The 561,602-nt window shown below is 39.9% G+C and overlaps 3 protein-coding genes, 3 long non-coding RNA genes and 1 pseudogene across 39 annotated transcripts; 4 read left to right on the top strand and 3 right to left on the bottom strand.

Moving 5' to 3' along the window:
- Window positions 1-89,675: 89,675 nt before the first annotated feature.
- LOC100355106 (protein phosphatase 1B pseudogene) lies at window positions 89,676-91,473 on the top strand (annotated as a pseudogene).
- Window positions 91,474-117,741: 26,268 nt separating this feature from the next.
- On the bottom strand, window positions 117,742-216,620 carry LOC103345455 (uncharacterized). 2 transcript variants are annotated; one of them, XR_011386266.1, is made up of 4 exons: window positions 215,483-215,583; window positions 211,869-211,927; window positions 128,640-128,750; window positions 117,742-117,879 (listed from the first exon to the last, which is right to left on the bottom strand). It is a non-coding gene; the product is annotated as an uncharacterized lncRNA (long non-coding RNA). The 2 variants fall into 2 exon arrangements; XR_011386267.1 differs by lacking the exons at window positions 117,742-117,879; window positions 128,640-128,750; window positions 215,483-215,583 and adding exons at window positions 187,841-188,541; window positions 216,278-216,620.
- HPF1 (histone PARylation factor 1) lies at window positions 215,580-242,074 on the top strand. The gene is made up of 8 exons (XM_008249759.4): window positions 215,580-215,778; window positions 219,372-219,531; window positions 222,697-222,886; window positions 224,945-225,043; window positions 230,198-230,348; window positions 231,695-231,782; window positions 239,285-239,457; window positions 241,847-242,074. Exons 1-8 carry the CDS (start codon window positions 215,728-215,730, stop codon window positions 241,976-241,978), a joined length of 1,044 nt encoding a protein of 347 aa, XP_008247981.1. The 5' UTR covers window positions 215,580-215,727; the 3' UTR covers window positions 241,979-242,074.
- LOC138848462 (uncharacterized) lies at window positions 216,601-217,026 on the top strand. The gene is made up of 2 exons (XR_011386268.1): window positions 216,601-216,736; window positions 216,936-217,026. It is a non-coding gene; the product is annotated as an uncharacterized lncRNA (long non-coding RNA).
- Window positions 242,075-242,147: 73 nt separating the features above from the next.
- On the bottom strand, window positions 242,148-246,476 carry LOC138848464 (uncharacterized). 2 transcript variants are annotated; one of them, XR_011386270.1, is made up of 4 exons: window positions 246,380-246,476; window positions 245,705-245,786; window positions 245,200-245,257; window positions 242,148-242,370 (listed from the first exon to the last, which is right to left on the bottom strand). It is a non-coding gene; the product is annotated as an uncharacterized lncRNA (long non-coding RNA). The 2 variants fall into 2 exon arrangements; XR_011386271.1 differs by lacking the exon at window positions 245,705-245,786.
- A 2,195-nt stretch (window positions 246,477-248,671) lies between these two features.
- Window positions 248,672-339,884, bottom strand: CLCN3 (chloride voltage-gated channel 3). 12 transcript variants are annotated; one of them, XM_008273874.4, is made up of 14 exons: window positions 339,271-339,884; window positions 325,554-325,729; window positions 284,202-284,359; window positions 280,654-280,753; window positions 279,160-279,347; window positions 276,716-276,838; window positions 275,443-275,649; window positions 270,554-270,634; window positions 269,288-269,833; window positions 266,575-266,761; window positions 265,272-265,670; window positions 259,508-259,724; window positions 253,375-253,450; window positions 248,672-251,669 (listed from the first exon to the last, which is right to left on the bottom strand). In XM_008273874.4, the coding sequence occupies exons 2-14, from the start codon at window positions 325,711-325,713 to the stop codon at window positions 251,511-251,513; spliced, it is 2,601 nt and encodes an 866-aa protein (XP_008272096.1). In that variant the 5' UTR covers window positions 325,714-325,729; window positions 339,271-339,884; the 3' UTR covers window positions 248,672-251,510. The 12 variants fall into 12 exon arrangements, with proteins under 12 accessions (XP_008272096.1, XP_008272107.1, XP_069923866.1 ...); XM_008273885.4 differs by having other exon boundaries at window positions 339,572-339,825; XM_070067765.1 differs by having other exon boundaries at window positions 279,160-280,019; window positions 339,271-339,805.
- A 9,321-nt stretch (window positions 339,885-349,205) lies between these two features.
- NEK1 (NIMA related kinase 1) lies at window positions 349,206-559,026 on the top strand. Of its 21 annotated transcripts, none has more exons than XR_011386260.1 (36): window positions 349,206-349,836; window positions 358,559-358,707; window positions 361,237-361,333; window positions 365,684-365,781; window positions 368,941-369,024; window positions 373,912-373,979; window positions 374,110-374,196; window positions 375,878-375,932; window positions 377,457-377,657; window positions 381,593-381,653; window positions 387,220-387,371; window positions 401,976-402,035; window positions 402,501-402,560; window positions 402,647-402,694; window positions 402,846-402,920; window positions 410,010-410,173; window positions 410,255-410,386; window positions 430,217-430,319; window positions 458,075-458,158; window positions 458,584-458,667; window positions 458,859-458,936; window positions 459,479-459,574; window positions 470,123-470,254; window positions 472,753-472,818; window positions 472,902-473,130; window positions 481,524-481,676; window positions 501,767-501,943; window positions 509,347-509,467; window positions 515,065-515,153; window positions 516,093-516,340; window positions 525,776-525,927; window positions 526,311-526,434; window positions 529,440-529,648; window positions 531,281-531,411; window positions 531,563-531,695; window positions 557,630-559,026. XR_011386260.1 is itself a non-coding variant. In XM_008249720.4 (36 exons), exons 3-36 carry the CDS (start codon window positions 358,591-358,593, stop codon window positions 557,641-557,643), a joined length of 3,858 nt encoding a protein of 1,285 aa, XP_008247942.2. In that variant the 5' UTR covers window positions 349,219-349,836; window positions 351,110-351,200; window positions 358,559-358,590; the 3' UTR covers window positions 557,644-559,026. The 21 variants fall into 21 exon arrangements, 14 of the variants coding, with proteins under 14 accessions (XP_069924388.1, XP_008247936.2, XP_008247956.2 ...); XR_011386263.1 differs by lacking the exon at window positions 526,311-526,434 and adding an exon at window positions 471,455-471,553 and having other exon boundaries at window positions 557,630-558,894; XM_008249720.4 differs by lacking the exon at window positions 526,311-526,434 and adding an exon at window positions 351,110-351,200 and having other exon boundaries at window positions 349,219-349,836.
- Window positions 559,027-561,602: the final 2,576 nt, after the last annotated feature.

Genomic DNA, 561,602 nt, shown 5'->3' with positions numbered 1-561,602 from the left:
AACTCAATGGTAGAAATCCTATTGAGCCCTCCTTGTAAATTATTTCTTTTGTGGCTGTGCTTCTCTGAGCACTTCTTGATCTCTTTATTACCATCTGATAAAGGCATGGTTAGATTTAAATATGCATAGAAAGTGGGCCCAATTTTTAAATATTTTTATGAGATTATATAAATAAAATCTTAATTGTTCTTGCTAAATAGTCAGGAATTTAATCTTATCAGTTATGAAAGTGCTTATTTTGTAATCTGTTCTTAAACTAACTGGGTCAAAACAAATCCTACTGTGGCACAGAATTACATTATCTTCTTACCCACTAGGCAATGAGTTTATGGAAATGAACAAGATAGATTTACTATATAATTTTCCTGATCTAAAAAACTTGGGTCTATTTCTACTTCATACTTTTTCATACTGTGTTGTAAATGTAAGGTATATAGCTGGAAGAAATTTAAGGGTAAGAAAATATCCAGTGATTTTAGATTATTCTCAGAATTCCCCCTTGCATGTGTGTTGTTTTTCTGCAGACCAGCTCATTATGGATTCCTGAGGTTCAACAGGATCTCCTGTGTGTTAATTGGTAACTAGGTAATTGTGCATCTCATCAGGATGCCTTCACGTGAAAAGCAGTGCACTAACCTTGATAAGTAGAGAAGTCTGCCAGGACAGTAAGCATTTATTTTTATAAAAGTATCTGTCATCCTGATACATATGATGCCCTGACTCATCACAAAATGGCATTTTTCTTTTTTTAGTAGAGCAAAACAATCATTCTTTTAAAAAGTTGAAGTGATGATCTTCAGGTGCAAAGCCAAAAAATACTAAGGAGTTTGAATAATAATACTGAAGCATTTAGCTGTTATTCAAACTATCAGAGTAAGAGAATCTCTGCATTAGAAAACTAAGTGTGGATTCCCTTTTGTAGTTGACATGAGGCTGAATTCATCATCCTTTAAACAATTCTCCCCATGTAGTCTATGAATGAGCAGCTGAATACAATGATTTATTTTTTGAAATTTTATTACATTTTTCATTACAATGTTATTATGAATTATGAGGAGGTTTAGCTACACAGAAGATACAACAGAAAACCAGTCGTTCTTTAGTAATTCAACTTTACTGAGTGTTTGCAATAGTCAAGGAAATAATGGGCTGCAAGAAGAGCACAAAAATGAGTAAGAACAGGGATGGGGGTACAGGTGTGCAGCAAAGTGGCCACTGGAAACATTCATGGCCCACATTGGAATGCCCAAAGCCTAGCCATTCTGCTTCCAATCCAGCTTCCTACTAATTGTACATCCTGGGAGACAACAGATGATGACTCAAGTATGGGGATCCCTGACACCCATGTGGTAGACCCAGATGTATTTCCTGGTTCCTGGTTTTGGCCTGGTCCAGCTTGGCTGTTACAGGCATTTGGGGAGTGAATGCATGGATGGAAGACCTCTATTCATCTGTCTCTCTTTCTCTGTGCCTTTCAAATAAAATGAAAACAAATAAATACAAAAATTTTTAAATAACAAAAATAGTCCTTGTCCTGAAAGACTTCACCTGTCTGAAGAGAATAGAAGCTTTGGGAGGGTTGCTGGTGGGAGAGAAGTTATTGGGGGGGGGGGGTCATTGTAATCCATAAGTTGTACTTTGGAAATTTATATTCATTAAATAAAAGTTAAAAAAAAAAGATTTGTAGCAAATGACTAGACAGCAAAAAGCAACAATACCTTCATTGGTAAAGAGACAAAATCCTAGGGAAATATAAGGGAAGAATAGCATCCTTTGGGCAGGAAAGAAACAGGAGAACTTGGTCAAGAAAAAAGTAACTTGAGATAATCGGTGATAAAGATAAAGGTAAGGAAGAAACTCACTGTGGGATAAGGGGTTGAGGAAACACAGAGCAAAAGCGTCTCCTGAGCCAGAATGCAGGATGTGAGAAAGGAGGCTGCAAGGTTGTTTGGAACCTCCTCATTGACCTTGAGAGCCCAAGTGCAGAGCTCTGGCCTTATCCTTGGGCAGCAGTAGCTTCACTAGGAGAGAGTGAGTACAATAAACCTCTGTTTAGAAACATGAATGGAGAGACAGTGGAGGCAGACAGCTGCTCAGGAGACTATTGATGAGGGTCTGATCTAGGTTAGTGGCAGTGAAGGCAGAGGAAAAGGAAAGGATACGAGAGATATATCTAAGACGGCACCATCAAGACTTGGCAACACACGGATTCTGAATCAAGAGAGAAGGAGGAGCTGAAAATAAATCTGAGATTTTGAGCCTGGGTAACTAAAAGAATGATGCTGCCATTAGCAGAAGCAGAGAACACTAAGTTATTAATGTCATTGTTAAAAATCCACTTTAACTGGTTAAGATTGACAGAAAGTATATAGAAAGACGTCATTTGACAGAAATGTTTTTTGTCTCCCTCAGTGTATTGGGATTAAATATCTTCTTCTCCTTGGACTCCCTCAAGTGGCAGGACTGTAAGAGCTTGCTGAGTTAGGAAAACATGCAATGGCATTTGATATACTGAAAATAAAATACAAAAAGCCTGAGTTTCCTAGCACTTAAAAATGGAATCAATAATTAGTCTTCTGTTGGAAACAGGCTCATCATCTTTGAGCTCTTGACGTAGTAATTACTTGAAAATCTCGCTGTTCAGAAGTTCCTACACCAGTGAAAAAAGGAATTAAAAAGACATGTTGAACAAACAAGTGGAGATGGCTTAGAGAGGATGTTTTTGGCTGTCAGTAGGAGAAAACTCAAAATGACTTAAACAATATTGAAATCTTAAAAAAAAATCCCAAGGAATAAAGAATAAGAACTCTGGAGGTGGAGAGGTTCCTAGATTGGAGAGATCATCGCATAATTAAGTATAGTTTTAATATTCCTAATGCAACATCCAAAATGCCAGCAAATTTGAAATTTTTTGAGCAGTAGTATGATACTACAAGTGGAAAATTTCACATCTGACCTCATGTATAGTTCAGTCAAAATGCAGATGTCCTGAAAATATTATATAAAATTACCTTCAGGCCATGTATGTAAGGGGCAATAGGAAACATAAATGAAGTTGTGTTCTGACTTGGGTCCTTCTCCAAGACAATTCACTATGTATGTGCAAATATACAAAATCAAAGAAAACTGAAACCCCAAACTACTTCCGGGCCGTGCATTTTGGATAAGGGATTCCCAACTTGTACCAAGGCTTTCTTCAGCTTCCAACAGCCCTACTTCCCCATTTGTCCTTCAGCTAGGTTCCCTCATGACCTCCAGATGGCAAAAGCAGCTACAAGCATCATCTGTTCATGCTTGCTATTTGACAAAAAAATTGAAAAGGCTATTTCTTCTTGTTTGTCTTGTTTTGTTTCAAGGAGGGAAACGTTTCTCGTAAGTATAGTCAGCAGACTTCTCCCATATCTCATCGTGCAGGACTGAGTGAAATGCCCACCCCTAAATCAGGCTCTGACTTAGACCAGTCACAACAGACATCCTACAGTTTGTGACACCTCCCCTGACATCCTGAAATCAACAGCTATTAAGAGGAGTGAACAAGAGCAGGGTTATGTTAGCAAGGAAGACAAAAGTAGAGACAAATGGTAGTTGAGAAGTTACAATCCCAGTGGTGGAGGGGCAGTCAAGAGAGAAAATAAGCAACTTGAGAGTGAACTTGGGTGGAGGGCTTTTAAAAACATTTTATATCAATGAATTCAGAAAATTGAGAACAATCTGCCCTTACTTTCTGTCAGTCACAGGGAACTTTTGTAGCCATAGAAACTAGGACTGATTGGCATGGAGTTCTTGGCCTCTGCAGCCACCGTCATCGCTAGGAAGGGAATTCGAAGTCCCCGAAGGGCTAACGCTTGTTCTTGGGAGAATGTGAGAGCAAACCTTCTCATGCTGCCAAACTGGCACAGGATAGCACAGCCACTCTGCAAACGAACAGCGCACAATGAACAAGGCGAGGGGAAAAGCTTAAAGTTCTAAATACCCTCTTGAGGGAAAAGAGAAGTTAGTTCCTGGGAACAGTGAACAAATCCTTTCAGAAAAGTGGAATCATTGATTTCAATCATGAATGACTAATGATCATGATGGTGTGGTTTAGCACAGAAAGGCAGCTTCTGCAGCCAAGAGAACTACCAACCTTGTCTCCTGTGATGTTCCATTTACACTTGCTTGATAAAAGCATCCCAATAAATTAGACCATCTTAGGTTTGTTTAAATGCATCCATTTCACTTACATGAAGCATTTACCCATGAATCCAATTTTCATTTGCATTTGTTGTGTCTATGGGACTTTTCTTACTCAATTAGAGATGAATGATACATGTGTAGGGTTTGGGCAATATAAATATTACATATACAGCTGAGCTCTCAGTATCTTCATGTCAATACAATGGTCTTTTTGGCATGCCAATTTGCTTGATTTGTGCATTTGCCATCAATAGGCAATACAAAGGCCTTGAAAAATTCATCCTGAGCTAGCCAAATCCAACTGACTGCCCACCCATCCTTGCCCAAGCAAGTTAACAGATCACCCTGTTTGGGATTCTCAACTCCTTGAATCGTACATAAGCACTACCACAGTCGAGCAGTCAAGGATATTCTAGTCTATTTGTTAATTATACCATCCCCCATTCTCCTCTGATCATGCAAATCAGCATGAAGAATATGTGTCAAAACACCAAGACCAAAATATGCTACCACAGCAAATCATAATGATGATGATCAGGAGCTGGCATTTAGACTAGCGGGACACAGGTGTCTTATGTTGGGCTGCTTGGGTTCAATTCCCAGCTCCAGCTCTTGATTCCAACTTCCTGTCAGTGGAGATCCTGAGAGGCAGTGTTGAAAAAACTAATTCAGTTCCTGCCACCTATATGGCATTCCTGGACTGTATTCCTGGCACTTGGCCCTTGCCCCAGCTATTATGGTTCTGTCCATCTGTCTGACTCTGTCTCTCTGCAACACAAATAAATAAATAAATAATTTAAAAAGATTAGATTGTTTGGTGTAACAGTCATGGCACTGGTAAGTTGCCTATATTTCAGGCATTGTGGCACACCAGGTTAAGCCACCACTTGGGGTGTCCACATGCAATATCAGAACATCAGTTCAGGTCCCAAGTCCTCTGCTTCTGCTCCAGCTTCCTGGAAAGCAGCAGGTGATGGCCCAACTCACACAGAAATCTGGATAGAGTTCTGAGCTCCTGGATTCAGCCCGGCCTTACCCTGGCTGTTGTAAGCATTTGGGGAGTGAATCAACACATAGAAGACCTGGGTGGGGGGAGGTTTAAAATATGTAAGAATAAATACATATTTCTTGAAGATGCCTGGATTCCATATTAAAGTACTTGAGTTCAAGTTCCAGTTCCACTCCTGATTCCAGCTTCCGGCTAAGGTGGACTTTGGGAGGCAGCAGGGATGGTTAAGTAGTTGGGTTCCTGCCCTCCATGGGGGAAACTCAAACTGAGTTCCAGGCTCCTGGCTTCAGCCTGGCCCAGCCCCAGCTATTGCTGCATTGCCCAGGCACTTGGAGAGTGAATCAGTGAATGTGACTTTTTTTCTTTCTTTCCTCTTTCTCACTGTGCCTCTCAAATAAGGAAAGAAAAACAGTTTTAAAAGGATTATGACATTAATGATAATTAAGTTTATCATTCATTCTACAAACACTGTTAATTGACTACTAGTATATATGCTAGATACTATTGTAGACTTTGGAAACATAACAGTGAACACAGCGAAGTACCTGCCATTATGGAGTTTATGATCTAGTTAGCACAGACAGTGAACAAGAAGCCCATTCAAATAAGATAACGTTAAAAAGTAGTTATTGCTATGAAGAAAATAAATTGATATATGATGCAGTGTATAAAGTTGTAACAACAAGATAACCTCTTATAGGTGTGTATCTCTTCCTTACATACATATTTATAAATATTAGTAAAACTCTTGCCATAGATATGTATGAATCCACATAGAAACTTCCTCCAGATGGGCACACCAAAATTTTATTTTACAAAAATACCAAGTTGCTTCAGAATAAATGTATCAAACCTAACAAGTCTTTAACCTACCCAACAGATATTTACTGAGTGTCTGTAACCAACAGGTAGGCACCATCACAAATACTGGAGACACATCATCTAAAACAATAAAATTCCTTCTCTCATGTCACTAAAATTCTAGGAGGGCAATGCAGAAAATAAGCAAAAAGACAAATGTATAATACAGCAGATGGTGATAAGTGCTAAGGTAAAAAATGATTCAGAGTTAGGAGGAAAGGAAGAATGTCTTTATTTCCTATGGGGTCATTATATGAAGGCCCCAATGATGAGAAAAAATGTGAATCTCTGGAGCAGAGAGTGCTCAGTTACTGAGGAGAAGCAATGGGAGCTAAAGCAGAAGAGAGGCAGATGGGGTAGTGATTTGTCAGCAGTGTTATGAACGGTGACTCTAATTTTTTTTTAAGTTTTAGGGATTTTATTCAGTAAGAGAAACAGAAATGCATAGAAGAGTGACTTTATTTATCAGAGAAAGAGATGTCTAGAAGAGAAGTTAGGACCATACCAAGCAGAGAATAGGCCAGGGGCAGACCACATGGAACAAGCATGTAGGTAGGAAAGCAGAGAGCCAGCGACCCAAAGTCACACGTCCTGAAGGCAACAGGGGCAGCAAAGAGTGAGGGGACCCACCGTGCTCCAGGCCTTTTATCCATTTCCAAAAGGGAGTGGTTACAGTCTGATTGGCAGGTGGGCATACAGGTGGGGTCAGGTAGGGGCATGAGATCACACAGGGGTGTGGTGAAGGCATGGGCTTCCAGGTCACAAATCTAATCAATTTTATCCTGTCTGCCTACTTACATCACGCCCCTCTCAGAGACTCCAGTCCCTTAATCCTAAGGGATGTAAGAAGGGCATAGAATCATATCTTCTATAGCTGCTTCCTGCTTAAGAGGGGTGTAGCACAGGCCCTGCCTGTCCTGGGTCTGGAAGTCTCTGCCTATCTCATCTAACAAATTCACTTTATGAACTAGGACACTTCAGTCACCACCAATGGCTACGCCCCTGCATTGGGTGACTAATTTGAGGCAGGAAGCCTTTGGAAGGTTTTGGTCATGGGCATGGCATGACCTAGAGAGCTGTAAAATAGGTAGGTAACTTAATTACTAACCTAAAGTCTAAGGTTTAAAATGAAAATGTGTGGGGTAACAAGCCTGAAGTCTTGCCTTCACTAAACTGGGCCTGGTAGAGTATGGCACCTCTTTCTTGGAACCCCATCCCTCACACCACCTCACCTTTAGCCCAGGTAACTCATTCTGTCAAACTGCATACTGGTTTTGTCATTAGAGAATAGTTGTCATTACTTTCGGCAGCTCAGTGACTAAACTCCTTTCCTGTGTTTAAGGAATACCCTATCCTTCTGAAACAGAGGCTGGCTCTCACTTGAGAAGCTGAAAATTCTGAAATTCTACCAGCTTTCCTTGTGGCTAAGACATGGCCCCACAAATAAGACATACCCTCCACAGACGCTGAATAGGAAGACAGCAACCTATGGAACCAGGCCCCTGCAACACCCACCCTCCTGAGGGCACAGAGTGGCAGCTCTTCTATTCCTCCCTGGCCAACAATACCAGTGGTTTTGTTGCCCATGCTACCACATGTGATTATAGTGGTAAAAGAAGCTGGCCGGCGCGGCAGCTCATTAGGCTAATCCTCCACCTGTGGCGCCAGCACTCTGGGTTCTAGTCCCAGTTGGGGCGCCGGTTCTGTCCTGGTTGCTCTTCTTCCAGTCCAGCTCTCTGCTGTGGCCCGGGAAGGCAGTGAAGGATGATCCAAGTGCTTGGGCCCTGCACCCTCATGGGAGACCAGGGAGAAGAACCTCACTCCTGGCTTCAGATCGGCGCAGTGCACTGGCCGTAGCAGCCATTTGTGGGATGAACCAATGGAAGGAAAACCTTTCTCTCTTTCTCTCTCTCTCTCACTGTCTAACTCTGCGTGTCCAAAAAAAAAAAAAAAAAAAAGTAACATCTGTACCCACAAACTGAGGAAGTACATTGTTTTCTATTGCTGTACAAGAAACCACCGAACAACAATTATTTTATTATACACACAGAATCTGTGGGTCAGGAATTCGCACATAGTGAAGATGTCTTATATTTGTTCCATGATATCTGGCACCTTAGATTCGATTCTAAAATACATGGAGGTGACTCTAACGCTTGGAGGTTAGAATCATGTGGATGCTTGACACTCATATCTTGGGGCTGGACTGGGAGAATTCAAGCAACTGGATGCTCACTAAACATCCCTTTCTCCTGTAGTCATAAGACCTTTCCTTATGGTCTCTCTGCAAAACCATAGGAAGCTGGACCTTATGCATAGTAGCTTAGGGCTCCAAGAGCAAGGACCTAGCCCGGGAAGTCGCATGGCATCACTTCTGCCATATTCTAATTTTTTTTTTGACAGGCAGAGTGGACAGTGAGAGGGAGAGACAGAGAGAAAGGTCTTCCTTTGCCGTTGGTTCACCCTCCAATGGCCGCCGTGGCCGGCGCGCTGCAGCCGGTGCACCACGCTGATCCAAAGGCAGGAACCAGGTACTTATCCTGGTCTCCCATGGGGTGCAGGGCCCAAGCACTTGGGCCATCCTCCACTGCACTTCCTGGCCACGGCAGAGAGCTGGCCTGGAAGAGGGGCAACCGGGACAGAATCCGGCGCCCCGACCAGGACTAGAACCCGGTGTGCCGGCGCCGCAAGGCGGAGGATTAGCCTAGTGAGCCGCGGCACCGGCCCATATTCTAATTTTCAAAGCAGTCACAAACCCACCTGATTCAATAGGAGGGAACACAGGCAATAGACACAAGGCAAATAATTTGCAGCCATGTTTTAAAATCACTTCAGCTGTCTTTATGGAATCCTGTGCCATGATTTTATCCCTGGCTATGCAGTCTCTAAACCTGGCTATTCTGCTCTCTTCAGAAATTCGGTGGACTACACAATATCCTTTAATAAACTCCTTTTCTAGCTAAATTATCCAGAATTCATTCCTAGTGCTGTCTCTGGCAACTCTGACTGGGACAAACGTCAACCTCACTGAAGAATGATCACCCCAGACAATTCACTAAAACTGATAAATACAAATGGCCTTAAAGCAATGTAATATAGCTCCTCATTTCTGGAATGCAAGCCTTTGCATCAGGGCCAACTGCACATTTCCTACCTCTTACTGAATCCATTCCTCACATTCAATCCCTATTGCTGTTTCCCATGTTCAGCCCTTCATCTTCTCTTACTTCCTTGTTTATAATCTTGTCCCTGTTCAATCTATTTTCCAACTTGTTCACAGAAAGAACTACCAGTTCAGGTAAGCTCCTATGCTGCCTTCCACTCAAAACCCTCCTTATCTGGCCCTACAAAGGCCACCTACTTACTCATCTCCTTCCCTAACCTCATCCTTATCGCAGCACCACAGGCTTAGATCTCTTTCCTCAACGTTATGCTTTGGCTTTCCTTGTCTCTGGTATTCTGCTTCAAAAACAACAAGCTGCTCAAATACTCTCCTCTTCTGTCTTGCTCAAGGGACTCTTTCTACTTAAAATGCTTCCCTTCCTTCTTTTCTTTCCAACCTCCATCTACATATTCCTGGCTAACTCCTGCTCATTCTAGATCACCTCTCAGAATTCTTCCCTTCTTAGTCTGAGTTGGTTTCTCTCCTTTGATTATCTCTGAGGCTGTAGTTAGCGTACTGTATCTGCCTTTCAGAACTGTGAATCCATGAAGACAAGAGGAAGATCTTGAACATTAATGAGTCCTCGCTGTCAAGGTTAATACCAGCTAACAGTAAATGGATTTTGGTTAAATAAGTAAATAAAATAGACGGTGGGTTTTGTGTCTGATTGCATTTGTGCTCACGGATGCAGCCGGACTCTTGTGATTAAGCAGACACAGAACACAGTGAAGCCACCATCAGTCCATTGTGTCAGCCTTTTTGTTATGGAGGCTAGTACTTAATAAATGATGGCAGAAAGAGTTTAGCAAATAATGGCAGCTTTTTCACACGGTGACTTCTCTGTTGAGCCCCAAGGGGCATGTGGAGCAGTCTGCTGACTTCATGCTGGCTTCTAGCAAAGACCTGCAGGCTCCAAATCGAGAGCATTTTTGTTACCGCTGAAATCACTTGATAGTTGTTGTGATCATAGAACTATCTTGGGTCTAAGGACTTTTCTCCCTTTACTCTGTTCTAGCATTTTGAACCCCCTCAATTGCTGCCATGGATAAAAAATTTTGAGAAGTCCCTGCCAGATCGAAAACCTCCATCCACCTTCAGGATGTCAGTCTATATACAAGAGCTATCAGACTGCTGGGTCTAAGGGCACAGACACAGACAACCAATTGAAATAGCAGAAGAAAGAAATAGAAATTAAGAGTACCTACTGCTGCACATTTTTGACTACTCTTAAAACTTGCAAGTTGAGAGTTACCCATACAAACAATAATATTTTATGGGGAAGCTTGGGTTTTTAAATCTCACTATTCTACCAATTTATGATTTATGAATAGTTTTCCATAGATGGTCCATGATTTATCTAGAAACAGCATATTTTCAAGAATAGCTGTCCTAAGGATTGGTAAGCAAATAGAACTCTGAAACGTCATGTACCCTATAACCAGCAGATTAAACACATACAACATCATCAACCACAGTCAGAGCGACTCATATAAAATGCTGAGAAACATGGTTTCTTTGTTTCTTTGCTTGTTTTCCAATGGAGGATGGGCATCAAATGTTGTGGGGTTGGCGGGAGTGCAGTATGTACAGATTCATCAGGTTGAAATATCTCAGAGGCTAAAATACATTTCCAATGGCTTCCCATGTAACTATTTTAAGCCATAGCATTTCTCATAGATTGGATGTGTGCCTAATCATACAATCAGATTGCTTCAGCTACCAGATGCATATGGGCAAAAATAATAATTCCACACCAAGTTATTATTAGCTTTTATGCCCAAATCATGACCATTTAGTTTTATTCTTTTCCTTAAATATATTTTTATTTTTATTTCAAATTGACACAGAGTAATTATACATACTTATGGGGTACAGCATGACACCTTCAATGTATATACAATGTGTAATGACCAGATCAGGGTGACCTATTTTTTTTTAGAAGTGATGTTGTCATAATCATTTTTTATAGCCAACTTGAATGTTTTCCGCCTAGCTTGTGCCCCTATTAATAGTTCCCAGTAAGAAATCCTCTTATTAATGAAGTCCTTCCTTATGTGTCATCATTTTAATCATAAACCTTTAAGGAAGTCCTGCTACATATGTTATGTAACATGTTTTCCTTATAAAGCACTGGCATTGGACATTGCTATTATTATTAGGTCTAAGGCTCTGAAGTAAAAGCCAATCACCCAGAATAAGAAATACTGAAACAATGAGAATTACCTACTACACAAAGGAATAGAATCAGAATGGTCAAGTCCATAGTGATAACATGCGGATGCTCTTTACCTGACAGGAAGCATAGAGTACAGGAATCACTACACAAATGTGTATGTGTGTGTGTGTATGTGTTACTGAATAACAACTTGGGGAGTTTTATTTCAATAAAATTGACATAAGCTTTAAGATCTAATATAGGAGCCAGTGCTGTGGTATAGAGGGTTAAACCATTGCCTGCAGTCCTGGCATCCCATAAGGGCACCAGTTCGAATCCTGGCTGTTCCAGTTCTAATCCAGCTCTCTGCTAATGTGCCTTGGGAAGCAGTAGAAGATGGCTTCAGTGCTTGCACCTCTGCATCCATGCAGGAGACCTGGAAGAAGCTCTTGGCTCCTAGTTTCAGACAGGTACAGCTCTAGCTGTTGGGGCCATTTGGGGAGTGAACCAGCAGATGGAAGATCTCTCTTTCTCTCTCTGATTCTGCCTCTGCCTCTCCCTCTCTGTAACTCTGCCCTTCAAATAAAATAAATAAATATTTAAAAAAAAGATCTAATGTAACAATTCTAAGCCACTTAAAATTCTATTAGTGTTGTAATAAAAGTAGATTACATTGAAGTATAGCTATAACAGGCTGGCGCCGCAGCTCAGTAGGCTAATCCTCCACCTTGCAGCACCGGCACACCGGGTTCTAGTCCTGGTTGGGGCACCGGATTCTGTCCTGGTTGCCCCTCTTCCAGGCCAGCTCTCTGCTGTGGCCTGGGAGTGCAGTGGAGGATGGCCCAAGTCCTTGGGCCCTGCACCCCATGGGAGACCAGGATAAGTTCCTGGCTCCTGCCTTTGGATAGGCGCGGTGCGCTGGCCGCAGCGCACCAGCCGCAGCGGCCATTGGAGGGTGAACCAACGGCAAAGGAAGACCTTTCTCTCTCTCTCTCTCTCTCTCTCACTGTCCACTCTGCCTGTCAAAAAAAAAAAAAAAGTATAGCTATAACAACAAAAAGTGTTTCATTATTCAGAAGCTATGAGTTGGGTGTAACTTATACAAACAATATTTGGTGTTTTCTAAGACAAGAAGTTCAGGTTTAACATGAATTTAACTAGGCTAATTAACCCTCTGTTAAGAAACAGCCCTTCATGGAAAGTAAACAAACTTTTAAGTGAGTGTGTGTAATGCCAGTAAAAACTGACTTGCTTCCCTGTCTTTGAGGCCCACCACTTACCAGGCTGAGGAATATACTTGTTGAGCCACAGGGGAAGAGAAGAAGGTGAAGTATGAAGGACTTGGCTTTGTTAGTTTTCCACCATTCCTTTCATTTTTGCACCTCATTCCTGATCCCTCAGATTCTCCAATTTCTCATCTTATATCCTACTTCTACTGGGTCTTATGTTTGTCCAGCCATTCTAAATCTCTAGGTTTGAGCCTGATAACTTATTAAACAAGATCAAAGAAATGCCTTTGTTATGTTTCAGATATGGTTTGAGTGTGCTTACCAAAGGCTCATATGCTGGAGGCTTGGTCCCCAGTATGTCAGTGTTATGAGACAGCAGAACAACTAGGAGCTATGGCCAAATGGGAGTAAGTAGGTCTCTGGGGGATGTTCCCAGAAGAGATCAACATAGTTTTCTCAGAAACCCAGTTAGTTCCCATGAAAGCTAGCCTGGTCCCCGAATCTCTCTGGCTTCCTTTCTTGCTGTGTGTTCTCTCGCTGCCACCCATGCTCCCTCCTTGATGCCATCCTCTATAATGTAATGTTTTCAGAAGGCCCTCACTAGAGCCAAGAAGATACCATTATCATGCTCTGGATCCCCAGAACTGTAAGTTAAATAATCCTCTTTTTGTTGTAAAGTAGCCAGCATTAGGTATTTTGTCCTAGTGACACAAAATGGATGCAGACAACCTCTGATGGAATTTCAGGAAAATAGCAATAAGTAATTTAGACCAAAAATGGGTGCTTGGAAAAAATGTGACAAAAGAATTTTAAACCCTTAGCCTTCTCCATTCTACCTACACTTAGGTTCTCAGGGTCAGAGGCCAAGAATGTTGGGAACATCTCATTATTCCTATTTTTGCCTATCACAAGCTTTGGCCAGACCAACCCCTAAATAATGCCCTTAAAATAGATGAGCCAGAGACATTGGCTCACTCTGATCTATCATTCTTCTGTCAATAAAACATTTTAAGTAACTATAAATAACTTAGAACATAGTTACTGGAAAATGGCAAAGCAAAGAGCTCATTCTACAGTGACATAAAAGTAACATTTAAATCAGATTGGACTGAAGTACTGACAACATTTAATAAAATGTTTCTAAGCAACAGGGTAGAAGAATCAAAAGTTTCAATAGAGCTGACGTTAATAGAATGAAGAATCCAAAAATAGCCTCTTGTTCTTATAAGCAATTTGCTCTGGAAGGTAAAGCAAACTCTTTCCCAAAACCCAATTTATTGAATAATAAAGTCTTTCCAAACATCCCATGTATGGTCTCAGCATGGAATGCCCACCTTAATAGCCAAGGCTTAGGATGTACAAAACACTTGGAGACTAAGAATTGGGAACAACCAGAATTTGAATGTCCTCGCCACAGGAAAGCTGCTCCTTCAACCCTTGGGTATCAACATAACATGCAAATAAAAAGAAATGCTTAATATCCCCTTTTATGGATACATTCAGCCCATCTAAGTAGAAATTTTGATATCCCATTGCTTGTTATGCCCTAGCTTTGTCAGCAGGAAAGATTTTCTGAAGAGAAATGAGTGTCTGTAATAGACCCGAATAAGTACTTAATAGATTCTGCTCTGGAAGAGAGTATGTGATCTTTTCATGTCACATTAGTGCCACAAAATCAAAGGCCTTTTCATACTTGAGATCAATTCTCCCACCATTGTTTTTGAAATGATAGCTTACAAATCAGTGAAATGTCACATTAGCTTATCCAAGAAATGAGTGCAGTATGTGTGAATGTCCCTTTTAAATAACAGTGTGAAGAAAAGGCTTGTGACATACAAATGTGTATTCTTGGCTCTCTATTACCAAAAAAAAATTATATAATGAAGTAAAAAAATTAAAAAAGGAAGCCATTGTTTTGGGCACTAGTCTGATTGACAAACAGGTACTAGATATTTTGATTTCTTCATCCCTTCTGCCAGCTGGCACTAGCTATACAGAATCAAGGTAGAGAGTGTGTAGATCATTTGATGGGGGAAAACAGAGTTTGTGTGGAATAGACATACATTAGTATATACGTCTATGCAGAAAGCATACTTTAGAGTTGCTTATTTAACATTTCTTAAAACACACACACATACACTCATAGTACCTTATATCCACTTAAGCAAACCAGAGATAACCTATGAGGTTAAGGGTACATAACTGCTCTGACCCCAGTGATCAAACACCAAAATAAGCCCCATTTTTCTCCCATATTAGGTCTTTATATATGCCATATACAAATTCTAGAACTATCATTTTGCTCTTTTAAACTGTCTTTCGTTTGAAAAGTAATCAAATGGGCCAGCACCATCGGTAGTGCTGGCATCCCATATGGGTGCTGGTTCGTGTCCCGGCTGCTCCTCTTCCGATCCAGCTCCCTGCTAATGCATCTGGGAAAGAAGCAGATGATGGCCCTGCATCCACGTGCAAGACTCAGAAGAATCTCCCTGGCCATTGCGTCCATTTGGGGAGTGAACCAGTGGATGGAAGATATCTCTCTCTCTCTCTCTCTCCTCTTTGTAACACTGACATTCAAATAAATAAATATTAATCTAAAATAAAAAAAGAAAAATGATCAAATTAACCCACTCCAGTCATCTTCATAAGTCTTCTTGGTAGGCTTTTTTTTTTTTTTTAACATTTATCTTTATTCAATTGAGAGGTAGAAGAACTGAGAAGACAGAGACAAAGAGCTCCTCCCCACTGGTTTACTCCCCAAATGCTCATCACAGCTGTGACTGGGCCAGGCCAAAGCCACAAGTCCAGAATCTGGGTCTCCCAAGTGGGTTCCAGGAAGCCAGCTACTCGAGTCATCACCTGCTAACTCTCAGGGTGTGTATTAGCAGAATTTGGAGTCAGGAGTGAAGCTAGACTTGAACCCATTATGGGATGAGGGCATCCCACGTGGTGGCTAAACCACTAGGCCAAATAACTGCCCCATTGGTAGGCATTTCTAAGGCAAGGATTTGATGTTAGAGTTTTTGTTGTTTCTGTTATTCCCATCACTTTCTAATGTATCTCAGTGAAGGTGTAAAGCCTATCACAAAGGAAAATGTTTTCAATTGTTACAGAAAAAGATTAGTGCAAAGTTCATTTAAAGTGTATGAAACCTAAAATCAAGCTGCCAATTGCCCCTATCATTTTTCTTAGGTAGCTGTGACCATGCATTCCCCATTGTTTTTTTTAACCATTATGTATCTTAGGTTCTAACATAGTGCTCAAAGGAATCAGATAGGTGAGATGCAAATTGAATGCAAGGCTAATGTTCTTTTACTCAGCCTGCAGCCCTAATACTTTTCATTTTGGTAATGTAGTGTTGTTTTCATTCAGACATAGTGCCTACATTAATACTGCCTGACCCAACTGACATCAGCACAGATACTTAAATGGCACCCGCCATGCAGCGAAACACTAGGTCAACAGCAGCTCATGGCAGCACAAAACAGTGCTGCTGTGATGAGAAACAGCTCCTTCTAATTACACACTGTGTTTCAGCCTTGAGAATCAAACTGCAGAAGAATGTTCTGCATTGTCCTAGATTAGCCTTAAACAATTTTGTAGGTGAGTCAAGAGATTTGGCCTAAGCTGGGGGCATCCCCTGCAGATAAAACCAAACTGGAAGGGCCATGAATGACCTCCATCACTTCACCAAGAATCCAGGCTCTTACATTATTGTTTAGGAGGTTCAAAAATGATATGAACCCATAAAATAGTATCTCCAGGCACAAGAGCTGTAGGGAACAGTGATGTACGCCAAATTAAAAAACTAGAGACTTATTCTAGTCTTGGCTCATTCACTGCCTACCTTCATGCATTCAGTGGAAGCCACACTTAGTTCCCTCCCAGACGTGCTGTAGCTCACAGCTGCCATTTATATCAAATTTAAGCTCATAGTGTTGTCTTCAGCCTCAACCACTGTTCTGCTCCAGCTGTCTGAGGGTGATCTAATGCAGTGGTGAAACTGAAATACTTGCACTTGAGTCCTTGGGCTGCCAATGATCAGCTATGTGACCTTGGGCAAGTTATTCAATCTCTCTGGGACTCAATTTCTTAATCTGTAATGGAAAGATAACACCTATCTGATAGGCCTTGGTGAAGACTGAGTTGAAATTGTGATATCTATAGTACCTGACAGACAGCAGGTATTATGTGTTTGTTAAAGAAATAGTAGTTCCTTCACTTAATCTTCAGCTTTAAACCTATCTGTTCCGCAGAGCTTTCCCAAATAAATAGATGTGGTTTAAGAATCAGCAGACAGTTGCTGAGCTGGATTAGCAGTTCCACTATGCTGGTGTATGCATGGTGTCTGGAAGCAACAAGCCGAGCTACTCCTAGATGCTTGATCTACTTCATAGTCACCCCCATGTCTTTATTGTTCTTCTTGTTCCCTGTGTATGTGGCAGCCTAAATGGTGGTGTTCTCTATGGGGAACCATTTGTCACCCACCCTACTGCTCCTGGAAAACTTCTATTCCTCTTTCAACATGAAGCCCAAATATCACCTCCTCTGTGAAACCTTCCTGATTTCCTGGGTTAGGAAGACACTCTCTTTGCATGGTAGTGTTTTAAATGGCCACAAAATTATTTGATATTCCTCACACTGAAAATCAAGGTCAGGGCCAGTATTGTGGATTAAGCTGCCACTTGTGATACCAGCATCCCATACTGGAGTGTTGATTCCAGTCCCAGTGGCTCTCCATTGAACCAGCTCCCTGCTAATGAGCCTGAAAAAGCAGCAGAAGATGGTCCACATACTTGGGCACCTGCTACCCATGTGGGAGACCCAGTAGGAGTTCTGGCTCCTGGCTTTGGCCTGGCCCACACCAGGCCATTGTGGCCATTTGGGGAGTGAACCAGCAGATGAAAGATCTCTCTCCTTCTGTCACTATGCCTTTCAAATAAATAAATCTGAAAGAAGAAAAAAGAGTTAGGGTTTACATCCCTTCGCCTTGAATTTGAGTGGGCTTAAGGCTGACACATCCAAGACTATGGCAGAAGTGATTGCTAGAGTCTATTTTTTTTTTAAGATTTATTTATTTGAAACACAGAGTTACAGAAGCCGAGAGAGAGAGAGAGAGAGGTGTCTTTCATCTGCTTCCAGGTCTCCCACGTGGGTGCAGTGGCCCAAGGACTTACATCATCTTCTACTGTTTTCCTAGACCATAGCAGAGAGCTGGATTGGAAGTGGAGCAGCTGGGACTCGAACTGGCACCCATATGGGATGCTGGCACTGCAGGCAGCTGCTTTACCCAGTGCTGGCCCGACACCAGAGTCTTACAAGGCTAAATCACAAGAGGGGCTGTAGCTTTTACCTTATTTGCTGGCACGTGCTCACGTGGAGCCTGAGCCTGCCATGCTGGGGGAAGCTTGGCCCTTTGGAAAGGCCATGTGTACACACTTTGGTTGGCAGCCCTAATCATCATTTTTTTCCAGTTGGGGTCCCAGATGTCATGGAACAGAGACAAACCATGTCTTCTCTGTGTCTTCTGTGCCCTCCTCTCCAAATTCCTAATCCACCAAATTTGCAAGAATCATAACATAGTTGCTTTAGGCCTGTAAGTCCTGGGCTAATTTATTATAGTAAAAGTAACTGGAGGAGCCGGTGCTGTGCTGTAGCGAGTAAAGCCACCTCTTGTGGTGCTGGCATCCTATATGGACACCGGTTCAAGTCCTGGCTGCTCCATTTCTGAGCCAGCTCTCTGCTATGGCCTGGGAAAGCAGCGTAAGATGGCCCAAGTTCTTGGGCCCCTACACCCACGTGGGAGACCCAGAAGAAGCTCCTGGCTCCTGGCTTCATATAGGCCCAGCTCGGCCACTGCAGCATCTGGGGAGTGAACCAGCAGATGGAAGACCTCCATCTCTCTCTCTCTCTCTGCCCCTCTAGCAAATAAATAAATCTTTTTTAAAAAAAAAAGTAACTGGAAAAAATTTTCTATGATTCAAAAAGACTTTGTGGGCCGGTGCCGCAGCTCAATAGGCTAATCCTGCACCTTGCGGTGCCGGCACACCGGGTTCTAGTCCCGGTCGGGTGCTGGATTCTGTCCCGGTTGCCCCTCTTCCAGGCCAGCTCTCTGCTGTAGCCAGGGAGTGCAGTGTAGGATGGCTCAAGTCCTTGGGCCCTGCACCCGTATGGGAGACCAGGAGAAGCACTTGGCTCCTGCCTTCGGATCAGTGTGGTGCGCTGGCCACGGCGGCCATTGGAGGGTGAACCAACAGTAAAGGAAGGCCTTTCTCTCTGTCTCTCTCTCTCTCACTGTCCACTCTGCCTGTCAAAAATAAAAAAATTGAGGGCGGAGCCAAGATGGCGGAATAGTGAGGGCGCGCTCCGATAGTCCGGGAAAATTTAGTTTAATAAAAGGGGAGTTACGGTAGCCTCAGAAAAAAGAACCAGGAAAATATTGCAGAGGAAACTCTTCTGGATCGAGTGGCCGTGAATCGGAGGACCTACTGGGAGAACAAGGTCGCCCACCGCGTGGAAGCCAAGCCGTGGGACCGAGCCGCGGAAGCCGCAGGGTCTGCGCGCCAGTGCTCGAAGGGGAGTGCGTGCCACACAGACAACAGCGGGGAGGCTTGGGACGTCCAGGGCTCCGAGTCCACACATCGGCGCTGGAAGGGGAGCGGACCTGCGTGGAGAGCTTGGGAGCCCACAGTTTGGGACACCAGCGGCAGACTCAACACACCAGCGCTGGAACGCGAGGTGAGCCAAACCTCAATAGCCCGAGACACCAGCAGGCAAGTGGAGAGAGGAGACTAGAGGGAACGACCCCTGGCGGGGTGGGGGGGAGTTCACCAGGCTAGCTGGAAGAGAGAGAGAGAAAAAAAAAAAAAAGGTGACTGGTACCGACACGGGTTTCTCTCTCTCCGCTCACCTCTCAAGGGCGAGCAAGACAAAGAGCAAGCGCCATCTTGGACATACGTCATAAGCAGAGCGACCTCAGGTCTGCACCGGCCCTGAGCCTAGCAGAAAAACCTGACTCTGGGCGGGGCGAATTAACAGGAGATTAGGACCTAGTAAATTTGTGGTGCTACTGAACTGAGACTGTGAAAAAAGAGACGGTGGGGGAGAAAACTCATGGAATTCACGTAAGCACTTTCCAGAGACGCTACAATTCCGTAACTTTGGCAACCCAGTGGGAGACTGAAGGAGAATTTGAGCCCACTCTGAGGGCAGAACAGATTCCCTGTGTGGTCCTTGGGAAAGAGCTTCCAATCTCTGGCTCCTGTGGGTATATCATTTGCCTGCTAACTACCTCCAACTTCGTTCAGCTGTGCAGAATAACTTCCCTTTTGAATCAAAAAAAAAGAAAGAGAGAGAGAGAGAGAGGTTTACCACGCCTAACCTGGGAGTGTCACCTTTGGCACACCAAACAGAGCTCTCAGGCCACACCCATCTCAAGCCCTAAGGCTCCATCAAAAACAGATAGTCCACGTAATCTAGAGTCATAGTATAACAAGAAAAAGCACCATAGTGAAGAAACCAAATATCTCCAATATGACAAATAACAAACGCAAAAACCAAGGTAATAAAAACAAGGAAGTCACCATGAAGCCCTCAAATGAAAAAGACACCCCAATTCAAGATTATGAGGATGATGATATAGAAGAAATGCAAGAAGCAGATCTCAAAAAATTGATAAGAACATTAAGAAGTTCTCAAAAACAAATTCTTGAACTACAGAAATCCCTAATGGACAAGATAGAAAATCTCTCTCACGAAAATGAAATATTAAGGAGGAATCAAAATGAAACGAAACAACTAGTACAACAGGAAACTGGGATAGTGACTGAAGTGAAGAATTCAATAGATCAAATGAAAAATACAATAAAGAGCCTTACAAACAGAATGGGTGAAGCAGAAGAGAGAATATCGGACTTAGAAGACAGAGAACAGGAAAGGATACAGTCAGACCAAAGAAAAGAAGAGGAAATTAGAAATCTAAAACATATTGTCGGGAATCTGCAGGATACTATTAAAAACGCCAACATTCGGGTTCTAGGAGTTCCTGAAGGCATGGAGAGGGAGAAAGGATTAGAAGGCCTTTTTAGTGAGATATTAGCAGAAAATTTCCCAGGTTTGGAGAAGGACAGAGAAATCCTAGTACAGGAAGCTCACAGAACCCCTAATAAACATGACCAAAAGAGATCCTCACCACGACACGTTGTAATTAAACTCACCACAGTGAAACATAAAGAAAAGATCCTAAAATGTGCAAGAGAGAAACGTCAGATTACTCTCAGAGGATCTCCAATCAGACTCACAGCTGACTTCTCATCAGAAACTCGACAAGCTAGGAGGGAATGGCGAGATATAGCCCAGGTACTAAGAGAGAAAAACTGCCAGCCCAGAATATTATATCCTGCAAAGCTATCATTTGTGAATGAAGGTGAAATAAAGACTTTTCATAGCAAACAGAAATTGAAAGAATTTGTCGCCACTCGTCCAACCCTGCAACAGATGATTAAAGATGTGTTACACACAGAAACACAGAAACACGGTCATCAATATGAAAGAAGGTAAAGGAAGGAAACCTCACAGCAAAAGATCACAGGGAATTCAAAGCATATATTAGAACTTATCTTTGGCAAATGGCAGGGCAAAGTTACCACTTATCATTAGTCACATTGAAAGTGAATGGCCTGAACTGTCCAGTTAAAAGACACCGATTGGCTGATTGGGTTAAGGAACAAAACCCATCTATTTGCTGCTTCCAAGAAACACATCTTTCCAACAAAGATCCATACAGACTGAAAGTGAAAGGCTGCAAAAAGATATACCATGCCAACAGAAATGAAAAAAGAGTGGCTATAGCCATCTTAATATCGGACAACATAAACTTTACCACAAAAACCGTTAAGAGAGACAAAGAGGGACACTACATAATGAAAAGGGTTCAATTCAACAGGAAGATATAACAATTATCAATGTATATGCACCTAACTACAGGGCACCAGTTTATCTAAAAGATTTGTTAATGGACTTAAAGGGAGACTTAGACCCCAATACAATAGTACTGGGGGACTTCAATACTCCACTCTCAGAAATAGACAGATCAATAGGACAGAAGATCAACAAGGATACAGTAGATTTAAATGACACTATAGCCCAAATGGATCTAACAGATATCTACAGAACTTTCAATCCTACAGCTAAAGATTTTACATTCTTCTCAGCAGTACATGGAACCTTCTCTAGGATTGACCACATACTAGGCCATAAAAAGTCTCAGCAAATTCAAAAGAATTAGAATCATACCATGCAGCTTCTCAGACCATAAAGGAATGAAGTTGGAAATTAGCAACTCAGGAATCCCTAGAGCATATGCAAACACATGGAGTTTGAACAACATGCTCCTGAATGAACAATGGGTCATAGAAGAAATTAAAAGAGAAATCAAAAATATTCTGGAAGTAAATGAGGATAACAGCACAACATACCAAAACTTATGGGATACAGCAAAAGCAGTGTTAAGAGGAAAGTTTATATCAATAGGTGCCTACATCAAGAAATTGGAAAGGCACCAAATAGATGAGCTTTCAATTCACCTCAAGGATCTAGAAAACCTACAGCAAACCAGACCCAAATCTAGCAGGAGAAGAGAAATAATTAAAATCAGAGAAGAAATCAACAGGATTGAATCAAGAAAAACATTCCAAAAAGTCAGCCAAACGAGGAGCTGGTTTTTTGAAAAAATAAACAAAATTGACACCCCATTGGCCCAACTAACTAAAAAAAGAAAAGACCCAAATCAATAAAATCAGAGATGAAAAAGGAAATGTAACAACAGACACCACAGAAATAAAAAGAATCATCAGAAATTACTACAAGGACTTGTATGCCAGCAAACAGGGAAACCTATCAGAAATGGATAGATTCCTGGACACATGCAACCTACCTAAATTGAACCAGGAAGACATCGAAAACCTAAACAGACCCATAACTGAGACAGAAATTGAAACAGTAATAAAGGCCCTCCCAACAAAGAAAAGCCCAGGACCAGATGGATTCACTGCTGAATTCCACCAGACATTTAAAGAAGAACTAACTCCAATTCTTCTCAAACTATTCAGAACAATCGAAGAAGAGGGAATCCTCCCAAATTCTTTCTATGAAGCCAGCATCACCTTAATTCCTAAGCCGGAAAAAGATGCAGCATTGAAAGAGAATTACAGACCAATATCCCTGATGAACATAGATGCAAAAAATCCTCAATAAAATTCTCGCCAATAGAATGCAACAACACATCAGAAAGATCATCCACCCAGACCAAGTGGGATTTATCCCTGGTATGCAGGGATGGTTTAATGTGCGCAAGACAATCAATGTGATACACCACATTAACAGACTGCAGAAGAAAAACCATATGATTATCTCAATAGATGCCGAGAAAGCATTTGATAAAATACAACACCCTTTCATGATGAAAACTCTAAGCAAACTGGGTATGGAAGGAACATTCCTCAATACAATCAAAGCAATCTATGAAAAACCCACAGCCAACATCCTATTGAATGGGGAAAAGTTGGAAGCATTTCCACTGAGATCTGGTACCAGACAGGGATGTCCACTCTCACCACTGCTATTCAATATAGTTCTGGAGGTTTTAGCCAGAGCCATCAGGCAAGAAAAAGAAATTAAAGGGATACAAATTGGGAAGGAAGAACTCAAACTATCCCTCTTTGCAGATGATATGATTCTTTATTTAGGGGACCCAAAGAACTCTACTAAGAGACTATTGGAATTCATAGAAGAGTTTGGCAAAGTAGCAGGGTATAAAATCAATGCACAAAAATCAACAGCCTTTGTATACACAGACAATGCCATGGCTGAGGAAGAACTTCTAAGATCAATCCCATTCACAATAGCTACAAAAACAATCAAATACCTTGGAATAAACTTAACCAAGGACGTTAAAGATCTCTACGATGAAAATTACAAAACCTTAAAGAAAGAAATAGAAGAGGATACCAAGAAATGGAAAAATCTTTCATGCTCATGGATTGGAAGAATCAATATCATCAAAATGTCCATTCTCCCAAAAGCAATTTATAAATTCAATGCAATACCAATCAAGATACTGAAAACCTTCTTCTCAGATCTGGAAAAATTGGTGCTGAAATTTATATGGAGGCACAAGAGACCTCGAATAGCTAAAGCAATCTTGTACAACAAAAACAAAGCCGGAGGCATCACAATACCAGATTTCAGGACATACTACAGGGCAGTTGTAATCAAAACAGCATGGTACTGGTACAGAAACAGATGGATAGACCAATGGAACAGAATTGAAATACCAGAAATCAACCCAAACATCTACAGCCAATTATATTTGATCAAGGATCTAAAACTAATTCCTGGAGCAAGGACAGTCTATTCAATAAATGGTGCTGGGAAAATTGGATTTCCACGTGCAGAACCATGAAGCAAGACCCCTACCTTACACCTTACACAAAAATCCACTCAACATGGATTAAAGACCTAAATCTATGACCTGACACCATCAAGTTATTAGAGAACATTGGAGAAACCCTTCAAGATATTGGCACAGGCAAAGAGTTTCTGGAAAAGACCCGGGAGGCACAGGCAGTCAAAGCCAAAATCAACTATTGGGATTGCATCAAATTGAGAAGTTTCTGTACTGCAAAAGAAACAGTCAGGAGAGTGAAGAGACAACCGACAGAATGGGAAAAAATATTTGCAAACTATGCAACAGATAAAGGGTTAATAACAAGAATCTACAAAGAGATCAAGAAAATCCACAAAAACAGAACCAACAATCCAATTAAGAGATGGGCCAAGGACCTCAATAGACATTTTTCAAAAGAGGAAATCCAAATGGCCAACAGGCACATGAAAAAATGTTCAAGGTCATTAGCAATCAGGGAAATGCAAATCAAAACCACAATGAGGTTTCACCTCATCCCGGTTAGAATGGCTCACATGCAGAAATCTACCAACAACAGATGCTGGCGAGGATGTGGGGAAAAAGGGACACTAACCCACTGTTGGTGGGAATGCAAACTGGTCAAGCCACTATGGAAGTCAGTCTGGAGATTCCTCAGAAACCTGAAGATATCCCTACCGTTCGACCCAGCCATCCCACTCCTTGGAATTTACCCAAAGGAGTTTAAATTGATAAACGAAAAAGCGGTCTGCACCCTAATGTTTATTGCAGCACAATTCACAATAGCCAAGACCTGGAACCAACCTAAATGCCCATCAACGCTAGACTGGATAAAGAAATTATGGGATATGTACTCTTTAGAATACTATACCGCAGTAAGAAACAACGAAATCCAGTCATTTGCAACAAAATGGAGGAATCTGGAACACATCATGCTGAGTGAAATAAGCCAGTCCCAAAGGGACAAATACCATATGTTCTCCCTGATCGGTGACAACTGACTGAACACCAAAAAGGAAACCTCCTGAAGTGAAATGGACACTATGGGAAACGGTGACTTGATCAGCATAGCCCTGACTGTTAATGAACAACTTAATACATTATCCCTCTTAGTAGTTTTTTTGTCTGTTCTACTTAATATGACTGGTTTAATTCTGTAATTAATACACAGTTATTCTTAAGTGTTGAAAATTAACTGAAATGTGATCCCTGTTAAACATAAGAGTGGGAATAAGAGAGGGAAGAGATGTATAATTTGGGACATGCTCAAGCTGACTTGCTCCAAATGGTAGAGTTAGAAACATACCGGGGGATTCCAATTCAATCCCATCAAGGTGGCATGTACCAATGCCATCTCACTAGTCCAAGTGATCAATTTCAGTTCACAATTGATCATAATGAAAGGACTAAGAGTCAAAGGGAGCACATAAACAAGTCTAGTACCTGCTAATACTAACCGATAGAATAAATAAAGGGGAGAGTGATCCAACATGGGAAGTGAGATACTCAGCAGACTCATAGAATGGCAGATGTCCTAAATAGCACTCTGGCCTCAGAATCAGCCCTAAAGGCATTCGGATCTGGCTGAAAAGCCCATGAGAGTATTTCAGGCATGGAAAGCCAAGACACTCTGGCAAAAGATCTCTGTGAGTGAGATCCCAGTGGAAAGAACAGGTCTTCAAAGAAGGAGGTACCTTTCTCTGAAGGGAGGAGAGAACCTCCACTTTGACTATGACCGTGTCTAAACAAGATAAGAATCGGAGAACTCAGAGGGCTTCCATAGCCTTGGAAACTCATGACTAGAGCATAGGGAGATTACTGATGCCATAGACAGGAGTGTCAATTGGTAAAGTCAACAACAGGTGTCACTGTGCACTTGCTCCTCATGTAGGATCTCTGTCCTTAATGTGCTGTACACTGAGGCTTAATGCTATAACGAGTACTCAAACAATATATTTCACTTTGTGTTTCTATGGGGGTGCAAACTGTTGAAATCTTTACTTAATGTATACTAAACTGATCCTCTGTAAAAAAAAAAAAAAATTATCAACTCCCAACTTAACTCTCACTGGGATTAAACATGACAATAGGTCTGATCTGATTTCATCATCATTTAAAAAAAATCATCTATTATTTTTCACTTTATGTTTCTGTGTGGGAGCAAACTGTTGAAATCCTTACTTAATGTATACTAAGCTGATCTTCTGTATATTAAGATAATCGAAAATGAATCTTGATGTGAATGGAAGGGGAGAGGGAGTGGGAAAGGGGAGGGTTGTGGGTGGGAGGGACGGTATGGGGGGGAAGCCATTGTAATCCATAAATCGTACTTTGGAAATTTATATTCATTAAATAAAAGTAAAAAAAAATCGGAATAATAAAAAAAGTAAAAAACAAAAAAAATAAAAAAATTAAAAATTAAAAAAAATAAATAAATAAAAAATAAAATAAAACAAAAGACTCTGTATACAAATATTAAAGCACTCAATCACAGTGGAGAATCATGATTTTATCACACTCTCTGGATAGCAAATTTCCCATGGCAAGAACTCTGGTTTGTTTACCTTTGGATGCGAAGAGCCAAATATGGTTTCTGGCACACGACAGATGCTCAATATGTCTGTAGAATAAATTTCTTTTTGAAGGTACAGACATCAAATAATATTGAATTAAATTATAATAAAATTATAATCTGTAATCAGAAATTTTTGTCTAATGCCTCAAATTCTGTGACTTCACAAGAATTGTCTGGCTGTGCATATACATTTAACATCTGTGAATACACACACCTTTTGTGTGAGAATCAGCTCTCTCCCCACATACACTGCCTGATTTGTTGGGTTCATTATTCAAAGAGATCTCCTAAGTTGGATTAGCTTAGAGGAAATTCCTATTTCTTTTTTTTCTTAAAGATTTATTTATGGAGCCAGCACTGTGGCACAGTGGGTTAAAGCCCTGGCCTAAAGCACTGGCATCCCATATGGGCGCCGGTTCTAGTCCTGGCTGCTCCTCTTCCGATCCAGCTCTCTGCTGTGGCCTGGAAAAGCAGTAGAAGATGATGACCCAAGTCCTTGGGCCGCTGCACCCGTGTGGGAGACCTGGAAAAAGCTCCTGGCTCCTGGCTTCATATCGGCACAGCTCTGTCCATTGCGGCCATCTGGGGAGTGAACCAGCGGATGGAAGACCTCTTTCTCTGTCTCTACCTCTCTGTAAAGTTAGATTTACTCAAAGGGAGAAGGAGAGGCGCAGAGAGAGAGAGAGAGAGGTCTTCCATCCACTGGTTCACTCCCCAATTGGCCTCAACAATTGGAGCTATGCTGATCCAAAGCCAGGAGCCAGGAGCTTCCTCCAGGTCTCCCACGCCGGTGCAGGAGCCCAAGCATGTGGGCCATCTTCTACTGCTTTCTCAAGCCAAAGCAGAGAGCTGGATAGGAAGTGGAGCAGCCGGGTCTCAAACCAGGGCCTATATGGGATGCCACCACTGCAGATGGCGGCTTTACCCGCTACACCACAGTGCCAGCCCCTAAGAAAATTCCTATTTCTCCCCTGCCACATAAACCAGGCCTAAGCATAAAACCCTCTTTGGAGTCATCCCTGTTGAATTAGCATGGAACCTGACAAAGAGCTGCCCTCTGGCTTCTGAACCAATCAGGCAGGCAGACTGCAAGAATCTTAACAGATTCTTTCATGCCCACACCCTTTAACGAGCAGTAGCTTGCACATTGTTCCTTTGATTATCAAACACTCTATTTTTATGCAGGTTGAGTAAGCCAAGAAAGTGCAGAGTTGTTGTTTTCATCCCAGCTTTGGCTGCCTATATATAGATGCAGATCATATGCTCACATAGATACGTAACATATATCTGTATATTCACACCACGTTCTCTCCACCGGGTTAGCAGCCTGATTTGGCTCCACTCTGCAGCTTAGAGCTCCTGTAACACGTCAGGGAATGCTGTTCACTTGCTCCTCTGCGTGTTATGGAGGCAGAATCTGCCAGTCCTGCTAAATGCCAAGCAGAAGCTTCATCCTGGCATCGTTTATTCTGTTGAATTTGAGGTAAATCTTTAATTCAGTGTGCACATGCTAATCAATTATGTCACTTCTCAGATGTCTACTTCTGTAAACAGCATTTCAAGAGGTCACATAAGTCAACAAGTCATGGAAAGGGGCTGCGATGAGACTATACATAACATTTACCTAAAACTTCAAGACTCTGAGATTTGGATTTATGGAAGGATGCTAATTTGTGACCCATAAAAGTGGGAGGTGAGAATTTCTGGGATGGGGTATAGGTGTGTGTATGGCCAATGCAAGGTGTGATGGATGGTGATGGGCCATGTGGGACAGGAGCAAGAACACACTAGCCAAGCAGCCATGGACTTGAGGGCTTCTGGCCTGAGAAATTTGGGAACCTAGTGAACTACATAAAAAGAGGGGCCAGTGCTGTGGCATAACAGGTTAAACTCCTGGTCTGCGGCTCCAGCAACCACTATGGGCATGGGTTAACATCCAGGCCGCTCCACTTCCAATCCAGCTCCCTGCTGATGTGCCTGAGAAAGCAACAAAGGATAGCTCAAGTCCTTGGGCCCCTGCACCCATGTGGGAGACCCAGAGGAAGCTCTTAGGTCCTGGTTTCGGACTGACTCGGCTCCAGCTGGTGTAGCCATTTTGGGGAGTTAACCAGTAGATGGAAGACCTCTCTCTGTCTCTACCTCTCTCTGTAACTCTTTCAAATAAATAAAATAAAATCTTAAAAAAAATAAAAATAAAGAGAGGCCAAACAGTTACTGAGCTCCAATTGATTTTCTGCTTAGGATTTGTCTAGCTATATGCCACCTCAAGGCAGGCAATTTTTTTTTTTAAAGATTTACTTATTTATTTGAATGTCAGAGCTAGAGAGAGGGAAGGAGAAATAGAGACAGAAAAGTCTTCTATCTGCTGGTTCACTCCTCAGATGGCCACAATGGCTGGGGTTGGATCAGGCCTAAGCCAGGAGTCAGGAGTTTCATCTGGGTCTCCTGTGTGGGTGGCAGAGGCTCAACCACTTGAGCTATCTTCCATTGCCTTTTCCAGGCCAGCAGGGAGCTGGATCAGAAGTGGAGCAGCTAGAACTTGAACTGGTACCCATATGGGATGTCAGCATTGCAGGCAGCAGCTTTTACCCTCTATGACAAAGCACTGGTCCCATGGCAGGTGATTTTGACCTCGCTGAGTCTATCTCTGTGATAGTGGCTCTTCCTGCCAAGAGTGGTTCACCTCTAGTCTCTCTCTCTTCACTGTGTCCAGGGTTGCCTAGCACAATCCCATTCTACCTTCAAATTTCATCTCAACTTTTGTTTATTGCTTTTTTTTCCTAACTTCAGAAAAACTGTCCAAGTCTCCATATTGGATCTCAACTTTCCTGTCTCATATCTTCAGATATTACCTCTGAATTGGCTGCTTCCCCCTAGCCTATGAATGTTCTCAAATCTAGAAACACCTGGTTGACTGTTGCCTCCTGCAGAGATCTAATAGTCTATTTTGAGAAATGTCAAGCCCCTGAGCATGATGTTCAAGTCCCTCTAAATATGCTTGAAATAGCTGTTTCCAACCTTATCTCCACTTCCCTCCATTCACGTCATCATTGCTGCATCTATCAGATTCTGAACCCTGTGCCTCTAACCGCCTGAATTTGCCACATGTATATCTTTACTAAACTCTTCCCTTTGCTTCTCTGTCCACTGAAATCCCATTTACTCCTCTAAGTAAATCTTAAATCACATTCCTTCCAGAATACTTACCCAAGATCAACCGTAAAATGAATTTTTTTTCATGGGCACCAATATATTTCAGCACAATAACAACCAACCCCCAAATCTAAGTAATCTGCGATAAAACCTGATTTCTTACTCTTTGTATGTATTAGCTGTGGATCATCTCATTCTAGGGCCCAGGCTAAAGGAGCAGCCCAATCTGGGTCATTCTTGTGGCTAAGGAAGAACAAGTGAGAGGAGAAATTGGCAATGAACCTTACATCTTTTGCTTGGAGATGGCATCTATCTGGTTCTCTCACATTCCATTGGCCAAACCACATTGTATGGCCAATTCAGGTCTGGGAGGGTGGAGATATCTAATTCTCTTCTATGGAAGGGAAAAGTCAATAACTGCAAATATGATCTTATAGTGTTTTGCCTTCACCTTTATTAATGTAAAGTAGTATGCTTTCTTTCTATTCATTTTATTAGAAGAACTGTGTTTTGATCTTCTTTGTATCTCCATCTTATTTTTAATATTGAGATATTAGAATATTTAGAGATTATAAAATACATTTGTCTAATGTAGGATATGTAATTTTGTTTTTAGTTAAATGTCTGTATAGTGGATAAGAACTGCATTTAGTAAATATTTATAGAACACTTACTTTGTATATAAAGCATTGTATGTCACACTGGAGATTCCAAGACAGTTCTATATAGTGAATTTGACTGATTGCTTAGTGAAGTTTTAACCAAGAGGACAGTTATAGTCAGGGTTTTTATACTGAAATACATAAAATAGGTGTTAATTAGTATAATTTGCCTATTAAAGTGCAGTTTAAATTCAGTATCAGTAGGTCTGATGGGCTCAGACTGAATTTTGATGTAAAAGTGGGACTCGGGGTGGGGCCGGGGAGGGCTTGTGGCACAATAGGTTAATTCACTATTTGGGATTCCCACATCCCATATCAGAGTGTTGGTTTGAGTTCTTGCTCCTCTGCTTCCAATCTAGTTTTCTGCTAATAAGGCAAGGCAAGTGCTTGACAGTTCAAGTACTTGGATCCTAACACCTACGTGAGAGACCCAGATAGAGTTCTAGGCTTCTGTCTTTGGCCTGGCTCAGCCCTGGCTGTTGCTGGCATTTGGGGAGTGAACCAGCTGGTGGAAAACCTCTCACTCATTTGCTTGCTCCCTCTACCTTTCAAATAAACAACGCTTTTTAAATAGGGACTCTGAAAACTGCACCTCTTCACCAGCGTTACATGAAGGATAAAAGATGATAGAAGACAAGTGGATAAAAGGAATGAGACAGATGAGAGGGAAGATCCTGGGTAATAAGCAAAGCACCTGACAAGCTATGAGTTTCCACTCTTTTCCTAGAAGATGTGATGGCTGAGACTCCCTTGGCTGTCTAGGGAAATAGAATTCCATGAAGGGAGGTCTTTAATTTTACAGATTTCTTCATAAGCTATGCAACCTAGGACGAAAATCAGTGCTAGTAAGTTGAACAATATAGAGGGAAAGTGTAATGTTAGGCCTTATCTTTGGAATAGGTACTGATGATTAAGATTGACTTTCAACAATATTTTTAGTAGTGAAATACTAAGTCCACTATTGAAGGAAGTCCTATTCTCATCACACAAATACCTTCATTTTTTCATATTTTGTTCCAGTCTCAGTCATGGGCATATCCTTTTTTTTTTTTTTTTCTGACAGGCAGAGTGGACAGTGAGAGAGAGAGAGACAGAGAGAAAGGTCCTCCTTTTCCAGTGGTTCACCCCCCAATGGCCGTTGCAGCCGGCGCACTGTGGCCAGCGCACCGCGCTGATCTGAAGCCAGGAGCCAGGAACCTCTACTGGTCTCCCATGTGGGTGCAGGGCCCAAGCACTTGGGCCATCCTCCACTGCACTCCCTGGCCACAGCAGAGAGCTGGCCTGGAAGAGGAGCAACTGGGACAGAATCCGGCACCCCGACCGGGACTAGAACCCGGTGTGCCGGCACCGCAGGTGGAGGATTAGCCTATTGAGTCGCGGCGCCGGCCGGGCATACCCTTTCAATTGATAGTTGCTGTGGTATGGGTATGGTTTGTCTCTCAAACAGTTCATGGGCTGGAATCATGGCCCCAATATGGTGAGGCTGAGAGGTGGTAAGTGGAGATGAGAGGGTGGGAATGTACTTACAACAATGGTGACAGGGTTGTCAGAGGAAGCATCCCAAGAATGAGGAAGCTGCCAAGCCAGAAAGACACAGTGTCACTTCTACCATGTTGTATTTTTTTTTTTAAGGACTCATAGGGTCTGTGAAAATCTGAGGCAGGAGTGACAGAGCCCATTGTAGAGGACCATGTACTCTGGAAAATATTGTGGGCATTGTTGGAAAATACAATCTGCCACACTACCCTAATGTCAGGATTAAAACAGCAAGATTTGAAAGATATCTTGTTCATTGTGATGTAGAATAAAAATCGGGGAGCTATAATCATGTTGGTGAAAATTTCTATGAGAATAACCTTCCTCCTCTCTCTTATATTTTGCAATAAACTTACTCAGAAACCTCACGGGTCGGTAGGGTTGTGGAGGACAGGGAGAATGGCTCCTGGGTTTCCTGTTGTTGCAGGGGTTAGTACTACAGGATCCAGAAGGTGCCCAAGGTTACAGTCACATCATAGGGTCAACCCACTCAGGGGTCGTGCTCCTCACAGCTCCACCCACAGGCATTTCTACAACACCTTTGCTCACCACGCCTTTAACAGTCAAAGTTCTAAAAGGTCATGTTTCAAGGAAATTTCCCAAATATTTTTCTAGCTTCCAGGATCTCAGCAGGGAAGAAAGGAGGATTAGGAAAACCAATCTGAGAGGGAATCCAATTCAATGAGAGAGGACCTTTGGAGGCATACTGACACCCACTTAAGGCTTCTTTTACTTTCATCCTCACAATGTTAGAGTTAGGATTCATCATATTCTGCATAATGAACAAAGAGGAGCTATATTTTTAGGCTTTGGTTGTGACAGCAAAACCCATTTTCTCCTCTGAATCATGTATTCAGATGGCCACCCCTCTTCACTAGTCCACATCCCAATACACTAGAATTTGCATTCTGATCCCACACTATTCAGCTGAAGCTGTTCCTGGTGTGGTCATCTAAACACTGATTACACCAACACGTAAGAGAGCAAGAAGGGAATTTCATAGGCTGAGCCTAGAACTTCTGGTGCCACTCTTCCCCTGTGCCCTAAATTCTACCCAACTGAGCTACTGTGAAGTGCTCCTAAAACATCTTGTGTGTCTGCAGCCTCTGCACATGTGCCGTTTTCCTGGTGTTCACTTTCCCCGTTGGTCTATCTTTGGACTCTATCTTAAGGATAGTACCAGTGTTACTTCCTTTTTATACCTCTCCTTAATACTTCCTCTCTCATTCCATTAATTGCTCCTTATCTATATTTTCTATATTTTTTTTTTTAACTTTTATTTAATGAATATACGTTTCCAAAGTACGAATAATGGATTACTATGGCTTCCCCCCCATACCGTCCCACCCACATCCCTCCCCTTTCCCACTCCCTCTCCCCTTCCATTCACATCAAGATTCATTTTCGATTATCTTAATATACAGAAGATCAGCTTAGTATACATTAAGTAAGGATTTCAACAGTTTGCTCCCACACAGAAACATAAAGTGAAAAATAATAGATGATTTTTTTTAATGATGATGAAATCAGATCAGACCTATTGTCATGTTTAATCCCAGTGAGAGTCAAGTTGGGAGTTGATAGTTTCTTTTCTTTTCTTTTCTTTTTTTTTTTTTTCTTACAGAGGATCAGTTTAGTATGCGTTAAGTAAAGATTTCAACAGTTTGCACCCCCATAGAAACACAAAGTGAAATATATTATTTGAGTACTCATTATAGCATTAAATCTCAATGCACAGCACATTAAGGACAGAGATCCTACATGAGGAGTAAGTGCACAGTGACTCCTGTTGTTGACTTTACCAATTGACACTCCTGTCTATGGCATCAGTAATCTCCCTATGCTCCAGTCATGAGTTTCCAAGGCTATGGAAGCCCCTTGAGTTCTCCGACTCTTATCTTGTTTAGACAAGGTCATAGTCAAAGTGGAGGTTCTCTCCTCCCTTCAGAGAAAGGTACCTCCTTCTTTGAAGACCTGTTCTTTCCACTGAGATCTCACTCACAGAGATCTTTTGCCAGAGTGTCTTGGCTTTCCATGCCTGAAATACTCTCATGGGCTTTTCAGCCAGATCTGAATGCCTTTAGGGCTGATTCTGAGGCCAGAGTGCTATTTAGGGCATCTGCCATTCTATGAGTCTGCTGAGTATCTCACTTCCCATGTTGGATCACTCTCCCCTTTATTTATTCTATCGGTTAGTGTTAGCAGGTACTAGACTTGCTTATGTGCTCCCTTTGACTCTTAGTCCTTTCATTATGATCAATTGCGAACTGAAATTGATCACTTGGACTAGTGAGATGGCATTGGTACATGCCACCTTGATGGGATTAAATTGGAGTCCCCTGGTATGTTTCTAACTCTACCATTTGGGGCAAGTCAGCTTGAGCATGTCCCAAATTATATATCTCTTCCCTCTCTTATTCCTACTCTTATGTTTAACAGGGATCACATTTCAGTTAAATTTCAACACTTAAGAATAACTGTGTATTAATTACAGAATTGAATCAGTCATATTAAGTAGAACAGACAAAAAAACTACTAAGAGGGATAATGTATTAAGTTGTTCATTAACAGTCAGGGCTATGCTGATCAAGTCACCGTTTCCCATAGTGTCCCTTTCACTTCAACAAGTTTCCATTTTGGTGTTCAGTCAGTTGTCACCGATCAGGGAGAACATATGGTATTTGTCCCTTTGGGACTGGCTTATTTCACTCAGCATGATGTGTTCCAGATTCCTCCATTTTGTTGCAAATGACTGGATTTCGTTGTTTCTTACTGCAGTATAGTATTCTAAAGAGTACATATCCCATAATTTCTTTATCCAGTCTACCATTGATGGGCATTTAGGTTGGTTCCAGGTCTTAGCTATTGTGTATATTTTCTATATTTTATAGTCTCCTCTTATACCATATCTGAAGTACTTTAGATGTTTAGATTTACTTCTTCTTACAGTGCATTGCACACAAAATGATAATTAAAATTTGTTGAATTCATGCCTCTGATCTTCCTTTGAAAGAAAGGAATTGTCACCACTTGTTATCCATCACCCTACATAGGCAGTCTCCCCAAAGCAGACGGATACGAGCTCAGGAGCATACACACAGTGTGCTCTGGTTCTGGAAGAAGGCTGCTCGGGAGCTTAGAGGAAATCCAGATACTTACAGGTGTACTGAGGTTCACATGAGTGATTGTGATGAGTCTAACATAGATCTAGGATGACTCTTTAAGGCTTTTACTGCAAAAACAATGACAGAAATTGAAGACATGAGATGGTGATGAGGAAGTTACAGAGACAGGAGGCATGCCCCACCTTGCTCTGCTTCAAGTACTCTCTGGAATTATGTGACCCAAATTGTACTCTACGTAAGCCCAGTTGGCAGCCATTTCATTTTCTCAGACTACTATTCAATGTTCTTGAGGTACAGTTTTATTTCATCATTACTTAAAGAATCTAACTTCCAAATTTACCTTAATAGAAAACCTCTTGGCAGCAGGGAATAAAAATCTTATTACCTGTGGTTACTAAACTACTCAGGCAAAGTTCCAGCCCAGCATGGTCAAGGTTTCCTGCAGGGACTGACACTGTGGTATAGCAGGTAAGGCCGCTGCCTGCAGGGTCAGCATCCCATATGGATGCCAGTTCAAGTTCTGGCTGCTTCACTTCTGATCCAGCTCTCTGCTATGGCCTGGGAAAGCAGTGGAGGATGGCCCAACTCCCTGGGCCCCCTGCACCTGCGTGGGAGACCCAGAAGATGCTCCTGGTTCCTGGTTTTGGATAGGCACAGCTCTGGCCGTTGTGGCCGTATGGGGAGTGAAGCAGCAGATGAAAGACTTTTCTCTCTCCCTCTCCCTCCCTCCCTCCCTCTGTCTCTCTGCCTCTGCCTCTCTGTAACTGTGCCTCTCAAATAAATAAATATTTTTTAAAAAAAGTTTCATGTATATCAGGATCACCTAAACAGTGAAGAACACAAATTGCTGCGTCCTATCCTTAGATTGAGCAGATCTGAACTGGGATCTGAGTACTCACCTTTCTAACAAATCAGTCCCAGGTGATGCTGATGCTACATGTCTGGGGACCTCACATTTTAAAAATATTACTTATATATTTGATATTATTTTTGTGAAAGAGAGAGAGGGGGGTCTTCCATTTGATAATTTACTCTCCAAATGCCCACAATGGCTAGGCCTGGGCCCACTGAAGCCAGGATCCAGGAATGTAATAAAGGTGTCTCAAATGGGTGGCAGGAAGTCAAGTAACTGAGTCATCATTGCTGCCTCCCAGTGTCTGCATCAGCAGGAAGCTAGAGTCAGGAGCTGGAGGTGGGCACTCAACTCAGTCCCTCCAATAGGACATATGAGCATCTTAATTGCTAGGTCAAATGTCTACTCCCTGTGACCTCACTTTGAGAACTGGTGCTTTTGCTCATTTCTCATGTCCTTCTCCAGGTAGGATTTTGTAGGTCTTCTTGGCTTGATATAATGCTCCATAGCATCCCCATATAATGGGGTGTGATCACAGGCAATGAGTGTCAATAATGTGAGGCATGCTGCATCAGAAAACAACAGAGAGGTGGATATTAGCCACAGTGACTTAAGTTGCCACTTGGGATGCTTGCATCTAATATCAGAGTGCCTAGTTCAAGTCCAAGCTACTCACTTCCAATGTTCTAGTGCACATCCTGGCGAGCAGCAAAATGACGGCATAAGTACTTGGGTCCCCGTCACCCATGTGGGAGACCTAGATGGAGTTCCAGGCTCCTTGCTTAAGTCCGGCCCAACCTGCCTATGTGGGCATTTGGGGAATGAACCAGTGGATAAAAGATCAATCTTTTCTCTCTCTCTTTTTCTCACTGCCTTTCAAATAAAATGAAAATTAATAAAATGTAAAATAACAGAGACAAAGTTTCCAAAAAAAGAGACATACATTTAACTAGTAAGAAAAAAATAGGTATCTCACGAATTCTATAACACCAATTTTTACCTATGTCAAGGGTAAGTATGCCTCCCTTTGATCTCTTTTGCAAAGACTTAAAAAAAATTATCTCACCTAAAAAAGTTCTGTTTGATTTTTCTCAAAAACATATTCTCTTTACCCAATTGTTTGGCCAATCCTCCCTCCCATTGTTCTATGCAAAAACAATGCTGAATGACTTAAGGTCATTATGTTAATAAGAGTAATCACATACATACACACATTTTTCACAACTTGGTGTCAACTGGCACGTCACTTTGTGCTTTGGAATCAAATAAAATTGGCTCAAGTCCCCAGCTCACACACTGTGAGAAATTATTTAACCTTCCATGTACTTTGTGGGCTTATGTTTTTGCCTAGTCATCTGTAGCTACTATTTTCTTTTCTGTTTAATTTTTAAATCATTCTCATTCTTTGCTTTTTGAATTTGACACTTACACAGTTCAATCACCTAAATGAGAACCTGTATTCTCACAAACACTAGTCCTCTAAGACTTTTTTGTATTACGGGCCCTACTGAATATTTGTGGATAACAGAAAGGGATTAGATAATTCTAATTTAATTTAAAAATTTGAGTGTTAGACATCTTTTTAAATGCTAAAAAAAAAAAAAGCTGGGGCTGGCACTGTGGCATGGCAGGTTAAGCCTCCACCTGCAGCACTGGCATCCCACATGAGCACCGGTTCTATTACCAGCTGCTCTATTTCCAATCCAGCTCCCTGCTAATGGCCTAGGAAAGCAGTGGAGGATGGCCCAAGTACTTGGGCCCCGGCACCCATGTGGGAAACCCAGAAGAAGCTCTTGGCTCCTGGCTTCAGATCGGCCCACCTCCAGCAGTGTGGCCACTTGAAAAGTGAACCAGTGGGTGGAAGACCTTTGCCTCTGTCTCTCCCTCTTTCTGTCTGTGATGCTCTCAAATAAATAAATATTAAAAAAAAAAAAAGCTATCAACTTGGAAAAAGATAGGAGATGACATGGAGCCACACAAAAAGCCACTTCTGTGAACTCTATCAACACTTGGAATTGCTTGGCCTCCAAGATTCTTTCATTCATTCAACATGTATTTATTGAGCAACTGCCATGAATCAGTTCCAATGAAAGACACTGCAGGTATAATAACTACTAAGACAGAGTAGAGCTGGAGAGAGAAAATGAGGTTAGTAAACTAGACTATGATATATTTGTGTTCGTAAGAGAGGTTTAACCTAAGCTAAGTGTGACTTCCTCTATATAGGTAGTAACCTTAGCTCCTTCTTGAAAGGTGAGTTGGAATGAGCCAGTTAAAGAGAGAGGAAGAGAAGGATGAGGTTAGAGGATTTAAGTAATGAATATCCTGAAATAACATGCCAAGGGATTTGTATTTCAATGGTAAAATGTAAATCGTAGTGCCTGGTATAAAATGAATTCTTATTAAATCTTATCCTTCATTTTTTATGCTATGGGCAATAGAAGTCAGTGAAGGATTTTAAGTGGTGTGTGTGTATGTGTGTGTGTGTGAGGATGGGGGATGGTGTTGACACAATAAAATTTACAGTGTGGAGCTCCCTTTGGCTACAGGGAGGAAAGAGATTACAGAAGATCACTAACAGCAGTAGTGAGGCAGCGTGGAGCCTGATGGAGTAATCTGGCAAAGTATGATGCTGGCTACAGAAGAATAGCAGTGGGGAAGAGAAAAAAGTGGTAAAGTGTTATATAGATGGGTATGGGGGTGACAAAAAGGGTGGCGCCAGGCAAATAACCAGTGAGGATGCCGTTCTCTCAGACAGGGATCCCTGGGGAGAGGGGAGGGGCTAGGAGGAGAAGGAAATGATGCTTTCTATGTCCAGGTGCAATGCCTGTGGGACATACAGGCAGCTGGACATAGTTTGAAACTAATGAGAAAATCTGCACTAGAAATATGAGTTTTGAAATTTGGCAGCCTGTAGAGTAACTAAATCCAGAGCATGTATGAAGTCACCCTGAGGCAGATGAGGCAAGAAACTTGACAGCCAGCTTTAGTCGGAGGATGAACAGAGGTACAACAGTTGCTCCACAGGAACAAGACTCCAGAGAAACAGGAAAAAAACCAGAGAGAGCAATGCTACAGAAGCCAAGAGGGAAAGTATTTCAAGGAGATAGTGTTGCAAATTTCAGTGGAAATTCAAATCAGATTAAAAATGTAGAGGCCGGCATCATGGCATAGTGGGTTAAGCTGCTGTTTATGACACCAGCATCCCACATGGGCACTGGTTCATGTCCCGGCTGCCCCACTACTGATCCAGCTCTCAGTTAATTGTGTCTGGGAAAGCAAGGGAAAATGGCCCAGGTCCTTGGATCCCTGAACCCACATGAGAGACCTGGATGAAGTTCCAGTCTCCTGGCTTCCTTCTGGTCCAGCCACGGCCACTGTGGCCATTTGGGGAGTGAACAAGTGGATGGAAGATCTCTCTCACTCTCTTTCCCTTTCTCTCTCTCTCTCTGTAACTCTACCATTCAAATAAATTAATTTTTTTTTGACAGGCAGAGTAGACAGTGAGAGAGAAAGACAGAAAGAAAGGTCTTCCTTTTGCCGTTGGTTCACCCTCCAATGGCTTCCGCGGCCGATGCGCTGCGGCCGGTGCACCTTGCTGATCCGAAGGCAGGAGCCAGGTGCTTTTCCTGGTCTCCCATGGGGTGCAGGGCCCAAGCACTTGGGCCATCCTCCACTGCACTCCCGGGCCACAGCAGAGAGCTGGCCTGGAAGGGGGGCAACCGGGACAGAATCCGGAGCCCCAACCAGGACTAGAACCCAGTGTGTCGGCGCCGCAAGGCGGAGGATTAGCCTATTGAGCTGCAGCGCCAGCCTCAAATAAATTAATCTTTAAAAAGGATTTTAAAAATTTCTTTATTAGAGGAGGCAAGATGGCGGAATAGGAAGGGAGCACACTGATAGTCCGGGGAGAGACAGTTCAATAAAAGTGGAGATACTGCAGGTTCAAGGAAGAGTAGGGGAGGAAACAGCAGAAGAAACTCTTCCAGAACGCATGATTCACAGTGGACCTGCGTGGAGAGCGTGGGAGCCCACAGTTCGGGACACCAGCAGCAGACTCAACACACCAGCGCTGGAACGCGAGGTGAGCCAAACCTCAATAGCCCAAGACACCAGCAGGCAAGTGGAGAGAGGAGACTAGAGGGAACGACCCCCGGGGGGGGAAAGTTCACCAGGCTAACTGGAAGAGAGAGAGAGAGAAAAAAAAAAAAGGTGACTGGTACGGACACGGGTTTCTCTCTCCGCTCACCTCTCAAGGGCGAGCAAGACAAAGAGCAGGCGCCATCTTGGACATACGTCATAAGCAGAGCGACCTCAGGTCTGCACCGGCCCTGAGCCTAGCAGAAAAACCTGACTCTGGGCGGGGCGAATTAACAGGAGATTAGGACCTAGCAAATTTGTGGTGCTACTGAACTGAGACTGTGAAAAAAAGAGAACTCACGGAATTCACGTGAGTACCCTCCAGAGACGCTACAATTCTGTAACTTTGGCAACCCAGTGGGAGACTGAAGGAGAATTTGAGCCCACTCTGAGGGCCGAACAGATTCCCTGTGTGGTCCTTGGGAAAGAGCTTCTGATCTCTGGCTCCTGTGGGTATATCATTTGCCTGCTAACTACCTCCAACTTCGTTCAGCTGTGCGGAATTACTTCCCTTTTGAATCAAAAAAAGAAAGAGAGAGAGAGAGATCTAACCTGGGAGTGTCACCTTTGGCACACCAAACAGAGCTCTCAGGCCACACCCATCTCAAGCCTCTAAGGCTCCATCAAAAACAGTCCACTTAATCTAGAGTCATAGTATAACAAGAAAAAGCACCACAGTGAAGAAACCAAATATCTCCAATATGCCAAATAACAAACGCAAAAACCAAGGTAATAAAAACAAGGAAGTCACCATGACGCCCCCAAATGAAAAAGACACCCCAATTCAAGATTATGAAGATGATGAGATAGAAGAAATGCAAGAAGCAGATCTCAAAAAATTGATAAGAACATTAAGAAGTTCTCAAAAACAAATTCTTGAACTACAGAAATCCTTAATGGACAAGATAGAAAATCTCTCTCACGAAAATGAAATATTAAGGAGGAATCAAAATGAAACGAAAAAACTAGTACAACAGGAAACTGGGATAGTGACGAGAAATCATAATGAAGTGAAGAATTCAATAGATCAAATGAAAAACACAATAGAGAGCCTTACAAACAGAATGGGTGAAGTGGAGAGAGAATATCGGACTTAGAAGACAGAGAACAGGAAATGATACAGTCAGACAGAAGAAAAGAAGAGGAAATTAGAAATCTAAAACATATTGTCAGGAATCTTCAGGATACTATTAAAAAACCCGACATTCAGGTTCTAGGAGTTCCTGAAGGCATGGAGAGGGAGAAAGGATTAGAAGGCCTTTTTAGTGAGATATTAGCAGAGAACTTTCCGGGTCTGGAGAAGGACAGAGAAATCCTAGTACAGGAAGCTCACAGAACCCCTAATAAACACGACCAAAAGAGATCCTCACCACGACACGTTGTAATTAAACTCTCCACAGTGAAACATAAAGAAAAGATCCTAAAATGTGCAAGAGAGAAACGTCAAATTACTCTCAGAGGATCTCCAATCAGACTCACAGCTGACTTCTCATCAGAAACTCTACAAGCTAGGAGGGAATGGCAAGATATAGCCCAGGTACTAAGAGAGAACAACTGCCAGCCCAGAATATTATATCCTGCAAAGATATCATTTGTGAATGAAGGTGAAATAAAGACTTTTCATAGCAAACAGAAATTGAAAGAATTTGTCGCCACTCGTCCAGCCCTGAAACAGATGATTAAAGATGTGTTACACACAGAAACACAGAAACACGGTCATCAATATGAAAGAAGGTAAAGGAAGGAAACCTCACAGCAAAAGATCACAGGGAATTCAAAGCATATATTAGAACTTATCTTTGGCAAATGGCAGGGCAAAGTTACCACTTATCATTAGTCACATTGAACGTGAATGGCCTGAACTGTCCAGTTAAAAGACACCGATTGGCTGATTGGGTTAAGGAACAAAACCCATCTATTTGCTGCTTACAAGAAACACATCTTTCCAACAAAGATCCATACAGACTGAAAGTGAAAGGCTGGAAAAAGATATACCATGCCAACAGAAATGAAAAAAGAGTGGCTATAGCCATCTTAATATCGGACAACATAAACTTTACCACAAAAACCGTTAAGAGAGACAAAGAGGGACACTACATAACGAAAAGGGTTCAATTCAACAGGAAGATATAACAATTATCAATGTATATGCACCTAACTACAGGGCACCGGTTTATCTAAAAGATTTGCTAAGGACTTAAAGGGAGACTTAGACCCCAATACAATAGTACTGGGGGACTTCAATACTCCACTCTCAGAAATAGACAGATCAATAGGACAGAAGATCAACAAGGATACAGTAGATTTAAACGACACTATAGCCCAAATGGATCTAACAGATATCTACAGAACTTTCAATCCTACAGCTAAAGATTTTACATTCTTCTCAGCAGTACATGGAACCTTCTCTAGGATTGACCACATACTAGGCCATAAAAAGTCTCAGCAAATTCAAAAGAATTAGAATCATACCATGCAGCTTCTCAGACCATAAAGGAATGAAGTTGGAAATTAGCAACTCAGGAATTCCTAGAGCATATGCAAACACATGGAGTTTGAACAACATGCTCCTGAATGAACAATGGGTCATAGAAGAAATTAAAAGAGAAATCAAAAATATTCTGGAAGTAAATGAGGATAACAGCACAACATACCAAAACTTATGGGATACAGCAAAAGCAGTGTTAAGAGGAAAGTTTATATCAATAGGTGCCTACATCAAGAAATTGGAAAGGCACCAAATAGATGAGCTTTCAATTCACCTCAAGGATCTAGAAAACCTGCAGCAAACCAGACCCAAATCTAGCAGGAGAAGAGAAATAATTAAAATCAGAGAAGAAATCAACAGGATTAAATCCAAAAAAAGTTACAAAAAATCAGCCAAACGAGGAGCTGGTTTTTTGAAAAAATAAACAAAATTGACACCCCATTGGCCCAACTAACTAAAAAAGGAAGAGAAAAGACCCAAATCAATAAAATCAGAGATGAAAAAGGAAATGTAACAACAGACACCACAGAAATAAAAAGAATCATCAGAAATTACTACAAGGACTTGTATGCCAGTAAACAGGGAAACCTATCAGAAATGGATAGATTCCTGGACACATGCAACCTACCTAAATTGAACCAGGAAGACATCAAAACCTAAACAGACCCATAACTGAGACAGAAATTGAAACAGTAATAAAGGCCCTCCCAACAAAGAAAAGCCCAGGACCAGATGGATTCACTGCTGAATTTTACCAGACATTTAAAGAAGAACTGACTCCAATTCTTCTCAAACTATTCAGAACAATCGAAAAAGAGGGAGTCCTTCCAAATTCTTTCTATGAAGCCAGCATCACCTTAATTCCTAAGCCGGAAAAAGATGCAGCATTGAAAGAGAATTACAGACCAATATCCCTGATGAACATAGATGCAAAAATCCTCAATAAAATTCTCGCCAATAGAATGCAACAACACATCAGAAAGATCATCCACCCAGACCAAGTGGGATTTATCCCTGGTATGCAGGGATGGTTTAATGTGCACAAAACAATCAATGTGATACACCACATTAACAGACTGCAGAAGAAAAACCATATGATTATCTCAATAGACGCCGAGAAAGCATTTGATAAAATACAACACCCTTTCATGATGAAAACTCTAAGCAAACTGGGTTTGGAAGGAACATTCCTCAATACAATCAAAACAATCTATGAAATACCCACAGCCAACATCCTATTGAATGGGGAAAAGTTGGAAGCATTTCCACTGAGATCTGGGACCAGACAGGGATGCCCACTCTCACCACTGCTATTCAATATAGTTCTGGAAGGTCTAGCCAGAGCTATTAGGCAAGAAAGAGAAATTAAAGGGATACAAATTGGGAAGGAAGAAGTCAAACTATCCCTCTTTGCAGATGATATGATTCTTTATTTAGGGGACCCAAAGAACTCTACTAAGAGACTATTGGAATTCATAGAAGAGTTTGGCAAAGTAGCAGGGTATAAAATCAATGCACAAAAATCAACAGCCTTTGTATACACAGACAATGCCATGGCTGAGGAAGAACTTCTAAGATCAATCCCATTCACAATAGCTACAAAAACAATCAAATACCTTGGAATAAACTTAACCAAGGACGTTAAAGATCTCTACGATGAAAATTACAAAACCTTAAAGAAAGAAATAGAAGAGGATACCAAGAAATGGAAAAATCTGCCATGCTCATGGATTGGAAGAATCAATATCATCAAAATGTCCATTCTCCCAAAAGCAATTTATACATTCAATGCAATACCAATCAAGATACCGAAGACCTTCTTCTCAGATCTGGAAAAAATGGTACTGAAATTTATATGGAGGCACAAGAGTCCTCGAATAGTTAAAGCAATCTTGTACAACAAAAACAAAGCCGGAGGCATCACAATACCAGATTTCAGGACATACTACAGGGCAGTTGTAATCAAAACAGCATGGTACTGGTACAGAAACAGATGGATAGACCAATGGAACAGAATTGAAACACCAGAAATCAACCCAAACATCTACAGCCAACTCATATTTGATCAAGGATCTAAAACCAATTCCTGGAGCAAGGACAGTCTATTCAATAAATGGTGCTGGGAAAATTGGATTTCCACGTGCAGAACCATGAAGCAAGACCCCTCCTTACACCTTACACAAAAATCCACTCAACATGGATTAAAGACCTAAATCTATGACCTGACACCATCAAGTTACTAGAGAACATTGGAGAAACCCTTCAAGATATTGGCACAGGCAAAGAGTTTCTGGAAAAGACCCAGGAGGCACAGGCAGTCAAAGCCAAAATCAACTATTGGGATTGCATCAAATTGAGAAGTTTCTGCACTGCAAAAGAAACAGTCAGGAGAGTGAAGAGACAACCGACAGAATGGGAAAAAATATTTGCAAACTATGCAACAGATAAAGGGTTAATAACAAGAATCTACAAAGAGATCAAGAAACTCCACAAAAACAGAACCAACAATCCAATTAAGAGATGGGCCAAGGACCTCAATAGACATTTTTCAAAAGAGGAAATCCAAATGGCCAACAGGCACATGAAAAAATGTTCATGGTCACTAGCAATCAGGGAAATGCAAGTCAAAACCACAATGAGGTTTCACCTCACCCCGGTTAGAATGGCTCACATACAGAAATCTACCAACAACAGATGCTGGCGAGGATGTGGGGAAAAAGGGACACTAACCCACTGTTGGTGGGAATGCAAACTGGTCAAGCCACTATGGAAGTCAGTCTGGAGATTCCTCAGAAACCTGAAGATAACCCTACCGTTCGACCCAGCCATCCCACTCCTTGGAATTTACCCAAAGGAATTTAAATTGGCAAACAAAAAAGCGGTCTGCACCCTAATGTTTATTGCAGCTCAATTCACAATAGCCAAGACCTGGAACCAACCTAAATGCCCATCAACAGTAGACTGGATAAAGAAATTATGGGATATGTACTCTTTAGAATACTATACCGCAGTAAGAAACAACGAAATCCAGTCATTTGCAACAAAATGGAGGAATCTGGAACACATCATGCTGAGTGAAATAAGCCAATCCCAAAGTGATAAATACCATATGTTCTGCCTGATTGGTGACAACTGACTGAACACCAAAAAGGAAACCTGTTGAAGTGAAATGGACACTATGAGAAACAGTGACTTGATCAGCATAGCCCTGACTGTTAATGAACAACTTAATACATTATCCCTCTTAGTAGTTTTTTTTGTCTGTTCTACTTAATATGACTGGTTTAATTCTGTAATTAATACACAGTTATTCTTAAGTGTTGAAATTTAACTGAAATGTGATCCCTGTTAAACATAAGAGTGGGAATAAGAGAGGGAGGAGATGTACAATTTGGGACATGCTCAAGCTGACTTGCCCCAATTGGTAGAGTTAGAAACATACCAGGGGATTCCAATTCAATCCCATCAAGGTGGCATGTACCAATGCCATCTCACTATTCCAAGTGATCAATTTCAGTTCACAATTGATCATAATGAAAGGACTAAGAGTCAAAGGGAGCACATAAACAAGTCTAGTACCTGCTAACACTAACCGATAGAATAAATAAAGGGGAGAGTGATCCAACATGGGAAGTGAGATACTCAGCAGACTCATAGAATGGCAGATGTCCTAAACAGCACTCTGGCCTCAGAATCAGCCCTAAAGGCATTCCGATCTGGCTGAAAAGCCCACGAGAGTATTTCAGGCATGGAAAGCCAAGACACTCTGGCAAAAAAAAAAAAAAAAAAAAAAAAAAAAAAAAAAAAAAAAACCCACAACAACAACAAACAAACAAAAAACAAAAAAAACACCTAAATGAAAGATCTCTGTGAGTGAGATCCCAGTGGAAAGAACAGGTCTTCAAAGAAGGAGGTACCTTTCTCTGAAGGGAGGAGAGAACCTCCACTTTGACTATGACCTTGTCTAAACAAGATAAGAGTCGGAGAACTCAAGGGGCTTCCATAGCCTTGGAAACTCATGACTGGTGCATAGGGAGATTACTGATGCCATAAACAGGAGTGTCAATTTGTAAAGTCAACAACAGGAGTCACTGTGCACTTACTCCTCATGTAGGATCTCTGTCCTTAGCGTGCTGTACATTGAGACTTAATGCTATAACGAGTACTCAAACAGTATATTTCACTTTGTGTTTCTATGGGGGTGCAAACTGTTGAAATCTTTACTTAATGTATACTAAACTGATCTTCTGTAAAAAAAAAAAAAAAGAAGAAATTATCAACTCCCAACTTGACTCTCACTGGGATTAAACATGACAATAGGTCTGATCTGATTTCATCATCATTTAAAAAATCATCTATTATTTTTCACTTTATGTTTCTGTGTGGGAGCAAACTGTTGAAATCTTTACTTAATGCATGCTAAACTGATCTTCTGTATATAAAGAGAATTGAAAATGAATCTTGATGTGAATGGAAGGGGAGAGGGAGTGGGAAAGGGGAGGGTTGCGGGTGGGAGGGACGTTATGGGGGGAAAGCCATTGTAATCCATAAGCCGTACTTTGGAAATTTATATTCATTAAATAAAAGTTAAAAAAATTTTTCTTTACTATTCTCTCAGTCTTAGTTGAAACTACTATACACTTTTGTAGGAATATGCCCTCTAAACTGTTATTAGATTTTTTATTTATCCTTGACCTCATTTGCCCCCTTACATAGCTTAAATCCCTTAATCAGACACTTTAACATTGTCCTGGTGTAGCAGGCCAACAGTTTTGAAACAACTCATGTTAAACAACCTAGGTTGGCACTGTCTGCTGTTTATTATCCCTTTTTCTCCCTGTTTCCACTTCTTAATCAACGTCTAAAACCTACCTCATTGTATGTGTTTGAAACATTTTCCATTTTCCTCAAAGCACAAATCCTCTCTCAACTCTCAAACTCAGCAAAAACATCCAGTGGTGTGAGCTTCCTTGGAAAACTCCATCTTCACACTCAGACTGTCTTATCTCCTCCCCTTCTTTCCCACTTTCAGTCTCCCTTTCTCAATCCGACCTCCTGTGACCCTCACTACTGCTCACAAACTACCCCTGAATGTATCTGATTTTCTTTCTACTTTTGCCATGGCATTCTAGTCTGTTATGAACTTGAACCGTTATGTGCCAGACAGACTCTAGGATGCCCTATAACCCTTGCCTAATTAATTCATGCTCTTTACCCTAAAATAGCCCTTCCCTAAAACCTCTATGTCCTCCAACAACCATTATTTTTCTCTTTTTCATTTGTTAGAATAATTCTAGAAAGGTAAATAATCTAGATTAGCTGCATTCACATTCTTATTACTCACTCTGTAGTGCATTAAAAATGACCTCAAATTCTTGGACATTCCTTCCATTGGGAAGTAGTCTATTTCTCATCCCCTTGACTCTGGGTGAGCTTTGTGACTTCCTTTTATGAACAGAATGTGGTTCAAACAATACTGTGTTACTTTAGAGAATGGGACTTAAGAGATCTACAGCTTTAACTCTTATGCACTTAGAAGATATCCTCCTGCAATCCCACTAACATGCTATGAAAAGCCCAAGCCTCAAGCATACACCATGGGAGGAATAAGCAATGCTCTCACATCAACAGCCCCAGCTGAGTTCTCAGCCAACAGCCAGCACTGACTGTCTGTTCTATGAACGAGTCATTTTTAACATTCCTACTCAAGCCTCCAGATGACTTCAGCTACCAGTGCCCTCACCAGCATCATTTGGAGCTGAAGAATCACCACACTGAGCCCAGTCAATTTATAGAAATGTGAGAAAGAATAAATTATGCTATTATTTCTTTTGTTTTCCTCTTCTTTTTTGTTTAAACTTTTATTTAGCAAACATAAATTTCCAAAGTACAGCTTAGGATTACAATGGCTCCCCCCCAATAACTTCCCTCCCACTTGCACCCCTCCCATCTCCCGCTCCCTCTCCCATTCCATTCACATCAAGATTCATTTTCAATTATCTTTATATACAAAAGATCGATTTAGTATATATAAAGTAAAGATTTATCAGTTTGCACCCACACAGAACATAAAGTGTAAAATACTATTTGAGTACTAGTTATACCATTAATTCACATTGGACAACACATTAAGGACAGAGATCCTACATGAGGAGTAAGTACACAGTGACTCCTGTTGTTGACTTTACAAATTGACACTCTTGTTTATGGCATCAGTAATCACCCTAGGCTCTAGTCATGAGTTGCCAAGGCTATGGAAGCCCTTTGAGTTCGCCGACTCTTATCTTATTTAGACAAGGTCATAGTCAAAGTGGAAGTTCTCTCCTCCCTTCAGAGAAAGGTACCTCCTTCTTTGATGGCCCATTCTTTCTACTGGGATCTCACTCACAGAGATCTTTCATTTAGGTGTTTTTTTTTTTTTTTTTTTTTTTTGCCAGAGTGTCTTGGCTTTCCATGCCTGAAATACTCTCATGGGCTCTTCAGCCAGATCCGAATGCCTTAAGAACTGATTCTGAGGCCAGAGTGCTGTTTAGGACATCCGCCATTCTATGAGTCTGCTGTGTATCCCGCTTCCCATGATGGATCGTTCTCTCCCTTTTTGATTCTATCAGTTAGTATTAGCAGACACTAGTCTTGTTTGTGTGATCCCTTTGACTCTTAGACCTCTCAGTGTGATCAATTGTGAACTGAAATTGATCACTTGGACTAGTGAGATGGCATTGGTACATGCCACCTTGATGGGATTGTACTGGAATCCCCTGACACATTTCTAACTCCACCATTTGGGGCAAGTCCAATTGAGCATGTCCCAAATTGTACATCTCCTACCTCTCTTATTCCCACTCTTATGTTTAACAGGGATCACTTTTATGCTATTATTTCAAGACACTGCATCTGGAGGTACGTAATAAGCAGCAATAATTAACTAAAACACTCAATGCTTTTCATCTATCTGTGCTGCTGAATAAAATTTACAAGATGCCATTGGTTTGGACTGAGTTCCTGCACTAGGCTCAACAGACCAAACAAAAATGAAGTCACTCCCATCGAAGTTCCACGTCACCAAGCTGAAACTGGATTCTTTATCACACCTTCCAAGAAATCACATAAGTGAGAGATAACAGCCAAATCCCCAAACAAGCCAGTTATAGCAGAATAAGAAGTCCCCTCTGCTCTGACCTTTACAGAGAAAATAACTTTCATCAATACACTTTTTCTGTTTCTTCTCTTCTCAGCTCTTTACTGTGCATAAAAGCAACCTCCCCTGTTCAGCTCAGCAGAACATTCATTTTATTTTACAAAATGTTGCCAGATTCTAGAATTTTGTTGAAAATGCCAATTAAGATCCTTAAAATACATTTGTTGTAATTTTGTCATCCGACATTACTGAAGAAATTCTTTTTGAAAAGCTAGTTACCTTTGGCTCAAAATTCAGGTTTTTTGTTTTTGTTTTGTTTTGTTTTGAAACAGCTCCAAGGCATATGACACTAGTGACATTCTTTCTCTCTATTGGTGCAACTTTTTCTCCCTTCATTTCCATCGCAAAACCTGGCACTCAATTTCTTCTCCTCATTCCCTAAATATAGATGCCCCTCCAGGCACTGTCCTTGGAAATTACTTTCTATGTTCTTTTACACAGAAGTCGCCAATCTCATTTTTTTTAACTTTTATTTAATAAATATAAATTTCCAAAGTACAGCTTATGGATTACAGTGGCTCCCCCCACAACTTCCCTCCCAACCGCACCCCTCCCATCTCCCGCTCCCTCTCCCATTCCATTCACATCAAGATTCATTTTCAATTATCTTTATATACAGAAGGTCAATTTGCATATATTAAGTAAAGATTTCAACAGTTTGTACCCACACAGAAACACAAAGTGAAAAATACTGTTTCAGTACTAGTTATAGCATTAATTCACATTGGACAACACATTAAGGACAGAGATCCTACATGGGGAGTAAGTGCACAGTGACACCTGTTGTTGACTTAACAATTTGACACTCTTGTTTATGGCATCAGTAATCACCCTAGGCTCTTGTCATGGGTTGCCAAGGCTATGGAAGCCTTTTGAGTTTACCAACTCCAATCTTATTTAGACAAGGTCATAGTCAAAGTGGAAGTTCTCTCCTCCCTTCAGAGAAAGGTACCTCCTTCTTTGATGGCCCATTCTTTCCACTGGGGCCAATCTCATTTAAATAACACCACTATGCAATAACGTTCAAATCCTTTAAAAGGCATAATAACCCAAAGCTCAATGTTTGGAAATGGGCCAAACAGCATTTTAATCTTGGACATGTGGCATTAGGCAAATGGTTTAACCTCTCCAACCCTTCATTTTCTCGCTCATAAATCTGAATAATAGGGTCTTGCTCTTAGAGATATCACATCAGCCTGCCACAGAAAAAGTATTGAGTATATCAGTGCTTTCCAATGTTTTACACCCCTTACATACAAAAAACAGAACAATGGTTATATGCACTCTGGGGTTAAATGGAGGCAGCTGCTCAGGTCAAAGAAAATAGGGCATGAGGGCCTAGCCTCTCTAGCCCCTCACCCAGCCCCCATCCCAGGCCATGATCAATATTTAGACCCATCAGCCCATTATTGGCACACCAGTGGGAAGCACTACAGGAAATGGAAGCAATTATCATCCTCATGGCAGGTCCTGACCTTTCTCTAGGGCTCCAAGCCCACAGTAACAACCTCTGCTGGACACTTCATGCCAAAACCAGATGGTGGCTCTAAAAGTGAGGGAACTGGGCCAGCAGCAGCATTTCCTGAGCCTGGTGGAAATGCAAATTCTCAAGCTCCAACCCAGACCTACCGAATCCTCAGCTCTGGAAAGGGGCCCACCAGAGTGCATTGTAACGAGCCCTCCAAATCATTCTGATGCAGGCCAACGTTCAAGGACCACTGGTCTATGGTGATGGCAACTCTGACCGGCTATTCCTGCTCCTCTCCCTCTGCGACCTAAGCTGATTTATTCCACGGCCCTCCCAGCTACCCTGGCCCAAACCTCCCACTCATTCCTCATTCCTTCAGCCACCTGCCTTCTGCATCTAATCAGTCACCAATCCTGTCTTATTCACAGTGCTTCCTTTCTCGTCTGTGTTCTCAAGACCATTCCTCAAAGGGGAAGCTAGTCTATGTCTCCCGTACCAATTCATTTAAAAGTCAATTTGCCTATAACCAATTCCACTAATTGCCAGTTAGAATAAAGCAAATCTATTTAACAATTAATTGCATGAAGTCAAAACTGCCCATAATTCATGACTTCTATTACTTCTAAGTTTACTGAGTTCTTGCTGCTCTCCAGATATTTGATAAATATCTAATTCTATTTTTCTAGTTGATTTTTTTTAATGTTTTAGTTTTCTTGCACTAAATTGGAGTTTGTTTTGGCTTTGGGTGTAAAATGTCTTTGGGTCAAAATGTCTCTGCCTGCTTACTCTGTCAGGGAGAAAGCTCCTAATTAATAATTTGAAGTTCTGAGCTCTAAGCCACTTACTACCTTATTGCCCCCAGACCGAGCAGGAACATCAAAGTCCATAGCCAGGAAGACTGAAGTGCTGTGAATGTCCTCTCACAAGGGGGTGACTGTCCCACTTTCTACATTTAGCCCTATCTTTTATGAGTAGTTAAAATGGGTTAATTTTCTGGAAACTAAGACAGAAATATCCTTGGACAACTCAACTGAAAATCCTTAAACTCCCCAAAATTAGTACAGTTGGCTCTCCATATCTTTGGTTTCTACAGCTATAGATTCAATCAACAGCAGATTGAAAATGCCCCCCCCCAAATGTTACATTGTACAGTTAGGTCTACATAGCTGCATGTATACCAAATATGTGCAGAATTCTTTCCTTATTATTCCATGAATGAAGGATGGCAACTATTTACATAATATTTCCACTGTATGTGAAGGATTGTGGCCTAGAGATGATTTAAATTATACAGGAAGATTGTGTAAATTATATGCAAATACTATACCATTTTATATAAAGACCCTGAATATGCATATACTTTGATATCTGGAGGGTCTGGGAATCAACACATTCCTGGAAGATAATGAGGAATGACCTTACAGGGCAACCAAATTTTCTAGATCTTTCCTTACTCTGAGACAGTTTCTCTATCTGCCCCTCAAGGCAATCATGGCCCTAAAGAAGGAAGCAAGAAGGAGGAAATAGAGTAGGAGACCACTTGGTTAGAGAAAAAGGTGAGCCCAACCCTTCTGCCCTCAATGAATGCATAAAGAAAGAGGAAGGCACTAGGTTCAAGACTGAGAGCCCATACAACAAATGAAAGATGAAGAGAGAAGCATACAAGACTATTTAATATGTGTGTTACACAACACAGAAGCTTTCAGAAACGAAGATCCATGAATACAGAAAATCTATACATCTTTATGGACAAGCAGGCAGAGGTGTGGCTGGAGGACAAAGGGGTGTGATCTTAGGCTAATGAACTGATGGGAAGTGGGGGCAAGAGTAGCAAGCCTTGTTTGTTCAGATTCTTCTGTGTGATATTCCTTCACCTGGGATGTGAGGTAGAACACCTGTCACATGTGGGTCGTTAAGAGAGAGGGGAAGGCCGGCGCCGTGGCTCAATAGGCTAATCCTCCACCTTGCGGCGCCGGCACACCGGGTTCTAGTCCCGGTCAGGGCGCCGGATTCTGTCCCGGTTGCCCGTCTTCCAGGCCAGCTCTCTGCTATGGCCAGGGAGTGCAGTGGAGGATGGCCCAGGTGCTTGGGCCCTGCACCCCATGGGAGACCAGGAAAAGCACCTGGATCCTGGCTCCTGCCATCGGATCAGCACGGTGCGCCGGCTGCAGCGGCGGCCATTGGAGGGTGAACCAACGGCAAAGGAAGACCTTTCTCTCTGTCTCTCTCTCTCACTGTCCACTCTGCCTGTCAAAAAATAAAAAAATAAAAAAAAAATAAAATAAAAAAAAAAAAGAGAGAGGGGAAAGGAGGAGGTCAGAGAGTGATCTTCCTATGTTTTATATCCTGTATCCTGAAGAAGAGCAAGAGACAGTGACAGTGGCATTTCTGCTTCTGGTTTTTTGTTTGTTTTTTTTTTCCCCCAATTTCCAAGGTGCCATGTTCCGGGTAGTGTTTCCTATACCCCAGCAGGAGACAAGGGTCGGACACATGTGGGATCACTACTCCCTGCCAGCCTTTCATCTGGCAGTGGCAGCAGCTTCCTATCAGAAGGAGGGGAAAGCCAAACCCAGAGAGGGACTCAGCAACAGGATGCCTGCTGCGGGTTCCTTACCAGGAGCAGCTGCAGCTGAGTGGCAGGGGAGGGCAGCCTGGTTAGGCAGAGCGAGCCTGAGCTCCTGGCCTGAGCTGCCCTCTGCTTCTATGCCACAGGAAGGCAAGTCCTTTCACACCGCAGTGTGGAACGCAAAGTCACTGGGCTGAGAGCAGTGGACCTGAACTGGGGCTGTGATGGCCAGGGGAAAAGTGACCCTTCTGCAGAGGTTTCAGAGGATTGAGGGAGATGCTGTTGAGACACAGAGCAGCCAGCAGACCTCACAGATCCTATAAGGTCAAATCAGCATGGGAAATCCATCAGGACCTGTTGGATCCAAGTGGTAACAGAAAGTGCCCCACCTTGCCTCCTGGGCAAGACCAGAGCGGCAGCCCTGCATGGTCACAGCGAGACTCCAGAGTACAGCAAGAGGGTCTAGACAAGAGCCTCCTTCCCTGTGTCACTCCCCAGGTCCCAGATACCTGGAGAAGAACAAAGAGGTCCCTGAGTGAATATTTTCTAAAGATGACCACTTAAGCCTCCGCCTATTCAAAGGCCCGATTGTGTCTCCTTCCCCTGCTCTCAACACCATCCAGCTGGGGAAGGGTGGATGAAGATTTCATTTCTACAGCAAATAAAGAACCACATGTGATTTACACATCAGAGTAGATATGTGCAAATCAGCACCCCCAATACATAATAAGAGAATTAAATGTAATCTGAGTTTGAAAGAAAATATAAAATATAACTTTAAGTTGAAAAACTCGGGAAGTTCTTGGAATTTCCAGCCTTGAACAAACTATTTTCTCCCACAAAGTAATGCCATCTTGCTTGCATTAATTTTGTAATTTATTAATAAATTAAAAAATTAATATTTGCAAAATATGTATAATGTGTAAAAAATAGTGATTCACTGGCAAAAAGATCTCTGTGAGTGAGATCCCAGTGGAAAGAACAGGTCTTCAAAGAGGGAGGTGCCTTTCTCTGAAGGGAGGAGAGAACCTCCACTTTGACTATGACCTTGTCTAAACAAGATAAGAGTCGGAGAACTCAAGGGGCTTCCATAGCCTTGGAAACTCATGACTGGTGCATAGGGAGATTACTGATGCCATAAACAGGAGTGTCAATTTGTAAAGTCAACAACAGGAGTCACTGTGCACTTACTCCTCATGTAGGATCTCTGTCCTTAACGTGCTGTACACTGAGGCTTAATGCTATAACGAGTACTCAAACAGTATATTTCACTTTGTGTTTCTATGGGGGTGCAAACTGTTGAAATCTTTACTTAATGTACACTAAACTGATCTTCTGTTAAAAAAAAAAAAAAAAAAGAAACTATCAATTCCCAACTTGACTCTCACTGGGATTAAACATGACAATAGGTCTGATCTGATTTCATCATCATTTAAAAAAAATCATCTATTATTTTTCACTTTATGTTTCTGTGTGGGAACAAACTGTTGAAATCCTTACTTAAGGTATAATAAGCTGATCTTCTGTATACTAAGATAATCGAAAATGAATCTTGATGTGAATGGAAGGGGAGAGGGAGTGGGAAAGGGGAGGGTGGTGGGTGGGAGGGACGGTATGGGGGGGAAAGCCATTGTAACCCATGAGTCGTACTTTGGAAATTTATATTCATTAAATAAAAGATAAAAAAAAAAAAAAAATAGTGATTCAACAAAAACCCATAGACCCTTTTGTAAACAGAGGTACCCTCAAAACTCTGAGGACCCTCCCAGACCCCTTGCAACTCTAAGGGAACCACTAACCTAGGTTCTACATTCATCATTTCCTTGTTTTCTTGGTAGTTTGTCTCCCTAAATAATATGCTGTTAACTTATGCAAGGTTTTTCTAATTTTTTTGTTTGTTTTTGTTGTGCACTTTATATCAATAGTCTTTGTTATGTGTATTGAGGCTCTTTTAGGCCAGCATTTTGTTTCTCAGATGATCCCAGAGTAACTTATAAGTAACTGTACTTCACCCATTTTCACTGCTAGTTAGTTTTCCAGTGCATGTTTATACCACAGTTTGTTCATCCACGTTTGGACTGTCCTAATTGTCAGCTTTTCCCAGAAGTGCCGCCCTGAACACTCTTGTCCACACCTGAGCTGCACAATCGGTTTCCCTGAAGCTTATATCTAGGCAGAGCCAGCTTACGGGATGAAACGTGTGCAATCATATAGGCCTCTACATTTAGAACACTGTGTATGGTTTAAGTTCTACATCAATTTCTTGAACTCTTACTTTTTTTAATAAGGGGTTTTGTTTTTTCGCTTTTCACTGTCCCCCACAAATAAAGTAGCTGGTCCTACACCTGGAATGGACTCCCAGCTCACAGCATCAACTTGAGTAGGTTGCTTACTGCTTGTTAGCAAAATGGTGTCGCCTTATCTAAAAGCACCGTCTCAGGCCCCAGGCTCCATCTTAGGCTCTGGCCCCAGTCGCCATCTTGCACAGTAAGCTTCGGTCCTAAGGCCAGCCTGGCTTGCTAGAAGTCAGGTGACTTTATGGCCAAACCACAAGTGTCAACTCCACCCCAACCTTAACAGGATTCGTTGCCCCCACTTCCCTACCCCCTGCAAAGCTGTAACAGGACCTGTTTCCCTCACCTGCGCTCTCTTGACCTCTCTGTCTCTATCCCTCTCCCTTCTTGCCCTTTCCCGCTCTCTCCCTCCAGCCTGTCAGGGTTTTCTCACCTAACAATAAATCTTTCCTTTAACTCCTGTGTTTGGTGTGTTTTATGGTGGCCTTTCACTGCTGTTAATTTAGCAAAAGGCTTTCCAAAAGTATTAAACCCATTTATGTTTCCCACCAGCAGTGGATGAAAGTTCATGTTAATCTATATCCTTGGCCACATTTATTGTCCAACTTTTAAAATTTTATTAATCTGGTAGATATGAAGTACATTTTATTATTTTCTATTAACTTCAATTTTGAGATCATTGTAGATTCACTTAGAAACAAAATAGAGAGCTCCCTCGAGCCCTTCCCTTGGTCTACCCCAATGGTAATATCTGCAAAGCTATAGCATGATATCACGATCAGGACACCAGCATGAATACAGTCACCCATCCTGTTCAGAGTTCCTGGTTTTATCTGTTCTTGTGTCTGTTTAGTTCTAGGCAATGTAATCACATGTGTACCTTTGAATAACCACCATCACAGAAAAGATAGAGAACACTTCCATTACCACAAGGATCCCGAGTGTCCCCACATCTAACTATACCCACTGCCTCCCCAGACATCCTTTACTACACCAAGCCCCTTCCATCCCCAACTCCTGACAGTCACTCATCTATTGTCCATTTCTATAATTTTTCAATTTTAGGAATGTTTATAAATGGAATAATATAATATACAGCCACTTGAGATTTCTCTTTTCACTCAGTAAATGCCCTTAAATCCATTCAGGTTGTCATTCGTATCACCGGTTCTTCTGTTTTATGACTGAGTAGTGTTCCATGCTATAAATGTACATGGTCTGTTAATCACTCATTTGACTTAGGAGATGAGTTGTTTCCAGGTTTTGGCTATCATAAATAAAGCTGCTGTGAACATTTGCATACTTTTGCGTAGAGTCCTTTTGTGTTTTAAAAATGAATTCCCCTGAAAACTCAAGTTACACACTTTCTCATTTATTTACAGGCTTTCCAGCTGCTGAATAACTGGTGAGTTTTCAGACTATGGGCCCCTGGAGTTCAAGTTTCCAGTGATGATGTCCTTCCCACCAGTGCTGGGGTAGGCAGAATGGCCTGCAGGGATGTCCATGCCCTAATCCTGATGCGAATATGTTACCCTCCACAGCAAACAGGACTCTGCAGATGTAATTTAAGATAGAGACCCTTAAAGATTGGGAGATTGTCAGCTAAACCCAAGCTAACTACATGAGCCCTTAAAAGCTACAGACAGAAGAGATAAGGCAGAAAGGGAGGTGAGAAAGAAAGTGTGAGAAGGACTCAACCTGCTCTTGTTGACTTTGAAGATAATAGCAGTTCCTGGAAGTAGGAAATGTCCTTCAAGTGACTTGGGTCACATGCACAAGTGACACTGCATTCTATCAATAACCCCAGGCAGATTTTTCCCCAGAGTCTTCAGATAAGAGCCTGGGGCCAGCCAACACTTTGATTTCAGTAGAGAGACCACACAAGCCCACCCAGACTTTGACCTAAACAATGGCGAGATAATAAATTTGTGTTGTTGGTAGCAATATAAAGTAGTACAAGTGCCTAACAATGGGAAGAGTACTGATGTCTGGCAGTATGTTCAATCCTATCCCTGTGTTACCAAGGATCACGTAGGAAAGAATTCAGACGTGAGAGAGTAGTGGTAAGCATTCCACCAAAGTTGGAAGAGAACTAATGAAAAGACGACCAGACCACATCTCAGGGAAGAACTGAGAGCCTAGTCTGCATTCAGATCGGGTGTGGGTCTTCTTTCTCCTCCCCCTATACCCCTTCTGGAATATTGCTAGCTAGAGGGCTTTCTGGGTATAGAATCCCTCCCAGAACTGGATTAAGGGCAGATGAGAGTCCTCTACGCTTCCCCTAGGGAGAGGGCTGGGACCCGGCAAACCAGGTTATTGAACAATGGCAAGAGCAAGACATGTAAATGTTGATTTGCTTCCAAGACTTGCTTCTTCCATCACACAGAAATTCCCCTTTTTCTTCAGCCTCTCAGACACACATAGGCTCCTGTCTACCCAGGTACCTTAACATCCCTGTCACAAGTATTAGCTTTTCAACTGTTCTGGGGTTCTGTATCCTGATTGTTGAAAAGGACTGTAAATTCCTGTTTAGCATGGCTCACAGAGGCAGTGGGGAATGTGATAACTTATATAAAGTGCCTCATGGATGATAGTGAGGTAGGGATTTTCAAGGGGGAAAGTTAAGGACCCTCCCAGATCAAAGGGAAGGTTAAGGACTCTCCCAGAACAAAGGAAGGGCAACATAGCCTATCCAGTAACTATGCACACACTCATAACCTTGTAGCCACCTTATAGTGATCCTATAGCCCAAAATACCCAATCAGAAGGTATGCAACCATATAAGGGAGACAAAGAAACTAACATTGTATAAAAGGCAATTCCCGCCTTGTTGGGGGCTCAGATTTTTTGGATATGAACCCCACCCAGCCTTATGCCAGCATAAATAAATCCTGCTTCCTGCTAGAACCTCAGTGTTGCATTTCTCTCTCCCAGTATCCAGCAACAATAGAGTGACCAAAAATAGCCTCCTGGGGCCAGTGCTGTGGTGTAGCAGGTAAAGCTGCTGCCTGCAATACCAGAATCCCATATGGGTTGCTGGTTCAAGACCCGGCTGCCCCATTTTCAATCCAGCTCCCTGGTAATGGCCTAGGAAAGCAGCGGAGGATGGTCCAAGTGCTTGAGCCCCTGCTACCCATGTGAGAGACCTGGGAAAAGCTTCTGACTCCTGGCTTCAGCCTGACCCTGCACTGGCCAGATGACTGTAGTCATCTGAGGAGAAAACTAGTGGATGGAAGACCTCTCTGTCTCTTTGTCACTCTTTCAGATAAATATATTAAAAAAAATTTTTTTTGAAAAGGAAGAAAGCTTCCTCCCTTACCTAGGCCACATATTCCCACATTCATGCCTCTGCCTTGGCACTGATGTTCTAACTTCATCACTTTCACCTGCTGCCCATTATCCATGGCCCACGGGGATTTTGCCCCTTTCAAAACGCTTCTGTGACCCATCAAATAGCCAGTCACATCCCACTCTTATGAATTCTTGCCCCTTGCTTTTTTTTTTTTTTTTTTTTTTTTTTTTTTTTTTTTGGTCAGGCAGAGTTAGACAGTGAGAGAGAGAGAGACAGAGAGAAAGGTCTTCCTTCTGTTGGTTCACCCCCATAAATGACCACCATGGCTGGCGTGCTACGCTGATTCGAAGCCAGGAGCCAGGTGCTTCCTCCTGATCTCCCATGTGGGTGCACGGCCCAAGGACCTGGGCCATTCTCCACTGGACTGGAAGAGGAGCAACCAGGATAGAACTGGTGCCCCAACCGGGACTAGAACCCAGGGTGCAGGCACCGCAGGCGGAAGATTAGCCTAGTGAGCCACGGCACTGGCCCGCCCCTTGCTACTCTTATCTCAGAGCAAGATTGGGGATCAAGTCTCTTATTTCTGTCGAATCTCAGGAAACGCAGAACTTTAAAAGTTTCTATTAGGATTCATTCATTTCACAAATGATATGTGGGAACAAGCATGAGGTGCCCCTACATTTTGCTCTTTCCCCTCCCCACCCCCAACATCCATAAACATTCTTTCAGTTCTCTGAATCCTAGTTGTCTTAAACCATTTTGTGCTGTGATAACAGAATACACGAGATTGGATATTTTACAAAGAAAAGAAATTTACTTGGCTCACTGTTGTGATGGGAAGCCTGCATCTGGTAAGGGTCTTGCTGCTTCATCCTGTGACAGAAGTTAGAATGCCAAGATAGCATGGCTGGAGTCATGACGCAGTAGATTAATCCTCCGCCTGCAGTGCTGGCATCCCATATGGGCACCGGTTCTGGTCCTGGCTGCCCCTCTTCTGATCCAGCTCTCTGCTGTGGTCTGGGAAAGCAGTGGAAGATAGCCCAAGTGCTTGGGCCCCTGCACCCACGTGGGAGACCAGGAAGAGGCACCTGGCTCCTGGCTTTGGATCAGTGCAGCTCTGGCCATTGCAGCCATCTGGGGAGTGAACCAATGGAAGGAAGAGCTTTTTCTCTGTCTCTCCCTTTCACTACCTGTAATTCTACCTCTCAAATAAACAAATAAAATCTCAAAAAAAAAAAAAGTCAAGATAGCACACACACTCACAGCAGAAGACAAAGTGGGTGGGGAAGGGAGCCAAACTCATCCTTTTATAAGAAAATCATCCCCTGCAATAACTGGCCCATTCCCAAGATCACTGTTACTAACACGTTTATGAGGGCAGAGCCCTGATAACCTAATCACCTCTTAAAAGTCCCGCCTCCCAACAAAGTTGCATTAGGGACTCAGTTTCCAACACAAGAACTTTGGGAGAGACATTCAAGCACAGCACTGGTTGTAGCTTCTTGGGACATAAGCCATATATAGAAAATCTCAACTTGCAATGGTTCAACTGACAATGTTTTGACTTTATGATGATATAAAAGTGAGACATATTCAGTAGAAACTATACACGTAATTTTGAATTTTGACCTTTCTCCAGGCTAGCAGTATGTGGTATGATACGTACAATCCTGAGTGGCAGCAGTTTCTAGTTGTCCATGTGATCACAAAGGGACACAACTACACCCTGGCATACTGTGCTGCTAAGCCGTGATGTTCAGAAGCTGAGCTGGATCACATGCATTTCCAGTTAACAATATTTTCAACTTAGGATAGGTTTATTGGGATGTAGCCCTGTCCTAAATTGAGGAGCATCTGCACTAGGATTAGGAAATTAGGTTAGGTCCCTGTCAGAATGAGAAAAAGAGAAGTCAAAATGCTGGCCTCTCCCCAGTAGCTGCCTGTAGAAAGACAAAAGACCAATCCCACTCCTTTGAGTTTCTAGTTTTATCATGAGAATAGAAAGACAAAGTTACCTATCCCACCCTTCCGAATTATGTTTCCTCTCCCAAATTCATACACCCAAGTCCTAACCTAGATTACCTCAAAATGCAACTGTATTTGAAGACAGAGCCTTGAAGGAAGTGAATAATTACAATGAGAAGGTGAGTTTGGGCCCTAATCCAATTGACTGATATCATTCCAAGGGCAGAAAATTTGGACACACACAGAGATACCAGTCTCTCTCTCTCTCTCTCTCTCTCTCTCACACACACACACACACACACACACACAGAGGAAAGACCATGTTGTTGCAGGGAAAATGGCAACTAAGGAAGATGACCTTGGTTCTTGTCTCACACAGAAGAATTTCCACATGGACAGGACAGTGTGCAAGATTTATTTGTCAGAAACCTCCCACCGCAGCAAGCAGGAGGGCGGCTCCAAGAGAGGAAGACCCAAGAAATTTGTCAAAGTGGGTGTCTTTTAAGTGCAATTTGTGTGAACAGAATAACAGCTAACAATCAATCAGAGGGCAGGGACAAAACCCAGGAGAAGGCCAGAATTGTAATCCTGTCTAGCCTGCTCATGATGAAACAAAAAAGCCATCCATCGGAAGGGTGGGGTAGGTAACTTTGTTATCCTATTCTTATGATAAAATTCAGAGGAGTGGATTGGTATTTTATCTTTCTAAGGCAGCTACTGGGGAGAAGCCATCATTTTGACTCTCCTTTTCTCATTCCAACAGGGACCTGACCTAACTGCCTATTAGCTCATCTAACTCCTCACAATGTGGACACAACAGGAATATAGTTATAGTCTGCAAGTTAAGCAGAGACACTTCAGGAGAAACCAAACCCTATCAATACCTTGCTCTTGGGCTTCCAGCTTCCAAAACTGTAAGAAAATTCATTTTTGTTTAAGCTACCTACTCTGTGGCATTTTGTTATGCTAGTACTAGCTGACTGATTCTGGGAAAAATATACTATGGAATAGACACCTGATAATAGGTAAATATCAGTCACAAGGTGTATCTGGTTTTGCTTAAAGTTGATTTTACATTTAGGAATTTCCATTTCTTTTTAATTCACGTTGTATTTTGTCAGAATAGGTCTTTAAGAGCCACCACGAAGAGTTCAGAGTAATGGTCCAAGATGAAACACAAATCTGTATAACCCAAGGGTATTTGAATCTATCTTCCTTCACAGAAATAACCAAGTTCTGGGGCACAAGAGAGAGGACTAAGTTACAAGCGGAGACATCCTGCAATTCTCTAAGCAAACATTTCTATCCAACCCAGATCACTGATCACTTTTAGTAGCTGCCTTTAGTGTCCTGGAGGAGGCTGCGGATACTCTTGTGTATAGGCCCCTATTATTCTACCAGTGAAAGTTACTGAACAGCCACTCTGTGCCTCTTCAGACTGAATGAAAAGCTCCCACTGCTACTTGCCCTCTAACGTGCTTACGTGCTTCATCAGTTTTATCCTGACAGCAGGCATTGCCAACAGGTAAATGTTTACTGTGCATTGTTCAGTTTATATATTTTCTCACCACTGGCAACTAAATAATTAACTGGTAGTGCTCTCTAAAGGTAAGAGAGACAGAGACAGAAGGAGGAGGAGGGAAAGGAAGAGGCTTTACCTTAATCCATGGTACCTATGCCTCCACAGCTGTAGTTTCATGCTTTGTCACAGGCTACAAAAGGGGGATAGCCACATTGCTGTCCTTTCTAACACACTATAGTACAAACAGCCTTGCGAATAACCTAAATAATAGCATCCCCTCTTCTCCAAACTATCCCCTTTATCCCTTCCTACAAGTATAAAAGAATTTATCTGATATATATATATATATATATAATTTATTGGCTTTTACACTTAAATCATTACTACAAATTTATTTACCTCCTTAGAGAGATTAAAAGCTCACAGGCCTGTGATAAATTCCAGCAACAAGCACAGAGTCTGGTACATATTTATTTAGTGAATGAAACGCAGTTCCCAAGAAAAATAGCACCAAAGCCTTAGAGAGGAAAGCCATGTCTTAATAAATCACCTTCAGTCCCATTTATTTATTTCTGTAAGTCCCAATCTGAATTCCTCTGACTGAATATTTGAGCGTTCTAACCCTCCAGTTTTGAGCAGAACCTAATGCAGTGTCTTATCTGTTGAAGAGTAAAATCTGGCTCAAAGCAATACTTGTTCCCACCTCTTTTCCTCCATCTCAACAATCCCTCTGCCTCTGAAGCCCTTATGCTCTTCTTTGTCTTCTCAGATTCTCTGCCTTCATGTGTTACAGACAATTCTACTTCTTTCATAAAGCTTAGTCCAACTACTGAATTTCATTTTTCCTTCTAGAAATTCCTGTTGCATGTATTAGTACACACAATTCCCTTTTTGTTGATTCATTATTGCTGTTCCCCACCTACCACCAGACAATATGTTCTCAGAACTCAGTAACTTGGTTAATTGGTTTAACAGTCCCTACACATGCTACTTGATTCATATCAGGAATTCAATAATTGGCTTGTTAACTGGTTATCTAAACTGAGAGGCAAGTATTTGCCCATCGGCCCACATCTCTGCTACTTCCTTCTCATGTCTCCCCAAAAGGCAGAGACACCTAATCAATTTATCCTATTGCAGAACATTGAATGGGCCACATGTACTGCTGGGAGGATGACTGTTAAAAATCATTCATCTATTCAGCCAATATCCATTGAGAACTGGTCGAGCAAAGACGACACTATTTTAGGACAAGCCAAGCCCAGGAGATGTAGCAGTAGACTTATAATGTCCCTTGTAGACAGAGAAGGTAATAAGTATATCAGCAAATAAATGAGATCATTTTAACTAGTAAAGAAGGCTAAGAATAAAATAGAACAGAGTAATGGGGCTGGGTAAAGAGGTGATCATTTACTTTAAGATATCAAGAAAGGTCACTCTAAGTAAGTGACAATTTAGATGCGATAAATTCTCTTAAGCAGAGAATTTAATGATCATCTAAATTGTTCTGTAACAATCAGATGATGGGCAGGGGAACAGAAGCAAGGCCAAAGAATCTGGAGCAGATTTAGGGGGTAGATAGTGTCAACAGTGGTTAAGTGCAAGAAGAAGACAGCTGCCGGATCATGAAGAACCATGAAGGGCCATGATGACCAGGATGGCCAAGAGGTTGGGATTTTACTTTAAATGCTTTGGGAAGACACTGCTAGATTTTACACAGGATATTAATTGACTACAAGTGGACCCTGAATTGTGGCCGCAGTGTTGGGAATCATTGTTTTAAGGCAGGCATACAAGCAGGGATGTAGTTACCAAACTAGCAAAGTGATCCAGGCAAGAAACAGCAGAATCCTGGACAAAGGCGACAGCAGGAAAGTAGTGAGAAGTGTATAGATTCAGAAGACACTCTGGCGCTAAAACAACAGGATTTGCTAATGGATCAGATATTGTGGGTGGGAATAAAGAAAAGGCAGGAATCTGGGGCTAGCGCTGTGGCATAGCAGGTGAGGCTGCTGCCTCTGGTGCTGGCATCTATGTGGATGCTGGTTCTAGTCATGCCAGGCAGAATTAGTGAGAGAGACAGAGACAGAGAGAGTTACAGACAGTGAGAGAGAAAGGTTTTCCTTCTGTTGGTTCACTCCCCTAATGGCCGCAATGGCTGGTGCTGCGTCGATCCGAAGCCAGGAGCCAGGTGCTTCCTCCCTGTCTCTCACACGGGTGCAGGGACCCAAGCACTTGGACCATCCTCCACTGTACTCCTGGGCCACAGCAGAAAGCTGGACTGGAAGAGGTGCACCCAGGACTAGAACTTGAGGTGCCGGCGCCGCAGGCGGAGGATTAGCCAAGTGAGCCATGGCGCTGGCCCCTGGCTGCTCCACTTCTGATCCAGCTCTCTGCTATGGCCTGGGAAGGCAGTGGAGGATGGCCCAACTCCCTGGGCCCTCTGCACCTGCATGGGAGACCCGGAAGATGCTCCTGGCTTCAGATTGGCACAGGTCTGGCCATTGTGGCCAATTGGGGAGGGAACCAGTGGATGGAGGACCTCTCTCTCTCTCTCTGCCTCTCCTTCTCTCTCTGTGTAACTCTGACAGAAAGGAAAGAAGGAAAGAGAGAGAGAGAGAGAGAGGCAGGAATCCAGAGTGACTCAGATTTTGGGCTTAAGCAACTGGGTGCTATAATTGATATGGAGAAGACATGGGAATGTGCAGGTTTAGGACATGGATTGGATATGGAGACTCCTGTTTTGGACATAACTGTTAGGCATTGTTTAAGCTCATATGGAAGGCTCAGTAAACTCATCATGCTTGTCTTAGGAGCACACAGCTGTGTCTTTCTTCTTGTATGGTTACCTGAACTGACTGAGCTTATTATAACTTATACAAGTTATTCTTGTAACATAGCTGTCCAGAAGGAATGATAGCAGTATTTCAATTTTTAAGATAATGAAAACATCTAAGCTCCACATGGACCTCTAGCCTAAGTCCACATGCACCATTCTAGAGGTACGGGTAATAATGAAGGGTCACTTCATATAGGACCAAAACAATATGGTCCTAGAATCTCAGCTTTTACCCCTTTACAATAGTCATTTACCATATAGTTTATTGTTTCTATTTTTGCACTCCTATCTATCTATCTGTATATGTATTTTATATAGGAAGAAACTGGAAAATCTATGTTGATCATATGAATTTCTCTTGAGGTTTTCTTTAATATTATCTTATTCTCTAAGCTTTTGGCCTTGGGAGTTCCCAGTAATCAAACATTTCTTGGATTAGATCCTCTGAAGTTACCTGAATCCTTTGTACCGCACTGCTAAAAATTTTTTCCATTGCCTAAAATTATTCATTTTGGAGTTAGTGGTGATACCAGGATTAGACCAGGTTCAAGAAGTTTTTTAAAAGCAGGTATGCTACTGATGAAATTTGTATTCCTTTAAAAAATACATTAAAAAAGAAACAAAAAAGGCAGGTGTGTTATTTTTTGTTTTTCTTTCTAAAATAGCTCTCTGGAGACTCTCATAGGAGACTAATACCATCAAATAATGCCAGTTCCTAACGCATCTTATTATATAGCTGATATTGCTTTCATACAAAATTGTACTACAGTAATTCCATTAGCATATATCATGGCTAAAAGCATCAGAAAACAAATAGATACTAAATTGTGCCTACAATAGAATTATTCACAATTCTTTTAAAGGAGCTTTGAGATTTTTTGAAATAACCTAATAATTAATTGATTTAGAAAACAGACAAAAATTTAATTATCAATTTGAGATATACTAATAACTCCATAAAAATATCAACCAGTAATTCACTTACACACTAGATTGAGAATACAAAAGTCAAATCATGCACACACAATAGTTCCTTAGTTATTGAAAGTCATTAAATGTTGATAGGGACTTTCATAAATTTATACATGCATATTTTAAAATATCCATATGCATACATGTATCTATTTCAATATTTTTAATAGCTACTCCAAACAAAAGAAACATACTTGAAATAAATTGAAATTCTCTTTCTTTGTCTTTACGAAGGCTCTAGAAGGCCAAAGGATCATGTTTGTCTCAAAGCCACCAGAGATTTACTAGGCACAAGTATTAAGGGAAAAAATGGGCAAAGGTCCTCCTCTTCTCCTCCTGACAAATGGGTCAAAATTGAAGTCTTCCCCAGAGGAGGTCCAGCAATCTCCCTCAGCAAAAAGATTCCTCTTGTTCTCTTCCTCATATTAGCAGCTTGTGCAGCAACTCTACATTACACTTTAAGAAACTGGGGATATTTACATTTAGAGTCCTGGGCAAAATATAATTGGTGTGAGTCCTTAGAGAAGTGAGAAGGTGTCTTTCTACTTGACCTGGCTTATCTGGTTCCTGTCTGGAGGACAGGAATTTTCTGCTCATCTTCCAACCTGGCACCCAGAGGATCTGAAAAGACTTAAAAGCTTCATAAGTCTAGCCTGCTGATTTAGCACCAATCCAGACTGATTTTCGAAGTAACTTTCTTAATTTAATTGAAATTTTTCTCATTTTTCTGTTATTAATCACTGGTCTAAGTGTTTTATGTTCTTTCTCACTAAATATGGCATTTTCTCCTAAGTATTCAAATTGGAGGAATTCATTCAACAATGTCAGAGTTGAAGGTATAAATCCAAGAAGACAAGGACCCCATCACCCCCTTACCAACTACATTCAAGTTGCTCTAACTTAAGTGCCTCTCTCTGCACCCAGTTTAATTTTTTAGAGACAATATCTGAGATCTTGTGTGACTTTTAAATTTAATTCTTATTCAATAGAAGAAGAAAAAAATAGAATTATGAGCTTCTCTTTGTGGTTTTAATATGTACTAACCTCAGCCGCACAGCATGAAGGGATGGGTGTAAAACAGAAAGCAAAGCAAACTTGTCTCTATTTTTGTGGGTTTCCCCAGCTCACTGGGAGGCAGTTACATGTGCATTGCCCCTCTCTTTTTCCTTTCCACCCTCTCAACTAAAAATAACTTCCCTAAAATCCAATGTTGTCTTGCAGGACTTACACAATGTTGTTTTTAAAGTAATGGATGTGGAAGGATAATTATTCAGTGGCCATCAACTTTGCTTCAAAATCATTCATCTGTAACTGATTATTTGTTGGTGATAATGTACCATTGGATACATAGGGGTTTCTATTTCAATAAGGAAGAAAAATTTACAAAAGTTTTGTCACTGACTTCGATGAAGTAGAAGTCTAAATGGCATCATAACACAAATAAATGCAAGCCACATTCTTCTAAAGCTACTCTCACTGAAAAAACAAAACACACAGAGAAATGATAAAAGGATCCCTTAGCATTTATGCTATAAATATTAATAGTGTCATGTATAAGTATAAGCACCACACCATTACAAAGAGATGTCTCATTTAACCTTTTATTTGTTCCCCTACAACACCCTGAGATAAAGGAAGGAATGCTATTATTATTTTTTTCCACATGGTACCAAACCTGGTACAGAGGCTCAGGGTCACACATTTTGTGAACAAGAGCTAGAATCTAGAACTAGAACTCCCTCACTATATTAATAATGTGCCATCCTTGAAATATAAGGCCAAGGTTTTGTGCTGCTTTTCCAGTAATTGTGATAGACAGTATAAGCCATAAACATTCTGTAGCCTGGTCATCAAATATCATGTGATGTACATTGCTTAAAAGGCTAGTCCCAATCTGTAAATATGAACTAGACTTTTTATTTGATTGGCCTATGTGGAGAATTATACTGTGATCTTGGTTACATTCTAAAATGTAACCTGCTTTAACCAGAATATTTTTTTCCACCTTACTAAAGTAACTTTATAAATACCTATCCACCCTCCTGCTGAATGCAAATTTTTAAAAGGAACAAAAATATAATTTCTGACCAGAACAGAGAATATGGCATTTCACTGGTCACAGTAATTATTATATAGTTATCATATTCTATTGAGACTGGCACTGCTCTTCTCTCCTCCTATCGTCACCCCTGTGTTCCAGTGTATTTTACAATCATTCAGCCCTTTTGAATAACCTTAACAGGACAGTCATTGTTGGAACTGAGATGCTATATTCATCAGACTAGGGCAGAGATTTATCTCCCTGGGTGGTACTTCTACAGTCTTCTACTGCTCTGGGTTTTCATCTGTTTGTTTTCATCAGATACAGCAACAGGTTATCATGTGCATTCTGCTTTAACTTTGAATACTGATCAGGTTTCCTCTACTTTCTATGTAGGATTTATGTAGTTTTGCCATTCTGCTTTCACTGGGGTTGACCATTAGGAAAGAAATTTGTGGATCCAATTGATACCCTTGACACCCAGATTTCCTGGATTCATCTTGAGCACTCCAAAGCTTGTGTATGCATTAGGGTGACGGGCTGCTTAGAGAATGAGAAGGGAAGCTTACTGGACACATCCGCTGAATTGGAGATAGGTTTTATGTGCTGTAAAGTGTTCCCATCTATTTTGACAATGACTCAATTTTTATAGTGGTGAGGATGGGAGGGTTGTGGGAAAAAAGTGTTTCCATGGAGAAAAGGAGTTTAATTTTAGAAAATTTTGTCAAAATGCATTCCATTGAACCGAGCACTCAGCTTCACAGTACAGCTCTCATGATACTGGTAGACATTAGGAGGCCAGTGTTTCTGAGATCTCACAAGCTTCACACCTACTCCTAGAACCGCATAAAGGCTACAGGCTTTTGAAGGAGTAATTCTAGGGACAGAAACTCAATTCTGTTCTCCTATTGGTGCAGTAGTGGGGAAAAGAGAATAGAGAATTTTAGAAAAGAGGAAACTCACACCTGCTAAAACATTTAGTAGCATTATAAGGTAAGTCAAGACCAAAATCACTGGGCCGGTGCCGTGGCTCACGTGGTTAATCCTCCGCCCGCGGCGCCGGCATCCCATATGGGCGCCGGTTCTAGTCCTGGTTGCTCCTTTTCCAGTCCAGCTCTCTGCTGTGGCCCGGGAGGGCAGTGGAGGATGGCCCAGGAAGAAGCACCTGGCTCCTGGCTTCTGATTGGCACAGCACTGGCCATGGCAGCCATTTAGGGAGTGAACCCATGGAAGGAAGACCTTTCTATCTCTCTCTGTCTCTAACTCTAGCTATCAAATAATAATAATAAAAGACCAAAATCATTGCTTTCTTATCCTGAATTGGGAAATAGGACCACAGGGCGATCAAGAGACAACATACTGGGGCAGGCATTGTGACACAGCACATTAAGCTGCCATTTGGAACACCCACATATCAGAAGGAATGAGATGGAGTCCCATGTCCACTTTCTATCCAGCTTCCTGTTAACATGCCTGGGAGGCAACAGATGATGGCCCAATTAATTAGGTTCCTTCCACCTAACTAAGAGACGTAGACAGGGTTTCTGGCTCTGGGTTTTGGCCTGGCCCAGCCTTGGCTCTTGTAGGCATCTAGGGACTGAATGAGTGGATGGAACATCTTGATTCTCTCTCTGAAAATAAATAATAAATAAATGAATATTAAATACAACTTACTTCTTTGTATATTAATTCATAGTTACAGCTAACATGCATTGAGAAGTTACTATATACACAGGCACTTTAGATTAATTACTTCTTTTAATCTGCATAAGAAGGCTATTAGGTTTCAATAGTATACTCATTTTACCAGTGAGGAAAATGAAGTTTAAAGAGGTTAAGTATCCTACATGAAGGATCTCTGTGAGAGAGACACCAGTGGAAAGATATGCCATCAAAGAAAGATACACTTTTCCCTGAAGGAAGGAGAGAGCTTCCACTTTGCTCATGGTCTTGTTTAAATACTGACAGAGACTGTGGACTCAAAAGGCTTCCACAGTCTTGGCAGCTCATGTGAAGAGCCTCAGGTGATCACTGACATCATACATAAGAGTATTGTTAAATTAACAACAGGAGTCACTGTGCACTTCCCATGCAAGACTTCTATCCTCAATGAATTGTCAAACTTGTTTTCTTTTTTCTTTCTTTCTTTTTTTTTTTTTTTTTTTTTTTTTTTTTTTTTTTTTTTTGGACAGGCAGAGTGGATAGTGAGAGAGACAGAGAGAAAGGTCTTCCTTTGCCGTTGGTTCACCCTCCAATGGCCTCCACGGCTGGCGCGCTGCGGCCTGCACACCACGCTGATCCGAAGCCAGGAGCCAGGTGCTTCTTCTGGTCTCCCATGGAGTGCTTGGGCCATCCTCCACTGCACTCCCTGGCCACAGCAGAGAGCTGGCCTGGAAGAGAGACAACCGGGAAAGAATCCGGCGCCCTGACCGGGACTAGAACCCGGTGTGCCGGCGCTGCTAGATGGAGGATTAGCCTACTGAGCCGCAGCACCGGCCAAACTTGTTTACAAAGTTTGTGTGTGTGTGTGTGTGTACATGCGTGCATGTGCAAACTTTGAAATCTTTACTTAGTATAGAGTTGGTCTTCTGTATATAAAGTTAATTGAAAATGAATCTTACTGGAGAATGGGACTGGGAATGGGAGAGGGAGGAGTGGGGGAAGAAGGGCAAGTATGTTGGGTAGAATCACTATATTCCTAAAGTTGTATTTATGAAATTTGTAATTGTTAAATAAAAGGTTTCTCCTGGGAAAAAAAAAATTTTAAAAAGAGGTTAAGTAACATGTGCATGTTTTCTTCCTAGACTGTTACCAATCCTCTGTCTCCTTGATCTTGGAGTCTGTACTGTTTCCCACTGGCTTTTTGCCAAGGAGGAGACGCTTCTGTTCTGTGGGGCTGCCCTAATTCGGCCTAAATACTTAGGCAGCTTCCCAAGTCTTAACCCTTCTCAGAGACTCAGATGAAAGGCAGCTGCGTGTAACAGAAAAGAGACTGAACTAAGAGTCAAAAGCTTCTTTTTCCAGCAGTTGCACTTAATGATCACATGAACCTGATATAATCTTGTGGCCTCTTAGAACCTCAGATGTAAGGGGGAGGGGGATACTTTCTCTTCCAATCTGACACAGTTGTTGAAAAGAGCAAATGAGGGGCCGGCGCTGCGGCTCACTAGGCTAATCCTCCGCCTTGCTGCGCCAGCACACCGGGTTCTAGTCCCGGTCGGGGCACCGGATTCTGTCCCGGTTGCCCCTCTTCCAGGCCAGCTCTCTGCTGTGCCCAGGGAGTGCAGTGGAGGATGGCCCAAGTACTTGGGCCCTGCACCCCATGGGAGACCAGGAGAAGTACCTGGCTCCTACCTTCGGATCAGCGGGGTGCGCCGGCCACAGCGGCCATTGGAGGGTGAACCAACGGCAAAAGGAAGACCTTTCTCTGTCTCTCTCTCACTGTCCACTCTGCCTGTTAAAAAAAAAAGAGAGAGAGCAAATGAGGAATACTGTCTGTGTGAACCAGCTTCGAAAACCATGAAGTGTGTCAAATGTATTAGAGTGAAGATGAGGGCGGATTTGAAGGGTAGCATCTATTTTGGTAATTTCATATACCACCCATGCTAGGTGGGTGGCTTCTAGGTATTTCAAGAGATTCAAAATAAAGGTTGAACCAGGAAGCAGTCTAAAAACACTAATGTACCCATCTCATTCATCTTTTTTCTTTTCCCCAATTTCCCCTTAATGAAGATTGGCTGAAAATATTGATGTTGCATTTTACCAGTGCTTTGGCCTTATGAGAGTCTCTCTATTTCCTTACCTGCCAAATAAACTTGATAGTCTAGATCTGCATTATCAACCCAGAACCAACCACTGATAGCTATTTCAATTCAATTCAATTCAATAAGATTTTAGTTTCTCAGTCTTATCAGTTGCATTTCTGGTGGCCACTGGGGACACTTTCATCGTCTGAGGAAGTTATATGAATAGCATGAATCTAGATCATTTGTAAAGGCCAGTTGAACTCTAACTCCTATTGAATTGTTTAACATCATTTATTGTTTTTTATATGCTTTGTGTTAAGTCCTCTTGCATTTGATACATGAATATACCTGCACACTATGAAAAAGACACTGGTTTAGTCAACAAAGTACATAGTAACCTTGGCACAGTACGTATATTGAATATTGTTCAATTTCTAATTAAAACATTTCCTGAGACAATATATTTACATTAAAATCCTGAAAGAGAGAACTTTCAGTGTACTTAGAAAGAGGAGCCTTATTTATACCAACATTTTCTCACTTTCTTTTGAACCTAGAAAGGGGTTTCTTGTATATATCTTTGTTGTTCACCTAACCTAATTCTGCTTTAGACAAATGGATAAAGTGGATGCCTCTGCCCAGTAACCTTGCCCTCTAAAACCAGTAGCAGTTTCCCGAGTAGCAGCTGCTGCTTCCCTGGGGGTTTCAGCCTTTTCAAACAGTTACATGGAAGAAAAAAATAGAGTACATTAGTCTTCCATTTTTCTAAAATGCTGACACAAACATCACTCAATCATAAGCTGAAAATAAGCACTGAAATCTCCTAGTACTTAAGGACAAAAAAGTCAAAGATTAAAGTTTTCCAGTTGGTTGTATCAGTTTCTTTCTCTCTGACAATACTTGAGACTACCTATTTCCATCTTCTCTCCAATTTTTTTGACCTAAGAGAGGCCTTGGTCTATGTCTTTATTCTCCCTGAGTTATAAGCTTTCACAGCTATAGGTTTAAAGGCACCATGTTGTGAGAAGTTTGGAAACCTGGAGAAAACAGTGAAAGGGAGTATCTGAAGTTCCACTAGAGGCTCACAATGGCTATTACTACTTTGACCGACTTCAAGTCTTCTCCTATAAACACTTGCTTTTATTTTATTTCCCTTTTTCCTTATATAGACATCTTTATTATATATAGGTAAGCAGCTGTATACTTAAAAAAAGTAACACTTCTATGTTTTACATTTACCAACATAAAATTAGTAGTCTAAATAGAGCACCTATTTGTTTTTACTCATTTCTTCTAAAACAATTCCAGTGTTAAAGGAGGAGACAAGAAGCTTTACTCCCTTTAAAATTAGTGTTGAGCCAGTTAAGTATGGTCAAATTTACTGATGCCAAGCTATTAAATAAGCATTTGATGGGGACAGAGGAGGAACTTCCTGCACAAAGGAAAGTCTATGCAAGTTGAGAGTGGTCAACAGAAAGTGCAGCCATCCCCTACCCATTTATAAGAAAACACATGTTTGTTCATAGACTGTATAACTGTTTATTCAGATTCCCAGTGGGGTAGTCCAAATACCAGGGCATTCTATGGCATATATGGATTGCAACTCTCAATTTTAAGAATCCTTCAAATTTTCAGTGGATTTAAGTCCAAAACAATAGTGTCCACTCTCCTACCACTTAGATACTCAAGGACAAGTCAAAGCTCACCATCCTCCTCTTTAGAAAGCAACCATCAATGTGGCTCTGCCCTGAAAACTCCCAAACCCTGTGCATCTCAAGTCCAAATTTCAAATTCCCAGGTAAAATATTGGAACAGTTCAGTTTGGTCAAGCATATGCCTTGCCCAAGCTAAATGGGCCAAGAGACATTGTCAATGGATGCTAGAAGCTCCTCCATGCAAGCTGAACAATGATACCTACAGCCACAATTACTGTCTAGCTTCCTGTAAAGAACTCTTATCCTGAGTAACACATTTTATAATGAGTTTTTTTACTAGACCTTTTTTATTAGACTAACTAAAAATATGATACGAGTATAAGAATAGAAAAGTAGAAAGCCTGGAGCAGGCATTTAGCCTAGTGGTTAACATACCTGCCTCTCACATCCCATATCAGAGTACCTGCTTAGATTCCTGGCACCACCTTCTTTTCTTTTCTTTCTTTTTTTTTATTTAAAGGATTCATCTAATTTATTTGAAAGGCAAAATTACAGAGAGAGTGGGAGAGACAGAGAAAGGTCTTCCATCTGCCGATTCACTCCCCAAATGGCCACAACATCTGGGTCTCAGCCAGGCTTAAACTAAGTGCCAGGAGCTTCTTCTGGTTCTCCCACATGAGTGCAGGGGCCCAAGGACTTGGGCCATCTTCCACTGCTTTCCCAGGCACATCAGCAGGGAACTGGATTGGAAGTGGAGCAGTCGGGACATGAACCAGCCCCAACATGGATGCTGACATCTCAGGCGGTGGCTTTACCAGTGGCTCCACTTTCTTACCCTATCCTCTCACTAAGGCAGACCCTGGGAGGTGGCGGTGATGACTCAAGTAACTGGGTTCTTACCATCAACACAGAAGACATGGATTGTACTCCTAGCTAGAGGTTTCCCACTCCTAACTTTGGTCCTGGCCTCCTACCCCAGCCGTTTCAAGAATTTCGGATGTGAATCAATGGGATCACATCTAACTAGCTCTCTCTCTCCCTCCTCTCTCTCCCTCCTTCTCTCCCTCTCTCTCTCTCCCTCCCTCTCTCTCTCTGTGCCTCTCAAATCAAAAAAAAAGAGTAGAAAGCCTATTTTAGGGCAAATGCTATTTGGGAGATTAATATAAGAACTCCAGAGTCAGAGGAAGAAGTTTCTCATGTGCTTCAAATCCAAACTGCAGCTAGAGTCATATCTGGCTAGTAGAGCAGCTATACTTTTCCCAAAGGCCACTGTAGTGAGAATAGCTCCTGGTCACTGCTCAGTAGGCTGACCATGTGATATCTGGTTACATTCTGTGGTACAAGTGCAGCAATGGGCGGAACTGGCAGCACAAATTTCAAACGCAGTCTCACCAATGAAGTCTTCCCTCTCCAGCCAGCTAAAAGTCCTCTTCTTCCTCATCCTGCAGAAATGGTGGACCTCTGGGGCATGGCATTACTATATTCTATTAATTCATCCACATGATCTCCCATTTATCATTAGGCCAAATGATATGTTTCACCCATATAGTTTCTATGACTCAATCTATGTTACTGTTAGGACCTATGTTCCTGACTTTACAATATAAATGAATTGATTCTAAATTACATAAATATACAATTCCTCAAACAAAAAATAATCAAAGTAATTACCACATGTGACGATCTCCTGATGGTCTGACGTTAAAAAGGGGCAGCTCAAGATGCGATGTGACAGGGAAGAGTACAAAAGGACACCAACAGGACCAAGGCAGATGTGGCTTTCTCAGCAGCATCTGACTATAGCTTTAGTAAGGCAAAATTTGAACTCTGAAACCATTCATCATATAAATTGTGCTAAATGATATGTGAGTAAAATTATTTCATATAATAACTTTGTTCAGTGAGCAAGTGTGTAGCCTAGGTTACAATGCCCACATTCTATATCAGAGTGTCTCGGTCTGACTCCTGACTCAGACTCCTGCTAATGCTGATCCTGAGAGGTAATAGGTGGTAGCTCAAGTAATTGGGTTCCTACTCATGTGGAAGACCTGGACTGAATTTCTGCAGGACTCCTGGCCCTGGCCCTGGCCCTGGCCAGGTGCCTGTTATTACAAGCATCTGAATTCATGGTTGGGAGCTCTCTGTCTGTCTCTCTGCCTCTCAAACAAACGAAAAGTCATTAAAGATTTTTTTTCTTATGTTCAACTTAATGACTTACTAAATAAGTACATGTATTTATATAAGTAGGTTTTTTATTCGCTAAAATGAATTAGCATGTTTATGCACTTAATAAAATAGAACTCAATAAAGTTAAACTCAATGAGAAAAAAATGACTCATGCTCAAACCTATTAGAGATCACTTTAATCTGTGCCAGTCCTGTGGTAAATACGACCTTGTAAGTGATCTTTGTCATTTATGCACACATTATCTCTTCTTACTCTTTATTGTCTCTTGCTCTCTCTGTGTTTTGTATGAAGGAAGTATTCAATAAATATTTGTTTCTGAAAGTTTACTCTTTCCTGGGCAAAATGAAATTGTTGGGCAGAATCACTGCAGAATGCCAAAGTCTGGCTGGGCTCTTCTCTCCTATCCTCTGCCTGTGCCCTGTGCCCCATGGGGGTTACATAACGGGCTGCTCAGCTCAGAGCCACACCGTCTCATGATTCCTCCCTCTCCTTATTCCCACTCTACCCACTGTGAATCCTGCCTCCCTTCTTCCCCTCTTCAGAACATAATTTTTGCAGTCTAAGACTAAGAAAACAGTGTTTCTCTGAATCTCATTAGGGGAAATATTTAAACCAGCAACTCATCTCTATTTATAAAAATTTAACTCGTACACCAAGAAAAGTCTAACAAACCAAAACCTTTTGCTAACCATTTCAATTCAGATTTAACCACACATAAAGGAGACCATTAAAGGTCCAATGAACTAGAGCTTTAACCTGGCCAAATGTACAATATTTAGCAGTGAAGATGAATTTCGATTGCGTGCTCCATTTTATTGAATTTGATTTTCCCGTATGGTGAGTAATGCTGCTTTGAAATTTGACTTTGCTAAGTCATTTTTCCCTACCAGATCTCTAGAAGACTAAGTTCAAATTTTGCGTAAATGCCTCAATTGCTGAGCCAAAAAGCTGGTACAGTGCTAATGCTATTTTCCAGACAAATGACCATGCAGGGCAACCTTTTGTTGTCCCTGTCTGGAACCTGTGTGGCAGAACAAAGAATCTGAGGTATAGGTGGGAGCTTTGCCAGTGGAGACCCTGACACCTGGACAGTGGCCATTCAGCAGCTCCCTGTGTCCTCAGAGGATGTCACAACTACACTTAGAACAGACCGAGGCTCCACCAGCAGCAGGAGCATTCTGTTTCCTGTCCTAACTCACAGCCTTGCAGGACTGCTATAGCCTTCATTTCCTTTTGTGCTGTAGAAGAGAAATTATAGCCTGATGTCAGCACAGTGATTACTAGGCCAAAATGGAATTATGCTATAGACTGGGAGACCAGCACCTTCTGGTTCCCAACAAAGATTTCAACCCTTTTTCTATCTCCCTTCCCATCACCCTGCATTCTCTTCAGTGTCTCTTTCTCTCTCAATAGAATAAAATAGAAAAACAGATCATCTCCATCTCCATCCCCATCTCCCCTCTCTTCCTAATGTAGTTCACATCTACAGGTCTGGAGGCCGCTTGGGCCTCCAGCAACCAAATAAACAGCTAGAGGAACCTGGACGCATCACTCAGAGTCAGGCAGATCTAATTGTATGCAGCTATTTTCCACCAAGGAAAAAAGACAGCAAGTTCAGGAACATTAAGAGACAAAAATTAAAGACATTTTGTTTTGTTCTTTTTCTCTAGGGCTGTGAATAATGTCTTTAGATCATTATGTGTTTAAGTTCTTGGTTTTTAGGTCTAAAATGTCCTGCCTGTCCAATGGAAATATTAAGTCACCAGATCAATGACAGTGCAGTCTGCATTGTTGCTAGGGCGCATTACAGTAAATGATAATGTTAGTTACCTTTCCTTATTTATTCTTAGTGCAATGCAGCCATGCAGGGCGTGCTGTAACTCTCCAACTCCCTATAGCATATCTGCTGTTTGTTTCTCATTGTGCCCAGAATGTGAACCCACAGTCACTGCATCCTGTAGCATAGTTCTTGGGTGTTGTGGAAGGCATGAGGGAAAGGATGAGAGAGGGGAAGAATGGTAAGCACAGTAAGATAGGTAGGGGCAGAGAAAATGTGTATATGCAAACATATTCTGGAAAAAGAGAGACTGGCCCAACCATGCTCTTCCTAATACTTTCTCTACTTGGGGTCCAGGCACACATACAAGTGCCACACACTTTGTACTACGCATCACTGCAAGTGGTTCCTACCAAATATGGAAGCGACCCAAGTGTTCTTCCAGAGAAGCTGAAAGAAAACACTTCTACTGTGGTCCTCTTAGCACGCTTTGTCCCAGCTCAGAAGGGGAATGCTTGAAGGACTTAAACAGCACAAGTTGCATTCAACACCATAGTGGGGAGAGAGGGGACAGCATCTTGCTAAGACACTCCAGGATTATCTTTGCATTTATATTATATGTGGGCTTCAGGATCCAAAGCCATTCTTTTGAATAATACTTTGGTATGTTTTCAGCTTAGGAGCCTGAGTAGTACTGGATGGAGCAGTAAAACAGTGAAGGTAATGGGAAAGCATTACTTTTCCCAAAGGTGAATCTCTATTCCACTTCAGCAACAGGCCCCAAATTGGGCATCACAGCTCTCTTCTTCATCATTACTACAATTTTCCATTCAATCCAGCCAAGTGAAAAACAAGTATGTCTTTGCATTTGCTGTTAAATTTAATCAGAGACCACCTTTACAGCCACTCTGGATCATTATCATCAGCATAATTACTGTTTAGTGAACAATAATCACACATTTATGTAGCACAGATATGCAGGGAATCAACTAGAGGAAGGTAGAAGAGCAAGGAATGCCTGTTAAGATTTTACAGAAGCTGTAATTAATATTGAAAATTAACTAATTCATATAAAGGAACAACTCTGTATAAATGTTATTGACTCAATGGGTTGGGAAAAGTAGAATGAAGATGGAGCAAAAGAGACAAAGAACACCTGAAATTCCACAATTAGAAGTAATCTGTATTTTTCAGGTTTAAGAATTATCTCCAGTTAAAATGTATTATCGGGGCTGGCACTGTGGCGTAGCAGGTAAAGCCACCGCCTGCAGTGCCAGCAACCCATATGGGCACAGGTTCAAGTCCTGGCTGCTCCACTTCTGATCCAGCTCTCTACTATGGCCTGGGAAAGCAGTAGAAGATGGCTCAAGTCCTTGGGCCTCTGTACCAGCATGGGAGACCCAGAAGAAGCTCCTGGCTCCTGGCTTCGGATTGGCTCAGCTCCGGCCATTGCGGCCATCTGGGGAGTGAACCAGTGGATGGAAGATCTCTCTTTCTGCCTCTGCCTCTCCATAGCTCTGCCTTTCAAATAAATAAATAAATCTTTAAAAAATACAATAAAATGTATTATCTTGGATGAAGATGTCCACTGACTCCAGAGCCAGCACTTATGTCTATGCATGTCCATGTATGCTGCAAAATGAGTTGAAACATGTTCATATTCTTTTTTTTCCCTCACTTTTTTTGTACATGACATTTTTCCCTCTTCAACCACAGGACCCCACTGGCCTGAGGGAGAATCTGAAGCACTATGGAAATGTAAAGACAAAGCAAGCTTTTGACTCCCAGAATAGGACTTTGAAACCCACAGAAACGTAACAGTCTTGAAAACCTAAAAGTTTGAGACGGAAACTAATTTCTGAAGCCTCAAATATTTACTTTCCATCTCAGGAGCAAAACTAACAGAACTGATCATAAATTAACTCTAAGCTACTGGCAGGAAGAACTTATGAGATGCCACCAAGAAAATTCCAGCCAGAAAAAAACTTTGTACTTTGTATGTTTTTTTGCAACTTTATGATGAGGGAGTTGTGAAAATTAATTAAATAACATGCCTGAAGCATTTACCACATTTTTTAGCATGTGATAAACACTCTCATGTTTATAATAAATATTGTACTCACCACACTACCTAGTACATATTACCTCTCTTCTTGTCTGCTTCCTTCCACCTAGGCCATAACTGGATTGCGCACAGTTTCCATTTTATTCATCAATTCATTTTGGACTCCCATCACAGAGTTTGGTGCTTAATAAATATTTATTGAGGGAATGCACCTTGCCAGTTCCATGTACAATGAGAGGGGAATGTGGCCCTTGCTCTCTGTTATCTATCTGCCTGACACCATTACCTCTAGCACCAGTCTATGCCTGGTTATGTAAAAGAAATGAAAATCTAAAAATCAATCATTTCAGTCTTAGATTAAACATGAGGGTGTTTTTCCTCTCAAGATGCTAAAATAAAAATCACCTGTCTCCTTAAAAATGTGGGGGACTTTCTATTCTCACTGAGGTCCTTTCGATGTGAATTACATCTGTCCTGGATGATTTAGACATTCCTTTGTCTGAAGACAGAGAGATTGGGGGTGGGGAGCGGTATTTGTTACAATGACTAAGACACTGCTGGGGAGCATGCATCCCATATCAGGGTGCCTGGTTTGAGTCCTGGCTGCTCTGCTTCTAATCCAACTTCCTGATAATACACGCCCTGGGAGGCAGCATGTAAACGGCTCAAGTACTTGACTCCCTACCACCCATGTGAGGAACCTAGATGGAATTCCAGCATTCTGGCTGGGCCTGGCTCAGCTCTGGCCACTGCAGGCATCTGGGGAGTGAACCAGCAGGTGGAAGATTTCTCTTTCTCTCTCTCTCCCCCTCTTTCTCTCCCTCTGTGCCTCTCTGTCTCTGCCTCTGTCTCTCCACACATCCACCTACCTTTCGAATAAAATAATTTTTTTAAAAGACCAGATTATCTCTGAAAGAACCTTCAACTCTATGATCCTATGATTCTATTAAGTAGTTAATATTGTTTAAGTTGCTCTTAGCAACAGACTGATAAAATTACAGTTTCTTCCATACCATGCAAATCTAATACCACATGCCCACTATGCCTGCTCCAACAATGTTACTTACTCAGCAATCCTGAAGAATTATTCAAGGACACCTTCTTTTCTTTTGTTCAACTAAATAAAGGACATTCTTAGAATCTTTTATAAAATATATTTAATATTTGATGTTTATTTTATTTAAATTTATTTTATGTAAATATTTGCTTTTTAATTTACTTGAAAGACACAGAAAAGATCTTTCTCCTGCTGGTTTACTTCCCAAATGTCTGCAACATATAAGGCTAGGCCAGGCAAGTCAAGAGCCAGGGATTCTTTTGGTTTTGTTTTGTTTTTAGAGTGAGAAGAGCAGGATTTATTGAACATACTGCAAGAAACAGCAGGCAGGCAAGTTAAATAGGGGTTGACAACTGCTGCAGGAACCAAAGATGCCATCCAGGTCTCTCAGGTGGGTGACAGGGACCCAAGTAATTGAGCCACACCTAATACATCCAAGAGTGTACATTAGCAGGAAACTGGAATGAAGAGTAGAACAAAGACTCAAACCCAGGCACTACAAATATAGGATGTATGATCCCAAGTGGCATCTTAATTGCCACATCAGATGCCCAGTCCAAGAGCTTTAAACTACTACCTGTCATAGGCTTACTACTTATTAAAATTCTACTGGAGTTTCAGACATGTCATTTACCAGGCCTTAAATTCCTCCTTTCCCTTCTTTCATTGCACCCAAGTTGTATATACAAGGGTGCTTCAAAAAGTTCAGGGAAACGTGTATTATGAGGAAAAAACTGTTTGATATTAAAAAAATTTTTGCACTAAAATAAATCTACTAATTTCATTTTCCATGAACTTTCTGAAGCCCCCTCATGTAAATTAAGTCTGTGTCATTTTTTTCCCCTTTTAGCACAGACCTAGAACACCAAATTCTCAAAGTTAGAGAAGAAAGTTCCTGGGGATCTAGATGATTTGAGAACTCATTTCTGCCTCGTCTCCAAAACTCTCTTCCATAGGAGAGATCAGAATTGATTACTCAAATGAAATTTACTGAGACAATGAATGCCATGTTTTCACAAACTGCCTGGCACATCCAAAAGGAGAAACAGAGTCTGAATGGATGCTTGAAGCCTTGAGTCAAAGGTAGCTCTTTAGGGCTGGCATTGTGGCATAGTCAGTGAAGCTGCCACCTGCGACTTTGACATCCCACAAGGGCACCAGTCTGTGTGCTGTATGCTCCCCTTCTGATCCAGCTCCCCAGCTAATGAGAAAGCAGTGGAGAAAGCAGTGGAGGATGGCCCAAGCCCCTGGGTCCCTGCCACTCACATGGAAGACCTGAATTAAGCTCCTGGCTCCTGGCTCCTGGCTTCAGCCTGGCCCATCCCCAACTGTAGTGGCCATTGGGAAATGAACCAGCAGATGGAAACTGTCTCTTCTTCTCTCTCTGTAACACTGCCTTTCAAATAAATAAATAAATCTTTTTAAAGTAACTCTTTTGCTGCTCACAAGTCACACACTGTTCAACTCTGCCTCTGCTGAGCTTGTCTTCGTTATACTTCATGAATCAAGTAAAAAGGATTTCATGAGAACAATGATCTACTAGGTGCCAAATATGTACCAGGCTCACCAGTTGGGCAGTGCCATGCATATCACATTGCACAACGGCAGCCCTAAAACCATGAGGTATTACGGCCTGGTCCATCACACAATCACATAATTCAATCTTCATAATCAAACAGAGAAATATTATCATTCAATTTACAGATAAGGAAAAAGGCTCATTGAGGTAACTAAAACTACCAGGGCCACACAAATAGTAAAGAATGGAGATGAATTAGAAACTGAGGCCTGATACCAAAGGGCCTGCTATTATCAGGAATAATTCTCCATGCTGTGGGATTTAAAAATAAGCAAGGTGGGGTGTGGCTGGCACTGTGGCATAGTGGGTAAAGCCGCCGCCTGCACTGCAGGCATCCCATATGGGCATCGGTTCAAATACTGGCTGCTCCAGCTCTCTGCTTTGGCCTGGGAAAGCACTGGAAGATGCCCCAAGTCCTTGGGCCCATGTACCCATGCGGGAAGACCTGGAGGGAGCTCCTAGCTTCAGATCAGCTCAGCTCTGGCCATCACAGCCATCTGGGGAGTGAACCAGTAGATGGAAGACCTCTCTCTCCCTCTGCCTCTGCCTCTTTGTATCTCTACCTTTCAAATAAATAAATAAATCTTTAAAAAAAAATAAGCAAGGACTGGTGCCATGGGGCAGTGGGTCAAGCTTCCACTTGTGACATTAGCATCCCACACTGGTGTGCTGGTTCAAGTCTTGGCTACTCAACTTCCAATCCAGCTCTCTACTAATGTTCCTCGGAAAGTAGAAGAATATGATTCAAGAACTTGGGCCCCTGCCACCCATGGGGGAGATGTGGGTGGAGTTCCTGATTCCTGGCTTCAGCATGGCCTAGCTCTGGCTGTTGTGGCCTTTGGGGAGTGAACCAGCTGACAAAGATCTCCACTCCTGCTCCCCTTTCCTCTGGCCACATACTTTTTGTTGCTCTGCCTTTTAAATAAAGAAATCTTAAAAAAAAAAAAAAAAGAGCTAGTGGGCCTGGCATTTGTCTGAAATGCAGTTAGAGAAAATAAGACAGAATCATATAAAATTAAATAGCAATGAAATATTGAAATAATGGCTCAATTCAAAAGAGAAAATGTGTCACATGGAAGACCATGATTAATTGCTAAATAGACCATCAGGCAATAATTGGTATAACCATTTAGAGGAAATGGAAGTCTATAAATATTTACAGGCTTTTACAAACATAGTCAATGTATTGGGGATTTCTAAATAAGTCCCTAAAACTGGAGGCAGCACAAAGGCAGATAATAAAAGAAAAACATGACCTTGATTCTTCTGCAAAAAGGTTTAGTGGAAGAGTAGCCAGCAGGTACTTGTAGAGGAGGAAGATAAAAAAGATCCATGGCAAATATATCAGAACACTGGGAGAGAGATTTGACATGTTTGTTTTCCTTTAGAAAATTTTGATTTTGGATTTAGCTGAAGGCTTTGGGAGTTCAGTATTTTAAACATGTGAATGATATCACTAATGTGAAAATGTAGTATATGCTTTGAGTTTTATTTTGTTTTTAATACAAAATTAGCTAAAGGAGCTATTGATTTTAGAAAAGGAATGTAGAAAGATTTTCTAGTAAGTTAAAGGCTGATAAGAAGGAATTGCACTGTTACTTTTTTTTTTTTTTTTTTTTTTTGACAGGCAGAGTGGACAGTGAGAGAGACAGAGAGAAAGGTCTTCCTTTTTCCGTTGGTCCACCCCTCAATGGCTGCCACGGCTGGCCCACTGCACCGATCCGAAGCCAGGAGCCAGGTGCTTCTCCTGGTCTCCCAGCGGGTGCAGGGCCCACTTGGGCCATCCTCCACTGCCTTCCCAGACCACAGCAGAGAGCTGGACAGGAAGAGGAGCAACCGGGACAGAATCCGGTGCCCCGACCAGGACTGGAACCCAGGGTGCCAGTGCCGCAGGCGGAGGATTAGCCTACTGAGCCACGGCGCTGGCTAGAATTGCAGTGTTACAATCTGAGTAGTAATTTCTAATGTAAATCTAATGTTGATGGATATGACAATTAAAACACTATGTTCTGTGTGCAAATCATGTGGGTAAGGAGATGGAGATGCTGATAAATGCTACAATTTCTCTTTAAAATCTGCATTGCCAATAACAATCATGTGAACTTTTGACCAAGGACAAGTAAGTAGGGTTGGTAAGAAACCTAGAAACAGAATGTCAAATTCAGGCATGGGTTTGATGTCTTCCTCTGACAATGCTTCTCTCAAATAGTTAACTAAGTTATTTGTTAGACAAAGCACATTATAGTAACTGCCAAAGCTATGAGGGCAGAAAAAAGTATGCTCCTACATGGTTGTATATGACTAAATAAAGAAGAAAGGCTAATATTTTATAGGCTTTAGCATGAAAATCACTTTTACATGCATTTTAGCCTGCAACTGCTTATGTGATAAATATTTATTAGACCAATTTTATAGACGAGAAATTGAGCTCAATGAAATTAAGCAATTGGCCTAGTAAGCTGCAGAATGACACTTAAAGTCATGTATTCTAAGTCTGGCTCCAAGAGCTCACAACAAATGCTTGAAGGAGACTTATCCTATCACAAATATACATGTCCCTTCTTCATTTCTACACACTTGTATGGGAAACTTGATTAACCCATCTAAGTCGATATGTCTTCGACATTCAAGACATAGGGAGTTTCAAAAAGTGACTGTATCGGATACAAAGAGCCAAAAGAATTAAAATTAGAAACAGTCATTGGTGGTTAAAAACACTGAATTTTGAGTCAGACCAGCATCTGGCTTGGCCTCCAACTTTTGAAGCAGCGTGATCTTCAGGAGATTTTTGACCTCTCTTGGTCTTCATTTCCTCATTTGTGAAATGCAGGTACGGGACCTAGCTAATGTGATCATTAAATATTCTGTATGCCAAAAACTTAGTTAATACTTAGAATATAACATTTGGAAATAAATGGCAAATCTGCTACCATCATTTCTTCACAAAATATTATATTGAGTATGCATTAGATGACAGGAATATGGAAAAAGAATATGGTACTTGCCCTCATGATATATTTTAGCCCTAGATGCCATCACAATTTTTATCAGAAGTTCACTATTTAAAATTTTTTTCAATCATCCCCAACATATTCTAGCATGCACATATAATTTATAAATTATATGCAGACATTACTAAAATTATATACTTCATAAAACATATACAACAAATAACTGAAAAAGCATAAACAATTAAGATCTTGCTGGATTCTCCTGTTAATCCCTTGAATATACTTTGGAGTTCCTTCTTTTACATCAGGAATCAGGACACTTATCTGCAGAGGGCCAAATAGTAAATATTTAGGGTTCTGCTGACCACACAAAGTCTCTGCTGTAGGTTCATTGCTTTAAAAATGATCTAAACAACCCTTTAAAAATGTAAAGAAACACTTAGCACCAGGATGCAGGATGTAGCTTGCCTGTCTTTCTTTTAGATTGTAGACTTCTTTAGAATAAATTATTCCAGACAATGAACTAATAAATTTCATAGTAAGTTCTGAGTGAAATAAACTCCTTCATGCAGTGGGGAGTGAAGGAGAGGAAGCCACCTTCAGCTAAGATGGTCAGGGGAGACCACATTTCCCCAAGACCTGAAGGGTGGGAAGGAGCCAGCACAGAAGAGCGGAAGAAAACCTCCCAGGCAGCGGGAAGAACATGCAAGCACAAGATCCCGAGGCGGAAAATGACTTGTGTGTTCAAGGGCTCACAGGAAGTCTGTGTGCCTGGAAATAAAGGAGCTAAGGTTTGGGAGTCAGGTGGGAGCAAATCTGGGGAGTTTTGAAGATGATTTCCATAAAGTAAAGCATTTGAAGCAGACCTGTAGTTAGAGGGTATAAAATCAGCTGATTATATGTCTCAGGAAAGTTCACAGACTGAAATGATCACCCGAATGTGGTGGATCGAGGTTTGGCTGCTGGGACAAAACAAAAGTTAGAGAGGTAGACTGTTTTGATGGTGTCCTCTGTTTAAGACAATTATTAAACTTGTAAACTCTTCATTGCTATTCAACCTTGAAATAAAGTCATCACTGAGGCATATGCTATTCTTCCATTAGCCACACCAAGTTTAGACCAAAGCCCTCATATTCCCATGTACTAAAATTAAAATTACCCTGATATGTCTTCCTTGGAAGACCACACAAGAAGTAGGTAACACTGCTTGCCACAAGAAAGGGAAACTGGACTGGGCCGGCGCCACGGCTCACTAGGCTAATCCTCCGCCTGCGGCACCAGCACACCGGGTTCTAGTCCTGGTTGGGGCGCCCGATTCTGTCCCAGTTGCCCCTCTTCCAGTCCAGCTCTCTGCTATGGCCCGGGAGTGCAGTGGAGGATGGCCCAAGTGCTTGGGTCCTGCACCCACATGGGAGACCAGGAGAAGCACCTGGCTCCTGGCTTCGGATCAGCACGATGAGCCGGCCACAGCGGCCATTGGAGGGTGAACCAATGGCAAAAAGGAAGACCTTTCTCTCTGTCTCTCACTGTCCACTCTGTTATAAAAAAAAGAAAAAAAAAGAAAAGGAAACTGGGTATCTACAGCAGAAGTGGGAGGGAAACAACAAACCATGTATCTTATTATGCTCCAGAATCTTGAACCATATGGTTCTAGTACTTACTTGTAAAGCAAATAAATAAAATTAAATTTAAATGTTTTAACTACATTAATTTTGTGCAGCACCACGAAAATGAAGCAATTCTCTAAAGATTCATTTGACTGGAGAAAACAGGAAATTTTGCCACTCCAGTATTGTCAGAACATGATTAAATGACAACTTGGCAAAGTGTGTATATGCATGTAACAATATGATATCCCAAAAATCCTAAGTTAATGAAAAAATTTAAGAGAGAATGGAACTCTTTATATGCAGAGGATCAGTTTGGCATACATTAAGTGAGGATTTCGGCAGTTTGCTCCCACACAGAAACATAAAGTGAAGGGTACTGTTTGAGTACTAGTTATAGCATTAAATCTCAATGTACAGCACACTAAGGACAGAGATCCTACATGGGGAGTAAGTGCACAGTGACTCCTGTTGTTGACTTAACAAATTGACACTCTTGTTTATGGCATCAGTAATCACCCTAGGCTCTTGTCATGAGCTGCCAAGGCTATGGAAGCCCCCTGAGTTCACCGACTCTGATCATATTTAGACAAGGCCATGGTCAAAGTGGAAGTTCTCTCCTCTCTTCAGAGAAAGGTACCTCCTTCTTTGATGACCTGTTCTTTCCACTGGGATCTCACTCGCGGAGATCTTTCATTTAGGGTTTTTTGTTTGTTTGTTTTTTGTTTTTGTTTTTGTTTTTTTGTTTTTTTTTGTTTTTTTTTTTCCCCGCAGAGTGTCTTGGCTTTCCATGCCTGAAATACTCTCATGGGCTTTTCAGCCAGATCCGCATGCCTTAAGGGCTGATTCTGAGGCCAGAGTGCTGTTTAGGACATCTGCCATTCTATGGGTCTGCTGTGTATATCACTTCCCATGTTGGATCATTCTCTCCCTTTTTTATTCTATCAGCTAGTATTTGCAGACACTGGTCTTGTTTATGTGATCCCTTTGGTTCTTAGTCCTATCATTATGATCAATTGTGAACAGAAATTGATCACTGGGACTAGTGAGATGGCATTGGTACATGTCACTTTGATGGGATTGAACTGGAATCCCCTGGTATGTTTCTAACTTTACCGTTTGAGGTAGGTCAGCTTGAGCATGTCCCGAATTGCACATCTCTTCCCTCTCTTATTCCCACTCTTATGTTTAACAGCGATCACTTTTCAGTTAAGTTTCAGCACTTGGGAATGATTGTGTATTGATTGCAGTGTTCAGCCAAAAGTATTAAGTAGAACAAACAAAAAAAAATACTAAGAGAGATAACATATTGAGTTGCTCATCAACAGTCAGGGTGAGGACATGTACCCATTTTTTGTGTGTATTTTGCTAGTATGTATAATTCTATGATAAACTATCATCCTATAGATGGTTTTGACATTTACAGCTTCTTTTGTATTGTTTAATTATTACTGTTAAGCTTGAATATTGTAATTTGATTTCAGTTAATTTGAATTCTGCCAGGCTATTGTCTGTTCATAGCTTCATGTACTTTTCTGTTGTTCTATTTCATGATATGTGTATAAGTCTCTTTTACCCTTTTTGTAATTTTTGCCATCAATTTGTAAAAGAACATATTTGTACTAAATATATTATTTGTTTTAAGTTTACTTTATGATGTTTCTTCAATTTTAGAATCATTCTATTTTTGAATCATGTGCATTGCTTGTTTCTCACACCCCCAAATGACCCTATTTCATTAAAAAATCTTGGGAAAATACTAAAAAAAAAAATAAATAAATAAAAAAGAGAGAATGGAAGCAGCATATTTAGTATTTCAAAAGTCAACTTACAGGACGGCGCCACAGCTCACTTGGCTAATCATCCGCCTGCTGTGCCGGCACCCTGGGTTCTAGTCCTGGTTGCCCCTCTTCCAGTCCAGCTCTCTGCTGTGGCCCAGAAATGCAGTGGAGGGTGGCCCAGGTCCTTGGGCCCTGCACCCGCATGGAAGACCAGGAGGAAGCACCCGGCTCCTGGCTTCAGATTGCTGCTGGGGGTGAACCAACGGAAGGAAGACCTTTCTCTGTCTCTCACTGTCTAACTCTGCCTGTCAAAAAAAAAAAAAAAAGTCAGCTATGGCAATACATCCCCACGTGCCTGCCTTCCTTGTTTCCCACTCTCCACCCTCTGCTGAAACAAAACCACCACCTTTCCCCAGCCTGCTTCCGGTCTTCGTCTGTGACGTCACTTCCGGTCTCTGCACTTAAGAGAGGCGTTTATTTCCTCCAGAGAGGGCCTAGGAGGAACTTTTTTTTTTTTTTTTTTGGAGGACTTTATTACTAGCCAATCAGTAGCCAACTCCCACAATTCCGGGTGGGTCTAGGCCTCCACACCTATAACTGGCCAGCCTGTTGGATCCTTTATGGCAGTTATTTAACTCAAGGCTTAGAGGTCAGAGATAAGGGGGCACGGCCCTGGCAGAATGGAAAGGATCCGCACACTTTCTGGGTTGACCATTTTTGAAGACTAGCCACTTTTTGGATACCTCCCAGCCTTTTGCGTGTTCATTTAAAAAACACCTGTGTAAAGGACTTGGAAATTGGTTCCGTGACGGACACGCACAGAAAGCCAATAACTGAGAGTTTGAGCCACCGTTTGGACCCATAATAAAGGGAATCACTAAGGCTCGGGCTGTGCGGGGCATGGCGCACATTCATTACTAAACATGGGTGCATTTCTGGATAATCCCAAAACTGAAAAGCATAATGCTCATGGATGCTGGATGCTGGAAATGGTTTATATTATGGCCTGAGCAGCATGCAATGATGGTGAGTGGAGATGGAAGATGTGCACACAGCTGTTGTGGGTATTTATAACCGCTTGGAAGACTGGTCATTTTTTGCAGTGTATGATGGTCATGTTGGAATCCGAGTGGTGAACTACTACTGCTCAACACATTTGTTAGAACAGATCACTATCAATGAAGACTTTAGGGCAGCTGGAGAATCAGGATCTGCTCTTGAGCCTTCAGTGGAAAATGTCAAGAATGATATCAGAACTGTCTTTGAGACTTGATGGCTTTGTGACTAACTTTTCAGACCTCAGAAATGGGATGGACAGGAGTGGTTCTGCTGCATGGGAGTTATGGTTTCACCTAAGCATGTCTGTTTTAACTGCGGTGATTCATGTGCCATTCTCTATAGAAACAGACATGTCTGTTTTCCTACCCAGGATCACAAACCCTGCAATCCAAAGGAAAAGGAGCGAATTCAAAATGCAGGAGGCAGCGTCATGATACAAAGTGTTAATGGTTCATTAGCAGTGTCTGGCGCTCTGGGGGACTGTGATTAAAAGTACGTTGAAGGCAAGGGCCCAACAGAACAACTTGTTGCTCCAAAGCTTGAGGTTTATGAAATTTTAAGGGCATAAGAAGATGAATTTATCATCTTGGCTTGTGATGGGATCTAGATTGTTATGAATAATGAGGAGCTCTGTGAATCTATGAAGTCTAGGCTTGAGGTATCTGACCACCTGGAAAACGTGTCCAATTGAGTAGTGGACACTTGTTTACATGAGGGAAGTCTAGTAGCATGAGTATTGTACTAGTTTGCTTTTCAAATGCCCCCAAAGTCTCAGATGAAGCAATGAAGAAAGATTCAGAATTGGATAAACACCTGGAGTGAAGAAATTACGGAGAAATTTGGTGAGGAAGGAAGGCCTGATCTTGCCCATGTCACAGCATCTTGCCTGCAAAAAATATCCCAAATTTGTCTGCTGGGGGAAGTCTCGCTGGCAAGCACAATGTTATTGAACCTGTTTACAGTAGACTGAATCCACACAGAGAAAGCAATGGGGGTGCTGGATATCTAGAAGACCCATGGTAGCCTTAGAAATATTTTAAAATGCTTTTCATTCCAGAAATTGGAGGCAAAAAACTTATAATTACAATTTTATTCAATACAAGGGAAAACCACTCTTGTGGATTCCCAATGTTTTGTGATACATGAGCAGAAAATCATTAGCATTTCCCATCATTTGTTCATATTTATGTTTTCTGATAATTGCCATTTGTAGTATTGCCTATACTACAGTATATTTTGCCAACCTCAGGCAAACTGGTTACATCTGTGATGAACTTCTGGCCCTAAAAACCAATGGAGTTATTTTAACACAAATCAATAAATGTGCCTGAGGTGCATAGGAATACAGTTAGCTATACTCTAAGATATATTTTTTTTTATCAAAACACACAAACACTTAAGCCTGTAAGAGCAAAGAATTATATGACCTGTTCCTTTTTTCCATTCATCAAGTTGGAAGCCTTTTGCAGCTCTGTGGCTTGGAATTGCATTTGAGCAATTTACTATAGAATATGTATTTATTATTAATTATTATTTAATTTTTCCCCAAATTTTACCTGTATTACCATAGTAGGTTCTCCAATAATGTCCAAATTGTAATATTACCTTGCTTCAATATAAAGTGTATTTGGCAATAATACAATCCCTTACAAATTTTATGCATGTTATCTATAACATCCTCAACTCTCACAAGAAATCTTTTGAAACCAAATGGATTAATTTATGGCTATTGATAATTTGCTTTGACATCTCACTGCTGCAATTTTTTTAAATGAGAGTTGCCTTTATATTGTAAATTGCGATTTTTATTTTACATGTGAGTTTCCATAGTTTTTCAGCTTTTAAGATAGAAGTTTTGTGTAATTTGGAATAATTTTATAGAAAAAATAATAAAAGTCAACTTACACACTGGAAAACATCTGGCAGTTCCTCAAATAGTTAGTTACCTCATGACCCAGGAATTCTACTCCTATATATATATATATATATATATTCTCAGAAGAAGTGAAATCACATACCCATATAAAACATATACACAAATGTTTAGAGATTTATAATAAACAAATGAAAGCAACCCAATTGGCCATCAGCTGAAGCATGGATGAAATAAATATGGCATATTAGTGCAATGGAATACTATTATGCATCAATATAACAAAATGAAGTAGACACTGATAAATGCTACAATGTGGATGAACCTTGAAAACTTTATGCTATGTGAAAAAAGCCACTGACAAAAGACCGTATGTTGTATGATTCCACCCATGTGAAGTATACAGAATGGGCATATTCACAGAATTAGAGTAGATTAGTGGTGGCCTGGAGCTGATGTGGTGAGGAGAGATGGAGCTTGACCACTGGTAGTTATTGGGTTTCTTTTAGTAGGGATGAAAATGTTCTAAAATTAGATTGTGGTGGTGGTTATGCATAACTCTGTGAAAATAAGAAAATATTAATGGGTAAATTGCATGATATGTGAATTATATCTCAATAGAGCTAATTTTTTAATGTAAACTTACAAAGAGGCTACTCAAGCACAACACTATAATTTAAGGTATAGGTAAACTGCCATTTAATATAAAAGACTAACAATGGCAATCAATATATGAAAAACATGGATTCATAAAAATGGAAATCAACAGAACATTTTTTGCTACCCAAAAATCTAGTTGGGATTTCGTATTCTGAAGAAAGCATGACCTCCACAGAGTTAGTTTTTCTGGAACCCATCAAGTTGCCTGCAGCAAGCTCCTTTCCTCATTGCCCTTGATTATGCAAGGTAGCAGGCTAAGGAGGTGAAACATTACAAACGATCAAAAGTCCTGAAATCAATGAGAATGCCCTTTAGGAAGCACTTTGATACGCACAGATATTCAACTTGCAATTCCCTTTTCCCTTAGAGGACACAGGTCATGAAACTGCAGAAAATCTGCAAATAATCTACTTGAGGATAATAGGGAGTTGGCACACTGCATATGTATGGCTGGTTCCTAAAATGCATTTCAAATAGATTATTACACTGACAGAATGAGCAATAATTTCTTTTGTTTATTTTATTTTACATACTTTTGTTTTGCCAATTTTAAAAGACCCTAAAGTTAGTACTGCAGGGGTTTATATGACAATTGATAATAGTATATACTGTCCATAGTAAATCTTATTCTTGCAATACAAAATAATACCAATAAGTTACATGTGGCCATATGCAAATTCCCAACATGAAAATTCAATGGCTAGACAGGAATATATTTACTCTTCTCTTTAAAGCTAAATTTGTAAAGACACAGCTCAGTCCTTAATTTTATAATTTTTTAAGAACATATACATTCAGTAATGATGTGTTCAAAGTGTTTTTCAAACTTTTCTGGGGCAGAATTGCAAGCTAAAACAAATGTGTTTATTCAGCTCCCGTTACCAGGTAGAAAGGTACATAATGGAGAGGGAGTTGTTACAATTGTTGGATTGAAATCACATATTTGCCAACATTGTCACTCATTATAACGAATAGTAGCTCTCATAGAATAATATGTATAATTTGTATCTTTACTGTGGCTGCTTTTATCCAGCTGCTGATGTGATATCTCCACACGGCTGTCTCCTAGGCATTTCAGCCTTCATGTGTCCAAAGCACAGCTGCTAATCTTTGCCCCCAGATCAGCTCCTCCTGATGTCTTCTCTATCTCAGTTAAGGATGACTTAATTTTTCCAGTTTTTTAGGCTGAAATCTTTGATAGCAATCTGTTTTCTAAAGATTGATTTTATTTATTTGAAATACAGAGTTACAGAGAGGTGGGGGGAGAGACAAAGAAAAAAAGTCTTCCATCTGCTCATTCATTCTCCAAATGGCCATGATTCCTGGGGCTGGGCCAGGCTGCAGCCAAGAGCCAGGGACCTCCTCTGGGTCTCCCACTGGGTAGCAGGAGCCCTTGGGCCATCCTCTGCTGCTTTCCCAGGCTCATCAGCACAGAGCTGGATTGGAAGTGGAGGAGCTGGGATTTGAACTGGTGCCCACATGGGATGCTGTTGTCACTATGCCACAATGCTGGCTCTTTGATAGCAATCTTAACTCTACATTTTGCTCACGTCCCACATGCAGTCAGTAACAAATCCTTTCAGCTCCATTTTCAAAAAGAATATAAATTTTCAAAATGAATACAAATTCAAAATGAATATAGAATTTAAACACAGACTTTTCACTACTTCCCTGCCTGCAATAGATTCCAAGCAGACCTTTTACTCCGATAGATCCACCATTAACTCCTACAGTACCTTTGTGCAAATTGGAAAAAATTGCTCTTCTCCAAGGATATCTGTAAGAAAACACGTTATGATAAATGCAAAAAATTGGGGATGCTTATAACGTGCCATGCCCTCCCTTAGGTTATGTCTTCTTTCTCCAGGGAAAAAACTGAGTAATTGTATGAAACTGCTTTTCTTCCTAACATATGGTATTTTTACTTATCTGTCTTATTTATTATCTGTTTCTCCCAATAGCATTCATTCCTTGTGAGGGCAGGGATTTTGGTGTCTTTTTCTCTATTGTATCCCCAGCACCTAAACTGCATCTGACATATAATAGGTACTTAGTCCTTGTCTGATGAATGAAAATGACCAAAGAACGAAAGGGTCACATCACCAAAGCCCCTGAGAATGAGCGGCCAGCAGCTAAGTATTCTTCTGAAATCAATTGATTAGATGCAAATCTCCAAGCACATTATTTATGTGGAAAGACTATTTGAAAATAGAATCCCTTTGGGTTGTTGGTTTCCTGTTGAAACAAACATTTCCATAAAGAAAATCTTTAGTGATATATAAGCCCAACCATAAAAAGCAAGGCATAACTGAAAGAGAAGTGGATTGGGAACTCTACGTCAGGGCCTACCAGATCCTGAAAGAATGTGCTGTGTTGAGTGGTCCATCATTTCACTTTTCATTACTTTAACTCAAATACCTAAGAGGTGCTTCTTGGGAAGGAATAAATTTATTCTGGCTTATAATCTGGAGGTTCCAGTTCAGGAACAGGGGGCCACATTAGCCTAGTGTCTGGTGGAGCTGACAATGGCAAAACAGGTACAGAAGGAACAATCACAGGGTGAGCCAGGACACACAGAGAAAAGTTAGGCCAAGCTCAGCTTAAATAACCAAGCTAATAGAAGAAATATCTTCTACTGGTAAACCTCTAATGACCTAAAGACCTCTCACTGGCCCCAGCTCCCAGATATCATAATTAAATCAAGTCTCCACCGTTAATCCATCAACTGTGAACCTAAGACTTGGAGGTTCAAATGTCTGCACAAGCTTGGGTAGCTTACTTGGGTAAACTACTTGGGTAACTACTTGGGTAGTTACTCAATCCATAACTAGTGAAAATCCAGTTGTTCTGTATGGAGAGAACAGAGGGGAAAAAAAAAGAAGAAGAAGATAGGGCTTTTTTTTTTTTTTTAATTTTTTGACAGGCAGAGTGGACAGTGAAAGAGAGAGACAGAGAGAAAGGTCTTCCTTTTGCCATTGGTTCACCCTCCAATGGCCACCGTGGCTGGCGCGCTGCGGCCGGCGCACCGCGCTGATCCGATGGCAGGAGCCAGGTACTTATCCTGATCTCCCATGGGGTGCAGGGCCCAAGCACTTGGGCCATCCTCCACTGCACTCCCTGGCCACAACAGAGAGCTGGCCTGGAAGAGGGACAACCGGGAAAGAATCCGGCGCCCCGACAGAGACTAGAACCTGGTGTGCCGGCGCTGCTAGGTAGAGGATTAGCCTAGTGAGCCGCGGCGCCGGCCCAAGATAGGGCTTTTGTCACCTCCTCTCTGGCTTTGAGAACAATCAGTATATCTAACTATGACCCTTAGCAAAACTTCACTGAAGTGGTGTTTGGCTCAGCACTTAAGATGCTGCTTAAGGCATCTGCATCTAGATTTGAGCCCTGGCTCCACTCCCAATTCCAAACACCCTCAGAGGCAGCAAGAGATGACTCAAGTACTTGAGTCCCTGCCACCCACACGAGAGATTTGAACTGAGTTCCTGCCTCCTGGCTTCAGCGTAGCCTCTTTCTGGCTGTTGCAGGTTTATGAGGAGTCAGTGCAAAATTTTCAACTGAATGCTACTTGATTGAGCTTGTGTTTTGAGAAGATCACTCTGGCAACAGAGCACAAGGCATACTGGGAGACATTTAGAAAGAGGTCTACTTAAAGTATACAAATGCAAGGCTACTTAAATTATCCAGAAAAGAATATGAAAGGCCATATCCAAGACAATGGAAGTGGGGATTATGCCAAACCATCTTCAATGTTGTCAAAACTCCAAAATACTAGATGTAGTAAACATCAGGTTTTTTTTTAATAAAATTAGACTTAAATAGTGTTAAAAGACATTGGTTTCTGAGAAAATAAGTGGCTAATTCACACAGTTAATCAACATCCAAGCTGGCCTTATATTAAAATTACACCTAGTACATTTGGTAAGTGTTTAACGTGTCCTTAAATTTCAATCAAGGATGTTAAATAGTCTATAACAATTAATTATGAATTTCAAAGCAAGAAATTATATTATTTTAAGAGATGGAAATGCTTAATTACCTGATTTGATCATTACACATTACATACTTGTGTTTAATTACAATATAGTGCCACACAAGTACAAATATTAGTTGGTTAATATAAAATAAAAATATATAAAAAGAAATTCAATACAGTACTATACCCAGATATTATTTCATAAGTAAAAAGTAAGCCTATCCTACCTTTTGAGAGATATGAAGCAAAGAAAAATAGTGTTAAAATTAAACAATCAAACTGGGGCCCGTGTTATGGCACTGCAAGTTAAACTGCTGCTTGTGACACCAATGTTCGAGTCCCAGCAGCCCAGCTTCTGATCAAGCTTCCTGCTAATACACTTGAAAAGGCAGCCGAAGATAGTCCAAGTAGTTGAGCCCCAGCCACTTATGTGGGAGACCAGGACGGAGTTCCCTGCTCCTGGCTTCAGCCTGGTCAAAGGCTGTGGTTGTAGCAGCCTCTTGGGGAATAAAACAACTGATGGAAGATCTGTCTCGCTCGCTCTCTCTCTCTCTCTGTCTTTCAAATAAATAACCAAATAAATAAGTCTTTTTAAAATTGTAAGTTATCTGAGAAATGATAAAAGTAAAATGAGTAAAATTTTGCCACTAAAAGGTATATATTCATGCAGAAATATTTCTAGCAGATATCATTCCTACTGATTTTTTAATAAAACATGAATCCCCATGTATAGTATTTCTCCGGTTTTAAGAAGTTTTGTAGATCAATTATTTATAAAGAACTGTTTTCTATAGCCAGTCCTCTCCTCTTTGCTTGTGTTTCTCCCAGAACTGCACCTCCAAACATTTTCTTTTTATCTTTTATGGTAAAAGAGAGTAGTAACTCATGTGACTAATATCCCAGTGTCCCAAGATATTCAATCTCAAATAAACAAACAAAAACTATGCAACACTGCTTGACATAAAATATTTTTCAAGATAACCATTAATCTCCTCTGGCACATCCTGATATATTTCGGGTTATAAATTTTACTTTACTCATCTCTTAGATTTTCTTCATGAGTCTTTTTTTTTTTTTTTAAAAAAAAGACAAATGTGGTTTACATAAACAAACTAGGGCTCCACAACCACAATTTCATGCACTATCTGTCTCTCCAGGAAAAGCATAGTGGCTAAGATTGATCTAGTTCCTTTCATTGTTAGATTTCTTTCTTTTATATTTCCCAACTGTTACCATTCTGTAGCACAACCAAGTAAGAGCAAAATAAATACAAGTTCCACAGGCATTTACCTGGGAAGGGCTTTGTCCTCAGAAAGACAAAGAATATTATAGATCCAGCTCCCCTAGGGCCCGATTAGACCTGAGTTTACAAGACATACACACACACACACACACACTCACTCAGGCCTTATTTCCATAAACTAAAGCAATAAGAACAAAGGTCAAAATATCCCCCCCTCCCCACTCCAGGAAAAATTATGGTATGCTATTTAAAAGGGAAAAAAGGGCAGTGAGGTGTTTATTGGTCCTTTGAGCATTTCAAGAAAACCAGCATTTCTAACATGCTAGCGAACAGATCTGCCACCCGGCTCAAGACACAGTCACAGAACAGGAGTTGGGCTGGAAAACATTTCAGAAGTACAGATAAGGAAGGGTATACTATTTAAAATCCTAAACCAAGCCAAAACTTATAGCCATCCTTTCCTGGGAATTTACTATGTACCGGGCACTGTAGTGGGGGAATTATATGTCTATATCCTTACTGTAATCTACTGAGATAGGTATAATCAGCTTATGGAAAACCAAAGTCAGGTTAGGGGATTAAGTGATTTGCCCAAGACAGCACAATCAATAAATAGCCTAGCCTGGATTCAAACCCATGTCTGCATCAGGCATTTGTCTCACAAATATTCAATAAGAACTTGCTATGAGCCAGGCACTGTTTTGGGAATTGGCAAAATAGCAGGAGGGTGAAAAAACAATAGACAAGAAATGTGTGTATGTTTGTATGTTTGTGTATGTGTGTATACTGTGTGTCACACATTTTGGTCAACTACACACCACATATATGACAGTGATCTTATATAATGGGGCTGAACAATTCCCATTGCCAAGTATTTTTATTATAGCTTTCTTATGTTCATATGTGTTTAGATACCTACATACTTACTGTGTTACAGTTGCCTACAACATTCAGTACAGTAACATGCTGTGCTGGCTTGTAGCCCAAGAGAAATACCTTATACCAAATAGACTAGGTCTGTTAGTAAGCTGTATTATTGAGTTTTGTGTAGATATGCTCTATGATGATGTTCACACAACGATGAAATTGTTTAATCAATCAACTCTCAGAAGGTATCCTCATTGTTTTGTTTTAATTTTTTGTTTATATGAAAGGAAGAAAGATAGGTATGGAAAAGACAGGGAAAGAGAGAGAAAATTCCTCAAATATCCACAATGCCCAAGGCAGGTGCCAGGATACAGAACTTAATCCAGGTCTCATGTAGTCAGGAATCCAACTTTGAGCCATAACCACTGCTTCTCAGGATCCACACTAGCAGGAGGCTGGAATCAGGAGTCAGAGCTGGGCATAGCAGCCAGGCGCTCAGATGTAGGATGCGGGCATCCTAACTCACATATTTCTTAATTGCTAGGCCAAACTCCTGCCCAGTATCCTTGTTGTAATGCATGAAATGATTGTACATGTGTGTGTATGTGTGTATGTGTGTGTACATAGACAGCGATGTAGATGTAAAGTCAGTGCAGATTATTGCAAAGAAAAGAAAGCAGACTGAGAGATGTGAAGAAAATAGGGTGCCATTTTACGTGGGGTGCCCAGGAGACCTCTCCAGGAGGATGACTCCTGAGCAGTGAATGAACAAAGTTAAGGAGAAGCCATGCAGGTATCCAGGACAGAGCGTTCCATGGAGAGGAAAAGGTGAGCGCAAGGTCATTATGCAGCAGTGAGTGGGCAAGTTAGGGCAACAGCAGGAACACCAGCTGCATCTGTGAGTGGGGGAGTAGGATGGGAGGGAAAGCAGGAGGCAGGGCCCACAGAAAGAACTGCGGCCCCTAACATAAGGAGAAGATACAAGTAGAGGTTTTCTGAGCAAGGGAATTGAAGATCTGTTTTCTTTCCAATGCCACTGTCCTCTCTGCTCTACCTCCAACCCCAGAGCAGGCAGTTTCCTTCTCATTCGCCCAGCACCTGCTTCTTTGAAACCTGTTCTAGGACCCTGACTTCCCTGACCTGTTTCTCTCATCACAATCTTGTAGCTATGTGGGCACTGATGGCTTATTATTGTTAAACCCTTCCTTCCACTCTCTGGAGACTTGGGGACCCTATACCTAGTCTGCCAAGGGCAGCTTTCTGAGTCCCGCCTGGAAGATACCAACGCAGGAAGACAAGCAGAGACTTTCCAAGGCACAGCCCTCCCACGTCTGCTTCTCTGCACTTAACATCTCCACAGGTTTTATACTTTGCTGTTTTCATCATAGTGCAAGGTTAATTCAGATTCAGTCACAGCCACAAACTCCTGAAAAGGAACAAATAGGAACCCCTATTAAGCTCCAGATAATCCCAGGAGTTGAGGAAACAGAAGCCAACAGGACAGAGTTCCCCGAGCTGTAGTCTACACTCTATGATTAGGTATGGGAAAGGGACCTTCTCAGTGCAATAAAGTGATTGAAATAAAATATTTGCTATGTTTTCATTTGCAACATTTTGTTTATTTAAAAATATTAAGTAACACTAAAAGGCAACATGTTTTACATTGATGGGGAGTAAATCGGCTTTAAAAGGCCAAAACACGTATCTGAACACATCTAAACTGCAGCAGTAGTCTAAAGGGAGAATTTCAGATGATAAAACAGGGAAGAAGGTATCATGAAAATGGCTAGGAGGGATTGTTTGAGAGCAAATGGAGTCTCAACTGGGCCTAGGCCACACACACATAGAAGCTGTCCAGTTGAGCAGCCCTACCTCTGTGTTACACCTCTGTCCTTACTGGTGCTGTTTCCAGGCACTTTTCTGACCAGGATCATAGTCCCATGAAGTTCTAGTGAGTCTCTTTTCTTTATTAGAAACTAATTTTAAGAGCAGAACAATCTGGACACATTGGCCCTTTGTATTTATAACACAATGCAGATCACCCAGCAGAGGCACCAAAATTAGTGATTGGTTCATTTCCTCATGCCTTGTCAACTGCCTACAGGCATATGAGTGTAATATATATGTATATGTGTAAATATGTACACACATGCACATATCTGTAGATATCATATATCCAGTAACTGTTTGCTCTATTCATCAGAGCTAAAATTCTTTTTATCTTCCAACATTGCTCATGGCCTTTATCCCCACAGATTTTGTGCCTTGATATTTGTATTTTAAGCTGGAGCAAGATTCACTCAGAGTCACAGTCACATCTTCTAAGACAGAGGACAACATTCAGATCACTGTTTCTCAACCACACGTTCTCTAGAGCACCAAAGTGTCTCCTGGATATTGACTCCAAATGTTTCTTCTCGGCTTCCTTCCAGAAGCAGAATGTTGTCAAGGACTGACTTCTCAATCCCTAAACTCCTGGAAATTCTAGACTTTAGAGGGACAGTCACACAGAACTGCCTCCCTATGCTAATCTTCCCAACATCTCCCCCTCTCCAGCTCCATGTGTCCAGGAGCACAGGTGTTTCCTCAGCCCACTTCTGAGAAAACTAAGCCCAAGAACAGGGCAGACCAAATGGTCCAAGACAAGACTAAGGCCTGAGAAACAGATTCCATCTGTGTTATTTTTCACCCTTCAGCTGTTGGATATGGAAGCAAATGCACATTCCATTCTCCTCCTAAGCAGGTGAAGACATTGCTTAAGCCTGTGGCCAGCTGTGTGACTGCAGGCTGAGTCTCTCCACGTCCCCTATGTTTCTGTTCCTCCCTCGTCTTCTTTGACAATAAATTCCTAGCTGTCATTGTTCTCGATGATTCACAGCTTCCACAAGTGTTTATTGAGAAGCCTACTGTGTATTCTGTGCGTGCTGCTATGTGACCCTAAAAGACACTTAACAAAGATGTGGTTCCACATTTGGAATTGCTTACATTGTAGGTGAAAAACAAAAACAAGCACGAAGCATACATGGACTCTGCAACAGTGACAGGAAACTCAAACGTGTGGGTTGGAAGGCTTTGTGGAAGACAGAAGCCTAAGCTGAACTCAGAAGGCTCGCGCATCATCGGTGTGTGAGGGTGACTCAGGAGGATATTCCCAGCAAAGCACGAGTCAAGCATGAGCGAGATGCGTGGGAAGGTCAGTGAGTAGACTTGCCGCTCCATCAGATTTCCAGCATCCCTGTTCTGTAGTGTGTGTGTCCTCAATCTGAAATAGCTAAATGTTACTCTTTTGAAAAAGATTTATTTAGTTATTTGAGAGGCAGTCACAAAGAGAGGGAGAGACTGAGAGAAAGGTCCTCCATCTGCTGGTTCACTCCCCAGATGGCCACAACAGCTGGAGCCAGGCCGATCTGAAGCCACCAGCCAGAAGCCCGCTCAGCCAGGAGCCCCGTGTGAGTGCAGGGACCCAAGCACTTGAGCCATCCTCCATTGCCCTCCCAGGCCACAAGCAGAGAGCTGGGTCAGAGAGGAGCAGTAGGGACATGAACCAGCACCCACATGGGATGCCGGCACTGCAGGCAGATGCTTAACCTACTACACTACAGTGCAAGCCCCTAAATATTACTTAAAAAAAAATGTCTCCCAAGAATAGACAAATTGGAGAAGAGAAGGCAGAATGATTCACCTCTTCTCAAGGAGGAGCCGAAATAATTTAACATGGAGAGAGGCCCCAAGTACTATCATTTTAAGAAAAACACAGAAACTCCTCAAAGCACACAATGAATGGCACTAGAAGTACATTTGAACTGAGTTATACCCCCACTGGGATGGCCCTGCCCTGTATTTCTCATTGTATTTGTGGATGTCACTCTGCCCACAAAGCCACCTGAATAAATTCCCAAGATGTTCATATCTCCTCCTCTTCCTCTCCTTCTCCCACCTTCTCTAGGAAAAAAAATGCTTGACTACTCTCTACGCCCACTCTTGCTTCCTGCTTTTGTATGCCACCTGTTCCTATAGTGTTTCAATGAATACGCATAAACCCTGACTCATAAGACTAAAATGAGCACTGTTCCAAGGACCTGAATGTGCCTCGGAGAGTCACAGCCAAGATATGTAGGCTGAGCCGAAAGCAAGAACTTGGATTCTTTTGTGATTGTGTTTAACACCTACATCTTCTCACCCTATAACGTTTTGTGTGCTTCGCTGGGCTCCATGACTCACCAGTCCTTGCCTATCATTCAGATAGACGGGGTTGGTTTGTTTTTAAGGGGTTTGGGGGGTGGAGATTAAGGGTCTAGAAATGCCAGACAATAAGGAACTACATTTTCTGAAGGAAAGAGCAGCTTCCTCTACTATATTTTACTCTGAGATTCAGCTGTTGGCAGCACCACATTGATTTTAGCTGCCTTGTTTTGCTGGTAAATGATGGCTGGATGAGCTGCGGCTTATACCTCCCTCACTGTAATCAGTTCTAGGCTGAGAGAGGAGGAATTATGCTTGACAGGTAATTAACAAAAATGACAAGTAGCAGAATTGGGGCTCTCTGATGGTGAACTACAGTTTGTAAAAGATAATCTAAATTTAATTTACCAGACATCAAATGACAAAGCTATGAGTACCATGGCCCCTGCATGAGGTTTACATTAAATTAATCTTTCTTACCTTTTACTGTCCTTTAAATTTTAATTTGAACATAAGAGGGGAGGATTAAAATTCTGCACAGTTTGAATTTGGAATGTAACAGTTTCTGGGTCAGTGCTGAACATAAGATGTGGAAACACTGATTGAAATGCAGACTTCTTGGGCTGGAATTGAGACCAGACTACCAATGTCAAAATAGAGCAGCCATTCATGATGCTGCAGAATGAAGGAAAGGAGAAACACATATTAAGATGCCAATATAAGAAATGAAATAATTTCAGGATCTTATCTTCATCTCAAATAAGAGCAAATGAAACAAATAATTGACCCCATCTGCAAGCCCCTAGGGGGAGTTGTTTTACGTCTCAATAACATTAGGATGAAGAAAGAGCATCTCTTTCTCCTGTGTTTGGCAAGAGTTACTTTCCCCAAGTTTGCTCTCTGTGTACACACAGGGGCCCCATGCCGCAGATCTTCTGGAAAGCCACCATATCAAATATTCAGACTGGGTCAAGGCTAGGGGTAGGAAGGATTTTTCCAGTGAGAACAATCACCCATAAACCAGTCTTCACATTCTCTCACACACAACCTAGATTTCCCTTTGGTTTTAACCTGTTTTCTGGCCGGCGCCGTGGCTCACTAGGCTAATCCTCCACCTGCAGCACCAGCACCCCGGGTTCTAGTCCTGGTCGGGGCATCGGATTCTGACCCGGTTGCCCCTCTTCCAGGCCAGCTCTCTGCTATGGCCCGGGAGTGCAGTGGAGGATGGCTCAAGTGCTTGGGCCCTGCACCCCATGGGAGACCAGGAGAAGCTCCTGGCTCCTGGCTTGGGATCAGCGTGGTGCACTGGCCGCAGCGGCCATTCGGGGGTGAACCAACGGAAAAGGAAGACCTTTACTCTCTCTCTCTCTCACTGTCCACTCTGCCTGTCAAAAAATAAAAAATAAAAAAATATATATAACCTGTTTTCTTCCCATTCATAGAAATAGCCTTTTCCCCCATGGAATGGCCAGGAGGCACTCATGGTTTGAGATTTTGGGAGCTAGGAATAGAGATCTGCTCTGAAATTCTTTCCTTTGCTTGGGTCTGCAAATACAGGAAGAGAATTACCATCATTATTCCTAAGAACTTTGAGTACTATTTCCTAGAAAATACAAAGGGGAAAAAAACTAACATCTCAGATTTTCCTCTCTGTCCATTCCAGGAATTTTATGATAGATGCAATAAATCATTATTGTACAGGCAGTGGCGTTGTGGTGCAGTTTGTTAAACTGCCACTTATAATGCCAGCAGCCCATCTGGGAGTGCTGGATTGAGTGCCAGCTGTTCCACTTCTGATCCAGCTTTCTGCTAATGTGCCTTGGAAGTCAGAAGCAGTGCCCAAATGCTTGGGTTCCTGCCACCAGTTTGAGAGATCAGGATGGAGTTCCTGGCTCTTGGATTCAGCCTGGCCCAGTCTCGACTGTTGTGATTATTTGGAGAGTGAACCAGCAGATGGAAGATTCTCTCCCTCTCCCCTCTCCCTCTCCACTCTCCCCTCTCCCCTCTGCCCCCTTCCCTCTGCCTCTCCCCTCTCCCTCTCCCCTCTGCCCTCTCCCCTTTCCCTCTCCCCTCTCCACTCTCCCCTCCCTTCTGCCCTCCCCCCCCCCGCCCTCTCCTCTCTCCCATCTCCCCCTCCCCTCTCTCCTCTCTTCTCTCTCTCCCTCCCTCCCTCCCCCCCCTTCCCAGAAGGTAGCTGGTAAAGCAGTTGGTCCCTCTCATCCATGTGAAAGACCTGAATTGAGTTCCCACTTCCCTGCTTCACCACTGGATCAACCCCAGTTGTTATGGGCATTTGGGGAGTGAACTAACAGATGTGAGCTAGTGAGCACTCGCTCTATATCTTTCTTTTTCTGCTTATGAAATTAACTAGACAAAAAATTAAAAATTAGCAGAAGACTATGTTTAGAGGTGTGGACAAAGTTAAGAGAACCAGCAAGGCAGATTTGAGGCATCTAGAGACTAGCAGGAGCAGGCAGCCACCACTACCCCAAAGCTGAGAGAAGACGCGTTGAGTGACGGGAGGAGCTGCGATCATGAAGGCACACAGCATTGCCAAAGATAGGAAGCTGAAGCAAAGCAGCAAGAATCTGAGGGGCATGGGATGCCTGACTTCCCTCTCCTCCCATTCTTCAATCTTCTGCTAAAATTTCCTATATGCTGAATCTGTTTAGAAGGCAGAATCAGAGATGCCAATGGAATGCAGTCTGGGAATCAGCTTCCAGGGTGTGGAGCAGAGTAAAGGAAGGGAGAGAATGGATGGGGTGGGGAGATAGGACAGATAACCAGGAGAGGGCCATCTTCAGTGTGTGTGTCCAAGAGTCTCAGAAGTTACAATATTGCCTCATACCACCGAATAGAAGGTGGGATTTCAAGAAGTTAGTCAAAGTTAATAAACATCAAGCAACACCACATGCCTCCTGCTGCACAGAGGAGGACACGGGATCACTTCTGAGATGTCCCCACCAAACACTGTATCTTAAATCTCAGCAGAAAAACCCAAACTGAGAGACAATGTGTTTTCTTCAAAATGGTCAAGATCATAAGAGAGAATGACCAAGGAACTGTTCCAAATTAAGAATCTAAGGAGGGGCCGGCGCTGTGGCGCAGCGGGTTAATGCCCTGGCCTGAAGCGCCGGTATCCCATATGGGTGCCAGTTCTAGTCCCAGCTGCTCCACTTCCAATCCAGCTCTCTGCTGTGGCCCGGGAGGGCAGTGGAGGATGGCCCAAGTGCTTGGGCCCCTGCATCTGCATGGGAGACCTGGAAGAAGCTCCTGGCTTTGGATCAGCGCAGCTCTATCTGTTGCGGCCATCTGGGGAGTGAACCAGTGGATGGAAGACCTCTCTCTCTCTGCCTCTCCTCTCTCTGTGTAACTCTTTCGAATAAATGAATAATTAAAAAAAAAAAAAAAAGAGTCTAAGGAGACATGAAAACTAATGGAGCAGGCCATCTTAGACTGGGTCCTGGATCAGGAAATCTTATTTTCTTTTAGTATAAAAGGACATTAGTCAGACAATAGACAAAATTTGCCTAGGGTTTGAAAAATAGAAAAATATGGTAGCCTTGTTAATTTTCCAAATTTTGGTAATTGTACTGTGATTACATAAGAGAATATTCTTTTTTTCATTCAAACATAATATACTTGGAAGTATTTCATGGTAAAGGGAAATAATGTCCCCAGCTTACTAAAATGATTTTTTTAGGCCGGTGCCGCAGCTTACTAGGCTAATCCTCCATCTTGCGGCGCCGGCACACCGGTTTCTAGTCCCGGTCGGGGCGTCGCATTCTGTCCCGGTTGCCCCTCTTCCAGGCCAGCTCTCTGCTGTGGCCAGGGAGTGCAGTGGAGGATGGCTCAAGTGCTTGGGCCCTGCACCCCATGGGAGACCAGGAGAAGTACCTGGCTCCTGCCATCGGATCAGCGCGGTGCGCTGGCTGCAGCGCGCTGGCCGCGGTGGCCATTGGAGGGTGAACCAATGGCAAAAGGAAGACCTTTCTCTCTGTCTCTCTCTCTCACTGTCCACTCTGCCTGTCAAATAAATAAATAAATAAATAAATAAAAGAATGAAGACAATTTTAAAAAATGATTTTTTTAAAAAGTACATGAGGTTGGGGGAAGAATAATAAAGTAAGCAAAGAGGGGGAAATGTCAACAATTTGGTAGAAATAGGTAAAGGAAATCTAGGAGTTCTTGTTCTGTTCTTTCAAGTTTTCTATGAGCATGAAGAGGGAGAGAGCGGACTTATCCATGGAATGAGGATGCTGGAGACAGGCACTGCTCATTTACATTGAGAGAATGGCTAGTTCCCCTTGGTGTCTCCAGAGCTCATTAAATGAATGCTACACAGACTGTTCTGGGTGCTCAGTGACTACTCTCATTCTAGAACTCCTATTGGGAACTCTATTCCTTTTATTAAGATTTGTTTTTATTTTTATTAGTCTGGTCACAATATTTCAATATTGGAAGCAGCTTCTAATTCTTTTTGGAAGTATAAATTATCACTGTAAAATAAGACGAAACCAGGCAAAGCAGAAACCTACACCATATCTTTGTTGGAGAGCTTGGCATGAAATCACCAAGCTTTCTGCCACTGATGCAGGGAAGTGAGTGATGAGAATAATACTTCTGCTAGCCTTGAAGCTGGATTGTTTTCCCCCACCACGCTGCTTCTATAATGTTTTCTGGGGGAGGAGGGGATGAGAGCAGTTTGCTTATTTCCCTACCGCCTCATTCCATCCCCAGAGCAGTTGTTTGAAACAACCATGATTACATATATGGTGCCACATACATCACCCTAGAATTCTTAGTGAAAACCAATAGCTTCAATGGTTTTAAGTGTAAGAAAGTCACAAGTAAACCTACTATAATTTCAAGAAAAGTTAGAATATGATTCCAGTTTTAGCAGAATTCTGATACCAACTGTAGGGTTTGATTTGCTTTGGTGTTCGACTGTTTCCATTTGAGGAGTTTGGGGATGTAGGGATGTCTGTGCTTTCCAGCATGCTACCTATTTTAGTCTAACTCATGTTACTACAGGACTCTAAGAAAAGTGAAGAAATTCCATAATGTCACTATGTAAGACAGAAAAAGGAAAACCCTGGTACTGAGTATCAGAATGACTGGGTTTCAGATTTACTCTGCCAGGCAGTATCATTAGCTTGAGTATCAATTTTTAAGACAACAAAATTTCAATGTGTAAGTAATTCAACAAACGAGTATTAGATACCTACTGTGTGCCAGGTACCATGGAGAAATAAAGTCAAATAAGGTTTGATTTTCCCCTTGTGTTGCTTTCATGATTTCCTTTTGCCAGTGGGATTGATGGTTATAGAAATACAATATAATACCCTAGCAGGTGTAAGTTCCTATCAATGTTGTTATTTATTCCAAGAACTATACTTAAAGAAAAAAACACATCAGGAAACTCACAGGGCAGGTGACAAGGGTAAAACAGGAGTGTTGTTATGTGGGCACATTCAGAGCCTAAAGAGCTAAAATCTGAACCAACAATAGTCAGACCACAGAGAGATCATTCATATGTGATTTATTTTGCTAACAAGTGTCATTTTGCTAAGCTAAAGTTGAGTGTCAAAAGCACATTTTTGAATAATATATCTGGTTTGGTATTGCAAAGAGAGCAGCAGCAGAACAGAGATTCATAATGTGTGAATGTGTGTGTCTTTTTTTATTTTCTTTTACATTTATTTATTTATTTGAAAGGCAGAGCTACAGAGAAGCAGAGGCAGAGAGAGAAAGGCCTTCTATCCGCTGGTTCACTCCCCAGATGACTACAACAGCTGGAGCTGTGCTGATCACAAGCCAGGAACCAGGAGCTTCTTCCAGGTCTTCCACACGGGTGCAGGGGCCCAAGGACTTGGACCATCTTCTACCACTTTCCCAGGCCATAGCAGAGAGCTGGATCAGAAGTGGAGCAGCCGGGACTCGAACCAGCGCTGATATGAGATGCCGGCACTGCAGGCAGCAGCTCTACCCGCTACGCCACAGTGTCATCCCCCTCCTCTTCTGATTGAAATTCCTGCTAATGTGCACCCTGGGAGGCAACAGATGGTGGATCAAGTACTTGGGTCCCTGCCACCCACGTGAGACTGGAGATGGCATTCCTGGCTCCTGGCTTCAGCTTGGCCCAGCCTTAGCTGTTGCAGGCATCTGGGGAGTTAACCAGAAGATGGAAGATTTCTGTCTCCTCTCATCCATCCTGGTATTCTGCCTTTCACTATCTAACAAAGCAAATCAGTTTAAATTGGGATCTTGATATCTGTTGAATCATACTTGCAAATGTACAACAAAAGTACATCAGAGACTGTGACCATGTAGTAAACAGAAATAAAAACTGGGTAATATTTCAGATAATTTGAATGATGTGAAACAGAGGATAGGAGTTCCTCCACTACTCAAGAGATTCTGTGAATTTTATTAAATCAACTGAATAATTCAAGTCTCCTAAAGGTTAGAGTTCCTTTTAACTTCAATATGTGTGTGTGCATTTATCCTCTTGAAAATGTGTGTGTGTGTGTGTGTGTGTGTGTGTGTGTGTGAAATTACTTCACTTTTCACCAAAAGCCTTGAGATAGACCAGAAGAATGAAATGCAATGTTGGGAGGGTAGAAAATCAAGAAAAAAAAAACAGGGAAACAAATAAAACTGACTTAGTATAAATGATCTATTCTTGTAACATTTAAAATAATTGTTAAAGAAGGATTTTATCTTAGAGAGATCTTTTAAAACTTTTTAAAATTTTAAGCAGGTTGGCCTGGGCAACGCTGTGTGAATCTTCTTTCTGGGCTCCACCATTCTTTGCTTCCCGGCTCTGCTCCTGGTCGCAGCCTCCCCTGGTCAGCCTTTCCGCTCCCTCTTACAGAGACCTCAGGACTGGGACTCCTCAGAAGCTGGAAAATGGTAGACTTATAGACAGTGAGAGAGACAGACAGAGAGAAAGGTCTTCCTTCTGTTGGTTCACTCCCCAAATGGCCACCACGGATGGCGCTGCGCTGATCTGAAGCCAGGATCCAGGTGCTTCCTCCTGGTCTCCCATGCGGGTGCAGGGGCCCATCCTCCACTACCCTCCTGGGCCACATCAGAGAGCCGGAATGGAAGAGAGCAACCAGGACTAGAACCCGGCACCCATATGGGATGCCGGCACCACAGGCAGAGGATTAACCAAGTGAGCCACGGCGTCGTTCCTGGTTGCCTATACTTCTAATTAGTTTGAAAGAACTTCATTCAAGATGCTATAAAAATACTATATATAAAATGATGGGACAATCATATTAGGAAAAGATTATTCATGGATTTGAAAATATTTTTTAAACTTTTGTTTAGTAAATATAATTTTCCGGGGTGCAGTTTATGGATTGCAATGGCTTCCCCACCCATGACTTCCCTCCCACCCGCACCCCTCCCATCTCCCGCTCCCTCGCCCATTCCATTCACATCAAGATTCATTTTCAGTTATCTTTAAATGCGGAAGATTGATTTAGTATATATTAAGATTTCATCAGTTTGCACCCACACAGAACATAAAGTGTAAGATACTGTTTGAGTACTAGTTATAGCATTAATTAATTCATTAATTAAGGAGAGGGATCCCACATGAGGAGTAAGTGCACAGTGACTCCTGTTGTTGACTTAACAATTTGACACTCTTCTTTATGGCGTCAGAAATCTCCTTAGGCTCTAGGCATGAGATTCCGAAGCTATGGAAGCCTCTTGAGTTCGCTGACTTCAATCTTGTTTAGACAGGGTCATTGTCAAGGTGGAGGTTCTCTCCTCCCTTCAGAGAAAGGTACCTCCTTCTTTGATGGTCCATTCTTTCTACTGGGATCTTACTCGCAGAGATCTTTCATTTAGGTTTTTTTTTTTTTTTCCCCAGTGTGTCTTGGCTTTCCATGCCTAAAATACTCTCATGGGCTCTTCAGTCAGATCCGAGTGCCTTGAGGGCTGATTCTGAGGCCAGAGTGCTGTTTGGGACATCTGCCATTCTGTGAGTCTGCTGTGTACCCACTTCCCATGTTGGATCATTCTCTCCCTTTTTTATTCTATCAGTTAGTATTCGCAGACACTAGTCTTGTTTGTGTGATCCCTTTGACTCTTAGACCTATCAATGTGATCAATTGTGAACTGGAATTGATCATTTGGACTGGTGAGATGGCAATGGTGCATGCCACCTTGATGGGATTGTATTGGAATCCCCTGGCACATTTCTGACTCCGCCATTTGGGGCAAGTCATCTTGAGCATGTCCTAAATTGTACATCTCCTCCCTCTCTTATTCCCACTCTGATATTTAACAGGGATCACTTTTGAGTTGAATTTCAATACATAAGAATAATTGTGTGTTAATTACAGAGTTCAACCAATAGTATTAAGTAGGACAAAAAAATACTAAAAGGGATAAAGTATTAACTTGTACATTAACAGTCAGGTCAAGTGCTAAATATTGAGGGCATTTTGTTCCCAATTGCTCATTCTGTGTTATTTATATAGCAAAATAAAACAAACTAAAGCATAGAAAATACATCCACAATTTTTTGATGAAAGACAAGAATTCAGAGTTTCAGAACATAAGGAAAATTTTAAAAAGCCACTTAATATATATGAGTGCTTCAAAAAGACTGCAAAAAGTGAAATTAAAATCAACTTTATTTTGGATAACCAAAATATATGCTGTATGAATAACACAAAATGAGTAACTGGGAATAAAACACTTTCAATATTTATTTAGGAAGAGAGAGAAAAAAAGAGAGGGAAATTGAGTGAGAGAGATACCTTTTATCTATGGTTTCCCTCACCAAATGTCTGCAACAGCCAGGACTAGGCAAAGGCAAAGGCAGGAACTCCATCTGGGTTTTCCACATGTGTTCCAGTGATTCAGTATTTGGATCATCATCCACTGCCTTCTTTAGTACACTAGCAGGAAGTTGAATTGGAAGTTGAGCAGCCAGGACTCAAACCAACACTAGGATATGAGATATGGGCCTCACAAGTGGTGGCATCACATGACTTGCCACAGCACCAGCCCCTAATAAAGAAATCAATTTCTTAGAGGCTAAACCTTGAGCAGCCTAAAGCAGAGGGCCCACCTGAAAAAGGTCATTTTCCTGCATCATAATAAGACAGTTGATATCACATGCTGAGAGAAAGCAAAAAAGGGAGCTCATAACCTCAAGCTCTTTAAAATTAGCAGTTAATCTATTCCAAAGAAAAGAAACTGTTGCCTTGGGGATGCAGTTTCTAACAAATGCTTTTTGGGAGTATGTTAATGTCCTACCATACTTTTTTTTTTTTATTTTGTAGATGTGTTGTTTAGCCTACAAGTAGATTTTCATTTTAGTAACTACTTTACATGTATAGAATTAAAACTGAATTTTTTTTTTTGTTAGTTTATCATTCTTTTCACTGGCAATCCAAATATATATATATATATATATATATATATATATCGTTATTTTTGTAAGATTTACTTTATTTAAAACTGGATCAGAAATGGAGCAGACAAGACTTGAATAGATACCCATATGGGATGCCAGCACTGTGGACTGGGGATTTAACATACTGCACCACAGTGCCAGCCCCTATTTTATTCTTTTTTAAAAAAGAATTATTTATTTGAAAGGCAGAGTAAGAGAGAGGTGAGATAGAGAGAGACAGAGAGTGAGATCTGCCATCTGCTGGTTCACTCCCTAAATGGTCACAATTGCCAGGGTTAGGCCAGGCCAAAGCCAGGAATCTGGGACTCCATTCATGTCTCCCACATAGATTCGTGGGCCCAAGCACTTGTGCTATTTCCTGCTGCTTTCCCAGGCACATTAACAGGGATCAGCAATGTCAAAGTTTTCTTTCTTTACATGTGTGATATTCTGAATTTTACCTTGAGGATTGTAAATCAAGTGTCTCAAAAATTGTGAATATTGTTTTATTTCTCAGAAGAATGAGTTCTCTTTTACAAGAATCCAATTAAATGGCTGGATTCAAATTCTAGTTCTTTGTGGTATTTAGTAACTGAGAATTTCTCTCAACTCCAAGTGACTGTTTTTTATTGAACCCTCTGAGAGCTCCAACACATGTATAGTTAATCATTAACCCAAAATTTTGGTGGACTTTATGCCCAAATCTGGGTATTCAGTGAGTTCCCTTGAGGATTTCTCTTCCTCTTCCTCCATTTTGTGGTTGTCTTAACAGCCCTGAACTTGCTACTATAGCATCCTGACTCATTGACACTGAAGTTTTACTTTGTTCTGTGTGTGAACAGGAGTGTTCTCTGGTGAAAAGTCCAGAATGGATTTGTGTCTCTTAGAGCTTCCCTTAATCCAGTTTCTGACTTTATTTTTATTATTGTCTTTTTCAAACCTCAAATAATTGTGCCACAAATTTTCTTTAAATGTCATAATTCTTTATACTTTCATAGGCTCAATTTATTAAATCCTGTGCAATTACCATTATCCTTTTGATTTGTTAATATGAAATCTATGTCCTATACTTTCATTTGCTTTTATTCATAGAATAATTTTTCACTTATCTGGACTATTGCTTCAGATCATCTTCCATCTTATTTTTTTACTCTGTAAATCAGGTTTTTCTTGCATAGGAATAATTTGTACAAAATAAAAATAAGTTTAGCTGTTGTATTTACCTCACTTCCTTTTTGTATGACCTGTGGTCTCCTTGGTTGGTTTATTGTTGTGATTACTTAAATGTTTTGTGATTCTCAGCAGTTACCGTTGACTGTGGTCTGTTTTCAAATAGTATCATACCTCTTCATGTATAATATGTTACTTTTATTGTATCATAGTTTTAGTTATTTCTTTTGGGGTTCTATATCATGCTTAAAATACATTTGACCTCTGCATATTATAAGCTCCTCATACATTTTTATTGTATTGTTTGAGATGTTCAATGATTTATTAAATAGTTTAAAAATAAAAAAAAAACTTTTAAAAATTTTAAACCAGAAGTAAATTCTAGATTATTTCAACAAAACCTGGACATTGAACCAACAGAAAAAGAAGATAAAAGTAAGTAAAATTAAACTTCTTATCTTTACAGTGATAGGGAAGATCTGGATATAGTTTACATTTCTACTTTGCTTAAGAAATACATTATGAAATTATTATTTAAATATAATCTTACCCCTTAGAAGAATAGATTTAGGATATATAATTTCTAAATAGCAAGAGAGGGAAAAAGAGGATAAAGAAAGCATAATATGGTATGCAAATTATATGACATTTTGGAATGGGTAAAACTACAGAGATGCCTAAAATATCAGTGGTTACCAGGGCTTGGGGGAAGTGCAGAGAAGAGAGGGCCAAACAAGTGGAATACTGGGGCTTTAGAAAGCAGTGAGGGGCTGGCACTGTGGTGTAGCAGGTAAGCCGCTGCCTTCAGTGCTGGCATCCCATGTGGGCATGGGTATGAATCTCAGCTGCTCCATTTCTGATCCAGCTCTCTGCTAATGGCCTGAAAAAGTGGCAGAAGATGGCCCAAGTCTTTGGGCCCCTGGACCCACGTGGGAGACCCAGAAGAAGCTCCTGGCTCCTGGCTTCAGATCAGCGCAGCTCCAGCCATTGTAGTCATCTGGAGAGTGAACCAGCGGGTGAAAGACCTCTCTCTCTCTCTCTCTCTCTCTCTCTCTCTCTCTCTCCCTGCCTCTGCCTCTCTGTAACTGCCTTTCAAATAAATAAATAAATTTTTTAAAAAAAGCAGTGAAACTATTCTGAAAGATACCATATACCATAATAACAAAACATAACATTATATGTTTATGAAAACCCACAGGAGTATAAAGCACAGAGGGAACTCATATGTAAACTGCAGACTTTAGGTAACAATAAATGTATCAATACTTATCCAATGATTATAACAAATATGCTGTACCTAATAGAGTATATTAAAACTGAGAAAACTAGGGTGTGGGAAGTGGAGCAGAGGAGATCTATGGGTAATTTTTGTGCATTTTCCTCTGTAAACCTACAACTGTTTTAAAAAGTAAAGTCTGTCAAAGACAGAAATCATGAGAGAAATCAAGAAGGAGGAAGAAGAGGAGGAGGAGAAAGAGAATGAGAAAAAGGAAAACACATATGAATCAGTTAAAGGCCTATATTCTTTTTTTTTAACTTTTATTTAATAAATATAAATTTCCAAAGTACAGCTTAGGATTACAATGGCTTTTTCCCCCCATAACTTCCCTCCCACCCGCAACCCTCCCATCTCCCGCTCCCTCTCCCATTCCATTCACATCAAGATTCATTTTCAATTATCTTTATATACAGGAGATCAATTTAGTGTATATTAAGTAAAGATTTCAGCAGTTTTTACCCACACAGAAACACAAAGTGTAAAGTACTGTTTGAATACTAGTTATAGCATTAATTCACATTGTACAACACATTAAGGACAGAGATCCTACATGGGGAGTAAGTGCATAGTGACTCCTGTTGTTGACTTAACAAATTGACACTCTTATTTATCACTTCAGTAATCACCCTAGGCTCTTGTCATGAGTTGCCAAGACTATGGAAGCCTTTTGAGTTTGCCAACTCCGATCTTATTTATACAAGGTCATAGTCAAAGTGGAAATTCTCTCCTCCCTTCAGAGAAAGGTACCTCCTTCTTTGACGACCCATTCTTTCCACTGGGATCTCACTTGGCGGAGATCTTTCATTTAGTTTTTTGTTTTTTTGTTTTGTTTTGTTTTTTTTTTTGTTTTGTTTTGTTTTTTGTTGTTGTTTTTTGCCAGAATGTCTTGGCTTTCCATGTAAAGGCCTATATTCAAACGTAGAACAAATCCAGCTACATGAGGTAGATATATTAATATAAGGGAAGTGAAAAGCTTACCATGTGCAAAGAGAAAGAAAGCAGAAGTGACTGTTAAAAAAAAAAAAAAAGAAAAAGAAATTGACAGGCAGAGTGGACAGTGAGAGAGAGAGACAGAGAAAGGTCTTCCTTTTGCCGTTGGTTCACTCTCCAATGGCCGCCGCGGCCGGCGCACTGCGGCCGGCGCACCGCGCTGATCCGATGGCAGGAACCAGGTACTTATCCTGGTCTCCCATGGGGTGCAGGGCCCAAGTACTTGGGCCATCCTCCACTGCACTCCCTGGCCACAACAGAGAGCTGGCCTGGAAGAGGGGCAACCGGGACAGAATCTGGTGCCCCAACCGGGACTAGAACCTGGTGTGCCTGCGCCGCTAGGCAGAGGATTAGCCTAGTGAGCCGCGGCGCCGGCCGTGACTGTTAATTTCAAAACACACTTACGGGGGGCTGGCGCTGTGGCACAGTAGGTTAATCCTCCACCTGCGGCGCCAGCATCCCATATGTATACCAGTTCTAGTCTGGGCTGCTCCACTTCTGATCCAGCTCTCTGCTGTGGCCTGGGAAAGCAGCAGAAGATGGCCCAGGTGCTTGCACCCCTGCACCCGCGTGGGAGGCCTGGAAGAAGCGCCTGCTCCTGGCTTTGGGTTGGCCATTGTGGTCATTTGCGGAGTGAACCAGCAGAAGGAAGACCTTTCTCTCTTGTCTCTCTCTCACTGTCTGTAACTCTGCCTCCTACCTCTCAAATAAATAAATAAAATCTTAAAAAAAAAAAAAAACTTCAAGAAAAGTTAGTCCTTTTTTTTAAGAATTATTTATTTTACTTGAAAGTCAGAGTTAGAGAGAGGCAGAGGCAGAGGCAGAGAGAGAGAGAGAGAGAGAGAGAGAGAGAGGTCTTCTATCCACAGGTTCACTCCCCAATTAGCCACAACGGAACTGTGCCTATCTAAAGCCAGGAGCCAGGAGCTTCTTCCGGGTCTCCCACATGGCTGCAGGAGACGAAGAACTTGGGCCATCTTCTACTGCTTTCCCAGGCCGTGGCAGAGAGCTGGATCAGAAGTGGAGCAGCTTGGACTTCAACTGGCATCCATATGGGATGCCGGCACTGCAGGCGGCTGCTTTACTCTCCATGCCACAGTGCTGGCCTAAAATTAGTTGTTTTTAAAGGGACAGTTGCTGATGTGTTACTTATATCTACCCATAGCAAGATAATCATAAGCTCTTTTGTATTATGTGATATTGTACAGAATTGAAAAACTGGTAGAATATGACACATCCACCATCACATTTAGAGATTTTAAGATTTCTCTTTCAGAATTTACTCTTTCAGAACATAAACATATAATATCAGCATAGAAGAAATTATCAACACAATTATCATTCTTCACCTGAAAGCTATTTAGAAACTTTATCAGCAAGTAAACTTGGTTTCAATTACTTATGTAACATTTACAAAAACTGATTATGTATTAAGCTGGAAAGACATTAGAGGAGAAAATATTATAAGCTTATAATGGAGTGGCATGGAAATAAACATACAAATAGAAGTATAACCATAAAGTACTAGGAAATATAGGTATTAAAATATACTATAAATCTACAGAAAATTAAATTGGTTTGGTATCAAGAATGACAAGATAGATCAATAGGATATACCAGAGAGTTAAGATATTGATCAAAAATGGGAATAAAAAGCAGTATTTCAAATGAGTTGGGCTGAAACATTAAATCATGTTTTACAATTTATTATAATCATCTGGAGTGGGACGGAATTGCGTTCTTTCTTCATCTTTACTTCAGAATAAATTCCAAGCAGAACATCTATTTAAACATCAGAAAATTAAATGATGGAAGTAGTAGGAAAAATATAGGAGTTTTGCTCTCTGCACTCTCTGCGCTCTCTGCTCTCTCTGGTCTCCTCTTCTCTCTCTTGCCTCCTCTGTTCTCTCCTTGCTAGCTCTTCTCCTCTCTCTTTCCTTCTCTCTGTTACACTCTCCTTCTCTTTTTCCTTCCTCATCTCTTCCCTCTGGCCTGCTGAGTTTTCCCCAATAACTCCTTTCCCTGAAAAAAAAAAAAGAAAGAAAAGAAAAATATAAGAGTTTTTAAAAAAATTAAGGAAGGCCTTCCTAAGTAAAACATAAAATAGAGAAGAGATAAAAATAGATTGATAAAATTAATTTCTATAAGGAAAAAATCCAAATCTAAGCATTTTTTTCATAATATGCATTTTCCATTAAGTTTTTGATGAGCCCTCATAGTTTATCATGGATAGGTTTCAATTTTTTTGGTACCAAAATGAATTTATACTGTAATTCCATTTTTCTATGAGCTTTCTGAAATCTTCTCATATCTTCCAGCAGATTAATCTGGGTTTGTTCATATAGCAACAGAATTCTTTTCTTTTTTTTCTTTTTTTCTTTTTTTTTTTTTTTTTTGACAGGCAGAGTGGACAGTGAGAGAGAGAGACAGAGAGAAAGGTCTTCCTTTGCCATTGGTTCACCCTCCAATGGCCGCCGCAGCCGGCGCGCTGCGGCCAGCGCACCGCGCTGATCCGATGGCAGGAGCCAGGAGCCAGGTGCTTTTCCTGGTCTCCCATGGGGTGCAGGGCCCAAGCACCTGGGCCATCCTCCACTGCACTCCCTGGCCACAGCAGAGGGCTGGCCTGGAAGGGGGGCAACCGGGACAGAATCCGGCGCCCCGACCGGGACTAGAACCCAGTGTGCCGGCGCCGCTAGGCAGAGGATTAGCCTAGTGAGCCGCGGCGCCGGCCTGTATAACAACAGAATTCTAAGAGGAGCAAACAGACAAGCTCCAACACATAAGTACTTTTCAAAAAAAATGCTTATTTATTAATTTTAATTGACTTGGAAGACAGAGTCACAGACAGAAAAGGAGACAAAGGGAGATCTTTAATCTGCTGGTTTATTTCCCAAATGTCCACAAGAGCTGGAGCTGGGCCCGACCAAATCCAGGCCTCCCATATCAGTGGCAGGGGCCCGAACACTTGAGCCACCTTCTGCTGCCTCCCAAAAAGCATCAGCAGGAAACAGGATCAGAAGCATTAACAGCTGGGATGTGAATCAGCACCCCAACATGGGATGCAGGCATTCCATAAAGTAGCTTAACCCACGGTGACACAATGTCCATTCCAACAAAAACTTTTAAAGTGTCCATATATACAAAGTTTGCTACTATTTCATTAGCCAAAGTAAATCATATTTACAAGCCTACAGTCAGTGGTGGTATGCACTACCAAAGGACCTTCATATAAGGAGTAAGCAAATTGGGACCTTTACTGTGATCAGTCCAACACAATGAATTATTCAATAAATGATGCAAGGAAAACTGAACCATTTTGAGGCAAAGTAGGTTGAACTCCAACACTGATCCAAATCAATTCCATACATATTAAAACTTGAATATAAAGATTATCATATCTCAATAATAAAGTTGACAAACAACAATGTAGAAAAATATTTGCAACAGATATGGCAATGGGTTAAGGGTATAACAATAATAAACTTTTTTAAATTCCATTTTCCCATGAGCTTTTTGAACTACCCTTGCATATAAAGAGAGATTAGAAACAAACAAGATAAAGATAAAGCAGTGAAGAATATAAATGGAAACATTAGAGAATACAAGTGGACTCTAAACACAGAAAAACATGCTCAGCATCAGTGATGACCAAAGAAATGCAAGGGAAAACAAAACTGAGGCACCAATTTTGGACAAATGGTTTGATACAATGATATGTTAATGTTAAGTGCTAAAGAGTTGATTGGAATATAAATTGGAAAAACACTTCAGATGGGTAAATGAACAAAAATGTTCATGTGAAGGGGCTGGCATTGAGGCTCAGGGGGTTAAGATTCCACTTGTGGAGCTGACATCCCACACAGGCGTGCTGGTTCAAGTCCTGGCTGCTCCACTCCTGATACAGTTCCCTGCTAAGCATCTGGGAAGGCAGCAGAAGAGGATCCAAGGACTTGGGGCCCTATAATCCATGTGGAAGATCAGAATTCCTGACTCCTGGCTTCAGCCTAGCCAAGACCTCGTTGTTAGCCGCCATTGGGGAGCAAATGGAAGATGAGTAGTACCAGTTAAGAGTTACCTATGTGAACTAAACAAAAAGGAATAATCTTAGGTAATTCCTTAAAATCATTTAGCACATCCACTAATGCCAAAGCTGATGTCAGCATTGGAAAAATAAGTCTTCTATCTCTTCAGGAAAACAGAATGTGCCAAGGAAGGTGGTTTTCATCAAAGACCAAGAACCCCATATTCTAATGGCTTAGGCATAAGTCCAAATTGAGAAGATGATTAATTTTTAAATGTGGAAATAATTGACATGAAAAAATAAAGACCCCATTAAGTTCAAGGGCATTTATTAAATATGAAAAAGGGTCAAATTCAAGGACATTTATTAAATATGGAAAACATTGAGAGATAAGTAAGGAGTGCTGGTTGGCCACTGGGCTGAACTGATAGTGACCCCAAATGGCCACTGTATTTTGAAGTTGCATATAATTATCAACTACCCAGTGAGGACAGTGCTCATTTTGAAGATTCATCATAGATTTGGGGAAAACTATCTCACCTTTTAAGGTTTTTAAGAGGAAATTTTTACTGCAAAACACAAATTTTGAACTCCAAACCCTAGTTTCCTCTTCTGAAAAATGGGCAAAATGTGATTCACATGATGGATGCTGTAAGGATTAAATGAGACAATATAGACACATACGGGCTGGAATGTCATAATGATCACATGACTTCTCGTTCTTGTGAGGATGTCTAGGCTCTCTTCTGGCTGTTCATACCTTCCTCATCACTCACAACCCACGTCCTACATGAACTCACTTTTGCTTCTCATTTAATGTCTGTTACACGAGCTACGTACATGCTTGAAGGATGGGGAGAAAGGCTTCGGTTCATTTAACAATTAGGTCAGAGACTCCTGTTCTTTTAGGCATGCCCTTTGCTCGTTAACTAGATTAGAAGTACCCTGTGCTCTGAGGCATTGTCTTCAACTCCTGTTTCTCCCACAACACCCAGCATACAGTAACATTTACTAAGTAATTATGAGATTATATTGTTTGATTGGTAGAGAAATTTTATGTAAGACCTACAATGTTTGAGTAATTCTTTTTTTAAATTTTTAAATTTATTTGAAAGACAGACATAGATCTCTCATAGGCTAGTTCATTCTCAAAATCTTCCTGCAACAGACGGGCCTGGGCCAGGCCAAAGTCAGGTGGCTGGATCTAAGGGGTGGTGGCTACTCATAGTTTTTGGTGCCAGGAGCCAGCCCTCAGGATTTGTCCCTTACTATACAGGGAATGGACAGCCCCTCTCAACCTGGGTGTTACAGGTGTCAGGGCAACTCCTCAGAGGCACAGGCATCCACAGCCCTGCCTCGACCCTGGCCTGTACCCTCTCACTAGGGGTCAAGGTCAACAAATAGTTACAGCAGGGAGAGCCAGGGAGGGACCTGTCCAGTCCTGCGGAGGAAGAAGCCTCCCACAATAGTCCCAGTTCCAGTCAACAGTCAGCAAACCGTCTGTCCATTGAAGGTGAAAACAAATGGCAGGTAGGCAGGAAGAATAAGGCTGGTGCTGCCCCTAGCCTCCATCCAACACTGGAGGAACAGGGCTGAAATGCCCCACTAGAGTGGGGCGAAGTGAGGGAAAGGAAGTCCCCACCTATGTAGCACCCCCACAGCCCAGGGACTAGGGAAAAGGCAGCTATTCAGTGCTGTAGCTCCTGGCTGGGCTGGGCCCCAGGGAAGCTTGGAAGAAAGCAGGCCAGGGCAGGAACCAGGCAGGAGGATTTTCTGAGCAGTGTTTGCCCTGCAATGCTTCTGGCAGGATGGCTGAGGAGGCTGGCCTGTTAACTCTGCCCTTAGCCCTTGCCAGCCACCAACCACCTCTCAGCACACTGCAGGACTGCCCTGTTCACAGAGGAAGGTTCTGGGCCACTGGAGTTTATTCGGTGCTGTGGCCCCAGTCTGAGCTCCACATGGGAAGCCTTCACTGTGAGCTTGGGGGTTTCGTGCTGGGGCAGGGGTGCTTGGTCTGCCACCCCCAGGCTCACACGAGAAGATCACAGGGAAATGCATGGGGATAGGGTGGGGTGGGGAAAGAATCCAGCTTCACGGTGCCCTTGGTTATCACAGTCCTACACACCCTCCTCAGCATGGCGCACTTCTGTCCGCTCCTGGTATGACTGCCTCCTCCAGAACTCATCAAGTCCCCATCCTCATCACAGAACACAGAGCCACACACGTGAATAAGGAGAGGGGCACGGTTTGATCTCTAGGCTGCACTAAAGCTTCCTTAATGCCCACCTGCCGAGGCGAGGTGACGGCCACAAGCCCAGAGCGCTGGAGCTGCTGGCGCTGTGTCAGGGTCACTCTGCTCTCAGTGCAGTGGGAGCCACCATGCACTGCACTATTCACTGGCAGGTGCTACAGGCTGGGGCTGCAGGCCAATTTTTTTGTTTTTGTTTTTTAAATAATTGAAGTATCTATTTTTTGAACATACATTATAAACTTTGACTAAAAAATGATTGATTAGGACAATGAAAGAAAGGAATTTTTAAAAATCTATTTCCAGAAATTATATGTTGTATACTAATTTGGTTTACTAATAGGAAATGTTTCAACTAACCTAGTGAAAAAGGCAAAAAGACCAGTCTAATCATGGTATCAATATTTTGGTAATTATTACATAATAGCTATACCTCATTGAAAAACAAGTATTTCACCCTAAAGGTATGAATTTTTTGTTTATTTTTAAAGATTTATTTATTTATTTTGTAAATCAGAGTTACACAGATAAAGATGGAGAGATGAGAGACAGAGAGACAGAGACAGAGAGATTTTCCATCCATTGGTTCATTCCCTAGATGGTCACAATAGCCAGGGGTGGCCCAGGGCAAAGCCAGGAGCTAGGAGCTTCATCCGGGTCCCCCACATGGGTGGTAGGGGCCCAAACAGTTAAGCCATCTTCCACTGTTTTTTTCCAGGCCATTAGCAGAGTTCGATCAGAAGTGGAGCACACAGGACACGAACCAGCGCCCATATGGAAAGCAGGCACTGCAGGCAGTGGCTTTACCCACTGCACCATAGCACTGGTCCCTTAAATTTACTTTTCATTACCTAGACACTTTATGATAAAATTTCTAGTTTTACATTTCCTATTTGCCATGAATAGTAGAGGATAACACCAGAGACCACTCTAGAACATGTAATGCTATAGCCCTTTGTTAACATGATTCTAAGGGAAAACACTCAGCCATCCCAACTAAGTAACAGAGCGAGGCTTTGTTGAGTGAGGGGAAGAGTACACTGAAGGGCAAGTTCTGGGACATTCAACAGCAGCAGATCCTGTAGGAAGGGTGAGCCACTGAGATGAGGATGGGGTGGAAGAGCAAATTGGGAACTAGTGCAGCTGTCACTTGTTAATGCAGTCCAACAGCCTTTACTAGGATCCACTTCTACTTCAAGGCCCTCCATCTTCCAAGTGCCTGGTGTTTTCCAGAGTTGTTGTTATTCAGGGTTTGCAGCAAGAGACACAAACACCAACCATCCTCATCTGGTCAGACCCTACTGAAAGGGCAACACCTGGCACAGATGGTTCAAAAAATCTCCAAAGGTCACCCTTCACTTCATTTTAATGCTAAGATCTCTGCTCCAGGGGAAGTTTTAGCCTTATATGCATTATCATAACATGCAATGAATTGAAAAGGCATGATTCTGATCAGCATTTGTGTGGACTTGTACCCACTCCTACGTGTGATGACAAGAACTCGCCATGTGGCAAATTCATGCTTCCCCTTGCTTGGGTAGTCAGCTTTGGAAATGATTCCTCATGCTTTCCTTATTTGCTGCAAATAAATGACTTTGTGACAACTAGTTCCCCTGGAGATTTTGATTTTTTTTCTCCTTAAGAAGTGAGCCTGTTCTGGTTTAGTGACACAATGATTCAGTTGTCATTGTTTCAACATTTTTGCTAAAAACAAAAAGGGTGGAGTGTGTAAGGCAGGTGAGCAGTCCGGAATCAGATTAGATCTGTTGAGATGGGTGGAGTGTTCTGTAGAATGGCAAAGACCCAGACAATGGAGTTGTACTTGGCATTCAGGAAGGAATGCTTGAAAACACAGTTATAGACACAACCAGAATGCGGTTAAAATAACCTGGACTTGCCATGAAAAGAACTAGACCCAAGATCTAGCTCTGGTCTTGATAATCCCTCTGAAGGTTAGTGTTTTCCTCTTTAAAATGAAGGAAATAATGTCTGCAGCAGTGAATTAAGAGGACTAAATGAATCTTTATGGAAATTCTTTCATAAACTCCGAAATGTCTATTTACACTATTGTTTTTATTTTGTATGGTAATCTCTACATTCCTACCTGTTCCTCCTGCTCTCTTCGCTGGGGTTTGCATATCAGTTCAAATAGAGGTACCTCATTTTTTTTTAATGGTAACACAGTATTGCTCTCTCTGTTAATACCAAAATTTTCTAAGGTGTGTTTTTTGTTGAGAAAACAAGGCTTCCTGGGGGTGGACATTTGGCACCAGGCTTAAGATGCCACTTGGGACACCCACATCCTACATCAGAGTTCCTAAGTTTGAGGTTGCTTCTAATTCTAGCTTCCTGCTAATACCCTTATTAGCCCTTAGGTCAAACGATGGAGCTTTTTCTAGGAGAAGCTGAATGATTAAAATTGGACCAACATAAGTACAGAGAAACAATTACCCACATTGATCTGGACATCATAATCCCAGTTACATATCTAAAATTCTCATTAGCTTTAAAGATTACTTATTTGAAAGTCAGAGCTACAGAAAGGGCGGGGGGAGAGAATGAATCGATCTTCCACCCACTGGTTCACTCCCCAAATGGCTACAATGGCCAGGGCTGAGCAGTCCAAAGCCAGGAGCCAGGAGCTTCTTCTGTGTCTCCCACATGAGTAGCAGGGGTCCAAGCACTTGGGCCATCTTCTGCTGCTTCCCAGGCCATTAACAGGGAGCTGGATTAGAAGTGCAGCAACTGGAACACAAACTAGAGCCCACACAGGAAGTAGGCATTGCAGGTGGCGGCTTTACCCACTACTCCACGAAGCTGGACCCTCATTAGCTTTTTAAGTAGGCAAATCAACTTGATAGCTTGTATTGTGCATGCACTCATATAAAATTGTAAAGACTTTCTTTTCCTAACAATAACTAGTCCTTACTTTATAATTGTGTTGCTGATATTTGAAACCAAAGTGCCACATTCTTGTTCTTGTTAAATTGTATCCTGCTGATTGTACCCCTTGGGTCCAGCCAGCTGAGAACAGCCATCAAAAGTATCAGCCTCCTCTCAGAACTACAGAACCCATGAGAAGTGGCTCCTGCCCTGGAGAAGCTGTGACATCACATAAGGAGTAAACTACATTTGCTAAACATCCAATCCTGCCTGGATAGCCATCTTGGAGATTTATAATGTGTGTTAACCACAGTGAAAGCTCTCATAGTCTACAGTAAAACAAAACAAAACAAAACAACAACAAAAAAACTAGTTTTTTTTCTTTTTCTTTAAATTTCATTTTATTTATTTGAGAGAGAGAGAAAGAGAAAGAGAAATCTTTTCATCTGCTGGTTCACTCCTCAAATAATTTACAACAGCTAGGGGTAGGCCAGATTGAAGGCAGGAGCCTGGAGCTCAATTCAAGCCTCCCATGTGGGTGGCAGGGGCCCATGTACTTGAGTCTTTGTCTACTGCCTAACAGGGTATGCATTAGCAGGAAGCTAGAATTAGAAGCAGATCGAGGACTCAAACTTAGGACTTCTGATGTAGGATGTGGGTGTCCCAAGTGGCATCTTAAGCCTGGTGCAAATGTCCACCCCCAGGAAGCCTTGTTTTCTCAACAACAAACACACCTTAGAAAATTTTGGTATTAACAGAGAGAGCAATACTGTGTTACCATTAAAAAGAATGAGGTACATCTATTTGAACTGATATGCAAACATTTTCAAGAAATATTAAGGATAAAAAGCAAGTCCAAAACAAGTCTAACTACATTTCTTTCCTGACTTTTGTTTATTTATCTGGAAGGCAAAGACAGAGAGAAAGAGAGGGACTCCAAAAGATTAACCAGAGGTTAATCTGCTGGTTAATTCACCAAATGCCCACAATGACTGACGGGGCAGGATGAAGCTGGGAACGTGAAAGTCAATCCAGGCCTCCCATGTGGGTGGCAGGAATACAAACACATGAGTCATCACTGCTGCCTCCCACTGTCTGCGTTAGCAGGAAGTTAGAGGCAGGAGCTGGAGCCAGGTTTTGAACTCAGGTACTCTGATGTGGACCAGGGTTATCTTAACCAGCACCTTAGCCACTGGACTAAACAAGCGTGCCCAACTACATTTTAAAATAAGTAAGCTATGTATGAGTATACATGTACAAAGACACCAAAATACCTATATGGCAAGGCCTGAATGATAAATACCTTACAGCTTTCAGTGGCTACACCCAGAGGTAGATACAAGTCCCACTGGAATGGTAATGGAAGCAGACCTTTGTATTTTACTCGATAGGTTGCAGATTGAATTCTTTACACTGACAATGTAAACAAAAATCTAAATTAGTAAACAAAATGCTTAAATTATTATAGGATTGTAGGATGTAAGGAACCATTATTTGTCAGTGGTTATGTATGAAGACACTTTTTAGTGACTACACAAATGGAATAACAGAAACCAAGCTGGGAATGTAAACTGGCACAGCCATTGTGGAAGACAGTTTGGAGATACCTCAGAAATCTGAATATAGACCTACCATATGACCCAGCCATCCCATTCCTGGAAATTTACCCAAGGGAAATGAAGTCAGCATATGAAAGAGCTATCTGTTACCCCTATGTTTATTGCAGCTCAATTCACAATAGCTAAGATATGGAACCAACCTAAATGTCCATCAACTGAAGACTGGATAAAGAAATTATGGGCTATGTACACCATGGAATATTACATAGCAGTAAAAAAAATGAAATCCTGCCATTTGCAACAAAATGGTTGCAACTGAAAAACATCATACTTAGTGAAATACACCAGTCCCAAAAAGACAAATAACATATGTTCTCCCTGAGCTCTGGTAACTAATAGAGTATCTAAAAGGTAATCTATAGAAGTGAAATTGACACTCTGAGATACAGTGATTTTGTTTTTGTTTTAAGATTTATTTATTTATTTGAATATCAGAGTTACATAGAGAGAGAAAGAGAGAGAGAGAGGTATTGCGTCCGCTGGCTCACTCCCTAGTTGGCTGCAACTGGCCAGAGCTGCGCTGATCTGAAGCCAGGAGCCAGGAGCTTCCTCCAGGTCTCCCACGCAGGTTTGGCCCCCTTCCACTGCTTTCCCAGGCCATAGCAGAGAGCTGGATCGAAAGTGGAGCAGCCAGGTCTTGAACCGGCACCCATATGGGATGCTGGCACTTCAGGCCAGGGCTTTAACCGGCTGCGCCACAGTGCCAGCCCTGAGATACAGTGACTTTGAACAGCCCTTGTCTCAACTGCTGAGAAACAGCTTTTTTTTTTTTCCCATACTATTTGTTAAACACTTTACTTAGTATAGAGTTAATCTTATGTATATAAAGTTAATTGAAAATAGATCTGAGTAAAAAATAAGAATGGGAATAGGAGAGGGAGGAGGAAGAAGGGTGGAAGCACGGGTAGAAGGGTAGGTACGGTGGGAAGAATCACTATGTTCCTAAAGATGTATTTATGAAATGCATGAAGTTTGTATACTTTATGTAAAAGTTTTCTGGGTTAAAAAATACAAGCAAATACAAATATGTACTATCGACAAAATAAAGCAAAAATTATACTTCCTCTTCAGATTCTTAAACACTTTGTAAGACAAATTAAACAGATTTTGAAATATGGTAGAAAATACTTTGCAGTTTATCCAGATAAAAATCTGGCACTTGTGTAGTACAATTCTCACAACCTGCCCTGAGAGTGCTGACTTCATGATGTGAAGGTAACCAAAGACAATGCTCAAAAAATTATTCAAGAGTAAAATAAGGCGGCCCTGGGGAACAGCGCAAATAATAGTTACGAGCTCAAACTCAGGATCCTATGCTTTCTGATTAAACCTCAGTTTCCATATCTGTAAATATAAGGTAAGACTTAATCAGAAAATAGAGGTTAAACTATTTTGGTTCAAAATACTGATTTTTCCCTATAAATAATTTCTTGTACTGCTTTTAGGAGCAGGCTAGAAGTCTCAGAAAAATACAATATTTCTCAGAAATAAAGCTAGAAGATGAAAATGGAATTCAAGAAAACCCATTTCAGTTTCCTTTGAGTTTTAATACTAACAACTCAGTGTTTCCTACTGAGCCACAAATGTAGGAGCTCCTGCCCAGGGACTCAGAGCTGTGCTCCGGGTTCCCTGGTTCTATTCCCTGAACCCTGACAGGCAGTGAGCTGTTTTGGTCTCGGAAATACTTCCAGTTGAAGTGAAATGAGATTTCAGACCCTTAGCAACTACACAAAGGTGCATGTATGGGAGCACTGTGTCTTAAAACATTCTTAATAGACATATAGTATCACTCCCAGACTTCTAGGGTCATAATAAGTCACTAAGCTAGAAAAATGAGTAAGAATCCAAAGGAGAAGGGATTGGGACTTAGGAACAACCCTGAAGCACCAGGACAATGAAAACAGTGTCTACAGGAAAGTAAGCCAAAAATCATGAGAAAAAAATATGATGCCAGGAAATTATATAAGCGTAGATATTATAAATGCTAAATTATAAAAAAGCAATGGAATACCTCAATTAGCATCCACTAAAAGGATTACTGGCTCTAGGTTGACAGTCTTGACCTTTCTGTGATTTGTATCAGCTCCTTGGATCCTGTTGTAAACTCCTTTAACATGTAACCCTGTGGGAATAAAGAGAATCAAGTCAAGGTATGCAGTGAATCGCAAATAATTTCTCTTCCCAGGGACAATGGAGCTGCGTTGCCAGGGAGACAAAGTGGCATCAGGACGAGCCCCTCAAAGTACTCAGCCTTCTCAAATGCCTCCTGTGATGAGGTGGCTGTGCCGACAGCCAGTGTGGTAATCTGGGGGTACATTACTCAGGTTGAGGATTTTTCATGGGACAAACTGCCTAGTCACCCTCACATCTCTTAAGCAACCATCATCTGTAGGCTGCGCTGCTGAGAAGGAAATAACTTGTTGTCTGCTGGTTTCTGTTGAAAGGAATTTTCCCCAAGTCTCCCTCCACCATGTCCTCCCTCTATTCCTGGGGACCTGAGGGAAGAATAACTATCTGAGTCGTGGCCCCACTCCTTTTGGTCCCATGAAGGAAACCTGCTCGTCAAGAATTTGTCTTCTCTTGGACTCTTCTTGGCCTGAGAAGCTGGCCAGAACTCAAGGTAGAAGACACCAGCCTGGTTCAAACTGTTAGGGTCTGAGTCATAAATCAGGCTAACCCTGGGTTTTGGTTGGGACAACAATTTACCTTCCCATGAAGTCACATCCTCCTACCTGGCCTCTGTTTTGTCATGGACAAGATTTAAAAAAAAAAAAATTACTCATTTTAAAAATTGTATTAAATTGTGGAGAGGCCAGGTGGAGAGGAGGGGTGTTGCTAATTGGAATCCCCCTCAGATGCCTTAACAAGAATGCTCAAATATGAATTTGGTTTTGTACAAAAACCACCCAATTCAAAAGGATTTAACTTAATGTACTGGTGTGGGCTCCAAGAGGTCCATGAATCCATGGAAATCTTGGCATATAAATACATTTTTCTGTCCTTGACAAAGGTTGAGGAACTCCCATCTAATTATTGACCCCCCCAAAAAAATCTTTGTTTTTTAAAGATTTATTTTTATTTATTTGAAAGTCAGAGTTACATAGAGAGAGAAGAGGCAGAGAGAGAGGTCTTCCATCCGATGGTTCACTCCCCAGATGGCCACAATGGACAGAGCTGCGCTGATCTGAAGCCAGGAGCCAGGAGCTTCTTCTGGGTCTCCTACATGGGTGCAGGCACCCAAGGACTTGGGCCATCTTCTGCTATCCCAGGCCATAGGAGAGAGCTGGATCGGAAGTGGAGCAGCCGGGACTCGAACGGGCAACTATATGGGATGCCGGCACTTCAGGCCAGGGCATTAACCCACTGCGCCACAGTGCTGGCCCTCCAGAAAATTCTTAAATGAATCATGCTACCAGGTATTTTTTTTAGCAAGCTACAAAATTAGTGATTATTAGATTACTTCAAAGTTTGAACTTTAAATGAAATAGAAGTGTGACTCCGTTTGTACTGCTTCTGGGTATCACGCTTAGCTAAATGCCACATCCAAGTAAACTGCTTTCTTACTGTACTCAGCCTGTAGCAGTTTGTTTGGTTTGGTTTTCTTTTTATAAAAAAATTATTTATTTATTTATTTGAAAGGCAGAGTTACAGAGAGGCAGAGGCAGAGGCAGAGGCAGAGAGAGAGAGAGAGAGAGAGAGAGAGAGAGAGAGAGAGAGAGGTCTTCCATCTGCTGGTTCACTCCCCAAATGGCCACAACAGCCAGAGCTGAGCTGATCTGAAGCCAGGAGCTTCTTCCAGGTCTCTCACAGGGGTACAGGGGCTCAAGCACATGGGCCATCTTCTACTGCTTTTCCAGGCCATAGCAGAGAGCTGGATCAGAAGTGGAGCAGCTGGGACTCGAACCAATGCCTATATGGGATGCTGGTACTGCAGGTGGCGGCCTCACCCACTATACCACAGTGCCAGCCCCTGGTTTTGTTTTTAATGATGACTCCTTGGCCAATTCATTACCATCCTTGGGATAAGTAAAATAAGGAGTCTTTCCTTAAGTTTTGGGAGTTTTGGGGTTTTCTATCTGTCAAAAGGAAAGGCTAAATATTGAACAACTGACTACTCACTAAAAATTTACCCAGTAGATATGGAAAATAAAAGATTCTAAATACTGAAAAATCTTGCATAGAGGTAATCCAGAGCCTTTTGCCTGTGGATGGGTAAAACAATGAATAAAATGTAAATATAAATGTGGATGCATGTGTATAAAATGTGAGAAAAATATTTTGAAATGCCCTGCAAAACACTGAAGTTTTGTATTATGAGCAGGTCTAAATTCCTCAGTTGAAAAATTTATCTCAAACTAGTGATAATTCAAGCAGAATCATCACAGTAAATCTCCACAATACTCAATAAACACAAATAAAAATCAAAACTAGCTAAAATATGAGCCAACATGAAAAGATTACAGACTTCACAAGGAAGCAATCCACCCTAAGGCAGAAATAGCAGATGTGACCAACAAAAAGATTAACATCTTCAAGAACCCAGGATATCAGAACAGTTCAAGAAAGGCTACATAATCAATATGCTTTAAATTATTCAAGGAAAGATAATAATAGCTAACACTTACTGCTTGATTTTTTTTTTTTTTTTTTTTTTTTTTTTTTGGACAGGCAGAGTTAGACAGTGAGTGAGTGAGAGAGAGAGAAGTCTTCCTTTTCCATTGGTTCACCCCCCCAAATGGCTGCTACGGCCAGCGTGCTGCACTGATCCGAAGCCAGGAGCCAGGTGCTTCCTCCTGGTCTCCCATGTGGGTGCAGGGCTCAAGCACTTGGGTCATCCTCCACTGCACCCCCAGGCCATAGCAGAGAGCTGGACTGGAAAAGGAGCAACCGGGACAGAATCCGGCACCCCAACCGGGACTAGAACCTGGGGTGCCGGCGCCGCAGGCAGAGAATTAGCCTAGTGAGCTGCGGTGCCAGCCCTACTTCTTGATTCTTAAACATATAATTGTTGGCATTAATGGAGAGATTACATGGCTCAGATAAATTTATGTTAATTATAATTCAGCATAAAAATGAAGCTTAAATAGTATGAAAATGAGTTTAATAGTCATAAAATATAGACCTCGAAATTATATGTATATATGTTTTAAAAAAAGTATTCAGAATTGGACAAAGACACAAATCCTCAGATTTAAAGCTGGTTAAAAACAAGATAAGTAAAAGTAAATCCAGGGGCTGGTGTTGTGGTGCAGCTGTCTAAGTCACTGTTTGTGACACAGGCAGCCCATATCAAAGTACCTGGTTTAAGTACCAGATACTCTGCATCCTTTCCAGCTTCCTGTTACTATGTGTGGGAAGGCAGTGAAGTATGGACCCATACCCACAAGTGCTTGGACCCGTGCCACTCATGTGGGAGAGCCAGATGGAGTTCCTGGCTCCTGGCTTCAGCCTAGCCCGGACTTGACTGCTGTAGCCATTTAGGGAGTGAAGCAGAGGATAGCAGATTTCCTCTGTCTCTCTTCCTTTCTCTGTCATTCTGCCTGTCCAATAAATAAAGTAATTGTGGGGAGCAACTTGGACTAGACTAAGTTACTGGAATTAAGACTTATTCTATGCATCTGCTCTCCCACAATATGGCGCTGGGAGAGGAGGAAACAGCTTCTACGCAGCAGCCTCCAGTTCGACCAATAACCTGCAGGAGCTGATCCTGCTCCTGATTGGAGGAGAGCAGCATACTCGGCGTGTGGGTAGCAGAGTTGGGATTGGTGGAAGAGGACTATAAAGGAGGAGAGAGACAACATGCACCAGGAACATCCGGATAACATCTGAGCAGCCCCCGAGAGAGCCGGCGGTGTGCCGCTCCCCTGTGGAAGTGGGGAAAGTGGCAGGGGGAACCGCCCTTCCACGGAGGTGGAAGGATCGGTAGCAAACCCGGGAAGGGCCGAGCAGACAAAAGAACAGCGCAGGGTCCTGTGTCATTCCTCCACGAAGAGGGGGAGCGTCAGTAATCTTAAAAGAGAGAGAGAGAGAAAGAGAGAGAGAACCAGCTGACTGGAGCTTTTTGTCTCTGTCTGTCAAATAAAGTTTTTTTCAAAAATACATAATAATAAAAAGGAAAATTTTACCAGGAAGATACAACAATCCTGAAGCTCTGAATAGCTTCGAATTTTGAATTCTTCAAAACAAAAACTGGCAGAATTACAAAGAGAAAGTGACTGATCCAGTCTCATATAGATTTAACATACCTCTCTCAGCAACAGATAAAACAAGCAGTCAATAAAGTAAATGATATGTAAGAATCAAAAAAACATTAAACCGTCAACTCCTGAATAATTGCCTATGAAGAGTAGACAAGTCTTATTTCCCAGGAAAGAACTGAGAGATGGCTGCACTCCACAGGGACCAGCCAAATGAGGTTAGTTTCCCTTTGTGACTAAGGAAAAGTAAGGAGTAGATACCCCTGTTGGAGGTGTGCAAAACACACTAGGAGGAAAAGCCTAGAACCCACCTTGACTTTCTAATAAGAGAAGAGCAACCACATCACCTAAACAAAGAGGTCTCCAGCTAAGTATCCACAGACTGCAGGACACAAATTCTCCAGGCTCTCCATGGAACGTGACACCTACAGGTGAAGACAACGAGCCTGGGCTGACCAGTTATCCATGCACAAGTCTGACTATACAGACTGGGAGGGGGATGTGGACATGGGAGCCAGGCCTGGCCAGTCTTCTCTGTAGGACGGATACTTCTGAGAAAGCAGAGTTCGTCTTCCACGGATCAGGCTGCAGCATCCTTTCCCATTTCTTTTCCCCTAACCAAGCTTAGAGGGAACAATAGAGTCTCACAAGGTAGAGATCTTAGTCCCTAATACACCATGGCCTCCCTCTTGTCTGGGTCATGCCAACCAACCTCTGAGAATACTTCATTTATATACAGCGAGAGACTGCTAAACTTTTAGAACAGTCTCTGAACACAGGTTGAAATTAATAAATCAACTGGGTTAGTTCTGTCAAAGATCTCAAGGATATGGGGACGTACAATAGGTTTTCAGACAGAATCTAATAAGTAACACGAATTTGGAGGCCCTGTTCCTGCATACACAAAGCTGTGATCCCTGAATTTGGGTTACAGGAAGTGAGGGCAGAGAGAGATTAAACGACTGGGTGAGCCAGTGAGCTGCACAGCCAAGATTAGAACAGGCTCCCAGAGCCACTTCCTCTGTGTCACCACCACTGCCTTTTCCTGTTTTTCCACTCCAGCTGATCACTACATGAAATTTGAAAACCAGGCTGAAGAATGTAAAACCTTCAGATGATTAAAGACACTGTTTATGAATAGCCTAGAGAATGCATCCATGCTTTAAATATTTCCCCTTATGCAAAGTAAACAGATGCGAACCCCAGCTATTGGGATTAATATCCTATTTCATCTTGCATTTAGCTGATAGTTCCATCAAAACTAAAGATATTTTGAGAGAGAGAGATGCAATGCTGCTTTTATTTGTTTATTTATTTAAATTTTCTGATTTTAACTTTTCAAAGTCACTCTTGAAATTGCAAGAAATAGATCAATTAACGAACCAAATCAAGAATCCAAATATTTTTTGTCAGATCCCTAAAACATATATTTATTTATAATTTCAATGACATAAAATAGAAATAAGCTATCTTTCATAAAATCTAAGACATAGGGGCTCGGGCTGTGGCACAGAGGGTTAAAGCCCTGGCCTGCAATGCCAGCATCCCATATGGAAGCAGGTTCAAGTCTCCAGTGTTCCACTTCTGATCAAGCTCCCTGCTAATGTGCCTGGGAAAGCAGAGCAGGATGGCCCAAGTCCTTGAGCCCCTCCACCAATGTGGGAGACCTGGAAGAAGCTCCTCGTTCCTGACTTCAGATCAGCTCAGCTTTGGCCGTTGTGGCCATTTGAGGAATGCACCAACGGATGGAAGATCTCTCTCTCTGTCTCTACCTCTCTCTGTAACTCTTTCAAATAAATAAAATAAATCTTTAAAAAATTCATGGATAAACAGAATTTAAAAGATGTTTATTAAAAAAAAAACTAAGATACAATTCTTGTAAAAGGCTATATTTTCATTTTCTGTATGTTCATTCATTTCTGCTATTTTTTTCTTTTTTTACTATGCTCTGTCACAGAGTTTGGCAAATTGTGTCTACAAGGATGAGATAATAAATACTTTCAAGGTTCTGGGCCACATGATGTCTCGCGGTTACCCACCTTTGCCATTGTAGCAGGACAGCAGGCATGAATGGAATGTAAAGGAATTACACAGCCGTCTCTGTGGTACAGATCATCCTCAGTGGCAGCTCAGGATAACTGGCCAGTACATTGTCTAGACCACTTGGTTGACATTTTTGTATGTAATGAAGTGTATTTAATCTCTTTTCTTTACAATTTATTTGTTCTTCGTGCTAATAATATGTAATTTCTTATGATATCTGAACATAAAATATAAAATGCACCATTTATTTTTAAATCAAAGTGTTTACTGCTATAGGAATTTATTATAAATCCTAATTGTTATCATTTCAGCAGAGTATTATCTAAATGGAATAAAATAATAAAAACTGAATTTAAAATTAATGTAATAAAGACTAAGAATACCAGTTAAATGAAAACTGACTCTTAAATTAATGAAAGGGATGGTGGTTTGGCCTAGCAGTTAAGATGCCAGTTAAAATGGCCGCATTCCACATTAGTATGCCTGAGTTCAATTCCCAACTCTGGCTTCCAAGTCTAGCTCCTAACAATGCAGACCCTGAGAGGCAGCAGGTACTGGCTCTGTGCCACCACATGAGAGACCTGGACTGAGTTCATAGCTCCTCACTTCAACCAAGCCCAGTCCTGGTCGTTACAGGCATTGGAAGAGTGGATATGAGTGTTCTCTCTTTTCTTTTACTCTGCCTCTCGAATTTTTAAGACAAACAAAAGAAGTACCAGCGCTGTGGCACAGCAGGTTAAAACCCTGGCCTGAGGCACCGGTTCTAATCCTGGCTGCTCCTCTTCCAATACAACTCTCTGCTACGGCCTGGGAAAGCAGTAGAAGATGGCCCAAGTGCTTGGGCCCCTGCACCCATGTGGGAGACCCGGAAGAAGCTCCTAGCTCCTGGCTTTGGCTCGCACAGATCCAGCCATTGTGGCCATCTGAGGAGTGAACAGGCAGATGGAAAAGCTCTGTCTTTCTCTATTCTCTTTGTAACTCTGTCTTTCAAATAAATAAAATAAATCTTAAAAAAAAAAGAAACAACAACAAAAAAACTAATGAAAAAATCAAGACTACCTAACAAGTGAAATGACTGAGAAAGGTTGCCTAATTTGGTATGTATTATAAAAAGCAAGTTGTATGAAAATCTTTATTAATGCAAAATTATCAGTGATTATGCTCAAATGAAAGCAGGAAAAATAAATTAGGTAATATTTCATCAGTTGTGGATATCTGTATTTTCATTCAAATTTCTAAGCATAGTCCATGAACAAAATATGCATACAAAGTTCCATAATCTTGAAATTTTGCTGACTTTTAGTCATATTACAGGTATAAGTTTACAAGTATTTTAAAATTTTGTTATTAAAAGTATTTATTTGTAAAGAACATAAACTAACATATTTTTCCTTTTTTAACTTTTATTTAATAAATATAAATTTCCAAAGTACAACTTTTGGATTATAGCAGCTTTTTCCCCACATAAGCTCCCTCCCACCCACAACCATCCCATCTCCCAGTCCCTCTCCCATCCCATTCACATCAAGATTCATTTTCAATTATCTTTATGGGCAGAAGACCAACTTAGTATATACTAAATAAAGATTTCAACAGTTTGCACCCACACAGAAACACAGAGTATAAAGTACTGTTTGAGTACTAGTTATACCATTAATTCTCATAGTACAACACATTAAGGTCAGAGATCCTACATGGGGAGTAAGTGCACAGTGACTCCCATTGTTAACAATTGACACTCTTATTTATGGCATCAGTAATCACCCGAGGCTCTTGTCATGAGCTGCCAAGGCTATGGAAGCCTCTTGAGTTCACCAAATGAGCTAGCACATTTTTCAAAATTATGATAAAACACACATGAAATTTATCATCTGAATTATTTTTTAAAAAGATTTATTTATTTATTTGAAAGTCAGAGTTACAGAGAAAGACAGGCAGTGGCAGAGAGAGGTCTTCCATCTATTGGTTCACTCCCCAAATGGCCGCAATGGCCAGGGCTGAGCCAGGTGGGAGCCTGGATCCAGGAGCTTCTTCCAGGACTCCCACATGGGTACAGGGGCCCAAGGACTTCGGCCATCTTGCACTGCTGTCCCAGGCACATTAGCAGAGAGCTGGATCAGAAGTGGAGCAGCCAGGATACAAACCTGTGCCCTTATGGAATTCTGGCACTGCAGGAGATGGCTTTACCTGCTACAACACAGCACCAGGCCCATCTCAATTATTTTTAAGTGTACAGTTCAGTAGTGTTAAGTACACTAACACTGTTAGAAATCAATCTCCAAAACTATTTTCATCTTTTTAAAAAATATTTATTTATTTGAAAGGCAGAGTTACAGAGACAGGGAGAGACGCAGAGAGAGATCTTCCATCTGCTGCTTCACTTCCGAAATGGCCACAACAGCCAGAGTTGAGCCAATCTGAAGCCAAGAGCCAGGAACTTCTTCTGGGTCTCCCACATAGGTTCAAGGGTCCAAGGACTTAGGTCATCTTCCACTGCTTTCCCAGGCGCATTAGCAGTGAGCTAGATAGGAAGTAGAGCAGCCAGGACTTGAACCAGCACCCATATGGATACTGGTGGCACAGGCAGAGGGTCAACTACTACACCACAGTGCTCGCCCCCTATTTTCATCTTGAAAAACTGAGTCTACACTCATTCATTCTTCCTCCATGTACCCTGACAAACACCATTCTACTTTCTAGATGATTTACTCTCAGTACCTCATAGGAGTGGAATCATAATATTGTGCTTGTGTGATTGCCTGATTTCACTTAACAGAATATCATCAGTGTTCACACATGTTGTAGCATGTGTCAGAACTGCCTTCCCATTTGAGACTGAATAATAATCTGTTATGTGTATGTGTCACATTTTGCTTATCCACTCATCCAACTATGGACACAGGGCTTGCTGCCACATTTTGGTTACTGTGAATAACATTACTAGGAATATGAGTATATAAATATCCTATCCAGATCCTCCTTTCAGTTATTTTGAGTATATACCTAGAAGTATATGTTTTTGATTTGCTGAGGAACCACCAATTTGCTTTCCATAGCAGCTATACTATTTTAATTCCTACCAAGAAGGCTCAAGGGTTTCAATTTGCTATTTTCTGCTTTGCTTTTTGGTTTTTAATAGCAGCTCTCCTAATGTAGATGAGGTAGTATTCCTTGTAGTCTTTACTTACCTTTTCCTAATGATTAGTGATATTAAGCATCTTTCCATGTGTCTTGGGGAATTATGTGTATTTTATTTAAATTTGTTAGTTTGATTTATAACTTTAGACAGATAGCATCTGGGTCTCCATTTAAAATCTTGCCTTGAACTCAGATTCCCAATCCATTCAAGAGCATTTTGGTGGGGCCAGCACTGTGGCACAGCAGATAAAGCTGCAGCCTGCAGTGCCAGCATTCCATATGCTGGGCCATGTCCCAGCTGCTCCACTTCTGATCCTGCTCCCTGCTAATGCACCTGGGAGAGCAGTGGAAGGTGGCCCGAGTACTTGGGCCCCTGCGCCCACATGGGAGGCCCAGAAGAAGCTCCTGGCTCCTGGCTTCAGCCTGGCTGTTGTGGAAGATCTCCCCCCCTGCCCCCGTCTCTTCCCCTCCCTTCCCCCTTTTGTCTTTCTATAACTCTACCATGCAAATTAAGAGAGAGAGAGAGAGAGAGAGAGAGAGAGCGAGCATTTTGGTACACAGTTAAGTAGTGCTTGACCCTGTAAAGTAATTAAGATGGTAGTACTAGATGCAATAAATAATTTTATTTTAACTAAAGATAGAATTAATAATATTCTACTTCTTCTAGCACTTTGCCACCACAAGAGTGGTCTCCAGATCAGCAGCTTTAGCATCACATGGAAGCATGGTAGAAATGCAAAATCTGAAGCTTCACCCCAGATGTGCTGATGAGAACATGCATTTCGGGCTAGCACTGTGGTATAGTAGGCTAAGCCTCTGCCTACTGCACCAGCATCCCATATGGGCGCCGGTTCATTTCCCGGCTGCTCCTCTTCCAATCTAGCTCTCTGTTTATGGCCTGGGAAATCAGTGGAAGATGGCCCAAGTGCTTGGGCCCCTTCACCCACATGAGAGACCCAAAAGAAGCTCCTGGCTCCTGGATTTAGATCAGCAAGCTCCAGCCGTCGCAGCCATTTGGGGAGTGAACCAGTGGATGGAAGACCCCCTCCTGCCCCATAACTCTGCCTCTCAAATTAATAAATAAAACTTTAAAAAAAGAACATGCATTTTAAGAAGATCCCCAGCTAATCTGAATGAGCTTTGAAGTTTGAGAAGCACTGACCTGTATATTCATACAGGTAACCAGAAAGGCTAAAAGCAAAAACTTGAATAACAATATTAGTAACATTTATTGCATGCTTAGCATGCACCAAGAACTGGGTCAAATGCTTTTCCTATATTATCTTATTTAATCTTCACAACAAAAGTATAAGGTGTTGATAAAACTGAGGTTATTTGTCCGGTGATGGGCGGTAAGCAGCCAGTTAGAATGCACATATCCCACACCAGAGTGCCAGTTCAAGTCCCAACATCCCTGCTAATACACTTGGGAAAGAAACAGATGATAACTCAAGTTCCTGGAACCCAAACACCCATGTGGGAGACTCAGATAGAGTTTCAAGTTCCTGGCTTCAGTTTGGCCCAGCTCTCTCTGTTGCAGCCATTTTGGCAGTGAACCAGTGCATGAAAGATGGATGGATCTCTGTCTCTCTCACTCCTTCTGTCAAATAAATAAATGGTTTTTTTTTTAAGAAGGGTTATTTTCCCAACTTTCATAGCCAATAAGAGGTTGAGCCACAATTTAAATCCAGGCATTCTGAAAATACCATGGATATCACATGATATTTTGTCTCTTTAATGAATAAATGGTACTGCGTATGACTGTATCTCCTGATAGACTCAACAAAGCACATTGCCATTACCTATTGTCTCCTATAAATCAGGCACTGTAAAATATTCTTTTTTAAAGATATATTTATTTATTTGAAAGGCAGAATTACAGAGAGGCATAAATAGAAAGAGGTGTTCCATCCACTGGTTCACTCACCAGATGGCTGCAACAGCCAGAGCTGGGCTGATCTGAAGCCAGGAGCCAGGAGCTTCCATGGGTCTCCCACCCGGGTACAGGGGCCAAAGCACTTGGGCCATTTTCTACTGCGTTCCCAGGCCATAGCGAAGAGCTGGATTGGAAGTGGAGCAGCCGGGACCTGAACCAGTGCCCATCTGGGATGCCGGCACTGCAGGCAGCAGCTTTACCTGCTGCACCACAGCACTGGCCCCACAATATTTTTTTTAATATCAAAAATAAAAAGTCAAGAAGAGAAACTTTTATTTTCCTTTTGCAGAGATGTTAAATAACTGCAAAGCCCCATAATTAGATGCTGGAGGCCAAATTCTAATCCAGTCTAACTCCAAACTCGGTTCCATCAAGCTGTCTCCCACGCCTCTTTCTCATTCTTGTCAGTCTCCTCAGGGAAACTGTTACCTCCCATCCATGATATCTCTACTTTCAGAATGGTAGGAAATGGCCACAGTGTTTCACAGATGGGATAGCTCTGAGAGGGGCACAACCTGGTGAGTGGTCAGGTACTCGGAGAGGAGTAGTGTGCCTGGATTCACACCTTGGCCTTGAAAGTGGCTACAGGGCCACGGAATCAGCATCTGGAGAGACATACTCTGATGACTTCATCTCCTGACCCCATTTGTATGTTCTCTGTGTTTCTCAATCAGTCTCTGCTTCTATATTTTGAGGGGACAAATGTTTCTAAAATACATTTTTAAACTTTGTACCTCTGATGATAACTCAAATTTGTATATAAGTATATTCTGTACCATTTGGATAAGCAATATTCAATGAAGTTTCTCAGGCTTGGGTGTGTGTTCACAGTCCCATTTGTGTTGCTAAGTTATCTTTGGGTAACAGCATTTGGGGCTAATTGCACTGCTTCTCCAAGAATGGGGTCCATGCACCTGTATTCTCAGGGGTTTTCAAGGGCTCTTCTCTACCTGTAGTCAAGCACAGTAACTCGGGCAGCTGCTGTAGTGTAGGGGGTACAGTGCCACATCCCATATGGGCACCAGTTTGAGTCCTGGTTGCTCTACTTCTGATCCAGCTCCCTGCTAATGGCCTGGGGAAGCAGTAGAAGATGGCCCAAGTCTCAGGCCCCTGCACCCATGTGGGAGACCAGGAAGGGTCTCCTGGCTCCTGGCTTCAGAGCAGCCCAGCTCCAGCTGTTGTGGCCACGTGGAGAGTGAACCAGTGGATGGAAGATATCTCTTGCCTTCTCCCACTCTCTCTCTGCAACTCTGCAGAGATAATTTTAAAAATAGATCTTTTTTTAAAAAAGAACAAGAACAATAACTTGACTACTGCATTAGGAGCATTATAAAGATTACATCAGAATTACAAAACATTTCTATAAGATGCTACAAATATACTGGTACTTTCTTCCCACATCATAGTGTCTTTCAACACTATATGAAAATTTTTAATTGGGGAAAGGCAGAAGTTTAAAATATGACAACTGCCATTCTTCAAAATCTTAAGGAGTTACCCACTCTGGAGGGGGTGGATATTTCTTCTACTCGGAGCCTTCCTTCTAGGTGGAGAGCAGAGGGAGTTGCTGCAGAGAATCACCTGTCGCTCTGCAGATGGTGTGCAGGGAGCAGCTGGACAGGTATGGCCGGGCATCCCCACTCCTGCCCCTTCCCAGCTGCAGCCTGTCTACAGAAAGCGTGAGCTGTGCTCTCTTCTTCCTTGTGGTAACTTTTACGGTGTTAGTCCCAGTCCTGGGCAGTTAGATCTGATCATCACGGGGTTCAATAGTATTTACGAAGCCCTCTTTTCACAGACACACATGCTGCAACCTGTGGTATCAAATGATACTTGAAACTCCAGTTTTCCTTACACTTTCATGCTTGTTTGTTTGTTTTTAATTATTTGAAAGGCAGAGTGACAAGGGGAGGGGAGGAGAAAGAGAGATGGAGAGAATCTTCCATCTATTGGTTCACTCCCCAGATGGCCACAGCAGCCAGGTCTGGGCTGAAGCTAGAAGCCTGGAACTCCAACCCAGGCTCTCACATGGGTGGCAGGGGATCAAGCACTTGAGCCATCTTCCATTGTTGTCCCAGGGATATCAGAGGGAGCTGGGTCAGAAGCAGAACAGCCAGGATTCCAACTGGCACTCGGATATGGGAAACTGGCATAACAAGTAGCAGCTTAACCCAATGCACCACAACATGGACTCCTTACTCTTTCCTGATATTTACCTACTATTTCAAACTTTGTTCTGAAATAGTAATGTATTTTTTCAGAGCCCCTCACATTCAATACTGACCATTTTAATTTTAAATAATATTTATTTTAAAATAATTTTATTAATATTATTTAATAATATTTTGGGGCCAGCGCCATGGCTCACTTGGTTAATCCTCCGCCTGCAGCGCTGGCATCCCACATGGGATCTGGGTTCTAGTCCCAGTTGCTCCTCTTCCAGTCCAGTTCTCTGCTGTGGCCCAGGAAGGCAGTGGAGGATGGTCCAAGTACTTGGGCCCCTGTACCCGCGTGCAAGACCAGGAGGAAGCACCTGGCTCCTGGCTTCAGATTGGCATAGTTCTGGCTGTAGCGGCCATTTTGGGGGTGAATCAATGGAAGGAAGACCTTTCTCTCTGTCTCTCTCTCTCTCACTGTCTAACTCTGTCAAATAAAAAAATTATTTAATGATATTTTAAATAATTTATGCTATTTTAAGTAATATTTTAAATTTTTAAACTAATATATAATATGACAAAATATTTTTAACATATTAGACTAACCAATGATATAAAATTCCAGATATCAAGAATTACTATACCAGTGGCTTAACTGACTGGAGACCTTATGCTTCTCTTTTCACATGGTTCTACTGAGTACGATGCTTGAGAAAGGATACCGGTATGTGGTCACAGAAGGCAGCAGGATGAGTTTCTCTTGGCATTCTCCACCTTAAACCTTGTTACCCCAGATCTGATGGTAACTGTTTTCACACAAGGCATTTGTTTGCTTGCTATGATGATGTAACAGGTACAACATGATCATTTTATGTAAATTACTCATGGTCCAAAAGGGTTAATACAAACTTAAAACTAATTTATTTGGGGCACACCTGTTTAACAATACAGTGATGGGATAAACTTGTTCTATGGTAATTACTATGATTTATAGCATGTCCCAAGTGCATTATAGAATATATAACTTCAACATCACAGGGTAGGAAGCAAGCAATGGTTTATCGAGGCAACATCACAGCCTTTATTTGTAGCTTGCTGATTATTAAGATTGAAAAGCATTATGTAGCTAGTATGTCTTCCAATTAAAGTGACAACAAACAAAGTACCTTTTAGTACATAAAGCATGAGCAGTCTGTTGGTCAGATTATGATAATGATGATGTAAGCACGGAGGGGGTCACATAGATGAAGAGGGAGGTCACCCTGCTGAGAAGTAAAGGGGAAGACACTAAAAACCTCTGATCGATGAGAATGCTCGGCCACAGTTTCATTTTTCGCTTGCCTGTTACAAGAGAGATAAATGAAATCTGAGAAAACTGGATTTCCCTGTGCCTGTGGGAGAGATACAATATTCTACACACATTAAAGGGGTACATTCGCATCACTGCAATTTGTGAGCAGTCAGGGGAAAAAACTTACTTTGGTCCTGCTACGTGGTACAGAAGAGAGAGAAAGACTAAAAGTAAGCAAGGAATACCTAATGGAACAAATTTCCAAAGGATTTCTTCTTTACAGATAATCAATTGAGGTGGGGGAGGGAAGTCATTCTCACTGTGGTGGAATTCCCTGAAGTCATTTATTCCTGAACTACTCAGAAGGCTTTTGGACTGTTGTCCCTACCGATCAAGCCATCAGAGACTCCTAAGACAGACAGGCTAATGCCGGTATTAGCCAGATTGACAGGTAATTAGCACAGAAAACCAGCTTCGGCACTGATGCACAATGCATTCTACATCAAATATAAATGACCTTTAGCATATGCTGTTGTTTGCTTTTGCTAGTTGTAGGATGGGAGTTCCCAGTTCTTATGTTAAGTATTGCTCTGTCAGAGATGGACTCAGAGATAATAATACCTGTTATCTATTGAACACTCTGGCACTTCTTGTTATCTCATTTCATCTTCATCACAGTTGCTCAAGGTAGACTTTTCACACACTTAATCAGCAAGGAAAGTGAGTCTGAAATGTGCAAAGCTGACTCAAGACAGGAATTGTAAAGAGTAGAAGCAGAATTCAAGGCCATGGTTTTTGCACCAAAATATATGTACTTTAAACTCTGTCACCAAAACATTTAGCAGTTATTTATTGCTTTACTGTTTGTCACAGAGTGACGCTGACTTCCTGGCAGGAAATATGGTGCAGGTATGTACTTACCAGCTACATATTGATTCCTGTGCAAATACAGATTTCACTATTAAATTATAAAATAAATTCCATGCAAAATGCCCAGACAGACTGCATGTGGAATGCATAGAACTTGGGGAAAAATGGAAACCAAGGAACTGATTTTCTCAAGCTGTTCTTTTTTAGCAGAATCAGGACATAACTTCACTCCCTCCTCAGTCATCTCCCCTTTCCTCCTCCAGAGCACAGTCCTCTTCCACTCTCTGGCCACAGACGGGATCCAGTTCTGGTAGACCAGCTGCCTTCATAGAGTCAGTTCCCATAGAGTCTCCTCAGTTTCCCCTAGGATTTCCTCAACTCATCTGGGACAGAATTCCATTTGGAAAGGGCTTAGGGGCAGCATTCTTATCTAAAATAGGGAACTGAGTCTGCAGTATGGCAGCATTTTACAGAAGATGGAAGAGGCACCATGGCAAATCTCTAAGACAAAGGACAAGAACCCCTGCGGTCTCCTGCCCTGGAGGCCCTCAGCTCTCACCTCTGCCCCATTGCCTTCACTTGTTGTTGTCTCTCCTCCACTCAGGACCTGACTTGTTTTTCTTGCCCAACTGTTTACATTCCCAGACTTGCTGAGATGTTGAGAGAAAACGAGGTCAGAGTGTTTGTGGCAGGTTCCAGGCCCCGCCCTAATCCCTGGCTTTCTGATTTTGTTGAAAACAGGCAGCTCAGTCTGCAGTGATGAACAAAGCTTACAGAAAGAGTCATCTTTTCCACTTGCTTCTTTTTTAATTCTTTAGGGTTATTGATCTGCATAGTTTTAATACCAGGCAATTGTTGACAGGAGACTAACAACAGAGAATATCTTCTCTGCTCAGTGTATCCAAAGTCACCTCTTACAGCTGCCACCACCCTCTGCCCTCTTCTGCCTGTCTTCAGTTTGGATGTGATGCAGATTGAGCATCCTTCAAATGAAAATCCAAAATCCGAGAAGCTCAAAATATGAAACCTTTTGAGCTTCAACATGATGCCATGGATGGAAACTTCCACACCTGGCCTCATGTCATGGGTCTCAACCAAAAGGCAGATACACTAAAAGTACTGCATAAAATTTCCTTCAGACTATGCATATAAGGTATCTATGAAACAGAAATGAATTTTGAGTTTAGACTTGAGAGCTATTTCCAAGATATCTTATTGTTAGAATAGCAAATATTCAAAACAAGTCCCTAGCATTTTGGATAAGGGATACTCACCCTCCACCACACACATTCCAGGGATGAACATGGGGATCTGTAGACACCCTACAGCCACCACTTAGCAGCCTTGTGACCTTGCCTGAACTTCTGAACTCCTCTCAGCTTCAGTAGCCCTATATGTCAAATGGCTACTGAGTCTTCATTTCATAGAACTGTTGTGAGGGTGATGTGAAAAAAAAATCCATGTAACATGCTTAGCTCAGTCCCTGGTATTTTATTTGTACTTAGTAAATGATTATAACTATCACTACTCCCAAATAGCCTTTTATTATTATTATTATTATTATTATTATTATTATTTGACAGGCAGAGTGGACAGTGAGAGAGAGAGACAGAGAGAAAGGTCTTCCTTTGCCGTTGGTTCACCCTCCAATGGCCGCCGCGGCTGGCGTGCTGCAGCCGGCGCACTGCGCTGATCCGAAGGCAGGAACCAGGTGCTTCTCCTGGTCTCCCATGCGGGTGCAGGGCCCAAGCACTTGGGCCATCCTCCACTGCACTCCCTGGCCACAGCAGAGAGTTGGCCTGGAAGAGGGGCAACCGGGACAGAATCTGGTGCCCAGACCAGGACTAGAACCCGGTGTGCCGGTGCCGCAAAGCGGAGGATTAGCCTATTGAGCCGTGGCGCCAGCCTGCCTTTTTCTAAAGTCTCTGCTTGTTAGAGACCTAAGAAATACAGTATTCAGATTCTAATGAATGTTCAATAATAACTGATGTCTTCTTTAAATTTTTTAATAACAGAGAAAACAGATTTCGTGTATTTCATTGGTACAGTTCTAAGATGATAACAATAACAATACTTTCCTCCATTTCTCCCTTCCTCCCTCAATCCCCCTCCTTCTTTCCTGTTTCTTTTTATTTCAATCCACTCTATAATCATTGACTTAATGCAGCACTGACTATAATATTCAACATGTAAAAAGTAGTTCCACAGGAGTATAAACAAAGGCTAAAAGCAATAATCAAATCATACAATGTCCATTTCATTTCCATATATACATATATATATATAAACACACATATTCTGTATTCTATATTAACTCCCACATGTCAGAGAAAAACATGATACTTCTCTTTTTTGGACTTGCTTATTTCACTAAGCATAATGGTTTCCAGATGCATCCATTTTATTGCAAAAGACAGGATTTCATTCTTTTTTTATGGCTGAGAAGTATTCCATTGTGTCTACACATCACATTGTCTTTGTCTAGTCATCTGTTGAGGAGATAACTGATATCTTCTATGGAAGGATTTGTTGAACATGACATGGCTTTTTGCTGGGACCCCTCAAAGATATCCTCTCCTTGGGGACATGATTCACATAGAGTGAATGCCCTTAATTCTATCAGGGTCTCTCCAGGCTACACACTGGAGCCCTGAAACTCCTTTGTATGACATCAAAGTCCTTTATCCTTCAGTTGGAGATAATGCCTAAATTGTAATAATTCCATTTCTGCTCCCATAGTACTGTTCCAGTACTATGAACAAGGTGGTGCTTTTACATCTGCCTGCAATTCATCTCAGGAGCACCACAGTCAGTGAAGAAAAGGTAGGAGCCCATCAAGTTACTAGAGAACATTGGAGAAACCCTTCAAGATATTGGCACAGGCAAAGAATTTCTGGAAAAGACCCGGGAGGCACAGGCAGTCAAAGCCAAAATCAACTATTGGGATTGCATCAAATTGAGAAGTTTCTGTACTGCAAAAGAAACAGTCAGGAGAGTGAAGAGACAACCGACAGAATGGGAAAAAATATTTGCAAACTATGCAACAGATAAAGGGTTAATAACCAGAATCTACAAAGAGATCAAGAAACTCCACAAAAACAAAACCAACAACCCACTTAAGAGATGGGCCAAGGACCTCAATAGACATTTTTCAAAAGAGGAAATCCAAATGGCCAACAGGCACATGAAAAAATGTTCAAGGTCATTAGCAATCAGGGAAATGCAAATCAAAACCACAATGAGGTTTCACCTCACCCCGGTTAGAATGGCTCACATGCAGAAATCTACCAACAACAGATGCTGGCGAGGATGTGGGGAAAAAGGGACACTAACCCACTGTTGGTGGGAATGCAAACTGGTCAAGCCACTATGGAAGTCAGTCTGGAGATTCCTCAGAAACCTGAAGACAACCCTACCGTTCGACCCAGCCATCCCACTCCTTGGAATTTACCCAAAGGAATTTAAATTGGCAAACAAAAAAGCGGTCTGCAGCCTAATGTTTATTGCAGCTCAATTCACAATAGCTAAGACCTGGAACCAACCTAAATGCCCATCAACGATAGACTGGATAAAGAAATTATGGGATAAGTACTCTTTAGAATACTATACCACAGTAAGAAACAACGAAATCCAGTCATTTGCAACAAAATGGAGGAATCTGGAACACATCATGCTGAGTGAAATAAGCCAGTCCCAAAGGGACAAATACCATATGTTCTCCCTGATCGGTGACGACTGACTGAACACCAAGAGGGAAACCTGTTGGAGTGAGGTGGACACTATGGCAAACGGTGGCTTGATCAGCATAGCCCTGACTGTTAATGAACAACTTAATACATTATCCCTCTTAGTAGTTTTTTTATCTGTTCTACTTAATATGACAGGTTTAGTTCTGTAATTGATGCACAGTTATTCTTAAGTGTTGAAAATTAACTGAAATGTGATCCCTGTTGAACATGGGAGTGGGAATGGGAGAGGGAAGAGATGTATAATTTGGGACATGCTCAAGCTGACTTGCCCCAAATGGTAGAGTTAGAAACATACCAGGGGATTCCAATTCAATCCCATCAAGGTGGCATGTACCAATGCCATCTCACTATTCCAAGTGATCAATTTCAGTTCACAATTGATCATAATGAAAGGACTAAGAGTCAAAGGGAGCACATAAACAAGTCTAGTACCTGCTAACGCTAACCGATGGAGTAAATAAAGGGGAGAGTGATCCAACATGGGAAGTGAGATACTCAGCAGACTCATAGAATGGCAGATGTCCTAAATAGCACTCTGGCCTCAGAATCAGCCCTAAAGGCATTCAGATCTGGCTGAAAAGCCCATGAGAGTATTTCAGGAATGGAAAGCCAAGACACTCTGGCAAAAAGATCTCTGTGAGTGAGATCCCAGTGGAAAGAACAGGTCTTCAAAGAAGGAGGTACCTTTCTCTGAAGGGAGGAGAGAACCTCCACTTTGACTATGACCTTGTCTAAACAAGATAAGAGTCGGAGAACTCAGAGGGCTTCCATAGCCTTGGAAACTCATGACTGGAGCATAGGGAGACTACTGATGCCATAGACAGGAGTGTCAATTGGTAAAGTCAACAACAGGAGTCACTGTGCACTTACTCCTCATGTAGGATCTCAGTCCTTAATGTGCTGTGCATTGAGATTTAATGCTATAACGAGTACTCAAACAATATATTTCACTTTGTGTTTCTATGGGGGTGCAAACTGTTGAAATCCTTACTTAATGCATACTAAACTGATCCTCTGAAAAAAAAAAAAAGAAATTATCAATTCCCAACTTGACTCTTACTGGGATTAAACATGACAATAGGTCTGATCTGATTTCATCATCATTTAAAAAAAATCATCTATTATTTTTCACTTTATGTTTCTGTGTGGGAGCAAACTGTTGAAATCCATACTTAGTGTATACTAAGCTGATCTTCTGTATATTAAGATAATCGAAAATGAATCTTGATGTGAATGGAAGGGGAGAGGGAGTGGGAAAGGGGAGGGTTGTGGGTGGGAAGGATGGTATGGGGGGGAAGCCATTGTAATCCATAAGTCGTACTTTGGAAATTTATATTCATTAAATAAAAGTTTAAAAAAAAAAGAAAAAGAAAAGAAAAGGTAGGAGCCTACAGGGGAGAATCCCTGTACTGTACATTCATTTTCTTAAAGTGTTATTAGTTATTATTATTATTATTTTTATTTGAAAGGCTAGGGGAGAGAGAGGGGAGGGGAGGGAGGGAGAGAGGGTGGGAGAGAGGAAGGAAGAGAGCGGCCAGTCGGTCTTTCATTTGCTGATTCACTCCCCAAATGCCTACAACAGTCAGGTCCAGGCCAGGCCAAATTTAGGAGCCAGGAACTCTATCTGGGTCTCCCACATGACAAGAACCCAAGTACCCGAGCCATTATCCGCTGCCTCAAGGTGTATTAAGGAAACTGGATCAGTAGTGGAGGTGGGACTTGATCTCAGGTATGTAATATGGAATGCAGATGTCCCAAGTGGCAGCTTAACCAGCTACACCACCACACCCACCCCTGCACCACATATACTACTGTTCAGAATACTTATACAACAATGGTAACATTTCTCTTCTCTGTTGAACCTTCTCAGTGTGGTAGAGGAAATGACCCTCTCTTCTCATTGTCATGGTTCACCCCATGAGAACACAAAAAAGAAGAGAGACTGACAATTCCATGCAGGTGGTACAAGAAGGAAATTGTTGTCTCAAAGTTTCAAGAAATTCTCCAATAAACCCTGAATATCTCTGTTGGTGAGCCAGTATTAAGGATGTTAAGATTAGAGAGGGAAGAGATGTATAATTTGGGACATGCTCAAGCTGACTTGCCCCAAATGGTAGAGTTAGAAACATACCAGGGGATTCCAATTCAATCCCATCAAGGTGGCATGTACCAATGCCATCTCACTATTCCAAGTGAACAATTTCAGTTCACAATTGATCATAATGAAAGGACTAAGAGTCAAAGGGAGCACATAAACAAGTCTAGTACCTGCTAACGCTAACCGATGGAGTAAATAAAGGGGAGAGTGATCCAACATGGGAAGTGAGATACTCAGCAGACTCATAGAATGGCAGATGTCCTAAATAGCACTCTGGCCTCAGAATCAGCCCTAAAGGCATTCAGATCTGGCTGAAAAGCCCATGAGAGTATTTCAGGAATGGAAAGCCAAGACACTCTGGCAAAAAGATCTCTGTGAGTGAGATCCCAGTGGAAAGAACAGGTCTTCAAAGAAGGAGGTACCTTTCTCTGAAGGGAGGAGAGAACCTCCACTTTGACTATGACCTTGTCTAAACAAGATAAGAGTCGGAGAACTCAGAGGGCTTCCATAGCCTTGGAAACTCATGACTGGAGCCTAGGGAGACTACTGATGCCATAGACAGGAGTGTCAATTGGTAAAGTCAACAACAGGAGTCACTGTGCACTTACTCCTCATGTAGGATCTCAGTCCTTAATGTGCTGTGCATTGAGATTTAATGCTATAACGAGTACTCAAACAATATATTTCACTTTGTGTTTCTATGGGGGTGCAAACTGTTGAAATCCTTACTTAATGCATACTAAACTGATCCTCTGTAAAAAAAAAAAAAAAAAGAAATTATCAATTCCCAACTTGACTCTTACTGGGATTAAACATGACAATAGGTCTGATCTGATTTCATCATCATTTAAAAAAAATCATCTATTATTTTTCACTTTATGTTTCTGTGTGGGAGCAAACTGTTGAAATCCTTACTTAATGTATACTAAGCTGATCTGTATATTAAGATAATCGAAAATGAATCTTGATGTGAATGGAAGGGGAGAGGGAGTGGGAAAGGGGAGGGTTGTGGGTGGGAGGGACGGTATGAGGGGGAAGCCATTGTAATCCATAAATCGTACTTTGGAAATTTATATTCATTAAACAAAAGTTAAAAAAAAAGATTAAAAACAGAGGAACCCACTGCCAGCATCATATAGAAAGAGGAAATATTAGAAGCATTTCTACTAAGATCTGGAACTAGAAAAGGATACTCAGTTTTATTATTGCTATTCAATATAGTCCTGGAATGGAAAGCCAAGACACTGTGGCAAAAAATGTTCTACATGAAGGATCTCTGTGACTGAGACCCCAGTGGAAAGAAGGGATCATCAAAGAAGGATGCATTTTTCTCTGAAGGGAGAAGAGAACTTCCACTTTGCTTATGGCCCTAAATATTGACAGAATATGTGGACTCAAAAGACTTCCATAGTCTTGGCAGCTCATGTCAAGAGCCTCTGGTGATCACTGATGTCAAAAACAAGAGTTGCTGTGTTCTTACTCTCCTTGTAGGACCTCTGTCCTTAATGAGTTGTACTATGAGAATTAACTGTAACACTTGTTCTCAAACAGTACTTCATACTTTGTGTGTATGTGGAGGTACAAATTGTTGAAATCTTTACTTAGTATAGAGTTGGTCTTCTGTATATAAAGTTAATTATAAATGAATCTTAATGAAGAATGGGATGGGAGAGGGAGTAGGAAGTGGGACAGGAGTGGCTGTGGGAGGGTGGGTATAGGGGGGAAGAACCACTAAAAGCTGTACCTATGAAATTTGTATTCATTAAATAAAAGCCTTCTTAAAAATATATAGTCATGGAAGTTTTACCCAGATCCATTAGGCAATAAAAAGAAATCTAAAAGATACAAATGGGAAAGGAGAAAGTCAAATTATCCCTGTGTGCAGATGACATGATTCTATACACAGAGGAACCTAAAGACACTACCAAGAGACTATAGGAATACATAAGAGAGTTTGGTAAAATCGCAGGTTATAAAATCAACACACAAAAATCAATAGCCATTGTATACATAGACAATGCCAAAGCTGAGAAAGAACTAAAATCAATTTCATTCACAATAGCTGCAAAAAATTGTAAATTCTTAGAATAAATTTAACCAAGGAGGTGAAATAACTCTATGATGAAAATTACAAAACACTAAAGAAAGAAATAGAAAAAGACACAAACAATAGAAAAAAACTTCCATGTCCTTGTATTGGAAGAATTAATATCAAAATATCCACACTGCCAAAAACAATATACAGGTTCAGTGTGAGCTCTATCAAAACATCAATGACATTCTTCTCTTATCTAGGAAAAAGATGCTAAAATTCATATGGAAACACAAGAGACCCCAAATAGCTAAAGCAATATTAAACAACAAAAACAAAGCCAGTGGTATCACAATTCCAGACTTCAAGACATACTACAGGGCAGTTCTATTCAAACAAGGCTGTTACTAGCACAAAATAGACATATAGACCACTGGAACAGAACAGAAACCCCACAAATTAATCCAAGCATCTACAACCAACCTTTGACAAACAATCTGAAATCAATCCCTTGAGAAAGGATAGTCTCTTTAACAAATAATGCTGGGAAAACTTATCTCCACATGCAGAAACAGGAAACAAGACCCTTACATTACACCTTACAAAAAAATCCACTCAAAATGGATCAAGGACCTAAATCTGCAACCTGATACCATCAAATTAGCAGAGAATATTGGAGAAACTGCAAGACATTGGCATTGACAAAGACTTCTTGGGAAAGACCCCAGAAGCACAGGCAGTAATGACAAAAATAGACAAATGGTATTATCTCAAGCTATAAAGCTTCTACACTGCAAAGGAAACACTCAATGAAGTGAAGATGCAACCAACAGAATGGGAGAAAATATTTGCAAACTATACCACTGATAAAGGATTAATATCCGGGATCTACAAAGAGTTCAATAAACTCAACAACAGCAAAACAAACAATCCAGTTTTTTGCAAAGGACATGAACAGGCAATTTTCAAAGGATGAAATATTAATGGCCAACAGATTCATGAAAAAGGTGCTCAGAATCACTAGCCATCAAGGAAATGCAAATAAAAACCACAATGAGGTATTATGTCACCACAGTTAGGATGGCTATCATCCAAAAAACAAAAACAATAACTGTTGGTGAGGCCACAGTAAAAAGGTACACTAATCCACTGCACTGTTCATGAGAACATAAACTAATACAACCATTATGAAAGATAGTATGGAGCTTCCTCAGAGATCTAAAAATAGACCTACCCTATGATCTAACCAACCATCCCACTCCTGGAAAGAGATAGTTTACCCTCATGTTTATTGCAGCTCAATTCACAATAGCTAACATATGCAATTAACTGAGATGTGCATCAGCTGATAACTGGATAAAGAAATTGCAGGATGAAGCCCTTGTTTATACCCCTGTGGAACTGTGGCTGTCCTACTTTTCATTTGTTGAAATTATGATTAGTGGTGAATTAAGCCTGTAAATATAGAGTGGGTTAAAATTATGGTTTTGCAAAGACAGTGGAGGGAGGAAGCAGGACAGTGAGGGAAGTGTGGTTGTCTTCTTGGAATTGTACCTATGGAATACATAAAATCTGTTCTTTTATATTAACAAAAAATGTAAATATATTTATATGACTTATCTAAAAAAAAAAAGGAGCCCAAGGCTGACATTATGGATACAGCTGGCCAGGCCAGGCTCAAAGGGTAGGTAATCCAGTAGGGAGAAAACAATGGCAAGAGGGACCCAGGAGAAAGATGCTGGAATTCAATGAACTCTGGTCATTCAGATTGCCACATAATCCCAGTCCACCCAAGTACAGTTACATGTTTTGCAAGCTCCTCTCTGTGAAGCTTTTGTCAAGACACTCTGGTAGGGTCTGATGAAGCTCTTCCCCAAAATAGATGAACTACAAGATCTCAGGTTCCCCCCAACACCCAAGATGGTTGAAGTCAAGGATTGAGCTGTTTAAAAACATTTAGGGACAACTAAAGAAAATACATATTTTTCACATATCTTTCTTAATGGCTTTTAACATGAGTTTCACCTCCTGGAAAAACTCAATGTCATCTGGACAGAGGCAAAAAGGCTGAAATTTTATTGAAAGAAATTGTTCATCCTTTACACAGTATAGGTGTTCATCCATCCATCCATCCATCCATGTCTCTCTCTCCTTCTTTCTCTCTCCCTCAGCTGGAAAAGAAATGCACCCTGTACCAATAGAGGATCTCTTTCTTTGTCTCTTTCTCTGTTTCTCAGCTGTAAAAGAAATGCATCCTTCACCAATAAAGGAATATCCAGAGTTACATAACGGGAAAAAGTAACAATTCTGGAACATTTGCAGTACAAATTTAATTAGGAGAACCTGGAATAGCACAATCTCTAATTTTAGCTCCCTCCTTTTGTTCCTTTGTTGCTGCCTCCTTGCCTGTCACTTCACCCATTTTTGTCCTTAGCAAAGATTGCAAGGAACAGCTGTTTCAGAATTAGAAATCCTCTATACTACTAATTAGCTCTACCTTGCATCTTTCCATTGGATAAGAATAATTTTGTAATATTGTTTCATTTTCAATAAAAATTCATATAAATTCATCTTAATATTTTAATAGTATCCTCTGAGATGGTTTTTTACTAACAAATCCACATTTGTAGTCACTGAAGAGTATATATTTGTTGGATACTTCTAAAATTTTATTTTTAATTTGTTTGAGAGATACAGAAACAGAGACAAAGATCTCTCATCTGTTGATTCACTCTCCAAATGATTTCAATGAAGCCAGCAGCCAAGAACTCAATCCAGGTCTCCCTCATGAGTGGGAGGAACCCAATTACTTAAGCCACTACTGCTGCCTCCCAGTGTCTGCATTAGCAAGAAACTGGAGTCAGAAACAGAGGCAAGTATTGTGCCCAGATACTCCTATATACATAGGTATCTTTACTGACGTCTTTTTAAGATTTTTTTCATTCTATTTGAAAGGCTGAGAGACAGAGAGAAAGAAGAGCAACACAGGAAGGGGAGAGAGAGTGTGAGAGAGGGAAATGGGGATGGAGGGAGAGAGAGGAGGAAGGGAGAGAGGGAACAAACGAGAGGGAGGAAGAGAGGGAGAGGGAGAGAGAGACATTGAGATTTTATATCCACTGGTTCACTGTTGAAATCAGGCTGAAGCCAAGAGCCCAGAACTCCATCCAGATCTCCCAATTGGATGGCAGATTTGAAGTGTCAGAGCCATCATCTGCTGCTTTCCAAGGTGCGTATTAGCAAGGAGCTGGAACAGAAGCAGAGAAGCCACAACTGGAGCCAAGCATTCCAATATGAGATACAGGCTTTTCAAGCAGCAACTTCATTCCTGCACCCACCAAATGTCCATCCCTTAATCAATGTTTTAACCACTTAACTAAACACACACTTCTGCTGGGTTCTTAAGTTTCTTCAGCAAGGGGAAATTTATTTCAGAAGAATATTGTTACAGTTCTACAATCCTTTATCCACAATTCCAAAACTCAAAAAAAAAAAAAAAGAAACCTCTTCATTTTAAAGATTTATTTACTTATTTGAAAGGCAGAGTTAGAGAGAGAGAGAGAGAGAGAGAGAGAGAGAGAGAGCACAAGAGAGAGATATCTTCCATTTGCTGGTTTACTCCCCAGAAAGCTGCAAAGGTTGGGGCTGAGCCAGACTGAAGCCAGGAGCCAAGAGCTTTTTTTGGGTCTCCCACATGGGTGGCAGGGCCCCAAGCACTTGGGCCATCTTCTGTTAATTTCCTAGGCCATTAGCAGGGAGCTGGATAAAAATAATGGAGCAGCCGTGGCCGGCGCTGTGGCACAGCGGGTTAACGCCCTGGCCTGAAGTGCAGGCATCCCATATGGGTGCTGGTTCTAGTCCCGGCTGTTCCTCTTCCCATCCAGCTCTCTGCTGTGGCCTGGGAAAGCAGTAGAAGATGGCCCAAGTCCTTGGGCTCCTGCACCCATGTGGGAGACCAGGAAGAAGCTCCTGGCTCCTGGCTTGGGATCGGCACAGCTCCAGCCATTGCTGCCAATTGGAGAATGAATCAGCGGATGAAAGACTTTCTCTCCCTCTCTCTCTCTGCCTCTCCTCTCTCTGTGTGTAATTCTGACTTTCAAATAAATAAATAAATCTTTAAAAAAAATGGAGCAGCCAAGACTCGAACCAGTGCCCATATGTGATGCTGGCACCACAGGCAGCAACTTTACTTGCTATACCACAATGCTGTCCCCTCAAAAATCTCTTGATAGTTGTTCAGAACACAATTGGCAGTAAATCTGATCTGATTTGAGCTCATTTGAAGGCAAAACCTAACATGCATTGTCATAATCCCTTTCATAATTTAAATTGCTCTCACTGCATAATGCAAATATAAATACTTTTCTTCAGAAACAATAATATGCCTCATCACTGGGGCTGTCCTTTATTTCATTTCACATAGTATGTGATACATTACCATTCTAAAGTATGAAAAAAGCTGAATTCTAAAATATATCTGACCTCGAGAGTTTAATTAGGAATTGTGACCCAGAAAATATTTACTGAATAAATAAATTAATGACTTAAGTGTATGTTTTACTATGTTAACTTGATCCAACTCTGGCTGTAATCTGTAATTTTTTAAAACGATGACTATGACCCCCTTTGTCATGTCGGTAGCTATTCATCTAAGCAGTGGGGAGCTCTGAGTCTCTGGCACTGCCCACAGTGGCCTCAGTTTCCTCTGTCATTTGTAGTCATGAATGGAACTTGAGCCCTGGGCATCCATAGGCTCATTATACCATATCATCCATTTATCCATTTAGCTTCCATTCATTCACCAAACATTTATTAAGCTTTACAACCAGGCACCATGCTAGCAGAAGAAATACAAAGATGAATGAGAGTTAGTCTCTACCCTCGAAGAACTCCTGTTTATAATATGAACATTTATAAAGCAAAATGTTAGAGACCCATAGTTATCTTTTTGATAATACAGACATCCATTCTTCCTCACACATGTTTACTAAATTCTACTCTGCCAGGCAGTAGGGATACAAAAATACATAGACCTTGTTTGGGTGGGCAGTGTGACTGGGGAGGCTGGTGCTCAAAAATATGTATCCTTTTGCTGCTATTCTGACATAGTGGTGAGAAAATACCCATCTCTGGCTAAGAAAGTCAAACTGCTTTCATAAAGGTAGTGTTTTTGGAGCTACAGTAGATGCTTATTTAGAAAGACAACCAGAGAAAGGGTATTCTAAGGAGAAGGGCAGAATATGCAAATGTGAGACTAGAAAATATGTGGCTAGAAATAGCTTGGCACACAGAGCTAGAGTCAGTTTGGAATGGCTGGAGTCCAGGTTGCACATGGAAACAGAACACTTGAAAAAGTAGAAAGCCAGATCATAAACAACTACATTCCAAGCTAAGGATTGTACATGGTTTCCTCTAGCCAGTGAGGAACACCTGGAAGATTTTAAGGTAACCAGTTGACACAACTAGATTTTTATATGAGGATATTATATGAGGAAGATCCTTCAGATGGGGAATAGTTTGGAGGAGAACAAAAAAGATACTGAATTTCTGTTTCCGACAAGATGCCCTTAGTAAGGAATGTTTGTATCCTGCAGGACTGCCCTGAGTGGAAGCTCTGAGGCCCTGCATGGAACCGGGAAGCAAGCTAAGTGAATCTTCTGTACTCCTCCACCACTGTACCTCCCATGCCTCACTTCCCCATAGATGTCTTCAGGTGGCACTGAGATGCCCAAACCAACCAATGTGCACTGAGGGAGAAATGATGTTGCATTCCATTTAAATAGGAGGGTAATGGCTAGTAAATAATTTCCTCTTCAAATATTTTTTGCAGTGAGGGAAAAGTTGATAACTTATACAACATAAGCATCATTTTCTCTTTCCTTTTCTTGAGTGCCTGTGTTCTGTTTCATATACTGAGAGATAAGGAGCATCCCAAGAGACAAAGTAGTAGCTGTGGATTGACTGTTCATGTGGAGCCCCTGGAGTCAGCATAATGTGGCAGTCATTTTTTGAAAATTCTGGTTGAATTCATAAAATCTAAATAAAGGCAGTAGGGTAACAGTAAAAACAATTGCCTGTTGCTCCTCTTTAAAAATAAATATGGAGCAAATGTGTTTGTTGAGTCTTTTTTGTACATATTTAGTGTTGAACATGATATGTAGGTATACATTGTGAAATGATTAACACTCATGGGTGGAGCTCAGAAGTATTCAGGGAAAGAAAATGTATATTTACACTCTTTAATAAAACAGTAGTTAACAATGACTATTCTCATTCTTCTTGCCAGAAAACTCTCCCTTGCCTGTTATTGGCTACAAAAGGATAGGGTGTGCTTGATAGGGTTTTTCATGTCACTTAGTATGGCTACAGTCATATGCACTCTTAACAAATGAGGTGAGATGGGGCCATGCTGTGGATTAGAGGATAAAATATGGCTGCCAGCAGTGCTGGCATCCCATATGGGTGCTGATTTGAGTCCCGGCTGCTCTTCTTCCAATCCAGCTCTCTGTTATGGCCTGGGAAAGCAGCAGAAGAAAACTCAAGTCTTTGGGCCCCTGTACCTCTGTGGGAAACCCGAAAGAAGCTCCTGGCTCCTGGCTTCAGATCAGCGTGGCTCCAGCCATTGCGGCCATTTGGGGAGTGAACCAGTGGATGGAAGACCTCCCCCCAGCCTCTGTTCTCTACAACTCTGCCTAGCAAATAAAATAAACAATAATAAAAGCAAATGAGGTGAGAATGCTGAAATGTTTGATCTGAGATGCTATCTGGAGTGTTCTCCTTCATCTGTGTACCTGTTAGCTTCACTGAGACTAGAATTAGAGTATTGCCTTCTTTTGTGTCCTCTTATCTCAATGCAGGTGGAGCCTTAAAAATTAGAGTAAGTCCTAAATGAAGTCTCATTTAAAAATGTTAAGTGGCTTAAAGCCACACAGCTAGCTTGAAAAAGACCAGAATCTGGTTTTAATTTGTTTTGTTATTCATTCACACACTTTCTGTTGCCTGATAGTAATCTCAAAAAGAAGCCTGAATAGGAATATATTTCAAGGCTCAAAGCTACAGAAAATTGCTCAAATGAGAAAATATTTATTGACTGCCTCATTGAATGTTAAGCACTATTAAACATAGCTCTTGCCCTCACAGACCTTAAAACACTACAATGTGTCAACAGTACAAATATGATTCTCTGAGTTCTAGTTGTGAATCTCACTGCCCATGGGTAACCTGAAAGGCTCATTCAGCTCATCAAGCCTCACTATGTAGAAAAAAAAAAAAAAAAAGGAAAAAATTCACCCTTATCTCCTTTTCATAATGATTGAATGGTTAGATCAGGCAAATTATAGCCCATGGACTAAATCTGGCCCAATACCTCTTTTTGTAAATAAGACTTTATTGAACCACAGTTTCAGTCATTTACTTCTACATCATCTATAGCTACTTTCCACGGAGTCTAGTAGGTGCCAGAGACCTTAGGTCTATAGAGAATTAAATATCAAAAAATTTGCCAACCCATGGTTTAAATGACTGTAGTTTATGTGCAGGAATTTTCAATATGGCACATATATTTTATAACTTACGTAGCAATAAATGTCAGGCTGGGCAGAAGACCAGTCCTTCTAGAGTTTAGGACATGTAAGACACTAACCTTTGATTCATGACATTTATGGTAAACTCAGAACAATATATTAGGGTCATCACCCTAGACCTAGCAGATTTTGTTTTTTTTTTTACATTTATGCCTGGTGAGTGTTCAGAGCTCTGTCAAAAACCAGGAAAGCATCAAATATAAATGCATAAGTAAAAATTTAAAAGCAAACATGAAAACAGTAGATCATGAATATCTTACAGAATCTGACATAATCCTCCCCAAAAAGGTATATCCTATGAATAATCCTGTGGGGCCCAACAGGGGAGAGAGCTTCAGTCTGAAGCATGCTGCTACATAGCTTGCTTGGAGAAGTCATCCATGTGCATCTGTCTCAGAATAAATGTATTCTTTTAAAATTGAGATACAATAAATTATATAATATTTAAGTGAACACTTCAATGAATTTTTATATATGTATATATGTAAGTGGTCAATGCCTAGACCAAGATATATAACATTTTCAAAACTCTAGGACTCCCCTCAGCCCCCATTCACTTGGTAAATCCGAACAGAGACTGAATATTATTTTTTTAAGATTTTATTTATTTATTTGATAGGCAGAGTTACAGACCATGTGAGAGAGAGATAGAGAGAAAGGTCTTCCTTCCGTCGGTTCACTCCCCAAGTGGCAGGAGCTGTGCTGATCCGAAGCCAGGAGCCAGGTGCTTCCTCCCCGTCTCCCATGTGGGTGCAGAGGCCCAAGCACTTGGGCCATCTTCTACTGCCTTCCCAGGCCACAGCAGAGAGCTGAACTGGAAGAAGAGCAACCAGGACTAGAACTGGAGCCCAGATGGGATGCTGGCGCCACAGGCGGAGGATTGAACCAGTGCGCCACGGCATCGGCCCGAGACTGAATATTCTAATATCTATCAACTAAAATTAGTTGTGCCTGGATTTCAAACATCATATAAATGGAATCAGCATTAGCTACATTTTGTGTCTGGCTTCTTTTGATGTAGACAAGCCTCATGAATTCAAGATCAGTCTCTCTTGGCTGTGAAGGCAGTCAAAAAGACAGAAGTATCAGAAATTGGGACAACAAATCCACACCACCTACCCAGATCTGGTGTTATTGGTTAAATGTGGACTCTCACAGGTGCTCTTTAGCCCATGCAAAAATCAGCTGCATTGCAATTTTAAAATGGTAAATATTGTTCTGGTCCCTAATAGCTACAGGCCCTTCTTCCCTATAATCAAGCAAGTGCCTCAGCATTGCCTGCTTAGCATACAAACCACATGCTCAGCTGTCTGCTCTCTAAGATCCGTGCTGAACTGCTGAAGGTCTGAGCCTCAGCTTACACCCTGCTGCCTGTTCCTCTGCCTCTAGAGAAACATGACTATCTTTACAAAAACAGCCCCTTGCCTGTGACCGAATCTAGCAAAATTACAGCTTCCCTTCATGGTAAAAATCTAATGTGCTTAGCACCTACTACAGAATCACCAAAGCTGAGGACATCAACCAAGCCAGAAACTTCAATCTTCATGCAACATTTTAGTCTCATATACTTTGCTTCTTATTAAGGTCCCAAGACCCACAGCCCATTGACGCCATGACACATGGGGCTGTGAGATGACCTGATGACTGAGGCCTCTTCCCCACTGGGACCCCAAACAATTCAGAAATGAGACAAAAGAGTCAGGTGATGGAAAGCCAAAATGCCACATTGCACAGAGAAAGTCCAGATGGAAGGACATAGATTATATCTGCAGGTAAACAGACTTCCTAATATTTTATTCTATTTTTAATGAGTCATTTATTTATTATTTTAAAGGCAGGCATAAAAAGAGAGTGAGAGTGAGAGAGTGAGAGAGTGTGAGAGAGAGAGAGAGAGAAATCTTCCATCCACTGGTTCACTCCCACATGGCGGCGACAGCTGGAGCTGAGCCTATCTGAAGCCAGGAGCCAGGAAGCTTCTTCCAGGTCTCCCACACAGCTGCCGGGTCCCAAGCACTTGGGCTATCTTCCACTGCTTTCTAGGGCACATTAGCAGGGAGCTGGATTGGAAGTAGAGCAGCTGGGACTCAGACTGGCACACATATGAGATGCCAGCTCTGCAAGTGGAGGCTTAACCCGCTACACCACAATGCTGGCCCCCAGACTTCCTAATATTAAACCCTAAAGTGAAACAACTACTCCTCTAATCTCAGGCAAAACTACATCACTTCAGGTCAAACCTAAGCATGGAGAATTTAAAGGAATGTTTGTTCCCTGTGGGCAGTGCCCTCCCTGGAGGAAGGAACAGAGGAAGGAGCTGGGTTTCCTGTGCCCAATTTCTCCTTCCCAATTCACAATACAGATTTAGTCATTTTTCTTCCCTTAGCGGAGTGATTGAGAAGGTGTAGAGAAATGAAGGGAGGTGTTCTCTCCACATGGGAGTAAACATGAGAAGAGAGAAATAATGATCCCTTCAACAGAGATGTAAACTATCAACAAATCATTAGTTAATACAACATTAATCATATTGATGCTTAAAAATGTTAAATCATGCTTATGACATGGAGCAGATAATAGCCAAAATGGTATTAACTAATTGAAAACCCCTTTACTGATCATTGAGATATGAAATTTATAAGTTTATAATATTTGTAAATGGCCTTAGATATCAGAACAAAATAGCTTACAAATAAAGCATCCTTGTTTCGAACGGGCTATTACTTACTTTCAGGATTCTCTTTAATAAGAAGATTTTTCTTTATAAGAAATCATGACAAAATAAAATGGAGAAGCCTTATCACAAGGAGAATTAAAAGAACCAAATTACTGTTTAAATTTTTTAATAATCAATGATTATCCTCTGGTTAATATTTCCATCACAAATGACTATGGGACAAAAATAAAAGAGCTATATGTAACCAAAATATTCTTTGGAGTAGAGCACTATTACAGCAAGTCTCAATTTTATCACAGTCTAACCTAAACACACTGAGGAGACGTGTAATCACACAGTCCCTCAGATGCTCACATCTGAATTACTGAATACTCACTATTCAATTATTTATGATACATGAATTATCATTGCTTTAGATCAATCTGCAAAGGTAAGTTTTAAGAACAGAAAAGAGGGGTGGGCATTTGGAACAACGATTAAAAAACCATTTGGGAAACTTGCATCCTATATCCAAGTGCCTGAGGTTCAAGTCCTGGCTCCACACCCCAGTCCAGCTTCCCACTAAAACACAAAGAGCAGCAAGTAACAGCTGAAGTAGTTTTGTCTCTGCCACCCATATGGTGGGCCCCATGTGGTGGGCCCAGATGAAGTGCCTGGTTCCTCGCTTCAGACTGGCTCAGCATTGACTGTTGTGGACATCTGGAAAGTGATCTGGCACATGAGAAATTTCTGTCTGACTCTCTCCATCTCTTGGCCTCTCAAATAATTTTTTTTTTTTTTAAAGAACACAGAAGGGGGCCAGTGCTGTGATGTAGTCGGCTAAGCCTCTGCCTGTGGTGCCAGCACCCGTATGGGCACTGGTTATTATACCAGCTGCTCCTTTTCTAATCCAGCTCTCTACTGTGGCCTGGGAAAGCAGTGAAAGATGGCGCAAGTGCATGGGCCCCTGCACCCACGTGAGAAACCCAGAAGAAGCTCCTGGCTTTGGATCAGCTCAGCTCCAGCCGTTGCAGCCATGTGGGGCGTGAACCAGCAGATAGAAGACCTTTCTCTTTGTCTCTCCCTCTCTCTGTCTGTAATTCTCTCTTTCAAATAAATAAATAAAATCTTAAAAAAAAAAAAGAACAGAGAAGGGAGAAACGTACCAAAATATCCAAAGAAGGCACCAAAGCTCCATGGATAAGAGACGGAGAGCCAGTTGTGTGCTTTCGGGAGAGTCACAGTCTCTGCTGGCTCCAGTGTCCTCATCAGTAACTAGATGTCACACAATTAAGTCACCTCCCAAGTCCTTACAGTCCTTCCACTTGACAGAACCAGTGACATTCGGTTGCGTGAATTTTGGTTATGAGTTCTGACTTTACCAATTAGCTAGCTATTGGTAAAGTGCCTTCTTGAAAATTAAGCTACTCTATATCAATATTTCAGTACTAGTAATAAGGTAGAACACAGCCATACTATAAATATAATAGAAATGCCCAAGAGCACTCCAAAAGGTCCACATAAAATGGAATTAAAAGATATATTTGTGGGATGGGCATTTAGCTAAGACACTGTTAAGAGCCTGTACCCCATGTCAGAGTAACTGTGTATGATAACTGACTTCAGCTCCTGACTCTACCTTCCAGCTATTCTGGGAGGAATCAGGTGATAACTTAAGTAATTCAGTTCCTGCCACCATTGTGGGAAACCTGGATTGAGTTCCTAGCTCTCAACTTCAACCAAGCCCAGTTCGGCCATTGTGGGCATTTGGGGAATGAACCGGTGAAGGGAAGTTCTTTCTCCCTCTCTTTCTATTCTCTCTCTTTATGTGTGTGGATGTCTGTGTTTATCTCCCTGTTCCTTAAATTTTAAAATAATTTGGCCTGGCAAAGCAGTGGAAGACGGCCCAAGTGCTTGGGCCCCTGAACCCACGTGAGAGACCCAAAAGAAGCTCCTGGCTTTGGATCAGCCCAGCTCTGGCAGCTGCACCATTTTGGGAGTGAAACAGCGAATGGACAACCTCTTTCTGTCTCTGCATCTACCTCTCTGTAACTCTTTCAATAAATAAATAAATCTTTTTTTAAAAAAAATACATTTGAGAAAAATTTTGAAATCCATATAGGATTTCTTTTTTTTTAGATGTATTTATTTATTTGAAAGTCAGAGTTACACAGAGAGAGGAGAGGCAGAGAAAGAGAGAGAGAGAGGGAGGGAGAGAAGGAGGAAGGAAGGGGTAGGTCTTCCATCTGCTGGTTCACTCCCCAATTGACTGCAATGGCCAGAGCTGCACAGATCCGAAGCCAGGAGCCAGGAGCTTCTTCTGGGTGTGCTACATGGGTGCAGGTCCTTGGGCCATCTTCTACTGCTTTTCCCAGGCCATTGCAGAGAGCTGGATAGGAAGTGGAGCAGCCGGGACTGGAACCAGTGCCCATATGGGATGCCAGCGCTTCAGGCCAGGGCATTAACCAGCTGCACCACAGCACTGGCCCCTACATGATTTCTTTATATACACATTTTCCATGAACATTTTGAAGACTCTCATATAATAGGGTCATGGAGGTACAGAAAATGAAGATATTTTTATGTAAAAATTATATATTTTATATATCATAATTGTCTATATTTATATGAAATGTTTAAAATTTTTCTGTATAATTTACATAAAATAAATAAATAAGATAAAATATTGTTACAAACACACAATTCAGTACTTTCTTTTTTTTATTTTATTTTTTTTGACAGGCAGAGTGGACAGTGAGAGAGAGAGACAGAGAGAAAGGTCTTCCTTTGCTGTTGGTTCACCCTCCAATGGCCGCCGCGGCCGGCGCACCGCGCTGATCCGATGGCAGGAGCCAGGAGCCAGGTGCTTTTCCTAGTCTCCCATGGGGTGCAGGGCCCAAAGACCTGGGCCATCCTCCACTGCACTCCCTGGCCACAGCAGAGAGCTGGCCTGGAAGAGGGGCAACCGGGACAGAATCCGGTGCCCCGACCAGGACTAGAACCCAGTGTGCCGGCGCCGCTAGGCGGAGGATTAGCCTATTGAGCCGCGGCACCGGCCCACAATTCAGTACTTTCCAAACTGAGTTCTTTAGAAGATACTTGAGTTAGCTGGTAATAATTATTTATACTCTGATTTATCTTTTCAGTTAACCATTGATCGCATTAAAATCGATTTTCTGCTCTGTGGATTATCTGAGGAAATTCAGCACTTTATATTTCTACTGCAAAATTAAGCCATAAGTCACCAACAGAAATGCAAAGTTAGTACAGCAGCATGGGAACATGAACTGCTATGAAAAATCACGTACTGATTTCCTGAAAACTGCTGCTGGAAAAACACATTTCATTAGATCTTTTGGGAAAACAGGGAGAGAAATATACTGTAATGAACCACAGGTATTTAAGTGAAAATAGCCTTTATTTGGAGGATACCATTTATTGACTGACATTTGAAGGGTTTAAGAGGACTTTGAAGAAATCCCTCAATACCTTTCTTATTGACCCACTTGTTAACCACAAATATCAAGGGCTTCCTAAGTAGCGAACTTGATGGTTCTTATCACCCAGCTTTACACTCTAAGGTACATTTTTTTAAATTCAGGTTCTGTAAATTTACTCAATACCAATTAATATCAATTAAATAAGACCATTAAGGACTCTGTTTCATGCTAGAAAGTTATTTCTTAATTAATGAATTAAGTAATTAATCATTCTGAGCAGCGATATGTATGAAAGTACATATAAAGAGACATTCAGGGGCTGATGTTGTGGCACAGTGCGTAAAGCTGCCGCCTACATACCAGATGGGCACTGTTTTGTGTCCTGGCTGCTCCACTTCTGATCCAGTTCCCTGCTAATAGCCTGGGAAAAACAGCAGAAAATGGCCCGAATGTTTGGGCACCTTCCACTCACAAGGGAAACGTGAATTAAACTCATGACACATGGCTTTGGCCTGGCCCAGTCCCAGCCATGGAGGCCATCTAGGGAGCAGATGGAAAATCAATCTGTCTGTCTATCTGTCTCTCTCTTTCTCTGTATGTGTGTATCTGTAACTCTGACTTTTAAATAAATGAACCTGTTTTGAAAAGTGATATATTCACATGTCTGAATGTGTGTATGTGTGTGTATATGCAAACATGCATGCGTGTATAAAGGCATATGTCTATACATATACATGGATGTATGAAGAGATATACACACATCTACAAAGAGATACATAAGGATTCTTCAAAAAGTTCATGAATAATAATAAGTCTATTTTGGTGTCAAAGTATTTGGAATTCATGTGTAAATTTTTTAAAATATATATTCTCCACAAACCTTTGAAGACTTCTCCTATATACATGTCTATATCACTATATACTCATTAAAGCATATGTTATTTGCTGAAATGCTACTGTGTTTGCAAGGTACAGATACAATTTCTACAAATATCAGCAGAATTCTCTAAGCAAATCTTAGGAGTTGGTATAAATATCACCATCTTGTAGAATAGAAAACTGATGTGAGAATGGGTAGGGAGTCCAAGGTTCACATCTCAAGCTTGGAAAAAGAAAAGGAACTCTGGAATGTCACCTGCAGGGTTCTGATGGGCCAGAAACAAGGAGCATCTGGAGCTAACCACTTAGCAAGGCTATCTCAGCTCTGGGAAATAACTTAGGTTGAAAGGAAGCTGGATGTGCCTTCCTTTGATATGACAGCTGTGGCCCCCAGCACTGCTCCACCTGAGTTCAAAATGTGTAAATTCCTCCAAGCTGGCTCCTTTACAGTCAGAATTCCCCGAGTTCTACTTGAACAGAAGCCTAACATTGTCACAAGTACTTGGATACAGACCTTCAGAGAATTTAGTTTTCTCAGAGATGAGTTCACTCAGGCTATGTCCCCAGGAGGTATTTATCCAAAAGCTCCTAGGAGTTGTAAAACCAAACCAAAAGTTCATATGAGTTGTATGGCAGGCTTGATGAGGGAATGACTCAAATCTAGTCAAGAATATGTGTATCGCCCCAGAAACTCCAAAGGGAAAATGAGACCAGTTTCCTGAGCTGTAAGTGCTGAAATATTTTTTCCCATTATGTTCATTTTCATGTTGAACACCAGTGGTTAATAAGTGAGCTTACTCAGTGAGCTTACTTTCTGCTGCTAACTCTCTCAATTCTGTAGTTGCCAGCACTTACACTGGGAATTAAATACATTTCAAATTAAATACTTTTCAAAGAAATCAGATCACTCATAAAATTTAAACTAATTTGTTTCAAAGTGTGACCAGATAAATGAGTCTTCTACTATTCTCTAAGGTTCAATACAAGATATAGATAAAAACCATTTCCATCTTGGCCGGTGCTGTGGCTCACTAGGCTAATCCTCCACCTGCGGCGCTAGCACCCTGGGTTCTAGTCCCAGCTGGGGTGCCGGGTACTAGTCCTGGTTGCTCCTCTTCCAGTCCAGCTATCTGCTGTGGCCCAGAAGGGCAGTGGAGAATGGCCCAAGTTCTTGGGTCCCTGCACCCGCATGGGAGACCAGGAGGAAGCACCCAGGTCCTGGCTTTGGATTGGCGCAGCGCCAGCCACAGCGGCCATTTGGGGAGTGAACCAACAGAAGGAAGACCTTTCCCTCTGTCTCTCACTGTCTATAACTCTCTCTGTCTCTCTGTCTCTCTCTCTAACTCTGCCTGTCAAAAAAAAAAATTCCAGAAAATGACCTTTAATATAAAGCAGTCACACTCAAACATGGACATTACTAATAGAAATGTTAAATAAAAGAGGGAAAATGGTAATTCCACAAAATATAACTAGACCCTAGAAAATACGTGGATCTATTTAATCACTTTATTCATTTATGTCTTCCACTTAACTGCCCCAAAATACATTTCTTGGGGGTATGGATTTAAAATTGTATTTAATCTGAATAAAATTTACCATCTTAGTCATTTTTAAGTGTTAGTTCAGCAGTGTTTGCTATATTCATAAGGTTGTGCAACAAATCTCTAGAACATCTTCATCTTGCAAAACTGAGGCCCTATACCCACTGACCAACATCTTCACATTTCCTTCTCCTCCCAACCCCAGGAGACTACCATTCTATTATTTGGTTCTCTGAGTTGGAGTACTTTAGCTAACACCTGTAAGTAAAATCATACATGATTCATATTTGTCTTTTGGAGATTATTTTATTTATCATAGAGGCCTGTAAGTTCATCCATCTTGTTGCAACTGACATAATTTCCTTCTATTTTAAGGTTGGATGGTATTCCATTGTGTGTATAAGCTACATTTTCTTTATCCATTCATCTGTTACTGGCCATGTAGACTGATTCAATCCTTCTGCTATTATGAATAGTGCTGTAATAGACAGGTAGGTGCAGATATGTCATTGACATACTAATTTCCTTTCCTTTGGAAAATCCCACAAAGTGAGATTGCTGGATAATATTGTAGTTCTATTTCTAATTTTTTGAGGAAGCTCCATAATGTTTTTAATATGCTATGAGTCTTTTAACAAAAGTACACTTTTATTTACTTACTCCTCTGAAAAATTTATTTTTATACTGAATTTCTAACAAATTCACTGAGTTATATTTGACATATACTAAATAGAAAATCACGTAGTTAGTATAGTCACCGTCTAAAATGCCAGCATCCCATATGGGTGCCAGTTTGAGATTTGGCTGCTCCACTACCAATCCAGGTCCCTGCTATTGTACCTGGGAAAACAGCAGAAGATGGTCCAAGTGCTTGGGCCCCTGTACCCCTTGTGGGAGATCCAGAAGAAGCTCCTGACTCCTGGCTTCGGCCTGGCCCAGCCCCAGTGGATGCAGCCAATAGGGGAGTTAACCAACCAATGGAAGATAGAGCGCGCTTGCTCTCACGCTTGTGCTCTCTCTCCCTCTCTCTCTTTGTGTAACTCTTTCAAATAAATAAATAAATCTTTAAAAAAATGAAAAAAGCATACAGTTTTGTGTGTAAACCCATAAAATAATGACCACAATAAAGGAGGTGAATGTTTCCAGCATGCACAAAATTCTCGTGTCCTGTCTGCTATCCTATCCTCAGGCTTCCTATCACTGCCAATTGCTTTTCATTTCCTAGAATATTATATAAACTGAAGCAGTGTGTATACATTTTTGTGTAAATTCTTTCAGTCAGCATAATTACTTTGAGATTCATCCATATTGTAGAGTATATCAAATAGTTCATTCCTTCCCACCGCTGGGTAGCATCCCATGGTATGTGTGTATCACTGTTTACTTACTTATTCTGAAATATTTATATTCTACAATTTACTTCATATTCCATTAAAGAGAAGAACAAGAAGAATTAGAATCAAGTCTTCAAGGAAATACAGTAAGAGGGCCAGAAATTAATCTATAGTAGTGGCCCTCAAATTCCTAGACCTCACTGTTACAGATTCTGATTTGTGTTCCTTTTAAAAGTTCCCCAGTGACCCCAATACACAATAGGTTTGGGAACCATTAATCTAGGTATAACTAGGGCAGCTGTCACAGCAGACACTGTCAGTCACAAAAAAAGACTGGTCAGGTGAGGCACAGAGGTTAGACAAAGCCAGGCCAGTCATAGAATTTGGTTCACATGGTAGAGACTGGCTTCTTTCTGACAAAATGACAAGCGTCATGGAAAGCAGAGCAGCAAGACAGCTACTAGAGGTTAGCTCATGGTCAGAAAGTGCTGATACAAAAGGCCAGTACCCTGGATAGCTCCTAGTTGGCAACACGGATTCAAACACATCTGAGGTCTTCCATTCCCAGAAGCCAAGAATTATGTGATGAGTTCCACCTCCAGGAGACCTTGTTTGGCTAATAAAAGTGCTGCACAAACATGCTAGATACCCTTCCTGTAGCATAAGAGAAATATCTTTATTCCCCGCTACAATGACAACCACCAAGTTTTTCATCTCTTTCAAATGGGAAGGATTCGCAGAACGCCAATGGAGTGGCCACACCCCTTGAGGATTAAACAGGATAGTTCAGGTGGCAGGGGACACTGGAAAGTTATCCTCCATGAATTGTTCCCTTCCTAACTGTATGCCACACCCAGCCAGACTGCTCCTCCAGTTATTATTAATACTATTCAAACTATCAATAGTGTTAAAATTGTCTGAAGGATCCATACAAAAAAACTGATTTCTGGACACTGGTAGCTGAGGAGAATCACTGATTATGACCAATGACATCTTCATTTCCATGGCAGACCTCCAGCTACATGAAAGAGACAATGACATTGAAAATACTCTGAAATTTGAAGGTAATTTCCCCCATTCTCTCAAAAGAAAAAGGTCCTGTTTTAGGGTGGCATTGATATGAAAGTCCAAGAAGTGGCAATGGCTTTATAAACAAAATGTTAACTCATAATTCAAAGCCCCAAACACAAATGTACTACAGAGCACAGATATTCACAATGACAGTACAAACATGACCTTTAATGTTGTTGTTCTTCTAACAGGTTTTAACTCAACCTGCAATCAGCAGGCTACGTGAGACAAATTGGATACTGAGTCCTAGAACAGGATTATTAGTACAAATAGCTGGCAAGCCTGGTAGCTTTCATGAAATCTCTGAAGTAATAATTGCTACATGGAATTTAGCTTGAAGACAGTGAATTGATCCCTCTAGGGATACTTAATTTAATTAGGGTAGCAAGTTGCCCAAATAGTTACAACGTAAAAAAAAATCTTAAAAAGATGCCAGAGCCACAAAAATGCACTTAAAGCACCTATAAGAAAAACTGTAAGGAAAAAAACAGCCCTGTCAGAAGCAGTATATCCCCTAAGTCATATTTCTTTATTTTGTTCACCTTCCATTATTACAGTAAACCAAAGTCCCACAGGACTCAACTGACCTTGGGTTTTTCCCCAAATGGAACAAATTTAAATACAGACTGAAAGCCACCATTTTTACCTATATATTATTTTTTTGTTATATTTATTCTGAGTTACCAACACCTGATATGGAATTAGGGAATCACACTGAAAACTTTAAAGCCAGTCTCCCCTGCCTAACATATACACTGGTATGTGTGCCAGATATGACACTGAGAGGCTGAATTGACAGTTGCCAAGGAGAACTATGAATATCTCAGCTGCTCATGCTGCTGAGGGGAGAAGGGGAAGACTAAGGTTTTCTACATAGGATTAATTTGTGAAGATTAGTCTTTTTCATTATAATTGATATTTATATATAGATTAGGTATATATAACATATATGTGTCACTCAACACATATATTGAATGACAGAAAGAGACACAGATAAAGAGACTTCTAATCTACTAGCTCACTCCTTAAATGCCCCCAATGACCAGGGCTAACACAGCCAAAGCTGGGAGCCCAGAACTCAATCTGGGTCTTCCATATGGATGTCAGGAACTGAGCCATCACCTGCTGCCTCCCAGAGTGAGCATTAATAGGAAACTGAAATCAGAAACACAGCCAAGACTTTAACTCAGGCATAATATAGGGCATGGGCATCTTAGCCACTAGGCCAACCACCCAAATCTTGAGTTATAGATTCTTACTCATATTCACTGGTTTACTAGTTTGAATGACATCACATGTTTACTTACTATTTAGACACAGCATTCTAACCAAAATTAATAATAAACAACTTATTTCAAATATTTCCATATGTTTATTACTACAGTACTCAGTTTATTACAGGACATTTATTTAAAACATTTTAAGGTTGTAAATGTACTTCCAAGATGACTATACTGAATTTGATTGCCATATCAAAGTAATTTCCAAGAATATTGCTGCTAATATAAACTTTGGCTGGTTTTATGTAAAGTTCATCATTTTATAGCAGTGTTTCTCAACAAGCGGTCCTTGAACACTTGCATCAGAATTACTCCAGATGCTCATCACATGTAGATTCCTAGCTGCTGCCCCAAACGCATGAAATCAGTGTTTGTGAGAATGGAGCCCAAGATGCCTTATGCTTAGAAGGTTGGCTGGTGACACATGGATATGGTAATGTTTGAGATCTACCGATATACAAGACAGAATCAATTTCTGCCTTTTTCTTTTTTTTAATTTTTTAAATTTTATTTAATGAACATAAAATTTCCAAAGTACAGCTTATGGATTACAATAGCTTCCCCCCCCATAACTTCCCTCCCCCCCACAACACTCCCCTCTCCCACTCCCTCTCCCCTTCCATTCACATCAAGATTAGTTTTCAATTATCTTTATATACAGAAGATCAATTTAGCATATATTAAGTAAAGATTTCAACAGTTTGCACCCACACAGAAACACAAAGTGTAAAATACTATTTGAGTACTAGTTATAGCATTAATTAAACACCTAAGAGTAATTGTGTATTAATTACAGAGTTCAACCAATAGTTTTAAGTAGAACATAAAAAATACTATAAGGGTAGTGTATTAAGTTCTTATTTTTTTCTTTTTCTTTTTTGTTTGTTTGTTATATAGTTATTTTTCTTTTATTTAACAAACGTGAATTTACAAAGTGCAACTTTTGTATTGTTGTGGCTCCCCCCACCACCTCCCTCCCTCCTGTGGCCCTCCCCTCTCCTACTCCCTCTACCATCCCGCCCTTCATCGAGTTTCATTTTCAATTACCTTCATATACTGAAGATCAACTTAGTATATACTAAGCAAGGATTTCAACAGGCTGCACTCACCCAACCGCACAAGGTATAGGGTATTGTTTGACTAGTAGTGTTGTTTTTAGGTTTCATAGTAGAACACATTAAGGACAGAGATCCTACGTGGGGAGCATGTACCCAGTGACTGCCGTTGTTGATTTAACAATTGTCTGCCTTTTTCATTTAATGACTTTATTCATTGAATATTACTAACTAAAAATCTTTTTAAAATTATATTTAGTCATGGTTGTCTTGGTTTTGGATTTATTTATTCAATGGATATTCATTGCATAGACACTATGAACTATGTACTTGACTAACTCTGGAAACACCAATGAACAAGATAGAAATGTTTGAGGGGCCGACACTGTGGCACAGTAGGTTAGTCATCTGCCTTTGGCGCCGGCATCCCATATGGGTGCTGGTTCTAGTCTCGGCTGCTCCTCTTCCAATCCAGCTCTCTACTATGGCCTGGGAAAGCAGTAGAAGACGGCCCAAGTCCTTGGGCCCCTTCACCCACATGGGAGACTGGAAAGAAGCTCCTGGCTTCTGGCTTCAGATCGGCGCAGCTCTGGCTGTTGCGGCCATTTGGGGAGTGAACCAACAGAAGAAAGACCTCTCTCTCTGTCTCTCCCTCTGTAACTCTACCTCTCAAATAAATAAATAAAATCTTAAAAAAAAATTTAAAAAAAGAAATGTTTGAATCAGGGGCCAGTGCTGTGGTGTAGCGGGTAAAGCTACCTACAGTGTTGGCATCCCATATGGGCTCTGCTATGGCCTGGGAAAGCAGTAGAAGATGGCCCAAATCCGTGGGCCCCTGCACCCACATGGGAGACCCAGAAAAAGCTCCTGGCTCCTGGCTTTGGATCGGCATGGCTCCAGGCGTTGTGGCCAAATAGGGAGTGAACCAGCGGATGGAAGACCTACAGCTCTCTCTCTCTCTCTCTCTCTCTCTCTTTCTCTCTTTCTCTGCCACTCCTTCTCTGTATAACCCTGACTTTCAAATAAATAAATCTAAAAAAAAATTTTAAAAATATTTAAAAATGTTTGAAGTATGAAACTAATCCAATCAGAAAAGGCAAACAGCAAATAATGTCATAACTATTGTTCAATTACAATTTTTTGAGAGGCCAGAGAGAGAGAGAGAGAGACACAATGAACTCTCATCTGCTGGTTTACCCCCACCCCCCACCAAAATACACACAATAACTGGGCTGGGTCAGGCCAAAGCCAGGAGCTAAGAACTCAGATCTCTCATATGGGTGGCAGGAGCCTGCCATTACCTGCTGCATCACCGGGTCTGCAGTATCAGGAAGTTGGAATAAGGAAAGGAGACAGACGCAGGTATCATTGAACCAGGCACTCTGATGTACGACACACTCATTTTATTTGGCATCTCAGCACAGGCCAAATATCCACCCTTAGTTTGCAGTTTGACAGGTGCTACAAAGAAAAAATAAAAAGTACCGAGATCAGGGGCTGGTGATGTGCTGCAGTGATTTAAAGCCCTAGCCTGCAGTGCCAGCATCCCATATGGGTGCCAGTTCAATTCCCAGCTGCTCCTCTTCTGATCCAGCTCTCTGCTGTGGCCTGGGATAGCAGTGGAAGATGGCCCAAGTTCTTGGGCCCCTGTACCCACATAGGAGACCCGGAGCAGGCTCCTGGCTCCTGGCTTCGGATTAGCTCAGCTATGGCCGTTGTGGTCATTTGGGGAGTGGTTGAACAGAATGGAAGACACCTCTCTATCTCTGGCTCTACCTCTCTCTCTGCCTTTCAGATAAATAAAATAAATTTTAAAAAATTAAAAATTAAAAGTAAACAAAATTTTTTTTAAAAGGTACTAAGATCAAGGGGCACTAACACAGTTAGAACTCAAGGATGCCATGCCTGGGAAGGCATGTTCAAACAGGGATCTGAAGAAGGTGCAGGATAGAGCCTCTTAGGAGGAAGAGCATTTTCAGTGGATGAAACATGTGCCAAGGCTCTCAGAAAGGAAGAATGAAAGCCAAGAACAAAGCAGTGAGAAGTGCAGCTGCTAGAGCAGGCAAGGACCAGATAATGTGAGACTTTGCTGAGTCCTATTGAAGATTTTGGATTTTATCTAGAGAACGATAAGGATCCATTAGAGAGTTTCAAAAATGGTCCCCCATTTATGATTTTTCAACTTTACAATAGTGTGAAAGCAATATGCACTCATTAGAAACCACACTTCAAATTTTGAATTTTGATCTTTCCCCAGCCAGCGATATGCCGGGCATATAATCCTGAGATGCTGTGCATTGGCTGCAGTTCCCAGCCAGCCATGTGATCATTGGGAGAGACAACAAATGCTCTATAGTGTACTGTGTTGCCAATGGTTTTTGGATTCAGATATTCAATAAATTACATGAGCTACTCAAAACCTTATTATAAAATATGCTTTGTGCTCAATGATTTGCCCAATTGTAGGTTAATGTAAGTATTCTGAGCACATTTAAGGTAGGCTAGGCTAAGCTATATGATGTTCAGTAGGTTAAGTGTAGTAAATGAATTTTCAACTTATATTAGGTCTACTGGGATGTAACCCATTGTAAGTTGAGGAGCATCTGTACATTTGCATTGTCAATCAGTCCTGCAACGCATAAATGAACAAACAAGAACTTCATAATACAGCAAAGGCTCAGGAATAGTTTCTCTAGAAGCAACAGGGCAGAAAAAAACTATGCAGCAGAAATAAAGTGCATAAGTGAAGATGTCCAGTTTATGTCTGATGAAGGAAATGCCATAGAACATTTTAAGGACCTTAAAATATCAACAACCTAAGCTTATCAGTTTAAAAATAACTCAAGGTACATTGCCCTTTAGAGTTTGTGAGAATCATTCATGAGAATGAAAACTAAAAACACCAAAGTAACAAATTGTTCGTTCCACCCCACACCACAGAAGGATTTTATGTGGTTTGTGGCTGCAGCCCTTTGCCTCTCAAAGAGAAGACAGATTTGGTTGGGGCCCCTCTCAGACTGGGAGTACCACCCCTATTAACTTGCAAACTGTAATCACAGTGTTGTTGAGGAGCACAACATTAAGATCCCAGAACCTTTATTCTAGAGTTAAACATAGGTTTAAATCAAAAGATAATATGTTATTTTAAAAGAAGCATCAACCAGTACTCTGCTTAAAAACACAAAGTAAGTTAGACTAACTATAACAAAACTTCAAAGGAAACATGAAACGAAATCATTTTGGAACTTCTAATCTATAATAGGTCAGTCCCTCTTTTTATCCTGAGCTATGATAAACAGCAAAGCCCTTTACTTTTCATCCACAGAGCATTGATAGTGTGGTTTGAAGCTCTGATTTGGATTATATGTGGTAATAGTAATTCTTTGAAAGTACAGTCAACTACCACAGGGATTTTCTACATAGAGAGATGTATAATAACCAGATTTCAACTGCTAGCTCCATTTGTTTGAATACCATTAAATCAAAATATATGAGATCCAGTCTGTTCCAAGACTCACATTTAATATCATAAAAAATTTTGGGGGGCAAATTTGTAACACAAGATTGGAAGAATATGTAAAAAAAAAAACACCTTATAATATGAAATAGAAGGATAGTCACTGCGGAAATAATTAACACACTACTCACAAGTATCTTATCTACTTAAGATCCAGTGAGATGTCTAACAAAATCTATAAATATTTGGTAAAATAAGACAGGCTTTCTCCTACAACCATAGTTAGATAATTTATTATTCTGATTAATTAATGCTTATTATAAAGAAATGATCAGTTCTTCAAGAATAGGCAACAAAAATATTATTTCCAAAACTTCTCCAAACACAATTATTCTTTTTATTTTAAATTTGTATATGGTTCAGTGCTATGAGCTATAAGACCTGCACAGACTCTTACAATCACCGCCATAAATAAGATACAGAAAAAAATGCAAAACTCCAAAGAATTTTTCCATGTTGACCCTTCTTGTAATCAAACCTTTTCCCTGTCCGGCACCCCTGCCAATCACTGGACTACAGTTTTGCCTTTTGCAGAATGTCATAGAAATGGCATGTAATCTTTTGAATGTAAGTTCTTTCGTTTAGCACAACTCCCTTGAGATTTGTCCATGTTGCTGCATATAGCTTGCTGTGTTGATTCCCTAACCAACTTTACAGCCCCTTAGGCTATGTCTGGATGAGAATATCTATATAAAGTGACTAACAGGTAGAAAGTATAGGAGATATGGTGGAGTTATTTCCTGTGGTAAAGGAAGTTGTTCTTTATGTCAATGAGATCTCTATATCAGATAGCTTGTTTGCCATTTGTTTTTAATAAAAAAAATCACCCAGAAAATCCATGGTAGTTATTTTACTTCATTTAATCCCTCAGTTTAAAATTTCCAAAGCTTCCCATTGCCTATCAACTTCAGACCAAACTCCTATTCAACCAAAGTTCCCTCACAGAGGGCAGGCACTGTGGTGCAGTGGGTTAGACCACCATCTGCAGTACAGGAATCCCATATGGCTACTGGTTTGTACCCCAGCTGCTCCACTTCCATCCAGCTCCCTGCAAATGCACCTGGGAAAGCAGTAGAAGATGGCCCACATGCTTGGGCCCCTGTACCCACATGACAGACCCAGAAGTTCCTGGCTCCTGGCTTCAGATCAGCCCAGCTCCAGCCATTGCAGCAACTTGGAGAATAGACCAGTAGATGGAAGTTCTCTCTCTGTATCTCCCTCTCTCTGTAACTCTGCCTTTCAAATAAATAAATACATTTTGAAAAAGAAAAACTTAAGAATTCTCTCAGAGCATGTTTCCAATCCTCTCTCTAGCAACTCCCTACAGATGTCTGTTCTGGCCTTTGGCTTGTCTGTAAATGCACAAGTTGTATTAGACATGTTTGTCTCAGTCTTCCCAAAATCTTACCGCTCTAACCTTGAGACATCCTAACATCTCTGAGGTAGATAGACATTGATACTTGGCCTTGCTTTTCATCCCCATCCAGCTCCCTCCTGAGACAAAGCTGAGCCCAAAGAGTAAGCTCGGAGCTTGCTTGGCTTTTCTCTAGTCTTTGCTGAAATAGACAACAGTGGTGCTGCACTCAATAGTGCTCCACAATCTTAGGAGTAAACGATAGGGTGGAAAAAAAGTTCTATTTCTTTTAGTCGTGTTTTTAATTATTTTCAAATAATGACAGGATGGAAGCCTCACCCATAATGCAGACACATAGCTCTCAGTATCTGCAGGATTCAATGTCCACAGAGCTTCAGTATCTCAGCTCTTAACATATAATAAAAATTGTCAGACCTTGAATTTATAGTCAACTGTCCTTCTAACATATCTGGGGCTCTACTTGAATAACTATTCTGCCTAGGACTCAACTCCTGCCCTTGGGGTGAATGAGCCTCTTGGGAAGATTGATGAACTCCCAAAGGAGCCTCTGGGGAATTGTTGAGCTATATTCACTCCCAACAAAGGAGATCCACCACCACTATGAGTGAGAGTTTCTGTTTCTGGCATCCCCAAGAATGGGCACAGGCACACAACTCAGTCAAATGGCCATTGATGACCAGAGACTCTACTCCAATACCTCCTCAGCTCTAGAGCACTACCCACTCAAAGAACAAGTCTTACTTTTTGATACCACACTGAGTGGCTTAACCTTAGCCAAATTATTTACTCTCCCCGGACTTAGACTATGAATACATTTATAAGCTCAACCAGAAGTGTACATATAGAAGGTGACGAGAGGAAAACTACATGCTAAACTCTTGGTTTCAGTCTCTGGGGAACTGTCAAAAACCTGTCTTCAGTAGTTACAGAAAAAGGTGCTGGGTATTCAGGTCTCTACATCCTTTAAAAATAGATGATAGCATTTAAACCTTCAAAATAGAAGTTTAACTATTTTGGTAAAGGAAGATAGATATACCAACTACCATAACAATACTGTGTGGTATAATAGTTACTATTATCGTTGATTTTGGATATGAAAAACACCTCTAGACTGAATAATCATAATAGATACCATTCATTGAATACTCACTTGATTACTATTAGCATTTGAATGTATGTGTCCCTCCAAAATTCATGTTAGAACTTAATACATAGGATAGAGTTAAGGAGCTTTTGTGAAGCGATGAGGTCAGAAGTGTTCCACCCTCATAAATGGAATTAGTGCCCTGGTCTCTTTAGTCTTTGCCTTGTCTGCTACATGAGATGCCTGAAGCAGGCACCATCAATGGAAGCGGCCTTCACCAGACACCGAATCTACTGGTGCCAGGATCCTGGACTTCCCAGGCTCCAGAACTGTGAGCAGTATATTTCTGTGGTGTTTTGTTATAGCAGTCCAAATGGACTGAGGCAATTATTACTTTCATGTACATTCTAGACACTTTAATTTCTCATGTCCTTTAATCCTGACAATGGACCTACAAGGTGGGTGGGTTCTATGACTATCCTCATTTTACAGATGCATAAACTAAGCACAGAGAAGCTAAGTAATTTGCTGAAATTCACACAGCTATCAAATCTCCTTCTGTTCTGATTCCAGGGTCTATTCTCTTGGCCTTAAGCCACAACAGATCAGTGAGGGGGAGAAGAGAAGTAAGGTGGGCAGATTTATTAAATACAAATATAAGACACTCAGTTAAATTTCAATTTCAGATTAAGAGTAATTTCTTTTTTTTACTTTTATTTAATGAATATAAATTTCCAAAGTACAGAATATTGACTACAATGGCTTCCCCACCGTAACGTCCCTCCCACCCGCAACCCTCCCCTTTCCCACTCCCTCTCCCCTTCCATTCACATCAAGATTCATTTTCAATTCTCTTTATATAGAGAAGATCAGTTTAGCATACATTAAGTAAAGATTTCAACAGTTTGCTCCCACACAGAAACATAAAGTGAAAAATACTGTTTGAGTACTAGTTATAGCATTAAATCTCAATGTACAGCACACTAAGGACAAAGATCCTACATGAGGAGTAAGTGCACAGTGACTTCTGTTGTTGACTTCACAAATTGACACTCTTGTTTATGGCATCAGTAATCACCCTAGGCTCTTGTCATGAGCTGCCAACGCTATGGAAGCCCCCTGAGTTCACTGACTCTGATCATATTTAGACAAGGCCATGGTCAAAGTGGAAGTTCTCTCCTCCCTTCAGAGAAAGGTACCTCCTTCTTTGATGACCCGTTCTTTCCACTGGGATCTCACTCGTGGAGATCTTTCATTTAGGTTTTTTTTTTTTTTCCCCAGAGTGTCTTGGCTTTCCATGCCTGAAATACTCCCATGGGCTTTTCAGCCGGATCCGCATGCCTTAAGGGCTGATTCTGAGGCCAGAGTGCTGTTTAAGACATCTGCCATTCTATGACTCTGCTGTGTATCTCACTTCCCATGTTGGATCCTTCTCTCCCTTTTTTATTCTATCAGCTAGTATTTGCAGACACTATTCTTGTTTATGTGATCCCCTTAGTTCTTAGTCCTATCATTATGATCAACTGTGAACAGAAATTGATCACTGGGACTAGTGAGATGGCACTGGTACATGCCACCTTGATGGGATTGAATTGGAATCCCCTGGTATGTTTCTAACTCTACCGTTTGAGGTAAGTGAGCTTGAGCATGTCCCGAATTGCACATCTCTTCCCTCTCTTATTCCCACTCTTACATTTAACAGCAATCACTTTTCAGTTAAGTTTCAGCACTTAAGAGTACTTGTGTATTGATTACAGTATTCAACCAAAAGTATTAAGTAGAACAAACAAAAAAAATACTAAGAGGTATAACATATCAAGTTGCTCATCAACAGTCAGGGTGAGGGCTGATCAAGTCACCGTTTCTCATAGTGTTCATTTCACTTTAACAGGTTTCCTTTTTGGTGCTCAGTTAGTTGTCACCTATCAAGGAGAACAAGTGGTATTTGTCCCTTTGGGATTGGCTTATTTCACTCAGCATAATGTTTTCCAAATTCCTAACAGGGATCACTTTTCAGTTAAAATTTAAACACCTAAGAATAATTGTGTATTAATTACAGAGTTCAACCAATGGTACTAGAACAAAAAAAATACTAAAATGGATAAAGTATTACATTGTACATCAACCGTCAGGACAAGAGCTGATCAAGTCACTGTTTCTCATAGTGTCCATTTCATTTCATTTCATGTAATTTCTAACACAAGGATCTCCTGTATAATATTTGGAGCAACTTTCTACTGAAAAAATTATTTTTTGTTCATCCACACTTCAAGATTAAGTGAACAGTTTGCATTTAAACTGGCAGCCCTGTAGGGAAGGCGGCCTGAGAATGAAGCCTACTCCTCTTTCCAGGGAATCTTCTAGTTCCTGCTTCTGTATTGAACACAATGCTGCTAAGGTCAAAATCATATTTTTTAATTAATTTTTTTGTATTTAATTTTTTTCTAGATTGATTATTTATTTGAAAGACAGAGTTACAGACAGGCAGAGGCAAAGAGTGAGAGAGAGGTCTTCCATCTGCTGGTTCACTCCCCCAAATAGCCAAAATGGCCAATCTGAAGCCAGGAGCCAAGAGCTTCTTCCTGGTCTTCCAACTGGGTGCAGGGGACCCAAGACCTGGGACAACTTCTACTGCTTTCCCAGGCCATAGCAGAGAGCTGGATTGGAAGTGGAGCAGCTGGGACACAAATCGGCACCCATATGGGATGCCAGCACTGCAGGCAGCGGCTTTACCAGCTACACCACAGTGCTGGCCCCCAAAATCATATCTTGATCTTGTTCCTGGTGCCAGGCTTAGTCAATCATTGAAATTAAAAGGGCAAACAGAGACTGGCACTGTGGTACAGTAGGTTAATCCTCTGCTTGCAATGTCAGCATCCCAAATGGGGACTGGTTGTAGTCCTGGCTGCTCCTCTTCCCATCCAGCTCTCTGCTAAGGCCTGGGAAAGCAGTACAAGATGGTCTAAGTGCTTGGCCTCTGCACCCAAATGGGAGACCCAGAAGAAGCTCCTGGCTCCTGGCTTTTAATTGGCACAGTTCCAGCTGCTGCAGCCATTTGAGGAGTGAACCAGCAGATAGAAGACCTTTCTGTCTCTTTCTCTCACTGTACTTGACTCTACTTTTCAAATAAGTGAATAAAATTTAAAAAAAAAAAAAGGAGCAAACACATTATGGTAATTAAAATTGACAACACAGTAATATTTTTCAGAATAGCTAGTATATAATATTTTGAATGTTCCCAACATAAGAAATGACAAATACTTGAGGTGATGGACATGCCAGTTACCCTCTTCTGATCATTATACCTTGTATACATGTACTGAAATGTCACACTAGGGTAAGCATTGTAGTGCAGTAGGTTAAGCTGCCACTTGGAATGCCTGGATTCCATAGCAGAGTGTCTGGTTCAAGTCCTGGCTATTCCACAATTCCAATCCAGCTTCCTGTTAGGGAGCCTGGGAGGTAGTAGATAATGGTCCAAGTACTTAGACATTCCACGTGGGAGGCTTGGATGGAGTTCAGGCTCCTGACTAGCTGGGCCTATCTGTGACTGTTGTAGGCATTTGAGGAGTGCACCAGTGGATGGAAGACATCTCTCTCTGTCTCTACCTCTGTCTATAACTCTGCCTCTCAAATAAATAAATAAATGAATAATCTTTTTTTTTAAAAAAGATCCAGTAATGGGGCTGGGCATTGAGGCATAGAAGATTAAGCCACCAACCAATTGCAAAACCTGCATCCCATATCAGAGTGATGGTTTGAGTTCTGGCTGCTCTACTTCTGATCCAGCTTTGTGCTGATGTGCCTAGGAAGGCAGAGGAAGATGGCTCAAATACTTGGGCCCTGCCATCCATTTGGGAGACCAGGATGGAGTTCATGGCTCCCAGATTCAGCCCTGGCTATTGTAGCCATTTGGAGAGTGAACTAGTGGATGGAAGATTCATTCTTTTCTCTCTCTTTCTCTTTCTCTCTTTCTCTCTCTCTCTCTCTCTCTCTCTCTCTCTCTCTCTCTCCTCCCCCTCCCTTTCTCATTCCTTCTCTCTCTCTCTGCTTTTTAACCGAATAAACAAATCTATTAAAAATACAGTTAGAAATAGGGTTGAGGGCAGAGAAAATACAGGAAAACAACCAGTAATCATTGACAAGCGAATTCTGAGCTCCAATTTCCCTTGTAACATGTGGGCCACAGCCCCACCTTGAGCCAGGATGATGACATTTAACTTCCTACCCACAGGACATGTTTGAATACTTACTCAGGATCCAGGACCACCATAGTTTAATGCAGGAATTTTTCCAAAGGCTTCTGCTTTAGAATATTTGGCTGGTTTCTCTTTAAACATTAAATGATGTCTGTTCTCTATGATTCAGATAAGTCTGTCTGTATTCCCATAAGCATTGACATCACATGGATGAGTCAGCAGAAAACCATCGTTTTTACCACATTTCCTATTTACTGACAATCATTCTAGATACAGCTACCCGTTATACAACTTCAGAAGCTTCCCTCTCCCCTTTTGGACAAAACATTTTATGGGAAGAAAAGGACCTTGGCAGAATCCTGGAATTCAACCTGAGGAAAACAAATGTACAAGTTTGGCCCATAACAAAGAGATAAGAATTTTGCTCAGAAGCCTAATAATCTGAACCACAGTTAGATATGCCAATTGAGAAGAATTACATTTAGGAAGCCTTCCCCCTAGAGAGAGATGCAAGTTCTGGCACTTCACTTAATAGCTTTGTGACCTTGTGTAAATCTCTGTACCTTTCTATTTTCTGTCCTTAAAATGAAGACAATACTAGGAGCTACCTTATGGGGTTGTAAGGAATTAATGAGCTAGTTCACATAAAGTATTTTTTAAAGTAATTCCTGTTAATTTTATGTTTTTGATAGACACATAATAAGAGGACTATGATGTTTTGATCCATGCATATATAGGATAATGTTCAAGCTTGGCTATATAACACTAAATATTGAATATTATTACTGTTATTACTATGGTCACTTGAGTTCAAATAGTGTTGCCCTGTCAACAGTCCCTCTATGGAAAAGCTTCTGCCACTGGGACAAGCCCCCTCAATTTAATTGCATTCTCAGGGGAAGGGTTGACAGTGTAGCTATTTTATAACTGAATTCATGGCATGCAAATACATCTATAATTTTACTTCAATGTTCTTTAAAAATGAATTTTCAAGTCATAATTTGCACATTTCTTTTAGAAGTCTGGTGATTTGCACAGATGTTTAAATATTAAAATCATATAGACTAGTTGTTAAACAGTAATTTTTCAGGAAAAGCTTATTTCTTCATGTTTATGAATAAGTGTTAAACATATCCAAAAGAAATTTTCATATCCTTGTTATTTAACTGAATACTTTTCTACAGCTAAATGAAATCTAAAATTAGATTTGAAGGCAAAAACAATTCTCTGCCTTTAATAACACTATTTAAGATGCAAATTACATTACAGATAAAAAGAATTGAAAATTTCAGCTTAAAAATAAATGGGATCCCGGAGTCAATATCATAAAAATAGGTGCCCATCTGGCCAACCTTACGATTGCCAAATTTCTTCCTTCAATTGTTTCCTTGTGTTCAACAGGAGTTTAAACAGCTCCCTCTTGTGGCCCACAAAGCATTGGCAATGCAGAGTTTGGTCAACTTTCCTTTGATTTGCAGCACATTTGTTTAATACATTATATACTGTGTGTTTGCTATGTAACAGAAAAAGAGACAGAAACAGAGGACTTGAATGAATGTCATTGCCTGTGGGTTTTGTATGAATTTAACCAGCTTGAAAGTTTTAAAGTGCAACTTTGGCATGGTACTACTTTTTTTTTTTTAAGATGTATTTATTTATCTGAGAGGCAGAGAGAGAGAGAAAGAGAGGTCTTCCATCTGCTGGTTCACTCCCCCGATGGCTGCAATGGCTGGAACTGCATTGATCCAAAGCCAAGAGTCATTGGAAGTGGAATAGCCGGACTGGAACCAGTGCCCATATAGGATGCTGACACTGCAGGTGGCCTGGTACTTCTAATGCTGCTTCTAACTCAGTGACTATGTTTCTCTAAAATAGAAGAATGAGCTTTGACCAGAGCAGCTCATTATGTGATAGGCTGCCCATGCTGGATGAGCTTCTAGGTGCTCAAAAATCTTGATACCTAATCTACATATTTTTAGCTGAAAAGCTTCAAAAGATAGAAAAGTCCTCAATGATAACATTCACCTACATTTTTCTGGCAAACATTGCTATGGTCCCTGAAGCTCTACTTTTACCTGTTCATTGCAGCGGAAATTTTTTTTTTTTTTTTTGAGCAGCCACTGTGTAACAGGTACTGTGCTAGATGCAACAGGAAAAGAGACATGGCTCCATAGTGTTCACAGTCCAGAGGAAAGACAAGCATTAAACAACCACCCAGTATTTGTTAAATGTAGTGAATACTGATGTTCATAAATGTAGTGAATATTGCGGTTTCATTTCCAGTTCATTATAAATGATAATGACAGTAAGATCAAATGTAAACAAGTACATCAAGAAAGGAGTCTGAGGAATCAGAGCAGGAATGTGCCAACTTAAAGAAGGATAGGAAACTATTTCAAGATGGGAAAATTACATATACAAAATTTGAGAATGGGGATGAATACAAGGACACAGTTAGGCACAAGCTAGATCATCCAGGGCTTTGGGCATTATCCTAAACACACTAGGCATTCATGAAATGTTTCAAGTATCTAACGTGACACAATCTGCCTTTTTTTTTAAAGCTCTTCCTCCAGGACCGGTGATCTTAGAACACATTTTTCCCCCAAGATTTATTTATTTATTTGAAAGGCAGAGTTAGAGAGAGAGAGAGAATGAATGAATGAATGAATATGAATCTTCCATCTGCTGGTTCACTCCCCAAATGGTCACAGTTGGCTGGAGCTGGGCTGGTCTGAAGCCAAGAACCAGAAGCTCCTTCTGGTCTCCCATGTGGGTGCAGGGGTTCAAGAACTTGGGCCACCTTCTGCTGCTTTCCCAGGCACTCTAGCAGGGAGCTGGGTGGGACGCAGAGCAGCCGGGACTCAAACGTACCCATACGGAATGCTGGCACCACAGGTGGCAGCTGTACCCACTATGCCACAAAGCCAGCCCCCATAATCTGCCTTTTTACTTACTTCATTTATTTGAAAGGCAGAGAGACAGAGAGACCTTTCATCCATTGGTTCATTCCCTAAATACCCACAATAGCCATGACTGGCCAGGCTGAAGCCAAGAGCCAGGAACTCAATCTGGGTCTCTCATGTGAGTGACAGAGACTTAATTACTTGAGCCATTACCTGTTGCTTCCTGGGTTGAACATTAGCAAGAAGCTGAAATGAAGAGTAGTGGTGGGGCCGGCGCCGCAGCTCACTAGGCTAATCCTCCGCCTGTGGTGCCAGCACACCGGGTTCTAGTCCCGGTCGGGGCGCCAGATTCTTTCCCGGTTGCCCCTCTTCCAGGCCAGCTCTCTGCTGTGGCCCGGGAAGGCAGTGGAGGATGGCCCAAGTGCTTGGGCCCTGCACCCCATGGGAGACCAGGAGAAGCACCTGGCTCCTGCTTTCGGATCAGCGCGGTGCGCCGGCCGCAGCGCGCCAGCCATGGCAGCCATTGGAGGGTGAACCAACAGCAAAAGGAAGACCTTCCTCTCTGTCTCTCTCTCAAAAAAAAAAAAAAAAAAAAAAAAAAGAGTAGTGGTGGAACTTGACCTCAGGTACTACAAGACGCAATGCATGTATAGCAATTGGCGGCTTACCTGCTGTGACAAATGCCTGCCTCAATCTGCTCTTTGTCACAGGTTGCATTGGCTGCATGTGTGGGCAGGATGGGAGAGAAGCAGGAATAGAAGGGACGATACTCATCCAAAGACAATGGCAGCATTCAAGTAACAAGTACTGCTGGCTAGAACCTCAGTGGTATCTGAGGAGATGGCATGAGGGAGTCAAGACTTCAGATGTGTTTAAAGACTACATGAGTAGGACTCAATGATGGGATAAAAGAATGGGTAAGGGAAATGGAGATTTTAAAGAGGACTCACAACACAGCAAAGAAAATGAACAATTTTCTACTATCTTCAAAATATATGGATTACTCTACATATGATGTTGAACTAAAGAGCCAAACAAAATAAAAGTCAACCACAGAAGGCATTCCACAGCCTCACCTCTCTGAAACTGCTGGGTGCCCACCAGGCCTGTCTTGGTCCAGTCTTCCTTCCAAAGTCACATCGAGGAGAACTGACAGGAAAAATCAAAGCTTAGGCTGAGTAGTAAGACAACCAATGAGCAAAGAAATTTACATCTAGCAACTGAGATGATCAAGGAACTGCTAAGACTCTGAGTAGAAATAAATAGACCATCTATTTCCAAGTAGTATTCAATATAACATAATCTGAGTATTCTAGTCAAAAGATTAATGGAAGTAAAAAACAGAATGCCTGTGTTTTTCTGTAAAGATGAAGTGCTTAGCGTGCATATATGTTGAAAGACTTTCTGTGCCACCAGAACCATGAGCAATGTTACCTTGAATTTCCTGCTTATTTTATGCCCATTGTATCACAGATTTTCCAGTTGCTGGTAGATGATCAAAATTGATTTTCTAGCCCCAAAGTAGAAAACACCTCTAGTCAGAAAAATGAACACGAGCCTTTCAAATTTTCTGTGAGAATTAGTTTGAATAAGAATCCTAAGCCTTTCAGTTGAGGAAAACATACTTGAATGCAGAAGATCACCTGAGGACATTATTGGAGAATTTCCTCTAGCAGTATCTGACCAAAGGAGAGAGAAACATAACCATTTTAAACAGGAAACAAAATACAAGGAAGAGAATAAGGAGTATACTTTGATAGCTTAATTCAGTAATTCAAAGGTAGATGAAAGGAAAATATTTAAACAAAATTGTTTTATTTGTTCAAACAAGTCCCACGCAGAATCAGAAATCTTTATTACTTTAATCTCACAAAAAGGAAAAAACATTCTCTTCATTAGGGCAGGAAATAAACATTCTTTTTTCTGATTTAGATTAAGTATTGAGTCAGCCATTTTCAGATCTGATACATTTCTCATTCTTCATACTGGTCTCAAGGAAGAAAAGACAGTTTTCCCACAAGTCAGTGAGACTGCATTTCTGTATAATATTTAATGTAACACATTTTAATCTGATGTGCAATTGCTGGTTTTAAAGCAGAACCTCACAAGAGATTTGAGGTGGTGCAAACCGTACAGTGAGTAAGCTACCTTGCATCCCTTTCAGCATCGAAGGCCTCACTGTCCCAGATGCTGGGAGTGCTGGCAGTTTGCAATTGGATGCCCTCTCAGGGAAGCATTCTCACCTGAAAAGAGCCTACTCCCTCAAAGCCATGCCTTTTCCTCGGGGGTGGCCTGGGTCCTATGACTAGTCAAGGTGCAATATGAAAGTCCAGCCCTCCACCACTGCAACAGGGTAATATTCAGAAGTTTTAAGACTCTCCATGGGGTCAGCTGAGGCATTTGTCACATCTTCAGTATCGCCCAGATTCTTCCCTTGCACAGTCTGCTGTTCTTCCATATCATCTGCAGCTTGTCAATCAATCCAGACTCAGAAACTACAAACATTAAAAGGAATTTATTTGAAGCTTTCAGAATTGCAATTCAAGAGAAATGGATTCAAATCACCTAAATTAGCATTCTGAAGAAAAAAGGGGGAGGTGGGATCTTATACTGAGCAAACAGTGTTGATATATTATAAAGCAAAACAAATTCTTTTGTTGGGAAACCTCTATTGGACAAACTGTGACAGGGACCATATAACTCATAGAAGAGAGAGAAAAGAATGTAAAATTTTGATAAAAAGGTCGTAAAACAAGAATCTGATAACATTTTGATATGCATCTTGAGTCTCTGGGTACAATGTAATTATCTATTCTGGGTGTCTGCAGTCAAGGGCTGAAGGTGACTAAGGCTCACATTCCTAGGTAGACTCCAGAATTCTGACAGAATCCTGCTTCCTAAGGGCTTCCAACTCCATTCTGAAAAGTTCTCTCAGTGTTGCTCACACCAAAATTTTTCATTCTTTTCTCACAAGGTGTGAATCTTGAGTGTGCTCCCTGATCAGCTTCCTGCCTGCTGAACTCCATCCGAGTCTGCTTCCCATGGAACACACTGGGATTATCAAACTGGTGTGCTGCTTTGCTTTCCTAGATACAAGGGTGAAGGAAGGAGGTTCTTGGGTTTGGCTCCTACTCTTTCTTTTCTTTGAGGAACAAAAAGAGATGTGATTATAAGAGGTTCCACTTAGAAAAACACTGAGTCAACCTTGTATGATAACAAACCAAAACAATCTATAGTCTCTATGAAAATAAGGGATTGTACCTCATTGTTTACTTAGTTTTTGTACCTATATTTTCATAGGAAAATATTACTGTAAATTGTGAATAGTTGACACATAACTATGGTATGCATATCTGACTGTTGGCAATGTCATCTCTGAGGAACAGATAAATAAAGTTTATTTACTATACAAAAAGAAAAGAAAAGAAAAGAAAGGATTGAGGCAAATCATGATGCTGCTCTTCTTATTGGAAGTCTTTCTTCTTAACACCAACATTCTAATCATGTTGTGGTCTTTCTTGCAACCAGCACCCAAACTGAAGCTACCTAGAGGCTCCCAGCCATCAGTCATCTTATTAGCAACAAAAGACACTTTTATCACTCCAGAGATTCTTAAGGCCTTGGAATCTTCTGGCAGGAATCAGAAAATAAGAACAAATGTAACAAAAATGGTCCTATCACTCAGAAAATTACAAGGTTTTAAGGAGCCCTGTGCCAGAACCTGGAGATAAAGATTTTTTTAAATGTAGTTATTATATCACAGTATCACAAAGTTGTAATTTTTTTTAAAAAAATGTAGTTCAACACTTGGATACTAAAGAAATGACCAGGGGCCCAGAGCTGTGGCATAGTAGGTAAAGCCGCCAACGCAGTGCTGGCATCCCATATGGGTGCCAATTCATGTCCTGGCTGCTCCACTTCCAATCCAGCTCTCTGCTATGGCCTGGGAAAGCAGATTAAGATGGCCCAAGGCCTTTGGCCCCTGCACCGGTATAGGAGACCAGGAAGAAAATCCTAGCTCCTAGCCTGTGGCCATCTGGGGGAGTGAACCAGTGGATATAAGACCTCTCTCTCTCTCTCTCTCTCTCTCTCTCCGCCTCTGCCTCTGCCTCTGCCTCTCTGTAACTCTGCCTTTCAAATAAATAAAATAAATCTTAAAAAAATATATAATCAGATGCTTATGCACCTTCCAATCACGATGACAATCAAAACTTCCAACAAATTTCTAACATGATAGCAGGAGCTGTTTCACTTTCATTGAATACCACTGGTTTAATAATTTAAGATAAGGAAATATTTACTATAAATGTTTGAAAGATGGAATCTACTTCTAATATTTCAAGATTTATGCTTGGAGTTTATCTTTGATCTAAAGAGAACAAGACTAAGTAGGAGGGGCCCAAGCATTTGGGCCACCTTCCATTTCTTTCCCAGGCCACAAGGGGATTGCTGGATTGGAGGAGGAGCAGCCAAGGGACACCAACTGGCGTCCATGTGGGATGCCGGTGCCGCAGGCAAAGGCATGGCCTACTATGCCACAGTGCCTGAATGATGTCTTAACATGTGTTTATGAAAATGAGGACAAGGCCTCTTGTATAAAATATGTGGTTCCTGCTATCCTAAAAAAGTTTTGTGAACTCTCTTTGTGGGGAACAGTTCTTCCCTCACATCACTCTTTTGGTAGCTAAACACCATAGTGAATATACTCTGCACACAGCCTGTATTTTTTATTTTGAACACTTGGCATACTTATGGTTATACATTTCTGCATAATTATTTAATAATTTTCTCCTCTTCTCTATAGTTTTTTACCTCAGTGAAAGAGTAACTGGGGGGGCTGGCATCGTGGCTTGGTGGGTAAGGCTGCTTCATGTGACGCTGACATTCCACATGTGCTCTGGTTCAAGTCCCGGCTGCTCCATTGCTAATCTAGCTCCTTGCTGATGTGCCTGAGAAGGAGTGGAAGATGGCCTGGGTGCTTGGACCCCTGCGTCCATGTGAGAGATCTGGATGAAGCTCCTGGCTCCTGGCTTCAGCCTAGCCAAGCCCTGGCCTTTGGGGCTATTTGGGAAGTGAACCAGTGGATGGAAGATCTCTCTTCTTCCCTCTCTGCAACTCTTTCAAATAAATAAGTAAATTACTTTTTTAAAAAAGAGTATTCCATTGTGTACAACTAGGTAATTACCACTTAATAACTGGTGCTCAGTATATCTTTATGTAGGCATTCACTAATTATTTATTTAATGAATACACATTTACAAATGAGACTATCAAGATTACAAATCATGGGGCCAGGGTTGTGGCCTAGTGGGCTAAGCCTCTACCTGCAGCACTAGCATCCCATATGGGCTCTGATTCATGTCCCAGCTGCTCCTCTTCCAATCCAGCTCTCTGCTATGGCCTGGGATAGCAGCAGCAGATGGCCCAAGTACTTGGGCCTCTGCACCTGAGTGGGAGACCCTGAAGAGGCTCCTGGCTTCAGATCAGCCCAGCTCCAGGCATTGCAGCCACTGGGGGAGTGAAGCAATGGATGGAAGACCTCTCTCTGTGTCTATAACTCTGCCTCTCAAGTAAATAAATACAATCTTAAAAAAAAAAAAAAAAAAAAAGATGAGGCCAGCGCAGCAGGTTAACACCAGGGCCTGAAGTGCCGGCATCCCACATGGGCACTGTTTCTAGTCCCGGCTGCTCCTATTCCAATCCAGCTTTCTGCTATGGCCTGGGAAAGCAGTAGAAGATGGCCCAAGTCCTTGGGCCCCTGCACCCGCGTAGAAGGCCTGGAAGAAGCTCCTGGCTCCTGGCTCCTGGCTTCGGATCGGCGCAGTTCCAGCCATTGTGGCCATCTGGAGAGTGAACCATCGGACGGAAGACCTCTCTCTCTCTCTCTCTCTCTGCCTCTCCTCTCTCTGTATAACTCTGACTTTCAAATAAAATAAATAGAACTTAAAAAAAGACTAAGTAGGAACACATTCAAATAATGTCCTGTTACAGGCTGTACCATGTCTTCATAAAATTCCTACGTTGAAGCCTCAATCCCCTAGTATCTCAGAATGCAACTATATTTGGAGACAGAGCCTACAAAGAGGTGATTAAGTTAAATGGATTGGTTAGGGTAGGCCATAATTCGGTATAAATGGAGTCCTTACAAGAAGAGATCAGAACACAGACAAAAGATCACATGAGGAGAAAAGAAGAAGATGGACATTCACACGGCAAGGAGAGAGGCCCCTGAAGAAAGCAAACCTGCTGAAAGCTTGATCTTGGACTTCTAGCTTCCTGCATTGTGAAGAAATATAATTCTCTCGTTTAAGCCATCAATGTGTGGGACTCTTTAAGGGCAGACCTAGCAGACTGCAACACACTGCTAGGTGGGGGTTGGGAAGTTCCAAGAGCCCCAGAGGTGCTGCTCAGGACTGGTAAATGTGAGAAGGCAAGGACTGAGAAGAAGTACTAGAGAGAAGTGGGAGGACTGGTTAACTTTCGTGTTTAAGGATTGTGTTGCCTGATCATTTAACTTAGTATAGTGTTTAACTTCTGGAAAAACAAGGCACATCCTCTTAGACAAGTCAGCATTAGCAATAATTTCTATATAAGGCAGTAGAGGAGAGCAATTGTGAGCAGAAAACAAATCTGTAGTTGCACTCTCAAAATGTAGTGTAAAAATACATAAGGAAATTATGCAAGTAAATGTCTAATTTTTGCACAGTTAGCAAAAGTTCATTCCTGACAGAATGGAGGGTAGTGCCTCGCTGTGTAAACTAATAAGAATCCATCTGTAAAGACTTATTTTTATTTTCTGCATTCTGCTCTACCACATGTTCATTTTGATACATTACTCTGTTACTCTAACTCATTAGATTTTCATTGCATTCTGCACATTTTCACTATCATTACTGATTCACAATGGATCTGAGTTTAACTAAAAGCTTCCTTGCAATCAGCTCTTCACGCCTTGATCAGTATTATTAGCATGGTAGCCATATCTATCCTAGTACACAAAAAATCCACACCAGCCACATTCCAATGGAAAGTACAGAAAAGTAAATTGAGTAAATATACTAATCCTTTCTTCCTTTGAAACAGCACAGCAGCAGGAACAATGTGGATACTACGTGAGCTGAAAGGAGAAAATGTTTGCTCCATTGCCCACAGAAGCATTAAATATTTATTAAGCTTTTATTATGTTCTGGATTCTGCTAAACATTGCAGAAATACCAAAGAAGTGAAAGATGGCCCTTGGACTCCAGCAATGATCATCTAGAAAGACAACACAAGCACATATCAAGCAATAGTTTGGAGAGCAATTAATTGCTAAACTCTAAGATGCTGATCATAGGTCTATCCTGACTGAGGGGATCAATCAACCCAGAACCAGTTCATTCATTCAAAAAGAAACACATGCAGCAAATGAGCCCAGGTCTCTATGCTTACCTAGCATTGAGATGGTACTTGTGACAGTAGATGGCATCAGCAATCACAGAGGCACCATCATGGCACCAGCATCCTCCTGGCTTTCCTAGTGATATCTGTGTCAGCATTTACAGCCATGTCCTACTCAGCTCTTCAGTTCTACAACCAAACACCTAAAGGCAAGCTGCTTTTATTTGATCAGTTTTATTTGACCCACAGTTTTGGAGGTTCACAGTCCAGATTGGACCAGCACAATTAATTTGGCTATCTGGTGAGGCTGGAGGATGGGAATGACAGCATGCCCAGAGGAAGGATCTCATGGCAAGTCCAGAAGCAGAGAACAAAAGAGAGGGGGCAGAGCCCAGCCCAGGTTTTATAACCAACCCTCTCATGAAAACAACTTGGTGAAAGCACATCCACCAAGTAATTACCGACCTCCCACTAGGCATATCTACCCATAACCCTTGATTTAAAGTCTCACATGAGTTCAGGAGCCAAATCATGTTCAAACTTTGCAGAGTAACCTATTTTGTTATGTGTAATATTAATTGTAAGATGCAACAGAGGGAGATTTGAGGCAGCATCCACAACAAGGAATAACAAACTCAAAGTATATTAATAAATAAACTGCTATTCTTATGGGTAAGACCATGAAAGTAAGCCTGGATGAGATCAATTATAGATTTAAAACCCTGACATTCATGGAATATCTGTACAATTCAGGAAGGAGCAAAGAAAAACTAGCAAGAAAATAAGGACAATTAAGTGCTCCAAAGTGAGTAGCTCAGCATCAGTAGATTGCTTGAGAGCTCTTTTACTAGAGTAACTGGAGTTTCCCAAGGCCTTGTGAATTTTTGCAGACTGATAGGTCCTATTACATTACAACTCAGTTAAGCAGATTCCTGTCCCTGCCTCATGATATAGGGCTTTGGCCCTCTGGAGAGTACCTGTTAAGTATTTCTGAGAGTCCAAAAGAATGGCCCCTATGTGCCCAAACAGGTCTCTCATGTTCTTGTGTTTCAGTTATCCTCATGGGCACTGAGTGCTTCAGCAACGGTATAAATCTTGGTCACTCTCCCTGTATATCTGTACTGTCTCCTGATATTTCTTAGAGAGGAGCCCAGAAGGTGTTGAAGTCTAAGGTCTTCACTGCCCCAAAAGCATGTCATGTTTCTTGGGGCAATAGGCAGGCTTTTTCTCTTCTGTGGGCCACAGTTTTTCAAATAGGAATAAACACAAGTTCCCCATGTCTCAGTCTCACAAAGCCCTTCCTGCAGCCCTCTCCTTACCCGGCTTAGAAAACAGTTCAGCAATGAATATTTGAGAAACATACAATATTAACAGTCAACACTTCCATTGCATGTATATGTGCCATGCATTGCTCTAAGCAGATTACACATATTAACTCAAAAAAACCCTAAAAGGCAGGTAACTTCACATATCCCTATTTTACTTTACAGATGAAACTTGTATACCAAAGACGAAGCAACTTGTACAAAGTTGCCATGAAATGGTAGTACTGGGACATGATTCCAATGTCTTCTCCCTGTGGAATCTGCACACCAAAACACAACTGCTTGACAAACACTGATGTGTTTGTTGACATTCCTATCTTTTTCTCATGCCAACACCAGCCAAATCCCCAGTGAGAATAAATTTCTTGCAGTACCAGCTCAAACTGGGTCCCTCACTACACAAGCATATTCCCAAGTATATTTTTCTCACTATAACTTAAAAATAGTTATCTCAAACCCAGAAGACATGTACCAGGCCATTAACTTTCACTAATGACTTGATGTGTATGTCATATTTCCTTGCTGTTTTCTTGGCACTGAGAAGTTATAATGGAAGAACAGGAAAGTCTGAAAGAGGTACCACTGTGCTTTGGCAGACCCTATTGTGGGCATTGATGGAAAGCAATGGGAAGTGGAGGGGCAGGAGGAAGGCACGGAGAGGAGAGGAAAGGCAGAGAGATGACTAAATAAACATTTCTGACATTTTCTACATTTTGCCACAGGACCACTTTTTATGATGCTATAGCCAAATCTGATTTCTCTAATTATTACTCCAAATCCATGGGCATTAAAACTAGTCCACCTAATTCCTAGCTTTGCTAGCCTTCAAATGCATCTTTCCTACCCAAGAAAATCCAAATGAACACTTGAGAGTTCATAATGTCATATGTATTAATTTGTGAATGCTAGTCTCAAATGAATCTTAAGTGCAGCTAACATAATTGGCATCATCACAAGGCTTTGCCAGCTAGAGGTATAACTGTAAGTCAACTGGTTGTCAGTGATTCATTCTGTGACAGAAACTGTAGGTAACTTTTCTGACAGCATCTCACACAATAAAAGGGCTTCTGTTTGTGCTGAATACCATGGCAACTGACAATTACATCCCAATAGAAACATTAAAAAAAGTGATCTAACAGATATTTGAAAGAATCAGAACTCTCCTGAGAGCCCAGTAAATTGGTGCACTTGCTCCTGACTTGTGCTGGAGGTGGGGGGCGGGGCAGGAAGCAAAGGCTATACAGTGACTCAAGGTGGCAGTTTTGCAATAGGGATGAGAGGAGCTTATCACTTGGTAAGGGGACAGGAAGAAGTAAATGATGATGATCGCTGAAACTTCCACATCCTTGTAGCAATCAAGACAGTTGGATGGGAAGGAGCTAATGGCTATGTCGCAGTAGCCCTTCCCCTTTCTGCAAGGAGAAGGTCATCCTTTCACAGCCTCTAACTTCTTTCGATGGCTTTTATTTCTCTCCCTGCAATCCCTTCTACCTCTACACTCAGTCAATCTCAAGAAACCATGACATCAGCAGACAGGATTCTTGGGGTGAAATTATAAAACACATTCACTTTCCTGCTTGATTATTTAAATTCACTCTTTTGGTCTGGCTCTTACTCCAGTGTTTGGATAAAAATTAGGATGGATCACATATCTTTTAATTATTTCTCAAATACCAGAAAGTCTTTTGGCAATGTCAACTCATAAAAAATTAGTGCTGGTTCAGTGACGAGTATGTCCAGTCAAGTGCAGTGTGTAAAATGTCATTGAAAGTGAAATCCTCCCTCTCAGATAAAGCCTGTCATGGGACAGTGGAACTTGGAACATTCTTCTCCTTTCTGGCCTCCAATTCCCACATCTGGTGTCTGCTTATTCACAGGCATCTGGCATACCAGGAGCTGAATTCTCCAAACAGATTCATCACTCCTGCTAATCCACTTTAGAAAACCATAATCCCTCTATATGGGTAATGGATTAAGAGTTGTAAAATTGGTTTTTAATTACCTATATTACTGATTCACTCAACCAATTCATAAAATCATTCATTTGACTTTTTGATTTAATTATTATTTTGGGAATGTCTGCTGTATACAGAACACTTTTCTAGACACTGCAATAGGTAGCACCCAAAAGTTTTTCCTCCAGTACAGATGAGAAAATATACACAAGGAACTAGACCACAAGATTGTTCATACTAAGAGTTTTATTGGTCATGATAACAGTAAATGTTACAGAAATCAGCAAAAGAGACATTCCTTTCCAACATGGGTTACTGGAGATGACTTCATGAGCAAGTGTGATTTGATTTGAAAACATAAAGGCTATGCATTAATAATAACAGCTCAATGTTGTACTTTACAGGCATATTATTACTTAATCCAACCTTATACTCTATACAAAAATTAATTCACAGTGGATCAAGGATCTAAACCTAAGTCTGACACCACCAAAATGCCAAAGGAAAACATAAAGGAAACACTGCAAAATATTGATCTAGGCAATGACTTCTTGGATAAGACCCCAGAAGCATAGGCAATAAAAGCAAAAATAAACAAATGGGATTACACCAAGCTGAGAAGCTTCTGCACTGCAAAGGAAACACTCAACAAAGTGAAGAGGCAGTTGACAGAATGGGAGAAAATGTTTGCAAACTATACATCTGATAAAGGATATATTTAGAATATATAAGGAGCTCAGGAAACTCAATGACAATGAAAATAAGCAATCCAGAAATGGGCTAAGGATATGATTAGGCATTTTTCAAAGGATGAATACAAATGGCCAATAGACAGGTGAAAAGATGCTCAAAATCACTAGTCATCAGGGAAATGCAAATAAAACCACAATGAGGTTTTACCTCACCCATATTAGAATGGTTATCATCCAAAAATCAACAAATAACAAATGTGGTATATATGAGGAGAAAGGTACCCTAATACACAGTTGGTGGCAATGTAATCTAGTACAACCAATTTGGATGACAGTGTGGAGATTCCTCAGAAATCTGAAAATAGATCTATCATATGACCCATCCATCCTATTCCTGGGAATTTTACCAAAGAAAATGAAATTGGCATATGAAAGAGTTACCTGTATCACCGTATTTCTAGCAGCTCAATTCACAATAGCTAAGATAAGGAGTCCATGCAGATGTCAATCAACTAATGAATGGATAAAGAAAATGTGGTATATATAAATGATGGAATACTACTAAGCCATAAAAAAGAAAAATCCTGTCTTTCACAACAAAATGGAGGTAACTGGAGACCATTATGCTTAATGAAATAAGCCATCCCCTAAAAGACAAATATGTTTTCCTTGATTTGTGCTACAAAAAAGTAATATATATGAGTGAAATTGACATCTGGATATTTGATTATTATTTGTAGCCTACTGAGGAATAACAGGTTTTCTACTTACTACTTGTTGAATTTTTACTTAGTGCAAGATTGAGCTTGTCATTATAAGGTAACTTGAAAGTATGTCATTGCAAAAATTAAAAGATAAATGAGAAGGGAAGGAGGGAGGGAGGAAACTGCATATATGAAATACATGAAATCTGTTCCCTTTACAAAAATAGATTTTAAAAATGTATGAGGCAGGCACTTTTTCTTAATAAATTCATCCAAGTTTCTAGTTTCTAAAACATTATTTTTTTGAAAGGCAGAGAGACAGAAAGAACTCCCATCCATTGTTTCATCCCTGAATGCCTACAATGGCTGAAGCTGAACCAAGAGCCAGCAAAGCAATTGGGAGGCAAGTACTATTATGATTTGCACTTACAGATAAGAAAATAAAATGTAGCAGTTTTAAGTAATTTCTCCAAACTTACATAGGTAGAAAGTGAAATAGCAGAGGTTCAAACCAACACTGTCTAGTCCAGATTCCTGGAGAGAACCTTCCAGAATGGGAGGTGGAGGTGGAAAAAATCATAAACCAGGGAACAAAGGAAGGAAAGGTAAAGGATGGTTAGAGTTTGGGCTCACAGGACATCCAATTTGACCAGATGGAATAATCTCAGAGATGGAAGATGATTTTAAGAGACAGATGAGATAGTCTAAACTTAATTGTCGCCAAATCTGAGCAGCCATTAACAAGGTTCTTTCAAGAAAGAGCTTGTCTGGCAAGCATATCTGCCATCTGTATTCTCCCATCTTCCCTAGAGCTAAGCACTTGACAAGTTTTTCTTGACCTCAAGCCTGCCTTTATTTCACTTCACTTCTTTATTATGGCAGCAGAATTTGATTTGACAACATTTATATGAGGAGGGTTTCTATCTGCATCATCTTGTGTTCAGGTATATTGGCAGTTCTCTTTTTTCACAACTCAGATAAATTAAAATGACAATCAAAAGTATCCAGTAAGGGGACAGGTGTTTGGCCTTGTGCATAAGACACCTATATCCCACATGGGAGTATGTGAGTTCAATTCGCGGCTCCAGTTTCTGACTCCAGCTTCCTGTCAATGCAGACCCAAGCAAGCATCACTGATGGCTCAAACAGTTGGGTTCCTGATTGCACTCCTGGGCCTTGAGGAACTACTGCTGGCATTTTTGGAGAGTAGCAGATGGGAGATATTTCTGTGTCTAATTAATTAATTTTTTTATAAAGAACGTCTCTAGTAGGGAAGGCTGTTTTATTTTAATCTTTTGGTGTGTTGAGGAGCAAGGGAGAAGACATAAAGAAACTCTGGAAGATATAGAGAGGAGTTGTCAACACTGGAGAATAAAATACTGAGAAGAACTGGAGAACAGATCTGTCAAAACAAGAAAAAGTAATTAATTTGTTCACAGGAAGACCATCACTTCAGATTTTCAATGAGTTCTTAGGAGTTATAATATAAATTGCCATTTTGCCATAAGGATGCTTTTTGGCTTAAAAAATTGCCCACAGCCCATTGCTGCTCAGTTATTTACAGAATGACTTCCTTATAAAATTATGAGACTAATAATTTTTCCTCAAAAATCAACAGTTTGAAGTGCTGTTCCTTCATGCCCCCTGGGTGACCATTTCTCCCCCCAGAGCAACTGTCTATTCTCAAGTGCTTTATCTTTCACTGTCAAATACATCACTGAGATTTTGGTATCTAATAACCTCCGCATGCATTTGACTACTCTCCCTACCACCACACTAGTCAAAGGGAAGCAAACTAAACGACAAGTGCACCACTGACCACTGACAGCTGGAGAGAGAAGGAATTACAACTTCAAAACTCAGTATCTGGGTTGTTACTGGCCCTGATCTTGTTGTAATTTCTGTAGGGGTAGCTATGACTTTTCTGTGAATGAAGTACAAAAAAAAAAAAAAAAGAATAAAAGGAAACTCCAAAAGAATCTGACATAGAACTGAAATTTTCCCATGTGTTTTCACTATTGCTCAGGAATGCCCTCAAATTTCAGATTCTCTTTTCATATATATATATACACACACACACACACACACACACTATATATATATATACACACATATATACACACACACACACATATATATAAAATAAAACATGTAAAATACATGTAAAGTCTCAAAACCCTGCTTTTGGTCCCTAAAAAGAGTAGCAATTATTTCAGGTTTTTGAAACACATGCATGAAATGCACTCTAGGATATCCATAGCAAGGTGCTGATAACCTCTGCAGTAAAAACTTGCATTCAGTCACCTGGAAGTTTCTATATTTTTCTTTGTATCCTTCCTATTGCCATCCTGTAGAGACACATGGTAGGAATTACTGTTATAGATGAAAATAAAGACACACAACATCTGGCCTGTCAGATTCAATTATAATAAAAGTTTTTGTTTGACAGGGAGAAAAACAATGAATAACATACAACTGTAAGTACATTATTTCATGCATTAGATACCTATAATATGCATATCATGAATGTAAGGTATTGCTGTGAATTTTTAAATGTTTAAGATAAAAATAAAATGGATAAGTCAGAGCTTATCATTTCAAGTCTCATTTTTATGCTGTTTGCTACAGAAATATACTCTAAGTTTCAAGAAAATTTGCTAGAATTTTTAAATAAGCATTCTCAATGGACTTGAGCTGTGTGCTCGGCTTTTACTTCACCTTTATGAATAGGTGTGGTCCACTGAAAATTGCAGACATGCAATCATGTGCCAGGAAAGTACCACTGCAGAATTTTCTTTTCCCCAGAAACTGCAACAGAGCCCTCCCATGGCTAATAAAATACGGCAAATTTTCCCTGATCTAAGCAGAAATGTATATAAAGAAGCAGTTTTACTGCAGCTGTAGCCATGACAATGGTCTTTGTGTTTGAGGGATTTGGAAACAAACAGACCATGACAAAGATATGTTTCCTGAGAAAGAGGAGATAATGCCTAGGGATGGAAGGAAGACTAATTTTTTATTTTGCATCTGAAGCTATTTTATCAATTTCATGGCAGTAGTTTACCAAAGGGAAAGACCTGGAATTTAGGAGTGATGGCAGCAATGGAAAAATAGATGTGCCTTTAGAAAAGGAAAACCACCTATTTCCATAACTTTAATTTCCACAACTCTAATTTCTCCCATTTATCTTGAAATAGTTTATCTAGCAGATCTCCACTTATCCAAGATACAACTCAAAACCAGAAAATAAGAACAGAAAAAAAAAAAAGACTGTTGTAAAGTTTATCTATTTAATTGATAGTTTGTGCTTTCTTAGGACCAAAAGAGGTTTATTTTTTCTTTTTTTTTAAGATTTAGTTTATTTATTTGAAAAGCAGAGTTAGAGATAAAGAGAGGGAGAGAGATCGAGAGGTCTTCCATCTTCTGATTCACTTCCCTAAATGGCTGTAATGGCCGAGGCTAGGCCGGGCCAAAGTCAGGAGCTTCACCTGGGTCTCCCATGTGGGTGCAGGGGCCCAAGGACTTGAACCAACCTCCACTGCTTTCCCAGGTACATTATCAGGGAACTGGACTAGAAGACCAGCTGGAATTTGAACTGGCACCCATATGGGATGCAGTGCTGTAGCCAGCGGCTTAAACCGTTAGGCCACAACACCATCCCCAGGTTGTTTCTTTTCTTGCCTCTTAGGAGCATTTGAAGATGTGCTCATAGTACATCTGCAGATGTAATTTTCCACACATCTCTCAATCACAGCTCACTTTTTAATGATGTTTTATCTTCTTTGTAAAGACATTTTATTTACTTGAAAGAGTTAGAGAGAGAGGTAGAGACAGAGAGAGCGCTCTTCCATGTGCTGGTTCACTCCCAAACTGGCAGCAAAAGCCGGAGCTGCGCCTATCTGAAGCCAGGATCCAAGAGCTTCTTCTGGGTCTCCTACACTGGTGCAGAGGCCCAAGGACTTGGTCCATCTCCTACTGCTTTCCCAGGCCATAGCAGAGAGCTGGGTCAGAAGAGGAGAAGCTGGGACTAGAACCGGCGCCCATATGGGATGCTGGCACTTCAGGCCAGGGCTTCAACTGGCTGCACCACTGCACCGGCCCCAATGTTTTATCTCTTTCAGCTCAAAATTTCCATGACTCACCCTGATAATGTCCTGCTTTGATCCTGTCTGTGGACCCCCTTCTAATATTCTTCCCTCATGTATGGCAACTGCCACTCTTGCTTTCACCCTAATGTAATCTTTACAAAAGTGCATGAACTGGTTGATTTTGAAATCTCATCCACTTTCTAGAGAAAGAGCTCTCAATAAGTCTGTTTTCATTAGACTGCCCCTGGTTCTAGGAAGAATAGTATATAGTGGCTAAGTGATTTCAGGGCCTCTAGACTGTGCCTAGGCACTCACCAAGATCAACCCACTGTGCCGCACATATCAGTGATCCCCAATGAATGGCTGGTGAGTATATGCATGAATGAAAATGTGCTGGCTAGTATTAGACACCTACTTTATTCTTGATTTTCAAGTAATACACTTATTCATTCATATTCATTATGACATATACTATATGTGCTTCTGTAGTTTAAAAAAAAGCTTCTTATTTCTTACATTTCGGAAAAACTTACCCTGCTAGTATGCCCTGGCTAATAGGGCCTTTTGGGGAGTGAACCAGCAGATGGAAGATCTCTCATTCTCTCCTTCCAGCTCTATAATTCTACCTTTCAAATAAATATTTAAAAAAGAGAGAGAAAGAGAATGTCCAAAAAGGTCTTGAAAAGAGTATTCTCACAGACGGTTCCTAATTGACAAAACATTGCTTTACATTTCTTTTTCCTCAAGTATCTTTCTTTTACAATTTGGGAAATAAGTTTCTACAAAAATGATAGATTTCTGAGATTTTTGGCAATCCACTGTTTTTTGGATTTGTCTATTTTGTTAAACCTAATTATTTAGATTCTAAACTCTCAAGGGAGTGAAGACAAATGAGCCTCTACTTTACTATCCTACCACCCGTAGTGTTAAAGTTTCTGGGATGCCAAGTTTTTGGAATAGCTTGCTGAGAAATGGGTCAGTAGACAAGACTAGATCAGAATGAGTTCACTCATGCTCCATGTAATCAAACTAAACTTCTAAACAGACTAGATTTCTCAAAACACATTAGAGGCTCTAGGCTAACAGAGCAAAGGCAATAAGGAAGGACACTCCATTTTAACTCCATGTGGAAGGTAACTTTGAAATGATTAATCCACTTTTGTTCCCTGTTTCTGCTTCCTCTTGCTCTTCTCTGTCTATAAAGCCAACCGCCCCTGCTCACCTCACTGGAACACTCATTCTATTTTATACAATGAGGTCTTGCCTGATTCTAGAGCACAAAAGCCAATTAGGAGAAGGATTAAGATGGCAGGGCAGGGAGGGAGCTTGCTGCTCTAGTCTAGAAGATAGTTTTTAAAAAAGTGGAGAGAGAACAGTCTCAGGGAAGAGTTAGGAAGAAATTGGCAAAGGAAACTCCATGCAAATTAGAGGGACACAGTTGACCTACATGGAGGGCGTGGATGCACAAAACTCTGGACCCCAGCAGCCAAGAGCCTCCATACCAGCTTTTGAGAGTGAGGTGAGACTAGTCTGCAGCAGCTCAAGCCACTGTCAATAAAGCCACAGGAAGAGCCTGGAGGGAGTCTGGCTTGGAGCCCCCTCTGTGGGGGCCAATATAAGAGAAGAAAATAAAGGGGAATATACTTTTTCTCTCCCAATCATCCTTCAATGGCATCCTGTAACAAGCCAATAGAGAGTAGATGCCATCTTGGACATATGTAACAGCTGTGTGAACTCATGTCTGCACCCAACAACCAACCGAGCGGAGATTCCTAAGTCTGGCAAAGAGAACTAACAGGGAGCTGGGTGCTGGTGACTGTGGGAGGTTTGTGTGATGGGACCATGAAAACACTGAGGCTGCTTGGAAGGGCTCAAGGTGTAGCTGGGACTCTGGGCAGTCACTGTTGGAGGTTCCACACACTCACGGCTCCCTGGTGAGGGACATTGCTGGGAATCTGCTTACACCAAGGACTGCACAGATCCTTTGTGTGGTCCTTGTGGACGCACGGATGAATATTATACCTAGTATGGAGACAGTATGGAGATACATCAGAAATCTGAAAATAGACCTACCATATGACCCAGCCACCCCATTCCTGAGAATTCAACCAAGGAAATGAAATCAGCATATGAAAGAGTTATCTGAACCCCTTTGTTTGTTGCAGCTCAATTCACAATAGCTAAGACATACAATCAACCCAAATGCCCATCAGCTGAAGACTGCATAAAAAATTATGGGGTATGTATACCATGGAATACTACTCAGCAGTAAAAAAATGAAATCCAATCATTTGGAACAAAATGGATGAATTTGGAAAACATCATACTTAGTGAAATAAGCCAATCTCAAAGGGACAAATATCAAATGTTCTCCTTGATCTATGAGAACTAATAGAGCACCTAAGAGGCAATCTGTGGAAGTGAAACTGATACTTTGAGAAGCAATGATTTGAATAGCTCTTCTCTTGACTGTTGAGGAACAGTTTTTGTTTTCATACTATTTGTTGAACTTTTTTACTTAACATAGAGCTAAACTTATGTATATAAAGTCAAGTGAAAATAGATCTCAGTAAAAAATAAGAGTGGGAGGAGGAAGAGGGATGGGAGTATGGGTGCGATGGTGGGCACAGTGGCAAGAATCACCATGTTCCTAAAGTTTTAACTATGAAGTATATGAGGTGTGCAACTGTAAAGCTATATAGTTCTGCATATATTCCTAAGGACTTACTTCTAAGGGTACATTCTAAAAACTTGCCAGGGGACCCCAAATCCCCTTACACTGGGCAGTAAAAATACCATCTTAAGTGTCAAGGTGATCATATGGATAGGATTAAGTGTCTGGTAATATTAAAAGATAAAATTAAAATGGAGTGTATGCTCCAACATGGGAAGCAGTCCACAGTCAACTCATAGAATGACAATTGCTTTAAGTAGCACTCTGACCTCAGAATCAGCCCTTAAGCCATTCTGGCCTGGCTGAAAGGCCCATGAGAGCATTTCAGGCATGGAAAGACAAGACACTCTGGCAAAAAAAAAAAATGTCCTACATGAAGGACCTCAGTGGGCGAGACCTCAGTGGAAAGAAGAGGTCATCAAAGAAGGTACTTTTCTCTGTAGGGAGGAGAGAACTTCCACTTTGCCTAAGGCCTTGTCTAAATACTGATGGAGTGTGTGGATTCAATAGGCTTCCATAGTCTAGGCTGCTCATGTCAAGAGCCTTGGATGATCACTGACACCATACATAAGAGTGTTAATTGTTAAATTAACAACAGGAGTCACTGTGCACTAACTTTCCATGCAGGATCTCTGTCCTCAAAGAGTTGTATTATAATTATGTCTAAGTATTCGCAAAAGATGTATCATTCTTGGGTATGATAATAATTAAGTTTCTTAAAAAAAAGTGATATTCAAGATACAATGAAAATACAGAATAATAGCTGAGGTGGTTTCTAGGTGGTGGGATGTAGTAATTAATATCCTTTTAATTTTTTAGTGCCATAAATTTTTTCTAAAGTTAGTGTATATCATACATTTATATTCAGAAGTGGAAGGATAAGCTTGGAGGGTGAGGTGAATGACCTTGTATCAGACAGACAGCACTCGGCAGTAATAGCTAGTTGAATTCTTTTAACGGAACTGTCCCTCACATTCCCATCTCCTGTTTGTTTTGCTGTTTTCCACGTAATTGATCTTGGCTGCTCTATTGAGGCTCCCTGTAACATCAACTAGTAAACTCCTTTTTAACTGAATTTACTCCCCATCACACTGCCCTTTGCTGCTGTGTCATTTATTGCTTCCTGGTAATAAGACTATTTACACAGAATTGTATGTATGAACAACCATGGTATTCAAAGAGTAAAGTGATTAAAGTAGTTCATTTATGGAGACTGGTCTGCAGCAAGGTGCTACAAGACTGGAGTATGATTAAAGACTCCAATAATATAGTAGTTCATTTTTAATTATAATTTTTAAAATTAATAAACAGAGAGAGAGATGTTCATTGGTTTATTCCCCCAAAATGCCCATAATGGCTAGAGCTGGGCCAGGACTGTAGCCAACAGTAGAGAACTCAATCCAGGTTTCCCAGATCTCCCAGTGAGGGTGGCAGAGACCCAGTGACTTGAGCCAACAATCCTGCCTCCATGGTCCACATTAGCAGGAAACTGGAGTCAGAAACTGGAACTAGAATCAGATATTGAACCAAGGCACTTTGATATGGCATGTGGGTGCCTTAACTGTTAAGTCAAACACTGGCCCCTGCAATAATATAATTCTTATAGTCCTTTAATGTGAATAACAAAAATACTGACTGCGCTAGATTTATAAGATTCTTCAGTACTATAATTTTGTGGAAACTAGCAGCTATATCATCTTGGTTTTCCCAGTGTCTAACAGTTCTCATACATAACTGGCACTTAATAAACATTTTGAATGAGTAACTGGTGAATGAATAAAGGGTTGGATGAATTGGCGGATGGGTGAGTAACTAATGTTGTCAATTGTGGTTCACTCCACCTGTGGCACTGGTATCCCATACAGGCACCCATTTGAGTCCCAGCTTTTCCAATTCTGATCCAGCTCCCTGCTAGTATGCCTCAGAAATCAGTGGAAGATGACCCAAATGCTTGGGTTCCTGCACCCACATGGGAGTCCTAAAGGAAGTTCCTGGCTTCTGGCTTTGGATCAGCCCAGTTCCAGCCATTGCAGCCATTTGGAAAGTGAACCAGTGAATGGAAGATTCATTCTCTCTCTCTCTCTCCCCCTATCTCTCTGTAACTCTGCCTCTCAAATAAAGAAATCTTTTTTAAAAAACATAAAAACAAACAAAAGCTAATATTACCTTACAGGGGTTGGCAGTGATCTTAATCACAGGGATTCATCTCATTCCTAATTGCAAGGATAAATGATTTCCACTATTCAAAGCTTTATGAATTGAATTATCTAAGCCTGTAATTCCTTACACAAGTTCCCCTGTATGTGATTATCTTGCCTTGAACACATTTCAATGCCCAGAGTCTGGCTACATTCAAAGACCTGGAATCCTAAGTATGCATCCTGTCTTTTATTTAATTTTCAACAGCTGTCACAACAAATGCACAAAGAAGTACTTAAGATGCTGGTTGTGACATCTATGGACTTGAGAATACTCAAAAAAGATTGGAAATACATACTTTAGAATACAAGAATTGGGGCCGGTGCTGTGGCACAGCAGGTTAAAGCCCTGGCCTGAAGCACCAGCATCCCATTTGGGCACCAGTTCTAGTCCCAGCTGCTCCTCTTCCCATCCAGCTCTCTGCTGTGGCCTGGGAAAGCAGAAGATGACCCAAGTCCTTGGGCCCCTGCACCCACATGGGAGACCCAGAGGAAGCTCCTGGCTCCTGGCTTTGGATCGGTGCAGCTCCAGCTGTTGCAGCTTTCTGGGGAGTGAATCAGCAGAAGGAAGACTTCTCTCTCTGTCTCTACCTCTCTCAGTAACTCAAATAAATAAAATAAATCTTTTTTAAAAAAGAAGACAAGAATCACTTTTAAGGAATACTTGCACATAGGAATTGTTGTTTCCATTTAATAATCTATGTTTCACTCAGAGCCTATCACCTACATAGTAAATCCAGTTAACTTTCAGATTTAAAAAACATACACATTCTTTAGCTATTGTTGCAGTGTGTGTTTTCTAAATCCAAATTGTGGTTAGAATCCCCCCTTTTTTTTTAGTATTTTGTTTAAGAATCTTGAATTATGCCATCTTAACATTTCACTTATTTTCCTTTTCACTTGTTCTAGAAAAAGTTGGCATATAAGAACTGGCTACCGATGGCTGAAGGAGGCAAGAGATCAAACAGAAAACAAATTCAAGATGACATAGACTATAATTTATACAGTGGGGACTTACAGACAGAAGAGTGGACTCAGGCAGCCTCAAGTCGATGGATCCACATGACCCCAGTCCATAGTGAGGGACTTCTCTGTTAAGTTACACAGAGGCAACCTGAGCTAATCCAAGTACACCTGGACTTTCTCAAGAAGCAATAACATTCAGACATTAGACAGGGACTTTCTAGGGTCGTCAGAGGAACACAAGCCAGGTATTTATCTTAATGACTTTTGCCCCATAAAATTTGGGATAACTGTCAGGGTGACTTAAAGGGCAAGATAATGGTTATGCTCCAAAGGGCTATGATCAGTTCAACTCTATATCCCTAGAGAGACCTGGTAGCCCTTTTTTGAATTTTCATTCATTAGAATCCAAAAAATCAAGCATTATATATCTTCTTTGGCATATATTTCTATAAAAAACATATTTTAAAATATCAGGGCTGGCTCTGTGGCACAGCCGGTAAGGTGCCGCCTGCAATGTCGACATCCCATATGGGTGCCAGTTTGAGCCCCAACTGCTCCACTTCTGATCTATCACTCTCCTATGGCCTGGGAAAGCACTAGAAGATGGCCCAAATCCTTGGGCCTCTGCACCTGTGTGGGAGACCTGGAAGAAGCTCCTGGATCCTGGCTTCTGATCAGCCCAGCTCTGGCTGTTGCGGCCATTTGGGGAGTGAACCAGTGGGTGGAAGACCTCTCTCTCTCTCTGCCTTTGTCTCTCTGTCGCTCTGATTTTTGTAACTCTGCCTTTCAAATAAATAAATAAGTAAATCTTAAAAAAAAAAAAAAAGCTGGTAAAAATGCCCATCTCCCACATCAGAGTGCCTTAAGTTTGAGCCATGGCTTTGCTCCTGAATCCAGCTTCATCCTAATATGGACCCTGGAAGGCAGCAGGTTATGGCTCAAATAATTGGGCCTCTGCCACCCACAAGGGAGACCTGGCTTGAGTTTCTAGCTACTGGCTTTTGCTTGTCTATCCCTGGATGTTGCAGGTATTCAGGGAGTGAACCAATGAATGGGAGGTCTTTCTGTCTCTCTGCTTCTCTGCCTCTCAAAGAAAAATTTAAAAATAATGTTATGATTCTTTGCATCATTTTTAATTTTTGTATTTTAAATTAACACATAATAATAGTATATATTTGTGGGGTACAGTGTGATATTTCAATACATGAACACAATGTGTAATTATCAAATCAGGCTAATTGACATATCCATTACCTCAAACATTTATCATTTCTTTGTATTAAGAACTTTCAAAATTCTCTTTATAAGCTATTTTGAAATTTACAATTAATTTCCACCAACCATAGTTATCCTACTATGCCATCAAATTAGAAGTTATTCTTCCTATCAAAATGCATCCATGTACCTACCCATTAGCCACCCTCTTTCCCCTACCTCTTACTCTTTCTAGTCTCTGGAAACCATTATTCTACTCTTTTCTTCTATGAGATCAACTTTTTAAAGTTTCCACTGGAGCCTCCCTGGGTGCACATTAGCAGGAGGTTGGATGAGAACTGGAGGCAGAACTTGACGCCAGGCACTCCAATATAGGATGTGAGCATCCAAGCAGGGGCTTGATCTGCTGTACCACAACACCCAACTCTGTAGTTTAGTCTTTTTTTCTTTAATAAGATTTTATTTGTCTTACTTTAAAGTCAGAGTTACAGAGAGGCAGAAGGAGAGAGAGAGAGAGAGGAGAGTGAGGGAGAGAGAGGGAGGGAGAGAAAGTCTTCCATCTGCTGGTTCATTCCCCAGATGCGCCAATCTGAAGCCAGGAGCCAGGAGCTTCTTCCAGGACTCCCACATGGGTGCAGGGGCCCAAGGATTTGGGCTATCTTCTACTGCTTTCCCAGTCAATAGTAGAGAGGTAGATTCGAAGTGGAGCAGCTGGGTTTCAAACCGGTGCCTGTATGGGATGCCAGCACTGCAGGCAGAGGTTTTACCCACTACACCATAGCGCCAGCCCCTGTAGGTTAGTCTTATCTCTACCGTTTACTTCATTGTATAGCTTTTCGGTTTAATGTAATCCTGTTTATCAATTTTTGCTTTTATTGCTAGTGTATTTGTCCAAATCAACATCCTAAGATAGTTCTCCTGTGTTTTCTTCTAGTGGTTTCATAGATTTTGGTCCTGTGTTTAAGTCTTTGATCAATGTTGAGTTGATTTTTTAAATATGGTGAGAGGAATCTAGTCTCATCCTTTTACATATGGATATCCAGTTTTTCCAGCACCATTTATTGAAGATACTGTTCTGTCTCCACTGTATATAGTTGGTACATTCATCAAAAAATCAGTTTTCTGTGGCTTTATTTCTGGGTTCTCAATTCTATTCCATTGGCTTATGTGTCTATTCTTATGCCAGTACTACACTGTTTTTGGTTACAACAGCTTTTTAGTATGTTTCAAAATTAGGTATTATGAGGCTTTGTTTCTTTTGTTCAGGATTCCTTTGACAATCTGGGATCCTGTGTGATTCCACATGAATTTTAGGATTTTTTATTTTCTATTTCTGTGAAGAATGTCGTTGATATTTTGACAGGGATAGCCATACTGTAATTCTTTAACTGAGGTTTTTGTCTAAAAATTGTTTATTATGTCATTTTAATCTCCTTAAAAATCAGGGAAAGAGGCGGAGAGAAAGAGAAATAGAGATCTTCCATCTTCCTAAATGCTGGTTCACTCCCAAAATGCTCCAATAGCCAGGACTGGGGCAAGCCAAAGCTAGGAGTCCAGAACTCCATTTGGGTCTCCCACATGGGTGACAGGTGCCCAAGAACTTGAGCCATCTGCTGCCTCCCAGGATACAATCAGGAACTAGACTTCATGTTTACAGTCTTCCTAACTGTGAAGGAATACGTTTTAATTGTTGTAAGACATTTAGAAGAGTTATTTGTTATGGTAGCTCCAGGGAGCTAATACACAGAGTAGATGGGACATTAATCAGCACTCTGATATCAGATGCAGGCATCTCAAGCAGCAGTACAACCCACTGTGCCACAACGCCTGATTCTTCACAGGAGAATCAGAGAACCTGATAATCACCAATTAATTTTTTTACTTTCACAGAAATTTTTCTATAGAAGTTCATTAGCATCATTAACAACAAAGTCATCCATTTAATCATACATTACTAAAGATTTGACCAAAATGAAAAATCATAAAAACAAATACAATTTTTTTCCAGTAAGGTCAACAATCTTATACAAAGTTATAGATATACTTTAGCTGACTTCTAGGGAAATTTTGCTCTGTCTTGCTGAGAAGTTTTACCAAAAGTCTTTGAAGAAAGAAATCTCCACAGAGGATACGGCTTATCACCCACTTATTAGAGCAAAATTAAGTATTGAGAGGAGAACAAGGTTAGAATTTCAAACCATTTCCTCTGAAATTTTTTTGATGATTTCCCAGTAATCACACAGACATGCTCAAAGTATCAATGAGCTATGGTGTACAAGAAGATAAATTATTTCTCCCAAAGTAGTGACAAAGAAATTCCCAATTAACTTAAAAAGAACAGCAGAAAATAATTGTTGCAAAGCTTATTTCCTCTTTTAGTGACCATTCTGGCAAAGAGGGAGCCATAGTTTTATCCACTCTCCAGAAGACACAGTAAAAAAATATGCATTCTTTAGATATGAATTTCCAATTAAATTAGGATAAAAATGCAACTGACTCTCTGAACTACAGACCTTATTCAGTGCAATTGCATGGTTCTATAGACTTCACCAATTGCTAAAGAGGCAGTCTTACTTGGTGTTGAAAGTGCTCTGGATTATCAGACTATTTAAGTTTGAATCTTACCTCCAATACTTGATGTGTGATCTTGAACAATTCACTTCTCTGAATTTTGGCTTTCTTATCTGCAAAACGAGGATGAAAATAGGAATTATCTCATAGGGTTGTAATGAGGATTAAATAATTAATGTGTATAAAAATAGTGCTATTGTAGTTTGTGAAAAAAATATTCAACATGATTAATCATCCGGGAAATGCAAATCAAAATCGCAAAATATCACTTCACATCTGTCAGAATGGCTATTATCAAAAAAGAAAGATAATAAGAGTCAGTGAGGATGTGGAGAAAAGTGAACCCTAGTACACTGTTAGTGGGAATGTAAATTAGTACAGCCATATGGAAAACTGTATGGAAGCTCCTCAAAAAGTTAAAAATAGAATTAATATGGTCCAGCAATCCCACTTCTGAGTGTGTGTGTATATATATATACATATGTATATATAAATGAATTAAAATCAGTATGTTGAAGAAGTATCTACACTTCCAGGCTCACTGCAGCACTTTTCATAACAGCCAAGGTATAGAAATCACCTGAGTCCATCAACATGTGATTGCCAGCTAAGAAAGAGGCATGGAATTGATTTTTCCCTCGTAGCCCCCAGCAGGAACTAGATTTCATAATTATATCTCCCTAACTGTGAAGGAGTAAGTTTTATTTGTATAAGACATTTAGAATAGTTATTTGTTATGGGTAGCTCAAGGAAGCTAATACACTGGTAAACATACAGACTAGGAAAACTGGCACAGCAGACCAGATGAGAGAAAGCTGAATCCCAGGTATTTTCAGAGGCAAGACCTCCAAGTAAGCTGATTGGCATTGCAGACCCTCATAGAGGTTCAGAAATCGGGAGCACCATACCTCCTACTGAGATGACCCAAAAAATGACAGATGAAAGTCCTAGAAGCAGTTAGACTCCTAGATTCTCTCACTTAACAAGCTCAGGAGAAAACTTTATTCCTCATTCTCAACCTAGAATCTGCAAAATTATTCCTTTGTGTATACACTGAACCAGGAGGACTTTGGAGTCAGTGATGCCAGACACAGTTGAAAGCAATAGTATCATAATGGAGCAATAATTTAAGTGAAGGTGTATGTGATACTTAATTTCATGAGTCAACTTGATTAGAGCACAGGATGCCCCAATATCTGGTTGAACACTATCTCTAAGTGTGTCTGTGAGGGTGAAACACGAAGCAGTTTATCCTCATCAATGTGGGTAGGTATTATTTAATCCATTCAGCGTCTTAATAAAAAAGGTAGAGGAAGGGAGGATTCACTCTCCGCCAGACTTCTTGAGCTAGATCATCAATCTTTTCCTGTCCTTGGGGAAACTCATTTTCAGGCTTTCAGCCTAGGTCTGGAATCCACACCATTGGCTCCTGCAGATTCTGTGCTCTCAGAGCTGCAAATAAAACACCAGCTTTCCGGAGTCTCCAGCTTGCAGACAGAGGATTCTCAGACTTCTCAGGCCTCATAACCACAATGAGAAAACACAGACATATACAGAAATGGATATATATATAGACATAGATATCCTTTTGGTTGTTTCTCCACGGAATCCCAGTATGGTGCACATGCTTAAATTATTAGGATCTTCTGTGTGCTTCTCTCATTGGGCTCCAAAGAAAGTAATTAGAAGATTACTCTATGGAAGCAAACAGCTGTGCTCTTTCTCCACCACGGTACACCTGTCCAGCAGGTGAGAAGCCCTGCCTATGTCCCCCAAAGTACTTTTTCAGAGTACTTTTCACTTTTACATATGAACAGAGAGCAAAGATCACTACACAAGATGTTGAACAGCTCTGGGATAAAGGACAGAGAACAAATATAAACAAAAAACTAAAAAAGAACACAAAAAGAAGCCAGTGCAGAATTATGTAGAAAGCATTTTAACACCCTGTAATTTGCCTTTAGAGATAAAAGAAGCTATATCCATGAAAGAATAATGTGATGCAATAAGGACCAGAAAGTAAAAAAGTTGTTAGAAATGAAGGCATAAGAAATGATTTGATAGAACTGTCTAGCTGGAAAAGGCACTCTGAAAGTAGAATAAGAAGATGTAAACAAAGTAGAAGGACAGACTAACAGATAAGAACATCAAGAAAGTCCAACAACGGAATAATGAATTCTTGAAAAAGAAGAGACACAAGGAGGGGTGGGAGTGGTAAAGGAACTTATTGAAAAATAATACTAGAGGGGGCCAGCGCTGCGGCACACCGGGTAAAACTGCCTCCTGCGGTGCCAGCATCCCATATAGGCACCGGTTCAAGGCCTGGTTGCCCCACCTCTGATCCAGCTCTCTGCTGTGGCCTGAGAAAGCAGAAGATGGCCCAAGTCCTTAGGCCCCTGCACCCATGTGGGAGACCTGGAGGAAGCTCCTGGCAGCTCCAGTCACTGCGGCCACCTGGGGAGTGAACTAGCAGATGAAAGCTCGCTCACTCCCATGCACGCTCTCTCTCTCTGCCTCTCCTTCTCTGTGTAACTCTTTCAAATAAATAGATAAATCTTAAAAACAATAATACTAGAAAAATTCCCACAACTTAAGAACATGTGTTTAAAGATTGAAAACAGTCAGCCTATACATCAAGATACATGATTGTGACCAGAACTCCGGGAATAAACGAATAAACAAGAGATTCTAATTGTTTTAATAAAGAGAGTACTCGTTCATTCGAAAGGCATGGAGAAAGGGGGAGGAGGGAGGAAGGAGAACTGAGTAGGAAGCAAAGTAGTTGGGACTCCAACCAGGCACTCTGATATGGGATGCAGGGGACCCATGGGGGAGGTTTAACCTGCCCACCGCACCTAAAACTTTTTGAGACAAAACAGCAATAGCAGGTCACATATAAAGAAATTACTCATCAACAAAAGTAAAGGAATCCCAATGGCACAGTGTTTCTCAACAATACTGGGAGCTAGCATACTCCAGTATTCTGAGTGAAAATCATTTTCAACCTAGAATTCCACCTTCACTAGAATGAAGAGGGCGACAGACCTGCAGGCTCTAAGGGATGGGGCTGGGAACGAGCAGCAGCATCTGGCTGCAATGTTCCTGAAGGAACTATGGGAGGGCCTGTTCCCCAAACCGAGAAAAAGGAAGATGCAGATTCCGCAAAGAGAGAACCCCTCGCAGGAGTGAGAAGACAGACCCTGCCAGGATGGCAATGAGGGAGACCCCGGGCCCCCGGTGGAGTCACCTCTGAGACTCTGATGTGCAAAGAACAAGAGGCGGGGCGGGACATCTTATTAAAACAGATTTGGATTCAGGAAGTCTGGGTGGTACCTGGGGTTCGGTGTTTTTCCACAAGCTCCCGCAGTATGCCGACTGCAGGTTCAGGGGCTACACTTTGGGAGTGCAGAACAACCAGTCTACACTGCACTCCGAAAGGGAGGGGGTGGAGAAGGAGAGAGAATTGCCTTTGGGAGATAACTGGGGATAGACTAGTGTCAGGCAATTATAATACAGTAGGCAAAGAAGAGGAATGGAAGAGAAGGAAAGAATAATTTTTTCAAATTTATCCGAGAGCGAGAGACGGGGACAGAGAAATAGAGTCCTGAAGAAAAAACAAGCCTGCCACCGGTAAAACCTGAGGAGGAAGGTGGGCTCCCTTGACCCACCCAAACTCGGTGGTCCGCAGCAACCTGCACCGCTACGCAGACCGCCGGGACCCAAGATTCAGAGCCCTCGCGCCCCGCAGGCAGTGGGCGTGGCCTCGGCCTTCGGTGGGCGGAGTCTTTCTCCTAAATTGGCGCGCCCACGGCAGTGCAAGGATTCGGATTGGTGGCTTTTGAACCCGGAAGCAGTCGGCGGTGCTCGGAAACAGCCGCGGAACGCGGGGTTTCGCTGGCGCTGCGGCTGCAGAATGGTCGGCGGCGGCGGTGGGAAGCGCAGGCCCGGCGGGGAGGGGCAACAGGTACTGCCAAGAAAGGCTGTGCGGGTTCCGAGGGGGCTCTTTGGGACACAGCCAGGGCACCTAGGGGCAGCTCGTTTCATACGTCCGGTGTCGCTGGGCGCCTGTTGTGTGTCGAGGCCCCTTCCCAGGGCCGCCGTTTCCCGCTCTCTTGGGGTTGGAGCAGGCAAGTGGTGCCTTTGCGTCTTCTGCCCGACTCCTCTTGATGCGCTTCCTGGGCAGACTAAGCCAACCAACGGTTCATTCATTCAGCCGGCCAAATTGATTGGAGCCCGAGCACCTGCGAGCCATTGCGGAGCGCCGCGGATTCCAGATGAATCCGGCTAGCCCTGTCCACGTAGAGCCCCCAGCGTGGAGAGGCGGGACAGAAGTGCACCCCCGCGCCCGTGTTCTGTAACGGTTTTGTTTGGGATTGTAACGAAGCTCCGTAGAAAATGTGGAGACCGAAGGAGGACTTAACACATCTTAGCGGCTGTTAAGGAAGACTTTTAAGGCAACTCACCTTCGAAAATGGTTCTTGCAGGCAGAGATGAGAAATGGGAGATCCGGTGACGTGAAAGTGCAGGCTGTTTGGAGAGCGTTCGGTCTTCTGGAGCCTGGGGGTTGGGAAAGAAAGGGGCTTGGTCACAAAGGCGCTAATGAGGGAGGATACACAGGATGTGCGTTCTCGAACTTCTGTGAGATTTCACAAGTTCTGTAACGACTGAAGTTCAGAGGAGTCGCGAAGATAGTGTTATCGTGATAACTCAGGTTTTAGAAAAATTACTGTGGCTGTTTTATAAAGTTAGGCGTTGTCGGAGAGCTTCCTTAGCTGTTCCGTGGCCATGGCTGAGGGCCTTCTCCAGACTGGGCCATGCTAAGGAGGAATACCAGGGTAAAGGATACTTAGCCTTTGCCCTCTGAAGGAAACAGCTGTCCTCGTTGTGAGGGTTTTGGAGGCGCTGAAAGAGTGTGCATGAAGGTAGAACTGAAAGATCTTTATCTCTCTTAAAAGAGGCAGTAAAGAAAGCCTTTGGCAGAGTCATAGGCTTAGTCAGAAATACAATACCAAAACAGAAGATGAGCCTGTGGAGACTTAGAGCTAGCTAGCAGTAATAGCCAGCATTGATATGTGATAGGGCTGTTCTGTTTATCTTAAAATAACTTACTCTTCATGCCAGTCTATGATATAGGTACTACGTAATCTGCCTGTGTAGATGAGGAATGGTAGAGAGAGGTGAAGTTGCCCAGGTGAGAGCTGGAAATCAAGAGGAGTCAATCCAGGCAACCTAACCCTTCTGCCACACTGCCTTTCAGCAGCCAGAGAAGGATTCTCCAACATCCTAGGTTTGAACCAGACTTTGAAAATCTAATCTTAGATATTTATAAAAACAAAAGTTGACACAAAGTTACAAAAACAACAGAGGACTTGATAGGTTCTGGCTATGCTGTATTTATAGCTGTATAATGGTGGTCTGTCTAGCTCATAAGATAGTTGGCAGGATTAAATTAGTTAATCCATAGAATTGCTTAGAACATGGCATAATGAGTGCAAGTATTATTTGTGTTTATGGTTATTTTCTTGCAGTTTTCATGGACACGCACTTTTAGATCCATGTTTCAACAACCTCTTCAACTTTTTACAACCTCAGAAAGATGCATTATGATTTTTGGCATAATAAACTTATTGGTCAACTTACGGTCTTCTCTTATTTATTTAATAATAAAACAAACACTAGTGAACTGCTTGATCAACCCAAGAACTGAAACACTGACAGTAGCTCTACATCTACGAATGTGTTCCTCCCCTATACTTCTTGTCTAACTAGCTCTTATCACCCTGTTCAATTTAGCTACCTTCCTGAGTCTTGTGTTTTTCCTGCCTTCTTTTTATAGCTTTATCTCCTATAGGTGTTTACATAAACAAGAGTTTGTAGCTGTTTTTGAACTTCATAAAGAATAGCATGCTGCCTACAATCTTTGAGGCATCTTTCTTCATTAAATACATTAAAATTCATTCATATTGTGTAGTGTTTCTTTCATTAAATATAATATTCCATTGTTTGAAAGCCTTTTATGTCCATTCTGCCAATTGGCGTTTTATTTGTTTTTCTGCTCTTAGGAACAGTACCATCATGAACAGTCCTGTATGCGTCATCTGATGCTTAAATACATATTTGTAGACTTTGAATGGCACTGAAAATTAGTAAACTTGATGGAAGGATGTAATATCAGAAACATCGAGGTCAGAATGCTCAACTCTAGCACTATTGACATTTGAAGACTTATTGACAAGGCTTTGTTGAGAGGGCCTATCCTGTACATTGTAGAATGTTGAGCAGCATCCCTTGCCTCCATACCACTAGATGACTGTAGTATGCATCTGCTTCCCCCAAATTATAACAACCAAAAAGATCCCAACTAAATGTCCCCTGAGGGTGGGGTAGGGATGAGAATCACCTCCAGCTGACAAACATTGATCCAGATAAGAAGAATAAGAAAAATTACAATAAAAACCTCCAGATTCCCAGAAGGAAAACAGACTGCTGTTGTTAAATGTGGAAGACCATGGGTTTAGACTGGGTACCTGCATTTCCCCCAACAGACCAAACTAATAGAGTTTGATCGGTAACAGCTTTGGCCACAGAAGGCCCAGCAGCCAGTTAACTGATAAGGCTGCAAACAAACTAATAGTTCAGCTGTTAGTAACTGAGTGGTTGACTAGGCTATAGCCAGTTCAGTTGTTTTCTGTGTCTGCTTTGTTTCCCTGTGAATGCTACCTGACAATGTTGGTTATAGTTCTCAAAACCTCTGGTTCTGGGAGCTGCCTGATTCCTGAATTATTTTTACTGTAACAAAACAACTACATTTAATTGGTCTAAGGAACTTAGCAAACTAAAGTTAAACTCCAGCTGAGCATTTTATCTTTACAGAAAGTTATTAAATATCTAATAGACATTATAAAACCTAGTATACTTATATTGCAGAGGTTTTAGAGGTGAGGTTTATAGCTGAACTGTGGCATTAAAAGGCCTTTTCTGAATTAATTGGGTTTTTGGCCCAGAGGTGGTGGTGGTTCTGGTAATTTTGTTAGACTGTTGATGCATGATGGTCTCTAACCTTCTCTGTCTTTATTTGGAGTATCGAAAGGGAGTTACCTGCTTTTAAAGTGAAGGCTCAGTAATGAATGTAGTGAATACTCTAGTTGGACTATTTTGCTGAAGAGCTGTTTAACTGTCAAATCGCCTTATATTCAGTTATTGACAGTTTAATTATGGTGTGATCAATGATGTTCTTTGTTCAAACCACAAAAACACAGTGATATCCTATTAATCAAAATAGAACAAAATCTTTCTGTATTCCTGTTGGTTTGCTTTTTTAAAATGTTTTGTTGCTTCCGATAATGGAAAAAGAATTTTAAAACTTGATGTTGTGGGGATCTCTTTTGATCACCATATAAACTGTTCTTTTTTCTTTGCCCAAAATAATCTGCTTTTACTGAGAAAAGCCAGTTTTAAGAAGACACATGTATCTCAAAAGAATGAGCAACTTTGTTATGCACTGAAAATTATTGACATTAATTTTGGAGAACTAAAGTTTTACATGCCCATTTCCAGAGCGAAAAAACAGTTGATGTAAAGAAGAGCAAATCCTGTGAAGCTGATGTCTCTAGTGACCTTCGGAAAGAAGTAGAAAACCATTATAAGCTTTCCCTTCCTGAAGACTTCTATCATTTCTGGAAGTTCTGTGAAGCACTTGATCCTGAGAAGCCAGCTGGTGAGTTGCTCTAGGGTCATTCTCCTGCTTCTGTAAGAGCTGAGCGCGACCCCGGGAACTTGATTTATCCACAACGAAGTATAAGGCAGATGAATAAGCAAGAGGGCGATTTTTGGCAAAGTTCTATTGATGTGAACAGAGTGAGCAGAGATAACTCTTGTTGCCAAGTGGCTCAGTGAGAGGGACCTTCTGAAACCTTATTGAAAAGAGCAGAGAAGACTCCTGGGAAGGCAACCAGGAAGTGTTCTTCTCAGCAAGAAAAAAGCTGTTACAAAGAAGTGGTCTGGAGGTTTTATACCCTCTGGAAGTTTGTACAAGTGCTTTAAGAATAATGTTCATCATGTGATGATCTCATCCTGCCGTATCTCCCATTCTTCCCGTTTGGTCAGTCTCCGGGTCCAGGTGTATTATCTATGGTTCAGCCAGTCCCTGTTAGCTTGCTATTCATGGCCTTGGGCTCCTTAGCTTACAGTCACAGGTTTTTCTTTTATCCTGTTAATTTATAGTCTCCAGGCTTTTAAGTTTCCTTTTTAGTTTTTGCAAAGTGTATCTCTTAAGCACATACCCTTGTGTGCCTTAGTAACCAGTGGCTACTCCCCTGACCAAGTAGCCCTCCAATCCTTTGCTGGCTGCCTAAGTCTTACCTAACCTAGCTTGATTTCTCTTACCTGCATCACTTCCACAAATGCAAAACAGCCTAGGAAACAGAACCAAGGATAAAAAACAGTTCATGGAAAAGGAACTTTTTTTTTGACAGGTAGAGTTATAGACAGTGAGAGAGAGAGACAGAGAGAAAGGTCTTCCTTTCCATTGGTTTACTCCCCTAATGGCTGCTACCGCCGGCACTGTGCCAATCTGAAGCCAGGAGCCGGGCGCTTCCTCCCGGTCTCCCATCTGGGTGTAGGGACACAAGCACCTGGGCCGTCCTCTGCTGCACTCCTGGGCCACAGCAGAGAGCTGGACTGGAAGAGGAGCAACCGGGACTAGTACCCGGAGCCCCAACCAGGACTAGAATCCAGGGTGTTGGCGCCGCAGGTGGAGGATTAGCCAAGTGAGCCACTGCGCTGGTCCGGAAAAGGAACATCTTTGCAAAGATGTTTCTAAAAAGAGAAATACAGTTAGAAAAATGTAGTATACCACTGTCACCTGTTATATTGGTAAAGGTAAATAAATAACTTCTTGACATTCTTTGATAGGAGTATGATGGAAAACAAGCACTTTGATTCCTGGAGTTTTGTACGATTTATGGTCCTTGGAATTTGTTGTACAGACTGGGTAAACTATGTTCAAGTATCTTTATTGAAACAAGTGGGAAGTGGCCCATCAGTAACATATCTAGTCAATGGATATTCATAGTTTTGAAAAAAATGAGGCAGATTTTAGAAAATTATAAAGTATCATGCCTGAAATATGTTAATTGAGAAAAGAAAATAGAGAGCACACTGCTATTAATAGTAAGGGATACACATATCTTTGCATATTTTTCATGTACTTGCTGTTTCTGAAAGATACATGAGAAACTGATAATGGGTTATGATGGAGTTAGTTTTCAGTGTGTACTTTTTATACAGTTCAGATTTTTAAATGAGTAAGCATTTTCATATACTGTTGGTGAAAACATATATTGCTATGTACTCTATGAATTAACAATATACCAGAACACTAAAACTGTGCTGGTTTCTCTAAAAATGGTTATAGCTGTATACAAACATTTGTAAGCAAAGATTCATTTTATAATAAAATTAGAATAAATGCCTATTAATATGAGAAGAGATGGATATCTACCTCTTCTAATGGAATATCATGCTGTATTAAAATCATGTAAAAGAACATTGAATAACAGGAAAATATTCAGGAAATCTAAGTGGAGTTGGATGGAGGACGAAAAGCAGATGACGAAGCAGCGTGATCTCATTTTTAAAATATTAATGTCTGGTCATAGGGAAAAGTGTGCAAAGTTATTAGTGTAACATGCCATACTGTTGACCCTTGTTATCTCTGGCTAGTGAGATAAGTGGTTTTAGTTATCTTGTTGCTTTATAATTTAAAGTATGCTCCCTAAGCTACAGCCAACATGAACTGTTATTTCCCTTCGGAGGAAACTAGCTCTGTTTCATTGTTGTACCTCTTGCCAGGTGTTGTCTTGCTCTCTCCACTCCTTTTTTTTTTTTTTTTTTTTAAAGATTTATTTATTTATTTGAAAGAGTTAGAGAGAGTGTCTTCCATCCGATGGTTCACTCCCCAATTGGCCACAACGGCCGGAGCTGCGCCAATCTAAAGCCAGGAGCTTTTTCTGGGTCTCCCACATGGGTGCGGGGGCCCAAGGACTTGGGCCATCTTCTACTGCTTTCCCAGGCCATAGCAGAGAGCTGGATTGGAAGTGTAGCAGCCAGATCTCGAACTGGCGCCCATATGGGATGCCCGTGCTTCAGGCCAGGGCGTTAACCTTCTGCACCACAGCGCCCGCCCCTACACTCATATGTTTTAAATATAACTGGGCCCTGCCTATAGTGCTTACCTTCCACTTAAACCAATAGCAGGGACCCATCTGATATTAGAAATTGCACATTTATATACTTGGTGATTGTGTCTGATTCCCTTCCACTGATGTATAAATGGAGAAAGAAGATGGAATCATCTAGGGTTAGAGTTGGCCAAAGAGATTGTCCAAGAGTCAAGGGAGTCTGGAGTAAGAATTATCTCAGGTGGAGGGAAAAGGAAGGAAATTGCTTTTTCCCATCCTTAATCTACACTTTCCTATTATCTTGTCTCTCCCTTAATCTGTGTGTTCTGTAGTAGCACATTTAATCTGTGTTTGAGGCAGTAGCAGCGTGGTAGTGAGAAAAGGTAAGGGGCATGGCTCCGAACATACCTACAAGGATACCATACTGTCTTGCTTTGGTTAAAATAAGAAACAGGGATGTTTGAAATGCGTTGGTAAATTTAATAGGAAATTCTAAATGTAAATGCCACATCTCTGTTACCGTGATTCCTTTTCCATTGAGTTTTTCTTTTTCATTGTTTATAACACCTGTATGCGTAACAAAAGATTTTTTACTTTTAAAAGATGTTTAAGACAATTTTTAGAAGAGGTTTATTAGTGAAAAAGCATTGTTTCCTGTCTACCTCTAGAAAGTTATCCAGATAAACTTATTTTTTTCATAGATTCGCTTTCCACGAGCCTTGGACTTCGATTAGTGGGTCCTTACGATATCCTTGCTGGAAAACACAAAGTGAAGAAAAAACCAACAGGCGTCAATTTTAACCTTCACTGGAGGTTTTACTATGATCCTCCTGAGTTCCAGACCATTATTATTGGAGATAATAAAACTCAGTACCACATGGGGTATTTCAGGTAAAGGATCTTTTCTCTGGAAAACAGCCACTGTCCTGATCATAGGAGCGCATTCACTAGCATCACCCAGTGTGAAGGGCTTATTTTCCCCTTATTGGAGGATACATAAGCTCCCAGTTGTTCTGTTACCATTTCTACCTGCTCTAGGATGGGTTAACTCTGAGGTTAACCTCACTAGTTTCTCCTTTGTGGGTATAACCTCTGCACCTCTCTTCCCCAACTTTGGGTTCAGAAGATCTCTTTTAGGTCAAGTAAGATTATTTAGAGCACCAGTTGTTTTTATTAAGATTTATTTGAAAAGAATTACTGAGGGGCAGAGAGAAAAATCTTCCATTCGCTGGTGCACTCCCCAAAACGGCCACAACAGCCAGGGCTGGGCCAGACCTAAGCCAGGATCCTCGCGCTTAATCTGTCTCTCCCACATGAATGAAGGGGTCAAAACACTTGGGCCATCTTCTGCTGCTTTCCCAGATGCATTAGCAGGAAGCTGGCTTCAGTAGAGCAGCCAGTACTCAAACCAGTGTCTGTATGGGATGCTGGCACTGTGGTGTAGGGGGTAAAGCCTCTGCTTGGAGACCAGCTTTACCCACTGCGTCAGAATGCTGGCTCCATAGAGCAGCAGTTGTTACTTAAATGCCGGAGTAGCTACTGATGGTTAAGAGTGGGTTCTAGAATCAGACAGACTGACCCTATTGCTTATTATGACTTTGCCAGTTTTTAGTGACTGTGACTTTCTTTGACTCAGTTTCCTCTCCTGTAACCATAGTGGTAATTATACATACCTGATAGGAATATTACGAGGATTAAAAGAATATATGCAGATGCTTAGGCTGTTAAGAAATGGAAGTAGGTTGAGTGGGAAAATACCTTGTCCACGTGTAGCAGTAGAGATGCTATGCCTTAAAGTGGAGATTAAATGTAAAATAATAGAAGAAAACACAAAATATGCCCAGGGTGATGTATTGTGGTAAAGCACAATGCTTATGGAGCCATAAATTGGGTTATATGGGTTCTGCTTCTGGCTTTGACATTGGCTTAACTATTCTAGTAAGTTAATGTCAAAGTAACTGAACCTCCGTGTATAGGTTTTCTTGATTTTAAAATAATTTGGTTGTATACATGAGTAGTATCCTTTCATCTCTAATTTTTATGTATTTGAGAGGCAGATGGAGGAGAGTAAGGTATTATCTGCTGGTTCATTCCCCAACTGCCTGTAAAACACTAAAGGTAGGGGCAGGCCTGGTCTAAGTAAGGAACACAACTGAGGTCTGAGTGGGAGGAACCAGTTACCACCGTCTCCTAGGGTCTCATTGGTAGAAAGCTGGAATTGGGAACCAGAGCTGGGAGTCAAGCCCAGACACTTTGTTATTGGACCCAGTCATCTTAACTGCTAGTTTAAACACCCACTGCTCCCCTCTAATGGTCTGTCCTGTTTTTTTTATTTTTCCACCTTTCTCTCTTTTTCTCTTCTTTCTTGTCAGACTCTAGGACAGAGGAGATGATATATAATTTTCTCTATTTCTTTGGAGAAACCTTATTCCCCCTTTCACTACATTTGGAAATAAAGCAAATATAAAGGGGCTGGTGCTGTGGCACAGAGGGTTAAAACCCCAGCTGCTCCACTTCCAATCTAGCTACCTGCCGATGTGCCTGGGAAAGTAGCGTAGGATGGCCCAAGCTCTTGGGACCCTGCATCCACGTGGGAGACCCAAAAGAAGCTCCTGGCTTTGGATCAGCTCAGCTCTGGCCATTGTGGCCATTTGGGGGGTGAACCAGAGGATGGAAGACCTACCTCCCTTTGTAACTCTTTCAAATTACTAAAGTAAATCTTTTAAAAAAATTTCAAAGAATCTTGAAATAATTTTTGGTTATATAAAGAATTTTAGGTTCTGTTATAAAAATAAGAATTGCCATTGATAGTTTTAAGAAACTTGGAGGTTTAAACCTGGCAAATTTGTTTCAATTGAAAAAAAAAAAACTTACAGGTATAAAGTTATTGTCTATGACCTAAAATTCTAGCTTGCCTGATAATTGAAAATATATATTTTGCTTAAACAGGGATTCCCCTGATGAACTTCCTGTATATGTTGGTACAAATGAAGCAAAGAAAAATTGTGTAATTGTTCAACATGGGGATAATGTGTTTGCTGCAGTCAAGTGAGTACATATTTTATTTCAGTTCCTTTATTTATAGTTAAGTATGTTTAGTTTTTATAATGTTACAAAAAGGAAGTACAGTTTTGAGATCATTCTATATTTGCATATAATTTTATCCAGTTTTATTTTGCTACTTTTCCCCCTAAAATATTTTATTTAACAAAAATATTATGGAACCATTATACAACCATTTTATTTACAGAAAATACTGCTTATTCTGGACCTCAGATATCCCTTGGCAAATTCAAAAGCTTTTTTAGACATTTGACTTTAAACACTATCATAGAGAATTCAGTTTAAGAAGTTCCAATCATTTCAGTAAGGTAGATGCTTATAAAATCCTTGGAAGGGCTGATGGAACAGGCTGAATCTCCAGGAATGAGTGTCATGTTGCAAAACTGGCTCCCTGATGGTGCTTATACTGCCCATATCTGTCTTTGATATGGGCAGTAAAATAGATGCCCTGCCCCCTGCCTGTCAACCTCCATGTAGCTGAGGATGAGTTAATGAACTCTCAGCTACAGGTGCTACAGAACAACCCGATGCCTCTTCATCTGGGCTCATTGATGAAAGCAGCATAAGCACAGCCTCCCCTTGATATCTCCCCTACCTTTCAGATTTCAAAAAACTGCGTTGCTTGGGAGACACTGGTTCTCAGGTGGAGCCTACACTTGAAGCGTGGTACGGGAAATGCAGCAAGCTTTCATGTGGAAAGGCTTGGAATGGAGCTGAGTGAGCCAGTCCTAATCATATCAGCATGACTTCCCATAACTGACATGATTAGAAGCCATGTGTCATCAGCTATGCAGTTTTTTTTACAATGTAATCTGTCATTTTTACATAATTAAATCACTTTTAATATGACCTCATTTAATACTGCCCCCTTCCCCCTTAGTTTATTTGAGAGAGCAAGCTCCCATCTGCCAATTTACTAAATGGCCAGAGCTGGATCAGGCTGAAACCAGGAACTGGGAACTAAGTCCAGGTCTTCCATGTGTGTGGCAGAGACCCAATTACTTGAGCCATCCTTTGCGGTCTCCCACAGTGCATGTTAGCAGGAACCTGGAATCAGTAGTGGAGCTGGGACTTGAACCCACAGGTACTCCACTGTGGGATATGGGCATCTCCTGCAGTGTCTTAACCACCAGGAAATATACCTACATCTACTCTCCTGCTAAAGCAATTTTATTCCTTATGATTTAATAGTGCAAATTTTCAGTGAAGAGAATTCAAACTAACCTAGTGTAATCAGCTTTACATACACGGTGGTGTATCTACATGGTGGTGTATCTAAAGGACAACTACATTGTAGGTGTTTAAAAGACTTGTTACTCTTCTGAGTTTTTTTTTATAACATGTTGCTTGGTAGTTGTAATTTATAGCTTTTTTAAACCTTTCACACTTATTTAATTTAAATTGGCGCCATCTTTACTAGCAACTCTGGTTATTTACTTGCTTATTTGTTTGTTTACTGGTTATTTTCTTGGCATCTCTGGGGGAGACGCTTCGTCTTGTGCAGGGTACCTGCCCCATAGTAGTTGCTCCATAAATCATAATTCATTTTACAAATACCTGGGCATGTAAAACATGCAATTTTTTTTTAATTCTTAGTGTCATTTGTCTTAACAGAAATCTCTTTAGAAAGATAACATAGTAGTGGTTATCTAAAATAATCTAACCTTTCTGGTATTTTTTAGCTTATTGGAGAACACAGAAAATGAAAATGAAAAAAAAATATCATGGGTGCTATTATTTATAATTTAGGTGAAGACCAGCAAGTGAGTATTTGAGGAACTACTGCCAATAATTTATCTCAAACATGGGGGTAGAAGGTTATTTTGAAATATAACTATTTTAATACTTAAGTATTATCACTGTTCTAATTTGGGGCAAAGGAACTTCCTATACTTAAATCAGCTGATCAGAACACTTAATTTTTCTTTATATTTCTGATTTATCAACCTGAGTAAGATCTTCCAAGCAGTTTGTTAGACAAATTATTTTTATACACAGAAGAAAATTCTGTCAAATTTAATAGTAGCTAAAGAAATCCAAATTAAATCAGCAAAGATCAGTGAAGGTTAGAACTGTACTCACCAATAATAGCTACACTGTAAGAAACTGTAGTGATGTGTTAATTTGGAAAATCTTTGTAGAAAACAGTTTGAAAAATGTTTAAGCAACCATTTCCCAAGATATGACAGATAATTAACTTGCCTGGTAATCTACTAAATACACATTTTATACCCTTGAGTCAGCAATCCTGCGTCTCTCTGTTGATTAAAATGATTTTGGGGGCTGGCATTGTAGCATAGCAGGTAAAACCACCACCTGCGATGCCACCATCCCTTGTGGGTGCCAGTTGAAGTCCCAGCTGCCCCACTTCTGATCCAGCTTCCTGCTAATGGCATGAGAAAAGCAGAGGAGGATGGACCAAGTGTTTGGGCCCCTGCACCCACATCTGAGATTAAGAAGAAGCTCCTGGCTTTGACTTGCTCTGGCTCCGGCCGTTATAGCCATTTGGGAAGTGAACCAGCAGATGTAGCTCTGCCTTTCAAAAAAATAAAATCTTTTTTTTATTTTTTTTTATTTTTTGACAGGCAGAGTGGACAGTGAAAGAGAGAGACAGAGAGAAAGGTCTTCCTTTGCCGTTGGTTCACCCTCCAATGGCTGGCGCACTGTGGCCGGCGCACCGCGCTGATCCGATGGCAGGAGCCAGGAGCCAGGTGCTTTTCCTGGTCTCCCATGTGGGTGCAGGGCCCAAGCACCTGGGCCATCCTCCACTGCACTCCCTGGCCACAGCAGAGGGCTGGCCTGGAAGAGGGGCAACCGGGACAGAATCCGGTGCCCCAACCGGGACTAGAACCTGGTGTGCCGGCGCCGCTAGGCGGAGGATTAGCCTAGTGAGCCGCGGCGCCGGTCCTCAAAAAAATAAAATCTTAAAAAACAAAAGAATTTTGGACAAGTATACAAGAGCTCATTACAGATTGTCTATAAGAAAGAAAAATTGAAAACAGCATATATCTCCAGCAGTAGGGAAAAGTAGGTAAATATAAAATGCCCAAACGCTATAATGCCATGATAATAATTTACCTTTTTGTGAAGAGGGTAGATAACAGAATAGTATAGAATGATCCTGTTTCTTACTCTGATGCATATGGAAAAAAAAAATCTAAGGATATTTAGGTTTAGAATATTTACCTTTAGACAACAAAATTAAGAGTGATTTTTTTTTTCCTTCTGTCCTTTTTTTTCCCCTCCAAAATAATAAAAATAAACTGTTCCAGGGAATTCTAAGTCAAAACTACTTGTGATAATAAAATGCAACACAAATATGGGTAAGACTGTTGTCACTGTGGCAAGAATCAAGGTGGTAGCACAAATTAGCAGCAGTTGGCCTCGAGGCAAAACACACTGATATGATGGTTTGAGTTGAACATTCTCCCACTGTCACTGAGAAAGAGTGACCGACACACTCTGGTAATCTGGGCATGGGTGATTGTAGAGCAGAGCACATATTTTCTCAAATGAGCCAAAGACGACACCTGACTGATTGCATTTGTTGCCAGTGATACAATGAAAGGATTCAGACAAAAATTAGGCTGGGGAAATTTTAAGCTTGACAACTTTTCATTACATAAAGACTTTTCTAAGGAGATTTGTAGTATTAACAGATGTGATTTTTTTGTATTCTTTTGTAATGAAATTAACTTGATATGATGAAATGTCAACATTTAAGAAAATCTGTAACTTTGTAAGCCTGTATTTTCCAAATAACCATTGCAAAACTGCTATGAAGCATGCATATGCAAAAGATTCAGAGTTCAGGGCAGTGGATTTAATGTAACAACACAAAATGTCCATGTTTACAGCTTCAGTTCGCACACTGGACCTTATCTTTAAGCATCACCAAGTAGAGTATTGGAGAATAGGTTAGAAGCTGGGAAAAAAAGCTTGATAAACTGATAGTGCTGCCATCTTACACTATTACCATTATTATGACTGACTGCCTTAAATAGTGGTGAAAGTCAGGCTGTTTTATCTGGGTCTTGATGGGTGTATAAGAACTTACTAGAATGTGAAGAAGGGCATTTTAGCAGAAGGAGTGATATATGCATCAAAATAAGGAAATAAGTGGCACAGAGTATTTGTATGCCCCATATGCCATGCCAGAGAGGTGGAAGAAGACTGAGGACTGATTGACACAGGCCAGATATGACCAAGTTCACTTTTTATGGTTAGTGTAGACATATTCTACTGATACACTATTGATTGTGACTGAAGGTAGAATTTAGTGTGAGTTTCAAAAATGGAGCTAATAGCACCCACTATAAATGTTCTAAGCCTGTCTTTACAGTGCCCAGCTATGGTTCATTGGAGTAAATACTATACACCCTCAAATGCTGATAGTAAATAAAAGTGAATTTCTTCCTGGAGTCTGGTAGTAGTTACAGTTGAAGGGATTGGTTTGTGTGTCCAACTGAGTGTCACTTCTAAGCTTCATTTGACTGTTGACCCTTTATACTATTGTCAAAAACTTAACCTGTTTATAATAAAATAGTAAATTTTTATAACATGTACAACTCATACTTTTGAAACTACCTCAGATTGTGCTGTTGTATGGGCTTATAAATTAACTTTTCCTTTTCTTAAATTTATTTTGAAAATTTTTCTAATTTTTCTAAACTTAGATTTGAAGTTAGCATTTAAAAAAAATTGGCTAACCTTAAATTATAGCAGTTTCCTCTGGCTCTTTAAAAATAAAAAAAATCACTTTTGGTATATACATACAGCTTTTTACTCTTACACCAAACTTCTCCAAGACAGGATGGCAATCTTAATATCAAGAAGCAATGCAACTTAAGATGACTTAATCTCAGCTTTTTAAATACCTCCTAGGTCTTTTGCTGGACACATTAGAGAGTTAATACTAACTTACCATATTTGTTATTTCTGTGACTGGCAGCTCTTAATATTCCTTTGCCCTTTTTTGGAGAGATCTATTCCAGAATCTGAGAGAACCATTGGCAGTTACTCTGCAGACTTTTTCTTGCATGGAACTTGACATTTTAATGTAGCTGTCTTAATTTTCCAAAGTCCATGTCCTTAATATAGTGGCTTGCAATATAATAAGGACTTTTACTTCTTTTTCAGATTATTTTTGATGAAAAAGCTTAAAGAAGTAACAGATAAAAAGAAGACTAGTCTCTTGAAAAACATAGATGACAAACTCACAGAAGCAGCCAGGGAGCTGGGATATTCACTGGAACAGAGAACCATGAAGATGAAACAGAGAGATAAGAAAGTATGATTTAAATCTGTCGGTCTCTGTTTTGCTGTATAGCACATTTTCTGTTCTTGAAAAATTCAATTCCACTAGTATATGTGAGTGAATGACTTTGTCCCTGTGTGTGATTAGAAATACTCATGTTCTGTCCTAGAATAACAAAGCACTATATAGCACACCAGAAATCAGTGTTTTTATACTGACACTACCTTTCAGTACTTTGTATGCAAAGTCTGCATGTTCTGAGTTCCCTCATTTAATCCTTACAGTAAATCTGCAAAGTAGGAATTAACCATCTTAAGCAAAGTAAGTTGAAGCTTGTTTAAGCTATGTGCCTTGTCCAAAATCATAAGTGAGGGATCTGAGACTTAATTTTACATCTTTATTTTGAGCATTCTTTCTACCCTGTCTTACTAATTAGTTTTATCCCGCTTTGCCTTGTCTATAGCTAGATTATTTTCATTTTTGAAAATGTATACTAGTTAAATGATGCTAAATGACAGTACCTCATTCATTCTACCTGCTTCCAGTGTGAGACTTTAGGCTAACACTCAATCCTGTAACAGGATTTTCCGAACTTCATAGTTCTAATCTTCATGATAAACGTAAGATTCTGTTGATCTGCTAATAACTGATACCTCTTTATAGACAGTTAGTACAGTTAATTCTTTGTGAAAAATGTGAAAGTACATCCTTATCACGATGGCTATTGTATATCATTCACCCTGAATAAAGAAGAGAAGTCAACAGCTACACCACTGTCTTTGTTACCTCACCACTGTACTATGACTTGCTTTTTACACTTATGAATATCTTAGATTACTACTTCATATTTCCAAATTTAAGATTAGATTTTTCATTAATTTTAAAAGAAAACATAGTGTTAAAAACTTTCACCCTGAGATCCAAAGTTACGGAAACAGAATGTCATGGAATTTTATGTTTTGGCAGGAATCTTGAGGATCCTTTTTTTAAAGATTCATTTGAAAGTCAGAATTACACAGAAGGAGAGGCAGAGAGAGAGACAGAGGTCTTCCATCTGTGGGTTCACTCCCCAGCTGGCTGCAACGGCCAGAACTGCACAAATTTGGAGCCAGGAGCTTCCTCCAGGTCTTCCTATGTGGTGCAGGGGTCCAAGGACTTGGGCCATTTTCCACTACTTTCCCAGGCTATAGCAGAGAGCTGGATTGGCAGTGGAATAGCTGGGACTTGAATTGGCACCCATATGGGATGTTGTCACTGCAGGTGGCGGCTTTACCCACTATGCCACAGCACCGCCCCTTTTTTGTTTTTAAGGTGTTTTGGTTGGTTGGTTGGTTATTTATTTACCATGGTTAAATTTTTTCTTTTTTTTTTTTTCTTAGGTTGTCACAAAGACGTTTCATGGAGCAGGCTTGGTAGTTCCAGTAGATAAAAATGATGTTGGCTACAGAGAGCTCCCTGAAACAGATGGTAATACATTTCATACATAAACATGTGCCTATGTGTTGATATACTTCCAATAAGGAAAACCTCCTCAGTATATAACTGCATGAATGTCTTTTGTGAGACAGTCACTAGACCTTAGTTATAAAGAACAAGCTGATTTTAATCGTGCCTGAATTAGAACTGGGTTTGTAGCTGTTACAACCTTGAACAAAGTATAACCTCACTAAACTTTTTTTATCTGTAAAATGGAGTTAATGATACTCACCATATTAGGGGTACTTGGGGGTATAAACATAAGATGCTTAAGCACAGTGCTTATGCAAAATATGGTAGTCAGTGTTAGAATTTGAAATATTTTAATCTGTTGCCTAGTTTTACTTAACTATTTGATTCTTTGACATTAATCATCTTGCAAAATAGTAATTATTAAAGTAGGGTACGTTTGTTTTATTTCTTTGTGAACATTTCTTATTTGCAAGCAAAACTAGCTTTAAGAAGCCCAAGATCCTGAACTATTTCATCTATTTAAAGATGAAAACTTGAGAAATTAACTATAAGATATAATTATTGCAATGTTGAAGAGAATTTTTTTAACTTTTATTTAATGAATATAAATTTCCAAAGTACGACTTATGGATTACAATGGCTTCCCCCCCATACTGTCCCTCCCACCCACAACCCTCCCCTTTCCCACTCCCTCTCCCCTTCCATTCACATCAAGATTCATTTTCGATTATCTTAATATACAGAAGATCAGCTTAGTATACATTAAGTAAGGATTTCAACAGTTTGCTCCCACACAGAAACATAAAGTGAAAAATAATAGATGATTTTTTTTAAATGATGATGAAATCAGATCAGACCTATTGTCATGTTTAATCCCAGTGAGAGTCAAGTTGGGAATTGATAATTTCTTTTTTTTTTTTTTTTTACAGAAGATCAGTTTAGTATGCATTAAGTAAAGATTTCAACAGTTTGCAACCCATAGAAACACAAAGTGAAATATATTGTTTGAGTACTCGTTATAGCATTAAATCTCAATGCACAGCACATTAAGGACAGAGATCCTACATGAGGAGTAAGTGCACAGTGACTCCTGTTGTTGACTTTACCAATTGACACTCCTGTCTATGGCATCAGTAATCTCCCTATGCTCCAGTCATGAGTTTCCAAGGCTATGGAAGCCCTCTGAGTTCTCCGACTCTTATCTTGTTTAGACAAGGTCATAGTCAAAGTGGAGGTTCTCTCCTCCCTTCAGAGAAAGGTACCTCCTTCTTTGAAGACCTGTTCTTTCCACTGGGATCTCACTCGTGGAGATCTTTTGCCAGAGTGTCTTGGCTTTCCATGCCTGAAATACTCTCATGGGCTTTTCAGCCAGATCCGAATGCCTTTAGGGCTGATTCTGAGGCCAGAGTGCTAGTTAGGACATCTGCCATTCTATGAGTCTGCTGAGTATCTCACTTCCCATGTTGGATCACTCTCCCCTTTATTTATTCTATCGGTTAGTGTTAGCAGGTACTAGACTTGTTTATGTGCTCCCTTTGACTCTTAGTCCATTCATTATGATCAATTGTGAACTGAAATTGATCACTTGGAATAGTGAGATGGCATTGGTACATGCCACCTTGATGGGATTGAATTGGAATCCCCTGGTATGTTTCTAACTCTACCATTTGGGGCAAGTCAGCTTGAGCATGTCCCAAATTATACATCTCTTCCCTCTCTTATTCCCACTCTTATGTTTAACAGGGATCACATTTCAGTTAATTTTCAACACTTAAGAATAACTGTGTATTAACTACAGAATTAAACCGGTCATATTAAGTAGAACAGACAAAAAAACTACTAAGAGGGATAATATATTAAGTTGTTCATTAACAGGGCTATGCTGATCAAGTCACCGTTTCCCATAGTGTCCATTTCACTTCAACAGGTTTCCTTTTTGGTGTTCAGTCAGTTGTCACCAATCAGGGAGAACATATGGTATTTGTCCCTTTGGGACTGGCTTATTTCACTCAGCATGATGTGTTCCAGATTCCTCCATTTTGTTGCAAATGACTGGATTTCATTGTTTCTTACTGCGGTATAGTATTCTAAAGAGTACATATCCCATAATTTCTTTATCCAGTCTACCGTTGATGGGCATTTAGGTTGGTTCCAGGTCTTAGCTATTGTGAATTGTGCTGCAATAAACATTAGGGTGGAGACCGCATTTTTGTTTGCCAATTTAAATTCCTTTGGGTAAATTCCAAGGAGTGGGATGGCTGGGTCGAATGGTAGGGCTATATTCAGGTTTCTGAGGAATCTCCAGACTGACTTCCATAGTGGCTTGACCAGTTTGCATTCCCACCAACAGTGGGTTAGTGTCCCTTTTTCCCCACATCCTCGCCAGCATCTGTTGTTGGTAGATTTCTGTATGTGAGCCATTCTAACCGGGGTGAGGTGAAACCTCATTGTGGTTTTGATTTGCATTTCCCTGATTGCTAATGACCTTGAACATTTTTTCATGTGCCTGTTGGCCATTTGGATTTCCTCTTTTGAAAAATGTCTATTGAGGTCCTTGGCCCATCTCTTAAGTGGGTTGTTGGTTTTGTTTTTGTGGAGTTTCTTGATCTCTTTGTAGATTTTGGTTATTAACCCTTTATCTGTTGCATAGTTTGCAAATATTTTTTCCCATTCTGTCGGTTGTCTCTTCACTCTCCTGACTGTTTCTTTTGCAGTACAGAAACTTCTCAATTTGATGCAATCCCAATAGTTGATTTTGGCTTTGACTGCCTATGCCTCCCAGGTCTTTTCCAGAAATTCTTTGCCTGTGCCAATATCTTGAAGGGTTTCTCCAATGTTCAATTCTCAACTTCCATTTCACCTCTTCTTAACTTCCCTATTATGAACATCCCTGTTGATATTACTTTGTTATCTGGTTCTGGGGGTTAGGGAGGACATGGGGATAAAACTTAAAGGGAAGTCAATTATTACTTCCTCAAATAAAAATCAAGTATAGGAATATATTCAAAATACAGAATACTTGGCATCCTATTTTTCAAAACAGAACCCACTCCCTTGGTAGTTACCAGTGTTTGGAGGTGGTTCCTGGAACCTGCATTTTCAGGCAGTGCCCTAAAGAAGCTGTTCTCAAGCTGTTACTGTACAGAGTCTGCAGTCAGTAGGTTGAGATGTTTCATGTGACGGCAGTTCACGTGTAGCTTTGTGCTGTGTCCCTGTCACCTTAGATGAATTCCATGGGGGAGATGACTGAGGCAGAGTCATCCAGTACTAGCCACTAGCCACATGTGGCTACTGAACACTTAAAATGCAGCTGATGTGACTGAGAAAAGATTTATAATTTTGTCTGTTTTATCTGTTGAAACAAGATTGAATGTTTTTATGTTGAATATATATCAAAATGATACTACATTGGAAATAATGGTTTAGCTAGATATATTTAATTTTTACTGGTTTTTTTTTTTGATATGGGTTCTGAAAAAATTTAAACTGCCAATGTAGCCCGTGTTGTATTTTATTTCTCTGGGAGAAGCTGATCTGCACCTATGTCTCCTCCTGAAGCCAGAGGAATCGGTCTCTGACGGGGAATGAATGCAGATTCTGCCTGCTGTTGATTTTTGCTTGTGCTCTATGTGATCATCTGTTCTCTCTGCTCATTAATCCATATAAAGCTTTAGGAAGCACTTTGCCATATTGTTTGGGAAAGGTTGAGAACGTGTGTTGTACAGATGGCAGTGTCTGACACGTAAGGGTAGTGGATATTCAGCTGTATGCTCTGGACTAAAGCTTGTGGTCCTGGGCTTTGTGTCCAAGCCTAACATGATACAGTTGATCCTTCTGCAGTTTACTGACATTTTAACGAGACCTAGTGGCAAGACAAAATTAAGGACCTAATATATTTTTGTTCTTGCTAGGTATTGTAATGGATTGACCATTTGTTAATGTGTGCCCATGATCATCAAATCACAATGAAATTTGCTCCCAACCAGTATCTCCTTTGAAACTGCTTATGATAATGTTTTAACCTGACAAGGAAGATACCAATACCAGTTATTGAGCAATTCTTAAATGCTATGTATGATTTATAATATCAAGTAATATGTATATAATTAATATTATTTAATCTTCACCCAACTTATTAAAGTAGATCTTTTCTCATTTCTACAAGGGAAACAGATCCAGAGTGGTAACACTAGTAAATGAGGGAGCTAGATCTCAAATTTGGTCTGACCAAAGAAAGGAATATTGCTGAGCTAATTGACTGATTTTTACTTTGCCACATCACTATGGCTTAGCTCAAGTATTCCAGTTGATGTTGGTGACTAGCTTAGTAAAAGTTCCTTACTCTGTTCTAGTACATATGTGATTTGCTAGGGACAAAAATGGAAATATGATATGGAAAGTGATAAACTTTAAATTATTTGCTAACAAGATAAATTGGACTTCACTTCCAATACCAACTCTGATTTGTTATGGCTGTCTGGAGCACTGTGGGGAGAGCACTTACAGGTCTCTGTCAGTCAGTGAAATCTTATGGGTGCTATTAAGAACCATATAATTTCCTAGGCTTAAGAAAGGAGATTTTTGGAGGACACCCTGTTGGCTTGAAATGATTAGTGCTGATTTTTTTCTGAAGGAAGGCCATGAAGCTTAGATAAAATCTTTTGATTTTGTAAAAGTTTAAAATCAATAAGGATATCACTATGTGTTAGGGATAGGCAGGAATTAGGTGATAAAGGTTGCCATTTGTCCAGTGTGATGCTTGCCTATCAGAGATGGGAAAGGAAATACATTTTGTAACCTCATGAACAGCATGCATTCTGTATGGTTGTTGTGACTGAATCAGATACTCAGACTGAACTTAAAAGCCCTAGTATATCTTTACTACCCCTGATAATCTCTTTTTAAAAGACTCATTTATTTATTTATTTGAAAGGCAGTAACAGAGGAAGAGGCACCCAAGTGCCTTTGTAACAGCTGTGATGGGGGCAGGCCAAAGCCCCCCAGGAACCCCATCCCCATCTCCCATGTGGGTGGCAGGAACTCAAGTACTTGAGCCATCATTTGATGCCTTCCCAGGCTCATTAGCAGGAAACTGGACCACAAGTGAAATAGCTGGGACTCAGACCAGCACTGGGATATGGGGTGTCCCCAGTGGTGGCTTAACCTGCTGTGCCACAACTCCCCAGGCTTGATAATCTTATTGTACTGTGTATTTTTAGTATCATAAGGATATTGTAACTTTTAGATAGAATTTTAAATTGTGGGTTTTTTTTTTTTTTTTTTTAAATTATTTGAAAGGCAGAGTTGTGGAGGCAGACAGACAAATCTTCCATCTGCTGGTTCACTCCACAGATGGCACCAATGACCAGGGTTGGGCCAGGCCAAAGCCAAGAGCCTGAAACTCCATCAGATCTCCCACATGGATGACAGGGGCCCAAGTACCTGGGCCAGTTTCCCAGGCACATTAGCAGGGAGCTGGATCAGAAGTGGAGTAGCTAGGATTCAAACTGGTGCTGACAGGGGATGTTGGGCATTTCAAGCGCCATCTTAACCTGCTGTGCCATAGCACCAGCCCCAAAATTACTTAGTCTTAAGTGTCATTGTTAATGTTTTAACCAGTCCTCCTCTGGCTAAACATGTATATTGGTGGCTTGAAAAATATCCATTCTTTCATTATTAGATTACATTCAGCAAAGTGGTTTGTCAAAAAGGGGGCATGATTAGCAAAGGGAGGTCTAATTCATCATTTTTCATTACCTTCAAACTCACTTGCATCCTGAAATCTGATGCACAGTGGCATCCGGAAAATGACGAAAAATGTTAAAGTCAAAATAGAAATTTGAAGCTGCTGATTTTTTTTTATTCTTTAAATAAATATTAAAAATTTTCTGTTCTTAACCTCAAATTATTTTGCCATGGCAACACTTGTCTCTAGTCTATTTTTGTTTAATTCACATCACTAGTAATTTTTTGCCCTATCTTACCTTTATTTTCTTTGTAAGGTTTTGTTAGAGGGAAAGACAGAGAAAGGCCTTCCTTCTGCTGGCTCACTCCCCAAATGGCCGCAATGGCTGTACTGCACACCAATCCGGAGCCAGGAGCTTCCTCCCAGTCTCCTACACAGGGACAAGGGTCCAAGCATTTGGGCCATATCCTCCTTTCCCTTCCCAGGCCATCGCAGAGAGCTGGATGAGAAGATCTAGCAGTCAGGGTTAGAACCGGTGCCGCAGGCAGCAGCTCAACTCACTGTGCCACAGCACTGGCCCCCGCCCCATCCTACCTTTTTTTTTTTTTTTTTTTTTTTTTTTTTACAGGCAGAGTGGACAGTGAGAGAGAGAGACAGAGAGAAAGGTCTTCCTTTTGCTATTGGTTCCCCCTCCAATGGCCGCCACGGCTGGTGCGCTGCGGCCAGCGCACCGCGCTGATCTGAAGGCAGGAGCCAGGTGCTTCTCCTGGTCTCCCATGGGGTGCAGGGCCCAAGCACTTGGGCCATCCTCCACTGCATTCCCGGGCCATAGCAGAGAGGTGGCCTGGAAGGGGGGCAACCGGGACAGAATCCGGCACCCCGAGTGGGACTAGAACCCGGTGTGCCGGCGCCGCAAGGTGGAGGATTAGCCTATTGAACCGCGGCGCCGGCCCAATCCAATTTATTTTTAAAAAGTAAATTTTACTCTTAATCTGGATTTTCTTTCATTGTTTTAAAAGATGTATTTTATTTGAGAGTTAGAAGGGAGAGACAGAGATCATCCATCCATTGATTCACTCCCCAGGTGGCTGCAACAGCCGTGGGCCAAGAGCTTTATCTGAGTCTTCCACGTGGTTGGGAGGGGCTCAAGCACTTGGGCTACCTTTTGCTGTTTTTCCCATGCCAATGGGAAGGAGTCAATGGGGGTAGATGCTGAGCAGCCAGGACTCCAATGGTTGCCTACATGGGATACCAGCCGGAGCATAACCCACTATGTCACAATGCTGGCCCCAGATTGTCTTTTTTTATAATCCAACTCCTAATTTGGTGCATAGGCTAACCTATGGACTGGAAGATTTTCTGTATAGGACCAGATGGTAAATGTTCTAATTTTTCTGAGTTGCTTAGTTTTTGTATATTGGTGTTTTATTTTCCAGCCACTTAAAAAGAAAAAATATACTTAGCTTGAGGGCAGTTAAAAATAGGTGGGCCCCCTTTGGCCAAAGTTTACTCATTCCTGCACTAGCTAGCCTACTGAAAATCTTTGAAAGCTTATATAAAACCATGATTGCAACTAAATCCATTGTGAAATAGTCACACCTAGCTATTACCAAGAAATCTTTTCAGCCATTTTTGTGCTTAAATTTTAAGTAGAAAAATTATAATGTTGCCATTCTACATTATAGTTCTGTAGAATCCTACCCCAAGGGGCATCAGTTGTATTCCTTCAAAGTCATATGAGAACTCTTCCCCCTCTAGTCTTCCTGTGGTTCCAAGTTTGTTTATAAGTTTTTGACGGTATAGATCATCTTTGTATGTCATGGGTTTCTTTCAGCTGACCTCAAGAGAATTTGCAAGGCAATTGTTGAGGCTGAAAGTGATGAGCAGAGATTAAAAGCTTTTGCACCCATTCAGGAAATGATGACCTTTGTGCAGTTTGCCAATGATGAATGTGATTATGGCATGGGGCTCGAGCTGGGACTGGATCTTTTTTGCTACGGTTCACACGTAAGTAAAAAACATTTCCACCTCTCACCCACCACCAAACCCCCTTCTTTTCCTACATGTACATTTATACCCAAGTTCCAGCATAGGTAGACAATGAATTTAGCTTGTATGTCAAAATGAACTTTTATTTAAAAAAATTTATTTGAAAGGCACAGTTACAGAGTGAGGGACAGAGAGAGTCAAAGATCTTCCATCTGCTTGTCATTTGCAATGGCTGGGGCTGGGCCAGGCTGAAGCCAGGGGTGAGGAGCTTTATCCAAGTCTCCCACATGAATGGCCAGGGCCCAAACATTTGGGCCATCTTCTACTTCTCCCAGGCCGTTAGCAGAGAGCTGGATTAGAAATGAAGCAGTTGGGAAATGAACGGGCACTGATACGGTATTTAATTGCCACAGGCAGTGGCTTTACCTGCCACGTTACAACTAAGGCCCCAAAATGAACTTTTTGAAGTGATTTTTAAGCAGCTATTCGAAAAATATCCACTTGAACTTCATTTTGTATTTGGGCAGTTGTGAGTAACCAAGATAATTTGCCTTTGGGTTAACATTACACTGAATTTATTAGACATATTATAGAGCTCTCTGCTTAAGTTTGGTCTGGATATATGGCTGTGGGTATGCACACACACCTTTCCTTAGGCTCTGCTGCTTCTCCATGTGGAAGAGGGTATTTCTTATGGTGCTCAGACTCTTCAGATGAAGAATATTATTTTAAACATCCTTTAAATTTAAATATAGGAGTGGTTTATCATGAACTATTCATGCATTAACTAAGAAAAATTTTCTTAATATCTTTATCGGTGCCTATTCTACCGTAGTTGCCCCGAAATCAAAATTAGGCAATAAGGTGTGGTGACTATAACATGCTTCTGGGGCTGTCTATTTAAAATCACATCTTCCCTAGCTGTTACCTGTTTCCTTACCTGTAAAATAAGGACACACATGCACATGCAGGCACACAGGTACCTGAACCTCTTAATTCTCATTTAATTCACTCAGAGGCAAAGTATCTTCCCTGAGTTCACCCAGAGTCAGTGGCCACCTCTAATTCCCAAGCTGTCCAGTAGCTGTGAACCACCTGGTTGTTGAAGTCAGCCTTGTTTTAGTAGGTCTGGGAGGAGACCTGAGACTTTTTAAGTGCTCCCCGGCGACGGTAACATTGCTGCTCTACGGACCACACTTAGACCAGCAAGACTGAACAAGTAGCTCGGAACCTTTAACGTGCTTCAGAATCATCTGGAGGGCTTGTTAGGCATAGTTTGCTTCCTCCCACTTCCCTCAAGTGTGAAGGAGTTCTTGGGTGGGTCCTGAAAATTTGCATTTCTAACAACTAACATGTGAAGCTAGCTGATGCCACTGGCCAGGGGAGTATGCTTTGAGAATTCTGCCCTTTACTTCATACATGGCTTGTTATCAGTTCAGCTAACCAACATGCTTAACAGCCAGAATGACACAATCAGAATAGTGCTTGCCCTGCCAGAAAGGACCTAGCCTGGTAAGTAAGTAGCGCTGTGAAATGTGAACTAGCTAAATAGCAGATTTAATGAGAATGAAATACTAGGAGTTATGAAAAGATTTAGCTCATAGTAAATGTTGTTTATCAACAGAAGAAATGTAGCACTACTTGTTTTTCTAAAAATTACTTGATAAACCCAAGGCAACTAGTTATTTATCTGAAAGGCAGAGTTAGAGAAGGAGAGAGATCTTTGATCTGCTGGTTCACTCCCCAGATGGCCACAAGCCAGGAGCTAACTCCCAGTCTCCTACATGGAGGCAGGGGTTCAAGCACTGGGAGCATCTTCTGCTGCTTTCCCGGGAGCATTAGCAGTGAGCTGGGTCTGAAGTGGAGTAGCCAGGATTCAAACTGGCGCCCATATGGAATGCCAGTGCTGCAGGTAGCAACTTTAACTGCTACGCCACAGCACCAGCCCAAGGCAATGACTCTTTACCAGGGATGGTGGTAGTTAAGTGGTAAGGAATGAGAGAAGTAATTTGAGGATAAAGGGGACTGCAATTTGAAACCCCACATTCAGTATACCTATTCTAGAATCAACAAAGTAAAATAAATCAAAATATTGCGTGGTGGGAATATACTGCAGAGAAAAAAATATTTGAGGGCATAGTTTGACATGAAAAAAGGTCGCTAATACCTCGGAATATGGAAGTTTTTTGTTTGGTTTTCTTCTGAGTTTTCTTCAAGATATGCCAATAGTCTTTGAGTAAAGATTGCCCTTGGATAGAATGTGCAGTGCTTATCTCAAAATGCACTCTACTGATCAATTGAGAGAACAGTAAAAATGATTTTGGAAGCAGACTTTGTTAAACAAGTGCTTTCTCAGTGTATTTTCTGCTACATTCTCTGCTTAATGTAATATTCTTTTATTTTTCAGTATTTTCATAAAGTTGCTGGCCAGCTCTTACCTCTTGCATATAACCTGTTGAAGAGGAATCTGTTCGCAGAAATTATAGAAGATCATCTGTCAAACAGAAGTACAGAGAACGTAGACCAACTTGCGGCCTAAGTGAGATTGGCTTTGATGTAAAGCTTTACTATTAAACTTAATTTTTGTTTTGTTCTTAAGGAATACAGAAAATAAACTGATGGAAACTTTACTAAACTTTTATAAGGCTCTTCTGCCCTTTCTTTCATGTGTAAATAAGCGATAGATTTCACCATTTAGATGATTTGACTTTTTTTTTTTTTACGGTTTACTTATTTATTTGAAAATTAGAGTTACAGAGAGAGGGGGAGAGAGGTCTTCCATCCACTGGGTCACTCCTCAATTGGCCACAACAGTCGGAGCTGCGCCAATCCGAAGCCAGTAGTCAGGAGCTTCTTCTGGATCTCCCATGGGATGCAGGGTCCCAAGGACTTGGGCCATCTTCTACTGCTTTCCCAGGCCATAGCAGAGAGCTGGATCAGAAGTAGAGCAGCCAGAACTCGAACTGGCACCCATATGGGATGCTGCCACTGCAGGCAGCAGTTTAACCTGCTATGCCACAATGGTGAAATCCTAACCACATTTTAGAAGACAACCAAAGTCATCCTCTGAACGTCACAGGAAGTCACTAATGCTTTTGGGATCAGTAACCTATCCTCCCCTTCTGGGAAGTCCTTTTTGATATTTATCACATGAGCAATTGATAACTTATTTCTTCTGAGTCTTGAGTTAATAGTAGCTATTGCTTTAAGAACTGGGTTTATGGGAGGCCAAGAAAGGGCACAGGAGAAGGAAATGCAAAACTCTGTAACTAGCATTCTCCCCGAGTGCCTGACCCCAGACCTTCCCAAATGGTATTTTAACAATATCTCCAAGTGACTTACAGTCTCCCAACAAGCAGTCCAGGTATCTGATGATACAGTCTGAATTAAAAGAATTGTTTCAAAGGATGTAATTTACCAAAGTAGTATAGTGTATTGATACAGTACACAGCATTAGTATAATACGGCATACTAATCAGTATGCTATTAATTTAGATGTTAAAATTTTCCATTGCAAATTATCCAAATTTCTATTAGAAATCCAAAGAAATATCTGTGTTTTGCCAGATGCAGATCTTCCTTAGACCTGACAAGATGTTTTTCATTTTGAAACAGAGAGCAAACCGTGAAATGCAAAATAGCAAACTTCATAGATTAGGCTAAAGAACCTTGGTAGGCTCTACAGCCTTTTTCTTTTATAGGTCTTTTTCCTTTGTATGAAGTTCAAGATAGAAAAGCTTTTAGGTCCACATTTTGTAAAGGACTGACTTACCCAAATAACTTTTATTGAATACTCGGTTGTTTCCAAAGTTCTCACTTAGCTATCTGCTTGAAATAGATTTGAATAACTTTTTTTAAATAGACAAGATTTAAGTGGACTATTAAACAACAGCCCTTAAGGTTAGTATTTTAACTGAGAAGCATTTTTTAAAATAGCTGAGAAACTATTTTGTTGAGATGCTCATGAATTAAGGATCCTTGACTTCTCAGACCAAAATCCCTTCTGCTGTAGCCTAGATCCATTCCCTTTCTACCTATGGCCCATGCCACCCTTATGGGCAGTTAGGATGTTTTCTTCAAGGGAGGCATATTTTGTATAATAGCCAAAATGAAACTGACAAAGTCGTTACCCTTATTTTTTTTTTTTTAAAGATTAATTTTGTGTATTTGAAAGATAGAGTTACAAAGAGACAGAGGGAGAAATGGAGAGAGATCTTCCATCTGCTAGTTCATTCCCCAAATGGCTGCAATGGCCAGGGATGGGCCAGGCTGAAACCAGGAGCCAGAAGCTTCCTCTTGGTCTTCCCTGTGCGTGCAGGGGCCAAAGGACTTGGGTCATCTGCTGCTGCTTAGCCAGGTGCATCAACAGGGAGCTGGATCAGGAGTAGAGCAGCCAGGATGCGAACTGGTGCTGATATGGGATGCAGGTAGTGCAGGCGGTGGCTTTACCCATTATACCACAACATCAGCCCCTTAATCTTCATTTTCACAGAAACTCTTATAGTTCTGACAGTGAGATCTCACAGGGTTTAAGGGTCTGCCATCTTAGTTACATAAGAAACTCCAGGGCCTAGACCTGTTGGCATGCCCTATTAACTTACATTAAAACTTTACAACAGGCCTGGCGCTGTAGTGTAGGTTAATCTGCCTGGGTGCCAGCATCCCACATGGGCGCTGGTTCCAATCCCAGCTGCTCCTCTTCCAATCCAGTTCTCTGCAGTGGCCAGGGAAAGCAGTAGAAGATGGCCCAAGCATTTGGGCCCCTGCACCCATGTGGGAGAGCTGGAAGAAGCTCCTTGCTCCTGGCTTCAGACTGGCCCAGCTCCAGTGATTGAGGCCATTTCGGGAGTGAACCAGTGAATGAAGACCTTTCTCTCTACCTCTACCTCTCAAATCTTTTTTTAAAAAAAAAAAAACTTTACAAGAACGATTAGCTCACACTTCGATTAGAAAAGATAGCCAAATCACACTGTCTTACGTCTAACACTTTGGAAGCTTCTGTTTTTCTCATATTTTTTAGTCTCCCAAGCATTTGTTCATTATTTCTAAATATTAACACCCCCAAATTAACATATAATTCAAAATTATAAAAATTCAAGTATCTTCAAAATCTGCTTAACTAGGAATATTGTGTTCCTTTTATTTCTGCATTTGGTGGGATCCAACAGTCTCAAATGTGTAGTTTGGTTTTTATATACTTGTGAATATGAATTGTAAGATGATTTCTTATCAAAGGGTAAAAATGATCAACTTTTCCTCCATTCCTTACACAAACTTAACATGAATGTTTATCTTTAAAAAGCTGAATATATCATTATAAAGACATATGAAATAACAAGATTATGTCAGCCATAATTTGGATAATATACTTGGAGTTGTTATAGTGTTTCTTGAGGGCAGGAAAAAAATGTGGATTTCCAGTCTCAAACTCCAGCCAGTTGTGTCAGAGGCCAAGTAACTCAGGTGGCAGTGAGCTTCCAGCACTGAACATTAAAAAGCAAACTCCCTACAGTAAGATCCTAACTCTTCCTTCCTTACCTTCTTCCTTCACTAATGGCATGATCCATTTAAGCGCTGTTCACTAAAAGTTTTTGCTTATGAAGGACCTGGCCACTCAAGTGCTATAGTAGCTTCCGAATGAGACCTATCTACCTCTGTTCTCTGAGACCACATATTGACTACACACTTCCATGATGAACCTTGATTCAATTGGGATTTAACATGGCAACTGTTACCCAACTCAAATTTAGTTAAGCTTACCTCTTGGAGAACAGAATTTCTATATAATCTCACAAACATGGGTACAGAATGCAATACTCTAGGAAAAATGAAAGCTATATAAGATACTGCTATATAAATTACTTGGCAATGACACTAAACCTTTGCACTAGCTCAAATACCATCCTGGCTTAATTTCATTTTATCCAAATTTCAATTAAATTCCTATTCATTTTAATATATATATAGATGATCCCTCTGATAACTAGGCCTCTCCTTATTTTTAATGATATAGGCTAGGGTTCAAAAACTAGCACTTTGCTTGAAATTAAAATTTTCATTACTGGTATTAACATTCTGTCTAAGCATCCTCACCCAGCTACCTCTTTTAACATCCCAGCAAGTTTTCAAACATTAGATGTCACTGATCTAAACACTTTGTTCATTCTGCACCCACTGCATTCCTCCCTCTTTACCCAACCTTCAGCTTTTCACTCCCCATCATCAGAACCACTCCCATATTCTCAGCTCCATTTGTTGTACTTACCTGTTAGAACCTTGAGACAAATAAAAACAGAAAACCAAAAAATCTGTATAATTCTGACATGAATCTGTTCAGTATCAGGTAGCTAGAGGAAAAATAAAATAGAACCATGATGGCTGACCTTATTTTAACCTTAAGTTGGCTATACTGGATGCCCACCAATCCTACTGCCTATTTGCTCTCATGCTCTTTCACTTAGGAAATAGAATCAAAATGACTCCAACAAAATCTCACCACCCTACCAATTATGCACCATACTCTGCCTTCCCTCATTAATTTCCCCTCTCAAATATTCCCATAAACAGCCAAAGAGCTATAATATACCCTGCATTTTAACAGTCATATTCCTTTTCTGAAAACCTCACAGGAAGAACTTTATAAGCTTGTTTTCAATTTCTCTTTGCAGTCAGAGTCAAACACACTCCAATCAGGCTTTCATTGAACCTGCTCTGCTTGCATACTCAGTTACCTTCCCAGAGGTCAAGCATCATGTAATTCACTTATCAGCAACATCTGACAGTTGAATCCATCTTTAACACTATCCAATGGGCTTATGGCACTGCTCACCACTCTACCTCACTCATGGCTCTCCCTTTTCCTGATTCCTTATATCCCCAAATCTTCATCAATGCTCAATTCTTCTACCTCCCCTCCATGTCTAATCTTTAGCAACCTCACCTTGTCTCAGGATGATGCCTGTCCTGGTTAGCTGAGCCTTTCTAAGTCCCAGTCTCTCATACACTTGCGTCTACTTGACAGTTTCACTTGCAAATCTAAAAGCTATTTATAGCTTGTTTTTTTATTTTGAGAGGCAGGGAGAGCATGGGATCCCATGTGTTGGCTCATTCCCCAAATGTCCACAATGGCAAGGGCTAGGTCAGGCTGAAGCTGAGAGCCAGGAATTCAATCCAAGTCTCCCATGTGGATGGCAGGGAACCAAGTACTTGACACAGTTACTTCCATCTCTACATCAGCAAGAAGCTGCAGTAAGGAGATGGAACGAGGAACTGAACCCAAGCACTCTGATGTAGGATATAGGCATAATCATTAGGCCTCATGCATTTAAAATTTAATGTCTAAAACCAGGATTTGTCACTACGCTTCCTCAAAACTAATCTTTGTTGAACTACTTCCCAACTCAGGGATCATTCCATTGTTCTGTGATTACTAAAGGCAAAAACTCTGCAGACACCCTTGATTTCATTCTCATCCCCTCCACATTCAATCCATTAGCAAATCCCGTCTCTTCCACCTTCAAAGTATCTAGAATCCTACCACTTTCACCACACCACCAGCTTCAGACAGGTTCCAAGCTCTATCATGTATTATTCCCAGAACCTTCTAACTAGCCATCCTGTTTCCACCCTGTCCCCTGTAGTCTATGCCCAAAAATGACATCCGGTTACTTGATGCCGTGTGGTGTTGCTTCTCTGCTTCACTGGCCTCCATCTGACTTGAAGTGAAAGTCAAATCTCAACACCCTGCACCTCCTTGGCCCACTTTACCCCCCTTCCTGCTGTCCAGCCACAGGGACCGACTTGGTGTTCCTTGACTGGCAGCAATGTTCCACCGTGCAATGTCTAACACAGCATTTTCTCCTCTTAGATGTTGTTCTCATAGATAAATGGCTTCCCTCAGTCTAAGTTTTGCTCAAATGTGACCTTATCCCTGAGGCCATCCGTGAATACAGTGTGCATGCCTGTGCACATGCACATACCTTCACTTTATTTTCTCCCATTAGATGACCTCTATTAGAGCAGGGAGTTTTGCCTGATTTTCTATGCTCCTCACAGTGTGTAGCACATAGGAATTAAACAAACAAACAAACAAAAAAACGAACTGGGCCTAGCACTGTATAGTGGGTAAAGCCACAGCCTGCAGCACCAGCATACCATCTGGACTCAGCATAAGACAGTCCAAGTACTTGGGCCCCTGCACCCATGTAAGACCCAAAGGAAGTTCCTGGCTTGTGGCTTTGGATTGGCCCAGCTGTGGCTGTTGTGGCCATTTGGAGAGTGAACCAGTGGATGAAGTTCTCTCTGCTTTTCAAATAAATCTTAAAAAAAAAACTCTGCTGAACTGATTAATCCATGGTATTTGTCACCATCTGACACATTATACAGTGAATGGTCCTTTTGGGATCTACCCTGGACTTTTAGTGTTTTCCTTTCTACTAAAACTTTACTATTAGAAGACTACTGAAATCTCATTGAAATATTATTACCACCCCCTTTTAGGCAGCTCTATTAGCAAATTGCCAAAGTAAATTTTTATTTTTTTTTAAAGATTTATTTATTTGAAAGTCGGAGTTATAGAAAACAGGAAGAGGCAGAGAGAGAGAAAGAGAGAAAGGGAGAGAGAGAGAGAAAGAATATCTTTCATCCATTGGTTCACTCCCCAAATGGACGAAACAGCTGGAGTTGGGCCAGGCTGAAGCCAGGAGTCAGGAGCTTCTTACGGGTCTCCCAAGTGGGTGGCAGAGGTCCAAGCTTGGGCCATCTTTCACTGCTTTCCCAGGCACATTAGTAGGAAGCTGGATTGGAAGTGGAGCAGCCAGGATTTGAATCGGCACCCAGCTGGGATGCTGGCATGCAGGTGGCGGCTTTACCCGCTATGCCACAGCACCAGTCCCGCAAAGTAAATTTTTAAGTTAATCATTTACCTGTTTTCCCTTCATGCTAATACCATATTCTAAAACAATCAAATTTTTAAAAAGTGAACCTAAATGCAATCTCCCTGCATACTGGCAACTTTCGCTGATTTTGCTGGTGGATCATATGTCCTATTGGTCCACCTGGTACCTACTCCTCTGTGGCTCCTCATTCGCAGTCCAGGAGCAGCTCTGCAACCTGCGAGTATTGCAGTCTCCACCCCTTTGAGGCTGCATGTGCCAGGCATGTTGGCCCACACTGCATAGGGCAGCTGTAAGGAGGGAGGACTGCTACAAATATAATTAAATGCCAAACCACACATTGTCACAGAGATTTTAATAGATTTTCTGATGAACTCATCACAGTAATCATTTTTACTGTAATGATATGCAGCTTTACTACACTAGTATAAATAAAAACAGATAAATACAGCTCTAGGCAACATCACAGATTAACAAACTAAGCAGTCTTCATGAACCAAAGCTGAAAACAATATTAATAAGAAGAGATGCTGACACCCTTGCCCATTCTCATCATACCTTCTAAGAAAGGGTACTCAAATAAGGCGCTACACTTATATTGGTCAGTTTGCCAAATAGTCAGGCACGTGTATTTTCATGGTCTTCAGTATTTCATCATTTGGCTGAAAAGCAGACACACTTCACTGTATCAAAAGGGAAAATGGAATAGATAGTAACATCAAAGAAAAACTACTGAATGTGTTTAAAAACGGCACTTTTCCTGTATTTCAGCAGTAAGACACACCAGGGATAGAAATATCAAGGAAAAAAATTAACACTTTTACTATCTACCCTGAAATGTCAATCTCCGAAGCAATCGCAATCAAAGTAGGACCTGAAATCAAAATGGGAAACGTGGAAAATAAAATCCATGTGCAGTTTAATAGATGAAGCTATCCGCAAAGAAACTGCTTTCATCTTTGAAGGCTTCTAACTCAGGACAAGCAATTAAGTTATCCCACAGCCACACGGAGGAGTTCATACTCCAGCAGTGCCACACACACTGCAAATACTCTTTAACATATTTGAAACTGTCATGTGGTAACGATTGTACTCTGAAGGGGCTGCAAAGAAAACCTGAAGTCTACCAAAGGGAGTGAGTCACTAGGGCAAAATCTCAATCCTAGGCAGCATAGCTAAGAATGCATCACCAAAAAAAAAAAGAATGATTCACCAAACTTCCAAAATTTTGCCAAGCTTTCAATTGTTATCCTAATATGGCTTCATGATCTTTTAAGTCTTTACAATCTTACAGATCTTATGTGATCTTACAAATCTCCAGGTATATTATTATTAACAACTAGGAAGTGAAGAACCACTTCTAAAATGTAAAAACAGCTTGTTGCCAGGTGCATTTCAGAAAATGTCTGCAAAAATTCATTTTCCTATCAAAAATGCATAATCCTACACTATTTCGGCCAGTTCTTAGAATAAATTGCCTTTGCCAATAGTGACCCAAGACCATGATTAAAACACGTATTTCCAAAAACAAAAATCCCAAACACAACCCAGTACATTTTAACTCATCCTGCAAAAATGTGCACTGGTGATATCCAAACCATTGTGGAACACTTCAAATATGGATACAACCTACATGCTTAGATTAAAATGTAAACTGCTATCTTTGCAATTCTATGCTTTCATTATTTGTTGCTGATTTTTTTTAAATGGTTAATACTATTTAGCTTTCGGTTTTAATCTACATAGTAATTTGTAGTGTTTCAACTTTCCAGTTAATGGGTCAAAATGGACAGATCAGAAGACATAAATCAGGGGATGGCAGTGAAAGATCAGAAAAAAGTTTATGTACACATTGGATCATAGAGAAATAACCACAACCTCTTTTAAACCCTTGCTCCCATTGTAAACTTTGTTCATATCTCCATATTTGTAAGTCTGAATTAGTCTATAAAAATCACATTAAAAAGGTAAAGTTATTTAAGTGCGATATTAACTGATCTGTATTTTATAAATTTTAATCCATAAAAATATAAATAAGAATGGTAAATTTTTAAGAAAAGAAATATACATTTAGTGCAAGTTATGAATTACATTTCTTCTTCAGTGTCAGCAGTGAAATATCTTGAGGAAAGAAAAGAATTACTCATCTAATTTCAAGAAAAAAAATTCCAGTGTTTTAACATGCAATTGATATCGGATACAGCTCAACAGAATACTTCCTTCTAGTTCCTGTCAATGCAGCAGCATTTTGTTTCATTATGCCGAACAGCACTTGTATATCCTAATAGTTTTAGAAATAGAAAACTTGCATAAGACCAGGTCACATTATCCATAGTCTGAGATGAAAAAAAGAAAACTGTTTATCCTTTAAAGTCAAGTCTCATTTTTTTTTTTTTTTTGATTCTGAATCACACAGCACAGAAGCTGAGATTTCATTCATGCTTCTTGAGATTTTACCTGTTTGATCAGCCTTTGTTGTGGTGCATGTGCGCTGTTCCGAGCATTTAGTGGTGGTGCAAACTACATGGTTAATGGCACAAGAAACACTCCCTTCTTGTGATAAACCTCAATAAAATCACAGTACATCTCAATATGAGAAAGGACTGCTTCAAAAGGGTACACCAATTTAAAGAGGCTTTGTTACAGCTCAGGAGAGACAAAGAAGAGAGAAGAGAGGAGAAGTAAGGAGAAGTGAGGAGAGCAGAGGAGAGAGAGGAGAAGAGAGGAGAGGACAGAGAAGAGGGAAATAAAAGCTCTTCTGGAATGTAGAAAGGTAATGCTTAACTATACAATTCATGAATCAAACAGAACAGTTTTGATAAAAAAGGGCAAGACCTTGCAGTCTTACAGATGGCTCAATTCAGAGTAATCCCTCCAGAAATAGGGACTGATAACATGTCTTTGCAATGTTGGAGGCACAGACCCAGGTGCTCCAGGACTCCGGTGTCATTCTCCATGGTGGCTCAAGCCTGCACTATCACGGCACAATCTCAGATGCATCCAGTGCAGAACAATAGGAGTTGATCGCTGCTGTCACTTAGGGAAACACCTCTCTCCTTTCCCTCCCCAAACAACTCCTCCATTCCACCAGCATTATTGGCAAACCATGTTGCAAAAGCCTGGCTTTTATATTTCTTTTTTTAAAGGAGGAAAAAAAAAGTAGACGACTCCCTCAGGTTAAAGAGTTGTGCTATTCAACAGATGAACTTCCTCTTCTGTTTCCTCTCTCTCCTCATCTATGGGATTCAGTTGAACATTATTGAAGCGGGGTCTTGGTTTGCCGTCTGGGCCATATGACGGAGGATATCTTTTTTTGTTATAATGCCAAGGAGGCGCCTGAAAGGGAACAGAACATTGCTATTAAAATAAAAGGGAGAAGAAAAAAAGAAGCTACATCTATAGCTAAGTCCTTTTTGTTGACAGGAATAGAGCAAAGCAAGCAGCCTGATTTTATATTTTCAAAAAGTATTTTATTGGTAAAGGTAACAAAATTATCCAGCAACCATCCTTTGATACGAACAGTATTATGGTCACTAATAATCTAATGTCCTTTCCACTGAGACTCTGAGGACTACATGCCTCATTAAAGTAGAGCTATTTTGATTATTGTATGCCAACAAAAAAGTAACAAAAATGGGAGGGTGCATGAACAGGAAATGATACTGATCCCATTTGAGAAGGAAAAATTCATTGTCATAACATCAAGAAAGCAGCAAAATGCTTGATGACCAAGCCCCCTCAATACTTCATTTTTTGTTAAACCAAAATTAACTAGTGTTTAAAATAAATATAATTTAAGGATTGCTCAGTTGTATGCAAAATCTTCATGAAAGCACATACAATTGAGAAAGAAATGCATATAAAATGGTCAACACCAAACTTCAATCCCAAACTTCAAAACCCCAAGAATAAATCTATAAGACAACTCAAATTTCTAGGACACTCCCCAATGTTTCCCTTTTGTTATTTTGGTAAAAAAAAATTACGATAAAGTGCTTTTATGAAAGTCTTAGTTGTTAATGCTTACATTAAAATAGGTGAAAAAAAATCAAAAAGCAGTCCTGAAAGATTACTGGTGAAGCAGAAAGCAGAATGAATGAGCAACTACTATATTATTCTGGTTAGTAGTTTTTAAAAAGGATGCATGAAACACTTGTGAAATATTAGCATACAACAGAAATACATAATCAGTTGTGTACTTAAGCAAACTGGGACAGGTTTTATATAGTTATGACAATTGCAGGACAAAATAATTCCAGGCATTAATTGCTAAAGCCAGACAATTTTTATGTTATATAGTAGATAATTCAAAATTTATCTGTATTCATGAAACCACTAGGACATAAAGGCGGTTAAAACAAATACATCCAACCCCAAAGAGGTGCTTATAGCATTCCAGAGACATCATACAAAAGGGGCACATACATGATCTAGGTACAATTCACTAATGAGATGGCAGGACACACAATCTGACTTTGAAGGTATGCAGACTACAGGAAAACTAACACTATTATCACAGATACATACACATTACACTCTAGGTAGTGTGCCCATTAAAATAATCCATCTAACTGTCAGCAGTTTCAATTGCTAAGCTCAGTTAAAATCAATTAGGAGCTTAGACTCTACCACAGGACTACCAAGATTAGTAAACAAAAAAGAAAAAAGGGTTTGGGCGACAAGGCAGACATTTTTAACCAGTCAGGAGTCTGAGACTGGTGTATTGGCTAAGGTCAACAGATCAGTTGTGATGACTTTAGGATGTCCAATAATCTGTTCTCATTCAACTACCAAACTGTTTACAGTTCTTAAATTGTAAAAAAAAAAGATTCAAATGAGCAATGTTAACCTTTGCATACTTTCTATGAATGGAAATTTACACATATCTAAATTGACAACATCAGTACAAATGTAACTGGCAGCATAGTAGGTAAGTTTTTTTGTTCAGCAGGTATCTGGGACAGAGAACTGAACAGTTCACAAGTTTCATGCTTCCTGACTTCTAAGGTGTCTAATGAGGAGATCTGATATATCTAATCACCAAGGGCTCCACGTGCTGCTTTAGTTGCTCGAGATGCTCTAATATGTTCTTCTTTGTGATGATCCCCAAGACAATCCTGAAACAGATTATTATGCTAATAACTGTGTGAGAAATCAAATTAAAAGAGGTTCCAATCATAATGATAATGAGAGAGAGAAAAAAACATGAACTATAAGAATGCTTCTGAAGAACTTTAGAAAAATAAAAACCAAAAATCATCTAAAATTCCAGGTTCTTTTTGCATAAACACTATTGACTTTCAAAAGTGACACCACACCACAATATTTCTCAATATTGGTGTGCTATTTTCATTTTAAATTAAAATTATAAAAGTTCAGAATGAAGATGATTACAAAGAAAAGTACAAAAGAAACTTAATGATGACACACAGCTATGAACCCCTGAAATTTAGTTTCATTTTCAGGGTTCTCTACTTAGAGATAATGCAGCAGCTATCATTTGAATCCATGTCAGCAGTAGTAAAGGCTTATTAGTCTTAATGCCTCTTAAGAAATCCCTTGGATTTTGCCATGGTTTGGAATTTAAATTAAAAACAATGTATACTAAATAGATAATACCAACCAGGAGAAACACACCCTAATTTTCAGGAACTGTGAACATGTCTTCCTAAAATAAGTTAATAAAACATTTACGACTAAGGGTCAAAATGATTTACTTTCAGTATTTTTCCCCCAAATTAATGATTATTTCTCTGTTGACATATTGTTACATGAAGCAAAGTGACAGACATAAATTCTCATGAGGATCTTTGAAATGAAGCAAAATTGGAACAAAATTCTGGTCACAATTTTATAATGGAAATTAATTAACTGCAATATGTGGCAATGCAGTGTAAGTCAACAATCTTTAAAAAACACTTTAACCTTTAAATTCTGGAAGCCCACCCAAAATACCCTTCAGGGTAATTGGACATTTTCCTGCTGATTTGGTTAAGGCAACCTTCCTGTTATGCTGCCTTTGAACACTGAAATTTTTAAAGAGCCCTCATGAGGGCACTTCAAAATAGTCTGGTTTGACACATGCATTCATTATAAAATAGTTCTTTAGATGAAGGCTGGGACAGGGCTGGGGAAACAGAGAGGGTGGAAAATTGGAAAACCACATCTAAGTTGTTTGTTCATATTATTATTTTAAAGAAAAAGCATATTGACCCTTCAGAATAAGTTGAAAAATTCTCAGGGTATGGGAACAACTTCCTCCCTGAAAAAAGCAGTTTACAAATGAGCAATCAATCAGTAGATGTACTTCTCACACTAAAACTTTCAAGTTTAAAAACAAACAAAAAGTTGTCAATGCACTTAATTTTATGGTTTTCTTGAGCCAGGAAAGTAGAAATCTTGGCAATTAAATACAATAACACCAACTTAATTCTTACTCATACTTTTCTATCCAATAACATAGACACAGTTTGTTAGTATCACCTAAATTATTAAACTCTGGCAGATCACAAGATACATAAACAATGAAGAAAGTTACAAGCTTATAAGAACCAAGTGCAAATTTAGAAATTTACAAAATAGTCTGATTTTTCAAAGCAATATCCCTAAAAAGGGAGGAGCAGTGCATACTGTTCCTCTCTGTCATGAAAAAGAGAGAGAGTAATGAGAATTGACAAGGTTCAGTACTACTTTATTAATTTTAGGGTGTGGAAGGAAAATCAATGCAAAAATGTGACTCACATAGAGGGAATAATTTGCTGTTTCCTTTCAGGCCAATAAGTAATGATGTAAGAAGTTACAGGGTATAACCCAGCATTTCCTATAGACTGTTCCAAGAAACAGCAGTCCTTCTTCCCACCCCCAAATGGTTGCACTTTCCAGTAAGTTTAGAAAACTATGTTTCCTATTACTCTTGTCTGAGAACAGAAGACTAACAACACTTTAAAAGTTTTGACAAGTTTCACAGTAAAGAAACCTCAACTGTATTTCACCTAATACTTCTATCACAAAAACTTTTTTTAAGTTGGTCCTAATATCCTACTAATTCCACTAAAACCGAAAGATTTTAAGAAATTATGCTAAATTAAAATATACAGTGGGGGAAATGAATAACTAATGGACATCTTTAGCTTACAGACACATTTCCCCTCATCTCTGTATTCCTTTTTTCTCTTTGCATCCAAGGCTCTATAGCTATTATGTCTCGTCCCCAAATGACTATTTTCCGTCAGTGCAAAGTATTAACTATAAAACATGGCTAGCTATCCAGAATTTCATATGCTCCACTAAAAACCAGAAGATATGATCTCTTTTCTGGATTTAAGGCATTTAATTTTAAGTGAGAATAAATAACCAACTCCTATATACAAGAGTCCCAAGAGCTACCTCCCCAACTGATCTCTTTTCTTTCCATATATATCAACTTATTTTCCTTGAATCAAGGACAGAAATAAAGAAAATATCATGAAGGCAACTAAACATTTTTACACTGAAACACCCTTCTCTTTCATATAAACAGGCAGCATCAGATATAGTTTTAATTAGCTATCTTTTTAACATTTTCCTTTATTATCTATTCTGCCAAAAATTTGGAAATTAATCAAGGTGAAATATGAAAATTAACCCATACAGCAGCTTTGCCACCATAGATCATAATATTCTCATAGAGAATAACATTTACATTTGTTAGTACATAAACATATATACTGGGGGGTGCCAGCGCTGTGGTGTGGTGGGTAAATCCCCCGCTTGCAGTGCTGGCATCCCATTTAGCCACCAGTTCTAGTCCCGGTTGCCCCTCTTCTGATCCAGCTCTCTGCAATGGCCTGGGAAAGCAGAAGAAGATGACCCAAGTCCTTGGGCCCCTGCACCCATGTGGGAGACCCAGAAGAAGCTCCTGGCTCCTGGCTTTGGATTGGCACAGCTCTGGCCACTGCGGCCAACTGGGGAGTGAACCAGCGGATGGAAGACCTCTCTCTCTCTCTCTGCCTCTCCTTCTCTGTGTAACTCTGACCTTCAAATAAATAAATAAATCTTTAAAACAAAAAAAGGACATACTAGGAACAAGTGTTTAGCCTAGCAGTTAGGACACTTGCAACCCTCATCGAAATGCCTAGGATAGATCCCAGTCCTGACTTCTGACTCTAGCGTCCTGCCTGACAAATACAGACCCTGAGAGGCCGCACTGATGGTTCGAGTACTGGGAGACGAGAAAAGAATTCCCAGCCCCTGGCTGAGGTCCCCTGCCCAGTCCCATCCTTTGAAGGCTTTTGAAGAATTAAATCAGAAGACGGAGCTCTTTGACTATATCTCTGTGTCTCTTTCTCAACAAAAAGGAGAAACTATACCATGCACAGACAACACCTAGAAGCAAATAATACCTTATAACAACTAAGCATAGGTTCCAACTGAGCCATTCAATCATTAAAAGGGCTAAGGATCAGCAAGGCTTTATGAAAAGTTATCTCATTTAAATAGTACTTACTAAGCTTTTAAGCAATGGCTTGATGGCATTTTTAAAAATTAAACAATATTAAATTAGCAACAGTAATACTTTCTTATTCCCTAATCAGTATTTATGGAATCTAATAATTCCAAACTCCCTACTGTTAAGATTTTTATTTATTTATTTGAAAGGCAGAGTTAAAGAGGGATAGAGAGAGAGATCTTCCATCTGCTGGGTCACTCCCCAAATGGCCACAATGGCCACGGTTAGGCCAAGCCAAAGCCAGGACCCAGGAGCTTCATATGGGTCTCCGATGTGGATGCAGGGGCCCAAGTACTTCGGCCATCCTTTGCTGCTTTCCAGGCATGTTAGGAGGGAGCTAGACCAGAAGTGGAACAGCAGGCACTTAAACGCCCAAATGGGATGCCAACATCGCAGGCAGCAACTTTACCCATTATGCCAAAATGCTGGCCCTTTCTATTATATTTCTATTCTTAAAACAATATCATCTAATATATTGGTCAAGAAAATATTTTAGTAGTTTAAAAAATCACAAAGGAAGAGGGTATATTTTATCAGTCAACTACAGTATAAGAGTAGCAACAGAATAGTTTTAAAATTTATTTATTGTCAGCCGGCGCCGTGGCTCAATAGGCTAATCCTCCACCTTGCGGCGCCGGCACACCAGGTTCTAGTCCCGGTTGGGGCGCCGGATTCTGTCCCGGTTGCCCCTCTTCCAGGCCAGCTCTCTGCTATGGCCAGGGAGTGCAGTGGAGGATGGCCCAGGTGCTTGGGCCCTGCACCCCATGGGAGACCAGGAAAAGCACCTGGCTCCTGGCTCCTGCCAGGATCAGCGCGGTGCGCCGGCTGCAGCGGCGGCCATTGGAGGGTGAACCAACGGCAAAAGGAAGACCTTTCTCTCTCTGTCTCTCTCTCTCACTGTCCACTCTGCCTGTCAAAAAAAAAAAAAAAAAAATTTATTTATTGTATTTATTTATGAGGCAAAGAGACACATAAAGAAAGGCAGAGAGAGACAGACACACACACACACACACAGATGGAAATAAAGAGCTCCCATCCACTTATTCACCCTTGAAATGCTTGTAGCATTAAGCTAGGAGCCAAAAACTCAATCCAGATCTTTCTGTTGAGTGGCAGGGACTCAACTACTTGAGCCATCCCTTCTTACTTCTCAGAGTACGCATAAGCAGGAAGCTGGAATCTCCAGTGAAGCTAGGACTCAAACCTAGGCACTGTGATGTGGGATGCATGGTGTCCCAAGAGGTATCTTAGCTGCTAGGCCAAATGCCAACTCCAAGAGATTGGGTTTTAAAGCTGGAAAGATAGATTCCCTGATACACAACTTGCTCACTGTGTGATTTGGGACAAATTATTAAACCTCTGTGAACTTCAATTACTACATCTGTAGGTAGGGATATTACCATCTACTTTCCTGAGGTTCTTCAAAGGTAAATAAGTAAGTATGTGCCTTCCTCTCAGTTTCTTTTTGTCTGCCTTACCCTAGACAGAGGTCACGTTGTTTCTTCAGCCATGTATCTGATACACAATGTTAAAAACAAAACCACCTGCTATGATCCCCTAAGCTGTGATTACAGTATTTCACCCAGCTTCCTGCTGGGCAGGGAGTTTCTGCATAATCCAAGAATACCCTCTGTTTCGCCTTTGTAGCCTTTGTTATCTGCCTTCAGATGAAAGAAGTCCTGAAGGATGTCAATAAGGAACAGTGATATAATGGGAACAGAGAGCTCTAAACAGCGCCTAGGTCCAGGAGAGGAGAACAGTGGTGACCAAATGGAAGCATACTGGCTCAGGCACCCTCAGCTTTAAGTCTCTGCAATCCTTTGACACCTGTCACTCTCCTATATTCCTATCAGGCAAGAACACTGCAGTTTATGCATAAAAGACAGAAACATAGATTATCAATGCCTACATTTTAAACACATGAGCATTTGTTATTGGCCGTTTACCCAAAAGATTTGTAGAAAATTTTTTACGCAAAAGATTTTACATAAAAATTCATGCAAAAGGTAGAAAGGGAAAAAAAAGCATTTGTTAAAGGAGATTTTTAGTTAATTTACAAACCTCATTAAATTATATGATGGAGATTCAAAAATTCACAGAAAATTAATTAAACGATAAATTTTGATATGAAAAATTTGAAATCCATGCATTTTTAAATATGCATTTTCCATGATCTTTTTGAAGAAGCTTTTCCTTTGTTATATGATAAATCAACTATTGAATGAAAGAGGAAACAGTAAGATAACTAGAAAGTTAGTATTGTACTAGAAGTTTTATTACTAAAAATAAAATACTTAAGAAAAAGAAAAGCGGTTTTACAGTGTTCCATACCAGTTAGGCCCACCACTGCTCTAAGAACAGAAATATTCTGCTCAACAGGCTGTTCAGGTTGGGAGATCTTTTAGCACCCTTTTTCTAACTTTAAAAGTTCGGTATTCTCGAGAAATGGCACTTTATGTTTTGGAAAAGAGCAGGCACTTTCTTATAGGAACACACTTTCTTACAGTAAGACATCATTCTTATTCTCTGGCAGGTATGATAAAGTCCCTTATTTATAACCACGCTAAGTGACAGATCTTCCCATGGGGCAGCGGACTCACGTTCTTTGCTAATAACCACATGAAAATTCCACTAAAAGGGTCACAAATTCTGCTAAATGAACTGACTTCTGTGGTGCCAAACTTACCCATTGTGAGTTACAAGGCACTGCCTCAGCCCCAGCTTTCGGAAGATGTCCACCACAATCTCCATTGGGGTGTGGTCTGTCACTGTAAAAGGGCTCATGTCAAGAATGCTTCGGAGCTTCAAGGGTCGAGGACTTTCTGCTGGAAGAGATGGGGTGTGCTGTGCAAAACACACTCGAGAGCTACCAACGATACCTTCTTGTTTTTTTCTGGCACTTTCTGAAAGAGACAGAGAGAAGACCAACATTTAAGTCATTAGGTTTTATTCTTTTCATGGACAACCTATTTATTTGGAAATACAAAATAAATGTTTACCATGACTTTTAGTCCCCTTTCTCCTATCTTCTCCATAACAAAGGATATCAAACGAAAAGTCATTTAGCAATTTCTTGTATCTGATTGAAATGGAATCCACCAACAAAATAAATTTTCATGTAAATACAATATTTTTGGTATAATATACACTGGTACAACATTCTTTACTGAAGCCAAAGTTTTTTATGTTTGGGGGGCAAGGAAAATAGAGTTTAAAACTTGTACAAACTGAGAGGAGCTTATAGGAATCTTTTATTCCGTGAAGCATGCACGTGGTGACTATCACTTACTCTACATTGGAAGTGAGACTACAGTTTCCTCCTTGCTTTGACTAGGAAGCATACTCCCTCCTCTGAATTAGCTGGTTCTTTCTCTTTTCTGATGATAAAGTATAATTTTATAGATGATCAATGAACATTACAGGTGGGCTGAAATTACTATTACACTCTTAATGGATTTGGAAGATTTTCTAGGTTGTTTAATTTGCAAAAGTTCTGTTAATTTCTCCTTCATCTCAATGTGCTCTGCTTTGAATGCTTCTGTCCTCCTCTCTATTTCCACTCCTACCTTTGAAAATGCTGGATAGAAGTAGCAAAGATGGGGAAAAGTGCAGAGACCACAAGAAGAAGGAATCCCATGGAATAAACAAAATAGGAATAAAACAGTCATTCAATTTTATATTTTTTACATATTATGCAACACCGTGTATACATAATCGGTCGGTTGTTGTAGCAAAACACTTTTATTATTAACTGTACTATAAAAATATTTAAGCCAAGATATTAATAACTACCAGTCATAAAACTGGAGCAGATATTACTGTGGCAATGCTTTCTACTACTTCTGACTAAAGCATTATTTAGCCATGTTGTAACACACTCCAGTTGGAAGGCGCTAAGTGAAGCTCCCAATGGCTAGCACTTACTAGACAACCTCAAAAGCATGGTAATGGTAGGAAAGAAACCCTCAGCAATTGACATAAATGATTTTTGGGAAATACTTATTAGTTGCTTATAGTCCAGAAGACGAATCTAGCTAATGACCTGTGTCTGACAATTGAATGGTACAGTGTAAAAACCATTAGCATGAATCAGGAATGGGTACACAAAATAAATGATGTGAAGTGAGACATTAATGACCTAAAACATAGAAAAGGGAGTAAAGTTTTTGTACAGAAATAAAGCTGTTATCAGAAATATTCAGGTAAAACAAACGAAAAAAAAAAAATGAAATGCATAGGCAAATCAGAATATTCTCACAATGTAATAGGGTCTGTGAATCACTTTTAACTCTTGTATAAAAGTCAGGAGACTAAAATAATTAACTCTAGCAAGGGGCAGGAGGTGTTTGTCACAGTGATTAAGCTGTCACTTGGGACACCCAAATCCCACACTGGAGTGTCTGTGTTTGAGCCAGCGCTGTTCTCCGTTCCAGCTTCCTGAGAACACCCACTTTGGGAGGCAGCCGGAGGACGCTCAAGAGCTTGGGTCCCTGCCATTCACATGGAAGACACAGATTGAGTTCCTGGTTCCTGGCTTCTATCTGGCCCAGTCCTTATTGTTGTGGGCATTTGAGGACTCAATCAGCAGATAGGAGATCTCTCTTTGGCTCTCTGGTGTGCTTTGTCTGTCTGTCCATCCATTTATCTGTTCTCTCTCTGTTTGTCCCTTTTGCCTTTCAAATGATTCAATTTAAAAATCTTTAAAAACTATGTCTACTATAAAGTACTGATAAGTAAACAAAATAAAAAGATACCAAGTGTGCTATCAAATAGCAAATATGACATTCTTAGTTAAAACTAACCACCTCTGGACTATGGTCTTTTTGCTCTTATTTGTTGAATATTTTGTTTAGTACAGCCATTAAGCCTTTGACTATAATGTAAATTATGAGTGATCTTCTGCTGTCTTCCCAGGCAAATCAGCAGGAAGCTGGATTAGAAGCAGAACAGCCAGAGTTGAACTGGCACTCCCATATGGGATGCTGCTGTCATAATCAGTGACTTAATCAGCTGTAACACAACCTGGCCCCTTGAGAATATCACTTTTAATCTTTTATTTGAAAATATCTGAAAGAGTATATTTTAAATATTCTCACCCCCCAAAAAAAGCAGGTAAGATATACTAATTAGCTGATTTGATAATGTCACAATGTATATGTACATCAAAATATATTAATCCATAATTTGTCAATTAAAATTTAAAAATCACTATCACTTTTATATGAACACAGTAATTTAACAAGCATCATTTATTGAACATTTACTAAATGACATTTTTCTTTATTTAATTTCTAAAATTATTATTTGTATTTACTTCTTTGAGAGGCAGAGACACAGAGAGGTCCCATCCGCTGGTTCACATCCCTAATGCCAGCAAAGACCAGGGAGCCAGGAATGCAATACAGTTCTTCCATGTGGGTGGCAAGGGTCCAACCAGTTGAGTTCTCACTGCTCACCCTCAGAATGTACATGAGCAGGAAGCTGGAATCAGGGGAATGGCCAGGATTCAAACCCAGGGACTCTAATATAGGACACAAGCATCCCAAGTGATGGTTTAACTGCTACACCAAATGCCCACCTCCATTCTTAAAATTAGTTTTGATGCCAGTCCTTCAAGGGCCCTAAAAGCAGAGTTTATCATAGTTTTTCAATTTCTGATACAATTCAGACATTAAAAAAAGAAGTCCCATTACTTCCATTTTAATGACCTGAAGCAATCTGAGACTTCTTGTTTGGATTTAATATTCTATAAAATCCTGTGTTAGTATAGAGAACTGGGGGCTGGCATTGTAGCACAGCAAGTTAAGCTGCCACTTGCACTGCTAGCTGCTCTAATCAGAGTCCTGGTTCGAGTTCTGGCTGCTTGGCTTCTGATCCAGCTTCCTGTTAATGCACCTGAGAAAGGAGTAGATGATGCCTCAGTTACTTAGGCCCCTGCCCCCCCATATGAGACCAGAAGAGAGTTCCTGGCTCCTGACTTTAGTCTGGGGCAGACTTGGCTGGTGTGGCCATTTGGTGGACTGAACCAGTGTATGACACTTCTCTCTCTTGTCTCTCCGTTCTGTTGCTCTCTCTTTCAAATAAATAAACCTTCAAAAAACAGGGATGGGGAGTGGGTAACATCCAATTTAGCAGATTTCAAATACCTTATTTTTTGAGAGACATGTAGAATTTTTTTGTCCTTCATTAATACATAGTTTTTATATAGAAATTATAATATAGGCTATAATGGAATACAAACATGGAGCCCTCAAAAAATTCATGGAAAATGTATTTAATGAAAAAATTATGCATGCATTTCAAAATTTGGGACACCAAAATAAACTTATCTTTTGATTTCACTTTCTAAGAACTTTTGAATACCATCATATATATAAAAAACCTAGTATATGGTTTGCTTTTCCTAATCAAAAATTTAACCTTTGAGGTCAGTGTTATGGCACAGGTTAAGCTCTATATGCAGTGTTGGAATCCCACACTGGAGCACCGGTTCAAGTCCCAGCTGCTCTGCTTCTGATCCAGCCCTCTACTAAAACATGTGGGAAACAGTAGAAGATGGTCCAAGTATTTGGACACCTGCCACCCATGTAAGAGACTTAGATGGAGTGCCTGGATCATGGCTTTGTTGCAGCCACTTTGGAAACGAAGATTTCTTTCTCTGTCTCTCCTGTTACTCTTTCAAATAGATAAAATAAATCTTTAAAACATTTAAAATTTGACAAAAATAATTATTGGTATTTGTGGTGTGTTCAAAGCTCATTCTATGTCTAATATTTCTGATGACATGGCTTGATATCTCACAAATCTATCGTACCCATAAATTCCCTTAAACCAATATTATCTCCTATTCTAATATTCTCTCAAGACAGTGACAGAACTTCTAAAAATATGTCCACAGGATCAGTGAGAATATGAGTAATTCTTTTTTTTTTTTAGATTTATTTGGAAGACATTGTTACAGAGGAAGAAAAGGACAGAGGCAGAGAGAGAGAGAGAGAGAGAGAGAGAAAGTGAGAATATTTTATCCTCTGGCTCACTCCCCGGAGTTGGGCCAGGCCCTCCAGATCCCCAATGTGGGTGCAGGGGCCCAAGGACTTGAGCCATCCTCTGCTGCTTTCCCAGATGCATTACCAGGGAGCTGGATCAGAAGTGGAGCAGCCATGTTGGCATTTCAGGCTGTGGCTTAACCCGCTGTGTCATAGTGTCCCCACATGAGTAATTCTTAATTTTAGCACTTCTTTATCTTTTAAAAATCTGGTCTTTATTTTTCTATGATGGCTGGCTGCCAGTGAAATCTGGAGCATGGGAATACAGTCAATTTGGTTTTGACTAGGTTTGGCCATGGAAATGGCTTAGAAGCTAAAATGTTTGAATACAGCCAAGTCTGACAATTTACTTTGTCATCTCTGGCAACTACTATACTATTCCTTAGGCAAAACTTGAGTTGATGGAATTGCTAGTCTTTGAAAAATTCTTCTACAGCTGTATCCTTTTTTTAAGCTGAAGAAAATATTCTCTATAGGATCTCATTCTTTTCCTCCTTTTTCTTCTCTGCTTCAATGTTTATTAGTACTTACAAATTAAGTTTCAAGTTTGATTTGAGAAATACTCCATATATATTATACAGTCTTCACTCCTCAAAAGGCACAGGAATTATTTTATAATCCTTTAGCAATGATCACAGAGGTAAGGAAGGGAGATGACATGTTCACAGGAATGTCCTTTGGGCACAGGTCAAATGTTTGACATTTCCATCTCATACTGCACCAAATACCGGGGAGTAACAAAGCAACTGCTCGATGGCTCTCTATACTCTATCACCACCATGGGCAGGGGAAGGAGAGTCAGACTGCATTGTAAAGGACTGACATAGTCATACTGGTCTTCTCATCTTGATCACAGGACTATATCTTTTAAAGAACTTTTCAATAATTATTTATTTTTATTTACTTGAAAGGCAGAAAGAGAGATCTCCCATCTGTTGGTTCATTCCCCAAATGCCTGTAACTGCTGGGACCAAGCCAGGTTAAAGCGAGGAGCCAGGAACTCAATCCAGGTCTCCCACCTGGGTGGCAGAGACCCAAACTACTTCAGCCATCACCTGTTGCCTCTCAGTGTGCACACTAGTAGAAACTCAAATCGGGAGTGGAGCTGGGAATTAAAACCAGCACTCTAATATGGGTGCACGTGTCACAAGCAGCATCTTAGTCTTAACCTGCTCCACCAAATGTTTGTGTCTATATCCTTGATTTTAATTGGAAAGAGGAAAACTACTTTTAACAGTAAAATAATCCAAAGAGGCATAAATTCCTACAGGATATAAGACTTTCAAGGACACAAAATAACATCCCTTGCTCTGCAAACTCAATCTATTAAATTTTACTCCGTTTTTCCTTCCAGAAATCTATCATAAACACACACTCACATACACACTCAATTTTTTAAGGTACCTATTGCAATTGTCAGATCTCTTCTGAGAGCAAATCCCACTAATCTCTGAGATTCTTTTGACATTATAACAGGAAAGCCATTGTAGCTTGTTTCATTTATCATATTTTCTATATCATCCACTGTCATATTGTCCTGTGTCAGAACCGCTAAGGGTGGATCATTCCGTCGAGGTCTCATGACATCAGCAGCCAAGGTAGTATGAGTGAATTCTTCTTTTGCATCCAAGAAAGGGTATCCATTTAATCGGATGTGAGCTTCATAAATGCCTTCTCTACCAAAGGCATCTCCGACCCATTTACTCGTCATGACTGCAGCCATGAGCGGAACAATATATTCCAAGCCGCCAGTTAGCTCAAAAACAATAACCACGAGGGACACAGTCATCCTTGTCACACCACCTGAAAAAAATAAGCACCACTGGTCAAGGAAGGACAAGATCCTCACTACCACATGTTATAGAAGTTCCACACTATAAGGTTGAACTCAAAATTGTAAACAGAACCTAGTGAAAGGTATTATCATCAAAAACTATTACTCCTCCCTTTGATCAATACTAATATTTACAGAATCACGTATCTTCTTTGTTTATAACACAGAAGATTATTAAAACAATATTCTGGGGCCGGCGCCGCAGCTCAATAGGCTAATCCTCTGCCTGCGGCGCCAGCACACAGGGTTCTAGTCCTGGTTGGGGCACTGGATTCTGTCCCGGTTGCTCCTCTTCCAGTCCAGCTCTATGCTGGACTCTCTCTGCTGGAGTGCAGTGGAGGATGGCCCAAGTCCTTGGGCCCTGCACCAGCATGGGAGACCAGGAGAAGCACCTGGCTCCTGGCTTCAGATTGGTTCAGCGCGATGGCTGTAGCGGCCATTTGGGGGAGGTGAACCAACAGAAGGAAGACCTTTCTCTGTCTCTCTCTCTCTCATTGTCTAACTCTGCCTGTCGAATAAAGAAAAAAAAGCTACTTTCATGAACCATGCTGGTATAGGTAAGCCATGAGTGTTGGCAACGACAAAATCAACAATCTCCTTGTGATTCAAATTCAGCATATGTTATACTAAGATGGTTTCTCTTGTAAGGCATCAAGTGATATTGCAAATATGTTAATTACTATCAAACTTTTGTATTAACAAATGTTCTGAGATAGATAAAATAAAAACTGCTACTATATAATGCCATAGTAGTGCTACTATTTTATTTCTATTAAAACAGTCCCTCCACCTGTCCCATACACTTCTCCCATCAACCCATCCATGAGTGTAGATCAGCAAACATTCATACACAAGCAAACACAATCACATTACCTAAGCATGCAGCAGCGCCAACCATGGCATAAAGGCCAGGTGTAATACAGTCAGCCCCGACCTCACACCACTCCTTAAATATAAACCAGTCATGGTGATAGTACGCAAGTTGTTCCACTGCAATCCCCACTATCCTCCCGGCAATCGCTCCAATAGCCATACTGGGGATGAACAAGCCTGACGGAACCTACAACAACAACAGAACGCTGAATGAGGCAGAGATCTTCTACTTCCGTACTTGAAACCTACATCCTATGAATTTATTTCTGACACTTTTGAGTCATTTCACATTTTATTCATATAAAAATTCTAATACAAATAAAACTGTAACAAAATATTATTATAACAATACCTTAGCAATACCATAAATTCAGTTACAAAGTAACATCATATTCTGTAGATCAAAGAGAAAATAACTCAAGGGTTATTTATTTTTTGGCTCATGGGTTCCCTAATTGCAGTCTCTAACAAAATTTTCATTAGTCCATGGTGAAACAAGAAAAATAAACAAAAAGGGACAATATAAAGTATTTTTCATAAACCTATACAACTCAATTTGAAGTACTATACTTTATTCCATTATTATGTCCTTCTTACATATATACAAATGATGGTGATATTAGGTATTATTCCACTTAAGTGCTACAAGGCAGGCAATCTTCAGTATCCACCCAGTATTTTGATTATATATATACATATATAAAATCAATTAAAAAGAGAAAAATATTTGAATAAATTTAACAAGGAAAACAGGAATAGCAAACACATTCATTAAGATCATTTAAGAGTTCTGTACGACTAACAACTCTAAACTGTTCTGGATATGCAAACAAGTCCAGCACAGAATGACGGTGTGTGGGAGCATGTCAAGATCATTAGAGATACACAACAGAAAGGATCAAAGAATGTGCTGAATTCTCCTGCCAGTTATGATCCTTTAGCCAGACTTGAATGTAACACAGAACTTAACAAATGCCTATCAATTGCCTCCAGCTTCCTGTGGTTCAACTAATGATGAGGAAGCTGGGATTTACAGAAAACTGATTTTGTGTAGGAAAAAATGCTTTAACATCTCCCTTAATTTTATTTACTAAAAAGAATAAAAAGTTAAACTTCAAGACTTCTCTATTATTTATCTCACAGTGGACTAAACACACAGTACAACAGAAAACCAACCTCCAAAAACTAAAACCACTCCAATCACATTGAAATAAAGTTGTTATTCTACATAGATTTATACCTGTGAAAGCACACTGCCACTAGAAAATACTATTACATGTACAGAGGTGTAATAATTTAAATTATAAGGATAAACTGACATATGCTTCTGCATATGTTATGTGCTATGACAGTACTAGAAGAAAATTATATTTACTGATATATAATCAATGAATGTTATTCTTACTTTGGTAAGTTCAACGGAAGCTATGTCTGAGGGCAGAAGGTCCAGATGGCTTACATTCTTGATGGAAAAAGGCACGGGATTCACAGGACTCGCAATGTAATTCTGAGTCTACAGTGTCCTCACAAGCTACAATAAGCTAACATCCTAAAGCGATATGACAGGTTTTCCAAAGATACCCATATCCTGGTTTCTAAAACTTGTGAATCTGTTATGCTACACAGCAAGGAGGAATTAAGTTTGAAGATAGAATTAAGGTTGCTAACCAGTTGATATTAAAACAGGAGATCATTCTAGATTATCTGGGTGGCCCTAAAGTAACCACAAGAGTTTTTAAATGAGGAAGAGAGCTTTAGAAGTGTTAGTGTCAGAGTTATGAGATGAGAGATGACTAGGCATTCCTGGCTCTGACGGAAGAAGGAGGTCATCAAGCAAGAAATGTGGGAAGTCTCTAAACGATGATAAAGACAAATAAACAGACTCTCTCCTACAGCCTCATGAGCATCTTTATCTATCCTTTTCAGACTTCTGATCTCCAGAACTGTTAAGGTAACACATTTGTGTGATTTCTAAACACTAAGTTTGTGGTAATTTATTACAGCAGCAATAGTGAACTAGTACATGCAACTGATACATATCATGTATACATACAACTAATATATGATTATGAATTTGCTGATGCTCCCTTCTCCTGAACCAAACTGGACCACTGTGATTATCTCAATGAATAGACTTGAAAGGGAAGTCATGTGATAGGATTTCTCGGGCCAGGCTCGAAACAGCCATCTGGGACACTTGCTTTTAGGGTGCTGAGTTACCATGTAAGAAATACAAGTATCCTGAGAACATCATGCTGGAAAAACCAGAGACACAGAGAGACAAAATGACAATCTATGAGCTCAAATGTTCCAGCTCCAGTTGTGTGAATCTTCTCAGCCCAGGCACTAGACACAGGAATGAAGAGAGCTTTGAGATAACCAGGCCCTAACCATGTCTGATGATGAGCAATTACAAGCAAAAAACACCCAGTTGACTGACCCCTTCCCAAACTGTTAACCCAGTATCAAGAACAAATTAAATAGTTATCTTAAGCTGCTGAATTCTGGATTAATTCATTACACAACAACAAGTAACATCTTCAACAGTATATCCTAAGGAATTTTTTTCATTACTTAAAATTAGACTCCAAGATAAGTATCCTTTCAGCCTACATTCAGAAAACAACCTTTAGATAAAAACTGCACCTCTCATTTTACATTAAGTTTTGAATGTACCAAGATTACTTAAATATCACCTCATACCAGCACTTACCTTAATACCAAAAGTGAACACCGTCATTATGATCTTAAATATGAGTGCTAAGCACAACTGCCATATAGCTGAATACACGCCAATGCCTGCTGGACGATCAGGAATATCATCAACAATTTTACTGGCATTCATGTCATTTCTGTAGTCACAAAGAGAAGAGGACTCCAGAGGCCCACAGTCTGTAAAAAGCTCTTTAATCAGTTCACTGGTGTTGAGTCTAGTGTATGGATTAGGGAAGGCAATCACAGCTGTAATGGCTGCAACAATAATGACTTCAAGAACAGGATACTTTCCAAATTTGGTGGATTTGCGTCGACGACACCAGGCAATATTTGCCCTAATGAAAAAGGCTCCCCAAAGCCCTCCAAATACCCCTAGGAGAATAAAAGGAAACAGTTCAAAAAGGTACCATGGTGTATGATACTCCACATAAAAAAGGACCAGACGACTGTTACCAAACGGATTGATGGATCTCAAAACAAATGCAGCCACTAAAGCAGCAAAAAATGATCTCCATAAAGTTTTGAGAGGAAAATAATAGCTAACCTACAAAAAAAAGGGGGGGGGGGGGAAGAAAAATCAATGCTATAATTTTTTAAGATTATAACTTGACCAGCAAATATCTCTAAATTACAGATAGCAGACTTTATATAATGAAAAGATATTAATATTTTAATATATTTACCTATCACATTATTACAAATTCACAATATCTAGTGATCATTAAAAAGTAAATTTAAAAATAGTCCTAGCTATATTTTTGTGTAAATATTTTAAAAAAGGAAGAAGTCTTCACATCAATGAAAACTCAAAACCAAATTATTCTACTGAAGCAACTAAAATGATTTCCTTAAATGTCAATAATGGTATCAGAAATAACCATACTCATAAAAAGTTTACAAGACAATTTAGAATTAAAATATAAAAAAATAAAATCACAGGCTATTATTTTAGCCAATACATGTAGACTGTTTTAAAAGTATTCTCTTAAATAAGTTCAAAACCTCTTAAATATGTCACAATGTAAAGTTAAATTTTAAAGAACTACTAATATTTACACATGAATAATAGATTTAAATTTTTTTCTCCAGGTAAAAAATACATGTAGCAGTTTTTTATATAAAAATTAGTGAAAAATTTTATATAAAATTTGAAAAGACTAACAAAAAGTATGAACCTATTAAATTAGCTATAAAACTGAAACATGTGCCAAAATATATTTGTAATAATTATGTATAGTTTTAACTGCTGTAACTTTTGACCTACCTCCTCCAGACTAAAAAGAACTCCTCCAATCGGGGCACCAAAAGCTACAGAAACACCTGCAGCAGAGGCAGCTGATAGCACCTAGAAAGAGGATGTGGCTTATTTCATATTTTCTTGTAAAGTCAGGTATATAAAATAAATATCCTTAATATTGTTTGAATTTTCCAAATGTCTCTTCTAAATTTAACTTACATGTCTCCCTCCTCCCCAAGCAAAGGGCAAATATTCATTTCTTTTAAAAATATTTTTACTCTTCTGCTTTCAACTGAAAGGTCATTCATACACTCACTATTCAGTCAAAAGACATTTGAGCCAGGCATACTAATGTGAACAGAATGTAAAGAAAGGGAGGCTCCTAGAGCACAAGCAGCTTTCAAGATGTTATGTTTATCTGGACAAGAGCAGAGAGTATTAACTGAGATTTGGGGGACAATTTTGTTTACTTATTTAAATAGGATATCATTTCTTCAGATTTTAGAGCATACTCCTTCACCATTAATAATTACTCTATTCCAAATACTAGAAAGATTTTCAGAGAATTAAAACCTATTCAAACTTTGTATTTTCACTACCCTAAACCCTCTGAAAATATGCTGTTGTCAATATACAGAGTCTCATTCTAGAAATACAAATCACAGCTCTTCAAGTGAGCTTCATCAACCAGAATCCCTAAAGTAAAATTAAAAGAAAAATCAACCACACACTCTTCTGTTCTCTAACTCCATAGTCTATCCCTCAACCACTGCCAGCAGTCTAGCATCAACCACAAATATAATTTCACTGGGCACTTATTTCTAACTATTTTTCTAGAGTCTTTAATCCTTTCAATACTTTAAACCAGGCAAACATCTGAGGCTACCTAAAGCATTTTCTCAAATAGCAAATGTTTGTATTTCTTGAAGAGAAATTAGAAATAATAAAAATTAAGTTGTAAACGATTAAGACCATGAACTACATAGTCAGGCTACTGGGTTGCAAATTCTGGTTCTGCCACTTACTAGTTATATGGCTTACACTATGTACCTCAGCTTCCTCTTCTCTAAAATGGAGATATGTTATCACCAAGTTCATAAAGATTGAGTAAATGCACATAAAGTGCTTAGAACAGTACTTGGCATTCAGTAAGCACTATATAAAATTTAGTAAGTCACAAAGTAACTGGTATTTGTTTTAATTAAACTGTACCTGACTACAGAAATAAGGATTCTGCTTGTTTGGGGGGAGGAAAGGAAACAACTTTAACTTCCATTTTTTTCTAATAATAGGATTGCATACAACACATTTATTTAAAGTTCTAAGTCTACATGTTGATACAACAGAATTTTATAATCAAGCTAATATTATGTATCCACAACTCACACACAATTGAATCCGTTCCAAACGTTAACTAAGAAGCACTTACTTTAAATACGTCAAAGAAGTAGGCACTGGAAGCAAGCTAAAATATGGGGCCTTAATGCTTTCAACTAACAAATGAAATCTTGCATTTATATACTACAGTCAAAGAATAACAATGCCATAACATTAACTAATGACCACACAGTGTGCACATTACAAAGTAGGTGGATTAAGTTAATTTCTGTAACATTTTCTAATAAACTACATTTTTAACTTACAATTTATCCATAGTGTTTCAACAGAAAGAAAAGAATTGAACTGGGAAAGTAAATACTATAGCTCTATCTTGGCCAATAACTTGCTGTGCTCTAGTATGATACTTTTAGGTTTTATTTATAACTTACAAAAAAATACACCCACACAGCTGTAGTAGTTTTATACAGTAAAGAACTTTATACAGTAAAGAGCAGATTTTGAAGTCAGAGAAAAATGAGTTTTAATATATATGCTGCAACTAACCACCTCTGAGATCTTTTGGTGAGTCATTTTAAGCCCTGATTTCCTATTCTATAAATGAGAATAATAATATCTTGTTATCAGATTATGAAATTAAATTTCTACATGCATGTAAAGTACCTGCCACAGTACCATGTACACAGTCAGTAGTCAATAATGAAGGCTATTTTTGTTTCACAGTAACATATTGGAATCACAATTGTTCAGAAATGGAACTGTGAGGTTCTGAAGTGTTCAGCATAAAATAAAAAAAAAATATTTATTTGTTTTAAAAGAGTTATAAGGTGGGAAGGGAGAGATCCTCTTGCATCTGCTGGTTCACGCCCCTAATGTTCACAACAGCCAGGACTGAATCAGGCCAAAGCCACGAACCAGGAGCTTCATCCAGTCTCCCATCTGGGTGCCTGGGTCCAAACACCTGGGCCATCCTCTGCTGCTTTTTCCAAGCACATTAGCAGGGAACTGGATCAAAACAGGAACAACTAGGACACTAACTGGCATCCAAATGAGATGCTGGCACTGCAGGTGGTGGCTTTACCCATTATGCCAAAATGCCAGCCCCAGGATTGGGCTCCTGAAGTCTAGAACTAATTTGGAAAACTTTAGGAGCTCATTTTCTTCTAGAAAACCCAGAACAATCAAAAAACATCAAGGAAAGCCTATAAAAATATATGTAAAGTTTAAATATCTCCTAGAAGATCTCAGCCTAGTCTGAGGAAACAACAGCAGGGGGCCAGTGTGGGGGCATAGCGCATAAAGCCCCACCCACAATGCCAGCATCCCATATGGATGCGAATTAGTGTCCTGGTTGCTCCTGTTCTGATCCAGCTTCCTGCTAATGTGCCCAGGAAACAGAGGAAAATGGGCCAAGTGCTTGGACTCCTGCATCCATGTGGGAGACCTAGAAGAAGCTCCTGGCTCATGACTTCAGCCTGGCCCAGCTCTGGCTGTTGTGGCCATTTGGGGAGTGAACCAGTGGATGCAAGAGCTCTCTCTCTCTCTGTGTCTCTTCCTCTCTCTTTGTAACTTTGACTTCCAAATAAATAAATAAATAAATATTTTAAAAAAGAACAGTAAAGAAAACTGCCTTAAACAGCTGAATAAAGAGGATTTCCTGCATCCTTCTTTTAATGTGAACTGCTGATTTAAACTTCAGGAGTTCTTAAATGTCCTTAGAACGTCCCCCTGGTGCTGGACAGCTTTCTACATATCACACACCACTTCCACTGGCATTAGATACTACCTTCAGAAGCAAAACACAGCAATTAAGATTTCCCAACTGTGAAGATAGAATACTGTTGATAAGTAAAAGCAAAAACACTATGCTTGGAAAACATGTCAGAAAAGAAAAAGTACATAAGGCTATGTGAAAACAAATGGAAAGATCTTTGCAACATTCAACTGAAACCCAATGGGTACTAAGTAAACCATGCAAAGCTTCTCTAAAATATACGGGCAATACACTGAAGGAACTGCATCTCCAGAGAAAGACACATCAACGGGGACTCAGGAGAGGCCTTCCATCCCCAATTTAAAAAATCCTGATGAAACTCAATGGCTCTAGAGAATCCCCACCCCAAACATCAATGATTCCAACATGAACTTGACACCACAGAATCCAGCTACCCTTGGATAAATAGAATGCTCTTTGAGACTCCTCAGCCACACATTTTCATCAACATGAGTGATTCCGGCATGTATTTGATAGCACAGGATTAAGTCAAATACACAATGCAGAGGCAGGGTCAAGAATGCACTGCATTCACCCACCAACAGCAGGAAGAGCTAGAGAATTTGTTTTAGCCAGATCATGAGCTCAGAGAAAAATCTCCTGTAGGAACTAGTTTGAAACTCATTCTACTGAGATCAGCAATAAACGCATAATTTGGAAACAGATGATTCTGAGGAAGCAGCAGCAGCAATCACTAATGCAACCAAGCCAGATCCTTCCCATCAAGACTTCGCTGAGACTGTCTGCCAACTCTTTTTCATTTTGGCCTGTGCTTTCAGATTTTCAAAGCTCCCTTCCTCCTCAGTCCCAATGTCCTACCAACTGGGCATAGGACTCTATCTCTATCTCCAGAGAGAGTCCTACAAGTGATTTCTCCTTGCAAGATTCTTGGGTGGAGAGCTGGCAGCCTCAGCTCACACTTCGCACTCACTCTGAAGCCTATAACATAGATGAAATAATACTAAAACTGCACACTTTTCCTGATAAGGATGAGATATCCAGCTCTTCCTTCCATGCCTACATCAGTATCTCTCACCCACAAGGCCCTATCACGAAGGACAGGGTCCTTTCATAGCACTCTGGCTGATCCAGCTGCAGGTCTATCTCCTGGACAAACCTGGTCAGTATCAGAAATCAAGGTTTTGGAGCCTACAGTCTAAGACATAGCATGGGACTCCAGAAAAACTCCAGTATGAACTTCTCTGATCAAATAACTAATAAATATTAGATCATTTAGAAAAAAGTAAATAAATAATATCATATAGGAGTAATTGAGTAGCTCTGGAAAGGAATTCTAAAAAGATGTTAGAGATTATCCAAAAAAAGAAACACAAACTAATGTCAAATGAAATTTTTAATCTGAATACAGCATTTACCCAAAAAGTACAGAGTAAAATACAATGTTGACATGAGGAAATTATTTAAAAAAATTTTTAAAGTTTCTTTGAGTTATTTATTTGAAAGACAAAGAGAGATTGATCTTCTGTCTGGTTGCTCACTGCCCAAATGCCCTGGCACTGGAGCAGGCAGCCCAGAACTCAATAAGGGCCCCCACATGGGTAGCAGGGACAAAACCACTTGGGCCATAATCTGATGCTGCCCAGGATCTGAATTAGCAGGAATCTAGAATGGAAGTACGCATCCACACTCAAACCAACCACACATGCCAATATAGGACACAGGCATACTGGGCAGTGGCTTAACTGCTGCATCACAACACTTGCCCCAGAAGTTCTTCACTGACATAAAGTCTACATAACAGATCATTTGTCTGTCAATATGAACAGAAAACACAGACACTTACCTCCCTTTTTTTAGCTTCATTTGTGCTATACTTTGGAAAGAGGTAGGAAAAGATATTTCCACAGCAGCAGGCAACATGGACCAAGGGACCTTCTTTTCCTAAACTCAAACCTGATGCCACAGCCAGAACCAAAGTGATGGTTTTAATCATTAAAGTCCATTTTCCCAAGTAACCTCTGATGATGAATCCACTCAAAATGGTTTTAATCTACAAAAGAAATATTAAGGCAGTTTATAATCTCTTTTAAGAAATAGGATATTCTAACTAATCTAAGTTATTCTCTTGTTTTTCTCATAAAACTATCTTGCAAATTTGTGACAAACTATGAAACAACTCATTTTTCCAAAAAATTTTTATGTTACATATAATAAATCTGTATCAGATTCTAATTCTCATGAATAAAATCTAAATATCAAACCACGTTAAAGTCAATACTTAATTATAAGGGTTATAATATATTTCAGGAACAGTCAAATATGAATTCTTTTGTTATGAAAATAAGCATAACATATTTAGATAATTGTCTGCCTGCTCGGAGTACTGTAATTACATATATCACTTTTCTGTATATCACGAAGGATGAAAGATTAGTAAATACTATACAATATTGATTCTTAGAGATGTCAACTAGTACAGCTTTTAAAATCAATAAAATTTACTTGTAAAAAGAAATGTATTAGGAAAAGAACTAGTAATTTATTTAAGGACAGAAAAACAAAGAAGGCAAAGAAAGGAATTTACATCAAGTTCAATCCTAAGTATAATTTTCTGTTAAATTATAGTTGATGGGAAAACAAAACTCAAAATTTGGTACTACTGACACACTGATATCAAATGCTTTCTCAAAATATACAAAAATATACAATAGCCAAATTCAAGAATCATTAACTAATCAAAAGACAATTATAAAAAAGAAGATGACTATTAAGATCAGGGTTATTAGAGGAAAACATCAAATAATCCATCAAAGAACTTTAGGCCACAGGATATTTTTCCTGGCCTTTGATGTTTAATTAAGGGTTCTAAGAACTTATTTAGACATGTGCTGAATGACTGGAAGAGGAGAGAAAGAAATCAGCCTACACAATAAAAATGATAAATAACTATGGGGAAAAAATTTTGATGATATCAACAATCAGTTTATATTGTTTGAAAATGTGCTTTTGAATATTACAAATGACCCAATTTCCCCAAAAATATTTTTTCATTCAAAGCCCAAAAGATAAGCACTATAACAATTACTGTTCAATGATACTAAAATTACATAGCTTACCTCTGGAATTCCAGAGCCACAGGCATATGGAGCAAATACCTTTACCAGGGAAACTGCAAGAAAGGCAAAACTCAAGGCCCAGAAGATGTACATTATGTAGTTCATGATGTAAGAACCAGGACCCTAAAAAAGCAATAAAGTCAAGGGTTTGAATTTAATAGTGTACCTCTAATGCAACTGCTTGCCAAAAAAGAAAAGCCAGGTAAAGCATGTAGAAGTTTTCCATTTTATTTTTACAAGAAAAATGTGTCCACCTCTGCTTATCCACAAACCACCTTTTGCAAACAGTTGGTGGGGACAAGATTGCACTGGCACTCAAAATTCACTCTGCTGTACTTCTCCTGAATTTCACTAAACTCAATTCAACTAAGACAAGTGAAAAACAGCACACTGTCCATCTTGTCAGCAAATATATTCTTGCTAAGATTACAAAATTTTAAGAATATAATCATATATGACCATGCAACAATATGTATGACATTGTGAGTTCTAGAATATTCTTTTATTACAGAATATCATAGTAGTAAAATAATCATTTAAATACTGTAATACAAAAAAAACCCACAAAATCTCTGAATTTCTTCAAGATACATCCATTTAGAAGGTTTATTTTTAAGCCGGCGCCGCAGCTCACTAGGCTAATCCTCCGCCTAGCGGCGCCGGCACACTGGGTTCTAGTCCCAGTCGCGGCGCCGGATTCTGTCCCGGTTGCCCCTCTCCAGGTCAGCTCTCTGCTGTGGCCAGGGAGTGCAGTGGAGGATGGCCCAAGTGCTTGGGCCCTGCACCCCATGGGAGACCAGGAAAAGCACCTGGCTCCTGGCTCCTGCCATCGGATCAGCGCGGTGCGCCGGCCGCAGCGTGCTGGCCACGGCGGCCATTGGAGGGTGAACCAACGGCAAAGGAAGACCTTTCTCTCTGTCTCTCTCTCTCTCACTGTCCACTCTGCTTGTCCAAAAAAAAAAAAAAAAAGGTTTATTTTTAGGGATAAGAATTTGGCAGAGCAGTTAAGATGCTGCTTGGGACATCCACACCCCATATTAGAGGGTCTGGGTTCAAGTCCTTGCTCCCCTTCTGTCTGTGGCTTCCTGCTATCCCTGAGAGGTAGCCCGTGAAGGCTCATGTGTTTAGGTCCCCACCACCCACATGCGAGACAAAGACTGGTTCCAGGTGTCTGACTTCGGCATGACCCAACCCAAACTTCTGTGGGAGTCAGGAATGAATCAGCAGAAGGCAGGTCTCTGTTTCTCTCCCTTTCAAATTAAAAAAAAAAAAAAAAAAAAAAAAAAAAAAAACCCTACTTTTTAAAAAGATTTGTTTATTTATTTGAAACACAGAATTACAGGGAGGAACAGAGAGGTGGGGATGGGGGGGAGAGGGAGAGAGGGAGAGAGGGATGGAGGGATGGAGAGAGGGAGAGAGGGAGAGAGGGAGAGAGGGATGGAGGGAGAGAGGGAGAGAGAGATTGACTGACTAATTTTCTATCTACTGATTCACTCCCTAAATGGCCTCAACAGCCAGGGCTGGGCCACCAAAGGCAGGGGCTTCATCCAGATCTCCCATATTGGTGCAGGGGCCCAAAGACCTGGGCCATTTTCCACTGCTTTCCCAGAGGCACTAGCAGGGAGCTGGATCAGAAGTAGAGCAGCCAGGACACAAACCAGTGTCCAAATGGGATGCCTGCATCACAGATAGCAGTTTAACTCGCTATATCACAGCACTGGTCACCAAACTTTTTTAAAAACCGCTTATTTATTCATCTTTTTCATAATTCATACTTTCTAATCTTAGCTACATAATGTTAAACGTTTTTAAAAATTGTACTCACATTAACCTTACATAGATCTTATTCTTTTCTACAATTCACAATAAACGTACTTGTATTTGCAATATAACCTAATGGACTTGTATATGACTACATGGTTAACTAATACAAAAAACTAATTGAAATAATACAGATTAAGTATCCCTTATTCAAAATGCTTGGTAATGGAAGTGTTTAAGATTTTTTTTATTTTGAAATATCTGCACGTATATGATGAGATATTTTTAACAAAAAGATATTTGTTAAATTCATTTTTTACATACACCTCATAGACATGGTCTGAAAGTAACTTATACAATATTTGCAGTGTGCCTGTATTTTGACTTCAACCCTTCATATGAGGCCAGGTGTGCAATTTTCCACTTTGGGAGTTAAATCAGCACTCATAAAGGTTTAGATTTTAGAGCATTTCAGATCTTGCATTTTTCACATTAGAGATATTCAACTTGAACTATTTCTTTCCTGCTGCAATGTATCCTCATATTTTCCATTCTATTCTAATTTTTCTTCATTTAATGTAGGTTACATTCATCTAATACGTGATTAATTCTGTAATTAAGTGAGATTGAGACCCTTTGCTATTATCAATTATTAATTCATCTTGAGACAAAGCAAGACTTACTTCTGCTTGGCCTATGATTAATTCTGCCCATGTTTTCCACTGTGGACATTTATCTCTCTCTTCAAATGTTGTTTCATTAGATCCCCAACAACACTGTTCATGGTTGTACCATAACGCACTAAGGCAAATGCCCTCCTTCAAGTCAGTCATCCAATCAGCAGCAATGTCTATTAAACCAGCCAATGCCCCTGTAAAAAAATATTCAGGATAGTAAAAATATTAATAAATCCATTTTTGGGGTGTCAAGAATGATCTAGATTCAAGAGGTAGAGACAGCAGAGGACTTGCTATAAATAAAGGGTCATTTTGAGACTACTACATGAATTACAGATTTTCAAATTGTAATAAAAAATGTTTATTTTTTTAAAACTATAAATAGTTGTTCTGTAAAATAGTTATTTTGAATTAAAACCAGCAATATCATTCAAGTTAACTTATTTTTTTAAAAGGTGCTTCAATGACACTGAAACATCTTTGCAAGGCTACTTGGAAGGAGGTTCACAAATCTGGTTAGGAAGTCAGGAATTTTACTAGTATGTTTTCATCCAAAATTTAAATAACACAATAAAATTTAATGTCCACTAGAAATTGTGAATCACAGTATTCATGAATTACTGTGACAGATTTGCAAGTTTTTCTTAAAACAGAAAACCATATAGACTGAGATTATTTTGCTGGCAGAATATAAACAAATATACAAATTTATGGTCTAATCTGGGCCCTTCTTGTCAGATGAAAAATAAATGGGTCATGTACACAGAAGCCACAAAATTCTCATGCGTGCAACTAGTACTTCCCTCTATTCTTCACAAAATTTTAATATTTCATGTTCTTCTGTACATAGTCTTCCACGATGGAAACTGAAAATGATTACAACAGTCCTTAATATTTGTTTTCGGATCCTAAACAGTTATTTAAGTTCTAAATACAGTAACTTTTTGTGGCCATTCTGTATAGCGTGGCGATTAAAGGAGCAGGCTTGGATTCTAGTTCTGCCATAGCCACTTACTAGCTGTAAATCAGGTTACTTAACTCCTCTTCTGTTTCAATCTCCTCATCTTTACAATGGTTATGACGACAGTATCTATACCATAGGATTGCCATAAAGTTTACATAATATACATGTGAACTTTTTAGAACAGTGCATGACACATACTAAACAGTCTCTAAGTATGTGGTAGTTATTATGATATTAAAATCAAAAGATATTTTCCTGATTATCTGCTCAAAAACCACTCATTTTGATATGGAAGTTGAGCCCATTAATATCAATCAAGTTGCCAAAACTAGATTTGGAAGCCTCCTACCTCCTAGTCTTATATTTAAGAAGATTTTTTTAAAGGAAACAAACAAATGTGTTTTAAAATCCAATAAAAAAAATAATTTTAAAAAGATTTAGCAGTACTTGAAATACAAAGAATTGAGTCAGGGAGGAGAGAACTATTTACAGTTCTTATAACTAAAAAAAAGGATTGCTTTTAAGTTTTTCTTTACCTGATGCCAATCCTGTTAGTGTTACTACTAGCCATCCTGACCACGCATCATACAAGCTTTTTGTCATTTCCCATGCTGATTCTTTCTTTTTGCTGTTGATCTGAAATAAGAAATGTCCATGCTTCATTTTCCAAACTAAGAACAGAAGCCACAATTCTAGAATCTAGTAGTTTGTCTTATTTTCTACACAGAACAGTACTTTCTGACCTAAATAATAAGAAAGGTAATTTGGGGACAAAATACTGGTATACCTGTATAACCAGATGATAAGCATTAACCCAGAGATCTGTGTATTCAGTAAGTACCTTCAGATTTTGGTGCAAGAATTCCACAAATCATAGAAAGTCTGACCTTAGGTTGTTAGGAATTGAAACAAATTCAAACTTTAATTGGCAGATCTATTTTTTTCATTAATGGAAGGCAACATGGTTTGAAATGTCATCTCCTAGTCCTATCAGTTAAGTGGATTACAATTTTCTTTGAAAGGTAAGATCAGTGAATGATAGTAAATTCCTGTAAGTACATTATAGAACAGTCATATGGACAAAGAAACTTCCAAAACTCTTATCCCTGAAAATATGCAGGTGTGGAGAGGTCCAGTCCCACTGGTAGGGTACAAAGGATCTTTAACCACTGTGCAAAGCCAAAGAAAATTGTTCTCCACTGAATACAGATTAAGAAATTTGGGGATTGACAAGGAAGTACTAATTCTGATCCATCTAGATCTCATTCTACTAAGATACAAGAAAGCTAGTCTCACCTCTCTAGACAATGTACTTATTCTAAACCTTTCCATTGTGAGCCCAAATTTCTGTCCTACTAGAATTGTTGCTTTTAAATACCATTTTCCTGGGCTGACATTGTACAGTCAGTTGAGCCAATGCTTGAAATGCTGGCATCTCATCTTGGAGTGCCAGTTCAAGTCCTGGCCATTCAGCTTCCAATCCAGTTTCCTGCTAATGCACCTGGGAATGCAGTGGATGATGGCTCAGATACTTACATCTCTATCTTCCACACTAGAGAGCGCCACACTAGCCCCAGCCATTGTGGCCATTTGGGGAGTGAATCAGCATATGAAAGGTGTGTGTTTGTGTGTGAGTGTGTGTGTGTGTATGTGTGTCTCCCCCACTTCCTGTCATTCTGCCTTTCAAATAAATACATCTTTTTTTTTTTAAGCCATTCAGTACTTTAGTACCTTGGAGCATGGCTTACAGCTTTGAAATTCATTGACTTGGTCTAATTGAAGAGAACCAACCAGATGGAAGAAGTCTCTATCTTTGTCTCTTTCAGTTGTTCTGCCTCTCAAACAGATGTAAATAAATAACTAAACATTTGAAATAAAAAAAAACTAACTAGGGGGCCAGTGTTGTGGCTTAGCAGGTAAAGCTGCCATCTACAATGCCAGCATCCAAAATGGGTGCTAGTTCATGTCCCAGCTGCTCCACTTCCAATCTAGTTCCATGCTAACGACCTGGGAAGGCGGCGGAATATGGCCCAAATACTTGGGCTCCTGCTACCCAAGTGGGAGACCACATGAAGTCTCTGGCTTTAGCCTTGCCCTGCCCTGAGCATTGTGGTCATCTGGGAAGTGAACCACTGGATAGAAGATCTCTCTGTCTCTCTTGCTCTGTAACTCTGTCTTCCAAATAAATAAATCTAAAAAAAAAAAAATTAACAATCTAGGGAGAGATGACTGATATGATTAGCTAAAACACACAGGTGATTTGGCTACTTCATATATAGCTATATTATTTTGACACAATTATTTTCTTACTAAATATATTTTAGTTTGGAAAATGTGGTCAGTTTTATAAAAATGTTAATATATAATAAGTTGTATTATTTTACATTAATAATTATGTTTTAAATTTCTGTTTTAGTATTAAGCATGATAAATATCAACTGATAATACCTACATAAATAAAATCTCCTTAGGGAGTGTTTTATTTATATATTTTTTGACAGGCAGAGTGGACAGTGTGAGAGAGAGAGAGAGAGAGAGAGAGAGAAAGGTCCTCCCTTTTCTGTTGGTTCACCCCACAATGGCCACTGCAGCCAGCGCACCACGCTGATCCAAAGCCAGGAGCCAGCAGCCAGGAGCAGGGCCCAAGGACCTGGGCCATCCTCCACTGCACTCCTGGGTCACAGCAGAGAGCTGGACTGGAAGAGGAGCAACTGGGACAGAATCTGGCGCCCTGACCGGGACTAGAACCCGGAGTGCCAGCGCTGCAGGTGGAGGATTAGCCTATTGAGCCATGGCGTTGGCCTCCTTAGGGAGTCTTAAATGTTTTATTAGAGCTTAAAGGGAATCTGAGATCAAAAAGTTTAAGAATCACTGGATAAGCACACTGATTTCACATACTATGTTTTCCTTCAGTGATGCTTAAAGGTTTAAATATCCCCTGGATAATCTCAGAAGTTGTACTTCCCACACACACACACACACACACACACACAAAAAAAAAACACACCATAATCTAATCCCAATTTCAGTTTTCATGGACATGTACACCTTATTGTGAAAGTTTATAACTTATTTATATGAAATTATTCTTGATAAAGTACATTTTGGATTACATTATGTCCATAAGTAATGATCAACAACAAAAAGGATCCAAAGATTGTACTTTATGTTGAAGTCATTTTGGAGGTTGAGGAGTGGAATTAGTGATTCATTTCAACACTCAGTAAGCCTTACTTGGGAGCAGCCTGAGAAAATACCACAGAATTTTAAGATTGGTAAATGGTATAAAAGAACATAGCAAAATTCTACAAAATTGTCTCACTTGAACATTTATTCTTTTTTTTAACTATGAGAGTTATGCTGCCGGCGCCGCGGCTCACTAGGCTAATCCTCCACCTTGCGGCGCTGGCATACCGGGTTCAAGTCCTGGTTGCCCCTCTTCCAGGCCAGCTCTCTGCTATGGCCAGGGAGTGCAGTGGAGGATGGCCCAAGTGCTTGGGCCCTGCACCCCATGGGAGACCAGGAGAAGCACCTGGCTCCTGCCTTTGGATCAGCGCGGCGCGCCGGCCGCAGTGCGCTGGCCGCGGCGGCCATTGGAGGGTGAACCAACGGCAAAAGGAAGACCTTTCTCTCTGTCTCTCTCTCTCACTGTCCACTCTACCTGTAAAAAAAATAAAAAAAAAGAGTTATGCAACAAGTTTCCCCTTTTGCCTCAGCTGCAGGCATGCTCAAAGCCAAAAACCATACAGGTCTTTATATCTTCAACTTAACTTGATCTTACCCAAATTTCTATAATGTGTTTTTTCTTTTCCTTCCTATTTTGTCTACTTAGTGAGTTTATCTGTTTGTAAGCTACCACAAATCCTTTCCAGAAAGGTATGATATATAAATAATCAATAACAACAACAAAAACACAAAGAAAAAAAAAGTCACATATGAAATGTAAAATTTACCTAAGTATATTTTAATGTGTAACTTATATGTTGGCAACAGGAGATCATAATAATATAATAATAATATTATATTATATTATTAAATAACTTAATTACTTATTATATAAATACAAAGTATCAAAAACACTTACCCGTCTATGTCTTTCTCTGTCTTTACATTTTTCTCGAACCCAGTCAATAGTATGGAAATCATCATATGTACCAACACCTGGAATTGGTTCATCCAAAAGATCCAGTAGATGTGTAGAACTGTTGATGCTACCTCCATTCGTCATTGTATAATGAGTTCCTTGAGAACAAAAAAGGAAAGGAAAGACAAACACTTTATGAGAGACAACAGTGAGTTATGTAATCTTAGAAGTTCAATGTGGGGGCTGTGGCGCAGTAGACTAGGCCTCCGCCTGAGGTGCCTGCACCCCATATGGGCACTAGTTTGAGTCCCAGCTCCTCCTCTTCCGATCCAGCTCTCTGCTATGACCTGAGAAAGCAGTAGAATATGGCCCAAGTCCTTGGGCCCTTGCACTCACATCAGAGACCCAGAAGATAATCCTGGCTCCCGGCTTTAGATCAGCCCAGCTCTGGCCATTGTAGCCATTTAGGGAGTGAACCAGTGGATGGAAGAAATTTCTGTCTGTCTGTCTGTCTCTCTCTCTCTCTGTAATGCTACCTCTTATATATATAAATAAAATCTTAACAAAATAAGTTAACTGTGAACTCACAAAGAAATACTATCATTTGAGATAATTGAAACAAAATATTTTAAAAAACTATCCAAAAATTATGCCATACCCTTTCAATGTCATAGCACAGTACTAATTAACAACTCTGCCCAACTCTCATCTGATGTGCTGGAAAAGAGAATTGTATGGCTTGCTCTTTAATTGTGACTGGGGGATAGAATACATAAAGTTAGAAAATGCCTTGTAGAAGACTGATAAATAGAAAATGGTGATTTTCATCTGTTCAAACACAAATGGAGGGGCAGACATGTGGTGTCATATCCCATATCTAAGTGCCTGGTTTCAAGACTCAGCTCTGCTCCCAATTCTGATTTCGGCTTCCTGTTAATGTGTACCCCAAGAGGCAACAAGTGACAGTTAAAGTACTTGGGTACACGCCATTCATGTGAAGACACAAATTGAGTTTCAGACTTTTGGCCTGCTCTAGTGCAAGCTGTTGAGGCCATTTGGGGAATGAACCATCAGGTGGAAGATTCTCTCTTATATGCTCTGCTTTTCAAATAAGTGAAAAACAAAACAAAACAAACTACCACACGGCAGATTCTATCCAGGAAAATTAGTAACAAAGGGTAGTGGTTTGCTAGAATCTCTAAGAAAATTTTTCTTCCAATAACTATATAATTTCAGCCTTATATATCATCTTTGGAATAAGCTTCATTGTTGTGATGGCCTCATTAGAATTAAATCAATCTTTGACAAATGTTCCGGATATAGTATATGTGGGTACAACAGACAAAGAAAGTAATAGGAAGGACAATGAAAGACAATTCAAGGGAAAAATACAAATGACTTTTACATATGAAAAGTTCAATCTAGCACATACAAAGAGATATAAATCAAATCTACAATATTATTTTCTTCTATCAGACTGGTACACTTAAAAACATGTGTGAGTGCACTGAGTTGGCTAGGTTACAGAGAAAGAGGTCCCATCACAAAATTAGTAGTTTAAATGTAAATTTATGGGGGGCCGGCTCTGTGGCACAGCAAGTTAATGCCCTGGCCTGAAGTGCCAGCATCTCATATGGGCGCCAGTTCGAGACCACTACAATATATATATTGCAGTTAAAAATGGCCTGGGAAAGCAGAGGAAGATGGCCCAAGTCGTTGGCCCCTGCATCCGCATGGGAGACCCAGAGGAAGCTCCTGGCTCCTGGCTTCGGAAGAGTGCAGCTCCGGCCACTGTAGCCAATTGGGGAGTGAACCATCGGATGGAAGACCTCTCCCTCTACCTCTCTCTCCTTCTCCTCTCTCCTTGTAACATTGATTTTCAAATAAATAAATAAATCTTTTCAAAAAATAAATATACATTTATATAATCCTTTAAGGAAGGCAAAAGCTACCAAAATTTAACATACACAGGTACTATCCCCCGGCAAAATTACTTTGAGGAATTTTCCTGCAGTTACACTTATACATATAATTGAATAAATCCATAAATTATGCACAGTGTGGGCAGAACATATTACTATGTGCTATAAAAAGAAAAGAAAAATGTATTCATGCCAAAACGCTTATAACTTAAAAGAGGGGCCAGAAAACAATCACAGACTAACATTTTAAATTTTGAGGTACATACAGTTGCAACGATTCAATTCTGTCATAACACAAAGGAAATCAGATAATACCTAAATGAATGTATATGAATACATTCCAGTAAAACAGGAATGAAACAGGTATGAAGGGCAAGATTGGGATCATGGGCCATAGTTTGCCAAGCCCTGACTTAAAGTCTGCACAGCACAAACTAAAATCAACAAAAGACATTTCTTTCTTTTTTTTCTTTTTATTTTTTTGACAGGCAGAGTGGACAGTGAGAGAGAGAGACAGAGAGAAAGGTCTTCCTTTTGCCGTTGGTTCACCCTCCAATGACCACCACAGCCTGCGCGCTGTGGCCTGCACACCTCACTTATCCGAAGCCAGGAGACAGGTGCTTCTCCTGGTCTCCCATGTGGGTACAGGGCCCAAGCACTTGGGCCATCCTCCACTGCACTCCCAGGCCATAGCAGAGAGCTGGCCTGGAAGAGGGGCAACCGGGACAGAATCTGGTGCCCCGACCAGGACTAGAACCCAGGGTGCTGGTGCCGCAGGCGGAGGATTAGCCTATTGAGCCACAGTGCCGGCAACAGAAGACATTTATTAAGAATTTTTTAAAAATATAAATGACACTCTTCTATACAGTATACAAGATATAACTATAATAAGAAAACCACTGTCCCTGACTTCAAGGTGCAAGTTCTAAGTTCCCATTCCAAATAATATTTTAAAGCAAAGTTCTAATATCAAAGCACTTTAAGACAAATGTTATTTGTTAATTACATTTAATTCGACACAGAGAAATCTTAGGATTATGACATATAGGATGGGATTAATTTAAGAAAATTTCCTTAAAATATAAATTTTACGTAATTTAAAATAATGAGGCTATGACTTCACAATGAGAATTACAGCTTCACATTCTATGTCAAATATATGCTTACACCTATCTCTGAAAAAAAAAGGATGTAAACATGATTATTAAAATAGTTTCTATTACTATTAGAAAAGAGTATAGAGGGGTAGAAAAAAAGTCTGTGTAAAAATGCAATAATTCAGGCCAGCGCTGTGGTGTAGTGGGTTAAAGCCCTGGCCTGGAATGCCAGCATGCCATATGGACACTGGTTCTAGTCCCAGTTGCTCCTCTTCCAATCCAGTACTCTGCTATGGCCTGATATAGCAGAAGATGGCCCAAATCCTTGGGCCCCTGCACCCACATGGGAGACCCAGAAGAAGCTCCTGGCTCCTGGCTTTGAATTGGCACAGCTCCGGCCGTTGCAGCCATCTGGGGAGTGAGCCAGTGGATGGAAGACCTCTCTCTCTCTGTCTCTCTCTCTGTAACTTTGTCGTTCAAATAAATAAAATAAATCTTTAAAAAAAATACAATAATTCAAAAGTGAAAATAACTGGATTTGACAGTGGAAGGAAAGAGAAGTAGCCAGGGAGCTATCAAAACTAAGATTTCTACTTCTAGGAATTGATTCAACAAATGCAGAGACTTCAATATTTCATTATTTGCAATACTGAAAAGTTCAAAGCAATGGAAATGTCCCATCCATTGGCAATAAGTCCTGTATATTAATGCAATGGAACATAATGCAGCATTTAAAAAAGATGAGGTGGATTAATAAATGTACATATAAAAAAGCTGGCTACAATATATTGCAGTTAAAAATGGGCCAAGTGAGAAGAAGCATGTTTAATATGAAACTTGCTTTGAAAAATTATTTTGGTTTAAAAAATAAACTTCACGTGTCTGCTTATAAATAGAGAAAACAGTATTACCAGATAAGAGACAATATCTTAATAATGGCTTGGGATGGCACTGTGGAATAGTGGGTAAAGCCGTGCCTGCAGTGCCTGCATCCAATATAGGAGCTGGTTCAAGTCATAGCTGCTTCATTTCCAACCCAGCTCTCTGCTATGGCCTGGGAAAGCAGTAGGAGATGGCCCAAGTCCTTGGACCCCTGCACATGCATGGGAGATCTGGAGGAAGCTCCTGGCTCCTGGCTTCGGATTGGTGCAGCTCTGGCCATTGCGGCTAACTGGGGAGTGAACCAGTGGATAGAAAACCTCTCTCTCTCTCTCTCTCTCTCTCAGCCTCTGCCTCTCTGTAACTCTGACATTCAAATAAATAAATAAATAAATATTTTTTAAAAATGGCCACCTCTAGGGACCATAAGTTAGAAAAAGCTGAGCACAAACTTTATTTTTTACTTTACACACACACACACACACACAATGTCTATATATTATTGATACAGACTCCCATCTCTGTGAATATGTGTATATCATATATCTAAGTTTAAAGTAGAAAATAAGAGTTTATAGTTATATACAAGGAAAATTATTTTTCTAAATAAGGGCACACTATATTTTCATAGGAACATGAACAGAAGAAAAATTCTAGTATAAATCAATGAAAAGAGCACAAAAATTGAACACAAGGGCCCAGACTCTACTTCCTGACATCTAGGCAACATTGGACAATACATTAAGGATCTGTCAGCATCCATGAGAACCACATGATACATACTATAGCTTACACAAAGCAAGGACACATTTTAAATGTTTCCAAAGCCCTGTATATATCATTTCCAACAGTGATTTTAGCATAAGTGATTCTAAAATTACATCCTCAAATCATTTATCAGAGATAGAGATTGTATACCAAAAAACAGTAACTTAAGCAGGTAAAGCCACCACCTGCAGCACCAGCATCCAATTTGGACACCAGTTTGAGTCCCGGCTGCTCCACTTCTAATCCAGCTCTCTGCTATGTCCTGGGAAAGCAGCAGAAGATGGTCCAAGTCCTTGGGCCCCTGCACCCATGTGAGAGACCCAGAAGCTCCAGTCTCCCGGCTTCAGATCACTCTAGTTCTGGCTGTTGTGACCATCTGGGGAGTGGACTATCAGATAGAAGACCTCTCTCTCTCTCTCTCTCTCTCTCTCTCTCTGCCCTCTGTAACTCTGCTTTTGGATAATAAATCTTTTTTTTAAAAGGACATCATTTTAACACAAATATAGCTAATTCTTTTATACAAACTATATGGAATGGAATGACACTATGCTCGTATTTCAAGGAAAGATGAAAAAGTAAAATACATGAGAGCTGTTCGTTTCCTTCTAACTTTTAAGAAATGAAGCAATTGGGGCTGGCGCTGTGGCACAGCAGGTTAAAGCCCTGGCCTGCAGTGCTGGCATCCCCTATGGGCACCGGTTCTAGTCCCGGCTGCTCCTTTTCTGATTCAGCTCTCTGCTATGGCCTGAGATAGCAGTGGAAGATGGCCCAAGTCCTTGGGCTCCTGCATCCATGTGGGAGACCCGGAAGAAGCTCCTGGCTTCAGCTGGGCCCAGCTCCGGTCATTGCAGCTGTCTAGGGAGTGAACCAGCAGATGGAAGACCTCTCTCTCTGTCTCTACCTCTCTCTGTAACTCTTTCAAATAAAATAAAAATAAACCTTTACAAAAAAAATGAAGCCAAATTTCAAGACTATTCTTGCATCTTTCTATAATCTTTCTGGTTTAACTGACTGACTTTTGTTTACAGATAAAGAAACACAGGGGTTCAATGCCAGCATCCTACATGGGCACTGACTGGTTCCTGTCCAGGCTGCTCACTTCCAATCCAGCTCCCTGTTAATGTGCCTGAGAAAGCAGCAGAAAATGTCCCAAGTCCTTGGGCCCTTGCACCCAGATGAGGCTCTTGGCTCCTGACTTTGGCCTGGCCCATTCCTGATCATTGCAGCCTAATGGGGAGTAAATCAGCAGATGCAAGATTGCCCTCTCTTTGCATAACTACATTTCAAATAAATAAATAAATCTTAAAAATAAAGAAACAATCATAAATGTTAAGTCACTTAACAAAACTCTCATGTGACAAATCCAGAAACTGAACTTTCCCTAATCACTCTGAACACTCTTTAAACAAATGAAGAAAATGTCTTAAATCAGAAGAGGGCAGGAGTGAAAGGGTGCACATAGAACCACAGTGCCAACACTAGCACTTCATTTCATCACAACAATACAAGCCAAAGAAGCTATACTATAGTTTGGAAGCTCTGTTTCTTGACAATTCAGAGAGACTGTAAGAACAAAACTTGAACATAGAAGAGATTAAATAATGCAATAAAGTAAATTTTGCACTAATAAACTTAAATATCTATTTGTTTTTACCAGGTGTCATAGGGTTCTCTTTTATTTCTATATTTAATTAATACATCTGAATGTTTGGTTTGGAAAGGTACAAAATCTCTAAAAGGAGAATCGCATATTGTTTTCAGTGTTTTGGCAGAAATGTTCTAGGAACAAATAATTTACCACTCTTGACTAAGGGTTTAAGGTCCAATTCTTGAGTGCAAAGCCCATGTTCATTTACATAAAAAACTTTATAAATGTAAAGCTTTAGGCTCTTCCCTAGTCTCCACCTCCCTCCACTCACCTATCCTGATTTTATTCAGTAAACTTTGTGAAAGTTAACTGAATGGCTACCAATTTTCTTAAGAAAAAGCACTTGAAAAAGAAATATAATAAGAATATTTAAAATACCTTAACATACCTGAGAATCTCTAATTCTGCTTTCCATATGAGTATGGTTTTTCATAAATAAATCAATCTTTAAAAATGCAGAGTTATAGAGAGGCAGAAGCAGAGGCAGAGAGAGAAAGTCTTCCCTCCGCTGGTTCACTTCTCAAATGATTCCAGTGGCCAGAGCTGGGCTGATCCAAAGCCAGGAGCCAGGAGCTTCTTCCTGGTCTCCCATGTGGGTGCAGGGGCCCAAGGACTTCGGCTATCTTCTACTGCTTTCCCAGGCCATTGCAGAGAGCTGAGTTGGAAGTGGAGCAGCAAGGACTCGAACCGGTGCCCATATGGGATGCCGGCACTGCAGGCGGCGGCTTTACCCACTAAACTACAGCACAGGCCCCTGAGATCTATTTTCAATTGACTTTATACACATGTGATTAACTATATGTTAAGTAAGGAGTTCAACAAATAGTATGAAAAGAAAAAAAAAAAAACTGTTCCTTGACAGTCAACACAAGGGCTTTTCAAGCCATTGCTTCTCAGTGTGTTAACTTCAATTCTATAGATTGCCTTTTAAGTGCTCTATTAGTTACCACAGATCAGGGAGAACATATGGTATTTGTCCCTTTGGGACTGGCTCATTTCACTAAGTATGATGTTCCAGATTCATCCATTTTGTTGCAAATGACCAGATTTTATTTTTTAATCACTGTGTAGTACTCCATATATGGAGTACCTATCCTATAATGTCATTATCTAGTCTTGACAAGTATTTAGGTTGATTCCATGTCTTAACAATTGTGAATTAAGCTGCAATAAACATGGGGATGCAGATAACTCTTTTACTTGATTTCATCTCCTTTGCATAAATTCCCAGAAGTGGGATGGCTGGGTCATATGGGTAGGTCTATATTCAGCCTTTGGAGGAATCTCCATACTGTCGTCCATAGTGGTTTTAGCAGTTTACATTCCTGCCAACAGTGGATTAGGGTATCCTTTTCCCCACATTTATGCCAGCATTTGTTGTTTGTTGACTTCTATATGAAAGCCCTTCTAATGGGGGTAAATTGAAACCTCATTGTGGTTTTGATTTGTATTTCCCTGATGGCTAGTGATCCTGGCATTTTTTCATATGTCTGTTTGCCATTTGGATTTCCTCTTTTGAAAAATGTCTGTTTAAGTTCTTTGCCCATTTGTTAACTGGGTTGTTTGTTTTGTTGTTGTGGAGTTTCTTGATCTCTTTATATATTTTGGTTATTAATCCTTTATCAGTTGTATAGTTTGCAAATTATTTCTCCAATCCTATCAATTGCCTCTTCACTTACCTGAGTGCTCCTTTTGCAGTATAGAAGCTTGTAGACATTTAATATTAACAACCAATTATAAGTCTAAACTTAAAATAACCATATTAGCCAATAATTATACTCACACCAGTGTTATTTATGTAATGAGCCTTTATTGTTTTTGCCCACCTAGTATCCCTTTTCCCTCCTTTCTATAATGGAACACAATTATTTTAGGAAACTTCTATCCATCACAGAATGCAGTTTTGGTGTGTGAGGGTCAATGAAGGTCCCCACCCTTCCTCAACTAGGGAAAAGGCACAAACTCTAGCTCCTGGAAATTTAAATCTGAGCATAGTGACACAAAGGTACTTGGAGCCAATTAAGTGCCATAACTGAACCTTCGAAAGAATATAAAATAGTTCTTGCCACATAGACCCCTAGATCTTCGAACATAAGAAAGTATGATATGAATGTTAGTAGCTCTCAAATTTCAGACAAGAAAAAAAAATCGAACTTTTTTGTGGAGGACTATCAGATGCCAGTGACTGACATTTGTACTAACTAATTCTACTACCTTTTGGCTGAAAATAAACAAAAAAGATGGAAATGAATATCACTCTCCTTGCAGAGAGGTCTGGTAGAGAAATTCCAAAGCCTTAATGAAATGTGAGGTCAGAAAGACGCAGAGTCAAATTCCAGCTCTGCCAACTATTAGCTGCAGCATAAGTTACATACTGACATCTTTGAGGTACCATACTTTTCTCAACCAGTTGCAGAGTATGATGAACAGACTGCAGATAAATATAGCTTTTAATACTATATTGGTGAACAGTAGTTAATCAATGAACACAAACTATTATTTTTGCTCAAATATTTTGGTGTTTAAAGTCCCAAGGCTGAATTACAGTACCCATATGGCACTAACCTTAACCACAAGGTTAACAAAAGTCCCAGAAAAGAAAAAGTGTCATAAATTTGGACAGTAAGTTTTTCTTACAACTGGATATTGGGCAAAAAGCCTATGGATTTTTTAATACCAGTATGGACATAGAAATAAATTTATAAAATGCATGGTAAATAACCAAGTTTTCAATCATGGACATTTCATGGTTCTTGTATCACTAAATAAAATATCTCAGCAAGGAAAACAACCCAATCAATGAAATGTAACAAGTCTGCAACTTACCCGGAAACATTAATAAGAAAAAGTCTGGCCGGCGCCGCGGCTCACTAGGCTAATCCTCCGCCTAGCAGCGCCGGCACACCGGGTTCTAGTCCCGGTTGGGGCACCAGATTCTGTCCCGGTTGCCTCTCTTCCAGGCCAGCTCTCTGCTGTGGCCGGGGAGTGCAGTGGAGGATGGCCCAAGTGCTTGGGCGCTGCACCCCATGGGAGACCAGGAAAAGCTCCTGGCTCCTGCCATCGGATCAGCGCGGTGCGCCGGCCGCGGCGGCCATTGGAGGGTGAACCAACGGCAAAGGAAGACCTTTCTCTCTGTCTCTCTCTCTCACTGTCCACTCTGCCTGTCCAAAAAAAAAAAAAAAAAAAAAAGTCTAACATTGTTTATTTTACTATTTTCCACACAGAAATTTACAAAATTTAAGGATGCCTATGGATATACAAATCCATTATTTACTGGATTTATTATAATCAAAACAAAAGACTTTAGAAATTATCTGCAGAAAAAATAGGTTTAAGATTATTCAATATTCTTTGAAGAAATATTTCCTTAAAGGGAAATACTTATCATTTCAATAAATCATGCTGGGACAACTGGCTAGCCACCTGTAAAATAGCAGAACTGGACCCTATCATACACAAAGACGGACTCAAAATGGGCCACAGACTTAAATATAAGACATAATATCAAGAAATCCTTAAAATAAAATGTAAGACTAACTCTTTGTGACTTTGGGTTAGGCAATCATTTCTTAGATATAAAACCAAAGAATAAGTACAAAAGATAAATTAACTAGACTACATCCAAATTAAAAATATCTTTCTCACACAGAGGCCAGATGCTGTAATCTTGCTCATGTCTAATTCTAACAATAAAAATTAATATTCATTGAGTACTTAACATGTGCCAGATATTGTTCTTAGTATGCTATATAATATTAGTTCATTTAATCCTCACAACAACCTTATGCAATGTTATCTCGCGCTTATAAATTTGAAAAACAAGGCAGAAAGTTAGGAAATATGCCCAGGGTCATACCACTAGTAAGTAAGGAACACAGATTCAAGTTCAAGCAGTCTTGAGTCTACATATATTTCTGAATCACTATACAATAAAGCCCAATAATTAATTTCATGGTTGGTTTACTTGCATATTTTAAGATATGTGGGTATTCTTTTCTTAGAGAAAGTTGATACTATTAAATGGTACCTTATCCCAAAACACATGTGTGCATGCACTGCTTTTGGATAATTAATACAACCTTCACCATCAATATTCCTCTTTGCTTTTGATTCCAGACCACTTTTGTCTAAACTGTTTAGGAAGCTGCAATAAAAACATACCACATTAGTAGTCATGGGCACGCTGTTGCTCTGTACTTACATCCCAATGCTTTAGCAAAACCCATGACAACAACACACCCCTATTTTCACCCTCAGGTTGCTCTAGACTAATCTTATACCACAGAAAGGCTATCTTTACTCCATGCAGAGTTAATTCCCACTCCAGGGATATACTTAGAAACTTGTTTTGAAAACTTTTTTGACTATGGCCCACAATAGGAAACATTTCTTCCTGACATAGTATGTAGGCATGCCCCAAAGTACAGTCAAAGTTTAGGAAAAACTACTCTTACTACTTGGTATATAGTTACACTTAACTACTTGGGATAGTTCACCTTCTATTTTCATCTTTTTTTTTTTTAAATACTGGTTACAACCCAACTGACTTCATGATCAACATGCTAAAACCTGAAGTTCAAAAACAAAAAAGACTGAAATGGGGCCAGCGCTGTGGCAGTGTGTTAACACCCTGGCCTGAAGCACCGCATCCCATATGGGTGCCAGTTCAAGACCTGGCTGCTCCACTTCTGATACAGCTCTCTGCTATGGCCTGGGATAGTGGCAGAAGATGGCCCAAGTTCTTGGGCCCCTGCAACCACGTGGGAGACCCGGAGGAAGCCCCTGGCTCCTGGCTTCGGATCGGCACAGCTCTGGCCATTGCGGCCGATTGGGGAGTGAATCATCAGATGGAAGACCTCTCTCTCTCTCCCTCTCTCTGTCTCTCCTCTCTAACTCTTTCAAATAAATAAATAAATCCAAAAAAAAAAAAAAATAGAAAAAATTAATGAAATTATATGCTTTCCTACTAACAAAAAAAACCTTTATATTCCTACCCACTTACCCTCAACATATATTTGTAGAACTAAAAAAATTAAATAACTACTGAACTTTAAACTGAGTTCATTAGTAAATTTCCCATCAGCATCAGCCCAAGTCTTTTGTCAAAAGAGAACACTCAATTTTACACAAAAAAAAGGGTATATAGTTATAAGATTGCGACTTGCTAAACCTCTGAAGTCTTTTGCCATTTAGGCTCATACTACAGACTACAATCCTCAGACACACATAAAATATATATAAATTCTTTTAAAAAATGATGGAAGAGGGGCCAGTGCTGTGGCATAGCAAGTAAAGACACTGCCTACAGTGTCGGCATCCCATATGGGTGCCGGTTCGAGTTCTGGCTGCTCCACTTTTGATGCAGCTCTCTGCTATGGCCCAAGAAAGAGGCGGAAGATGGCTCAAGTTCTTTAGGCCCCTGCACCCATGTGGGAGACTCAGAAGAAGCTCCAAGCTCCTGGCTTTGGATAAGTCCAGATCTGGCCATTGTGGCCATTTGGAGAGTGAATCAGCAGATGCAAGACCTCTCTTTCTCTGACTCTGCTTCTGCCTCTCTGTAACTCTGCCTTTCAAATAAATAAGTAAGTATTGAAAACAAAATGATGGAAGAAGGAAGGCAGAGACTCAAAATGCAGTTGCTTCTGTGAATTAAGATCAGGAAGTCTAATCCCTACTATATATTTTTCTCCCTCTGTGACCTTACTGATAAGAAATGGTCATCCTGAGAACCTCCACTTTGACTATGACCGTGTCTAAACAAGATAAGAGTTGGAGAACTCAAGGGGCTTCCATAGCCTTGGAAACTCATAACTGGTGCATAGGGAGATTATTGATGCCATAAACAGGAGTGTCAATTGGTAAAGTCAACAACAGGAGTCACTGTGCACTTACTCCTCATGTAGGATCTCTGTCCTTAACGTGCTGTACACTGAGGCTTAATGCTATAACGAGTACTCAAACAGTATATTTCACTTTGTGTTTCTATGGGGGTGCAAACGACAGAAATCTTTACTTAATGTACACTAAACTGATCTTCTGTAAAAAAAAAAAAAAAAAAAAGAAAGAAATTATCAATTCCCAACTTGACTCTCACTGGGATTAAACATGACAATAGGTCTGATCTGATTTCATCATCATTTAAAAAAAATCATCTATTATTTTTCACTTTATGTTTCTGTGTGGGAGCAAACTGTTGAAATACTTACTTAAGGTATACTAAGCTGATCTTCTGTATATTAAGATAATCGAAAATGAATCTTGATGTGAATGAAAGGGGAGAGGGAGTGGGAAAGGGGAGGGTTGTGGGTGGGAGGGACGGTATGGGGGGGGAAGCCATTGTAACCCATGAGTCGTACTTTGGAAATTTATATTCATTAAATAAAAGATTAAAAAAAAAAAAAAAAAGAAATGGTCATCCTGGTAAGGGAGGAGAAAGTAAATGTTAAAAATTGATAGTGAGGGCAGGCATTTGGAGAAGTGGTTAAGAGGCCACTTGGGACAATCAATATCCCATATTGGAGTGCCTAAGTTTGAGTTCCAACTCTGTTCTGAATTCCAGTTCCCTGTTAATGTACACCCTGGGAGGTGGCAGGTGATGGCTCAAATAGTTGGGTTCCTGCCACCATGTGAGGAAACCTGGATTGAGTTCTGGCTCCTAGATTCAGCCTGGCTCAATTCTGGCTGTTGTAGGCATTAGGGGAGTGAAGCGAAGCAGCAGATGGGAGACCTCTGTCTCTGCCATTCAAAAAAAAAGGTTGACGGTGGAAGCTCCAGAAAACCAGCAGACTTCCAAAACAAGGATTAAAAAGGTAATGCTGAGGGGTTCAGCATTGTGGTGTTAAGTCACCCCTGCAGTGTCAGCATCCCAAATGGGCACTGGTTCAAGACCTGGCTGCTCCACTTCCAACCCAGCTGCCTGCTAATGCTCCTAGGAAAGCAGTGGAAGACGACAGATCTTCTATCTGTTGGTTCATTCCCCAAATAGCCTCAAAAGCCACATCTGAGACAGGCTGAAAAGCCAGGAACTCTATCCTAAACTCCCACGTGGGTGGCAAGAACCCATGTACTTGAGTCACTCTCTATTGCCTTCTCAGGTACATTAGCAGGAAGCCTAACAGATGGGACTTGAACTGGCAAACAGATGGGATGCCAGCAATACAAGCAGCGGTTTAACCTCCAAGACACAATACGGCCCCTACATAAAATAAATTTAGTGATAGGGCTCTGTTTTATACTACTGTTTTAGGATAAAAGAATTTCTAGCACCAAATAAAGGACCTCTATTTGTTCTTTTAATTACAAAAGCTTACATGGATCAGTTTTTAGGAAGAGGTTTAACTTTCTGCTTGGATAAATGGTATAGGAAAAGTGCAATAAGATTTGAGCCCTAAAAATCACTTTGCAAAGAGCCTACAGACTGGGCCGGCGCCGCGGCTCACTAGGCTAATCCTCCGCCTAGCGGCGCCGGCACACCGGGTTCTAGTCCTGGTTGGGGCGCCGGATTCTGTCCCGGTTGCCCCTCTTCCAGGCCAGCCCTCTGCTGTGGCCCGGGAGTGCAGTGGAGGATGGCCCAGGTGCTTGGGCCCTGCACCCCATGGGAGACCAGGAAAAGCACCTGGCTCCTGGCTCCTGCCATCGGATCAGCGCGGTGCGCCGGCCGCAGCGCGCCGGCCGCGGCGGCCATTGGAGGGTGAACCAACGGCAAAGGAAGACCTTTCTCTCTGTCTCTCTCTCTCACTGTCCACTCTGCCTGTCAAAAAAAAAATAAAAAAAATTAAAAAAAAAAAAAAAGAGCCTACAGACTGTTCCTCTGGCAATAATATCATATAATCCTATATCAGGACTTCCAAATAATATGCAAAAACTACTACTACTAAAAACACTAACTACCGACACTTTTGGGAGAGAAGTGATCAAATTCACCTATGGTAACAGAACGAGAAAGCTTTACTGAATACATCACTGAGCTAGTGAATGTCAAGCAATGACTTTGGCAGAAATTTGAAATACTAATACCCCAAATCTTTATTTCTTTTTTTAATGTTTAATTTTTTAACTTTTAATTTTTAAAAATCCTATTTAGGGTATACAAACTTCATGTATTTCATGCATACAAATTTGGTGAAACAGTGACTCCTCCCCAACTTCCCTCTGTCCCGCCCACACCAAACCTTTATTTCAATGGCAAAGCTGTCCTTTTGGTGGTTATGACCTCTAGAATCTGGCACTTTTTAACCTTTCTATACTATTCCCTTTACTGATTCACAATAAAACTATTATATTGGTTTTACTATAACAAAACTAACCAGTGAGAAATATGCAAAGCATTTGCTCTCATTCACTCTTTTTATCTGCCAGCAGCATTGCCCTATCAAATTCCTGGATGTACTTGAAAACATCCTACTTTAATAACACTTGTCAAAAGGGCACTTATCTCTTCCTCCCCTGAAGTCCCACAGAAAATACAGTCTATACCATTCAGTAGAAATGTATTAACTTCCTTGGGATTTTGTTTCTTTGTTTTTCAACTTGGGAAAGCTCTTTTATGCCTCTATCTGACTGTAAACATAACTTATTTCAGAGATCTACACAATAATACACATTATACACTCATTAGAGAATGAGCCAAATATCTAGTTTGAATCCTAACTTTTCCTTTACAGTTCTTTACCTCAGTTTTGTCAGCTGAAAAGTAGAAATTGTAACAGGACCTACTTCACAAGTTGTGATAAGAATTAAAATAATTTAATACATGTAAAGCACTTAAAACAGTTTCTGGCGAACACTAAAGTTCTACAATTAACTATTACTAATACTACTATTATCCCCACCCCTATTCTCTACAGCATTTAGCAGTGCTTTATATATACATAACAGCTCAATAAATACTTTAAGTGAAATAATGTTCAATTTTTCAAGACCCTTCATGGGGTAAATGAAAGCTCAAGGCCCAAAGGATCAAGCCCATTATAAGGCTTGATTGAATTCAATCCCTCCAACTATTTAAATTTTGTGAGCAAATTACAAAGAAATGTCAAAGTACTGTATCGTATAAACCCTGTAGTCTAAATAAGCCAAGTTCATTTTTTTATTTCCTGATAAGTTTCTATACAGTAAATTTAACCCCAAAGATGACTTTCTAAAATAATTTTAATTTCTAATCTATCAATAATATACTAATTGTACTTTGAATTTGCTTATACCTCCAGCCTCTATAGTATTCATTCAAGTAAGAAGCTTCATTATTTACCATCTTACCTAGAAAAACAATACAGTGTGAAGTTTAATATATCTGACAAAGGTACTCCCTAGTTCTAGCACTCAAGGATTTAGTAATTAAAACCATGTTTACCTTACTGATACCCTTTACAATTTTATGCTTTATCTGTCTCTTCACTATCACGCTGAAGATCTATTTCTAATCATTGGAGTTTTGTCCTCACAGGAAAGCTGACTCAGTTTTCTTGATTTATGTTAGCTACCTATCTTCACGGCATCAGTTCCTTTGTGTTGACCCATGGCTAAATTATTATGATTATTCCATAATCATAAATTATGGAAAACAAATAATCTCTTACTCATGGATACTAGGATACTACAGTATGCTTTAGATAAGACAATATAGTCAAGCAAGCCTGGTAACTGACTGATTTGTACTATAAATATACAATGCTACTTTTCAAATAGTGCTGACGTATTAATAAAGTAGGTCTCATGAAGGGATGTGAACTTCATTTGAGCTGCCAAGAACGGGTATAACCTTAAGCACAATTCCCAGAGGCTTATTTATGAAAATATTATACAAATTTTTATTTGTATTTATTTTTATTTTTATACTGTATTTTGGTAATCACCAGTAATCATGCCGACTCTTGTAAAGTTTTGCTTTATTTCTTATTAATAGCATATATTAAACAGAGACAGAGTCTGTAAGTTCTAGCAAAGACTGTCAAGCCAACACAGGGAATTTAAATTTTTCAAGCTCAGGTCTTTGGTTTATCATCATCAACAAACGGATGTTATAAAGGCTCAGAGAAAAATTTAACCTGTCTTGTTTCACAGCTTAATTACTGATTAGCAAATAATGTGACATTTGAATAGTCACCATTCATTTACCTTGATTCCTATGTAAAGAAATCCCCTACAGAAAATTGACCATGAGAATATAGGAAAAAGGAGAACATTTGATCACAATGTTAAGGACTAAAATAAAAAAAAATTCTGAGTGGTGAGATAATGAAAAATTATTTTCTTCTTTATGCTTTTAAGTATTTCTCCAAAGGTTCTAACATAACATATTGGAATTTTATAAAGGCAACTCTGTAAGCAAAAGCACAATATATATAAAAATCTTTGTACAGTTCTTTTTTCAAAATGTAGAAAGGAAGCTTTTACTAACTAAATAATACTACGGGATAAATATTACAACTGTTCAGAGTCTAAAATAATATCAAGCAGATATAATGCAATCAATAATATTTGTTGAATTTATTATAACTTTAAAATTATAATAGCAGTTAGTAGTTTTAAAAAAGCGTCATCAGAATACAAAGAATACTTGAAGCACTCACAAAGTGGGATGAATATGTTCAAGAAAATCATGACTTCCTTATTTACTTCCTAAACAAAAGTTTGCATTAAACCATAAGGTTTGCAATATCATGAGGTAATTTAAAACTAACAAGGCTTATAAAATTCAATTCTTTTCCACAGTAACAAATGTCAATCTATTTACAGAATAATCAATTTAAGAAAAAATGAAAAATGAGCAGTTTATTCAACATACAATTAATGTTAAGAAGACTGAAGCAGTGTCTGCCACAGGATTTACATCTGTACTGGAAGCTTTTCCATTTTTCACTAACTGTTGATTTTCATTTGTTTTTAATATGTAAAAATAACCTAAATGTATTTTATCATATCAAATTTTACAAGATACCTGTGGCAATGTAGTACATTAAGCTGAAATGAATATTAAATGAAAAATATTAATGTAAAAGTGTGTTCATCTTTGTCATTTTAAAATGTTATAAAACCTAAATAGAGTTTTTATTATAAATTTACTTTGTGGTATAAAATCTACAAAGTAACTGGAAGCACAGAAAATATAACAGTACATAGATACTAGATTTCTCTGTGTAAATGAAAGGAAACACAAGTTTTCTGAAAGAAGAAAAACCTGACTTTTTAGGTGCCAACCGCCGCAACTTTGGTTAGCTGTAAAAGAGGATTAATTCATTTTTGTGGTTAAACAGAAAGAGGATTTTCACACAGAAGATGGAGTCGGAGGCCGATGTGATCTGAAGCAGTACTAATCTGCACAGAGAAAACAATCGGGGACTACAGAACCATTCTGACGCTGGCATTTTCCCCTTACTAACAACCCAGGGCAACCAACAACATACTGCAGTATTTAAAGGACAAACAAGAACCTATTTAAACCAGAGAACCGCCCAGCCGCAAGCAAAACATACCAAAGGAGGATTCATAGCAAGGGGATGGTATTACCTCTTTTATGTAATTCCCTCAGGGGAATATTGTCTCCTCCCCCGTCATAAGGCAAATAGGGATCAGAAGAAGCATCCATGATTGGAATTTTTAAAAAGAAGAAAAAAAAAAAAAGAAAGAAAGAAAAAAGCTTGCTAGCTTAAGAAGACAGTGGCATTTCTTCCACCCCTGCAACAGCAGGCAAGGGAGATGCCATATTTGATGAGGGTTAGAACTGTAGTTCCACTCGCTGAAGCAACTGGGTTCTTCCACAGTGGATGATGTCATCAAAGGGAAATTATTGCAGCCTGGTTGCTAGTGGCTACAATCAGGCCAGGCTTAGAGGCGGAACAGCCTTCTTAATCAGGTCCTGCTACGTAAGATGATGACTAAGCTCCAAGTATAACAGACAAAACTGGTTTGAGAATTTTAAAGCACTCACAATGTAGCTTCTATAGCATGAGTGGCAACTACGACAAAACAATAGAAACATTATTTCTTTTTGATTTTAAGATAAGCATAAGGGAAACAAAGTAACAGAGATGTAGAAAGGAAATTCTAGAGGTAGACAATGCCCTTTTATATTTCTAATATAGAAAAATGGGAACAACACTAATAAGGTAGAGAGATTTTCTTATATAAATACTAATTTCATACAGGAATGATATGAGTCATAACAAAAGCTATAAAATTTCAAGATTTCTCAACGGTTTGATTTTAAGTCTATACTTCATTGTCCAAAACATACAGAAGGCTTCTACTGAGGATTAAAAAAAAAAAAAAAAAAAAGCCTGAGTAACTGAAGTTGAATAGTTTTTACCTCACTTTCTAATCCTCTCCAGAACCCTCTGGTTTCCTTCCTTCAAGGAACTAGAAGGTGAGAAACTTCAGCTTTTAAGGAAGAAAAAAAAAAGTATCAACATACCAAGTAACTTGTGTGCAGCAACTGTGCAAAAAAAAAAAAAAAAAGATTATGAATTAATTTTTTTCTGTCTCTCCTATCTTCATATTTCTCGAAGACTTTGTGCTTTTTAAAAAAGACTTTTAGTAAAGAGTATTTCAAAGTGAAGTACTCCAATTGTATCACTGCTGGAAATTTTCATTAAATAAAGACATAAAGCAACTATATTAAAACAAAAACAAAACGAAAAACCCTGATGCTCATTTAAGATCAGAGTTAAAAATTTCACAGTTAACTCTGGTGTGACTCCTCTAGATTCTCGTTCTCAAATGCCTATTACGCAGTGCCACTAAATAAAAAGGCGCTGTTCATTAGGAGCAATTCCACAGAACTCAGCAGTCCTGTAGAATTCCCTTTCTGAAGCACTGAATGAGACAACCTCTGAGGTCCACCCCAACTCAAAGAATTTATATGAAAATTGCAGTTGGAAGGAAAAAGAACTCAGAAGGCAGGAGACAGGGAAATTCTGTTCAATTTGTTTAGTACATTTTAGTTGTTTAGGATTTTTTAAACTGTATAGGTTAAATCAAGTTCCTATATTTCAAAAACATTTGCACCTCAGGTAACTAGAGCTTCTTATAAAATCCCACATGGGATTTGGGAGACCGGGTACAGGAAGGAAACACAGATTAGAATTACAAACCCAAGAATATTCTATCTAATCCTGATTGTAGCTATTTACATGTATTACTGAAAAAGTAGGTTGGAGTTTCCTTTTTTTATACCACGAAAAACGGGCATTTGCTATTGTGGTTAGGACATGGCTGGAGGCTTCCCCTCATATCCCAAATCATAGTAACTGACTTCAAGTCCCCACTCCTTGGTAATGAGCACCCTGGGAGGTTGCCTGTGATGGCTCAACCCCTTCAATCCCTGATCTCCATGTGGAAGACCCAGATTGAGTTCCCAATTCCAGGCGTGAGGTTGGGCCACCCCTGGCTATTGTCGCCATCTAGGGAGTGAACCAGTGGATGGGATACATCTACCTTCCTCTTTCAAGTAAGTTTTATATAAAATAAAACCAGGAGACCCTTGACAAAGAGCTACCTTTATTAAATTAGTTCAATATACATATATATGATCATTTATGGTTCTTTGGTATATTATAGTACCCCAAGATTATTCTAAAACCACATACTATATGGTACACACATATGATTTGTTATAACTATATATTTTTTTTTTCATGAATTTACGTAAGAGGAAGATCTAGTTACAAGGTTTCCAGGTATTTGTAGGCACTCTCTTAACTTGGTATTCCTGATCTACAACTTGGTAAGAAAGAATAACAATGACAGCAACACTAAGGGCCAGAGGGGGACTACAATAACCTCTCCATAACAATGGTTGCATAAGACTGAACTCCTACAGGAATGTTCCTAATATAGAGGCAAGACCCAGCCTCTTCTCTGTTCCCTTACCACAAGGTATCCTTGCCTGTCCTTGGTCAAAAGGAATTCAATGAATTGATGGGGAGGCCAAGGCAACTTCAGCTGGCTGACAAGGTCACACAGAAGGTCTGTCTCAGCAAGATGTGAGAAGGACAGCTGAAGTCCTCTTGGTGGTTTTAGGTTTGTTGGGAACTACACTCTGCATAAGAAAGCCGGAGCTTCCTGGTGGTCCCGCTAATGATTGCTGTATTCCTAATTTTAGGGAAGAATGCTTAGTCTCATTATTCCCAAAATGTCCACTGCTTTGCAGAATTCTAATCAAATCAAATGCTAGCATAGGAGATGGGGTAATGCTTTACACAAGGTTGAGTTGTTTGTGGAAAAGAATTAAAAGGCAACAGGCTCCCTGGTATATACTTCCCACTAGAATAAAGATAGATGCTATTAAAGTTTCAATTCAATATATGCTACAAATACAACAATGGTTAGGATATCAAAACTGTAGAACAGATTTTAAGCGAATCTTTAAATAAGTACAATAAAGACATTAGAGTTCCAGAAAGAACTGCAAGGAGGGGATATATTTTTAAAAGGCCTGCTTTAAACACTGGGGCTTCTAGTAAAGATTAGATTAGGAAGGTGATATTCTATCTTTGTGTAGCCAATTTCTGCATAACTCTACAACACTCCAGGCCTTGGCTTGTGTGGGCAGCCCATTATCTTGCACCTGTCTATGATTGTAACCCACGCTCTGAATATGCCCTTAAGAGTCAAAGAAATTGTAACTAGATGTAGACATAGAGTTTAGAAGCAACATAAAACACAAGGTCAATGGTTCTAAGAAAATGGACAATAGAGTTTTTATTGTAAGAAAAAAGGAAGCATTATGTGACTTATAAAAATAAAGTCTGGTGCTTGAGAGCCAGAGCCATGCCATCAGCCTTGCTATGAGTGTGTCTCTCATTTCTTCAAGCGCTGACACCTCTCACACCTTGGGACATTTGGACTGGCTGGAGCTGGTCTCCGGCAAATTGAGAGTGGTACAGCTGGCCCTACAAGGTTCTAATCAGCAGACTCAAGAAGTCATTTGCTTATCCAATAGATAAACCTTGTAGGCCAGTAATGTCCAGAGAGATTTGTTTAGAATTCCAGGTACAGGCAGAGAAATTCCAGGTCTGAGGCAGAAGGCAACTACCACTTGCATATAACCCCACCCCACCCACAGAACAACTGAAGCCCACCTGGCCATCATAAAAATTCCCTAAAAAGCAAGGCACTACCAATCAAAGGAAGGTCACGAGCACAACTGACCAATCTAGAACTTGGAATATGGACCTCTCAGCCCCAGTGTCAATCTGTAAGAAGCTTCACCCCTAACTTGGGAATTAAGCAATAGCTACCCAGCTTATGCTCTGTGCTTCCCAAATAATACCTACTTTCTTCCACTACCTAACATTAGTGATTGGCATTCTGCATGTCAGGCAAGTTGATACAAGTTTGGGGTTCTATAAGAACACTGCCAACTAATTTGAGGGGTTGTTCTACAATACACACACAAACATTTTGTCAACACATTTGAATTATTTTTAAAGATCAAAACTGTGTATACATATAATATAGAATTATATTTACATATAGTTTAGAATGAGACACATCAAATTCAATTCTTATTGAGAAATGAGGCAGAAGTGGGTAGAAGAGGTACAGTCATTTTTTACAGTTCTAAATTTTAATTTTTTTGAAAAAAAATTATTTTATAACAAATATGAACATTTTTTAAGATTTCAGAAGTAAACACACCTACCGTGCGTATGGACTCCATAGACACCATTTTCTCTTCAAGAGAAAGAATCATTACTTAGGTTAAAATGTTTCCCAACTACATTTTGGGAAAGGACAAGGTACACTGGAAGGTGTGACAGAGGACTTTGACACAGATTTGGTATTACTAGGCCAATAAAAGGCATTACAATAAAGGTGGGGCTGAAGTGGAAAGAGAGCAGAAGGCAAATTAAAAAATTCCTATGCACAGTTTCAAGAAAAATGCTCAGGATGGATCCTCTGAACAACCAAAAACACTTAAGTGGTAGCACATAAAAGAAGTAAAAAATTCACAGGGGAGGATATTTGTACTTACAAATGCACCCTACATTGTAATTTCAGCTTGATATGGGATTCTGGATAAATCACAACCACTTTGGCATGTGCTTTCCTATCTGTAAACTAGTGAGGCAGAATATATGACAACAGTATCATAACAGTTAAACCTTGAATCTATAACATGAATGACCCAAGAGCTCTGTAAAAACTGAAGCATCAAAATCTGAAAAAAGAAAAGAAAAAAGATTTTTTGGCCTTTGGATCTAACTACCAAATTACAGAAAATACAGATAGAGAAACATGTTAAATAATAGCAAAGAGGAGACCAGCACTGTGGTGTAGCTTAGGCTAAGCCTCCACCTGTGCAATCGGCAGCACCACTTCCAATCCAGCTCCTTGTTAATGGCCTGAGAAAGCAGTAGTAGATGGCCCAAATGTTTGGGCCCCTGCACCCATGTTGGAGAAGTGGAAGAAGCTCTTGGCTCCTGGCTTCAGATTGACCCAGCTCTGGATGTTATGGCCATTTGAAGAGGAAAGCAGCAGACAGAGACTTCTGTCTGTCTCTCCCTCTGTAATTCTGTCTCTCAAATAAATAAATGAATTTTTAAAAAAAATAATCAACCAGGAAAACTAGGAAACAAACTAGGAAACCAAACACTTAATTTATTTTAAAAAAACTTGTTTGGGAGTCAGAGAGAGAGAGAGAGAAAGAGAGAAAGAGAGAGAGAGGGAATCTTCCATCCACTAGTTCACTCCCCAAATAGCCACAATGGCTGGGGCTGAGCCAGGTCAAAGCCAGAACACTGGAACTTCATCAAGTACTATACTGCTTTCCCAGGCACATTTGTGGGGAACTGGATTGGAATTGGAGCAGGTGGGGCTTGAATCAGCTCTCATATGGGATGCCAATGTCAGACAACAGCTTAACAACTCATTTCACCATAATGCTGATCTCTGAATGTCCTAATTTCTTAAAGAGTAGAAAAACTGGAAGAAAGGGGAACCCATAGGGGGAAAAAAAAAAAGACTTAACACATATCAATCAATTTGATGTGCAAATTTTAATGAATTAACAAAATGTGAAAGACAAGATATTGGACCTCTAGGACTTATTCATATTTAAATATGATAACAGCCTTTTAGAGATATACAACAACACACATATGTATATGTACCCAACTATATAGAATACAATACTTCAGATTGATTTCAAAATAAGTAGGAAGGGGTAGGATGAAATAAAATTGTCCATGAGTTGATCAATATTTAAACTATACTATGAGAACAAGGTCAGAATACTCTTCTCTGTACTTTTAAAATATTCTATAATGAGTTATTTTTAAATTATTTTAACAAAATAAGTAAAATCACTTGTATGAGATAGACATTAATAAAAATTAACTGCTTACTCTTCAAACTAAATACATTACTACAAAAAGTGGCAGTTTAACAACTGTGGATTACAATCCACAGGTATGGCTGTATTACATTTACATTTAGATACACTACTTGCCACTATGCTTTAACATGAATTCAGTCCTTCTCCCTAAGAAAAAGCATCAGAAAAAAAAGACAAAGCAAAACTTTTTTCTTTTAATTTATTTGACAGAGTTACAGACAGTGAGAGACAGAGACAGAAAGGTCTTCCTTCTGTTAGATCACTCTCCAAATGGCCGCTACAGCAGGTGCTGCACCAATCCAAAGCCAGGAGCCAGGTGCTTTTTCCTGGTCTCCCATGTGGGTGCAGGGGCCCAAGCCCTTGGGCCATCCTCCACAGCCCTCCCGGGCCACAGCAGAGAGCTGGACTGGAAGAGGAGCAACCGGGACTAGAACCTGGCACCCATATGGGATGCCGGCGCTGCAGGTGGAGGATTAACCAAGTGAGCCACCGCGCCAGTCCCCAAAGCAAAACGTTCAAGGACAATTAATTCAAACTGCATCTTTAGTTGTAAAGTCATTAAGCAGGTAAGAAAAAAGAGGTGGTAATTCTAAAAAATGATAAGCCAGAAAATAAATTGAAAAAAACAAGATGGTTTTGCAACATTTCTACCTTATATCCACAAAGTTTTAGTTCTCAGCATGGCTGCCCATTACCCAAACATTTCACAAGATTAAAAATATGAAGAGGGGCCAGCGCTGTGGCATAGAGGGTAAAGTCACTGTCTGCAATGCCGGTATCCTGTACAGGTGCCGGTTCGAGTCCCAACTGCTCCACTTCCAATCCAGTTCTCTGCCATGGCCTGGGAAAGCAGTAGAAGATGGCCCAAGTGCTTGGGCCCCTGCACTTGCACGGGAGACTTGGCAGAAGCTCCTGGATCCTGGCTTTGGATTGCCACACCTCCAGCTATTATGGAAATTTGGGGAGTGAACCAGCAGATGGAAGACCTCTCTCTGCCTCTCTCTGTAACTGCCTTTCAAATAAATAAATATTTTAAAAAAGAAACATGAAGATTTTCTTTCATAAACATCACAAAATGATCACTTTTTCAAAATCTGAATCAAAAACAGCCAATATTTTTAATGCCTAAACAATCTCATTTCAAGGAATTTGTCAAATACACTCAAGGCAGGGCTGGAATTGTGGCACAGCAAGTTAAGCCATCACATGCAATACTGATATCCCATATGGGCACAGATTTGAGTCCTGGCTGCTTCACTTCCCATCCAGAGCTAATTGACACTATAGACCAAATGGATCTAACTGAAACCTACAGAACTTTTCACCCCACAGTTGCAGAATACACATTCTTCGCATCAGTACATGGAACTTTCTCTAGAATAGACCATATGCTAGGATATAAAGCAAGTCTCAGCAAATTCAAAAAAATAACAATCACACCATGAATCTTCTCTGATCACCATGGATGGAAGCTGTAAATAAACAACTCCAGAATCTCTAGAACATATGCACACACGGAGACTGATCAACACATTTTTGAATGAACAATGGGCCATAGAAGAAATCAAAAGAGAAGTAAAAAAATTTTTGGAAATGAATGAAGATAATACATCATATTAAAACTTATGGGATACAGCAAAAGCAGTGTTAAGAAGGAAGTTAACAGTGATAGGTGCCTACATCAAGAAACTGGTAAGTCACAAAATAAATGAACTATCAATGCATCCCAAGAACTTAGAAAAGCAACAGCAAACCAGACCACAGATTAGTAGGAGGAAAGAAATAATTAAAATTAGAGAAGAAATAAAATTGAAACAAACAAACAAAAAATTTGAAAGGGAGGGTATCCTCCCAAACTCTTTCTATGAAGCCTAATTCCAAAACAAAAAAAAACAGAAACAACAAAGAGAACTATGAACCAATTTCCCTGGTGAACATAGATACAAAAATCCTCAACAAAATACAGGCCAATGGAATCCAACAATACAATACATTAGAAAGATCAACCACCTGGACCAAGTCTGATTTATCCCTGGTATGCAGGGATGGTTCAACATTCCCATATCAATAAAGGTGATAGATCACATAAACAAACCAAAGAACAAAAACCATATGGTTATGTCAATAGATGCAGAGAATGCATTTGATAAAAAACAATATCCTTTCATGATGAAAACCTTCCTCAACATAATGAAGGCAATCTATGACAAACCCACAGCCAGCACCTTACTGAATAGGGAAAAATTGGAGGCATAACCAACAAAATCCAGAACCAGAGATGGAAGCTCACTCTCACCATTGTGATTCGATAGTCTTGGAAGTTTTAGCCACAGCCATTAGACAAGAAAAAGAATCAAAGGGATACAAATTGGAAAGGAGGAAGTCAAACTCTCCCTACTTGCAGATGACATGATTCTATTTATAGGGGATCCAAAAGACTCCACTAAGAGACTCTTGGAACTCATAGAAGAGTTTAGTAAAGTAGCAGGATATAAAGTCAATACACAAAAATCAACAGTCTTTGTAGACACAGACAATGCCATGACTGAGAAAGAACTTCTAAGATCAATCTCATTCACAACAGCTTAAAAAAAAAAAAAAGACAAGTATCTTGGAATATACTTAACCAAGGATGTCAAAGATCTGTACAATGAGAATACTTCAAAAAGTCTGCTAAAAATTTAATTAAAAATACATGAACATTTTGAAGACCCTTCATGTATCTTTTAAAGGATTCACAGAAAATTTACAATTATACAATGTATAATTTAGTTATACAATACATGTTCTCTGATCACAATGCAATGCTACAAATCAATTAAAAAATAACCCAAATTTCCTCATGTTTGAAAATTATGCTACACTTTCTTTTTTTAAAAAAAAATTATTTACTTGAAAGTAAATAGAAGGAGAGGCAAAGAGAGAGAGAGGGAGAGGGATGGAGGGAGGGAGGGAGGGAGAGAAAGAGAGATCTTTCATCCATTGGTTCACTCTCCAATTGGCTGCAACAGCTGGAGCTGCACTAATCTGAAAGCAGGAGCCATGAGAATCCCTAGGTCTCCCATGTGGGTGCAGGGGCCCAAGGAATTGGACCATCTTCCACTGCTTTCCCAGGCCACAGCAGAGAGCTGGATTGGAAGTGGAACAGTCAGGACTCAAACCAGCACCCATATGGGATGCCAGCACTGCAGGCAGTGGCTTAACCTGCTACACACCACAGCGTCAACCCCACTACACTTTCTTTTGTAAGATTTATTTTATTTATTTGAAATTTGAAATGCAGTTACAGAGGGAGAGAGAAAGACAGAGAAAGCGAGTTCTTCCACCTACTGGTTCACTCCTCAAAAGGCCACAAAGGCTGGGGCAAGGTCAGACTGGAGCCAGGAGCCTCATTCAAGTCTCTCCTGTGGGTGCAGGGACCCAAGGACCTGGGCTATCTTCTGTTACTTTCCCAGGTGCAATCAGCAGGGAGCTGGATCAGAAGTAGAGCAGCCAGAAATCAAATTGGCACTGTCAGTACTGTAAGGTGACTTAACCTACTGAGCTACAGCTCTGGCCATCATGCAATAATTTGATCAGGAAAAATTTAATGTAATAATTATTAACTATTTTTGATGAATTAACCTTTAAAAAGTAAAGAGAATTTGTGGTGGTTTAACCTGTTATGCCACAATGCTGGCCTCATGTGCTATACTTCTAAATAATCTATACGCCAAAGTAGATATAAGCTAAAAATAATTTCTAAAATTTAAAATTTATTTGAAAGGCAGAGAAAAAGACTGAGACAGACACTAAGATGTCCTATCCACTGGATGTCCCCCCAAATGTCCACAATAGCCAGGGGCTGAGAGCAGGCCCAAAACCAGAGACTAGAAACTCAGTTCATTTCTTCAATGTGAGTGGCAGAGACAAAATTATTTGAAACAACACCTGATGCTTCCTCGGGTCTATGTTTATAGGAAGCTGGAATCGGGAATTGGAGCTGGGAACTGAACCCAGGCACTCTGGTGTGAGATGTGGGTATCTTAACTGCTTGGCTAAATGCCTACCTTTTCCTGTTGATTTTTTTTTTTTTTTAATTTGAAAGGCAGACAGATGGAGACAAAGAGAGAAACAAAACCTAATTTCTAGCTAGTGATAATAATAAAGGTTCATGGCATGGGGATAAAACAGTATCTGGAGGAAAATACACAGCTTTAAACATACAGCTTTAAAGAAGAATGATTACAAGCTAAGGGGCCAACAAGGCACTTGAAGAAGTTAGAAAAACTACAGGAAAGTAAACCCAAAGAAAGAATAAGGAAACAAGATCATAAGTTAAACAGAAATAAAATTCATAATACAAAAGAATAGGGGCAGGCATGATGGCACAGCAACAACATGGGACAACTGCATCCCATATCCAGATGCCTGGTTCGAGTCCTGGTTTCTCTGATTCTGATCCAGCTTCCTGCTAATGAAACTGAGGCAGATGGCGGTCTAATATTTTTGTCTCTGCCAACCACATGGGAGACCCAGATGGAGTTTCTGGATTCTAACTTCAGTCTGACTAGCACTAGCTACTGTGGGCATTTGGGGGGTAAATCTCTCTTTATTTTCCTCTCTTTTTCTCTCCTCCACCCCCCTCTCTGCCTATCAAATACATTTGATAGTAAAAATAGGTTAATTATAGTACTTTCATAAAAAAAGAATGATAAATTATAGTACTTTCATAAAAAAAGAATGATATAGTTTAGAGCAGCATCACAAACAGCTACAAACTGCATCAACATGAATGACTCTTAAAAATCACATTGCCTAGGCTGGCACCGTGGCTCAATAGGCTAATCCTCCGCCTGTGGCGCCAGCATACCGGGTTCTAGTCCCGGTCGGGGCGCCGGATTCTGTCCCGCTTGCCCCTCTTCCAGGCCAGCTCTCTGCTATGGCCCAGGAGTACAGTGGAGGATGGCCCAAGTGCTTGGGCCCTGCACCCCATGGGAGACCAGGAGAAGCACCTGGCTCCTGGCTTCAGATCAGCGCAATGCGCCGGCCGCAGCGGCCATTGGAGGGTGAACCAATGGCAAAAGGAAGACCTCTCTCTCTCTCTCTCACTGTCCACTCTGTCAGAAAAAAAAAAAAAATCACATTGCCTAAAAACAAAAGTTAAATATGTCATAAGATTTCATTTTCTTAACCTTCAAAAACAGGCAATACTGAATTATATTCTTCAGAATGCATACTTACATGCTCAAACCACAAAGTAAAACAAGAAAGCAATTAGACTGTAGGTCAGGGTTGTGGCACAGCAGTTAAATAGCCACAGGTAATACCCATCAGAGCACTGGTTTCAGTCCTGGCTGCTCTGCTTTGAATCCAGCTCCCCATAATGTGCCTAGGAAAGGCAGTGAATGATGGCCCAAGCGCATGGGCCCCTACTGTCTTTGTAGAAGATCTAGATGGTGTTTGGGCTACTGGCTTCAGCCTGAGCCAGTGAGGTCATTTGGGGAGTGAACAGGAAGTTACCTGATCTCTTTCTCTCTGTGTCTACCTCTCTGTTGCTGTGACTTACAATGAATTTTAAATTTTTAAATGTAACTCAATTTTTAGAAAACTGATTAGACATACAGCAAACACTATTTTAGAGGAACAGGAAGGGGTTGTGATTAAGAAAGTAAATGGAAGGGGCTTCTGAAATATAGTTTGCTTTGTTTTCTTAACGTCAGTGGGCTGCAAAGATGTTTGTTTTGTCTCATTAAACTGTACTGTTAATCACAATTTCTAATGTCTGTTACAATGCAAAATACAAATTTAGAAATTTAACATAATCACTATTACCATCTAAACCCTTTTACTCTTATTTATAGTCTCAATTGGTTGTAGGTAACAAACACCCTAAGTATCTACACTGCTTCTTTTTAACTTTTATTTAGTAAATATAAATTTCCAAAGTACAGTTTATGGATTACAATGGCCTCCCCCCACCAATAATTTCCCTCCCACTCGCAGCCCTCCCATCTCTAGCTCCCTCTCCCATTCCATTCACATCAAGATTCATTTTCAATTCTCTTTATATACAGAAGATCGATTTAGTATATATTAAGATTTCATCAGTTTGCACCCACACAGAAACACAAAGTGTAAAATACTGTTTCAGTACTAGTTATAGCATTACTTCACATTGGACAACACATTGAATACAGAGATCCCACATGAGGAGTAAGTAAACAGTGACTCCTGTTGTTGACTTAACAATTTGACATTCTTGTTTATGGAGTCAGTAATCTCCCTAGGCTCTAGTCATGAGTTGCCAAGGCTATGGTCTACATTGCTTTTTCACTTCTGGTCATTACTTCTTCCACTTTGGAACAATTTAAACAGATTCACACAGTCCCTATGATTTTACACAACTTGTTGATAACTAGATACAGCCTTTTCCAACTGAAACTCTTGCTCAGAACCTCAATAGGAAACACTTTATTACTTTTTCAAGTCTCCCAAGGACAGTTCATGCAAAGAAGAAAAGTTAATTCTTACAACATCTGGACGAGACTGATAAAGAGGACACGTTTTTAAATTAGTCATAGTTAACTTTCTTTGAACATTTTTAAAAATTTGGTATCCTAGGCTTATTTACAAGGGCACCAGCTTATTAACAACCAGTTCTTTTTTCATAGTTCCTTAGTAACATTTTGAATTACAGTACTTCATAATGTTAGTATTTGTTAGTTTTCCCTAACTGGTTTACCTTAATGTTAAATAAACATATGGATTGGGTAGTCCCTTACTTCACATATGTTCATATTAAGGCAGATAAGCAGCTTGCTCTGACAGTCTGGAGACACAGGTGCAGAAAATGTTTACAAGATATTTGGCAACTAAATGTGAAGGGTGTCAAATGTATTAAGACCAAGACTCTGCTTAGAATTAGTATCCGATGAACCTTAGAAGTACTTATTTATTTCTAAAAATAATTCTGAGTAGACCATTTGAAAAAGTTTTGACCTTTTACCAACAGAAAAACATTAAATGTTAGTGGAAGTGTGTTGTCAACTTCATTTTAAGAATTTCTAAACAAATCTGTTACTAAAGATTCACAATGTAACTATTTCATGCTTTTTAAAAGGATTAAGAGTTTATGTTGCCAAATTTGACTTTAGAATTTGACATGTTGCCAAGTTTCACTCATTATACTCATTAGAACAATACCAATGTTACTTGGTAGATGCCAGATAAAACAATAAAGTTAAAATCACCTTGTCATCTACTGGAGAGAACATGCACAAACATAACCTTTGAAACACTGTAGCAAAGTCAAACTCTTCTAACTCAGAATAACTTCCTTGGATTTCTACACTATACCCTAACTTTATACTATCAGATACTTGTTTATAAATCCACATCAAGGACACAATATTTACTTTAAAAATATTGTAAGATTTTACTAATGTTTTATGTCTAAAGTTGATACCAAAGAGCTTCGTTATTCTTATTTATATCAAGAAACCAACTGCAACTGTCTTACCAGTATTTAGACTTTTAATCTTTAGCAACAATTCCACCATCAATTTTCAAAACACTGTATCCCAACATCTCTCATATGAATTACTACACTTACCTCCATTCTCTCATCACCTACCAGATTCATTTGTCCATAAAACAACTGAATAATCTTTTAAAATTACAAACATCATATTACCCTTTGCTTTAAAATTCTCAGTGGTTTCCCATCATACTTAGAAAAGAGTGTCAGAACCTTAACAACATGATTTACCTTGTTTAACCCTCTTTAGTATTGGTCTCTCCCTTATTAGCCCTGATTCTTTACACCAACCACCTTTCCCCTAGAGCTTCCAGCCCCTTCCTACCCCCAGGGCTTTCTCACAGGCTGTTCCCTCAGTGCAACTGTGCCCTGTAATCAAGCTCCCAGCACCTCCATTCCACTGCTTCCTTCCTTCACCTACCATGATTGTACTCATTCTTCAGTTCTTATTTTACTTTTTAAAGTTTTATATCTTTTCACTTTTTGAAAGGCAGAAAAATAGAAAATCTTCATCCATTGGTATATCCCCCCAAATGCCCACAACAGCTGGAGCTGGACCAGGCTGAAGCCAAGAGCTCAATCTAGGACTCTCAGGTAGGTGACAGGGACTCAAGTACTGTGGCCATCACCTGAGGCCTCCCAGAGTGTGCATTAGTAGGAAGCTGGAATCGGAGCAAAGCCAGGATTTATATCCAGGCACTGTGTATGGAATGTGAGCCACCCAAGATGTGTCATAACAACTGTACCTGCCCCATTCTCATTTAAAATGACATATCTTGTCCCACTCATGTTCTCACATCATACTCTTACATCACAACTTTAATTGTTTTTTGTGCGATTATTTATTACAATAGTACTCTCTCGCTAGAGTGCAAGCTCCTTAAGAAAAAGACAGACATCATTCTTGTTCTCCGCTCTATTCCAAGCACCTACTATGGTATCTGATCCATAAATTAGCCTAATAATTATTTGCTGAATGGAATATGCACAGAATTAAGCCTAGAAGCAAAATACCACTATAGTCAGTTATCCCTGGGTAACAGGATTTTCATTTTTTCAGCCTTATATGTTCTATAACTCATACCTTCTACAATAAGCAAATTTTGCTTTAATTATTTAAAACATCTTCTGACTCATTAAAAACAAAATCCATTTTGTAATAGTTTTAACTATACAAGAATTTGTAAATATAGTACAGAGTTCTCAGTTTCCTCAGTTGTTAACATCTTATGTTTCCACAGTACATTTTTCAAAACCAAGAAACTGACACAAGTACCTTACTATTCAGTAAACTCCAGGCTTATTTAGGTTTCAGCTTTTCAATTAATGCCTTCTTTCTATTCCACGTTTTAATCCAGGATAAACATTGCATTGAGTTATTTCTCCCTAAACTCCTTTTGTCTTTGACAGCTTTTTGGTCTTTTCTTCTTTATATGACCCTGACTTGTCAGGCTTCCTGTAACAAGTCTAGGTTTATTTACTGTTTTGCTTGTGATTAGACCTGGTTATAAGTCTTTGGAAAGAATATCAGAAAGATGGCATGTTCCTCATGTCACATATCAGGCATACATGATATCTATCTTACATCATTGGTGATATTAATGTTCATCATTTGGCTAACACAGTGTTTGCCAGGTTTCTTCATTATAAAGTTACTTTATTTACCTTTTTTCCTATTTGATTCTTTGGAAATGAGTTCTTAAATCTATCCTTTGAGGAAGGAGGTAAGAACTAAGCTTCTACATGAGGATAGCGTATCTATAAAAATTACTGGGGCTGGCGCTATGGCATAGTGGGTGAAGCTGCTGCCTGCTGGGCTGGCATCCCATATGGGTGCCAGTTCGAGTCCCAGCTGCTCCACTTCTGATCTAGCTCTCTTTGCTATGGCCTGGGAAAGCAGTAGAAGATGGTCCAAGTGCTTGGGCCCCTGCACCCTTGTGGGAGACCCAGAAGCAGCTTCTGGCTCCTGGCTTTGGATCAGTGTAGGTCCAGTCATTGTGGCCAATTGGGGAGTGAACCAGCAGATAGAAAAGACCCTTTCCTCCCTCCCTCCAACCTCCCCTCCCTCTCTCTGCCTCTCCTTCTAAAATATAAAAATAAAAATGAAAAAAATATAAAAATTACTAAAAGACAGATTTGCATTTTTTGTTTCATTTCTTTTTCCAATAATTTATTTATCTGTTAGGGGTTCATTTTACACTTTAGATTATAATCTATTCTACATCCTTTTATTTTCTTGCTCTAATGATTCCAGCTTTGGCCATTAAGAACTCTTTCAGATTAGCTCCCTGTTCCTTTGACAAACCACCATCCTTTTGTTTCTTGAGCACTTCCTTACCTCTAGTATTACAAAATACTTCAGAGTCATCATGTATTTCCCCTGCCCAATGTTCAAGTCATTACTAAGTTCTGAAGTTAATCATATGCATTGTTATGAATCCATGATAATCTTTCTGAATGTCATGATGTCATCTGTTTGATGGCTGAGGTAAGTATATGTAAGTTAAATCTGTACCTACTGAAAACTGTCACAAAGGATTCTCTTGTATTATATCACTATTTCTTCTATCATATTTTTTCGGATAAGAAAACTGAGAAACAGAAGTGAAGACAATAGTAGGTTAGTTATTATGATAGCCATTATCTTCTGTGGTTTTTCTCCTGAGCTTAAGATTTAAAAAAAAAAAAAAATTATTTATTTGAGTAGCAGAGTTACGAAGAGAGAGAAGGAGAAACAGAGAGACAGATCTTCCATCAGGTGGTTCACTCTCCAAATGGTTGCAATGACCAGGGCTGGGCCAGGCCAAAGGCCAGGAGCCTTCTCTGGGTCTCCCTCATGGGTACAGGGGTCCAAGGACTGATCCAGGGAGCTGGATCAGAAGTGGAGCAGCCAGTATTCGAACCAGCATCCATATGAATGTCAGCACTGCAGGCACAGCTTCAACCTGCTGAGCCAGAGTGCTGGCCCCTCCTGACTTTCTAGTGCATCCCTTTTCCCACTAGATTCCACTACCATTTTGGTGTGCTCCTTTTCTATACAATTATAATATAGAGGTGACAGAGCTCAGGCTACTCCAGTAAATATTCTACCAACTTTATAGGTGTTCAGCTAAATCAAAACTTTTCTCTATATACACATTTTGATTCAATAAAAAAAAAAAAAGGAGAAGGCTCCTAAAAGCTATCAACTAGGCCTAGCTAAAATGTTAACTGGATGAATATTTTATAAAATAGAAAACTTTTACTGAGCTCCTACTGTGTGCCTGCCAATATATTAATCACTGTAAGAAAGGAGGGTAAACAAACAGTACACATGGCCGCCTAGGATATGCTAGCATTACTTCCCTAAAGAGTCTAGAAATAAGGAAAAGATTGTTCATCTTGAATTAGACTACACAGTCAAAACATAATGATCACCTTAAAATACATTATGAGCATAGAAAAATCAATTATAATCTAAAAGGAATTACTAAAACTTAACTGGAAAAAATATCTAGTTTAATCTAGGCAAAAGGTAGGCTATAGACAGGTAAGATAAATAAGAACAAGAAAGCAAACACAGTAGAAGCACCCACTTTATTATATAGGAGGGGCTCAGCTCCACCTTGAGGAGCAGGATAAGGCTTTCTAAAGAGACTGAGGGCCAACATGAGAAGCAAAGTACAAGCATTAATTGCAATTACAGTCAAAGAAACATGTACAACAAAGACCTAGAAAAAGGGCAGCCAGGTCCTAGCCCAAATCTAACAATTATGAGCACAAGGCCGAGAGAGTTAGTACAAATACTTAGTATATAAATATTTTAAAGTTATAAATGAACTTAAAAAGCTGTTAATGAAGTATATTCTATCTTCCTACATTGACAGATATACTTTATAACAACCTGGAAGTTGAAGTTTCAGGTTCAGTATTCTAATTCTGCAGCCAAATTGTCGACAATTTGGAAAACACTAAGAACTATGAAGAAAAATAAAAAGCATCTCAACTCTATCACCATGAGAAAGAAATCATTTTGGTGGGGGCTGGCACTGTGGCATAGTGGGTAAAGCTGCTGCTGGCAGTGCTGGCATCCTGTGTGGGCATCAGTTCGAGTCCCAGTTGCTCTGATATGACCTAGGAAAGCAGTAGAAGATGGCCCAAGTTCTTGGGCCCCTGCACCCATGTGGGAGACCTGGAGCAAGCTCCAGGCTACTGGCTTCAGATGCGCACAGCTCCAGCCATTGTGACCAACTGGGGAGTGAACCAGTGGATGGAAGACCTCTCTCTCTCTCTCTCTCTGGCTCTTCCCCTCTCTCTCTGTGTGTAACTCTTTCAAATAAATAAATCAATCTTTAAAAAAAGTTTAAAAAAGTAAATTATTTTGGCATATATCTCTCCAATTTTTCCTGTGTGTCTCACATTTTAAGAGAACTGAGATAGACTTTTATATAAATCTTCCGCTCTTGTAGTTTATAACACCTTATAAAAAGTCACCTTATTCAGATACCCAGTATGCATTTGCAGCTTCTCAAAGTGTGATTCAGTCTGATCTGTAGTCCTAAAAATTTTAGCATCTTAAGAGCTTTTCAGGGCCTCTGTGAGGTTAAAGACATTTTCAGTAATACTAAGATATCGGTATAAGTTTTCTATTGCAGGATAACAAAATGCCTCCAACTTTGTGACTTAAAACAACCCAAATTATTTTCTTATGTTTCTGGAGATCAGAAGTCTTAGATCAAGGTGTCAGCAGGGCTGAATTCCTTCTGGAAGCTTCAGAGAACAACCTATTTCCTTGCCTTTTCCAGCTCCTAGAGACTACAGCTTTGTATCTCAAGGCATGTTTCTCACATCATTTCAACCTATGCATGCATCACTGGGTCTGCTACTGCTGACTCAGATCCTATCACCCTCCCTCTTCTAAGGATCCTTGGGATGACACTAGGATCACCCAGTTAATCCACAACAAATCCCGAATCTAAAGATGTTTAATTTAATCACATCCACAAAGACCCTTTTACCACATATTTACAGGTTCTAGGACCGGATTGGAAAAGGAGAGGCTGTTATTTCAGCTGACAACATTATTTTATTATATTTATCTTATTTGAGAAGCAAAAAGACAGAGATAGACCACCCATTTTGTCTTGAACTAGTTATTTTCAATTTCATACATAGAGTTTAAAATTGGGAGGCCCAGTGAAGATTGGGGAGCTTCTGGCAGTTTCAAGAGGCTAAGGAGGGGGCCCAGCAAGTTAAGCTGCTGCCTGCAAAGCGAGCATCCCATATGGGTGCAGCTGCTCTACTTCAGATCCAGCTTCCTGCTAATGTGCCTAGGAAAGCAGTGGAAAATAGCCCAAATGCTTGTGTCGCTCCCCCTCTTCATGGAGGAACGACACTAAACCCTGCCTAGGCTTCATATCCGAGTCACGGCACCATTATGTCGCTCCCCGTCTTCGTGGAGGAACGACACAGGACCCTGCGCTGTTCTTTCGTCTGCTCGGCCCTCCCCGGGTTTGCTGCTGGTTCTTCCCGGGTTGGCTACCATCCCTTCCACCTCCGTGGAAGGGCGGTTCCCCCTGCCACATTCCCCACTTCCGCGGGGGAGCAGCACACCGCCGGCCAGCTCTCTCGGGGGCTGCACAGGTGTTCCTTCAGATAGATGTTCCTCTTAGATGTTCCTGGTGCATGTTGTCTCTCTCCTCCTTTATAGTCCTCTTCCACCAATCCCAACTCTGCTACCCACACGCCGAGTACGCTGCTCTCCTCCAATCAGGAGTAGGTCCTACAGTTTATTGGTTGAACTGGAGGCAGCTGTGTAGAAGCTGTTTCTCCCTTCTCAGCGCCATATTGTGGGAGAGCAGATGCATAGAATAAGTCTTAATTCCAGTAACTTAGTCTAGTCCGAGTTGCTCCCCACATGCTTGGACCTCTACACCCAGATGGGAGACCTGGATGAAATTTCTGGTCCTGGCTCAGATCGACCCAGCTCTAACCATCACAGCCATCTGGGGAGTGAACCACAGATGATGGAAGATTCTCCCTACCCTGTAACTCTTTCTTTCAAATAAATAAATAAATCATAAAAAAAAAAAATTCCTCTCTGTAACAGTATTTAATCTAGAAGGAATAACCAATAACTAGCACATAAATCAAAAAGTAAAACTCAGGGAACAACATTGTAGTGTAGCGGGTTAAGCTGCCACCTGCAATGCTAGAATCCCACATGGATGCTGGTTCAAGTCCTGGCTGCTCCACTTCCAATCTAGCTCCCTGCTAATGCGAACTTAAAAAAAACTGACTAGAAATGGGCACTATGGCACAGCTGGTTAAGCTGCTGGTGTTGATGCTCATGTTCAATACTGGACTCCCAACACCTCTGCTTCTGATCCAGCTTCCTGCTAATAAACCATGGAAAGGTAGTGGATGATATACCAAATATTTAGGTCACTGCCACCCACCTAGGAGATACGGATGGAGTTTCTGGTTACTAGCTCAGGCCTTGTTCAGTCCTGAGCATTTGGAGAGAGAACCAACAAATGGAAGATCTCTGTTTGCCTTCTACCTCTCTGTCATTCTTTCAAATAAGCAAATAAATCTTTAAGTATATTAAGGGGCCAGCACTGTGGTATAGTAGGTTAAGCCTTTGCCTGTAGCACCAGCATCCAATATAGGTACCAGTTTAAATCTCGGGTGCATCACTTTCCATGCAGCTCCCTGCTAAGGTGCCTGAGAAAGCAGTGGGAGATGGCCCAATGGGACCCAAGTAGGAGACATGGAAGAAGCTCCAGGCTCCTGGTTTCCAACTGGCCCAGCTTCAGCCACTGTGGCCATTTGGGCAGTGAACCAGCAGATGGAAAACTTCTCTTGCGGTCTCTCCCTCTCTCTATTACTCTGCCTCTCAAATAAATAAATAAACCTTTTAAATAATGTTTTTTAAAAGTATATTAATATGGGGATTTTCTTTCAAAGTACAGAAATCTATAAAAAGTAATAAAAAAGAAATTTTATAGCTGGAAGATAACTGAAATCTAAAACTCAATAGAAAATGACAATTAGATATACTACACACCTGTTGGAATAATAAAATCCAAAACACTGACAACACAACGTTGAAAAGGATGTGAAGCAACAAGAATTCTCATTCACTGCTAGTGGGAATACAAAACACTACAGTTACTCTGTAAGATGGTTTGACAGTTTCTGAAAAAACTAAACATATTCTCACCATAGGATCTAGCTATTATGCTCCTTGCTATATACTCCAATGAGCTGAAAGTCACATGAAAAGATAAAGGATGAATAATACAGAAAAGAACATAAAAGTCACAGTGAAAAGATTTAACACGTGCAACTGGAATATCAAATGGAGAAAGAAGAAAGAATGGCAGAAGCAACATTTGAGGCTACACTAGTTAAAACTGTCCAGTGACACACACACACAAAATTAAATCACACACTTAGGAAACTCTAATAACCCCACATAGGATTAATACAAAGAAAATCACACTTAGGAACATCCTGGTTAAGATTCTGTAAACTAAGGACAAAGAAAACAAAAGCCTCTTAAATCCAGACAGAGGGGGAAAACATTAAAGACACATTACCCTTCAAGCAGCAATAATAAAACAGCTGACTTCTCAAGAGAAATAACAGAATGCAAATGACATTAGAGTCACGTCTTAAAAGTGTTCAAAGAAGATAACTATAAATATGAAACATAACTGTAAAAATGTCCTCCAAAAATAAAGTTAAAACAAAGACTTACTCAATGTTTATTGTGGCTCAATTCGCAATAGCTGAGACATAGAATCAATCTAAATGCCTATCAACAATAGACTGGATAAAGAAATTATGGGGTATGTACTCTATAGAATACTATACAGCAGTAAAGAAATCAATGAAAACCGGTTATTTGCAACAAAATGGAGGAATCTGGAAAACACCATGCTGAGTGAAATAAGCCAGTTCCAAAGGGACAAATATCATATGTTCTCCCTGATCGGTGACAACTGAGCACCTAAAAGGAAATCTGTTGAAGTGAAATGGACACTATGAGAAACAATAACTTGATCAGCCCTTGTCCTGACTGTTGAAGAACAACTTACTATTTTAATTCCTTTTAGTATTTTTTTGTTCTACTGAATACCATTGGTTGAACTCTGTAATTAACACACAATTATTCTTAGGTGTTTAAATTTAACTGAAAGGTGATCCCTGTTAAACATAAGAGTGGGAATAAGAGAGGGAGGAGATGTACAGTTCGGCATATGCTCACTCGGACTTGCCCCTAACGGTAGAGCTAGAAATGTGCCAGGGGATTCCAATTCAATTCCATCAAGGTGGCATGTACCAATGCCATCTCACTAGTCCAAAATAATCCAAAAGTTGTACTTTGGAAATTTATATTTATTAAATAAAAGTTGAAAAAAAATACACTTACAAAAACTCACTGAATATATTGCTAGCAAATGATCACTGAAGAAATACTAATGGAAGGGGCTGGCCTGTGGCGCAGTAGGTTAATCCTCTGCCTGGGGTGCCAGCATCCCATATAGGCGCTGGTTCTAGTCCTGGTTGCTCCTCTTCCAATCTAGCTCTCTGCTGTGGCCTGGGAAAGCAGTAGAGCATGGCTCAAGTGCTTGGGCTCCTGCACCCATGTGGGAGACCAGGAAGAAGCTCCTGGCTTCGGATCAGCACAGCTCTGTCTGCTGTGGCCATTTGGGGAGTGAACCAACAGAAGGAAGACCTTTGTCTCTGTCTCTCCCTGTCACTGTCTGTAACTCTCTCTCTCAAATAAATAAATAAAAATCTTAAGAAAGGAAAAAGGAAAGAAAGGAAAGAAAGGAAGGAAAGGAAGGAAGGAAGGAAGGAAGGGTAATGGGAGTTCCATAGGCAAAAATTTAACTCTCCCAGATATAAATATGACAATGCTTCTATACGGTACACAATGAAGATCAATGGAAAAAGATGTGGATAAATCTGAGTAGTCATTGACCATACCAAAAAAGAGGGGCTGGTGTTGTGGTGCAACAGGTTAAGCCGCTGCCTACACCAACGGCATCCCAAAGCGGCACCAGTTTGTATTCCCACTGCTTTATCTCCAATCCAGTTCCCTGCTAAGGGGCTTGGGAAAGCAGAGGAAGATGGCCCAAGTGTTTGGGCCCCTGCCACCCATTTGGGGGATCAGAATGAAGCTCCTGGCTTCAGAATGGCCCAGTTCTGGCTGCTATGGCCATTTGGGGAGTGAACCAAAGGATAGAAGATCTCTCTCTCCACCTCTTTCCCTGTAATTCTGCCTTTCAAGTAAATAAATCTTTGAAGAAAAAAAAGTAATACCTTGTGCAGTTCCAAATACACAAAGAATTAAAATCAAGAACAATGGAAGTACAGAAAGCAGGAATGGGACAAAAAGACATCCTCACATTTTTCCATAAGTGGTGAAAGTTTAAATTTATAGAATTAATCAAGGGTACCTACCAGAATCTCAAGAGTACTCACTAAACAAAACAGGTATATGTATAACTACTGTATAAGGGAATAGTAATAAAGAGAGAGGCTGGTGCCATGGCTCACTAGGCTAATCCTCTGCCTGCAGCACCGGCACCCCGGGTTCTAGTCCTGGTTGGGGCACCGGGTACTAGTCCCGGTTGCTCCTCTTCCAGTCCAGCTCTCTGCTGTGGCCCAAGAAGGCAGCAGAGGATGGCCTAAGTGCTTGGGTCCCTGCACCCGCATGGGAGGCCGGGAGGAAGCACCCAGCTCCTGGCTTTGGATCGGAGCAACACCGGCCATAGCAGCCATTAGGGGAGTGAACCAACGGAAGACAGACCTTTCTCTCTGTCTCTCTCTCACTGTCTATAACTCTCTCTCTGTCTCTCTGTCTAAATCTGCCTGTCAAAAATAAATAAATAAATGAGAGAGAGAGAAAAGAACAGATGCAACAAATATAAAAATGGAAGATCTAAAATAAAATATAGTGATATTTATATTAATGTAATTGGACTATGGGTTAATAAAAGACAAACTTAAAAAACAAAACTCGTACATCTGCTAAATGCCACTGAATGTCACATTTAAAAATGGTCAAATTTGTCATATGATCCATCTCAGTTAAAAAAAAAGGCAAAAAACTGCCCTCAATAAAATAATATACAGTTTAGGAAAAATTCATGACTATGAATATTGAGCTGTAACATGGAACTTACCAACAGCTGTATCACCATCTAACAAATTGTCATCTTCAGAAGTTTGAAAGTCCATAATAACACCTGCTCCATCTAAAAGTTCCTCGTCACTACTTGCACTCGTTATACTGTTGTAGCTGTTTCTATAGTAGCCTCTATGGAACAGCTGCTCAGACTCCATTTAGCTGTCTGATTATCTGAAACAAAAAAAGGAGGCAGAAAGTGGCTTTAACATTTTCCCAACATATAATAAAACTCATCTAGCTTAGCATGACAAAAGGAAAGTTCTGATCTTTGTATTAAAAGAAATATTAAGTTCATTCACTGTAACTATATAATTATAGCTACTTCCATTGTTAAGTATTTTGGGGTGATTTAATAATTTTATTCTCACTATACAACAGTACAAGAGAAAGCATTCTTGAGGTAGTGCTATAAAACAATCTCCAGAGGGAATTGTTAAGTTTAAAAAAAAGTGCATAATACACAGAAGCATTCATAACATACAATAATATAAGTGGTTTTTACTCCCAGGAAAGGTGGTGGTGGGTTGAGGGGAGGAGAGATACAGTGCCCAGTTGCTTAAATCTGTATAGGCTATCTCGGGAGGGATTTTTAAGAAAGTTGCCCAGAGAGAAAGGAACAAGATGGCTAAAGTACCAGGTCTGAAATGGAGACTGCTCCTTTTAAATATTTTACCAGGTGTAAGTACTGTGTAATTTGAAAAAAAAATTAACTATAAATTTAAAATACTCATTTAATTCTCCTCTCATCATTCTAAAATTTATAACCTCAGGGCCCACAGTCAAACATTAGCCATGAGAACAATGATAATAGGTAACAATTTTTGGTTTTTCAAAAACAAATAAGCATGTTTCATTGTTTTTATTCTCCATGTTCCAAAAACAATTTTACTCTTAAGTAGATTATTAAAATACACCTACTTACTTGCTCAACATCAAAGAATTTAGCATAAGTGTGGCGACACTAGCAATACACTGGAAAAGTACATGTGTAGGACTTCAAAGATATAGTCACAAAAGCAGTCAAACCAGTAAGCCTTGTAAAACAGGACTTACTAGGCATGCCATAGTAAATACATACACACATAATGAAAGCAAGCACACTCCAATTCTAATGCTGAATTCTAATAGTGATTTATGGTACTGAATATTCATTTCAAGAAAATCTCTTATCCTCAGTACATTTTCCTCTGCACATGGAAAAATAACCCAATAGAACTTCAGAAACAAAAAAGTATTTACAAAGCCTTTACAGTTTTTTAAAAACTTTAGGTAGTATTGATAATAGTTATCTTTTTAACTGAGTCAGTATAGAAGTTTCCTAACTTAAAGACCACTCTGAAGAAGACAAAGTTCTGAGAACTGCTTAAGAGCACCCTTCTATTCTCAGCACCTGGCATACTAACTGTAACAGTATATGGAAAGCAAATGTCAAACTGTTTATTCAGTCAATGAGATAACAGAAAGAAATGTGGAATGGGTGTTTCACTTAGCACTAACATGTTAATTACGGCACCTACCACCCACACTGAAGTGCCTGTGTTAAACTTCCAGTTCTGACTCCTAATTCTAATTTCTTGTAAATGCAAATTCTGGGAAGCACCCATGTGGGAGACCTGAATTGAGTTCCTGGCTCCTAGCTTCTGCCAGGTCTAGACCAGCCTCAGTCCTTATGGAAGTGAACCAAACCATGGGAGCTTTCACTCCCTTTCTCTCATTTGCCTGCTCTCTCTACCTCTCAAATGTGAAAGAAAAAGGTATTCAATTAAAAATATATATACCTCCCTGCAACAGTGTTAAAGTAGAGGAAATAATCAATAATTAACACATAAATCATAAAAAAAAAAAAAAACACTTAGGGACTAGCATTGTGGTGTAGTGGGTTAAGCCTCTGACTGAAACGCTGGAATCCCATATGGGTACTGTTTCAAGTCTCGGCTGCTCCACTTTCAATCCAGCTCCCTGGTAATGTGCCTGGAAAAGCAGCAGAAGATGGCCCAAGTGCCTGAGCCTTTGTCACCCTCATGGGAGACCAGGTACTTGAGCCATCATCTGTTGCCTCCCAGGGTGCACATGAACAGGAAGCTGGGATCAGAAGCAGAGCTGGGACTCAAACCCAGGTACTCCTGACATGGGATGAGGGTATCACATGTAGCATCTTAACTGCTGCACAAAAGACTCATCCCAAGCTAAGAAATTTGTGCTTCTATAGTGGCAACTAAAACATTGTTAACTGTTGAGTAAATAATTAAAGAGTTCCTTAAAAAACACTAATGTTTTTATATATTGTATAGTTCAAGAATGACTTGTATTTTAAAGTATCACAGCATGTTTGCTAAGATTTTGCAAAGAACACCTACATCTTATCCTTCACTTCTTTGCATGATGACAGAGTAGAAAGGCTTCCTACAGGTGGTAACTACTTCAGTGCCCATTAGCTATAGGGTTTTACACAGCACTGGGAAATCAATATAAAATAAACCTTTCTTTTCACCTGGGATGTCAATCAGAAAACCCCAATGTATCTCCCTTCATTTCAACCCAGAGTCCGTCACATACCAATAAATAATAACACATACCAATAAATAATAACTCTCAAACTTTTAAAAAACAATTTCATGACATCTCTGAGACATATAGAGACCAAACCTTTCTTTATAACAGCATCCAATTCTACTCCAAATAAATTAAACTAATGCCTTTGTCAGTTATTATTTATATAAATCTGATAACTTAAAAAAGCAAAGTGGGGCTAGCGCTGTGGCGTGTAGGTTAAAGCCCCGGCCTGCAATGTCGGCATCCTATATGGGCACCGGTTTGAGTATTGGCTGCTCCACTTACAATCCAGCTCTATGCTATGGCCTGTGGAAGGTGGCCCAAGTGCTTGGGCCCCTGCACCCATGTGGGAGACCCAGAAAAAGCTCCTGGCTCCTGGCTTCAGCTGGGCCTAGCTCCAGCTGTTGCAGCCACTTGGGGAGTGAACAAGCGGATGGAAGACTTCTCTCTCTGCCTCTGCCTCTCTATATCTCTTTTAAATAAATAAATAAATCTTTAAAATCTTAAAAAAAAAAAAACCGAAAAACTAAAACTCTCATTAACCCAGAGACCTACAGAGCTAACTAGCTGATAGAACAGCCATTAGCCATAGATGGCTCTGGAGCCCTTGAAACATGGCTAACCCAATTTGAAATACAAAGTATAAAATACCTACTACATTTCTAAGACTTAACATGAAAAAAAGTCAAATATTTCATTGATAGTTTTTTATTGACTATATATTGAACTAATGTTTTAGATACCTGAGGTTAAATAAAACACATTATTAAAAAGACCCTTGCCAATTTCTTTTTACCATTTTAATGTGGTTATTAAAATTTTTTAAATTATACATGCAGCACAAATATTTTTATTGAGCAGCACTACTATAAAATATTCAAATTTCACTGGCAGCATAAAAGACACATAACAGAAGAAAATCTCAATATAGTGCTAACTCTTTCTAGTTTCTAAACTGAATTCCCAGGCTTGTCTATAAAAGACTATTTATTTAAAACAACAAAGCAGCTGGAATTTTGCATATTTAACAACAGAGAAAAATAATAATACAGTCACCTTTTGTTTTAAATTGTAAAAAAAAACCTTAAAATTATTTCAAAATACTATAATATATGCACAGTAACTTGAAAATATATTCTTGCAGAGCTGGGAAAATTTACAATAACCTATAAAAATCTTCAGGGATAAAGCCTGGTTTACTTCAACCAACTCCTAAATGATCTATGTACAATCAGCTTGTCCCCCTCTGATCTTCAGACTGCAGCTAGCATGGTTATTTTCAAAGACCAAGTCTGACCAGCAATCTCTTCCCACTCCATGGATTAAAATCTTTTAATCCTTCTCACTGTAATAAGGCAGACAGAGTCCTATGCAGCCTGGCCCCTGCGTGGTTCCTCAGCTTCATGTTGCAGTGTGGACTTTTCGAGTTTCCAAGACTCATTGATCTTTCAGTCTCTCAGTCCTATTACTACCTCTTGCCTCCTGCCCCAGGGCCACTGCTGCTTCCACTACTGGCAAGTGCCCTGTCTTTATCTACTGACTCTTCTACTCATTCTTCAGAGTTATGGCTGTTTACTTAACAAATTCTTTTTTTTTTAATTAATGTATTTATTAGAGAGCAGAAGTTCTCACATGCTAGTTCACACCTCAACTGTTCACAACTGGTTGGAGGTGGCACTGAAGCCAGGATCCTACAATTCAGTCGGGCTTCCCACATGGGTGGCAGGACCCTAACTACTGGAGCCAACATTGCTGCCTCCCAGGGTCTGCATTAGCAGGAGGAGTTCAGGAGCCAGAGCCAGGGACTGAATCTAGGCACCAACAAATTTTTTTTTTTGTTTTGTTTTGTTTTGTTTGACAGGCAGAGTGGACAGTGAGAGAGAGAGAGACAGAGAGAAAGGTCTTCCTTTTGCCGTTGGTTCACCCTCCAATGGCCGCCGTGGCTGGTGCGCTGAGGCCGGCGCACCGCGCTGATCCGAAGGCAGGAGCCAGGTGCTTCTCCTGGTCTCCCATGGGGTGCAGGGCCCAAGCACTTGGGCCATCCTCCACTGCACTCCCTGGCCACAGCAGAGAGCTGGCCTGGAAGAGGGACAACCGGGACAGAAACCAGCGCCCGACCAGGACTAGAACCTGGTGTGCCGGCGTCGCAAGGTGGAGAATTAGCCTAGTGAGCCACGGCGCCGGCCACCAACAAATTCTTAAACAGAGTTCACCCTCCACTGGGCAATAACCTAAGCACTTTACAAATACATTCACTTTATATTTGTATTAATGTAATCACAACCTTAGAGCTTAGGGATATTATTATTCCTGCTTAACAGCACCATTTATTGAAAAACCTATTTCTCCTTCTATTGAACTGTTCTTGAGCCCTTGTCAAACACTGGTTGGATATTTTTGTATACATTTATTTGACAGTTCTATGTTCTGTTCCACTAATTTACAGTTCTAAAACTATATCCATATAGTCTTCATGACCGTAGACATATAATAAGTCTTCAAATAGGGTAGACTGATTTCTCACATCTTAGTCTTCTGTTCAAAACTGCTTTAGCTGGAGCTGGCATTGTGGCATACCAGGTAAAAGCCATGGCCTGCAGCGCCAGCATCCCCATATGGGCACCGGTTCAAGTCCCGGCTGCTACACTTCTGATCCCGCTCCCTGCTAATGTGCCTGAGAAAGAAGGGGAAGATGGCCCAAGTTCTTGAGCCTCTGTACCCATGTGGGAGATCCAGAAGAAGCTCTTGGTTCCTGCCTTTAGCCTGGCCCTGCCCTGGTTGTTGCAGCCATTTGGGGAGTAAACCAACAGGTGGAAGATTTCTCTTTCTCTCTTTCAAATAAGTAAATAAAAATCTTTAAAAAAATTTTAGCCATTCTAGTTTCTTTGACTTTCTACATACATTTTAGAATAATCTTGTACATAACAAGCAAACAAAAAAACTCTCACTGGTTCAATTAAATTTATAAGTAAATAACAGATGAATTGTACATCTCTCCCTATATGTCGCATGAGGATTCAAATTCAACAAGAACACAACAAATAAATATCTGCCCAAAGCTGCTTGTCCTCCTACTTTTCCTGTGTTTACAAGATCTCTATCTATCTAACATCAAAGCTAGTAATGAGAGTCAGTCACTAACGTATTCAACATCAATTTACTGAGCACCCAACATGTACCAGACAAAAAGTCAGGTACTAGTATAATGTTTCCTGTTCCCACAGCAGGTACAATGGTTTGAATGCTTCCTCCAAAACTCATGTTTGGAATTATTATTATGATCACATTAACCGACAGAACCCTTAAGAGGTGATTAAGTCATATGGGCTCTGCCTTTATGAATGAATTATGCTGCTACTGTGGGAAGAGGTTAATTATAGTGAGAGTGGATTCCTAGTAAAAAGGAGTTCCTCGATTTTCTTTCCCTCTCTCCCACACAATCATGCAGCATGAGGCCCTCATATGATGCTGGTGCCATATTCTTGGAATTCCCAGTCTCTAGAATCTTGAGTCAAGTTTCTTTCTTCATTAATTACCCATCATAGGTATTCTGTTATTGCAGCAGGAAATGGACTAAAACATCACTGAAGGTGAGAGACAAATTACTGTACAGTGTGGTATGTTAGGCATCACAGGAGAGTCATATACAAGGGGTTCAGTATCACTGAGAAGTAAGCACGCTGGTGGTAAAGATCCTATAAAAAATACTGCATGGGGGGCCACCACCTTTAGTGCCGGCATCCCATATAGGTGCCAGTTTAGTCCCAGCTGCTCCACTTCCAATCCAGCTCTCTGCTATGGCCTGGGAAAGCAGTGGAGGATGGCCCAAGTCCTTGGATCTTTGCACCCATGTGAGAGACCCTGGGGGAGGCTTCTGGCTCCTGGCTTCGGATTGGCCCACCTCCAGATGTTGTGGCCATCTGAGGAGTGAACCAGTGGATGGAAGACCTCTCTCTTTTTCTTTGCCTCAGCCTCTCTGTAATCCTGCCTTTCAAATAAACAAATAAATCTTCAAAAAAAGAAAAACACTGAACAAGAGAAAGTTTAAGCAGCATATTGAAAGATCAGGATGAGTCAACTAGGTCAAGCACAAGGTGAAATGTCAATATAGGGAAACAGAAAAAAGAATGCATGACAACACAAAGCATAGTAACAAAACCTGCTTGTGTGGCTTATGTAAGAGGTAAAGGACTAGAGAATAGCTAGGGAGGTGGAGATAAACCGGATCATGGAGGTAGGGCCTCGAATGTCACACTAAGATCTCATATGTATATACATATATATACTCATCTACACACATGGAGAAACCATGAAGGGCTTATTTTTTAAGATTAATTTATTTATTTGAAAGGCAGAGTTACAGAAAGGCAGAGGCAGAGGCAGAGGCACACAGAGAGAATAAAGTCTTCCATTCGCTGATTGACTCCCCAAATAGCTGCAATGGCCGCAGCTGAGCCAATCCAAAGCCAGGAGCCAGGAGCTTCTTCAGGGTCTCCCACATGGGTTCAGGGGCCCAAGGACTTGGGCCATCCTCCACTGCTTTCCCAGGTACATTAGCAGGCAGCTATATCAGAAGTGAGGGAGGGCCGGCGCCACGGCTCACTTGGCTAGTCCTCCGCCTGCGGCGCCGGCACCCAGGGTTCTGGTCCCGGTTGGGGTGCTGGTTCTGTCCCGGTTGCTCCTTTTCCAGTCCAGCTCCCTGTTGTGGCCCGGGAAGGCAGTGGAGGATGGCCCAAGTGCTTGGGCCCTGCACCCACATGCGAGACCAGGAGGAAGCACCTGGCTCCTGGCTTCGGATCAGCACAGCGCGCCAGCCACAGCATGCCAGCCATAGCAGCCATTTGGGGGTAAACCAATGGAGGGAGGACCTTTCTCTCTGTCTCTCTCTCTCTCTGACTCTGCCTGTCAAAAAAAAAAAAAAAGTGTAGCAGTCAGGACTTGAACTGGCGCCCAAATGGGATGCCGGCACTGCAGGCCAGGGCTTTTACCCACTTGCCACAGTGCTGGCCACTCTGTGAAGGGCTTTAAAAAGAAAAACCACATGAACACATAGGAATTTTAGCAAGCCAACACTGACAGCAGAAGGGAAAACAGATTAGAAGGGCCAGAGAAGAATAAAGACAGTGGGAGGAATCAGGTGAGAGCAAACCACTGAACAATTCTGAACACGAAATAGTGAAGGCACAACTGAAGTAAGATACAGCAATATGGAGAAGCAGAGAGAGTTCTAAGAAAATTTTCAGAAGATTTGGTAATTAATAAAAGGTGAGGAATGGTGAGAAGAAATTTAATATGTCACTAAGTTTCTGACTTGACTGACTGAGGAGAGTTTGCAGAAACAAATTTCAGTCTCCTAAGATAAGGACATTGTGAGCACCAAGAAAATGAGAACCAGAAGGCATTGTGACGATGTTTAGCAATGAAACTGAAGCAAGGAAAATATAAAGTTAGTTTAGTGAAAATTTTAGTATAACTTTTGCTATCTACGTAAAATGAATTCTGTAAGTAATGCTATTGATCTGTTTAAAAGAAATAAGGGTGTAATTTTCCAGTTCAATGATCTTCAAAAGATCATGAAGGGGATTGCTGGGTCTCCTAGAGTGATAAACATTTAATAAGTGCAGGGTGGGAAGAGGGGTTGGGGCCACGATGTGGCCTCTGCATTACAAAATAAAGCCCTGGATATCCTCGTTTCAAAAAAAAAAAAAAAATTTTCAGTCTCCTACAAAACTCACAGGACTCAAAATCAGAGTGCTCTTTCCAACTTCAGGATTTTACATCAGGCTTTAGTTTCTATGCAAGATCAGAGTACATTAACAGGTGTGATTCCCTTCAGTATACTGACCTAGCACCAAACTACAAACACTAAGCACACCACCAGAACTGGGATGGAGGGATGAAGAAAAAGGATTATTTAGCAAACAGTTGGCTAAGTGATACCCAGCCTTAAGGGAGGCATATTAATTTTTTATAGCCTTGGACAACGTTTTCAATCTCCCACAATGGAAGCTTGGTAGATCATGGCTAAGTCCCAAAAGTATGTTAGTCAACTGGAAAAAGCAAGTATAATCTGAGTGTAAAAGGAAATGAGGGGACCGGCGCTGTAGCATGGTGGGTAAAGCTGCCACCTGCAGTGCCAGCGTCCATACGAGCGCCGGTTCAAGTCCCAGCTGCTCCACTTCCTATCCAGCTCTCTGCTATGGCCAAGCAGAAGATGGCCCATGTCCTTAGGCCCCTGAACCCGCGTGGAAGACCCAGAGGAAGCTCTTGGCTCCTGGCTTCAGGTTAGCACAGCTGCGGCCATTGTGGCCAATCAAGGAGTGAACCAGCAGATGGAAGGCCTCTCTCTCTACCCCCTTTTTCTCTCTGTCTCCCCCCTCCCCCCTCCCTCCCTCCCTCTCTCCCTCTCCTCTCTAACTCTTTCAAATAAATAAATCTTTAAAAAAAAAAAAAAGAGAGGAAATGAGAATATTCAATGTCTACAACTAGAAAGATAGAACAAAATACACATAACAATGATGGCTGGGAAGTAAAACCCAGACTGATCTAGTCACTGGCATGCAAGAAACATTCTCATATAAATACTGTAAGAAATGTTTGTGCTAAGTGCTGGTCGGTCACAGAATAAAATGTCACAGTGAATTTCAACTTAATCACTTCTTCACTTACTAATGTTTTTCTAATAGCTATCAATGTTCCAGAAATGTGCTAAATATACAAGTTTTTGTATTGATGTCATCATATTCATATTTGCATAGGTCTTACAGCTTTCAATAAACTTCAGTATATATTACATGATACACTGTTGTCAAGCAAGAGGCTACATTTTCCTATAAATTAGTACATATCCCTGTAATAAAAAGTATATGACAGATGTCACAAAAACAAAGGGACTGCAATGAACTTAGAGAAACGATCACATCTCACTGTGATTGATAAGAAGCATTTTTTTTCAAAGAATTATTTCTAAACTGGACCAAAATAGCTAAGTTAGGTTTTTATAGGGCAGAAATGGGAGAAGAGCTTGGGTGCAGCAAAATTAATGGTACGAGTCAAGCTATGGAGCTGAGAAAGCAACAAAAATATTTGTAGGTCAGTAAATATGTGCACAGAATACTAGATCTGTAAAAGGCTTCACGGTTAATAAGTTTGGGTAATACATCATACTCCTGTCTAGAATTGTGATGGCTAACAGCACTAAAAATGGCTCTTGATAAAACCTCAAAAACCATTAACTTCATAAAGAAAATTTATGGAAAGCTTCTCAGATTTATTTCACCAGGGAATTACCCCTCAACTCACAGCACCTGTTAATAGTCTGCAGCACTAGTATTCTTAGATACATTTTGGGAATCCTGCCCTAATGCACAAGGCTATGATATTCCTGTTGGGATGGAGTACAAGAAAGCTAGAAAAAGAAATGAGAGGGGCCAGCTCTGTTGTGCAGCAGGTTAAAGCACTGGCCTGAAGTGCCAGCATCCCACAGGGGTGCCAGTTCAGGTCCCTGCTAATGCACCTGGGAAGGCAGCAGAGGATGGCCCAAGTCCTTGGGCGTCTACACCCATGTGGGAGACTGGGAAGAAGCTCCTGGCTCCTGACTTCGGATCAGCTCAGGCGGCCATTTGGGGAGTGAACCAGTGGATGGGAGATCAATCTCTCTCTCTCTCTCTCTCTACCTCTCTCTGTAACTTTTTCAAATAAAAAAAAAATCATAAAAAAAAAAAAAAAAGAAAAAGAAATGAGAGCCCAACCTTGAAAGAATTTGACAGATTATAGGGTGGTGGGGACGGTTAAGCAAAAGAATGATGAAGGCAAAGCTGGGTGATGAGGAGATAAAATGGAATTTATGTAAGGAATATTCCAGCAAGAGGAAACTAAAAGCAGATATTGCTTAGAAAGTTTTGGAACTGTTTCAAGAAGAAATAATAAAGTATCTAAAGCCACAGAAAAAAACAAAACAACATATATTCAGGGGTCACAAAGAACAAAGATCAGTAAATCTGAATTTATAAAGCACTAGGAAATACAAGTATCAATGAATCTAATGTATGTGTTACTTCCTCTACTTACAATGAAAAGACCTGTTGTCTACAGAAATTAGTCAATTAAAAATGTTACTTGAAAAATGCAGAAAGAAAATCAGCAGACATGTTGCATGTGATGATCTCAGGATATCTGGAGAGAAATATCTATCCAGCAGGCAGCTGGACCCAATGGATCCCCATTTGAAATAGGCATCATTTTCTTTTTTTCCATCTGATTTCATACAGGAAGAGAAATCTCTTCTTTTTTTCTAACCAAGTAATTACAATGTGGTTCGGGTAAAACTAGGGCTATTTACTAATTAATACTAATTAACTGTACAAAATGAGTACACCTTTATTTCAGAATCACTGGAAAAAGGAAATCAGATGTACAGTACACAATTTTTTAATAGTCTATTTCAATTCATTTGAGATGTATCAAACTGATGAGACAGGACAATATGTAGTAAAACAGCACAGTTTTTAAAAAGCATGTATATGTACTTGAAGAAATGTAATTCTTAAATAACACAGTACAGGGTTGGTTGGGAAAAATTTTAAAAACATCTGAAAAGACATATTATAAAGGTCACCATTATGCCATGGGAATTAAGTGTGGCCCACTGATTACATCAGCACTGGGCAAGGTCCAATTTAAAACAAGTCATCAAAGTAAAATCAACATAACTAATATATTTGCTGCACAGATCTCATCTTAAACTGATTTTAAAAAGCTTATTCATTTTTAAAAAATGATTTTTGAAAGGCAGAGCAAGGGAGAGAGAGGGGAGAGAGGGGAGAGAGGGGAGAGAGGGGAGAGAGGGGAGAGAGAGGAGAGAGAGAGGGGAGAGAGAGTGAGTCACCCATCTACTGGTTAACTCCCCAAACACCCACAACAGCCAAGGCTGGACCAGGTTGAAGCCAGGAGCTATGACCTTTATCCAGGTCTCCCACGTGCGTGGCAGGGACCCAAATACTTGAGCCATCACCTGCTGGCTTCCAGGGTCTACAGTGGTAAAAAGCTAGACCAGGAGCAGAGCTGGGACGTGAACCCAGGCACTCTGATACTGGATACAGGTGTGCAAATGCTGTCTTAACCACTAGGCCAAATGCCTGCCCTATAGGATCTTGCATGTGTTGACAATTTGTATCAGAATAGATCGCTTCTGTTTCAATAATCCTGTGGGCATAATTAACAAACAGTTCTACTCCTTCTGATCTTGCCCTTTTGAATTTTTAATGTTTATTTTAGCAAATAAGAGAATGGTTACAATTTTTCCTACTTTTCTGTTAGAAGACAGTGATCCTAATGTGTAATTGATTTTTTTAGAATTCAGTAGTGGGGGACTTCTCCCTCTCCCCCTCTCCCTAATTCTGACTTTCAAATAAATAAATCTTTAAAAAAAAAACTCAAAATGAATTACAGCTACCATATTTAGATACAGTTGTAACTGTACATACAAAAACAAGAGTATTAGAGTAGTAGATTAGAATTGTTCTTTTAAAAACATTATTTCCAATGCTTCTATAACATTACATTATTCTTATAATTTAAAAATAAATGAATCTGGTGCCATGTCCCTCAAACCATCTATTTCTCTGCACATTCTTACTAATCTAACTGCAGTATAGTCCAGTTACTGAGAGCAAGAACTCAAATTATATCATCAGGCTTCAGTCCCAGTTCTGACAACTAACTTTGAGGGTGTTGTGCAAGTTAACTAAGTTCTTTGCACCTCAGTTTCCACATCTGTATAATGGGAATAGTAAGAGTACCTACTTCCTGGGAGGTGGGATGAAAATTGAGATATTCCACAAAAACCACTCAAGAACCTGAACCATAGACTGCACTCTACAAGTATTAACATTTATTATATCACATTATATGTTTTTGATTCCTGCTGACAAGTTTGACAGAAACCAAGCTGGAAGTTCTGTAAAGCAGTGATAGTGGCAAAACCCCACAGGATGCTGCTTTGATATATAACCAACCACAGAGATCAAATCTAGCTTCCTGAGCGGTCTGAAAATTATTACCAACATGTCACAACAGGAAATGGAAAGCCTATTCATCAACATGACCTGGAAAATAGCCAATTTACTAACACAAAGCCATAACCTCAACAAATCTGTTCCCCAATATATATATATATATATATCCACAGCCAGGTTAAATATTTACATTTCTATTGAGGTATGTATGATAGATAACACATGCTAAAGCTCAATTTCCAAGTAAAGATAGAGGTACTGTAAATTCATATGGATTTCTTAAAATAGTTTGATTTTAAGATGAAATTCAACAATACTTAAGCATTTTCATTCATCGATGTAGTCTTGAACTAATACTATTTTGCAGTGACCCACAAAGGCATGTAGAATTGACTGTCAGTTTTAAAATATTTCTAAATTGACTTTATCAAGAAAATAATCTTGTGAACCAACTCAGTAGAGATGAAAGGAAAAGCATTTCTGGAAAGGGTCAACAATCAATGACACAAACCACAATGATGCTGCAGTAACTGAACTGCATGGTTCAAAAAAGTTTAAGTCTGCACAAGGGAACTTTTGAAATGTAAATTACATATATAAAGGTGTGGTCACTGCTGATTCAATTATCATACACAGGAATTTTCCCCAAAGGAAACACAAATCTTGGTCTCTAAGAAGCATCCTGTATACATAATTACTTCTAAGTGCTGCACGGCTGCACCATGCTATATATATAAATACAGGATACCACATGCAAAGTTCATTTCTGAGATTCGAAAGAAGCTTCTGTTCCAAGTTTAAAATCAAAACGCAAATACCAAATGTACCCGAAAATGCTTTCTATATACATTTAAAGACAAATTTAAATGTTATTTTTAAATGTGGGCAAATTTAGCGAAAGTAAAACCCACTCTCTACTTTTACAATGAATCTCTTCTTGGCACCTACTTCCATTCTATTTAAAAGGCCTTTGACGGCTCCTGAAGGAAATGGGTGAAATTTTAAAGAATGACCGAGGGGGTATTTACATAATCGGGTGGGTTTAACATGTAGAAACATATTTTAAGAGAAACCAAGATGAGTACCCTGACCTCGCAGCTGCCCCCAAATCCGTGAACATGACAACTAACGAATGCAACTCACCTCGCAGCTCAGAGGCATAGCAAAATCGGTGGCTGGTTTTTGCGCTGCCTTTGGATTCTGCATCTGTTTCAAACCTAACTACCCTGGAAGCTTCACCTGAAAAAAGCCTGGCACACAACGCAAACTACCGCGATTTAAAAGATACCTGGTGTTTTCTACCGGAGGTTACGCAAATTGTGCCAGGTGGGACTTTTTATGTCCTCCTTCAAACACGGGAACAGCATTAAGTTAAACCCTCTTGCTTTGGAGGGCCTGGGAGTCAACCTGCTCCTACCCAAAATTAAAAATAAAAAGCTCCAACCTCACTTCTCTCGGAAAAGACTAAAATTGAATCCATGCTCCAACTCTGGAGTAAAGTAGGATGGCTTTCAAACACCACACTCTTCCTTCCTCCTCATCCAACCCGATTCCGGGCCGCGGGCGAACTAGGACTCTGAGTAAGGGGCCGTGGGTCCTGGACCGCACCAGCCCCTAACCACGGAAGGGGAAGAGAAGCGGCAGGAGCCCGGAGCCCGACAGGTACGTCCCCAGCGTCGGCGCGTGACGTCACCACGTAGACGTGAACGGCCGTTCAGCGTCCGGCCGCCCAAACACGCCCTCCTGCGGCCACTCTCGGGGCCGCGTCGGCGCCTATTGGGCGATGTGAATCAGTGGGCGGTCTGGGGCGGGGTCTGGGTCGCCAGGAGGAGGAGCAGAGCGAGCTGGAGGGCCCTGAGGAGCTTGCTGGGTGAGAAAGCTTTTCTCGGCGATCAGCTCACGTCACACACGCTTTCCTGTTTGCCCCGCTGCTGACCTCGGGAAAGGACAGGAGGCGGCCGCCGAGTGGGAGGCGTTTTCTGAAGGCCACCTGCGAGCGCCACCTCCAGCGTCATCGCGAAGCTCCAATTCCACCCGGGCGGGAGACCACAGCGTCGCCATCGTCGGCCTCGAAACTGCAAAGCAAAAGCAACTAGTTCCTGAAACAGATTGAGGGAAGTGTGGGCCTTGTAGGTAGACCAGCACCCTGGGCTGCCCTGCATGTAGGTCGCGGGCAAAGAACGTATCGGTGTCGCTGTGCCTTCTACGTCGCCGGCGAGGGACGAAAAACCGAAAATCCTAATTCAGCCATCACGCATTTTCAGATACAATGCTTGGAAATTATTTTGGAAAGAATACATAACTTGAGGTTTCTACACGGTCTGGATTGTGTTTATATCCGTTTAGCGAACATTATTGAGCCCCTGTCGTGTTAGAATTCTAATAGTCCCCATTCTGGTGATTAAGGATCGATAGCCCCCATGTCTGGGCGGGTAGTCAGAGGAGGCCTAGCAAGAATGCCTGGCCCAGGCTGTAGCTTTCGCAGGAGCCTGGTGAGCCAATACAGGTTTTACATTTCTTGGCAGGAGGTGTGAGACTAGTTTGTCACCGCTGGGTGGCAGAATTAAGACCTTTGAATATTTAGTGTCTCCTATATATTTAGTATATTATGAATATACAATGGTTAATGAATATTAAGTGCTTCTTGTATACTCAATAGCTCGTGTATATTAGGTATGTATTGGTCTTTCTGGCCTTTTTTTTTTTTTAAGATTTATTTATTTATTTGAAAGTCAGTTACACAGAGAGAGGAGAGGCATCTCCTCCATCCAATGGTTCACTCCCCAACTGTCCGCAATGGCGGAGCTACCCCGATCCAAAGTCAGGAGCCAGGAGCTTCTTCTGGGTCTCTTACGCGGGTGCAGGGGCCGGAGGAATTGGGCCATCTTCCACTACTTTCCCAGGCCATAGCAGGGAGCTGGATCAGAAGAGGAGCAGCCGGGTCTCGAACTGGAGCCAATATAGGATGCTGGCACGGCAGGCCAGGGCGTTAACCCACTGTGCCCCTCCAGCCTTTTCTATGTATATTCACATGCATATGCCCTGCTGATGTTAACCAACAGGTTAGTATTTACCTGTGTTTCACACATGAGTTTTGTTTATTTTTTCTTGGGCAGAATTAAATATTCTCAATCAGTACAGTCCTGGCTTCAGGGCTGATGTAGTGCCCCTGGTGATGATGGGGGTGCTCACAGATGGCACCAAGCTTCTTGTGACTGTTTCATTACTTTTATTAAGGTGGAATTTGTGGAACTATGCTAATATCCAAGCACAGTTTTCTTTGCCTTGGGACATTGCTGGGTAAAGTTCATAGGGTCTTTTCAGAGAATATTAAAAGGCAAGCAAAATTTTTCTAAACAAAGTGGAAATTTTTGCAACAGGTTTGTATACATCAGATTTTCTGCTCTCCCTACAGATATGTAGTTTAACTTTGAAAAAGGAAACCTAAATTTTGAGAACAGTAAACAGTATGTTAACCCATCTTACTTGCTTTCTCTGAGGTTAAAAAAAAATCCTTTTATGGTGTCATCTTAATCTTTGTGAAGATTATTCCAAGGATCTCTTTTAAGTGAAAAAGAGGTCTATTTGTACATTTGGTTTTCCTTAGTATTACTTATATTATGCACTATCATATTCCTTTGTGAGAACTTGCTTATTTTAATATACATGGTTTCTGGCATACATAACCTTTGCACCAGTAGTTCTTAGTCTTCACCCTTGCATCAGAACCATTTAGGGAGGCTCCATTACCAGAAATTCTGTTTAAATTATTCCGAAGTTGAGCCTAAGCATCCCTGTATTTCAGTAATCCTGGCTGATGTGTGGAGCTGAATCAGAAACACTGCATTAGACATGAGGCTATTTATTTAAATAATGTGTTGTGTGATCATTTAGTGATAGAACAATAGACTGCATCTGGGGAACAGCTTTCTGTATAATTTCTGTATTTTTCTTAGAGAATCTGGTGTTGTTAAGTGTCCTCTTCATCAGAGTTGGGTGGAAGGAAAAATAGCCTCTAGCCAACAAAACTCCTAAACTCTCAAGTAAAATGAAAAAGAAGAAAAGGGTTAGCATTGGAAAGAGTTTACCTAGTTCAGCCAGATTCAGAATGGCATATTCTCCCTTGGCTTTCCGGTATACCCAGGTAGATACAGAGAAATAAGTGAATGATATTACTAGTGGGTGGTGGTAGTATAAACCTTTCTCTGTGCCAGAAATTCTACTACTCTGGGAATGGCATGTTTTAGGATGCTATTTTTTAGAACTGGCAAAAGAAATCAGAAGAACATTGGGAATCATATTTCAGTTGCTCCTAGATTCTTGTTCCATGGACCCAGTCAAGCTGCTCCTGCCTTGCCTTGAAGGGAAAAAGAAAAAAAAAAAAAAAAAAAAAAACCTGGGCTTAGAGTTATTTTCCATTACAATCATTACAATTTAAACTTTTTTTAAGATACATAGGAAATCCGAGATAAGAACCAGACTAAATAGATCTCTTTTATGGATTTGTGAGTTTTTTTAGAAAAAGAACTTTTAATGCACATGTTTCATACATACAGAAAAGAGGCAATGGAAGGAATTACGATGTTCTGCTAGTGAATAGTTATAGTTCTAGTCTAGAATTTCCTCCTGAGTCCATTAGCATTGGGGAAGTCATTAAAAATGACCTTTATCTTTTTCCAGAAGATAACATGAACTTAGCTTTGTGTTTCTGGAGGCCCCTGAATGTGGCAAACAGCCTTTGAATTCCACACGATTCTTTGCTACAAAAAGCTCTTGCCTAGGCTTCACAGGGACTTGATAGGCCCTGAGTTATTTCAACCAATCACATCCTCAAAATGAAGTCATGAGATGACTTCCTTCTCAGGCCCTGGGTAGCTAAGGGTTCATTGTTTTGTTTTAGTCTTCATAGAACTTAACATCACTCTCTTCAGGTAACTGACTCTTCCATGAGCCTTGGCAGATGACCCAATCCAGAAACCCAATATACAATTAGATAATGTTTTTATCTGTGCATATGGAGCTAGGTCTGCCAGATTAAGATCCAGAAAATCAGCAGGCTGCTACAGTTTAAGTCCTAACTGCATATAGCTAATGGTTCAAACTAGAATAGACTTCAGCAATGAGACTTAAAACTAACAACTGCTGTCATAGAATGTAGCAAGAGAGAACACTGAATGCAAAGTCTGAATTTTTTCTCTTAGATTTGAGTATTACATATCGCAAAGAAATCTAAATTTTAGAGAGTGCTTTTCTTCATATTTAAAGTTTTAGGGCCTTCTTCCCACCACTCACAAAAGATGACTCATATGACAAGATAGTTTATTTGATCACATATACTTACACAAATATATGGTCTTTTAATAAAATTGAATTTTACATAGTAACAACAAAGAGAATATATTTGGTCTATTTCTACTGCCAACCATTTGCTCTAATTTGTTATACTCTAATTCATTATTGCTGCCTGCCCAGAAAGATCAAATAACAACACTCATACCTCGAAATGTCTGTCTCCTTCATTCAGCCTATTGCTCAATTCATTAAGGAAGCATGACAGAATGTCTGTCTGAAATGTTTGCAGTGGGGTATTTCACTTTAGGAGTACTGCTGGTTGTTTTCCACTTGCCCTATTATACTACCACTATTATAACAATAATATATAATTATATAATAATTATAATAAAGACTTATAATAATAAGTTAGATAATAAATAGATATAAATAAGTTATAATAAATAAGTTAGATATAAATAAGATAAATAGGTTAGATATAAATAATAAAGATTTTATAAGACTGAAGGAATTTGCATTTTTTTCTATTTGAAAAGCCTATAACTTTATAACCACCTTTAATATCCAAGATTATAATTTTTTTAAAAAGATTTATTTATTTTACTTGAGAGTCAGAGTTACACAGAGAGGAGAGGCAGAGAGAGAGAGAGAGGTCTTCCATCTGATGGTTCACTCCCCAATTGGCTGCAACAGCTGGAGCTGTGCAAATCCAAAGCCAGGAGCCAGGAGCCCTCTCTGGGTCTCCCATGCCAGTGCTGGGGCCCAAAGACTTGGACCATCTACTACTGCTTTCCCAGGCCACAGCAGAGAACTGGATTGGAAGAGAAGCATCTGGGTCTTGAACCAGTGCCCATATGGGATGCCGGCGCTTCAGGTCAGGGTGTTAACCTGCTGCGCCACAGCACCAGCCCCAATATAATTTTTTAAATTTAATGTTGACATTTCTTTTCTTCAAAATGGAAATACTGTTACAGTATTTCTTGATTATCAAAACAAACACTACTTTTTTCAAGTGACTGAAAATTGAATAAGCACCTTCTACAATTTGGGTGTGGTTAGTCCCCTTCAAAATGGGACTCATGTTGAAATTTGCCCCCCAAAATAAGTGTTGAGAGGTGGTAGGATCCTTAAGAGGTGTTTGGGTCATGAGGGCTCCACTCATGAAGGGATTCATGCCATTTTTGTAGCACTGCATTGGTTACTGTGAGGCTAAAGTGCTCTAAAGTGAGACTGCCCTTTGTGTTCTGTGTCTTCCACACATGCCCTCCTGCCCTTCTGCTTTTCTGACACATGATGCAGACCAAGGCTCTTGACAGATGCAGCTATATGTCCTGAACTTTCATGACTTGAGAACCATGAGCTAAAAAAAAACCTCCCTTTATAAATCACACAGTTGAAATAATGGGGAACAAAAAAACCATCCAGCAGAATGCTGCCTGATACTCTGGCCAGAAAATTTGTGAGAAATAATAAATCATTGTTGGTTTGGCCCACTAAGTTTTAGGGTGGTTTGTTGTACAATATATAATCCAAGCACAGGAATATTTGTCAAAATGAAAAAATACACATAATTTTGTCTTAGCAAACCTTTTAGGATTCTATCTCTCAGAAATAATACCATTGGAAATGATCTCTATGACTAGTAAGTAGCTGTGATTGAATATATTTTGGTACATTCATATCATAGAATATTAATGTCATTGACAAAAATTAGTGTTCTCTGGAGAAATGTTTATGACATGCTGTTAAGTAAAAAAACAAACAAAACCAGGTTGCAAGGGCATGTGGATTAGCAATTAGGATGTTGCTTGGGATTCCTTCATCCCATATCTGAGTACCTAGGTTTGGGTCTCAGTTCCACTTGTGATTCCAACATACTATTAATGCACAACCTAGGAGGCAGCTGGTGATGGACAGTTCAGGTAGTTGGGTTCCTGCCACTCATATGGGATGCCAGAATTTTGTTCCAGTTCGACTCTGGCCTGGCCCAGGCTCTGCTGTTACAGGCATTTGGGAAGTGAACTAGCAGATAGGAGACAATTGTCTCTCACTCTTATTCTCTGTCCCTCTTTAAAATAAATAATACAAGTTGCAAAATAATGTTTATACTGTAATTCCATTTTATAATATTAATATATAAATATATACTTATGTATATTTTATGAAACTAGAGAAAATGTAGATGATATTCATGAAATTGTTAATATTGCTTTCATGGAGGAGTGAACACAGAGATAAAGCTCTGGAATGGAGACTGGAAGCTTTATCTTTGTGTATTTATGTTACTGGTTGGTTGCAAAAAGCAAAGCTCCTTTGTTCCAAAGAAAAATCCAATTAAATAAAAAAAGCAATGGAACTCAGAAACATTATTTTGTAATAATAATTAAAATAGACTGTATAGAGGTTTATAAACCAGAAAGGGAAATCATCAAGTAATCATCTTAATGCAGAAAGAATAACTTGCTTTATTTACTTGATAATGTCAGGACATTTTTCTCTATCAATAAAAATGGACTCTACTCACTCTTTTTAATCACTTTAGGGTATTACATTGTTTGAATATAATTTAATTCCTTATTAGACATTTACATTGTTTCTAGTCTTTCTGACTATATGCAATAATGATTATCCTTGTTTATACATTTTTGCCCAGTTTAACTGTGAGTCAAAGGCTATGCATGTTGCTAGGATGTCTCCTAGAAACACTGTAACAGTGTATATTCTCACCAGCAGTTTATGACAGGAGCTTAAATTATCTTAAGAAGACACCTGGCTAGACCTCCTCCTGCAAACAGCAAAAATGAATTTGCTTGTATTACCAATTGGCAATGTTTTCATGCAAATGGATGTGAGTAGAATGAGAGCTATTGTGCAGATACCAAACTTCCTGCTAACTAAGAGTGGGAGAAGCCACAAGATGTTTGCCCAAAGAAGGAATAAGGAAAATAAAGTCTTTATAGTTGCGTGGAGAGTGTGAAGAGAAGAGAAAGTGCTGCAGATCTGCTCCAGTTTGCCCAGTAGGATGGCTTGCAGTGCCATCTTCTGGCAAAGATGCCAGGAACAACATTTCTGGGGCAAATATTGTGGCATGGGGAGTTGAGATGCCTGCATCCAATACCAGAGTGCATGAACGGAGTCCCCACTCCCCTTCGGATCTTGCTTCCTACTAGTGTGCATCCTGAGATGCAAGAAGTGATCATGGGTCAAGTACCTAGACCCCTGCCATCCATATGGGAAACCTGGGACAGGGAGTTCCTGGCTCCTGGCTTCTACTTGGCTAGGAGCTAGTTGTTCTGGGCATTTCTGAGTGAACCAGTCGATGGAACATTCTCTCACTCTGCCTTTCAAATAAATAAAAATTACTTTTATTTTTTAAAAGATTTATTTATTTGAAAGTCAGAGCTTCAAGAGAGGGTCATACAAGAAAAAGTGACAGAGACATCTTCCATCCACTGGTTCACTCCTCAGATGGCCACAATGGCCAGGTCTGGGCCAGACCAGAGCCAGTAGCTAGGAATTTCTTCAGGGTCTCCCACATGGATGCAGGGGCCCAAACACTTACGCCATCTTCCGCTGCTTTCCCCTGGCTACAAGGAGGCAGTTGGATTAGAAATGAAGCAGATGGGACTTGAACCAGCACCCATACAGGGTGCTGGCATTGCTTACAGTGCCTTTACCTGTTAGGCCACAATGCTGGCCCCTAAAAATAATTTTAAGAAACTAAAATAACACCCTTTTAAGTTTCCACAGTAGTTATAGAGCATTTCTTATAAGCACAGCAAATCCAAAGACTGGCATGAAAACCCAGATAAGTTGACTTGGAGGGGTGGTGTGTTGGGGAGGAGATGGGATAAAAGGAGGTGGGTTTTTTTTTTCAGTTTATTAATATAAAAGGAACATTTAATGTATTTCATATATATAGTTTTTTTGTGTGTGTGTTTTCTCAAGGCAAGTATCACTCAGAAACAAATTTTTTTTTTTTTTTTTTTTTTTTTGTGACAGGCAGAGTGGACAGTGAGAGAGAGAGACAGAGAGAAAGGTCTTCCTTTTGCCGTTGGTTCACCCTCCAATGGCCGCCGCGGCTGGCGCGCTGCGGCCGGCACACCGCGCTGATCCGATGGCAGGAGCCAGGAGCCAGGTGCTTTTCCTGGTCTCCCATGGGGTGCAGGGCCCAAGCACCTGGGCCATCCTCCACTGCACTCCCTGGCCACAGCAGAGGGCTGGCCTGGAAGAGGGGCAACCGGGACAGAATCCGGCGCCCCGACCGGGACTAGAACCCGGTGTGCCGGCGCCGCTAGGCGGAGGATTAGCCTAGTGAGCCGCGGCGCCGGCTATTTCATATATATAGTTTTAAGAACATAACAATACTTCTGGCCTTCCTCCCACCTTTTTTTATTTTTAATGTTTGCAATAACATACTTTCCATTTACTTCATACTCACAAACTTAATCCTCCACTAAGTAAAGAATTCAACAAGTATGGGGCTGGCCCTGTGGCGTAATGGGTAAAACCATTGCCCATGTTGCCAGCAACCCATACGTACGCCAGCTCAAATCCTGGATGCTCCACTTCTGATCCAGCTCCTTGCTGATGTGCCTGGGAAAGCAGCTTAAGATAACCCAAGGTCTTGGGGCCCTGTAGTCAAGTGGGAGACCCAGAAGAAGCTCCTGGCTACTGGCTTGGAACCAGCCCGGCTTTGGCAGTGGAGGCCATTTGGGGAGTGAACCAGCAGATAGAAGATCTGTCCCTCCCTCTTTCACTCTCCCCTTCCCTGTAACTCTGCCTTTCAAATAAATATTTTTAGGAAAGTTCAACAAGTAGATCATCGTTAGGAGATAGATATCTGTTTTTTTAAACTTTTATCTAATGAATATAAATTTCCAAAGTACAGCTTATGGATTACAATGCCCCCCCCCCACAACGCCCCTCCCACCCGCAACCCTCCCCTTTCCCACTCCCTCTCCCCTTCCATTCACATCATGATTCATTTTCGATGGAGATAGATATCTTTAAAGCAAATAGCTGAACCCTTCAATCTGAGGTCTCTGGCAATGTTTCTGGTCTCTCCACCCAGCTACATCTAACGCTTGTATAAGAGGTACCAGTGAGGAGGGCAACGAAGTTAGCAAACAAGCCACTATCGTCCTATGGCTTCAGGTTTGGATTCGCCAAAGTGGTGAGGTTATTTTATGCCAGGTAACCTGGCAGCTTACAGGGCAGAGGATCTGATCTCTCATAATAGCTTTAGGCGAGTCTATCTTTGCAAGCCCTGCAGTGAGGAAAAGTATTTAGACGGCTGTGCACTGCCACACACTGCGGCATGCAGATGAGTCACGTGTACCCAACCCAGATATAAAGTGCAGAAAGCCACATTATGCTTCTGTCCTTTTACATTTCAAGACTTAAAAAATACTTCCCTGCTTAAATCATCCACCACGACATGAAAAATAGTAAGAAAAAGGCTTGCTCTTTAAAGCAAAATCCCTTTGTAAATTGTGGCATCTCTGTTAGCAGTATACGTTCAAGTAAAAATAAAATCCTTTCCGGTGTAGTATGTGTGGGAAAAAATTCGTAATATGCCTCATTCCAGAACAGCTTCCACTGGTGCGTTCCGGGCATTGCTGCCTTGCCCCTTCCAGCTTCACAGCCCTCTCACTCCAGTTCCTCTTCTCCCACACCGTCCATTCCTCCATGCTCTCTCCCACCTGCAGTGCCGCGCTCTCAGCTCGCGCGGACCCCGCCCAGTCTCGCCGCTCCTTCCCCGCCAGCTCGGCGGCGCGCCGGCTACCGCGTGCTGACGTCACACGCCGGCGCCGGTGACTAGCCGGCCGCTCCTCCCGATTGCTTTCTCTGCACCCCCTACCCGCTCCGCCCGGGTTTGGGGCGGCTTGCGTGTGGGGTCCTTACCCTGGAGTTCCCAGCGGTGGTCCCTATATCCCGGATTCTAGAGCTGGCATTGCGAGGCAGGAGTGCGAAGCAGTCAGGTAGCCTCTGACTCCTAGGTGCTGCCCGTCCGCCTCCCCGCCACGCCCCGCCGAGGCCACTCGCCGCGACCTCGGTGAAGTTGGAGAGGCGGTCACCGAGGCGCTGCCCCTGCCGCCACCCGCCGTTTCCAAGGGGGTCAGAAACCAGTTTGTTTGTTTCCTCAGGCGCTGTGGGCCTTTGGGGCGCTAGGCGCAGCGACACGGAGTTAAGTCTGAAGTGTCAAGCACAGACGAGTGTCAGGTGTGGGAGCCTCTGCGCCCCCTTGTATTCTGGGCTGTGAGCTGCTCCTGCTTAGCCAGTCTTGGTTTCAGGATGTTTTCAAAATGCACGATGGTGCATCCGCCTCGTTAAGTCCAACAGGAAGACCGCCATACCTGGACCTGTGCTTACTGGTCATCACCGTTATTCCTACCAAAGTCCTGTGTCATTAAGGTGAGTCGCATTTGGGGGAAGCAATGACGGGCAAAATACTACAGTCATACTGGAAATGAGGACTCCTGCTTGTTAGACTTGCTTCTGTAGAGATTGCATGGCTACTTACCTTAAGAATTTATTTGCACGGGAAAGCCCTCCACCTCATTAAACTGTTAATTCTCCAAGGAACTGTGTATATTACCGAGCAGTCCTTGGCCATTATTTTTAAAGCTAGAGTGAAAAGAGAATTAGCAGCCATTTAAATTACCTGTATCATACTTGTCTCCTATCTTAAAGGAGATATACCTTTTCATTAGGAGACAATGAGTAGCAGTTAACTGGTTAAGTTAACGTTTCAGTTTTCATGATTTTTCAGTTTCCGTATTTAAAGCATTAAAAGTTTTGTAAGAGATCATTGTAACTCTTCATACAAGCCTATTTATTATTATTGTCATGTAACATCTCCAAGTAGTAGAACTTTTTTTATGTTTTGCGAAGTTGCATTAGAAATGTTTATGGAGCTTTAATAGTAGTTTCCAATCTAAACTAATAAAGACCTTACAGTGCAGCAGTATTGTTGAGATGGTGGAGGGGAGCCAGATATGGAGAGAAGTTCTTTGTTTCTAGTTTAGATTGGATTGATGTTAGAGAATCTACAGCTCTGTTTCATTGCCTATTATTGTAGGTGAAAAGTAAGAAGGTTGCTTTGTGGGAAAACAGGTTTTTGCACAGAAAAAGTCACTGTCAGGAATCCAGTAAAGGTTTTAGAACTTGACCACAAAAGTTCTTTTGAGGTCATGTTAATAATCTATTAGGGGCAGGCATTGTGGCATAGCGGGTAAAGCCTGTGACCCGGGGTATCCCATGTGAGTGCTAGTTCGAGTCCTGGCTGTTCTACTTTTGATCCACCTCCCTGCTAATGGCCTGGGAAAGCAGCAGATGGCCCAGCCCCTGCTGTTTCGGCCATCTGGGAAGTGGACAGTGTATGGAAGATATCTCTCCCTCTCTCTCTGTAACTCTGACTTTCGAATAATACATTGACAGTGTATTCCAAGTGAATTTTACACTTTCTAATCTCTTGTCTTCTCATTTAAGTCATGAACTTGACTTTTTTTTTTAATTTATTTGAAATGTCTGCTGTCTCTCACTCTCTCTGACACATGCGCGTACACACACACACACCTATCTTCCATCCCCTGAATTACTGATCAAATGCCCACAATAGCCAAGGCTGGGCCAGGCTAAAAATACAAGCCAGGAACTCACACCATGTCTCCTACATGTTTGGCAGGGACAGAACTACTTGAGCTATCACCTGCTCTCAAGCTATCACCAGGATGCACAAGAATCAAATTGGGAGCAGAGCCAGGACTTAAACCCAGGTACTCTGATACAGGATGCCGGTGTCTAACACTGTGCCAAATGCTTGACACAGTTCTTTATTTGCATGTTGGCAGTGCCCATTACAGAATCCATCCAATGTTGTGTGAATAGATTTACAGAGAATAAAAGTATTTTGAAATAAGTCTAATAATAATCTCAATTTTTTCACATAATGAGAAATACCGAAGGGACTTTATTCCATGAAAAGTTAAATAAATCCTCTCTCACAATTCCAAATTGTATTTATTACTCTGGGCAAGCTGGATGAATGAATTATAGCTGCAGAAAATTCCAAGACATTTTGAAATGTGTTCACATTGCCTTTACCAAAATTTCCCTTCAGGACAACCTGCCCATCAAATATCTTAGGCAGTTGATGCAGGCTTAATGGTTATCAGCATGTGCTCTAGCCCAGTGGGGATAGGTGTTTCCTTCACATACCCTTGACATTTTTTATATGTAGTGCACAAAATTTCATTTTGTCAAATATTGCTTTGAAGAAATTCTTAGTAAAATGTGAGGAAAGATGTCCAACTTGTCTAGGAGTGGAGATATTTTTTCTGAAGCAGAGTTCACGTACATGAGAAGCATGATGCCACAGAAAAATTTAAAATGTCAAGATCAGGAGTTGGAAAATGGGGAGCTGTTTAAGGATTATAATTAGAGGAATTGATTTAAATAGCATTATTTCTATTTTTAATTTCACTTCTTATTTTAAATAGATAATATATTCATATAGTTTAAAATTCAGAAAGTACAAAGGATTGAAATATCTTCCTCGATACTCACTTCCCTCCCTAGAGGCTATCACTATTGCCAATTTATTCTGCATCTCTCCAGATGTATTACATATAGTTATGTGTTTGCATTTTTGTAATTTTCTTCTTTTATTCTCTTTGAGTCACTGACTATTAGAAATGGTAAGGTCTTTATGATAGTGTTATGTTTTAGTGTTTTTAGATGAAGACATTAAAACGCAGAGAAGTCAGATGTTTAGCCTTTGATTATGTAGCTGATTTTGTACACAAACATATTAAAGTAAATGTAAATATACATATATTTTCTTTTACCATTTAATGATAGCATGCCACATTTATTACTCTGATTCTTTTTAGAAATTTAGCACTAATTTTAGGAATTTGTATCAACATAAAAATTGCTTCTTTGTGTTATTTAAACTTTGCTATTAGAAACAGTGCTGCAAATGATAACTTTATGTATCACTTTCATACAGTTAGAAATATTTATAGAGTAAATTCCTCCATCCTCCTTTGTTTAAATTTCAAAGGCAGAATGACAGAGATCTTCCATCTTCTGGTTCACTCCCTAAATGGCCCCGATAGCTGAGGCTGGGCTAAGCCAGAGCCATAAGCCTCAAATTCCATCCAGGTCTCCCATGTGGGTGGCAGGGACCCAAGTACTTGGGCCATCCCTCTACTTTCCCAGGAGCATTATCAGGGAACTGGAGCAGAATTGGAGCAGCTAGGACTGGAACCAACACTCCAATATTGATGGGTGCATCACAGGTGGTGGCCCAATCTGCTACTTCACAACATCCCTGTAGGGTAAATTCTTAAAAGTGAAATCACTGAATGAGAGTTTACATATATGATCTTGGTAATATTGCCTAATTGTTTTCCTTAGTGTGATTTGTACTCCCATTGTTTTATTTCCTGCTATTTAAAAATCTTTTGGATATGGTGTAATGATACAATTTACAAATTTTGTCATTCTGCTGGGTAACAAATAATATTTCTTGTTCTTTTTTTATTGTGGTAAAATACACATAACAAAATTTTTTTCTTCTACCTTCTTATTTTTAAATAAACATCTTTTTTTTTTTTTAAAGTATTCATTTGAGAAGCAGAGAAATAAAGAGAGACAGAAAGAGCTCCAATCTGCTGCTTCACTGCCCGAACTCCCCCATCAGCTGGGGCTGGGCTAAGCCAAAGCAGGTAGCATGGAGTTCAGTCCAGTTCCCCCTTGTGGATGACAGGCAAACAACTTCATGAGCTGTCACTTGCTGCCTCCCACAGTGTGCATTAGCAGAAAGTTGGACTCAGCAGCAGAGCAGGACTCGAGTCCAGCCGTTCCTCTACGGGATGCTGGTGTCCCAACAGGTGGTTTGTCCAGGAGGCCAAGCGCCTGCTCCTGCACTTTTTTTTTTACCCTTTAAATAATTAGGTTAAAGAGATTGTTATCATGACTTCTTTTTCTTCCTTTTTTTTTTTTTTTTAAAGGTTTATTTATTTATTTGAAAGGCAAAGTCGCAGAGAGAGAGGGAAAGGAGTCAGATCTTCCACCCGTGGGTTCAGTCCCCAAATGGCTGCAATGGCTAGGCTGTGCTGGCCAGTCAAAGCCAGGAGTCTGGAAATCCAGTGGGGTGTGTTTGGGTGAAGGGGCCCAAGTACTCAGATCATCTTTAACTGCTTTCCCAGTCACATCAGCAGGGATGCTGGGTTAGAAGTGGAGCAGCCAGGACTCAAACCAGTGCTCATACGGGATACCAGTTTATGCCAGCAATAGCTTAACCTGCTGCACCATAGTTTTGGTTCCTTCTTTTGCCTTTTTTGATAGAAAGCCTTTAGCTATATTTTTCTATCATTCCTACTCCTTGCAGCTAATACTGCAATTATAAATAGTGCTGAAATTTGCTATTTCCTGACCTAGTTTTTATTTTTTTCTCTGTGAGTCATTGACCATTAGAAATGGTAAAGCCTTTGCGATAGCATTATGTTATGCTTTAGTGTTTTTAGATGAAGAAATTAAAACCCAGAAAAGTTAAATGTTTAGCTTTTGATTATGCAGCTGGTCTTTTCTATTGATTTTTAATTCCTTGATTTATTTGTTATATCATGTAAATCTTTGAAAAGCCCAGAGGTCAAAAAAATCTCTTAATTTTATGCTTTTTTTAAATATCAGATATATAAAATGGAGATCAAATTAATATAATTGTTAGGGACTTTAATACTGTAGAGTGAGTCAAATTAGTATTGTGCTTTTTATTTGATATTGGAAGCTGAAGCATAGAAAAGGCAAATATTTATTTATAATTTGAATAATAATTTATAATTTGAATAATAAAGTCCAAACCATATTCTTATATTCCTTCAGGTATGTGTTATGATGATTTTGGATGTGGGGGTCTATAGACAATTTTGTTTTTTTTTCTTTTGAAAAATTTTCTAGTATTGTAATTAAATTGAGAAGTCTAGTCTCATAACTAGAAAATAAGTAGTTCAGTTAAATATATTGTATGACCTTGAAAGTAATCTATTTTTTCCATGTTTTCCCTTTTCCTCTAATGTATATTCACTCTACAGAAAAGTGGACTTGTCAATTGTTCTGAAACTAACTTATCACTAGCCTTTCATTGTTTTGTAGGTGTCTGCACTTGACATTATTTGATGGCAATCCAAGTCACTTTTCTTAACTGCTAATCTAGATAAATAGATTCTCTTATGCTTTACTGAGTTAGAACCACAATGCTCAGTAATGTGGTTGGCAGTGGAATGCAATATTAGGGACTCTTGGAGCTTCCATCTTATTAGTTTTGTCCCCAAAAGGAACAGGCAACCAAATTTTGAGGAAGGGCCAAATTGACTAATTTTGTTTTTCCTGTCTTAGCAAAATTTAACAGAATAATTATAATTATGAAATAAACTCATGTAGTTGTCATTTAATGTAATTTAATTTATGAAATTTAGTTTTCTTAGATAAGTTTATTTTGATTTTTTCCTAAGTAGCATAGTAATATATATTAAACTTTCATGATTAGGAGAAATTAAATTTTGGCTGTTGCCCAGATAGCTTGAAAATATGTTTAGAATGACTTTCTCTAACTTACTGAGAAGGTGCTATAGTGCTATGATAATGGGTCAATTTTTGTTTCTCTTTAAGTTACTAAAAGAGAAGCATTCTTGTTTCCTGTGGAAATTTTGAAATGGAAAATGGTTATAATTTTTCTAAGACAGAGAAATGCTCTTCCCCACAAAATTTCATGAAATATAGTTAAACCATCAATTTTACCACATCTTGCCCTTTAGTCTTAGAGGCCCAGAATATGAATTTTGTTATTTAAGGAATTCAGATTATTTTTTGTGGTAAAATAAAGTGAAGCACATTTAGTGACAAATAAAATGACAGGATAGATTTATTTACAATGAGAAATATGGTAAAACATAAGAGAAATTTTAAAATAGTTTCATAAGTTCATTTTTTCTTTGTAGCAAATGATACAATTGGAAGCCTACTTGTTATGAATGAAATAAATGATAGCATATTGGGCAAATTAACTGTTTGCTAGCTTCAAATTAACTTAGTGACTTCAAGTATGTCTGCAATCAGAGTGATGTTGTCAGTAGGTCATGCTATTGTTTTTATGAATTTCTCTCTTAGGCTTTACTACCTAGCACATTGCACTCTAGTTGCTCCTGAACTTGGCATTACTAAAGCTACTAAGTACCTTAATTATTTTTATATAAGAGTCTAAGTATGATATTAAAAGCATAAATATAAAGAAAAAATAAATACATTTATTTACATCAAGATAAATTTATTGGGACGGCTTTGTTGCATAGTGGATAAAACTGCCACCTGTGATGCCATATCCCACATGGGTTCTGGTTCTTGTCCTAGCTGCTCCACTTCTGATCCAGCTCCCTACTAAAGGCCTGGGAAAGGTATTTGGGCCCCTGTAACCCATGAAGGAGAGCCAGGTGTATCTTCTGGCTCTCGGCTTTGGCCTCACCCAGAGTGGGCTATTGTGAAGATCAGGGGAGTGATCCAGCAGATGGAATATGTCTCTCCCTCATTTTCTGTAACTCTTTCAAATAAATAAACAAATAAATCTTTTTTTAAAGCAGGATAAAATTTTTAATTAACATAGGCTTTTATATTTAAATTTGAAAAGCAAGTAATAAGGGAAAATTCACTTATTATATGTAAGGGCTTCATTACATGAGGATATTAAATTATTATTATTACCTTTTTTTTTCTACTTGAGAGGCAGTACTCCTTGCTCATTTCATTCCCTAAATGTCAGAGTTGGTCTGATGCCAGAGCCAAGATCTGGAAACATAACCCAAGTCTCCCATGTGGGAGATAAGAACCCAATTGCTTGAACCCTTGCCACTTCTCAGGGTCTTCATTGATGGGAAGCTGGAGTCAGGAACAAAGGAACTCCAGTGTGAGACATGGGCATCTTAACTGCTAGGTCAGAAGTCTGGTCCCTAGAATTTTTTATAGATTAATGAAAAAACAATCCTAGTAGAAAATAGACAAAGAATATGAGTGAAAAGTTCAATAGAGTGGAGATACAAATGTTTAATAAATGTGGAAATATTTTTTAAATTCACTCATAAGCAAAAGTATTCAAATAAAAATGAAGTACCATTTCCCTAGCAAAAATGAGCAAAAACAAATAGTGAAACAGTGCTCACCATATACCCCTGTTCTTAGTACATTGCTTAGCTAATCATCCCAACAGTTCTGTAAATACATAATATAGTTATCCATATTGTACAGAAGAACAAAATGAGAAACATAAAGTAACTTGACCAAGGTCACATGACAAAGAAATGAGAAAGCCAGGATTTAAACACAAGCTTTCTGATGCAAAGGTTTCCATGCTCTTTAACTATTACTCTCACTGCCTCTCAAAGGTTTTAATAAATAATAACCAATGTCAGTAGAGTACCCAGTAGCAGGCATTTTTATTCACTACTGTTTAGACTATAAATTGGTTGATTTTTTTTTAAGAGTAAGTGCTCTCATCAGCCTTGCTCACACACAGCTTTTTTATTTACTTTTTTTTTAATTACTTATTTTATTTGAAAATCAGAATTACAGAGAGGGAGAGGCAGAGGCAGAGAGAGGAGGAGAGAAATCTTCCATCTGCTGATTCTTTCTCCAAATGGGCACAATGGCCACTGCTGGGCCAGGCTGAAGCCAGGATCAGGAACTTCAACCAGGTCTCCCACGTTGGGTGCAGGGTCCCAAGCACCTACACCATCCTCTGCTATTCTCCAGGTGCATCAGCAGGGAGCCAGATTGGAAATAGAGTAGCTGGGACTTGAATTGGTACCCACATGGGATGCCAGTGCTGCAGGCTGCAGCTTCAACTGCTACACTGCAATGCAGGCCCGGTTAACATTTTCTATGAGTCATTTAAGTAATATGTTTGGAAGCTTTAATGTATGTTTCATTTTTTGAATTCAGAATTTATCTGTAGGTGTCCTTATAGTACACTAAGGTATATGTACAGAAATTTTATCTGAATGTATTTTTTTTTTAAACTTTTATTTAATGCATATAATTTTCCAAAGTACGACTTATGGATTACAATGTATTTTTAATGGCAAACATTTTAAAAAAGATTTATTGATTTATTTGAAAGGCAGAGTGCAGAGAAAGAGGGAGAGTTAGAGATCCTGTATCCCCAAATGGCTGCAGCAACCAAAGCTGGGCCAGGTATAAGTGCTACTGCCTTCCCAGGTGCATTAGTGAGAAGCTGGATGTGAAACAGAGTAGCCAAGATTCGAACAACACTGATACAGTATGCCAGTGTCACAGGCAGCCACTTGATCTGCTGTGCCACAAAGCCAGCCCAGCTGCAAACATTCTAAACAATTTAAATGTGTGAAAAAGGTCATCATTAAATAACTTTGAAAAGTGATGTCTTACTAAGCTTATATTCTTTTTAAGGATTTTAAAGTAATGCTACTTATTAATTCATTTATGAAAAAGTTTACTTTTCTCTCCAAATAGATATATGTAGTACTCAGCTTCTAAAGCATTTTGATAAAATTGAAATATCACTATTTGCTTTCTAAAAAAGATTTATTTATTTGAAAGGCAGAATTACAGAGAAAGAGGGAGATGGAGAAGGAGAGACAGACAGACAGAGACGGACAGATCTTCCATCTGCTGACTCAGAGATGAGGAATCAGACAAGGCTGAGCCAGGCCTAAGCCAGGAGCTTCTTCTGGGTCTTCCACATGGGTGACAGGGACCCAAACACATGGACCATATTCTGTTGCGTTTCCCAGACCATCATTAGCAAGGAGCTAGATTGAAAGTAGGGCAGCTGCGACCAGAAACTGCACCCGTAAGGGATGTCAGTATCACAGAGGGCTTCACCTGCTATGCCGTAACACCAGCCGCTGATCTTCTCTTTTTAACTATAATTAGGTTGAATGAGTAAAACTAAGAGGAAATTTACTTAACTTTGAATAAAGATGTTAAATACTGTTTTTTAAAGTTAGCAAATCACTAAGGAATTAGATTTTGAATTAAAAATTACAGTTATAGAGGACATGCTGTACCTCTTTTAATGGTTGCTTTCTTTAATGTCTAGCATATCTATAAAGATGCCTTAGAATAAGAACCATGGAGAAGTATGTTAGACTACGGAAGATTGGAGAAGGTTCATTTGGAAAAGCTGTTCTTGTTAAATCTACAGAAGATGGAAGACAATATGTTATCAAAGAAATTAATATCTCAAGAGTAAGTATATTTTTCCTTTACTTACAGTAGTGATAATTTGGTTGCAATAGGGCTAGTTTTTAGAGAGTTTTTTTAAACAGATATGGCTATGTGTAACTTGAAGACTCTCATAATCCCATTTCAGAATAGTCTATATCCTTCCAGGATTATTTTTTCTTCTGTGATGTGTGCCTGTGTTTTTGTGTTTAGAAAGCTCAGTTTTGACATCTTAAAATGTTTTAAATTGAAAAAAAAAATGGATATAAGACCAGTGGAACAGAATAGAAACATCAGAAATCAATCCATGCATATACAACCAACTTACCCTTGATAAAGGAGCTAAAATCAATCCCTGGAACAAGGATGATCTCTTCAACAAATGGTGCTGGGAAAACTGGATCTCTGCGTGCAGAAGTCTGAAACAGAACCCCTTCCTTATCCCTTAACACAAAAATCCACTCAAAATGAATCAAAGACCTAAATCTATGACCTGATACCATCAAATTATTAGAGAACATTGAGGAAACTCTACAACATATTGGCATAGGCAAAGACTTCTTGGAAAAGACTCCAGAAGCGCAGGCAGTCAAAGCCAAAATTGACAAATGGGATTACATCAAGCTGAGAAGCCACTGCACTGCAAAAGAAACACTAAGCAAAGTGAAGAGAGAACCGACAGAATGGGAGAAAATTTTTGCAAATTACGCAGCTGATAAAGGATTCATATCCAGAATCTGTAAAGAATCAAGAAACTCAACAACAACAAAACAAACAATCCAGTTAAGAAATGGGCATCTTTTTTCTTTTTCTTTTTTTTAATTTATTTTATTTATTTGAAAGACAAAGTTACAGAGAGACATAGAGCCAGAGAGAGAGAGAGAAAGGGCTTCCATCTGCTGGTTCATTCCCCAAATGACCACAAGGGCCAGGAACCAGGAGCTGCTTCTGCGTCTCCCACGCAGGCACAGGGGCCCAAGGACTTGGGCTATCTTGTACTGCTTTCCCAGGCCATAGGAGAGAGCTGGATTGCAAGTGTTGCAGCTGGAACTCAAACCAGTGCCCATTTGGGATGCTGGCACTGCAAGCTGGGGCTTTAACCCATTGTACTACAGTGTAGGTCCCCAGGTATTTTTCAAGAGGAAATCCAAATGGCCAACAGGCACTTGAAAAAATGCTCAGGATCGTTAACCATCACAGAAATGCAAATCAAAATCACAATAAGATTTTACCTCACCCCCAAAAGAATGGCTATCATACAGAAATCACCAAACAACTAATGTGAAGATGTGGGGGAAAAGGTACCCTAATTCACTGTTGGTGGGAATATATATTGTTGCAGCCACTGTGGAAGACAGTATGGAGATATCTCAGAAATCTTAAGACAGATCTACCATATGACCCAGCCATTCCACTCCTGGGAATTTACCCAAAAGAAATGAAATCAGCATATGAAAGAGTTATCTGTACCCCCACGTTCATTGCAGCTTAATTCATAATATCTAATACATGGAATCCACCCAGATGTCCATCAGCTGATGACTAGATAAAGAAATTATGTCATATATACACTATGGAATATTACTCAGTGATAAAGATATTAAATCCTGTTTTTTTTGCAACAAAATGGATGCAACTGGAAACCATTATACTCAGTAATTAGCCAGTCCCAAAATGATAAATACCATATATTTTCCCTGATCTGTGGTAATAATAGAGTATCTATAATGTAATGTATTGGAGTGAAATGGACATGCTGAGATTTGTTGATTGTTACAGCTCTTGTCTCCACTGTTGAGGAACAGTATTTTTTTTCCTCATACTGTTTGTTGAACTCTTTATAGTGTATTGTTATTCTTTTTTTTTTTTTTTTTTTGACAGGCAGAGTGGACAGTGAGAGAGAGAGACAAAGAGAAAGGTCTTCCTTTGCCGTTGGTTCACCCTCCAATGGCTGCCGCGGCCGGCGCACCGCGCTGATCCGATGGCAGGAGCCAGGAGCCAGGTGCTTTTCCTGGTCTCCCATGGGGTGCAGGGCCCAAGCACCTGGGCCATCCTCCACTGCACTCCCTGGCCACAGCAGAGGGCTGGCCTGGAAGAGGGGCAACCGGGACAGAATCCGGCGCCCCGACCGGGACTAGAACCCGGTGTGCCGGCGCCGCTAGGCGGAGGATTAGCCTAGTGAGCCACGGCGCCGGCTTAGTGTATTGTTATTCTTATGAGTGTAAAGTAAACTGAAAATAGATCTTTGTAAAAATTAAGAGTGGAAATAGGAAGGAGAGGAGAAAGGATTGGAGTGTGGGCAGGAGGGAGAGTAGGGTAGGAAGAATCACTGTATTCCTAAATCTGTATATATGAAATTCGTATACCATAAGTAAAATTTAAAAGAAAAAACACAAAAAATGTTTTAAATTAGATTTCACTTTCTCTTTTTAACTTCTAGGTATATTTTATATTTTGGTGCTATTACTTTTTTTAACCACTGTCTTACTGGTGGACTTTCAGGTTGAGTATTGGTTTTTTAGTTTACTGTTTTCTGTTTTCTTTCCATTTAAGATGTCCAGTAAAGAAAGGGAAGAATCAAGGAGAGAAGTTGCAGTATTGGCCAACATGAAGCATCCAAATATTGTCCAATATAGAGAATCATTTGAAGGTCAGATATATTTTCTAAGAGCTTTCAGAATAAGTCCTAAGCCATTAATGATTTTTGGATATTCTCACTGTGGAGACTTTTTTGTGAATTGTATTCTCAGGAAAGAAAAAGAATATAAATTTTTTGCTTTTTTTTCTTAAGATTTATTTATTTATTTGAAAGGCTGATAGTTACATAGACAGGAAAGAGAGACAGACAGATCTTTCATCTACTCCCCCAGTGGCTGCAACAGAAGGGCTAAGCCAGGCTAAAGCCAGGAAGCAGGAGCTTCTTCTGGGTCTCCCATGCAGGTGCAGGGGCCCAAGGGCTTGGGCCATCTTCTCTTGCTTTCCCAGGCCATAGCAGGGAGCTGGGTTGGAAGTGGAGCAGCCGAGACTCAAACTGGCACCCATATGGGATGCTGGCACTGCAGGCTGAGGCATTGACAGCGCTGGCCCCAGGGGTAAGCTCTTTATTAGGTGATTTCTTTGGTCCTACAGGGTCAGCAGAGTATACCATGTGACCTCAAGAGTAATTATTGAGCACAGTGTTTAGGTTTCTTCAGAAAAAGCCTAGAAACTGGAACAGTGAGCCCAAGTCTAGAAGTGGAACTGGAAGACCTTAGTCATGTGTTGCTTCCCCAATTCCAGGCTAATTTTTAAGTTAATGATTTTGTGTGGCCCACATATGGTGTTATAAATATCCAAATGGCCCTTGGCAGAAAAAAATTTCCATACCTACTAGAAGATAGTTGAAATGACTTTGAGGGTCATACTACATACCAGTTTCAGAGTGTGAATTAGAGCCAAAATCACTTTTTTTTTTAAAACCAGATGAGCAAGGTATTAAAGTCAAACATAGTTTTTAAAAAATATGGGGCTGAGCTGGCGCTGCGGCTCACTAGGCTAATCCTCCGCTTTGCGGCACCAGCATACCAGGTTCTAGTCCTGGTCAAGGCGCCGGATTCTGTCCTGGTTGCCCCTCTTCCAGACCAGCTCTCTGCTGTGGCCCGGGAAGGCAGTGGAGGATGGCCCAAGTGCTTGGGCCCTGCACCCCATGGGAGACCAGGATAAGTACCTGGCTCCTGCCATCGGATCAGCGCGGTGCGCCGGCTGCAGCGGCCATTGGAGGGTGAACCAACGGCAAAGGAAGACCTTTCTCTCTGTCTCTCTCTCTCACTGTCCACTCTGCCTGTCAAAAAAATAAATAAATAAATAAATAAATAATGGGGCTAGCATTGTGGCACAGTGGGTTAAGCTGCTGATTGCACTGCCAGCATTCCATATTCGAGTGCCGGTTCAAGTCCTGGGAATTCTGCTTTCATCCAGCTTCTTGCTAATATTCCTGGAAATGCAGCAGAATATAACCCGAACACTTGGCTCCCTGCCACCCATGTGGGAGACCAGAGTAGAGTTCTTGGATTTTGGCTTTGGCCTGGCCTAGACCTAGCTGTTTCAGCTATTTGGGAAGTGAACCAGCAGACGAAGATATCTGTCTCTTCTCTCTGTTACTCTGCCTTTGAAATAAATTTTTAAATATTAAAAAAAAGGTTCACTTAATATATCATAAAGTACCCAGTTTATGTATTTTTTTTTAAATGATGGCAGTAAAATGAAGATGTATCTTACGTGAAAGAGTACCATGGTAACCAAGTCGTCCTTCACAGGAACTTGAATTTCCTTTATTTATCTTTCCCCTAGCATCTGATTTTTAGTTTCTTTTCTCTTTTCCTTTTTAAAAAAGGATTATTTATTTGAAAGACAGAGTGATAGAGAGGAAGCTACCTAGGACAAACACACACACACACACACACAGGTCTTCCAACTGCTGATTCACTCTCCCTAAATGGCTGTAACATCCAGGTGTGGGTCAGACCTAGTCACCTGCCAGGAACTCCATTTTGGTCTCCCATGTGGATGACAGGGGCCAAAATCCTTAGGCCATCATCCTTTGTCTTCCTAGGTGCAATACAGGAAGCTAGATAAAAAGCAGAGTAGCTGGGATCAAACTGGCTCTCCTAAATGGGATTCTGGCAGCTTAACTTGCTATACTACAATGGTGGTCCTAGGTTCCTTTCTCTTTCATCACCAGAATTTTATTTTATTATAAATACGTATTTATTTATTTGAAAGGGAGGGAAGGAGGGAGGGAGGGAGAGAGAGAGAGAAAGAGAGAGAGAGAGAGAGATCTTCTATCTACTGGTTGACTCCCCAAATGCTTGTAACAGCTAGGCCTGGGCCAGACCAAAACCAGGAGCCAGGAACTCCATTATGGTCTCCCATGTAGGAGGCAGGGACCTAAGTACTAGTGCCATCCTCCCCTGCTTTCCTAGGCTCATTATCAGGAAATTGTATCAAAGTGGAGTACCCCCCCCCCAAAAAAAAAAAAAATAATTGGTGGAGCAGTTAGTAATCAAGCCAGCACTCTGATATGAGATGTAGGCATTGCAAGCTGTGGCTTAACCTGCTGTGCCACAATACCAGCTCCGACATCTTACACTTTGCCTACTACAGCAGTATCTCTATAGCGGTGAACTTTTAGGCTAAAAGGGATAAGAATTCCTGTGTTTCACAAGCTCTCCAACCTCAACTTAGAGGTTCATTCTAAAATTCGTATGATGTAGGGGCTGGTGTTGTTGTGTAGTAATTTAAGCTGCCACCTGCAATGCCACCATCCCATATCAGACCACTGGTTCTAGTCTACTTCTCATCCAGCTTTCTACTAATAGTCTGGGAATGTAGTAGAAGGTGGCCCAATTCCTTGGGCACCTCCACCTGCTTGGGAGACCCAGATGGGGTTTTAGGCTCTTGGCTTTAGCCTGGCCTAGCCCCAGCCATTGCAGCAATTTGGAGAGCGACGGAATATCTGTGTGTGTGTCCCTCTATCTCAAATAAATAAACCTTAAAAATAAATTTTTATGGTATATTTTTATCTTATGGATATATATTTGGTCACAGTCCCTGTGCAGTACTAAGATCATTTTCTCTCTATTCTATATAGCCCTTTGAACTTCTCTTTAATTTTTTTTTAAAGCTTTTTGGGAACACAAATATTTAATTATCCTCTTGAATAATTAAAAATAATTTATATAAGCATTTTAAATCTAATTTTTTTAAAAAAGCAACTTAGTTTAAAAATGTAAATTTTAACATTATTTTGAATATTTGTCATGGAAGACGAGGAAATTATTTTTGTTTATCTTGATATAGAATCATGGCCTCAGCAGCTCTTGTCTTGAATCTATCACTTCAAGAGTAGGGGATCTTTTTCTGCCAACAGCCATTTGGATATTTATAATGTCATTGGTGAGCCATACAAAATTATCAACTTAGAAATTATCCTGCTTTAGATTTATTGAATTTTGAGCCCCACCTGCAGCTGCCTTGGCAAAACCAGACCAAATGATTTTGTGGGTCTTAAATGTTCCATATACCGAGCCTTCCTCACCCTTGCTTTAATCAAAATGGATGCAAATGCTTTCTTGGAAGCCATTTTTCAGGTAAAGAACAGTGAAATCAAAGAAAACTCCAAGAGAGTAGAGATTGCCTTTTTACAGTTGAATCCTTGGAGTTTATCATAGTGTTTATTATTTTGTCTGATAAAAACTTGATTCAAATAGATAAAACGAAGTTGAAAATTAATGGTAATTTAGAAACTAAGATTAACCATCTGACATATTGGTGGAGAAACATGATTTTATATATGACATTTAAGAAATGTAGTATTGAATAAAATAAAGTATATCTGTATGCATTTTGTCTACATTTCAGAGATGATGGTCAATGTGAACACCACTATCCAGTAAGATGGTATAGTCTTTATTTTTTTTTTAAGATTTGTTTATTCATTTCATAGAATTACAGAGAGAGAGAGGGAAGAGACAGAGAAGTCTTCCTTCTGTGGGTTCACTTCCCAAATGGCTGCAATGGCTGGAGCTAAGCCAATCTGAAGCCAGGAGGCAGGAGCTTCTCCCAGGTCTCCTATGCGAGTTCAGGGTCCTAAGCACTTGGGCCATTTTCTGCTGCTTTCTCTGGGCATTAGCAGGGAGCTGGATCAGAAGTAGAGCAGCTGGAACTTGAACCGGTGCCCATACGGTATGCCAGCACTGCAGGCGGAGGCTTAACCTACTATGCCGCAGCACCAGCCCCAGGATTTTCTTGATAGAAAAATTGTTGCTAATGGAGTTTCCTGTTATCCTGTCATTATACAAGCTGTCTGACCAGTGTGCCTTGAATTTGCTCCTCAGTTCTATTAAGTATGCTTCTGTTTTCTGTTTAGTTGCTGCTTTCTAGAAAACTTTACGTACCCATAATTTAGCTATGCTTTTTATATATCTTTATTTTAATGAAATGTTATGGTTATGTTTTGTAGAAAATGGTTCTCTCTACATAGTGATGGATTACTGTGAAGGAGGGGATCTGTTTAAACGAATAAATGCTCAAAGAGGCATTTTGTTTCAAGAAGATCAAGTAAGTTAGTATGTAGGAGATTGACTCCTGTTAGTTGAAAGTGTGCTGATTAGTATATGCATTTATTTTTAACCATAAATGTTAATTATAGCTACTAGAGCAATTTGGTGTAATGTCTAAATCTTGGTCACATTTTTGTCTACCTCCCACCTTTGAATAGTTTTCTCACCCTCATTATAAGTCTGTAAGAATAGATGTTAGACACACATCTATGTAAACTTAATTATTCATCATCGCTGGTTAAGTATTCTATATCTTGTCAATCTGACTTACTGGTGCCAAATCAGACCTTCCTAAAATTAGGCTTTGCCTGGTAACTCCAATTCTAGAAGCTTTGCATTGGCAACTGAGTTAAATCTAATCTGTTTTGATTTTAGGGTCTCTAAAATATGTCCTTATTCTACTTGAGCAGCCTATTTTTTCTATTCTTTCCCTGCACCTCTTCATTTATTATATCAGATGTTTATTGAGCATACACTTTGTTTCTAGATACTGGGCCTTGTGTTTGTACAGTTTATTTTCCTTCCTGTGTATTTATTCTGATTATTTTATTTTAGTAATGACTTCCACCCAACACTTTTTTGTTGTTGTTGTGATTTACCTATTTTTTTTTTTTTTTTTTTTTTGACAGGCAGAGTGGACAGTGAGAGAGAGAGACAGAGAGAAAGGTCTTCCTTTTTGCCGTTGATTCACCCTCCAATGGCCGCCGCGGCAGGTGCGCTGCGGCCAGCGCACCGCGCTGATCTGATGGCAGGAGCCAGGTGCTTCTCCTGGTCTCCCATGGGGTGCAGGGCCCAAGCACTTGGGCCATCCTCCACTGCACTCCCGGGCCACAGCAGAGAGCTGGCCTGGAAGAGGGACAACCGGGACAGAATCCGGTGCCCCGACCAGGACTAGAACCCGGTGTGCCGGCGCCGCAAGGCGGAGGATTAGCCTAGTGAGCCGCGGCGCTGGCCATACCTATTTATTTGAAAGGCGAATTACAGAGAGACAGGGAGAGATCTTCCATTCATTGATTCACTCCCCAAATGGCCTCAATGGCCAAGGCTGGGCCATTCCTAAACCAGGACCCTGGAACTCCATCCTGGTTTCCCATTTGGGTGGCTGGGACTCACGCACTTCTGCTGCTTTCCCAGGCACATTAGCAGGAAGCTGGTTTGGAAGCAGGGCAGCCAGGACTCAAACCAGTGCTCAAATGGGAAGCCAGGCATTGCATGCATCATCTTAACCCACTATGTCACTATGCTATCCCCCCCACCAACTCTTTTTCAACCACTTTTTTAAAGCTCAACTAGTCTTGCTTCTTTAAATTTTCTGTAACTGCTGTAATATCCTGTGATCTTTTCCTTCTCTAAATTCCTGGCGCATTTCTCATTATCACCTTTCTTAATTTTAATTGCATACTTTTACTTAGGGGAATAAAGGAAGCACTGTACTAGAAGTTCTGTAATTATACTTTGCCAGATGACTATAGTTAACCTTCTGACAAACAGGATATGAAAAGTGTTATTTTCCCACATTTGGCCAACATTGTATAATATTTCATTGTAGTAAAGTCAAAATGATATCCTGTTTAGTTATTTTTAAGTTGGAGGGAGGTTTATATTTTGCATTCATATTTATTGACATTTTCTCTCCATCACTTACTTTTGCATTTTTTTGTTCATGTTTTTACTGCTAGTATTTTTCTCAGTGACTTGGAAGAACATTTTGATGTAAGAGAAATAGCAATCTATGAATTATATTGCAAGCACCTTCTCCATTTATTATTAAACTTGATAATTTATTTTGCCATACAGATTTATCAGCTTTATCAGTCTTTCTCTTGTGATTTGAATGGTTGCTGTCATGTTTTGAAAGTCCTGCTTCAACTAAGATTTTGGAAAATAGCCCATGGTTTTTTTTGTAATTTCATGAGTGATTTTTTTTTTTTTTTTAAGATTTATTTATTTGAAAAAGTCACAGAGAAAGGTAGAGACAGAAAGAGGTCTTCCATCCACTGGTTCACTCCTCAAATGGCCGCAGCAGCTGGAGCTGAGCTGATCGGAAGCCAGGAGCTTCTTCCGGGCTCCAACAGTGGTTTAGGGGTCCAAAGACTTGGACCTTCCTCCACTGCTTTCTTAGGTGCAGTAGCAGGGAACTGAATCAGAAGTGGAGCAGCTGGGACTTGAACTGCTGCCCATATGGGATGCCAGTGCTATAAGCTGGAGTTGCTTTTTTTTTTTTTTTTTTTTTTTTTTTGACAGGCAGAGTGGAGAGAGACAGAGACAGAGACAGAGAGAAAGGTCTTCCTTTGCCATTGGTTCACCCTCCAATGGCCGCTGCGGCCGGCGCACGGCGCTGATCCAAAGGCAGGAGCCAGGTGCTTCTCCTGGTCTCCCATGGGGTGCAGGGCCCAAGCACTTGGGCCATCCTCCACTGCCTTCCCAGGCCACAGCAGAGAGCTGGCCTGGAAGAGGGGCAACCGGGACAGATTCTGGCGCCCCGACTGGGACTAGAACCTGGTGTGCTAGCACCACAAGGCGAGGATTAGCCTGTTGAGCCGCGGCACCAGCCCTGTAAGCTGGAGTTTTAACCCCCTGTGCCACAGAGCTGGCCCCATAATAATATTTTTATATCTAGGAATGTCATCCACTTGGAATTACTTTGGTAATACTTGGTATTGAGGTAGACATTAAGTCATTATACCTTCAAGTGACTGATTCCAGAAACAGTGTTTACATATAGTAAATGTGGGAAAAGGAAAAAAAAATCAGATACTTTTCAAATTTCCAGCCTTATTATTTTCCTATATTGTGATTTTTATTTGTATTTTTAAAAAGTATTACAGAATTCTTTTAAAAATGAGAATCACCTTCTGTCGTACTATTATAAAATATATAAAAAGTTTCCATTTTTCACTCCTGAAGATTTTTATTTAATTTTATTTACAAGAGATGCTACTATTTTAGATACTCCACACATTATTTATGTTAATTGGCTTGAACATCTTCTTAATGTTAGTGCCTACAAAATAAAAGGAAATTGTAGCCTAAACATTTTTTAAATGGATTTAGTTCCCTTCAACCCCAAATATACCCAAATCATTTTTATGGTCAGGAAAGACTACTGTGAAATGTTAATTTTAAATGAAATGACAGATCTAATTTTTCTCCTTAGATTTTGGACTGGTTTGTACAGATATGTTTGGCTCTGAAACATGTACATGATAGAAAAATTCTTCATCGAGACATAAAATCGCAGGTATGTATGTTTTGTCACTAAACTTTCCATGTAAATTACGACATTAAGCATGCATTTCCTTGGGCCATAAATTTTTGAAACTGATTCAATGTGCAGTAGATTATCTGTCTTCTCTTTTTTCTATTTCTCCTCACTCTAGTCCCAGAAATCCTCTTCATCTACATTACATAGTAGATCTGTTATTTCTCATGTCTTCCTCTTGGTTTGCTCCCAAATTATGATGGAATAAATCTAAAAAATAGATGTGTGGACAATATATTTTTGGGGATTTTCCATGTTTAAAGATGACTTTATTTCATGCTTTCACTTTAATGATCATGTGAATATAAGCTTCTAGGTAGGAAATTATTTTCCTACAGAATTTTAAAGATAGTCCCCACTGTCTTCTGGATTCTAAAAGCCATTATGATTTCTAATCTGCATATGTTTTCTGAGGAATATTTTAGGATATTCTCTTTGTTCTCATTGTACTGAAATTTCACAGTGTTAGGCTTTGGTGAGGCTTGGTTTCTAGTCAGTATACTGTGTTCTTTTTAATTTGAGAATATATTTTCTCTGGAAATGTTCTGGAAAGTATTTAGCTATAAATTTTCAATATTGTTATCTATTATTTACTTTTACTTTTAATCTTCTGGATTTTCATCTAGAGGTATTTACATCTTTTAAAAATTTATTTAGGGGGGCCGGCGCTGTGGTGTAGTGGATAAAGCCGCTGCCTGCAAGAGCCAGCATCCCATATGGGCGCTGGTTCAAGTCCCGGCTGCTCCACTTCTGATCCAGCTCTCTGCTATGGCCTGGGAAAGCAATAGAAGATGGCCCAAGTCCTTGAGCCCCTGCACAAATGTGGGAGACCCCAAGGAAGCTCCTGGCTCCTGGTTTTGGATCAGCACAAGCTCCCGCCATTGTGGCCAATTGGGGAGTGAATCAGCAGATGGAAGACCTCTCTCTCTCTCTCTTACTCTCTCTCTACCTCTCCACCTCTCTCTCTCTCTACCTCTTCCCTTCTCTCCCTGTGTGAGAACAAAGAACAAGAATTTTGTTTTGACTTTCAAATAAATAAATCTAAAAAAATAATAAGATTAAATTAAAAAATTTATTTAGGGGCCAGCGCTGTGGCGTAGCAGGTAAAACCACTGCCTGCAATTCTGGCATCCCATATGGACACTCATTCAAGTCTTCAATGTTCCACTTCTGATCCAGCTCTCTATTACTGCCTGGGAAAGCAGTAGAAGATGGCCCGAGTCTTTGGGCCTCTGCACCTTCATGGGAGACCTGGTAGAAGTTCCTGGCTCCTGGCTTTGGATAGGCCCAGCTCCAGCGATACCCCCATTTGGGGAGTAAGCCAGTGAAAGGAAGATGTCTCTGTCTCCCTCTGCCTCTCTGCAACTCTGCCTTTCAAATAAATAAATAAATATTAAGAAAAAATTATTTATGCATTTGAGATGCAGAGAGACACATACAGAGCTCCTAGCCACTGGTTCCCTCCCCCAAATGCCGGCAACTCCTGGGGCTGGTTCATGCTGGAGATTAGAGCCTGTTCCAGGTCTCCCATGAGGGTGGCAAGGACACAGCTACATGAACCAATACCTACTGCCTCTCAGGGTTTATGTTAGTAGAAATCCGGAATTGGGAGCAGAGTCCAGACTCAAATCCAGATACTCCAATACGAGATGCCAGCGCCTAAAGGGTGCTTAACATCTGGGCCAAACACTAGCACCCTAAGAGCTTCTTAATCGGTCACTTCATGTTATCTTTGTCCTTTCATATTTTATTTCTTTCTCTGTCGAATTCTAAGTGAATTCCCCTACCTCCCTCCCAGTTAACTAAATTCCTTCTTTTGTGTGAACTAAAGCTTATCTATTTACGTTTTTAGCTATAATGACTTTTTTGTCTTCAAGATTGCTGATTGGTTTTGTATCTGTTCTTATTTTCCTTGGTTTTTGATTCGTAGTGTCTTGTTCTTTTGAAATGCATTTCTTTGCCATTTTCTACACATACTTAACGTTTTTTGTTGGACTATTTTACAAAATCATCAGTGAATTTTTGTTCTGATGATTTTATTGGGTATTTTTCTTTACAGTGGAATACTTTCATGTCTATTGGAGTGTTTGTGTGTGTGTGTGTGTGTGTGTGGAATTATTCTGTGGGAAATATTTTGTCTCTGTTCCTCATTCATCTTTACATGAAGGATTCTTGAGTGCCTCATTTTAGCCCTCTCCGTTCCCAGGGTGGGGAATATAGAGGGCATTCAGCTGCTTGTTGTCCATCTTCTTACTTCTTGAGGCCTGTAGTTCCCTTTGTAGCCTAACAGTCCCAGGATGAGTAGCAGGAAGAAGGGAACTATAGTGGGACTGTATATTCCACCTTTCCAATTCCCCCAACACTCTGTCCCCTAATCATATTTCACCTCATCTTACTCCATCCCAGTTAACTCCAGTCTGTCATCTTGGCATTAAGCATTTGCCTGACTGAAGTCTCCTGACTAATTAGGAATTTGGTTCCTGCTATCCTACAAACTCATGGCTTCCACCACTTCAAAGAGTATTGAAGTTCTATATTAATGAATGAAAATAGTTGGTAAATTATTGGAAACTCTTAACATTAATTAGTTGCCTTTAGGCTAGTTAGAATTTTTAGGTAGGATTTTTTTTTTTTTGGAAGGGAGGGGTTCAACTCATTGAACTTTATTCATATAATGTAAAATTCACTCATTTAGAGCATTTGGTTCAGTGATTTCTATACACTCACAGAGTTGTGGCACTATCACCAGCTCTAATTCCAGAATATTTTTAGCACCCCAAAAAGAAACCTTGTACCTGTTAGCAGTCTCAGCTCGTTCAGCCTCCATCAAGACCCTGGGAACTACTAATCTATTTGCTTTATGGATTGCCTATTCTGGACATGTTGTGTGAATGGAAATCAATATATACCTATTGCCTATTTTTATTTATTTATTTCAAAGACAGGGAGACAGACAGAGATCTCTCATCTGCTGGTTCAGTACCCAAATGCCCACAGTGGCAAGGGTTAAGCCATGCTAAAGCCAGCATCCAGGGACTAGTCTGGGTCTCCCAGGGAGTTGGCAGGGACCCAAGTACTTGAATCATCACCTGTTGCTCCCAAATATGTGCATTAGTGGGAAGATGGACTCAAGAGCAGAGTCAGGACTTTAACCCTAGCACTCTGATGTGAGATGCAGACAACCCTAGCCATGTCTTAACCACTATGCCAAGTGCCTGCCTGCCTTATTTTTAAAATTGAGTTACTAGTATTTTTGTTATTCTAAGAGTTATTTTTCTGGGTACAAGTTTCTTATCAGATATATGGGTTGTGTTCATTTTCTTCTTCTGTTTTTTTTTTTTTTTTTTTTTTTTTTTTTTTTTAAGGCAGGGAACTGGATCTAAAGTGGAACAGCTAGGACTGGAACCAGCACTCAAACGGGATGCCAGCAATCCAGGCAGTGGCCAAAAAACAAACAAAACAAAAAAAAAATTGTGTCTCCCCCCAAAAAAAAAGTTTTGTGTTTCCAAAAAACAAATTTTTTATTTGTATATTTTCATTTTATTTGAAAGGCAGAAAAGGAGAAAGAAATCTTCCATCTGTTGATTCACAGCCCAAATACCCACAACAGGCAGGGATGGGCCAGGCTGAAGCCAGGAGTTAGGAACTCAATCTGAGTCTCCCATCTGCTGCCTTGCAGGGTATGCATTCCTTCTTTTCTTATTAGGAAACCAAAAGCAGACTGAGGTTAACTAACTTCTTTACAGTCCCTCAGCCCAGTAAGTGGTAGAACCAATATCCAGGAAGCTAGATCCAAACCAGAGAAGCCAGAACTGAATCCAGACACCCTGATATGAGATACAGGTGTCGCAAGCAATGTTTTAATCACCGTGCCAAATACCCACCCTTATACAGTTTCTACATGGTATCCTTTGATGCATGAACGTTTTCAATGTTGACCAAGTTCAGTTTGTCTTTTTTTTTAGCTTGTACTTTTAATGTCACCTCTAAGAATTGCCTAACAGAAGGGCCTGGACATTTATCCTCTGTTTTCCTCTAGGAGATACCAAGTTTTACTTTTTATACTTAGATCTAGAATCCATTTTGAGTTAATTTTTGTGTGTGGTTTGAGATAGGGAAAAATATTCCTTTGCATATGGAGACTCAGTTATTCTGGCATTGTTTTTAAAATTTTTGGGGGGGGTTGGTAATATTACTTAATTTTTTTTATTATGTCATATTTATTTGAGAGGCAGAGACAGAGTGAATTCCTGCCCACTGGTTTACTCCTCAAATGCTCACAATTGCCATGGCTAGGCCATGGCTGGAGATGCCAGCTGTTATTATCAGTTCTCTCACATTTTTTGTGACAGGAACCCATTTACTTGAGCCAAAACTGTGGCCTCCTAGGGTCTACACTGGTGGGAAACTTGAGTCAGGAGCCAGAGCTGGGAATTGCATCCATGCACTCCGATATGATACATGGACATTTTAATTGCTAAGATAAACACCCCTCTCCTGTTTTTCTTTTTTCTTATGGGGTACAATACAATATTTCAACACATACACTACATAAACTAGCAATTACATAAACTGCCAGGCAATTAGTCTTAGTATTTCCTTATCTTTTCTGTGTGTTTGGAATCTACCGGTTTCCCTCTTCTAGTTCTTCTACTGAACATAACACATTTTTGTGAACTGTAGTCATCCGCTATGCTATGTAATACCAAAATCTTCACCTACCTGCATTTTGGTACTCAGTATCTTGTCTCCTGCCATTCTCCCACCCCCTAGTATTATTTTTTAACTAGAGTAATTTTTGTGAAAAATGTTGTTGATTCAGAACTGGACTATGACAGTATTTGTGTTTTTTTCTGTCTTCCACAGAACATATTTTTAACCAAAGATGGTACGGTACAACTTGGAGATTTTGGAATTGCTAGAGTTCTTAATAGGTAACATCACTATTATGCATTGTTTTGATATGATATCTTCAGTGACATTTTAATCTCTAATGAATATGTAATAATTTATAATATCTTTTAGGTGTCTTAAATTTTTCCAACAATTTTCTGTTTATTCTAGTACTGTAGAGTTGGCTCGAACTTGCATAGGAACCCCATACTACTTGTCACCTGAAATCTGTGAAAACAAGCCCTATAATAATAAAAGGTATTAAAATGATATCTATTATATATTATTGCCTTTAAATCTTTCAGCTATGCTATATTAATTAACCTTAAGAATACTATTCTAAAAAAGGATACTATTGTAAAATTAATCGTACGCATATCTAAACATATATGTACACATAAATATTTTTTAATATCTGATTAAGATAATTATAAAAAGGCTTTTTCTTGTTGAAGGAACTGTAGAATCACTATTATGTAAGTTATAATTGGAAATAAAATGCTTTCTTTGGTCTTAACTCTTTGTAACAGTCACTCCCCATTGAATTATAGCTGCTATTTACTGAGTATTTAATAACTGCCAGGCACTGATGTTTTTTAAATTTTGTTTTTAAAGATTTATTTATTTATTTGAAAGGCGATCTATAGAAAGAATGAGATCTTCCATCCACGGGTTCACTCCCCAAATGGCCGCAATGGCCAAAGCTGGGCCAGGCTCAAGCCAGGAGTGAGGTGCTTCTTCTGAGTCTCCCACGTGGGTGAAGGGGACAAAGCACTTGGGCCATCTTTCACTGCTTTCCCAGGCACGTTAGCAGGGAGTTGGATCAGAGCGGAGGAGCTGAGACTCAAACTGGTGTCATACGGAATGATAGCACCACAGATGGTGGTGGCTTTACCCACTGTGCCATAGCACTGGCCCCCAGGCACTGATTTGCATGCTTTCTGTGTATTAACTCTTCATCTTCATAATAATTTTGTGAGATATAGGTATTCATCATTCCTCCTTTGCTTATTAGGAAACCAGATGCAGAGCGAGGTTAAGTAACTTCTTTATAGTGCCTCAGTCCAGTCAGTGGTAGAACTAGTCAGCGAGCTGTCATATGGCCAACAGATTGTGTGATATGTGGGTGGGAAAAGCAATCCTGCCATTGAATATGTCACCCTTTATTTTCTGTCTTTCTGATTGAAAAATTACAACCAAGAAACATCCGTGTTTTGAATGTTGCAGGTTTCTTTCAAATTATTTTCAGTAAATTAACATTTTTATGTTAATTAAAATATTATGTTGCTTTTATAATGCTTTTGAAAATAATAGAATTTTACAAATAATTGAATAAGGCAGTTTGATTTTTGCAAAATAAAAATAAGTAAATAGAATATATATGAAATTTTGTTCTTTTAAATATAGTTTCTTTTTTATGTTTTTTAAGAGACTGACTTATTTATCTGAAACGCAGAGTTATGAAGAGGCAGAGGCAGATAGAGAGAGATTCCTCCCACTGGTTCACTCCCCAAATGGCTTCAGTGGGTGGAGCTTCTTCCCAGTCTCCCATGTGGGTTCAGGTGCCCCAACTACTTGGATCATCTTCCACTGCTTTCCCTGGTCCATTAGCAGGGAGCTGGGTTGGGAGTGAAGCAGCCAGGAACCAAACTGGTGCCCATTTGAGATGCCAGCACTGTAGGCCACAGTTTACCTGCTACGCCACAGTGCCAGCCCCACGTTTCCCTAATAAAACCTTCAAATAATTGTTTGAGCAGCTATTACTTTTCTATTTTGAGACAGCTGTTTTTGTCATTGGTTATGATTAAAATTTTGAGTGTTATAGTTTTATGGAACACATCTTTTTCTAAGGCATTTTATGCTGTTTATGTTTCCTTTAGGTGAAAGACTTTTAAAGTAGATTTTGACTGGGGGAATTTCTCATTTTTCTTTTCTCTAGTGACATTTGGGCTCTAGGATGTGTCCTTTATGAAATGTGTACACTTAAGCATGCAGTAAGTAGAAATTTCTGATATGTTTTTAAAATTATTTCAAAATATTAAATTATGTCATGGTAGAAATTCTTCTCTAAGTCAGTTTTTTTAATTTCTTTCTGAAGTATAATATTTGATTGTGTTTCCACTAATATATAAGTTACCTGTTTATTATTACAATATTTGATACTTTTTTCCCAAAATTATTCCTGAGAGAAATAAATTTTGTTCTTTTTTATGTTAAATACATTTGTGAATTTGATGTTTAGCTTAAAAGTTTTTTTGAATTTAGAGTTGAAGTAACTTAGGTAACTTTGTACAACATACCTATCATGGGATTTTATCCATTTAAATGGATTGTAATTTGTAGTGTTTAAAATTTTTGCCTTTGAGACTTTTTGAAATTGCTAATAAGCAACACTAAAAAGGAAGAGTTCTTGTCTTAAACAGGCTTATTTTTACATTTCAAAATTCCTTTTTAATGTTTCTCCCTGATTAAGCCAAATATTTTCTTTATATAAATTTCAGAAAGATACATAAAAATGTAAAGAAATGAGTGCATATCATCAATGATGTTTCTAACCAGTATAAGTATTTATAATAGTTTGTTGTTTCTCCCCAGACTTTTTTCTAGATTAACATATAAAATGAATTTTTAGTATTTTCCCCTCCCCATAAATTTGATTATACTGTATTGGCATTTTTGTAGCACATTTGTATTGCTGTATCTTGTGTATATTTGTAAGTGTTTTCATTATCATTGTTTTTTTTTTTGTTCCTGTGTTGCTTATTTGAAAGAATTGGTTAGTTTTTTACTAACGCAATCATTTTAGATTTAAAATGGGTTTTTATTTCTTTTAAAAAATCTTTTTTTTTTTAAAGACTTATTTATTTGAAAGGCAGAGTTAGAGACAGAGAAAGAGACAGAGAGAGAGATCTTCTATCTGTTGATTCACTCCCCAGATGACTGTAACAGGCAGTGTGGGGCTTTAAAAGATAAAGCTTGTATACCTCCTTGGAATATTTGCTGCATTGCTGATTCAGTAGCTTTTGGGAGCATCACACATAGAAAATAATAATAATAATGGTTACTGCCTAAAAGGGAATTAGTAGTTTTATTTATTGTATTTTCCCTAGTTCTACAGTTAATTTCTTGTTCTAGTCATTACAACAAAGACACAGGGCAATAGGTCATAAATGAAGACTACTAGGTCGTTGTTTTTTTCCTCTTTGTGGTTCTTTAGCCCTAATTTTGCTGCCTTTTTAATCATTAACATCTTGATTATTATCAGGGTTTATTAAAATCTTTAATTTCTGCATACCATCTTTTAGCAATGTGAATAAAAATTACTCATATCAAATTATAACATTTTAATTTTTGAGGACTGATATTCTCTTTGAAATGTGTTTATAGATAACCAAGTAAACCTTGCTCTAGAGAACACATACTGATTATTTGGAAGAGGATTGTATTTCTCATTGCTGAAATTTCTAGTTTCAGTTTATGTATGTTTCATATGTGTTGATGTATTTTCTGGATTTTAGTTTGAAGCTGGCAATATGAAAAACTTGGTACTGAAGATAATATCTGGATCTTTTCCTCCTGTGTCATTGCATTATTCCTATGATCTCCGCAGTTTGCTCTCTCAGTTATTTAAAAGAAATCCTAGGGATAGACCATCAGTCAACTCCATATTGGAGAAAGGTTTTATAGCCAAACGCATTGAAAAGTTTCTCCCACCTCAGGTATGTATTTGTTTTTTTTTACTTTGTAATTAAAATCAAGCAGCAAGTTTATGGTGCATAACTAGGACTACCCTCTGTTTTTGAGGACATCATATCTGGACCTTGGCAGTAGGGTGCCTTTCTCACTTTCCCTTCCATTCATATATAACTCTTTTTCTTCCTGTTTACTTTCCAGTTGTGCATCATTCCACTTAGCCATTCTACCATTTTGTGCTTCACTTTCTTTACTTGTGAGCAGTGGGTTTATAAATATATCTGTATCGGCCAGCGCCGCAGCTCACTAAGCTAATCCTCCGCCTTGTGGCACCGGCACACCAGGTTCTAGTCCCGGTCGGGGCGCCGGATTCTGTCCCGGTTGCCCCTCTTCCAGGCCAGCTCTCTGCTGTGGCCAGGGAGTGCAGTGGAGGATGGCCCAAGTACTTGTGCCCTGCACCCCATGGGAGACCAGGAGAAGCACCTGGCTCCTGCCTTCCGATAGGCGCGGTGTGCCGGCTGCAGTGCGCCGGCCACGGCGGCCATTGGAGAGTGAACCAACGGCAAAGGAAGACCTTTCTCTCTGTCTCTCTCTCTCTCACTGTCCACTCTGCCTGTCAAAAAATAATAAATAAATAAATAAATCTGTATCGTGAGATTGTTGTCAGAATTAAATATGGTAATAACAAAGTGGTTAATTTCTATCACAGGAATGCTCAAGCTATTTAGTGTATACTAATTATTACCAACATACCAATTTGTTATGCTAATAAATCTGATGTTAACATAAATTGCACAATTGTATTTCATTTGATAGAAAATTATGGAAAGCATTGTTAAATGGGTGTGTGTATCTATACATACTAGATTTTTGATTCATAATTTACCTCTGTTACTCACATAGAAGGGATCTTCAAAAAGTTCATGGAGAATGCGTATTGTGAAAAAACTATGCATGCATTTCAAAATTTTTTTTTTTTTTTTTTTTGACAGGCAGAGTGGACAGTGAGAGAGACAGAGAGAGAAAGGTCTTCCTTTGCCGTTGGTTCACCCTCCAATGGCCGCCGCTGCAGCCGGCGCACCGCGCTGATCCTATGGCAGGAGCCAGGAGCCAGGTGCTTTTCCTGGTCTCCCATGGGGTGCAGGGCCCAAGCACCTGGGCCATCCTCCACTGCACTCCCTGGCCATAGCAGAGAGCTGGCCTGGAAGAGGGGCAACCGGGATAGAATCCGGCGCCCCGACCGGGACTAGAACCCGGTGTGCCGGCGCCGCAAGGTGGAGGATTAGCCTATTGAGCCACGGCGCCGGCCAGCATTTCAAAATTTTTTTGCACCAAAATAAATATGTTTTTAATTCCACTTTTCTCAAACTTTTGGGAGTACCCTTGTATAGGTTCATACTAATATTTGTAGAATTGGATTTTAATTTGGCAAGATTTATAAGATGCTCTATCAAATCAGTTGACATGTTATTCATAAAATTATGATCCCCTGAAATTATAATTATTTTATTTATTATAGCCTTTCCTAATTTAAATAATCACTGTTAAATGCTGTGTAAGTAAGATATCAAGCAAAATCATGATTTTGCTATTACTTTGCATATTTTGGAGAAGATAAAGAAATGCCATATGTACATCTAACTTAGTATCACATTTTTGTGAACAAATAGTTTTCAGAAAACAGAGATGTGGATTTAAATAATATTACCAAGAGAATGTGTTCGTAAGCAAGAAAGCCAATTAAAATTTGGAGGTTAAAGGTTACTTGTATAGTACATAGCAACAATTCTGAAATGTGGGTGTCTTACAAGACTCCTTTTGTTACAAGTAACATTTACAAGGACAGTTTATGATGCAGTGTACTGTTGTATTTTTGGCAGCTACTAGAGAAGAAACAATAACTTCATTTAATCTTGCTGAGGTTTCCTTCCCCTCATACCAGCAGTTAGGACATTAAGTCTAAAGGCTGAAGCACTGGCATTCAACTTGCTAACAATGATAGGGGAAATATTCAAGCATGAAATATGAAAAATTTATAAGAAAAAGGCAACATATAATTATGAACAAGTGGAGTGTTTGACATTACATGTTTAGTATATTCATAGACCCTTCTTTTGATATTTAAATACCACTAAGATTTCATTATTCTTTATGAAAAAATCCTGTATCTTTTTTCTTCAGATTTGTTTTCTACTATATGTATCATGTTCAATATTCAGGTGAGAAGGTTTGTGATTCATTTTTTTAAGGCCACAACTTTGAAACAATTTTTGAGCTTTACAGTAACACACAAATGATTATTTATCCTATCACTGTAATTCTCTATAGTGTTTATTTTTTTTTTATTAAAAGATTTTATGTATTTACTTGAGAAATAGAGTTACAGACAATGAGAGGGAGACAGAAAGAAAGGTCTTCCATCCACTGGTTCACTGCTCAGATGGCCACAGTGGCTGGAGCTGAGCTGATCCATAGCCAGGAGCCAGGATGCAGTAGCTTCTTCCTGGTCTCCCATGCAAATGCAGGGGCCCCAGCTCTTGGGGCCATCTTCTTCTGCTTTCCCAGGCCACAGCAGGAGAGCTGGGTTGGAAGAGGAGCAGCTGGGACTAGAACCGGGGCCCATATGAGATGCTAGCACCACAGGCGGGAGATTAACCTATTGCACCACAGCGCCAGCCCTCAGCGTTTACTCTTTTTTTAAAAAAAAAAAGATTTTTATTTATTTATTTGAAAGTCAGAGTTACACAGAGAGAGAAGCATATGCATGTGAATATACATAGAAAAGGCTGGAGGGGCGCAGTGGGTTAACGCCCTGGCTTGCAGTGCCAGCATCCTATATGGTTGCCAGTTCGAGACCAGGTTGCTCCACTTCTGATCCAGCTCTCTGCTATGGCCTGGGAAAGCAGTAGAAGATGACCCAAGTCCTTGGGCCCCTGCACCCACATGGGAGACCCGGAAGAAACTCCTGGCCGTTGTGGCCAATTGGGGAGTGAACCAGCGGATGGAAGACTTCTCCCTCTCTCTGCCTCTCCTCTCTCTGTATAATTCTGACTTTCAAATAAATAAATAAATCTTTAAAAAAAAGAGAACGAGAACCAGTGCTTTAGGGGGTTCACTAATACAAAAGGTGGCCATCTCAAGTCATAGTTTATTAACTGTTTAGTGTCTATTCTGGTGTTACTGTAGGGATATTCCCTCCACCAGGCCTCAGATTTCTTTAAAAAAAAAAAAAAAAAAAAAAAAAAAAAAGAGAAAATTCCCTTGCCTTTCCTATCTTTAGCCAGTAAGAAAAAACAAATTTAAACTGAGTTAAATGATTGTCATAGTTTTGCACTTCAGGAAGGCAAAAACAGAGTAAAGAGAAAATTACTCAAAGGAACTGTGAATGATTTTTGCTTCTCACAATATAGTTATACATTCAGTGAATAGGTAACAGAGTGTTTATAGTAATATTAAAAAAAAGATACTTGTTAAATTATATGAGACTACCCAGTAACATTGGTAATCATGAGTGTGAACTCACTGGAGATGTGGAAAGGATTCAGAGTAATGTTAATATTCATGAAAAGTTATTTTGAGAGAGGTTTTTAAAACAAAATGGTTTTAGAGCAGTTGTGAAGTAAATGAGGGATATGAATGCACACAGATTGCAGAGGTTATTCCAGAGAGGTGGTTGTACTAAACTGCTGATGTAGGGACCAGGTAAATGGTGTAGGGAAACCTACATGGTACATTAGAGTAAGAAGAAGGCTTGTCTAGAGAAGTAAAAGTAAATCAGTAGGATTAGGAGAGAGTTGGCATGAAAGAAATTTGCTGAATACATTATTTGATTTTAATTAGTACATTTTAATTAACAACATAAATAATGACTGAAAAAGGAAAGAATGTATTCTGATTAATACATAATGAAAAAGCTTTTATTTTGGAAATTTAACACCTTTTTTGTTTCTTTTAATCTAAGCTTATTGCAGAAGAGTTTTGTCTAAAAACATTTTCAAAGTTTGGAGCACAGCCTGCACCATGTAAGTGAGATTTAATAGGAAGCCTTTTCATTTATTTGCAGTATTCAAGTTTAATCATACTAGAAATGTATGTTGATGTAATAAGCTGGGATAATTGTGTAGGGTAAATTAAATCTAGAGGTAATGCATGTTAAAATTCTTTATGATGTATTTTGATGAATAAAATACATTTATGACAAATTAATTAAATTTTCATTTCTTGTCTTTTTTGGTCTAATTTAAATAAAATATGCTTGAAACGTATACATATATAATCATATGCTTAGCTGGTATATATATATTTGAGAACATTGTTATAAAATGTTAAAATGTGCAATTTAGATATAAATATTTTTTAATTTTAAAAATTCTTATTTTTTAAAAAAGTAAATAGTACAGTCATAGTTCATTTTTTTCCTCTCCAAGATTTATTTATTTGAAAGGCAGAGTTAGAGAGAGAGAGAGAGAGAGAGAGAAAGAGAGAGAAAGAGAGAGAGAGAGATCTTCTATCTTCTGATTCACTTCCTAGATGACTGTAATAGCCAGGGCTGGGCTGGTCTGAAGCCAGGAGCCAGGAGCACCTCCTACTTAGGTGGCAGGGCCCAAGCACTTGGACCATCTTCTGCTGCTAAGCATAACCAGCACCCATATGGGATGCTGGCTTCACAGGCCAGAGGCTTTATCCACTGTGTCACAATGCTGCTTCCATGTTTTTAGTTTTTAACAGATTCAATATAGTTCATAGATATAATACTAAGATTATGATATTCCAATCCCTTCCATTCCCTCCCTCCCTCTCTTCCTTTTTTCCTTCCTTTTCTTTCATTTTTGAAATATGTGAAATGTTTTTCTTTAAGAAGCATAAGTACTTTATGTTCTAAAAATTTTTAAGAAAATTCATGTGAAATCAAGCACTTCATTAAGGATAGAAATTAACATATTTGTGGATGTTATTTAGTATGAATATTATATATATATATCTGTGAGAGGAAATTATTTTTTTCCATATAGAGTGAATTCAGAGTAGATTTCAAACCTCCGTGGAAGTTACTTAAGATATGAGGAGTATATTGTTTTACAGACATAATGCCTTGCATGTTTTATTGCATTTTGAGCTTGGATAAATTAACTAAATAGCATGTCATAAAAATAAGTCCACGTAAGCTGGAAGTGATATGGCAATGTTTTCAGGAAGCCCAACTGCTCTTCTTTTTTAAATTAACATTGTTGATTTACTTACTTTTTTTTTTTTTTTAATTTGAAAGGCCAAGAAAGAAAGAGGCAAGGATCTCCCATCTTTGCCATAATTTACTCCCCAAATACCCATAAATCTGGGAACTCAAACCTAGTCTACCACGTGGGAGGCAGGAACCCAACTAGTTGGGCCTTCCAGGGTATGCAATAACAGGAAACTGGAACTGGGAGCAGAACCCAAGTGGCATCTTAAAAACCATGCTAAATGCCCTCTCCTGCCCTTATTAAAGACCCTTCGCTTAGTTTCTTTCTGTCATTGTGTGGACATCATCAGTCACAAATAAATCAATTGAGTTTAGACAAAGTTCAGAAGAGACCAGGACACAGTAGAATCTCTTTCAGCAGTCAAATTTGCTAAGAAGTCAGATCCTAATCAAAAGCTGCCTTGTGTCAAAAGCCAGAAACACCCAACATAAGCACATTCTCTCCATGAATATGCCTATGTAGAAATTAGAAAGTTATCTTTTGTGAGAAAAGTTGAGTCAATGAAATGTTTAGTAGTATAGGGCTAAAATAAGAATGATACTGCTTATAGATACTTAGTGGACTCCAGCCCTCTACATTAAGCTTCATGTTACAGGTATCCTTGACACTGAGAGTAAAATATATTAAGGAATCGGATAAATAGTTCTTCCTTGGGAAGTAGACAGGAACTACATATTTATGTATCTCCTAGGAGTTTTCATTTTTATGATTTTGTGCATCTAATCCCTTTTCTGGCATTGACAGCATATGGGTGTATTAATACAGTTAGCCAGGACACCATATTGTGACTTTATTTTTTATTCAAATTTGATCATGCGGTTGAACTTTCAGGGAGAAGTTTTCCTCACACTTACGGTCCCTGGGTCAGCATGTGATTGCAGAATGTGTTTGAAAAATCTTATCCTACCATACTGTATCACATTATTTTCAACACAGATTGCTTCTGAATTTCTAAAATTCCAACCAAAAGACCAATATTATTTTTATAAGATTTTACTAATGTATATGAATGTTATTTATAAACATTAGAAAAAAATCCCAGTTTAAACACATGCTATTATATTTGATGTATTTTTTTTCTGTGATGCTATATACATAATGAGTGAATTTTGTGTGTGTGAGCCTGTAAGCAAAGTAGAAGTTTTATAGCAAGCAAGGAGCCTCCTGTTGTAGCAGGCAGGAGGAGGAGCTCTAAGGAAAGAGTTGCCTAGAAAATTGTTTTGTATTACAAAGTTTTATTCCTACTCACACTATTATATAATGAATATTTTGTAACACAATTAAGTTTTTTGAAAGAATTGGTAATATCAGTTAACTGCCAGTTAAATATTTTTGTTTTAAATTAAAAAATATATTTATTGATTTATTTGAGAAGCAGAGAGACATAGTTTCAATCTTCTGGTTCACACCCCAAATACCCACAACAGCCAGGGCTGGGCCAAGACCAAAGCCGGGAATAAGGAGTGTTATCTGGGTCTCCCATTTGAGCCATCGCCACATCACAGGTTCCACATTAGCATTCCACATTAACATTCCACATTAACTCCTGGAGTCAGGAGCTAAAAGTGAGTATTGAACCCAAGAACTCTGAAACGGGACACAGGAGTCTTAACTGCTAAGCCAAATGCCTGCTCCTAAGTATTTTTCACCTTCCCCCTCTTTAAAAGGAAGAATGCTTGTTGGAAGAGATTAACTTACATTGATTTAGCACATAATAAAATCCTGAGGTATATAACATTCTGGAAGAGGAAAGGAGAAAACTGCTTCTCAGGTTATCAGGGAGTTTTGGTAGAGAGGGATATTAGCAGATGTGGAAAATAGAGAAAGTAAGTTTTGCTAAAGTTTGATGTAGACTGTAACTCATTGAGTTCCTTTAATATCCCCAAGAGATGTGAATAAATAGAATTTCCTTTTTATTAATTTAACTTTTTAAACTTTTCTTGGGGTAAAGATTTATTATTCTATTTATTTGAAATGCAGAGTTACAGAGAGAGAGGGAGAGACAGAAAGTAAGAGAGAGAGAAAGAGAAAGAATGAAGATTTTCCATCTGCTGTTTCACTCCCCAAATGACCACAATGGCCTGGGCTATGCCAGGCCGAACCAGGAACCAAGGCTTGTTCCGGATTTCCCATGTGGGTGCAGGGGCCCAAGAACTCAGGCCATCTTCTGCTGCCTTTCCAGAATTCACATCAGTGCCCATATGGGATCCCAGCTTCACAGGCAGTGGCTTAAACCACTATGCCACAGCGCTGGCCCATTGAACTTATTTTTCTAAGACTCAGTCTCATCTAGGCTTAAGTAAGGGTTAAATAACAAATGCTATAGAGTTTTTCTTTGTATGTAAATTTTTTTATTCCTCTGATTATTTCTTTAAAATCAGTTGATAAGTACTGTAGTTTTTTTTTTTTTAAAGACTTATTTATTTACTTGAAAGAGTTACACAGAAAGAAGGAGAGGCTGAGAGAGAGAGAGCTAGAGAGAAAGGTCTTCCATCCGCTGGTTCACTCTCCAATTGGCTGCAAAGGTCGGAGCTGCGCCAATCCAAAGCCAGGAGCCAGGAACAACTTCTGGGTCTCCCACGTGGGTGCAGGGACCCAAGGACTTGAGCCATCTTCCACTGCTTTCACTGGCCATAGCAGAGAGCTGGATCAGAAGTGGAGCAGCTGGGTCTCATATGGGATGCCGGTACGGAAGGCGGCAGCTTTAGTCACTAACCACAGCGCCGGCCCCAAATACTGTGTTTTTTAAAAAAACACTTTTAAATTCTCATTTTATTTGAAAGAGACAAAGAGAGATTGTCCATCCTCTGGTTCACTCCCCAAATGTTCACAAGAATCAGGACAAAGCCAGGAGTCTGGAACTAAGTCCAGGTCTCTCTCGTGGGTGGCAGAGACCCAGGTACTCAGCTGCCTCCAAGGTTTGCACTAGCTGCCCAGGATGTGCATCAGCAGGAAGCTGAATCAGACATGGAGGAGGCAAGACTTGAACCAGGCGCTTGATGTGGGATATGATATCCTAGGCAGCAACTTAACCACTGTGCCAAATGCCTGTCTACATGTTTTTAATATAGAGTCCCATCCAGAAAGTTTAATTCATATTCTAACCCAACAATATAAAGAGGTACCCATTTCCTGGGATTCTTAGCTATAATGATTGTTTTAGAGTGTTTGTTCTTCAAAGATCTGTTAGAGTAGACATCATTCAAATTGCATAGAAAGTATAAAAGTTTATCATAGTGCTGGAATTAGTGTTTGACAGTTGGTCATGAATTTTGTGTTCTAATTTAGAAAGTAATTTCTAACCAACATGAGTTTTTGAAAGTTTATTTTTAACAGCAATGATGTATAATTCACATACCATACAATTTGCTCATTCAGTGTCTACAATTCAGTGTTTTTATAGTATATCCACACTTGTAATCATCACCCACAGTTTTAGGAATGTCATTTTTTATATAAAAAAATTAAACATCTTAGAGGAATTTGACTCTGCTTCTTTCAGAAGTGACTGGGGTAAAATAGTTGAGTCATTGATACATGCTAAAGAGTGAATAGAATATTTGATTGAAAGTCTTAAATGCTGGCCAGTGTCGTGGCTCACTAGGCTATCCTCTGCCTGCAGTGCCGGCACCCCGGGTTGTAGTCCCGGTCTGGGCGCCAGATTCTGTCCCGGTTGCCCCTCTTCCAGTCCAGCTCTCTGCTGTGACCCAGGAGTGCAGTGGAGGATGGCCCAAGTCCTTGGGGCCTGACCCACATGGGAGACCAGGAGGAAGCACCTGGCTCCTAGCTCCTAGTGGCCATTTTGGGGGTGAAGCAACAGAAGGAAGACCTTTCTCTCTGTCCCCCTGTCTAACTCTGCCTGTCAAAAAAAAAAAAAAAAAAAAAAAACTTAAATGCTGTCAATAATTGTGAGAATGGAGGCCAGCGCTGTGGCACAGTGGCTTAACACCCTGGCCTGAAGCGCAGGCATCCCATATGGGCGCCAGTTCGAGTCCCAGCTGTTCCACTTCCCATCCAGCTCTCTGTTATGGCCTGGGAAAGCAGTAGAAGATGGCCTTAGCCCTTGGGCCCCTGTACCCACATGGGAGACTTGGAGGAAGCTCCTGGCTCCTGGCTTCGGATCGGCGCAACTCCAGCCATTGCGGCCACTTGGGGAGTGAACCAGTGGATGGACGACTTCTCTTTCTCTGTGCCTCTCCTCTCTCTGTGTAACTCTGACTTTCAAATAAATAAATAGATCTTTAAAAAAATAATCATGAGAATGGGAAAGTGCTGACTTGAAGAATTTTTCAAGTAAATGTTTAATATGAGTAATTGCTGGAAAAAATTCTTTTTGTTTTTCATGTAGCTAAAAGACCAGCTTCAGGACAAAGCTTGGCTTCAGTTATGCCTGCCCAGAAAATTACAAAGCCAGCTGCTAAATATGGAGTGCCTTTAACCTATAAGAAACATGGAGATAAAAAATTGCCTGAAAAGAAGCCACTCCAGAAACATAAACAGGTATGTGAATTAGTAAGAAATTCAGCTTAGCCTAATATATCACAGCTTAATTTATAGGATGATTTTATTAAGTTCCTGAGGAACATTGCTATTTCTGCTTCACCAGTATTCTTAAAATTAAGCCTTACATGGAAAGCCAAGACACTATGGCAAAAAAAAAAAAAAAAAAAAAAAATGACCTAAATGAAAGATTTCTGTGAGTGAGATCCCAGTGGAAAGAACAGGCCATCAAAGAAGGAGGTACCTTTCTCTGAAGGGAGGAGAGAACTTCCACTTTGACTAGGGCCTTGTCTAAATAAGATCGGAGTTGGCAAACTCAGGAGGCTTCCATAGCCTTGGCAGCTCATGACAAGAGCCTCAGGTGATTACTGACGCCATAAATAAGAGTGTCAATTGTTAAATCAACAACAGGAGTCACTGTGCACTTACTCCCCATGTAGGACCTCTGTCCTTAATGTGTTGTACTATGCGAATTAACGGTATAACTAGTACTCAAACAGTACTTTATACTTTGTGTTTCTGTGTGGGTGCAAACTGTTGAAATCTTCACTTAGTACATACTAAATTGACCTTCTGTATATAAAGATAATTGAAAATGAATCTTGATGTGAATGGGATGGAGAGGGAATGGGAGATGGGATGGTTGTGGGTGGGAGGGAGGTTATGGGGGGGAAAAGTCGCTAAAATGCAAAAGTTGTATTTTGGAAATTTATATTTATTAAATAAAAGTTAAAAAAAAAAGTCTGTTGGCTGGCACCGTGGCCCACTAGGCTAATCCTCTGCCTGCGGTGCCGGCACACTGGGTTCTAGTCCCAGTCGGGGCGCCGGATTCTGTCCCGGTTGCTCCTCTTCCAGTCCAGCTCTCTGCTGTGGCCCGGGAGTGCAGTGGTGGATGGCCCGAGTCCTTGGGGCCTGCACCAGCATGGGAGACCAGGAGGGAGCACCTGGCTCCTGGCTTCAGATCAGCGCAGCGCGCAGGCCACAGCGGCCATTGTGGGGGCGGGGGTGAACCAACGGCAAAGGAAGTCCTTTCTGTCTCTCTCTCTCTCTCTCACTGTCCACTCTGCCTGTCAAAAAAAAAAATTAAAAAAAAAAGATTTATCTATTTGAAAAGCAGAATTAGAGTAGAGAGAGAGATCTTTCATCTAATGGTTCAATTCCCAAATGGTTGGTAACAGCCAGGGCTGGGCCAGACACTAAGAGCTAGGAGCTTCATCCAGGTCTCCCACATGTGTGCAGGGGTGCAAGCGCTTGGACCATATTCTGCTGCTTTTCTAGGTGCATTAATGGGGAGCTGGATCAGAAGTGGAACTGCCAGGATTTGAACCAGCACACACACAAGATACTATTGCTGTAGGTAGTGGCTTAACCCACTGCACCACGGTGCTGGCCCCATGGAATTATTTGAACAGGAAAAAATTTAATATACATAATTGTTAACTATTTTTGAGGAATTAACCTTTAAGAAGTAAAAGGAATTCAGAATTCAGAAATTGCAGCTGTAGGAAGCTGGTGCTACTCCTAGTGCTGAGGCAGAGTTCTCAAAAAAGGAAGAAATTTTTTAAGATTCTTCAACCTCATCCTTTTTTAAAGATTTATTTATATATTTGAAAGTCAGAGTTACACAGAGATAGAAGGAGAGGCAGAGAGAGAGAGGTCTTCCACCTGCTGGTTCACTCCCCAAATGGCCACCTCGGCCGGAGCTGCGCCTATCAGAAGCCAGGAGTTAAGAGCTTCTTCCGGGTCTCCCACATCAGTGCAAGGGCCCAAGGGCTTGGGACCATCTTCTACTGCTTTCCTAAGCTACAGCAGAAAGCTGGATTGAAAGTGGACCAGCCGGGACTCAAACTGGCTCTCATATGGGATGCTAGCACTGCAGGTGGCGGCTTTACCCGCTATGCCACAGAGCCAGCCCCTCAACCTCATCATTAAGGCTGAGGTTCAGACTTGATTAGGGAGGTTACGACTGTAGCCCACTAGATAGTAGAGTTCTTAAACCTGCCACTATTTAAGGATAGCAAATAGCAAACTGTTGTGAACTGATAAAATGGCCTGGGAAAATGCCTGGACTCAGAAGTGGGTTGGAACCATTGAACTCACTGAGAAGATTGCTGGGATTCTGGGGGCAACTTGCTGAACTCTTTGAGAAGCAAGCTGGGATGTGGCTAGGGCATTAGCAAAGTTCCATAGGAAGCTGTCATTAGGGGTGCTGCTGAAATTCACGGGGATGCTGGGAGGGGCACTGGCAGAACTCTGCTGGAAGATGCCTGCAGAGATGAGTGCCCTGTGTGTCCCAGATGATGTAGTAACAAGAAGAAAGGAAATTCTTGAACCAGAGAGAGAAGCTCTTTCCTTTTACAGTGTTCTTACATCTCTTGAAAAAGCAAGGTGGTTTTGTATTGGCAAAGCAAAGAAGAAATGTTGATAGTGTTTGGCTTCAGTATCACAGGCAGGGCAATGAAGGTATATTTGGAGCTGAGGGGCAATATAATAATTGGAACCAATTTTATCTATTTTTCCTTTTGTTATATTACATTTATTCAGGTGTAAGTGGGCCAACTCTACCATTTCTTTTACTTTTTTTCCTCTTTACTTTAGTCACCACAGGAAGCCTAGGGCTCTGGGCTTTCCCTTATTACTTGGTCTCTCATCTCGTAAAGATTCTGGTCATACCCTGGTTTGCCAGCTATCCCTTCTGCACGGTTTCTTAAACTCTACCACAAAGTCCTCTTACAAAACATCATCAGCAAAACCTCCAATTAGCAAAAAATTCTAAACTTCTAAAGATTATCTTCACCTTTTTTATTCCCAAACCTGAATTGTCCCTGCACACGTTCTTCTGCAGGTCTCTTAGTGGCTATTTTCTCTCTAATCCCTTCATATCACTGGGTTTAAAGGTAGAATGAAGGAGGTGATTTCCTTATTTCTCATTGACAGACTCTCCCTGTGCCCTATACTCACCCAATCCCCATTTTGATGCTTTTTATTACAAACTGCTGCTTCTCAACAGTGTCATAATCCTTGGTCATTTCAGTATCCAAAAAGATGATATTTCCTATAGTGTATGACCTTTTATTTTCGTGATCATTTTCTTTCAGTTATCTTAAAGCCTCCTAATTTACCTGAGAACTGTCATAAATAGTTGTGCCATTTAATATGTCATTGTCATTACAAGTGGAGTATCTGTTGTCTGAATGTTTGAGACCAGAAGTGTTTCAGATCTTGGAGGTGTGTGTGTGTGTGTGTGTGTGTGTGTGTGTGTATCTGAAAGACAAAGGCAGAGTTAGAGATAGGGAGAGATGGAGAGAGAGAGAGAGCTTTTTACTGATTCACTCCCCAAATGGCTGCAATGCCAGAGCTGGACCAGGCCAAAGCCAGGAGCCTGGTATTCCATCCAGAAGTTCCTGCCACTTCCACATGGGTGGCAGGGGCCCAAGCACTTGGCCCATCTTCTGCTGCTTCCCAGGTGTATTAATAGGGAGCTGGATTGGAAGTGGAGCACCTTGGACTTGAACCAGCACTCATATGGGATGCCAGCATTTCAGGTGGTAGATTAACCTCCTACACTGCAATTCTAGCCACAGATTTTTGTTTTTATTTAGCAATATTTGCAGATACAAATACTGAGACATCTTGGGGTGATGAAATTTATTTGTTTCATTAAAATGTATATTTTATTTGTAGTGCACCTGCCTTTTCACTGTGACCTATTATTTGAGGTCAAGTGTGAATTTTCCACTTGTGGCATGATGGCATGATGTCAGGTCTTTTTGTGTTTAGAACATTTCAGATTTGGCATATTTTTTTAAGAAAGGACATTCACTTTTTTTAAAAAAAAGATTTATTTTATTTATTTGAAAGAGTTACAGAGAGAGGCAGAGATGGAGAGAGAAAGGTCTTCCATTTGCTTGTTCACTCCCCAAAGGCTGCAACAGCTGGAGTTGAGCTGATCCAAAGCCAGGAGCCAGGAGTTTCTCCTGGGTCTCCCATGGAGGTATAGGGGCCCAAGGGCTTGGGTTGTCCTCTGATGCTTTCCCAGGCACATTTAGCAGGGAGCTGGATTGGAAGTAGAGTAGCCAGGACTCATATGGGAGCACTCATATGAGAGCACCCATATGGGATGCTGGTGCTGTGGGAGGGCTTTAACCCACTGGGCTTGGGTTAAAAAATGTCTACCTTTGGGCTAGCACTGTGGCATAGACCTGAACTCTCAGTCTGCTACATAGGAGGCAGAGACCCAAGCACTCAAGCCAACTTCTGCAGACCCCCAGGATGCACCAGCAGGAAACTGAATTGGAAGTGGAATAGCCAGTTTACCAGCTGGCACTCTGATACGGAATGTGGGTATCCCAGTCAGTGGCTTAACTTGCTATATCACATTACCCACTCCAGAACCTGTAATAGTAATTCTTCCTCAGTCTTAAACATACTTATCTGTAACCTATATTTCCAATGTTTATAGCTTATTCCTCTAGGAGTCTGCCTCCAAATCTGCTTTGTCACATTTGGATTCATGGATCCTACTAGTTTTTTTCCTGTCTCTCTTCTTGTTTTTATTTTACTTATCTGCTTTAGATTTCATGTTCTCTCATCAGAGTAATTTCCAAGACCTCAACAACCTTGCTCTTTTCTTCTGTTATTACAAATAATCTGCCAAAAATTTTACTTGGTGAAATATGGTCTTTTTCCCACTTTCTGCCTGAACTTGGTAGAGGGATGTGGCTGAAAAATATGTGTGGCTCTCCAACTGGTTGAACTTAATATTTGTAATCAACATTGAATTAGCACCTTCTTGGCCAGCGCCACCGCTCACTAGGCTAATCCTCCGCCTGCAGCGCCGGCACCCTGGGTTCTAGTCCTGGTTGGGGCCCCAGTTCTGTCTCGGTTGCTCCTCTTCCAGTCCAGCTCTCTGCTGTGGCCCAGGAGGGCAGTGGAGGATGGCCCAAGTGCTTGGGCCCTACACCCGCACTGGAGACCAAGAGGAAGCACCTGGCTCCTGGCTTCGGATTGGCGCAGCATGCCGGCAGTAGCGGCCATTAGGGGAGTAAACCAACGGAAGGAAGACCTTTCTCTCTGTCTCTCTCTCTCACTGTCTAACTCTGCCTGTCAAACAAACAAACTAACAAAAAATTAGCACCTTCTGACCACCTTACAGTAGTTCCTTAGAACATTACTCTCCCTTCTGCTTATTCCTCACAAAGACCAAGTCTTACTTTGTATTTCATTGAGAAAAATTGAAAAGAATTGGAAGGGGGGCCAGCACTGTGGTGTAGCAGGTAAAGCCGCCACCTACAGTGCTGGCATCCCATATGGGTGCCAGTTCAAGTCCTGGCTGCTCCACTTTCAATCTAGCTCTCTGCTATGGCCTGGGAAAGCAAGAGAAGATGGCCCGTGTCCTTTGGCCCCTGCACCTGTGTGGGAGACCTGGAAGAAGCTCTTGGCTCCTGGCTTTGGATCAGCACAGCTCCAGCCATTGAGGCCTTCTGGGGAGTAAACCATAGGATGGAAGACCTCTCTCTCTTTCTCTCTGCCTCTGCCTCTCTGTAATTCTGCCTTTCAAATAATTAAATAGTTCTTAAAAAAAAAAATTCCACTTGGTCTCGGTGAAAATATCACCTGCAAATGTCGCTGGGAATATTCACATGCATAATTTTTATCCTCCCAGGGAATAAAACTGCCATTCATAGAGGAGCAGAGTAGTGAGGTGTATTAATCTTTGTGTCATTAAATCAGTAAGGAATACATACTTGGATAGTCTTGTAGAAGTAGAGTTGTTGCATCTCTTGATCCTTTTAGCCTAACTGGAGAGATCAGAAGTATTGGGGAGACTGAATTCATGATGAAACAGAAACGCCTCACCTTTGAACGGGATTGTAGCCAAGTGTTTGTTTTTTTGTTTTTGTTTTTTGTTTTTGTTTTTTGACAGGCAGAGTAGACAGTGAGAGAGAGAGAGACAGAGAGAAAAGTCTTCCTTTTCCGTTGGTTCAACCCCCAATAGCTGCTGTGGCAGGTGCACCGCGCTGAACCGAAGCCAAGAGCCAGGTGTTTCCTCCTGGTCTCCCATGCGGGTGCAGGGCCCAAGGACCTGGGCCATCCTCCACTGCCTTCCCGGGCCACAGCAGAGAGCTGGACAGGAAGAGGAGCTACTGGGACAGAATCTGGCACCCCAACAGGGTCTAGAACCCGGTGTGCCAGCGCCGCAGGCGGAGGATTAGCCTATTGAGCCGCAGTGCTGAATGCTCACAATTTATAATAGGAACTACAAGGGATACAAAAGTTTACTTCTAAAAAAGGAAATATTAAAACCTTCTGCTTCCTTTAGAAAGCAACATGCTATAATTTAAACTGTGCACAGCTGGTTCTCTGTATCTGAGAGCTGGACTGGAAGAGGAGCAACTGGGACAGAATCCAGCGCCCCGACCGGGACTAGAACCCAGTGTGCTGGCACCACAGGTGGAGGATTAGCCTAGTGAGCCATGGCACTGGCTATAGCCAAGTTTATAATCTGAGTTTTCAAATGGTTGATAGAATTAAACAATATGTTGATTTTATTAATGTTACGTTCTTTTTCATTTAATATGAGCACAGTATTCTATTGAACTTTCAGATTTCAATTACTAATTCTGAATGATAAATATCCTTCACATATTCTGAAAGATATAGAAATGATTCAGATGATAGTTAAAAATATTTTGGACTTCAGGCAAGGTTGTTGCCCTCAAATATTTTTATGTAGGTACGCATAATTTTTTTAAGAGATTTATTTATTCGAAAGTCAGAGTTACACTGAGAGAGGAGAGACAGAGACAGAGAGAGAGAGAGGTCTTCCATTCGATGGTTCACTCCCCAATTCTCCGTAACAGCCGGAGGTACGCCAGTCCGAAGCCAGGAGCCCGGTGCCTCCTCCCAGTCTCCCATGCGGGTGCAGGGGTCCAAGGACTTGGGCCATCTTCCACTGCTTTCCCAGGCCACTATAGAGAGCTGGATTGTAAGTGGAGCAGCCGGGTCTTGACCTGGCGCCCATATGGGATGCTAGAGCTTCAGGCCAGGGCATTAACCTGCTGCGCCACAGCACTGGCCCTGGTAAGCATAATTTTCTAAGCCAGACCATTAAGAACTAAATAGTAAACAGCACTTGGGATGTCATACAGCTTATTATAAACATATTTTACTTAAAACTAGATTTCTGTGTACAACAGTATAAATGTATTTAATGCCATAGAACTGTACACTTAAAAATGGTTATAGTGGTGTATTTCATTAAGTATATTTTATCACAGTAGAAAAAAAAAGGAAAATAAATAGGAAAAAAAAGAAGAAATGGCAGTTTTCAGAACTCTCAACAACAAAAAGTATTAAAGGGGAACAAGTTTCCAAATTATTTTAAATATGACTTTTAACATGTCTTTCTTTGATTTTACATGACTTTAAAAAAAAGACTTCTTTTTTTATGAGAAACTCTAAAGCATCTTTTAGATTCAAATTAATGAATTTTTAGATTTTTTAAAGATTTATTTATTTATTTGGAAAAGCAGAATTATAGAGATTGAGAAAGAGACAGTGAGATCCTATATTAGCACTCAAACCAGTGCCCGTATTGGGATGCTGGGAGGTGCAGGCCATGCGTATCCTGCTGCATCATGGTGCTGGCCATGAATTTTTAGAATTTTAAAATTTCAACCTTGAAAATGAGAAGTTTATGAGGAAAACCATAACTAATTACATATATTGTCTGTCACATTTCAATCACCAAATATAAACTGATGCTTATTATCACGTAGCAGGTCATCAAAACATTTGCATGTCACAAGATTTGTATTACTATAGTAATCAGTTGTTTACCTTTTTAAGAGGCTCTGTTAAAGAACAATTAATTAAGCCAGCAGAGGGAGCTCCATGAAAATATATCAGTATATGGGCTCTGACCTTAAGAAAGAGAATGATATAGTTCTCTATCAATGTTTTATCATAGTTTTCAGTGTAGAAGTAGTGTTGTGAAAATTCTTGTGTCATCTCAGAGGAACAGCTTGATATTCTTACTTCCCATTTATTTTTCTATCTTAAATGTAAGGAAATATGGAATAACAGAAAATGAATGTGATCCTTCTGTATAACTTACCACAGGATATGTAAGTGTCTCCATTAAACATTTCCATCTTGTTCCACATTATTGTGTAATCTAGGTAAAAGCTGGTCATTTAAAAAAGTATGTTATTGTTAACAATTATTATCCTACTGTGAGTAGAACACCAACAGGATGGTTTTTGCAATAAGGAAAGAAAGTACTTTTTGATTCGACAAAAGCAGACCTTTCTGTGGTATAATTTATGTTAATTATCCTAATGTGATCATTAAAAGATACACATGTATCAATATTACACTGTACCCCATAAATAGGCACAATTATTGTTTGTCAATAAATAAAAAAATATCTAAAAAATTAAAAGCTGGTCACTTGGGGCTGGTGCTGTGGCGTAACAGATTAAGCCTCTGTTTGCAACTCTCTTATGGGTGCCAGTTTGAGTCCCAGCTGCTATGTTTCCAATCCAGCTTCTTGTTATTGTAACTGGGAATGCAGTTGAAGATGACCCAAGTACATGGGCCACTGCACCCATGTGGGAGACCCTGAAGAAACTCTTGGCTCCTGGCTTCCACCTGGCCCAGGCTGGACTTTACAGCCATTTGGGGAGTGAACCAGCAAATGGAAGTTTCTCTCTCCCTCTTTGTCTCCCTTCCTCTCTCTGTAACTCTGCCTTTCAAATAAAAAAAAAGTCTTAAAAGAATGGGGCTGGCGCTGTGGCTCACTTGGTTAATCCTCCGCCTGCGGCGCTGGCATCCCATAGGAGCACCAGGTTCTAGTCCTGGTTGCTTCTCTTCCAGTCCAGCTCTCTGCTGTGGCCTGGGAGGGCAGTGGAGGATGGCCCAGGTGCTTGGGCCCTGCACCTGCATGGGAGACCAGGAAAGCACCTGACTCCTGGCTTCAGATTGGCGTAGCTCCGGCCATGGCGGCCATTTGGGGAGTGAACCAACGGAAGGAAGACCTTTCTCTCTGTCTCTCTCACTGTCTAACTCTATCTGTCAAATAAATTTAAAAAAAAAAATTTAGAGGGGCTGGTGGTGTGGTGTGCAGTGGGTAAAGCCACTGCCTGAAGTGCCAGCATCCCATATGGGTGCCGGTTCATATCCCAGCTGCTCCACTTCCAATCTAGCTCTCTGCTATGGCCTGGGAGAGCAGAAGATGGCCCCTGTCCTTTGGCCCCAGCACCTGTGTGGGAGATCCGAGGAAGCTTCTGGCTCCTGGCTTTGGATCAGCACAGCTCTGGCCATTGCAGCCAATTGGGGAGTGAACCATCGGATGGAAGACCTCTCTCTCTCTGTGTAACTCTGACTTCCAAATAAATAAATAAATAAATCTTTAAAAAATTTAGAAAACTTGTCATTTATATTGAGCTTATGTATTATTCACTTTTATATATATATATATGTATATATATATATATTTTTTTAACAGGCAGAGTGGACAGTGAGAGAGAGAGACAGAGAGAAAGGTCTTCCTTTGCCGTTGGTTCACCCTCCAATGGCCGCCGCCGCTGGCGCGCTGCGACCGGCGCACCGCGCTGATCCGATGGCAGGAGCCAGGAGCCAGGTGCTTTTCCTGGTCTCCCATGGGGTGCAGGGCCCAAGAACTTGGGCCATCCTCCACTGCACTCCCTGGCCACAGCAGAGAGCTGGCCTGGAAGAGGGGCAACCGGGACAGAATCCGGCGCCCCGACCGGGACTAGAACCCAGTGTGCCGGCGCCGCTAGGCGGAGGATTAGCCTAGTGAGCCGCGGCGCCGGCCTCACTTTTATATTTTTTAGTTGGTGTTGTGGTTCACAAATTTTGAGAATGGTGCTAGGCTGGCTACTTAAGAGTCACTTTGTGGGCCGGCTCACTGGGCTAATCCTTCGCCTGCGGCACCGGCATCCCGGGTTCTAGACCTGGTCGGGGCACTGGATTCTTTATTTATTTATTTGACAGGCAGAGTGGACAGTGAGAGAGAGAGACAAAGAGAAAGGTCTTCCTTTGCCGTTGGTTCACCCTCCAATGGCCGCCGCGGCCGGTGCGCTATGGCTGGCGCGCTGTGGCCGGCGCACCGCGCTGATCCGATGGCAGGAACCAGGTACTTATCCTGGTCTCCCATGGGGTGCAGGGCCCAAGGATCTGGGCTATCCTCCACTGCACTCCCTGGTCACAGCACTGACCTGGAAGAGGGGCAACCGGGACAGAATCCGGCGCCCCGACCGGGACTAGAACCTGGTGTGCCAGCGCCGCAAGGCGGAGGATTAGCCTAGTGAGCCGTGCCACCGGCCGGGGCACTGGATTTTGTCCCGGTTGCTCCTCTTCCAGTCCAGCTCTCTGCTGTGGCCCGGGAAGGCAGTGGAGGATGGCTCAAGTGCTTAGGCCCTGCACCCACATGGGAGACCAGGGGGAAGCTCCTGGCTCCTGGCTTCGGATCGGTGCTGGGTGCTGGCCATAGCAGCCATTAGGGGAGTGAACCAACGGAAAAGGAAGACCTTCCTCTCTGTCTCTCTCTCTCACTGTCTAACTCTGCCTGTCATAATAATAATAATATAATATAATAATAATAATAAAGAGTCACTTTGTAGGGGCTAGTGTTGTGGCACAGCATGTTAAGCTGCTGCTTGTCATTTCAGCAAACCCAAATCTGAATGCCGGTTTCAGTCTCAGCTGCTCCACTTCTGATCCAGCTTCCTGCTAATGCAACAGGGAAGGCAGCAAAAATTAGCTCAAATATGTGGGCTCCTGCCACTTATGTGGGATACTAGGATAGAACTTCTGGTTCCTGGCTTTTATCTGACCCAGCTCTAGCTGTTGTGGTCATTTGGGGAGTGAAACAGCAGATGGAAGATATCTCTTTCTCTCTCTACCCCTTCTCTCGCTCTTTCTCCTTCTCTACCCACTTTCTCTACTGCTCTGCCTTTCACATAAATCTTTTTTTTAAATATTCATTTATTTATTTCAAAGGCAGAGATAAATAGAAGCGGGGAGAGAGAGTGTGTGTGAGTGTGTTATTGTGTGTGTGAGGGTGTTTCTATCCATTGGTTCACTCCCCAACTGGTGGCAATGGCCAGAGCCAGGCCAGACGAAAGCTAGGAGCTTCTTCCAGGTCTCCCACGTGGATGCAGGGTCCCAAGCACCTGGGCCATCTTCAGCTGCTTTTCCAGGTGCATTAGCAGGAAGCTAGATTGGAACTGGAGCAGCCAGGACTGGAACCTGTGCCCATATGGGATGCCAACATGCAGGTGGAGACAACCTTCTAAGCCATAGCACTGGCTCCAGAAATATGTTTCTTACTGTGAGTTGCCTTCAGAAAAAGCTTAAAAGCTACTATTCTTTAGATGTTTCAATATTATTTTGATTTCATCAAGTCTCATGCCTCTTTTTGGGTTAAGTAGTAAGGTAAGATACAAGATTATCTAAAGTGAAATTTGAAATAACAAGCCAAAGTTATTGGTTAGGAGTTAAGAATTAATAATACAGTAAGGAGGTGGAGTAGTTCTTAGAGTTTACTGTATGGATTCCTTTGTCAAGGAAGTAAATTCAGTATTTTTTTTTTAATTTGACAGGTGGAGTTATAGACAGAGAGAGAGAGACAGAGAGAAAGGTCTTCCTTCTGTTGGTTCATTCCCCAAATGGCCGCTACTGCCAGCACTATGCCAATCCAAAGGTAGGAGCCAGGTGCTTCCTCCTGGTCTCCCCTGCAGGTGCAGGGACCCAAGCACTTGGGCCATCCTCCACTGCCCTCCCAGGCCATACCAGAGAACTGGACTGGAAGAGGAGCAACCAGGACTAGAACCCAGCACCCATATGGAATGCTGTCGCTGCAGGCAGAGGATTAACCAAGTGAGCCACGGTGCTGGCCCTTACATATAGTATTTACTTATTCATGAGAGTGGAATCAAGTGTGAGACTTGGTACTGTTTATCACGATGTCAATGAAGCCTTCAGTTAAAACCTGTATCAATAAACACATAGTAAGAGCACATAGTAAGAGAATTAATATTCTCATAAATTTTTCAATCTATTGGGTAGCATTACATCTTTTATTTACATAAAAATATCAGCATTTTGTCAGGCTCAAAATCCTATATTCATTCAAATAAAGTAGTTCTATTTCATAAGAAGTTGGTCCAAGGGAATAATGACAAAGAAAAAAGTCTGAATATGTTCAAGACAGAAGCAATTAAAAAATATTTTAGATCGGGTTCTAGACCCTGTTGGGGTGCCAGATTCTGTCCCAGTCGCTCCTCTTCCTGTCCAGCTCTCTGCTGTGGCCCGGGAGTGCAGTGGAGGATGGCCCAGATCCTTGGGCCCTGCACCTGCATGGGAGACCAGGAGGAAGCACCTGGCTCTTGGCTTCGGTTCAGTGCGGTGCGCCCGCCGCAGCAGCCATTGGGGGTTGAACCAACGGAAAAGGAAGACCTTTCTCTCTGTCTCTCTCTCTCTCACTGTCCACTCTGCCTGTCAAAAAAAAAAAAAAAAAAAAAAAAGTGAGCATTATAATTTAATACTGTATTTCTGAAATCTAATTTCATATTGATTGAGGATCATGTTTATTTTGTATTGATAATATTTGTAATATAATGATAAAAAAAATTGGAATCATTACTATTAGAGTCAAGAACAAGATAATTAGTATCATTTAATGTTGTGACAGAGTCCTTCTTAGCCAATGCAATTAGAAAGGAAAGAAACTAGAAACATAAAGTTTAGAAGGAAAGGAAACAGAAAATTTTAACAGATAATATAATTAATTACCTAGAATAACTTAGTGAAGCAGCAGAAAACTATTAATGAATTCAGTAAAATGGCTCTGATATAAGATCAACATGCAAATATGAAGATTTTGTTAGAAATTAAAATGGAAAAAAATAGCAACACCCCATACCCACCACCCTCCAGACAGAATGCTGCAGAATAGACCTAATGTGAAAAGATAATTGCATAATTAAAAAACTGTATATCAGAGAACAAAGCAAATGTGGATAAAATAACTACATAAGTGAATCTCAAAAGTAATATGCAAAAGAAGATACAAAAGAGTATGTATTGTTGATACCATTAATATAAAACTCAAACAGATTAAAAGAATCTCTAAACTATATTAGATAAAACAATAAAGAAGAGCATGAGGATGATAATCACAAAAGTCATAATGGTTACCTCTAAGGGAGCAATATGGAGTTTAGAGTGCTACTTGGGGAGTTTCTGGGTGTTCATTTCATGTCTTGAATGGTGCTTACACATATCTTGTCTTGATACTTGCTAAACTCTGTGTATCTTTGTATCTACTCTTCTGTAAGTGACTTATGCCATAGTAAAAAAAGGAGAGGGAAGAATTGGATAAGTGATTAAAAATAGTCAGATTTTATCAGTGAAAAAAATTTGATACTACCTCATTCCTTGATTTAAAAACTATATTGCAGATAATGAACTAGATTTTAAAATAAAACTAACTTAGTTACAGAGGCAAATATAACAGTGAGAACTAAAATGTCTTCCTTGGCAAGACAGTATATGTGGGTACCACAAAGGAAAACCTTGGTAGATTTAGCTATACATAAGTTGCAAACTTTGGGGCCAGCTCTGTGGAGTACTAGGCTAAGCCTCTGACTGTAACTCCAGCATCTCATATAGACACCAGTTCTTGTCCCAGCTGCTCTTCCTCCGATCCAGCTCTGTGCTATAGTCTGGGAAAGCAGTAGAGGATGACCCAAGTACTTGGGCCCCTGCACCCACATGGGAGACCCGGAAGAAGCTCCTGGTTCCTGGCTTTGGATCAGCCCAACTCTGGCCATTGTGGCCGTTTGAGGAGTGAACCAGCAGATGGAAGACTTTTCTCTGTCTCTCCCTCTCTCTGTAATTCTACCTCTCAAATAAATAAAACCTTTTAAAAATTGGAAACTTATGTGCAATAAAATAATAAATTAAAAAAATCAAAAATAACAGGAAAAATATTTGCAACATCTATAATAATACAGCTTTATTTTCCATTATTACTATATTATAAAAACACCTAAAACTAAACACCTTCAAAGTCAGCTGAACGAGGAGCAAGAGCTTCTTCCAGGTCTCCCACATGGGTTCAGGAACCCAAGCACTTGGGCCATCCTCTACTGCTTTCCTAGGTGCATTAGCAGGAAGCTGATTGGAAGTGGAGTAGGTGGCACTTGGACTGGCTCCCATATGGGATGTTTGCACTGCAGGCCATGGCTTTAACCCACTTAGCCACAGAGCTGGCCCCTATCTCTCCTCATTATTGAACTTTTGAAACAATGTTCTATCATAATATTAGAATACTTACAATTAGCACCAGTATATAAAGACAAAGCTATTTAGTTGATGATTGGAAAAAGAACTGTTTTCCACGATTGCTCTGAATTTGTTTGTCTTTGTTTGACAACCTATCAAGCACTACAGTGTTTCTTTAAAAAGAGAGTTGTGGTTGTATTAGCTTTGCCTTTTTATTGTTTTAAACTTGGAAATTTAAATGACTGCCTTAAAGTCATTATCTAATTTGTAGTTCTACTTTTTGTCCAGGCCCATCAAACTCCATTGAAGAAAGTGAATCCTGGAGAAGAAAGGAGGAAAATGTTGGAGGTAGAGAGACATCTGTCTACTTATTTTGAACTTTACAAAAATAATTTTTCAAAACAATCAAAATCTTGGGGCTGGTATTGTGGCAGATTAGGTTAAGCCTCTGCTGGCTATGCCTCTGTGGAGTAGTGGGCTACTCCCATATGGGCTCTAGTTTAGGACCTGGCTGCTCCACTTCTGATGTGGCTCCATGCTAATGCACCTGGGAAAGCCGTGGAAGATGGCCTAAGTCCTTGGGTCCTCACACCCACATGGGAGACTCTTAAGAAGCTCCTGGCTTTGGCCTGGCACAGCCCCAGTTGTTGGGGCCATTTGGGGAGTGAACAAGCAGATGGAACTTCTCTTTCCTTCCTTCCCTGCCCCCCTCCCTTCCTGGCCATACCTCTGCCATTTGTGTACTTACTTTACTGATGAAACTGGAAAATGTAGTAATTTGTTGTTGATAAAAATGTCCTTTTTTAATTTAAGGAAGCCCCAAGAAAGACAAGGTTGGAATTTGTTGAAAAAGAAAAGAAACAAAAGGATCAGGTAGTTTTTTGTTCTTATTTTTCTTCCTTTGCCAAGTTGTAGTTGATAAGTGTTTCAAGAGTTCTAAGAAGTTTGTCTCATTACAGATTAGTTTATTGAAGCTTGAACAAATGAAAAGGCAAGAAAAGCAAAGGGTAAGAAAATAATCCATTTTTTAGTGGTGCATTCTCCCCCCCTAACATATTCCTTTTTTTTTTAAAGGTATACACTCACTGGTTTTAATTTTATTACTAAATGTATTTCATATTAAATATTTGAAATGGTTTTTGTTTGTTTTCCCCAAAGCTGGAGAGAATAAATAGGGCCAGGGAACAAGGATGGAGGAATGTGTTAAGCGCTGGTGGAAGTGGTGAAGTAAAGGTAGGCATTCAGCACCTTCATACTACTGTGATTTTTTTTTCTCCAGTTTTACCTTGATTTTTAAAATAAATAAATAAATAAATGTATAGCTGACTTTTTTCATAGAGTTAATATTTATTTAAACTTATCCAGTATTTATTGTGAATTCTTAGCTTTTCTGTCCTTATGTGATATATAGCTAATCTTGATATCTTATGTGTGACATTGCTAAAATTGCTTTTAAATGTTTTTTTAAAGATTTGTTTATTTATTTATTTTGAAAGGCAGAGTTACAGAGAGAGAGAGAGATAAAGAGAGATCTTCTATCTGCTTATTAATTTGCTAACGCCCCCCCCCCCCCCAATGTCTGGGCCTGGGCCAGACCAAAACCAGGAGCTCAGAACTCCATCTGGTCTTCTATGTGGTCGTCAGGGGCCAAGAACTTGAACCATCTTCTGCTGTACACCCAGGATGTGTTAGTGGGAAGCTGGATTGCAAGTAGAAAAGCCAGGACTCAAACTGTATTCATATGTGATGCTGGGATTTCAGGCAGCTGCCTAACCCACAGTGCCAAAATGCCAGCTCACTTTTTTTTTTTTTTTTTTTTTGACAGGCAGAGTGGACAGTGTGAGAGAGAGACAGAGAGAAAGGTCTTGCTTTTGCCGTTGGTTCACCCTCCAATGGCCGCCGCGGCTGGCATGCTGCGGCTGGCGCACCGCAGCCAGCGAACCACGCTGATCCGATGGCAGGAGCCAGGTACTTCTCCTGGTCTCCCATGGGGTGCAGGGCCCAAGCACTTGGGCCATCCTCCACTGCACTCCCTGGCCACAGCAGAGAGCTGGCCTGGAAGAGGGGCAACCGGGACAGAATCCGGCGCCCCTACCGGGACTAGAACCCGGTGTGCTGGCGCCACTAGGTGGAGGATTAGCCTAGTGAGCTGCGGCGCCGGCCCCGGCTCATATTTTTAAAAGTTTTGTGTGGAAACTGATGCATCCTTCCTTTCAGAGAAATCTCAAGTACAATCAAATATCAAATCATCTTGTCACACCTCTGCTGAAATCCTTCTGTACTTTATGTAGCCTTGAAGATAAGTCTTCGAAAGATTTTTATCTGGTGCCTGCCAATCTCTCCAAGTTCATCTCTATCCATTCCCTACTACACACTGTATGTTCCATTCATGCTGAACTAAATATACATGTTTGTAGTTTCCTTATTGTATTTAGCCCATGAATCCATTTTCTTAAAATATTTTATTTATTTATTTGAAAGTCAGAGTTACACAGAGAGAGAAAGAGAGGCAGAGAGAGAGAAAGAGAGAGAGGACTTCCATCCACTGGTTCACTTCCCAAATGGCTGCAATGGCCAGAGCTGCGCTGATCTGAAGCCAGGAGCCAGGAGCTTCTTATGGGTCTCCCACATGGGTGCAGGGACCCAAGTCCTTGGGCCATCTTCTACTGCTTTCTCAAGCCATAACAGAGAGCTGGATCAGAAGTGGGGCAGCCAGGATTTGAACCGGCTCCCATATGGGATGCCGGTGTTGGAGGCAGCAGCTTTACTTGCTATGCCACAGTGCCAGCCCCAAATCCATTTGTTTTTGTACTTGTTTCTCTTGAAGAGTATGCATTCCTTCCTCCTCGACCTCACTCTACTACATTCTTTTATCTGGATAGGCAATAACCTAGATAACCATTTACCTACGTACCTTAATTAAACATTTCCTTTGGGAAGATTCAGACTGTATGATTTTAGAAAAGCTACTTAATTTTTCTGAGCCTCAGTTTCTTCATTTTTTTTTTAACTGAGAAGGGATAATATAGTATTTCCTTTTCCCTTTCTTTCTTCTGCCAATGTGAGTCTTGTACTTCTTCTTTTCCTCACATAGCATTTTGTAGATGTCTATTGATAGGAGGCCAAATTATAAGATGGTCTCAAAGATTTCCAATGCCTGCTCTACATAGCTTGTATTATTTCCTCTCCTTGAGTATGGAACCTGTGAGTATGGTAGTATAAAAGTTCCCTCAATTAGGTTATGCTGTAGTGAAAGTGTTAATAGAATAGTCACTGCCATGTAATGTGTAAGACTTCCTCATGGCAGACTTGAAAGAGAAATCAGTAGGATACATTTCTGCTGGCTTGGAAGATAGCAAACATTCTTATATCAAGAAAGTTTAGGTGGCCTCTTAGATGATATTAGTGGTCTTTGCCCAAGAACTAAAAAGAAAAAGAGTGGCAACTTTCGTCTTACAGTCACAAGGAAATGAATTTTTCCAATAACTCATGCACTTGGAAGGGATCCTGAGCCTCAGATGAGACTTGTAACCCTGATTGGCAACTTGATCTCTGGTTGATGAGATCCTGAACTGGGGACCCAACTAACCATAGCTAGATTGCAGAGACAAGGAAACTGAGATAATAAGTGAATATTATTTTAAGCTGTTACATTTGTGATAATTCATTACACAGCAATAGAAAATGAGTACACTATTATTTTTCTTTATTATGATTATAATTTGTATCATTGAATCAGCTCTTAATCAACATTTCTTTAAATTGTAAATCCCTTTGACTCATATCCATTAACCTTGGTATGTAGGTGTGCAATAGATATTTGTCAACTTTAGTTGGTTACCAATCCTACTAGTTTCTTTTCCCCAAAACATAACTTGAATAAAAGTTTGCTTTGTTTTGTTTAGACATAAATATACTCTTTTTTTTTTTTTGGACAGGCAGAGTGGATAGTGAGAGAGAAAGGTCTTCCTTTTTGCCGTTGGTTCACCCTCCAATGGCCGCCATGGCTGGTGCGCTGTGGCCGGCGCATTGCGCTGATCCGAAGCCAGGAGCCAGGTGCTTCTCCTGGTCTCCCATATAGGTGCAGGGCCCAAGCACTTGGGCCATCCTCCACTGCCTTCCCAGGCCACAGCAGAGAGCTGGCCTGGAAGAGGAGCAACTGGAACTAGAACCCGGGATGCCAGCGCCGCGGGCGGAGGATTAGCCTGTTGAGCTGTGGCGCCGGCCTACTCTCTTGGTTTTATAGATTAGTTTTTCAGTTTCTTGAGCTAAAGATATTTTTCATATGATACGTCAATAATTCAGTAAGAGTCACATTTTTCCAATTCTGTATTTTAAACTGAATGTCTTTAGCAGTACAATTTTATCATACTATTAAATAAAAGTACTATCCTTTGGATGATAATGAATGACTCAGGCAAAATTTGATCCATTCTAAAATAACGTGTGTTTTATAGGCCCTCAGATCTTGGCAGGCATTTTGTATGAAGTGTGTGATTAGTGTTGAGATTTTTTTTTTTTTAAGATTTATTTGTTTGAAAACCAGAATAATGAATAGAGAGGGAGACAGGTATCTTCCATGTGCTGGTTCACTCCTAAATGGCCCCAACAACCTGGGTTTAGCCACTTCAAAGACAGCAGCTGGGAACTCTGTCTGGATCTCCCACATGGGTGGCAGGGCCCCAAGTACTGGAGACATCTTCAGCTGCATTCCTGGGCATATTAGCAGGGAGCTGAATCAGAAATGGAGCAATGGAACTTAAACTGGTGCTCAAGTATGGGATGCTGGCATCACAGGCAGCGGCTAAGCCACTGCTCTACAGTGCTGGCCTTCATTCTTCTTTTATGTTTATCTTCTGCATAATAAAATATATTATGACCCCTTTTAGTACTAAAAATCCAGTTTGTCAATGTTGTTTGATAGCTTTTTGAACTTTTTGTTTTTCAATAGATACTATGTGCTTAATAGATTTCTACTTTATTTTATAAACGTCTGTAACATTTTCATTCAGAATTAATCAGTTTGTTTTCATGATATAAAGATAGCCTATGTTACTAGTTATTTAGAATATTTAACTTGTTAAGGTGTTTGATTTCTGCATAGTTTGTAAGAGCCTGGAGGCTAGTATAATAAGAACCAAACTAAAGAGATTTCCCAAAATAAAAATAAAATTAAAGCTAAACATTAAGGGAAATATTTCAAAGTTAGTACTATTAGGATGTACCTCTAAATAATAGGTAGTATTCTTCATAATATATATCCATTTGTCTTTAATTATTTATATCTGCCAAATCTCAGAATTCTTTGCCTTCTTTGTTTTTAAGAGTGTTTTAGGAAGTTTATTATGTATTTCATAAAAATAGTTTGATCCAATGGTGATTGTAATAAGTCTTTATTGTTTGAAAATATATTAGAATACTGTTCAGCAATAAAAAGTTTGTTTATACGTGTGACAATATAAAGGAATCTCAAAAACAGAGTGAAGGAAGCCAGACTGAACAGTACATATTGTATGATGCAATTTATTTGATATTATAGAAAAGATTAATCCAATTTATAGGGACAGAAAGCAGATGAGTGGTTGCAGGAGCATTGACTGCAAGTGGACACAAGGGGACTTTGTGGGATAATGGATATGCTTTTGATTGTGGTGGTGATTACATGTGTATACATATGTCAAAATTCATCAGCTTATGAATTTATATATGTTATGCCTCAAAAGATAATATTGCTTCAGGATTCTAATATTGTATTTCAGCACTTTAAGTATAAGCATCTTTAGAGATGTTTCTATAGTTTTGTTTTTGCTAAAGAGAAACATTAAACACTCAAAGTCAAGTTGTGATGATATCAGCACTGGGCTAAACTCAAGGAGTAATCAGTGTCATAGGAGATGTTAACAACCTTTTTGCAGTATTCTGGTTCCTAACATAAGATGTACATTTTGAGGATATGTGTAAGGACCCCCTTGATAGAGTTTCCTGCCTGATTTGACTTTCCTAATTCTGATGACTTTGATTTTGTTATTTGAACATCATTAATTTTCCATGTTTATCCTGAACTGATTATTTAAAGTCATGCCCTCTTACAAGATTGTGTGCAGGTTGCAGTGCCAAGATGTTAATATGAATTTTATCTCGGCCAGCACCGTGGCACACTTGGCTAATCCTCCGCCTGCGGCGTTGGCACCCCGGGTTCTTGTCCTGGTTGCTCCTCTTCCAGTCCAGCTCTCTGCCGTGGCCCAGGAAGGCAGTGGAGGATGGCCCAAGTGCTTGAACCCTGCACCAGCATGGGAGACCAGGAGAAGCACCTGGCACCTGGCTTCGGATTGGCACAGCGTGCCAGCCGCAGCACCCATTGTGGGGTGAACCAACGGAAAAGGAAGACCTTTCTCTATGTCTCTCTCTCTCACTGTCTAACTCTGCCTGTCAAAAAAAAAATAAAAAAAATTTTTTTTAATTTAAAAATTTTAAAAAAAGTTTATCTCATTGGATTATCCTGAGTTTTTTTTCCCCTTGATTCTAATATTTTTCTCTCTTTTTTTAAGTTTTATTATTTATTTGAAAGTTAGAGTTACAAGAGAGAAAGAGAGAGAGAGGTCTTCCATCCACTGGTTCACTCCCCAATTGACCACAACAGCCGGAGCTGTGCCAATCCGAAGCCAGGAGCCAGGAGCTCCCTCTGGGTCTCCCTTGCCAATGCAGGGGACCAAGGACTTGGGCCGTCTTGTACTGCTTTCCTAGGCCATGGCAGAGAGCTGGATTGGAAGTGGAACAGCCAGGACTCAAACTGGTGCCCATATGGGCTGCCGGCACTGCAGGCAGTGGCTTTACCTGCACTTGCCCTTTGTATCTTTTCTTCACTTCTTCCTTAAGATATTATCACTTGGAAACTCTTCCTCATACTCTCATTATTCTGGTTTCTGTTCTCAACATTTCAGAAAAAAGAGAGTGATTTTTAAAGGCTATCACTCATCTTTTGGCATATCTTTTTGTCTTGCTTGCAATGCTGTTGACTTCCGCACTTGATGTTTTTGATTTGCTCTTAATTAAGATAATTTTTTTATATTTTTTTCTATTTTGTAAATTTGCTCAGTACTTAATACTTTGGCATGTCCTTGTTATCATTGATTTACACAGGATTGAAATATTTTTCTGTTTTTTTTTTGTTTTCTTTCCCAAGAAGTTTAGAAACTAAGATAGAATGTTTAGCTTCTTTTATCTCCACATAGAGTATGTCTCTGTAATATTTATATCTTCATATCTGCTTGGTGAATTGAAGGATTTAGGGTAAATTGAAAACCATATGCAAATAGTTTTGTTAAATATAATTTTGTGTGATGCCAAAGCAATCTCTGCTTAAAAGCCATATAAACTTAATAGAATAGAATCATCAAATATATATTAGAAGCTTGTTTAAAAACTTAAAACCAGGGCCGGCGCTGTGGGTGAGGCTGTCGCCTGCAGTGCTGGCATCCCTTATGGGCGCTAGTTCGAGTCCCAGCTGCTCCACTTCCAATCCAGCTCTCTGCTATGGCCTGCGAAGGCAGTAGAAGATGACCCAAGTCCTTGGGCCCCTGCACCAATGTGGGAGACCCAGAAGAAGATTCTGGCTCCTGGCTTCGGATCAGCACATCTCTGGCCATCGTGGCCATCTGGTGAGTGAACCAGCAGATGGAAGATCTCTGCCTCTCTCTCTTTCTCTTTCTCTCCCTCTGCCTCTCTAACTCTGTCTTTCAAATAAATAAATAAATCTTAAAAAAAAAAAAAAGTTAAGGGGGATGGCGCTGTGGCGTAGCTGGTTAAAGCCTTGGCCTGGGGCACGGGCATTCTATATGGGCGCCAGTTCTAGTCCTGGCTGCTCCTCTTCTGATCCAGCTCTCTGCTGTGGCCTGGGATAGCAGTGGAAGATGACTCAAGTCCTTGGACCCCCGCATGGAGACCTGGAAGAAGCTCCTGGCTCCAGGCTTCGGATCTGCGTATCTTTGGCCATTGCGGCCATCTGGGGAGTGAACCAGGGGACAGAAGACCTCTCTCTGTAACTTTGTCTTTTAAATAAATAAAATAAATCTTAAAAAAAAAAGTTAAAACCAGATTTTTCTGGATTTTCATAAGTTTCACAGTTGTTGGTCACATTAAATTATGCTTTCTTGGTAATAACAAATTATACTACTTTTGATTGTTAATGGTTATAATACAGTAAGAAAATATTTTATTCTAAGTTATTTATTAATATGTTCAAATTAGGTAATTGCTTTTAAAATCAAGCATTGAAATTTACCTTTTATGGATAAACGTGACAGCTCTCTATTTAATCCCTAGGCTCCCTTTTTTGGCAGTGGAGGGGCTGGAGTGCCATCATCTTATTCTTCTCGAGGACAGTATGAACATTACCATGCAATTTTTGACCAAATGCAGAAACAAAGAACAGAAGATAATGAAGCTAGGTGGAAAGGAGAAATACATGGTCAAGGGCTTCCAGAAAGGTATGTCTGTGTTCTGCAGAAATTACTTAACCCTTTATTTCAGAGAAAGTAATGAAAATCACTGTGCATATTTATCTACAGAGGAATTCCACCTGGAGTTCGTCCAGGATTTCCTTATGGGGCTGCAGGTCATCACCATTTCCCTGATGCTGGTGCTATTAGAAAAACTTTGAAAAGATTGAAGGCCGTGTCTAAACAAGCCAATACAAACAGGTTGGACTGTGGTGATCATGAATTCATCCTTGTGTGTAATTCTGTCTTGTCATACATAGCTTAGTGGCTCTACTTTGTAGATGTTTCTTCAAGTGATAACATAGAATATTCGTTGCCTCCTGAATGCAGTAATTTTCTCAGGTGCAGATTTGACTCTGTGTTGCATTATAGCAAACATGCTTTTCAGTTAAGTGTGATATTTGTGGCTTACTTATGTGTTTTGACTAACCGTACTATTTAAAAGAATATGGATAAGTTTCAGCCAACATACAGTTGTAATTATTTCATCTACTTGATTTAAATAAATCAATATAAATTTTATTTTTATATATTTATTATAAATATTTATTATACTTATTTGATAGACAGAATTACAGAGAGAGGTAGAGCCAGAGAAAGAGAGGTCTCCCATCCACTGGTTCATTCCCGAAATGTCTGCAATGGCCAGAGCTGAGCCGATCCGAAGCCAGGAGTCAGGAGCTTCTTCTCAGTCTCCCACACTGGTGCAGGGGTCCGAGAACTTGGGCCATCTTCTGCTGCCTTCTCAGGCCATAGCAGAGAACTGGATCAGAAGTGGAGCAATCAGGACTCGAACTGGCGCCCACATGGGATGGTGGCACTGCAGGCTGGAGCTTTAACCCACTGCACCACAGCACTGGCCCCAGGATATAAATTTAAATGGAACGGCACTTTATACAAAACTCGAAAGCTTGTTTCTTTATTTTCTTTTCTTTTTTTTTTAAAGATTTATTTATTTATTTGAGAGGTAGAGTTACAGACAGTGAGAGGGAGAGACAGGTCTTCCTTCCGTTGGTTCACTCCTCAGATGGCCGCAATGGCCAGAACTGCGCCCATCCGGAGCCAGGAGCCAGGAGCTTCTTCTGGGTCTGCCATGCAGGTGCAGGGGTCCAAGCACTTGGGCCATCCTCTACTGCTTTCCCAGGCCACAGCAGAGAGCTAGATTGGAAGAAGAGCAGCCGGAACTAGAACCTGCGCCCATATGGGATGCCAGTACCGCAGGTGGAGGATTAACCTACTGTGCTACTGCAACGGCCTCTGTTTTTTTCTCCTCTTTTACTTTGTCACTCAGAAACTTACATTTCTTTGTCGTCTTTGCATGTTTTTTCTTCATGTTCATCTTTTGATTTATACCTCTGTGATCTTGTTCAAATTTTTCTTTATCCTTTTACTGAATTTACTAATGGTACCTGTCAGTAATAAATTTGCTTAGTTCTTTATTTCTTTCTTTCTTTCTTTTTTTTTTTTTTTTTTTTTTTTTTGACAGGCAGAGTGGACAGTGAGAGAGAGAGACAGAGAGAAGGGTCTTCCTTTGCCGTTGGTTCACCCTCCAATGGCCGCCGCAGCCAGCACACTGCGGCCGGCGCACCGCGCTGATCTGATGGCAGGAGCCAGGTGCTTCTCCTGGTCTCCCATGGGGTGCAGGGCCCAAGCACTTGGGCCATCCTCCAGTGCACTCCCAGGCCACAGCAGAGAGCTGGCCTGGAAGAGGGGCAACCAGGACAGAATCCGGCGGCCCGACCGGGACTAGAACCCGGTGTGCCGGTGCTGCAAGGTGGAGGATTAGCCTAGTGAGCCGCGGTGCCGGCTTAGTTCTTTATTTCTTAATTATTGCATATATGTTTTCTTAGACATTCTCACCTGTTCTGTTAATCATTCTGGTGAGTTACAGATAATACTTTGTCAAAATTTAATTAGATGATCTTTTTGTTGTGATTTTTTTGAAGCAAAGTAGTCATCTAGGGTTAAAGAATCTTTATGATTTCCATCCCAATATATAGATTATGTATTTATTTTTATCTGAAAGGCAGAGAGACATAGAAAGAGAGGGATTGATCTTCCATCGGCTGGTTCACTCTCTAAATGCCCACAACGGCTGGAGCTAGGCCAGGCCAAAGCCAAAAACCAAGGACTCTATCCAGATCTCCCACATGATGACAGGAATCCAAGTACCTGAGCCCAGCACTGCTGCCTACAAGGGTGCACGTTAGCAGGAAGCTGGAATTGGAAGCATAGCACAGGCACTCTGATATGGGATTGTGTGTTCCCTTTTTCCCATTATAAAAGATGATTAAAATATACTTGAGCAGAGATAAAAAGTTCAGGTAAGCTTCAATTAATATAAATGTTAATATATCATAATGAACATATGGGGCTGGCGCCATGGCTCACTTGGTTAATCCTCCGCCCATAAGGTCGCCGGGTTCTAGTCCTGGTTGCTCCTCTTCCAGTCCAGCTCTCTGCTGTAGCCTGGGAGGGCAGTGGAGGATGGCCCAAGTGCTTGGGTCCTTGCATCTGCATGGGAGACTAGGAGGAAGCACCTGGCTCCTGGCTTTGGATCGGCACAGTGCCATCTGTAGTGGCCATTTGAGGAGTGAACCAACAGAAGGAAGAGCTTTCTCTCTGTCTCTCACTCTCAGTCTATAACTCTACCTGTCAAATAAATTTTTTAAAAAATGAACATAATATAAATTATATTGAGAAGCCCAAGGTTTAAAACTCAATTCTTTCTGTTTTTTGAGAGAGGAAGGCTACAGATTCATACATGCATATTTTTGATATATGATAAAGTGGATTTTACTTGAGGTTTTTAATCTTCTGGTATTATTGATTTCCCAATGTATATCTTTTAATTAATATAATAAACTCTTTATGTTTTTAAAAATTTTTATTTATATAGGGTGAACAAATTTCATGTATTTCATACATACAAATTTAGGAGCGTAGCGATATTTCCCATCCTACCCTCTATCCCACCCATGCTCCCACCCTCCTTCCTCCTTTCTTTCCTTTTTTTTTTTATTTTTACAATGACATGCTTTCTACTAATTTTATAATCATAAGATCAACCCTCCACTAAGTAAAAAATTCAACAAATAGTACAAAATAAAAACACTGTTCCTCAACAGTAGAGACGAGGGCTATAAACAATGATCAAACCTGAAAATGTCAGTTTCACTCATATACATTACATTTTGTTTGTCCTTTATTATTAGTTACCACAGGCAGGGAAACATATGATATTTGTCTTTTTAGGACTGGCTTATTTCAGTAAGCATCTGTTTTGGCGGAGAAGACAGGATTTCATTCTTTTTTATAATTGAGTAGTACTCCACAGTGTATATATACCACATTTTCTTTATCCAGTCATAAATTGATGGACACCTGAGTTGATTCCACAGCTTAGCTATTGTGAATTGAGCGGCATTAAACATGGGGGTACAAATATCTTTTTGTGTTTCAAAACTATTTTTAGAGCAGTTTTAGATTCACTGCAAAGTTGAACAAAGTATAGAGAATTCCCATATATCGCCTCACCTACCCCACCCCCGCCATCACATCTCCCTGTGAACATCATCCACCTGAGTGGTAACCCATTAAGTTATGGTAACCCATAAGTCCATACTTTGTGTTAAGGTTCACTCTTAGTGTTGTTTATTTTATGAGTTTTGACATATATATATATAGTTCCTTGTATCCACTGCTGTAATATACAAAATAGTGTCACTTCTCTAAAAAGTCTCCTGTTCTCTAATTATTCATCCCTCTCTCCCTCTTAACCCTTGGCAACCGCTGATAATTTTTCTAAGTCTACAGTTTTACTTTTTTTTTTCTTTTAAAGCTTTATTTATTTGAAAGTCAGAGTTATACAGAGAGAGGAGAGGTAGAGAGAGAGAGGTAGAGAGAAAGAGAGAGAGAGCGAGGTCTTCCGTCTGCTGGTTCACTCCCCAGTTGGCTGCAATGGCTGGAGCTGTACTGATCTAAGTCTCCCATTCGCATGCAGGGGCCCAGCAACTTGGGCTACTTTCTGCTGCTTTCTTTTTTTTTTTTTTTTTTTTTTTTTTTGACAGGCAGAGTGGACAGTGAGAGAGAGAGACAGAGAGAGAAAGGTCTTCCTTTTGCCGTTGGTTCACCCTCCAATGGCCGCCGCTGCAGCCGGCGCACCGCGCTGATCCTGGCAGGAGCCAGGAGCCAGGTGCTTTTCCTGGTCTCCCATGGGGTGCAGGGCCCAAGCACCTGGGCCATCCTCCACTGCACTCCCTGGCCATAGCAGAGAGCTGGCCTGGAAGAGGGGCAACCGGGACAGAATCCGGCGCCCCAACCGGGACTAGAACCCGGTGTGCCGGCGCCGCAAGGTGGAGGATTAGCCTATTGAGCCACGGCGCCGGCTTTGCTGCTTTCAAAACCAGGCCATAGCAGAGAGCTGGATCGGAAATGAAGCAACCAGCACTGCATGCAGTGGCTTTACCTGCTATGCCACGGTGCTGGCCCCACACAGTTTTAATTTTTTCCAGAATGTTACATAGTTGGAATCATATAGTAAAGGCCTTTTATGATTGGCTTTCTCACATTTAGTAATGTGTATTTAAATTACCTCCATATCTTTCTATAACTTGATAGCTTATTTCTTTTTTACACTGAAAAGTATTTCTTTGTATAGATGAACCACAGTTTATCCATTAACCTACTGAAAAACATCTTGGTTGCTTCCAAGTTAGAATAGTTGTAAAACTACTACAAATATCCATGTGCAGATTTTTGAACAGATGTAGATTTTTAGCTTGGGTAAATACAGAGGAGCACAATTACTGAATCTTGTGGTAAGACTATGTTTAATTTGTGAGACTCCATGAAACTGTCTTCCAAAGTAGCTATAGCATTTGCATTCCCACTAGTAATGAATGAGAATTCCTGCTGTAACACATCTTCTCAGCATTTAATGTTTTCAGTGTTCAGGAGTTTGGTACTTTTAATTATTGTGTATTTTAATATTGTCTTTATTATATTTCCCAAATGATATATGATGCTGAACATATATTTATGTGCTTCTTGCTTTGTATTGTCTTTCTGGGAAGTTTTCTGTTCAAATCTTTCACCCATTTATTTATTTATTTTAAAGATTTATTTTATTCATTTTGAAAGACAGAGTTACAGAGAGAGGTAGAGACAGAGAGGTCGTCCATTCACTGGTCCCTCCCCAGATGGCTGCAACAGCCGGAGCTGCGCCGGTCTGAAGCCAGGAGCCAGGAGCTTCTTGCGAGTCTCCCACATGGATGCAGGGGCTCAAGGACTTGGGCCATCTTCTACTGCTTTCCCAGGCCATAGCAGAGAGCTAGATCGGAAGAGGAGCAGCCAGGAATTGAACCGTCACCCATATGGGATGCTGGAGCTTCAGACCAGGGCTTTAACCTGCTGTACCACCGCACTGGCCCCTATATATTTATTTTAAATATTTATTTATTTGAAAGGCAGGGTTAGAGTGAGAGAGACAGAGAGAGCGCTTCCATATGCTAGTTCACTCCCCAAATGGCTGCAACAGCTGGGGCTGGCCCAGATCCCAAGTTAAGAGCCATGAGCTCCATTGGGTCTCCCATGTGGGTGCAGGAACCTAAACACTTGAGCCATCTTCTTCTACTTCCCCTGGTGCATTAGTAGGGAGCTGGATGGGAAGTGGAGCAGCTGGGACTGGAATTGGTGCCTATATGGGATGCTGGCACTGCAGGTAGCAGCTTAACCCACTGTGCCACAACACCAGCCCCTGCCCATCTTTTTTTATTTACTTATTTGACAGTCAGTTATACAGAGAGAGGAGAGGCAGGGAGAGGTCTTCCGTCCAATGGTTCACTTCCCAGATGGCCACAACGGCCAGAGCTGCGCCCATCTGAAGCCAGGAGCCAGGAGCTTCTTCCAGGTCTCCCACGTGGGTGCAGGGGCCCAAGGACTTGGGCATTCTTCTTCTGCTTTCCCAGACCATAGCAGAGAGCTGGATCAGAAAAGGAGCAGCTGGGACTAGAACTGGCACCCATATGGGATGCCTGCGCTTCAGGCCAGGGAGGTAACCTGCTGCACCACAGTGCCAGCCCCTGCCCATTTTTTAATTAAGATATTTCTTGTTGAATTGTAAGAATCCCTTGTATATTTTGGGTAACAGTCCTTTATCACATACGTCTTTTTGCAAAAAGTTTTCTCCCTCTCTCTAGCTTTTCTTCTCATTCTCTTGATTATGTCTTTCACAGAGCACATGTTTGTAATTTTTATCAAGACCAGCTTATGAATGTTTTTTCCTAAATTGTGCCTTTGGTGTTATATCTTAGAAGTTATCATCATACCTCAGTTCATTGAGATTTTTTTCTTAGATTATCTTCTAGGAATTCTCTCCATTTGTTTTGTTTTTATTTAATATCTTTCATCAAAGTTTTGTAGGTTTTCTAATAAAGATCTGTGCATATTTTGTTAGATTGGCAACTATGCATTTAATTTAAGGATTGCTAATTAACAATATATTTTTAATTTTAAATTTCACTTATTTATTGATGGTAAATAGGAATGCAAAAGACTTATATATTAACCTTTATCCTGCAGTATTGCCTTAATTGCATGTCAGTTTCAGGACTCTTTTATTTTTGAATTTCTAAGTAGACCATGAAGTCATTTGTAAACAGAAGAAGAGGCAGAGAGAAAGAGAGAGAGGTCTTCCATCTGCTGGTTTACTCCCCAGTTGGCTGCAATGGCTGGAGCTACGCCAATCCAAAGCCAGGAACCAGGAGCTTCCTCCAGGTCTCCCACATGTGTTCAGGGGCCCAAGGACTTGGGCTATCTTCCACTGCTTTCAAGGCCATAGCAGAGAGTTGGATTCTAAGTGGAGCAGCCGGTATCGAACCGGCGCCCATATGGAATGCCAGCACTGCAGGTGGCGGCCTTATCTGCTATGCCACAGCACCGGCCCCTGTATTTCTGCCTTCTCATTGGTGTACCTTTGAACAAGAAAGCTAAATTTCTCACCATTAAGTAAGAAATGGTGGACTTTTTGTAGATGTTCTTTATGAAGTTGTAAAAGTTTCATTCTATTCCTAGTTTTCTGTCCATCCATTTGCATTCAGTTGATATATGTCTTAGCATTTAAAATGGGCTTCTTGTGAACAACATATAATTAGATTTGTTTTTTAATCCATTCTGACAATCTGTCTTTTAGCCAGTTGATGTTTGAAATGATTATTGATATAGGTGGGCTTAATATGTACCATGTTTGTTACTGTCTTCTATTTGCTGCGCTTTTTCTTTGTTGCTATTTTCATCTTCCATATTCCTTCTGCTTGTTTTCATTTTTGATTGAGCATTTTATATGAATCCATTTTCTCCCCTTTCCTAGCTTATCAGTTATATATAATATATACATTATTATTGTATATAAGTATATATATAAATATTTTCAGTGGTTGCCCCAGAGTTTGCAGTACAACCCATCCAAGTGCACTTTCAAATGACTCTGTACAGCTTCATGCATAATCAAAGTAACTTATAATAATGAAATATTTCTGCTTACTAGATTGTGAACTTCACCAGTAACTTTCAGTATTTTTTCCCCTTTAGGAAGTACAAGTTGGCTGAAAGGGCTGGAGCTGTATGTTTTCCTTCCTCCACATGGAAGGCTAGATTTGGCTAGAGATGGGTATTTCCTTTCCTATAGGTGGGTTAAACTGAGAAAACTCTAGCAGGTTAGGCTCAGGTAAAGTACTTTTTCTTGAAGGTAGACCCTATCAAGAACAAAACGCCCTGACATATTTCAGTATGGTTCCCTTTTCCCTTCTGCTAGAAACAAGAAGGAATTTTTCTCTGATATTTACTGTGATGACATGGTGGAGTTCTTGGAGATAAATGTCACAGAGGTGGAATATACTCCTATGTCCGGGTTCCTGGAGTTTTTGACACTCAGACTTGTTCACACTAGTAATTTGTTAATTATAGCTCATGTTTTCCTACCCTTGCATTGTTTCTGAGGATTCTACTCCAGTAGATTGTAATTCCTAATATCTACCCATCTGTATCTCCAGTTTTGTGACCCCAAATTTGTCTGACTACTTCAGTTTCTCTAATGGATCTAAGAAGAATTAGTGATTTTTCAGGCTTCTTCTGCTTTTTGTTTCTTGTTAGAATGAAAGGATTGGCTACTTCTAAGTGCTTTAAATGCTGTATCACGAAGTAGGACCTCTAAAGTATGTTTTGCTTGCATTTATTTTTAAACATTTTTTAAAGCCAACACATCCATGTTATTTGATAAGGAGATAAATAAGGAAGAAAAGTAATTTGTTTAATACACACACAAATGTTCATAATAAAATAAGAAAGGGATACTTTTATGATAATTAGAGTCCTCATTTCTTTGACTGGTTACTGGTCCTAACTCTGCCTGCATTGGGTTGTTATAGTTTTACATTGTCTTTATTTTTTTTTCTTTTTCCATCCTTTTATTTAATTAATATAAATTTCCAAAGTACAGCTTATGGATTACATTGTCTTTAATAACATTATGGAAATACTAAGAGATGGCCAGCGTAAGGAATCTTCTATATTCTAGACATATCTTCCTTACCTCCACTGTGAAATAGCAGTTTAATTTACCCTTGGTAGTCAGGATTAATCACTCCAAGCCAGCGCAGTAATTCCCTTCTTTGCCTGTTGATTCAGAGATAGAAGTTCACAGTGGCTGGCAGTCTAAACATCTAATTGAACGGATTCTCATGGTTTCTCCTTTTAGAGCTAAGATCTCTAGTCCCTTAAAACATAACTTTTCAGAAATATGAAGGAAAGTTTTGCTAGTGAGTCGTAAGGGGTAATTGTGGATCATGTTACTCTAATTTACACTCCTTGGTTCCCGAACCTGTGAATCTTGGTTGTGGGAGAAAAAGCTTCATATATTGGATGCTGGTTCAGAGCATATTAAATCTCCTGGAAAACCTTGCCCCATACTGGCAAGGTATTGCCATTTAGATGTAACTATAACTGAGTCTTCAAAAAGCCATTCCACTTTTCTGTCAAATTGACTGCTTCAGAATGATGGGGAACATGATTATACAAGTGAATTCCATGAACATGAACCCCAGACCACATTTCATTGCTATATAGTGAGTTCCTTAATCAGAAACAATGCTGTGTGGAGTGTCATGATGGTGAGTAGGACATTCTGTAAGTCATGGGTGGTAGTTTTAGCTGCAGGGTTGCAAGAAGAAGGCAAATCAATCCAGATTAAGTTTCTATTCTGTTCAGAACAAAAAGCTGCCTTTTGTAAGATGGAAGCAGGCCAGTGTAATCAAGTAGCTAGTTGATCACCTTAAGGAATGGTGCCATATGGAAACTCAGTATTGGTCTGTTGGCAGGTTAGTGGAAGACTTAGGTTACTGGAAGACTTATTGCAGAGCTCAAGCATAGCCTCTATCCCTGCCACCATGGCCATCACACCATTTAATGACCAATGGGCATTGTCAATGATATCTTGGTAAAGAGATTGACTGGTATGTATACAAAGGATCACTTTACTATTAAAATCCTTGTCTGCTGTCCCTTGCTGAGCATTGGCATGTGATACAAGGATTTTCCTATTTTTATCCACTCAGAAAGGTCCATTCACCCATCTCTTCCACAAACCTTCTTGTCATCAATGTCATCAATTTTCCAACCACATTCCTTCCAAGTCCCTGACCATGTAAGCAAACCATTGCATATAGCCCGTGAATTGGTAATTAATTGCATGTATGGCCATTTCATCTTCCAAGTACAGGGAACAATCAAGTACACTGCTTGAAGTTCTGCCCACTGAGAGGATTTCCCTTCACCACTGTCCTTCAGGGATGTCCGAGGAAAGGGCTGTATTGCTGTGGCTGTCCACTTTTCTTATGTCAGCTTATTCTGGAGGGCAATATTGCATATTTTAAAAGTTTCAATTGGAATCTTCTGAAATATATGTTTGAAAAAAATAAGAAAATCTGTACTATACTTTATCACACTGTTCATATTCCAGACTGTCTCTTAGTTCTTCATAGTTGTGATGACAGATAATTGATTACATTGTATCATTTACATCAAACTGTTATAAACTTGAAATATTTGTATATATTTACAGTTGATTTTCAAATTGTTTTTAATGTCTCTGCATATCAGTTACCTCTTATGTATCACACCTGATATTCAGTCTTTGTTTAAATGTCAGATATAGTTTGCTATTTTAACTTTCAGTTTTTAAACTGTTTATCATTTGATTTTTATCTATTCTTGTATACTTAGTGTTACTCAAGATACATTTTCTTTTAATTTATTTTTATTTAAGCATCAGATAGAGACAGAGATATAGAGAGATATTCCATTCACTGATTCATTCCCCCAAATGCCAACAATAGCCAGGGCCAGGCCAGACTGAAGCCAGGAGCCAGGAACTCAATCTGGGTCTCCCATGTGCTTGGCCAGGGCACATGTACTTGAGCCATCAGTGATGCCTTCCAGAGTGCATATTAGTAGGAAACTGGAAGGAAGCAGAGCTGAGACTCAAATCCAATCACTCTGATATGGGATGTGGGTGTCCCAAGTGGCATCTTAACCACTGTGCCAAATGCCTGCACCACAGTATACATTTTCTTGCATTCATGTCCTTGTTTTACCAAGTACTATATGTTAGTCCATTTATTCATCACAACAGCCCTTTAAAGTAGATATAATTGTTATTACCCATAAGGAAATTAGAATTTACAGAGATTTAAAATACATCATCATGCTAATAGCAAATACAGAGTTGGAATTTAAACTAAGTTCATTTAACTGTAGAGTTCAACTTCCTTTTTATTTAACTTTTATTTAATAAATATAAATTTCCAAAGTACGACTTTTGGATTATAGTGGCTTTTTCCCCCCATAACCTCCCTCCCACCCGCAACCATCCCATCTCCCACTCCCTCTCCATCCCATTCACATCAAGATTCATTTTCAATTATCTTTATATACAGAAGATCAATTTAGTGTGTACTAAGTGAAGATTTCAACAGTTTGCACCCACACAGAAACACAAAGTATAAAGTACTGTTTGAGCACTAGTTATTCACATAGTACAACACATTAAGGACAGAGGTCCTACATGGGGAGTAAGTGCACAGTGACTCCTGTTGTTGATTTAACAATTGACACTCTTATTTATGGCATCAGTAATCACCTGAGGCTCTTGTCATGAGTTGCCAACGCTGTGGAAGCCCCTTGAGTTCACCAACTCTGATCTTATTTAGACAAGGCCATAGTTAAAGTGGAAGTTCTCTCCTCCCTTCAGAGAAAGGTACCTCCTTCTTTGATGGCCCATTCTTTACACTAGGATCTCACAGAGATCATTCGTTTAAGTCTTTTTTTTTTTTTTTTTTTTTTTTTTTTTTTTTTTTGTCACAGTGTCTTGGCTTTACATGCCTGAAATAGAGTTCAACTTCTTAAACATGCTTAATTATTTCTGAAAAGTTTTGAAACTTTGGTTGCCATGGTAGCTTGATGTAGAGATTGTCAAATGGATTATTAACTGGTTAAAGAACAGTATTCAGAGGATGTTGGTTAAGATTTTTAGCTCATCCAAATAAATGTTTTAGAGGCTTGTCCTCCATTAATTAAACTTCATGTTTAGGAAGGACCTGGAAAAAATATTCAAAGGATATAGCTATCAAGTTCCAAAAGTCATACAATGGAGAGATCGTATAAATATTGCATGATTGATCAGGAAATAAAATAATCTTAGTAAATCATAGCTACAGCTAATTTCATTTAGCTAAAATTTAGCAGAAATAAATTTAAATCTGAAAAATTATCTAACTGAATATATACTTTGAAATGGTTTATAAACAGCATACATTAATTGCTTCTTGGCCCTTTAGCTAAGATCAAGTGTGTAGCATACATTAAGAAAATCAAAGTAGGGGCTGGCACTGTGGTGCAATGTGTTAAAAGCCCCAGCCTGCAGTGCTAACATCCCATATGGTCACCGGTTCAAGTCCAGGGTGCTCCACTTCCTATCCAGCTCCCTGCTAAAGTGCCTGAGAAAGCAGCAGAGGATGGCCCAAGTACTTGGGCCCCTGCACCCTTGTAGAAGTTCCTGAAGAAGCTTCTAGATCCTGGCCTTGGCCTGGCCAGCCTCAGTCTTTGCGGCCAGTTGGGGAGTGTACCAGAGGATGGAAGACATCTTTCTTTCTGTCTCTACCTCTCTCTATAACTCTGCCTTTCAAATAAATAAAATAAATCTTTAAAAAAAGAAAAAAACTAATTGCCTTGCATTGCCACTTGGATCAAATTATAGCCCTTGAATGGCCTGTAAGTTCTTTTAGAGACGTCTGTGTGCTTCCATGGTATTATCTTGCTATTCCTGTTCTCCGATTCTGTGAGTGTAAAGGTAATGGATTTTTTTTCTATTTGTTCTTTTACTTGTTTCTCTTGCCTGGAATTTCTTTGCCTTGATGGTTTTAGCCACTAATGCCTGCCTTGACCTTGGCTTAGGTTAGTGATTATTTACTAGGTCTTAAAAATGAAAATTAATTTGGGACCAATGAGTGATCCCAACTTTTTTAAAAATTTCATTTATTTATTTGAGAGGTACAGTTACAGAGAGACAAAGTTCTTCCATCTACTAGTTTACTCCCCAAATGGCCTCAATGGCTGGAGCTGGGCTGATCTGAACCAGGAGCTTCTTCTGGGTCCACATGGGTGCAGGCCATCTTCTGCTGCTTTCCCTGTCCATAAGCAGAGCTAGATCAGAAGAGGAGCAGCCAGGACGTCAACCAGCACCTATTTGGGATGCTGGTGCTATAGGCAGAGGCTTAGCCTACTATGCCACAATGCTGGCTCCCCCAACTTTTAATTTCGCCAAGTAAGCTCACTTTTTTTAAAATTTATTTGACAGGTAGAGTTATAGACAGTGAGAGAGAGCGAGAGACAGAGACAGAGAGAAAGGTCTTCCTTCCGTTGGTTCACTCCCCAAATGGCTGCTACGGCCAGCGGTGTGCCAATCTGAAGCCAAGAGCCAGCTGCTTCCTTGTGGTCTCCCATGCGGGTGCAGGGGCCCAAGGACCTGGGCCATTCTCCACTGCCTTCCCAGGCCACAGCAGAGAGCTGGACTGGAAGAGAAGCAACGGGAACTAGAACCCGGTGCCCATATGGAATGCCAGCGATGCAGGCAGAGGATTAGCCAAGTGAGCCATGGTGCCGGCCCCAAGTAAGCTCACTTTTTAAAAGTTGTCAACTCCACTTCATCTTTTGTTGAGAATGGACATTTCAACATAAAAATAAGATGATATAATCTTAGAATACAGATTGTATTTCTGAATTAGCTTGTGCTTGTAAAAGTTGTAGTTTCTTCATATTGTTGAAAACTTATTGATGGACTATTGCTGGCCAGTGGCTCTAGAATGACTAGTCACCAGCTCCAGCTGGTATAAGCCTGAATTAGTCAGTCTTCCCAAATACTCTAACATCTTGATGTATGCATCTATATAGTAGAAATAAGCATTTTTGAAGAGATTTTTAAGTTAAGTTTTGAATCTTCTCCATTGGTCATTGTTTGGAGAGCACAGCCCAAAAAGAGTTTCTCTGGTACTCATTATCATTGTCATCATTTCTTTCACCATTACCACTCTCATCATCTTAGGGCTTTTCTATTATTACTATTTCAACATATTATTATGATTAGGCTTCAACAAAACCTTGTCTTTTCCAGCAAAGCATTCTGTCTCGTTATGGTAGTCTTAGAACTTTTCTAAAAAATTGTGTAAAAATTATTTCTCTTATTGTGGAATATATGCTAAAGTAGGTTGAGTTGGGAAGAAAGAATTTCATAAATTAGAAATCTGAAACATGTTAGATATGCTTCTTCCTAAAAATTTATTATAATAGAAGAGCCTTAAAACTAGTATGGTTATATTTTGGTGTAAGAATAAAAATGAGTTCATATCTTTCATAATTGATAATTATTGTTAAGGAAATGATTTAATATTTACGTGTATGATATTCTCTTTATCCCAGTGTACTAATACTCATTGTCTCATATTTCCATATTCACTGTAATCCATTTCCATTGTCATGGATCAACAACTTTAATTACTTGATCCAACTTAAACAATTGTCTTTGCCTGTGGATGTTTGGCTGTTTTTCTCTCATTCTCAAAATCCCTTTGAATATTTGCTGAGTTCAAGAATGCTTATGTATTTCTGTTTAAAAATACTAGTGACTAACTACCTTGTTATTACCCTTTTACCTGGTATTAATAAGCAAATGTCCATATCTTTTTTTTCCTCTTGCTTGTGTCCAAGGAAAAGAAAACCTGAAGAAAAGTCACACGTGGCTTTTTTGTGTTGTATTTCTGCTCACCAAAGTGATATGGGTTAGTTTTAGAAAAATTGGAATGTGTGCAGGCCGGTGCCGAGGCTCACTAGGCTAATCCTCCATCTGCGGCGCCAACACCCCAGGTTCTAGTCCCGGTCAGGGCACCGGATTCTGTCCTGGTTGCTCTTCTTCCATTCTAGCTCTGCTGTGGCCCGGGAGTGCAGTGGAGGATGGCCCAAGTATTTGGGCCTTGCACCCGCATGGGAGACCAGGGGGAGACACCTGGCTCCTGGCTTTGGATCAGCGCAGCGCATCGGCCATAGTGGCCATTTGGAGAGTGAACCAACAGAAAAGGAAGACCTTTTTCTCTCTCTGTCTATCTCTGTCTATCAAAAAAAAAATTGGAATGTATGGGAGAATGTTAGAAAAATCTTTCCTAATCTTTGCATAGGCAGTACTCAGTGAAGTATACTTTTGTTCTTTTTAACATATTTTTTCCTTAGATGGTAAGATGAAATCCTATGTACTAATTAACAACTCTTTTTAAAAAAATGGCATGTGCCATGTCTTTTTTACATTAAAAATTGCTTTATGTGGAGGGTAGTCATTTTGCCTAGTAGTTAAGCCACAAGTTAGGATATCTGGTCCTAGAGTTCCTGGGTTTGAGTCTCTGCTGACTCCTGACTCGCTAGAAATCTGGAGCAGGGAAGGATAGCAGTGATGGCTCAAGTAGTTGGATTCCTGCCACCCATGCAAGAGACCTGGATTGTGGGCATTTGGGGAGTGAACCAGCAGATGGGAGCTCACTCGCTCTCTCCCTCTGCCTCTCAAATTCTTTTTTTACTATTATCGTCATCCTCATTATCACTGTTCACTATTCAAGGGGCTGGAACTGGGAACTTAATCAAGGTCTCTCATGCAAATGGCAGGATGCAACTTAAACCATCACTTCTGCCTCCTAGGTTCTACATTAGAAGAAAGCCAGTGTCAGGACTCGGATCTGGGAGTTGAACCAGGTTACTCCAGTGGGATGGAGATGTCCTAACCAGCATCTCAACTGCTAAGCCTAGTACCTAAAATTTAATCAGCACTCTTGTCTGGACCTGTTCTAAGCTATTTACATCAATGGCCAATCCATATTATAGATGAATGCCATGTTTTTGAATTTGCCTACTTGCTAAAACTCATTTGTATCCCCAAAATCAATGCTTAGTATTTTTTCATCATCCATGGGCATGCTCAGAACAGCACACAATTTGAGTTATCCAATGCACAGGTTCCCAGCTGAGGTTTAATTAACAAGGTGATGCTCTGTCTTATGAATTTTGTTTAGTATTTAAAATGCCCTATAACATAGGGCTAAAATACTATCCAGTGTTCCAACATCCAAGAAGGCTTTAATATGCCTCAGGGAGAAAATAAGTGTGCTAGATAAGCTTTATTTATGTGTTAGTTGTAGTGGTGTTGGCTGTGAGTTCAGTGTTAATGAGTTAGCAATGTTTGTTAAATGAGATTTCTTTTTTTTTTTTTTTGAAAGGCAGAATTACACATACACACAGATGCAGAGAGAGAGAGAGAAAAGAGGGATCTTCCATCCCCAAATGGCTGCAACAGCCAGGGCTGTGCCAGGCTGAAACCAGTAGCCAGAAGCTGGAAGGTCTCCCATGTGGGTGCAGGGGCCCAAGGACTTAGGCCATCTTCTACTGCTTTCCCAGGTGCATTAGCAAGAAGCTAATGCAGAATTGGAGCAGTTCGGACTAAACTGCTGTCCATTTGGGATGCCAGTTCTGCAGGTGATTACTTAACCAGTTACACCACAGTGCCAACCCTAAATAATATTTCTTTAAACAGAAATACAAATAAAACCATGTTCTGTATTAATCATTTGACAAAAATATATCAAGAGACTCACAGGAATCTAACCTTATACTTCTTATAGAAATAATGGTTCAGGCCGGCGCCGCGGCTCAATAAGCTAATCCTCCGTCTTGTGGCGCCGGCACACCGGGTTCTAGTCCCAGTCGGGGTGCCGGATTCTGTCCCGGTTGCCCTTTTTCCAGGCCAGCTCTCTGCTGTGGCCCGGGAGTGCACTGGAGGATGGCCCAAGTGCTTGGGCCATGCACCCCATGGGAGACCAGGAGAAGTACCTGGCTCCTGCCTTCGGATCAGTGCAGTGCGCCGGCCGCAGCATGCTGGCTGTGGCGGCCATTGGAGGGTAAACCAACGGCAAAGGAAGACCTTTCTCTCTGTCTCTCTCTCTCACTGTCCACTCTGCCTGTCAAAAAATAAAAGTAAAATAAAAATTAAAAAAAACTTCATAAATAAAAAAAAATAATGGTTCAATGTTTGTTGATTACATGGTCATCATAACTTTGTAGAGTATAACTGCTTTAATTCATTTAATTATCACCAGTGCTATAAGGCAGATATTATTGCTGCTCTGGAGAGTAATACATTGAAGTACTGCATGATTTAGTTGTCTAGTTGAACCTCATTTAACTATTTATAACAATTTATTAGTGAAACAAAGACTGGACAGTTTGGTTTCCAAGTTTACTTACCTAAGAGTTGTACTATAATGACTTTACTAAGGCTTGAAGCATTTTATAAGGAAGGTGGGGATTTATCTACAATTAAAGAAAACATGGTTAGAGGAGCAAGCTTGGAAGAATTTGGTGGCTTGTCATGTAGGAGAGGGATTAAATTTCTTTTTATTTGCATAAGTTACAACTACTGTGAATAAGAGAAGTATAGAAATGGATTTTGGCCCAGTATAAGGGCTGTTCAATGAGCAGACTGTGGGATTTAGTGAATGTATTCAAACTGCAATTATTATCCAGATCTTTAAATGACAACGTGTCAGGAATATTTATTTTTAAAAGTTTATTTATATTTATTATTTGAAAGTCAGAGACAGGTAGAAAGTGATCTGCCATCTTCTAGTTCACTCCACAAATGCCCCCCAATATTCAGGGCTGGTCCAGGCCAGAGTCAGGAGCCAGAAACTGCATCCTGCTCTCACAACGGTAGCAGGAACCAACTACTTGAGCCAGCATCTGCTGGTCAAGTGTTTTTATATTTTAAATAGGGAAATAGTTGGTGAAAAGTTGAGCTAGTTAATACCCACGGTCTCCTCTAATCTGAATATTATGATTCTTTTTCTTCAAATATTTATTTATTTGTTTGAAAGGCAGAGTTACAGAGAGAAAGAGAGAAATCAATCTTTGAACTGTTCACTCCCCAAGTGACTGCAATAGCCAGAGCTGGGCCAGACCAAAGCCAGAAACCAGGAGCTTTATCCAGGTCTCCCAGATGGGTGCAGGGACTGAACCACTTGGGCTGTCCTCTGTTGTTTTCCCAGGTACATTAGCAGGAAGCTAAATCAGAAATGGAACAGCTGGCGCCCATATGAGATATCGACACTGCAGGCATTGGCTTATCCTGCTGTACCACAGCGCTGACCCCTGTGATTCTTTAGTTTTGTACTTTTTGTATTATAGAACATTTTCTTCATACTGTCATAATTTCTGGTTCTTATTATAATCCGTATGTCATTGTCATTCATGATTAGTTATTTTCCCTGATTCAAAACTGGGCCAACAAACTGAAATTTAAAATCATCTAGGACTCTTTAGAATTCTCTTTTACCCATATTTTGGGTCACTCATATGTTCTTGTTCCTTCTTGATGGTTTACTTTATGTTTTCCTTTCTTATTATTAGTTCTGGCTAGTCTGGTTTTGTTTATATCCATGTCTTGTTAACATACCTCTTCTATGAGATTTTTAATATTGGGACCTCAAGCCATGTAAGACTTCTTTATAATAAATTTTTGAGTTCTCTGAACATATATGTTTTTGTAGTGCTTTAACTTTTCCAAGTCTTTCCTGATATTGCTTCATTTAAATTGGATAAAATGAACAATAATTACATTCCATCAGATAGACATTATTCTGCCTTAACAGATGTGGAGGTTAATGAATAAGCTTTCTACATAATTTTATTTTCTCATCAACTGTGTGCCACTCCAATGCTTCTAACTTAAACCATACTGACTCATTTTTATTACTCAGATTATCTGTATTACCTAGAGTGCTACCTATTTTTATGTTGTTTTCACCCTTTGAAATATTTCATTTATAATCATTCTTCTAAAATTTTAAATTTCCCTTGTCACTACAGAGTTTTTTTGTTTGTTTGTTTGTTTTGACAGGCAGAGTGGACAGTGAGAGAGAGAGAGACAGAGAGAAAGGTCTTCTTTTGCCGTTGGTTCACCCTCCAATGGCCGCCGCGGCCAGCACACTGCGGCCGGCGTACCGCACTGATCCGAAGGCAGGAGCCAGGTACTACTCCTGGTCTCCCATGGGGTGCAGGGCCCAAGCACTTGGGCCATCCTCCACTGCACTCCTGGGCCACAGCAGAGAGCTGGCCTGGAAGAGGGGCAACCGGGACAGAATCCGGTGCCCAGACCAGGACTAGAACCCGGTGTGCCAGCGCCGCAAGGTGGAGGATTAGCCTAGTGAGCCGCGGCGCCGGCCTGTCACTACAGGGTTTGAACCATGGATATGAGATATGAAGTTTCTCCCCTTCTCTTGCCACTTATTCATGCATTTGCAAGAAAAGGAAGGAAAACAACTTATTCCCTTTTCTCCCTTCTATTGTCAGGGTAAAATAAAAAGGAAAAGTTTGCTGTCAAATAATTATTTTCTCAATTAAAGAATACCAAAGTTTTGTTATTTCATTGTTTAATATCCCATATCCTCTATGTAATACTTTAACCCATTTTAATTTATTTCACTATACAGGTTACTTATTTCCTACTCTGTACTTATATTTTATATGGTATTAATATCTTTTTATTACTAATCCAGGTTGAAATTTTTTTTTAAATATATTTTATTTATTTGAAAGAGTTACAGAGATAAGTAGAGATACAGAAGTCTTCCACCCACTGGTTCACTTCCCAAACGGCCTCAATGGCTGGAGCTAAGCCAAGCCAGAGCCAGGATCCTGGAATTCCATCAATGTTAAAAAACATTTGTAAAGAGAAAATGAGTAAATTGAGTGCAGTCGTCCTTCAGTATCCATAGGGGACTTGTTTTAAAGATTTATTTATTTATTTGAAAGCCAGAGTTAGAGAGAGAGAGAGAGAGATTTCTATTCTACTTTTTTTTTTTTGAAAGGCAGAGTGGACAATGAGAGAGAGAGACAGAGAAAAAGGTCTTCCTTTGCCGTTAGTTCACCCTCCAATGGCCGCTGCGGCCGGCGAAAGATCGATACTGAAGTGAAATTTGTATTTCATTTTTAAATTGCTACTATACTGCTTTTATTTGGCTTCAATACTAATTAAAGAAAATTTTTACTGTAGTTGAGTTCTGATACAAACTTGGAAATACTCAGAATCATCTAAAAGTAAAGTCTAAAATAATTTTATATGTAATTAGTATAGATCAAATAAATATCAAAGAAGCTTCATCAGATATAAGGATAACATTATAGATTGTGCTTCTATTTAAAATAGTCACATGTGATTTAGGTAGCAGATAACAATATATGAGTGTATGTAGTGAGTTTTTTTATTATAGAGAATTTTTTCAGACCAGCCTTTCTTCATTTCTGCAATGAGAAGAAATTACCATGATTTTCAGATTTCTGGTATATTTCATATTCAGAATTCCTGACTTTGTAATTTTTCCAATTTAGGCAAAAAGGACAGCTACCTATAGAAAGAGCTAAACAAGTAGAAGAATTCCTGCAGCGAAAACAGGAAGCTATGCAGAATAAAGCTCGTGCTGAAGGGCATACGGTATGATTTTTTTTTTTTTTTTAGATCTTAAATATACTATTCAAACTGAAACTGGAATAAGGTAAGTATAAATTAAAAATGATAATCTAACAATCTGTACATAATTAAGAAATAAACATACTCAAGGTAATTTGCAGAGGGCTCAGTTTTGATAAAACTTAGTCTCTATTCTATATTTTTTTTAAACTAAAGGTAAAATTCTATTGTTACTTTGGGTAATTGGGAGTATGTTCATAATTCTTTACTTTAAAAAGCATAGAAATATATACATCAGCCCCAATATTCATACTTAAGAAATGAGTGCTTCATTGCTGGGTTTTCTGTTTGCAATAGTACTTCTGGTATTAAATAATTCTAAGTAATAAACAATTTTAGAAGAAAAATGGGAAAGAAATTTGTGTAAATATAGGTATCATTTAGAAACAAAATTATGTTAAAACCTGCACTTACATCAATTAACCAAATTAAGTTCTATATATAAATTAACCAAATTAAGTTATACATTTCCATACTTAAAACTCTTAAAAAGCCTTTCATTCTTTTGTCCATGGAACAACTGATTATTGTTTCTGTCAGGTAAGCACCCCATGAAGCATTATATTCACATAGGAGTGAGATCATTAGATGGCAATAGATTTTGATTAGACTTATTTATATACATTCTAAGTCCATAAGTTGTATCTTTGTGAGAAAATTGCATATTTTTTTCTTCAAAATGATATAGTAAGATAGTAAAGTTTTTAATGGTTACCATTTATATGTTTAATACATACAATTCAGTCATTCTAAAATCTAGACTTAATCTGAATTTGTATCCTTTTTCTGTATAGTAGAGACACCTCCTGTTTTTTTTTTTTTCATGTTAATAGCATCTGGAATTTTAGTTACGTATTTTGTTTAAAATATTCTTGAATGATTATTAGACATCTAGTTTACTACTTTCCTCAACAATGTTCATTGCATGCTACTCTTCTGCCTTCAATTTGTTTTTCTTCTTACCACAGAATAAATTTCCAATAATTCTTTTGGAGAGACACCGGTCACCTTTTGTTGGGAAATGCCCTTATTTTTATCCTCACACTTAAATTACAATGTCTAGTGGTAATCTGCTGGTAATTTGAATAGTATTTGTACATATGCAACTGCATTATGCCTGTTTTTAGTTTTGTAAAAGATTTTATTTATTTATTTGAGAGGTAGAATTACAGACAGATCTTCCATCTGCTGATTCTCTCCCCAAATGGCCACGATGGCCAGAGGTTGGCTGATCTGAAGTCAGGCTCCAGGAGCTTCTTCCAGGTCTCTCATGCAGGTGCAGGGGCCCAAGCACCTGGGCCATCCTCTACTGTTTTTCGAGGCCAACGTGGGGAGCTGGATCAGAAGAGGTGCAGCTGGGACATAAACTGGTGCCCATATGGGATGCCAGTGCTGTAGGTGGAAGCTTAGCCCACTATGGTACAGCACCGACCCCACAAATATTGTCTTTTAGTACTTTATTTATTTCTTGACATTTTTTACTCTCCCCCCAAAGAAACGCTTTTATTTAATGAGTACAAATTTCATAAGTATAAATTTAGAAATATAGTAATTTTTCCCACAATACCCACCCTGCCATCCTATCCCCTCCTCCCTCTCCCATTCTGAGTCCAATTCTCCATTAAGATTCATTTTCAATTAACTTTATACACAGAAGACCAACTCTATACTAAGTAAAGATTTCAGCAATTTACACACAGACACACAAACTATTTGAGAACAAGTTTTACTGTTAATTCTCATGAAACAACAAAATGAGGACAGTATGGGAAGTAAGTGCATGGTGACTCCTGTTGATAATTTAATAATTAACACTCATGTGTGATGTCAGTAATCACCCAAGGCTCTTGACATGAGCTGCCTAGGCTATGGTGGCCTTTGGAATCCACAATCTCCATCAGTATTTACACAAGGCCATAAGCAGAATGAAAGTTCTCTCCTCCCTAAAGAGTAAAGTACATCCTTCTTTGATGTCCACTTCTTTCCACTGGGATCTCACTCACAGAGATCCTTCATGTAGGATATTTTTTGCTACATTTTCTTGGCTTTCTTTTTTTTTAAGTTTTTACTTTTTTTTTATTATTTTTTTAACTTTTATTTAATGAATATAAATTTCCAAAGTACGACTTATGGATTACAATGGCTTCCCCCCCATACCGTCCCTCCCACCCACAACCCTCCCCTTTCCCACTCCCTCTCCCCTTCCATTCACATCAAGATTCATTTTCGATTATCTTAATATACAGAAGATCAGCTTAGTATACATTAAGTAAGGATTTCAACAGTTTGCTCCCACACAGAAACATAAAGTGAAAAATAATAGCTGATTTTTTTTAAATGATGATGAAATCAGATCAGACCTATTGTCATGTTTAATCCCAGTGAGAGTCAAGTTGGGAATTGATAATTTCTTTTTTTTTTTTTTTTACAGAAGATCAGTTTAGTATGCATTAAGTAAAGATTTCAACAGTTTGCACCCCCATAGAAACACAAAGTGAAATATATTGTTTGAGTACTCGTTATAGCATTAAATCTCAATGCACAGCACATTAAAGACAGAGATCCTACATGAGGAGTAAGTGCACAGTGACTCCTGTTGTTGACTTTACCAATTGACACTCCTGTCTATGGCATCAGTAATCTCCCTATGCTCCAGTCATGAGTTTCCAAGGCTATGGAAGCCCTCTGAGTTCTCCGACTCTTATCTTGTTTAGACAAGGTCATAGTCAAAGTGGAGGTTCTCTCCTCCCTTCAGAGAAAGGTACCTCCTTCTTTGAAGACCTGTTCTTTTCACTGGGATCTCACTCACAGAGATCTTTTGCCAGAGTGTCTTGGCTTTCCATGCCTGAAATACTCTCATGGGCTTTTCAGCCAGATCCGAATGCCTTTAGGGCTGATTCTGAGGCCAGAGTGCTATTTAGGACATCTGCCATTCTATGAGTCTGCTGAGTATCTCACTTCCCATGTTGGATCACTCTCCCCTTTATTTATTCTATCGGTTAGCGTTAGCAGGTACTAGACTTGTTTATGTACTCCCTTTGACTCTTAGTCCTTTCATTATGATCAATTGTGAACTGAAATTGATCACTTGGAATTGTGAGATGGCATTGGTACATGCCACCTTGATGGGATTGAATTGGAATCCCCTGGTATGTTTCTAATTCTACCATTTGGGGCAAGTCAGCTTGAGCATGTCCCAAATTATACATCTCTTCCCTCTCTTATTCCCACTCTTATGTTTATCAGGGATCATATTTCAGTTAATTTTCAACACTTAAGAATAACTGTGTATTAATTACAGAATTAAACCAGTCATATTAAGTAGAACAGACAAAAAAACTACTAAGAGGGATAATGTATTAAGTTGTTCATTAAGTCAGGGCTATGCTGATCAAGTCACCGTTTCCCATAGTGTCCATTTCACTTCAACAGGTTTCCTTTTTGGTGTTCAGTCAGTTGTCACCGATCAGGGAGAACAACATATGGTATTTGTCCCTTTGGGACTGGCTTATTTCACTCAGCATGATGTGTTCCAGATTCCTCCATTTTGTTGCAAATGACTGGATTTCGTTGTTTCTTACTGCGGTATAGTATTCTAAAGAGTACATATCCCATAATTTCTTTATCCAGTCTATCGTTGATGGGCATTTAGGTTGGTTCCAGGTCTTAGCTATTGTGAATTGAGCTGCAATAAATGTTAGGCTGCAGACCGCTTTTTTGTTTGCCAATTTAAATTCCTTTGGGTAAATTCCAAGGAGTGGGATGGCTGGGTCGAACGGTAGGATTATCTTCAGGTTTCTGAGGAATCTCCAGACTGACTTCCATAGTGGCTTGACCAGTTTGCATTCCCACCAACAGTGGGTTAGTGTCCCTTTTTCCCCACATCCTCACCAGCATCTGTTGTTGGTAGATTTCTGCATGTGAGCCATTCTAACCGGGGTGAGGTGAAACCTCATTGTGGTTTTGATTTGCATTTCCCTGATTGCTAATGACCTTGAACATTTTTTCATGTGCCTGTTGGCCATTTGGATTTCCTGTTTTGAAAAATATCTATTGAGGTCCTTGGCCCATCTCTTAAGTGGGTTGTTGGTTTTGTTTTTGTGGAGTTTCTTGATCTCTTTGTAGATTCTGGTTATTAACCCTTTATCTGTTGCATAGTTTGCAAATATTTTTTCCCATTCTGTCGGTTGTCTCTTCACTCTCATGACTGTTTCTTTTGCAGTACAGAAACTTCTCAATTTGATGCAATCCCAATAGTTGATTTTGGCTTTGACTGCCTGTGCCTCCCGGGTCTTTTCCAGAAATTCTTTGCCTGTGCCAATATCTTGAAGGGTTTCTCCAATGTTCTCTAGTAACTTGATGGTGTCAGGTCGTAGATTTAGGTCTTTAATCCATGTTGAGTGGATTTTGTGTAAGGTGTAAGATAGGGGTCTTGCTTCATGATTCTGCACGTGGAAATCCAGTTTTCCCAGCACCATTTATTGAATAGACTGTCCTTGCTCCAGGAATTAGTTTTAGATCCTTTATCAAATATAAATTGGCTGTAGATGTTTGGGTTGATTTCTGGTGTTTCAATTCTGTTCCATTGGTCTATCCATCTGTTTCTGTACCAGTACCATGCTGTTTTGATTACAACTGCCCTGTAGTATGTCCTGAAATCTGGTATTGTGATGCCTCCGGCTTTGTTTTTGTTGTACAAGATTGCTTTAGCTATTCGAGGTCTCCTGTGCCTCCATATAAATTTCAGCACCATTTTTCCAGATCTGAGAAGAATGTCTTCGGTATCTTGATTGGTATTGCATTGAATCTGTAAATTGCTTTTGGGAGAATGGACATTTTGATGATATTGATTCTTCCAATCCATGAGCATGGAAGATTTTTCCATTTCTTGGTATCCTCTTCTATTTCTTTCTTTAAGGTTTTGTAATTTTCATCATAGAGATCTTTAACGTCTTTGGTTAAGTTTATTCCAAGGTATTTGATTGGTTTTGTAGCTATTGTGAATGGGATTGATCTGAGAAGTTCTTCCTCAGCCATGGCATTGCTTGTGTATACAAAGGCTGTTGATTTTTGTGCATTGATTTTATACCCTGCTACTTTGCCAAACTCTTCTATGAGTTCCAATAGTCTCTTAGTAGAGTTCTTTGGGTCCCCTAAATACAGAATCATGTCATCTGCAAAGAGGGATAGTTTGAGTTCTTCCTTCCCAATTTGTATCCCTTTAATTTCTTTTTCTTGCCTAATAGCTCTGGCTAGAACCTCCAGAACTATATTGAATAGCAGTGGTGACAGTGGGCATCCCTGTCTGGTACCAGATCTCAGTGGAAATGCTTCTAACTTTTCCCCATTCAATAGGATGTTGGCTGTGGGTTTTTCATAGATTGCTTTGATTGTATTGAGGAATGTTCCTTCCAAACCCAGTTTGCTTAGAGTTTTCATCATGAACGGGTGTTGTATTTTATCAAATGCTTTCTCGGCATCTATTGAGATAATCATATGGTTTTTCTTCTGCAGTCTGTTAATGTGGTGAATCACATTGATTGTCTTGCGCACATTAAACCATCCCTGCATACCAGGGATAAATCCCACTTGGTCTGGGTGGATGATCTTTCTGATGTGTTCTTGCATTCTATTGGCGAGAATTTTATTGAGGATTTTTGCATCTATGTTCATCAGGGATATTGGTCTGTAATTCTCTTTCAGTGCTGCATCTTTTTCCGGCTTAGGAATTAAGGTGATGCTGGCTTCATAGAAAGAATTTGGGAGGATTCCCTCTTCTTCAATTGTTCTGAATAGTTTGAGAAGAATTGGAGTTACTTCTTCTTTTAATGTCTGGTAGAATTCAGCATTGAATCCATCTGGTGCTTGGCTTTTCTTTGTTGGGAGGGCCTTTATTACTGTTTCAATTTCTGTCTCAGTTATGGGTCTGTTTAGGTTTTCGATGTCTTCCTGGTTCAATTTAGGTAGGTTGCATGTGTCCAGGAATCTATCCATTACTGATAGGTTTCCCTGTTTGCTGGCATACGTCCTTGTAGTAATTTCTGATGATTCTTTTTATTTCTGTGGTGTCTGTTACGTTTCCTTTTTCATCTCTGATTTTATTGATTTGGGTCTTTTCTCTTCTTTTTTTAGTTAGTTGGGCCATGTCTTGGCTTTCTATGCCTGAAATGCTGTCATGGACTTTTCACCCGGACCAGAATCCCTTAAGGGCTCATTCTGAGGTCAGAGTGCTGTTTAAGTGATTGTCATCCTATGAGTCTGCTGTGTGGACTGCTTCCTGTGTTGGAACATTCTCTCCTTTTTAATTTTAATTCTATTATTATTACCAGACACTTGATCTTATTTATATGATCCTTTTGACACTTAATCCTATCTATATGATCACTTTAACAATTGATATGATCACTTGAACACTTATAATGGCATTTTTACTATGCAGCTTAATGGAATTCATGATTCATGGCATATTTTTTAACTTAACACTTAAAAGTAACTCTGGGCCGGCGCCACGGCTCAATAGGCTAATCCTCTGCCTGCAGCGCCGGCACCCCAGGTTCTACTCCTGGTCGGGGTGCCGGATTCTGTCCCGGTTGCCCTTCTTCCAGGCCAGCTCTCTGCTGTGGCCCAGGAGTGCAGTGGAGGATGGCCCACGTGCTTGGGCCCTGCACCCGCATGGGAGATCAGGAAAAGCACCTGGCTCCTGGCTTCGGATCAGCGCCATGTGCCGGCTGCAGTGCACTCGCCATGGCAGCCATTGGAAGGAAGACCTTTCTCTCTGTCTCTTTCTCTCACTGTCCACTCTGTCTGTCAAAAAAAAAAAAATTCTGTAGCAATGTATACAGAACTATACAGTTTGGTAGATACAAACTTTCTCCTCCCTATATTATTCCCACTCTTATTTTTTATTGAGATCTATTTTTTAGCATTTATTTATTTATTGGAAAGAGTTACACAGAGAGAGAGAGAGAGAGGGAGAGAGAGAGAGAGAGAGAGGTCTTCCATCTACCAGTTCACTTCCCAGTTGGCTGCAATGGCCAGAGCTGCGCTGATTCGAAACCAGGGCCCGGAGCTTCTTCCAGGTCTCCTGTGTAGTTGTAGAGGCCCAGGGACTTGAGCCCTCTTCCACTGCTTTTCCAGGCTACATCAGAAAGCTGGATCAGAAGTGGAGCAGCCAGGACTTGAACCGGTGCCCATATGGGATTCTGGCACTGCAGCCGGCTGCTTTACCTGCTACACCACAGTGCCGGTCCCTAAGATCTATTTTCATTAGGCTTTATAGACATATGATTAACTCTATGTCAAGAAAAGAGTTCAACAAATAGTATGAAGAAGGAAAAAAAAAAAAACTGTTCCTCAATAGTCAAGATGAGGGCTGTTCAAGTCATTGCTTCTCAAAGTGTCAGTTTCACTTCTACAGAATTCCTTTTGAGTGTTCTATTAGTTATCACAGATCAGGGAGAACAAACATATGGCATTTGTCCCTGTGGGACTGGCTTGTTTCACTAAGTATGATGTTTTTCAGATTCATCCATTTTGTTGCAAATGACCGGATTTCATTTTTTAAACCACTGTATAGTATTTCATAGAGTACATATCCAGTAATTTATTTATCTAGTCTTCAGTTGACAGGCATTTGGGTTGATTCCTTGTCTTACATATTGTGAATTGAGCTACAATAAACATGGAGGTGCAGATAACACTTTTACTTGCTGATTTCCTTTCCCTTGGGTAAATTCCCAAGAGTGGGATGGCTGGGTCATATACTAAGTCTGTATTCAGATTTCTGAGGTATCTCCAAACTTTCTTCCATAGTGGTTTTACCAGTTTACATTCCCACCAACAGTAGATTAGAGTACCTTTTTCCCCACATCCTCGCTGGCATTTGTTTGTTGATATCTGTATGAAAGCCGTTCTAACTTGGGTGAGGTGAATTCCCATTGTGGTTTTGATTTCCATTTCCCTGACAACTAGTGATCCTGAACATTTTTTGACCATTTGGACTTATTCTTTGGAAAAATGTCTGCTTAAGTGCTTTGCCCATTTCATAACTAGGTTGTTTGTTTTGTTGTTGTTGACTTTCTTGATCTCTTTATATATTCTGCTTATTAATCTTTTATCAGTTGCATAGTTTGCAAATAATTTCTCCCATTCTGTCAGTTGCCTCTTCACTTTCCTGACTGTTTCTTTTGCAGTACAGAAGCTTCTCAATTTGATATAATTCCATTTGTTAATTTTGGCTTTGATTGCCTGTGCCTTTTGGGTCTTTTCCAAGAATTCTTTTCCTGTCCCAATGTCTTGCAGGGTTTCCCAAATGTTCTCTAATAATCTGATGATATCAGGTCATAGATGTAAATCTTTAATCCATTTTGAGTGGATTTTTGTGTAAGGTGTAAGGTAGAGGCCTTGCTTCACACTCCTGCATGTGGAAATCCAGTTTTCCCAGCACCGTTGGTTGAAGAGACTGTCCTTGCTCCAGGGATTGGTTTTTGCTCCTTTGTTCAATATAAGTTGGTTGTAGATGCTTGGATTGATTTCTGGTGATTCTGTTCTGTTCCATTGGTCTATCCATCTGTTTTTGTAGCAGTACCAGGTTGTTTTCATTACAATTGCCTTGTGTTATATCTTGAAATCTGGTATTAGGATGCCTCCAGCTTTGTTTTTGTTGTCTAAGATTGCTTTAGCTGTTCGAGGTCTCTTGTGTTTTCATACGAATTTTAACATAATTTTTTCTAGATCTGAGAAGAATGTCATTGGTATTTTGATTGGTATCCCACTGAATCTGTAAATTGGTTTTGGAAGAATAGACATATTGATGGTATTGATTCTTCCAATCCATGAACATGGAAAATTTTTCCATTTTTTGTATCTTCTATTTCTTTCTCTAATGTTTTATAATTCTCATTGAGAAGATCTTTGACATCCTTGGTTAAATTTATTACCAAGTATATAATTTTTGGTAGCTATTATGAATGGGATCGATGTTAGAAGTCCATTCTCAGCTGTGGCATTTTGTGTGTTTACAAAGGTGTTGATTTTCATGTATTCATTTTATATCTTGTTACTTTACCAAACTTTTGTTGAGTTCAAATAATCTCTTGGTGGAGTCTTTTGGCTCCCCTATAAATTGAATCATGTCATGTGCAACTAGGGGTTGTTTGACTTCCTCTTTCCCAATTTGAATCCCTTTGATTTTCTTTTTTCTTGCCTAATGGGTCTGGCTAAAACTCCCAGTACTATATTGAATAGCAGTGGTGTGACTGAGCATCATTGTCTGGTTCCAGATCTTAGTGGGAATGCACCTATCTTTTCCCATTCATCAGGATACTGGCCATGGGTTTGTCATAAATTGCCTTTATTATGTTGTGGCAGGTTCCTGCTAAACCCAATTTGCTTAGAGTTTTCATCATGAAAGGGTGTTGTATTTTATCAAATGCTTTCTCTGCATCTATTGAGATAATCATATGGTTTTTCTTCTTCAATTTGTTAATGTGATGTATCACATTGGTTGATTTGTGCATATTACCCTGCATACCAGGGATAAATTCCACTTGGTCCTGGTGAGTGATCTTTCTAATGTGTTGTTGGATTCTATTTTCCAAAATTTTTTTGAGAATTTTGCATCTGTGTTCATCAGAGAAATTGATCTGAAGTTCTCTTTCCCTGTTTTGTCTTTTCTGGGTTTAGGAATTAAGGTGATGCTGGCTTCATTGAAAGAATTTGGGAGGATTCCCAACCTTTCAGTTGTTTTGATTAGCTTGAAAAGAATTGGAGTTAGTTTTTCCTTAATGTCTGGTAGAATTCAGCAGTAAGCCATTTGGTCCTGGGCTTTTCTTTGTTAGGAAGGCCCTTATTACTTTTCATTTGCCGTCTGGTTGTGGGTCTAATTATGTTTTCTGTGTCTTCATGGCTCAATTTAGGTAGGTTGTATGTGCCAGGAATCTATCCATTTCTTCTAGGTTTCCCAGTTAGTTGGCATACAGCTCTTCGTAGTAATTTCTGATGATTCTTTTTATTTCTGTTGTGTCTGTTATTACATTTCCTTTTTATTCCTAATTTTATTAATATGGGTCTTCTGTCTGCTTTTTGGTTTGTTGGGCCATTGGGGTGTTAATTTGTTTGTTTTTTCAAAAAACCAGCTCTTTGTTTTGCTAATTTTATGTATTTTTAATTCAATTTTGTTGATTTCTTCTCTAATTTTCATTATTTCTTTTCTCCTACTAGTTTTGGGTTTGGTTTGCTATTATTTTCCTAGATCCTTAGATGCATTGATAGCTCAATTATTTCGTGCCTTTTCTATTTCTTGCTGTAGGTACCAGTTGCTATAAACTTTACTCTTAACACTGATTTTGCTGTATCCCATAAGTTTTGATATGTTGTATTGTTATCTTCATTTGTTTCCAGAAATCTTTTGATTTGTGTTTTGATTTCTTCTCTGATCCACTGTTCATTCAGGAGCATGTTGTTCAGCCTCCATGTGTTTGCATATGTTCTAGAGATTCCCAAGTTGCTGTTTTCAGCTTCATTTTGTTGTCTGAGAAGATACATGGCATTATTTCAATTTTTTTTTTTTTGACAGGCAGAGTGGACAGTAAGAGAGAGAGACAGAGAGAAAGGTCCTCCTCTTCCGTTGGTTCACCCCACAATGGCCGCCGCAGCCGGCGCACCGCACTAATCTGAAGCCAGGAGCCAGGTGCTTCTCCTGGTCTCCCACCCGGGTGCAGGGCCCGAGGACCCAGGCCATCCTCCACTGCACTCCTGGGCCACAGCAGAGAGCTGGACTGGAAGAGGGGCAACCGGGACAGAATCTGGTGCCCCGACCAGGAGTAGAACCCCGGGTGCTGGCACCGCAGGTGGAGGATTAGCCTACTGAGCCGTGGCACCGACCATTATTTCAATTTTTTTGAACTTGCTGAGACTTGCTTTATGGCCTAGTATGTGGTCAATCCTAGAGAAGGTTCCACGCACTGGGGAGAAGAATGTGTATTCTGCAACTGTAGGATGAAAAGTTCTGTTGATATTTGTTAGGTGCATTTGGTCTTTAGTATCGATTAATTCAGCTGTTTCCTTGCTGATTTTCTGCCTGGTTGATCTGTCCATTGCTGAAGATGGGGTATTGAAATTCCCCATTACTATTGTATTGGATTCTATGGCTCCCTTTAGCTCCCTTAACATTTCTTTTTAAGTAGCCAGATAGTTAAATCTTCCTATTGAATTGATCCCTTAATCATTACATAGTGCCCTTCTTTGTCTTTTTGCAGTTGTTGTGTTAAAGTCTATTTTGTCTGATATTAGAATGGCTACACCAGCTCTTTTTTGGTTTCTGTTAGCATGGAATACCTTTTTCTATACTTTCACTTTCAATCTGCATGCATCTTTGTTGGTGAGATGTGTTTCTTGTAGGCAGCAATAGATGGGTCTTTTTTTTTTTTTAATCCATTCAGCCAGTCTGTGTCTGGAGAGTTGAGGCTGTTTACATTCAAGGTGACTATTGATAAGTAATGAATTTTCCCTGCCATTTTTCCATAAATATTCCTATTTTTAGTTCAGATTTTCTTTGTACTCTTACTGGGAAATTTCCGTCCTTTACCTTCTTTTGTAGTGATAACTATGTTTCTGTGTTTCTTTGTGTAAGGTATCATTAAGTATCTTTTGCAGTGCTGGACAGGTGCTGACAAATTCTTTCAAGTTCTGTTTGTTGTGGAATGTCTTTATTTCACCTTCATTCATAAATGAGAGCTTTGTAAGGTATAGTATTCTCAGTTGGCAGTTCTTTTCCCTTAAGGGTGGGAATGTATCTCGCTAGTCTCTCCTAGCCTGTAGGGTTTCTGATGAGAAGTCCGCTGTGAGTCCAATTGCAGATTCTCTGAAAGTAATCTGGCATTTCTCTCATGCACATTTTATAAATTTTTTTTTATAGTTTACTGTGAAAACTTTGATTATAATGTGTCGTGGTGAAGATCTTTACTGGTCATGTCTATTAGGAGTTCTTTGTGCTTCTTGTACTTAGATATCTTCTTCTTTCTCCAAATTGGTGAAATTTTCTGTTATTACTTCATTTTAAAGGCCTTCTAATCCTTTCTCTCTTTCTGCACCTTCAGGACCTCCTAGAACCCATATCAAAGACCTAATTGGGTCTTTGATAGTATTCTGTAGATTACCAATGATGTTTTTTAGTTTCTTATTTCTTCTTCTTGTGTTTTGTCTGACTGTATAATATCCTGTGTTTTTGTCTTCTAAGTCAGATATTCTTCCTTCTGCTTCACTGATTCAGTTTTAAGGCTTGGCACTGCATTTTTTATTTGTTCTATTGAATTCTTCATTTCCAAAATTTCATTTTGATTTCTCTTTAAGATATCAATTTCATGGGAGAAATTTTCTTTCATGGCATGTGTGGGTTTCATTTGTTTGTGCATTTGCTTCTGATTACTTCTAAGTAATCATATGATACATTTTTCGAATTACATTTCTGGCATTTCTTTTTGTATTTTTTTAAAATATTTATTTACTTGAAAGTCAGATTTACACAGAGAGTGAAGGAGAGGCAGAGAGAGTGAAAGAGAGAGGTCTTCCATCCGCTGGTTCACTCCCCAATTAGCCACAGCAGTCAGAGCTGCGCTGATCCAAAGGCGGGAGCCAGGAGCTTCTTCCAGGTTTCCCACATGGGTGCAGGGGCCCAAGGACTTGGGCCATCTTCTACTGCTTTCACAGGCCACAGAAGAGAGCTGTATTGGAAGTGCAGCAGCTGGGACTCAAACCGACGCCCATATGGAATGCTGGCACTGCAGGCAGCGGCTTTACCCACAATGCCACTGCGCCAGACCCTTGGTATTTCTTAAATCTCATCATCCTCACAATCTACTATTGAATTGTTGCGTTCTTTTGTTGGTGTCATGTTTTCTTCCTTATTCTTATTTCTTGAATTGGTACATTTGTTATTTGGCATTTGTGGAGATACTCGTTGGTTTCTTCTTTTTTTTTTTTCTGCTTTGGGCTTTTATCTTTGGGCTGTGTCTGTGAAGAGTTAGTGGAGTGTCTGCTTTCAGGGATTACCTAGAGGTGTGTGGTAGGTATAATCAGAGGGAGGTGTGTGCTTGTCTGTTGGCATAGGCTCAGCTGAGCTCCTCTCCTTGAAGGAGACCAGTTCCTGGGTGCTATCCCCAGTGGGTATATTATTCATCCACTCTGCCACAAGCACCACACAAAGGATCCGTGCAGTCCTCAGTGTAAGCTCAGTTTCCCCAGCAATGTCCCTTGCCAGGTAACCAGGGAGCCTTGAACGTGTGGAGCCTCCCAAAGTGACTGCCCAAAGTCCCAGCCACACCGAATCCTCCCATTGCAACTTCAGTGCTTTCACAATCCCAGCACACATGCCTCCCACTGTAATGAGCACCCAGCCCCCTGTCTGTTCTGCCCACCAGACTCAGGAGTCTCCCCTTGGCTGGTTGCTGGGCATGAATAGGAGGTGGTGTAGCTGTTACATATGTCCAAAATGGCACCTACTCTCTGTCAGCTTGTTACAGGACGCCGTTGCAGGGTGATCAGGGAGAGAGAAAACGTGCCCTCCCACTTGTTTTTTCTCCTCTAGTTTGGCAGGTATACTACCCACAATGGGGCTTCAAGCCAGATACCCTCTAAGCTCTTCTTACAGCTTTGTCGCCAGTGTCTTGGGCTGCTGCTTTCTGGTCTTGCCTCACCCTCCAATGCTGGTACGCAGGCTCTCAGCTGCTGAGGTCCTGAGTTGTTTGTGTCCATGACTTCCACGTAAGTCCACTGTGTCCCCCCAATTTTCATGGAGTTTCCTCTGCTGTTTTTTCCCTAACTCTTCCCTGAGACTGTATGCTCCACTTTTTTTAAACTATCTTCTCTCAGACTAGAGCAGCAAGCTCCCTCTCTTCTAGTACTTTAAAGATGTCTCTCCACTAATGTTCTGGCATGTCCTGTGTCTGGCAATAAGGTTTCTGCCATTGTTACCTTTTTCCTCTGTATAAAATGTGTCTTTTTTCTATGACTACTTTTTTGTTGTTGTTAAGATTTATTTTATTTGTTTCAAAGGCAGAGTTAGAGAGAGAGAAGAAAATACAGAGAGAGATCGAGAGATCTTCCATCTGCTGGGTCACTCCCCAACTGGTGGCAATGGCCAGGGCTAGTTCCGAGCAAAGCCAGGAGATTCTTTCAGGTCTCCTACATGGATGCAGGGTCCCAAGCACTTGAGTCATCTTCTGCTGCTTTCCTAGGAGCATTAGAAGGAGCTAGATTGGAAGTGGAGCAGCTGGGACTCAAACCAGTGCCCATACAGGGTGGCTGGTGCAGGTGGTGGCTTTACCGCTACACTGGCCCCCTGATGACTTCTAAATTTTTTTCTTTATCACTAGAAGCTGGTTGATTATGATGTGGCTTGTATAATTTTCTTCATGTCTATTTTGTTTATTTTTTCTTTGGTTTTTGCTTGTTCATGTAGTCACTCCTTATACAAAATTACTTATCCTCTGTTTTTTCAAAGAAGTCAGACAGCATTCGCCATGTTTAAGTAGCTGGCCATAGAAATTCCAGCAGCACATTGATCTAAAGGGCATTCCAGATTATGACACTAATTTTGCCATTCTTCTCCTACTTGTATAATTTCATGATAAACAAAGTGACCCTTGTCTTCTGCTGCTTCTTCTTGGGAGCAGTGTAAGTCTTCTTGCTTTTCTTAGTATCTCCATGAAGTCTCAACACAAGATGAAAAGTAGTCTCCCTTTGAATGTTGTAATCAAAGTACATTCTCCATCCATTTGCTTTCAGTTAGTGATAAGAAATTCACTTTTTATCCTGTTTCTTGACCTTTGCATTTTCTATTGTATCTGAGGGTTCAACCTCCAGAGTTATAGTCTTCCCTCTTAGGTTTATACAAAAATCTGTATGTTGTTGGCAGTTCCACCACAGAGAAGATGGGAAAGCTTAATGTTTGTGGGGAGCAACTGGGAGCAACTCGGACTAGACTAAGTTACTGGAATTAAGACTTATTCTATGCATCTGCTCTCCCACAATATGGCGCTGGGAGAGGAGGAAACAGCTTCTACACAGCTGCCTCCAGTTCAACCAATAAACTGTAGGACCTGCTCCTGATTGGAGGAGAGCAGCGTACTCGGCGTGTGGGTAGCCGAGTTGGGATTGGTGGAAGAGGACTATAAAGGAGGAGAGAGACAACATGCACCAGGAACATCTATCTGAAGGAACACCTGTGCAGCCCCCGAGAGAGCCGGCCGGCGGTGTGCCGCTCCCCCGCGGAAGTGGGGAAAGTGGCTAGGGGGAACCGCCCTTCCACGGAGGTGGGAGGGACGGTAGCCAACCCGGGAAGAACCAGCAGCAAACCCGGGGAGGGCCAAGCAGACGAAAGAACAACGCAGGGTCCTGTGTCGTTCCTCCACGAAGACGGGGAGCGACATAATGGTGCCGTGACTCGGATATGAAGCCTAGACAGGGTTTAGTGTCGTTCCTCCATGAAGAGGGGTAGCGACAAATGTTTATTTTGTATTAAGGTTCATTGAGCTCCAATCTTTGAATTTATAATTTTTATCAAATTTGGAAAAATATTCTGCCATATTTCTTAAAATCTTTTCAATCTTTCCTGTTCTGAGAATTTAGTACACATCCATGAGACTATTTGTTGCTCTCCCAGCCTCTCATTAATGCTCCTTTCATTTGTTTGTCTTTTTTTCTCTGTTTCATTTTAGATGGTTTCTATTGCTGTTTTCAGCTGAATCAATCTATTCTTCTGTGTGTTACCTGCTGTTAATCCCATCTAGACATTGTATGTTGTATTATTTTTTTAAAGATTGGTTCATTTACTTGAAAGGCAGAGTTACAGACATAGGGAGAGCACAGAGAGAGGTCTTCCAGTTGTTAATTTACTCCCCAAATAGCTACAATGGCCAGAGCTGGGCTGATCCAAAGCCAGGAGCCAGGAGCTTCCTCTGGGTCTCCCACAAGAGGTATAGGGGACTAATACCTTGAGCCATCTTCTACTGCTTTCCCAGGCTGTCAGTAGGGAAGTGAATCAGAAGTGGAGCAGCTGGGACTTGAACTAGCACCGATACGGGATGCTGGCACCGCAGATGGATGCTTAACCTATTGTACCGCAGTGCTGGCCCCAAACATTATATATTTTTTAAAAATACTCAGAAATTTTACTTTTTATATCTTAAAGCATATACAGGTATTTTCATGTGTTCCCTGACTTTATAATACTTAATGCTTTCTCTTTTTGAACATATAGATATAATTATAGCTGTTTTAATGTCCTTACCTATTAATTGTGTCATTTTGTTGCTCAGTCTCTGTTAATTGATTTTCCTTGTTAGCATCAACATTTCCTACTTTATATGCCTGGTAACTTGTGACAAAAATAACAGGCATGTGTATTTTGTTCTGCAGTTTTCTTTCTCTTTCTTTTCTTCGTTCCTTCCTTTTCCTTTTCCTTTCTTTTGTTAATTTACTTGAAAGGCAGAGTTACAAAGAGAGGATTAGAGACAGAAAGAGAAATCTTCTGTCTGCTGGTTCTCTCCCCATATGACCACAGTGGCCAGGGTTGGGAGAGGCTGAAGCCAGGAGCTCAGAGAACTTCTTCCTGTTCTCACACATGAATGCAGAGACCCAAGCACTTAGGCCATTTTCCGCTGTTTTCCCAATTGCATTAGCAGGGACCTGGATCACAAATGGAGCAACTGGGTCTTGAACTTGTGGAATGCCGATGTCACAGACAGAGGTTTAACCTGCTGTACCACAACACCACCCTGTTCACAACCTGCCACCCCCTCCCTCCCAACTTCTTATATTTGTTAAGTATTTGGGGGATTTATTCTGGAATTCAGTTAAGTTCCTTGGAAATATTTTGATTTTCAGGTCTTCGTTTTGAGGTATTAGGCAAGTGCAGATCAGTCTTTAGCCTAGTTCTAATTTGGCCCACTGCTTTAACAGTACTCTTTTGAATACTCAGTGCTTTAATTGTTTGGAGGTCTTTCACTCTGGCTATTGGAAATATGAAACTACTGCAGCCTTGAATGAGCCTCGGGTGTTATTGATAAGATACAGTTTATCAGGGCCGGTGCTGTGGCGTAGCTGGTAAAGCCATCGCCTATAGTGCTGGTATCCCATATGTGTGCAGGTTCATGTCCCAGTTGCTCCACTTCTGATCCAGCTCTCTGCCATGGCCTGGGAAAACAGTAGAATATGGCCCAAGTTTTTGGCCCCTGCATCTGCATGGGAGACCTGAAGAAGCTCTTCTTGGCTCCTGGCTTTGGATCAGCATAGCTCCGGCCTTTGCAGCCATCTGGGGAGTGAACCAGCAAATGGAAGACCTCTCTTTCTCTCTCTCTCTTTCCCTTTCCCCCTCTCCCCCTCTCCCCTCTCCCCTCTCCCCCTCTTCTTTTCTCTTTTTCTCCCCTTCCTCTCTCCTTCCCTCTGCCTCTTTATAGCTCTGCCTTTCAAATAAATAAATAAATCTTTTTTTAAAAAAAGATAGTTTGTCAGTCAGTAGAAGACTCCAGAGTTCATTAGATCTTTGATACCCTTTTTCTGTGCAGCTCTCTTCACTACTTTGACCTGCAAATTCTGATCGTCTCCAGTTTCCCAAGCTCTGAATGCTATTTCCTCGACTCAGAGACTCCTGACTCTGGGTATTCTCTCCTCCTCTACAGCCTAAAGAAACTTGCCAGGCAGTAAGTTGGACAATTTGTTGGGCTTACCTCCCTGTAGCTCTTCTCTCAAGGATCACTGTTTTGTGTAGTCTGTTGTCCAGTGTTTGAAAACCATTGATTTATATGTTTTTTTGTTGTTATTGTTTTAAAGATGTATTTATTTTATTTGAAAGTCACAGTTACACTGAGAGAGAAGGAGAGGCAGAGAGAGAGAGAGAGAGAGACAGAGAGGTCTTCCATCTGTTAGTACACTCCCCAACTTGCTGCAGTGGCCGGGGCTGTGCTGATCCGAAGCTAGGAGCTAGGAGCCTCTTCCAGGTCTCCCACGTGGGTGCAGGGGCCCAAGGACTTGGGCCACCTTCCACTGCTTTCCCAGGCCATTGCAGAGAGCTGTACTGGAAGAGAAGCAGCCAAGACTCGAATTGGCGCCCATATGAGATGCCGGCACTGCAGGCGATGGCTTTATCCACTAAGCTACAGCACTGGCCCCTTGTTTTGTTTTAAAAGTTTTTATTTTAGTTTTTAATTAGTTTTTAACAAATTCAATATAGTTCATAGGTGCAATTCTAAGAATATAATATTTCCTTCCTCTCTTCTTCCCTCTTCACTCTTCCCCCATCTTCCCTCTCTCTCCCTCTCTCTGTATTTTTGTTTTTTAAATTTACATTACAGTAAAATGGCTTAATGCTTCACCAAATAAAAAATTTCACAAGTAAAAAACAAGTAGACTATAGGGAATATTATACATAATAGCTATAAAAATAATTGTATGAAAAAATGACCTTTTCACCCATATACAGTAAATTTTAAAATAATTATAGATCATTAAAACTATAATAGTAAAACATTCTTAATCATTGATTTGACAAATATATAAAATAAACTTTTTAAAAACTATATTTGCAGCAATACTGATACACACAGGCATTTCTTCTTATGTTTTTGTTCTTTTGATTATTTTCTTTTTTTTTTTAATTTAGCTCCCATATATAAGGGAGAACATGCAGTATTTGTCTTTTTGTGTCTGGTGTATTTCATTCAACATGATGTCCTCCAGTTGCATTCATTTTGCTGCAAATTATTGAATTTCTTTCTTTTTGTATAAGTGAATAAGATTCCATTGTTTATATATGCCACATTTTCTTTATCTGATGATGGACATATTGGTTGATTCCAATTTTTGGCTATTGTGGACAGTTCTGCTATAAACTTGGTGGTTCAGGAATCTCTTTGATACAACATATTCATGTCCTTTGGGTATATACCCATTAGTGGTATTGCTGGATCATAGGCAAGTCTATTTTTTTTTTAAAGAAATCTCCATGCTATTTTCCACAGTGGCTATACTAATTTTCATTCCCACTAATATTGTATAAATGTCTCCCCTTTCTTTACATCCTCACCAGCATTTATTACTGTTGGTGTTTTGGAGGTTTGCCTTTGTGACAGAGGTGAGGTAATATCTCATTGTAGTTTTGATTTGCATTTCACTGATGGCCAGTGATGTTGAGTATTTTTCATATATTTGTGGCCAGTTGTATTTTGTATTTTTCTTCTTCTGCCTTTTTTTTTTTTTCAGATTTATTTATTTGAAAGGCAAAGTTACAGAGCTAGAAAGAGAGAGAGAGATCCAATCTTCTATCTGCTGGTTCACTCCCCAAATGTCTACAGTGGCCAGAGCTGGGCTGATCCAAAACCAGGAGCTTCTTCTGGGTCTCCCATGTGGGGCAGGTGCCCAAGGACTTGGGCCATTTTCTACTTCTTTCCCAGGCCATAACAGAGAGCTGGATCAGAAATGGAGCAGCTAGTACTTGAAAGGGTGCCCATGTACCCATAAGGGATGCTGGCACTGCAGGCAGCAGCTGTACCTGATATGCCACAGCGCTGGCCCCTGAGGTTTTTAAGTTGCTGGTATATTCTGGATGTTAATCTTTTGTCAGACAGTTAGCTTGCTAATAGTTTCCCATTTTGTTAGATGTCTGTTTACCCTTATTGATCATTTTCGTTGCTGTATAGAAGCTTTTGGGTTTGATATAGTCCCATTTATTTAGTTTTGCTTTTTTTGCCTGTGCTTTGGGCACAGTGCTTTTTTTTTTTGTCCAAGAAGTCATCCCCTACACCAATGTCTTAGAGTTTTTTCCCTGTCTTTTCTCCCAGCAACTTCATAGTCTCAGGTCTTAAATTTAGGTCTTTGATCTATCTTTAGTTGATTTTTGTATATGGTGAGAGGTATGGATTTAATTTCATTCATATATATCTATATTTATATCCATATCTATATTATATATATATCTACAGTTTGCCAGCACCATTAATTGAAGAGACTATTCTTATTCCACTGTATAGTTTGAGTACTTTCATCAAAAATCAGTTGGCTATATGCATGTGGATGAATTTCTGGACTCTCTGACTGTTCCATTGATCTGTGTATCAGTTTTTATGACAGTACTATGCTGTTTTAATTACTATAGCTTTGTAGTATATATTTTTTTGACAGATAGAGTTAAACAGTGAGAGAGAGAGACAGAGAGAAAGGTCTTCCTTCCGTTGGTTCACCCCCCAAATGGCTGCTACGGCCGGAGCTACGCCGATCCAAAGCCAGGAGCTAGGATTTTCTTCTTGGTCTCCCACGTGGGTGCAGGCACTCAAGCACTTGGGCCATCCTCCACTGCCTTCCCTGACCACAGCAGAGAGCTGGACTGGAAGAGGAGCAACTGGGACTAGAACCCGGCACCCATATGGGATGCCGGTGCCGCAGGCGGAGGATTAACCAAGTGAGCCACGGCTCCGGCCACCTGTTGCATGTTTTGAAGTCAGATTTTGTGATGTCTCCAGCTTAATTTTTCTTGTTCAAGATTACTTTGGCTATTCTGGATCTTGCATGACTCCATATGAATTTTAGGATTGCTTTTTCTGGTTCTGTAAAGAATGTCATTAGTATTTTGATAGGGATTGCCTTGAATCTATGGATTGTTTTAAGTAGTGTAGATGTTTTAATGATATTGATTCTTTGAATCAATGAGCAAAGAGTATCTTTCCAGATTTTTGTGTCTTTGGTGATTTCTTTCATCAGTGTTGGATAATTTTCATTGTAAATATCTTTCACTTCTTTGTTTAAGTTTATTCCAAAATATTTTATTTTTTTGTGGCTATTGTGAATGTGATTTTTTTTTCTCTTTCAATGAGTTCATCAGTAGTATATAAAAAATGACTGTATTTTGTTTTTTGTATTTTTATTTTATAACCTGAAACTTTACTGAATTGGTTTATTATCTGTTTTGTCCAGACTTTTAGTTAAGGTGAGAGGGTAGATCTTATCACTGTTTCTCTGTTGTGGCTGCAAGCAATTTTTGAATGATGATTTAGCTAGATAAAAGAAATCTAAGTTTCAAGTTCTTTTTCCATAGCACTTTGAAGATTTTGCTTTACCTTCTTCTTACTTTCATTGTTGATAATAAGAGATGATATTCTGAAATTTGGGTTTCTTTTCTTTTAAAAATGCGTACTTTTATGTCTATGAATTTTAACAAATGTTCACTAAAACTCTTTGCTTCTGCTCTCATTTTCCTGATTACATTATACATATTCTAAAATCTTGCCCTTAGCATGCTACTGACTATGTTAACTCACTTTTTCAGTTTTTAAATTTCTTAGCTATTTTATGGAGCCAGTGTTATTTTAGATGTTTAGTATACTTGATAGTGTGTTCATGTGAGCAATGTGAGTTTTGTTCCTCATTGCCTTTGTTTGATTGGTCCCCTAGGAAGAGGACCATGACTTGTACTCTGCACAATTTTCAGTGGGAATAGAAAATGGATGGAACAGAATGATATTCTGCCAGTGCAGATATCTTGAAGTTTATTTTCTGTGCTTCAGAGACATTATTTTGAGGTATCACCAGTCACCTAAAGCATTGGCCTTTCTTCTCACTCATTATAATCTCTGTCTTGTCACTTCTGTCTCAAGATCACTGGTAATACTTTCTCATTTGTGGAGATGGGTAGTGTACCGGAGGTAAACCACCAACTGTAACCTCTGTTGTCTGTTACTAGATCTTGTCATGTTCTTAGCTCTGCGACACAGCTTGAAGCATGTTTCATGTTTTTTTACACCTTTTGTGTTAGTACTCTGTCTGGCATGGTTTTGCTTATTTTAAGTTTCACACTTTAAAACTGATTTTTAACTCTTTACCTCTGGATTCCTTTGGTCTTAGGACTGTCAGAGATTTTATTCTTTTTGAATGCTAGTATGTATTCATGTAAAACAATAACTTTTCTATTCAAGATTTTGCAGGAAAGGAAGCTGCAGTGTTCACTCTGCCATCTTGTAATCAGATTAGTGTGTTTTGTCTTATTGTTGTGTTCTTTTTAAAGAGGAAAACATGCTTTAGAGATCATAGTGTATTCTGAGAATGATTTTTATATGAGTTTTTAAAATTCATTCTGTTAAGGTATATAGAAATTCTTCATTCCCTAGATGACTAAATGTATCTGGTATGTGTTATATGGGTCCTCTGCTCATAGTCTCATAAAACTGAAATCAAGACATCAGCTGGCTTTGTCAACGTAGATTTTCAACTTAAGAAAGGTCTTCCCTCTCTCCCTCTCTCCCTGCCTCCCTCTTTCCCTCTCTCCTTCTCCCCCTCCCCTCCCCTCCCCCTCTCCCTCTCTCCCTCTCCCTCTCCCTCTCCCTCTCTAACTTTCAAATAAATAAATCTTTTAAAAAATATTTTGTGGAAGTTCAGTTCTCATTCATGATTTTATCAAACTCAGTACATTAGAAATAGAGGAGATCATTCTCAGCCTCATAATGGGAACTGCAAACACCTACATCTAACATGGTTATAGGTAGAAGGCCTAATGCTTCCTTTGACATAGTACTGCAAGTTATAGTTACTACAATAAGATGAGAAAATGAATTAAGGCACACAAATTTGAAAAGAAGAAATAAAATTGTTCCTGTTTTCAATTGATCTGAATATTAGTTGGAAAAAATCATAAGAACCAGAACTAAAAAGTGAATTCATTATTGTTGCAGAAATAAGATCAATATACAAGAATCAGTTGAGTTTCTGCATGTTGGCAATGAGCAGAGGAAAGTGATATGAAAAATACTGTATCATTTTCAGGTTTTTTTAAAAGAAATGAAAAATATATAAAATTTGTGGAATAAAAATAGCAAAATGTGAAAACAAAGATCTAAGTAATTCGATATACATATCATGTTCATGATTTGGAAGACTCAGTATAATAAAAATGGCAGTTCTTCTTAATCTATAGGTTTATTGTAATTTTTCCTAAAATCTCAGAAAAATTATTTTTGTAACTATTAAAACAGTTATTCTGGCCGGCACTGCGGCTCAATAGGCTAATCCTCCACCTAGTGGCGCTGGCACACCAGGTTCTAGTCCCGGTCGGGGCGCTGGATTCTTTCCTGGTTGCCCCTCTTCCAGGCCAGCTCTCTGCTGTGACCCCGGAAGGCAGTGGAGGATGGCCCAAGTGCTTGGGCCCTGCACCCCATGGGAGACCAGAAGCACTTGGCTCCTGCCTTTGGATCAGTGCGGTGCACCGGCCACAGTGCACCAGCCATGGCGGCCATTGGAGGGTGAACCAACAGCAAAAAAGGAAGACTTTTCTCTCTGTCTCTCTCTCACTATCCACTCTGCCTATCAAAAAAAAAAAAAAAGGTTATTCTAAAATACCTATAGAAAGAGGCTTAGTCTGTTTTTTCTTACTATAATAACATACTTTATACTGTTTTCTTATAAACAAAAGATTTTTGGGGCTTGAAGGTCGAATATCATGCAGCAACGTCAGTTTGTCTTCTGTTAAATGGAATCACAATGGCAAACGTACATGTAGAATACAAAGGCTGCTTACAGTTGAATCCTGGCTAGTCTACTTCCAGTCCAGCTTCCTACTAATGCATCTTGGAAGGTAAGCAGAAGAGGCCCAAGTACTGCAGACCAAGATAGAGTTCCTGGCTCCTGACTTGCTGTTGTGGCCATTTGAGAAGTGAACCAATAGGAGGAAAGTAGCTGGAGGAATGTCTCTCCCTATCTGTGTGACTTTGCCTTTCAAATAAATAAATATATAAATTTTTTAAATAAATACATTTTTAAAGGAATACTGAGATGTAGAACAGATTAGTGATTGATAGGAGTTGATCATGGGAAGTGGTGAATGTGACTATGAAGTATTATGGTAATGACACAGTTAAGTGTCTTCTTTATGATGTACTTACATAGGTCATTGTGGGTGATCAAATTATATAGCGTGCATGCACAGACAGATGTGTGCACAACTATGTCAATTTCATTTAAAATGATAAAATTGGATGAGGCTGTATGAAGATTGTGCAAGATGCCCCTGTACATTTCTTTTCACCTTTCTGTGATTGTATATTACAAACTACAAAAAAAATTTAACTCTACAGCACTCATATTCATGTATTTCTCAGATAACATGAAAGGAAGATGTAATCCAGAACACTGTTCAGCCAGGAGCCTCTCTTGTCACTCTATAGATATTCTGATAAAATCTTTTGAGAATTTGCCTGTCTTTGCCTGGCACAGAAATAGTTTTTTATTCTGGTGTGCTTATGAAGTGATATTATTGTATCCAGATTTATTGCAGGTTTTGATAATTTTAGTTCGGGTTAACAGTGTGTTTTTTATAGATTTATTTATTATGTCAGAGTTACAGAGAATGAGAGACAAAGAAAGAGAGACATTTTCCATCTACTGGTTCACTCCCCAGATGAGCGCAGCAGCCAGGGCTGGGCCAGGATGCCAGGAGCTTCACGAGGGTCTCCCATGTGGGTGGCAGGGGTACAAACACTTGGGCTATTTTCCACTGCTTTTCCAAGCCATTAACAGGGAGCTGGATCAGAAGTGGAGCAGCCATGGCATGAACCAGCACCCATATGGGATGCCGGTGTTGCAGGCAGCAGGTTAACCCAGTGTACCACAGCACTGGCCCCATGTCAAAAAATCTTGAAAGGTTACTCTGAGTGCATTGTATAGAACAGGCAGGAGGGTTATGACACTAAAGTAAGATGCTAAGTTATGAAACTATTTTGGAAGTCCAATAGTCAAAAGAAGAAGCCTGAGCTTAGGCACAAATTAAGGGATACACGATAGTTATTAGGAGATAGAATTTGGCATTCATTTGAATATGGTAGGTAAAAGAGGAGCAAAGATAACTCTCAACTTGCTGACTTGGGTGGTGGATTGTGATCAATAAATGAGCCAGGAATAAATGTGATTAAAAAGAGTTACAGTTGGGGCCGGCACTGTGGCGGAGCTGGTTAAAGCCCTGGCATGAAGCACTGGCATCCCATATGGGCGCCGGTTCCAGTCCTGGCTGCTCCTCCTCCGATCTAGCTCTCTGGTATGGCCTAGGAAAGCAGTAGAAGATGGCCCAAGTCCTTGGGCCCCTGCACCCACATGGGAGACCTGGAAGAAGCTCCTGGCTCCTGGCTTCACTTCCAGCCATTGCAGCCAATTGGGGAGTGAACCAGCAGATGGAAGATCTTTCCCTCTCTCTCTATCTCGACCTCTCTCTGTAATTCTGTCTTTCAAATAAATCTTTTTTTTTTAAAAAGAGTAATAGTTACGTTTATAATTTTTCTTGTTTTTTGTTTTTTATTTTAAAATTTATTTTATTTATTTGAAAGAGTTACAGAGAGAGGTAGAGCCAGAGAGAGATCTTCCATCCTCTGGTTCACTCCCCAAATGACTACAACAGCCAGAGCTGAGCTGATTTGAAGCCAGGGTCCAGGAGCTTCTCCCACATGGGCACAGGGTCTCAGGGACTTGGGCCATCTTCCACTGCTTTCCCAGGCCATAGCAGAGAGCTGGATTGGAAATGGAGCAGCTGGGACTCGAACCGGTGTCCATAAGGTATGCTGGCACTGCAGGCCACGGCCTTAATCCACTGCAACACAGCGCCAGCCCACGCTTATAAATTGAGGTAGTTTTGCTGCACAAGAGTGAAGTATCTCAGATATCAGCTTTTTTTTTTTTTTTTAAAGATTTATTTTATTTGAAAGGCAGAGTTACCAAGAGGCAGAGCAGACAGAGAGAAGTCTTCCATCACTGGTTCACTCCCCAGATGGCCACAACAGCCAGCGTTTAGCTAATCTGAAGCCAGGAGCCAACAGCTTCTTCCAGGTCTCCCATGTGAGTGCAGGGTCCCAAGGACTTGGGCCATCTTCCACTGCTTTTTCAGGTCATAGCATCGAACTGGATCAGAAGTGGAGCAGCCAGAACTTGAACGGTCTTCCATATGGGATGCTAGCACTGCAGGCGGCAGCTTTACCCACTACGCTACAACACCAGCTCCCAAGGAGTCAGTTTAATATTGAATTCTGTAGTTCAGGAGAAGGAGGTTGGGATGGGCATTGTGGCACAACTTGTTAGGCTTCTGCTTGGGATGTCTCCATCTCGTACTGCACCTCAGTACTGATCTGAAGCCCAGCTCCTCTTCCACTCCAGCTTCTTGCTAATGCACCCTGAATTGCGGGTGAATCAGTAGATGGACGGATTCTCTCTCTCTCTGCTTTTCAAATAGATTAAAATAAAATACATTTTTGTTAACGAAGCATCAAAAGACTATATTTTTCAAAGAGAGAGAAAAAAGGACTGTCAGGTTAGTTTAGCTTTTAGCAGCATGTATTAAAAATAAGGTAGACCAGAGTATGAAACTCTAGACAATATTGATATTTAGTGATGCACCAAGTAGGAGAAAAACCTGTGAAAAACAGTGAAGATTACAAGAACCCAAAAGAGTGCCATTATGCATATTGAAAAAAAGATTTCTTTTTAAAATGTGTGAAGTACAATCATTTACATAGTGGAATACTGTGAATATTGTATTGTCACTTAAGAATAATGTTTTTTAGAAATATTAAATGAATTTAGGAAGACCCTAAGGTTATAATAGTAAATGAAAAAAATCTGTATCTCTAGTAAAATCCCAGTTTGTACAAATAAATATGTATGTATTCAGACATACACATAAAAGGAAATTTGGAAGTTAATACCCTTAAATCGTAAGTTTCTCATATGATAGAATTATTTAATGATTGATATTTTATAAATTTTCTACAGTAAATGTGAGAGATAAATACATATACAAGCAAGTTTGGTCAAAACTGATTTCCAGTGGAAATGTTAAGTGCAAAAATTTCTCATAAGGATCCATTTGAATTGTAAACTTGATTGTCATTGGTATCTTAGAAAATTAGGAGACTCGTGGAATCAGAAATTAGATTGTAGTGGGTTAAAACTTTATGAGAAGCAAGAAAATGGAAATGATGATTATGAAAAGAACACTTTCAGCAAGATGATAAAAAGGCATTAGAAACAGAAAGTGGAGCTTTCAGTTTACAAATTGTAAATTAGGAGGGACTTGAAGAAGGCTTGTATCCTAAAGGAGGAGAAGGATAATTTGAAAATCTGATTTTTCACTGAATGAAAACCCTAAGATCGAATAAGATAATTCCATGTTATTGATATACTGTGTTATCAGTTTGTAATTGGTTGATCATTTGCAGATATTAACAGGACATGCCTGACTGCAGAGTTTGACCTAGATGTCCTAATTAATGAACAGTATATTCATTGAATTCTGAAGGAGGGAACTCAAGTGTCTGTGTGTTTGTGTATGAGAGAGTGATATAAATAGACATGTAGAAATAAATTGACTTGGAAAAAATTGGAAAAAATTGACTTGGAGTTTTATCCAACCTCCATGGCAGTTCTAAAAACTATATATATTATATATGTATAATATATATAAATATATATATAGCTGGTCTTTATTTTGAATAATGTTTGGAGTTTAATTGCTTCCTTCTATTCTTACTGAATTTATTTGTTAGATTGTTCTGGAAAATGCCAGGTTTTTTAAATCAGAGTTTATCAGCTTAATAATCAGTATTTTGCAAAAGAAATAAAGTGGCACCTGGATATTCCTAGGTAAGATAATGATGTAGCCTTAGTCATCCTTTAAACTTAGTACATTAAATGATGAACAGGGAATCCTGCAAAACCTGGCAGCTATGTATGGAGGCAGGTCCAGCTCTTCAAGAGGAGGGCAGCCAAGAAACGAAGAGGAAGAGGTATGCGTCCCGCATGTTTGCCACCTCCATCACATAGCCGCTTTTGAGTTTATTGCCTTCTTTTCTTGCATGGTTTAAATTCTTAATGATTATTTGAAGATTTTATAGGTCTATAGGGACCTGTTAATATTTGACTGACATGCTGTGTCATAATTTTGCCCAGTAACTGTGTTACTCATTATTCTGATTTCAATTTCTTTTCTCCTATTAAAATTTATAATTATAATATATTTCTTTCTTTTCAGAAATACGTTGATCTAAATTAAACACTTGAAAGCTAATATCACATTACCGTTAACCAGATTTTGAGAATTTTATTTCTTATATTCAAATAACACTTTTCCTTAAATTAAAAAAAAATCAGTAAAAATATTGATAGTTGTTTTTTAATACTAACATGTTGGGTGTTTTTTTCCTCTTTGTAGGTTTATTTGGCAAGACTGAAGCAGATAAGACTACAAAATTTCAATGAGCGCCAACAGATTAAAGCCAAACTTCGTGGTGAAAAAGTAGGTGATCTTTTTGCTCCATTTTCTATAATGTTGCTAGTTCAGTTTCAGCTTTGGGAGAAACATAACACCGAGTCATTTCCCATTTTAAAATCTTAGACATTAGTTTACTCATAATATTTTTCACGAAGCTCTGTAACTGAGTTTGATGGTTCGTTCCTCGGTGCTTTACTTTTCTACTTATCTTATAGAAAGAAGCTGATAGTTACACAGGACCGGAAGGAAGTGAAGAGGCTGACATGAGGCGCAAAAATAACGAATCATTTAAGGTATGGACTAGGAACAATACAGATTTTCTCAGAGAAAATTACAAGCTGCAAATGGAAAATTTTTGCTTTGGTTTGGCACAGTTAAATCACTGTATTCTCTTTAATATTCCTTTCTTCTTTGTCTTTTACTTTTACCATTTTTAAAAATAGCATTTTCATCTCCTCTTTAAATCATATTTATGAAGAGCACTTAGATGAAACTGTGGCAGAAATACAAAAAACCAAGCCACAAGTAACCTTAAGAAGAAAATATGGTAATCTTAAAATGAAAGATACACAGTTGTTAGTTGCTGTGAAGATAAATTAAGTCCATATGTGATAGTCATTTAAATTTTTGCAATTATATTTCCATTCAAATGCACCTTTATTTATTTTCATTCAACAGATATTTACTGAACTTCTCAATTTCTAGGTGTTGAGCATACGTTTTATTTATTAACCACATAAACTTCCATTTTGGCAAAGAAAATATATTTAAAGATCTCAGGGAAAGATGTATTTTATCCTTTCTGATGAAGATATTTGATTGATTGTTTTTTCAGGCCCAAGCAAATGCACATGCTGCTATACTAAAAGAAAAAATGGAACGAAAAAGAAAGGAAGCATATGAGAGAGAAAAGAAAGTGTGGGAAGATCCTGTAAGATGTAGCTCATATTCTTAGTCCTGGTAGTATTAATGTTTTATGTCTGTAATTTTAAAATATATTTTATTATCTTTTTCTGTGTGTATCTCTGTTTAATGGTTGATCTATGGGGGAGTTATTTTGGGATTTGATTTAAGTAAGAATCTTATTTATTTTGTCTTTATAAAATTTTTACTTATTACCAAGTAGCTAAATTCCCAGCATCATTTTAAGACTGTATCTCCTTTTTGCCACTAGTTTATAATGCTGTATTTAAGATTTATTAAATTTGGGTTGTTTTTGTGAAAATTTTTATTTATTTTCATTTCATTTGAAAGGCAGAGAAACAGAAGACAGATGGAGAAAGATTTTCCATCTGCTGATTCACTCGCTAAATACTTGCAACAGTCAGGGCTGGACCAGGTCAAAGCCAGGAACCTAAAAGTCAATCTCCCACATGGGTGGCAGGGACCTAAGTAGTCCTGGCTTCTTTTTGAGTGATAGGCAGATGTTCCAAAGGAGAGCAGAATTTGCTGCAGGGGCTTGAAACTTGAGCATAGTATCACAAGTTTTGGGATTGGAGCTTCAAACCATGAATTTGTTTCTGCTACCTAAATACCTTTAGCTATCCTGAGTCCTATTCTTTTGGAGAACTCCTCCTTGCTTTTGTGGTCCTACTGATCTCTTTTCTTTCCTTTTCCTTTCTTACTTTAAATTTTCTTTATTCCTTTTTTTTAAATCAAATCAGTATGTTTATTTCAATTAGCATAATGTCCTCCAGGTCTTTCTATGTTGTGGCAAGTGGCAGGATCTCCTTTTTAAAAACAAAACAAAACAAAACAAAAGTAAAAAAACAAAACAAAACAAAAAACCACAGTGTTTTCACATTCTTTATTAGTACACAGATTTGAATGTTTGAATATTTGAATTTTTTTTAAGATTTATTTATTTATTTGGAAGAGTTACAGAGAGGCAGAGGCAGAGAGAGAGAGGTCTTCCATTTGGTTCACTCCAAATGGCCACAATGACTGGAGCTGGGCCAATCTGAAGCCAAGAGGCAGGAGCTTCCCAGTGTCTTCACACGGGTGCAGGGACCCAAGCAGTTGGGCCATCTTTGACTGCTTTCCCAGCCCATACTAGAAAGCTGGATTAGAAGTGAGGCAGCCAGGTCTCAAACCAGCACCCATATGGGATGCTGGCACTGTAGACTGAGGCTTTAATCCACTGTGCCGCAGCACCAGCCCCTCTTTTTTTCTTTAAAAAAGGACTGAATAATATACAGATATGATGTATGTAAACATACACACACACACACAATGGCTGGAGTCAAAGCGAAGAGCCAGAAAGCAATCCAGGTCTGCCATCTGGATGGCAGGAACCCAATTACATTGACCCATCACTGCTGCCTTCCAGGTACCCACATATTAGGTAGCTGAATCAGAAGCCAGAGCTGGGAATCAAACCCAGCTACTCTAACATGGGATGTGAGTGTCATAACCACTAGACTAAATTCCTGTTCATCTTATTATTATTGTGTTGCTATCTATTTTTCCCTTATGCTAGTACTTATGAAGTACTACAGTGTTAGCTTCACATACATTTACAGTTGTCATGTCCTCTTGAAGAATTGACCTCTTTATCATTAAATAATGACCTTGTTTGTCTCTGTTGACAGTTTTTGACTTGAAATCTATTTTGTCTTATGTAAATACCAATCTTGCTCTCTTTTGGCTACTATTTGCAGATAATCTTCTTTTATCCCTTCATTTTCAGCCTGTAAATGTTCATAAAGCTAAGATATATCTCTTGTATGAGCCTATAGTTGGATCTGTATTTTCACCCATTACTATAAAGATACAGATCCTCTGTATCTTTAAATTGGAGAGTTTAATCCATTTATATTCAAGCTTATTGATAGGTAAGGATTTATTGGTACCATTTTGTTAATGTTTTATTTTTTGGTTTTCAGAGTTTTTTTTTTGTAGATTTTTTTTTCTTTATTTTTTGCTGTTTACTTTTGTGGTTTGGTGATTTTATGTAGTGCTAAGCTTTGATGTTTTTCTCTTTTTCATTCGTGTGTCTGCTATAGTTTTTTGCTCACTTGTTACCATGAGATGTATATAAAAATTATTATTTACTATTTTAAGCTTGATAACAACTTAACTTCTTTTGCATACAAATACTCAAGACTTTACCCTCTCCATCCACAATTTACATTTTCGTTGCTACAATTTGCAAACTTTTCTCTAATGTTTTTCTTAACAACTTACTGTAGTTACAGTTTTTTTAAAAATTATTTTTGACTTTTTAACCTTAATAATAGAGATTTGACATTCATGGGGTATTCTTTTTTTTAAGACTTATTTATTTATTTGAAAGCGTTACACAGAGAGGAGAGGCAAAAAGAGAGAGAGAGAGAGAGAGAGAGAGAGAAAGAGGTCTTCCATCTAATGGTTCACTCTCCAGTTGGCCTCAATGGCCAGAGCTGCACCGATCCAAAGCCAGGAGCCAGGAGCTTCCTCTGGGTCTCCCACGTGCGTGCAGGGCCCAACGTCTTGGGCCATATTGTACTGCTTTCCCAGGCCATAGCAGTGAGTTGGATTGGAAGTGGAGCAGCCGAGACTAGAACTAGCGCCCATATGGGATGCTGGCGCTTCAGGCAAGGGCATTAACCCACTGCGCCACAGCGTCGACCTCATGGGGTATTCTAAATTTGATGTATATTTACCTGTACTAGTGAGTTTTATATTTTTATGTTTTCATTAATTATCATCCTTTCATTTTCAATTCAAGGATTCCCTTAAGTATTTCTTATAAGTTAAGTCTGGTGGTGATAAATTCTTTGAACTTTTGCTTATTTGGAAAAGACTATTTCTCCTTCAGTTGCTCAGTATAGTATTTTGGACTTTTTTGTGGTTGTCTCTCTCCCTATCCCCCACCCCTCACCCTCAGCACTTTGAGCATATCATCCCATTCTCTCTCTTGACTTACAAGGTTTCTACTGAGAAATCCACTGATAGTCTAATAGAGACTTTTTTAAGATTTATTTTATTTTATTTGAAAGGTTGAGGTACAGAGAAAGAGGGAGGGAGGGAGGGAAAGAGAGAGAGAGAGATTGAGATTGAGATTGAGATTGAGATCTTCCAACTGCTGGTTCATTCCCCAAATGACTGCAAATGACTGTAACAGCCAAGGCTGTGCCAGGCTGAAGCCCCAAGCTTCATCCGCACCTACCACCTGAGTGCAGGAGCCTAAGAACTTGGGCTGTCCTCTGCTGCCTTCCCAGGTGCATTAGCAGAGAGCTGGATTGGAAATGGAACAACTGAGACTTGATCCAGTGCCCACATAGGATGCTGGTGTTGCAGGCAGCAGCTTTACCTGCTGTGCCACAATGCTGCCCACCATTGATTTCATCTTATGTCACTTGACACTTTTACCTGCTGCTTTTTAAATTCTCTCTTTCACTTTTGATATTTTATCATTTTTTATTATTTATTTGAAAGGCAGAGTTACAGAGAGACAGAGGCAGAGAAAGAGGGAGAGAGGTCTTCCAACTGCTGATTCACTCCCCAGATGGCTGCAATGGCTGGAGCTGTGCCAACCCTGAAGCCAGGATTCCAGGAGCTTCTTCTGGGTTTCCCATGTGGATGCAGGGGCCCAAGCACTTGGGCCATCTTCTGCTTTCCCAGGCGAAAGCAGAGAGCTGGATTGGAAGAGGAGCAGCCAGGACATGAACCGGCACCCATATGGGGCGCCTGTGCTGCAGGCGGAGGATTAACCTATTCCGCATGGCACCGGCCCCATTCATCAGTTATTTCATCACAGAAGCCTTCTGTGCCTCTCTCTTCAGCTCCCAGAATGCAGATACTTGTCCACTTACAAAACTTCACAAGTCCCATACACGTTCTTCACTCTTTTACATTCTTTTATTTTCTCCCTCTGGATTATTTCAAAAGACCCATGTTCAGGTTCACAAATTCTTTGCTCTATTTGATCTAGTCTATTATTTAAGTCATCAATTGTATTTTTTATTTCATCCATTGAATTCTTCAACCCCAAATTTCTAGTTTTTGGTTTTTAATTTTTATTTTTTACATAGAAACCTTATATTTAAGGTATATAAACTTCATGCATTTCATATATACAAATTTAGGAACATAGTGATTCTTTTTTTTTTTTTTTTTTTTTTTTTTGACAGGCAGAGTGACAGTGAGAGAGAGCGAGAGACAGAGAGAAAGGTCTTCCTTTGCCATTGGTTCACCCTCCAATGGCCGCCGCGGCCAGTGCACTGCACTGATCCGAAGCCAGGAGCTTCCTGGTCTCCCATGGGGTGCAGGGCCCAAGTACTTGGGCCATCCTCCACTGCACTCCCTGGCCACAGCAGAGAGCTGGCCTGCAAGAGGGGCAACTGGGACAGAATCCGGCGCCCCAACCGTGACTAGATCCTGGTGTGCCGGTGCTGCAAGGCGGAGGATTAGGCTATTGAGCCGCGGCGCCGGCCAGAACGTAGTGATTCTACCACCCTACACTCCCTCCTGCTAGTACTCCCATGATTCCTTTTTTTCCTTCTCCTATTCCCATTCTTAATTTTTACAAAGAAATATTTGTTTACTTTATACTCATGAGATTAACTCTACACCAAGTAAAGAGTTCAACAAATAATATAAAGAAGAAAACAAAACACTGTTCCTCAACAGAGACAAGGGCTGTAAACAGTCATCAAATCTCAAAATGTCAATTTCACTTCAATACATTACATTTTACGTACTCTATTACTTACCACAGATCAGGGAAGACACGCGGTATTTGTCTTTTGGGAACTGGCTTATTTCACTAAGTATAATGGTTTACAGTTGCATCCATTTTGTTGCAAATGACAGGATGTCATTTGTTTGTTTTCATTTCTATTTTTGTGGAATAGTCCAGCACTAGATGCCTCTAGTCAGCCATCTTGCTGATGTTTTCCTCTTCCTTCCTTTCCTTTTTTTTTTTCCTTCCTCCTTTCTTCCCTCCCTGCTTTCTTACAGACTTAGTTTCTGTTGCTTTCAACTAAGGAACCTTATCTGATTTACCATATGTATTATACAACATGGTACCTGGTAAATTGTATCACAAATAAATAAACAAACTGAGAATTCTGTGGTTTATATTATCGTAGAGCTATACACAGAGAAGTGTTTGGTAAACACTTGTTTATTGAATATATCCTGCTTTAGTGAGTGTATATTAAGCTACAAATCAGAATACCTAGTTTTTAGTCTCAGCTGTCTCTCTTGGGGGACTGGCTTAATGTTTGCCTTTATCTTCTTCTCTCCTAGATGAAAGATTTGCTCTCTAATATAGATCTCTATTATAATTTAGCCTGGATTTTAGTCCTGGTTCTGCTCCTGGTTCCAGCTTCCTTCTAATGCATACTCTGTGGGGAGCAGGTGATGGCTCAAGTAGGAGAGCTGGATTGAGTTCCTGACTCCTAGCTTTGGGCACAGTCCCACCTGTTGCAGATGTCAAAATATGAATTCAGGCCATTTACTAAGATTTCCCTAACATACATTAAATCCTTACTAATAACTCAGCAGATAGAGATAGCATAGTATTTGTATTGATCTCTGCTTTAAGGATATGTAAACTGATAGCTTATGTGTTTATAGATCTGGCCTCATTAGTCAATGAAATTTTCAGTTTTGTCATTTGGTGGCACTCCTGGTTAATTTTTTAATACTTAATCGACACATGAATAGAGACAGTGTTAGTAAAAACTTTTTTTGGAGATATAAGGAATATGGAAAAGTCTTAAGTTTATATAAAGCGTGGTAGAAGATGGCTAAAGCATTTTTTTAACCTGACATAAAATTTTCAGTGTTTAATTCTTGTTGCAAATTTTTACATTTAATACTGATTGACTTTTGAAACACTGTACTTAGAATCGAATATATATTCTAGACTCTGCTAAGCAATCAATTTTTAATTTGATTTTTTTGTTTTAATTTTTGTTTTTGTCTTATATGATTGTTTCCCTCGTTCAGTTAATTTTTGTGGTGTTTTGTCATATTTGATCAACTTTCTGAAGTAAGGGCTTGGTGTACTATTTTCTCTTTTTATACCGTACATTATCATCTTCTTTCTGAATATCTGGTTACCAATTGGATAGTCTTAAAGTTCTGGTTATAAATAATATATCTGTGAAGTTCACAGCAAAGGCCCAAGTTCTTTTTTTTTTTTTTTGGTCCAAGTTCTATACTAATAAATTAATGATGTGTCTGACTATGGCAGTAATAATATTGCTGCATCTTGTTAATTACCCTTAACCATCTTTAAATTTTCAGCGTATTAGGTGATTATAAGGGTTAGAAGGATGACTGTTTGTTCACTGGTTTAGATATCATGTCTGAATTTCTTTGCATGTTTGTTAATTCAGATTCTTCTGATCTGTTTACTTTAGTTGAACCAAGGGAAAGACTAATGTAGATTTAATGATAGAATGTAAGCATTTGCTGAAGGCTCCTGAAGATCATTATTAAAAAGGGGTCCTTAAAGTTGTTATACACAGTAGACCAGATATTTTGGATGAAGTGCTATATAATACTCATTAGTTTTATATATATATGTGTGTGTGTGTGTGTGTGTGTATATATATATATATATATATATATGCGGTGGTATTTCAAAAATTTCATGGAAGGGCTGGTGTTGTGTCATGCTGGGTTAAGCTCCCACTTGGGATACCTGTATCCCATATTGGAATGCATGGTATAGAGTTCTACCTCCTGTTTTGCTTCTGATCCAGCTTCCTGATAATGTGCACCCTGGGAGGCAGCAGGTAATGGCTGAAGTTATTGAGTCTCTGTCACTTATATGGGAGACCCCAGCTGAGGTTCCTAGCTCCTGGCTTTGGCCTGACCCAACCCTGGCTGTTCAGCCTTTGGGAAGAGAATTTGCAGATGGAAAATCTCTCTGTCTCTACCTGCCCTCATCCCCCACATACATCACTCTACCTTTCAAATAAATAAATAAACAAAATTTTTACAAGTTCATGGAAAATGGAATTAAAAATAAAATTATTTTGATACAAAAATTTTTGAAATCTAGGCATAGTTATGATATGCATTGTTTATATGTTATATTGTTTATATGGATTGTTTATGGCAGTCAGACAGCTTTTAATAAAATATATTTTAAAAAATTTTTAAGATCTATTTGTTCTTTTTGAAAGGCAGAATTAGAGAAAGAGAAGGAGATCGAGATATTCCGTCTGCTGTTTCACTCCTCTAAATGGCCGCAATGGCTGGAGCTGGGCTGATCTGAAGCCAGAAGCCAGGAGCTTCTTCCGGGTCTCCCACATGGGTGCAGGGGCCCAAGAACTTGGGTTGTCCTCTGTTGCTTTCCAAGTCACATTAGCGGGGAGTTGGATCAGAAGTGGAGCAGCTGAGGCTCAAAATGGTGCCCATATGGGATGTCAGCACCACAGGCAGCAGCTTTACTGCTATGCCACAGCACTGGCCCCTGAAGAGAATTTAATAGAGACCATTTCTATCTTTGTGTGGTCACTACTTGTACTGAATTTATCTTTAACTTCATATTTTGTCTAACTTATAGCATCTTACTGTCTTTGTTACTTGCACTTAATATCAACATAGAAATATTTCTGTTCAATATATTTTAGTTAAGAATATAAGGTCAAGATAAAGTATTTTCAATTCCCTTATATTTAATTTTGCTATTATTTAACTGAGGATAAATCCTATTAAGTATTTCCTATACCTATTTAAATTTTTTCTTAGGCCATATGTCTTCAGTTTCAGAGTTGTGCCAGTGCCATGTATAAATTTTATAAGAATCACATTTGCATGTGGATAAGAACAATTTCAAAGAGTATGGATAAATGAATTATAATTAGTTGGACCCGTGGGTGTATGTAATTGTCTGCCCAATATCTTTAGAAATGACTTTTAATGTAATTTATGAGTATGAATGAAATTGAATTTTAAGTTGAGTAGGGAACTTGGTGCCATTCTTATTTCAGTGAAATTGGCTAAATCTGTATTCTCTCTTCTGTTTAATTACTCATACAACAAAATTACTTCCTTGATCATATTTTGAAATCTTGTTTTCTTTAAATTTATCATGTAAAAAATTTGACTTTCAGTCTTATGTTTCTTGTCAAATTCTGTGTTCTTATACTATGTAATGCACAAATTTTAAATCCTGATCATGAACAGTTAAGAAGTTTGTTTTTATTCTGCATTCTAAAGATCAGAAATTTGCTTCCTGCAATTTAATTCATTGTCGAGGATTAAAACTAGACTTTCAGTTTTAAACAGAAAACCTTGTTTAATAGAAACCAAGTAAATGTTTGTTATTGGATGTTTAGGTTAAATACATCATTTAAGAGAGACAAAAAATAAATATTTACTATTCATTTATTAGGTACACAACTGTGTACTTTATATAAATTGTCTCATTTAATTCCCACAGCAAGGAGACAGTAAGTACAACTTTCCCATTTTAGAATGAAATAATATAAGATTCAGAGAGAATAAGAAACAATTGAAAAATCACAAGACAAGTAAGCGAGCTTTGGGATTTGAGTGTTGAACAGTCCTACTTCAACTCTAAGGCCTTCTTGAACAATGAATGGATGTTCCAACAGTAGTTAGTCTATGAAGGCTGTCTCACTAGTCCCCCTTCCTGGCTTTCCTCACTTAGTTCTTTCTCTGATTTTATTTTGTTTTGTTTTTCTTCAATCAGTATACATCTTTTTATTTTTATTTCTCTGCGGCATACTGATTGGTTTATGTGTTCCCTTTCTCTTCTACTTCATAATCGTTTGAGAGAAAACCTGTGTTATACTTATTTTGGATTTTTGTTATCTAGAACTCTGCTTAATGTTTAATAGGTACTTAATATACCTTGTAATTTGTTGATAATTTTTGTCAAATATTGTGGATTTGTTGCCTCATAAAAGCCACATAGTATGTATTGAAATAGCAAAACATTTCTTTAAGTGAATTAATATAATACAGTTGATAAATATATTTGGCAGCAAACTGAAATGAAAGTGAAAGAATTTGCACTTCTCAATAAATTATTTTCTTTCAAAATAATCACCTAGGGAAACAGATGTTTGTTTTCCAAGTATGTTCTATGTTTAGAACAACTTTGGAGCTTCTTTTTATTTCCTCAGAATTTATAAAACCTTTTTTGAATATATACTCTGATAATAAAAAATCATAAAAAGAGTTTTTACAATCTTTCAACATATTCTTTTTTTAATTAATTTATTTATTTGACAGGCAGAATTAGACAGAGAGAGAGAGAGACAAAGGTCTTCTTTTTTCCGTTGGTTCACCCCCCCAAGTGGCCACTATGGCCGGCATGTTGCAGCCGGCACGCTGAGCTTATCCGAAGCCAGGAGCCAGGTGCTTCCTCCTGGTCTCCCATGCGAGTGCAGGGCCCAAGGGCCTGGGCCATCCTCCACTGCATTCCCGGGCTACAGCAGAGAGCTGGACTGGAAGAGGAGCAACCGAGACAAAATCCGGCGCCCCGACCGGTACTAGAACCCAGAGTGCCAGTGCCACAGGCGGAGGATTAGCCTACTGAGCCACGGCGCTGGCCTTAACATATTCTTTCAATGTATAATACTTGGCTAGATATTTTAAAGTGTTATTTACAGACATATCCTAAACATGAGTAGACTTTTCCAGTTATACTGAACTATGGATTTAAAACAGTGTCTCCATCTTTTTTTTTTTTTTTAACAAAGTACATAATGGTGTAAACTGGAAGTCTGAAAGCTGAAATATTTTAAATGTATTACTAATTTATTTTTAGGGGATACTTGGTAAATATTGTATTTGAAATGTATACTCCCTAGAAGGTCTTATTTACTGGTTTGAGAAATAGTAGAGAAGTGGAAGTAGACTTCCTTCCATTTACTATTAGCTTACCTGTAAATGTCATTTTCTCATTTACTTATTAAAGGTTCAGAATGTTCATATTGTTTACAATTTAACTGGCAGGATAAAAATGAACATATACACAAATGTAACATTTTCAGTGAAGGAAATCTTATTACCTATAGATGTCACTTCTTCTAGCTTTATTATCTTGACATTTTTATAACAAGTGGTCTTGTAATTGGGTGACTGCTGTTCAAATTTTAAAGAGATTTATGCCAAAACTTGCAGAAATTGCAGAAGCATTTGTTTTTGAGGTATAAGATTAATAAATAAGATAATCTTTTTCTTCCTACCAAATGTTGTAATCGATTAAAGTGAGAAGACCAATAATTATAGGATCATTTTATGACACATGGATTAAGGCCATAGAAACAAGTTATTTAGGATTACATGACACATGATTATGTTTACATCTGAAGCCAGAGAATAGAGGGTTTCTCTCTATTCATTGCTGTATCTGCAGCATCTAGTGTGATGACTTGCTCAGTAAATAATTACACAGTGAGAAAACTGCTGTGGATAAATTTGATCTTATAGATGTCGTTTTATTTATTTGTACAAATATAAACTATCTGATATATTTAATTAACTTTTTTTATTTTTATAGTTGGTGGCTAAAGGAGTAAAGAGTTCTGATGTTTCCCCAGCTTTGGGACAGCATGAAACAGGTGGTTCTCCATCAAAGCAACAGATGAGATCTGCTATTTCTATGACTTCAGCTTTAAAAGAAGTGGGTATGGTAAGTTTCCTAAAGCAGCCTCACTATTCATAGGTTTTATATCTGGGATCACTTGGTAGATAAAAATACATTAAAATTACTTTTAATTTAAAAGAATAGTGAACAAATAAAAAGATATATGGAAATATACTAAAAATAATGCAGAAAAACATTTTTATACCCCAACCCTCTTGAGTAATAACTTTTTAAAACATAATGTCTCAGCAGCTGGCATTGTGGTGCAACAGGTTAAGCTGCAGCTTGCAATGCCGGCATCTCACAGCCAAACACCGATTCAAGTCCTAGCTGCTTTACTTCCCATCTGGCTCCCAGCTAATGCTCCTGGGAAAGCAGCAGATAATGACCCATGTACTTGGGCTGCTGCCACCTAGAAGGAAACCCAAGTGGAGTTCCTGACTCCTGATTTCAGCCTGGCCTAGCCCTAACCACTCAGCCATTTGGGGAGTGAACTAATGGATGGAAGATATCTGTGTCTGTGTGTGTGTGTCTTCATCACTCTGTCACTCTGCCTCTTAAATAAATAAGTAAATAAATCATTTTTAAAAAAATAATGTTTCTTTGATACTTAGAGTAACTATAGGAATTAAGTTTACATTTATTCAAACCAGGTTGATATTTATTTGAAATTTTGGCAAAATAGGTTTACATTTATGTGCAGTTTTGTGACCCCAAGTGTTAGAGGACTCCTGGGAATTACACTGAATTCTTCAATTATTTCCTTTACCTTCTATGAATGAATTGCTGTCATCCTACACAGAGAACAAAACAAAGAGACCCTGACCATTAAAAAGTTTAAACTTTTAGAAGAATGTGACAGGTATCTGAAGTGTGAAGACTCTGTCCTGGGGTCAAGAGAAAATGATCAGAATGTGGAGCTTCTGCCTAGAATCCAACAGACAAAGGGAAAAAAGTCTGTTAATTAATATAATACTTTAATCCCATTTTCTGCTTTCCTGGTAATCGATGTCTGTGTCTTTTATTTGTTGAGTTTTGTTAAATTTTGGCAGATAACAGAGGATATTAGTACATTAATCTTTTGCAGCTTTTGTGTTTATCTTGGACATAAAACAGTCGGAAAATTTAATTTTCTTGAGCACCCTCAAGAACTTCGTATAAGAAATTATTGTTCTGCAAGTAGGTTTAGTCTTTTTCTTTCTGGTAGTGACTTTGCATGTACTAAGTTGTTCACTTCAACTTTAGATAAGGTGGTGGTTCCCTTCCTGGTACCCAGTCTCACATCTCAAGTAGCTGTTCATCTTTCTGGTTGTAGTGACTGCTAATTCCTGACTACTTTACTGGGTAAAATGTTCTTTGTCTCATTTAAATGTATTACATTAAAACTGACCACTATACTCTTTTATATTTTTTCAAACATTACAAAATTTGAGGTAATTCATGTAATTCAATTTTTTTCTTTCTATGTTATGTTGGTAGACACTGCTTACTTAAAGTTTTGAGAACTTCTCATGTTGAGTTTTCTAGATACCTCTGCTTCCATAACTACTAATTTCATCATATATTTTAAAATTCTAGGTGGTCTAGGTTATTTTGATTATACTAATCAGAAGGCAAATTTTATATTGTTTGTAGTACAAATGACTCATTCTTGCTGCCCTCTTTGCTTAGGGAAGAAAGCCAATTCTCAATTGTATTTAGAAATATGATTTAACAAAAATAAATGTACATGAAGCATAAAGATAATTTCAAACTAACATAGCCTATCTTGAATTATTTTATCCATCAAAATTTTCCCTAACTCTAATTAAGAGAATATATGAACTGATTTTCTTTCTATTTCTACTGTTGACTTGAAATTGCAAAAAATCATATGCCAGGAATGAGCATGTGACTTAGTGGTTTAGCTGCCCACCTTGGGATGCCCACATCCCTTATCAGTGTGCTGGGATCAAGTCCTACTTCTGCTTCTGGTTCCAGCTATTACACGCGCGGGGAGACAGCAAATGATTGTTCAAGTACTTGGATCTCTGCTACCCATGTGCAAGACCCTAGATTGAGTTCCCCATATGTGACTTTATCCTGACTCAACTGTTGGTGTTGCTGGCATTTGGGGAGTGAACAAGTAGATGGGCAATCTCCCTCTCTCTCTCTCTTTCTCTTTCTCCTTCTCTTTCTCTCTCCCCACTGCCCCACCTCTCTTTCTTTGTTTCTCTTTCTCTCTCCTCTCTGTATCTGCCTTTCAAATAAATAAAAAAAAATTTAAATTTAGGTGCCAAAAAGTATATAATTAAATATTTAACAGTAATCCAAAAATAGGACAAATAATTGAGAATTGGCTCTTCTACCATATTAAGTCATTAGTTGAAAATATTTAAATATTATCATTGCTGATAATGAAGAAATCTTGTGTTAACATTTTATAGGAATTAAAATTCACAAGGAGCAATTTAATGAAAAGCAAAAAATAACAAAAATATTAGATTATTTAGGGTGAATTTTAAAATAATATTTTTTAACTCTGTAACTATCTGTGTTTAAAGGACAGAAGTTTAATTGATATAGAGGAAACCTCAGAAGAAATTCAAAAGACCAACAATGCTATTTCAGTAAGCACAATTTTCCAAATTTCTCTGTCAGTCATTTTACTTAATCCTATCCATATTAAAATATACCATTATAACTGTTTCAGAGTAAGCGAGAAATATTACGAAGATTAAATGAAAATCTTAAAGCTCACGAAGATGAAAAAGGAACACAGCCTGGCTCTGATATTTCTGAGATAATTCTTTATGAAAATGCCAAAGAGCATGAAAAAGAAAAACCGGTTTCATCTGATCGCAAGAAATGGGATGTAGGAGGTCAACTTGTGATTCCTCTGGATGAGTTAACACTGGATTCATCCTTCTCTGCAACTGAAAGTAAGTAGCAAAATCTTTCTACCCATGTTGCCATGGCATACATATGAACTTGGAAACGGGCCACTCTGAAAGGATAAACCCTTACAGGAACTGAGAGAGGCTGGGACATTTTACATGTTTTCCTCTTCGGGAATAGAAGTAACTTTCTCCCCTAGTGAAATGAGAAGACTGGAAAAAGCTATTCAACTCTGTCAGTAGCAAGGATTTTTATTACAAGAGTTTATAGTGTAGGAGAGGGAACTAATTTTAACCCTGTTAGTGAATCTGAAGGGGTTTAACTAATTAATAATGTTACATTAATCTTACTAGGAATAATTCTTGATGAGAACCAAAGTGGTAAACTTGAATAAACTCTTTAAAAGATCCCTTAAGCAGTTAGCAGGGGTACAGACTTATTTATTCAACAGTTATTTATTAAAAACCTATTGTATGCCACTAATTCCTAAGCAGTAGGGATATAGTAAGCATGAAGACAAAGTTCTTCATCTTAAGGAGCTTAGGGACAGATGTAAGGGAAGGCAAGTAAAGAGTCAGTTGGGCCGGCGCCGCGGCTCACTAGGCTAATCCTTCGCCTAGCGGCGCCGGCACACCGGGTTCTAGTCCCGGTTGGGGCGCCGGATTCTGTCCCGGTTGCCCCTCTTCCAGGCCAGCCCTCTGCTGTGGCCAGGGAGTACAGTGGAGGATGGCCCAGGTGCTTGGGCCCTGCACCCCATGGGAGACCAGGAAAAGCACCTGGCTCCTGGCTCCTGCCATCGGATCAGCGCGGTGCGCCGGCCGCAGCGCGCCGGCCGTGGCGGCCATTGGAGGGTGAACCAACGGCAAAGGAAGACCTTTCTCTCTGTCTCTCTCTCTCTCACTATCCACTCTGCCTGTCAAAAAAAAAATAAATAAATAAAAAAAATAAATTAAAAAAAAGAGTCAATTGGAGTTGATAATAATATGCTAGAAATAATAATAGTCTACTTTAAGAATATATATGAAGGCATCAATCAGTTTTGAGAGGGCCAAGAAAATGATTTCTGGAAAATGTGATATGCTGAGGAAAAAAGAAACAGCTAACCCAGAAACCAAGCAGATGGATTTAGGCAAAGAATTTTTTTTTTTAAAGATTTTTTTTTCTTTTTTTTTGACAGGCAGAGTAGACAGTGAGAGAGAGAGACAGAGAGAAAGCTCTTCCTTTGCCGTTGGTTCACCCTCCAATGGCCGCCGTGGCCGGCGCGCTGCAGCTGGCGCACCACACTGATCCAAAGCCAGGAGCCAGGTGATTCTCCTGGTCTCCCATGGGGTGCAGGACCCAAGTACTTGGGCCATCCTCCACTGCACTCCCTGGCCACAGCAGAGAGCTGGCCTGGAAGAGGGGCAACTGGGACAGAATCCGGTGCCTCGACTGGGACTAGAACCTGATGTGCCGGCACCGCAAGGCGGAGGATTAGCCTAGTGAGCCGCAGCGCTGACAAGATTTATTTATTTATTTGAAAGTCGGAGTTACACAGAGAAAGAAGGAGAGGCAGAGAGAGAGAAAGGTCTTCCATCCACTGGTTAACTCTGCAACTGGCCGCAACTGGCCGCAACGGCCAGTGCTGCGCTGATCCAAAGCCAGGAGCCAAGAGTTTCTTCTGGGTCTCCTACATGCGTGCGGGGCCCAAGTACTTGGGCCATCTTCTACTGCTTCTTCAGGCCATAGCAGAGAGCTGGATTGGAAATGGAGCAGCCAGAAATCGAACCGGTACCCATATGGGATGCCGGCACTATAGGCGGCAGTTTTACCTGCTATGCCACAGCACCAGCCCCTAGGCAAAGAATTGCCAAGGTACAAAGGTGAGAGATCACATGAACTCAGGGAGAAACCATCCAGCATGGATGACTAATGCTCAGAATTCAAGACAAAGAATGGCAAGCAAGAAGCGTTGAAAGGGAAGCAGAGGCAGATTACGAAGGGTCCTATACACTGGCTCTAATAACCAGTCTAGACTTCCTCTGACTGCAGAGGGTAGTCTTCAGAACAGGAATCTGCTAGTAACCAGATACTAAATATTTTAGACTTGCTGTCCTTACAATATCTGCTGCAGTTTCTCAACTCTGACAGCTGTAGCACAAAAACAGTAGTGTGTATAAACATGACTGTATTTCAATAAAACTTTATTTATGGACACTGAAACTTGATTTTCATATAATTTTCTTTGTATCTTCTGTTTCTTTTCTCAGACTTTTGATTTTTCCATTATTTTTATTGTTATCAAGACTGCCCATCATTGCTTCCTAAGGCATTTTTGTAATAGCTCTTTTAAAATCTTTGTCACTTAATTCTTTTTTTATAGAAAACTTTTATTTAATAAATATAAATTTCAAAATTTACAACTTTTGGATTATAGCAGCTTTTCGCCCCCATAACCTCAAACCCACAAACCATCCCATCTCCTACTCCCTCTCCCATCCCATTCTTCATTAAGATTTATATTTAATTATCTTTATATACAGAAGATCAACTCTATACTAAGTAAAAATTTAACAGTTTGCACCCACACAGACACACAAAGTAAAGTACTGTTTGAAGACTAATTTTACCGTTAATTCTCATAGTGCAATACATTAAGGACAGAGGTCCTACGTGGGGAGCAAGTGCACAGTGATTCCTGTTGTTGATTTAACAATTGACATTCTTATTTATGACGTCAGTAATCACCTAAGGCTCTTGCCATGAGCTTCCAAGCTATGGAAGCCTCTTGAGTCACTTAATTCTAATATCTGTGTCACTGATGTTGTGTTATCCCATGAGAGTTAAGGTTTTCCTGCTTCTTGACTTAGGCTGAGTAATTTCTAGTTGTATTCTGAACATTTTATATATTACCTTGTGAGTATCTCGATCTTCTAATCATATTGAGAATGTTAATATTTTTGCTTTAGCAGGCAGTTTGGGTTATGCCATAAATTCCTATTTACCTTCTATGTGGTTCGTGATTCTAGTAACAGTTCATTTTTCCAAGCCTGTCAATACTATTTGGATCTACCCAGCATGGGCACCACTCCCTGACTAGTCTGGAACCTAAGTAGTAGTATAAATCTTTGATATGCTGAATAATATCAGACCCATGCATGTTCATAAGGAGGGTAAGCCCAAATAACAATAAATAGCTTTATGAAGTCACTTTGTTGAGCTTTATTGGCTTCACTATGCCCCTGGTGTTCTCTGGTTTCCTGTCCTTCTTCTCTTTGGTCATCTAGTCAGAAAGCTGAGGTTTTCATTACTTGGTTATGCTGATGTACTTAGAGCCATGTTGCCAGAAATTAGAGAAAAATAGTCCCGGGACATGGCTCCATCCTCATGATACTGCACCTGCACCAAACAGAAAGGAAGCTTCCTCTCTCCAGTCTTGTCTCCTTTATTATTTTGCTGCTCCCACCACCAGAGGATTGTATAAGGGTAAGAAAGTAGTTGATGGAGTAAAGAAAGAAAAGTACTGGGGGATTTTTCTGTTTATGCATTAGGAATTCCTTTCCCCATTCTTGAGGCTAAAATATGAGAGCATCTTCCAGGGCTCACTTGTTTGCAACCACCTCTGGGGTTCTGTCATTTTCAGTCATGACTGGGAAAATCCTGGGTGCTTCACCACTGGTTTGGTGTACCTTGAATTTTTTTCTTCTCTCACAATGTAATTGCTGTTTGCTTTTTAGAATTTTCAAATAGCTGCCTCATGCTTTCTGTCCTGATTTTATAGTTGAATTCAATAGGAGATACAGGTTAATGTGTGCTTATTCCATCTGATAATGAATCAGAACCCTGTCTCTGGCCCCTGGCCATTTCAAGCATTTGGAAAATAAACTGGCAGATCAGAGTTCTCTCTCTTTCTCTTTCAATTTCTTATTTTCCTTCTCAGGTAAAAATAAAATGTTTTTAAAGTTACTGGTGACCTTAAATAAATTACCAAAAGGTTATAGAGAAGAGGATAAATAAGAGGATACTTTTAAAAAATTCATGGAAGTTTTGTATTATGAGAAAGCTATACCTGGATTTCAAAAGACTTTTATGTCAGCTTAATTTTTAATTCCATTTTTCACAATCATTTTGAAGTTCTTTGTGTGTATATTTGGAGAAATATATATACATCAGTAGATGCATATTTTCTTTATATTGTTTATTATTTATAGTTATTATTTGTTATATTTATATACTTGTATTTTTCTGGGCCATATATCTTATGGCTCTGTTCATACCACTACATAAGAAAATTCCCGGGGGCTGGCACAGTGGCATAGTAGGTAAAGATGCTACCTGCAGTGCTGGCATCCCATGTGGGCGCCAGTTTGAGTCCTGGCTGCTCCAGTTCCGATCCAGCTCTCTGCTATGTCCTGGGAAAGCAGTGGAGGATGGCTCAGGTCCTTGGGCCCCTACACCCACATGGGAGACCAGGGAGAAGCACCTGGCTCCTGGCTTCGGATCAGCACAGCTCTGGCCATTGCAGCTAGTTGGAGAGAGATGGAGGACTTCTTTCTCTCTCTCTGCTTCTGTTTCTCTTTCTATGTAACTCTGACTTTCAAATAATAAATAAATCTTTAAAGAAAAAATTCTTATGTTCTTTTCTTAAACCTGTGTAATACTCCATTTCCAGCATCTTATTATGAAGAATTTCAAGCATATGGAAAAATTTAAATAATTTCACAATGAACATCATATAACCCTCCATTTAAATTCTACAATTTACATTTTACTATGCTTGTTTTATCACACATGTAGCTGTGCATCCTTCTATCCATCTGTCTTCTTTTTCATACAATTCAAAATAAACTGGACATTGCTCCACTCTGTCATAAGTACTTAACAACATATAAGCATTAATAAGAGTTCAATATTTTTTAGAGGGTTCTTCTTTTTTTTTTATTAGTTTTTTCTAGTTTTTTTTTTTTTTTTTTTTTTTTTTTGACAGATAGAGTGAGACAGTGAGAGAGAAAGAGAGAAGGTCCTCCTTCCACTAGTTCAACCCCCAAATGGCTGCCATGGCCGGAGCTACGCTGATCCAAAGCCAGGAGCCAGGTACTTGCTCCTGGGCTTTAATGCGGGTGCAGGCGCCCAAGCACTTGGGCCATCCTCCACTGCCCCCCTGGGCCACAGCAGAGAGCTGGACTGGAAGAGGAGCAACCAGGACCAGAACCCAGCGCCCATATGGGATGCCAGCGCCGCAGGCAGAGGATTAACCAAGTGAGCCACAGCACCTGCCCCTTTTTTTTTTTTTTATTTGACAAGTAGAGTTATAAATAGTGAGAGAGAGACAGAGAGAAAGGTCTTCCTTCCGTTGGTTCACACCCCAAATGGCTGCCTCAGCCGGCGATGCGCTGATCCATAGCCAGGAGCCAGGTGCTTCCTCCTGGTCTTCCATGCGGGTGCAGAAGCCCAAACACTTGGGCCATCCTCCACTGCCCTCCTGGGCCACTGCAGAGAGCTAGACTAGAAGAGGAACAACCAGAGCTAGAACCCGGTGCCCATATGGGATGCCGGCACTGCAGGTGGAAGATTAACCAAGGGTTCTTCTTTTATGTCAAATTTACAAATAGTGAGATGCATACATCATAAATGTCTTTGCCTCTAGCTTCCCACAGGCAACTTTTCCTGATTTTTGTTTAAAGTTTTATTTATTTGAAAGAGTTAAAGAGAGAAGTATAGACAGAGAGAGGTCTTCCATCTGCTGGTTTACTCCCCAGATGGTTGCAATGGCTGGAGCTGTGCCAATCTGAAGCCAGGAGTCAGGAGCTTCTTCGGGGTCTCCCATGTAGGCAAAGGGACCCAAGCACTTGGGCCATCTTCTGCTGCTATCCCAGGCCATAGCAGAGAGCTGGATTGGAAGAGGAGCAGCTGGAATTAGAACTAGCGCCCATATGGGGTGCCACTACTTCAGGCGAGGCTTTAACCTGGTGCACCATAGTGCTGGCCCCTTTGAATTTTTTCTGTTTTTAGATTGTCTTTCCCTCTTGCGGAATATATAAGCAGACTCTAACAGTTTGTACTCTTTTGCATGTGGCTTTGTTCTCTCAGCAAAATGATTTTCAGGATTCATTTTTGTTGTAATTACTAATAGTTTGTTCCTTTTTTCAAAAAGTTGTTTTGTTTAAGGTTTACTTTGATTTTGAGATACTTCAACTTTTTTTCAACATGAGTCTGGTATATCTTTATGATTTTATTCCTCTCATTCTATATATGTCTTTATATTTAATTCCTTAAATTTAGCTCATTTAGTTTATTTAAAGGAGATAAAAAGGGCTCCCACTTAGGTTTACTCCCTAAATGCCTGCAAACATCTGGGGCTGGGCCAAGTTGAAGCCAGGAGCCAAGAGCCAGGAACTCCATCTGGGTCTCCCACATGGCTGCAGAGACCCAAGCACTTGAGCCATCACCACTGCTTCCCATAGTGCACATCTACAGGAAGCTGCGATTGGGAGCAGAGCCAGGACTCAAACCCATGAATTCTGATTTGGAACATAGACGTTCCAAGTGGCATCTTAATCACTATGCAAAAACAGCTAGGCCTATGTCTTTATATTTAATGAGGGTTTCATGAAGGTAGCATATTGTTGGTTTTCTTTTTTAATCTACTTTTAAAACCTTTAAGTGGTAATTTTAGACCATTTACGTTTAATATGATTATTTGCTTAATTTAAATAGACTCTTTTGCTATTTGTTTCATTTATCCTTTCTATTTTTTCTTTCATTTCCCTCCTGTTTTTCATCTTTTAGAGGGATTAGTTTAGTGTTTTTGTGATTTCATTTTATCTGTATTTTTGGCTTATTAGCTATAACTCATTGTTCTGTTATTTCAGTATTTGCTTTTGTAGTATATATATTATCACATTCTATTTTTGAGTGACTTATGGTACTACATCTATAGTGTAAGAACATTGCAACAATATGTGATTACTTAGATTTTTTTCCTCCCCGCCTTTGTGCAATTATTTTTCTTTTTTCTACACTGTGCCATATATCCCATAATATATCAAATTCATTTATCTTTCTTTTTTAATATTTATTTATTTATTTGAGAGGCAGAGTTACAGACAGGAAAGGAGAAACAGAGAGAGAGAGATCTTCCATGTGTTGGTTCCCTCCTCAAATGGCCACAACAGCTGGAGCTGGGCTGATCTGAAGCCAGGACCCAGGAGCTTCTTCTGGGTCTCCCACATGGATTCAGAGGCCCAAGCACTTGGACCATCCTCCAGTGCTTTCCTGGGCTATTAGCAGAAAGCTAGATTGGAAAGTTTAGCAGTCAGAACTTGAATTGGTGCCCATATGGGATATGGGCGCTGCAGATGGAGGCCCAACCCACTACGCCTCAGCATCAGCCCCTTAAGTCATTTATCTTTAAGGAGATTTAAATAGTAAGAGAGTTCTTTTATAGCTACTTATGTAGTTAACATTTTCAGAGCTCTTTATCTTTTTGTAGAGCATGTTTTCATCTATTATCATTTTTCTTTTCCTTGTTTGACTCCTTTTAAAAATTTTTGTAGTACAGTCCTGCTGGTGATAAAGTGTTTCAACTTTTGTATGTCTGTAGCAGTTTATATTTTGCTTCTTTTATTGATAGAGAATTCTAAGTTGACTTTTTTTTTGTTTACTCTTTTAATGACATTGCACCACTATCTTCTGGTTTACATTACTTGTGATGGGAAGTCTTCTGCCATTCTTCTTTATAGATTTATTACTTTATATGTAATATGTCTTTTCTACTAAGTGTTTTTCAGATTTTCCTCCTTATTTCCTTGGTACTAGTGAATTTGGTTATAATGTCTTTTGATATCACTTTCATCAATTTTTTTACTTGAGTTGACTCTGTTTTAATCATTCTTTACACAGTTAGTTCCCTATTGGTAATAATTTTGGATATCTAAAACTCAATATTGTCTTCTAATTTGCATGTACTTACTTCATAGAACAGGTACATAAAACTGTATCAACATCTGTAAGCTTACTATTCAATGTCTGTATAACTTGATATCCCTTAATATGTGATATTGTATCCTCTGTATAACTACTCAGTACCTATATGTTTCATGTGTCGTTACTGGATATTCTATGGCCTCAAACTGAAGTTGCTAATTTGTTATTTTTTGCTTTGCTAAATTTTATTAAAATTGTTTTCTCAAAATCATTTCTATTAAAGAGAAAGTATCATTGGCCTCCTTATGTTAGATAAGACAAAATACATTTTCTTAGAAATTTCTTCCTCTACATTTTAACCCTGATGAATATTTATTTCAAGATTTGTTTTCTATATGATGTCTTTGTGATATAACCTGTTTTTTCTTATGAAACACTCATTTAGATAAAAGATGCAAAATCTGCCATACAATGCAGTGTTATTAATATTTTCTACCATTGAAAATTATTTCTTTCTGTCTTTTTGTAATAGAACATACAGTGGGAGAGGTTATTAAATTAGATCCTAGTGGATCTCCAAGAAAAGTCTGGGGAAAAAGCCCTACTGATTCTGTTCTAAAGATACTTGGAGAAGCTGAACTACAACTTCAAACGGAACTGCTGGAGAACTGTATTATTAGAAATGGTAAGCAAAAACTAATTTTTTCTCTTATTAGAAGTAATATTAGGGGCCAGTGTTATGGTGCAGTGAGTTAAGCTTCTGTTTTGAAGCTGGCATCCAATATGAACACTAATTCGAGTCTCAGATACTCTACTTCTGATCCAGCTCCCTGCTAATGTGCCTGGGAAAGCCGTGGAAGATGGTCCAAGCACTTGGGCCTCTGATCAGGGTGGGGTTCCTGACTCCTGGCTTTGGCCTAGCCCAACCCTAACTGTTGTGGCCATTTGTAGGATGAACCAGTTGGTAGAAGAACTCTTTCTCTGTCTCCATAACTATACCTTTCAAATAAATAAATCTTTAAAAAAAAAAAAAAACAAAATAGATGGGCTGACGCCGTGGCGCAGTAGGTTAATCCTCCGCCTGCAGTGCTGGCATCCCATATGGGCACTGGTTCTAGTCCCGGCTGCTCCTCTTCCCATCCAGCTCTCTGCTATGGCCTGGGAAAGCAGTATAAGATGGCCCACGTCCTTGGGCCCCTGCACCCATGTGGGAGACTCGGAGGACGCTCCAGGCTCCTGGCTTCAGATCGGCGCAGCTCCAGCCGTTTTGGGGAGTGAACCAGCAGACAGAAGACCTTTCTTTCTGTCTCTCTCACTGTCTGTAACTCTACCTCTCAAATAAATAAATAAAAAATCTTAAAAAAAGAAGTAATATTATTAAAAATTTCATTATTGTTTTAGGAAGGTTCCATTTTAAGGGAATTATTTGTAATCGATTATCATTATGTGGTTCCATGGTTAAGATGCTGCTTGGGATGCCTGCTTCCCATATTTCAATGCCAAAGTTTGGGTCCCAGCTCCACTTCTGATTCCAGCTTCTTGCTAATGTATACCCTGGGAGGCAATGATTATGGCACAAGTACTTGGGTCCCAGCCACCCAAGTGGAAATCCTAGATTGAATTCGGCTCCTGGCTTTGGCCTGGCCGAATCTCAGCTATTGTGAGCATTTGGGATATTGAACCAGTGAGTGGAAGATATCTATCCATCTCCCTCCCTTCCTCCCTCCCTCATTCCCCCCACCCTGTCATTCAAATTTAAAAAGTAAAAATAAATTTAAGGTTTTTTAAAGATATAATTATTTTTTAAAATTCCTTATTAGATGAAGAATTATATTTTCTGGGGGATTGTCTCAAATAGTAGTCTTTAGTTTTGACCTGATGTGGCTTGAATAGAATCTTAAAAGAAAAAGAAGTATGGGGAAGGAGGACTTCATAAGTCAAAATGATATTTTACATAAAGAAAAATAGAGCAGTGCATTAAATGATGAATGGTATGTATTTTGATGTACATTCAGGAATTAAATTAACTAAAAGATAGCTGTAGTTTTGTTTGATTTTGGTATTCCAGCTATGCATAAAGAAGAAAAATAGGCTTTTTCAGATTATATAGCATGTTCAAATGATGAGAAAATTGATGTCGTTTTCTTCATTTTCAGTGTTATGTCTAGGCATTAATTGGTTTTCATGTCACTTGTGTGTTCTCTCTTTCTCTGTATCTCTGATGCTCTTATTTTATTTTCCTTAGAGATTAAGATATGACTATCTGAAGCTAGTAGAAAAAAACATAAGAGGTGAGGAGGTGAGGCTGTGGACATGATCTATAGTGGAATTAGCCAGAAACTAAGAATAATTAGCCAGTAAAATGAACCAATGCATGTGTTACCAAAATGGCAAAAGTAGATTGCTATTTCCTTATTAAGGGTGAATCTCCTAGCTGTTAATCATTCTATTATTTTCTTTAATGTTATAGAAAAAAGAATTTAAGTAAAGAAGCTTATTTAACCATTTGAAAAGAGGCAAAAGCACAAAGTGTCTATAATTAATTTGTTCATATAGTTATATATCAAGATATTGTCCATTTGTATGCCATACACTAATTAAAAGCAAAAATACTAGTAACTTAGCTGGCGCCGCGGCTCACTAGGCTAATCCTCCACCTAGCGGCGCCGGCACACCGGGTTCTAGTCCCGGTCCGGGCGCCAGATTCTGTCCTGGTTGCCCCTCTTCCAGGCCAGCCCTCTGCTGTGGCCAGGGAGTGCAGTGGAGGATGGCCCAGGTGCTTGGGCCCTGCACCCCATGGGAGACCAGGAAAAGCACCTGGCTCCTGGCTCCTGCCATAGGATCAGCGCGGTGCGCCGGCCGCAGTGCGCCAGCCGCGGCGGCCATTGGAGGGTGAACCAACGGCAAAAGGAAGACCTTTCTCTCTGTCTCTCTCTCTCACTGTCCACTCTGCCTGTCAAAAAAAAAAAAAAAAATACTAGTAACTTAATATTCTTACTTCTTAGTCTAAGCTTATTTTCAAAATGGTTTGGGCTTTTTTTAGTACAGAAGTGCCCCAAAGCTCTAAAGAATTTTTTTAACTGATAATAAAAATTTCAGATTATTTTATAGTGTGAAAATCTAATATACAAAGATTCATTAGAATTATTTAGAAAAAATCAGATTCTGGTTCCTCTCATATAAAATTTTTATTGTTTAAATGTGTGGAATTTTGTATACAACAATATGTAAGGGTGAGAATTTGACCCAGCAGTTTAGATGCCAGTTTAAAACTCCTATGTTCCACATCAGAGTACCTGGCTTCAAAACACAGTTTCAGTTCCTGACTCCAGCTTCCTGCTGCTGTGTGGACCCTGGGAGGCAGCAGTGGTAGCCCAAGTTATTGGGTTCCTGCTACCCTATGAAAGACCTGTTATGAGTTCCCAGCTCTCAGCTTCAGCTTCAGCTTCAGCTTCCAAACCAGAGCTATTGCAGACATTTGGAGAGTGAACCAATGGATGGGAATGCTTACTCTCTCTCTGTCTTCAAAGAAAGAACGAAAATATTTAGGCAGTATAAAAGAAAAGCTTTCATCCTCCATATTCATCAATCCATCTATAAGGAATTAGAAATGAGAAATAGCTTATTTTATGATTTGTCCTTTTTAAATTTAATTCACCAGCTATTTATGTAACACATAAAGCTACAAAGAGAAAAACAGTTCTCAGAATGAACAAAAATGATAACCTTGCATGAAAAGGTCAAGAAGAAAAAGTATGCACAGAGTTCAAGAGTATTACAGAGAGTTTTTTAAGTATTTGACTTTATCTTAGATAGATGAGAATGTCTTCCCAGACTTGTCATATGTCCTCTGTTTTATTTTTTCCACAGTTGCATTTACTTAGAAGAATATGCTCATTGCTGGAATTTTAAGACAAAGAAATGATAGTTTTAGCATTGTGGAAACCACATGTGACAAAGTCTGTGTTAAATATATTATATATGAGATTTTCCAGGGCCAGACAGATGAGGAGGTTTTACTTGAATAATGTTATACAGTTCATTAATTATGCTGTATGTGGCCCTTCTTGGATTAGTGAGAGCCACAAACAGACCAGATAATTTTGAGCTAGGTCTAAGTGTTCTGTTTTTATTTTATTTTTTTATAAAGTTCTGTAGGTGGAAAGAATGAAATTCAAATCAACATGCAATTCCAATATATGCAAAAATATAAAGATCTAGTTAGTATGTATATGGGAGCAGCTTTGTGTTATGAAAGTAGAATAAGCTGTTCCACTTCCAATCCAGCTCTCTGCAGTGGCCTGAGAAAGCAGTAGAAGATGGCACAAGTCCTTGGGCCTCTGCACTTGCATGGGAGACCCCTGGGGAAGCTCCAGACTCCTGACATCGTGTGGGCTCAGCTGCATCCATTGCAGCCCTTTGGGAAATGAGCCAGCAGATGGAAGATCTTTCCCTTCCTCCCTCCCTCCCCCTCTCCTTCCTTCCCACTCTCTCTCTCTCTCTCTCTGCCTCTGCCTCTCTGTAACTCTTCCTTTCAAATAAATAAAAATAATTTTTTTAAAAAAGAATATAGAATAAGCTTAGGTTCCAGTTCAGGCACTATCACTAGCTTAGCAACCATGGTTATGTTATTCTGACTTTGACATTCAGTTTCACCATGTGTAAAATCAGAACACTATTATCAATGATGGTTCTGTGTGTTAAATGAGAAACATAAAGGAGCTGTGTGTTCTTAGTGTTTCATTCCTTATATCAATATCTCTTATGTCAGTTTGATCATTTGAAACTCCTTTTTGTAATAGATTCTTTAGGAAGGACAAATGTGATCACATACTACACTCAGATTTTTTCCTGTTCATAAGAGTTTATATTAAGACTTTATTCTTAAAGGTCAATCTGGCTGAATATAAAACCCTTGACTTAAATTTCTTTTTTGTTTGACTGTCTTTATATTTCTTCATTGTATTCTGGCAGAAAGCATGGCTGTCAGAAATTCTGATGACACTTTTATTTTCTTTCTCTTTAAAGGAACTTTAAAGTATCTTTCTTTTTCCTTAAAGTCCAAGGTCTTAGAATATATTTTGTTGTTGGGTGCCTTTTTTGTTTTTAGTAGACTTTTTTAAGATAAGTTTTGAGTTCATAACAAATTGAATGGAAAGTACAGAGACTTCCTGCATACTGCTTTCTCCCACAGATTCACAGACGCCACCATCAGCATCACACACCAGAGTTAGAGTTGTTAGAAGTTGTTAGAGTTGGTGAAGCAGCCTTGACACATAATTATCACCAGCATCCATAGTTTACATGACAGTTCACTTTTGGTGTTTTACTTTCTGTGCACTTTAACAAAGGTACATGTAATGAATTGTATCCCCTGTTATAGGGTCATACAGAACAATTTCCTTCCTTAAAATTTCCCATACTCTTTTTCTCCCTCCTGGCCCCAAATCTCTAGTAATGAAGGATCATTTTAGTGTCTCCATAATTTTGCCTTTTCCAGAATGTCATATAGTTGTACTAGATTTTCTCATTGAGGCACTTAAGATGCCTCTGTATCTTTGTGTGTCTTGATAGCTCTTTCTTTCAGCACAGAATAATAGAACATTGTATGGATGTGCCAGTTATTTATCCGTCCAACTACCAAAGGACATCTTGGTTGCTTCCATGTTTTGGAATTGTGAATAAAAATTATAAAAACATCCATGTACAGGGTTTTGTGTGAATATACATTCTCAACTCATTTGAGTAAATACAAAGGAACATATTTTTTAATGGTGTGATAAATATATGTTTACTGTGTAAGAAACCAGCAAACTGTCTTCCAAAATGGTTGTAGCATTTTATATTTCCACCCTCGTTGAATAGAAACTTCCTGTTTTTCCACATCTTCCAGCATTTAATATTGTAGTGGTTTTGGATTTTGATCATCTTAATTGGGGTATAGTGGTATCGTATTTTAATTTGCAATTTCCTTATCAGATATTTAGTGTATTTTTATATTTTCCTTACCCTATGTTTATTTGCTATCAGTATGTCTCATTGGTTAGCTGTTCACATCTTTTTGCCCACTTTTAATGGGTTGTTTATTTAAAAGCTGTTGAGTTTTAAGAGTTCTTTGTGTGTTTTGACTAACAGATATATCAGGAATAACTCTGCAGTTATTCTCCAAGGCTGTGGTTTATTGTCTCATTTTCTTGACAGTGTCTTTCATAGAGCAGGCATTTTTAATTTCAGTAAGTCCAGTTAATCAGTTCTTTCTTTCATGGGTCATAGCTTAGGTGTTACATCCAAAGAAGTCTTTTGCAAACTACTTTCATCGGTATTATATTCTAGAAGTTTTATAGTTTTATATTTAGGTCTGGGATCCATCTTGAGTTAATTTTTTTGAGAGTTGTAGCATCTGTATCTAGGTTGATTTTTCTTGCATGTCAATGTTCGATTATTTTAGCATAATTTGTTGAAAGGGTTTCTTTTTCCAATGAATTACTTGTGTTCTTTTGTCTAAAATCAGTTGACTGCATTATATGGGGGAATTTCTGGCTCTGCATTCTGTTCCATTGATTTTTTTTTTTTTATCTCTTGTGCCAATACCACAACTCAGTTCATTACTGTATCTTCATAGTACATGCTAATGTCAGGTATCATCAGGTTTTCAACTTTGTACTCCAATATCAGATTGGTTATTCTGGGTCTTTTGTATCTCTATATGTGCTTTAGAGTCAGTTTTTCAGTATTTACAAAATAGCTTGCTGGGATATTGATTGGGATTATGTTGAGTTCAAAGATTAAGTTGGGCAGAATTGATATCTTAACAATATTGAATTTTCTGCCCATGAACCTGGAATGTCTTTCTATTTACTTAGTTTTTCTTTGATATTTTGATATTTCTCATCAGTTTTATAGTTTTCCTCACCATGATTTGTTTTATGATTATTTGAGAGGCACAGAATAAGAAAGAGAGAGGAAAAAAAAAAAAAACTCCCTTCACTGATTGACTTCCCAAATGCCCAGAATGGCCACATGGATGTGAGTGAAACCAAGAGCCAAGAATTCAATCCAGGTCTCTCATGTGGATGGCAAGGAGCCATCCACCACTGGATCCCAGGGTCTGCTTTAGGAGGAAGCTGGAGGTAGTAGATAGAGCCAGGAATTGAACCCTGTTACTCCCCAGCATGGGATACTGGTGTCTCAACCAGCATTCCAACCACTAAGCTAAACACTTGCCCTGTATTATGTTTTTTTAAATCTGTGGTTCCCAGTGTTTTTTCCTCTGAATTTTGAAGAAGTATTCTTAGATTATAGTTTTTATCCTTTTGTGTTCTATTTCTTAAACCTTCTTCAGTAGTGTCTACTATGTATATTTTGGATCTTATTCCCTTTTCTATCACCTTTTCTTGAAATTTTTTATTAATTTTTTAATAAACTTTTTCTCGTGTTCAATTTTTCTTAAGGCATTATAGGTTATGTTTACATGATCTGGTGTTTATTTTAGAATCATTATTTCCTTTTTTTACTTTATTTTTTCCCTAGAAACCTTTATTTAAGGTACACAAACTTCATGCATTTCATAGAATTATTTTTTCTAAGGCCCTTTTTCCCAGTTTTTTTTTTTTCTGAGCTCCATAATTCCTGATTTTCTTTCTCATTGTAATTCATGTTATTCTCTTGCATCCTCTGGTTTTTTTCCATTAATCTTTAAATATTAAGTTGTCATTTTAATTTGTTTTGTGAGTTTCACTTTCTGTGACAGTAGTTCTCATTTTGCCCTCACAGTATACTTTACCAATGTCTGGAGACATTTTTTAGCACTGGGAAGGGTACTGTAGTATTAAGGAAGGCTGGTAAATCTGCAGTGCACACTGTAACTCCCTAAAACCAAGAAATATGTGACCCATTCGTGACAAAGTAGAGAAACAAAAACCTTAATGTATAGGGACATTCTTATTATTATTATTCTCTTATGATAGTTTATACAAGATTCAACAATGATCTTAGTATATTACCCTAATGTCATGATACTAGATTTACTTAACTTTTAGGATTGAGGAGTAGGTCAAACTAACTTTTACTTCATTACTTAGAGCTTCCTCTTCTGTTATTTTTATGAAGTGACAAAGAATTATATAGCCTTGTAATTTCTGGATTCTGGCTCATCTACGTTTTCCATTTCTTTTTCTCCCCATTATCCCTGTATAGATAAATTTAAGTTCTCATTCTATTAGTATCTCTTCAATGTGGGATTTTATTCTAAAAGGGAGCCTCAATTTTTTTTAAAGATTTTATTTATTTATTCAAGAGGTAGAGTTACAGACAGAGAAAGGGAGAGACAAAAAGGTCTTCCATCCACTGGTTCACTCCCCAGATGGCCACAACGGCTGGAGCTGAGCCGATCTGAAACCAGGATTTCGTAAGATGTAATACATAAACAACACAGTTTTATATGTCCAATGAAAAAGGATAATAGAAACTGGAGGCTTACAGTAGTTTTGTTTTTTGTTTGTTTGTTTGTTTGTTTAAGATTCATTTATTTACTCGAGAGGCAGAGTTAGAGAGAGAGAGGGAGAAACAGAGAGATCTTCCATCCACTGGTTCACTCCCCAAATGGCCACAATGATCCGAACTGGGCCAGGCCAAAGCCAGGAGCCAGGAGCTTCTTCCAGGTCTCCCACACGGGTGCAGGGGCCCAAGGCCTTGAGCCATCTTCTATTGCTTCCCCAGGCCATAGCAGAGAGCTGGAAGGGAAGTGGAACAGCCGGTTCTTGAACTGGTGCCCATATGGAATGCCAGCACTGCAGGCAGTGGCTTTACCGGCTATGCCACAGCGCCGGTCCTGAGAGTTCTTAAAATTCTGTCAAACTGGGGCTGACATTGTAGCATAGCAAGTTAATCTGCTGCTTGTTGCCCTGGCATCCCATATGGGCGCTGGTTCAAGTCCCAGCTGTTCCATTTATGATCCAGCTCACTACTAATGTGTGTGAGAAAGGAGCAGAGAATGGACCAAGTGCTTGGCCTCCTGCACCGATGTGGGAGACCCAGACGAAGCTCCTGGCTCCTGGCTTTGGCCTGGCCCACCCTGACCATTGTAGCCATTTGGGCTGTGAACCAACTGATAGAAGACCTCTCTGTCTCTGTCTCTTCCTCTCTGTAACTCTGCCTTTCAAATAAATAAAATAAATCTTTTTTAAAAAAATTCTGCCACACTTTTTCCAACTTTTCTATTGACTCCTTCCATTTATGTACAAAAATATTCCCATTTTAGCCATTATATTAGTAAAATTTTTAAACTTTGCCTTATCAACATTATTTCTTTTATTTGGAAGGCAGAGAGAGAGACACATACACACACATACAGCTAGAGATCTTCTACCTGCTAGTTCACTCCTCAGTTGCCTGCAATAATGGGGGCTGGGCCAGGTCAAAACTGGGAGTTCAGAACTTAGTCCAGGTCTTCCAAATTGGTGTCAGAGACCCAAGTATTTGAGCCATCACCTGCTGTCTCCCAGGGTACACGTTAGCAGGAAACTGGAACTAGAAACAGAGCTGGGATCAAACATTGGCACTCTGATTTGAGGTGCAAATATCCCAAGCAGTGTCAACTGCTACACCACACACTCACTCACCCCAAAGCTGTTCTTTTTAAGCTGGTCTGCCCATCGTGTTCTCTTGTGAGTACCTATAGGCTTTTTTAGGGTTCTCTTGATCTCTTGATCAGGTACCCTGTTGAGTCCCTCTGCTTTCTTTTCAGTAGATGTTATTACTACTTACATCAGGAGAGTGTCAGTGATCCCTATCCATTACCAGGGAAAACACTTCATAAGATATATTTGCCTATAATTTTCCTGCTTTTTTAATATTTATGATGTGTTAGTATCAAAGTTTTGCTGCCCTTTGGAAATAGGTTGGAAAGTACTCCAATTTTCGCATTTCTGGAAGACTTTGTGAGATACATATATTTATCTTTGTGAGATATATATATATACTTTTTTTTCCCTGAACTATTTGAAAGAATTCACCTGTGACACCATGTGAATCTGGAATTTTCTCTTTTAGGAAACTTTTTTTAAAGATTTATTTATTTATTTGAAAGTCAGAATTAGAAAGAGGGAGAGATTTTCCATCTGCTGGTTTACTCCCTGGATGACTGCAACATCCGAGGCTGTACCAGGCTGAAGCCCAGAGCCAGGAGCTTTATGCAAGTCTCCCACAAGAGAGGCAGAGGTCCATGTCCCTGGAACATCATATGCTGTGTTTCCCAGGCCATTAGCAGAGAGCTTTACCAGAAGTGGAACAGCCAGGACTTGAGCGTGTGCCCATTTGGGATGCCAATGTTATGGCCCCACTTTGGGAAGATTTAAAGTATAGGTTCAACTACTGTTGTAATTCCTTTTGAATATTTGGATAATTTACAAGTATTCTGCTGAATTTCCTAACATTTGTGAGTTCTCTAGTAATTTTTCTAATATTGCTTTTTAATTTATTTCCATTGAGGTGAGAAATAGCATACTCTGTGATTTTACTCCTTTGAAACTTTGAGACTTACATTATGACACTATGTACTGTCTGTTCTGAAAATGTTCCATGTGTACCTGAAAAGAATGTATAATTGAGTGTGGCTGTATATATATGCAAGTATAGTCAGTGTCAAGTTATTTAACTATCATGTTCAACTATTGTGTATGTTTGTTGATTATGTGTATTTGCTTATTCTGTCACCTTCTGAGAAGGGTATTAAAATTCACAAGTATAATTGTGGACTTGTCATTTCTCTTTTTAAGTCTATCACTTTTTGCTATTTATATTTTAAAGATGTTCAATGCATAGCAATTTAGATTATTGCATCTTCCTTATGCATTGACCCTTTTATTTCTATGACATGTCCCTTTTTTTACTTTTTTTTTTAATTTATTTATTTATTTGAAAGGCAGAGTTACATAGAGGCAGAGACAGAGGCAGAGAGTGAGAGAGAGAGAGAGAGACAGGTCTTCCATCTGCTGGCTCACTCCTCAAATGGATGCAAAGGCCAGAGCTGAGATGATCCAACACCAGGAACCAGGAGCTTCCTTTGGGTCTCCCACACGGGTGCAGGGGCCCAAGCACTTTGACCAAGTTCTGTTGCATTCCTAGGCCACAGCAGAAAGCTATATCAGAAGAGGAACAGCTGAGACTCAAACAAGCACCCATATAAGATGCCGGTGCTGCAGGCGACAGCTTTACCCTCTATGCCCCAGAATATTACATTCTTTAAAGTCTGCTTTATCTTATATTATTTAACGACATCAGCTTCCTTTTGGTTAATGCTTGCTTAGTATCTTTTTTCCATGTCTGTTTCTTCCAACTTTTCTGATTTTTTTAGGTTCAAGTGTATCTTATTTCAAATTTGGTTTAACAATGTTTATCTTTAATCAGTTTCATTTATTTACATATAATGTAATTTTGTTAGGATTTGATTTTTAGTCTATATATATATTCTTTTTGTTGTTTATTTGCCTCATCTGTTTCTTTATTTTATGATTAATCTTCCACTTAAAATAAGTATAGGGCGGCACCATGGCTCACTAGGTTAATCCTCCGCCTTGCAGCGCCAGCACACTGGGTTCTAGTCCTGGTCGGGGCGCCGGATTCTGTTGCGGTTGCCCCTCTTCCAGGCCAGCTCTCTGCTGTGGCCAGGGAGTGCAGTGGAGGATGGCCCAAGTACTTGGGCCCTGCACCCCATGGGAGACCAGGAGAAGTACCTGGCTCCTGCCATCGGATCAACGCGGTGCACCAGCCACAGCGTGCCGGCTGCGGCGGCCGTGGAGGGTGAACCAACGGCAAAGGAAGACCTTTCTCTCTGTCTTTCTCTCTCACTGTCCACTCTGCCTGTCGAAAAAAAAAAGTGTTTTAAAAAAATAAGTATAAATGATGAACAAAATGCATTAAAAAGCTGAAATCTTTGGTAAAGAATTGATGCAGGCAAGGCATGATGGGCTATAATTCTTGTTAGAAGGCAGATACTTAATATTAATTTTTCTTCACCCAACATTTTCATTTTTTCCTCTTCTATTAGTTTTTAGCCATACAGATTTTTAATTTTAAAGATTTATATATTTGAAAGGCAGATTTATAGAGATCGAGTGAAACAGAGCATGAGAGATCTTCCATCCACTGGTTTACTTCCCAAATGGTGGCAATGGTCAGGGCTGGGTAAAATCAAAGCCAGGATCCTGGAACTCCTTCTGTCTACCTTGTAAGTGGCAGGGGCCCAAACAATTGTATCATCTTCCATTGCTTTCCCAAGTGCATTAGCTGAGAGCTGCACTGGAAGTAGAGCAACTGGAACTTGAAACCCGTGCCCATATGAGATGCAGCATCTCACATGGCTACCTAACCCCCTGTTCCACAGTGCTGGCTCCATTAATCTATCCTTTTTTATTTTTAAGAAAAGTACTCATTTTTTCATTGTGAAGAGTTGGCCAGTTGTATAGATAAGACATAAATATGGCAGGCAAGAACATGAAAAAATGCTTAACAACATTAGTCACTAGGAAAACATAAAGGAGCACTCAAGGAATAACTCATTACATGCCTTTTTTTTTTTTTTTTTACTATTAGAGTAGTAGTTTTATTGTTAATTTGCATAATACAACACATTAAGGACAGAGATCCTACATGGGAAGCAAGTGTACAGTGACTCCCGTTGTTGATTTAACAATTGACACTTATTCATGACATCAGTAATCACCCGAGGCTCCTGTCATGAGCTGCCAAGACTATGGAAGCCTCTTCAGTTCACCAACTTTGACCTTATTTAGACAAGGCCATAATCAAAGTGGAAGTTCTCTCCTTTCTTCAGAGAAAGGTACCTCCTCCTTTGATGGCCCATTTTTTCCGCTGGGATCTCACAGAGATCTTTCATTTAGGTCATTTTTTTTTTCTTTTTTTGCCACAGTATCTTGGCTTTCCATGCCTGAAATACTCTCATAGGCTCTTCAGCCAGATCCAAATGCCTTAAGGGCTGATTCTGAGGCCAGAGTGCTGTTTAGGACATCTGCCATTCTATTGAGTCTGCTGTGTATCCCACTTCCCATGTTGGATTTTTCTCTCCTTTTTAATTCCATCAGTTAGTATTAGCAGACACTAGTCTTATTTATGTGATCTCTTTAACTCTTAATCCTATCATTATGATCAATTATGAACTGAAACTGATCACTTCAACTAGTGAGATGGCCTTGGTACATGCCACCTTGATGGGATTGATTTGGGAGCCCTTGGCACGTTTCTAGCTCTACCGTTAGGGGTAAGTCCAAGTGAGCATGTGCCAAACTGTACATCTCCTCCTTCTCTTGTTCCCACTCTTATATTTAACAGGGATCATTTTTCAGTTAAATTTAAACACCTGAGAATAATTGTGTGTTAATTAAAGAGTTCAGCCAGTGGTATTAAGTAGAACAACAACAAAAAATACTAAAAGGAATAAAATAGTAAGTTGTTCATCGACAGTCAGCACAAGGGCTTGATCAAGTCATTGTTTCTCATAGTGTCCATTTCACTTCAACAGGTTTCCTTTTAGGTGCTCAGTTAGTTGTCACAGATCAGGGAGAACATATGATATTTGTCCCTTTAGGACTGGTTTATTTCACTCAGCATGATGTTTTTCAGATTTCTCCATTTTGTTGCAAATGACCGGATTTCATTTTTTTTTATTGCTGTATAGTATTCTATAGAGTACATACCCCATAATTTCTTTATCCAGTCTACTGTTGATGGGCATTTAGGTTGATTCCATGTCTTAGGTATTGTGAATTGAGCTGCAATGAACATTGAGGTGCAGACAGCTCTTTTATTTGCCAATTTAATATCCTTTGTGTAAATTCCAAGTAGTGGGATGGCTGGGTCACGTGGTAGCACTATATTCAGGTTTCTGAGGAATCTCCAAACTGTCTTCCATAGTGGCTTTACCAGGTTTCATTCCCATCGACAGTGAATTAGTGTGCTTTTTTCCGCACATCCTCACCAGCATCTGTTGTTAGTCGATTTCTGTATGTGAGCCATTCTAACCAGGGTGAGGTAAAACCTCATTGTGTGTGTGTGTGTGTGTGTGTGTTTTGTTGTTGTTTTTTTTTTTTTTTTTTTTTTTTTTTTTGACAGGCAGAGTGGACAGTGAGAGAGAGAGACAGAGAGAAAGGTCTTCCTTTGCCATTGGTTCACCCTCCACGGCTGCCGTGGCCGGCACACTGTGGCCGGTGCACCGCGTTGATCCGATGGCAGGAGCCAGGTACTTCTGGTCTCCCATGGGGTGCAGGGCCCAAGTACTTGGGCCATCCTCCACTGCACTCCCTAGCCACAGCAGAGAGCTGGCCTGGAAGAGGGGCAACCGGGACAGAATCTGGCACCCCGACCAGGACTAGAACCTGGTGTGCCGGCGCCACAAGGCGGAGGATTAACCTAGTGAGCCATGGTGCCGGCCCTCATTGTGGTTTTGATTTGCATTTCCCTGATGACTAGTGATCCTGAACATTTTTTCACGTGTCTGTTGGCCATTTGGATTTCCTCTTTCGAAAAATGTCTATTGAGTTCCTTGGCTCATCTCTTACGTGGGTTGTTTGTTTTGATGTTGTGGAGTTTCTTGATCTCTGTAGATTCTGATTATTAATCCTTTATCTGTTGCATAATTTGCAAATATTTTTCCCATTATGTCGGTTGCCTCTTCACCTCTTCACTTTCCTGACTGTTTCTTTTGCAGTACAGAAACTTCTCAATGTGATGTAATCCCAATTGTTAATTCTGGCTTTGACTGCCTGTGTGTTTGTCATAAATTGTCTTGATTGTGTTGAGGAATGTTCCTTCTATACCCAATTTGCCTGTAGGTATTTCAAGTATAATATGTAATGCCCACAGTGTCCCTCTGCTTTAGCATTTCCCCTGCTGTTTTCTCGTTAACTCTTCCCTGAGATTAAACACTCTCCACTTTCCACTTTTTTTTTTTTTAACTGTCTTTCCCTAGACTACAGCAGTAAGCTTCTTCCCTATTCTACCATCTTGGTGTGTCTCCTTGGCTATACTTTTTTAGTTAACCTGTTATAGTGGTCCTAAAGAATAGATTTTTGTATCCTGTATCATTGCTTAATTCTACCCTAATGCTTATTTAAATCTATCTTAATTTGGGAGTTATGCTGCTTCTTAAACCATGCAAAGTCCTCTTTTTAAAAAATTCTAAAGAATTTTTTTTTGGACTAAGGGCTACCAGATAAAAGCATGTAATTTTAGGAGGGAATAAAGATCATTGTAAAGATTATACTGTGCCCGGCGCCGCGGCTCACTAGGTTAATCCTCCGCCTTGCGGCGCCGGCACACCAGGTTCTAGTCCCAGTCGGGGCGCCAGATTCTGTCCCGGTTGCCCCTCTTCCAGGCCAGCTCTCTGCTGTGGCCTGGGAGTGCAGTGGAGGATGGCCCAAGTGCTTGGGCCCTGCACCCACATGGAAGACCAGGAGAAGCACCTGGCTCCTGGCTTCAGATCAGCGCGATGCGCTGGCCGCGGCAGCCATTGGAGGGTGAACCAACCGCAAAGGAAGACCTTTCTCTCAGTCTCTCTCTCACTGTCCACTCTGCCTGTCAAAAAAAAAAAAAGATTATACTGTGAGTAAATGTAAATGTAAATGAATATTGATTGTTTACCACAGTAATTTGAATCTTACAATATTTATAAGATATGTAAAAGTAAAGCATAATAATAAGAATACAAAGAGTTAGAGGGAGATAACTGCAAAGGATATTGTTAAAACAACTTAGCTATTATCCTGTAGTATCCAATTTTCCCTTCTTCATTTTAGTAATAGACCTTTCCCCTTCCTGCCATGGGTTTTGGTGGGGAATATGTCAGCATATGGAGAGATTACATTTCCTAGCTTTCTTTGCACCTCAATATGGCCAAGAAAATAAGTTATATCCAAATTACCGTAACCAAATGAGCAACTTTTCATGTGTTTATGGGCCATTTGGATATCCTCTTATTTGAAGTGTCCATTCAAACTTGTAACTCTATTGAACTGTTTTCTTTTGCTTTCTGGGAATTCTATGAATATTCTGGATACAAGCCTTTTGTTAGTTATATATGTTATATTTTATCTTTAAATGGCTTCTCATTTTACTGGGTGACATTTTTTGAAGAGCACAATTAGTTAATTTTATTTTTGTCCAATTTATTTGTTCTTTATAACTGGCAATTTTTGGATCCTGTTTTTAAAATCATAAAGTCATGATGATATTCTCCAATGTTGACTTCAGGAAACTTTTTTTTAATTAAAATTTAGACCTTCAGTTTGTCTCACACAGGTTTTTAATATGGTGAGGAGATATATTTTTTTTCAAATTTAATATCCAGATGACCCTGCACCATTTATTAAATACTTTGCCATGCTATTTTTGTTGCAAATCAAGTGTCTTCATATGTGTTGCTGGACTCTTTTAATCACTGAACTCTGTCCATAATTGCACCAATATGGTACTATCTTAATAATTGTTATTTTTAAGTCTTAAATTGATTGATCCTGTATTCCCATCTTGTTCATCAAGATTAATTTGGGGTCTGATATTGTAGTGTAGTGGGTGAAGCTGCAACCTGTGACACTGGCATTCCATATGGGCACTAGTTATGGTCCTAGCTCTCAACTTCTGATCTAGTGCCCTACTAATGGACCTGCAGAAGCAGCGGAAGATGGCCCTAGTCCTTGGGCCCCTGTACTCACGTGGGAGACCCAGAAGAAGCTCCTCGCTCCTGGCTTTTGTCTGGCCCAGCCCTGGCTGTTGTGGCCATTGGAGAATGAAGCACCTGATGGAAGATCTCTCTATGTCTCTACCTCTCTCTGTGTGTGTAACTCTGCCTTTCAAATAAATAAAATAAATCTTTAAAAGAATGGGGGGGGGGTAATGTGGTTAATCTAACCACTTGTTTATTGCATATAAATTTTAGAATAGGCTTCTCGAGATACACCAAGAATACACTTGACCATTTGGGAATATTTTGAATCTATAAATCAGTTTGGATAGAACTGGTAGCTTTAGAATATTGATTCTTCCAATCCATGAATATGTGTATCCTCCAGTTATTTACATTTTTATTTCTTTTAACAGTAGGCTGTAGCTTTCTCCAGAGATTTCTTAATCTGAATAGATAATGGGAAATATTTTATATTTTTCTTACTGTTGTATTTATTGTTTATATTTCATTTAATAACTCTGGCTGATTTATAAAACTGAATATAAGTAATGTTTACCTATTGAACTTATCTTCAACAATCTTAATCAATTAATTTTAATAATTTATGCATAACTTATCTTGATATTTTTGTGTAATCAGTGATTTTTCTGTAATGACCATTTTATTCTTTTTCAATTCTTATGCCTCTTTCTTTCTTTTTTCTTCCTTACTGCTGTGGTGAGGAAGCTAAAATTTCCAGTAAAATGTTGAATGGAGCTTATAATAGAAGTGAGATATTCCTGATTTATAAGGGAATATGTATTAATGTAAGCCTTTTAAAAAAAAGATTTTTTTATTTATTTGAGAGGCAGAATTACAGAAAGAGAAAGAGAGAGGTCCTCCATCCACTGATTCACTCCCCAAATGGCCACAACAGCCAGAGCTTAGCTGATCCAAAGCCAGGAGCTAGGAGCTTCCTGCAGGTCTCCCACATGGTTGCAGAGCTCAAGCACTTGGGCCATCCTCTACTGTCTCCCCAGCCATTAGCAGGGAGCTGGATCAGAAGCGGAGATGCGGGGACCAATTGGCACCTATATGGGATGCCAGCACCACAGGCTGATGCCTAACCCACTATGCCACAGTGCCCATCCCTAACTTAAGACTTTTTTGAAAATATTCTTTATTTATTTAAGGCATTTCCTTCTAGTCTGAGTTTATGAAGAATCATTGAATGTTATCACTCCCATATTCTGAGTCAATTGAAATTATTGTATGATTTTTCTCCTTTGTTATATTAATGTGACAAATTCCATTGATTGATTTTTGGATATTAAATGAGCCTTAATATAATCACTTTTTTTTTTTTATTGTTACCAGTCTTATAAGCTGTGTATTTCATTGGTTTCAGTTTTGGTTTTCTGATGTAAGTGAATTTCATTGTGGTAAATTCTATTAACATTTTTAAAAATTTTTATTTATTTTAAAGTCAGAGTTAGAGTTAGAGAGAGAGAGAGAGAGAGGTCTTCCATCTGCTGGTTTACTCCCCAATTGTTCGCAATGGCCAGAGCTATGCCAATCCGAAGCCAGGAGCCAGAAGCTTCTTCCAGGTCTCCCACATGGGTGCAGGGGCGCCAGGACTTGGGCCGTCTTCTACTGCTTTCCCAGGCCATACCAGAGAGCTGGATCAGAAGTGGAGCAGCCCGTCTCGAACTGGAGCCCATGTGGGATGCCGGCGCTTTAGGCCAGGATGTTAACCCACTGTACCACAGTGCTGGCACCTTTATTAACATTTTTATTTGCTTCTTTATAAATTGTTATTTATAGTCTTTGTTCTTTTTTTATATTGCATGGGCCATTTTTGCCAATTTTTAGTGATTTTTTTTTTGTCTGGTATAAGTAACCTAATCCCTCCCCATCACTTCCCTTATCTATGTCAATATTTAGGTGTAAAATTTTTCATTCACATACTTTACTAAATTATTTAATTAAACCTATTAAGTTTTAGACCTGGACATACCAGATGCTCAGCATGTGCAGGTTCTATCATCATTAATAAGAAATAGGTTTTGTGTTTTATATTCTGATAATTCCCTTTCCTGTTGCATTTGTTAGACCCTCTAAAACAATCTTTAATGATAATGATGTTGTCTGATATCCTTGTTTCTAATTTTAATAGGCAAGATGTTTTAGCAGAATGGTAAGGCTAAATGATCAAACACACAGATATGACCTCTGCCACAATCAATTTGTTGTGGCAAACAGTTGGTTGAAGCTCAGTGAAAGGGAATGATTCCAAGTCATTAGCAGCACTATAGTTTTATTCTGTTGACAAGGAAGAAATAAAGCATTAAAAAACTCACAAATACCTAGATACAACATTTTTATCTAAAGAAGTTAGCTGAACCAAGACTAGACAGTTCCTGTTAACCTAGTGTTATAAAGGATTGTAGGGAACACAAAGGGCCCACTTGACTTTAGAGATAATGAATTGAAAGTAAGGCAGTAAGCAATGTTTTCCTCCAACCATTTCAACTACACATGTACAGAAATGTTAAGTAGAGAATTGGATATAATTACAAGGTTGGGATTTTTTGCATGAGTACAATGAGGTAAGTCACCCTGTTGAGGATATATACAAGAGAAAAATTATGATGAACTTTAGATTTTTTTAAATATGTATTTGTTTATTTGAGAGGAAGAGCTACAGACAGAGAGAGGGAAGGATAGAGAGATCTTCCATCCACTGATTCACTCCCCAAATGGCTGCAACAGCCACAGCTGGGCCGATCTGAAGCCAGGAGCAAGGAGCTTCTTCTGCATCACCGATGTGGGTAGAGGCCCAAGCACTAGAGGCATCTTCTGCTTTCCCAGGCCATTAGCAGGGAGCTGAATCAGAAGTGGAGCAGCCTGGACTTGAACCAGCACCCATATGGGATGCCAGCGCTGCAGGTGATGGCTTAACCTACTACTCCACAGCACCAGCCCCTTTTATTTTATTTTATTTTATTTTTATTTATTTATTTATTTATTTTGACAGGCAGAGTGGAGAGAGAGAGAGAAAGGTCTTCCTTTTCGGTTGGTTCACTCTCCAATGGCCACTGTGGCCAGCGCACCACACTAATCTGAAGCCAGGAGCCAGGTGCTTCCTCCTGGTCTCCTGTGCGGGTGCAGGGCCCAAGGACTTGGGCCATCCTCCACTGCCTTCCTGGGCCACAGCAGAGAGCTGGACTGGAAGAGGAGCAACCAGGACAGAATCCGGCGCCTGGACCAGGACTAGAACCCAGTGTGTCGGCGCCGCAAGGCGGAGGATTAGCCTAGTGAGCCCCGGCGCTGGCCTCCCAGCCCCTTTTAGATGAGTTTTAATGTCGATAATGGAGAGAGAAAATCTGACAGGGTCAATGCATTATACGTATAAGTTGCAATAGTAGAGAGAGACAAAATGAAAAATACAATGACAGAAATTGGAGAATAGGATTCTTTAACACTGAAGATTTTGAGGGAATGTATAAATGACAGAATGTCTAAGGTATAACCATTGGAGTGACTGAGAATACAGTGATGACTGAGGTAGGGTGAAGGTGAGTGAACTGAAAGTCCTGGATATCAGAAGAATTACTAATTTAACTATAAAAATCATCTAATTAGTTATGTCAAAATTAGATTGTGATGAACTCATTTACAAATAAATGGGAGTGACCTAGAGGTAGAAACTATAGCAAATTGTTCTGAGGTTCATCCATTCTATCCTGGTGCCAATTAAAAGCATGGAGAGTTTCAGAGCAATTACAAGTAAAGACCAATATAAGTAAAAATAATCAGTTAATAACTTAAAAAATATTATTCTGATATACATATATGCTGCCAAAAGGGAACAAATGTAAACCACATTACCTGTCCTAGAAATAATATTCAGTTGAAATGAAATTTGACCATCATATATCTTAATCATTTATTCATTTCTAGTAAGTAACAAAGCTTAAGTAGCAATTACCTATTACAAGGATGCAATTTTTAAAAAATTACTGTAAATGTCATTACAAGTAAAATATGTCTTGTTAAGAACTAGTATGATTTTTTTTTTCATTTTTTCATATTTACAGAGATTTCTCCTGAAGGGGATGAGTTCAAAGATTCAATTATTGGAGAAGATAAAGTACAGTGTATTTCACATGAAATAAACCCATCAGCTGCTGTTGATTCTCCTGTTGAGACAAAAAGTCCAAAGTTTAGTGAGGCATCCCTACAGACGTTATTGAAACCAGGAGAAAATTTGGAAGGTGTGTTTCAATGGGTCAAAAAGAATTGTAATTGATTTAATAACATTTAAATATTTTCTTTATAAACAGGTCTTCATTAACAAGTTATTAAAATATGTGCATATATGTAAATAATTCATCTCAGATTAGCTTCAGTATTTTTATACTTTTAATAACTGGCCTTTTTTTTATTGCTACCTGACAAGTCACCCAAAAACTAAGGGCTAAAACAACATCTTTTTTATTATATTTCATGTAAATTTCAGGAATTAAATCAGAGCTTGATTAATGTGAATTTCGTAAGTCACGTGCCTTTGACTTGGAGATCACTCGTTGTGAGATTCAGCTAGTAACTGGGCTGTCCTGTGGGCAGCAATCCGGACTGGACTATACTGTTACTGGAATTAAGACTTATTCTATGCATCTGCTCTCCCACAATATGGCGCTGGGAGAGAAGAAAACAGCTTCTGCACAGCTGCCTCCAGTTCAGCCAATAAACTGTAGGACTTGCTCCTTGTTGGAGGAGAGCAGCGTACTCGGCGTGTGGGCAGCCGAGTTGGGATTGGCAGAGGAGGACTATAAAGGAGGAGAGAGACGGCATGCACCAGGAACATCTAAGGGGAACATCTAAGGGGAACACCTGTGCAGCCCCCGAGAGAGCCGGCCGGCGGTGTGCCGCTCCCCTGCGGAAGTGGGGAATGTGGCCAGGGGGAACTGCCCTTCCACGGAGGTGGAAGGGACAGTAGCCAACCCGGGAAGAACCAGCAGCAAACCCGGGGAGGGCCGAGCAGACGAAAGAACAGCGCAGGGTCCTGTGTCGTTCCTCCACGAAGAGGGGGAGCGACATAATGGTGCCGTGACTCGGATATGAAGCCTAGGCAGGGTTCAGTGTCGTTCCTCCATGAAGAGGGGGAGCGACACTGTCCAATATGGCTTCACTGTTGTCTTAGAAGGTACAGCCAAGAGGCTGTGCTAAACTGGGCCCCGTTGCCTCTTGGTGTTGTCTCAGGGCCATTCTATGCACTCTATCCAGTAGGAGAGTCCAATATCTTATATGATGGCCCAGGTTTCACAGATGCTGAAATGGAAGCAGCTTGCCCCTTAGAAGCTGGCCTCAAAGCTTGCATCATATCAGTTCTATCATATTCCTTTAGTCAAAGCAGCCACAGGCCAACCTTGATTCAAGGGCGGATGGGGACAGAGCCCACCTCCCAGTGGGATGGCTAAAGAATTTGCAACCCTTTTTAATCTGCCATAGCCTACCTTCAGAGCAGAAATTACTTCTATTTCTCCTACATATAAAATATATACACCCTTCTCAAAGCCTCATTGCATTATGGGATTAGTTCAAAGTCTAATATGATGTTATCAAAGTCAGGTCTGTGTGCTAATTGCTTTCCTAGAGACATCTCTTAAAGTAGTCTCTGTTGAAAGACCGATGAGTAAAAAGATGTTACTCAACTTTCATATACACTTAGCATACAACAGTGCAGTAGAGACCCCTTTTCAAAATCGGTGAAGATGGGAAGCCCATACAGTTACCGGTCCATAGAAAACTCAGAAATTCAGCCAGGAGTAGTAATGTTAGTCTGCTTCTTTTGCACCAAACGCTGGTGCCTTTGAGGCTGGTTCTTTTCCAAGTGAGCTTTGCTTTCCCTTTCAGTGAAAGTTGGTGGGTGCTTCCGTAAGTAAATAATTCTGTGGGTTTTGTGTAAATGTAATTGACAATCACTACATTTGACAAAAATCACTCATGTTTGTTTGGGTAGGCCTTTCTCTCCTTATGTTGTCTATGAGGGTGCTGTGAGGCAGTGCTCTCATTCTTGGAAATCCTTTTGTCTAGCAAAGACTATGCACAAGCCTTTAAATCTTTCTGTGCTGTAACAGAAGGTCTTCTGGTCATATCCTTGATTTTACCTTTACTTTCAGGCCATATTTTAGTGACCCTAATTTAATTTTTGTGTTGAAGCCTTGTCTTCCTTTGAGGACCATTTGTTGCCTGGAAGAAATTATCCTAGGTCCTCTATATCTGTTCTTAATTCCACTTATGATCTAAAAATCCTTTCTTCAATTAATCTCCCTTGTACTTTATCAGAGGCTGCCAGAAGGAGGTAACTGGCCCTTTCAGTGTCCCCAAGCCCCTCATCTGAGTCACTGAATCCATAAGCACATTTATATCTTCCTTATTATTCCATGAGTCAAATTTTCTGCCTCTTTATTACAATAATTTGCTTTTCTCCAGCCTCCAGTACCTTTTTTCCACTGGTCAGTTTCACCAATAGTTTCCTTTAAATCTTTCTGTCTGCTCCCCAGTCCCATAAACAATGCACATAATTTAGGCTTTTATGTCCACACTTTATTTTCAGATATAAATTCTGCTTTAGTTATCTATCGGTAAAAAACAAATTACTCCTAAAACTTACTAACTGCAAGTAACTCATATTTTATCTCACCCTTTTGTGTCAGAAACTGGGAAAGTTCTTCTGCTCCATATGGCATCAACCAGTGTCATTAGTGTTCCCAGCTATCAGTTGGACTTCTCTGGAAGTGCATTGCAAGATAATACCACTGTCATGCCTGGCATCATGGCACGGCTAAATAGAGTGCCCCTCATTCAATTTTGTCTCCCAAGATTGCCTGTGGTCTTTCCAGGATAGTTTAATTTCTTTCATGATGAGTCAGGGTTCAAGTTCTTAGAGATTTAGCCTGGAACTGCCATAGTATTGATTTAACTGTGTTCAGTTAAGTCAAGGCATTCACAATACCAGCCAGAATTAAAACAGCTCGCTCTAGATAAGAGACTGTGCAAGAGGTGACCATGTGTAATTCACCATAGTATCATAAATACTTTTATTAATTAGAATCATAATTACTAGTATCTTTCATGGACTAAGTATGTTCCCCCAAAATTTATATGTTGAAATCTACTTCCTATTGTGATTGTATTTGAAAGTAGAGCCTTTGTAAGGTAATTAGAACATTACATGGGATTAGAGCCATTATAGGAAAAGGCCAGAGAGCTAACTCTCTGCCATCTGCCATATGAGGATACAAAGAGAAAAAGGCTGTTTTCTGCAAACAGAAGAGGGCCTTATCCGGAATGACCATATTGGCGGATTCTGCAGCCTCCAGAATTGTTACAAATAAATGTTTGTTGTTTCACCCACCCATTCTATGATATTCTTTTATTACAGCATCATCTGAAATTCTATGTTATACCTTTTTTAAAGAAAAGACAACTCTTAGGCATATCATGAATGCTGTCGAGCCTAATGCAGGGGTTGGCAGACTTTTTCAGCAAAGCAGATAGTAACTACTTTAGGCTTTACAGGCACTTCAGTCACAAAGTAAGTTTATAAAATTAGAATAAGTCAATACTGATATGGCTTTAGGTAGTAGAGAACAGGGTCACTCATTAAAGTATAAGATGTGAAATAATCTTACCTCCCAAGTTCTTACTTTGTGTAAATGGAAAAAAAAATATTTGAATCAAAGATGAAAACTTTGAGATTGGTACAGTATCAGTTGTCTCAAAGTAGAACATATATTTGGAAATTTTAAAAATGAAAAAGAGAAATATGTCTGGAATTCAGGGGAAAAAGGAGGAGATAGTATTGGCCTAAAAAAAGAGATAGTGTTGATGATGTAATTAGGAAGGAAAAAAGAAGTAAACAAATGAAGAAAACAACTTTTCTCATCTCTGTTTACTTTCAGAAAATATCAGCTAGGTAAAGAATGAGTCACCACCAGAAAACAGAGGTAGCACCATGGTGTTTAATTATTTGAGTCTAAAAAATTAGATTTAGAGAACTCCAATTATGTTCTCAAAATCACTATAAAAGTCTAAAAACTAGTACTTCTTTGTTCTTTTTTGGAAGTTTAGGATAGATTTTAAAGGTTGAAAAAAATTTCAGTTATTTAGTAGTATCAGTGATATTGCAGTCTTTTGTTCTATGTTTCTTTTTTATGAGAAAGTTTTACTGTGTATCTTATTTTGCTACAGAGCTGCTTCGTTGTATAAAATAGCACTAACAAATGCAGTATATTACAAAACTAAGATAGTGCTGTTCTTTCTCTGGCACTGTACAACTAACAAAAAACTGTTCTCCATTCCCAGATACTTCCAATGGAAAGATCATTACATATTTTGACCCAATCAAGAGATGGCTATAGCAAGTTATACTACATTATATTACATTAGGCTTAAAATAACAATGTTGTCCTTGAATTACATTATTTTTTAAGATACATTTTTTATTTATTTGAAAGAGTTACAGAGAGAGGTTGAGACAGAGAGAGAGGTCTTCCATCCACTGGTTCTCTCCCCAGATGGCCACAATGGCCAGAGCTGTGCCATTCTGAAGCCAGGAGCCAGGAACTTCTTCCAGGTTTCCCACGCAGGAGCAGGGGCCCAAGGACTTGGGCCATCTTCTACTGCTTTCCCAGGCCATAGCAGAGAGCTGGATTGGAAGAGGAATAGCCAGAACCGGCGCCCATATGGGATGCCGGCACTTCAGGCCAGGGCTTTAACCTGCTACGCCACAGCGCTGGCCCAAATTACATTATTTGTATAACTAGTTTTAATCACAGGTAATTTCATGTACTCTGAAGACTAGTGCCTAGAGCCTAGGATAAAAATCACAAGGTATTGTGAAAAAGATGCATATTGTGTTCATTTGCAGTCATTACAAAGTTAGGGTTTATTTTCTTCCTACTAGTAGCCACATTGAAAATAGTATCTCTTCCAGCCGGCACCATGGCTCAATAGGCTAATCCTCTGCCTGCGGCACTGGCACCCCAAGTTCTAGTCCCGGTCTGGGTGCCGGATTCTGTCCCCGTTGCGCCTCTTCAAGTCCAGCTCTCTGCTGTGGCCCGGAAAGACAGTGGAGGATGGCCCAAGTCCTTGGGCCCTGCACCTGCATGGGAGACCAGGAGGAAGCACCTGGCTCCCGGCTTTGGATCAGCGCAGTGCGCCGGCTGCAGCACGCCAGCCGCAGCTGCCACTGGGGGGCGAGCCAACGGAAAAGGAAGACCTTTCTCTCCCTCTCTCTCTCTCTCTCTCACTGTCCACTCTGCCTGTCAAAAAAAGAAAGAAAGAAAGTAGTATCTCTTCCTATCAATATTGCTAAAAGTTGCTATTTTAAGTCTTCTATCTGCTACTAATTTAAGATAACTGTGCTGGATTAACTTATTCCATACTTGTTCATGTAAGTGTTCCACCTTAATTCCTCAATGAATTTTATGCATTTCTCACAGGCTTCTTCACTCATTAGTTCATCTAGTTCTAAAGGGTTACTCAGTGTCATCACAATTAGCAGTCCTCATAACAAGATTTGTTGACGAATCCTGGGTTGTCTGCAAGGGCTTCATTAACTTCAGTTACTTTTCTGGATAGAGTAGAATAGAGTTCACTAGCAGCTTTCACGCTTTCCAAAGCACCAAACTCCTCTTGTTTTTTCAATTTTGTCCCAACTTCAGGCAGGCTACAATAAACAATATCTCCCAAAGCTTTCTGTGCAAAATTGCTGATTCCCACTGTTCCAATTCCATTTTCTGTTGTTATCCATTCATGTTTCTCTGAATTTATGAACTGAGAACAGAGCATCCAGAGGGCACTTCCCCACAGTCCCCAGGGCAGAGGTAGACAGGGCGCAGTGGGTGCTAAGGCCACAAGCAGGCTGCAGGCCATGGCCCCTCTTTCTTTCTTTTTCAAAGATTGGTTTATTTATAAGGCAGAGTTGCAGAGAGAGAGAGAATCTTTCATCTGCTGGTTCACTCCCCCAATGATTGCAACAGCTGTGGCTGGGCAAGGCCAAAGTCAGGAGCATGAAACTCCATTCAGTTCTCCCGTGTGGTTGCAGGGGCCCAAGCATTGGGCCGTCTTTGCTGCTTTTCCAGTCAAATTAACAGGGAGCTAGCTTGAGAAAGGAGTATTTGGGACTTAAATAGGCACCCATATTAGATGCCAGCACCATAGTGCTAGCCCCTATTCTTCCATATTCATAACTACAGACATCGTCATACTTAAACTAGATTTTATAACTTCTTTAAAAACAATTTATATATTACTAAAATTTTAATGAAAAGAAAATGTTATGAAAATACAGGCTATACAGCGCTTAATTTTTTTTAAGATTTATTTATTTATTTGAAAGTCAGAATTACAGTGAGAGAGGGAGACAGGGAGGGCGTGGGGGAGAAGAGATCTTTCATCTACTGGCTTACTCCCCAAATGACTACAATGACCAAGGCTGGGCCAGGCAGAAGCCAGGAACCAGGAACTTTATCCAGGTCTCCCATGTGAGTGCAGGGCCCCAAGCACTTGATCAGTTCTCTGCTGCTTTCCCAAGCATATTAGCAGGGAGCGGGATGCAAAGTGGAGGAGCCAGGACTTTAACTGGCACCCATATGCTTAACCTGCTACACGTCTCCCACAGCATTTCTTTTAAGTATTATTATTACAGGTAAAAGGCAAAAAGAAGCATCTCATTTTAAAAAATAACTACAGGAGGGGCTGGTGCTGTGGCACAGTGGGTTAAAGCCCCAGCCTGCAGCACTGGCATCCCATATGGATGCTGGTTTGAGTCCTGGCTACTCTACTTCTGATCTAACTCTCTGCTATGGCCTGGGAAAGCAGTAGAAGATAGCCCAGGTCCTTGGGCTCCTGCACGCCTGTGGGAGACCTGGAAGAAACTCCTGGCTCCTTGTTTCAGATCAGCTCAGCTCTGGCTGTTGCGGTCATTTGGGGAGTGAACCAGCAGATGGAAGACCTCTCTCTCTCTCTCTCTCTCTCTCTCTGGCTCTACCTCTCTCTTTAATTCTTTCAAATAAATAAAATTAAACTTAAAAAAAATGACTAGTGGGATCTACATTGTGGTGTAGCAGGTAAGCCACTGCCAACAACGCTGGCATCCCATGTGGGTGCGGGTTCGAGTCCCATCTGCTCCACTTTCGATCCAGCTCTCTGCTGATGCACCTAGGAAAATAGCAGAAGATGACCTAGGTCCTTGGGCCCCTGCACCCACATGAGATACATGGAGGAAGCTCCTGGCTCCTAGCTTCAGTCTGGCCCAGCCCTGACCATTGTGGCCATTTGGGGAGTGAATCAGTGGATGGAATCTCTCTCTCTCTCTCTCTCTCTCTCTCTCAGTTCTCCCTCTCTCTGTAACTCTGACTTTGAAATAAATAAATCTTTTTTTTTAGTATATGTGCTGCCGAAGTGAGCACAATAAATCTTAAAAAAAAAAAACTAGAAAATTAACCCACCATCAAAGATTAAAGACTTATGTGTGAAATACTTAATTTTTCTATAATTAATATATTAGCCTAAATCTAGATAGTGATAATTTACAGAATGCATATTCAATTTTCTTTCAGTGAAATTTGCTTTGAGATATGTGTCTTGTTATGCTTTTGATTTGTAGAACCTGATGATTTGGAAGCAGAAGTTCTACAAGAGCCAAGAAGAACAAAGAAAGATGGGAGCTTGCCCTGTGCTGTTACTGATGTGTGGATTACTGAGAAAAAAGAAACAAAGGAAACTGAGTATGTTACATCTCTTCCTTATATTTAAAACCTGGGTCTCTTATTTTACCTTTGTAAAAATTATCCTGTAATAATAATATATCATAATATTATAGTATATTATAAATAATTTAATTTTAATAGATATTCACATTTCAGAAATCAGTAGTTTTATCAAATGTGTGAAAATACAAGTAAAAAGTCTTTCCTGCCTGTATCTCCATCCAGCCAATTCTTGCTCTGTCATTCAGATAATTTTAATTTATTCATAAGGAAAATTAAAGTATGGTTCTCCTCCCTTTCTAAATACATTTGTTAGCATAACGTGTACTACCTCATTTACTTTTAGTCAGTAATAAATCTAGGACATTTTTTCTTATATAAGGCCTTATGGCTAATTCACTTTCATTTTTCTTTCTTTTTGAGTTATTTTTGGTCTTTTTTACATTTTTTTCCATGTGAGTTTAGAATTCATTAATTTGGACCCCTTTTTACCAAAAATAGAAAGAAAAATCAGTTGGCATTTTATTGGAATGTTAAATTCATACATTGCCACAGCAGAAATCAATATGCTGTATTCTACCTTTCAAGAATATGAAAAGACCTTTCTTTTTGGTCAGATTTTCAAGTTTTATAATTCTCCTTATCTAGATTTTATGCTTAAATTGGTAAACTTATTCCTAGATATATCTTTATTGTTTGCTGTTGTAAATAGTGCCTATTCTTAAGATCTTGTAACAAAAGGGTTGTACAAAATCCATGCATACAAGAGGTCTTTAAAATGTTCATGGCCGGCGCCGCGGCTCACTAGGCTAATCCTCCGCCTAGCGGCGCTGGCACACCGGGTTCTAGTCCCGGTCGGGGCGCCGGATTCTGTCCCGGTTGCCCCTCTTCCAGGCCAGCCCTCTGCTGTGGCCCGGGAGTGCAGTGGAGGATGGCCCAAGTGCTTGGGCCCTGCACCCCATGGGAGACCAGGAAAAGCACCTGGCTCCTGGCTCCTGCCATCGGATCAGCGCGGTGCGCCGGCCGCAGCGCGCCGGCCGCAGCGCGCCGGCCGCGGCGGCCATTGGAGGGTGAACCAACGGCAAAAGGAAGACCTTTCTCTCTGTCTCTCTCTCTCACTGTCCACTCTGCCTGTCAAAAAAATAAAAAATAAAAAATAAATAAATAAAATGTTCGTGAAAAATGCATATTATGAAAAAACTATGCATGGATTTCAAAAAAATGTTTTTTAGGTTTTATTTATTTATTTGAGAGGCAGAGTTACAGAGAGAGAGAGAAAGAAAGAAAGGTCTTTATCCACTAGTTCACTCCCCAAATGGCCACACGGGCCAGAGCCGGGCCAATCCGAAGCCAGGAGCTTATTCTAGGTCTCCCACATGGGTGTAGGGGCCCAAACACTTGGGCCATCTTCCACTGCTTTCCCAGCCTATAAGCAGAGCTGGATGGGGCAAAGAGCAGCTAGACAGGAATCCTCGCTTACAACCTAGTAACACCACAGAACCAGCCCCGGATTTCAAAATTTTATTTATTTATTTATTTATTTATTTGACAAGCAGAGTTAGACAGTGAGAGAGAGAGAGAGACATAGAGAACGGTCTTCCTTTTGCCGTTGGTTCACCATCCAGGTGGCCGCTACCACCAGTGCCTTGCGGCCGGCGCACTGTGCTGATCTGAAGCCAGGAGCCAGGTGCTTCCTTCCTCCTGGTCTCCAATGCGGGTGCAGGGCCCAAGTACCTGGGCCATCCTCCACTGCACTCCCGGGCCACAGCAGAGAGCTAGACTGGAAGAGGAGCAACCAGGACAGAATCTGGCGCCCCTACTGGGACTAGAACCCGGGTGCCAGCGCCGCAGCGGAGGATTAGCCTAGTGAGTTGTGGTGCTGGTCCTCAAAAATTTTTGCACCAAAATAAATGTATCATTAAATTCCATTTTCCGGCCGGCGCCGCAGCTCACTAGGCTAATCCTCCGCCTTGCGGTGCTGGCACACCGGGTTCTAGTCCCGGTCGGGGCGCCGGATTCTGTCCCGGTTGCCCCTCTTCCAAGCCAGCTCTCTGCTGTGGCCCAGGAGTGCAGTGGAGGATGGCCCAAGTGCTTGGGCCCTGCACCCCATGGGAGACCAGGATAAGTACCTGGCTCCTGCCTTCAGATCAGCGCGGTGCGCCAGCCGCAGTGCGCTGGCCGTGGCGGCCATTGGAGGGTGAACCAACGGCAAAGGAAGACCTTTCTCTCTGTCTCTCTCTCACACTGTCCACTCTGCCTTTCAAAAAAAAAATCCACTTTCCATAATCTTGTAACATTATATTAAATACATCTTTCTTAATATTTTATACCACATTACAATATTTATATCTGTTACTGTTCTGAATTTGAGTTGATATTTTTCAGAAGTACAGTCATACCATATGAAAAGTGATGGCTTTGTCTTTCCAGTTTGTTTCAACTATAATTTCTTTCTCTAATCACAGTGGTTGATGCCTTTTATATAATGTTAAATATTGATAATATTGGTGTATTTGTCTTTTTCTCAACTTTAAAGAAGTTGATTCTGTTATTAGCCCTCATTAAGCCTGACTGTGCTTTATAGCTCAGAAAGCTACCTATTAATATTTTACTACATAATTTTTAAAAATCAGAAATGAATTTTGTTAAATGATTTTCAACCTCTGTGGGCATTTATATAAATCTTTTCCCTTATCAGTTAGTGCAATTATCTATTAGTATAGGTTATCCAATATTGGGCCATCCTGATACCTTAAGGAAACTCTGCTTGATCATGATGCATTATTAATTTAGTATACTTCTATTTGCTAATACTTTATTTGGCATTGTTACATTAATACTTGTGAGGGTCATCTATAGTTATCTTTGTAATTATGGGAAATCATTGTTGGGTTTTGGTGTTCTTATTAAACTTCCTTCACAAAAAGTAATCAGAAGTTTATTTCTTCTCAATATTTTGTGATGGGGATTGGAAGCTGTTTCTTGTTAAAAATCAGATGGCAAATATTTTAAAGTTTTCAAACAATGTGGTTTCTGTTGCAGCTATTCTGTCATAATACCACAAAAGCAACCATAGCTAATATATAAACAAATGAGAATGACTGTTCCAGTACAATTTATAATAAACAGGAGGTTAGCTGGGCTTGGTCTACTTGAGCTATAGTTTGTCAACCCTTGCACTAGAACTGTTTAAATATCAGTGGGATTAATCTGGTTTTAAAAAGTTTAATGGAATATGTTTGTGAAAAGATAGGGCCTAGTGATATGGAGAGGAGGTGTGGCCTTCTCTTTCTGTAAGAAAAGAATATGTTCAGATATCCTAATTCTTCTAGAAAAAAATTTTTGGAATAACATTTTCTTATGAACCATTTCATCCAGGTTTCTAAATTTGTCTGAGTTTAAGAAAAATAATTACTTATACACATACATGAGTAGTCCTGAAAGTGGATTCTTCCAGTCTGTTTTTGTTTAAAAATAATTTTATTCCCAGCTATATTGACATAAATTTGTGAGTCCTTTCTTTAAAAAAAAAAAGATTTATTTATTTATTTGAAAGTCAAAGTTACACAGAGAGAGGAGGAGAGGCAGAGAGAGAGAGGTCTTCCATCCGCTGGTTCACTCCCCAATTGGCCGCAATGGCCGGAGTTGTGCCAATCTGAAGCCAGGAGCCAGGAGATTCCTCCAGGTCTTCCCACATTGGTGCAGGGGCCCAAGGACTTGGGCCATCTTCCACTGCTTTCCTAGGCTGTAGCAGAGAGCTGGATTGGAAGTGGAGCAGCCGGGACTTGAACCGGCGCTCATATGGGATGCCAGCACTGCAGATGGTGGCTTTACCCGCTACACCACAGCACCAGCCACGAGTTCTTTATTTTTGATAATCAATCTCAATTCCCTTCCTGTGAGGGTTAAAGTATTTTTTGTGAATATCATTTTGTTCATTTTTCTGTGCTGCACACTATTTTTTTAAACTCTGCACCATTTAATACAAATTCAACTACAAATTACTTTGTTTACTTAACCATATATCTTAATCAGTTTACACAGATCTCTGCATCATTTTTTAAAATTTTATTTAAATTATACAAGCTTCATGTGTTTCACAGTTTCACATATGCAGATTTAGGAAGATAGTGACACTTCCCCTCCTCTAACCTCTCTGTCACTCACGCTCCAACACTTCCTTATCCCTCACTGATTCCCACTCTTAATTTTTAGTAAAATCTGCTTTCAGTTTACTTAATGATCATATAGCTAATCCTACACTAAGTAAAAGAGTTCAACAAATAGTATGAAGAAAAAAACCCAACACTGTTCTTCTGTGGAAGATACAAGGGCTGTAAACAATCATCAAATCTCAAAATGTCTATTTCACTCCAATACATTGCATTTCAGTTTCACTGTTAGTTACCTCAGACCAGGGAAAACATAAGATATCTGTCTTTTTGGGACCGGCTTATTTTATGAAGTATAATGATTTCCAGTTATGTACATCTTGTTGCAAAAGACAGGATTTCTTTTTTTTTTTTTTATATAGCTGAGTAGTACTCCATAGTGTATATATACCATAATTTCTTTATCAAGTCAACAGTTGATGGACATCTGGGTTGATTCCATGTCTTAGCTATTGTTAATTGCACTGCAATGAACATGGGATTATAGATAACTCTTTCATATTCTGATTTCTTTTGGTTTGGGTAAATTCCCAGGAGTGGGATAGCTGAGTCATATGGTAGGTCTGTATTCAGATTTCTGTGGTATGTCCATATTGTCTTCCACAGTGACTTTTCTTTTCTTTTCTTTTCTTTCTTTCTTTTTTTTTTTTTTTTTTTGACAGGCAGAGTGGACAGTGAGAGAGAGAGACAGAGAGAAAGGTCTTCCTTTGCCGTTGGTTCACCTTCCAATGGCTGCCGTGGCCAGGCCACGGCACTGATCCACTGGCAGGAGCCAGGTGCTTCTCCTGGTCTCCCATGGGGTGTAGGACCCAAGTACTTGGGCCATCCTCCACTGCACTCCCTGGCCACAGCAGAGAGCCGGCCTGGAAGAGGGGCAACTGGGACAGAATCTGGCACCCCGACTGGGACTAGAACCCGGTGTGCTGGCGTCGCAAGGCGGAGGATTAGCCTAGTGAGCCGTGGCACCGGCCCCACAGTGGCTTCTTTGCATCGTTTTTAACAGCTTCATGATATTCCATAATATTTATCATGATTGTTTTTATATATTCCACTATTTTGCAACATTTGGATTCACTAAAATAGTGATTCTCTGACAGCACACATTAGACTCACTTTGAGATTTTCTGAAACAAATTGCTGGTCTTTATCCTCCAGTGTTTCTGATTCATATGTTCAGGGTGGGTCTCAGACTTCATTTCTAATGTGTTTCCGTATGTTGCGGTTGTTGGGACCATGCTTTGAGAACCATGGTGAGGCTTGTTATTGTGAATGATTAATGATTGGAGAATGTCTGAAAAGAGTAAAAGACACAGCATGGTTATGAGAGAAATACTTGGAAGAGAGATTCTAGGTTGCTGGTAAACTTGGAACTCATTTTCTGTGTTTTAGACTACTTTTATTTCTGGTAAACTGTTTTTCTACTGGTGTATCCATCTGTGGCAGGTTGGAAGACAAGACCACCATTCAGCACAATGAATTGTCTGAAGATGGAATCTCAAGGAATGTGGACCAACTTAGTGAAGTTCATATAGGTAAGCACCATTGCATTAATCTAGTTACTTTCTGCAAAGTTGCTAACCTGCTTGGGCAGCATAAAAATATAGAATATCCTTTACTAATCATTTTAGTCATTTAAAAAAAGTAAAGGGGGGCTGACATTGTGCCAAAGTGGGTTAAAAAGCCACTTGCGATGCCAGCATCCCATTATCAGAGTGCTGGTTTGAATACCAGCTGCTCTGCTTCTGATCCAGCTTTCTGCAAATACACCTGGGAGATAGCAAAAGAGGCTCAAATGCTTGGGCACCTGCCACCAATGTGAGCCTAAAATGGAGGCCCTGGGTTCTGGTTTGGTCTGGCTCATCCAGGCTGTTGCAGCCATTGGAGGAGTGAACCAGTGGGCGGTAGATCCCTCTCTCTTTCTTTCTCTCTTCTCTCTCTTATTCTGCCTTTCAAATAAATAAATAAATATTTTAAGAAGAATATAATGAGCATAGAGCTCTAGACTCTGCACTAATAATATGATTTGTTGGCAACAAGGGCCATGTGAATATTTGGTCATTTATATTCTTGAGTGTTCCAAATGAAAATAATTACTTATCTGAGCTAATGTTTTAAGGACTCTAAGTAAGTGAATGTAAATTTTTCTGTCTAACCTATAGAAATAAATATAAATTAGAACAAGATATGAGGGTCTGAATATGATTTTTTTCACATTCCCTTGAGTTTATATCTATATTTAGATCTTACAATATAATGAAATATATAACAAATTCAATGTACTTTCTGAAAATAAAATATGTCCTGTTAAAGATTATTTATAAGGAAATGTACCTATGTGTTCATTTTGTTTTCCTGAAAGATATGGGATTTTTTGTTGGAATTCTTATTAAATAGTATGCCATATCAATATTACTTTGAATTTTATGAGAACTATATTGACTTTTCCACATAATCTACTCTTTATACCACAGAACCTGGAATAGATGATTGTAAATACTCTAAAAGTGATGTAGCTAAATCTATGCAACCAGAACCGTTTTTCCATAAAGTGGTTCATTCTGAATACTTGAATGTCATTTCTCAAGTTCAACCAATTCAGTGTTCTCCAGAAGAATCCTTTCCACTTCGATCTCGCTCTGATTCACCTCCAAAAATTAAAAACAAGAATTCCTTGCTGATTGGACTTTCAACTGGTCTGTTTGATGCAAACAACCCAAAGGCAAGTAAGATCCTCACATAGAAAATCTTTCCTTTTGATAACATATCTCAGTGATTGTTTTCCCTGAAAAATATAATGCTGAGTTTTAATCTCTTAAAAACACAAATATGCACATATCAGAACAAATACAATAGAAAAACTCGTTCCTTTCTACTGTAATTCTGAACACAAATTGCAATTGAGTGTACCACTAGGATAAAGAATATTTTTTTAACTCCCTGGTCATAATTCTTTTTATAGGGTCTACTTTGATTTAAGCAAAATACCTCCCTCACATGCTCATGCACTATTTCTCACTATCCAACCTGCCTTCCATTTTTAGTATGAGACCAAGTTAAGCAATGTATCATAAATGAAGGAAGAGGCCATACTGCTTCATTTGTATGTAAGAGGATTGATAAATGTTCATATGCACTTGCTGGTAAAATTTTTTCAGATCTCTTATTTTTTCTCATTTGCTGTTTCTAAATATATGTAACCAGATTTTTCTTATTAAGAAATTAAAACATTTTGTCTCTGTGAATTTTTGATATATAAAATTATTACAAAAATAGGACTTTGTTGGGCACGCATTTAGCTTACCACTTAAAATGCTGGTTAGAGAGCAGGTGTTGTGATACAACAGGATAAGTGGCCACTTGGGATGCCCACTTCCCATATCAGAGCCAGTCCCGGCATCTCTGCTTCTTTTTTTTTTTTAACTTTTATTTAATGAATATAAATTTCCAAAGTACAGCTTATGGATTACAATGGCTTCCCCCCCCCCCCATAACTTCCCTCCCATCTCCCGCTCCCTCTCCCCTTCCATTCACATCAAGATTCATTTTCAATTCTCTTTATATACAGAAGATCAGTTTAGCATATATCAACTAAAGATTTCAACAGTTTGCACCCACACAGAAACACAAAGTGAAAAATACTGTTTGAGTACTAGTTATAGCATTAAATCACAATGTATAGCACATTAAGGACAGAGATCCTACATGAGGAGTAAGTGCACAGTGACTCCTGTTGTTGACTTAACAAATTGACACTCTTGTTTATGGCGTCAGTAATCAGCCTAGGCTCTTGTCATGAGTTGCCAAGGCTATGGAAGCCTTTTGAGTTCGATCTTATTCAGACAAGGTCGTAGTCAAAGTGAAGTTCTCTCCTCCCTTCAGAGAAAGGTACCTCCTTCTTTGATGACCTCTTCTTTCCACTGGGATCTCACTCGCAGAGATCTTTCATTTAGGTCATTTTTTATTTTTTATTTTTTATTTTTTTTTTGCCAGAGTGTCTTGGCTTTCCATGTCTGAAATACTCTCATGGGCTCTTCAGCCAGATCTGAATGCCTGAAGGGCTGATTCTGAGGCCAGAGTGCTGTTTAGGACATCTGCCATTCTGTGAGTCTGCTGTGTATCTCGCTTCCCATGTTGGATCGTTCTCTCCCTTTTTTATTCTATAAGTTAGTATTTTCAGACACTAGTCTTATTTATGTGATCCCTTTGACTCTTAGACCTATCAGTGTGCTCAATTGTGAACTGAAATTGATCACTTGGACTAGTGAGATGGCATTGGTACATGCCACCTTGATGGGATTATATTGGGATCCCCTGGCACGTTTCTAACTCTACCATTTGGGGCAAGTCAGCTTGAGCATGTCCCAAATTGTACATCTCTTCCCTCTCTTATTCCCACTCTTATATTTAACAAGGATCACTTTTCAGTTAAGTTTCAACACTTAAGAATAATTGTGTATTAATTACAGAGTTCAACCACTGGTATTAAGTAGAACAACAACAACAAAAAACTAAAAAGGATAAAGTATTACGTTGTTCATCAACAGTGATGACAAGGGCTGATCAAGTCACTATTTCTCATAGTGTCCATTTCACTTCAACAGGTTTTCTTTTTAGGTGCTCAGTTAGTTGTCACTGATCAGGGAGAACATATGATATTTGTCCCTTTGGGACTGGCTTATTGCACTCAGCATGTTTTCCAGATTCCTCCATCTTGTTGGAAATGACCAGATTTCATTGTTTTTGACTGCTGTATAGTATTCTATAGAGTACATGTCCCATAATTTCTTTATCCAGTCTACTGTTGATGGACATTTAGGTTGATTCCACGTCTTAGCTATTGTGAATTGAGCTGCAGTAAACATTAAGGTGCAGACTGCTTTTTTGTTTGCCAATTTAATATCCTTTGGGTAAATTCCAAGGAGTAGTGTGGCTGGGTTGAATGGTAGGGTTATATTCAGGTTTCTGAGGAATCTCCAAACTGACTTCCATAGTGGCTTAACCAGTTTGCATTCCCACCAACAGTGGGTTAGTGTCCCTTTTTCTCCACATCCTCGCCAGCATCTGTTGTTGGTAGATTTCTGAATGTGAGCCATTCTCACCGGGGTGAGGTGGAACCTCATTGTGGTTTTGATTTGCATTTCCCTGATGGCTAGTGATCCTGAACATTTTTTGATGTGTCTGTTGGCCCTTTGGATTTCCTCTTTTGAAAAATGTCTGTTGAGATCCTTGGCCCATCTCCTAAGTGGGTTATTTGCTTTGTTGTTGTGGAGTTTCTTGTTCTTTCTGTAGATTCTGGTTATTAATCCTGTATCCGTTGCGTAGTTTTCAAATATTTTTTCCCATTCTGTCGGTTACCTCTTCACTTGCCTGTTTCTTTTGCAATACAGAAACTTCTCAACTTGATGCAATCCCAAAAGTTAATTTTGGCTTTGACTGCCTGTGCTTCTGGGGTCTTTTCCAAGAAGTCTTTGCCAGTACCTATATCTTGCAGGGTTTCTCCAATGTTCCCTAATAATTTGATGGCCTTGGGTCGTAGATTTAAGTCTTTAATCCATGTTGAGTGGATTTTTGTGTAAGGTGGAAGGTAGGGGTCTTGCTTCATGCTTCTGCCATGGAAATCCAGTTTTCCCAGCAACATTTATTGAATAGACTGTCCTTGCTCCAAGAATTGGTTTTAGATCCTTGATCAAGTATAAGTTGGCTGTAGATGTTTGGGTTGATTTCTGGTGTTTCAATACTGTTGCATTGGTCTATCCATCTGTTTCTGTACCAGTACCATGCTGTTTTGATTACAACTGCCCTGTAGTGTGTCCTGAAATCTGGTATTGCCAGCACCTCTGCTTCTGATTCGTCTTCCTGTTAATACATCCTGAGAGGCAGCAGATGATGGCTTAAGTACTTGGGCTCCTACTGACCCTTTGGAACACCAGAATGGTGTTCTGGGTGCCTGGTTTTGGCCTAGTCCAGCTATCTAGCTGTTGTGGTCATTTGGATAGTGAATTGGAAGATGAATGATCTCTCTCTCTTTCTCTCCCTCTCCCTCTCCCTCTCCCTCTCCCTCTCTCCCTCTCTCCCTCTCTCCCTCTCTCCCTCTCTCCCTCTCTCCCTCTCTCCCTCTCTCCCTCTCTCCCTCTCTCTCCTCCCTCTCTCCCTCTCTCCCTCTCTCTCTCTCTCTCTCTCTCTCTCTGTGTGTGTGTGTGTGTTGCTCTACCATTCAACTAGATGAAAATAAATAAGCATTGAAAAGCAATGCCTGGATAGGATCTCCCATACCATGTCACAGAGTGCTTGGGTTTAGTTCCCAGCTTCCTAATACAGATCCCAGGAAGTGTCAATGATAAGTGATAGAGTTCCTGCCACCCATAGGATTTTCATATGTTGAACCAATCCTGCATAGCAGGATAAACCCACTTGGTCTGATCTTTCTGACATGTTGTTGGATTCTATACACTAGTATTTTGTTGAGAATTTTTACATAAATGTTTATAAGTCTGAATTTAAGGAACTCAGAGTATTATAAATATATAGATATATGCATTCATCTATAAACTGTACCAAAGCATTTTATAATCAAACTGCTTGAAACCAGTGATAAAATCTGAAGAAATCCAGAGGGGGAAAAAAGCATATTACATGCAAAGAATGTACCTTTTTCTGGTTTTGAAATTGAGGTGATGCTGGCTTCATAGGAAGAGTTTAGGAGGATTCCCTCCCTTTCAAGTTTTTTTCATAATTTAAGAATTGGGATTAGTTCTTTAAAAGTTTGGTGAGGTTCAGCAGAGATGCCATCTGGTCCTGAGCCTTTCTTTGTTGGGAGGGTCTATGTTACTGATTCGATATCTGTCTTGGTTATTAGTCTATTTAGATTTTCTATATTTTCATGACTCAATTTTGGAAAATTTTGTGAGTAAAGAAATCCATTTTTTTCTGAATTTTTCAATTTGTTGGCATATAGCTGTTTTTAGTAAGTCTGATGATTCTTTTTATTTCTGTGATCTCCAGTAACATCTCCTTTTTCATACCTGATTTTATTAATTTGGGTCTTCTCCCAACTCCCCCTTCCTTTTTTTTTTTTTGTTAGTTGGGTCGATGATATATTAATGTTGCTTATTTTTTCAAAAACCAGCTCTTCATTTCATTGATATCTTGTATCATTTTAGTTTGTTTCTTTACTTCCTTTTTACTCATGTTCTAATTTTTTTAAAGATTTATTTACTTATTTGAAATGCAGAGTTACAGAGAGGCAGAGGCAAAGAGAAAAAGAGAGGTTTTCCAGGGTTGGCGCTCTGGCATAGTGGGTAAAGCTGCTGCCTGCAGCGCCAGCATCCCAAAAGCCAATTCAAGTCCGGCTGCTCCACTTCTGATCCAGGTCTCTGCTGTGGCCTGGGAAAGCATTAGAAAATGGCCCAAGTCCTTGGGCCCCTGCACCCATGTGGGAGATGAAGAAGAAGCTCTTGGCTTTGGATCGGCTCAGCTCTGGCTATTGGTGGCCAATTGGGGAGTGAACCAGTAGATGGAAGACCACCCCCACCCCCCGCCTCTCCTTCTCTGTTTGTATAACTCTGACTTTCAAATAAATAAATAAATCTTTAAAAGAGAGGGAGAGGTCTTCCGTCTGCTAGTTCAGTCTCCAAATGGCTGCAACAGCTGGACCTGAGCCAATCTGGAGCCAGGAGCTTCTTCTGGGTCTCCCACGAGGGTGCAGGGGCCCAAGAACTTGGGCCATCTTCTACTGCTTTCCCAGGCCACAGCAGAGACCTGGATCAGAAGTGGAGCATCTGGGGCTTAAACTGGTGCCCATATGGGATGCCAGCATTGCAGGCGGCAGCTTTACCCTCTATGCCACAGTGCCGGCCCCCATACTCCAATTTTAATTATTTTTTTCCTCCTACTAATTTAAGGATTGGTTTATTGTTTTTTAAATCCTTGAGATGCATTGTTAGATAATTTATTTGATGTCTTTCCAGTTTCTTGATGTAGGCACTAATTGCTATAAACTCCCCTCTTAACATTGCTTTTGCTCTCTGTAATCCTTAAGTTTTAAACTGTTATGTTGTCATCTATTTCTAAGAATTTTTTTATTTCTCTTTTGATTTCTTCTATGACCCATTGTTTATTCTGGAGTATGTTTTTCAGTCTCCATGTGTTTGCATATTTTCTAGAGTTTCTTACGTTGTTAATTTCTAGCTTCATTCCTTTGTGGTCATAAAAGATACATGGTATGATTTCAATTATTTTTTAATTTGTTGAGACTTGTTTTATGGCCTGGCATATGGTCTATCCTAGGGAAAGTTCCATTCACTGATGAAAAGAATGTGTATTTTGCAGCTTCGGGATGAAATGTTCAGTAGAGATCAGTTAGGTCTATTTGGTCAATATTGTAGACTTGCTCCATTGTTTCTTTGTTGATTATTTTGTCTAGTTCATCTGAATACTGATGAAAATGCATTATTACTGTATTGTAGCCTATGTCTCCCTTTATATCCATTAATAATACTTTTAAATAGTCAGGTCCACTAGCATTGAGTGAATATACATTTATGATAATCACATCTTCCTGTTGAATTAATCCCTTAATGATTAGATAATGCCCTCCTTTGTCTCTTTTAATAGTCTTTGTCTTAAAGTCTATTTTGTCTGTAATTAGGATAGCTACTCCTCATTTCTTATTTCTGTTAGCCTGGAATACCTTTTTCCATCCTTTCACTTTTAGTCTATGTGTATGTTTGTTGGTGAGGTGTGTTTCTTGCAGGCAGCAGATAGATGGGTCTTGTAATCTACTTGTCAAGCTCCAGTTGCTAGGAGATTTGAGAGGTAGACCCAGCGTGCCTCTGGATGCAGGCATAGGTGTGACCTAAGTGTATCTACCCCAAGGCTGCAGAAGGGAGACAGGATACACATCCTTGATGGCAGGTGAGACATAAAGTAGGGAAGGGTGTGCACTTTATCAGTGCCTTCTCTCAGGTTTACCTTCAGTCATTTAGTCCTGCCTCCCTTAAGGGAGCATAAATAAAGGATGGAGAGACACCAGTATATTCTGCTGATACTTTTCTTTCTGGAGATAAAAGCAGAAGATTGACCTCTATGAAGATTTGAGCATTTATTTTTAGAATTGATTTCCTCTCTGAAAGTTTGAGAATTTCTTTTCTTGTTGCAGCATCTGCAGAGTGGGAAAAGAGAAAGATTAATATACAATTCACAAATAGAAAATTGCCTTAAATGTCCTCTTTTGATTTACTAAAATATGCATTCTTATATAACTTCTATAATTTTTATCTTTGGTAAGAGTACACATTTTTTTAAGTTAATGTTTCAAATCAATTTGTGCAGCAGCTTAAGTTGCTGCTTGAGACACCTGCATCCCATGTTGAGGTGCCTTGTTTGGGTCCAGGCTACTCTGCTTCCCAGCCAGCTTACTGCTAATGTGCATCCTGGAACGCAGGATGGTATCTCAAGTACTGGAGTCCTCGTTGCCCATGTAAGAGACCTGGGTGGCGTTCCAGGCTCCTGGCTTCAGCCTGGCCAGCTGTTGGATGCTGCATTTGGGAAATGACAGTGGATGGAAGATCTGCCTCTCTCCATCTCTCTGCTTTTCAAAGAAGGTGAATGAAAGTTAAAATGCTTAAAAATGTTTTGGGGCTGGTGTTATGGTGAAGCAGATAATACTGCCTCTTGGGACACCCAAAACCCATATCACAGTACCTGGAATTGAGTCCCACATCTGCTTCCAATCCAGCTTCCTGATAATGTACGTAGGAGGCAGTGATGATGGCTCAAGTACTTGGGTTTCTGTCAGCAACACAGGAGACCTAGATGGAGTTCCTGGCTCCCGATTTTGGCCTGATCCAACCTGGCTATTGTGGGTATTGGAGTGAACCAGAGTATAGAAAATCAATCAATCAGTCTTTCTCTCTCTCTCTCTCTCTCTCTGGCTTTAAAATAAATAAATACAACTTTTTATAAGATTTATTTATTTTTATTTGAAAGGGAGAGAGAGGGAGGGAGGGAAAGAGATTGAATGAATGAATGAATGAATATGAATTGGTCTTCCATCAGCTGGTTCACTCCCCAAATGGCTGCAATGGCTGGGGGTGGGCCAGGCTAAAGCTAGGAGACAAGAGCTTCTTCAGGTCTCCCACATTGGTGCAGGAGCCCAAGGACTTTGGCCATCTTCCACTCCTTCCAGGCACATTAGCAGGGAGCTGGATCTGTAATGGAGCAGTTGGGACTTGAACTGGTGCCCATGTGGGATGCTGGCACTGCAGGCAGAGGCTTAACCTTTTACACCACAGCACTGACCTCATAAATACAGCTTTTTAAAAAATGTTTTAAAGTTTCCTAAAATATTGCTCTTGAGTTTGATCTTACAGTGGTATCAAATGTTAGCTGTGTAAGTTATGGTGTAGAGAATGTAGAGAAAAATCTATAAATGAGGTCAGATCTAAGGGAACATGTTAGGGATGAGCTATTTTCAGGAGGATTTGTGTGGATGTTAAAAGTATAGAATACTGTTTAAATAATATGAAAAAGTAGTAGAATCAGAATTATAGAATGGAAAGTGTTCTTACATGGAAGCTTTCTGAGATGAGTATCCTAACAAAACTTCACAATATATTCAAGAACACAGTGAACTTAAGGGATTTTTTTATTGGGTGGTTATTAAGCTCATTCCAGGAGGCCAGTTGTCAAAGTACATAAACGTTTGAAATTTATTCCTAACTATCTTATTTTATGCTGGCGTGTAAAAGTTACTTTAATAATGAAAGGAATAAACTGGAATTGAGGTTATTTTACCAGGACTTAGTAAAATGTGTCACAACCTTAAAAAGTCTTTCTGTGTAGTCCCCTCAAATTTAGGTGTATAGTGCATGTGTGCTGTTTATTTTTATGGATAAGCAACAAAACTTCATGAGTATCTGTTTACATACTGCTGATTTATAATATATGGAGTTCAAAGTGTTAAAATAATAAACAAGTCAAGTGTAAGTAGTTCTGACAGTGGGAAAGTCATCAAAAGAAACACTTTCCTTGCCGTGAAGTACTTTAACAATAGTGTATCTCTACCAGCTTCACCAACAGCTGGGTATAAATTATGGTCAAATAATGGAAATCTATCCTTTTTATTGTTCTCAAAAGCAGATTGTACCAATAAAATTGGCTGTGTATATAAATTTTCATTAATGTGCTAAACGATGTGTTTTCCTCACAGTCTACCATCTGGCGTAAGGCTCCTATCAGGGACTTAGTAGTCATGTTTCAAATATCACAGATTCCTTTAGGGTGAAGCCCACACAGAGATTTATGTATGTAGTTATTTGTTTCATAGCTCTGTCTATCCATCACATTCTAATTGTTGAAAGGTTGGTAGACAGCGGCTATTCCTGTTATCCCTGTTCTTATCCTACATACATTAAATTTTCAACACTTCAACTGTGCATTGTTTTTTCTCAACTCAGTTGGCTGGGTTTCTTCTCTCTGCTGTCAGAGATGATTCTCAGCACTGACAGCAAAACCTTTGTCCTTTCTGTGATTCCCCTCAATGGGAGAGGCTTCATTTATACTCCCTTGCTCAGGAAAGCAGTTTTAGTCTTCTCTATACTAATTTCATGCCTTGGTTTGACCAGCATTGTCTACCCAACAGGCAGCTCCTATGATTAGGTGATAAATAGGGCTGCCAATTTGGTGTGATCGTGTTTAACTGAGCTTCAGACTAAATCCCTCCAGCATATGGACAAGATTATTTGGGGATAGTTCATCATTAGGAAGGTGAGAGAAATACTTAGCAGAATTACATGAAACAGAAACAATATGCGCCATGAATGAGAAGCAGAGAATGGACAGTTCACCATCTGATTTCTGAGAGATTTATTTCCTTTTTCATTCCATATGTTTACCTAAATAAACACCTCTCCCCACTTTTTAAAGGTGACATCAAAACTCAAGCATAACTTAACAAGTTTTATCTGAGGAAAAGTAGAACTGAAATTCAAGAGAATTAGATTCTAACTTGGGGGTAATCAGATGCAAATCCCTAGCTCTGTGTATGATCTCTATACTAAATAAAATAACAAAATTATTGTTAGCTCCAGTTTTTTCTTTCATCTTTATTCTTAATATTCTTACTCCTAATTAGGACTTTGTTCACATTTTTTAGATGCTGAGAACATGTTCACTTCCAGATCTCTCAAAGCTGTTCAGAACCCTGATGGATGTTCCCATTGTAGGAGATGTTTGCCATGACAGTCTTGAAATAGATGAAATTGAAGATGAACACATTAAAGAAGGACCTTCTGATTCTGAAGACATGTGAGCATACTGCCCTTATGCCATTATGAAATACTAGCATTAGTATAATTTCTCCATTTATGTAAAAATTTCTAAAGAAGGTGGCTTACCTAGGTAATTTTGAAAAATATGTCTGTAACTGACTTTCCATTACCACTTTCACTTTTCACAACTTAAAGTACAGTAATGCAAAGCTTAATAATGTCTAAATATAATGTAACTTAATCTCAACTGAGGAATTTAGGAAAATGGTTTCTGCTGTATTCACTGTTTCCTGTCCATTTATCCACTAAACATCCAGCATACTGACCTGCACGTGGTAGGTGTTTATAAATACTGGTTAAATGAATGAATTTTAGTAGGATAATGACTATTTAATGTTGGATCACCACCACTTGACACAGGGATTACAATGGAAAATTGTGAAGTAATTAATACTCTACAATTCCCAAGGAAAATGACCAGAAAACTCCACATGTACCTCCTGCCATGTGGGATATCAAAACTATATCAATAGGGAGTTAACAGGTAAACTAATTGTTCTGTGTGTGTAGATGTATGTGTGCGTGCACACATGCCAGTGTGTAGATGTGTGTTCTATGTGTAATTTGATTGCATTCTTATGATTCCTTTCCTTGTGATTTATGGAGAATTAGAATCCAGGAAGGAAATTTAACAAGAACACTTTGAGATCTTGGAGTGAGGGCCCTTAGGTAATATATGTGTGCTTCAAAAAACTCTGGAAAACAGTGGAATTTAAAGATAAGTTTACTTTTGGTGCAAAAATTTTGAAATCCATGAATATCCTTTTATAGTATACATTTCCCAGTGCCCTGTTAACCTTAGGTCATCAGCCCTCTAGCCCCTGAAACAGTATTAGAAACTTTTTAGGGAAGTAAAACCAGAGCACTCTAAAGTGTTCAAGAAGGTACTTTTGTTCCAATTGCTTGAAGAATAAGCTATAAAATGTTAGCATTTATAAATTTATTTATGATATTTTTTACCTCTGCCTTTTTATAGAACATTTATTGTGATCTGATTAAGGGCATTATATCAGTTTCACAACTTTTCCTTCCATAACACATAAACCAGGACTATTGCATCTGGCACGTTTTGTTTTTTCTTCAGTCTTGCTTATTTGTAATGAAGCTTGTCTTTTCTTGGAAGGTTATCTTTTTTCATTTCTCATTAAGTTCTGTAGATCTTTACTAGTGAACCTACAATTTGGAGTCAAAATTTTTACATCTTTATTTGTTTTACTTGACATTGTTCATTAAGCATTTTGCTGTTTGTTTTTTTTTTTTTTAAGATTTATAAATTTATTCGAAAAGTAGAGTTACAAAGAGGCAGAGGCAGAGAGAGAGAGAGGTTGTCCATCTGCTAGTTCGTTCCCCAAATGGCTGCAACGGCCAGAGTTGTGCCAGTCAGAAGCTAGGAGCCAGGAACTTCTTCCAGGTTTTCCACACGGGTGCAGGGACCCAAGGACTTGGGCCATCTTGTACTGCTTTTCCAGGCCATAGCAGACAGCTGGTTCAGGAGTGGAGCAGCTGGTACTCAAACTGGTGTCCATATGGGATGCCAGTCCTACAGGTCACCGGTTTACCTGCTATGCCACAGCACCAGCCCCAAGAACTTTACTTTTGTGTTATTATTAACCCTATGGAAGACACAACTTTCAGCAACTTTATAGCTGGTAGAATGCTAATTGTTTTCCCAAAATTTTCCTAAGATCAATTTTTATTAAAGTGAACTGTAGTTTATTTGCTATTTGTGTTCTTTTAGTTTCTAGTTGATGACAGCATTTCATTTTAAAATTTAAGTTAGAATCCTTTAGTATTATTTGAAAATGAACTTTAAAAAATAGTTATTCTATATCTATACAGAAAATTTTCACTGGATGTTTCTCTTTGGGAAATAATTTTGGTCCAAATTTTACTCGAAATATAAGAACGCCAACCAAAATGTGAATGTACAGCTAGATTTTAAAGTAGCTCAAGGGGTTTTTGAATGTTAATTTCATAAAACATAATTTTCTCATGTTTTTCTTACAATGATAGGCTTAGCAGCCTCACAAACTTGAATACCATCTATACAGGGCCCTACTTTCTCTAATCTGGCTACTAGAAGATTTTATCAGCAAGGCAAATGTTTAGTCATTGTAGTAATATTACAAAGTAGACATGCATGATTTAGTCAGTCTTATAATTAAGTATTATGTTAAATGTAACTAATGGCATGATTGAAAAGATGAGACTCTCATTCTGATTAGATGCTTTCCTTTTCTATAGCTGCTACTAAGTCCAACTGTAGAAGTTTGTACACATAAGTATAAAGATATTTCTTCATATTTCTTTTTCTATGAATAGAAATTTTATTTAAGATCTTGTGTAATACTGTTTATATTTTAGTTCTTTAGTAAATGGTTGCTTGAGTCTAGACATTTAGAAGGCCTTACTTGGTCCTTTTGTCCTATTTTATCAATTTTTCTGTTCAATGAAATCCTCAAATTTGATACATAATCTCTTTCAGAAGTCTTAATGTATATTCTAGAACCTTCATTAACTTAAATTCTCAATCTATAAGCTTTTGCATTTGCATGTCACTTTAGGGAAAAGAAGCATATCATAAGAGGAAAAAGTCTTTAAGTACATTTCTTGGGTATTGTAGAAGTGGTTAAAAAGTATATTTCAGTCCTCTGTCATATATTGATTGACTATGTGACTTTGAGTAATTTAGACATTCTGATTCAGTTTTCATGTCTCAAAAATGAACTTTATGTGGATAAAATTTTAAATAATAGGCTAAAATTACTTAAGAAAGTACTATATAAATGTAAGTTATTTTATGTATAAATTAGTTCATTCCAACATTTATAATCCCATGGAAATAGAATTAATATCCTGATAAATGCCTTGAAAATAAGATTCTCCAGTAAGATTATGATGGGTAGGATACTCTAATTATACAGGCAAGTCTATTTGTTATTATATATTTTAGAAACATTTTTAAGATTAAGCATCTTAGGGTTTCTCGTTGCCATTTTATTTAATTTAGCCCAAACATAAATTTAAATATTTCCATTTCTAAAAGTTGAAATATGCAATGGGCATTTATTATGGAAAGCCTTTGTAAAGATACAACTCTTAGGCAACTATATGAAGATTCTGCTGAGTATTTTATATTTATTGTAGAAAGCAAGTGAAAATCTTAAGTCTGAACTCTGAAAATATCAAAACATTGTCTCAAATTGTAAGCAGGGAGTAATATTTATGGTTTTATGATTCTTATTGGCAACTGATGAACATTTTAACACGTCATTTCCTGGATTATGTATTCCAGAGTATGTGTCATGTTCTGTATTTATCAATTGTATTCATCCTCATTTCATTGATTAAAAACTGTGTAGGCTTTTTCAGATTTCTTTTTATCTACTCTTAACATTTTTAAGTAGCATGGAGTGAATACATACTGAGTTAAAGTCAAATTTAAGAGTGAAGTAAAGTTTTACTGATGTTTAATTTTTAAAATTGCAGTGTTTTTGAAGAAACTGACACAGATTTACAAGAGCTTCAAGCCTCAATGGAACAGCTACTTAGGGAACAGCCTAGTGAAGAATATAGTGAGGAGGAAGAATCGGTCTTAAAGAACAGTGATGTAGAGCACACTGCAAATGGGACAGATCTGGCAGATGAGGATGACAATCCCAGTAGTGAAAGTGCACTGAATGAAGAATGGCACTCAGGTGTGTGATCACGGCTGTGGGCCTTTTCCTTTCACAGTGTGTGCAAACATTTCCAGGAGAGTATATTTTTCTGATACCTGATATAAACCATTTCCAACTTTAAATAAACCTGAGACATGCTTCCATCTTTGTTCCTTTTCTTTCTTTTTTTTTTTTTTTTTTTTTTGAGATTTATTATTTATTTATTTGAGAGGTAGAGTTACAGACAGTGAGAGAGAGACAGAGAGAAAGGTCTTCCTTCCGTTGGTTCACTCCCCAAATGGCCGCAACGGGTGGAGCTGCGCCGATCAGGAGCCAGGAGCTTCCTCCGGGTCTCCCACGTGGGTGCAGAGGCCCAAGCACTTGAGCCATCCTCCACTGCCTTCCTGGGCCACAGCAGAAAGCTGGACTGGAAGAGGAGCAACCGGGACTAGAACCGGTGCCCATATGGGATGCCAGCGCCACAGGCAGAGGATTAACCTAGTGAGCCGTGGCACAGGCCCCCCCATCTTTGTTCCTTTTCATTCTTTTTCTTTTCATGCAAATATGCATACAAGTACAGGTGTTCCGTTTCTTTCCCATTAATTATGGCAGGGATTTTTGGCATATTTTAATTCTGTTGTTCTCCATTCCTTGATTTATTTGTTCTCCATTTCTTGAGAGTTTTTTCAGTAATAAAAATAGTAACAGTATTCTTAGCACTTTGTTTTACAGAGAACTTCCACTACATATAGTGGTTGATTAGTGGGGTTAATACTGAAAGGAGTTTTTAAATCTTGATTTTTTTTTTGTTTGGAAACTATTGTGTTCATAACATTATCCCTAACATACATATAACTACATTATATTTATTTGAAAGAGCTGTGAAAATTAATATTATTCTCAAGTATCTTGAGCCATGAACATTGTAAAACATATTGGGCATTTATAATACTTTCTAGTGTTCTCCTAAAGCCTCAGGATGTGCATTTTCCGTTGTTTGCCCTCTGTAAACTTTTTCATGTTATAGTTTGTATTATCAACTTTTAAAAAATGATTTATTTGAAAGGCAGAGTTAGAGAGGAGAGACAGAGATCTTCCATCTGCTGGTTCACTCTAAAATGGCTGCAATGGCTGAGGCTGGGCAAGGCCAAAGCCAGGAATCTAGACTGCCATCCTAGTCTCCCATGTAGATTTCAAGGGCCAACGCACTCAGGCCATCCTCTGCCACTTTCCCAGGTACCTTAACAGGGAGCCGGATCAGAGGTAGAACAGCTGGGTCTTAAACCAGACCTCTGATATGAGATGCCAGTGGCTTAAGCAGTTGAACCACAGCACTGGCCCCATCAGCTTTTTCAAAGAAGCAGTTAGGAGTGGTTGTTTCAATCCAGAACATGCATGTTTTTTCCTCTTTTCATTAAATTAAAAGACATCTGTAGGGGTGTTTTTATTCTAATCTATTTTACTATTACATCCATTAAAGATTCCCAAAGTAATTTTCTTTTTAGACAGGTTATATCTACTTTGATTACTTATATAAATGACCAAAATTAAAATGACAAACACTATTTATATGGAAAGTAGAAGTCATCTATTTCAATGGCATTATTCACTTGTCACAGAATTCTTTTTATTATTGTATTTCTTAATATCTTCTTTTGATTATGTTTTCAGATAACAGTGATGGTGAGACCACTAGTGAGTGTGAATATGATAGTGTCTTTAACCATTTAGAGGAACTGAGACTTCACCTGGAGCAGGAAATGGGATTTGAAAAATTCTTTGAGGTTTATGAAAAAATAAAGGTAAAACATTTACTGTTGAAATGTGATATGTTTGAATATGAGAGATAGTTGATGGCTTTTATTGTTCATTAGGTTTATTATAAATAGTGAAGACTCCATTTAGAGAAAAGAAATCTTCAAATATTAATTTCTATTTGGTATTTTGGCAAAGGCTATTCATGAAGATGAAGATGAAAATATTGAGATTTGTAAAACAATAGTTCAGAACATTTTGGGAAATGAACATCAGCATCTTTATGCCAAGATTCTTCATTTAGTCATGGCAGATGGAGCCTATCAAGAAGGTAAGATTTCCTTACATGTCTTTATATTTTAAATAAATTTCAGAGAAACAGAATAATAAGTGTCAATTGATAATCTTATATAATATGCATTGTGCCAAAGTCTATATTGGAATCATATCTGTTTCTTTTAAGCAACTTTGTCATCTACCACCCTTCTTCCTCCTCCCTCTCCTATTCCCATTCTTACTTTTTTACTAAGATCTATTTTCAATTAACTTTATATACTTATGATTAACTCTGGGTCGAGTAAAGAATTCATTAAATAGTATGAAAAAAAAAACTCTTCCTCAACAGTTGAGATAAGAGCTGTTCAAAGTCATTGTTCCTCAACAGTTGAGATAAGGGCTGTTGCTCTCAAAGTGTCAATTTCACTTCTAAAGATTGCCTTTTAGGTGTTCTGTTAGTTATTACAGGTCAGAAAGAACATATGGTGTTTGTCCTTTTGGGACTGGCTTATTTCACTAAGTATGATGGTTTTCTAGTTTCATCCATTTTGTTGCAAATGACCGGATTTGGTTTTTTTTTCCCCACTGTGCAGTATGCTATGGTGTACATATCCCATAATTTCTTTATCTAGTCTTCAGCTGATGGGCATATGGGTTGATTCTATATCTTAGCTATTGTGAATTGAACTGCAATAAACATGGGGGTTTCATATGATGATTTAATTTCCCTGGGATAAATTCCCAGGAGTGGGATGGCTGGGTCATATGGTAGGTCTGTATTCAGATTTCTGAGGTATCTCCATATTGTCTTACACAGTGGTTATACCAGTTTAGATTCCCACCAACAGTGGATTAGGTACATCCCCCCGCCCCCCACCCCTGCCCCCTTGCCAGCCTCTGTTGTTTGTTGATTTCTGTAGGAAAGCCACTCTACAGGGGTGAGGTAAAATCTCATTGTGGTTTTGATTTGCATTTCCCTGACAGCTAGTGATCCTGAGGATTTTTTCATGTGTCTGTTGGCCATTTGGATTTCCTCTTTTAAAAAATGCCCGTTTAAGTCCTTTGCCCATTTTTTAACTAGACTGTTTGTTTCATTGTTGTTGAGTTTCTTGATCTCTTTGTATTCTGGTTATTAATCCTTTAACACTTGCATTGTTTGCAAATAATTTTTTTCATCCTGTCAGTTGCCTCTTCACTTTTCTGAGTGTTTCTTTCACAAGGCAGAAGCTTCTCAATTTGATGTAATCCCATTTGTCAATTTTGACTTTGATAGCCTGTTCTTCTGGGGTCTTTTCTAAGAATTCTTTACCAATGCCAATATCTTGCAGGGTTTCCCCAATATTTTCTAATAATTTGATGGTATCAGTTCATAGATTTAGATCTTTAATCCACTTTGAGTGGATTTTTTTGAGTAATGTGTAAGGTAGGGGTCTTGTTTCATACTTCTGCATGTGGAAATCCAATTTTCCCAACACCATTTGTTGAAGAGACTGTCCTTACTCCAGGGATTGATTTTAGCTTCTTTGTCAAAGATAAGTTGCTTGTAGATGCTTGGATTGATTTCTGGCATTTCTATTCTGTTCCATTGATGTATCAATCCAGTACCAGGATGTATCCATCCAGTACCAGGATGATTTGATTACAACTGCCCTGTAGTTTGTCTTGAAATCTGATATTGTGATACTTTTGGCTTTGTTATTGCTATGTTAGATTGCTTTAGCTATTCAGGGTTTCCTATGTTTCCATATGAATTTCAGCATAATTTTTTCTATATCTGAGAGGAATGTCCTTGATATTTTGACTTGTATCACACTGAATCTGTAAATTACTTTCAATAGTATGGGCATTTGATAATTTTTCCATTTTTTGTATCTTCTAATGTTTCTTTTTTTTAAGGTTTATTCATTTATTTTAATGTCAGAGTTATACACAGAGAGAAAGAGAGGCAGAGAGAGAGACAAATGTCTTCCATCTGCTGGTTCACTCCCCAATTGGCCGCAGTGGCCGGAGCTGTGCCAATTTGAAGCCAGGAGCCAAGAACTTTCTCCAGGTCTCCCACATTGGTGCAGGGGCCCGAGCACTTGGGCCATCTTCACTGCTTTCCCAAGCCATAGCAGAGAGCTGGATTGGAATTGGAGCAGCCAGGACTTGAACCAGTGCCCATATAGGATGCCAGCACTACAGTAAGTGGTTTTACCTGCTACACCACAGCACCAGCCCCCATGATCTTCTATTTCTTTAATGTTTTATAATTTTCATCATAGAGATCTTTGACATCCTTTGTTAAATTTATTCCAAGGCATTTAATCTTTTTGGTAACTATTTTGAATGAGATTGATCTTAGAAGTTCTTTCTGAGCCATGGCATTGTCTGTGTATACAAAGGCTGTTGATTTTTGTGTGTTGATTTTATATCCTGACACTTTACTAAACTCTTCTGTGAGTTCCAGTAGTCTCTTAGTGGAGTCTTTTGGGTCCCCTATGTGTAGTATAGGATCATGTCATCTGCAAATAGGGGTAGTTTGACTTCCTCCTTCACAATTTGTATTCCTTTAATATCTTTTTCTTGCCTAGTGGCCCTGGCTAAAATCAAAGACGACATTGAATAGCAGTGGTAAGAGTGGGCATCCTTGTCTGTTTCCATGTCTCAGTGGGAATGCTTCCAACTTTTCCACATTCAATAGGATGCTGGTTGTGAGTTTGTTATAAATTACCTTGACTGTGTTGAGGAATATTCCTTCTATTCCCAATATTAGAGTTTCCATCATGAAAGCATGTTGTATTTTATCAAATGTTTTCTCTGCATCTATTGAGATGATCATAGGGATTTTGGTCTTCAGTTTGTTAATGTGATATATCACATTGATTGATTTGTGAGTGTTAAACCATTGCTGCATACCAGGGATGAATTCCACTTGGTCCAGGTGAATGATCTTTCTGATACGTTATTGGATTTGATTGGCTAGTATTTTCTTGAGGATTTTTACATCTGTGTTCATCAGGGAAATTGGTCTGTAGTTCTCTTTCTGTTGTATCATGTTTAGGAATTAAGTTGAATGCAGGCTTCATAGAAAGCATTTGGGAGGATTCCTTCTCTTTCAATCGTTTTGAATAGCTTGTGAAGAATTGGAGTTAGTCCTTCTTTAAATGTCTGGTAGAATTCAGCACTGAAGCCATCCAGTCCTGGGCTTTTCTTTGTGGGGAGGGTCTTTATTACTCATTCAATTTCTGTCTTGTTTATGGTTCTTTTTAGGTTTTCTATGTCTTCATGGCTCAATTTAGATAGGTTGTATGTGTCCAAGAATTGAGCTGTTTCTTATAATGCATTCATGGTGTAAATTACTGACATGAGGACAGAGAATAATTCCATTTAAGTAGATCTGTTGAAGAGTATGATACCAGTTCTAGTCATACCCAGATGGTTCACCCCTCAGAGGATTCTCCATAAGAATTGTTTCAGTAGATTTTTTCATTCAGTTCAGAAACAATGTGGCTGGTTGGGGGTTCAGTTTTGGTTGTCTACTATGTGAACATACTGTTATTTTGCTTTGCCCCTAGAATGGAGAACTATAACAATCAAATGAGCCACTTGGTAGAATTGATACCCTCTTTTGACAACTGGGTGGCTTCAAAAGGATATATCCCTCCATAGAAAGCCATTCTTCCTGCAGAGAACCACAGATCAGACTAGGCCAGTATACTCATAAAACAATTAAAAGCAAATGTCTACCCCAACTGCCTTTTTAAAAGCAATTCTTAAAATATATGAAAAATATAAAAAAAAATGCTCACTATCACTGGCCAACAGGAAAATGCAAATCAAAACCACATTCAGAGAGCGACAAGATGGCGCAATAGGAAGGGAGCACACTGATAGTCCGGGGAGAGACAGTTTAATAAAAGTGGAGATACTGCAGGTTCAAGGAAGAGTAGGGGAAGAAACAGCAGAGGAAACTCTTCCAGAACACGTGATTCACAGTGGACCTGCGTGGAGAGCGTGGGAGCCCACAGTTCGGGACACCAGCGGCAGACTCAACACACCAGCGCTGGAACGTGAAATGAGCCGAACCTCAGTAGCCCAAGACACCAGCAGGCAAGCGAAAAGAGGAGACTAGAGGGAGTGACCCCGTGAGGGAAAGTTCACCAGGCTAACTAGAAGAGAGAGAGAGAAAAAAAAAAAGTGACCGATACAGACACGAGTTTCTCTCTCTCCGCTCACCTCTCAAAGGCGAGACAAAGAGCAGGCGCTATCTTGGACATACGTCATAAGCAGGACGACCTCAGGTCTGCACTGGCCCTGAGCCTAGCAGAAAAACCTGATTCTGGAGGGGGTGAATTATCAGGAGATTAGGACCCAGTGAATTTCTGGTGCTACTGAACTGAGAATGTGAAAAAAGAGACGGCAGGGGAGAGAACTCACGGAATTCACCTGAGTGCTCTCCAGAGACGCTACAATTCGGTAACCTTGGCAACCCAGTGGGAGATTGCAGGAGAATTTTAGCCCACACTGAGGGCAGAACAGATTCCCTGTGTGGTCCTTGGGAAAGAACTTCCGATCTCTGGCTCCTGTGGGTATTTCATTTGCCTGCTAACTACCTCCAGTTCCGTTCAGCTGTGTGGAATTACTTCCCTTTTGAATCAAAAAAAAGAGAGAGAGAGAGATTTGCCGCGCCTAACCTGGGAGTGTCACCTTTGGCACACCCCTGACCCTGAGGAACCAAACAGAACTCTCAGGCCACACCCATCTCAAGCCTCTAAGGCTCCATCAAAAACAGACAGTCCACTTAATCTAGAGTCAAAATATAACAAGAAAAAACACCACAGTGAAGAAAACAAAGAATATCTCCAATATGCCAAACAACAAACGCAAAAACCAAGGTAATAAGAACATGGTAGACACTATGACGCCCCCGAATGAAAAAGACATCCCAATTCAAGATTATGAAGATGATGAGATAGAAGAAATGCAAGAAGCAGATCTCAAAAAATTGGTAAGAACATTAAGAAGTTCTCAAAAACAAATTCTTGAACTACAGAAATCCTTAATGGACAAGATAGAAAATCTTTCTCGCAAAAATGAAATATTAAGGAGGAATCAAAATTAAATGAAACAACTAGTAGAACATGAAACTGATAGTGACAAAAAATCATAATGAAGTGAAGAAATCAATAAATCAAATGAAAAACACATTAGAGACCCTTAAAAACAGAATGGGTGAAGCAGAAGAGAGAATATCGGACTTAGAAGACAGAGAACTGGAAAGGATACAGTCAAACCAAAGAAAAGAAGAGGAAATCAGAAACCTAAAAAATATTGTGGGGAATCTACAGGATACTATTAAAAAACCCAACGTTCGGGTTCTAGGAGTTCCTGAAGGCATGGAGAGAGAGAGAAAGGATTAGAAGGCCTTTTTAGTGAGATAATAGCAGAAAATTTCCCAGGTTTGGAGAAGGACAGAGACATCCTAATACAGGAAGCTCATAGAACCCCTAGTAAACATGACCAAAATAGATCCTCACCACGACACGTTGTAATTAAAGGCAGCACAGTGAAACATAAAGAATAGATCCTAAAATGTGCAAGAGATAAACGTCAGATTACTCTCAGAGGATCTCCAATTAGACTCACAGCAGACTTCTAATCAGAAACCCTACAAGCTAGAAGGGAATGGCGAGACATAGCCCAAGTACTAAGAGAGAAAAACTGCCAGCCCAGAATATTATATCCTGCAAAGCTCTCATTTGTGAATGAAGGTGAAATAAAGACCTTTCACAGCAAACAGAAATTGAAAGAATTTGCCGCCACTCGTCCAGCCCTACAAATGATGCTTAAAGATGTGTTGCACACAGAAACACAGAAACACGGTCATCAATATGAAAGAAGGTAAAGGAAGGAAAGCTCACAGCAAAAGATCACAGGGAATTCAAAGCATATATTAGAAAATATCTGGCAAATGGCAGCGCAAAGTTACCACTTATCATTAGTCACATTGAACATTAATGGCCTGAACTGTCCAGTTAAAAAACACCGATTGGCTGATTGGCTTAAGGAACAAAACCCATCTATTTGCTGCTTACAAGAAACACATCTTTCCAACAAAGATGCATACAGACTGAAAGTGAAAGGCTGGAAAAAGATATTCCATGCCAACAGAAATGAAAAAAGAGCGGACGTAGCCATCTTAATATCAGACAACATAAACTTTACCACAAAAACTGTTAGGAGAAATAAAGAAGGGCATTATATAATGATTAAGGGATCAATTTAACAGGAAGATATAACAATTATCAATGTATATGCACCTAACTACAGGGCACTGGTTTATTTAAAAGATTTGTTAAGGGACTTAAAGGGAGACTTAGACCCCAATACAATAGTACTGGGGGACTTCAATACTCCACTCTCAGAAATAGACAGATCAACAGGACCGAAGATCAACAAGGATACAGTAGATTTAAATGACACTATAGCCCAAATGGATCTAACAGATATCTACAGAACTTTCAATCCTACAGCTAAAGATTTTACATTCTTCTCAGCAGTACATGGAACCTTCTCTAGGATTGACCACATACTAGGCCATAAAGCAAGTCTCAGCAAATTCAAAAGAATTAGAATCATACCATGCAGCTTCTCAGACCATAAAGGAATGAAGTTGGAAATTAGCAACTCAGGAATCCCTAGAGCATACACAAACACATGGAGATAGAACAACATGCTCCTGAATGAACAATGGGTCATAGAAGAAATTAAAAGAGAAATCAAAAATTTTCTAGAAGTAAATGAAGATAACAGCACAACATACCAAAACTTATGGGATACAGCAAAAGCAGTATTAAGAGGAAAGTTCATATCAATAGGTGCCTACATCAAGAAATTCGAAAGGCACCAAATAGAAGAGCTTTCAATTCATCTCAAGGATCTAGAAAATCTGCAGCAAACCAGAGCCAAATCTATTAGGAGAAGAGAAATAATTAAAATCAGAGAAGAAATCAACAGGATTAAATCCAAAAAAACATTACAAGCTGGTGCCGCGGCTCACTAGGCTAATCCTCCGACTTGCGGCGCCGGCACACCGGGTTCTAGTCCCGGTCGGGGCGCCGGATTCTGTCCCGGTTGCCCCTCTTCCAGGTCAGCTCTCTGCTGTGGCCAGGGAGTGCAGTGGAGGATGGCCCAAGTCCTTGGGCCCTGCACCCCATGGGAGACCAGGATAAGTACCTTGTTCCTACCATCAGATCAGCAAGACGCGCCAGCCACAGTGCGCCCGCCGCGGTGGCCATCAGAGGGTGAACCAACGGCAAGGAAGACCTTTCTCTCTGTCTCTGTCTCACACTGTCCACTCTGCCTGTCAAAAAAAAAAAAAAAAAAGAAAAAAGAAAAGAAAAAAGAAATCATTGAGGGCCGGCGCCGCAGCTCACTAGGCTAATCCTCTGCCTAGCGGCGCCGACACAGCGGGTTCTAGTCCCGGTCGGGGTGCCGGATTCTGTCCTGGTTGCCACTCTTCCAGGCCAGCTCTCTGCTGTGGCCCAGGAGTGCAGTGGAGGATGGTCCAAGTGCTTGGGCCCTGCACCCCATGGGAGACCAGGAAAAGCACCTGGCTCCTGGCTCCTGGCTCCTGCCATCGGATCAGCGCGGTGCGCCGGCTGCAGCGCGCCGGCCGCGGCGGCCATTGGAGGGTGAACCAATAGCAAAGGAAGACCTTTCTCTCTGTCTCTCTCTCTCTCTCTCTCACTGTCCACTCTGCCTGTCAAAAAATAAATAAATAAATAAATCATTGAAAACAAAAAAAATCACAAAAAATCAGCCAAACGAGGAGCTGGTTTTTTGAAAAAATAAACAAAATTGACACCCCATTGGCCCAACTAACTAAAAAAGGAAGAGAAAAGACCCAAATCAATAAAATCAGAGATGAAAAAGGAAACGTAACAACAGACACCACAGAAATAAAAAGAATCATCAGAAATTACTACAAGGACTTGTATGCCAGTAAACAGGGAAACCTATCAGAAATGGATAGATTCCTGGACACATGCAACCTACCTAAATTGAACCAGGAAGACATCGAAAACCTAAACAGACCCATAACTGAGACAGAAATTGAAACAGTAATAAAGGCCCTCCCAACAAAGAAAAGCCCAGGACCAGATGGATTCACTGCTGAATTCTACCAGACATTTAAAGAAGAACTAACTCCAATTCTTCTCAAACTATTCAGAACAATCGAAAAAGAGGGAGTCCTTCCAAATTCTTTCTATGAAGCCAGCATCACCTTAATATCTAAGCCGGAAAAAGATGCAGCATTGAAAGAGAATTACAGACCAATATCCCTGATGAACATAGATGCAAAAATCCTCAATAAAATTCTGGCCAATAGAATGCAACAACACATCAGAAAGATCATCCACCCAGACCAAGTGGGATTTATCCCTGGTATGCAGGGATGGTTCAATGTTCACAAAACAATCAACGTGATACACCACATTAACAGACTGCAGAAGAAAAGCCATATGATTATCTCAATAGATGCCGAGAAAGCATTTGATAAAATACAACACCCGTTCATGATGAAAACTCTAAGCAAACTGGGTATGGAAGGAACATTCCTCAATACGATCAAAGCAATTTATGAAAAACCCACGGCCAACATCCTATTGAATGGGGAAAAGTTGGAAGCATTTCCACTGAGATCTGGTACCAGACAGGGATGCCCACTCTCACCACTTCTATTTAACATAGTTCTGGAAGTTTTAGCCAGAGCTATTAGGCAAGAAAAAGAAATTAAAGGGATCCAAATTGGGAAGGAAGAACTCAGACTATCCCTCTTTGCAGATGGTATGATTCTTTATTTAGGGGATCCAAAGAACTCTACTAAGAGACTATTGGAACTCATAGAAGAGTTTGGCAAAGTAGCAGGGTATAAAATCAATGCACAAAAATCAACAGCCTTTGTATACACAGACAATGCCATGGCTGAGGAAGAACTTCTAAGATCAATCCCATTCACAATAGCTACAAAACCAATCAAATACCTTGGAATAAACTTAACCAAGGACGTTAATGAACTCTACGACGAAAATTACAAAATCTTAAAGAAAGAAATAGAAGAGGATACCAAAAAATGGAAAAATCTTCCATGCTCATGGATTGGAAGAATCAATATCATCAAAATGTCCATTCTCCCAAAAGCAATTTATAGATTTAATGCAATACCAATTAAAATACCAAAGACATTCTTCTCAGACCTGGAAAAAATGATGCTGAAATTCATATGGAGACACAGGGGACCTCGAATAGCTAAAACAATCTTGTACAACAAAAACAAAGCCGGAGGCATCACACTACCAGATTTTAGGACATACTACAGGGCAATTATAATTAAAACAGCATGGTACTGGTACAGAAACAGATGGATAGACCAATGGAACAGAATTGAAACACCAGAAATCAATCCAAACTTCTACAGCCAACTTATATTTGATCAAGGATTCAAAACAAATACCTAGAGTAAGGACAGTCTATTCAATAAATGGTGCTGGGAAAATTGGATTTCCCCGTGCAGAATCATGAAGCAAGACCCCTACCTTTCACCTTACACAAAAATTCACTCAACATGGATTAAAGACTTAAATCTCCGACCCGACACCATCAAATTATTAGAGAGCATTGGTGAAACCCTGCAAGATATAGGTACTGGCAAAGACTTCTTGGAAAAGACCCCAGAAACACAGGCAGTCAAAGCCAAAATTAACTATTGGGATTGCATCAAATTGAGAAGTTTCTGTACTGCTAAAGAAACAGTCAGGAAAGTGAAGAGGCAATCGACAGAATGGGAAAATATATTTGCAAACTATGCAACAGATAAAGGGTTGATAACCAGAATCTACAAAGAAATCAAGAAACTCCACAAGATCAAAACAAACAACCCACTTAAGAGATGGGCCAAGGACCTCAATAGACATTTTTCAAAGAGGAAATCCAGATGGCCAACAGACACATGAAAAAATGTTCAAGATCACTAGCCATCAGGGCAATGCAAATTATAACCTCAATCAGGTTTCACCTCACCCCGGTGAGAATGGCTCACATTCAGAAATCTACCAACAATAGATGCTGGAGAGGATGTGGAGAAAAAGGGACACTAACCCACTGTTGGTGGGAATGCAAACTGGTTAAGCCACTATGGAAGTCAGTCTGGAGATTCCTCAGAAACCTGAATATAACCCTACCATTCAACCCAGCCATACGACTCCTTGGAATTTACCCAGAGGAAATGAAATTGGCAAACAAAAAAGCAGTATGCACATTAATGTTTACTGCAGCTCAATTCACAATAGCTAAGACCTGGAACCAACCCAAATGCCCATCAACAGTAGACTGGATAAAGAAATTATGGGACATGTACTCTATAGAATACTATACAGCAGTCAAAAACAATGAAATCCAGTCATTTGCAACAAGATGGAGGAATTTGGAAAACATTATGCTGAGTGCAATAAGCCAGTCCCAAAGGGACAAATATCATATGTTCTCCCTGATCGGTGACAACTAACTGAGCACCAAAGGGGAAACCCTTTGAAGTGAAATGGGCACTATGAGAAAGTGACTTGATCAGCTCTTGTCCTGACTCTTGATGTACAATGTAATACTTTATCCATTTTAGTATTTTCTCTTTGTTTTGTTCTAGTACTATTGGTTGAACTCTGTAATTAAGACACAATTATTCTTAGGTGTTTAAATTTTAACTGAAAAGTGATCCCTGTTAAATATAAGAGTAGGAATAAGAGATGGAGGAGATGTACAATTTGGGACATGCTCAAGCTGACTTGCCCCAAATGGTGGAGTTAGAATCATGCCAGGGGATCCCAATATAATCCCATCAAGGTGGCATGTACCAATGCCATCTCACTAGTCCAAGTGATCAATTTCAGTTCACAATTGAGCACACTGATAGGTCTAAGAGTCAAAGGGATCACATAAATAAGACTAGTGTCTGAAAATACTAACTTATAGAATAAAAAAGGGAGAGAACGATCCATCATGGGAAGCGAGATACACAGCAGACTCATAGAATGGCAGATGTCCTAAACAACACTCTAGCCTCAGAATCAGCCCTTAAGGCATTCGGATATGGCTGAAGAGCCCATGAGAGTATTTCAGGCATGGAAAGCCAGGACACCCTGGAAAAAAAACAAAAGACCTAAATGGAAGATCTCTGTGAGTGAGATCCTAGTGGAAAGAAGAGGTCATCAAAGAAGGAGGTACCTTTCTCTGAAGGGAGGAGAGAACTTCCACTTTGACTACGACCTTGTCTAAATTAGATCAAAGTCGGCGAACTCAAAAGACTTCCATAGCCTTGGCAACTCATGACTAGAGCCTAGGGAGATTACTGACGCCATAAACATGAGTGTCAAATTGTTAAGTCAACAACAGGAGTCACTGTGTACTTACTTGTCATGTGGGATCTGTTCTTAGTGTGTTGTCCAAAGTAAAGTAATGCTATAACTAGTACTGAAACAGTATTTTATACTTTGTGTTTCTGTGTGAGTGAAAACTGATGAAATCTTTACTTAATACATACTAAATCGATCTTCTGTATATAAAGAGAATTGAAAATGAATCTTGATGTGAGTGGAATGGGAGAGGGAGCGGGAGATGGGAGGGGTTTGAGTGGGAGGGAAAATAAAAAAAAATACACAATTACTCTGAGGAGTTTAATGCTATAACTAGTACTGAAATAGTATTTTACACTTTGTGTTTCTGTGTGGGTGCAAACTGGAAATCCTTACTTAATATATGTTAAATTGATCTTCTGTATATAAAGATAATTGAAAATGAATCTTGATGTGAATGGAAGGGGAGAGGGAGTGGGAGAGTGGAGTGTTGTGGGTGGGAGGGAAGTTATGGGTGGGGGAAGCTATTGTAATCCATAAGCTGTACTTTGGAAATTTATGTTGATTAAATAAAATTTAAAAAAAGAAAAAAAAAAACACATTCACGGGATGGAATCCCCTAATTTGAGTCCTGGCTGATTGGAATCCCATTGATTTGTATCCTGGCTGCCGCACTTCTAATCCAGCTCCCTGATAATGCATCTGGGAAGGTAGAAGAATATGGCACAAGTGCTTCTGTCTCTGCCTTTCACATGGATAGTGGAATTCCTGACTCCTGGCTTAAGCCTGGCCCAACCCAAGTGTTTTAGACATTTGGGGAGTGAACCAACAGATGAAAGATATCTCTTTCTCTGTTTCTCCCACTCCTGTGTCATTCTGCCTCTCAAATAAAATGAAAATATTTTAAATATAATAAATTTATAATAAAAATAAAATAAACATAAATATATACAAATTAATTTTTAAAAACCACAGTGAGAGATATTATCTCACTCCAATTAGATTGGCTGTTATCAAAAAAATAATAATAACAAATGGTAACAGATGTATAGAAAAGGGAACTTTATGCACTTATTGGTGAGAATGCAAAATAGTACAGTTGTTGTGGAGAATGGAAATTGCTCCAAAAAAACTAAAAATAGATTTACCTTGTGACCCAGCTATATATATTCTAAGTATGTATTCCAAGGAATGAAATCAACATGTCTAAAAGTCATACCTGCACTCCCATATTAGTTGTGGAACTATTCATAGCCAAGATAAAGAAATGATTTAGGTGTCCATCTGTGGATGAATGGATAAAGAAAGTGTATTATGTTTATGCAATGGAATGTCATTCAACCATAAAAAAGAATAAAATTCTGAAACTTGCAACAAATGGGTGGAACTGGAGATTATTATTTTATGTGAAATAATCCAGACTCAGAAAAACAGATACTCTGTACTCTCTGTCATATGTGGAAGTTTAAAGAAGTTTATCTGAACTTAGAATAGTGATTACTAGAGGCTGAGAGACTGGGGAAGTTGGGGAGGGAGAATAGAGGGAAGCTGGTTAATAAGAGCCAAAACACAGGAAAATCAAAGTAATCTGTTCTCATGTTACATGGAATGCTGGGTGACTATAGTTCACAAAAGTATAATATATATTGCATAAAGATCTAAAAGAGACACGGGCATTGCAGTATAGGAGATGAAGCTGCTACCTGCAACACCAGAGTCGCCATATGGGTGCTGGTTCATGGCCCAGCTGTTCCACTTCCATCCAGCTCCCTGATAATGTACCTGAGAAAAGCAGTAGAAGATTACCCAAGTATTTGGGCCCGTGCTACCTACAAGGGACACCGAGAAGAAGCTCTTGTCTCTTGACTTCTGCATGGCCCAACACTGGCCATTGCAGCAATCTGGAGGAGTGAACTAGCAGATGAAATATCTCTCTCACTTGCTCACTTGCTCGCTCTCTCTCTGTCTCTCCAACTCTTGACTGTCATAAATAATAAATCTTTAACAAAAAAAAAAAACTATAATAGAGGAGATGGGAGGCTCTGACCAAAAAGATAAGGACATAAAAAGCTAATTTATTGATTTGATCAATTTATACTATATATGGGTATGTTGACATATTGCACTGTACCTCAATAAAATGTTCAAGTATTAGATGTTGAATACTGTAATCAATACACAGTTATTCTCAAAGTGTTGAAACTTAGCTGAAAAGTGATCACTGTTAAATAAAAGAGTGGGAATAAGAGAGAGAAGAGATATGCAATTCGGGACATGCTCAAGTTGACTTACCTCAAATGGTAGAGTTAGAAACATACCAGGGGATTACAAGTCAATCCCATTCAGGTGGCATGTACCAATGCCATCTCACTAGTCCTAGTGATCAATTTCTGTTCAAAATTGATCATAATGATAGGACTAAGAGCCAAAGGGATCACATAAACAAGACTAGTGTCTGCTAATACTAGCTGATAGAATAAAAAAGGGAGAGAACGATCCATCATGGGAAGTGAGATACACAGCAGACTCATAGAATGGCAGATGTCCTAAACAGCACTCTGGCCTCAGAATCAGCCCTTAAGGCATTCGGATATGGCTGAAGAGCCCATGAGAGTATTTCAGGCATGGAAAGCCAGGACACCCTGGAAAAAAAACAAAAGACCTAAATGGAAGATCTCTGTGAGTGAGATCCCAGTGGAAAGAATGGGGCCATGAAAGAAGGAGGTACCTTTCTCTGAAGGGAGGAGAGAACTTCCACTTTGACTACGACCTTGTCTAAATTAGATCAAAGTCGGCGAACTCAAAAGACTTCCATAGCCTTGGCAACTCATGACAAGAGCCTAGGGTGATTACTGATGCCATAAACATGAGTGTCAAATTGTTAAGTCAACAACAGGAGTCACTGTGTACTTACTTGTCATGTGGGATCTGTTCTTAGTGTGTTGTCCAAAGTGAAGTAATGCTATAACTAGTACTCAAACAGTATTTTTCACTTTGTGTTTCTTTGTGGGTGCAAACTGTTGAAATTTTTACTTAATATATGCTAAACTGATCTTCTGTATATAAAGAGAATTGAAAATGAATCTTGATGTGAATGGAAGGGGGGAGGGAGAGGGAAAGGGGAGGGTTGCGGGTGGGAGGGAAGTTATGGGGAGGGGGGAAGCCATTGTCATCCATAAGCTGTACTTTGGAAATTTATATTCATTAAATAAAAGTTAAAAATAAAAATTTGAGGGGGGCGGAGCCAAGATGGCGGAATAGTGAGGGCGCGCACCAATAGTCCGGGAAAATTTAGTTTAATAAAAGGGGAGTTACGGTAGCCTCAGAAAAAAGAACCAGGAAAATATTGCAGACAAAACTCTTCTGGATCCAGTGGGCGTGAATCGGAGGACCTACTGGGAGAACAAGGTCGCCCACCGCGCGCGAAAGCCGAACCACAGGACCGAGCCGCGGGACTGAGCCGCGGAAGCCGAGCCGAGGGACGGAGCTGCGCGCAAGTGCTCGAAGGGGAGTGCAACAGCGGGGAGACTTGGGAAGTCCAGGGCTCCGAGTCCACACATCGGCGCTGGAAGGGGAGCAGACCTGCGTGGAGAGCGTGGGAGCCCACAGTTCGGGACGTCAGCGGCAGACTCAACACACCAGCGCTGGAACGCGAGGTGAGCCGAACCTCAATAACCCGAGACACCGGCAGGCAAGCGGAGAGAGGAGACTAGAGGGAACGACCCCCGGGGCGGGGGGGACTTCACCAAGCTAACTGGAAGAGAGAGAGAGGGAAAAAAAAAAAAAAAAAGGTGACTGGTATGGACACGGGTTTCTCTCTCTCCGCTCACCTCTCAAGGGCGAGCAAGACAAAGAGCAGGCGCCATCTTGGACATACGTCATAAGCAGAGCGACCTCAGGTCTGCACCGGCCCTGAGCCTAGCAGTAAAACCTGACTCTGGGTGGGGCGAATTAACAGGAGATTAGGACTTAGTAAATTTATGGTGCTACTGAACTGAGACTGTGAAAAAAGAGACGGTGGGGGAGAGAACTCACGGAATTCACGTGAGCACTCTCCAGAGACGCTACAATTCCGTAACTTTGGCAACCCAGTGGGAGACTGAAGGAGAATTTGAGCGCACTCTAAGGGCCGAACAGATTCCCTGTGTGGTCCTTGGGAAAGAGCTTCTGATCTCTGGCTCCTGCGGGTATATCATTTGCCTGCTAACTACCTCCAACTTTGTTCAGCTGTGCAGAATAACTTCCCTGTTGAATCAAAAAAAAAAAGAGAGAGAGAGAGAGAGAGAGAGAGGTTTACCACGCCTAACCTGGGAGTGTCACCTTTGGCACACCAAACAGAGCTCTCAGGCCACACCCATCTCAAGCCCTAAGGCTCCATCAAAAACAGATAGTCCACTTAATCTAGAGTCATAGTATAACAAGAAAAAGCACCACAGTGAAGAAACCAAATATCTCCAATATGACAAATAACAAACGCAAAAACCAAGGTAATAAAAACAAGGAAGTCACCATGAAGCCCTCAAATGAAAAAGACACCCCAATTCAAGATTATGAGGATGATGACATAGAAGAAATGCAAGAAGCAGATCTCAAAAAATTGATAAGAACATTAAGAAGTTCTCAAAAACAAATTCTTGAACTACAGAAATCCTTAATGGACAAGATAGAAAATCTCTCTCGTGAAAATGAAATATTAAGGAGGAATCAAAATGAAACGAAACAACTAGTACAACAGGAAACTGGGATAGTGACTGAAGTGAAGAATTCAATAGATCAAATGAAAAACACAATAGAGAGCCTTACAAACAGAATGGGAGAAGCAGAAGAGAGAATATCGGACTTAGAAGACAGAGAACAGGAAAGGATACAGTCAGACCAAAGAAAGGAAGAGGAAATTAGGAATCTAAAACATATTGTCGGGAATCTTCAGGATACTATTAAAAAACCCAACATTCGGGTTCTAGGAGTTCCTGAAGGCATGGAGAGGGAGAAAGGATTAGAAGGCCTTTTTAGTGAGATATTAGCAGAAAATTTCCCAGGTTTGGAGAAGGACAGAGAAATCCTAGTACAGGAAGCTCACAGAACCCCTAATAAACACGACCAAAAGAGACCCTCACCACGGCACGTTGTAATTAAACTCTCCACAGTGAAACATAAAGAAAAGATCCTAAAATGTGCAAGAGAGAAACGTCAGATTACTCTCAGAGGATCTCCAATCAGACTCACAGCTGACTTCTCATCAGAAACTCTACAAGCTAGGAGGGAATGGCAAGATATAGCCCAGGTACTAAGAGAGAACAACTGCCAGCCCAGAATATTATATCCTGCAAAGCTATCATTTGTGAATGAAGGTGAAATAAAGACTTTTCATAACAAACAGAAATTGAAAGAATTTGTTGCCACTCGTCCAGCCCTGCAAAAGATGCTTAAAGATGTGTTACACACAGAAACAAAGAAACACGGTCATCAATATGAAAGAAGGTAAAGGAAGGAAACCAAGGAAGGAAAGCTCACAGCAAAAGATCACAGGGAATTCAAAGCATATATTAGAACTTATCTTTGGCAAATGGCAGGGCAAAGTTACCACTTATCATTAGTCACATTGAACGTGAATGGCCTGAACTGTCCAGTTAAAAGACACCGTTTGGCTGATTGGGTTAAAAAACAAAACCCATCTATTTGCTGCCTACAAGAAACACATCTTTCCAACAAAGATCCATACAGACTGAAAGTGAAAGGCTGGAAAAAGATATACCATGCCAACAGAAATGAAAAAAGAGCAGGCGTAGCCATCTTAATATCAGACACCATAAACTTTACCACAAAAACCATTAAGAGAGACAAAGAGGGACACTACATAATGATTAAGGGATCAATTCAACAGGAAGATATAACAATTATCAATGTATATGCACCTAACTACAGGGCACCGGTTTATCTAAAAGATTTGTTAACGGACTTAAAGGGAGACTTAGACCCCAATACAATAGTACTGGGGGACTTCAATACTCCACTCTCAGAAATAGACAGATCAATAGGACAGAAGATCAACAAGGATACAGTAGATTTAAACGACACTATAGCCCAAATGGATCTAACAGATATATACAGAACTTTCAATCCTACAGCTAAAGATTATACATTCTTCTCAGCAGTACATGGAACCTTCTCTAGGATTGACCACATACTAGGCCATAAAGCAAGTCTCAGCAAATTCAAAAGAATTAGAATCATACCATGCAGCTTCTCAGACCATAAAGGAATGAAGTTGGAAATGAACAACTCAGGAATCCCTAGAGCATACGCAAACACATGGAGATTGAACAACATGCTCCTGAATGAACAATGGGTCATAGAAGAAATCAAAAGAGAAATCAAAAACTTTCTGGAAGTAAATGAGGATAACAGCGCAACATACCAAAACTTATGGGACGCAGCAAAAGCAGTGTTAAGAGGAAAGTTTATATCAATAGGTGCCTACATCAAGAAATTGGAAAGGCACCAAATAGATGAGCTTTCTATTCACCTCAAGGATCTAGAAAACCTACAGCAAACCAGACCCAAATCTAGTAGGAGAAGAGAAATAATTAAAATCAGAGAAGAAATCAACAGGATTGAATCAAGAAAAACATTACAAAAAATCAGCCAAACGAGGAGCTGGTTTTTTGAAAAAATAAACAAAATTGACACCCCATTGGCCCAACTAACTAAAAAAAGAAGAGAAAAGACCCAAATCAATAAAATCAGAGATGAAAAAGGAAATGTAACAACAGACACCACAGAAATAAAAAGAATCATCAGAAATTACTACAAGGACCTGTATACCAGCAAACAGGGAAACCTATCAGAAATGGATAGATTCCTGGACACATGCAACCTACCTAAATGGAACCAGGAAGACATCGAAAACCTAAACAGACCCATAACTGAGACAGAAATTGAAACAGTAATAAAGGCCCTCCCAACAAAGAAAAGCCCAGGACCAGATGGATTCACTGCTGAATTCTACCAGACATTTAAAGAAGAACTAACTCCAATTCTTCTCAAACTATTCAGAACAATTGAAGAAGAGGGAATCCTCCCAAATTCTTTCTATGAAGCCAGCATCACCTTAATTCCTAAGCCGGGAAAAGATGCAGCACTGAAAGAGAATTACAGACCAATATCCCTGATGAACATAGATGCAAAAATCCTCAATAAAATTCTCGCCAATAGAATGCAAGAACACATCAGAAAGATCATCCACCCAGACCAAGTGGGATTTATCCCTGGTATGCAGGGATGGTTTAATGTGCGCAAGACAATCAATGTGATACACCACATTAACAGACTGCAGAAGAAAAACCATATGATTCTCTCAATAGATGCCGAGAAAGCATTTGATAAAATACAACACCCGTTCATGATGAAAACTCTAAGCAAACTGGGTTTGGAAGGAACATTCCTCAATACAATCAAAGCAATCTATGAAAAACCCACAGCCAACATCCTATTGAATGGGGAAAAGTTGGAAGCATTTCCACTGAGATCTGGGACCAGACAGGGATGTCCACTCTCACCACTGCTATTCAATATAGTTCTGGAGGTTCTAGCCAGAGCTATTAGGCAAGAAAAAGAAATTAAAGGGATACAAATTGGGAAGGAAGAACTCAAACTATCCCTCTTTGCAGATGACATGATTCTTTATTTAGGGGACCCAAAGAACTCTACCAAGAGACTATTGGAACTCATAGAAGAGTTTGGCAAAGTAGCAGGGTATAAAATCAATGCACAAAAATCAACAGCCTTTGTATACACAGACAATGCCATGGCTGAGGAAGAACTTCTAAGATCAATCCCATTCACAATAGCTACAAAAACAATCAAATACCTTGGAATAAACTTAACCAAGGACGTTAAAGATCTCTACGATGAAAATTACAAAACCTTAAAGAAAGAAATAGAAGAGGATACCAAGAAATGGAAAAATCTTCCATGCTCATGGATTGGAAGAATCAATATCATCAAAATGTCCATTCTCCCAAAAGCAATTTATAGATTCAATGCAATACCAATCAAGATACCGAAGACCTTCTTCTCAGATCTGGAAAAATTGGTGCTGAAATTTATATGGAGGCACAAGAGACCTCGAATAGCTAAAGCAATCTTCTACAACAAAAACAAAGCCGGAGGCATCACAATACCAGATTTCAGGACATACTACAGGGCAGTTGTAATCAAAACAGCATGGTACTGGTACAGAAACAGAAGGATAGACCAATGGAACAGAATTGAAATACCAGAAATCAACCCAAACATCTACAGCCAACTTATATTTGATCAAGGATCTAAAACTAATTCCTTGAGCAAGGACAGTCTATTCAATAAATGGTGCTGGGAAAATTGGATTTCCACGTGCAGAATCATGAAGCAAGACCCCTACCTTACACCTTACACAAAAATCCACTCAACATGGATTAAAGACCTAAATCTACGACCTGACACCATCAAGTTACTAGAGAACATTGGAGAAACCCTTCAAGATATTGGCACAGGCAAAGAGTTTCTGGAAAAGACCCGGGAGGCACAGGCAGTCAAAGCCAAAATTAACTATTGGGATTGCATCAAATTGAGAAGTTTCTGTACTGCAAAAGAAACAGTCAGGAGAGTGAAGAGACAACCGTCAGAATGGGAAAAAATATTTGCAAACTATGCAACAGATAAAGGGTTAATAACCAGAATCTACAAAGAGATCAAGAAACTCCACAAAAACAAAACCAACAACCCAATTAAGAGATGGGCCAAGGACCTCAATAGACATTTTTCAAAAGAGGAAATCCAAATGGCCAACAGACACATGAAAAAATGTTCAAGGTCATTAGCAATCAGGGAAATGCAAATCAAAACCACAATGAGGTTCCACCTCACCCCGGTTAGAATGGCTCACATTCAGAAATCTACCAACAACAGATGCTGGCGAGGATGTGGGGAAAAAGGGACACTAACCCACTGTTGGTGGGAATGCAAACTGGTCAAGCCACTATGGAAATCAGTCTGGAGATTCCTCAGAAACCTGAAGATAACCCTACCGTTCGACCCAGCCATCCCACTCCTTGGAATTTACCCAAAGGAATTTAAATTGGCAAACAAAAAAGCGGTCTGCAGCCTAATGTTTATTGCAGCACAATTCACAATAGCTAAGACCTGGAACCAACCTAAATGCCCATCAACGGTAGACTGGATAAAGAAATTATGGGATATGTACTCTTTAGAATACTATACTGCAGTAAGAAACAACGAAATCCAGTCATTTGCAACAAAATGGAGGAATCTGGAACACATCATGCTGAGTGAAATAAGCCAGTCCCAGAGGGACAAATACCATATGTTCTCCCTGATCGGTGACAACTGACTGAACACCAAAAAGGAAACTTGTTGAAGTGAAAGGGACACTATGGGAAACGGTGACTTGATCAGCATAGCCCTGACTGTTAATGAACAACTTAATACATTATCCCTCTTAGTAGTTTTTTTGTCTGTTCTACTTAATATGACTGATTTAATTCTGTAATTAATACACAGTTATTCTTAAGTGTTGAAATTTAACTGAATTGTGATCCCTGTTAAACATAAGAGTAGGAATAAGAGAGGGAAGAGATATATAATTTGGGACATGCTCAAGCTGACTTGCCCCAAATGGTAGAGTTAGAAACATACCAGGGGATTCCAATTTAATCCCATCAAGGTGGCATGTACCAATGCCATCTCACTAGTCCAAGTGATCAATTTCAGTTCGCAATTGATCATAATGAAAGGACTAAGAGTCAAAGGGAGCACATAAGCAAGTCTAGTACCTGCTAACACTAACCGATAGAATAAATAAAGGGGAGAGTGATCCAACATGGGAAGTGAGATACTCAGCAGACTCATAGAATGGCAGATGCCCTAAATAGCACTCTGGCCTCAGAATCAGCCCTAAAGGCACTCGGATCTGGCTGAAAAGCCCATGAGAGTATTTCAGGCATGGAAAGCCAAGACACTCTGGCAAAAGATCTCTGTGAGTGAGATCTCAGTGGAAAGAACAGGTCTTCAAAGAAGGAGGTACCTTTCTCTGAAGGGAGGAGAGAACCTCCACTTTGACTATGACCTTGTCTAAACAAGATAAGAGTCGGAGAACTCAAGGGGCTTCCATAGCCCTGGAAACTCATGACTGGAGCATAGGGAGATTACTGATGCCATAGACAGGAGTGTCAATTGGTAAAGTCAACAACAGGAGTCACTGTGCACTTACTCCTCATGTAGGATCTCTGTCCTTAATGTGCTGTGCATTGAGACTTAATGCTATAATGAGTACTCAAATAATATATTTCACTTTGTGTTTCTATGGGGGTGCAAACTGTTGAAATCTTTACTTAATGCATACTAAACTGATCCTCTGTAAAAAAAAAAAAAAAAAAGAAAAGAAAAGAAACTATCAACTCCCAACTTGACTCTCACTGGGATTAAACATGACAATAGGTCTGATCTGATTTCATCATCATTAAAAAAAATCATCTATTATTTTTCACTTTATGTTTCTGTGTGGGAGCAAACTGTTGAAAGCCTTACTTAATGTATACTAAGCTGATCTTCTGTATATTAAGATAATAGAAAATGAATCTTGATGTGAATGGAAGGGGAGAGGGAGTGGGAAAGGGGAGGGTTGTGGGTGGGAGGGACGGTATGGGGGGGAAGCCATTGTAATCCATAAATCGTACTTTGGAAATTTATATTCATTATATAAAAGTTAAAAAAAAATAAAAAATAAATAAAAAATTAAAAAAAAAAAAAATAAAAATTTGAATTAAAAAATTTTAGTGTGCCTATAAAATACAACTTAAAATAGGGTAAGGCAGTTAATCTGACCCTGGGGATGCCCACATTCTGTATCAGAGTATCTGGGATCAAGTCCTACCTCTGCCTCTAATCCATATGCCTGATAATGTGCACCTGGAAGGCAGTAAATTATGGTTCAAGTGCTTAGGTCCCTGCCGCCCACATGGGAGATCGATATAAAATTCCAGTCCCTGCCCTGCCCCAGCTGTTGTTGTAGGCATTGCGGACTAACTAGAAAATGGAGGATCTCTCTCTCTCTCTCTCTCTCTCTCTCTCTCTCTCTCATGTCCAAATAAACATTAAAAAAATTTTTTGGTGGGTACCAGCATTGTGGTGCACAACAGCTCTATGCGTCGCAACAAGTTAAGCCACTGTTTGCAACATCCATGTCCCATCTCAGAGTAGGGGTTCAAGTCCTGGACACTCTGCATCCTGTCCAACTTTCTGCTAATGAGCCCGGGAAGACAATAGAGGATATCCCAATTACCTGGGCCCCTGCAATCCATGTGGAAGATCAGGATGGAGCTCCTGACCCCTGACTTCTGCCTGACCCAGACCTTGCCGTTGTGGCTCTTTAGGGGAGTGAACCAACAAATGAAAGATCAGTTTCTCTCCTAGGCCAAAGCCAGGACCCTAGAACTCCACTTGGGTCTCCCACATAACTGGCAAAAGCCCAAGTTCTTGGGCCATTTACTGCTGCTTTCCAAGATATATTATCAGGAAGCTGGATTGGAAACTGATCAGCCAGGATTCGAACTAGCCCTCCAGTATGGGATACCTATGTCACTCAGCAGCTTAACTCGCCATACCACATCACTAGTCCCAGTAAATAAATCTCTCTTTTTTTTTTTTTTTTTTGAAGATTTATTTATTTATTTGAAATACAGAGTGTCAGAGAGAGAGAGGTCTTCCATCTGCTGGTTTTACTCCCCAAATGGCCAAAATGGCTAGAACTGGGTCAGTTAGAAGCCAGGAACCAGGAGCTTCTTCCAGGCATCCCGTTGCAGATACAGGGGCCCAAGACTTAGGCCATCTTCTACTGCTTTCCCAGGCCATAGCAAAGAATTATATTGGAAGTGGAGCAGCCGTGACTCGAACCACCACCTATATAGGATGCCAGCACTACAGGCGGTGGCTTTACCTGCTATGCTGTAGAGCTGGGCTCAATAAATCTTAAAAATTTTTTTTCAAATTAAAGAAATCTTAGTATATCTCATCAAGTATTATGACTTACTAATGTATCTAATAAAATGGATATAAATATATTGAATTATCTCAATAAATTAATTTGCTATTTTGTGTCATTAATCATTACACTTAGATTTTAGCCAATTACTAGATTTGGAATACATGGCCTGGAGCCTTCTTTTTGGAAGTAATTAGACCCTGTATCTAGCTGTCTTATAGAATTGTCTTTTTGGCATAAAAAAGAAAGCAAAGAATATGTATCAGTTTCAAGGTACAGAAAATGGCCCTGAGGAAGTGAGAGCATTAAGATTGGAAAATGGCTTTCTCTCTCTGTAATATGATGGTTTTCAGCAAGTTCATAGAAAATGTACTTTATCTTAATTTATTTTCCATGAAGTTTTTGAAATAACTTCTTGCTTTTCCTTAAATATTCCAAACTTATAGGCCCACTAGTTAACTTTTGTATTCTAAGTATTAAGTACGTATGTATTGATGACTTACTTGTTCACTGACACCATTTTATAATTGTAAAAAAAACTAAATTATAGTACATGGTTTATAAGTATAACTTTGGAAGCAATAATATGAAAGGTGCATAAAGTAATAACCCAACTATACTGGAAGAATAGTGGAGACAAGAATAATAGATCTTCCTAGGGAAGGAGACTTCAGAGTTAGATTTTTGAAAGATGATTAGGAATTTGCCACACTTCATTATATGTGTGTATACAATGAGTTTTAAATTGTTGTCATCGGGGAATTATAAGCAACTGTATATTGCTATGCATAAATTATGGAGTGGGGAAAATGGGTGAATGAAAGCAGGGAAAGCTAGAAATATTAAATAGATCAGATCATGGAGGGCTTGGCAATCCATACTAAGGAACGGGGATTCTATCCTGAGGAGTAGGGAGTTCATGAAGCGTTTCCAGCAGTGCTGATTTGATTTGATATGGATTTTAATGAAAGACCACTTTTGCTATAATGTGGAAGGTAATGCTTGTTAGGGAAGATGAAGGTAACCAATCTAAATTCATTCACTAGTGTTTTTAAGAATAAAGTAAAGTTGGAAATAACCAATATGTCTGTAAACAGGAATAGTTAATTTAGTTATGCCGTATCTATAAATAGAATACTATGCAGAGTTTGGAATTCACGTTGGATATACTCAAGATTTATTCTTCTTCAGCATTTTATAAAGTCTTATCATTTGGAAAAGTTGAAAGAACTTTACTGTGATGACCCGTGTACCCATTCTACCATTGTTTGTTATCTTGCTTTATCATGTATTTTCCATCTATTATGTATTTTAAGTGAAAAACTCAGGTCTCAAAACCACATTACAGGGCCGGCTCTTTGGCACAGTGGGTTAAAGCCCTGGCCTGAAGCGCCAGCATCCCAAATGGGCGCCAGTTCTAGTCCCGGCTGCTCCTCTTCCAATCCAGCTCCCTGCTATGGCCTGGGAAAGCAGTAGAAGATGGCCCAAGTGTTTGTGCTCCTGCACCCACATGGGAAATCCAAAGCAGCTCTGGCTCCTGGCTTTGGATCAGCTCAGCTCCAGCCGTTGCGGCCATCTGGGGAGTGAACCAGTAGATAGAAGACCTCTCTCTCTCTCTCTTCCTCTCTCTGTAACTCTGTCTTTCAAATAAATAAAATCTTTAAAAAAAAAAAAAAACATGTTTCAGTTTAATTTTTAAAGATTTATTTATTTGAAAGAATTACAGAGAGAGGGAGGGAGGTAGAGAGAAAGAGAGATATCTTCCATCTGCTGATTCACTCCCCAAATGGCCATAATGGCCAGAGCTGGGCCAGGCCAAAGCCAGGACCCAGGAGCTTCCTCTGGTTCTCCCATGTGGATGCAGGGGCCCAAGAACTTGGGCCCATTTCAGCATAATTTTTAAAATGTTTTTTGTGTGTGCATAGGAAAGCTGTCTGAGATGATTTATATAAAATTATAACTTTGGTTGTCTTTTGTTTATATGTGATTTTTGCTTCTCACTTTAATTTTTATTTTCATTTATTTGAAAAACAAAGAGCAGGATCTTCCATCCTTTGGTTCACTCCCAAAAAGCCTGTGATAGCTAGTGCTAGGCCAGGTTAAAGCTAGAGTATGAAGTTCCATCTGGATCTCCCACATAGGTGGCACAGACCCAAGTACTTCAGCCATCACCTGCTGCCACCACAGTGTGTGTTAGCAGGTAAGATAGGAAGCGGAGGTGGGACTCAAACCCAGGCACTCTGATATGGGATGAATGCATCCCAAGCAATGTCTTAACCATTGTACCAAATGCCTGCCCCATTACCTCCCACTTTGTTCTTTATTGTATTTGTATTTTCTCTATATTTAAAATGAGTATATGCTACTATAAATATATAGTATAAATATAAATAATAAATATATAATATATATAATATATAAATATAATATATAAATAAAAACTATTTTAAAATACATTAGAATTATTTTCCTTTGGCATGAAAAAGAATACTTTTTTAAACTGAGTAAATACAGCATGATTTGAAATTAAGTAAATTAATATTTTTCTTTTCTCTACAGATAATGATGAATAATAGAACATTCTTTAGTTCTCAACTATATGAAAGCATTTGGATTTGGCTCATCAGAACAACAAGCTTCAGTGGGAAACATAGTGATTATTTATTGAATATCAGACTTAAAATGGGCGTGCTTACTGCATGAAAAAGATGGAGAAACATGCTTTTTTAAATCAATATTCTAGTATTTTACCTGCTTTCTTTGATTTATTGAGTTCTACAGTTTAATCCTATAGGATATATACTTTATTAAATCACCCAACCAAAGCATAAGAGGCATTGACCCATAAGTGGACTTAATGACTTTGAAGATTTACCACACAATCAGGTAACTTTGACTTTCAACAGATATCTTCAGGTTGAAGGAATTGCCTATGTCATGAACGAGCTGCCTGTGGTTTTTCAGTTAAGTGACTATGCCTGACCTTTTTGTCTGTCTAGTACTTGTTTTCATCCTTAGCCAGCAATTTTACATTGAATAAATTGTCAAGGGCTCTATTTAAATCCTTACATTTTGAAGATGGAATATTTAGCCTTAAAGTTTATATACTGAAGTTATTTTTCAACCAGTGTGTCTCCTGAACTGGCTCAGTGGAAACAGACTGTAGATACAGTCTTGGTATTCATTGAAAGGTTTGATTATAAAGTAACAGTAAAATTATATTTCCTAATATTTAAAAAGTTGGTTAATTCTGTTTCCCTTTAAGGATTATAACCAGTAATATTATATCTACAAATTAGTCTGTGAACTTTATCATTGACCTAGCATATAGCTTAAAGTTGCTCTTTTTTTTGCTCTTTTGGTTTTTAACTTCCTCTCATGTATGTGCTACAGGTGCAATATTAGGTTAAAAAGGAAAAAGAATCATTTTTGACACTGCTAGTTTTGTTAATTAGTATCCCAAAGAGAAGAAATATTTGCCTCTTTTACTTATTTCCATTGTCAGAGAATTTAATTAGGTCATGAAGATGATGGTCTGACACCCTCAACTGCAGTATGCCAAGTGTACATGATTCCATTAGAGGTATCTACAGTCCAGATAATAAATAATATTTATAAAAGGATTTTTGAGCTTCTGAGTACGAGGTGGCCTTGTACTCAAGATTTACAATCTGTAGTTTGAAAAATAAAATCTTATCTTGCAGCTTTATCAGTACCATGTTGAGTTTATTATGTATATCATTTCTAATATCAAAAGTAAACACTTGGTTTTTATACATTTGCTTACCTTAAGATGCTATTAAATTTTAAGTAGCTGTATGAGATATCCTATTGATTGTATTTTCTTTGTTAGCACTATTCTCAATAGAATGCTTGGAACACAGCTGACAATATTTTTGTTTGGTTTTGTAAAAAACTCTAATAAAAGCAAATAATGCTATAACATCATAGAAAAAGTTGTTTTAGCCATATTTGAAAAGACTACATGTATCCAAGAATAGGGATGAAGTCCTAGGTTCTATCTGGTCACTTGGTAGCCAGTGGCTCTGCAGCTTTATTATAGAAAGGCTTTCTGTGTTGGTGGGGAGGGGAGCTGTGCTATTCAGAAAGGTCTTCTGGAAAAAGCGTAGAGGCATCTATAGATGGATAGAGGATGAGATGCATAGAGGATATAGATGCATAGAGGATGAGAGCTGGAAAAGGCTGTCAGGATAATTCAGTACTATCTCCATCTAGTTGGTAAGGACACTGTGTTGTAACATGAAAGCAAGTCACTTATAATAAAGGGCCAGGGTAAAACTAGTTCCTAAGTATCTTACACTGTGCTATTATTTGCAGGTTTTTTCAGCTGTTTATTTTTTTCATTTTTTATTTTAATTAATTTTTAACAGGTTCAGTATTATTTGTAAATACAAGTCTAAGAAAATAATGATATTCCTTTGCTCCCTCCCACCCTCCTTCCTTCTACCTACCTACTTTTCTTTCATTAAAATTTTATTTAAGTTATATAGGTTTCATGTGTTTCATATATACAGATTTAGGAACATAGTGACACTTCCACCTACCCTCCCTCCCACCCATGCTCCAATCCTTCCTTCTCCTCAATCTCTCATTCCCACTCCCAATTTTACAAAGATCTATTTTTAGTTTACTTAATGATCATATAGTTAACCCTACACTAAGTAAAAAGTTCAACAAATAGTATGAAGAGAAAAAATAAAATGAAAGCACTAATCCTCTATAGAAGAGACAAAGACTGTAAACAATTGTCAAATCCCAAAGTGTTTGTTTCACTCCAAAACATTGCATTTCAGTTACTCTACTTGTTACCTTGGATCAGGGAAAACATATGATATCTGTCTTTTGGGGACTGCCTTATTTCACTAAGTATAATGGTTTTCAGTTGCATACATCTTGTTGCAAAAAACAGGCTGGCATTTTTATAAAAGCTGAGCAGTACTCCATAGTGTATATATACCATAATTTCTTTATCCAGTCAATAGTTGATGGCCATCTGTCTTGATTCGATATCTTAGGTATTGTGAATTGTGCTGCAATGAACATGGGGGTACACATAAGTCTTTCATATGCTGATTTCTTTTGATTTGGGTAAATTCCCAAGAGTGGGATGGCTGGACCATATGTATTCAAATTTCTGAGGTATCTCCATGCTGTCTTCCACAGTGGCTGCACAAGTTTCCATTCCAACCAGCAGTGGATCAGAGTACCCTTTTCCCCACAGCCTTGCAACAATTGTCATTTATTGATTTCTGTATGAGAGCCATTGTAACTAGGGTTAGGTGAAACCTCACTGTGGTTTTGATTTGCATTTCTCTGATGGCTAGTGATCTTGAGAGCATTTTCTCAAGTGTTGTTGGCTGTTTGAATTTCCTCTCCTGAAAAATGCCTGTTCAAGTCCTTTGCTAATTTCTTTACTAGATTGTTTTTGTTGTTGAGTTTCTTGAGTTCTTAATAGATTCTGGATGTTAACCCTTTATCAGTTGCATAGTTTGTAAATATTTTCTCCCATTCTGTCTGTTGCCTCTTCACATTGCAAAGTGTTTCTTTTGCAAGATGGAAGCTTCTCAGCTTGATGTAATTCCACTTGTCAGTTTGGGCTTAGATTGCCTGTGCTTCTGGGGTCTTTTCCAAGAAGTCTTTGCCCATGCCAATGTCTTGCAGAGTTTCCCCAATATTCTCTAGTAATTTGATGGTGTCAGGTCATAGATTTAGTTCTTTGATCCATTTTGATTGGATCTTTGAGTAAGGTGTAAGGTAGAGGTGTAGGTTCATACTTCTGCACGTGGAGATCCTATTTCCCTAGCACCATTTGTTGAAGAGACTTTTCTAAGCTCCAGAGATTAATTTTAACTCCCTTGTCAAAGATAAGTTGGTTGTAGATTCATGGATTGATTTCTAGCATTTCTGTTCTGTTCCATTGGTCTACAACTCTGTTTTTGCTCCAATACAAGGCTATTGAGATTATAACTGCCCTGTAGTATGTCTTGAAATCTGGTATTGTGATGCTTCCAGCTTTGTTTTTGGAGTATAAGATTGGTTTAGCTATTTGGGCTCTCTTGTGTTTCCATGTTGATTTTAGCATCATTGTTTCTAGATTCATGAAGAATGTCTTTAGTATTTTGATTGTGACCTCATTGCATCTGTAAATTACTATGGGTAGTACAGACATTTTGATGATGTTGATTCTTCCAATTCATGAATAATGAAGATTTTCCATTTTTTAATGTCTTCTTCTATTCCTTTCTTTAATGTTTTGTAATTTTCATCATAGAGAATATTGACATGCTTGGTAAAATTTAATCAAAGGTATTTAATTCTTTTTTAGAGCTATTGTGAATGGGACTGATCTTACAAGTTCTCTCTCAGCCATGACATTATACACACAAGGCTATTGATTTTGTGTGTTAATTTTGTATCCTGCCACTTTACCAAACTCTTTTATGATTTCCAATAGTCTCTCAGTGCAGTCTTTTGGGTCCCCTATGGATAGGATCATGTCATCTATAAATAG

Source organism: Oryctolagus cuniculus, chromosome 2, assembly GCF_964237555.1.
Source record: "Oryctolagus cuniculus chromosome 2, mOryCun1.1, whole genome shotgun sequence".
Classification (NCBI taxonomy): Eukaryota; Metazoa; Chordata; class Mammalia; order Lagomorpha; family Leporidae; genus Oryctolagus; species Oryctolagus cuniculus.
The sequence above is the reverse complement of the archived record's forward strand: the minus strand, read 5'-3'. Positions and strand labels throughout refer to the sequence as shown.

What these genes read in the sequence shown, in the direction of transcription:
- HPF1 (XM_008249759.4), top strand. Translation starts at nt 215,728, where the DNA reads ATGGTCGGCGGCGGCGGTGGGAAGCGCAGGCCCGGCGGGGAGGGGCAA. An exon ending in TGATCCTGAGAAGCCAGCTG is followed by an intron (nt 219,532 to 222,696) that starts GTGAGTTGCTCT and finishes TTTTTTTCATAG; the next exon opens with ATTCGCTTTCCACGAGCCTT. An exon ending in AATGTGTTTGCTGCAGTCAA is followed by an intron (nt 225,044 to 230,197) that starts GTGAGTACATAT and finishes CTTCTTTTTCAG; the next exon opens with ATTATTTTTGATGAAAAAGC.
- CLCN3 (XM_008273874.4), bottom strand. Translation starts at nt 325,713, where the DNA reads ATGGAGTCTGAGCAGCTGTTCCATAGAGGCTACTATAGAAACAGCTAC. An exon ending in ATGAAGCTAAAAAAAGGGAG is followed by an intron (nt 270,635 to 275,442) that starts GTAAGTGTCTGT and finishes TCCTCTTTCTAG; the next exon opens with GTGCTATCAGCTGCCTCTGC. An exon ending in TGCCTTGTAACTCACAATGG is followed by an intron (nt 253,451 to 259,507) that starts GTAAGTTTGGCA and finishes AATCTGTTTCAG; the next exon opens with GATTGTCTTGGGGATCATCA.
- NEK1 (XM_008249714.4), top strand. Translation starts at nt 358,591, where the DNA reads ATGGAGAAGTATGTTAGACTACGGAAGATTGGAGAAGGTTCATTTGGA. An exon ending in TTTTGTTTCAAGAAGATCAA is followed by an intron (nt 365,782 to 368,940) that starts GTAAGTTAGTAT and finishes TTTTCTCCTTAG; the next exon opens with ATTTTGGACTGGTTTGTACA. An exon ending in GTGGAAGTGGTGAAGTAAAG is followed by an intron (nt 402,921 to 410,009) that starts GTAGGCATTCAG and finishes TTTAATCCCTAG; the next exon opens with GCTCCCTTTTTTGGCAGTGG.